The sequence below is a fragment of the Mobula hypostoma genome, chromosome 16 (assembly GCF_963921235.1).
Source record: "Mobula hypostoma chromosome 16, sMobHyp1.1, whole genome shotgun sequence".
NCBI lineage: Eukaryota > Metazoa > Chordata > Chondrichthyes > Myliobatiformes > Myliobatidae > Mobula > Mobula hypostoma.
The window spans coordinates 38,610,393-39,082,920 of record NC_086112.1 but is presented as its reverse complement, the minus strand read 5'-3'; the positions used below and the strand labels follow the sequence as shown (position 1 = coordinate 39,082,920).

Sequence of the window (472,528 nt, the reverse complement as noted above, 5' to 3'; positions counted from 1 at the left end):
CTAGCACTCTGAAAATTAAAATAAATGATGCCCACAAAGCAGGAGAAGGCTATAAGAAGATAGCAAAGCATTTTCAGGTAGCCGTTTCCTCAGTTCATAATGTAATTAAGAAATAGCAGTTAACAGGAACGGTGGAGGTCAAATGAAGGTCTGCAAGACCAAGAAAACTTTCAGAGAGAACTGCTCGTAGGATTGCTAGAAAGGCAAATCAAAACCCCCGTTTAACTGCAAAAGACCTTCAGGAAGATTTAGCAGACTCTGGAGTGGTGGTGCACTGTTCTACTGTGCAGCGACACCTGCACAAATATGACCTTCATGGAATAATCATCAGAAGAAAACCTTTCCTGCGTCCTCACCACAAAATTCAGCGTCAGAAGTTTGCAAAGGAACATCTAAACAAGCCTGATGCATTTTGGAAACAAGTCCTGTGGACTGATGAAGTTAAAATAGAACTTTTTGGCCACAATGAGCAAAGGTATGTTTGGAGAAAAAGGGGTGCAGAATTTCATGAAAAGAACACCTCTCCAACTGTTAGGCACAGGGGTGGATCGATCATGCTTTGGGCTTGTGTTGCAGCCAGTGGCACGGGAACATTTACTGGTAGAGGGAAGAATGAATTCAATTAAATACCAGCAAATTCTGAAAGCAAACATCACACCATCTGTAAAAAAAAAGCTGAAGATGAAAAGAGGATGGCTTCTACAACAGGATAATGATCCTAAACACACCTCAAAATCCACAATGGACTACCTCAAAATCCACAATGGACTACCTCAAAATCCACAATGGACTACCTCAAGAGGCACAAGCTGAAGGTTTTGCCATGGCCTTCATATCCCCCGACCTAAACATCATCAAAAATCTGTGGATTGACCTCAAACTCTTATACTCGTTGGAATTTAGAAGATTGAGGGGGGATCTGATTGAAACATATAAAATCCGAAAGGGATTGGACAGGCTAAATGCAGGAAGATTGTCCCCGATGTTGGGGAAGTCCAGAACGAGGGGTCACGGTTTGAGGATAAAGGGGAAGCCTTTTAGGACCGAGATTAGGAAAAACTTCTTCACACAGAGAGTGGTGAATCTGTGGAATTCTCTGCCACAGGAAACAGTTGAGGCCAGTTCATTGGCTATATTTAAGAGGGAGTTAGATATGGCCCTTGTGGCTAAAGGGATCGGGGGTATGGAGGGAAGGCTGGTACAGGGTTCTGAGTTGGATGATCAGCCATGATCATACTGAATGGCGGTGCAGGCTCGAAGGGCCGAATGGCCTACTCCTGCACCTATTTTCTATGTTTCTAAAAGAGCAGTGCATGCAAGACGGCCCAAGAATCTCACAGAACTAGAAGCCTTTTGCAAGGAAGAATGGGCGAAAATCCCCCAAACAAAAATTGAAAGACATCGCTGGCTACAGAAAGCGTTTTTAAACTGTGATACTTGCCAAAGGGAGTGTTACTAAATACTGACCATGCAGGGTGCCCAAACTTTTGCTTCGGGCCCTTGTCCTTTTTCATTATTTGAAACTGTAAAAGATGGAAATAAAAAAGTTTTCTTGCTTAAAATATTAAAGAAATGTGTTATCTTTAACTTTATGCCTTTTGGAAATCCGGTCATCTTTTACTCACTTAGCTATTCACAGTAACAGAAATTTTGACTGGGGTGCCCAAACTTTTGCATGCCACTGTATCAGATATTGAAAAACATGAATAAAGTGTATGTGGGGAAAATGTTTCCTATAGCCTCAAACTAAAAGGGCACAGCCTCAGAATTGAGGGATGTCCATTTAGAATAGAGATGAGGAAAAATATATTTAGCTAGCAGCTAGTGAATCTATGCAATTCATTCCCACAGATGGCTGTGCAGTCCACGTCACTCAGTATATTTAAGGCAGAGGTGATAGCTTCTGGTTAATTAGGGCATCAAAGGTTACAGGGTGAAAGCAGGAGAATGGGGTTGAGAGGGATAATAAACCAAACCTGATGGAATGGCGCAGCAGACATAATGTGCCAAATGGCCTAATTCAGCTCCTGTCTTATGGTCTAATAAAGCAATTATTGAAAAAAGTTTCACAGTCAGCATAAAGTTCACAGTCTACCAAGCGGTAGTGATATCCATCTTGCTGAAAACATCTCAAGCAACTGCAGAGATCCCACCAATGGTGTATCTGCAAAACCTTTCAAATTTACAGATAGGGGAAGGGAATCAAAAATTTCTTTCAAGCCAAATTCCACAACATCAACACTTTGACTTACTGATACTTCGTAAGGCATTGGTCAGAACATATAAGAGTATTGTTGGCAGTTTTGAACTGCTCTCCAATTTCTCAGAAATGATGTGCTGGCATTGGAGGGGGTCCAGAGGTGGTTTATGAGAATGATTCTGAAATCAAAGAATTAACGTGGGACTGTTTGGATGGGTCTGGGCCTCTATTTGCTAGATTTTAGACGATGAAGGGGGAGATCTCATTGAAAATTATTTTAATTTACTTGGAATTTGAATAATGTAAGGCTTAAGTAGAGTGGACATGCAGAGGATGTTTACAATAATGGGAGAATCTAGGACCAGAGGACACAGCCTCAAAATCAGATGAGGAGAAATTTGTTTAGCCAGAGGATGATGAATCTGTGGAATTCATTGCCATAGATAGTTGTGGAGGCGGTCAATGGGTATATTTAAGGCAGAGGTTGATAGGTTCTTGATTAGTAAGGGCATCAAAGATTGTGGGAAGATGACAGGAGAATAGGGTTGAGAGGCAAACAAAATCAGCCATAATCAAAAGGCAGAGCAGACTTTAAGGGCCAAATAGGATAAGATATTCTGCTCATATCCTATGGACTTTGATCACAGAAAAATGGCTCCACTGAGCATGCCTCATCACTCACATGCTGAGGCATAGCAAGAGATTGCTAGGTGGACAGAGAAAGCAACTTAAAATGTTCTCAAAACCCCTTTCAAAGGGTGCAACATCCCAATAATGCGTTGACATTTTTGGCAGTTGACACACAGTAACACTGTGATCAAGTCACTTCATTGGAACTATGTACAGTAGAAGCACATCAGCATAAACAATGTGACATTTCTAAAATTAACCACTCACCCCAAAAATTCCAGTGTATACTCAAGTTTGTAGAACCCAAAGTGGCCTCATCAAAACCCAAAATTGAACAAAATTGACTCAGAATAAAGAGGAGGAAGAGGACATTAATCTGTCCCAATTCTGTAATATGAAAAAAATTAAACAGATTTGTCAACACAACTATAAAATCACTTATACCTGACCTTTGGCCTCTGACCCCAACTCATTGCCTTAAATTGATCCCATACATTGGATTAATGTAAATCCTTCCATTATGTCAAAATAAAATCTTTTATAACATAGTTATCCAAGCACTACATGGATATTAAGTTTGGAAGTGAAATTGTATTCATATGATCAGGTAATTTTGTCTTTGCCCTCAACTTCAATTCTGTTTTACCCACAAGCATTTTATCAAAAAACCAAGGCTCCCAACCAAATTGAACAGGGTCTAGGATGCCATCTTTCTCACCCAAGTAAGATAACCAGTTGTACACACAGAAATGTATTAGCATGGATAGCCCCTTATAGTATAATATTTTTAATTTCAGTAATTGCAAAATTACATGATAAAGCATGTTTCAAGATTTTAAAATAAAGAAAGGTTGTTAAAATAGATGAATTCAAAGTCAATTCAAGCACAACAAGAGAAGTGAAGATGGATATGAAAAAACTCTAAATGCAGCAGCTTGGGCAGCAAACATACTGTTAAAACAATAAAGAATGAGAACCTAACTAAAAAAGTTTGAGGCTTGGCTGACCACCAAATGAAAGATTCTTTTGAGGACAGAAAAGGACAACTGGTGTCTTGAAACTTACAAAACCAATCTACTTATTACATGTCACTCAATCCCCTGCAGTCCAGAGAGGAACCAACTTCACTTTTAGATGGGGTCAAAGGAGATCCTCTCACCTGATCTCAAAAGGACGAGAGAGGCTCCGGATTAGATATGGACCAAGCTAGATGCCCTATGGGGGATATCGAGAGGTGCTCTGGTTGAGTTTTGGTGGAGGGAGGCGCAGAGGGGATACGACAGCTGTAGCGGAGAAATGGAAGCCGAGATATGGGCGGGGAGGGGGTAGTAGGGACAGGCTGCAAAGTGGATCATTCCACCACATCCAAACATCAGGCAACGCCAGCGGGCATAACCAGGTATCTTGCCGACATCAGCAGAGTCCTCTGCCCGCACTGACGCGGGCGGACGCTGCTCCCCACGATCAGAGGTGAGACGAAAAATCTCCCTCCCTCCCCACCCCCCCCACCACAAACCCCCATACCGCAGCTCCCTGCTCGTCGCCTCCCACCTTGCTCCAACAAAGAACCCCGTCGCAGAGGTCGTTAAAATGCTCCGACTCTCACCCGGTGCTGGTTGAGAAAGCTACCCAGTACTGTACTGCACCCCAGCGCTCGCGGGGACAGTCGCGGTCGCGCTCGCGCTCCAGACCAGCACGCGCACCCGCCGTCTCCTTGGTTTCCAACCGCCTCTCTCAAGATGGCGCCTGCCCTTCCCGTCAGCCCCCGTTCAAATCTCCGGGCGGCGGCGTTAGCGGTTGCTGATGAGCCGATGTACTGAGGAATTGGTAGAGATACCAAGTCGTTTGCAGTCCACATTAGAACGCCACTACCGTAAATTAAGTAATGTACGTTAATGTTAAGTTACTGTTTGAACCTCACGCTTAGTCAAAAATGCAGTCTTGTATTATCTGAGTTAACTGCAATATCATAGAGTTGTAGGAGACAAACACTGTGACTTTTTTAAAAAATCCATCTACACCCGCAATCCATTTGTCCATATTGAATTGTAACCTTTGAGTGCCTGCTCAAATGTTTCTTCTCAAGTGTAGTGACAAAATCTGATGACACCATCTCCTCTGGCAGTGGATTCCTGATTTCAACTTGTATTTATGTGAAAAACAAAAGTTCTCCACAAGTTCCCTTTAAAACTACTTCCTCTCACCTTAAACTTGTGCCTTTTAAATGCCCTTCCCATGGGGAAAAAAAAGACTTAGCCTCCTTTGTGCCAGAGAAAACAAACCCAGTGCTTGCAATCTCTCCCATAACTAAAGTTTTCCAATCCAGGCCGTAGTCTTGGTTCTTGATTCTCCAAAATATTCCGCATGGAATTTAAACTGGAGGTGACGGGGTGAGCTGAAGAAGGAGATTTTTGAAGAAGAAAAGCTGCCTTAAATTTAATTGCGTTTGGTTGTGTGACTGTGTTAGGATTAAGATTATTCCATGCTTTAATTGTGTGGGGGGAAAATGAATTGCTGTACACATCTGACTTGGTAGTTAGTATTTCAAATTGAGTTGAAGGCCCTCGTCTTCTCCTAATAGGTTTGGGTTTGATGTGGGATTGGTAGCCTATGTCGAGTTGACCATTTAACATTTTGTAAAAACAGGCCAGGCAGTGTGCTTCACGTCTATCTTGGAGAGAGTTCCAATTTAATGAATTTAAAAGTTCAGTAACACTCGCTTCTCTCTCATAGGTATTTGTGACAAATCGGGCTGCCTGTCTTTGGACTCGCTCGATGGAAGTAGAGTTTTTGTTTGCGTATGGGTCCCATGCAGCAAATGCATATTCCAAATGTGGCCTGACAATGGTGAGGCACAACTTCTCCTTAACTAAAGCTGAACAATGATGAAAATTGCGTCTCAAAAAATTTAGGACTCCTGTTGCATTCACTGTTGCATGTTGCGTCTGACTATTCCAGCGTACATCATTCTGGATTTTGATACCAAGATACCTGATATATTTGGTTTCTTCAAGGGTCCCCTATGAATTCTCTTCAGCACAATTACTTTCTTCCTATAGTGTAGTAACCAGAAATGTACAAAATATTCAAGTGCAGTTGTGCTTTATAACTCCAGAAATTAGTCCAAAGAAAAACACAGGAGACTGGGTAAACATGTCGACTTCATTTTACTTCAGTGAAGCGCTCACATATGTCATGGTGTAGTAACGTATGCCATTCACGTTCTTCTTACATATAACCAACAATGAATTATGTAAACAAGGAATGCTTAATCAAACTACATATCTACAATATTACTCAAATATTGTTGAAATATAAAATACACTTCACTCCTCCCTGCCTAGCTATGAACTGCAACTCAATAGAGAATGCATCTCAACTCAAATGTGTAATGTATTGCTCTCTAGTTTTACAGTATATGTATATAGTATACTATGTAATACAACAGAAATACACAGCACATTTGGAATATGCATTTGCTGCATGGGACCCATACGCAAACAAAAACTCTACTTCCATCGAGCGAGTCCAAAGACAGGCAGCCCGATTTGTCACAAATACCTATAGAAATACACAGCATAGTAATTTTTTAAATTACTCCATCCAGGATTAAAGATTTATCACTGTGGATGATTTCTAACTATTGCAGGATAACATCTTTCCTGACAAGTGGGCATCACTCTGTTTGGCAGGAGCAATTTATAGCTGTGAAATAATCTCAGGTTCTGGGGCCTCCTCCTTGGAGGTTCTAAGGATTGACTCTGGAACTGCAAGAAGTGATTCTGACAGCTCTGGATAATTTTCTCAAATAATTGACTGAGCTTGTCAACTGATCGATGTGTTGTTCCCAGGTGATATCAAATGCAATCTCACTGTGAAAGAAAGTGGTCCAGTTCGGTCCTTAATCTTTCCAGGTACCCACTTTTGATCACCACTGTAGTACCTCGCCAAGAATGCTTGCCTAGGAGTGAAACATTGAACCTGCTTGTTTGAGGTGCCCTCAATTTATCTTAGCTGTTTGTCCTATATACTCCCTCTGAGATCGGGGTTGAGGAGATCCAAGTATGAACACACCAAGCAGTACCAATATCAACTATGACCTCAGGCTATTCACCTTCACCCTGTACCCATTCTAAGATTTTGTGCTTTGGGACTTTTGTGCAACCTTCTGACTCTTACATGAAATAATTTTGAAATGAGCCACAAGAAGTGGAAAGTGTGATTGATTTTACAGACATCCCACCCTGCAAAAACTCATTTCAGGGAGGTAGCACCATCAATTTGCGGGAGACTCCCGGAACTTCCGGGAGAGGTGGGATGTCTGCAATAGATTAGCTCCTTAGCAGCTAGCCAGCTAGTTTAAATAACATTAGCTATACTAATGAATGAATGACACCCGTTAAACTCACCTCAACATGTCTTTTACAGCCTTAACCCACCATGGGCAATAGAAAAGTCACTGTTGCAAACAGCGCAGCGAGCAACACTGTCATTATTTTTGACCCCTATTAGGCAGGGGTACACTTTAGGGTAGTCTGGGATGATGTACTTTTTATATTTTCTATTTTTGGAACACTTTGCCATGGCGCGCTCTCTCTCTCTCTCTCGCTCTCTCTCTCGTGGTCACTCGCTCTCGCTTGCTTGCTCTTGCTCTCGCTCGTGATCACTCTCGCACTTTCTCTCGCTCGCTCGCTCTCAAAAAAATTGATTTCCTTGATATTGGATATAATTTGCGGGCATCAGGGAGCCATTATTAATATGCAGGAGGCTCCCGGAACTTCCGGGAGAGGTGGGATGTCTGACTTTACCATGCAGGTAAGGAAGGTGAGCTGAGAATGTCCATTTGATTCCCCATATTGGCAGCTCTATCAGCATTGGATTCTGGAAAATGGAGTGAAAATAGCCGAAGAATGCTGGATTTGCTGTCAGGATGGCCATTGTATTCTTCAAGTTGGAATCTGATTGTAATTGGATGTTTGGAAAATGAGATTGACAATTGAATTTTAGGAGTAAGATCAGAATGGCCATTGGATTCTGAGGGGAAACAGAATCATTCATAGGTAGAATGAGAATGGCCATTAGGTTTTGTGTTTTGGGCATCAGTATTGCCTTTTAGTTCTGTAGGATGATCTCTTTGTTTTTAAATTCCAGAAAGTGAGAATGGCCTTTGGAATCCAATATTGGGATTGGTGGAATGGGCTTTTGATCCTAGGCAGATTGACAGATAGATAGATACTTTATTGATTCCAAAAAAAAATTATGGTGTCACCATAGCATTACAAGTGCACAAATATATAAATATTAGAAGAGAAGTAAGAAAGAATAAAAAATAAGTACCCTCAAGCAGCCGAAACAGGAGAGGGTCATCATTTCCATGGCTATAGTTTGTCTAATTATAGAACCTAATGGCCGAGGGCAAGACTGACCTCATATAGTTCTCTTTGGAGCAGTGCAGTTGTCTCATTCTATTACTAAAGTTGCTCCTTTGTGACATGCCAAGGTGACATGCAGAGAGTGAGAAACATTGTCCAGAATTGCGAGGATTTTGTGTAGGGTCTTTTGTTCTACCACGGCCCTCAGTGTGTCCAGTTTGACTCCGATAATAGAGCCAGAAATTCTAATCAGTTTATTGAGCCTGTTGGCATCACCCATGTTGATGCCATTGCCCCAGTGCACCACTGTCTAGAAGATTGTACTGGTGACAACAGACTGGTAGGATATGTGAAGGAGAGGTTTGCGTTTGCATACTCCAAGGGACTTCAGTCTCCTCAGGAAGTAGAAGCGACTCTGGCTCTTCTTGTACACAGCCACTGTGTTGGTGATCCACTCAAGTCTGTCATCCAGGTGTACCCCCAGGTACTTGTAGGTCCTCACCACATCCACATCCTCAACATCAATAGTAACAGTGAGCAGTGCAGCCTCAGTCTTCCCAAAGTCCATCACCATCTCCTTTTCCATGCTGATGCAGATGATGCAGCTTGCACCATTTGACAAAGTCTTCCACCAGGGCCTTGTATTCATTCTCAGACATCCCACCTCTCCCAAAAGTTCCAGGAGTCTCCCGCATATTAATAGTGGCTCTCTGATGCCCGCAAATTATATACGATGTCCCAGAAATTGATTTTTTTGAGAGCGAGCGCAAGAGCAAGAAAGCAAGCGCGAGAGTGACCACGAGCGAGAGAGCGCGTGCGCGAGAGAGTTCCAAAAAAAGTCAGAGTGGCAGAGTGTTCCAAAAAAAAGAAAATATAAAACGTACGTCACCCCAGACTATACTAAAGCGTACCCCTGCCTAATAGGGGTCAAAAAAAATGACAGTGTTGCTCGCTGCACTGTTTGCAATAGAGACTTTTCTATTGCCCATGGTGGGTTAAGACTGTAAAAGACACACTGAGGTGAGTTTAACAGGTGTCATTCGTTCATTAGCATAGCTAATGTTATTTAAACTAGCTGGCGAGCTGCTAAGGAGCTACTCTATTGCAGACATCCCACCTCTCCCGGAAGTTCCGGGAGGCTCCCGCAAATTGATGGTGCTACCTACCTGAAATGAGTTTTTGCAGGGTGAGATGTCTGCATTCTCCTGACCTACCTTATACACCCAACTATTGCTGAGTCATCAGAGAATTTCTGCAGATGACGTGGCTCAGTGTTGTATCTAAAGGAGAGTGTTGTTCAAGGATCACTTCATGATTGTCAGATTGTGGCGATGAGCATTTTTCCTACCTATCTGACTCTGCTTTATCTGAAGCCCTTTTTTTAATAGTTATTGCTAATTTGTAAATGTCATGTTAGCTCTAAACAAGATGTACAGCAGCTATTCAAAAGAGAAACACTGTTGCCTTTGATTGAGAAATCGTAGTTGAGAGGATCATCAAATTTGAACTATACTAAAGAATGAAGTGCATAAGAAGTACCTTCATAAAGAGCGTGAATTTAGCCTATTACAATTTTCACTGAGTTCCCAGAAAATAATTTCAAACTGAATCATTTGATCTTTCGGTACCACAGTCACCAGTGCATTCAATATACACACAAGTAACACTGACTGCAATATTGGTGAGGGTAGTACTTCATGCACACATAACAATCAGTTAAAATATACAATTGTGATGTTAAAAGATATTGCTATGCTGATCTGATATGAAGAGGGTCATTTTGGAAATCAGTGTTTCAAATTAATATTCTTATTAATATTCTTCCTATAGATGCTGCCTGGCCTGCTGCGTTCACCAGCAACTTTGATGTGTGTTGCTTTCAAATTAATGCTGCCTTTCAAATTCACTTAGTTGAACAGATATATTTAATAGCAGAAAAAAACACCCCCTAACTATTTAAAGAGATCATCATCTACTTTTAAGAATTAATTAATTCCTGATTACCTCTACAAATGCAAACAGTGATTAATGTTTCTAGAATTCTTTAGTTATTAAATTACATGGGGAATAGTATGTCAGGTGTTAAATTAGTCTGTCCTGACTTAAAGGCTTCTGAGAAAACTAATTGTTCCCATTGGGAAATATTCAACGTTCACTGTTAAATACGGCGTGACTGGGAGAATGAGTGCACATGGAATAGGAAAAGCTGCAATAGAAGAAAGGTCTTTCACAAGAATGTCAGTTCAGTAAAAGGTTTTCAAGGAGAAATTCTCTCACCCAAACCCCTGTGTAGAATTGTGGTAAGAGATGGCTGTGCTTGACACATGACACCTTTTTCAATCACAACTGCAATTTCAAAGTAGTGAGTGGGCTTCTGTACCAGTGGCTGTTGATGCTAAAGCCATAAATTTCTTGGTTAGGTTGGAAATATTTCCAATATTTCACAGTCATCCATATCACATAAAAAGTTATCGTAGTGCTCTAATCAGGAAGAACTGCCTAAATTTTATTTTTCTTTCACAAGCATATAGCTTTTTAAGACTTGCGGCATATCCATTGTTCAAAATGGCAATACTGGATGCAGATCATTCTGTAGCTATTAGAGTGTCCATCTGACACAAAAGCCAACAGAGGATAAAATTTTCAAGATAAAATTTTACATGTTAGCATGTTACATTGAATAAAAATATCACCTTTATGCATCCTTTTAGTGTCTGCTTTCCTAATACCTTTGTCTGTGTAAGCAATGCTATTCCAATAATTCCAGCCTGGGTTGATGGAAAGCATTTGAATTTCAGTGGGAGAGAATGGAGATAGCCAGTAATACAATCTTGAACAACTGGCTGAAGAATACATAACAGGAGTTGAATTAGTCTGGACTTAATCTCACAGCTAACAGCAAGAATGCTGCCAGTGTGACATTGTAGAACCAAGAAAACTCTAATCCTGATCAGGAAGAGCCATACAAAGGAAATGACATTTCTCTGGCACATCCTGTCTGCAGTTCTTGTTGAACCAATGTGGGAATCAGCAATCTTATTTTAAAAAAGAATACTCACAGACACAAGTGAAATTTTACCCTTAGGGAGCTGCCACCTTTGCTCCTCATTCATATCTGCTGATTGTTGTACAGATCCTGCCTCTAATTATATATATTGTCAGTATCCAAACTGTTAAGGGAGAGAGTTGACATGGGTTTAGGAACATTTTCATCTTCTTCATCCTCGAGATCTTCTAGGATTACCCAGCCATGTTGTTTTTCTTGAGATAAACAAATAAGTAGTGGTTTAATTTTCACAATATGGAAAGTAAGAGGTCCACTGCTCACATCATTGGCTTCATAAATTGGAAACATTTGAAAATGACAACAACAGCGATCTTCAGTCATTTGAACCTCCAAACCACCAACTAGCAATGGCCAATACATTGATGGCATTTTGTATCATTTCTGTTAGAAGATGATGTGATTGCATCTACCTCATACCATTGAACTGGTGCTGCTTCTGATCGTGCACCGCTTTGACCTCCAAAGAAAGGGGCATATGTATGATGTCATTAGAGTGCTTATGAGCATTTGGGACAGTTCCTGATCAATAGCAATTTTACTTGATAAGTGGTAAATGTTGGGGTATTCATAGTTGCATTCCTGATTTTACCATATCTGATAGAGACACAGAGCATGGAAAAGGGCTCTTCAACCCAACTTGTCCATGCCAACCAAGATTTCCTTCTAAACTAATTCTATGTGCCCACATTTAGCCCATATCCCATTAGCCTTTCTCATCCATGAATTTGTCCAAATACTTCCCACTTAACCAAAGTAAATTTCATCTACCGTTCCTAGGCCCACTTTCCCAGCTGATCAACATGCCTCTGTAAATCCTGATAGCCATCTTCACTGTCAATAGCATCACCTATATTAGTAATAGCTGTAAACTTACTAACTATGCGATAAAGGATTTAGTGCTTTCCCGCCATATATGATGAATAAACTCTTCTCAAGCTTCCAGCTGGGCACAAGTATCAATTATAACTTGTGTTTCAATGACAAATTCTGCCATCTTCAATAAGAATGATCTTTGACCTGATGACCTGGGACTCAGGTCGGCTGGTGCTTACAGGATTCCCAGTGAATGCAGAGCAGCGTGTATCGGTCAGACAGGACGCACGGTGGATACCTGCATCAAGGAGCACAGGAGGTGTATCTGTTTGGGTTACCTGGAGAAATCAGCAGTAGCAGAACACTGCATTCACAATGGCCATAGGATTGACTTTGACAGCACAAAACAATGGCTTTTGGGACTGCCTGGTAAAGGAAGCCATTGAAATAAAACTGGAGGAAAAGAATTTTGACAAAGACAAAAGTCTTACTCTAAATAAGAAATGGAATTCAATTGTAAACAAGGTGGGAGAGCAGAAACCTGACTGGATGAGGGCAAACCAATCAGGAGGGATGGACTAGGGAGATGTACATACCAACGGACTAGATATGCCCAGGCATGATCCCTGATGAAGATGGCAGAATTTGTCATTGAAACATTGGTTATAATCAATACCTGTGCCTGGCTGGAAGCCCACGCCAAGTTTATTCATTACTATTCATGCGTTGTGGATTCTCAGCCAAATCATTGACATAAGTAACAAATAGCAATTTGCCTAACATGGACCCCAGGTGAACACGATTGTAAATGGGCCTCCAGCATGGAAAAAAAAACATTGAACTTTTGTCATCCTCAGAGTTTGATTTCTTACATTCTCTGCTTCAGCAATCTACTCCCACTGCCTTTTGCAATGTATGTCTGGAAAAATGCTGGAACCCCATATATGCAGGATACTCACTTTTCATTTTTTTTCTTTTAGGACATGGAGTGCAACCTCAAAGAAAGTCATCTCTCTCCTATGTTCTGCTGTTTGGCGATGTCTTCCAGGTCACATTTAGAATCCCCCAGTATGAAATGGAGTACCTCCTGTTTAAGAAGTAGCAGCTGGTTTTAAGTACTTGTTCCAGAGTTAGCTTTAAAAAATTATGGGAAAAATACAATGTTCACAGGTTCAAGTCCTGAACTGAAGCAGGATATTAAGGACACAATCTAGTTGGGGTCAACTGGACCAATGTATTCAAAGGCAAAGGAACAGCTGGCAAAGAGGAGGCTTTTAAAAAGGTCATATCAAGAGTCCAGTGGCAACATGTTCCTGTTTGGATGATTGATAGAGAAATCAAGTTCAGTGAGGCCTGGCTGACAAGTGTTATCAAGACTCTGGTAAGGAAAAAGAAGGAAGTGCATATTGTGTTTAGACAGCAGGGTTCTCATGAATCATCTGACAAATATGAAAATTTTAAGAGTAGGCTTAAAGGGGAATTCAGGTGGGCAAAAAATATGATATGGATTTGGCAGGTTGGGTTAAATATAATCACAAGAGGTTTTTCAGTTACATTAAAATAAAAGCATGACTAAGGAGAGACAGACTAGGTCCTCTCAAAGACCATCAGGGCTGCCTGTGTGTGGAGCCACAGAAGATGGCCAAGATTTTTAATGTCTATTTCTCCTCAGTGTTCACCAAAAGGAGAATCAAGGATGCCAAAGAAATGAGGTTAATAAGTAGTGAGGTCTTGAATTAGATGTAAATTATGAGGAATTTCTATTTCCAGCCTTGTAGCACAATAAGGTGGATAAATCCACATGACCTGACCAGGCTCAGACCATAAAGGAGACCGGGGAAGAAATCGTGAAAGCCCTTGTAGAGATATTTCCTTCATTGTTAGCTACTGGTGAAATTCCAGGGGACTGGAGGGTGACCAATATTATGTCATTGTTCAAAAGGCATAGCAAGGCTAGGCCAGGGAACCACAGGCCAATGTACCCGACTCATTTATAGTGAAGTTACTAGAAGGAATTCTGAGGGACAAGATCTAACGTCACTTGGATAGTCAAGGCTTGATCAGTAATAGCATGGTTTTGTTCATGGTTAAGGCATGTCTGATTAATCTTTTGGAGTTTTTTTGAAGCAGTAACTAAGGGGATAGAGTCAGAATTAGGTTTAATATCACCGGTATATGTGGGAAATTTGTTGTCTTTGGTGCAGCAGTACAATGCTATACATAATAATAGAACAAGAAATGTGAATTACAGTAAATGTATATATACTAAATAGTTAAATAAGTAATGCAAAAATTTTTTAAAAGTAGTGGGGTAGTATACATGAGTTTAATGTCCATTCAGAAATCAGATGACAGAGGGGTAGAAGCTGTTCCTGAATCATCGTACCTCTTTCCTGATGGTAGCAATGAGAACAGGGCATGTCCCGGATGATGAGGTCCTTAAGGATGGATGCCACCTTTTTGAGGCATCTCTCCTTGAAGCTGTCCTGAATACTACGGAGCCTAGTGCCTATGATGGAGCTGACTAAGTTTACAACTCTCTGCAGCTTATTTCAATAGTATGTAGTAGACTCCCATACTACATGGTGATGCAGCTAGTTAGAATGCTCTCCACGGCACATCAATAGATATTTGCAAGTCTCCTTAAATCTCCTTAAACTCTGAATGAAATATAACTACTGTCATGCCTTCTTTGTAGCTGCATCAATATATTGGGTTCAGGATAGATCCTCAGAGATATTGAAACCCAGTAACTTGAAATTGCTCACTCTTTCTACTTCTGAACCTTCTATGAGGACTGGTGTGTGTCTTACCCTTTCTGAGGTCCATAATCAGTTCTTCAGTCTTACTGAAGTTGAGAGTAAGGTTGTTGCTGCTACACCACTCAGCTGGCTGATATATCTGCTCCTGAATGCCCTTTCATCAACATCTGAAATTCTGTCAACGGTAGTTGTGTTGGAAGCAAATGTATAGATGGCATTTCAGCTGTGCCTAGCCACACAGTCATGAGTGTAGAGAGACTAGAACGGTGGGCTAAGCACACATCCCTGAAGTGCACAAGTGTTGATTGTCTATGAGGTGGAGATGTTATTTCCGATCTCCACAGATTGTGGTCTACCAGTTAGGAAGTTGAGGATCTAGTTGCAGAGGGAGGTACAGAGGCCTGTGTTTTGGAGCTGTTCAATCAGAACCGTAGAAATGATTGTATTAAACACTAAGGTGTATTCAATAAACAGCATCTTGACATGGGTATTTGTATTGTCCAGATGATCCAAGGACACCTGAAGATCCAATGAGATAGCATCTGTCATAGACATATTGTGGTGAAAGGCAAATTGCAGTGGGTCCAAGTCCTTGTTGAGACAGGAGTTCTAGCCATAACCAATCTCTCAAAGCACTTCATCACCATAGATGTGAGTGCTACTAGATGATGGTCCTTATGGCACTTCACCCTCCTTTAAAGGTAGGGCAGTAGATATTGTCTACATGGACTTTAGGAGGGCCTTTGACAAGGTCCTGCATGCCTGACTGATCTGTAAGATGAGGTCCCTTGGACTGAGGAGAAACTACTGAGGTGTATTGAGAATTGATTTGATGATAGGAAACAGAGAGTGATGGTTGATGAACAATTCTCCAACTGGAATCCTGTGACTAGTGGTGTTGGGACCTCCGTTATTCATTATTTATGTAATGAATAACCACCCAGGACATGCACTCTTCTCACTTCTACCATCAGAGAGGAGGTGCAGGAGCTTCAGGACTTACACCACCAGGTTCAAGAATGTTTATTAACCCTCAACCATCAGGCTCTTGAACCAAAGGGGATAACTTTACTTAACTTCACTTGCCCATCATTGAATTGTTCCCACAACCTATGGACTCGCCTTCAAGGACTCTTCATTTCATGTTCTCGATATTTATTGCTCATTTATTTATTATTATTAGTTCTTTGTTTTTGATTCACACAGTTTGTTGTCCTTTGCACACTGGTTAAATGCTCAAGTTTGTTGGTCTTTCATTGATTCTATTATGGATTTATTAAGTATGCCCACAAGAAAATGAATTTTATGGTTGAAAATGTGTATTTTGATTATAAATTAACTTTGAACTTTAAATAATTTGAATGTGAATGTACATGGCAGATTAGCAATAAATTAGGGTGATCTTGTTGATAGTGAAGCCAAATACAAAAAATTACAAGTAGATCTTGATCAGTTAAGGAAATGGCTGCAGGGAAGCTTTAAGATACATCCACTCATGATAATGAGCTGTCTGCAGAGGTGAAAAGCCATTGTACTGCACAGTTAGTACTAGTTGCACATAGTAATTATGTAAATAAGCCGACAATCTGCAATAGAATAATAGTCCCTTCAAGCTGGGTGTATTTAGAGCAGTATAAACTTGTCCTTTTAAAATTTGTCTGTTATGCTACCGCTCATCAAAGGACACATCTAATATCAAGGTGAGGTTTTTGTGACTCATATTGGAGGAGAATCTATCATACATAAACTCAGCCCTAAGATACAGAAGAATGTGCGTTTACATATGTAGCACGTTTCTCAACATCTAGGCTTCTCAGTGCATCTTAAAACTAATGAAATACTTTTGAGTAATTGTCAAATAGTAATGTGACAATATAGTTATAGGTAGATAAATAAAGAGATACTTTATTAATTCCAAAGGAAATTACAGTGTCACAGTAGCATTACAAGTGCACAGACATACAAATATTAGAAGAGAAGTAAGAAAGAATAAAAAACAAATTACTTCAAACTATCTAACAAGAGCGGGTCATCACTCCCCCTGGCTATAAGTTGACTCATTATGGACCTTAATGGCCAAGGGTAAGAATGATCTTATATAGCACTCTTTGAAGCAGTAAAGTTGTCTTAGTCTATTACTAAAAGTGCTCCTCTGTTCAGCCAAGGTAGCATGCATTGGCTGAGAAACATTGTCCAGAATTGCCAGGATTTTGCGTAGGATCCTCTGTTCTTCACGGACTCCAGTGTGTCCAGTTTGACTCCTATAACAGAGCTAGCCTTTCTAATCAATTTATTGAGCCTGTTGGCATCAACCATGTTGATGCCATTGCCCCAGCACACCACTGCATGGAAGATTATACTGGGGACAATAGACTGGTAGATTATATGAAGGGGAGGCCTGCATACTCCAAAGGATCTCAGTCTACTCAGGAAGTAGAGGTGATTCTGGCCCTTATTGAATGCAGCCTCTGTGTTGATGCTCCACTCAAGTCTGTCATCCAGATGCACCCCCAGGTACTTATAGGTCCTCAACACATCCATGTCCTCATCATCAATAGTAACAGGGAGCATCTGTTTTCCTACATCAGGACGCTGTTAATTGACTATAGCTCAGCATTTAATACCATCATTCCCACAATCCTGATCGAGAAGTTGCAAAACTTAAGCCACTGTACCTCTCTCTGCAATTAGATTCTTGACTTCCTAACCGGAAGACTATAATCTGTGCAGATTGGTGATAACAGATCCTCCTCGCTGACGATCAACACTGGCGCACCCTGGGGTGCGTGCTTAGCCCACTGCTCTACTCTCTATGTACACATGACTGTGGCTAGGCATAGCTCAAATACCATCTATAAATTTGCTGATGAGACAACCATTGTTGGTAGAATCTCAGATGGTGACAAGAGGGCGTACAGGAGTGAGATATGCCAACTAGTGGAGTGGTGCCACAGCAACAACCTGGCACTCAATGTCAGTAAGATGAAAGAGCTGATTGTGGACTTCAGGAAGGGTAAGACAAAGGAACACATACCAATCCTCATAGAGAGATCAGAAGTGGAGAGAGTGAGCAGTTTCAAGTTCCTGGGTGTCAAGATATCTGAGGATCTAGCCTGGTCCCAACATATTGGTGTGGTTATAAAGAAGGCAAGGCAGCGTCTATACTTCATTAGGAGTTTGAAGAGATTTGAGATGGCAACAAATACACTCAAAAACTTCTATTGATATACCGTGGAGAGCATTCTGATAAGCTGCATCACTGTCTGGTATGGGGGGTGGGGACAGGGGCTACTGCACAGGACCGAAAGAAGCTGCAGAGGGTTGTAAATCTAGTCAGCTCCATCTTGAGTTCTAGCCAACAAAGTACCCAGGATATTGTCAGGGAGCGGTGTCTCAGAAAGGCAGCGTCCATTGTTAAGGACCTCCAGCACCCAGGGCATGCCCTTTTCTCATTGTTACTATCAGGTAGGAGGTACAGAAGCCTGAAGGCACACACTCAGCGATTCAGGAACAGCTTCTTCCCCTCTGCCATTTGATTCCTAAATGGACATTGAACCCTTGGACACTACCTCACCTTTTATAATATACAGTATTTCTGGTTTTTGCACATTTTTTAATCTATTCAATATACGTATACTGTAATTGATTTTCTTATTTATTTTTTTCTCTTCTATATTATGTATTGCATTGAACTGCTGCTGCTAAATTAACAAATTTCACATCACATCCTGGTGATAATAAACCTGACTTTGATTCTGGTTATATTTGCACTATGTAGAATGCCAACAAGATAGCTTTTTAGAGTAGCTAATGGTTGAGTCCACTAGGGGAAAGGCAATTCTGGATTGGATGTTGTGTAATGAACCAGATTTGATTAGGGAACTTAAGGCAAAGGAATCCTTAGGAAGCAGTAATCACAATATGATAGAATTCCCCTTGTAGTTTTGAGAGGGAGAAGATGTTCCGATTACAGTATTACAATGGAGTAAAGGCATGGGGGAGGAGCTGGCCTGAGTTAATTGGAAGGGGATACAATCAGAGATGATGACTGTAAAGCAAAGGCTGGAGTTTCTGGGTATAATTCAGAAGGCACAGGATAGATACATCCCAAAGATGAAGAAGTATTTTAAAGGGACAGTGAGGTCACCATGGCTGACAAGGAAAGTCAAAGATAGCATAAAAGCAAAAGGGAGGGCATACAATATAGTAAAAATTAGTGGGAAATTAGAGGATTTGGAAGCTTAACATAACAGCAGGTAACTAAAAAACCATTTGGAGAGCAAATCATCTGAACCATTTGGACTACACCCTAGGGTTCTGAAAGAGTTAGCTGAAGAGATTGTGGAGGCATTCGTAATGATCCGTCAAGGATCACTAGATTCTGGAAAGGTTCTGCAGGACTGAAAAATTGCAAATGTCACTCCTCTTTACGAAGAGCGGGACACACAAGAAAGGAAGTTATAATCCAGTTAGCCTGACCTCAGTAGTTGGGACGATGTTGGATGTCGCATTATTAAGGATGAGGTTTCAAGGTACTTGGAGGCACATCATAAAGTAAGACAAAGTCACCAAAGTTTCCTTTAAGAGGAATTCTTACCTGACAAATCTGTTGAAATTTTTTGAGGAAATAGCAAGCAGGATAGACTAAGGAGAGTCAATGGATGCTGTTTTACTTGAATTTTCAGAAGGCATTTGACAAGGTTGCCGCACACAAGGCTGCTTAACAAGACAAGATCCCATGGTATTACAGGTAAGATACGAGTATGGATAGAAGATTGACTGACAGGCAGGAGGCAAAGAATGGGAATAAGGGGGTCCTCTGCTGGCGACTAGTGGTGTTCCGCTGGGGGTCGGTATTGGGACCTCTTCTTTTCACTTTATATGTCAACGATTTGGATGATGGAATTGATGGCTTTGTGCCAGGTTTGAAGAACGATACAAAGATAGATGGAGGGGCAGGTAGTGTAGAGGAAGCAGGGTGTCTATAGAAGAACTTACACAGATTGGAAGAGTGGGCAAAGAAGTGGCAGATGGAATATAGTGCAGAGAAATGTATGGTCATTCACTTTGGCAGAAGGAATAAAGGTGTAGACTATTTTCTAAATGAGGATAAAATGCAACATTCAGATGTGCAAAGGAACTTGGGAGTTCCTGTGTAAGATTCCCAAAGGTTAACTTGCAGGTTGAGTCGATAGTAAGGAATGCAAAAGTAATGTCAGCATTTCTTTTGAGAGGACTAGAATATAAGAGCCAGGATTTAACACTGAGGCTTTTTAAGTAATTGGTCAGACCACACTTGGAGTATTGTGAGCAGTTTTGGTCCTCTTGACCAAAAAAAGATGTGCTGACATTGGAAAAGGTGCAGAGAACATTGACGAAAATGATTCCAGGAATGAAATAGTTAATGTATGAGGAGCATTTGATGGCTCTGGGCTTGTACTCGCTGAAGTTTATAAGAGTAAACAGGAATCTTATTGAAACATCTCGAATATTGAAAGCCCTTGATCGAGTGGATGCAAAGAGGATGTTTCCTATAGTGGGTGAGTCTAGGACCAGACAGCCTCAGAATAGAGGGATGTCCATTTAGAACTGAGATGAGGAGGAATTCTTTTAGCCAGCGGATAGTGAACCTGTGAAACTCATTGCCATGGACGGATGTAGAGGCCAAGTTATTGAGTATATTTAAAGCAAACGTTTATAGGTGCTTGATTGCTCTGGGTGTCAAAGGGTATGAAGAGAGAGCAGGAGAATGGGTTTGAGAGATTGTAATGGGCTGGGTTGATCAGACCAAACTGTTTGAGTGTCCAGGGGATATGGTAATAAGTTTACAAACACAACAAAGTAACTCAAGCCTAATTTATTATCATAAAATAGAAGGCACAAATAAATGACACAAAATACTATGTAGCAAGACACAATGATTTCCAAAAAGATTACAGGGCTCACAATTCTTAGAAACCACTTAATTATTGCTGTCACCTGGTGAACTCCAAATTCTGACTCACTGGTGAAACCACCCCTTGGTCACAGGCCTGATTGCAATTTCTGGTCCTCAGTTGAAGTCCATCAAAACCAGGGAAAGACCCCCCAATAAATACGAAGGCAAGAGAGCCACGCAGTGACAAACAAAATCTTCGTTCTATTGGCTCAACACAGCCTGTCTTTTTTCAAACACTTCCTGTGTCCATCAACACAGTGTTCAGCATTCCCTCATTAAGGAATCAGCCACTTAATAAGGAATCAGCCACATAATGGTCACTCTTCATCCACCAGTCCACCAATTCTTTGGGTACAATATTCCTCCGACTCACAAAAGGGCATTATGGTTTACATACATAAGCAATAAGCCCGAATGCAAACATGAAAAAAGAATTCATCAACCCTAACTCTAAAAGTGAACAACAGAAATTTGGTCATGAAAGGACATCCTCATGTTAATGGTGCCTGAGACTAAGAAAGAGTCCAGTTGCTATCTGCAAACATTCTCCAAACATTAACAGACATACAGATCCCACAAGCTAAGGGTTCAGTTACATCATCATTTTGAACAGTACAAAATTTAATGTAACACGTACCACCCCTTGAATGTATGGCAGATGAAAAATATACAGAACTCTTCCTTATGCTTAAAACGAAGACTTCATATTAATATCCCTTAGATGATTAAAACTAATATCACAATTATTAAAATATGAAAAATTATACAGATCCAATGATTAACTTCAACATTCACATTAAAATATATGCCTTTATCCCTAGGGGGTGTTAACAACATTTTGTTGTCAATTCGAACAGAATGAATAAGATTTACAAGCACTACATTGTGAATAAGGATGCAAGAGTCAAACTACAATCAATTTGGCATATTACTTGTTTCACAGAAAAAGTTATGAGGCTTGGCACTCTAGGTTTATCCCCTCACGCTTATAGTCCCACAATTAGTACATATCACATAAAGTACATCTTTTTCCAAAACAATAATATCATTTTCACAAATCACAAGGTTATCAGCGGCTTGTTGGATCTCAGCAGAAGTCCGAAATCCAACAAAGCACAAAGCAAATATAAAAGCAGAATAAAGCAACATTCTGGCAGGAAACTTTAAAAACAAACGCAGAGAGAGAGTTAGAATTGTTTTCATTCCCTCCTAGCCAATTTACCTTTATTTACCGATACAGGATGGGTCTGTTCTCGTACCATCACCCAATGTATATTTCATTGTCCATCAGCAATAATCTCACCCTCCACTGGAGAGGAAGGCCTGTATGCCACGAACACTTTACCCTCCCCCTTGCAGAAATGCATTACTATTTATCAATATGTTCAGTTGTGCCATCAGGAACAAAAAGGGAGTACCTCTTTTCAAAGGGTAGTTGTTCAAATTGTACAACGCATGGGGAAGGACAGGTAACTATCCAGATAAGTTATGAGCAGGAGTAAGTAAACAAATTTATTGTTTTAATAGGCCATTTATTCGTTCATTCGGACCACTGGCCTGAGGATAATAGCGGACATGGAAGACCCTTTCTACACTATTAGAAGCAGCCCACACTTGTACCCTGGAACCTGAAGAGTGCAAACCATTATCAGATTGAATTTCAGATTGAAACAAGGTATTCTAATACCCGAAGTATACCATCCTGATTGGCTGTAACAGCAGCGATTGTCATCAAAAGACCAGAATAAGTGTCCACCATAGTGAGGAGGTACTGGAATTGCTTCTGTAAAGAAAGGGGACTGACATTATCTATTTGCCAAATGTGAACAGGAACACGCCCATGGCAAATGGCAGCCGGGTTGTTTTAAAAGCTGTCAGTCCTTAATTTCTAAACATAGCCCACAATTCCCTACTGCTGTATGAGCCATATCAGTGGGAACAAATAATCCCCACTGTCTAGACCACTCCATATCACCCTGTACCCCAAAATGATCAGAAGACTCATGGGCCCACGGAGCAAGTGACTTGAGGCTGAGGCCTAATGTCACCATGCATGTTAACACAAGTGAGCTTGTGAGCAATATTGTTAAATCTTGTCATCGACGAATCATCTTTCAAATGGGTGTTGACATGGTAAACTGCAATGGTAACAGGTGATGATTGGTTCCAAATATCCCCCTATAACGGATGTCCCATATAAGTATAAGATGCGGGTTCCACCAAGGCAAGCAGATAGCAAGTCCATCAGCAACAGCCCAAGAACTGGTATAAATATTGGCTTCTTCGGTTTCATGCTTAATAACAGTATAACTGATACAAGCTCTGCATATTGACAAGACTCCTCAAACCCTCCTTCTCCAGGACTTGTTGGGTGAAAGGGTTAGAGGCAGCAGCCTTCCAATAACAATGACCATTCTTCCAATGGCAGAGCCATTGGTGAACCAGGCATGTTGCTGCTGAGCAGGAGTCAGAAGATCAAAAGGATAGAGCAAAGAAGCACTCAGCCAGCTGGTTTGAGATGTATCTTTTTCAATGCAAGGAGTATCATGAGCAAGGCAGACGAACTTAGAGCGTGAATCAATATGTGGAACTATGATGTTGTGGCCATTACAGAGACTTGTGTGACTCAGGGGCAGGAATGGCTGCTGAGTGTACCGGGCTTTAGATGATTCAAAAGGGACAGGGAGAGAGGCAAAAGGGGGGGGGGGCGAGGAGTGGCACTGCTAATCAGGGATAGTATCACGGCTGCAGAAAAGCAGGAAGCCATGGAGGGATTGTCTACTGAATCATTGTGGGTGGAAGTCAGAAAAAGGAAGGACCAATAACTCTACTGGGAGTTATTTATAGACCCTTCAATAGTAACAGAGAGATCGAGGAGCAGATAGGGAGGCAGATTCTGGAATGGTGCAATAATAATAGGGTTATGGTAATGGGTGATTTTAACTTTCCTAATATCGACTGGCATGTCCTTAGAGCAAGGGATTTAAATGGGGTGGAGTGTGTTAGGTGTGTTCAGGAAGGTTTCCTGCCACAATATGTAGATAAGCCAATTAGAGCAGAGGCTGTACTTGATCTGGTATTGGGATATGAACCTGGTCAAGTGTCAGATCTCAGTGGGAGAGCATTTTGGAGGTAGTGATCACAACTCTGTCTCCATTAGCTTAGGGCTAGGGAGGCATAGAAGCAGAAAATTTGGGAAAACATTTAATTGGAGTAGGGAGAAATGTGATGCTGTTAGGCAGGAACTTGGGAGCATAAATTGGGAGCAGATGTTCTCAGGGAAATGCACGGCAGAAATGTGGCAAATGTTCAGAGAATATTTGCATGATGTTCTGCATAGGTATATTCCATTGAGGCAGGGAAAAGATGGTAGGATAAAAGAACCATGGTATACAAAGGATGTGGAAAATCTCGTAAGAAAAGAAAAGCCTATGAAAAGTTCAAGAAACTAGGTACTGTTAGAGCTCTAGAAAATTACAAGGGTGACAATAGACGATAGGTGCAGGAGTAGGCCATTTGGCCCTTCAAGCCAGCACTGCCATTCACTGTGATCATGGCTGATCATCCACTATCAGTATCTAGTTCCTGCCCTATCCCCGTAACCTTTGATTCCGCCATCTTTAAGAGCTCTATCCATCTCTTTTTTTGAAAACATCCAGAGACTTGGCCTCCACAGCCTTCTGGGACAGAGCATTCCATATATCCACCACTCTCTGGGTGAAAAAGTTTTTCCTCAACTCCTTTCTAAATGGCCTACCCCTTATTCTTAAACTGTGCCCTCTGGTTCTGGACTCACCCATCAGTGGGAACATGCTTCCTGCCTGCAGCGTGTCCAATCCCTGAATAATCTTATCTGTTTCAATAAGATCCCCACTCAGCCTTCTAAATTCCAGAGTATACAAGCCCAGTCGCTCCAATCTTTTGACATATGACAGTCCCGCCATCTCGGGAATTAACCTTGTGAACCTACGCTGCACTCCTTCCTCAAATTTGGAGACCAAAACTGCACGCAGTACTCCAGGTGTGGTCTCACCAGGGCCCTGTACAGCTGCAGAAGGACCTCATTGCTCTTATACTCAATTCCCCTTGTTATGAAGGCCAGCATGCCATTAGCTTTCTTCACTGCCTGCTGTACTCGCATGCTTGTTTTCAGTGACTGATGTACAAGAACACCTAGATCTCGTTGTGCTTCCCCTTTTCCTAACTTGACTCCATTTAGATAATAATCTGCCTTCTCGTTCTTACCACCAAAGTGGATAACCTCACATTTATCCACATTAAACTGCATCTGCCATGCATCTGCCCAATCACCCAGCCTGTCCAAGTTACCCTGCATTCTCATAACATCCTCCTCACATTTCACACTGCCACCCAGCTTTGTGTCATCGGCAAATTTGCTAATGTTACTTTTAATTCCCTCATCTAAGTCATTAATATATATTGTAAACAGCTGCGGTCCTAGCACTGAACCCTGCGCTGCCCCACTGGTCACCGCCTGCCATTCCGAAAGGGACCTGTTAACCGCTACTCTTTGTTTTCTGTCAGCCAGCCAATTTTCAATCCATGTCAGTACTCTGCCCCCAATACCATGTGCCCTAATTTTGCCCACTAATCTCCTATGTGGGACTTTATCAAAGGCTTTCTGAAAGTCCAGGTACACTACATCCACTGGCTCTCCCTTTTCCATTTTCATAGTTACATCCTCTAAAAATTCCAGAAGATCAGTCAGCACGATTTCCCCTTTGTAAATCCATGCTGACTCGGACCAATCCTGTTACTACTATCCAGATGTGTCGTAATTTCATCTTTTATAATTGACTCCAGGATCTTTCCCACCACTGACGTCAGGCTAACCTGTCTAAAATTCCCTGTTTTCTCTCTTCCTTCCTTCTTGAAGAGAGGGACAACATAAGCCACCCTCCAGGTGCCAGGAAAGAGCTCAAGAATTAAACTAGGAGAGCTCGAAGGGATGATGAAAAGGCCTTGGTGAGCAGGATTAAGGAAAACCCAAAGGCGTTTTACAAGAATGTGAAGAGCAAGAGGATGAACTGTGTGAGAATAGGACCAATCAGGAGTGAGAGTGGAAATGTGTGTGGAGCCAGAGGAGGTAGCGTCGGTACATAATAAATACTTTGCTTCAATATTCTCCAGTGAAAAGGACAGCCACAAGAGGGCACAGGTTTAAGGTGCTGGGGAGTAGGTACAGAGGAGATGTCAGGGGTAAGTTTTTTTATGCAGAGAGTGGTGAGTGCGTGGAATGGGCTGCCAGCAACGGTGGTGGAGGCGGATACGATAGGGTCTTTTAAGAGACCTTTGGATAGGTACATGGAGCTTAGAAAAGTAGAGGGCTATGGGTAAGCCTAGTAATTTCTAAGGTAGGGACATGTTTCGCACAACTTTGTGGGCCGAAGGGCCTGTACTGTGCTGTAGGTTTTCTTTATTTCTATGTTTCATTTACATAATATACTATATAATACAACTACTATATAGATATGCACAGCAGAATAAATTGCTATGAAGGGTTTCTAACTCTTGTGGGGGATAACATCTTTCCTGATCAGGGAGGGCACTCTGCTTGTCAGGTGAAACTCGTGGCTATGAAACAATCTCGGGTTCTGGGGCCACCTATATAGTGGTTGTAGGAGGTGGCTCTGGGACTACAGGAAGTGGTTCTGACAGCTCTGGACACCTTTCATCTCCTTTCTTCTCCCAGATGCTCTTGGCATCTTCTAAATCTGCTTGTGTTCTGAACAATGCAAGGCAAGCTGCTCGATCTGCTGATCTATCCCAGGCCACCAGACAAAGCTTCAAGCCAACACTTTCATTTTGACTGTGTCTAGATGTTCGGCATGTAGCTCCACCAACACTTTAGCTCGCAGCTTGGATGGTACAATACCTCTCAATCCCCATATAATGCACTCGCCATCAAAGCCAAGTTCATCCTGGTGCCGGTAAAAATGGAGGAACTGTGATTACTGCTGCACGTTCCAGCCATTTTGACTTGAGACAGTGTGAGGTCTTTTCTGGTTTCCCTTTGGATCATCTCTGTCATAATAGGGAGACTTTTGATTTGCGTTAGAGAGAATATGTAAAGAGGAGTGCCCTCTTTTGTAATTTTTTTCAGGCATTTTCTTTTCTAAGGTAAATGGGACAGGCCATCAAATTCCCATGATTAGTCATCATCTTGAATTTGATCTTGTAATTGCGTCCTCCATGAAACAAAGCCTATCTCTTCATTCATGCTACTGCTGTTAGTGGAACACCCTCCTGTAGATTAAAAATGGACACCAATGATTAATGATCAGTAATGAGGGTAAACTCTCTCCAATGCAGGTACTGGTTAAAATGTTTCACATCCCAAACCAGACTCAAGTTCTCTCTGTCAATCTGTGCATAATTTTGCTCTGCAGAGGGTAAAGGAATGTGATGCAAAGGCTACAGAGCGTTCACTTCCATCACTCACAACATGTAGACTGCATCTATACCATAAGGCGAGGTGCTACAGGCAAACTTCATTGGACTACGTGGATCATAGTGTGTGAGTATAGTGTTTGATGTCACCATTTCCTTTACCTGTTTTGAAAGCCACTTCACTCTGCTTTGTCCATTGCCATTTCTTTCTGATCTGTAATAATGAGTTCAAGGTGTACAGAAAAGTTGCCAGGTTTGGCAGGAATCTGTTGTACTAATTGACTGCAACTATGACACATCCTTTGGCTTGAATTTTCTCAGCACAATTGTGTAAAACTTGTGCATAACTTGTGCATCAGTGGTGTGACCACATTAAGTGATGCTTGGTTGAAGGAATTCACACTTGTTGCATTGTGCTCTGAGTCCATAATCTTCTCATCTTTTTAACATTGTTTTGAGTTTTCAGAGATGTTCCTTGTCATCCGTACAGGTAACAATGATGTCATCCAGTTAACACTGAGTGCCTGGGCAGCCTTGCAGCACCTGGTCCACAAATTTTCTGCTAGAGTGCAGGCGCAGATGCTACTCCAAAAATAAGCCTATTATAGTGATAATGCCCTTTGTGAGTGTTTAAGGTGACAAACACTTTACACTCTTCTAACATCTCCATTTGTAGATAGGCCTCAGCTAAGTTCACTTTGCTGAAGTGTTTCCTTCCAAAAAGGTTTGCAAAGATGTGCTCTATTCTGGGCAGAGGGTATTGATCTACTTTCAAAACTGGTTTGATGATGACCATAAAATCACCATGGATCCTGACAGACCTATCCATCCTGGCTACTGTGACCACTGTTATTGTCCATGGACTCCACTTAACCTTGGAAAGAATTCCTTTAGCTTGATCATGAGATCTAGCTCACTGGCTACTTTATCACAGATGGTATAAGGACCCAGACCTGGTTTGTAAAACCTGGATATGTCATTTTCATTTAACACTATTTTACCCCTGATATATTTGAGTTTTCCAATGCCATCCCTGAACACTGCTGTAGTATTATCCAGGTCCTTTCTTAATTTGCTTTCAGATGACTCTATTGCAGGGAATATGGCACGCAAAAGGTGGGTGGATCTCCACTCAAGTTATCTCATCCACTCACGACCCCACAATGCTGGTCCTCCTGATTTTACTACATACAAGCCCAATACAAATGTCATTCTCACAGGAGTTACCTTTTCTCCAGTATAAGTTCTTAGTTGTATATCTGCAGGCTTCAGTTCAGTACCTTTGAAATGCTATTCAGAATTATTTTGTGGAATGACTGAAACAGCCAAGCTATGGCCAATACCATTTTCATTAAATTGCCGTTCACTTCTGGAGTAAGCTAACTTGCTTGTTAGTTTTCACTTTTTAAATCTCAAGGCTACCAAGTCCTGTGCCACTCTCATTATTATCAATTTTATTATCAACAGCATGTAGAGTAGTGCTCTTTTTGAAACTCTAACTAGATTTTTTAACATCTTTTTCTCTTTCCTGTGCAGTCCATTTATCTTGTCTGCCCAAAGTGTTCTTTGTATGTGTCCTACTTTGTTGCATTTTCTGCAAGTTTTTCCTTTAAATCTGCATAGGCTCCATTTTGTAGGACTTAGCTAAGTCCACATTGCTGAAATGTTTTCTTCTCAAAGGATTGCCATAATGGTAACACAATTTGTTCGGCCAGGCAGGTTTCTGTTAAGATGTTGCAATTTTGTTCATGCTCACTTTAATTGCTGACTGCAACTCATTTGCGTTTCTGTCTGCTGTTTCCATTGATACAGTTATTTCAACTGCCGTTTAAAATGTATGTTGTGCTTCTGTTAGGTGCTGTTTTTGAATGTTTTCTTGTAAGATTCCACAAGCTAAATGATCTCTCCATGCATCATTAAGCCCATCACTGAACCAACAATGGTCAGACAATTCCTTCAATTCAGCTACCTATGCTGAAATGGACTTCCCTTCCTTTTGATTCCGCTTATGAAACCTGAAGGATGCTGTAATCAACAATGGTTTCAGTTCTAAGTGTTCCTGCATTACTTTCACAATATCAGCAAAGCTTATTTCAGTTGATTTGGTTGGAGCAGTCAAACTTCTAAACAAACTGTATGCTCTTCCACCTAGTATGCATAGCAAAACTGGCACTTGTTTAGCATTGGCTATTTCATTTTCTTCAAAATACTGCTCAATTCGCAAATATATAGTATCCAATTATCTTGTGCAATTGAAGGCATCTATTTGATGTAGCAGGCCATTTTTGCTTGTTTTCATTTATGATTATTAAAACATTTTTACTGTTTATGAACCCATTAATTTATTCCATTGTCTGCATTTTTAACTTGATTGTCGATTTTTCCAAAGAAACCATATTTTTTAAACTCAAAAGTCTCTGTTTTTTTTAACTTAAACATCTTGCTGTGCTTCAAAAGTTAGGCAGTTGTCTGAGGATCATTTAAAACTTCCTCATCACCATTATTATGTTTTGTAACTACCAAGCATAACATGCAGCTGTTCCTGATTTACATCTGACCCTTCATGTTGGCTGAATAGACTGCTAGTCTCTGCAACAGTCCAACCTCAGCTAGCTCTTGCAGAGCCAGCAAGATACCTTTCCAATGTGAAGATACCCATTCCATCAATTGGTTACGCATACCAAGGGAAAAGGAACAGTCTCAGGGCAGTTAAAACACTATTATTATAAATGGCAGATTGTCTTGCCATATCAGGGAGATATGAAATAGCCTCTGGAAGGGGGGTTTCCAGGGATGAGGAGATGCATCCCCAATCCAAAAGGGCATGGTAGTGAGCACGACAGGTCGTATGGCCACTGACCACATGGAGCATTCAGTTCTGTCAGCCTGACCAGCCAGAAATTCAGCAAGGACCAATTGGTTGATAGTTAAGGATCCTAACTGAATCAATTTAGCACATTAAAAAAAGGAGTTGGGTGGCTCCTAAATCCCATAGGTTGGTAAATCAGCTGGGCAAGGATTCCCCTGGCTGCTTACGCAGCCTTTGGGCTAAATCCTGTAACTCTGTGGTAGTATAGTTAATTATTGATAGTGTTCTCATTGCTAGTAGGGACAGCCACTGCAGCTTGATTCTGTTCATCAGCATTCCAACTTTCCTCTTTAACTTTCATGTGTCTGGGGTTGGGTGGGGTGTACCTCAATTACATTATCATCTGGGGTCCAATCCTTCTGCAGGATCATAGATTGGACCTTAACAGGATCCACTATCATGTAGCTGCACTGCATGTGGTACTTTTGCTCTACAGTAGCCAATCTACATGCCACAGCAATTTGTTTAACTTCAGTGTTCAGTGCGTTCTCACACTGCGCATGCCACTTCACCTAAAATAGTGTTCTGAAAACTCAAAAGAGACCAACTTGTTCTGCAGTCACGTGATTTCCTCAGAGTTGAGCTTTTCCAGTACTTAACTGACACAACACTGTCATAAAAATCAACCTACTTGAGGCAGAGAGTCCTTCTTAGATGGAAAAACTATGTACTTAAGCCATTGTGATACTACACACGGATACTAGTAGGATAAGAAATTAGTAAATTGTTATGGTATTCAGTCTCAGTTTTAAAAAAAACAATTGAAGTACATAAAATTGAAGTAACTGATCTTAAAACTAAGAGTAATTTTTGGCCAAACTCACCTAGCCTGTCTGATAAATATTTTCTGAATTTCACCTCCCTGGTCTGCAAGTTTTGAGAATAAATAGTGAAAGTGAAACTCATTGAAAGCCAGCTGGTGGTGGATGAACGGGAGAAACACATTTCCCAATACCAGATCAAGTACAGCCTCTTCTCTTGTAGGCTTATCTACATATTGTGTCAAGAAACCTTCCTGTACACACCTAACAAACTCCACCCCATCTAAACCTCTCACTCTAGGGAGATGCCAATCAATATTTGGGAAATTAAAATCTCCCACCACAACAATCCTGTTATTATTACACCTTTGCAGAATCTGTCTCCCTCTCTGCTCCTCGATGTCCCTTTTACTATTGGGTGGTCTATAATAGACATCCAGTAGAGTTATTACCCCTTCCTACTCCTAACTTCCACCCACAGAGACTCCGTAGACAACCCCCCTATGACTTCCTCCTTTTCTGCAGCCGTGACACTATCCCTGATCAACAGTGCCACGCCCTCATCTCTTTTGCCTCCCTCCCTGTCCTTTCTGAAACATCTAAAGCCTGGCACTTGAAGTAGCCATTCCTGCCCCTCCACCATCCAAGTCTCTGTAATGGCCACAACATCATAGCTCCAAGTGCTGACTCACATGCTAAGCTCATCCACTTTGTTCATGATGCTCCTCACATTAAAATAGACACATCTCAAACCATCATTCTGAGCGCGTACCTTCTCTATCACCTGCCTATCCCCTCTTTCACACTGTCTCCAAGCTTTCTCTATTTGTAAGCCAACCTCCCTTTCCTCCCTCACATCAGTTCAGTTCCCACCCCCCAGCAATTCTATTTTAAACTCTCCCCAAAAGCCTTAGCAAATCTCCCCACCAGGATATTGGTCCCCTTGGGATTCAAATGCAATCCGTCCTTTTTGTACAGGTCACACCTGCCCGAAAAGAGATCTCAATGTCCAGAAATATGAATCCCTGCCTCCTGCTCCAATCCCTCAGTCACGCATTTATCCTCCACCTCTTTCTATTCCTCTTCTCACTGTCACATGGCACAGACAGTAATCCCGAGATTACGACCTTTGAGGTCCTGCTTCTCAGCCTCCTTTCTAACTCCCTATAGTCTGTTTTCAGGACCTCCTCCCTTTTCCTACCTATGTCGTTGGTACCAATATGTACCACAACTCCTGGCTGTTCTCCTTTCCACTTCAAGATATCATGGATGCGATCAGAAATATCCCGGACCCTGGCATTTGGGAAGCAAACCACCGACCGCATTTCTTTCATGCATCACAGAATCGCCTGTCTGACCCCCTAACTATAGAGTCTCTTATCACTGCTGCCATCCTCTTCCTTTCCCTACCCTTATGAGCCACAGGGCCAGACTCTGTGCCAGAGGCACAGGTAGGCTATCTCCCCCAACAGTACTCAAACAGGAGTACTTATTGTTAAGGAGGACAGCCACAGGGGTACTCTCTAGCATCTACCTCTTGGCTTTCCCTATCCTGACTGTTACCTGCTTACCTGTCTCCCCAGGCCCTGGAGTGACTACCTGCCTATAGCTGCTCTCTATCACCTCCTCAATCTCCCTGACCAGACAAAGGTCATCAAGCTACATCTCCAGTTCCCTAACGCGGTCCCTGAGGAGCTGCAGCTCGACCCACCTGGTGCAGATGTGGCCATCCAGGAGGTTGGGAGTCTCCAGGACCTCCTACAGCTGACACCGAGCACAGAAAACCGGCATCACACACATACTTTCTGTCTGTATTCTACACAGATAACCTACCTCGCCTCAACCCTTTATTGCTGAAGCCCCGTTGAGCCAAAGCCTTCCTACTCTGTCTCCCTCTACTCTGTCGCCCATTCTATAAGGCTGTCTCCTTTTTAAAGTCTTCTCGCTGTTCTCACTGGCTGTCGTCAATGCACTTGCGCAGTCGTGCCCTGTTCAAACGGCTGAAGAAATAACCATCACCTTTTGAACTCTCCTCACTGTTCTCACTGGCTGACATCCACGTGCTTGCGCAGTCGTGCTCCTAAAGCATTATTATTATTGATGAACATATTATCAGTGAATCTCAATTTAGTTCTTTATTAAGCAAATACCTCCAGAACATGAAGTACTCATTGGTGCTCTATTGCTTTAACTGCCACCTGAATCTATTGAATCTCACAGAAAATATATTTAAATGTTTGTAAAATGCTGATTTTTAAAATTAAATTTATGAATTTTTACAGAAAGAATTACATGATTCTGAAATTTTGATATCACAACCTAGCTATATAATGTATAGTCAAGAAGTCTAATACAACTGCACTGTCCTTACACTTAATGAGATAAAAATAGTTACTTACCAGGAAATTGAGACGCACAGAAAACAGGAAATCATTGAATTTGATAGCCATGGAAAAATTGAGATGGTTCACATTTATTCATTCAGTAGCTCTTGAAGGTCTAAGTAATTATGTGATAAGGTGAAATCAGTGAGTGGATATATTGTTTTGTGTTCTCAGTAGTAGCTGTAAAAATGGAATCAGAATCGGGTTTAATATCTTTGGCTTAAGTCATGAAATTTGTTGACTTTGCAGCAGCAGTACAATGCAATACATAATAGAAGAGAAAAACATGAATTTCAGTAAATATATATTATATGGTTAAATTAGATAAGAACTGCAAAAATGGAAATAAAAATAGTGAGGTGGTGTTCATGGGTTCAATGTTCATTCAGAAATCTGATGGCAGAGGGGAAGAACCTGTTCCTGAATCGTTGAGCTATCATCAATGCTTGATGGTAGCATTGAGAACAAGGCATGACCAGCATGATGGAGTCTTTAATGATAGATGCTGCCTTTTTGAGGCATCATTCCTTGAAGATGTCCTGGGTACTACAGAGGCTAGTGGCCATGATGGAGCTAACTATGCTTACAGCGTTGATCCTGTGCAGTAGCTCCGCGCAGCAACCCCCCCATACCAGATGGTGATGTAGTCAGTTAGCATGCTCTCCATAGTACATCTGTAGAAATGTGCAAAAGTTCTTAGACCAAATAAGGACACAGAAACATAGAAATCCTACAGCACAATACAGGCCCTTCGGCCCACAAAGCTCTGCCGAACATGTCCTTACCTTAGAAATTACCGAGGGTTACCCATTGCCCTCTATTTTTCTGAGCTCCATGTACCTATCCAGGAGAAGTTTGATGAAATATATTAACAAGGATATACAATTGGTTAAAGAATAGGAAACGAAATAGAATAACCTGGCTAGTCTTCGCAGTTGTCAGGCTACAAGAACTGAAGACTCAGCTGTTTGTAATGTAAATACATAAATGGGATGAAAGAGCAAGCTGGATATAAGCTTCTGAACAATACAAGGCTAAGTGAGTAAGTGAACTGAAACCATGCAAGTCTGCATTGAAGTGCTATGTGCAGAATTGGGTTCATTGTCTTAAATATGTACTGTACATGCTTTGTACTGTATACTCTTACTTGATTAATTTCTGGTATCAAAAGATTGACATATAAGGACAAATCAAAGATGATGGGTCAATACTCTCTGAAGTTTAGTGGAATGAGAAGTGATATTAAACTTTAGAAGCGTTTAAGGTGGAGGGCAACAAGATAGATGTTGAGACGCTATTTCCTTTGGCTGAAGAGTTGAATACCAATGGGTCACAGTCTCCACTGAGGACTAAAATAAGGAAATGTATCTTCTATCAGAAATGAGATAATGAAAACTATCTTCTGTCAGAGGGTTGTGAACCTTTTGAATTGTCTTCTGTTGGGGTTTTGGTTCTTTGGTTGTTGAGTCACTGGTACAGTAATTTTTGAGGATGACCCAACAATCTTGCAATAAAAAGCAATGCATTTCAGATTCTAGAAATTAGAAATAAAACAGAAAAATAATTTCATTTTCATTGCAAAAGTACATGGACAGGTCAGGGAGAAAATCAAAATGTTCTTACTAAAATTGAATAAAGAGAATTGTCCTTTAAGAAAGACTGAGCAGAATGATGCAATACTGTCTTGAATTTAGAAAAATGACTATTATTCAAGTTCATGTTTATTGTCATAATTTATCTTTTTTTTCCTTATTTTAGTCCTCAGTGGAGACTGTGACCCATTGGTATTCAACTCTTCAGCCAAAGGAAATAGCCTCCCAACATCTATCTTGTTGCCCTCCACATTAAAAGCCTCTAAAGTTTAATATAACTTCTCATTTCACTTGCTGGGGCAATTTTTGGGATTAGCACATTTTCGTTTAGCAAATGACTTTGGCCACCAGTGTTCATTCCTGAGCATAAATTGTGGATTTAATTTGGAGTGCAACTCTGAACAACCAATTCCTAGAAGCCAATAATCCCATCCTGACAATGCTGAGTAAAATTCATTTGGATGTCTGTGGTGTGGGTGAGAATTGCGAGGTGTGAATTTTATAGTTTCAAAGAAAGCATTGTAGACATATTGTAAATATGGAATTGTCCTTTGATGTTTAGCACATAAAATATCAAACCTTACATTGGGCCAGCAGACTTTTCACCCAAAAGCATCTCCATATGGCGCCTGCAGTGACTTGTTTCGTTGAATAAAGTAGCTATTTCGTATCTACCAGTACATTCCTCTGTTGACTTCATTCAAGCAACAACACCACTAGATATAGATGGGCATATGTACCAAGGGTATGAATGCCATGAAAATTTGATTTTTGCAGCAGCAGCAGCACAATACATTACAAACACGATAACATAAATTGCGTAAACTGAAATTAACATAAATTTTACAGAATGTACATGACAAAATAAACAAAAATACACATAACAAAATGAGGACAGGTTAAGGGAAATATAGTCTGAGGCAGAATTAGGATATTTCAATTAATTTCAAGTAGAGGAGATGATATTGTTGAACCTTGAGGTGTGGATGTTCGGACTCCTGTGTCTCTTGCCTGATTGCAGCAACAAGAAGAGGGATTAGTCTGGATGGTGGGTGCCCTTAATGTTCCTGAGAAATCTCCTCTTGTAGGTCAGAAGGATCTTGGGGTCTGAGTCCGTAAGACACTCAAAGCTGCTGCACAGGTTGACTCTGTGGTTAAGAAGGCGTTCAGTGCATTGGCCTTCATCTATCCCGGGATTGAGTTTAGGAGCCGAGGGGTAATGATGCAGCTATATAGGACCTTGGTCAGACCCACTTGGAGTACTGTGCTCAGTTCTGGTCGCTCACTGCAGGAAGGATGTGGAAACCATAGAAAGGTTTCAGAAGAGATTTACAAGGATGTTGCCTGGATTGTGGAGCATGCCTTATGAGAATAGGTTGAGTGAACTTGGTCTTTTCTCGTTGGAACAACGGAGGATGAGAGGTGACCGGATAGAGGTGTATAAGATGATGAGAGGCATTGATCGTGTGGAAGGTCAGAGGCTTTTTCCCAGGGCAAAAGTGGCTAGCACGAGAGTGCACAGTTTTAAGGTGCTTGGAAGTAGGTACAGAGGAGATGTCAGGGGTAAGTTTTTTATGCAGAAAGTGGTGAGTGCATGGAACGGGCTACCAGCGACAGCGGTGGAGGCGGATGCAGTAGGGTCATTTAAGAGACTCCTGGATAGGTACATGGAGCTTAGAAAAATAGAGAGCTATGGGCAACCCTAGGTCATTTCTAAAGTAAGTACATGTTCGGCACAGCATTGTGGGCTGAAGAGCCTGTGTTGTGCTGTAGGTTTTCTATGTTTCTATGCCCTTGATAGTGGGAAGAGCTGCATGCATGATGGCTGAGTCCACCACCCTCTCTTCCTCTTACTTTCGTGTACATGACAGTTTCTGTACCAGGCTATGATGTAACCATGACGAATCTCCTTAAACTTCTAAGAATGCTGACCCACCTTAGTCATTGTTACATCTACAGGATAGATCCTTTGAGATATTAACACCCAGGAACCTGAAGCTGCTCACCCTTTCCATTACAGATCTCGCAATGAAACTGGTCCTAATTCATTCGACTTCACCTGAATTCTCATTGAAACAATTAAAATTCAGAGAGAATTTAAAAATGTTGTTGTAAGACTGCTTATCCCACCCAAGCCATTGTAGAAGTTAACTGTTTGTGTTCAAATATTGAGAAATATTTATCAATGTATATTTGAATCAAGGCTTTGGAGATTGGCAGCAAAGCATAATTAAAGCCAATGATCAGATTATTCATGGATTTGTTTGATTATGTAGGTTTGAGGTGCTTAAACCCTACATTTGTTCTTAATGTTATTATGACAGGTCGGACAATATTCTTTCGGACGTAGTGAGAACTAAGGGATGTGAGTATTGAAATAAAAAGAAAGAATGTTGGAAATATTTAACAAGTGCAACATCTGTGGAGGTCTAAGATAGAGATGCTGCCTGGCCTGCTTAATATTACCACCATGTTGTCCTTTGATTTCAGATTTCTAGCATCTGTAGGTCTGTTTCTTGGACATGTTGATTGGGTTGACAAGTAAGGTAGATGATCTGCTGTTATTTTAATGACAAAGTAGACTTGCCTCTAAAAGGACCACAAATGTGGTCATGACTTGGAGGCCTGTGTACCTAAATGACCCGGAGGGCTATGCTGTCTGGAGTCAGAGCTTCATGCTTTAGCTCTTGGTAAGGTCAGCCACGTTCAACAACAGATCAAAGGGTAGAGGCCAGACTAAAAGTGGTCCACCAGTGCTCAGGACTAACAACCCTGACTGGTCAAACAAAATTGTTACAGAAGCAGCAATGAGGAATCCTTCTACATCTGTGTGTGATGGTATTCTTGAGTCTCCACCTGGGACTTGCATAGCTGACAGTAGTGTAAACTGAGAGGAAGCCACTGGCACAATAAAGGAAGCCCTGAACACTGCCAAGACCAAGAGCAAAATTGGTTTCTGGAATGTATGCACATGGTAAAAAGAGAGGCTAACTGTATCATCAAGGTAGTACTTCACTGGATCCCTGAAAGGTGGAGGAAATGCAGAAGCCCAAAAACAACTTGGCACTGTAACATAGAGGCAAAAGTGAGGACCCTGAGGCACAGTAGAGAAGATGGGCTTGGACAGACAGAGATGGAAGACCGACATTGCTGCCCTAAACCCCAGCTGGCATAACAGCCAGTAAGTAAGTAAACAGACTTGAGTAATTACATGGCTCAGTGCAACTCATTTCTTGTGATCTTGCACTCTTATATTCTTGGAAAAAGGGTAAAGCCAGGGATAATTTCATTTAAACCTTGTTCACTTGGGTGGAGATACAGCTAACCTAAATATCATCAACAGTGTTGGTCTTGGCATTGTTCTTCATGCATTTATTTTTATGATTGGGCTGAGTTCATAAATATATGATATGAAGACTGACCACATTTCTGTCTATTTTTATTTTGTAAAAATCCAGAGGATTAAAATAAAACAAAATTATAAATGCATATTTAAAGGTAGCATCTCACTATAAAGTTGAACCTCAAGGTTCCACCATTATAACATCAGCATCCACCAACCAATAAACTACTAAAGGGAAAAGAGAAAGACCAATGGCCAGAAAGAGAGATGGTCAGGTTGTAAAGAAAGGGCAGTATAGTTACTGGGGCATGTGGCAGAGATAATTAAATATGATGGACAGTGTTCTGCAGCAAGAGTAAAGGCTGCATTGTGAAAATGATGTCGTAAGGTAAGCATAGTGGGGATAATAACGGGAATGTATGAAGCTTAATAACTGCAACAGCAGGATTGAATGAGGGGATGGAATTTGCTGTTCAAACAGTGGTATTAGTGGTCAGCAATAATAAGTTTATAATGTGGACTCAGAATGAGCATTCCTACTACACACACCTTCATCAGTTAAATATGTTTTAAGTTTATCACTTGTTCGATAAGTACTAGCAAGGGCATATGTAGGCTTTGTTCGTTTGAATACAGATGGCCCAAAGTCGATGTTGTCCAGGTAAACCCAATATTACAGAGGAGGCTTCTACAAATATTGGGTCAAATATACAAATAAAAACAGAAAAACTTTTCATAAGAAGCAATCATATAATACACAGTATTCTAATTTATTTCCTAATTACTTACTATATCTGCAGGACAGTCTTTTGAAAATCATGGACACCCTGTTCCTTCTGCATCTTGAAGCTCTGCAATCTTTAGATGATGTACATTTTTATATTTCCTGCTAAAATGGATGATTTTACATTTTTTAGACATACACTCCTGCAGCCATATTTTTGACCTATCAGTGATAGGTTAAGAAAATCCTGTTGTAATAATGTCATGTGCTTTTCATTATCTTTGTGTCATCAGGAAACAGAACAACAATATCTGTGATATCTTCATCCATGTTATTTCCATATATTGTAAAAGAGTACAGATTCCAGCACCAGTCCCTGTGGAATACCAGCTGTTGCAACTCGCTAACCTGGAAAAGAAGACACATTTACACTTACTCTTTGTTACTTCTAAGATAATCAATATTCTATCTTTAAAATATGTTACCTCCTATAGAGGAAATTTCTGCATGCAGAACATTTTATACAATGCATTCTGGAAATCCTTGTTCTGGGTGGGAAGGTGACAGTGTGAGAATAAAATGCGGGAAATGTAACAGATGATGTAGAGGGAAAAAATAATGGTGGAGGGGAAGCCATGGCTGAGGGAAAAAGAAGACTGGATGAGCATAGAATTGCAGGAATGGTGAAACTGGGCAATGGAATGGAGTCCTTTTGGGAAGCAGAGCAACCAGAAGCGTGGTCAACATTCAGTCATTGTTTGTGAACCAGTAGCCCTGAAATGGATTTAGAAAACAAGCAGCTGTGATCAAGTGAATCAGGGCACCACAGTAGCATTCAAAGTTCATTTATTATCAAAGTATGTAGCAAATATACAATTCTGAGGTTTGTTTTCTCCAGACAAAGACAACAGTGGAAGCCGTTCAAAAGAAAAACATCAACACCCCCCCCACAAAAAAAATCACGCAAAAGGTAACAATAACATCCACCCCCCCATGTACAAAAAAACAAATTGCACAAACGGTAACAAGAACATCAAACCCCTCCCTATGTGCAACAAACAAAATGCACAAATGGCAACACGAAAGAATGGGTAAAAACACAGAAAGTAAAAATATAAAATTGATAGAGTACAAGTGAACTATAGTTCAATCCATAAACCGCACACCCAGATCTTCAGTACCATCCTCCCACAGCATTGTGGGGGGGGGGTAGGGAGGGAGGGAGGGAGAGAGAGAGAGAGAGACAGAGAGACCATACGAATGCAGGATCCTTCCCTCAGGAGTGCAGCATAATGCTAATACAGCTCAGGGCATTTCCAGCGCCAACTGTAAGGATTTTGTATGTATTCCCCCGTGATCGCGTGGGTTTCCTCCTGGTGCTGCGAACTTCCCTCACTCCAAAAACGTACCAGTTAGCAGGTTAATTTGTCATTGTAAATTTTTCTGTGATTAGGCTAGTGATAGGTGAGTAGCATGGCTCGTTGGGCCAGAAGGGCCTGATCCACACTATATCTCTAAATAAAATAAAATACCTAGAGGAAACCAGAGTTCACTCAAAAAATAAAGTAGGTGGGCAAAAAGGGAGCAAGGGGTGCCTGCCAAAGAAAAGAAACAGAAGAGATTTAAAAAAATATATTAATGGAAAAATATGACGAGGAAGAAAATAGGACAGAGATATTTATAACATCGCTATCCTCTGGTGAGGTGCCAGAAGACTGGAGATAGCAAATGTTGAGAATTTATTTAAGTAGGGCTGTAAGGATAGACCTGGTTATTATAGATTCATTAGTCAGTTATCAGTGGTAGACAATATACTGAAAAATAGACAATACACATTATACTTACATTTGGAAATGCAGGTGCTTATAGGAACAACCCAGCATGGCTTTGTGTATGGGAGATCTTGACTTACAAATTTGATTAAGTTTTTTGAAGACGTGACAAGGAAAGCTGATGAGGAAAAGGTAGGAGACAAAATACACATGAATTTAATTAAGACTTTTGATAAGCTTCCACATGGTAGGCTGCTGTGGAAGGTTAGATTGCATGGCATCCAAGGAAAGCTAGCAGATGGGATACAATATTGGCTGGATGATAGAAAATAGAGGATGATGGTGGAAGGAAGTTTCTCAGACTGGAGGTCAGTGATTAGTGGTGTACCCCAGGAGTCGGTGCTGAGCCCATTCTAATGTGCCATTTGTATCAATGATTAGGATGGGAATACACAAGGAATAGTTAGTAAGTTTGCTGCTGAAATTAAAATATATTATGGCATAAACAGCGAGAAGGAGTATTAAGAACTGCTGCTGGATCTTGATTGGCTGGGTAGGTGGACTGAGGGGAAAAAAAGACTGGATGAACATAGAATTGAAAGGTGTTATTATCAGAGAAAATGTGGCAGGGATGGTGAAACTGGGACAATGGAATGGAGTCCTTTAGGGAAGCAGGGTGACCAGAAGTGTGGTCAACATTCAGTCACTGTATGTGGACTAGTAGCCCTGAAATTGATTTAGAAAACAGGCAGCTGTGATCAAGTGAATCAGGGCACAAAAGTAGCATTCAAGGTTCATTTATTATCAAAATATGTTGCAAGTATACAACTCTGAGATTTGTTTTTCCAGACAGTCACGAAACAAAGAAAACCATGGAAGCTGTTCAAAAGTAAATGAAAATTTTGTTCAGAAAAGTATTACATTTTGAAAGGACAAATCAAGGTAAGACTTATATTGAATGGAAGCCTCGTGGCTACTGTTGTATAACTGAGGGACATGTAGTATAGATGCATAGTCACAAAAGATTCTGCAGATGTTGGAAATCCAGAGTAACACACACAAAATGCTGGAGGAACTTAGCAGGAGTCCTAATGAAGGGTCACAGCCCAAAACATTGGCTCTTTATTCCTCTCCATAGATGCCGACTGACCTGTTGAGTTCCTCCAATACTTTGTGTATATTACTCTGGTATAGGTTTATAGTTCTCTTAAAGTGGAGTCATGGGTAGATTGGATAGTGAAGAAGTTTTTTGGCATGCTGGGCTTCATCAATCAGTACTTTGAATTTAGAAGTTAGAAGGTTATGTTGAGATTGTACAAGACATAGGTGAGGCCGCATTTGGAGTACTGTGTTCATTTTTTTCTCACCCTTTTAAACAAAGGATATGATTAAACTGGAAAGAATGCAAAAAAAGTTTACAAGGATTTTGCCAGGACTCCAGAGACTGAGTTATAGGGAGAGGTTAAGTAGGCTGAGCATAGGTGACTGAGGGGTGATCTCATGGAGGTTTACAAAAATCATGAGGACCATAAGTAGGATGAATAGATTTTTCTCCAGGGTTGGGGAAATGAAAACTAGAGGACAGAGTTTTAAGGTTGGAGATTAAAGGTTTATTAAGAACTTGAGGTGCAATTTTTTTGCACATTGAGTGGTATATACAGTATGTGGGACCAGCTGCCAGAGGAGGTGGTTGAGGCAGGTAAATTAGGTACATTTAAGAAGTATGTGGGTGGTTATGTGGATGTTAAGACTTCAGATGGATACTGGTCAAATACTAGGAAATGGGATTAACCTGAATATACATATTGGTTGGCATGGACAAGTATGGGCTGAAGAGCCTTTTGCAATGCTATACAACATTATGACCCTGACGACAAAAGTACAGGTGAGATAATCTATGGAGAAGAAAACCAGAGTTAACATTTCGCTTTGGTTATATTTTTCTTCAAAATTGGAAATCAAATGTTTTAAGTAACAAGGAACATGAAGGATGGTGAGAGTAAAGTATTTGTGTGTAATGGGGTGGACATTGAGAGAGATTCTGGTGCCAGCTGAGAGAAGGTGGTGAAGGCTTGTTCATTTCAACTGATATGTCTGGAAAGCATATAAGCCAGAGATGAATGAGAAGAAATAAGGGAAAAATGTGAAACTATGAGATAGAAAAGATGATCGTTACACAAACTTACATCAGAACTGGCCAGGTGTGACTCAACTGAAAAGGCTAGTTTTCTGAAATTGTTAAATTCTATGCAGGATCCTGAAGGCTCTAATGTATTTTGGTCAAATGATGAAATCTGTTCCACAAGCTTAGTTATGGCTTTGGTGAAACAGTTTGACACTGTTATATAACAGAATGGCTGGAGTGTGAATTTAATGAAGAATGAAGGTGATAGGCAAACAGAAGTTCAGGATCATTCCTGGAGACTTATTAAAGAGGTATTCTGTAAGTGGTTAACAAATCTGCATTGGTTTTATTTTTGCCAGAACAACACACCGTGAGTTCTAATTGCAATAAATTGGTGGAATTACTGCATCATCTGAAAGGATAATTTAGAAGACTAGGTGAGAGTAAGCGTTTGGCATGGACTAGAAGGGCCGAGATGGCCTGTTTCCGTGCTGTAATTGTTATACGGTTATATGGTTATATAAAAGGGAGGGGAAAAAGTGCTGAGTGCCATGAGAGGGGAGTGTGTGTGTCATTACAAGTGACAGAGTGCACCATCAAGTTGCAGCTGGAACAGTCCGTTTGTATGCAGAAAAGGAAGGATGATCCCTTATGGAATTACATTTGATAATTCCATAAGAGATTATTGAGGTGTAACTAGCATAAAGTAGATGTATAGTTGATTTTGTGCATTTGGATGTTCAGAAGGCCTTTGATAAGGCATCATTTAGATATTGGTTTGCATTTGTTTCTTTCCGTTTACACCTCTTCTCTCCTTTAACACACTTTTTCTTTTACTTGTGTAATTTAATTCTAGTTTCTAGTGCATCTCAAACATTCCCTATTGTTTTCTCTGGCCCTAAACTCTTCACTTCAATTTGTAACTTCTTTCATTTTTTAAACTTTTCCCAGTTCTGATGAAAGATCATCAACCTGAGACATTACTTCTGTTTCTCTCTCCAGAGATACTGCCTGATCTACTAACCTACTGAGTTTAATGGTTCTTAATTGTTGGCACCTCTGTGATTATAGAAGAATAAGAGCTTTGTTCTTTTTCCCTTTCTGCCTTCATACCTTGCTTCCTCTGTTTCACTGGAAAACATTCTAAATTCTTCTTTTGGATGAGGGTCATTTTGTTTTTCACAGGCACAATCTTTAACTATGATGTGGTGTGAGGTTTACCAAATACTTCTTGTCCTGATTGTTATTTGAAGAGTCTGAACTTGAAACAGAAAGTAAATGGTGTTGAAGATTTTTCATTAGGTTTTGCAGGAATGACAATAATGAAACGCAACTGGACATTAGAACTATTTCAGCAGCTGCAAAACCATCAGGGCCTTGAAATAAAGGAAGCTTCAGGAAAAAATTAGGACAGAACAGCCAGTCCTAGTTAAAAATCTGAAAAATGTTAAGTTGAGACAGAAAGAGTGAAGATAAATATCCTTATTTATAACTGGAAAGATGAAGTGTTTCCATTCCTCAATTCTCTGTAACAGTGTAATACATTTATCTCCACCCTTTGTCTCCAACTGTATTTTTTTATTATTTTAAAGCAGAAAGATTATTCAGTCTTAATGCCAGATTATAATATTTGTCACTATGACTTGAACTTTTTGGGCTTCAGTGGTAAAAGGAACCATGAGGATCAAGTAAAAAATTTGTACTTTTTTCACCAATAAAATTTTGTCAGCATTTTTATATAATAACAATGATATTTGCTTTGAGAAAGAAGCTTTTTGTATATAGATATTGTGAATAAACAACAAAGCATTCACACTTCTCTGTGATGATTAGTGACTCAAGTAGGAAGTTTGGGCAAATTAAATGCCCAGGTTAGCAAAAATACGGCTGGAAATTGATAACATAAAATGCAGAAGTATAATTTATTGCCATGGATTATATATTTGCAATTTCTCCTAAATAATATTAGAGAAACTATGTTTTCTAGAAGTTTTATTATCACCAAAATGATCAGGTTTTAGCAAACAATAATATTAATCTTCCAACTGAACAAAAACAAAATATAAAACAAGTTTATGTAAAATTGCCACGAACTTAGAACTGATCAAAGATTTAAATTGATGAAGAATAAGGGCCTTACATGAGATTGTGCCTTGTTTTGCTGGTATCCAATGATGCTTTTGTTGTGTCCTGTACATACGTTAACAATATACTAGAGAACTGTTCCCACTCAGCTGCATGGGTGCGCAGCCACGCAGTAACTGAAATCCTCCCTTGCACATAGCCGTATTGTCATGGAGCTGGAATTTTCTTTTATAGAATGTTTTATTAAAATGGCATGTAGTTTTCAGGCCATGAATACATTTTCTGCTCAGAGCAATGGTTGGTCCGCGCAGTTGTAATCAAAATTTAGAGGGAATGTTGTGCTGGAGTCAGAGTAAGTTCAAAGTTCTTGAGTAGAAATTAGTGGAGTACCAATGTTCAAACAGTGTAAGGGATTAGTATTGGAAAATTAGAAGTGGAATGCTGGAAAAAAAAACATTAACAATATTCTTTGACATCTAGTTAACAAATTGTTGCAATAAGCGAATTAAGTGAACCCAAGTGCAGGACACAAGCACGGAGATTGAGTTAGGATGCTTATGCAGACATGAACGTTGAACAGCAAACAGGAGGGATCTTGATACGAAGCCTTGACACAGAGCCTTGGCATGGAGCCTTGACACAGAGAGACGGAGTTTCATAGGTAAACCTTGAAACTGGAGCAAAACTTAGAACACACGGGGGTCCTAAGCAGCCGGAAAACGTTAATTACCATACAGGCAAAACCAGTGATCTGGCGACTAGTGGCTGTAATGCCGGGGTTCTTATGCTGCAGGTCTTGATGGAAACCAGGTGTGCCAGGTGTGCCATGAAGCAAATGGGAAATTAATGGTCGGAACCGTGGCACAATCAATGGAAATTAGGAGAAAGATTGGGAATTAATGATCGGGACCGTGACACAAATGGATGAAGAAAGACTTTCAATCTAACTTCTGGGGATAAGTGTTCACTGGAGTTGTTGGAAATCTGAAATAAAACTGAAGATGCCATTAATACAAAGTAGATGAGGTTAAAGCTGTGGAGAAAGAAATAGAGATAAAGTTTCAGGCCTGTGATTTTCAACCAGATCTGTGAAAACTGAAATTTTTTTGATGCAGAGAAACAGGGGTGAGAAACAAAGGAAAGCTTCACAATAGGCTAGAAACCAGAAGAGATTAAATCGATAGCATAATAATCTCATCACTACTTTGTTTTTAACTTTCTATAAAAACTTGTTGTTTCAGGAACAATCCTCCTTCAAATCTGAAAAATAATAGAAATAAGAAAAGGAGAGATGCATATTAGCTATATTATTCTACTCATTATGTCTCTGTGAGCTTGTTTCTTTCTTTGAAATTATTATCTAAATGTTGCCAGCGATTTGAGATGGGATTGTTAACTTCTGATTTTGAGGCCTGCTCAGAAATGCAGTTAATAGTTATCCAGTTCTGTATTTAAATATTTCAGTAATATTTGAGTAATATTGTAAATATATTGTTTGATTAAGCTTTCTTTGGTGTTTACTTAATTCATTATGGGTTATATGATTGGCATATGTCATTGCACCACCACATCATATGTTTGCCTCACTTAAAGTAAAAATAAAACTGAGTACACTTTTATCCCAGTCTCCCTGTGTTTTCCTTTTGATTAATTTCTGGAGTTATAAAACTTAACAGTAGTGATAAGTAAGCTTTAAAATGAACCTGAGATGACAACTGACCTATGGAAGTGCAATGAGCCATTCAAGTTTTTAAAAAAGTGCAGCAAACTTTCTTCAGAAGATAAGAAGACGTTCAAGTTTAAAAAAACACAGGGGATGGACAAAATTGCAGGTTCATTAACAGTGAGTACCAGGTGATAATAACAATAAATTTATAAAAGCAGAAATGCTGGCTACATCAGAAAGATAGAAGAATTTGATTGCAAAATAGATAACTGAAATATGTATGAAGAGTGAATTGAGCAGTATTCTGAAGCAAATGAAATAGCTAATGAGAAGCAAGTGCAGTTTTGCTAACTGCAGCAGGTGGAAAAGCATATCATTTTCTTTGAGGTTTAACTGCTCCAAACAAACATGGTGAAATAAGTTTTGCTGATATGAAAATAATGCAGCAACATTTAAAACCAAAATCATTGTTAATCGCAGAATATTTTAGGTTTCATAAATGGAAGTGAAAGGAAGGCGAGTCCATTTCAGCTTGCATTGCTGAATTGGAGAGATTGTCCGAGCATTGTCCATTCAGTGCTGGCATTAATGATGCACTAAGAGATCACTTAGTTTGGGGAATCTTACAAGAAAGCATTCAAAAACGGCTCCTAACTGATGCACAACTCACATTGAAAAGAGCATTTGAAATTACTCTGTCAATAGAAACCACAGCCAGAGACACAATTGAGTTGCAGTCAGGAATGAAGTGAGTGTGAGCAAAATTGCAACATCTAAACAGAAACCAGCCTGGCTGAGCACATTGTGTTGCTGTTGTGGCAAGGGCTCACATAAACCAAACCAATGCAGGTTTAAAGGTGAACCTTGCAGAAAATATAACAAACAGGACATATACAAAGAATATGTCAGGCAAACAAAAATAAATCAACTGCACAAGGAAGTGTAAAAGATTAAAAGTCATGTTGCATTTTCAAAAAGAGCACTAATCTGCCTGCTGTCGATGAAAAATCTGATAATGATGAGAGTGACACAGGACTGGGAAGCCTTGAGACGTAATATGAAAAAAATAACAATAGACAAGCAGACAGCTTACACTAGAAGTGAATGGGAAATTAATTTAAATGGAGTTGGACACTTGCTCAGCTGTTTCAGTCATTACACAAAATGAGCTTAAACGGCATTTCAAAGATGCTGAACTGAAGCCAGCAGATATCCAACTAAGAACTTGTTCTAGAGAAAAGGTAATTCCTGTGAGAATGACATTTGTAACAGTGAAATACAACAACCAACAAGCAAATTAAGAAACATACTGGATGATGCCACAGTAATGTTCAAGGATGGCCTTGGAAAACTCAAACATATCAAGGGTAAAATAGTGTTAAATGAAAGTACCATACCCACATTTTACAAAGCCTGTCCAGTTTCTTATACCATACATGATAAATTAGCTAGTGAGCTAGATTCCATGGAGGCTGAGGGAATACTTTCCAAGGTCGAGTGGAGCCTATGGACAACACAATTGGTCTCAGTAGCCATCGAATGAGTCTGTCAGGATCTGTGGTGATTTTGTCACCATCAACTCAGTATCAAAAGTAGATGACATTTGTAACAGTGAAATGTCTTCCATGGAAGGAGAGACATGTAAAGACGGGTTGGTTTGTACCTGAACTGGAGGGGAACTAATATCCTAGCAGGAAGCTTTGTTGATGCTCCATGGTGGGGTTCAAACTAGAGTTGCAGGGCTGCAAAGTGCTAGAACAGTTTGTGGAGAGGTGTGGATACAGATGTTGGTGTTAGGAATCAAAAGGTTGAGCATGGTGTGACTAGTGTTCTGAGCTGCCAATATTCAATGCAAGAAATATTGAAGGAAAGGTGGATGATAGTGCTAAGATGAGGTAGCTGGTTTACCAACAAAGACAATGTGTAGTGAGGATAGGCTGTTGATAGAGCAAAACTGAAATCAGTAGGATGAGTTGCAATGTAAAAGGCGGACAAAATCGCAAAGAGTGAATATAGGACTGAAAGTGTTATATTTGAATGCATGCAGTTTATGGAATAAGGTAGATGAACTTGAAGCACAGTTGCAGATTGGCATGTATGATGTTCCAGGCATTATTGAATCATTGCTGAAAGAAGATTATATCTGGGAGCTTAATGTCCAAAGACATATATTGTATTGAAAAGACAGGTAGGAAGGCAGAGGAAGTGGTATTGCTCTATTGGTAAAAAATGAAATCAAATCATTAGAAAGAGGTGACATAAGATCAGAAGGTGTTGAATCATTGTGGATAGATCTAAGGAACTGCAAGGGTAAAAAGACTCTGATGGGAGCTGTATACAGACCTCCAAACAGTAGAAGGAATGTGGTCTACAAATTACAGCAGGAAATAGAAAATGCATATAAAGGGCAAAGTTAGAATACTAATGGGGGATTTCAATATGCAGGTAGATTGGGAAAATTAGGTTGGTGCTGAATTCCAGGAGGAGGAATTTCTAGAGTGCCTATGAGATGGATTTTTTAGAGCAGCTCATGATTGTGCCTGCTAAGGGATCAGCTATTCTGGATTGGGTGTAGTACAATGAACCAGAATTAATTAGAGAGCTTAAGGTAGAAGACCCTTGAGAGGAGTGATCATAATATGAGCAAATACACCCTGAAATCTGAGAAGAAGAAGCTGAAGTCAGATTTATCAGTATTTCAGTGGAGGAAAGGGAATTACAGAGGAGTTACAATGAGAGAGGAGCTGGCCAGAATTGATTGGAAAGGAACATGGCAGGGATGACGGCAGAGCAGCAATGGCTGGAACTTCTGGAAGCAATTCGGAAGGCAAAGGCTGTATACATCCCAAAGAGGAAGAAGTTTTCTAAATGAAAGATAACACAACCGTGGCTATCAAGAGACGTCAAAGCCAACATAAAAGCCAAAGCAAGAGTACTGGGGCCGCACAGCCAATTGTATTGTCTCCCTTTCTGTTTACCCTGTATACTTCGGACTTTAGATACAATAGCAAGTCATTTCACCTGCAGAAATTCTCTGATGACTCAGCATAATGGGTGTATAAAGGCAGGATGGGAGAGTGAATACAGTGCCCGAGAGGAGGACTTTGTCAAATGGTGCAAGCTGAACCAGTTGCAGCTCAACACTAGTAAGACAAAGAAGATGGTGATGGACTTTTGGAAGACCAAGGCTGCACTACTTACCGTTACTATTGTTGGTGAGGACGATGATGTGGTGATGATTTACAAGTAGCTGGAAGTGTACCTGGATGACAGACTTGAGTGGAGCACTAGCACAGAGGCTGTGTTCAGAAGGGACAGAGTCACCTTTACTTCTTGAGGAGACTGAAGTCCTTTGGAGTATGCAGGCTTCTCCTTCACATGTTCTACCAATCTATTGCCACCTGTACAATCTTCTATTTGGTGGTATGCTGTGGCAATAGCATCAACACGGGTGATGCCAACAGGCTCAATAAACTGATTAGAAAAGCAGGGTCGTAAACACCAAAATAATCTGCAGATGCTGGGGTCAAAGCAACACTCACAACACGCTGGAGGAACTCAGCAGGTCGGGCAGCATCCGTGGAAAAGATCGGTCAACGTTTCAGGCCGGAACCCTTCGTCAGGACTGAATAGGGAAGGGGCAGAGGCCCTATAAAGAAGGTGGGGGGAGGGTGGGAAGGAGAAGGCTGGTAGGTTCCAGGTGAAAAACCAGTAAGGGGAAAGATAAAGGGGTGGGGGAAGGGAGGCAGGGAGGTGATAGGCAGGAAAGGTGAAAAAGAATAGGGGAAAACACAATGGGTAGTAGAAGGAGGCGGAACCAAGAGGGAGGTGATAGGCAGCTGGGGGAGGGGGCAGAGTGATATAGGGATAGGGGAAGGGAGGGGGAGGGAATTACTGGGAGTTGGAGAATTCTATGTTCATACCAAGGGGCTGGAGACTACCTAGACGGTATATGAGGTGTTGCTCCTCCAACCTGCGTTTAGCCTCATCATGGCAGTAGAGGAGGCCATGTACGGACATATCTGAATGGGAGTGGGAAGCAGAGTTGAAGTGGGTGGCTACTGGGAGATCCTGTCTGTTTTGGCGGACTGAGCGGAGGTGCTCGACGAAGCGGTCCCCTAATCTGCGTCAGGTTTCACCGATGTAGAGGAGGCCGTACCGGGAGCACCGGATGCAATAGATGACCCCAACAGACTCACAAGTGAAGTGTTGCCTCACTTGGAAGTACTGTTTGGGGCCCTGAATGGTGGCAAGAGAGGAGGTGTAGGGACAGGTGTAGCACTTGCACTTACAGGGACAAGTACCAGGTGGGAGATCCGTGGGGAGGGACCGATCCCTGCGGAAGGCAGAGAGGAGTGGAGAGGGAAAGATGAGCTTAGTGGTGGGGTCCTGTTGAAGGTGATGGAAGTTGCAGAGGATAATGTGTTGGATCCGGAGGCTGGTGGGGTGGTAGGTGAGGACAAGGGGAACACTGTCCCTGTTGTGATGGCGGGAGGATGGGGTGAGAGTGAACGTCCTATGAACGCACTGCCCTCCACTCTCTCCGCCCTAATCCCAACCTCACCATCAAACCCGCTGACAAAGGTGGTGCTGGAGTAGTCTGGTGGACGGACCTCTACCTCACTGAGGCCAAACGGCAGCTCTCTGACACCTCCTCTTACTTACCCCTGGAACAGGACCCCACCAAAAAACATCAAACCATTGTCTCCCGTACCATCACCGCCCCTATCAACTCCGGAGACCTTCCATCCTCAGCCACTAATCTCATAATTCCCACACCCTGTACCACTTGATTTTACCTCCTCCCCAAGATCCACAAGCCTGACTGTCCCGGCAGACCCATAGTTTCTGCCTGCTCCTGTCCCACCGAACTTGTATCTGCCTACCTAGACTACATTTTGTCACCCATAGTTCAGTCTCTCCCCACTTGCATCCGGGATACATCCGATGCCCTCCACCTCTTCAATAACTTCCAGTTCCCTGGTCCCAAACGCTTCATTTTCACTCTGGATGTCCAATCCCTATACACCTCCATTCCCCATGAAGAAGGCCTCAAAGCCCTCCACTACTTTCTGGATAATAGACCTCACCAGTTCCCCACCACCACTACCCTCCTCTGGTTGTTGGAACTGGTTCTCACACTCAATAACTTCTCTTTTGGCTCTTCCCACTTTCTTCAGACCAAGGGTGTAGCTATGGGAACTTGCATGGGCCCTAGCTATGCCTGCCTCTTCGTTGGTTATGTGGAACAGTCTGTGCTCCAAACCTATTCTGGTACTGCTCCCCAACTTTTCCTTCGGTACATTGACAACTACATTGGTGCTGCTTCCTGCACCCATGCTGAGCTCGTCAATTTCATTGACTTTACTTCTAACTTCCACCTAGCCCTCAAATTCACTTGGTCCATCTCGGACACCTCTCTCTCCTTTCTCGATCTCTCGGTCTCCATCTCTGGAGACAAATTGTCCACTGACATCTCCTACAAGCCCACTGACTCTCATAACTACCTCAACTATACATCTTCCCACCCCGCCACATGCAAAAATTCCATTCCCTATTCCCAACTCCTCCGTCTCCGCCACATCTGCTCCAAGGATGAAGTTTTCCGTTCCAGGACATCTCAAATGTCCTCTTTCTTTAAAGATCGTGGTTTCCCTTCTGCTGTCATCAATGATGCCCTCACCCTCATCTCCTCCATTTCCCGCACTTCGGCTCTCACCCTATCCTCCCGCAACCACAACAGGGACAGAGTTCCCCTTGTCCTCACCTACCACCCCACCAGCCTCCGGATCCAGCACATTATCCTCCGCAACTTCCCCCACCTTCAACATGACCCCACCACTAAGCTCATCTTTCCCTCTCCACCCCTCTCCGCCTTCCGCAGATATCGGTCCCTCCGCGACTCGCTGGTCCACACGTCCCTCCCCACGGATCTCCCACCTGGCATTTAACCCTGTAAGCGCAAGTGCTACACCTGTCCCTACACCTCCTCTCTTGTCACCATGCAGGGCCCCAAACAGTACTTCCAAGTGAGGCAACACTTCACTTGTGAGTCTGTTGGGGTCATCTATTGCATCCGGTGCTCCCAGTGCGGCCTCCTCTACATCAGTGAAACCCGACGCAGATTGGGGGACCGCTTCGTCGAGCACCTCCACTCCATCCGCCAAAACAGACAGGATCTCCCAGTAGCCACCCACTTCAACTGCGCTTCCCACTCCTATTCAGTTATGTCCATACATGGCCTCCTCTACTGCCATGATGAGGCTAAACTCAGGTTGGAGGAGCAACACCTCATATACCGTCTAGGTAGTCTCCAGCCCCTTGGTATGAACATAGAATTCTCCAACTTCCAGTAATTCCCTCCCCCTCCCTTCCCCTATCCCTATATCACTCTGCCCCCTCCCCCAGCTGCCTACCACCTCCCTCTTGGTTCCGCCTCCTTCTACTACCTATTGCGTTTTCCCCTATTCTTTCTTCACCATTCCTACCTATCACCTCCCTGCCTCCCTTCCCCCACTCCCTGATCTTTCCCCTTACTGGTTTTTCACCTGGAACCTACCAGCCTTCTCCTTCCCACCCTCCCCCCACCTTCCTTATAGGGCCTCTGCCCCTTCCCCCTACAGTCCTGACGAAGGGTTCCGACCCGAAACGTCAACCGATCTTTTCCACAGATGCTGCCTGACCTGCTGAGTTACTCCAGCGTGTTGTGAGTGTAGAAAAGCATGGTCTGTTTCTGTTAAAGGAGTCAAACTGGAGACATTGGAGGCTGTGGGTAGAGCAAAGGACCCTATGCAAAATCCAGGCAAATCTGGGCAATTCTCACCCTCTGCATGCCACCTTGGCTGAACGGAAGAGCACTCTTATTAACAAACTAAGACAACTGTACTGTTCCAAGGAGTGCTATATGAAGTCCTCCTTGCCTTCAGCTATTTGGCTCTATAATGAGTCAAACTATTGCTTGGAAAGTGATGACAGCCACTGCCGGCCCCCCCACCGCTGTTAGACTGTTTGAGCTAACTTATCCTTTCTTACTTCTATTCTAATATTTGTGTATCTGTGAACTTGTAATGCTACTGTGATGCTGCAATTTCCTTTGGGATCAATAAAGTATCTATCTATCTGCATAGTATAGCAAAAATTAGTGGGAAATGAGAGGATAGGATAGGGAAGCTTTTAAAAACCGACAGGAAGCAACTAAGAAAACCATTAAGAAGCTAGGATGGAATATGAAAGTAATCTAGCCAATAATAGTAAAGAGGATACCAAAGATTTCTTCAGATACATAAAGTATAAAAGAGAGGTGAGAGTGAATATTGGACCACTGGAAAATGATACTGGAGAGATAGTAATGAAGAACAAGGAAATGGCAGAGGAACTGAATAAGCATTTTGCATCATTCTTCACTGTGGGAGATACAAGCAGTACGGTGGAAGTTCTAGGTGTCAGGGGTCATGAAGTGTGTGAGAAGGTTCTTGGGAAACTGAAAGATCTGAAGTAGATAAGTCACCTGGAGTAGATGGTGTACATCCCAGGGTTCTGAAAGAGGTGGCTGAAGAGATTGTGGAGGCATTAGTAATGATCTTTCAAGAATCACTAGATTCTGGAATGGTTCTGGAAGAATGGAAAATTGCAAATGTCACTCCACTCTTCAAGAAGGGAGGGAGGCAGAAGAAAAAAAACTGCAAGCCAGTTAGTCTGACCTCAGTGTTTTGGAAGATGTTGAAGTCGATAATTGAGGATAAGGTCTCAGGGTACTTGGAAGCACATGATAAAATAGGCCGTAGTCAGCATGGTTTCCTCAAGGGAAAATCTTGCCTGACAAATTTGTTGGAATGCTTTGAAGAAATATCAAACAGGGTAGACAAAGAAGAATCAATTGATGTTGTGTACTTGGATTTTCGGAAGGCCTTTGACAAGGTGCCACACATGAGGCTCCTTAAAAAGCTACAAACCCATGGTTTTGCAGGAAGGTTCTAGCATGGATAAAGCAGCGGCTGATTGGCTGGAGGCAAAGAGTGTGAATAAAAAGACCCTTGTCTGGTTGGCTGCCAGAGGCCAGTGGTGTTCCACAAGTATCTGTGTTGGGACCGATTCTTTTTACATTAGATGTCAATGATTTGGATGATGGAATTGATGGTTCTGTTGCAAAGTTTGCAGATATTCTGAAGATTAGTGAGGAGGAAGGTAGTTCTGAGGAAGTAGAGAGGCTACAGAAGGACAGACAGATTAAGAGAATGGGCAAAGAAATAGCAGATGGAGTATAGTGTCGGGAAGTATACTGCATGGTTGTGCACTTTTTATATCTGTATTTGCACAGTTTGTTTATAGTTTACAGTTACTATTCTATAGATTTGCTAAGTATGCCCGCAGAAAAATAATCTCATGGTTGTATCTGGTGATACATATGTACTCTGATAATAAATTTTACTTTGAACTTGGTACTTTAGATCAATACCCTCTGTCCAGGATAGAGAATACCTTTCTGGAGGCAAACACTTCCACAAAGTGGACAGCTGAGGCCCTCCTACAGATGGAGGTGGAAGAAGTGTCCAAGGTGTTTCTCACCACAAACACTCATGAAGGCTTTAATCACTATAATAGGCTTATTTTTGTAATATCTGCACCTGCACTCTGGCAGAAAGCTATGGGCCAGATGCTGCAAGACTGCCCAGGCACTCAGTATTACCTGCATGACATCATTGTTACTAGTAAGGATGACAAGAAACATCTCCAAAAGCTCAAGACAATATTAAAAAGGTTAGGAGATTATGGGCTCAGAGCACAACGCAACAAGTATGATTTTTTTCAACCAAGCATCGCCTGTGCCTAGAGAGACAATAGACAATAGGTGCAGGAGTAGGCCATTCAGCCCTTCGAACCAGCACCACCATTCACTGTGATCAGGGCTGATCATCCACAATCAGTACCCTTTTCCTGCCTTCTCCCCATATCCCTTCACTCCGCTATCTTTAAGAACTCTATCTAACTCTTTCTTAAAAGAATCCAGAGAATTGGCTTCCACTGCCTTCCGAGGCAGAGCATTTCATAGAACCACAACCCTCTGTGTGAAAAAGTTTTTCCTTTTTCAGAGGACCTGAAGATACTGGTCAAGCCCCAGGAATCTCATTTCTTGCCTCTTTCAATAACCTGGGATAAATTCCATCAGGCTCTGGGAACTTATGCACCTTAACACTCATTAGGAGGCCCAACATTTCCTCCTCCTTGACCTCAAAATACCCTAACGTATTTATACACTCAGCACTGATCTCTTGGTCCTCCATATCCTTTTTTTGGGTAAATACTGAAGCAAAGTACTCATTAAGTACCTCACTCACTTTCTCCACTTCCAAACAAATGTTTCCCCTTTTGTCATTGGATGGTCCCACCCTCTCCCTAGGTATCCTCTTGCTTTTGATGTACATTTTGAATGCCCTGGGGTTCACCTCAATCTTACTTGCCAAGGGTTTTTCATAGTCCCTCTAGGCTTACCTAATTTGCTTCTTTCATTTTTTCTGGCTTATTTTATACTCCTCGTTGCTCCATTTGATCCTAACTTCTGAAGTTTTACATATTTTTCCTTTTCCTTCTTGACTAAATTCATTATCCCTCTGGACATTCAAGGTTCTCCTATCTTTCCATCCAGTCCTTTTTTCTAACAGGAACATTCTTTTCCTGTACTCTGTTCAATTGATCTTCAAATACTCTCGGCATGTCAGAAAAAAAGGTGTTCACAATTAACTCTTAGTTCCTGCAAAATGCTCTCATAATTTGCCCTACGCCAATTTAAAACTCTCCCACAAGGAAGATACCTATCCTTATCTATAGCTATCCTGAAAGTTAAGGAGTTGTGGTCACTGTTCCCAAACTGCTCAGCTACTAGGGAGCCAGGCTCATTATCCAATACCAGCTCCTCCTCTCATTGGACTGTCCACATGTTGAAATGGTGTCCATTTTCAATCCAAAGAAGGGTATTCCACCAACAGCAGCAGCACAAATGCAGCGATGGGCTTTGCTTCTTGTAGGTGTCCTAGAGTACAAGACTAAATTCAAGAGGACAACTAATCATTGGAAATGCTGGTGGATTATCTTGTTTACCCTTGAAAAAAAAACCTGAGACATTCCTCTTGATGTATTCTCCCAAATGGAAATCGAAAGTCTCCCTATTTCGACAGAGATGATCCAAAGGGAAACCAGAAAAGACCCACCCTGTCTCAGGTCTACGTTGTCAACCAAAATAGCTGGAATGTGGAGCAGAAATGTCAGTTCCCCACATTTTACCAGTGCCAGATGACCTTGCATTTAATAGGGTTGCCTTCTGTGGGGACTAGGAGTTGTACCAGCCAAGCTGAGAGCTAAAGTGCCTGGAGGAGATATATGCTGGTCATTGAGGCATGTTCAAAATAAAAATGTTGGCTTGAAACTTTGTCTGGTGGCCTGGGATCAATCAGCAGATTGCCATGCACTGTTCAGGGTGCCAGCACTTCCATAAGATGCCAGGAGCAGCACCTCTCTGTTGCTGCATATGACCTGCGTTGCCCTGGCAGAGGATACACGATGGGCACAAGTTTCTTGGTGGTGGTGGATGCAGCTATAAAGGGGCCAGAAGTGTTCCCAATAGCCCCCACTACAGCCTTGCACACGGTTGATGTGTTGAGAAGCCATTTCTCAAGGACTGGTATTCCAGAACACTTAGTGACAATGGAGCATGATTTTTTTGTGGAACAGTTTTGGTCTTTCCTGAAAATGAAAGGAATATGCTTAAGGGGGTGCTACCAAAGGCAGGTGACAGCTTACTGGTAGATTGCAAGGCAAGAGATTCGACTAAAAACATTACTTGTAACATATTTTCTGAAGCAAATCGTGGTGAACTATCACCACAGACAGTGAGGAGGCAGGCAGAGGTGAGGCCAGTTCGGGTAATGAGCGATGCTGAGGCATTGTAAGGCACAATATGTTCGAGCCAGGGCACAGGTAGAGTTGGTATCACGTCACTGTTGGAGTGAATGATTTGGAAAGGAGTTGATGTGGAAGAATTTTGATACCTGTTAACCTAGCCTGGGTGTGAGGTTGGATCGCTCCAAGCACCGAGCTGATTTGGTAAGATCAAGAACGGCTTTGGGCTGGGTGGTCCAAACATACCATGGTGCTGGGGTCCGGTTCCTAGATCGGGGCACTACCTAGTGCTTGGACAATTTAAATGCTGGCACAAATAGACCGAAAAACCAGAGTGCCAGGAACAGAGTGAAGGTCGGGCAGATTTCTCTGTGGTGCCGAGGCTGTGAATTGATCCTGCTGCTCTCTGTTTTTGCCCCACTAGTCTAATGAACAGGGACCAAGGCTTGGGCCTATTCTGGCTGCTCCAGGAGCTGATCTGGGACTCAGTCTGGTTCGGAATGCTTTTGAATTGTTTCTATCATTTGCATGATTTGTGTCTTCTTTCTCTGCAAAGTGGTTTTGGTCTTTCTTTTTTAATAATTGGGTTATTCAGGTTCCTTGCTTTGTGGCTGCCTGTAAGCAGACAAATTTCAAGGTGTATAATTTATACATTCTTTGAGTCTTGAATATTACATCTACATCATACCACCCAGCTACAAAGGCTCTAAAAATAAACCAGCAAATTATAAGGCTCTAAAAATAAAATAAACCAGGAAATTATAGGCTGGAGAGCCTGACATTAGGAGTGACAAAGTTATTGGAAGGTATTCAAAGGTGCCAGATATATGAGTATTTGGATAGACGTGAACTGCTCAGGGATAGTCAGCATAGCTTTGTGCTTTGAAGGTGGTGTCTAACCAATCCCACAGAGATTTTTGAGGATGTTCTCAGGAAAGTTAATGAGGGCATGACAGTGAATGTTGTCTACATGGACATTAGACAAGATCCCACATGAGAGGTTGGTCAAGAAAGTTCAGTTGCTAGGCATTCAATATGAGGTAGTAAATTTGGTAGACATTGGCTTGGTGGGGGAAGACAGAGAGTGGTGGTAGATGGTTGCCGCTCTGACTGGAAGCCTGTGACCAGTGGAGTGCCACAGGGAGTGGAGCTGCCTCCATTGTTGTTTGTTATCTATGTACATCAATGACCTGGGCTGAAAATGGCTTATGGAATTTAATGCAGACAAATGTGAGGGGTTACACAGTTAATGACAGGCTTCTGAGGAGTACTGTAGAACAAAGGGATCTGGGAGTACAAATACATAGTTCATAGGGTAGTAAAGAAAGCTTTTACCACATTGGCCTTCACAGATCAAAGTATTGAGTACCAGAGATGGGATGTTCTTTTGAAGTTGTTTAATACATAGGTGAGGCCTGATTTGGAGTATTGTGTGCAGTTTTGGTCACCTACCTATAGGAAATATGTAAATAAGGTTGAAAGACTACAGAGAAAATTCACAAGGATGTTGCTGGGATTGGAGTACCTGAGTAATAAGGGAAGATTGAATAGGACTTTATTTCTTGGAATGTAGAGGATTGAAGGGAGATTTGATAGAAGTATACAAAATGATGAGGGTTATAGATAGGGCAATGCATGCAGGCCTTTTCCACTGAGTCTGGGTGGATTAAGGGTGAAAGGTGAAAAGTTTATGGGGAACATTAAGGGAAATGTCTTCACTCACAGAGTTGTGAGAGTGTGGAACAAGCTGCCAGCACAAGTGGTGCATGTGAGCTCGATTTCAACATTTAACAGAAGTTTGGATAGGTGCACAGATGGGAGAGATATGGAGGGCTATGGTCCCAGTGCAGGTCGATGAGAGTAGGTAGTTTAAATAGTTCAGCAAGGATTAGAAGGCCTGAAGGGCCTGTTTCTGTGCTGCCTTTTTCTGTAACTCTGTGACTCTAAATGGCTTGGTGTGAAGGTTTACCCAGAGTCCAAAGAACAAACTGCAAGCAATATCAGCAGAATACACTACACTGACACTGAATCGGAAGCTTGCCAGTTTCTTGCTTGTGTATCGCAGAGCAGCACACTCTACAACCAACAACTCACCAGTTATGCTGTTCCTGTGCCGTCCCTTGTGCTCACGCTTGGATCTGCTCAAATCCAATCTCAGAAGGAGTTATCAGGTCAAACAGCTGAGACTAATTGAGGGCTTCTCAAACAAGGAGGTTCAATGTTTCATTCCTGGACAGGTAGTCTTGCTGAGGGTCTACTGAAGTAATCAAAAGTGGGTGCACAGAAAGATTAAGGACAGAACTGCACCAATCTCCTACACAGTGGAGATTGCATCTGATGTTATCTGGTGATGACACATCAATCAGAGTCAATTGTTAGATCAAAAAGATGTCCAGAACTGTCAGAACCACTTTCTGCAGGACCAGAGTCAACTCCTGCAACCACCACAGAGGAGACCCCAGAAACTGAGATTGTTTCACAGCCACAAATCTCTACTGCCAAGCAGAGTGACCCCCACCCACCATCAGCCCATTAGGAAAGACTTTGTGCCTCCGTGGTAAGAAATCTTCCACAGCGATTAAACCTTTTGGCCTAAGCAGGACAATTTTAAATGTATTTTGCTGTGGATGTCTGTATATAGTAGTTGCATTATATAGTATATTGTATCTATACATACATATGTATAAAAGTTGAGATGCATTCTATATTGAGTTGGAGTTTATAGCTAAGCAGGGAAGAGAGTTGTGTATTGAATATTTCAGTAATATTTGAATAATATTTTAAATATATTGTTTGATTAAACATTCTTTGTTGTTTACATAATTCATTATGGGTTACAGAATATGTAAAAATTTGTGAATAGCATTCGTAATCATGCCTCCACGTCATGTACAAATGTAAAAATGAAACTAAGAGTGCATGTTTATTCTGGTCTCCCTATGTTTTTCTTTCAATTAATTTTTGGAGTTACAAAATATAATGTGGTGGATACCCAATTTTCCTGTATAATTCATCAATACCCTTCAGAATGCTTCATTGTCTCTGAAATGAGGTCAGGATTAATGCACATTTTAGTCCTTTCATATTAATGTGTGAGAACATGAATTATATTGATAATGTTTGTGCTAAAAAAAACTTACAATTCTCAAGAATCACAAATATAGAATAACAAAATTGAATAAGGTAGCACTATGAAAGCTTTGAGTGCACATAGAACCACCTCCAAATCTCTGAAATGGAGCAAAAAGAGGAGTTGTCATAGTGATAGTGTTCTTCTTTATGGAGCTATATATATATTATCTTGCTGTTTTCTTGTTGATCTAGCTTCTGAATGCTAGGGTATTCAACGTAGCAATTATCTCAAGTTAACATAGAGTAGGAAACATTCAAAGTATTTTCTAAATACTGTTTCTGTTAAATCTCTAATGTGCCAGATAAACCCATTGTTGTCAGCTGAGACCAAACTTGACCAAGGCAATCACCCGTAATGCTTCCTCTGACAAGAAATTTTTGACATTGTTTCTAAGCATCCCAGTGCTCCTGAACCTGTTTCTACTCTCTCCAAGAGCCACAAGTGGAACTCTTATGGTAGACTTCTTGTTTAATCTAGTTATTGCTCTGCATCATTGATTTCTTTCTGTTATTTTCTTTCCTTGACCAGTCACTTTCCATCTATATCCACAAATCCATTGACCTTCAACCACTTTTATAATTGACATTTTCCAAATTCAAAGCTTTTTATTTTCTCCGTGGATATGCAATGTGTCTGTGGTTGCATTCTCAAAGTGCAGCCTGAGGACTTACTTTATGAATGAAGGACGAACCATTTTACATTCTGCATCTAACTTAACTTTCCATGATCACTCACTAAATAGCTTCTCAATTGATTTCTCCCATTTCTTATAAATGTGAAAGCAAGTCCACATCATATCAGTGTTATCATCCAACAGCACTTACATCGACTGTGATTAAGTGCTTTGAGAGATTGGTGGTGAAACATATCAACTCCTGCGTGAGAAGCTGCATTTTGCCCACTGTCACAACAGGTCAACAGCAGATGCCGTTTCACGGGCTCTTCACTCAACTCTGAAACATCTGGACAGTGAAGATGCATACATCAGGATGCTCTTCATTCACTACAGCTTGGCATTCAATCCTATTATCCCCTCAAAACTAATCGTTAAGTGTTCAATACCTCCTTGTGCAACTGGATCCTTGACAGACCCCAGTCACTACAGGTTGGCAACAACATCTCCTTTGCAATCACCATGGTGTACCACAAGGCTGTGTGCTTTGAAGTGCTACGTACCCCGTAACTGGGTTGCCAAACCAGCAGAAATGGCTCACTCAGTTGGAGTCTGGATTACTAGAACTAAGAAAGTTTTATTAAAGAAACAAGCAACACAGTAATCGAAAGGATAATAAATGCAACAGTTCAGCAATGATAAACACACATGTGCGCAGAATTAAGATAACAGGATCAACCAAGCTCTATCGTTGTCTAGGGGTAAATGACCAATTTCAAAGTGACACAAAGTCCAGTTCAATTTAGTTCAGTTCGCAGTAATCGTTGCCATGGCGATGGACAATGTGGGGGGAAGGAGAGAGAGAACAAGAATGAATGATCATTCAAAACGGCTTCCACACACAGACCTGCGATATTGCTCACAAGCCGCTTTCGGGCGAGTCCTTTGTGATGTCACCTGAGGTCACCGACTGTGACCCCTCCTCCAGATGCGGTCGATCCTCTGCAGTGAACCTGCCACCCAAGCAAGGGCGGACACACACCGGGTTCCCGCTGATCGTACCTTTCCACCCTGAGCGTCTAAGGCTGATCCCGCGATCAGCCGTCCAAGAGCTTCCCACCGACTTGTGAGAGGCGCACCGCTTCCAGGGTCTCGTTACCTCGGGTGTCGTGTGTGTCCTGCCTTAGCGAACCTGTCCCTTTTTATCCCCCTGCTGGGGTATCGCCTGTCCATCACTTCAGACAGTTCAGGGTTCAAAGGGGAAGCCGCTCTAGACAGCTCTCTCTCCCATCCCTTCATTACACATCTCCAAATCACCTGTCCATCACTTCAAACAGTTCAGGGTTCAAAGGGGGAGCCGATCTTGACAATACCCAGACTGATGGCTCCTTCATTAACATCTCCAAATGCTGCTTCATTGTGTTCCTTATCTCTCCCTCCCCTGAGGGCAGGTGGCAGACCAACTGCTGATGCCACTGGTGCTAGCCCAGGCCAGCAAACATCTTAATTTATGTGTATTCTCATCACAGAAGCATATTTCAATTTGCTGATGACATCACGGCTGTTGGCAGAATTAAAGGTGGTGATGATTCGTCATATGGGAGGAGATTGAAAATCTGTTTGAATGGTACCACAACAACAACCTTTCACATAACTTCAGCAAAATCAAAGAGCTGGTTATTTACTAAAGGAGGAAGAAACATGGGTGTCCATGAGCCAATCCTTATTAGGGTCTTAGGGGATCAGAGGTGGAGAGGTGAATAACTTTAAATTCCTTGGTGTTTTCAGTGGAACTGTTCTGGGACCAGCACATAACTAGGTGATTTGGTTTCCTCCCACATCCCGAAACCATGCAAATTGGTAGATTAATTGGCCACTGTAAATTTCCCCCCAGTGTTTAGGTAGCATCTGAGGGACGTGTGGAAAAAATACAGGATTAGTGTGAGCGAGTGCTTGATGGTTGACATGAACTTGGTTGATCTAAGGCCCTATTTCTGGGCTGTATGAATCAATAGAGTGAAAATTAACTTAATTTATAATGCCATTTTATCCGTTAATCTTGACAATTGTATTTTCAGTAACATTCTACTTAATCTTTTTTTACGTTCCACATATTGCTAGGTAGATTTATTGTAAATTGGGCAAATGAAATGAAGGACGTATTTCTTCTATTGTATTAAAAATGTAATCATTATTAGAACAAGCCAATTTGAGTTTTAAACCCTAACAACAGTCTTAATTAAAACTGGACTCTGGTCTTTGTATTGAAATACTTTGGAACAATTGGACAGAAATTCAATCATGTATGAAAACAAGTGCTAAAGCAATGCTGCATGGGAGATCCACTTCGATTTGTTCCAGTGCTGTCTGAACACACTGATGCATACCCCTGATCCAAAGAACATAAGAAAGGCAAAAAGTTTGAGACCTTTTGGCCATTCAAGCTTTGAGATCATGGTTCATACTTTATGCAATGTCATTTTCTTACACCATCCCAATATCCCTTAATTCCCTTAATATCCAGAAATCTTCTGACCTTTGTTTTGAATGAACTCATGACTGAGCTTTCACAGCCCTTTAGAGAATTCAAAAGATTCGCAACACTCAATGAGTTTCAAACATTTTAAAAGATGCCAATCTTATCTCCATCTGTGCATACACTCTCAGAGGATAATTTTGCATCTCCCACACACCAGCTGATATTAACATGCTAATTAATGTCATAGCTGCTTCTCTTAAAGGGGACGTGAACAATGACTCAGTCATTGTTGGAAGATATTGTGCGGTCTGCATTGTTGACAAAAATGGTGACAGAGATCTGCCAGTAGTCTTCCTGTTGATCTGCCACTAACCTGGACACCTAGACAGATGTCCTGCAAAATCAGGGTCTTAAAAAACTCTTCAGGACAGATTTGAAGATACAGATAACAAGGAAGGTTATGTCCCTAGAATATGGTCCGAGGATAGCAAGTAAATCACTCTCCTCTCCGGTATGGTCAAAGTCAGGATAAACAGCATCATAGTTCAAACGTATGCCACAACTCCTAAGTACATACAGGGACCACTTTATTAGGTACACCCTGTACCTAATAAAGTGGCAACTGAGTGTATGTTCATGGTCTTCTGTTGCTGCTGCCCTTCCACTTTAAGGTTCAATGTATTGTGCGTTCAGAGATGGTCTTCTGCATACTACTGTTATAATGTGTAGTTACTTGAGTAACTGTCTCCCTCCTGTCAGCTTGAACCAGCCTGGCCACTCTCCTCTGACCTCTCTCATCAGCAGGATTTTTTCACCCACAGAACTATCGTTTACTGAATGTTGTTTGTTATTCACACCATTCTCTGTAAACTCTAGAGACTGTTGTGCATAAAAATCCCAAGAGATCAGCAGTTTCTGAGATACTCAAACCACCCCATCTGGCATCAGCAATCATTCCACGATCAAAGTCACCTAATCATATTTCTGTCCCATTCTGATGTTTCGCCTGAACAACTGGACTTCTTAACCACGTCTGCTTGCTTTTATATATTGAATTGCTGCCACATGCATTAACGAGTTGGTGATAGGAATACCTAAAATATGGCCACTGAGTGTATGGTCATACACTGATTCATGAACTGCCAGCCCTTTATAACCAGAATCCTGAAAAATTGAAGGTGTACGCTATAGAATCTACTGCTACTATAATATTCATGCACCCTTTCAAGATCACCAGCGTTCTCCTCTCAATACAGCTCAAATTATAGGGATGGTAATGCTCTCTCTAATCTGCACTGCAGTAACACTGCTCTGTCCATGCTTATCTCTTTGAAGTGTATGTGAAATAGTCTGTTTCAGTCTTATTCAGGCCCCTTCCTTATGCTTTCTCCTTGTACACTGACAACTGCAATGAATTTGCTTCTTGCCTTCACATGTAACTTGATTGATTTTGGGGAAGACAACAAGAATTTAACACACAATTACAATAAGTGATTTAGCAATCAAATAATGTTTTTATTGCAATTGAAAATTAATAGAAGGATAAAGTTTCTGGTCAGTGTCCAATTTATAGAGATTGTGCACTGAAATCAATGGAACTGAAATAGAATTAGTATGTTCTACCACTCTATTGCACTTCTACACATGTATGAATTTTTAATCAGAAAAGTATCACTGAAATTATGTAGAGCTTTAGAGAGATCTCCCCGAAACACAATGTATACTTCTGGTTTTCTCACTAGGAAGAGGTTATACTTTAGAGTGAGTGATTTTAGTGATTTCAGAACAAGGAATTTCTACGCAGGCTTAAAGCATGGCAGGACAACTCAGATGTGGTTGCAGGAGGCAGAGAAACAGTTACAAGATGCCTTGAGTCAGTGGACAGGGTTGTGTTCAAGAACTCGTCTGAGGACCTGAGTGACTACACCAGGCTTGTAACAGACTTTATTAAAACAGCTGTAGATGAGTGTGTCCCCACGAAATCATTCAGAGTTTACCTGGATCAGAAGCCCTGGATGAACCATGAAATCTGGAATTTGCTGACAGCCAGCTCAGAGGCATTCAAGTCTGGAGATCAAGAATACTACAAGAGGTGTAGGTATGATCTCCAGAAAGCTATTTCACTAGCAAAGTGGAGATTTCAGACTAGATTGGAATCAACGAGGGATGCTCAACAGCTGTGGTGGGGATTGAACGCCATAACCTCCTCCAAAGTTAAATCTAGCAACATAGGAGACAGCAGAGCTTCGCTTCCAATTGAACTCAATGTCTTCTACACTTGCTTTGGCTACCAAACAGGGAGGAATCATTGCACAACCCAAGTCTCCCAATGATCCTTTGGTCTCAGTATCCGAAGATGACGTGCAGGCTGCCTTCAAGAGAGTGTATCCAAGGAAAGCATCCAGTCCAGATGAAGTAGCTGGCTGAATACTGAAGATCTGTGCTGCCCAACTGGCTGGTGTGTTCACAGATATCTTTAACTTCTCGCTCCAGCAGTGTGTGATACCCACCTGCTTCAAGCAGACTTCAATCATACCAGTGCCCGAGAAGAGCATGGTCACCCGCCTCAGTGACGACCACCCAGTGGCACTTACATCTAGAGTGATGAAGTGTTTTGAGAGGCTGGTGTTGAAGCATATCAGCTCCTGTCTGAGTGGTGACTTGGATCTGCTTCAATTCGCCTACTGAAGCAACAGGTCTACAGCAGATGCCATCTCCTTGGCTCTTCACACAACCCTGGAACACCTGGACAGTAAAGATGCATACATCAGGATGCTCTTTATTGATTGCAGCTCAGCATTTAATACCATCATCCCCTCAAAACTAATCAGTACATCTCAAGACTCTCTTTGTGCAATTGGATCCTGGATTTCCTCACTTTCAGACCCCAGTCAGTTCTGATTGGCAAAAACATCTCCTCCACAATCTCTATCAGCACGGGAGTACCACAGGGATATGTGCTTAGCCCCCTGTTCTACTTGCTTTACACCTTTGACTGTATGGCTAAGTACAGCTCCAACACCATATACAAGTTTGCTGACAACATCTCTATTGTGGGATGTATTAAAAGTGGTGATGAATCAGCACAAAGGCGGGAGATTGGAAATTTGGCTAAGTAGTGTAATAACAACAACCTCTCACTCAATATCAATAAGACCAAAGAACTGATTGTAGACTTCTGGAGAGGGAAACCAGAGGTCCATGAGTTAGTAATCATTGGAGGATTCGAAGTGGAGAGGGTCAGTAACTTTAATTTCCTGGGTGTTACTATCTCAGAGGACCTGACCTAGACCCATCATATAAATGTAATTGCGAAGAAAGCACAACAGCGCCTCTACTTCCTCAGGAGCCTGTGGAGATTTGGCATGTCATTAAAAAAAAACCTTGGCAAACTTCTATAGATTTGTGGTGGAAAGTGTGCTGACTGGCTGCATCATGTCTGGTATGGGAATACCAATGCCTTTGAGTAGAAAATCCTACAAAAGATAATGGATTCAGCCCAGTATATCATGAGTAAAGCTTTCCCAACTATTGAACACATCTACATGAAACAATGCCATAGAAAAACAGCATCCATCATCAAAGATCCTCACCACCCAGGCAATGTTCTTTTCTCACTGCTGCCATCAGAGAGAAGGTACAAGAGCTTCAGAGCTCACACCACCAGGTTCAAGAACAGTTACTACCCTTCAACCATCAGGCTCTTGAACAAAAGGGGGTAACTACACTTATTCTGTTTCTGGTGTTCATACAACCAACGGCCTCACCTTAAGGACTCTTTACCTTGTTATTTCATACTCTTGTTATTTATTGCTATTTATTTATATTTAAGATTGTTATAGCTGGAGGTGGTAATGGGGATAAGCTCCCACTACCTATTAAATGTTGCTAACGGTGTGCACCTCAAATAGCCTCTGACAACCAAGTCCAGCTCCTGGCCTTCACATATGGCTTAGCTATGAAGCCCGTTTCTACTGACAGAAGAAGGGGGCAGAGACAGGTTAAAATCAGTGGATTCAGGCAGATGGGGCTCATCAGCCTTAGATTTCGAAAGACCCGAAAGGGGCCTGTCGAAGGGTTTCGGCCTGAAACGTCGACTGTACTTTTTTCCATAGATTCTGCCTGGCCTGCTGAGTTCCTCCAGTGTTTTGCGTGTGTTACTCAGATTTCTAGCATCTGCAGATTTTCCCTTGTTTGCCAGTAGACAAATGATAACTTTTCCCAAAGACATGTAAAAAAAAGCTCCCATAAAGATCAGTGGTGAGTACTTTCCCTTTACGGTTTCACTACTTGGTATGGAACCTCCACTGCAGTGAACAAGAAGACTCTTCAACCTACAGTCAAAACTGTCCAATGTATCACTGGCACCAGACTACTCATTTTGTGATTTGTTTTGTGCTGCATCGGCTTGGGAGTAACAATTACTTCATTCTCCTTACACTTGGGTACAGGAAATGACATTAAACAATCTTGAACCTTGAATTTTGAATTTGTCAAGATCCTTGACATGCAACAGTGAAGACATCATTCAGGCGGCTAGGCAGCTAATTAAATTAAGGAATGTTCAATGTCAGGGTACATAGTTAAATTTTGGTTAACTTCTTGAACACTGCACTGAGTGATATAGATCAGACATAAATATCCAAAGTAGAATTGAAAATACAGTGCCATTAAAAACTTTTAAAAAGGTAAAAACAATTAAAATCATATATTTTGAAATTGTTTTGTCAGGAAATTACTACTTTACAATGGGGCCGATTAATAAAATGTTAAACAACCCTGGCATTTCAACTTGACTGTGCTGGAAGAGCCTGTAAACTGTGCAGTCTGAAGCCTTACTTGATCATTGCTCGCAACTTCTAGAATTTTGTGCAAAGCTATATGTACAAGTTGTTCCAAACAAAGACGGTGTGCAACAACAATTCATGCTATCGCACTGCAGTGAAATATGAATCATAAAGTGCTAAATGACTACGATTAGGTGGGGATGACGGGAAGAGGTTGCACCTGGAGGGTCCTTTGATTGCATGGGGTGGAGGTTTGGAGTGTGCTTGAGATGGCAGAGTTTAGACAATAAAACTCCAATAATCCACTGTCTACTCAGAAATCCTGATGTTTTGGTACAGTATATGGCTTCAAGGTGATACTTCTCTGTACCCCTTCAGCTCACAGGAGCCTTGGTTCCCACACATCTTTTAAATCAACCAAGGTCTCAGTTTCCTCCTACACCCTTCAAATGCACCACAACCCCATTTCCTGTACTTCCTTTAAATTTACCAAGTTCACTGGAAAAAATGATTATAATAGCGCATAACATTGATGTTTACGGGACGTTTGGTTAATAGTCTGGAAAATCTGGCAGTTTGGCACATGGTAGATTATCCAAGGTATATTATCGACTTGGAAGAGGGATCAGCTTTTTTTTTGGGACTGAGAGTTGGAGAAATTTCTTCACTCAAATGGTTATGAAGCAAGAGAATTGAAAATACTCAAGGACAAAATCAGAATTTTTGATCATAAATGAATTGATATAGTATGAGAATGTGGCAATGAAGTAGAAAATCAAGCAAAAATTTATTGGATGGTAGAGCAAAGTCCTAGGCAGAATTGCCGAGCTGATTATGTTTTGATCCTATTCTTCAAATTTTCAGGTCCCCTTTGAAAAAGTGTTTGGAATCTTCTACATCGACTTGAACAGTCAAGTTAGAATGCCTTTTAATATCCTAACTAATGAGAATACTTCGGCATTTTAGATTTCCTTGACTCTGTGCACTTACTATCATCCCAGCTCAAGATCTCAAAAACAGATCCTTCTGTCTCCTGGTATGAACTATTCAACTGAGACGAACACCAGGAATCATTTGAGTTTGCTAAATTTTTCATAGGGTTAGTTCTACTCCATTAACAAATGTCCATTTATGGAGTGCAACCCAAATACCCATTTAAAATAGATTAACTCCAGAAAATCTTAAATCATTGTGTAAATCCCTGAGATTACTTGATTTCATGTAGTTCATATAACTAATAGGTCAACAGACAAATCAATAGTTTATCATTGTTGCCCCAACTTGTAATCAATATTCTTGAATCATCACTTTATGTGATTATAAGACCATAAGACATCGGAGCAGAATTAGGCCATTCAGCTCATTAAGTCTACTCTGCCATTTCATCATGGCTGATTCTGGATCCCACTCAACTCCACATTCCTGCTTCTTGCCATATTCTTTGATGCCCTGACCAATCAGGGATCTACCATTTTCGCTTTAAATATACCTTGGCCTCCACAGATTCACTACTCTCTGGCTAAAAAAAAACTCCTTTCTTCTGTTCTAAAGGGTCTCCCTTCAATTTTGAGACTGTGCCTTCCAGTTCTGGACATCCCCACCATAGGAAACATCCTCTCCACATCCATCCTGTCTAGTCCTTTCAATATTTGGTAGGTTTCAATGAGATCCCCCCTCATTGTTCTAAATCCCAGTGAGTACAGGCCCAAAGCTGCTGGAAGCTCCCCTTCAGTCCTAGAATCATCCTCATGAACTCCTCTGGACTCTCTCCAATGACAACATATCCTTTCTGAGATATAGGGCCCAAAACTGTTGACAATACTCCAAGTGTGGCCTGACCAGTGTCTTATGAAGCCTCAGCAGCATCTTCTTGCTTTTATATTCTATTCCCCTTGAAATGAAAGCCAACATTGTATCTGCCTTTTTTACTACAGACTCAACCTGTAAATTAACCTTCTGGGAGTCTTGCACGAGGACTCCTAAATCCCTTTAACCTCTGATGTTTGAATTTTCTCCTCATTTAGATACTAGTCTGCACTTTTGTTCCTTTTACCAAAATACATTATTATACATTTCCCAACACTGTATTCCATCTGCCACTTTTTTTGCCCAGTCTTCCAATTTGCCTAAGTCCTTCTGCATTCTTCCTCAGCACTACCTACCTCTCCACCTATCTTCATATCATCTTCAAATTTTGCCACGAAGCCATCAATTCCATTATCTAAATCAATGACAAACTATATATATATATCTGAGCAACTCACACAAAATGCTGGAGGAACTCAGCAGGCCAGGCAGCATCTATGGAAAAGCGTACAATGGACGTTTCAGGCCAAAACCTGCAATGAAATTTTACAAAGAAGGTGGTGACTTGTGCATTGATTGTGTTTGTTAAAGAGACTGCTTGTGATTAGCTTCTGCCATGGAATTGAGTTTAAATCACCAAACTATAATAAATTGTTCAACTATATATTGGTTTTATGTAAAAGATCGTTGACGTACAAATAAAACATCCAGTAAACCAACATATATCAGATAAATTGGCATAACTTGAATATATTTTCCCATGGAACACAGATTGTTACACTGTGATGAGCATTGACCATCTCACAAGATTTTTCTGTGAACTACTTCTTCAGGCGCGAAACTTTTCAGCTCCAATGACAGTAGTAATGCAAAAATATATATTAAGATAAAGTCACTATCGCCGAAACTATCTTCCCCGACAACTGCGAAATTAAACATCCGCGCGACCCTTCTAAAATGAGGCCACCCAGGGCATTTTACCGCTGTAAAACAAAACCTCGGATTAGACGCTTGTGCACTGCTTATATGAATACATACAAAAATGTGTTTCGGGAAATTGATCGGAGGGTTGCTGAATTGTTAAGATCCGCCCGAGCTCGGTTATCTTAATCACGGTATAAACGTGTGGTTGCCATTATTCGAGTCCTTTTATACTGTAGCATTTCTCTTAAAATATGTTGGAAGATACAACAGTCCCCACTGCTGTCAGGACAGTTTTGGTGTTATTGTACACCATCGATGAAAAACTAATGTGATCTTAAGGGTTAACATTGGATTGACAACCCAAATAATAATTAGCATTAATTCGGTAGTGTCTTCACATTTTTACTATGGCATTTTGTCTATGGTATTTCAGGATGGATCTGAAATATATTCAGCAAGGTCGTCTTGTTGCTCCGCTGATGTTTTGTCAATAGATAGACCAATCTGAAATTGTTCATCCTATCTGAAATCTGAAATTGATATCGCAATATCGCGAGGGTAGTTATAATTGACTTTACAACTGTAGCATTAAATGTTGCCTTTAAAATTGTACCTCAGGAAAATATAGGCGGAAAAAGTGGCACATTTCCTACTTTCCCAAGTTTGTTATTTTTACCCTTTATTGCACACAGTTCACTGTAAAGTATGTTGGTAGTCATAAAACCTTACACCTCCCCCTCAGTCCCTTTAGAATCACAGCGTCATTTTATGCGAGACCCAGTACAGCTTCATCAGGGACAAGGATATCAAGACTAAAGTGTATGTGTAAATTGGATAAATGGGCAACTATTCTATACGCCTATCTGAGAATAAAGATAATGCGGATAAAAAGATACAGTGTTATAGTGGTGTTCAGCTATATCTGACTGTATTTTTTTTAGTATTTTTCCCTCAGGTGCGTGCAGTGATTTTGCAGCTGCATTCCCAGTCCCTGAGAGGGAGGGAGTAAAGTGTCCGCCATATTCTCTCTAGTTTACCACGCCCGTGGATCTGGCGGAAAGCAGCAGCAGTACTCTCTCTCCTTCCTTTCCCCTACTGTAGGCCGCCTCCTCGGCTTCTGAAACTCGCCACGAAGCTGACGGCAGAGAAAGTGACAGCGGTACGGAGTCGGCAGCCAAGTGTCCTGAACATTGGAAGAAGCAAGAAGTGAAGAGGGTTGCCGCAGGATAGATTTATAATCCTTCATAGCGTAAGGAGAGAGAGAGAGAGGGGGAGAGATCGGATATCCCCAGCTCCCGATTTTAAAAACAATCGGCTTCAGCCTTTCTGGTAGTTCGTGTTAAATTTAACAGCTTAATTATTCCTCCTGCAACCCCCATTTTAAAGCGCCCCACAAATTCTCCATGTTTAGTAAGGTTGAGAAATATTGAGGACACCCTCACTACAAGCAGACACCGACACACACGCACACACACACATACGCACAGACACACAAAAAAGCCGGCTACATGACTCTCGACTCCATCATGGCGTGCTGCCTAAGCGAAGAGGCGAAAGAAGCGAAAAGGATCAACGCGGAGATCGAGAGACAGCTGCGGAGAGACAAGCGGGATGCGCGCAGAGAGCTCAAACTGCTGCTACTTGGTGAGTCTTGGAGAGGGAGCAGAGGGGGTGGGGTTAATGCACTATACATTTAAAAAAAATTGCAAATAGTTTACATTTTAATTTAAAAGACCACCCTTGGCCAGAGACCCCACTCGCGCCACACCGCGGGATTGTAACAAACTGTGTGTCCGCTTTCACTCAACCATTAGGTCGATGCATTGGTTTGCGGGTTGTGACCTAATAATTCGTTTCGTGTTTATGCATTAACTTTTGATGCAGTGGAAATTGTTGTGATGCTGATTTTGCCACTATTGTTTTCATTTCTGATTTCTATACCCAAAATAGGGAATATGGGAATTAAGAGTACTTAATCATTGATAATTGGGATATCTGCTTGTAGTAATCAAAATTAACGTTTTGCTGTGGTATTTACTGTAAAGCGGTTATCAGAATCCTTTGAATGAAGGCATTTTATAGTGTCATAGTACTGTGAACGTGTTGATCAATTTCAGCGATCGAGAGCAGTCTTTCACGATACTAGTCTCAGTAGAACCCTGTAGTTCATTTTCATCAGGATTACACAGTTAAATACAAGATAAATGTTTTTTCGTCGTGTGTAACTGGCGTCGTTGACATATTAAGCTTCTTTGGGAAAAAAGTGGTAGATTTTGAAACGTGCACGGTGTGCTCACAATACAGAGTTCTGTGGCATTGGGTGACTGATGTTGCTGAACATCCCAAAGATGTTACAAGTTATCATTCACCGATGAATTGTGCATTTGTTGTAGGTAGGTTATTTTTAGATTTCTGAGTAAGGCCTAATAATGTGGTGCCTTTTTCTGTGTTTGAGTTTATTCAAAGTCAACCAATTGTGAAATCAAAACCATCTGATCCTCCTTCCAAGAGCTGGTAATGTGCATCATTTTATAAACTGAGACTTCAAAGTATTAATTTTGATAAGTAGTGTGCAGTTCAATTATTCACAAATGATCAATTTTCATGGTTACCAAGTCAAAAGTGGAGAAATACTTAACTGTATCAAGTGCCACTGGCTGCAACCAGGGAAAGCTAGAGAGAGATAATGAGCAATGCTATTACTTCGGATTACATAATTAAGTGGATTACCTAATCACAGCAATCGCAGAGATTGATCCTGTCGTGCATACGGTAAACATTATCAATGAGGGAAAGTACTCTGAGTTTACTAGAGAGCTTCACTTTTAGGGTAGAACGGTTAGAGAATGGTTAGTACTTTAGAAAGCATATTGTTTCAGGTGACAAATGTATTTGGTGTTCCTGATTGAGTTGTATTGAGCAATGTTGTTTTCCTTGTATTGGAACTGGAAGCTTTGTTTCTCACCATCTGACAGGAATTCATCTTTGAGCAACAAGAAACAAGAATATTTATGCCCCCTGCCATTTAAATTCATCAATAGGACTGCAGTTACTTGTCATTGTAGGCATTTATATGGATGAAAGTTGTTAAGCAGAATATTAAAGTAAATATATTGCTTTAGACAGGGTAAACTCTACTTACCTGTTTGAGCATTTGGTTATAGTCTATGCAATATAATCAGCATAAAATAATACTGTAAATATATATTTTGGGAAATATTAACCAGTGAAAAGTTTGAACACCAAGATGCAATTACCATTATATTTAACGTCCTAGCCCAATGCATTGATTAATAAAATTTTCTGTATATGCATGAGCTATTTGAAATGACATATCTAATCTTGTTTTTGGGACAATTAGCCTGGCATCTTGAGTGTTTTCCTGTACTTTCAGATTGACTTTCTTTTTAAAGGTTGATTTTTAAATGGATCTAATTTACATCATAGTAGATTACATCATTTCACCACAAATACTTTATTGTCGCCAAGCAATTAATACTAGAACGTGCAATCATCACAGCGATATTTGAAATAAAGGTTAAAATAGAATTTAATGCGAGAATAATAATAAGTTGCAGCAGTTTTGGGTGAGAAGGTAAAAGCAGAAATGCTTTGATCCAATTAAAGATTACACTGAGGCACCACAATGATTATACTGGGTCATGGTTCTTGCTGTTTGTTTCTGTCAATGCGAATGTTCTAAGGTACAGATTGACAAATTTAAAGTCTGTTTATGGGTGCTGCAGCATCCAGTAAATCATAGTGTATTGTTGGTATATTAAGTATGTTTTATCACCATTAATAACGTGGTAAAATAATAATAAACTGCTGGAAGCACTCAGCAGATCAGGCAGCATATATGGAAAGAGGAACAAGATAAATGTTTGAAGTTCGAGAATTATTTTAATTGTTTTTAAGTAGCTGTCAGCTGTATGAGCAATGGTTATTTAAAAAAAGAATGGCAAAAAGCGCAGAAAATTGCATAAGGTGTAAGAACTGCAGAATTACCTTGCATTTGTAGTATTGCCTATCAAAAGGATGTCTCAAACTGTTTCTGAGTTGGATAAATGCTTTTAAAGATGATTGTTTCAAAGTGGGAAATGGTAGTGACTACATTGCAAAAATGTCCCATTAACAGCAAGGCGTTAATGGCGTTACTGAGGAATAAATAGTGCTCCAACTAAAAGGGAAAGTTACCATAATTGGTTTTTAAGAGGTTCGTTGTGTCCGTTGATGGGATCTTAATTTAATGTTGCAAATGAAAGCCAATTCCTTCAAATCAACTGTATGGATATATCCAGAGCGATTCGGAACAGGACCTGAGCCCTCAATATTCTGATTTAGTAAAGAGTAATAGTTCTGAGCCTACTGATAACTAATACTGACAAGGCATTTTAAAATACCTTTGATTCTGGTAAGACTACATCTGCAATGCTGCTTGCAATTTAGTAATTCTGTTTGGAAATGGGGAGATACTGAGAAAGCTACGCCTTGATCATTAGACTTAAATGGCACCTAAGATGAGATTGACTATGCTGAAGCTTTGCATTGCAAGGAAATATAAGAATGTGAAATGATAGATTTCATACATTTGGAGTTAAATTTAATAATGATAACAAAAATGGGAGCTGGAGCAATTGCAGTTGCTAAAATAGGTGGTAAGAATGTGGGACAGATTATAGGTATGGGACTTGGAAGAAGGAATTAAGTAAATTCTTGTTCAATTGGGATTTGGAGTTATTAGAAATACCAAGAGAATACGTACTGAGTAGTTGAACCATCTGGCTTTCTGTTTGGAACTGTTACTTAAACCTACTATGCTGGTTGTGGTACAAATTGTAACATTAGAGGTGAATCTGAAGAAAATACAGATAGCGCTAGAGGGTAGATTCTCTAGTTTATAATGATAATTGTGTGCAAGGTTATTAGATAATTAGAAAACTAATTTTATCATGGGAAACTAGTGACATCACCAAAAAACCATGGGCATTTTTTTATATCTTGCAGTTTTAAGACTTTCTGTTTGCTAGTATGTGAGAATGTTTTCATAATTAATGTCTGGTAAATAGACCTTTTGGCAGTTATAGCTATATTGGTGGTTTTTTGTATGGTGCTCACCCAAGTGGCATCTGTTCAGTTGCTAATTTAAAAATGAACTTCTGCCTTATATTTTACTTTTAGTATGTATCTGTGAACTTGATCCAGCTATGAGATTGGGAATACTGAATTTAATTGTGTTGACTAGAGTTTTTTTTTGCTGAGATTGAATAATAGAGGTAATATTGGCAATCTGATGGACAATTTCACCTCTTTGCCAAGTGTTGATCCCATTAATGTAGTGAAGTAAGTATTATTCTTGCATACGGGATAACCTAAAGTGTAAGAAGAAATGCGTATTCTTTTGATGAAGTCAGTGAAGGAAATAATTTGCCTATTAGCTTTATTCTGTTATTCTGAACATCGCAATACTCTTTACATTAATTCAGTTATTTTGTGATGTTCTGCCATTGTGTGCGTAAACATGGTTGCCAAGTTACACATAACAAAATTTGTCCAAAAATAATAAATAGAAGTTGTTTTGTGATATTTGTGACTGAAGGAATAAAATTGGTCAGATATTGCAAAAATATTTAACTCCTGGGAATTTGTTTTATATCACAACAGCAAATGGATTGGGCCTTGTTTGAAAGATAGTTCTTAAGATAATGCTATACCCCACCAGTACTGCACTCAGATGTCAACCTTAATTTTTTTGATTTTGCAATGGGGCTTGTATCTTTTTGACCTGGAGGCACTGCGTTTCAGTTATACTAAGGTAAGGTTTAGCAAAAAATGCATTCGTAACAGATTTCTTTTGCGTTTTTTCCGTTTAAGTTCACACTTTTCATCTTAGTTCGCTTAAGGTTTTATTTTCTGCTGTTACAGTTATTATGTCCATTCTTTGGCTGAAACAGCCACCATATAACAAAGCAGTTCCACATGGAAATTTTGAACAATTGGCCAGGAGGTCTAAATATGATCTGGTTCTAGCAATGATCTAACTCTTGTGGCTTTAACACTATGCAGTAATTGTTCATCCCAGCTACAGTTAAGCTTCATAGATGACAAGCTATTTATTTTGAATATGTAAGTATATTTTATATTTGCCTAGATTTTTCTCTCCTCCTGCCCATCCCAGAAGGCATCTGTGCTTGTGATTGGCAGGCTGACGTTTTAATTTTTGTTGCCCTTTCCTTTCTTCCTTCACAACTCTCTTCTCCCGTGTCTCATTATCACATTCGAATCAGCTTCAGTGCAGCACTATAATAGGGTTCAAAATGTGCTGATGATTAAAACTAATACAGGATTCATTATATGGTTAACACACTGAACTATACTGCCATCTAGAGCAGGGGTTCCCAATCTTTTTTATGCCGTGGACCCCGGGTTGGGAACCCTTGATCTAGTGGAACAATTCCTTGCATTGCTCTTGAGAAGGCTACAACACATGGGTATGAACATCTTAAACTTTCCAATTTCATGTAAGCTTTGCTCCCTGGGTTTTCTTACCCACCCTCGATCCCTTCCAATTCTCCGAAACAACTGGGTTCAATCCACCTGCTACTCACACATTTCACACATCGCATCTCTTCCCCCATCTGCCCTGTATCTCTCTCCTAATGGTTTCCATTAGAACCTCCTTTACCTCTTAGATTCCATTACTGGTAGCCTTTGTATTCTTGGTTATCGTCATCCTAAATGTATCCACCTTCACCCCCTTCTCCCCCCAACTGGCTCCATCTATCTTTTTTTGTCTACATCCACTTTATCATCCACCTTCTTCTGTCTCCCAACTCCAACACTCCCCCATTCCCTTACCTGTCTCCATTTGTCTGGTATCCTTCACAACTCCCTGGTCCACCAATCACCAATTGGCCAAACTCTCACTATTCCCCCTCTCTTGTACTTGCTAATCCTCCAATCTCAGCCTTAATGTGAGGTTTTGACCCAAAGTGTTGACAAATAAACTCTTTTCGGACTTCCAGCTAGATACAGGAACAGATTATAATCAACGTTTCAATGAAGAACTCTGCCATCTTCATCAGGGATGATGCTGGGCATGTCTAGTCCAGTGGTATTTATACTCCTGTAGTCTGTCCCTCCTGATTGGTTAGTCCTCATCCAATCAGGTTTCCACTCTCCCACATTGTTTACAATCGAATTCCAGTTCTTCTAGCAAGGCCTTTGTCTTTGTTAAAAATCTTTTCCTCTAGTTTTATTTCAATGGCTTCCTTTACCAGGTGCCATTGGCATGGCATAGTAGTTTTGTGCCATTGAAGTCAATCCTATGGCCATTGCGAATGCACACAGGTGGTGTATCTGTTTGGGTTATCGGGAGAAATTGGCGGTAGTAGAACACTACTGTGCCGTGCCGTTGACTTTTGGGACCGCCTGTAAAGGAAGCCACTAAAGCAAAACTAGAGGAAAAGAATTTTAACAAAGGTGAAGGTCTTGCTCTAAATAAGAACTGAAATTCAATAGTAAACAAAGTGAGAGAGCAGAAACTTGATTAGTTAGTTCTCATCCCATCAGAGGGATGGACTACAGGGTATAATTACCACCAGACTAGACATCCCCCGGCATTATCCCTGATGAAGATGGCAGAGTTTGTCATTAAAATGTCGGTTATAATTAACACCTGTGCCCGGCTGGAAGCCCGAGAAGAGTTTATTTGTCGTATATGCCGGGAAACCACTAGATAATTTTTTGAAATGTTGACAATTTCTTTTCTCCCCATGTATGCTGCTTGATCTAGTAAGTTCCTTCAGATTGTTTGTTGCTTCAAATTCGAGTGTCTGCAGTCTCTTGAGTCTGCACATTGAACTATTTATTTGTTGCAGAAGTTTAGACATGATGGTTGGTTCAAAGTGGTTTCTGATTCAGTAAATTCTACTTTAGAAATTGACCTACTGTGCTCTTCCCTCCTCTTCATCATCGTTGCGCTTTTATTTTTATAAAGAGAGGGAATACTTATCTACGAAGGAACTATTTGGCTCCTGTGTTGTAAATAAAAACCCTTTGACCCAGTTACATCATTTTAGAGCAAGATCTCTTGATTACAAACAGATACCATTGTAATAGCAGTATGTTATTTTATTTCATTTAGATTCTTCTTAAATCTCTGAAGGCCATGACAGCAATGCCAAAATGTCTGTTTGGTTAGTAGAATTCTGCCAACAGAACCAACTTGCTTTTCTTAAACAGAGTGTTTCATGTACAAAGTAATTTCTATCATAGGATTAGCATCAAGGGAAAATGGAGTGAATAGTTTAATTGTATGGAATTGTAAGACGTCAGTTAGTGGAAGTCAATTAAATGGGTTTGGTTGTAATGAGCAGTTGACAATGATAATGAGCATACTGTATATGACAAGACAGTGAAGCTGAAGGATGCAGCAGTGGTGGAAATTATTATTGGAGTTTTGGGGAGTGATGCACAGCACTGAGTTTGTGGGTGAAATATGAAACGAGTGGAATCTGAATCAAGTTTATTATCACTGACATATGTAATTTGTTGTTTTTCAGCAGTAGTACAGTGCAAAATATACTATAAATTTTAAGAATAAATATATTTATAATGGATAAAACTTAAGTAAGTGCAAAAAGAGAGGAAAATTGAGTGAGGTTGTGTTCATGGGTTCATTGCCCATTCTGAAATCTGATGGTGGAGGGGGAGAAGCTGTTCCTAAAACATTAAGTATATGTCTTCAGGCTCCTGTAACTCCTCTCTGATTGTAGCAATGAGAAGAGGACATGTCCTGGGTGATGGGGTCCTTAATGATAATTGCCACCTTTTTGAGATGCCATGTCTTAATAGAATTGTAAAGAATAGGCTGAGATGGAGAAACAAATATTCTCTGTTATACAATGTTCTTGCATGGATATTCCTTCATTGTGTCAAAATTCTGGAATTCCCTACCTAACATCATCGCAACAGAACTGGAGATCTTAAATGAGAAGTAATTTACATTGAATTGAATTCTCTTTATTTCTCACATCCTTCTCCTACTTGAGGTGTAAAAAATCTTTATGTTGTGTCTCAGTTTGTACAAATTATAGTAATTTGTAATAAATGTACAGTAAGATATACAACAGAACAGTCAATATAGCTTAGAAGTACAATTGTGTCAGTGTGAATTAATCCGTCTGATGGCCTGGTGGAAGAAGCTGTCCCAGAGCCTGTTGGTCCTGGCATTTTCTGGATGGTAGCAGCTGGAACAGTTTGTGGTTGGGGTGACTTGGGTGCCCAATGATCCTTCGGGCCCTTTTTACACACCTGGGCTGAAAATGTCCTAAATGGTGGGAAGTTCGCATCCACAGATGTGCTGGGCTGAGCCCTGCGATTGAGGGAAGTACAGTTCACAAACCAGGCAGTGATGGAGCCAGTCACAATGCTCTCAGTTGTGCCCCTGTGATAAGTCCTTGGGATTTGGGGACTCGTGCCAAACTTCTTCATCTGTCTGAGGTGAAAGAGGCGCTGTTGTGTATTTTTCACCACACAGCTGGGATGTATAGACCAAGTGAAATCCTCAGTGATGTGTATACCGAGAAACATGAAGCTGTTCACCCTCTCAACTCCAGATCCATTGATGTCAGTAGGAGTGAGCCTGTCTTCATTCTTCCTACAGACCTTAAGACCTTCTACAGGGGCACTATTGAGAGCATACTGACTGGGCTGTATCACCGCCTAGTATGGGAACTGGGCACTGCAGAGAATGGTATATACAGCCCAGTGCATCTATGGATGTGAACATCCCTCCATTGAGGACAGAAAGAAGGCCTGGAAAATCACTGGGGACACCAGTCACCACAATCATAAACTGTTTCAGCTGCTTCCATCTGGCAAACGCGACTGCAGCATTAAAGCCAGGACCAACAAGCTATGGGACAGCTTCTTCAACAAGCTATTAGACGTAAATTCACATGTCTGTACATTACAGTGGAGTCATAATGCAACGATTTTCACTCCCTCACATTGTGGGATAGATGTTAGTTTAAAATAAGTTCTTAATTCTAATGATCTGCATGCCTCTTAAATGTGAGGATACTTTGGCCCTTGTGGTTTTCCTTCCTTTTGTTGCAGCTTCCTTTTTTACCCCTCGACACACAGTAGTGTACAATATGGCAAGTATAAAGAAGGAGATGCAATAGTCAGGGAGCTGGAATGTTTTTTGATGGTTAGGTTAAAGGACAGAGACAGTGTGTGTGTGTGTGAATAGAAAAGCTATCGAATGAAAAGCAGGAAAAGAATCATTAACAGTCAATAGAAAGGTGTGAAAACAGTGTCTGGAAGCCAAAATAGATAGGAGTAGTGCCAACCACATGGAAATATCCAAAGTGCAAATCAGAATGATGTTTACAAATGATTAAGTGATATCAAAGGTGAGAAAACTACAAAACAAGAAGAGATTATTCAGAGTTCGTGCTGGATAGGGAGAAGGCTTAATTTCAAAAAGTGGGTCATCCTGCAAAATCTAGCACCTTGGTTCTACCTATTTCAATGGGATCTTGCAGTCTAAATCTGAGATGACAAATGAGAATGTAAACATTTAAACATTTACATTTTACTAATTTCAACATTATATCTGGGAGTGATGGAAAATGTACACTGTGGAAAATGGCCAAATTAAATGATTTCTTCTGCTGTTTAAAATGAAGGATGTTACACTGTAGCTGGTTTGAAGTGAAAATGGGTTGTTGTGAGTCCTGGGGCTCCTGTACCATCTTCCTGATTGAGGCAGGATGAAGAGAGCATGACGTGGGTGGTAGGGGATCCCTGGTAATGAATACTGCTTTCCTGTGACAGTGCTTCATGTAGATGTGTTCAATGGTGGGGAGGGCTTTATCCACGATGACTGGACCATATCCACTACTTTATGTAGGATTTTCCAGTCGACGGCATTGGTGTTTCCATACCAGGCTCTGATGCAACCAGTCTCCACCACACAGCTCTAAAAGTTTGTCAAAGTTTTAGTTGTCATGCAGAATCTCTGCAAACTCATAAGGAAGCAGAGGTGCTGCCGCGCTTGGTAATTGCATTTGCGTGTTGGACCCGGGACAGGTCCTCTGATATTATAACACCAAGGAGTTTAAAGCTACTTTATGGTCAGCTATTCTTATACTACAGAGATAGGGAAAATTCCATTAAAATTTGTAGATAAGAGTTAGCCAATTAGAAAGCCATAGTAATACTGAACAAAGACACTTCCAGATCTTTCTAGAATTATACTTTGTATAATCACAGGAGGCTTAATAAGCTTGCATATATCTGCTGTGACCGCTGTGGGAGCAGTTAATTGTATATAAGAACTACTTAAAATAAATTTACAGCACATTTCAGGTCCTTTGGCCCACAGTGTTGTGCTGACTATGTAACTTTCTCTAGAAACTGCCCAGAATTTCCCTAGCGGTTAGCCCTCTTTTCCTAAGCTCCTTGTACCTATCTAAGAGGCTCTTAGAAGACCCTATTGTATCCGCTTCCACCACCGCTGCTGGCAGTGCATTCCATGCACTCGCCACTCTCTGTGTGGGAAAAATTTACCCCTGACATCCTCTCGGTATGAATTTCCAAGCACCTTAAAACTATGCCCCCTCATGTGAGCTATTTCAGCCCTGGGAAAAAGCCTCCGGCTATCCACATGATCAATGCCCCTTATCATCTTATACACCTCCATCAGGTCACCTCTCATCCTCTGTCGCTCCAAGGAGAAAAGGCCAAGTACACTCAACGTATTCTCAGAAGGTACGCCCTCAAATCCAGGCAATGTCCTTGTAAATCTCTGCACTCTCTCTATAGTATCCGCATCCTTCCTGTAGTGAGGTGACCAGAACTGAACATAGTCCTCCAAGTGGGGTCTGACCAGGGTCCGATATAGCTGTAAACATCACCTCTTGGCTCTTAAACTCAATCCCACGATTGATGAAGGCCAGTGCACCGTATGCCTTCTTAACCACAGAGTCAACCTGTGTGGCAGCTTTGAGTGTCCTGTTGACTCTGACCCCAAGGTCCCTCTGATTTTCCACACTGCCAGGAGCCTTACCATTAATGCTATATTCTGCCATCATATTTGACCTACCAAAATGAACCACTTCACACTTATCTGGGTTGAACTCCACCTGCCACTTCTCAGCCCAGTTCTGCAACTTAGCAATGTCCCGCTGTAACCTCTGGCAACACTCCAGACTATCCACGACACCCCAACAAGTCATCACAGAGAACTTCAAGAAAATATCTATTAAATAGTCTAATCTTAAGAATTAAACAGGCAAATCCAACAACATGGACCCAGCCTAATGAGCTGTCAAAACTCAATATTTATTAGATTTGGAAACATCTCAAAACAAAATTTTATAATTTCAATAGTTGAACTAAGTCTAAAAATTGCAAACATTTTGCTTAACCGCTTTTTGCTAGTAGATCCATTAAAATCACTGAGAAATTTCTCTCCCCCTCCTTTTCCCCCATTCCCCTCCTCATCTTTACACCACATCTCATCAGAGAGGAGTTCTGAAGTTGCAACTGTACAGATATTAACAAGCTCAAGAGTTCAGTTTTTATTTATGTATGCATGCACAAAAATTCTCTTTTAGCACTTTAGGAAAGGAAATGCTGAAATATGCTTGGAATTGTGATATTTCCCTACAAAATCTGGCCACTTACCTTTTTGGCTTGTGACTTAAAAAGTGGAGAGTTAACAAAAATTCTGTTTTTCATTTCACTTGACTATGAGATGGTGGGTGATGTGGCAGAGGAGGAAATTGGGGAGTTTAGTTATGTTGCTAGGAAAACTATAATTGTAAATGACTTCCTTCCTATATTTTCTTCTCCTGCCCCATGGCTCCTATTCTTTCAGGTTCACTAGTTTTTTAAATGTTATCCCTACTTCCAGTTTAACTACCCACACCCTTTAATCCTTTTGTACTGTAACTTAAATCCTCTATACATTTCTTACATTGTGTCAGTCACTTCATGAGCAAGAAGCTGATGGGAATAACTATTCCACTGAGCTCTGTTGCCAATTTTTTGTTTAAATACAATTAAATTACATTGAAGCAGGAAACTGGTTAGCTCCTTTCCTTCTGTTCTCCTATCCTTCTCTCTTCCTCTCATATCTGTTTAAAAGTAGAATTGCTGAGTAAAAGCTTACACCATTTCTGTCAGGAAAAAAAATAGTGAAATAATAATAATAAATAATTAGTTACATGCTGGTTTTGTTTTCAAAGTTCAGAGTAAATTTGTTATCAAAGCACATTTATATCTCCATACACAGCCATGAGATTCATTTTCTTGTGGGCATACTCAGTAACTCTATAGAACTGTTCGAGCGATTTTTGGGTTTGGCACATTTGGATAAAACTTCACTCACCAAATTTCAAATCTGAATATAGATCACAGATTTTTAATTTAAAATACAGCTCTGAACAATGGGTTCCAAAAAACTTGAATCACAGACAAACAATGCTGATTAAAATTCATTTCTATGTCTGTGGTGTGGGTCCAAATTGGGAAATGTGAAGTTTGTGTGCAGTTTCAAAGAAAGCATTTTGGATGTAAATGTGGAATTATCATTTGATTGGGTATCAGAAGTGGGATACCTTCTGCGACTCATTATGTGGCCAGCGATCTTAGGCTAAGTGGGTGAGTATTTTTAAAATTAGCACTCACACTTGGATCTATACAGGTCAGTGGTACACAGGAACATGAGGTATCATGAACATGGAGAGCTGAACTGGCAGATATATAAGTAGTGTGTGTGTGTGTGTGTGTGCGCCTGTGTGTTTTTGTAAGAGACAGTGGTGTGATGGAGCCGCCAGTTGTGAAGGGTGGTTATTGAAGGTTCGGGATGGCAGTGTATACTCTTTCTGGGAACTGCATTTTAGCATATGCGTTTTGCAACTGTGATGCAAAGGATACAGCGGGCATGAGTTCAGGTGCTCAAAAATGGCAGGTTGTGGAGTATGTACTCTGTGGTTTTAAATGTGATTAACTGGTACCCGTCATTTATATTTTACGTAGTTTGGGAATTAGTATGGAGATATTTCAGGGAGAGGATTTACCCAGATATATCTGTCAGGATGGCACCTATTGAGGTCAGGCAGTGAATATCAGGTTGAGAACCTTGATGATCCGAGCCAGCCCTTGAGTTTAATTATGACCATTCATAAGCCTTTCATGCCTGGGGAGAAACGGAGCATTTTGTCAGAGTTGCTTGTGGCAGTTCAGGATTCTGGTTCAAGCTCGAGGAAGTGGTTGAAATTCATCAGATGCACCCTGAAGATCTACATGTGCTTGTAAAAGCAAAGTGCCCAAGGAATATGTGGGAAAGTATGGCCCAGGGGGTGTGGGATTTTACATGGGCATTTACCAGGAATGCCAGCAATGAAGAAAGGTACTGTTTTTAATGGGGAGGTGAGAGTAACTGGGGAATGATAATGGCAGTGATTCAAAGAGCTGATGAGACTGCCATGGATTATGCAGAACATAAATATTGGGCGTATGAGGAGTATTCAGTGTTGGATAATCCATGAAGGGTCAACCCATTCTTCCTGAAAATGATGAAGGAAGCCTGAGCTCAGCCCATCAGGAAATTTTAGATTTAGGGATAAGGTGGGGTTGACCTGCTCTGCGATAGTTTCATGGCCCAGTGAGGTAGCTCAAAGAAAATGCAAGAGAAATTGTGAAGTGCCTATAGTGGATGCAGTTGCTGTATCATCACAGAAGATTTACTTTGTCTGCTGGCAGCCGGGGCATGTAGCAAGGAACTGCTGGAATAGATGTGGGAGGGTACAGGAGTATAGCTGTGGCTATCAGGACATGGTTGGAGGCAGTGTCCAAACAAAAAGGAAAGAAAAACAGGTAAAGGTCACACAGACCATGTCACCCTGTCGGCACCCAGTTTGACCAATCTGACTGTTGATCAGATCATGGAGCTGGCGAAGACGGCTTCTAGGTCAGAAAAAGATGTGGCAGCAGCCCCTACTGCCAGATGTACACAAACAGTACTGTTAGGAGGCCAGCAATGCAATAAGTTAGTTGAGACAGGGGCATTGGTATTGATAACTGATCTACCCTTGCCAACAACCGGCCAGGCTATTTATATTATGGGTGCAGGAGGAAAAACAGTGAAAACAGAACAAAGAGAGTCACAGATACTTGAAATTGGCAGGGTGCAGCTTCCAGCGTATTTCTGGGTCGATCCAAATGATGAAGGTACCATCCTTCGACTAGACATCCTAAGAGAAGCAGTGACTGTTATAGATTCAGGAAAGGAAGAAATAATATGGATAAGCCAGGGGCAGTGAACATAGGCAACCGATAGAGTACCCAACAAGGCCAGTGTAGCCACACCGACAAGTCAGCAACAATAGTTAGGGATACTGGAAAGAATCCTGTGAGCAACATCCTAACAGAGGGGGAGGCATAGAGTGCCAAGTGGAAATAGAGCAGGAAGAAGACATCGGTGTGAAGGAAACACCTCTGGAAGGGGAAGCAGAGGAAATATTTATAGATGGGTCTCAGTGGTACATAGATGGAAAGCCATGGACCGTGTGGGCTGTGGTGAAGGAAACGGGTGATGTATTTGCTTTCGGAGCACCGCCAGGGGGTTGCTCAGCTCGGATGGTGGATCTGGTGGCCCTGATCGCAGCACTGCACTGCACTGCAGTAAAGGCAGATGAGCAAATATATACAGTGGCATGCAAAAGTTTGGGCACCCCTGGTCAAAATTTCTGTTACTGTGAATAGTTAAGTGAGTAGAAGATGAACTGATCTCCAAAAGTCATGAAGTTAAAGATGAAACATTCTTTTCAATATTTTAAGCAAGATTAGTGTATTATTTTTGTTTTGTACAATTTTAGAGTGGAAATAAAGGAAAGGAGCACCATGCAAAAGTTTGAGCACCCCAAGGGATTTGAGCTCTCAGATAACTTTTACCAAGGTCTCAGACCTTAATTGACTTGTTAGGGTTATGGCTTGTTCACAGTCATCGTAAGGAAAGGCCAGGTGATGCAAATTTCGAAGCTTTATAAGTACCCTGACTCCTCAAACCTTGTCCCAACAATCAGCAGTCATGGGCTCCTCTAAGCTCCTCAGTTTGTAATGTAATTAAGAAATGGCAGTTAACAGGAACGGTGGAGGTCAAGTTGAGGTCTGGAAGACCAAGAAAACTTTCAGAGAGAACTGCTCGTAGGATTGCTAGAAAGGCAAATCAAAACCCCCATTTGACTGCAAAAGACCTTCAGGAAGATTTAGCAGACTCTGGAGTGGTGGTGCACTATTCTACTGTGCAGCAACACCTGCACAAATATGACCTTCATGGAGGAGTCATCAGAAGTAAACCTTTCCTGCGTCCTCACCACAAAATTCAGCGTCAGAAGTTTGCAAAGGAACATCTAAATAAGCCTGACGCATTTTGGAAACAAGTCCTGTGGACTGATGAAGTCAAAATAGAACTTGTTGGCTGCAATGTGCAAAGGTATGTTTGGAGAAAAAAGGGTGCAGAATATCATGAAAAGAACACCTCTCCAGCTGTTAAGCACGGGGGTGGATCGATCATGCTTTGGGCTTGTGTTGCAGCCAGTGGCATGGGGAACATTTCCTGGTAGAGGGAAGAATGAATTCAATTAAATACCAGCAAATTCTGGAAGCAAACATCACACTGTCAGTATAAAAGCTGAAGATGAAAAGAGGACGGCTTCTACAATAGGATAATGATCCTGAACACACCTCAAAATCCACAATGGACTACCTCAAGAGGCGCAAACTGAAGGTTTTGCCATGGCCCTCACAGTCCCCCGACCTAAACATCATCGAAAATCTGTGGATAGACATCAAAAGGGCGGTGCATGCAAGACGGCCCAAGAATCTCACAGAACTAGAAGCTTTTTGCAAGAAAGAATGGGCGAAAATCCCCCAAACAAGAATTGAAAGGCTCTTAGCTGGCTACAGAAAGTACTTACAAGCTGTGATACTTGCCAAAGGGGGTGTTAATAAGCACTGACCATATAGGGTGCCCAAACCTTTGCTTCGGGCCCTTCTCCTTTTTTGTTATTTTGAAACTGTAAAAGATGGAAATAAAAAAAGTAATCTTAAAATATTAAAAAAGTGTCATCTTTAACTTCATGCCTTTTGGAAATCAGGTCATCTTTTACTCGCTTAGCTATTCACAGTTACAGAAATTTTGACCAGGGGTGCCCAGATTTTTGCATGCCACTGTATACAAATAGCCGGTACACATTCAGGGTGGTGATTGATTATCTGATGGCATGTGCATGATGAGGATTTGGACCTCAACAGGGGAAGGTATTCAGCACGGGCATCTAATGCAACAATGTCCAGAAGCAGTGAGCCTGCCAGCAGAGGTGGCTGTAATTAAAGTAAAAGCTCACTAGAAAGTGGAGAGTAGGGAGCAGAAAGGAAACGAGTGGGCAGGCATCAGTGTGAAGAGGGCAGCAGAGGAATAAGAGGCAGTTGAAATTGCAAGTGTGCAGGAAGAAACATCTGACGACAGTTCAGTAAATTTGTATGAAGAGGTGGAGGCAGAAGAGAAGGAGGCATGGAGGAGAGCAAAGGAGGGATCAGATGGGAGCTGGACCCATGGGGAGGAAGAAGTCGTGATGGCCCTGTAATGTACTAGGCAGATACTACAGAAGTTATATCATGAGTCAATGCATCAGGGAAGGTGGAGCATGATCATGACCCTCCAACAGGACTGGTGGTGGCCTGGGATGGATGGGAATGTTGAGAAGTTCTGCCGCCGTTGTATCATCTGTGCCCAGCATAACCCTGGTAATGGCATAAATCTACATCTGGCAAACCTGCCACAGCTGAAGGGACCCTGGGAAATCATGCTGATGGAATTCATGGGTCCCCTGCCAAAAAGCATGGGGAAAAGCTGCTGTCTATTAATTATGGATCACTTCACCCAGTAGGTTGAAGCTTTCTCAACAAGGATTGGTCTGCTATTGCACAAAGTGATGAAGGAAATGTGTTGACTTTTAGGGATTCAACACCGGTCCCACATACCCTTCCATCCTCAGAATTCAGGCATAATAGAAAGGATGAACTGAATAATCAAGAATGCCTTAGCTGAAATGGGAAAGACATGGGTTGATGTATTACCAGAAATCATGATGAGGTTACGAGCAACCCCAAACCTCACGCTGGGTCTCAGCCCCTACAAATTATTGATGGGGCGAGCAATGCGACTACCTTTTGGAATAATTATGGGTTGTGGTGAGCCTGGGACTTACAGGGATCGAATGACACAGTATGTGAAAGACCTTTGTAACCAATTTAGTGTTGAAGGACCAAGCAAAACAACAGCACATTGCTGATCAAAGAGAGCCAAGGGAAGGAAATAGTCCTCCCATAGCTGGTGACCATGTCATGGTGCGGGCGCTGCCTGAAAGGGCAGAGTTTGCACCCAGATGGAGAAGGCCACAGATGGTACTTTTAACAAGTGATACTTGTGTCTGTGTGCAGACTCGACGAGGCAGCCAGTGGAAACACTGGACTCAGGTTAAAATGCAAGACTCACTACCTTGTTGCTCCCACAGACAGAGTGGGGGATCAAGTGTATCCAGAATGTGTAATTATAGAGAGCCTAAGAGTTAAACACCAGCTGGCTACACCAGACCCTACCACAGCTGATGAAAACATATCTGCAGGAAGCGCAAAGGCAGAAGACACTGAGTGTGTGACAGAAACCTGTGAATAGCATGTTAAAGTGTGATTGATAACGGTATTCTGTAATGAAGGCTGGTTGCTGAAGGTAGATGATTAGTTGAATAGCATGGAATAGAAAAGATATCAGGGAATGTAGATGGGGAAGGGTTTACATTAAAGCAGAGACATCCAGTTCCACAACTTAAATGTCATGGCAGACTGAGAAAGATTGCACAAAGCATCTGAAGGCAGTCACGCCCAGCATGAATGGGAAATATATAATACGTGAGCTGGCCCCTTTCAGCGGTTGGGGCCAGCGATCGACTGGACAATTTGTAAGGGAGCGCCATTGGGGAGAAGGTCCTTGCAGTCATTCAAATGGATATCATCCCAACCCCTTCCTGTACATTGAAGAGAGAGGGCCTGTGAGCCTGATGCAATTACCTTGCTGGTGTCCCTGGAAAGAAAGAATTTTTGCTACCAGTGAGTGAAGAGGTGCAAACAATGTAATTAAGGTGCAATCAGCCAGTAGAGGAACAGCCAATGGAATACGAATGAAGCTGCATTTTTAAAGGATGTTGTTCAAATTTCTGGAGCAATCTCTCTGCTTAGCATTTTTTTAGATAGTGATTAGGGCTGATGGAGTAGATGTAGAAGCACATAGAATAATTGTGTGTGGGGGGGGCGAAATTCCAAGGAAAGGCATTTTTGCTGCTCTATTTGAGTAGTTCCTCCTCAAGGTTGACCTTTCCTGGTATTAATTTATTTTTGTCCAAGAGGGCCAGGAAGAGGGACTGTTTGAGTGATTTTTGGGTTTAGCACATTTAGCAAATAACTTCAGCCACCAATCTTAAAATCTGAACATGGATTGCAGATATAATTTAAAATGCAGCTCTGAACAATAGGATCTGAAAAGCCTTGAATCACAAACCAGACAATGCTGATTATATGTCTGTGGTGTGGGTGCGAATTGGGAGGTGTGAAATTTGTGTGTAGTTCCAAAAAAAGCATTGTAGATGCATTATAAATATGGAATTGACCTTTGATGTTTAACACATAAAATATCAGGTAGCATTAGTCCAGCCAAACCTCTCCCCGAAAGGGTCTCTATATGATGCCTGCTATTTCTTTTTTTTTTGTCGAATAAAGAGGCTGCTTCATGTCTACTAGTAGTGTTCTCTAATGATTTAATTTACTTAACAGCAAGAATAATACCCATAACAGAATCGATAAAAGACTGCCCAACTACGGTGTTCAACCAGAGTGTAGAAGACAATAAGGTGTGCAAATACAAAAATAAGTAATAATAATAAATAATTAAGCAATAAATATCGAGAACATGAGATGACGAATCCTTAAAAGTGGTTGTGGGAACATTTTAGTGATGGGGCAAGTGAAGTTGAGTGAAGTTATCCCCTTTGGTTCAAGAGCTTGGCGGATGAGGGGTACTAACTGTTCCTGAACCTGGCGGTGTGAGTCCGGAGGTTCTTGTGCCTTCTTCCTGATGGCAGCAACTAAAAGAGAGTATAACCTGGTGATGGGGGGGTCCCTGATAATGGATGCTACTTTCCTGCAACATGTGGATATGTTCATGAGGATTGGGAGGGCTCTATCTGTGATGGACTGGCCTGTATTCGCAATTTTTTTTTGTAGGATTTTTCGTTCAAAGGCATTGGTGTTTCCATATCAGGCTGTGATGCAGCCAGTCAATATACTCTCCACATCTATGGAAGTTTGTCAAAGTTTTAAATATCATGTTGAATCTTCACAAACTCCTCAGGACGTCGAGGCACTGTCATGCTTTCTTCGTAATTGCCCAACTTGTGTGCTGGGCCTGGATTAGATACTCTGAAATAATAACACCTCGGAATTTAAGTTGCTGACCCTCTGCACCTTTGATCCTTTAATGAGAACTGGCTCATGAATCTCTGTTTTCCGTCTCCTGAAGTCAATAATCAGCTCCTTGCCTTTGCTGATACTGAGTAAGAGGTTGTTGTTATGACACCACTCAGTCAAAATTTCAGTCTCCCTCTTGTATGTTGATTCACCATCACAGTTGATTCGGTCTTCTACAGTGGAGTCATCAGCAAATTTGAATATGGCATTGGAGCTGTGCTTAGCCACACATTCATAAGTGTAAAGTGAGTAGAGCAGGGGGCCAAGCACATAGCCTTTTAGTGTACCTGTGCTGATGGAGATCGTGGAGGAGATGTTGCCAGTCTGAACTGACTGGGATCTGCAAGTGAGGAAATCCAGAATCCAATTTCACAAGGAGGTATTGAGGCCAAGGTCTTGGAGCTTTTTGATTAGATGTTCAGATGTTCCAGGGTTGAGTGAAGACCCAATGAAAGGGCATCTGCTGTGGACCTGTTGAAGGCAAATTGGGGTGGATCTAAGTCACTTCCGAGGCACTAAATTATGTGTTTCATCACCGACCTCTCAAAACACTTCATCACTGTGGATGTAAGTGCTACTGGGTGATAGTCATTGAGGCAGGCTACCATGCTCTTTTTGGGCACTGGTACGATTGAAGTCTGCTTGAAGCAGGTGGTTATACTGCTAAAGCAAGAGGTGAAAGACCTCAGTGATCATACCAGCCAGTTGATTAGCACAGGTCTTTAGTACTTGGTCAGGTATCCCATCTGGGCTGGATGCTTTTAGTGGTTCATCCTTCTGAAGGCTTTTCACACATTGGCTTCATGAGACTTAAATCATAGGATCATCAGGGGATATAGGAGTTCGTGATGGTTCGTCCATGTTTTAATGGTCAGAGCATCATAGAAGGCATGGAGCTCATCTGAAAGTTAAGCCTTCTGTTTCCTAGCAACACACATCAAAGTTGCTGGTAAACGCAGCAGGCCAGGCAGCATCTCTAGGAAGAGATACAGTCGACGTTTTGGGCCGAGACCCTTCGTCAGGACTAACTGAAGGAAGAGCTAGTAAGAGGGACTTCTGTTTCCTATGTCACTTGATTTAACTTTATAAGAGGTGATGGTTTTAAATAACTTGAAGAAGGAGAATTCTTTCCTTCAGCTTACCTCTCCTCTTGGTCTTGTGGTTTCTTGATGATGCTCATTTAATTTTATTTTTGTCTGTGCATAAAATGAAGCAATAAATTTTATTGTCTTTTATTTGTGTGGACAGCTATTTTCTTTGTGGTGTAATTTCAAGATGGAAGAAACACACTATGAAAATATTAAGTTTATAACAAGTAGGTGGAATGTTTTGAGCTTGACCTGAAGGGTGGAGATGATTTTTGCCGGATTTTTTTTATTTCTTGTATTTATAAACACTTTTAGCAAAAGTTCAAAAGTACATTAAAGATCAAGTTAACAACATTGGTGTGTTGTTTTGGAAAAGTATTTGGGAACAATGACATTAATGAACCTTGCATGGATGGGAGTCCATAAAGACAAAAGTGACAATCTGATACTGAAATGCCAGAGTGTAGGTTAGTTCCACTCCATTTCTTTGGGTTCTGAGATAGTTGACTCCGTCCATAAGCAGGGCAGGTGATGGATACGATGGGCAGGTCATTTGAGATGTCATAAATACACTGGCTTCAGTGCTCCTGATGAATGATGAATGAAGATGCTGCTTGGCCTGCTGCGTTCACCAGCAACTTTGATGTATGTTGCTTGAATTTCCAGCATCTGCAGAATTCCTGTTGTTTTTGTTATTTTGAAAGCCCCCTTTTCACTTTGGTGGTCCAGGGATATTAAAAATTTAATCATTATTGTCCAATCTTTCATTTGCAATTTACCCATGTTTTGCATGCAGAGCTCCCAAGAGCCAGCCTATCAATAAATGGGCCTAAAATCTTCCATTTTGCTCCAGAACAGATTTTGATATTTGTGCTTGTATGTGTGCTTGGAGTTTTGTGGACTTGTGCATAAGGTCTTTTACTCCTCCATCATCTTAGCCCAATTTGTTATAAGAAATCTGCTTGCCCTAAAGGTATTGCAAAGCTACTGAATTTCAGAGGCAAAGTGTAAAGTGCTACAGCAATGATACCAAGCAGGGAAAGAAGTTGAAAATAGTCTTTATTGTCAGACTTGTGGGAAAGAATCTCAGATCAAAATGTGGTAAATGTAGCAAGTGTCAAATATCAGTGAATGAGATTTTGAGACCGTGGTGAAGAACTCTTTGTTTCACTACACTTGAGTCTTATCCAAGATTATCTGTGGGTATTTGCAATGCAGATTATGGTAGTTGGAGCTGTTTCAGACTGGGACCCTCTGTGTTTGCTGTCCAAGAAACAGTATTTTCCTGCAACTTCGTCAATTAAAGAAATGTGTGAGATAGCTTAAATCAAGAAGTGCAAGGTAAATTCATTATAAATGTAAGTACAGAAAGCAAAACCAGCAAAGAAAAATTGCATTGAGTTAATTAAGGCATAGGAAATTACCTTTTTAAGCAGCCGCCAACACTGATGTTAAGATTTGGAAGAATGAAATTGACACTTGTCAAGATAAATTTTTTAGTCCCACTGAAGTTAATCAACTTGTGTACTTGGTTGCAGTGAATGTAGTGAAGCACCAGGATAGCAGGTCTACATTTAACTGCACGTTGCAATTGTTACTGATGATAAGCTCTACTAATTGCCACTGCAGACTATGGTCAAATATTTCCATTGCCAGATCCACTACTCCTATTCAGAACGCCTTTGCCCCTAGAATTAAACATTGGCTGAATGTAAAAACGAGGAATTCTGCAAGAATTGGCTGAATGTGTTTTCTCTAATTTAATTTTGTGTGTTTGAACTTTTTTTTCCCTCCTGCAGTGCAGGTGAATTGCAATAGGGTTCCAAACGAGCTTTGCATATGAAAAAAATTAATCCTCTGAAGATTAATTTATTAATCACATGTTACATCAAAAGATGCATGAAATGTGTCATTTGTGTTAGCAACAAACACAATCTGAGGACTTGCTGGGGGCAGCCCACAAGTTTGCCGCACATACTAGTACCAACATAGCTTGTCCACTGAACAACATACAAATGTGCGTAAAACAAACCTTTCTCAATTCCCCACGTCCCCACACACACAGACAGGCTTTAAATACGTCAATTTAAATTTCATATCGAAAGCAGTGTTTCATTTTCCACAATTTGAATTGAAGGTGCAATTTAATAGATAAATAATATGGAGTTAGGTCTGTCTACCATTCAATGAGATTATGGCAGATTTTGACCCATCTCCATATACTTCAGTGTGTTTATCTGTCATTACCTTTGGTTAACAAAATCTATATTACTCAGATCTAAAAATAAGAAAAAGGTATTTCCAAATTACCATGACCTTTAAGAAATATATTTCTTAATTTCACTCTTGCAAAGTCTGGTTCTAAACTTTTAGACCCTCTCCCCAGTCCAAGACTCACCAAACAAGAGAAATAGTTTCTATCTGTCTCCTTATAAAGGTCACTTTGTCTGGAACATGTAAATCAAATCACCTCTCAACCTAATTTCCTGAGAAGACAGCCCTAGTTTTGTTGCAATATATCCTTGTAACTTAACATTTTGAGCTCATATATCATTTTGGTAAATTGCTGAATTTCTTGCAGCATCTGAATGACCTTCCTAAGGTTGGATAACAGCTCTCACAGTACACTGTCGTAGTCTAACAACTGATTTGTTTGACTTTAGCGTGACTTTTAGACTCTTGCCCTCCAGTCCACTTGATAATACTGCCAGGTTCTCGACTATTTTCCGTGTTCGTCAATTACATAGGATAAAATGCCAATAATCTGGCATGCCAGAATTGCAGATTTTCCACATTATTGGATGTTATTCCAGAGTTCATTATAAAATTTTCAGTGAATCCTTGGTGGATTATCAAAAGTTTTCTATATTGATGTATTTACGAGGATCCTTGTTGCTTTTGAACTACCAACAGTTTCTCATTATTTGTCCAGTTCGAACTGTCTCCATTTAATCCTTTCTCAGTCCAAAACTTGTACATTGAAAACCAGTTACTACCTGTTTGCTTAGATTACTAACATATTTTAATTTGCTGCTTTCATCAGCACCAGTGACAAGGTTATCATCTGTGGGTCATGGTAAATTGGAAATGCAGCTTTCTGTCTCTTCATTTGGTTGTGGCGAGTAGTGTGACCTTAACATTGATGCTCCCAAATATCATTAATCACATCCTACCATAGTGCTTATCTATCAATCAACCCTACTGTTTTTTTTTCCATTACTCAGTCATTTTTCTAACCGGGTCAATTAGGTGGCTTTTGCTTACAAGTTTCAAATTTATCTAAGTGTTAAGAGAGATGCAGACTCGTATTGTGAGTGTTATTTTAAGAGCGCTGGAGTGAGGCGGGGCTATGATGTCAGTCACAAGCTGCGGCAGCCGGCTGCAGACAGAGAGAGAGAGAGAGACTGACAGACAGACACAGACTGACACACACACACTCTGACTGGAAAAGCTGTTGGAACTTCAGCTTGTTGCTGTCATCGTAAGACTGGGAGTTCCATACTCTCCCAGGCCCAAAAGGTTGGGTTGTTTATCGGCACGCAGTGAACAACGGATGTGTGACTGTCACTTCGTATAATCCATATGTGTGGATTTGTTGGAGTATCCTGTGGTATCACTTTTGTTGGCCCTTACCTGGAATCGGGGTGTTATGTAGTAACCACTTGAAGATGATATTCCTGTGACTGTCATTTGGTGATTTCTCCAGGTGGATTTTGGAACGATTCGATGTCTGCTATTTTGTTATACCAGTGTGGAACTTGTGGAATTCGACATAATCGCCTTCACTCTACATTATATTCTGGATTACAAATCTTTCTCCCATCGTTTATTCTGTGGATTACTGAACTTTTCTACTTTACCTTCTTGAGACTTTTAAAAACTGTTCCTAAGCTTGATAGTTTGGGAGCTATACACACACACATTTACATACATAACACTGTTAAGTTCTGTTTAATTTGTTTAAGCTTTCATATATATTGAGTAGATACTAATAAAGATAGTGGTTTTCATATTAAAACCTGACTCAGTTGTGATCTATTGCTGTTGGTACGTAACATAAGTATCTTTTCATATGCCATCTGGAATTCAATGAAACTAAAATCTCTACATATTTTCCTGACCACTAGCTTAGTCACCACCTCAAAAGAAAATTTACTTTACTTTTAGACATGTAGAAATTCATGCTTGCAGTTGCTCATATGTGAGCTTTCCTTTTAATATGTTAGCTCGCTAGATTCTTAATTAATGGATCCCAGTGGGCAAGCATTCATCAAGCTCTTTCTTGTTCCCTCTGTTGCCCTCTGTTTCTTCTTTATAGGTGAATTGGATAATTAATTAGGTGAGTCAGGTTCAAAAGTAAATTTATTATTAGAGTAAATATATGTCATCTCAAATGACCTGCAGAGGAATTTAGAATGGGAAGGGAAAGAACCAGTTGTCGTGGTCCGTGTGGGTACCAACAGTATAGGAAAACCAAGGAAAGGGGTTCTGTGGAGGGAATTTGAGAAACTAGGGACTCAATTAAAGCACAGAACCAAAAAGATATTGTTACCCGAGTCATGTGCAAGCTGGCACAGGGTGAATATGATCATAGAAATAAATGTGTGGCTCAAAGTTTAGTGTGGGAGAAGTATGTTTGAACTTGTAGGACAGTGGCAGTGGTATTGGGAGGGAGCTGTTCAATGCGATGAGCTCCACTTGAACCATGCTGGGACCATGATCCTGGTGAATCACATAACTTGAGCTATGAATAGGGCTTTAAGCTAAAAAGAGAAGGGGGATGGGGTTGGTTCATTGTTTCAACAGTTTGGAAAAGTAAAGATAAAGTAACAGGTAAGGAGAGTACAAGAGATGTTACAGCAGTCGCCAGAATACATATATAAAAAAAAGGTTGTTGTGGGTTTCATTGAGTCAGGTCTGAAAGATGGTAACAGTTGGATGCTTAACATCGAAGGGATCACATTGTATTGAAATGACAGGCAAGTGGTAGAGGGGGTGAGGTTGCTCTGTTTGCAAAAACTCAAATCAAATCCTGAGGAAGAAGTGACATAGAATCAAATGATGTAGAATCCTTGTAGGTACAGTTAAGAAACTGCCAGGGTAAAAAGACCCTGATGGGAATTGTATGCATACCTCCAAACAGTAGCCAGAATGTGGGGTACAAATTACAACAAGAGATAGAAAAAGTATGTTAAAAGGACAATGATACATGGGGAATTTAAATGTGCAGTAGGTCTGGAAAATCAGACTGGTGCTGGATCTCTTGAAAAGGAATTTATAGAATGCCTGTTAGATATTAAGGAAGGCAAATGCAATGTTAGCATTCATTTCGAGAGGACTAGAATATAAAAGCAAAGATGTAATGCTAAGGCTTTATAAGGCATTGGGCAGAATGCTCTTGGAGTATTGTGAGCAGTTTTGGGCCTCACATCTGAGAAAATATGTGTTGACATTGGAGACTGTCCAGAGGAGGTTCACGAGAATGATCCTGGGAATTAAAACTTTAATGTATGAGGAGTGTTTGATGGCTCTGGGCCTGTATTTGCTGGAGTTTACGAGAGAGAGAGAGAGTGTGTTTGCTCATTGAAACATAGAATATTGAAAGGAGAGTGGATGTGGAGAAGATGTGTCCTGTAGTGCAGGAGTGTCTAGGACATGGGAGTAAAACCTCAGAATACAAGGATGACCCTTTATAACAGTTGAGAAAGAATCTTCAAATTGCTCGTAATTTTTTTTATACTTCCTACTGTCTGCTTTTCCAATAATTTGCCTCTGTCTTTAGCAGGGTTTGCTGTTTAATTTGGTTATTTTGTTTTTGTTATCCTTATCAATTTAATCATCTGTGGTTCTTGGAGTTCTTGATTCTTTGTGATACATTAACAAGCCAATATCACGTTAAATAATTAATTGAATGCATCCTATTGACCCTCCTCATGTTTTGACCTCTTTGTTGTGGGCTACTTCTGTCTCATTGCATTGATTTCAGCCTTAATAAAATCTAATGTTTTTGTTTTGCACTTTGGATCAGACTGTTTGTTATTATTTGAATCTCAGTGTTTAGTTAAGCTATTAACTGTATGTGCTGAGTATTTAATAAGGTCAATAAGTACATTTAATTTTAGAGAAATGTGTACAATATACATCCTGAAATTCTTTTTCTTCACAAACATTCATGAAAACAGAGGAGTGCCCCAAAGAATGAATGACAGTTAAATGTTAGAACCCCAAAGCCCCCCAACTCTCCCCCTACGTGTAAGCAGCAACAAAGCAACGCCCCCTCCCCCACCAGCAAAAGAGCATCGGCACCCCCACTGAGCGCTCACGTGTGCAGCTAAGTATCAATAAAGACACAGACTTGCAGTTCCCCAAAGACCACCCGTTCACCCAGTAATTCGACATACCACAGGCTCTCTCTCTCTCTCCCCCTAATAAGGGAAAAAGATGTGTCCCTGTCTCACTGTAATATTAATCGAAAAATTTAATGTAACTTGTCACGGCGAACACGAAAAAGTTTCCTTGAATGTCATTTTTCCCTGCAATGCAAAAAAACCCACTGCCGTTTGGCTATAGCTACTTTGCTGCCTCCTCTAAATGCAAGTTGAAATCTTCCATTTAAAACCATTGATTTTGATAAATGTATATGTATGTCTAATCTCCACATTCATCCATTTTAGTAGTTTCAAGCTGTTACTGTTGACCTTGTGTTGTCTTGAATCCTTAGAGGCTTTATTTGACTCAATCATCTAATTATACGTGGCAACAGTTTAGTTAGGAAATAGTCTCGGACTTTTATTCAAAGCTGTTCAATTTTTTCTGAATTTCATAATCCTCCAACTTTAATTGTCTAGTTTTTTGGTGAATCGCCTTCCTTTGACCTGTTCTCCAATGTTCAGGCATACCAAAGAAGAGCCCGTGTATGTTTCTAGTGTAAGAAGTTTACAAGAGAGTTTTCCATTGAAAAAGATTGAAGCAAAATGTGCAAGATATCAGAAATTTGGAATATTAATGTTATGTAAGTAAATTGAATTGTAATCAATATAATCCATTTAAAAGAGTGAAAAATAAACTTGATATGAACAACAAAAAAGCTAACGTGTTCAGAAAATTGTAGCTTTTTTTTAAAGAAAGGTTAGTTTTCTCTTAAACTGGGGCATTATTTTTGGATTATAGCAAGCTTAATAGTTTACAGGTGAGTAAGATGCCGAACACTTGCATTTTCCTTTTTATGGTTTAAAAAAAAATTAAACAAGTGGCTTGAAAGGAACAGAGATTGAGGATGTCCTGTAAATTTTCCAAAGAAAGAAATATCTTGTTAAGCTCCACAATCTGGAGAGCTCAAACAGCAGAAAAATGATCCAGTGCTTTTCTGTGATTTACAGCAAACTTGCCTATTTTGGTAGTTTGCCAGACGCATAATTTCATAAAAAGCTGCAGAATAGGGAAACGATTGACACCTTAATTTTGCTGCTGAAAGTCACATTAAATTTGGTGCTTTTGGAATTAACTGGCAACATTTTGATTCTTACAACCTAGAGAGGAATTTTGGGATTATGAATAGTTTATAAAGTTTCTTTTCGAGTTTGAGGCAGTATTTAATAGAGTGAAACTTAAGGTCTTACTTACGCAGCTTGAAGGTACAGAAAAGAATTCCGAAGTTAGATACTTGGATGAAAACAGAGGTATTGCAGTGAATACAGAATGGTTTTACAAAAAAGGAAGAGTTTTTTTTCATATTTAGATCTCAGTTGCATGAAAAGCAGCCTGAGTAGTTTAGAAATGGAGTTAAAATGAGCGGGAATCCTTATAGGATATACTGTACAAAACAGGACTAGGTCTATGAGATTTTCAATAGTGTAACAGAATGGACTCAAACAGGATTGGAAGAAATACTTGACCCGTGAATCGAATAGTTTGGAATATGAATTAGAACTAAGTTCTGAAGTCCTTGATGATAAAGGAAGATAAAAGAAAAGCTGCTGCAATCAGTGCTGCTGTGAACAATGTGGAAAATCTGATGAATAGGTAGTGTAATTGTTTCCATCTGAGATCTAAAAATGAATAAATAGATTAAGTCACTAAATAGTTGAATGGTGGGCAACACACACAAAATGCTGGAGGAACTCGGCAGGCCAGGCATTATCTATGGAAGAAAGTACAGTTGATGTTTCGGCTCAAAACGTCGACTGTACTCATTTCCAGAGATGCTGCCTGACCTGCTGAGGTCCTCCAGCATTTTGTGTGTGTTGCTCGGATTTCCAGCATCTGCAGATTTTCTTGTTTGTGAGTTAATGGGTGTATATTCTAGGTATTTTTGACACTTGGTAAGTTTTAGAATGCTTTTGACTCAATTTTTTTTCTTAGATATTATGTATTTCATATTTATTTAGGCCCAGGCACATTATTGGGTTAATAAGGATGTCCATGGAAAACGTTTGAACTGACTGAGGTTGGCAGCCACTTTTTGTTTTCAACATAAGCAAAATAGATGAATTTTGAATTTAATTTTGAGTCATGTTAGGTTTACTCTACCCTTCTTATCCCTGCTCCCCAACCTCTTTTATCACAGTTTACAAAAGCCGCAGGAACAAGCTGCCTCCAGTTCTCCCAACTTGAAAGGGACGTTTGGGGTCTGCAGTAGATTGTGATAGTATTGTTAGATATGGTCACTATATAGCCCTTTTGGAGACCTTCTGTTCTACTATGTGGCACTACAATTGTTCTCCTCTGTATGAGCTTGAAAAAATATGGCAGTTCATAACTTGGCATCCTTGGGGTGCTATGGACAGTGCGAAAATCAATAATTTTCTCAATTGTATCTCCTCATGGCTCAACATGTCATTCACTTTAACATTATTATCAAGCAATTGGAACAGGTCTGGTTCAGAAAGAAGAGCAGAAAAGGATTGAGCTTGTTGCATGCTAAATGAGAAAAACAGCAGCTGGTTAATAGTGCTAAGCAATCTTGCAAACGATGGATCAGATCTGTAGGTCTGCCACAGGATAAGTAAACAGCTAACAGGAGGAGTTAAGAGCATTTCCTTTTTAATAATGACAGTGCAGGCATGTAAATGCTGAAACATCCACCTGGCAAGCTGGAAATTGCCCAGGTGCATCTTGCTCACAACAAGCAGGGCAAATTCACTTAGTCTGCTCTGAATAATCAGGAAGGTAATGGAAAGTGTCATCGACAGTTTGTTCAAGGCATTTGTCCACTGAGCCCAAGCTTGGGTTTTTTTTTGAGGATTACTCTGCTCCAGACCTCATCACATCCTTGTTTCAAACAACTGAATTTGAGAGGTCACATCATGCTAATATTTTATCAAATCTGATTTCAAGGAGCCCTGGTGAAACTGAAGTCATTGGGTAACAGGGAGAAAACTTGATGAAATAAACCCAGAACTAAGGCCCTCCTTCTGTGGTGCCCTGATGGCCTTCTGACAGCTTGGCCTAAAGAAGGCAACCTCAGTATTTCCGAATCTCCCAAATAATCCAAGATACTGGGCAAAAAATAATGAAGTTTGTCATAAATAAAAATAGTTTACAATCTACATTCGGTATGTAAATTGACACATTCAAATGAATGAGACTACAATAGATGGGCCTGAGAATTTTGGCTAAGGTCATAGAGACTATTGTTGAGTCATACGGTTCAAAAACTAGCCCTTCAATTCATTGATTTCATGCCGAAACACCAATTTCCATTTTATTTTCCCCACATTGCTATCGACTCTTTTTAGATTCCACTGAGTGCTAAAGGCAATGTACTGTGGCCAATGAACTAATCAATCTTTGAGCACTTTGAAGGTAGCTGGGACCATCCAAAGGAAACCATCATGGAAAACCGTGCGATCTTCAAAGAAACAGTTTCAGAGATCAAGACTGGTCACTGCAGTTGTGAGGCAGTAGTTCTACTAGCTGTGCTATTTTGAGGCCCATGCTTTAGCTTAACCACAAGTTGTGTACTCTCGTGAACATCTTGATGTTCGTGCTTCAACCAGCCAGGGCTTCTCCAGGGAACCATTGGTGAACCATGTATGTGATCCAGTCCATTGTTACGTGGTGTGATGGTGCCTTGGATTTTACACTAATTAGATACTAAGGACTTTGGAGTTATAAAAAATATCCTGCCCCTCATGCAACCTGTGAGAACCGTATGTTTCACTTAAGAGACTAATCTATGATGTACTTGAGCATGTGCTCATTTGGTGCCATTCCAACTGTGAGAGAGGAAATGCTACAGATCAAGAAGGAAGACATCTCAAATGCATGTGTGAAAAACCTCCATCCTACCTCACCTTCCTTACTTTTCAGATTCCAGCACTTGTAGCCTTTGTGTCACTGCTTATCACTACTCCAGCATCTGCGTTCACCTTCACCCTCAGATCCCTACCCCTCACAACCCCACCCAGCTCCATATGCCATTCTTTACTTGTCAGTTTCCACCTATCAACCACCTTCCTTGGTCTCCCAAATCAACCCTTCCCCCCACCCTTGCATGGTTCTTTCTCGCCATCATTCTTCACCTTTATGAACCACCTACTGGTCACTGTATCAGCTTTCCCCCTCCTTATTATCAGAAGTCTTCCCCCATTCTGTCCTGATGCAAGTTTTTGGCTCGACACTGACAATTCTTTTTATCCCCTCTGACACAGCTCATCTAACTAAATTGTTCCAGCAGTTTTTTCCCTCCAACCTTGCTCCACTGGTGCAATTCATTCCTGCTTGTATCCCTGATGCCTCTGACTTCTTATCGTCTTCCACAGTTTCCAATTCCCTGATCTCATCAGGTCATCACTACTATGGATATACAATCCCATTACAGTTTGGATGGTCTGAAGACCTTTTCCTTTGATCAATATAGGCCCAGCCATTTTTCCTTCACCAAAACACTCATTTCCCAGACTAAACATATCGTTACATTGAAGAACTGTCTCCAACTCAGCTTACCTTTTTCCAGGTCAAAGGAGTTTGAGTAGGAACTGCATGCCTTTCTTTTTGTAGGACACATGGAACAATTTTTTGCTTAATCATACTCTGGGTGTGGGGTTGGTTGCAAGTGGGCTGAGGGGGAGAGGGAGCTTTGAGGAGCACCTGCATGCAGGGTTGCCCTCAAGCCTCTGGTTGTTTGTCCCTTCAATTCTTTCATCCCTCTCCCACTCTGAATGAAGCCCAATGTGAGCATAACAACAGCACTCCTTCATCCCTCTGATGTGATGTGGCCTCTGGTCTCCCATGTGGAATTCAACAATTATGGATGTGTAATGCTGTGGATGAGATTTCTAATGTTATGCTGTGGAGTATCATTATTTTAGCAGTTTTCTATAAAAGACCAGCATCCTGCTAGTATGAGTGTTTTGCCTTCGGCTGAAGATCAGAAGCCACGTTGCCCAGCTTAGGAATGTGCTGTCAGCCAACTGAGGTTTCTTTTTTGGTGGGAGCGGGAAGCAAGGGAAAATCCCACAGAATGCCATTCAAAGGAGAGGCCCTATTGTAAGAAGGGCTTGCTGCAGATGAATTTCTCCAAGGAGGACATGGCAATACTCCAGAGAGCCAGTTTGCTCGAGGTGGTCTTTGAGGGAAATTCAGACGGTGGCGGGTGCTTTCACGCAGACCGTGGATTTAGCGCCGTGAGTAAAGCGATGCACCCAGCTACGACAGAAATTAGCTTCAACGTTTACATGCACATTTGGACTGGTTAACTATTATGGGCCCTTTTATATATATTTTTTCTCTTTAATTGTTTGATAAAGTTGAAAACTAGTAAATATACTTTCTTTGTAATTTTATGCTGGTGTGCGATGTTATTTGTTGGTGACTGATAATTGTGTATGGGCAGTATTTACACAGCATTCACTGGAATCAACATTCCTTAATTGGAACACCCTAACCTTCTGGTTTGGTTGAACCCGAATCATACTGACCTGAGACATATTTTGCTTCTGTAAGGTGGCCTTCTTGCCACTGGGTCACGTGGCTGTTCGCAGAATTAGCTAACGAGCCAAGTTGGTGTACGATCTTGGTAGGAGGGTTACAGGTGGTGAATCACCTCAACCTTCAGTTCAAATAAAACAGCATTCAAACTGAAACACAGAATGTTGTCCATAGAGCCAAATTACTTCAACATGGAAGTTCTTGACTGAAAGACCAGGACAGTCCAAGGTATAGTTTCATAAATATTACCACTAAAAACCTCCAGGCTTTCCACTGTGACCATAAAGAGAAATTCCATAATAATTTTGGACAGAAATATGACTTTGAAAACCTTCAAGAAGTAGCAATGGAATTTTAAACATTGTAACCATAATCACAAAGACTTGGCTTCACCAAAAGGCATTTGCTTTGTGCAAAAATGACAGGAGTCAATTTAAAATATTAAGGGAAATGGCAAGCAACAAAGAAGCCTTTTGTATCTACTCAGAGGGCAGATTAAAGTTGCTGTTAGCTGCAGTCTTGTGGAAATTTGTGCAAACATATCCAACAGTTTCCAAATATATTACCATATTTCAAATGATGAAGGATAATTAAAATTGCTCTAGAAGTTTTGTGCTTCATTGGGATATATCCCGTTATTTACAGGAACAACATGATCAGTTGCATCTGAAATTGGTAAATCTCAGGTTGATCTGATTGTGAAAACATTACTGCAGAATTTTCAAAGATGAATATAAATCATAGGAGGGGTTTCTTAAGATAGACCACTTGAAGATTGTTCTGTGAAAGTCACACCTCTCCACAACTTGTGATGCATGGTAGCAAATGGAATGTGTACTTAAGGGCCTGGATTTTACCAATAGTAGCAAATAGGAACAATTTGCACTGGAACCACAGATTAAATTTGGAATCAGATTTATAATTCCATTAATTTCATTGGGTATTGTAGGCAAGAAAGGAAAGAGAAAGTTAATTATTTCAGTGTTAATAAATAAACTATTTTTAGATGTTTTGATTTTTTAAAATTTATAAATTAGATATTTTTTTATCAAATTCTGAATGGAAGATAAATACATATAATAAAAGCCCCGAGCAGCTTGGTATATTGATGATACCGTAAGTTTGAACCAGCTTTTGTTGGCTGTCGGGTGCACTGTTCACTCGAAGCTGCAAGGGTGTGTGTGCAGTAACTAAAATGCTCCTGTACAAGTAGCCTTTGTTGTCGCGCAGGTGGAATTAAAAAAAAATATATAATGTTTCATTTAAGCGCTGCTCTGTTTTCAGGCCATGTAAAAAAAAAATTTCTGTTTAGAGCAGTGGTTGGTCTGCGCAGCTCTTTAAACAAAGATAATAATAAGAGGGAACATCAGCTGGGAGTGATGTGAAAGTTGGGTTTTACTACTGTCCTTCCTGGCACCTTCGCGGATGTCCCCTCTTCTTCATACTACTGTCAGGGAGGAGGGTGCGGGAGTCTGAAAGCCCACAGCCAATGACTCAGAAGCAGCTTCTTCCCTCTACCATTAGATTTCTGAATAGTCCAAGAACAAGACTGCATTATTCTCTTTAATGCTATTTACTTATTTTATAAGTTACAGTAATTTTATGTCTTTGCCTTGTACAGCTGCAGCAAAACAACAAATTTCATGTTGTATGAGACAGTGATGATAAACATGACTCTGATTCTGTTGTTGAAGATCTTACCACTGGTCACCACTTGGCACTGGAGTGTGGGTCTCTTTGGTCAAGGACAGGAGCAGGTACATTTGGGTATTGAGTGGTTGTAGACAGTATTGATGAGGCCCATGCCAGCAAGATCTGATTCAGTGTTGCAGTCCTTGTCACTCATATAATTGATTTTATTTTTGGTTCTACCTACGTTTAGAGAAGGAGGCTTGTATGCTCATTATTTTGCAAGACTGAGCAGTGAGTGATGCATTTTCTTTTTCTGAAAATAATTTGCCTTATGCGGTTACATGGGATCAGAAGCTTTATATATTTTTTTTAACTTTCTGAGCAAGATGAAACTCTTGGACTTTATTAAACCACTGAAGGAACCTTACAGGATGGGATGGGACAGTTATGACATCAATATAAACAAGGTTATCTGTGATGTCTGTGTGGTTGGTTTGATTCTGAAAAAGCTGTCCTCAGCAAATGTACATTGTAGGTACCTCTTTTGTCTTGGATCTTTACCAGCGCTTTGTGAGCCTTCAACTCTTAATGTACAGTAAAGTGGTAAGTCTTGGGCACATGTGGAAACAATCTGTAAAGCAAAGATGCTTTCAAAAATAATGAAATGAAACATTTCTAAATATCAAAGAAAAGATGACTATAAAAAGCAGTAAACAGTAAAAACGAAATCAAATCAATATTTGGTGTAACCACCCTTTGCCTTTAAAACTGCATCAAATCTCTGAGGCACACTTTTGTGCTGTTATATAAGAACATTGATTGCTAGGTTGTTCCAAGCATCTTAAAGAACTTGTCACAGTTCTTCTGCAGACTTTGGCTGTCTCTCTTGGTAGTCCCAGACAGCCTGGATGATGTTGAGATCAGGGCTCTGTTGACGTCATACCATTTGTTGCAGAACTCCTTGTTCTTCTTTTCACTGATATTTAAGATAGTTCCTTATGAGTTTGGCCATATGTTCGAGGTCATTGTCCTACTGCAGAATGAAGTTGGAACTAATCTGACGCCTCCCTGATGGTATTGCATGATGGATGAGGATTCCATTCATTCTGTCCTGATCACCTTCGCTAGTTGCAGAAATGCAGACAGACACCTGAAGGGAACCTCCACCATGATTTACTGTTGGCTGCAGGCACTCCTCCACATGGTACCCTCCAGCTCTTCTACGGACAAACTACCTCATGCAAAATTTCAAATTTTGACTTGTCAGTCCAAAGCACCCCAGTTCTTGCATTTTTGTGCGTAGGTGAGTCTCTTGGCTATGTTACCACTTTCAGAGGATTGGCTTTTTGGCAGCAACTCTTCCACAAAGACCACTTCTCACAAGACTTCTCTGGACTGTAGAGGGTTTTACTTGGGTTTCAATGGTTTCTGTGAATTCAGAGCTGATAGCAGTGCTGGACTTCTTCTGATTTAGAAGGGATATCAGTTTGAGGTATCTCTTGTTTGCTGCAGTCAGTTTCCATTGCTGTCTGCTGTGTTTTTGGTCCTCAACCTTGCCTGTTTCTTTGTGCTTTTTCAGAAGAGCATGACAGCACTTCTTGAAACTCTTGTTTGCCACGAAATTTTTGCTTGGGTGGGACCTTGCTGATGCAAGATGACTACCTTGCATCTTGTTGCTTTGCTCTCTTGTCATGGTGGGAGAATTGATGACTTGAACGTTAAACTGTCACAGCTCCCTTACCCTCCCCTTTTACTTTGATTGTCCTTCACCCAATTTGATTTCTTCCTCACCCATTTTTGTTTCAGTGAGTCAGTTTAGTTCATTCAACATTTTGTCATTGATTATTAGCATTTCTTTGTTACCTTTGTTTACTGAAATACAAATATTCTCTAATATTTTTTGGAAGTCTAAAATTTGCTCTTTTCTACTGGTTCATAATGTGGTGACAAAAAAAATCAAAAAATCTATATAAAAAAATCTTAATATTTCTAAGACTTTTGCACAGTACTGTAGAACAGAAAATAGTAAGTTCTTAACTTTATGATGTTCTTGCCATACAGTTCCACCTTCCGCTGAATTAATGTAAAAATGGGTGGCAGCTGAGCAATTGCCCAGTTCAGATAGTGTAGTCATCTTTTGACGGTTTTATGTCCTTAAACTTTGGACATATTCATCATGTATTTGAATCATGAATTTTGTTCTGTTCAAATTTTATGTCTCCTCTCCCCTTCAAATTAACCTTTTGGAACGTCATCACTATCATCATAAACATGCTAAACTGATGAAATTATTTTAAATTAGCTGGCAGGTTGAGTGATTGGCCATAAAATGTGGGAATGTATTTTAGGAAATGAAGCCATCAAACCTTATCTGATGATTTGCATTTTATCTGGTTTATGTACATAAATTGTAATGAACTGTGGTTTTTTTTTAATTTCTCAGATAATCCGTGAAGAGAAATTAATGAAGTTAAAAGGTAATGCATCATAATACAGGTTGGCATGCAATGCTGTCTTTGTAAGGTTTACAAGACACTGCGTTGTTACATCTTTGGTGATTGACACCTCTCCGTAGATAGAATATGTAAGGAGACATTTACACCTTTGGTGTTCAATAGCAATCTGTGCTACCCGTGACTGCTCAGATTTGAGGCAATACTGTGGCTGGTTCTGTTTCACCTAATGCAAAGATAAGCAATTATGAAGCAGCTTATGTAGTTGACTCAGCTTTATTATGTGTTATCAGTTGTGAATCAAGGATGCTTTTGCAGCAGAATGTTCCCATATGATATTGCAGATTCAGATCTCCAATATCCCAATAATAACCTCAAGACTATTTTAACCTAGTAATAACCTAGCTTCTATTTTAATCTAAAATGTATAAAACGAGCAAAAAAATTGTATGATGTAGATAAAACATGGAAAATATGAAAGTAACTGTAGGTGCTAGAAACTGGAAACAAATACAGAAAATGCTAGAAGCATTCAGGCACTGTATGGAATTAAAACCAATTAAGGCACCAGATCTGGAGCATTTCATTTTGACGATAGAGGATGTCGGATTGGGAGACGCTGTTGGAGCAGCCTAAGGAGGTGGGGCAGGTTACTGCCCTGAGAAATTTTGGGTGATTTATTGGAACTCTTACATTGAACTATCGGAAATACATAATTCACCTTTGACATGAACATCCATCTTCTGTGGACACCTTGATGCCAGACACTGGAATTTACTATTTGATGCCATACTTGATTAAGTGAGGCCTTAATGCTGTGAGCAGTCACTGTAAGCTCATCTCTGGAATTTAACTGTTTAATTCGTGTTTGTCCCAAACTCTTGTGAATTTTGTGTGAGTGTTATGGTAGATGAGTGTTAATGTAGATGAATTTGTAGCACAGTTACAGGTTGGCATGTATGATGTAGGCATCGTTGAATCATGTCTGAAAGAAGATTATAACTGGGAGCTTAACGTCCAAGGATTCACATTGTATCAAAAGGACAGGTGGGTAGGCAGAGGGGGTGGCATGACTCGGTTGTTTAAAAAAAAATGAAATCGAACTATTAGAAAGGGTTTGGAAGGTGTTGAATTGTTATGGGTAGAGCGAAGAATCTGCAAGGTTGAATAGACCCTGATGGGAGTTATACAGATTCTCAAACAATAGTAAAGGTGTGGTCTGAGATAGAAGATGCATGGTAAAAGGGCAATGTTACAATAGGGGATTTCAATATGCAGCTTGATTGGAAAAATCAGGTTGGTGCTGGGTCCTAAGAGGGAGAATCTCTAGAATGGCTACGAGATGGCTTTTTAGAGTGGTTTGTGGTTGAGCCCACTAAGGGATCAGCTGTTCTAGATTGCACTGGAATGAACTGAAATTGATTAGAGTGCTTAAGGTAAAAGGTCGTGTAGGGGAAATTTGAGAAGACAGATGTATTAGTATTACAGTGGAGTAAAGGGAACTACAGAGGCACGTGAAAGGAGTTGGACAGAATTGATTGGAAAAGATCACTGGCAGGGATTGTGGCAAAGCAGCAATTGCTGGAATTTCTGGAAGCAATTCAGAAGGCACAGGATATGTACATCCCAAAGAGGAAAAAATATTCTCAAGGTAAGATAACACAACAGTGGCTAACAAGAGAAGTCAAAGCCAAAAAGAGGGCAGAAATGGAACAAAAATTAGTGGGAAGTTAGAGGATTGGGAAGCTTTTAAAAACCAACAAGGCAACTTAAAAAAAAAAGTAATTAAAGAAGGATGAAATGGAATATGAAGCTAGCCAATACAGTAATATTAAAAAGGTTATCAAAAGTTTCTTCAGATACATAAAGTGTAAAACAGATGAGAGTGGATATTGGACCACTGGAAAATGATGCTGGAGAGGTAGTAAGGGCAGAACAAGGAAATGGTAGACAAACTGAATAAGTATTTTGCATCAGTCTTCACTGTGGAAAAACTAGTAGTATGGTGTAAATTCCAGCATGTCAGTGGTCAGAAGTGTGTGAAGTTGCCATTACTAGGGAGAAGGTTCTTGGGAAACTGATAGGTCTGAATGTAGTTAAGTTACCTGGACCAGATGGTGTACACCCCAGGGTTCTGAAAGAGGTGGCTGAAGAGATTGTGGAGGCATTAGTAATGATCTTTCAAGAATCACTTGATTCTGGAATGGTTCCAGAATTCTGCAAAATGGCAAATATCACTCCACTCTTCAAGAAAAGAGAGAAGCAGAAGAAAGGAAATTATAGCAGATTGGTCTGACCTCAGTGGTTGGGAAGATATTGGAGTCGATTGTCAAGGATGTGGTTTGGGGTACTTGGAGGCACATGGTAAAATATGCTACAAGCAGCGTGGTTTCCTCAGGGAAAAATCTTGCCTGAGAAATCTACAGGATTGAAGTAACAAGCAGGATAGACAAAGGAGAATTGGTTGATGTTGTGAACTTGGATCCTTCAAAAGGCCTTTGATAAGGTGCCACACATAAGGCTGGTTAACGAGCTACTGGTTAACTAGCCATGGTATTACAGGAAAGATACTAGCATGGATAAAACTGTGCAAATTGGCAGGAGGCAAAGAGTGGGAATAATAGGAGACTTTTCTGGTTGGCTGCCGGTGACTGGTGGTGTTCCACAGGGTCTGTGTTGGGACTGATTCTTTTTATGGTATATATGTCAATGACTTTGACGGGATTGATGGCTTTGTTGCAAAGTTTGTGAATAATACTGTATAAATTTAGGTGGATGGGCAGATAGTTTTGGAGAAAGTAGAGAGGCTACAGAAGGGACAGATTTGGAAAGTAGGCAAAGAAGAGGCAGATGGAATACAGTGTTGGGAAGTGTATGGTCATGCACTTCAGTAGAATAAGTATTGTGGTAGACTATTTACTAAAAGGAGAGAAAATTCAAAGATCTGAGGCATAGAGGGACTTGGGAGTCCTTGTGCAGGATCCTTAAATGTTAATTTCTTGGTTGAGTTTGTGATGAAGAAGACAAATGCAATGTGAGCATTCATTTCAAGAGGACTAGAGTATAAAAGCAAGGATGTAATGTTGAGGCTTTATAAAGCATAGGTGAGGCCTCACTTGGAGAATTGTGAGTAGTTTTGAGCTCCTCATCTTAGAAAGGATGTGCTGAAACTGGAGAGAGTTCAAATGGGGTTCACAAAAGTGATTCTAGGATTGACTAGCTTGTCATATGAAAGAGTGTTTGATGGCTCTGGGCTTGTATTCACTGGAATTCAGAAGAATAAAGGGTGACCTAATTGAAACTTATCGAATGGTGAAAGGCCTTGATAGAGTGTATGCTGAGAGGATGTTTCCTATGGTGCAAATGTCTAAGACCAGAGGACACAACCTCAGAATAGAGGGGCGTCCTTCTAGAACTGGGATGAGGAAGAATTTCTTTAGCAAGAGTGGTGAATCTGTGGAATGCGTTGCCACAGATGGCTGTGGAGACCAAGTCTTCGTGTTTATGTAAGGCAGAGGTTGATAAATTCTTGATTGCTCTGGACATGGAAGGATATGGGGAGAAGGCAGGAGATTGGAGTTGAGAGAGAAACTGGATCAGCCATGATGAAATAGCAGTGCAGACTCAATGGGTCAATGGCCTAATTCTGCTCCAATATCTTAGTCTAATTGTGGTTAGAGTTGTATGGCGTTAGAACAGACTCTTCGGCCCACTTGCTCTGTGCTAACCATCATGCCTGTCTATTCTGATCTGATCTGCTTGCATCAATTCCATATCCATCTGTGCCTTATTCAATGAAGCACTTGTCCAGGTTCCCCTTAAAGGTTGTTACTGTTCCTGCTTCAACCGCCTCCTCTGGTAGTTCATACCAGTTACCAACTATTGGAGTATGCAAGAAATATTGTCATATACCTGTATTTGATAAACCTCCTCCCTCTCACCTTAAATCTTTGTCCCCTAGTTTTAGTTGCCACTATCATGGGAAACAGACTGTGACGATGATTCTCATATATTCCTCAATGACTTCATGTGCATACGTCACCTCTGATGGATTCAGCGTTGTGGGCATCAGAGAGAGGTAGCAGAAAGGGATCAGAGTTGAGAACAAAACCTCTAAGGATATGTATCCTGTCAACCACTAGGTGGGCAGAGTGGAAGTTGTGGTCCTATTGGTTAAAAAAAAGAAATTAAATTGGTAACATGGAGTGATACAGGATCAGAAGATGTAGAATCTTTGTGGGCAGAGTTGAGGAACCACAGTGGTAAAATGATCCTGATGAGCAAAGTGACTGTAATATGGTAGAACTCACCCAGAAGTTTGAGAGGGGAAAGCTGAAATCACATGTTGCAGTATTACAATTGATTAAAGGCATGAAGGAGCTGCTGGCCAGGGCTGATTAAAAGGTAAATGTGGTAGGAAAGGTGGTGGAGCTGTAACAGCAGGAGCTTCTGGAAGTAATTCAGGAGGCATAACAATTTCATCCTAAAGATGAAGATGCATGCTAAGGCAACAATGTCTATCAAGGGAAGTCAGAAACAGCATAATAACAAAAAAAAGAAGGCATACAACATGACAAAAACTAATGTGAAGCCTTTGAAGTCCAACAGAGGATAAATTTTTTAAAAATCACTGGTAGGGGGAGGAGTGGAGAAGTTGAAATAGAACAAATATCCAACCATATAAGATTGCTAAGGTGACTTTAGATATGTAACTGGTAGGAGAAAGTCGAGAGTGGACGTTGGACCACTGAAAAGTTTTAGTGCCGAAGAGGTAATGGAGATCACAGAAATGACTTAAGAACTGAATAGCACCATGCATCAGTCTTCACAGTGGTGTAGTAGTATGCTAGAAATTCAAGAGTGTCGGGGGTAGTGATCTTTCAAGAATCACTAGAGTTGGGAAGGTCCCAGAGACTGGAAAATTGCAAATATAACACCCCTGTTTAAGAACAGAGACTGGCAAATGTCAGAAAATTATAGGCCAGTTAGCTTGACTTAGGTGATTGATAGGATTTTAAAATCCACTAGAAGGGATGAAATTCCAGAGTACTTGGCAGTACATGATAAAGTGGGGTGAAGTCAGCATGGGTTCGTTAAGGGAAGATTTTACTTGACAATTCTGTTTGAGTTCTTTGAGGAGGTAACAAGCAGGTCAGAGAAATGAGAGTCAGTGGACTTCATTTACTTGGATTTTTGGAAGATTTTTGACATAATCTAGTCTAGGGGTTCCCAAACATATCTGCCATGCACCCCTACCATTACCTGAGTGATCATTGAACCCCAGGTTGGCCTTTATGCTCCTATATCTTTTGGTCTCTCACCTTCCAAGAAAATGCTCCCGGCCTATCCAATCTCTCCGTATAACTCAAGTGGTTCTGATGAAATACCAAACTGGATATTGAACAGGTTATTGGTAAGTAAATGATACTGTGGCAATATCAACTACATTTCCCATCTTTAAGTGCTGTTTGAAAGTACTGTTTACATTGGATACAATTACTTTGACTAAGTGTAAATTAATTAGATTTCAGATTCTTTTATTTATCACATGTACATTGAAATATAAAGTGAAATGGATCATTTACCTTAACAAACAATGTAACATTAGGATGTGCTTGTGGCAGCCTGCAATTGTCAACACAAATTCCAGTGCCATCCACGCATGCCCACACTCTTCAGCAGAACAACACAAATGGCAACAACAGGAAAGTAAGCTCCTTTTGTCCCATACATACACAGACAGGCCTCCAGCCCCAGAACAGGCTACCACCGGACCTCTGGTGGAGTTGGTCATAAGGCCTTCTACTTCCCCAATGGACCTGCAAATCCAGGACACCAACCATTGGGCCTAGACTCTCTGTCTTCAGTCTTCAACCTTCGGACTTCATTCTTTGGTATCAACTCCGGGAATCGATGGACCCCGAACTCTGAACTCACTAACTCACCATCTTGGGGGATTACCTGCCCTTGTGCCTCTTGCCTGCACGGATGTCCGATCCCAGTGCCCACTGACCAGGGAGGGATTCACTGATATGAGCGTCACCAGCCCTTATCCTCTCTCATCTTCTTTCACAGCACGAGCCAGTCAGACATCCGTCCACGAAGACTGCTTGCCTTCTACCCACAGAGTGCTCCGACCTGGATTCTGGCCTAACCGCTAACTCCCCCACATCCCTATTCCTAAACCTAACCGTGATCTCTAACTTACTTCTCTGTCCCTCAAATCTACAAGATGGTGGAGGAACTCAGCAAGCCAGGCAGCATCTATGGAGGGGAATAAACAGTTGCTGTTTCAGGCTGAAACCCTTCTTCGGGACTGGAAAGGAAAGGGGCAGCCCGAGTTCCTCCAGCATTTTGTGAGGAGAGGTGAGCTAGTGGAAGAGTTGCAATGCAGGACATCTTGCACACTGAACAGCAGAAACAGCATGCAATAGCTAAAGCTAAGCAATCTCACAATCAATGGATTAGATGGCTTCTGTCCTTTTCCTTTCCAGTCCTGATTGAAGCGTCTCTGCCTGCAATGTCAACTATTTATTCACCTCCATAGATGCTATCTGACTTGCTGAATTTTGTGTTTGTTGCTCAAGATTTTCAGCATTTGCCAAATCTCTTGTATTTATCATTCACCTGCCGCAGTCTATTTCCACCCCACTCAGCTCCCAGTTGCCGATCACCTTGCAGCCCTCTTCAGTCCTCCAATTGCATTGGAATCCTTTCTCGCCACTACCCTTCTCTTTACGCTGGCCATCTTGCTTCTCTACTCTTAATCCTGATGCAGAGTTTCGACCTGAAATTTCGACTATTTTCTTCCTCCGACAGATGCTGCCTGACCCTTTGAGTTCCTTCAGCATTGTTTGTTGCAGTTTTTTTAGAAAATTTTGTTGTGACAATTGCAGATTTAGGTTCATTCCGAGAACTTGAAACTCTGAGGTTCAGGCTTAGAATTTCTATCATTTTATTGCAGTTATGTGAGCCATTGGGGAAGTTTTCAGGATTTGTGGATTTGCTGGCCCAGATAAATGATGCTATTATTGACCTGCTCTCTGAGGGCATCATTGTTTGAACTTGTCATTCTCATTGAGACTTTTGGCGTTCAAGGCTATCCTGCTGAATTGTGAGAGCCAATATTTTCAACTGTTTTTAACATGGTGGTCATGGTGCTTCCCTGTAATCTTAGTAATCATACTCCTGTTGTTTGAGGTAATATTTACTTGTAGGTAGATGGTTGTTGCAGGTTAATTCCTACTGGGACTGCCGCAGTTAACTCTAAAGGAATTACTAAACCAACAACCAAGGCCCTATAGGCAACATGAAACCTGGCTACATTGGTTATACCTGTTCACTCAGTTGCTAATTCTTCTCTTCCATATGTTGTCTTTGTTAAAACTAACCATATACGTTTGTGTTCCTAAATGAAGGCATGTTTTGAATTTCATACTTAAGAGAAATGCAGTATGTAACTGGCCCTTTAGCCCGCTGAATCCATATAGACCGTCAATTATCCATCTTTGCTAACCTAGTGTAAATCCCACTTCACTGTGCTTCCCACATTCTCATCAACTGCATCCAGATTTGACATTCCCTGCATAACAGGCAATTTCTTGCACAATTAACCTACCAGCCTAAATGTCATTGGGAAGTGGGTGGTGACCAGAGCATTTGAAACACCAACACACTTAACGGGATCATCAACATTCCTTCTAATTTCTTCACAGCTGTGCAGACTAACCATTGCTCTGAGCAGGAAATTTTTACATGGTCTGAAAACTGCAGCGCTGCAAATGTGTTTTTTTGTACTATGAATATTTTGAATGAGAGTAGGGAAATAACATACAAATACAGTACAACAAAGAAAATCTTTCATGTGTCGTAAAATTTTAAACTTGGATGGCGACGGCATATAGTGAGCTGGCGGTTTATTGATAATGAGCTACCATTTCTATTCTGTGTTTATAGGTTACAATTTGTAACAGTGTTACAATACTGACGATGTAGATACGTTGAAACTCAAAAATATTTCAAAGTAAAAGTTGTGGTATGTTTATTATTTAGAAAATTTATGGATTGTATTCATTAACACAAAATGACAGATTTCAAAATTAACAAATTTCAAAATTATATTAGCATAGTTTCAAAATTATATTAATATTTTATCAAAGAAATTTCCAGCTGCAGGGCACCAAAGGCTATGTGCATGGGAACATTTTAGTTATTGAGCGGTTGCGCACCTGCGCAGTTTAGAGGAAGCAGTGGAGAAAATGCAGATTCTCCACAGACAGGATCTCAGATCAGGATCAAACCTGGGTCTCTGGTGATGCAAGCCAGCAGCTCCATCAGCTGTTTTATATGTGTGACAGGATATATTTTCCTTTCTACAGGTGAAACCTTCTAGGTATTATTGCTATCTGAGCTATAGTTCCTAATTCACATAATTTTGTATTTAGGCCATAATAAGACCATTAGAGGAGCAGAATGAGGCCACTTAGCCCATCGAGTCTGCTCTACCATTCCAGCATGGCTGATTTATTGTCCCTCTCAACCCCATTCTCCTGCCTTTGATGCCCTGACTAATCAAGAACCTCTCAACCTCTGCTTTAAATGAATTCCACAGATTCACCAGCCTCTAGCTAAAGAAATTTCTTCTCATCTCTGTTCTAAATGGACGTCCCTCTATTCTGAGGCTGTGCTCACTGGTCCTGGACTCACCCACTTTAGGAAACATCTTTTCCGCATCCACTTTAGGCCTTTCAGTAGTTGATAAATTTCAATGTGATTCCCTCTCTTTCTTCTAAACTCCAGTGAGTATAGGCCCAGAGCCATCAAATGTTCTTCAAGCATTAGCCCTTTGATTCTGGAATCATTCTTGTGAACTTACTCTGGACGCTTTCCAATGTCAGCACATCTTTTCTTTGATAAGGGGTTCAAAACTGCTCACAATACTTCAAGTATGGTCTAACCAATGCCTTATAAAGCCTCAGCATTACATTTTTGCTTTTATATTCTCATCCTCTCAAAATGAATGCTAATATTGCATTTGCCTTCTTTACCACTGACTCAACCTCTAAGTTAATCTTTAGGGAATCCTGCAGAAAGATTCCCAAGTCCCTTTGCACCTGGGATTTTTGAATTTTCTCCCCATTTAGAAAATAGTCTGTGCCTTTATTCTTTCAAGCAAAACGCATGACCATACACTTCCCTACACTATCTGCCTCTTTTTTTGCCCATTCTTCCAATTTGTCCAAGCCCTTCAGCAGGCTCCCTGCTTCCTCAGTGCTACCTGCCACTCAACCTAGCTTTGTATCATCTGTAAATGGGGACAAAACCATGAATTATGTCATTCAAATTGTTGACATATAAAGTGAAAAGAAGCAGTCTCAATACTGACCCCTGCAGAACACCACATGTCACTCAGACACGAGGAAATCTGCAGATGCTGGAAATTCAGGCAACACACACAAAATGCTGGTGGAACGCAGCAGGCCTGACAGCATCCATAGGAAGAAGCACAGTTGACGTTTTGGGCCGAGACCCTTCGTCAGGACTAACTGAAAGAAGAGATAGTAAGAGATTTGAAAGGGGGAGGGGGAGATCCAAAATGATAGGAGAAGACAGGAGGGGGAGGGATGGAGCCAAGAGCTGGGAAGTTGATTGGCAAAAGGGATACAAGGCTGGAGAAGGAAGAGGATCATGGGATGGGAGGCCTAGGGGGAAAGAAAGGGGGAGGGGAGCGCCAGAGGAAGATGGAGAGCAGGGAAGGAGTAACTGTGAGGGGGACAGAGAGGAAAAAAGGGAAAAAATAATAAATAAATAAATAAGGGATGGGGTAAGAAAGGGAGGAGGGACATTAACAGAAGTTAGAGAAGTCAATATTCATGCCATCAGGTTGGAGGCTACCCAGACGGAATACAAGGTGTTGTTCCCCCAACCTGAGTGTGGCTTCATCTTCCTCTACTGTCAAGATGAAGCCACACTCAGGTTGGGGGAACAACACCTTGTATTCCGTCTGGGTAGCCTCCAACCTGATGGCATGAACATTGACTTCTCTAACTTCTGTTAATGCCCCTCCTCCCTTTCTTACCCCATCCCTTATTGATTTTTTATTTCCCCTTTCTTTCTCTCTCTTTTTTCTCCCTCTGTCCCTCTCACTATATCTTCTTCTGGTACTCCCCTCCCCCTTTCTTTCTCCCGAGGCCTCCTGTCCCATGATCCTCTCCCTTCTCCAGCCTTGTGTCCCTTTTGCCAACCAACTTTCCAGCTCTTAGCTCCATCCCTCCCCCTCCCATCTTCTCCTATCATTTCGGATCTCCCCCTCCCCCTCCCACTTTCAAATCTCTGATTATCTCTTCTTTCAGTTAGTCCTGATGAAGGGTCTCGGCCCAAAATCTTGACTGTGCTTCTTCCTATGGATGCTGTCTGGCCTGCTGCGTTCCACCACCATTTTGTGTATACCACTTGTCACTGGCAGCTTATCAGAATAGGACCTCTTTATTTCACCTCTTTACCTTCAGGTTATCAGCCAATCTTCCAAACATACTAGTATCTTTCCTGCAATACCATGGGTCCTCATCTTGTTAAGCAGCCTCATGTACGGCACCTTGTCAAAGGCCTTCTGAAAATCCAAGTAAACAACATCCACTGTTTCTCCTTTGTCTATCTTGCCTTTTATTTCCTCAAAGAATTCCAACAGATTTGTCGGGCAATATTTCCCCTTAAGGAAACCATACTGACTTTGACCTATTTTATCATGTGCCTCCAAGTACCCTGAACCCTCATCCTTAATAATGTGCTCCAAAATCTTCCCAAGTACCGAAGTCAGGCTAACTGGCCTATAATTTCCATTCTTCTACTCCCTCCCTTCTTGAAGAGCAGAATGACATTTGCAATTTTCCAGGCCTCTGGAACCATTCCAGTATCTAGTGATTCTTGAATGATTATTAGTAATGTCTCTACGATTTCTTCAGCTACCCATTTCAGAACCCTGCAGTGCAGTCCATCTGGTCCAGGTGACTTACCTATCTTCAGAGCTTTCAGCTTCCAGAGCATCTTAGTAACAGCAACAACACACACTTCTACCCACTTGACACTGTTGAATTTCTGGTATACTGCTCGTGTCTTCCACTGATGCAAAATACTTATTAAGTTCATTTGCCATTTATTTCTTTGATCCCCATTATTACCTGTCCAGCGTCATTTCCAGCTGTCCAATATCTACTCTCACTTCTCTTTTACTCTCTATATAACTGAAAAACCTTTTGGAATCCTCTTTGATGTTATCAGCAAACTTACCTTCATATTTCATTTTTTTACTCTCCTTATGGTTTTTTTGTGCCTTCCTGTTGGTTTTTAAAAGCTTCTCAATCCTCTAACTTCCCACTTTTTTTTCTCTATTACATGCCCTCTTGCTTTAATGCTGTCTTTGACTTCCCTTGTCATCCTATTCTCTCTTTTGAGCACACCTTCAACTCTGGGATGTATCTATCCTGCACCTCCCAAATTGCCCACAGAAATTCCAGCCATGGCTGTTCTTCTGCCATTCCTGATAGTGTGCCTTCCAGTTAGCATTGGCCAGCTCCTCTCATGCCTCTGGTTCTCTTTTACTCCACTGTAATACCGATAAATCTGATTTTAGGTTTTCCCTCTCAAACTGCGGGGTGAATTCTGTCATGTTAAGATCAGTAGCCTTCTAAGGGGTTCTTTACCTCAAGCTCCCGAATCAAATCTGGTTCACTACACAACACCCAATCCAGAATTGCTTTCTCCTAGTGGGCTGAACTACAAATTGCTCTATAAAGCCATCTTATAGGCATTCTACAAATTCACTCTTTTGTGATCCAGTAACAACATGATTTTTCTAACCTGCCTGCGTATTGAAATCCCCCTTGACTATCATAACACTGCGTTATTACATGCCTTTTCTATTTCACATTGAAACTTGTATCCCACATCCTGGCTGCTGTTTGAAAACCTGTATGTAATTCCCGACAGGATCTTTTTGCACTTGCAGTTGCGGAAACATAGAATCAGATTTACTATCACCAGTATGTGTTGTGAAATTTGTTAACTTAGCAGCAGCAATACAATGCATGATAATATAGAAAGAAAAAATAAGTAAATCGATTATATATGTATTGTAAATAGTTAGATTTAAAAATGGTGCAAAACAGAAATAATAAAAAAAAGTGAGGTAGTGTTCATGAGTTCAATGTCCATTTAGGAATCATATGGCAGAGGGGAAGAAGCTGTTTCTGAATCATTGAGAGTGTGCCTTCAGGGCTTCTGTACTTCCTTCCTGATGGCAACAATGAGAAGAGGTCATGTCCTGGGTGATCGGGTCCTTAATCATGGACGTTGCCTTTCTGAGGTACTGCCCCTTGAAGATCTTTGGATACTACGGAGGCTAGTATCCAAGGTGGAGCTGACTAATTTTACAACTTCCTGTAACTTCTTTTGGTCCTGTTCAGTAGCAACCGCCCCCCCCGCCCCCCATACCAGACAGTGATGCAGCCTCTCAGAATGCTCCCCATGGTATATCTATAGAAGTTCTCAAGTGTTTCAGGTGACAAACTAAATCTCATCAAACTCCTAATGAAGTATAGCTGCAATTTTGCCACCTTTACTGCTGCACTGATATGTTGGGACCAGTTCCTCAGAGATCTTGACACCCAGGAATTTGAAATTACTCACTTTCCCTACTCCTGATCCCTCCTTGAGGATTGGTTCCTGTTCTCTCGTTTTAGCCTTCCTGAAGTCCACAATCAGTTCTTTCATGCTACTGACTTTGAGAGCAAGGTGCTTGTTTTCACACCACACATCTAACTGGTATATCTCACTCCTGTACACCCTCTCATCTCCACCTGAGATTCTACTAACAATGGTTGTATCATCAGCAAACTTATAGATAGCATTTGAGCTATACCTAGTCACACAGTCATGGATATAAAGGGAGTTGAGCAGTGGGCTAAGCACATACCCCTAAGGTGCACTAGTGTTGATCATCAGCGAAGTGAAGCTATTATGACCAATCTGCACAGATTGTGGTCTTCCGGTTAGGAAGTCAAGGATCCAATTGCAGAGGGAGGTACAGAGCCCCAGGTTCTGCAGCTTATCAATCGGGACTGTAGGAATGACAGTGTTAAATGCTGAGCTACAATCAATGAACAGCATCCTGGCGTGGGTATTTGTATTGTCCAGGTGATGCAAGACCATGTGGAGAGCCATTGAGGTTGCATCTGCCATAGACCTATTGTGGAGATAGGCAAATTGCAATGGGTTCAGATCCTTGCTGAGGCAGGAGTTGATTCTAGCCAGGACCAACCTCTCAAAGCATTTCATCACCATGGATGTGAGTGCTACTGGATGATACTACTATTTAGGCCCTGGTATAATTGTTGCCTTAATGAAGCAAGTGGGAACTTCAGACCGTAGCAGTGAGAGGTTGAAGATGTCCTTGAATACTCCCGCTAGTTGGTTGGCAGAAGTTTCAGAGTCTTGCCAGGGGCATGCCACCTTGCGAAGGTCCGTCCCCTGGAAGACAGCCTGACATTGGCCTCCGAGACAGAGATCACAGGGTCATTGGGTGCAGCAAGGATCTTCAAAACTGTTATATTTTTCCTTTCAAAGTGGGCATAAGAGGCGTAGAGCTCATCTGGTAGTGAAGCATCACTGCCATTCATGCTATTGGGTTTCACTTTGTAGGAAGTAATGTCCCGCAAACCCTGCATCCAGTATCGGCTCATCCTTGCTCAGAATTATTTTTTCACTCTTGAAATAGCCCTCACAAGTCATACCTGGTGTTCTTGTGTAGACCTGGGTCACCAGACTGAAATGCTACAGATCTAGCCCCCAACAGATGACGGACCTCCTGGTTCATCCACGGCTTTTGGTTTGGGAATGTACAGCAAGTTTTTGTAGGCACTCACTCATCCACACAAGTTTTAATGAAGTTGGTAACAACTGCAGCATACTCATCCAGGTTCGAAGATGGGCCCTAAATACAGTCCAGTCCTCTGATTCAAAGCACTCCTGTGCTTCCCTTGTCCATACCTTTTTGGTCCTCACAACTGGTGCTATAGTTTTCAGTCACTGCCTATACTCAGGGAGTAGAATTACAGCCCGAGCAGACTGTCCAAAATGTGGGTGGGGAATAGCATAGTATGCATTTTTGATGGTGGTATAACAGTGGTCCAATGTGTTGTTTCCTCTGGTACTACAAGTAATTCGTTGATGGTAATTATTTAGTGACTTTTTCATGCTGGTCTGGTTAAAATTACCCAAAATGATGGTGAAGGTGTCTGGGTGTGCTGTTTCATGCATGTTGATCACATCGCTCAGATCATCTAGAGCAGGATTCCCCAACCTTTTTTGCACTGCGGACCGTTTTAATATTGACAATATTCTTGCGGACCGGCCGACCCGGGGGTGGGCGGGGGGGGGGTGTTCAAGTACAGTTAAACTCACCTCAACATGTCTTTTACAGTTAGGGTTGCCAACTTTCTCACTCCCAAATAAGGGACAAAAGTAGCAGGCAAATCCTGACGAAGGGTCCCGGCCTGAAACGTCAACTGTACCTCTTCCTATAGATGCTGCCTGGCCTGCTGCATTCACCAGCATTTTTTGTGTGTGTTGACAGGACACTTGTATTTACCCCCTGAAAGACTACCATGACCATGAAGCCTTGAGCAGGCACCTGTGTGCACATGTGTGACGTGCGCATGTGCGTACGTGCTGATTTTTTTCCCCCCACAAAATGGTTTTGGCTTAATCGCCCCAACTTACACTGTACATACATTATTTCTACTTTATATAGGCTATGTATTTATCATATCATTCCTGCTTTTACTATACGTTAGTGTTATTTTAGGTTTGATGTATTATTTGGTATGATTTGGTAGGTTATTTTTTGGGTCTGGGAACGCTCAAAAATTTTTCCCATATAAATTAATGGTAATTGCTTCTTCGCTTTACGCCATTTTGGCACGGAAGGTTTCATAGGAATGCTCTACCTTAGCGGGGGAAATACGGGACAAGGGCGGTCCTGTGTGGGACAAACCAATTTAGCCCAATATGCGGGATGTCCCGGCTAATACGGGACAGTTGGCAACCCTATGTTCAAGTTCAACAGTGTGTGACAGGGAATGAGGAAAGGTGCAGCTGACTCGTATCGTTTCCTCGTGGCCCGGTACCGGTCCGCGGCCTGGTGGTTGGGGTCCGCTGATCTAGAGCCGGTTTGACATTGGCCTGAGGTGGAATGTACACCGCTACCAAAATGATCACTAGTTTCTGGACTTTACCCACACGGATTCTGCATCTTCCAATCCTATGTCACCACTTTCTAAGGATTTGAATTCATTTTTTACCGACAGAGGCACCTCCTCCCCTCTGCTTACCTGCCTGTCCTTTCGATACAAGGGAGCATAACTTAGATGTTATGCTCCCAACAATAATCTACTTTCACCCACATCTCATGCATAAATTTGTACATAATGTACGTAAATTACTATTTTAATATGTGACTGCATTTGGAGTTTACATGAGAATAGTTTACATGAGATAGTAATGACTAAGGTTAGCAATTGTGCCAAAATGGGGATTAAGGAGGTTTAGGGTTAATAGGGATGAATATTATCTATCACAATCTGATGGTAGATGTCTTAATTAATTAACCTTGGCCTTCAATTCCAAAAGATTATTTTTGTTTTTCAGATATTATATCTTTTGCAAACAAAAATAGTTGGTTTACTTGGGCTCTGTATGTGTCACAATTGAGTTTTATATTATTTGTCCGAATGAGTGGAAAACCTGAATTTATAGACAGGTGCTGTAGGTTTTCTTTTTTGTAAAACCTCCAAATTTGTGTTGCAAATTGGCTAATCTATTGCTGCAGGGGGAAAAAAAAGAAAACTTAAAAAAAAATGTTTATATTGATACAAGAACATAAATTTTACAGCCTGCTAAACTACTTACTGTGCTGGTTTGTTGTTGGATCCGAAAGGTTTTACTGCCAGATTGAGTAGGTTGATGGATCTGGTAACACAACGTGAAATAAAGTCACTCAGTATGACTCCACTTTGCTTCGCTTTACTTCAAGGTCTGTTGTGAATATACTGCAAAAAAATGTGCAATTCAAATGCAATCAGACCCCACTTAACGCTGAGGATGCGTTCCTTGGAGATGGAGCACTATGTGTATCAACGCTGTGTGGGGTCATGATAACATTACGTCAATAGATGTGTGCCTGATTTTTAAAAAAAATCAAACCCGGGATGTATGATGTATTATTTAATGTATACACAGTAATTTGTGGAGTAACAAACATGCAAATTGGCCTAACCTGTACATCAGTGGAACAGCAACACATCACAGCAGCAGTGGAGGGAAGCTGGCGGTGGTTACATCTTCGAGGAGGGACCAGGCTGTGGATCCTCCTCTTACTTTAGCTTCTTCTTTAAGACGGCGCGAGGTCTCACTGTGTGTTTTCTTAAGTTTCCTCTCATGGACTAGTTGTCGGTGACAGGAAATCATGTCGAAGACACATCTCTTTGCCTTTCTGCTGCACTCCCAGTGCTTTTCGTAGACATCGTAGATGGTGTACCCTTACTGGAAGTTGCAGGCCGTTTTCCAGACATCATGGGTGAAAAAATGGAATAAATTAGTGACGGAGCAAGAATGTGAGGGGGAGGCAGAGCGTGATCTGATACGTGATTGGCTGTGAGCCTGTGTAAAGCACTCTAATGGGCTGATTGAATGTTTACTGTAATGGCGGCTGCTCTTGAGAAGTTTTAACTGTTGTTTAGAATGAATTTTCATCATTTTTAAAATTTTCATGAAAAGATTGGATAACCGTTGTAACGAATCGGCGCTCTGTGGGGTAGTGTTATGTGGGGTCTGAATGCAGTTGAACCACACAACTGCTTTACGAGGACACTTGTAATACCACAATATCATGGCAGTTGAACATACCCAATTATCTCCTAGTAGTACTGATGAAATCTTGTGACATACAATTACAGAAGTGTGATTGCACCAGGATTTGGCTAATAATGTTGAGTCTACTATTTGAAACCCAGCAGTCAAACTATGATAATTTCTGTTTTCTTCAGTGCTGGATATTTTTCACATTGGCAGCAGGAAAATGCAAGCTGTAAAAGAAATGAGCTCTGATATTTAACACTGTTAAATTGTGTGTTCTGTACTAACAGTCATAGTCATACAGTATAGAAACAAGCCCTTTACTCAAACGAGTTTGTGCCAACCATCAAGCTGCTACATGTACTCATCCTACACTAATCTCATTTTACTCTCCCACATTTCCATGTACTTCCCTACTTTCCTGACTCTATCCCACACCCCTACCCCCACTCCATCCGTGTGCCCACTCCAACTTTCTAACACTCACCTGCACACCACAAACAGTTTTTTGGACAGTTAACTAATGAACCTGCAGGAAACCAATGTGCCCACGGGAAGAATTGCACACGGACCACTTTGCTGGTTGGGATCAAATCGTAGGCATAGGACCTATAAAGTAGCAGCATTGCTCTTTGTGCTATGAAAGGGGCCTTTAAAGTGTCCTATTCACCTACTCCCAATTAACTTAGAAATCCTAGGAGTTTTGGTAAACATAATTTCCTTTCTGAAATTGCTGAAGTGTCCAGTTGTTTTAAAATGCAGGAGATTCTGGGGATTGACTAGATCAAGTCAACATGCAAAACATGCACAGTCTCTGCAATGTTTCCAATTTAAAGACAAACACGTCTCTGGATTTAAGTTAGTAGGAGTAAAGGGCTAAATACAACCATAAACGCTAAATGTTTCAGAACTGATAACTTAAAACAAGAGTAAGAAAAGCTGGCGACGTCTGCCAGGTTAATTTGTGGATAAAATTGACCTGTCAATATTCTAGCATTGCTTTTTTAAAAAATCTGGATCTTAAGATATGAGTCTTCAATCATAAGAAGGAACCAAGGAGGGAAATGAGTTCAAGTGTAACATACTTTGTGGGGAGATAAAAGAGCTGTCAGATGGTTCAGTATGGAAGAGGAATTTGTTAATTGATGAGTACTAATATGGGCTGATAAAGGGAGAGATTAATAAGGCAGTAAAGAAATTCTGAGAATCTGTAAGGTGCTTCACTAGATTGGTTCAGTTGGAGAGAAAGAAATGAATGTTATTGGAGGAGTCAGCAATCCGGGAATCCAGGAGTCAATGAAAAGCAAACTTACTTCATCAGCAAAATATTTATAAGTTAAACTTATTTTAGTATTGAAGTTTCATTGGATCATCCAAAACAAAATCCTAACAACATGCCTTCTTTTTCTTGACATTTGATAGTGATGTGCAAAAGTTTTTGCATGAATGGGTGAAAAGTTTGTGGGTAGCTTGGAAGGGTTTCCCTTTCCATTTCCTATTGCTCTGTTCTTTAAAAGCCATTCAGATGAAATAGTTTTACGTTCTGAGGGCATCTGAAATACTGAATGAGTTTGCTTTTTGCTGGCACTGTAACTGACTTCCAGCATTTGCTACTTTTGTTTCTGTATATTTTGATTTGAATTTACTCTTGTTCTGATGAAATATGTCTGTCAGTGATTTCTGTTTTGATGCAAAACAACCACAAGAGTACTGATAATCCCTGAGGTCAAGATCGTGAAATATTGATCGACTCAGGTTATTCAAGGATGTTATTTGTGCATAATTGACAATTTCTGATACATGTTGCATCATCATAATGACCAATGTTATTTAAATAAGATTTTAATTATGATTTTCTTTTGGGGATTAACTTGCTTTCATTTGTTTTAACTGATTTTTTTTTAATGTGATAACTTGGGAACAATAAAAAAAAATGCTCAAAAGTGAAAATGTTTTCAGTTATTTATTGTTTTACCACATTTTTGACCTTTCGTATACTTTAAAGCAAAGTTTAGTTTAATCCTGCGGAAGGGTCTCGGCCCGAAACATCGACTACTTTTTTCCATTGATGCTGTCTGGCCTGCTGAGTTCCTCCAGCATTTTGTGTATTGTTTAGTTTAATAACCTCTATTTCTATCAATTTATTTTAAAAGTTGTGCTTTGTATTACTTGAGATGAAATTCAAGTAATGGTGGATCTTCCTTTGTGATGATGTTCTTCTGTGGGCTTGTTAGCTTCAGTAGGAATACGAGTATTTCCACTTAGGATTTGGACAAGGTTTCATCAGCCGACGGTCTATCAATTTTCATTCTGCATTATCTGCTGCTTTACTGTACTCTCCAATTGGTGGTATTATTTCTTTTTAGGTAGTACTAGTTTCATTAGGTTAATAGGCATTTGAAATGATCAGGAAGATGTACTGTGTGCAGTTTTGGTCTCCAAATTTGAGGAGGGACATTCTTGCTATTGAGGGAGTGCAGCGTAGGTTCACAAGGTTAATTCCCGAGATGGTGGGACTGTCATATATCGAATGATTGGAGCGACTGGGCTTGTATACCCTGGAATTTAGAAGGCTGAGAGGGGATCTTATTGAAACATAGAAGATTATTAAGGGATTGGACATGCTGGATGCAGGAAGCATGTTCCCGCTGATGGGTGAGTCCAGAACCAGAGGCCACAGTTTAAGAATAAGAGGTAGGCCATTTAGAACGGAGTTGAGGAAAAACTTTTTCACCCAGAGAGTGGTGGATGTATGGAATGCTCTGCCCCAGAAGGCTGTGGCGGCCAAGTCTCTGGATGCTTTGAAGAAAGAGATGGAGAGAGCTCTTAAAGATAGTGGAATCAAAGTTTATGGGGATAAGGCAGGAACTGGATACCGATTGTGGACGATCAGCCATGATCACAGTGAATGGCGGTGCTGGCTCGAAGGGCCAAATGGCCTACTCCTGCATCTATTGTCTATTGTCTATTGTTCACATTAATGTATCATTCTCAGCAAATGCCACCAGCATTATCGCAACAGGTCTAGTTAGGATTAGTCAACCATGCATTACCACTATACAATATTATGTAATCACTATGGCAGTTAAGTCCAAGTCAGATGGAACCCTCACAATTCTTATGTATAAATGAAGACATCTCCCTCGTCCTAGAATGAAAAGCCTCATCCTGAGAGCAGATGCGGCAGAGACGGAGGAATTGCGAGAAGGGGATGGCGTTTTTGCAAGAGACAGGGTGAGAAGAGGAATAGTCCAGATAGCTGTGAGAGTCAGTAGGCTTATAGTAGACATCAGTGGATAAGCTGTCTCCAGAGACAGAGACAGAAAGATCTAGAAAGGGGAGGGAGGTGTCGGAAATGGACCAGGTAAACTTGAGGGCAGGGTGAAAGTTGGAGGCAAAGTTAATAAAGTCAACGAGTTCTGCATGCGTGCAGGAAGCAGCGCCAATGCAGTCGTCGATGTAGCGAAGGAAAAGTGGGGGACAGATACCAGAATAGGCACGGAACATAGATTGTTCCACAAACCCAACAAAAAGGCAGGCATAGCTAGGACCCATACGGGTGCCCATAGCTACACCTTTAGTTTGGAGGAAATGGGAGGAACAAAAGGAGAAATTATTAAGAGTAAGGACTAATTCCGCTAGACGGAGCAGAGTGGTGGTAGAGGGGAACTGATTAGGTCTGGAATCCAAAAAGAAGCGTAGAGCTTTGAGACCTTCCTGATGGGGGATGGAAGTATATAAGGACTGGACATCCATGGTGAAAATAAAGCGGTGGGGGCCAGGGAACTTAAAATCATCGAAAAGTTTAAGAGCGTGAGAAGTGTCACAAACATAGGTCGGAAGGGATTGAACAAGGGGTGATAAAACAGTGTCGAGGTATGCAGAAACGAGTTCGGTGGGGCAGGAGCAAGCTGAGGCAATAGGTCGGCCAGGACAGGCAGATTTGTGGATCTTGGGTAGGAGGTAGAAACGGGAAGTGCGGGGTGTGGGAACTATAAGGTTGGTAGCAGTGGATGGGAGATCCCCTGAGCGGATAAAGTCGGTGATAGTGTGGGAGACAATGGCCTGGTGCTCCTTAGTGGGGTCACGATCGAGGGGTAAATAAGAGGAGGTATCCGCGAGTTGTCGCTGCGCCTTGGCAAGGTAGAGGTCAGTATGCCAGACTACAACAGCACCCCCCTTATCAGCGGGTTTAATAATAAGGTTAGGATTAGTGCGGAGGGAGTGGAGAGCAGAGCGTTCCGAAGGAGTGAGGTTGGAGATTATTAAGGGATTGGACACGCTGGAGGCAGGAAGCATGTTCCCGCTGATGGGTGAGTCTGGAACCAGAGGCCACAGTTTAAGAATAAGGGGTAGGCCATTTAGAACGAAGATGAGGAAAAACTTTTTCACCCAGAGAGTGGTGGATATATGGAATGCTGTGGAGGCCAAGTCTCTGGATGCTTTCAAGAAAGAGATGGATAGAGCTCTTAAAGGTAGCGGAATCAAAGGGTTATGGGGATAAGGCAGGAACTGGATACTGATTGTGGATGATCAGCCATGATCACAGTGAATGGCGGTGCTGACTCAAAGGACCGAATGGCCCACTCCTGCACCTATTGTCTATTGAAAGTTTTCTGAAATTGGATTGTACCTATACTTACTTTGATTGCATTCCCAGAAGTGCATGTGCCAGTGGAACTGGGGCTAAAGTTGGTCTTTTTTGCATTTTCAGGCTGGGTTACTGACGGCATTACTGTGCTGAGAACCTGGCAAAACCCTTTCATTTCAAATTATTGTGCTGGCAGTCTAGTATCGGGCACACCCATGATATTTAAGCTGATCACGGCGTTGCTTAAGTGTGAAGTGAACCTTCGAAGGTGTCTATGTAGATTAGTGTTGGGCAGGCTGGGGGAGGCAACAGAGTTGCTCAGCTTTGTGTGAATGAAGCTGCTGTTTCTCCCCCGCCTCTTTACATGGCTCTAGAGCTCTCCAACACAGTCTCCTCTTTGATAACAAGCTCAATGGTGATCAGTGGCTATTCAACTTGTTACTGAAGAGCAGTGTTCGAGTTGATGAGAGTTATGCAACCAACAAAGAAGAAATAGAAGCGACCATTACATCCCACCCGGAGGTACTGTAGGTGACAGTCAGTTGGATCCAGACTGTCTGTCAACAAACGGAGAAGTCAGTTTGCAACAAGGGCTTGCACCCACTGTGGTGTGAGCAAAAGACTTTTGTGCAGAACAGTTAGGATCCAGAATGGATTGCCAGGGATAATGGTGGAGTTATATTCATGTTTAGCAATCAGAGGGCAGCAGGATCAGTTTCTGAAAGGAAAGAACTTGCCATGTTGTGGGGCTAGGATTAGCTGAATTGCTCTTTGTACAGGTAAAGTCTGGACTTAATTAGCTGATTGGGCTCCTGTGCTGCACATTGCTTACATGCTATGATTCATTCTGAGTGGCTATAGTTGGAAATGACACTCTTTATGGGAAGTGGTAAAAAGGAAGCTAGAAGTAATATTGATTTCGATCTTGCACGTAACTTGCTAAGCTAATTATTTAGCTGAAGACTATTATATTTATAGCACCACAGTAGAATAATAGTTGCGTAACAGTTAGCTTGATGGTATCACAGCTCAGGGTGTTGGATTCTGAGTTCAGTCCTGATGTCCTTTCTAAGGAGTCTCTGTATGTTTTTCCTGTGGAATCTCTTCCTCAGGAGCTCCGGTTTCTTCCCACAGTCCAAAGGCTTGTAGAGTTAGGTTAATTGGTCTTTGGAAGATTGTCCTGTGATTGGGTTAGGGTAAAATCAGGGTTGTTGGGGGTTGCTGGGTGGCCTGGTTCGAAGGGCTTGTTCCCTGCTGTATCTCTAAAGGAAAATAAATATAGTTAATTGTGCTGCTAGCTCTGTCAACCTGAGGTAAATCAGGTAACCAAATGCAGACGTGAAATAAGACCAACATCCAGTTCAGTTAGTAAAATGGGCAAATTGTCAATTTAACAGTTTAAATATTTTACAACATATTGATTGAATTATGAATTTCTTAGGTTTGTCTTAAATCGTAAAGATAACTAATATTAACTAAATCTTCATTGTTTATTTTCTGAATTATATCCTTGCATGCATGCAATAATGTGAGTTTTTATTCTTGGCAAATCTTACTGAATTTACTCAGTAATGTAAATAAAATGATGAATTTGGTATTGTTTGTTAAATGTATTATAACATGGGTGTTGTTATCTCAGAATGTTTTTCTAGTTTCTTTTTTTTTAAATGTAGTTTAAAATGCAATATCTGCACACTAGAAGTTTGACTTCTGAGACATCATGGTTGCAAGTAGTAGTTATAATGTTAACCGTGATACAAAGAATGCATTTATATAAAAACTACTTGCAAACATTTTCAATAATCTGCTTCGAAGGGTAGTGAACAACAATTGCTATGGGATGAATAGCCCTTGCTTGTTTTGCCAAGCTGAAAGTACTGGAAGGAAAATGAGCATGGGAGATTGGAATGAATAGGGAGGGTGACTGTACAACTTATTAACCAATTAGACTGAGAAGAATGTGAATTGAATATGTGACAGAATGTGGGTCGGAATGAGCGAGAACATTCACTTACGTAATGTAAATATTTATGATTAAGAGAAACTGGATAAAGAAAAAAAGGGGAATTTGCATATTTTCTCAAAAGCCTCCAGAAATTTGAATGAAGTAGATGATCCTTGGAAGAAAGGTTATTACTTCATCATTTAAAGGATGCTTTGACTGAAGTGGCAAGACTAAATTTTCAGTTGCAAGTTTAACTTTTATCACGCAAATAAATCAGTTAATGAGTTTCAGCGGAGAACAACGTTTAATAAATATCTGTATCTTAGTTGATGACAGAGCAGGCTCAAAGGATTTTATTGTCTAGTTCTGCATTTTACTTGTAAAATATATATTTTTACAATTAGTAATACTGATTCAACAGTATCAATATTGGTAATTTAATGATTTAGACTTATTTTTAAAGGCAGACATCACTGTTGACTAGTTGAAACAAATATTCTTTTGGATCACCTGAAGTCAGTAAATAATGTGGCCCATCACTTCTGTAGAAGGTTTGTAGTGAATATCAGGGGCAGTCATGTTATGCTCACTGAGTTTTCTACCCTTTATGTGCAATATTGCAAATTTTGAAGTGGTCTTTGATCATAGTGGTGGTTCATTATGTTGTGAATCTGCTGCTCAGAAATTACATAATTTGTCAAGTATTTTCTGACCACTGTCAATTTAAAAATCTTCCAATTCTGATTATTTTGTCTTAACATTTTTCTGCTTTGACTTTTTTTTCTTCTTCTTTTTCTTTGGAAACCTTTCCTTCACTGTGAATGAAGGGATTTACTTCAGGCTCATCATCAAACTCTGATGAAGAGCACCAGTTGGCTGAGGTATAGACTTCCAATGTGGAAGAGACGGAGTGGCTAAAGTCCTCCTTTTAGCATCCATATTCCTTATGCTTTTATCCTGTTCCACTTTCTTATTCATAACCTAAAATCTTGCTGAACTGTTAAATAATTCCTTCGATATTTTATTCTTTGTATCAACTGCATGAGCTCATTTGCATCTTTCCTTTCCCTCGTCCTTCAGATCCTTCTGATATAAAACCTAGTTTCAATTTGAGTGCAGAGACTTTATGCTGCTGAATTAATCAGACCATTCTATCCCATAACACGCATAGAGCACTACAGCAACAGATCCTTTGACCCATAATGTTGTGCTGCGCTAATTAAATGCAGACTAATATCCCTCCATTTTCTGCACATAAATGTGTCTGTCTAAGGACCTCTTAAATGCTTCTTTTGAATGTACCAATGGGGGCACATTCCAGAAATTACTGAGCTTCTGAGCATACAGAGCATCTGGGGGACAGTGACCACCGCTCCTTGGCCTTTAACATTATCACAGAAAAGGATAGATTCAGAGAGGACATGAAAATTTTTAATTGGGGAAGGGCAAATTATGAGGCTATAAGGCTACAACTTGCGGGTGTGAATTGGGATGATGATTTTGCAGAGAAATGTACTATGGACATGTGGTCGATGTTTGGGGATCTCTTGCAGGATGTTAGGGATAAATTTGTCCCGTTGAGGAAGATAAAGAATGGCAGAGTGAAGGAACCATGGGTGACAAGTGAGGTGGAGAATCTAGTCAGGTGGAAGAAGGCAGCATACATGAGGTTTAGGAAGCAAGGATCAGATGGGTCTATTGGGGAATATAGGGTAGCGAGAAAGGAGCTTAAGAAGGGGCTGAGGAGAGCAAGAAGGGGGCATGAGAAGACCTTGGCAAGTAGGCTAAAGGAAAACCCCAAGGCATTCTTCAATTATGTGAAGAACAAAATGATGACAGGAGTGCAGATAGGACCGATTAGAGATAAAGGTGGGAAGATATGCCTGGAGACTGTGGAAGTGAGCGAGGTCCTTAGTGAATACTTCTCTTTGGTATTCACCAATGAGAGGGAACTTGTTGGTGAGGACAATATGAGTGAGGTTGATGTTCTGAAGCATGTTGATATTAAGGGAGAGGAGGTGTTGGAGTTGTTAAAATACATTAGAACGGATAAGTCCCCGGGGCCTGATGGAATATTCTCCAGGCTGCTCCACGAGGTGAGGGAAGAGATTGCTGAGCCTCTGGCTAGGATCTTTATGTCCTCGTTGTCCACGGGAATGGTACTGGAGGATTGGAGGGAGACGAATGTTGTCCCCTTGTTCAAAAGAGGTAGTAGGGATAGTCCAGGTAATTATAGACCAGTGAGCCTTACGTCTGTGGTGGAAAAGCTGTTGGAAAAGTTTCTTAGAGGTAGGATCTATGGGCATTTAGAGAATCATGGTCTGATTAGGGACAGTCAGCATGGCTTTGTGAAGGGCAGATTGTGTCTAACAAGCCTGATAGAGTTCTTTGAGGAGGTGACCAGGCATACAGATGAGGGTAGTGCAGTGTATGTGATCTACATGGATTTTAGTAAGGCATTTGACAAGGTTCCACATGGTAGGCGTATTCAGAAAGTCAGAAGGCATGGGATCCAGGCAAGTTTGGCCAGGTGGATTCAGAATTGGCTTGCCTGCAGAAAGCAGGGGGTCACTGGTGGAGGGAGTACATTTGAATTGGAGGGTTATGACTGGTGGTGTCCCACAAAGATCGGTTCTGGGACCTCTACTTTTCGAGATTTTGATGAACGACCTGGATGTGGGGGTAGAAGGGTGGGTTGGCAAGTTTGCAGATGACACAAAGATTGGTGGTGTTGTGGATAGTGTAGAGGATTGTCGAAGATTGCAGAGAGACATTGATAGGATGCAGAAGTGGGCTGAGAAGTGGCAGATGGAGTTCAACCCAGAGAAGTGTGAGGTGGTACACTTTGGAAGGACAAACTCCAAGGCAGAGTACAAAGTAAATGGCAGGATACTTGGTAGTGTGGAGGAGCAGAGGGATCTGGGGGTACATGTCCACAAATCCCTGAAAGTTGCCTCACAGGTAGATAGGGTAGTTAAGGAAGCTTATGGAGTGTTAGCTTTCATAAGTCGAGGGATAGAGTTTATGATGCAGCTCTGTAAAACTCTGGTTAGGCCACACTTGGATTACTGTGTCCAGTTCTGGTTGCCTCACTATAGGAAGGATGTGGAAACATTAGAAAGGGTACAGAGGAGATTTACCAGGATGCTGCCTGGTTTAGAGAGTATGCACTATGATCAGAGATTAAGGGAGCTCGGGCTTTACTGTTTGGAAAGGAGACGTGATAGAGATATACAAGATATTAAGAGGAATAGATAGAGTGGATAACCAGCATCTCTTCCCCAGGGCACCACTCCTCAATACAAGCAGACGTGGCTTTAAGGTAAGGGGTGAGAAGTTCAAGGGGGATATTAGAGGAAAGTTTTTTACTCAGAGAGTGGTTGGTGCATGGAATGCACTGCCTGAGTCAGTGGTGGAGGCAGATACACTAGCGAAATTTAAGAGACTACTAGACAGGTATATGGAGGAATTTAAGGTGTTGGGGGGGGGGGTTATATGGGAGGCAGGGTTTAAGGGTGGCACAACCTTGTGGGCCAAAGGGCCTGTACTGTGCTGTACTTCTATGTTCTATAATAGCAATGCATTACATCTCATTGCACTCTTCCAGCAAGTTAATTGCTGCCTTCTAGTTTCCATATTCATTAATATTATACTTAATCTGGTAAAACATAGATGCTTTACCATTGTCAATCAATGTTTGTCGCTGAGCCATGAAGGAGATTTTGAAAGCTCTACCAAAGAAAACTTTTAAAAGTAAATCCTTAAAGGAGGAAAGAAGCATTTAGGACAGTTTAGGTTTTGGTCTTGGGTCTTCAAAGCTGAGTTAGAATTGGAGTATGCAGATATCCATTGAGTTGTACAGTTGGAAATGGTTATAGAAACGGAAGAAAGATCAGGGAAGAATTTGAAATCAAGATAGAGAACCATGAAAATTGAGACCTTGCCTAATTGGAAGCATGTGTAAAGTTACCAAGGATGAGGTAGATGTGTAAATGGGGACCTTGGGCAAGTAAGTACAAAGATATTTGAGTTTTTGGATGACGAGAAGCTGATCAGAGATAGTTTAGCATAGCAAAGGTTTGATTGTGTGTTTTAGCAGCAGATGTATTAAGGCAGAGGATTGGGCACTAATGTCTAATTAATTCTGGAGCACAAAATGAATTGGAAATTCATCTCAGATTGGCACCAAGATGACAAATAATCCACAGCAGCATGAGCTGGTTGTGAAGGGGGATTTAATACAGAGATCCTACTTGCTGTCACTGAACTTAATGAAGGTGAGAGGAATATAAAAAAAAAAGGACAATCAATGAGGCTAACAAAGTGAATCCTTAATATGAACTAGACAGGTCAGAGGAAAAATCTTGGCATTGTTAGGTAAATATACAAATTGCCGTAGCCAAGATACTTGGATAGTCTAGATCTTGTACTTGTTTTCTCAATGTAAATTTTGCTCATGGAAAAGCACATTTTTCATCTTGATTCTATTCCAGAATTGAATGTGAAGATCGTTAAGAGCAGGTAAAGGGCGTTTTGGGCCTCCCATATTTTTCATGGATTGCATTCTTTTATTATGCTATATGTTCAGCCCTTTGCATATGCAGGCATCTGATTCTAGAACTGTGGAGTATTTAATTGTATTTTGGTGAAGTCTCTGTTGAAGGACATAGAGTTACTTCCATAACTTGGAATATTCCTTTTTACTTTTGCTACTCACATTTCATTTATTTTGGGTGATTATGTGTTTCTGCTTTGCATTCTGATAGAGGATAAGATGTTAAATTTTTAACGTCGCTTTCCGCAAGGTATAATTGAAAACCGTATGTTTGAAGTATTCAAGAAATATCAAAGTCAACCATGTTCTGAAGAAAATTCTGGAAGGAATGGAAGTGAAAAGAAATTTGTGCATTGACGCTGGAAGAGAAATAAAAACAGGTTAGCTGCAGGGAAAGTCTTCAAATGTAAGAGAAAATGTCAATAAAATGTTACTTTGAGAATTCAGTAAACACTGTGGCTACAAAAGTAGGTCAGAGGCGTAACATCCTGTGGGGTTTCAGATGTTAGTAAGCTCTTTCCAACATGTTTAAGGCAGAAGTCAGGAGAGTGACAGGACACTTGCAGTATACTTGGCTGAATAAGTGCAGCTCTAAATTATCTTGGCAAAAGCAGCGTGCTCAATGACACAAACGTGGTGTGTGCTGCTGTTCAATGGCAGCCCATCCTTCATTCCAAAAGATTATACCATCCATTTTTTTCCATTACAAAACAAAGATATCGTAGTAATCTTAATAAGTTGATTCAGAACACATTTATTATCAAAGAAAATATAAGTTGAATATAGCAATCATGATCTATGCACATTATGTTGGAGACACAGGCATGGAAACCGGGAGCAAATATGACTTGTAGTAGGTAACATTTGACTCACTGCTGTTTAAAATGAAATAATATGGAATAAAAATGAGTGTGTCCCATAAACACTACCTCACTATTCCTTCTCTGTGCTGTTTATTTAATTGTAACATATTGTAATTTTTTAATGTCTTGTACTGTAGTGTCCCACAAAACAACAAAATTTCGTGATTTATGTTAATAGTAATAAATCTGATTCTGGTGGTCATTTGCCAAGACTTTCAGAGGCTTTGCTGTATTTCTCCATTCTCGGGTTGTGGAAGTGGAGAGGAATGAGTGAAGTAGGCCAGCCACGTCATCAATGCAAAAGGAGCAGGACAGAACTTGAATATAGAGTTAGCAGTTCACTTTGTATCCTGAAATCATTTAGATGGTCAAGGCTCAGTTTCCATAATTTCCATTCTGATTGCTATGTTTGTGTGTTTTCTACAGTATTCACTGCATCAGCTTACGAAGATTAATTAAACAGTACTTGGCTTTCTTGTAACATACACCAACTGGAAGATCAAAAATGGAAATCATGGGAATGGCTTAATTTCCAAGCTCTATCTGCCCATCCATCAACCCCTTCTCACGTGGCTCCACCTTTCATCTGCCTGTTCCTCATCTCTTCATGCTTTCTAGCTCTCGTTTACACTCTGTCCTGATGCAGCATTTTGACCCAAAACTTTGATTGCCCCTCTGTCTCTGGTGATGCTGCCTGACTCACTGACTTTCTAGTAGCTTTTTTTTTGAATTGTTGAGAAATTGACCAACACAATCAGTATAGACATTGTAACAATCTAGTCTCTGCTTTTACTCCTGCTGATTACATTCAGACTTGGGCATTTGCCCAATCTTTCACTATTGCTGAGTCTACATCTTGGAATGTTTAAACTAATGGCTTTGTAGGATCATATTCAACAGTGAATCTTTCTTGGCAACTGGAGAAGCAATAAGTGTAACTGTACAGAAGTTGTTGTTGTTGTTCGTCCATCATTGACGTCGATGAAGACTAGTGCGTGACTTGGATTTAAGTGAGGGAGAGTTGCGCAGCGTCAGCCACACTCTCTCTTCCCAATTCCCATCTGGATCCAGTGGCAAGACAGAGTCTAGACGGCTGGAGATGGGACTAGGCACAGTGGATGACCAGGATGTCTGTACAGAAGTAAATCACAGCTTGTAAATGTTAGTAGATGCAGCAGTTCTTGAAAACTTAAATATACATTTTTTTTTAGAGGCTATCTTCTCTGTGCACTGGCAGGTGCAATACATGTAAATATAGAGTTGTACTCGCAGAGACAGGCCCAGAGAAAAGAATTGGGAGGATATTAAACAATATGCTAAACTCTACAGTTACTGAAGTTGAAAATAAATTAATACACAATCTCACTCATTCGTAGGTTCCCTTTTGTGTATTAACACCTGAATGTTTTACTAACTTCAGCATGAAATATGATTGCAGGGTAGTTTTGTTGAAACCTACCCAAACTTGACGAGCGAGAAAGCAAAATCTTATAACATTCAGAAGACTGACAGTAACACACTGCATGGGAGGATTAAATTTGGATGTGAGGGTTATAGTCCAAGTGCAGGTCGATGGGACCAACCTGAGTAGCAGTTTGGTACGGATTAATTGGGCCAAAGGCCCTGTTTGTGTATTGTTACACTATATGACCATGACAATTACTCATGTGTTTGAACACCTTGCAAAATTGTTAAAGGACTGTGTAGTTGTGCCTCTTATATTTTAGTTTAGACAATAAAATTCCATTGACTTAAAACCACTGACAGCAGTACAACATATGGATTGTTATGTGTGTTATTCTATATTTGAGACTGCAGAAAAGATTTTGGGGCAGTGTTGGAGAGAGAATTATTCAACATCTGATGAAAATAGAAATACAGATTCATACTCTCTGATCTATTTTAAACTGAAATGACGAGTAACCTCCAGTATAGTACCTACTCTTCTTCTCTCTAGTAATCAAGGCCATCACTTTTCCTAGTTTGGATTTCCTGTGGAGAAACTATCTGGAACCAATTTTTCTTTGGTAAAAAAGTGAGATGTGTATGCCAGGCACCAGTTGTCCTTGCTTCTTGATGCCTGGTTCATTTGAAAGTGTTGAACTTAGCATTATGTTTATGACTGATAAGCGTTATGCTATGACTGACAGCTGACACTCTGGAGCTGGAAAGCCCTAGATGGGCAGATGGAAGTTCCCTTTGCCCCCAACTCTTCTCATCTGCCCACCTTGCCTCCCTTATTTAATTGGAAGCTTCACATTCTGTTCTTATAGGATTCCACCATCTTCAGCTCTTTATTGACTCCATCTATCATTTACCAGCCTCTGTTGCTATTTCCACTCTTCCCTCTATCTTCAGTTTCCCCCTTCACCTGGATCTACCAATTGCTTATCCACTCTGGCCCCACTTCCTCCCCATCTCTTTATACTGGGTATCTACACACTCTCTCTTTCAATTCAGATTAAAGGCTTCTGACTCAAAATATTGACTGTTCACAGATGTTGCTAGATCCATTGAGTGCCTCCAGCATTTTGTTTGTTGCTCCCGATTCCAGAACATGGCATCTTGTGTCTTCACTACTTGCATATGTGTTTACTACATTGACCAGTGCTGAATAGTACAGGCAATAAATGATCAGGGTGATGGCTGTTACGTACCCAAGGCTAAATGTTAAGTTTCAGAAACTCCCTAGTCAAGAGCGAGTGACCGAGTCTCCCAAAACTAAACTCCCAGATTCCTCTCCTCCGCAGCAAACCCCGGGCTAAATTGGAATTGCTTCAAAGGTACTGAAACCTCTTCAGGATGGGACCATCAAGGGTTGCAGGAGATCTCTTGTTAATCCTAAACAAGGTCACCCGATGGAGGAAGACAAGAGGGACGTAAGGGAACTTAGATGTTGCGGTCATTACAGTGTCTTGGATGAGATCAGGACAGGAATGGGTACTCAATGCCCAGGGTTTTGATGTTATAGAAAAGACAGAGATTGAGGTAAAAGAGTTGGGGGGGGGGTGGGTTGCACTACTAATCAGGGACAATATCACAGCTGCACTTAGAGGGGACATAATGGAGGTCTTGTCCACTGAGTCTCTATGGGTAGAACTGAAAAATAGGGTGCAATTACTCTGGGATTGTACTACAGAACCCCCACCCTCACCCCCTAATAACCGATATACAGGCAGAATTAGCTCTTGTCCTGACCGACACCCTGTCCTTTTAGTCCATCTGTGCCGGTGTTTAAATAACCCAATGACGGAAGAGTGAAAGGCTCTGGCACCCTGGAGAGAGGCGTGAAGATTGTGGAGAGCAAGCGAAATTGGCTGTTCCCTCTGATCTGGGCTGGCATTTAAATTGTCTAAACGGTATCATACCCCGCACTAGACCTGACTGCAAGGAAAGGCTGGGGGCCTAGACCACACTGCCCAGTGCCTCGCTGGTTGCTCAGATTCTGTCACCAATCCCAAAGACACACTTAAGTTCTTCAGATCAGCTCAGCGCCCAAAATGATCCAACCTCGCACGTGGGCTAGTTGTACGGTCATCGGAACTCCATCTGCAGCACACCATCTCGGCTCAACCTCTGAACTTGCCTCACTTTCACTCGTCCCTTCACTGTTTGCTTCGGTACTTTAACACAATTTACCTTAGAAAAGGCATTTTTAGTGAAATTTTTAGTCCGATTTCTTATATTTTTGACTACCAGAAACTGTTGCACATGTTTGGTAGTGCCATCTTAACCAGAACAGTAACCACAACTCCTTCAGTTTTAAGATGGCTATAGATCAGTAGGGGTCTTGTGGGAGAGCATTAAATTGGAGCAGGGCAAATGAGAGTGTTAGGCAGGAAAAAGTGTGCGTCAATTGGGAACAGGTGTTTATGGGCAAGTCCACATATGACATAAGGAGAACGTTTAGGGACTGTCGGCACACAGTACAGGACAGGTATGTTCCAGTCGAAAGGAAGGACAAGGTTGGCAAGGTAAAGGAACCTTGGATGTTGAAATAGGTGACGAATTTAGTCAATTAAAAAAAATGGACAAGTATGTAAACCTCAGGAAGCTAGAATCAGACAGAGGCCTTGAAGATGATAAAGAAGCCAGAAAAGAACTCAAAAAGGAATTAGGAAAGCCAGAAGGGGTCATGAAAAGTCCTTGGCAAGTAGGATTAAAGAGAATCCAAAGGCATTCTACATACATCGAGCAAGAAGATAAATAGGGAGCGGGTAGAACCACTCAAGAGTAAAGGGGGGAATATTTTCATTGGATTCAGGGGATATGGATGAGGTCTTTAATGAGTACTTTACAACAGTATTTGCCAAGGGAAGGACATGCTGGAGAAGGAGATCAGTACGGAGAGTATTGATATTCTTGGGCGTTTCGAGGTGAAGGAGGAAGTAATGTTGAGTCTCTTAAAGTACATTAAGATGCACAAGTTTCCAGGGCATAATGGGATATACCTCAGGTTATTGAGAGAGACAAGAGATTGCTGTGGCCTTGACCAAGATCTTTGTGTCCATTCTAGCTACAGGCAAGATCCCGGAGAACTGGCGAGAAGCAAATGTTGTTCCATTATTCAAGAAGGGAACCAGGGATACCCCTGGAAACCATAGATCGGTGAGTCTAACATCAGTGGTAGGGAAGTTACTGGAGAGAATTCTTAGGGATAGAATTTATGAGCATTTGGAAAACCATGGGCTAAGGAGGGAGAGCCAGCATGACTTTGTATGGGCCAACTTATGCCTTACTAAATTGATTGAGTTTTTTTGATGAGATGAAAAGGGTGATTGATGAAGTTAGAGTTGTGGATATTGTTCACATGGATTTGACAAGGTTCTTCATGGAAATTCATTCAGAAGATTAATTTGCATGGGACCCAAGGTGAATTAGCCATTTGGATTCAGAACTGGTTTACCCATAGAAAACAGAGGGTAATGATTGAAAGCAACATACATCAAAGTTGCTGGTGAACGCAGCAGGCCAAGCAGCATCTATAGGAAGAGGCGCAGTCGACGTTTCAGGCCGAGACCCTTCGTCAGGACTTCGTCTCGGCCTGAAACGTCGGCTGCGCCTCTTCCTATAGATGCTGCTTGGCCTGCTGCGTTCACCAGCAACTTTGATGTATGTTGCTTGAATTTCCAGCATCTGCAGAATTCCTGTTGTTTACGTAATGATTGAATGGACTTATTCCACCTGGAGGTCTGTGATTAGTGGTGTTCAGCAGGGATTTATTCTGGGACCTCTGATATTTGTGATGTATAAAAATGACCTGGATGAAAATGTCAGTGGGTGAGTTAGTAAGTTTGCAGATGATACAAAGATTGGTGATGTGATGGATTGCGTAGAAGACAGGCAAAGAATACAGTGGGGTATGGATTAGTTGCAGATATGGGTGGGGAAATGGCAGATGGAATTTAAACTGGCCAAATGTGAAGTGTTGCACCTTAGTAGCTCAAATGTAAAGAGACAGTATGCTGTTCAGGGCAAGATCTTTCACACTGTTTATGAGCAGAGGTATCTTGGGGTCCAAGTTCATAACTGATAGGGTGGTTAAGAAGTCATATGGCGTGCTTGCCTTTACTAGTCAAGGCACCGAGTTCAAAAGTCGGAAAGATGCATTGCAGACACCCTGAGCCAATAGGCTGGTCCTGGACTTATTTCATAATTTACATATTACTATTTAACTATTTATGGTTCTATTTCTATTTATTATTTATGGAACAACTGTAACGAAAACCAGTTTCCCCCGGGATTAATGAAGTATGACTATGACTACTAGGACTATAAGCTCTAGTTAGGCGGCATATGGAGTATTGCGTACAGTTCTGGGTATCCCATAGGAAAGATGCTGAGGTTGTGGAAGAGGTTTACCAGGATGTTGCCTGGATTAAAGAACATCTGCTATGGACCAATACCATTAAGCAAGGGGTCTGTGTCCCCCACAGTGAGAATCCCTGCGGGCAAACTTAGGTTGTTTTCTCTCGAGCGGTGAAGGCTTTCATTTTTCTTCTTCTTCTTCTAGTTTCTTGTGAGTATTTCTGAATTTGCTAATTTCTGGAGAAATTCAATCTCATTTATCCTCTAACATTTCTTTAGCACTTATGTCATCCTCCTCTTTCTTTTCTAGGATATGCACCTTGATCTTGGAAAGGTGCATTTAATTCACTGGAGTATTCTCTTATAGGTACTTCTCTTGCTCCTTTTTATGATCTGATCTTTCCTCTTGGCTTCCTCATGCACAGCATTATCTGAGGCATCTTCTGTTTCCGTATAGCCATTGACTCCTTTCTGTTTCACCTTTCACTCGTCCAGCTGGGTTTTGGTCTTTGCATCTGTTTTTACAAGCAGCTTTTTGTCTCCCAACTGAAGTTCATGCAGTAACATTAATGCATGCAGAGTAGATCGTGGTTCTTCATACTCACAAAAACTGTATGCTTGCAAATTTCTTGAAGATCCTTGAGCACTCTTCCAGCTGAAAACTACACCACATTTCACAAGTAACTGCCCGATTCACAGAAGCTTTCTCAGGTTTGTTGCCTACTGTTATTGTTGGACCACTGCTTTTGTCACTTTTATGATTCCTCTGAATGGTCCTTACTTGGTCCAATATGCTTTCTGACCAGAGGCAGAGGTTGGCACCGACACCTGTTGGTTCTCTGTTGGCAATGGTTCATAGTATGCAGCATGGAGACAGTTGTAGCATCATCCAGTACCTTTTCATAATTTGCTTTCAGGGAATGTGGAAGGATCTGTTATCAAGTTTTAGTTGTCTCAGCCAATCCTGGCCCCACAATGCTGGCCCTCCTGCTTTTACCACATACAAGCCCAATGTGTTGTTGTTTTTCACTGTTATAAATGTCATTCCTACAGGAGAGTTATCTTTACTCCAGTATAAGTTCTTAGATATCTACAGGCTTTAGTTCACTGTCATTGAAATGCTATTCAAACTCATTTCATTTTGTGGAATAACTGAAACAGCCAAACCAGTGGGTCCAATTCCGTTTTAATTAATTTGATGTTCACTTTTGGTGTAAGTGATATTGCTTGTCTATTCGGCAACGACTCTCCCACCCCCACCGATGACCCCTTCTCCTGTCTTCAACCTTCTTTCTCTTCATAGACACCCCGCTCTGGTCTTCTGCCTGCTCTGGATCTCTTTATTGCTAACTGCCGACGGGACATCAACCGTCTCGACTTCACCGCACCTTGTTCCAATTCCAACCTCACTCCTTCCGAACACTCTGCTCCACTCCCTCCACACCAATCCTAACCTTACTATAAAACCCGCCAATAAGGGGGATGCTGTTGTGGTCTGGTGTACTGACCTCGACCTTGCTGAGACACAGCGACAACTCGCTGATACCTCCTCTTATTTACCCCTCGATCACGACCCCACTAAGGAGCACCAGGCCATTGTCTCCCACACCATCATCAACCTTATCAGCTTTGGGGATCTCCCATCCACTGCCACCAACCTTATAGTTCCCACACTCCGCACTTGCTGTTTCTGCCTCCTACCCAAGCTCCGCAAACCTCCCTGTCCTGGTAGACCCATTCTCTCAGCTTGCTCCTGCCCCACCGAACTCGATTCTGCATACCTCGGCACTGTTTTATCCCCACTTGTCCAATCCCTTCCCACCTATGTTCGTGACACTTCTGACGCTCTGAATTTTTTCAATTATTTTCAGTTCTCTGGCCCCCACCGCTTTATTTTCACCATGGATGTCCAGTCCCAATATACCTCCATCCCCCATCAGGAAGGTCTCAAAGCTCTCCACTTCCTTTTGGATTCCAGACCTAACCAGTTCCCCCCTACCATCACTCTCCTTTGTCTGGAGGGATTAGTCCTTACCCTTAATTTCTCCTTTGGCTTCTCTCACTTCCTCCAAACTGAAGGTGTATCTGTGGGCACCCGTATGGGTCCCAGCTATGCCTGCCTTTTTGTTGGCTTTGTGGAACAATCCATGTTCCAAGCCTATACTGGTATCTGTCCCCCACTTTTCCTTCACTACATCGACGACTGCATTGGCGCTGCTTCCTGCACGCATGCAGAACTCGTTGACATTATTAACTTTGTCTCCAGCTTTCACCCTGCCCTCAAATTTACCTGGTCCATTTCTGACACCTTCCTCACCTTTCTTGATCTTTCTATTTCTATCTCTGGAGACAGCTTATTTACTGATGTCTACTATAAGCCTACGGACTCTCACAGCTACCTGGACTATTCCTCTTCCCACCCTATCTCTTGCAAAAATGCCATCCCCTTCTCGCAATTCCTCCGTCTATGCCACATCTGCTCTCAGGATGAGGCTCTTCATTCCAGGATGTAGGAGATGTCTTCCTTTTTTAAAGAAAGGGGCTTCCCTTCCTCCACTATCAACTCTGCTCTCAAACGCATCTCTCCCATTTCACGCACATCTGCTCTCACCCCATCCTCCCGCCACCCCACTAAGGATGGGGTTCCCCTTGTCCTCACCTACCACCCCACCAGCCTCCGGGTCCAACATATTATTCTCCGTAACTTCCACCACCTCCAACGGGATCCCACCACTAAGCACATCTTTCCCTCCCCTCCCCTTTCTGCTTTCTGCAGGAATCGCTCCCTACGCAAATCCCTTGTCCATTCATCCCCCCCATCCCTTCCCACTGATCTCCCTCCTGGTACTTATCCTTGTAAGCGGAACAAGTGCTACACATGCCCTTACACTTCTTCCCTCACCACCATTCAGGGCCCCAGACAGTCCTTCCAGGTGAGGTGACACTTCACCTGTGAGTCGGCTGGTGTGATGTACTGCGTCTGGTACTCCCAGTGCGGCCTTCTATATATTGGTGAGACCCGATGCAGGCTGGGAGACCGCTTTGCTGAACACCTATGCTCTGTCCGCCAGAGAAAGCAGGATCTTCCAGTGGCCACTCATTTTAATTCCATGTCCCATTCCCATTCTGATATGTCCATCCATGGCCTCCTCTACTGTCAAGATGAAGCCACACTCAGGTTGGAGGAACAACACCTTATATTCTGTCTGGGTAGCCTCCAACCTGATGGCTTGAACATTGACTTTTCTAACTTCCGTTAATGTCCCTCCTCCCCTTCTTACTCCATCCCTTATTTATTTATTCCCCCCCCCTTTCTTTCTCTCTTTTTTTCTCCCTCTGTCCCTCTCACTATATCTTCCTCTGGTGCTCCCCCCCACCCTTTCTCTCTCCCTAGGCCTCCTGTCCCATGATCCTCTCCCTTCTCCAGCCTTGTATCCCTTTTGCCAATCACCTGTCTAGCTCTTGGCTCCATCTCTCCCCCTCCTGTTTTCTCCTATCATTTCAGATCTCCCCCTCCCCCTTTCAAATCTCTTACTAGCTCTTCTTTCAGTTAGTCCTGACGAAGGGTCTCGGCCCGAAACGTCGACTGTACCTCTTCCTATAGATGCTGCCTGGCCTGCTGCGTTCCACCAGCATTTTGTGTGTGTTACTTGAATTTCCAGCGTCTGCAGATTTTCTCGTGTTTGCTTGTCTATTGTTAGTTTTCATATATTATAAATCTCAAGGCTACCCCGTCCTGTGTCACTGTCATCATGATCAGATTTTTCATTGAGTATGCAAATTAGTGCTCCTTTTGAAGCTGCAACTTTTTTTTTAATCTGTTTCTCTTATCTGCGCAGTCCATTTATTTTTGTCTGCCCAATATACTCTATATATGCATCCTACATTGTATTTTCTGCAAGTTTTGCCTTTAAACCTGCATTGGTCTGGTGTATGAGAGCCCCTGCCACAACAGTAACTCAATTTGTTCAGCCAGACTGGTTTCTGTTTAGTCACTGCAGTCCAGTTCGTGCTCACTTCATGACTGCAACTCAACTGCATCTTTGTCAATTTCATCTGATCTTTTAAATGTAAGTTGTGTTTCAGTTGGAAGCCATTTTTGAATGCTTTCTTGTAAGATTCCACAAACTAAGTGATCTCTTAGTTCATCATTAACCCCAGCACTAAATGGGCAATGCTTGGACAATCCCTTCAATTCAGCCTGAACGCTGAAATGGACTCTCCTTCCTTTTAATTCCACTTATGAAATCTAAAGCATTCTGCAGTCAACAGTGGTTTTGGTTTTAAATATTCCTGTATTAGTTTCACAATATCAACAAAGTTCATTTCGGCTGGTTTGAGTGGAGCAGTTAAACTTCAAAGCAATTGGTATACTTTTGCATCCAATGCACCCTGCAAAATTGGCACTTGTTTCTCATTGGCTATCCCATTTCCTTCAAAATATTACTCAACCCGTTGAGTATAGATATTCCAGATATCTTTTGTGTAATCAAATGCATCAGTCTTTCTGATGTAGCTAGCCATTTCTGCTTTTTTAAATTTATGATTATTGTCACCTGATACTCACTGTTTATGAACCCAAGAATTCTTCCATTTAATGCCTTTTTTAACTCAATAGTTTTTTGCTGCACTTTTTAAAAATCTCGAAGAATCTCTCTTTTTTTTAATCCTGGCATCTTCCCCATTCCTTTCCATTGCTGAGGGAGGGTCTCAGCCTAAAATGTTGACTGTTCATTTCCATGGATGCTGCCTGACCTGCTGAGCTCTTCCATCATTTTGTGTGTTTTGGTCTGGATTTCCAGCAGATGTAGAATTTCTTGTGTTACTATTCTTGTGCTGTACTGGTTAGGCTGCGCAGATAAACTGTCTCTGCACCAGAGTGTGTCTTGTTGGCAGAATTTGTGCTCCACTCCCTTCTGTGGTCCGGACGTTTGCTGTTCCAGTTGCTAATATGTTGGGGGTGGGACTTAGAGCAGGGTGGAGAGTGGTTGCACACGATCAGCCAGTGCCAGAATTATGGACTTTTTTTTTCAGTTTTCTGATATTTGTGTCTTGTGTTTTCTTTTTGACTGCTCATTTTGTTACAGACAGGCATGGCTGAGATATATACTTTTAACCCGATGCTTGTGTTGGATTACTCCAGCTGACCAGATGTGACACGGCTGCACAGGATGGGAGGAAGAAGACAGAGAAAGCTGAGAGAATGGGGAATCTATCATTTGGGGGATAGTTTTAGTTTGGATGAATGTGCAGTTGCTTCAGGTTTTAATTTTCTACTTGGATAGATCTCTACAACATATAAGCGATGAAGTGGATTTTGGCAATAAGTAGATGAAGATCGACCAGAATATCAGACTCTTGGCTCTATCAAATATTGTCATGTGATCTTTTGCTTGAACTGGCAGGCAGGACTTTGGTTTAGTATTTTGCCGAATAATGGCATTTAAAAGTTCTCACAAGTTTAATGCATTGATGCAAATGAACTGAGATTACAATGATTAATAAATTATATCACTTGTATTTCTTATCTCTTTAAGAATAAATCTGTAAAATTCATAGTGCTTAAAACATGGAAATTATCTAGCATGAATCTATTAGCTCTTTATTTTGAAGCTTTTATTTTTGTTTCAGTTTACGTTGTCATGCCTTTTCCTCAAGTAGGGCTGCACATTTGTCCTGTTGGTGTTTTTGTTCTCTTTCCAAGAATGTCTGTTGTTTTTGACTTTTCCAGAGATGATTATCCAGTGCAGAGTGAAAGATGTCTGCTAGTATATATAATGATACTGCTTCCTGAGCAGTGACCTGGCTGACCTGGATAGTAAATGAGTACTGCTTTTATAGATGTCTGTAAGTCGATTTAAGCCAGAAAATACTTAAAAATTACTCGATATGGGGACCATACCTCCACAATATTGTAATGGCATCAAAGGCACAGAAGATTGCTAAAGAATAATAAAGATTCAAAGGTACAATTTAATGTCAGAGAAATGTATACAATATACATCCTGAAATGCTTTTACTTCGCAACCATCCATGAAAACAGAGGAGTGCCCCAAAGAATGAATGACAGTTAAATGTTAGAACCCCAAAGTCCGCCCCCCCAGCTCCCCTCCCTCCCATGTGTAAGCTGCAGCGAGCAACAATCCCCCTCCCCCCACCGGCAAAAATAAAGTGCACCCGCTACCAGCACTCAAGCGTGAGCAAAGCAATAGCAAAGACACAGACTTGCAGTTACCCCAAAGACTACATTGTTCACCCGATAATTCGACATGCTGCAGGCACTCTCTCTCCTAATAAGGGAGAAAGAGGTGACTCCATTTTCCAACAAGCGGGGAGACATAACAAACAACTCGCTGGTTTACCATGTTAAAAGTCCGTTACGTTGCTTTTTTCGAGTTGTGTTCCCGAAGATCACAAAGATCCCAGGTCCCTAGGCACACAGCAGATATTCTGACTCCCCCAACAACACACAGGTCTCCTGTGGCAACACTAACCCTTGATCCGCCCGTCTCCAGTTCCTCGAGATCCCAGGTTTCTGAATCTGTGCCAAAATTTTAGGCTGAGACTTTGGCATGCGAATAGCGGCTGATTGTGGAACCCTGAAAGCGAGTCCCATTCCCGCAAAGCACCGTAGTCAGCGCGTAAAACTGGAGATAACAAGGAACTGCCCTGATGTTTGTATGGAAGAACATACATTAGATTTAATATAATGGGGACTTGTTCAGGTGTCTATCACTCTGGCCTGCTTAACAGTTAACATTCTTGTGGGCTCAACTGGTGGATTATTGAGTGTCACAGAATCTTAATATCTTTGCCGTCTTACCATACTCTGTCCTCTATCTGAAAGGAAACAAACAGGCGGAGGGCAGAGGAAAAATAGCAAACTGTTTAGGAGAAAGAAACAAGGAATTTTCAGGCGAGACTGAAGCAATCGTGTAGAATTGGAGAAAGAAAAAGTCCAGGAGTGATGAATAAGACAACCTATTCTCGTGAGTCTGTTTCACAGAACATACTCTTGGATATAAAATTGTAACCATCAGAAATTTTATCATGCATTTTTAGGAAAATGTAAAAAGCCAATTCCTTTATTAAAAAGAATTGTACATTTCGAAAAGAATTGGGATCTGAATCACTTTTGGACTGAAAGAGAACTGCTTTCTTATTTTTTTTTTGTTTTCCTTACTCTTTCATCAACACCCTCTGTAGGTGCAAATGTGATCAAGTAATTGCATAGTGTCTGAATGTAATATCTAAAATTTCAACTGTGACAGCTTTTGCTGAAGCAAGCAAAAGAAGTATCATGTGTTCATGTTAAAATAGAATTAAAATTTTCTTAATGAAGAACAATGCCTGAATATTGAGCAAAACTGAATGCCAGTTATTTTTTCTTGCAAAGAAAGCTGCCTGTTTATTTTTTTTTAAAAAGTTGACCTGCATTATGGTTTTACCTGTTTTAAAAATAATTCATTAGGAAAGATTATCAGTGGAAACCTTGTTGAAAAACCTCTGACTGTTTTTATTCCCAAATCTTTCTTTGATTCTCTTGACTCTATTTTATCTTCTTATATATGGAAGAATAAGCGTTCTAGATTAAATAAAATTCATCTTCAGAAAGATAAAATGAATGGAGGATTAGCCTTACCAAACTTTATATTTTATCACCCTGCCCTCAAGTTTACCTGGTCCATTTCCGACACCTCCCTCCCCTTTCTAGATCTTTCTGTCTCTGTCTCTGGAGACAGCTTATCCACTGATGTCTACTATAAGCCTACTGACTCTCACAGCTATCTGGACTATTCCTCTTCTCACCCTGTCTCTTGCAAAAACGCCATCCCCTTCTCGCAATTCCTCCGTCTCCGCCGCATCTGCTCTCAGGATGAGGCTTTTCATTCTAGGATGAGGGAGATGTCTTCCTTTTTTAAAGAAAGGGGCTTCCCTTCCTCCACTATCAACTCTGCTCTTAAACGCATCTCCCCCATTTCACGTACATCTGCTCTCACTCCATCCTCCCGCCACCCCACTAGGAATAGGGTTCCCCTGGTCCTCACCTACCACCCCACCAGCCTCCGGGTCCAACATATTATTCTCCGTAACTTCCGCCACCTCCAACGGGATCCCACCACTAAGCACATCTTTCCCTCCCCGCCTCTCTCTGCTTTCCGCAGGGATCGCTCCCTACGCAACTCCCTTGTCCATTCGTCCCCCCCATCCCTTCCCACTGATCTCCCTCCTGGCACTTATCCTTGTAAGCGGAACAAGTGCTACATATTGCCCTTACACTTCCTCCCTTACCACCATTCAGGGCCCCAAACAGTCCTTCCAGGTGAGGCGACACTTCACCTGTGAGTCGGCTGGGGTGATATACTGCGTCTAGTGCTCCCGATGTGGCCTTCTATATATTGGCGAGACCCGACGCAGGCTGGGAGACTGCTTTGCTGAACACCTACGCTCTGTCCACCAGAGAAAGCAGGATCTCCCAGTGGCCACACATTTTAATTCCACATCCCATTCCCATTCTGGCATGTCTATCCACGGCCTCCTCTACTGTAAAGATGAAACCACACTCAGATTGGAGGAACAACACCTTATATTCTGTCTGGGTAGCCTCCAACCTGATGGCATGAACATTTACTTCTCTAACTTCCGCTAATGCCCCACCTCCCCCTCGTACCCCATCTGTTATTTATTTTTATACACACATTCTTTCTCTCACTCTTCTTTTTCTCCCTCTGACTATACCCCTTGCCCATCCTCTGGGTCCCTCCCCCGCCACCTTGTCTTTCTTCCCGGACCTCCTGTCCCATGATCCTCTCGTATCCCCTTTGCCAATCACCTGTCCAGCTCTTGGCTCCATCCCTCCCCCTCCTGTCTTCTCCTATCATTTTGGATCTCCCCCTCCCCCTCCTACTTTCAAATCTGTTACTGACTCTTCCTATAGTTAGTCCTGATGAAGGGTCTCGGCCTGAAACGTCGACTGTACCTCTTCCTAGAGATGCTGCCTGACCTGCTGCGTTCACCAGCAACTATGATGTGTGTTGTTGTTTAGATTTTGTTATTGGGCAGTAACTATAAGAAATCTTACATTTTGGTTATATTACATTAATTGTGAGGATTGCCCGATGTCGGTTTTTTTTAGAAGGTAACTCTGTTAATAAATTTTCTATTATTTCTCCTCTTGGATCCTCACTTCCTTTGTCTCTGAGTAAGTTAACTGATAAACTGGTAGTTAAACACACTATGAGAATTTGGATGCAATTCCAAAAATACTTAGGCTTATTGAGATTTTCTCTTTTGAGTCGCATTTTTTATAATTTTTTAAAAAATCCTCTATGATTGCTGTGGCTTTTAAAGAACGGGATAGATTAGGTATTAAATGCTTTCAGGACTTGTTTGTAGAGGGAAGTCTCTTTTCGTTTGAACAACTGTCAACTAAATATAGTTTACCTAAAACTAATTTTTTTGATACCTACAAATAAGAGATTTTTTACAGTCTCAAGTAAGTACATTTCCTAAATGTCCTGATAAGAATCTATTAGATGTAATTTTTAATTTGAAATATTTTTATAACGGATCTATATCTAATATTTATAATATGCTGTTGGGAATGAGAAGTTTTCCTTTAGATATAATTAAAAATCTTTGGGAGCAAGATTTACAGATTTCAATTTCTGAGAAAACCTGGAATCAAATTTTTAAATTGGTTAACACTTCATCATTATGTGCCCGCCACTCTCTCCTACAATTTAAAGTGGTCCATAGGGCCCATATGACTAAGGATAAGTTGTCTCTTTTTTATTTAGGTATATCTACGTATTATGATAAATGTAATAATGGAGAAGCTTCACTCATATGTTTTGGACATGTCCAAGTCTTGGAAAATATTGGAAAGAAGTATTTCAAACTTTCTCGATACTTTTCAAAGTAAACTTTAAGCCTAATCCTTTGACCGCTTTATTTGGTATTTTTGGAGGAAAGGATATTATTTTGGAGTCATCTGACTTGCACATTTTGGCTTTTATGTCTCTTATGGCCAGAAGGACGCTGTTACTTAAATGGAAAGATGCGGCCCCTCCTATTCACGCTCAATGGTTACGTGATGTCATGTTTAAATTTAGAGAAGATTGGATGTTCAATCTCTGAATCTAGCCTAGATTTTCAAACATTGTGGGGACCTTTTCTGAACTATTTTCAAAACCTTTGATTTGCTGTTAAAGCACAGATGATGACTAATAATTTTTTTCCCCTTTTTTTCTTTACTAATCAGCTTCGGTCTTGGTAGTGGGTTAGATTTTTTTAATATAATAAAATTACTATATTTCAATGCTACAAATTATTTAATCTGTATGAATATAGGGTAAGGAGTCTTTATATGGAATTTAGTATAATGTATTGATATACTTTTTTCTTGTACTCTATTCTTATATATAAAATTTATAAAAAATATTGGAAAAGAAAACCCTCTGAGACATTCTAGTTATAACAACAGAGCACTTGACAGGTTGGGCAGCATCCATGAAAAAAACAGATTTATTGTTAGAAGACCTTCTGTATTTGACCGAAAACATCAGAAGACCCTTCAATCTTGACCTGAAACCATTCAAATACCTCTTATGGGGAAAAAGATACACTCTCCCCTCCGCTCCACCTTTTAAATTAACTCCTCATCTTTTTTTCTTCAGTCCTGCCAAAGTGTCTCGGCCCGAGATGTCAACTGTACTTTTTTTTCCATAGATGCTGCCCGGCCTGCTGAGTTCCTCCAGCATTTTGTGTGTGTTGCTTGGATTTCCAGCACCTGCAAATTTTCTCTTGTTTGTGACATCTTTGATGGAGTAGGGTAACTTCAATGGATGAGAAGGAAAATTGGTTAAGGTAAGGTGGCAGGTAAAACTATGATTAAAATATGAGTGCCACCAAAGTGAGGATTATTTTAAGGATCGGCTTTGTAAATTCATGCAGGCAAGCTACACGTCCTGAATGAGAAAAATGATAGAGGATGTGATAATAAATATCAGTGGGTGTAGGATGCATGTCAGTTGAATAGTTCGAAGAAGATCTGTGCTTAATTCAGAATAATGAATACAGAAAGAGGAGATGAAAAAGAAATCAAGACAGGCATAGAGTTTGAGAATAAAATGATGGTATGAAAAACAATCAAGAACTTATTTGCCACATAAGTATTATATGACTAAGAGGAAGTTTGGGGCCATTATGGTTAAAATAGGTTTATGCACAGAGGCAGGAGGTGTAGCGGGAATACAAACTGAGTATTTTCTATGTTTACCAAAGTTGAAGATGTAGCTAAAATCTCCATAAGGAGTAGTGTGGATAATGGAGATGTTGAAAATGGATAAGCAATATATATTAAAGAGATTGACTTGTGTTTAAAGTAAATACCACCTGGGATGGAGATGATGCATCATGGATTACTGTTGGAATTCCTGCTGGTGACTACAGAAAGTGTTAAAGCCCTACCAGAACCAGACCGTGCCAGAATTTTGTGAAATGGCATATTTGACACCTTTGTTCATAAAAGGCTTGTAAGAATTAGAATCAGATTTATAATCACTGACATTGGATGTGAAATTTGTTGTTTGGCAGCAGCAGTAGAGTGCAAGGACATGGAATCTTCATATAAAAGTGCAAAAGAAAAGAAATAGATCATTCAGAAATTTGATGGTGGAGAGGAGAAACTGTTCCTGAATTGTAGAGTGTGGGTCTCCAGGGTGCTGTACCTCCTCCCCAATGGTAGTAATAATAAGAGGGCATGTCCTAGATGGTAATGTCCTTCATGATGGATGCTGCTGCCTTGACCTGCTGGCTCAAGAAGATGTCCTCATTCACGGGGAGGGTTGTGCCCTTCATAGAGCTGGTTGAGTCATAATCCTCTGGAACTTCTCATGGTCCTTTGTATTGGGAGGCTTTGTACCCGGCTGTGATGTAACTAGTCAAAATGCTTTTCACTGGACTTCGTTCAGTCTTTGTTTCCCTTTTGATTGCGTCAATGTGTTGGGTCCAGGATAGATCCTCTGAGATTTTGATGTCCAGGAACCTGTAGCGCTTCACCCTTTCCACTGCTGATCCCTCAAAGAGGACAAGTGTTTGTTCTTCTGACTGCCCCTTCTTTAAGTCCACAATTAGTTACTGCAACACCAGTCAACCTGCCTCACTCCTGTAAGCCTCCTAATCACCATGTGTGATTTCACCAACAACAGGGGCGACAGCAGCGAATATATAGGTGCCACCTGAGCTGTACTTGGCACCACAATGATAAGTGTAAAGAGTCGAGCAGAGGGCTAAGCACACTTCCTTAAGGTGCACTTGTGTAGATAATCCACATTGACTGGAGTCTTTCAATAAGAAAATTGGAGATTCAGTTGCAGAGAGAGGTACAGTGGCCCAGGATTTGAAGCTCGTATATTAGTACTGGGGGAATGATAGTGTAATCGATAAACAGTAGCCTGATGTACAGTTACAAGAAATTGTTTGTGAACTGTTTGCAATTACCTGATTTTCTGCATTAATTGCTCATAAAATGCGGTCTAATCTTCATCTGTGATAATAATAGACAAACACAATCTGCCTAAACTAATGACACACAAACAATTGTAATTACTTCTTTATTGGACACATTGTTTAATCATTCACTGTCCAGGCTGGAAAAAGTATGTTAGGGTATTTAATTACTGGTGAACCTCTTTTAGCAGCAATAACCTCAACTAAACGTTTCCTGTAGCTGCTGATCAGACTTGCACAATGGCGAGGAGGAATTTTAGACTCTTCCTCCATACAAAACTGTTTCAGTTCGTCAATAATTCTGGGATACATTGTATGAACAGCCCGCTCCAGGTCATACCAAACCATCTCAATTGGGTTAAGGTCTGGACTCTGCCTTGGTTATTCCAAAAGACAAACTTCCTTCTTTTTAGACCTTTGTTGTCGATTTACTCCTGTGTTTCAGATCATTGTCTTGTTGCATCACCCACCTTCTATTAAGCTTCAGGTGACAACCATACCCTGGTATTCTCCTGTAAAATATTTGATACAATTTTGAATTCATTGTTCCTTCAATGATTGTAAGCTGTTCAGGCCCTCAGGCAGCAAAGCAGCCCCAAACCAAGATGCTCCTTCTAACGTGCTTCACAGTTGGGATGAGGTTTTGGTGTTGGTGTGTAGTGTCCTTTTTCTTCCAAACATAGCAATGTCTATTTCTGCCAAGAAGTTCAACGTTTGTCTCATCTGTCCACAGAACATTGTCCCAGAAGCGTTGTGGAACATCGAGGTGGTCTTTTGCAAATTTGAGACTTGAAGCAATGTTTTTTGTTGGAGAGCAGTGGTTTCTTCCATGGTGTCCTTCTATGAACACCATTCTTGTTCAGTGTTTTTATAGTGGATGCATGAATAGAGACTTTAGCAAGTTACAGAGATTTCTGCAGGTTTTTTGCTATTACCCTTGGGTTCTTTTTCACCTCCTTCAGCATTTAATTACATGTTGTGCTCTTGGGTTGATCTTTGCAGTATGCCCACTCCTACGGAGAGTAGCTTTAGTACTGAGTTTTGTCCATATGGAGACAATTTTTCTCTTAGTATGGACTGATTAACACTCAGGTCTTTAAAAATGCTTTTGTAGCCTTTTCCAGCTTCATGCATCTCTACAATTCTTCTCCTCAGATCCTCAAAGTTACACTCACAACATGCTGGAGAAACTCAGCAGGTCGAGCAGCATCCTTGGAAACAATCAGTCAACGTTTCGGGCTGGAACCCTTCGTCAGGACTGTAGAGGGAAGGGGTAGAGGCCCTATAAAGAAGGTGGGGGGAGGGTGGGAAGGAGAAGGCTGGTAGGTTCCAGGTGAAAAATCAGTAAGGGGAAAGATAAAGGGGTGGGGGCGGGGAAGCAGGAAGGTGATAGGCAGGAAAGGTGAAGAAGGAATGGGGGAAAACACAATGGGTAGTAGAAGGAGGCGGAACCATGAGGGAGGTGATAGGTAGCTGGGGGAGGGGGCAAAGTGACATAGGGATAAAGAGAGGGAGGGGAAGGGAATTACCGGAAGTTGGGGAATTCTATGTTCATACTAAGGGGCTGGAGACTACCTAGACGGTATATGAGGTGTTGCTCCTCCAACCTGAGTTTAGCCTTATCATGGCAGTAGAGGAGGCCATGTATGGACATACCTGAATGGGAGTGGGAAGCAGAGTTGAAGTGGGTGGCTACTGGGAGATCCTGTCTGTTGTGGCGGATGGAGCGGAGGTGTTTTGATCGAGGCATGGTGCACATAAAGAGGACCTTTTTGAGAAGAGCAGGCTCTGTCAGTAACCTGACTTTGTCTTTTTTTATAGGGCAGGGCACCTGCGGCCCACACCTCCAATCTCATCTCATTGATTGGAACACCTGACTGCAAATAGCTCTTGTAGAATGCATTATCCCAGAGGGTCACATACTTTTTTGAACCTAGACTATTTGTGATTGTTGAAATGGTGTACTCAGTATTGAGGAGAAATAGTACAAATATTCGTGTGTTACTAGTTTAGGCAGATTATGTTTGTCTAATAATGTGACTTAGATGAAATTCAGACCTCATTTCCTGAGTAACTAATGCAGAAAACCAGGAATTGCAAAGAGTTAACCTTTTTCTTGCAACTGTATGTCTTGTAAGGTTGACTAGGTGCTCGAAAACAGAGTGGAGAGCCAGTGAGATTACATTTGTTGTGGACCTGTTGTGGTTGTTGAATTGCGATGGGTCTGGATCCTTGCTCAGGCAAGGGTTAATTCTAGTCCTAGCCAGCTTCTTGAAGCACTTTATTATGGTAGATGTGCTATAATGGGCAATAGTCATTGAGCCAGCTTCTCCTGCTCCTCTTGGGCACTGGAATATGATTTGTGCCCTTTTGAAGTAGGTGGGAACTTCAAACCACAACCAGTTGGTCACCACAGATTTTAAGCACCTGCCCAGGTACACTGTCAGGGCCTAATGCATTGCAAGGGTGCACCCTCGTTCAGGATGCTCAGATATTGGCTTCAAAGTCAGAGATCACAGCATCACTGGATGCTGTGGGGATTCACACAGTGGTAGTGTTATTTTCCCTTTCAGAGTGTGGGTGAAACATACTGAACTTGGGGAGTGAAGTGACACTGCTGTTTATGCTGTTGGGTTTCACCATGCAGAAGGTAATGGCGTGCAACCCTGCCGCAACTGTTGTGCATCTGATCAAATAACTAGCTTCATTGGAACTCGCTTTTCACTTTCATGACCTTCTGCAGGAAATTCTTAGTTTGCTGAGGGCTAGATCTGTGATGTTTAAGAGCAGCAATCCTGAATCCTATATAAAAAAAAAATTGAGGTACAACCTTCTGTAGATTGTACCTGAAAATTTTACAGGAGCAGGATTGCCTGCCTTAAACACCACAAATTTAGCCCTCAGCAAACTGAGAATCTCCTTGTTTATCCATGTCTTCTGGTTTGAATATACCAGATGACTAGAGGCTTGTTATTTTAAGCTGTATTATGGGTAGACACTTAGGAATAATAAGTGGGAAAGGAACAAACGGACATGGGTGTTTTCACAATAAATTGTTGCAAGTGATATGACATTTGCTGTTTTTTAAAATTTTGTTGTTTATGGAAACAAATTGGGTATTTGATCTGAAACAAATGTAATCATCAGCAGAATATGGTGTGTCTCTAGATATGATACCTAACGTTGGATATAATGCAAAACCATGTCTTGCCCAATACAATTTTTTAAATAATTGAATATGAGCTAAATGATCTACAGAAACTTTGGGTTCAACTTGAAATTTCCAGAGCTAGTTGACTAAGCAAAGCAATGACTCTTAATCAGAGCAAAGAGCAAAATTTATCTTTTTCATAATCTGCAGGTTTGGCTACTTCAGAGCACTTAAAATAAGTCTATTGTCAGAATCTTTAATCAAATGTGGTGTAATGTTGGTACATTTTAAACTCTGGATGTTTGGGCATCCTTCTGCTACAATTCCAGTCAATTTTAAATTGTTTATTGTTTATAAATGAGAGATAGCATCCCGATTATTGGTCTTCAATATTTGGTGCAGTTGCTAATATGCTGATAAGATTCCGGCAACAATATGTGAAGACATGCTCTCAGACTTGCTGTGCTGGTACTTCTACAGCAATGTTATTTACCCAACAATGTAGAAAATTGCCCTGGTATGTCCTGTCCACAAGAAGCAAGACAACCCAGCTAATTGTAGGGTCAATTGATAGTATTAATGAGTCGCATTTGCTCATCCACATCTCAGTTGCAGTTCATCTCTGCTGGAACATGGAACAAGTACAGCACACAGGCAGTTCTTTTAGCCCACTGTGTCTTTGTTAAACAATTTAAATTAATTTGTCTATTTATGCCATCATATTTGCTTCTATCACCTTCTTGGTCTATCTACCCTGTCCGTGCCTCATAATTTTATATGCTTCTATCAGTCACCCTTTAGCCTCTGACACTCCAGAGAAAATATTCAAATTTATCCAAATTCTCCTTGTAGCTAATACACTCCAATACAGCCAACATCCCTCTGAACCTCTTTTGCACCATCTTCAAAGCCTCATCCTTCCTTCCTTTCATGAAGTGATCAATACTACATGCAAATATGGCCTACCTAGATTTTTATATAGCTAGGACCTGACTTTTCAACTTTCGTGCTTTGTTTGTCACTCGATCTAGAATTGCCACTTTCAGGGAGCAATGGACTTGCACTCCAAGATCTCTCTCTGTATATTAATGCTGCTAAGGATCCAGCCATTTACTATATACATCCTTCTTACATTTGATCTCCCAAAGTGCAACATCTTACAATTGTCCATATTAAACTCAATCTGCCAGCTCTTCACCCATATTTCCAGCTGATCTATTCTTTGACAAACTTTCTTACTATTCACAGTTCTGAAAATTTTCATGTCAAACAAAAAAACATTTCCTCAAGGTAGGATCCCAGACCAGGGTGTCTTCACCTACTTCATGAAAACCCTCTCCTCAATTGCTCAGGTGCTGTACTCATCAGATATTGAAGCAGTCCATATCCAAATTCAGCAAGACCTGGACAATGTCTAGGGCTGGGCTGATGTGTGGCACCATGTTACTTGCCATCTAGGTGCTTGGCATTAACTATATCTAACAAGATGTTACCCTCTGACATTAATAGCATTGCCATTTCTGAAACCCGCCGCTCTCAGTATACGATTGACGAGAAACAAGACTGGAGTAACCGTATATACAAGATAGCTACAAGAGCAGAGTTAGGAATGCTACAGTGAGTAACTACCCTAACTCCTGAAAGCCTGTCCACTGTCGAGCAGCTTTAGTGAGATTCAGGAAGCTTGGCACCGTACAGGACACAGCAACTCACTTGATAAGCACCCAATCCACACCATTCATTCATTCATTCCACCACTGACACACAGCAATAACAGTTTGTACCATGTTCATTATGTACTGCAGCAACTCACAAAGACTCGTTAGACAGCACCCTACAAACCCACAATCTCTACCAGCTGGAAGGGTGAGGATAGTCAAAGCATAAGAATGCCACAACTTGGAATTTGCCCTCAAGCCACACATTATTCTGTTTCAAAGTATATCACTGCTTGTTCACTATCGCTGGGTCAAAATCCTGAAATTCTTCCCTTGCAACATTGTGAGTATACCCGCAGTTCAAGGACTGTAGCAGTTCAAGAGAGCAGCTTGCCACTACCTTCTCAAGAGCAATTAGGTATGGACAATTACGGTAAATGCTGGCTCAGCCTGTGAAACCCGCACTACTTGCTTGAATAAAGCAAAATTATTTATACCAGAAATAAATTAGATGAAAAGGAAAGTGCTAGATTTAGGCAGAAGATGTTAAAATTGGAAGGGAATTATTTGGGAGGAAACTTTTACACATTTTCAGATTCTGTATACAAATGTACAAGTATACAAGGTTCAGTAATTTTAACTAATTTACTCTGCAGTTCTTTTTTTTCGAAGGCTCTGTTTCACCATTAATCAAATTACAAAGTTAATCCCATTGAAACAGTTTTGGATAAAAACCAACATCCCAAATGTACCATATTCAAGATTAGTAACTTAGAGTTACATGGTGAAATACAATCAGAAACAGGCTTAATACCACTGACAATACTTCATGAAATTTGTTGTTTTGCGGTAGCAATACATTGCAATCATCATCATCGTCATCAGGTGCCGTGCCCAGTTTGAGCTTTGACTGCTGTGGCCTACACACTCCTGTTTCGGGTCAAGTGGAACAATTCATTGGTATTCATTTCCAGTTCTCTAGTTGCTGTCTCCATCATCATTTGTCTTTGTCTTCCTCTTGCTTTCTTCCCTTCAATCTTTCCCATAATTACTGTGCATTCTAACTCCGCTTTCCTAATCACATGTCCAATGAAGTTACGTTGCCTTTTCATGATCTCATACATTATTTCTCTTTTTGTGTTTGCTCTGTTTGTGACATCCTCGTTAGATATTCGTTTTGTCCATGATAGTCTTTGCATCCTCCTCAAAAACCACATCTCTGCTGCTTCAATTCATTTCCTCATGTTGCTAGGTATTCTCCAACATTCTGAGCCATATAACATAACTGGATAAATGTAACATTTCAGTATTCTGAGGTGGGTTGTCATGCCTAGTTTAGTATTGGTCAGTATACTTTTCATTCTTGTAAAGTTGTCTTTTGCCATCCCTATTCTTCTTTTGATGTCCATATCACACCTGCCATCTGATGTCACCCAGCTTCCTAAATAGCAAAAGTTCTGTGCTTGTTTTATGTTTTCTCTGTTTATTCTCAGCCTGCAGATAGGATTCTCCTTTTTGGATATCACCATACATTGTCTTTTTGCAATTGATAGACCCATTTTTGCACGTTCTTCAACAACTATATCAATTAAGTTTTGTAGTTCTTCCTCCCTACTTGCAATTAACAGTGTCATTTGCATATCCGAAATTACTGATGTTTTCTCTGCCAACTTTGATTCCTAAGATGTTTCTTATTTTTTGCAATATTGTTTCACTGTACACATTAAATAAATCAGAGGAGAAAACACGCCCTCGTCTAACGCCTCTCTTGATTTTCGTAAACGGACTCACTTCTCCATCTATTCTTAGAGCGGCAGTTTGTCCCAGTACAAGGAACAAACATTGTTTGTACTGGGAACAAACATTGCAATACATGATAATTAAAATTATAAATTACGTAAGAAGAATATATAAAGAAATGAATTAAATAGTAGTACAAATGGGGAAGAAGAAATAGTAATGAAGTGTTCATGGATTCACTGTCCATACAGAAATCTGATGGTGAAGGGGAAGCAGCTGTTTCTGATGGTAGCCATGAGAAAAGGGCATGTCCTGGGTAATAGCCAGCTGCTGGTGTAGTGGTATCCACTCTGGACTTCGAGATGAGTGGTCCCAGGTTCAAATCTGGCCATCTTGCGCGCTATTCACCCGTGCTGGGTTGAGCATTGAGCTAACAACTTGGCGTCATAAAAAACAAACATCGAGTTGCTGCCTGATGTGCCACAGGTATGAAGAAGAACAATAACAACAGACCTTGGGTAATGGGTGTCCTTACTGATGGATGCCACCTTTTTGAGGCATCGCCTTTTGACGATGTCCTCGATACTGATGAGGCTAGTGCCCATAATGGAGCTGGCTGAATTTAAAGCTTTTCTGTTCCTGTGCAATGGCCCTTCCATACCAGAACAGTGGTGCAAGGAGTTACAATGCTTTCCATGGTACATCTGTAGAAATTTGCAAATGTCTTCGTTGACATACCAAATCTCCACAAACTGCTAATGAAATATAGACAACGTCATGCCTTCTTTCAAATTGCATTGATGTATTGCACCCACACCAGGATAGATCTTCAGAGATGTTTATACCCAGGAACTTGAAACTGCTCACTCTTTCCACTGCTGATCCCATGATGTGGACTGGTGTGTGTTCCATCGACTTTCCCTTCCTGAAGTCCACAATCAATTCATTGGTCTTCCTACGTTGAGTGCAAAGTTGTAGTTGCAACGCCACTCAACCAGCTGATCTATCTTGCTCCTGTATGCCGCCTCATCACCATGTTAAATTCTGCCAACAATAATTGTTGGCAAATTTACAGGTGGAATTTCAGCTATGCCTTGCTGTACAGTCCTGGATACAGAGACAGTAGAGCAGTGCACTAAGCAGATATCTTTGAGGTATGCCAATGTTGAATATCAGTGAGGAGATGTTATTTGCGAATCACACAGACTGTGCTCTTCCGGTGAGGGAGTAAAGATCCAGTTGCAGAGGCAGGTACAGAGGCCCAGTTTTGGAGCTTATTGATTCAAAATGGTATGATTTTGTTGTAGATTGAACTGTAATCAATAAACAGCAGCCTGACATAAATCCAGGTGATCCAAGGCCAAGGTCAGAGACAATGAGATTGCATCCATTTTAGATGTGTCCATGTACTTGCAGGAGATGATTCTAGCCATGACCAGCTTCACAAAGCGCTTCGACACAGTCGATGTGAGTGCCACTGGGCGATAGACATCGAGGCAGCTCACCCTGCTTGTCTTGGGCATTGGTATGGTTGTTTCCCTTTTGAAGCAGGTGGGAACCTCTGACTACAGCAGTGGGAGAATGAAAATATCCTTGAACCACTAATTAGTTAGCACATGTTTTGAGAGCCCGACCAGGTACACCATTGGGTGAATCCCTTGGTGGGTCATCTTTCAAGAGGTGTACTGATGTTGGCCTCTGAGACAGAGATCACAAGGTCATCAGATGCTGCAGGAACTCCACAGGTGTAATTTTATTCTCCCTTTCGCAGCATGTATATCATCTGAGAATGAAACACCATAGCCATTCATGATGTTAGGATTTCTTTGTAGGAAGTCATGGCCTGCAAACCCTGCCATAGCAGATGTGTAACCAATTCCATTTCTAATCTCGATCAGGTTTCTTCTTGCACTCTTAAAATAGCCTCCTGTAGGTCTTACCTGGACATCTTGTAGAGCTCTGACTGCATATTTGCATTTAAAAATTTTTCCTTGCTCTGATCATTTTTAATTAGTTTTGGATGTCATTCCAGAGCATGGATTGTGATTAAGATATCTGCGTCTCATTGGGCAAAAGAAGGGGTAATTCAAGGAGGAACAATAGAGTGCAGTTGGAGCTGTGGAGTTATTGGAGATTAGAAATGGTAATGGATTATGCCATGAAGTGATTAAAAAGGAACCTGGATGCAGGGTAAAGAAGTTTGGCTGATAACAAGTGCCATTGATAGGCAGTGGAAATTAAAATAATGTATCAGTCAAACCTGGAACCAAATAGGACATGAGCAACTGATTTTGGATGTGTGAAAATGTGTAGAGAGTGGAAGTAGATACAGGCCAGTGAAGTATTTAAAAAAAGGTCTGTTGGGAGCTGACATAAGTAGCTGAGACTTTTAAGTGGCAGATTGTATGAAAGCTGGAGATGGATGCTTTAACTGACACACGAGACTGCAAATGGTGGAATCTGGTGCAACACAGAAGCTGCTGGAGGAACTCAGTAGACCAAGCAGCATTGATTTTGAAGGGAATTGTTGAAGCAGTGTTTTAACCCTCAATGTTGACAATTTCTTTCCTCGCACTGATGCTGCTCGACCTGCTGAGTTCCTCCGATGTTGTAAATAAAACTTTGAAGTTCCAGCACACACAAAATGCAGGAGGAACTCAGCACGTCAGGCAGAATCTACAGAGGGGAAGAATCAATGTTTCAGGCGGAGACCTTTCATTAGGACTGGAAAGGAAGGGAGCAGAAGCCAGAATAAGCCCCTCCATAAATGCTACCTGACTTGTTGAGTTCATCAGCATTTTGGGTGGGTTGCTGAAGATTTCCAGCATCTGCAGAATCTCTGGTTTATTGAAATTGCAAACGGCCTGTGTCACTCTGAGGTAGTGATTGCAATTTGGGATTATATTGGTATCGTGGGTATGGAGTTTGAGACCAGAAACAATGCTTTCGGTATTCCCAATTATCTATCCTGCACTTTGCTTACCAGGAGCACATTGGAAATGATGATGCTGTCATTTACCTGCTGAACAGAGCCTGCTCCCATTTTGGATAAGCAGGGCAGCACTGTGAGGATAATGTTTTTTGATTTCTCCAGTGCCTTCAATACCATATTGCTGGGGGAAACACTCCATTCAGTGCAGATTGGCACTGCCATTTTATCCTGGATTATGGACTACCTGACTGGCAAACCACAGTTTGTGTGGCTTCAGAGCTGTGTGTCAGGCAAGGCTATCAGCAGCACTGGGGCTTCACAGGTGACTGTAATGGCTTCCTTTCTGTTTACCCTGTATACCTCGAACTTTAGATACAGCACTGAGTCATGCTATCTGCAGAAATTCTCTGATAACTCAGCAATAGTTGGGTGTATAAAGGGAGTACGGGAGGATGAATACAGGGCCCCTGTGGAGGACTTTGTCAGATGGTGCAAGCTGAGTCATCTGCAGCTCAACATCAGTAATACAATGCAGGTGGCAGACTTTAGGAGGACTAAGTCAGCACTGCTCTCTGTCACTATTGATGGTGAGGACGTGATGTGGTGAGGAGCTACAAATACTTGGGGGTGCACCTGGATGACAGACTGGAGTGAAGTACCAACACGGAGACTGAGTACAAGCAGGGCTGGAGTTGCCTCTACTTCCTGAAGCAACTAAGGTCCTTTGGAGTATGCAGCCTCTCCTTCACATGTTCTACCAATCTGTTGTTGCCAGTACAGTCTTCTATGTGGTGGTGTGCTGGGGCAATGGCATCAACACGGGTGATGCCAACAGGCTCAATAAACTGGTTAGAAAGGCTGGCTCTGTTATAGGAGTCAAACTGGACACACTGGAGGCTATGGTGGAACAAAGGACCCTGCGTAAAATCCTGGTAATTCTGGATAATGTTTTTTACAGAGGAGCACTTTTAGTAATGGACTAAGACAACTGCACTACTCCAAAGAGCACTATATGAGGTCATTCTTACCCTCTGCCATTAGGCTCTATAGTGAGTCAACCTGTAGCTGAGGAAGTGATGTTAGACTGTTTGTGGTAACTTATTTTTTATTCTTTCTACTTCCCTTCTAATATTTATATCTGTGCACTTGTAATGCTACTGTGACACTGTAATTTCCTTTGAGATGAATAAAGTATCCATCTATCTATTGAAATTAAACAATAGAATTGTATACAGTAAGATTGTATATAAGATCATAGGACTGTAAAATATAGGATGTAAGATAGAGCAGAATTAGGCCATGTTACCCATCGAGTCTGCTCCGCTGTTTTGTCATGGCTGATTCATTTCCCTCCTCGCCCCAATCTCCTGCCTTCTCTCCGTATCCTTTCATGCCCTGACTAATCAAGAATCTATCAACCTCTGTCTTAAATACACCAAATGACTTTGCCTCCACAGCCACCTGTGGCAATAAATTCCACAGATTCACCGCTCTCTGGCTAAAGAAATTCCTCTTCATCTCTGTTCTAAATAGACACCCCTCTATTCTGAGGCTGTGTCCTCTAGTTTTAGCCTCCCCCAACAAAGAAAGCATCCTCTTGACATCCACTCTATCGAAGACTTTTAACATTCAATAGATTCCAATAAGGTTTCCCCTCGTTCTTCTGAATTCCAGTGAGTGCAGGCCCAGAGCCATTAAACTCTCCTCATATGATATGCTTTTCAATCCCAGAATCATTTTTCTGAACCTCCTTTGAACCTTCTCCAATGTCAGCACGTCCTTTCTTAGATAAGGGGCCCCAAACTGCTCACAATGCTTCAAGTGAGGCCTCAGCAATGCTTTATAAAGTCTCAACGTTACGTGTGTTGGAGCTTGTTCTCGTGTCTTCATACGTTCAGCCTCAGCATAAAGGGGAGGAAACAAAACCGACGTGAGTACTTGTATTGCTGTTTGGGGGAATGAGGAGACCACACTGCTGCATGGGTTGCCAGCAAGGAAAAGGTAAGTGGTAGAGGCAGCTAACTGGAAAATGGTTGTGAAGGGTATGAAAGTTTAGTACAGTTTTATATGATGGTTTTATGAACCTTGTGAATATGCTGTGAATTTATTTAAGATATTTGTAAGGGATGAGAACAGCAGAGTATGTCGAGTCCTCTGGAATTTGATGTACACTTCTTAAAAATGATTGAAGGATTCAAATGTCAATGAAGATCATGCTTTTAATATACTTCTGGCTGCAAAAGTCAGTGGTATCTCTTTTATAGCAGCATGAGGTTAGAAACATTTGGTAGGGTAGAACACATAATCCCTGCATAATTGAAGACAGAGGTAAACATTTTAAACTTGGAGCTTTGCTGTCATTTTCCAGTGTACCAAATAGTTTTTTTGCCAAGGCTATGACTAAGACGTGAATCTTCAAAGTGGATCAGCAAAAATATGGTTGTAGAACCAGTTCTCTAAATGTCCGAAGTGCTGATTTTATGCCATGTGATCTGAGCCCCTATGCTGTAAAGAGCCAACTATTTTGATTATTTTTAGTATTTGAGCTTCCATCTCGTACATTATGAGAGCTGACCTACTTTGGGAACCATTTCATTTGATTGAACTGCTCAAGTTATTTTTTTGTTCCCTTCTCGACTTGGCTAGAGATGTTGATGATGCACCATGAAAGAAATGGTTAGGTTTTTTCCTGAAAACAATCCATTGCCAAACAGATAATTTCTACAGAAAGCAATTGATATGAGACAAGTTCTTTTTATTATGCCTGTACGTTCAGTGCAGTGTAATTAATTGCACACTACTTTTATTTAAAAAAGTTAATAATAACTTCAGTCTCTTTAAAGGTCTACATCAATACATAATTAGCGCCAGTTACATTTCTAAGGCATTTGTTTAACTATTCCCAAAACAAGTTGTTGATGGTGATGTAGGTTATTATATCAAATTTGTCACCATCTTTTTCAGTGCAAAGTAGGTGCAAAGTTTAACTTCTGGAACAATATGGAAAGTAGTAAGTGTTTGTTGTGCTTCCTGGTTAGTTTGCATTGTTTTAAAAAATTAATTTAATGGTAATTATTTTCAGATATATTGGAATATGAGCTGTACAAAGAGATAATTAGAGAACAACAATTAAGGCTAAACTTCATGTCTTGTCTCAGGATTATTGCTCAGTAGCAAGAATTGGTTTTTAGTTTGTCATACTGTGCTAGTGTGTCAGGTTCTTGAAGAGCTTGAAGGTAAATCACAGTATTTGTGACATTCTTGCTGAATCCAAGAAAATGATTTTCAACAAAGTTGTATTGTATTGCAGTAAAATTTAACACATTCATTTTAGATTAACTCCAAAACAGATTTAGCAAATATTGTGCAAAATAAAAGCATGTTTGATATTTTCTTATTTAATTATAAAGTATTTAATTAAAGCTCTGTCATGGCAAGGTTGACTGCAGTGTGATTTGATTCGGTATAATTCCTGTTCAGATTTACTGAGTAGAAATGAGCGTTATTGACTCTGTGTGCTTTGTTTGTTTTCTCAGGCACTGGTGAAAGTGGCAAGAGCACATTCATCAAACAGATGCGAATCATCCATGGTACAGGGTACTCCGATGAGGACAAACGAGGTTTCACAAAGCTGGTCTATCAGAATATCTTCACTGCTATGCAGGCTATGATCAGAGCAATGGATACACTCAAAATACAGTACAAATATGACTATAATAAGGTAAATTGGTGCTAAAGTATATTTCATAAATATAGATTATTTTCTTTGAATTTTTATCTTTACTAAGTGTACTTGAAATATTTCATGCACCAGATTTGTCAAGCCCCTCTAAAAAAACTGAAATAATTTACTTCATTCAAAATGGCCACAATCCAAATGTTTGTTTTTGTTTTCATGAGTGGTTGCTGCTGTAAGTTTATATTTATTATGAAATAAAAATTTTAAACTTAACATTATTGATACTTGTTCTCAGTGCTAAACTCAATATAATTGATACGGAATTTTAACTTGGTATTAAAAAAATAAAGGCACACTTTATCATGAGTGACATCCTGAACCATTTTTGAAGAAAAGTTTGTATGGGAAGGTAAGCATGATTACTTGGAACTCGAGTCTGATAGTTTGTGCAGAAAAATACGATTCCACTTGTGATTTTGAATAAATGTTGGCTGGCAAAGGTTACAAATTCAGACTTTGGCTTATGCAACATGTTGATGTGTGTGTTGATATTTCCCACAACTATGAAATTCATTGTCGGGAATTTTTTATCCAGATTTGTTCTTGGAGCCAATTTTTTTTTCAATTTAGTATGGCAGTTGTCAGTATCAGCATCAAAAGAATTGATCAACACCTCATGTCAGTTGGAAGAAGTCATGGTCATGTTGGAGGGGATGAGATTGCAACTTGCACTAGTCTCCCAGACTTGGAGGCACCAGGAGGAAATTGACAGACTTCATGGTGTGCTTGTTGATTCCCAGAAAATGATTTCTATTAAATTTGCATCATATTGTGGTAAGAGGTAAATGTCTAGGTTAATAATAGTTAGAAGTCAATAGAGAATATATGCAGAAGCAGCACACACAAAATGCAGGAACTGAGCAGGTCAGGCAGCATCCCTCCACAGATGCAGGCTGACCTGCTGATTTCCTCCAGCATTTTGTGTGTGTGTGTTTTTTCCCCAGATTTCCAGCGTCCACTGACACTTGTGTGTCCAGAATACGTGCAGGAATATATTTGTATTCTGTAATGTGGAATTTGTTTGATATTTTTATGTTATTTTCTTCATCAGTCAGTTTTGATGGTGAGGCTGGAGTAGGTTGGTTTGCTCTGGAATTGAGTCAACGATACTTGCTTCAAGGACAGGTGAAATTGTGGATTTCTAGCTTTGATAAGTTCCTATCTGCTTTCTGCTCTTTTTTGACTGGGCCGTTTGGTTTTGGGGTCATAGACAAGGTCCTGGCAGTAGTAAAGAATCCAGCCATTGTTGTGTTTGTCTGCGAGCTGCATGCCATCCTGCATTCTCTTCTCCAACCTTTTGGTTCATAGATTTGTTGGACTATAGCCTTTTGGGGTTGTAGAGCTATGTCTTTTTCCTAGAGGCATGATAGACTTTCTGTATTGAGAACAGTATGGTTAGTTAATGATTGAATTTCCTGGTCATTAAACCAGACCTTTGTCAGAAAAGCTAAGAGCCTCTATGGTAAACTTCAGGGCAAGCTAGACAGTGTGAATGTTATGGCTCCAAGTGGGTGAGTTGTCATGTTGAAAATGACAGATTGAAAAGAGCAATGTTCATATGGTCCTTAAGAGGAAGAGGATACCAAATGATGTTACCTTTTCCTATTGCACTTACTTCTTATTCACAGTTATTTTGTAAATAACACTATTCTTTGCATTTCTGGTCAGATGCTAACTGCATTTCATTGGCTTTGTATCTGTACTCAGCACAATGACAATAAAGTTGAATCTAATCTAATCTAATGCATTTCTTGCCAGTTCCCCTTGCTCGAGGATCGTGAATTTACTGAATTTGATTGAATTTGCTAAAGAGACTGAATTTATGTTGTTGTATGTCGACCAGGGCTTTTTCAAAGTCTGACTAGAAATCCTCCTTGGCTGTAAGTTCTGGTATTGAGGTGCATGTGGTGTGCTGGCTCCATAGTAGAGTGAATCAGAGAATCATGTGGTGTTCCTTTATCACACAGTTGAAGTCCATGAGTTGCTTGACTAGCTGCTGCTTGACTGGGAAACCCAGTTTGTGCAAATTATATTCCTTTGTTGAGGGTAATCTACTCACCTTGTATTTGAGTCAACCAACTCCTGCATGTTATGTCTCACTTAAGAGTGGTTATGTTGCCAGAATATTGAAGTTCCTGAGCTGTGTTTGTGACACTCAGATCTGTCACTGTTGGAACTGTCCATGAGGGCTTTGATATTCCAGGTCCTGAGCTTCATATTGATGAGAGGAAGTTGCTTGTTTGTACTTGTAAATATGGATGACTATTGCATACCAGCAGGCATGACAAAATATCTTGATGAGGTGATAAGGGGATCAAAATCGGCTGGGGACCAGACTCTGTTGTATACACATGTCAAGGCAAGCATGTTTAGGCAACGATACACACACACACACACACACACACACACACGCACACACATGTGCGCGCACACACCTTCCACCTCATTTTCCTCTACCCACCCACCTCTTGACTCATTTCAACCTCAATATTCTCAGTCTCTGAATCTTTTCTCCTTCACTGTCTCCCTTGCCCCTTGACCCTTCCACCCACCTTCAGCACCCATCCTTACTCCTCTGTCCAATCCTATCACACTTCCCTCACCACGCTTCATTCCTTGATCTTATTACTCTGCATCATTTCTCCACCACTTCCATTTTACTGAGGTTTGCCAGCACAGTGGAAGAACTCGCATACTCTTTCAAAAGTACAGTGTTTCTTTTAAGGGGACTGATAAAACCTTAGCTTTACCCACCATTCAAATAATAACCCAGTGAAATTACCCCTATGTATGTGTTGTATTCTCACATATATAGTTTGAACCCATGAGTTTACAATTCACAGGCAGGTGTTATACAGAACAAACACTTGCTTGTTTTTTGCAATTTTAAGTTTGTGCTGGGACCATTCAAGATCTGCCTCAATCTATAGGAATACTGCATTAGTTCCATTTGAGTTTAAGTATAACGTGACTCTGTTTGAAGTGATTATTATTTTCTGTGAGCTCAATACAATGGCATTTAAAATTATGCATAAATAGAACACAAGGGCAATTTTAAAATATGCATTTACTTCAAGCATACAAATGTGATTACAACAATGCGTTATGCACTGGTGTTAAAAGTTTTATGCAGATGACCAAATTACTTTCTTAATCTGGATGTTAAATGTTCATGGGTGAAATTCATGAGGTTTTAAAATGTTAAATAGTTTGAGTTTTAATTCACTCTCAATTTTGTCTGAGTTATATGTTACACTTTTAATGGGAGTGTTAGATTTAGAGTTACACGTGGAAGGAAAGCCTCACAGCATGTGTAGGAACAAGGTTTTTATCCCGGTGTTTGCAAATTAGTGTGAATTTACTGGATTGTGATAAAAATGAACTTAAAATCCATACTTGGCAATATCATTCTTTTTTCTGAAGTTTGTTTAAGAATAGTATTGTCCCCAGGAGTAATGCCTATCTAAGTTTTCAGTCTCCTGCTGTATTTTAAATGGTTATGCTTTTCCCACTTCACATCCCAGTAACATGCTTACCACTGCAAAACATTTGAGTCCACAATGAAATTTAGCAGTGATGTTTTTAATATTCAATTCTCCTTTGTCTTCAACTCCATTTACACAGAAGTATTTGGTGTACTATAAAAGCTGCTTGTCTTAAGATTGCTTTGTTGCTGATTTCTAATCCTCTGATATTTGTTACACTTGAATGCATTGCAGATTATTGATGAAAAATATTGTTATGAGAATTAAGAAAGAAATACTGATTTTTAACAAACATACTAATGCTGGAAGGTTTTGGCTTTTCATATGAATCATTGAGGCCCATTTAGCACTGTGCTGGTTGGCAAGTGGAAACATGACTTTTTCCCCAAACATCTATCACAGCTTCCCTATCTGCTGGCAGAGTCTGTAGCTAAAAATTGGGTACCAAGTCAAAATGGCTGCTGGGTCTTTGTGTAAAGCTGGATGTGGTACTTGGGCAGCAGTCAGTTTTGTTCTTCAGACAGCACTGCAGCTCTTTGGAGATGTAGCGGGACAGTACTGCCTGCCAGTTACTTTAATATTCATGAAATAGCTGAAGAATGTCGCATGACAATCTTTGTGCTTGTGACAGGAAAATCACTAGAAAATCCTCAAGGCTGTGAACATGGTGGGAATATAGTGGAAAGAAATATTTTTATTCCTCCAGGCTATTCTTCATCTGTTACTCCTCCCCACTACCCAATTTTTTATCTCTCCATTCTCCTTAACTACTTTTCTTCCCACCCTCGCCCATCTTATTGTTCTTGTCCCCTTTCCTTTTATCCTCTTTCATTCTTCCTCTTCTCTAGATATCCCCTTGCTTTCCTTGCCCTCTCCCCTTATACATTTCTATTTGATCCCTTTCCCTGTTCTTTCCTAATCACTTTTTTCATCTTCTCACCTATTCCATTCCGAACATTGCTATTTGCACGTCCTTTATCTTCATTACTCCCTGCTTCCTCAACCTCTCTCTTCATTCCCTTGTTGCTTCCTCCCCTCCCTGCTCTCAGCCTTAGTCTCCTTGTCCTTCCATCAACTCAGCATCTTGAAATGCTGTCTGTGTTTAAGTAACAAAAGATGGTTCATTATTTCTGGAAAATATGTTAAAATGTTGGCTAAATATATTCCTTGAAGATGTGTCACTGCATTCTAATTTCAACCATTATGAATGGTATTTTGTAAACAGTGACGTAACAGTTAGCCTGACTCTGTTACAGTTCGATGTGTCAGAGTTCAGAGTCCAGTCCTGTTTAGGGAGTCTTTGTGCGTCCTCCACATGGAGTGCCTGGATTTTCTCGGGGTCCTCCGGTTTTCTCCCACGGTCCAAGGGTGCACCGTGTTAGTCAATTTGTCATTATAAGTTATCATGTGGTTAGGTTAGGGTTAATTGTTGGGCAGTGTGGCGCAAAGGCCCAGAAAGGTCTACTCCGCACTGTATCTCTAAATAAATAAACAAACGAATTCATTCACTATTCATTCATTGTTTCACTGTTCTGATCCACAGTTAAGTTTATTTTGCACTTTTTTCACAACCTGCTGCAATTGAAATTTAAATTATTTTGAAATTGATTGAACATATTCTGCTTGCTCTAAATGGCTTTTGGTGTTACTTCATGCAGGTTACTGTATTCTGTAAACAGGAGCCAGTCGGATGACATTGAAATGTAACAATGCATCATCCCTGATTCGTGTTTTATTTTCAGAACCTGACATAGCCTGATGGAATTCTTTCTCTCCAAATTCTTGTGACATCTTCTCATTTTGAGCAAATGATGGGAGATTAGCTGAAGAAATATTATTGGCAAATTGCTTTAGTTATTGTCACATGTAGCAAAATGCAAAGAAAGATTTAGTTTTGTCTGCCATCGATACAGATCATTTCAAAACATCAGGTTCATTGAGGTAGTTCAAATGAGAACAAGGAGCAAATGCAGAGTAAAGTGTTACAGAGAGAGTGCAGTGCAGGCAGACAGTAAAATCGAAGGCTGTAACGAGATAGATTGTGAGGTCACCTTATCAAACAAGGAAACCGTTCAGTGGGCCTGTAGCAGTGGGATAGAAGCTGTCCTTGTGCCCAGTGGTACATGCTGTTGGGCTTTTGTATCTTCTGCAACAGATGAAGAGAGAGCATCTGGACCAGGTGAGCTCCTTGATTATGTTATTTGCTGTACTGTGGCAGTAAGAGGTGCGGACGGAGTATATGGAGGAAGGGCTGCTTTCAGTAATGCACTGAGCTCTGCAATTTCTTGTGGTCTTGTGCTGTCTGGCAGAGCAGATGCCACACCAAGCATCCGGATAGGTGCAGCTATAAAAAGCGACAAAGGATCAGCTGAGACTTGACTTAACTACCATTTGCTCCACCGAGTAAAATAAATACAAGTTGTATTTTGAACTTATCCACGAAGGAACTTTATCTCATCTATGAAACATCTATGCTGGAATAAGAAAGTAAATGATGGACAGTTGTAAGCCAAGAAGTAAAGAAATTACAGAGCAGCTGGTGTCCATGCAATTTTAAATCAAAGTTGGGGAAAATGTATTTTTGCATGTGGCATAGAAACAAATCTACAAATGATGAATTTTAAAGTTATCATTATATCTAAGTTAAATTTGTTTCTCAATTGTCAACATGAATTGGTTACCTATTTTCGTATAATCTAAGTATGCTAACTATTTAAGTGTCTTTTAGATTACTTGAAGCTAATTTAAATACAGTGAATGCTAGAAATGTGCAGCAGATTAGTTAGCATATTTGCAGTTTATATATAGTATCTGATCAGAACTTTAATCTGTCTTTTATGATGCACTGAAATATTCTTAATCATATTTTTGCACTTTTGCTCTCATTTCCTCTGCTTCCTACCAGTTAGTTCTTTTTCCTCACCTTCCATCCCATTAGCTTCGACATTCCATGAATCCTCCATAATTTCTACCAGCAAGCGGATCAGCAACTGTGTTTTCCCTTGTGACTTTGTTTACACGACTACAGTTCCCAAGAGATGCAAAACCTGTTCTTTTTCCTCTGCTTCCCAGCCATTCAGGGACTCAAACACTTCTTCAAGCTGAAGGGCAGTGCACTTGTATTTTCTGCATTTGAGAAGCCAAATGCAGATTGGATAATTTGAAGTACTTTGAACTTTGAAGAAGAACTTACCATACCACTTTAATTCTCAGCACAATCAAAATTTAAGTAGGAAATAAAGGGTTAAGTTTCAGAGAATGCTAGATGAGGTTTATTTAAAATCCTTAGTGACTGGATAAGATAAGAGCTGATTTAATTGAGGAATTTAAAAGAGAAAGTGATACAATAGGGTATATGTAGGGCAATGATTTCTCTGGTGGGAAACTCCAGAAATAGGGCATTATCTTAAAATTAGATTCAAGCCTGTTGGGATGAAATCAGAAAAAAAAGTAGCCAATATCTGGAACACACTAACCTGCCCACAGTCATACCCTCCTGATGATACTGGATCACTTGAAATTTCTTTCGATTTTTGTTGAAAATAGGATTTTAAGGAATATGGAATAAGTTTTGGTATATAAATTTGATGTGCACAGTAGCTATGATTTACCAGACTGCCAGAAGAGGCTGGGGCTGCTGAATAGCCTACTCCCCATCCTGTGCTACCACCTGAAATGTGCAGTGTTACAAATTCATACCTAAATTTTCTTTCCATGTGACATGTTTTGAATGTACTCCCTCAGCAAAAGTCATTGATAGAATGTCAATCAATACTTTAATTATGCACAAATTTTTGCTAATAACATCCAAAGCATGAAGAACCAGCATAGAGCTTTCTAAATGTTGAATTGTTCTGTGCTGCGATGGTAAAGGGCAAGGAAGCTTTGCAATTCAGTTGGAGCCTGTTCCTTGTAAGAGTGCCGTATTGCTGGAATACACTCAAAAATGAATAAGACATTTCGTGAACCTTTTATTATTTTGGAGGTTTGGTGTTCTGTTACCACTAACTTCCTGTTTAAGGAGTTCCATGAGGACATGAAGGCAGTGATTCAGTATAAGTGTGAAATGGCATGTAACAAAGGAAAATCATGCAGATTCTGTATGTCGAAGATAAACACACAAAAATATTGTGGATCAAATCTCAGTTCGGAGCAGGACACTGCCCAGAGGAATTCCTGGAAATATATCCTCGGTCCAGGATGATTACTCTCCAACAGTTCAGCCACTTTTCTTTGAGCAAGGTCAATTGGAGCGTTTCCAGTTGTTGCCCATCGGCGTCCATTTTACAAAGGCTTCTTAATGGAAAACTTACCAAATGCTACTTTGATGTCAAAGGAAGTTGCTTTTGTCTACCTCTGGAATTCAGCTCTCAAGATCTTGTTTGATTCAAGATTGCAGTAGTGTGATTTGGACCTGGTTGGTTATTACTCAGTAGGTTATTGGTGAGTAAATACTGCTTGAAAGCATTGTCGATGATGCGTTCATTACTTTGCTAATGATTAAGAGTAAGTAGATGGCAGAGTAATCAGCTGGATTCTATCTGTGAACAGAACATAACTGGGCAATTTTCTACATTGTTCGGTGGTTCCTCTCATTGTGATATAATGCATCAGGTAGGCATATATTGTTTCTCAATTTCAAACTGGTAGCCTTAACAAATTCCTTCTGAAATACCGGTATCCGCCTGCCCATAATATAGTTTATCTTTTGGAATTTAAAAAAGACAATGCTAGTTAACCGTGATTAGAGGTTAACTATTAAACTAAGGTGGATTGCACCATTGCTCTAAGCACTGGGGGAATGTTAATTGATTTTCAGTTGACAAATTCACAGTGTTTGCCATCATTCGATGGCCATCAGTTTCCTTATAAATATCTCTCCATCCATGAACATGTCATGGATATCACTGGACATTCTTTGAAAGTGCAAATGCTCCACATGCCGAACCTCCAACAGACAATTGCAATTGCGGTAAAGCTCGGAATGCAAAGTAGAATTTTCAAGTATTTGTCAACATCTTTGAAGGCCTGTAATTGAAAATCCCATAACTTTCATCTTTCTCATGATTTTTGGATATCTCTGAACAGTATCCGGTTGGGCATTGGAGATGCAGATTGTTGATGGACAAATGGAAAGTTTATTACTTAACCAGACACCACCAGGTCATCATGTATATGCAATGGAACATATATTAATTTTTTTTCTAATCCATACACATGAAGGGATTTACAGAAGTACCTTTTGACATCATGATGCAGTTACCTATCTTAAATATATAAATGTAAATTGCATCTGTTGCTATATGTCCACTTCAACCATTCAAACAGGAAGATTTGGCTAAAGCAAGTTGACCAGTAACTTGTAGAGAATGAATGCTGCTTTTGTAATGCTTAATAATGAACAGAAGAAGAGTCAATACAAAATTGTCTGAAATTAATATTGTCTCTACAATTTGGAATTCAAAATATCTCATTCAAAGTACATTTATTATGAAAGTATGTAGTAGAACCTAGAGATTCATCTCCTTGCATGCAGCTACAAAACAAAGAATGCATTGAAACAAAGATGAAATAGAGCTCAGCTGGGTATTAAATCAAACCTACTTACTGCTTATAACTGTTAAGTTCATCCTGCATTGTAAAACCGAGCCTAATCTTACAATTTATTGAATACATAAACAAATTCATTTATTCTTTATTAACCTTGACCAAGTTGCTAATCTCATTTTTGTGATTGGTCTGAATCCCAAGCTTAAGAAATGCACAGACTTGGTGTTAATTATCTAATGAACTCAAGATAGCAGTGACATGGGATTTGTAGACATCCATTACATGGGTTGTGAAGGGGAGGGGGGAATAAATCGGAATGAATGTTATTTACTTTGTAATCTCTTGTGATATTTTTATATTAGGAAATGCTGTTTGTCCTTCAGGACCTGTTTTTGAGGGAATGCAATGGGAAGTGAATTGAAGCAAGAAACGTGTTGCACAAAAAGACAAGACATGACAAAAGGATTAAATTGCACACTGTGGAAAAGAAAAAAAAATCAGATTTAAGTACCTAGGCAATGATTAAGAAAACTGACCTACATCTTGCAATTTGTTTCCACACTGTTCAACACAATTGACCAGACCATAACTTGTACTGTTGACAGCAAAACAAATGTTGAACCATGTGAAATACTTCTCACTGATCTTAAAACTTTTAAAAATTATTTTGAATGATCAGTTAATAATTCACATTAGTTGAAATACTGTATTTTATTAACTCTCAAAAATTGAAAGGTTTATCAGTATTTGCTCAACTGAGTGACTGCATTTTTATGCATTTTTATGGCTTTTAATATATTTTCTGGCACAGTTCTTCCTTCTACATTAAGCTCGAACTGCCTTTCTTCTTCTTCAGGATCCCTGAAAATATATGACCAGATCCCACTGGCACACCTTGCTTGTAAATTTGTGTAAATCACCTTTTTTAATTGATTTAACTCCTCCTTCCATCTTTTCAATTTCCAATCCCTTCACATTGATTAGCAATCCTTAGATCACATTTAAAATCAAAGTTCAAAGTAAAATTATTTTCCAAATACGTATATGTCAGCATATACAGCCCTGAGATTCATTTTCTTGTGGGGCATATTCAATAACCATAAGAGAATGAACCCCAACAGGGTAACAACCAGTGAGCAAAAGACAACAACTTGTGCAAATACAAAAATAAATTAAAAAATTAATAAATTTAAAATAAATAAATAGATAGGTAAGCAATAAATATTGAGAACATGAGATGAAGCGTCCTTAAAAGTAAGTCCATAGGTTATGGGAACTATTTAATGAAAGGGCAAGTGAAGTTATCCCTTGTTGTTCAAGAGCCTGATGGCTGATGGGTAATACCTGCCCCTGAACCTGTTGCTGTGAGTCCAGAGGCTCTCTTCTGATGGCAGCAGTGAGAAGAGATTGTGACCTTGGTGCTGGAATACCCTGATGGTGGATGCTGCTTTCTTGTGACAACATTTTGTGCAGATGTGCTCAATGGTGGGGAAGGCTTTACCTGTGATGGACTGGGCTGTATCCACTACTTTTTTTATGACTTTCCATTCAAGGACACTGGTGTTTCCATACCAGGCTGTGATGCAGCCTTTCAATAAACTCCCCACTACACATCTATAGAAATTTGTCGAAGTTTTAGATGACATGCCGAATCTTCACAAACTCCTCAGGAAGTTGAGACGCTGCCATACTTTCTTTACAATAGACAATAGGTGCAGGAGTAGGCCATTCGGCCCTTCAAGCCAGCACCGCCATTCACTGTGATCATGGCTGATCATCCACTATCGGTATCCAGTTCCTGCCCTATCCCCATAACCTTTGATTCCGCTATCTTTAAGAGCTCTATCCATCTCTTTTTTGAAAGCATCCAGAGACTTGGCCTCCACAGCCTTCTGGGGTAGAGCATTCCATATATCCACCACTCTCTGGGTGAAAAAGATTTTCCTCAACTCCGTTCTAAATGGCCTACCCCTAATTCTTAAACTGTGGCCTCTGGTTCTGGACTCACCCATCAGTGGGAACATACTTCCTGCCTGCAGCGTGTCCAATCCCTTAATAATCTTATATGTTTCAATAAGATCCCCTCTCAGCCTTATAAATTCCAAAGTGTACAAGCCCAGTCGCTCCAATCTTTTGACATATGACAGTCCCGCCATCCCGAGAATTAACCTTGTGAGCCTTCACTGCACTCCCTCATTAGCAAGAATGTCCTTCCTCAAATTTGGAGACCAAAACTGCACACAGATGTGGTCTCACCAGGGCCCTGTACAGCTGTAGAAGGACCTCATTGCTCTTATACTCAATTCCCCTTGTTATGAAGGCCAGCATGCCATTAGCTTTCTTCACTGCCTGCTGTACTTGCATGCTTGTTTTCAGTGACTGATGTACAAGAACACCTAGATCTCGTTTTGCTTCCCCTTTTCCTGACTTGACTCCATTTAGATAATAATCTGCCTTCCTGTTCTTACCACCAAATTGGATAACCTCACACTTATCCACATTAAACTGCAACTGCCACGCATCTGCCCAATCACCCAGCCTGTCCAAGTCACCCTGCATTCTCATAACATCCTCCTCACATTTCACACTGCCACCCAGCTTTGTGTCATCGGCAAATTTGCTAATGTTACTTTTAATTCCCTCATCTAAGTCATTAATATATATTGTAAACAGCTGCGGTCCCAGCACTGAACCCTGCGATACCCCACTGGTTGCCGTCTGCCATTCCGAAAGGGACCTGTTAATCGCTACTGTTTGTTTTGTGTCAGCCAGCCAATTTTCAGTCCATGTCAGTACTCTGCCCCCAATACTATGTGCCCTAATTTTGCCCATTAATCTCCTATGTGGGACTTTATCAAAGGCTTTCTGAAAGTTCAGGTTCACCACATCCACTGGCTCTCCCTTGTCCATTTTCATAGTTACATCCTCTAAAAATTCCAAAAGGTTAGTCAAGCATGATTTCCCCTTCGTAAATCCATGCTGACTCGGACCAATCCTGTTACTACTATCCAGATGTGTCGTAATTTCGTCTTTTATAATTGACTCCGGCATCTTTCCCACCACCGATATCAGGCTAACCTGTCTATAATTCCCTGTTTTCTCTCTTCCTCCCTTCTTGAAGAGAAGGACAACATTAGCCACCCTCCAATCCACAGGAACTGATCCTGAATCTATAGAACATTGGAAAATGATTACCAATGCGTCCACGATTTCTAAAGCCACCTACTTAAGTACCCTGGGATGCAGACCATCAGGTCCCGGGGACTTATCAGCCTTCAGACCCAACAGCCTATCCAACACCACTTCCTGCCTAATATAAATTTCCTTCAATTCATCCATTACCCTAGGTCCTTTGGCCACTATTACATCTGGGAGATTGTTTGTGTCTTCCCCCGTGAACCCAGATCCAAAGTACCTGTTCAACTCATCTGCCATTTCCTTGTTCCCCATAGTAAATTCACCGGCTTCTGTCTTCAAGGGCCCAGTTTTGGTCTTAACTATTTTTTTCCTTTTCACATACCTAAAGAAGCTTTTACTATCCTCCTTTATATTCTTGGCTAGTTTACCTTCATACCTCATTTTTTCTCCGCGTATTGCCTTTTCAGTTGCCTTCTGTTGCTCTTTAAAAGTTTTGCAATCCTCCGGCTTCCCACTCGTCTTTGCTATGTTATACTTCTCTTTTATTTTTATACTGTCCATTACTTCCCTTGTCAGCCACGGCCTCCCCTTACTCCCCTTAGGATCTTTCTTCCTCTTTGGAACGAACTGATCCTGCACCTTCCGCATTATTCCCAGAAACATTTGCCATTGCTGTTCCACTGTCATCCCTGCTAGGGTATTGTTCCATTGAACTTTGGCCAGCTCCTCCCTCATAGCACCATAGTTACCTTTGTTCAACTGTAATACTGACACTTCCGAGTTTCCCTTCTCCCTTTCAAATTGTAGATTAAAACTTATCATATTATGGTCACTACTTCCTAATGGCTCCTTTACCTCGAGGTCCCTGATCAAATCCGGTTCATTGCACAACACTAAGTCTAGAATTGCGTTCTCTCTGGTAGGCTCCAGTACAAGCTGTTCTAAGAATCCATCTCGGAGGGACTCCACAAACTCCCTTTCTTGGAGTCCAGTACCAACCTGATTCCTCCAGTCTACCTGCATGTTGAAATCCCCCATAACAACTGTAGCATTACCTTTGCAACATGCCAATTTTAACTCTTGATTCACCTTGCACCCTACATCCAGACTACTGTTTGGGGGCCTGTAGATAACTCCCATTAGGGTCTTTCTACCCTTAGAATTTCTCAGTTCTATCCATACTGACTCTACGTCTCCTGATTCTATGTACCCCCTCGCAAGGGACTGAATATCATTTCTCACCAACAGAGCCACCCCACCCCCTCTGCCCATCAGTCTGTCCTTTCGATAGGACGTATATCCTCGAATATTCATTTCCCAGGCCCTGTCCACTTGAAGCCATGTTTCTGTTATTCCCACAACAGCATACTTACCAATTTCCAACTGTGCCCCAAGCTCATCCACTTTATTTCTTATACTCTGTGCATCCATATACAATACTTTTAATTCATTACTCCCCTCACCTCCCATATCAATTCCTATTTCACTTGGCCATACTGTGCTATTCCTTCTTGAGCTTTCTGCTCTGTTGATTCTGCTGTCATTCTTAACTTTTCTTATTCTCACTCTCCCTTTATCTCCATCCTTATGTTTCCAGATTGTCCCCTCCCCCCCACTACTTAGTTTAAACACACCCGTGTTGCAGAGGCAAACCTGGCTGCCAGAATGCTGGTGCCCCGCTTATTAAGGTGCAACCCGTCCCTTTTGTACAATTCATCCTTACCCCGAAACATACCCCAGTGGTCCAAGAATGTAAATCCTTGCTTCCTGCACCAGTTCCTCAGCCACACATTCAGATCCATTATCTCCCTGTTCTTGACCACTCCAGCACAAGGAACTGGAAGCAAACCGGAGATAACCACCCTGGAAGTCCTGCTTTTCAGCCTTCTTGCGAGTTCTCTGAAGTCGCGCTGTAGAATGTCTTCCCTCTTCCTCCCCACGTCATTTGTGCCGACATGCACCACCACTTCCGGATGTTCACCTTCACTCTTGAGGATTCCCTGCAATCGGTCTGTGACATCCTGGATCCTGGCACCAGGGAGGCAACACACCATCCTGAAATCTCGCCTGTTACCACAGAAACCCCTTTCTGTACCTCTCACTATGGAGTCCCTTACTACTACGGCTCTGTCTGTCTTTGTAATGGCACTTAGTGTGCTAGGCCCAGAATAGGTCCTCTGAAGTGATAACACCTGAGGAATTTAATGTTGCTGACGCACTCTACCTCTGATTCTCCCGATGAGGACTGGCTCATGGACCTCTGGTTTCCTTGTCGTGAAGTAAATAATCACCTCTTTGTCTTGCTGACTTTGAGTATGGTGTTGTTATTGTGGCATGACTCGGCCAAATTTTTAATCATCCTCCTGTGTGCTGATTTGTCACCACCTTCAATTTGGTCTATGACATTGGTGTCGTCAGCAAGCTTAAACATGGTATTGAAACTATGCTTAGCCACACAGTCACAAGTGTAAAGCGAGTAGGGCAGGGGGTTAAACACACAGCCTTGTGGTGCATCTTTGCTAATAGAGAATGTGGAGGAGATGTTGTTGCCAATCTGAACTGACTTGGGTCTTCAAGTGAGGACATTGAGAATCCAATTGCTCAAGGAGGTATTGAGGCCAAGATCTTGAAGCTTATGATTAGCTTTGAGGGGGATGATGGTATTGAATGCTGAAATATAGTCAATAAAGAGCATGCTAATATGTGCATATTTGCTGTTCAGAAGTTCCAGGATTGAGTGAAGAGCCAACGAAATGGCATCTGCTGTGGACCTGTTGTGCCATTAGCCAAATTGGAGCAGATCCAAGTCACTTCTCAGGCAGGAGTTGATATGTTTCATCACCAACCTCTCCAAACTATTTCAACTATGGATATAAGTGTGACTGGACAATAGTCATTGAGGCAGGTACCATGTTCTTCTTGGGTACTGGTATAATTGAAGCCTGCTTGAAGCAGATTGCTACCTCACACTGCTGAAGCGGGAGGTTAAGGATATCAGTGAGAATTTCAGACAGCTGATCAGCACAGGTCTTTGAAATTCAGCCAGGTACCTCGTCTGGGGGGATGATTTTCATGGGATCACCCTCCTGAAGGATGCTGTCAGGTAAACCTCACAGAGACTGAAATCACAGGATCATCAAGGGTTGTGGGAGTTTGTGACGGTTCCTCCAGGTTTTGACGGTTAAAGTGAGCAGAAATGATATTGAGCTCATCTGGAAGTAAAGCCCTGTTGTCACCTATGTCTGTATATATGTCTTTGTGTTGTGCAATTTTAAGTACCCATTGTTGAGCACTCCTGTCATCTGCAGTGCAGTTTCTGTACTTTTACAGTACAAAATTGGCTGCATTTGTTTTAAATGAGAGACCTCCCCCCCAAACTTTAAATCATGGTTCCTTGTTCTAGGTTGTGCTATGTAACATTTTCACCATATCTGATAAGACCTTTTAAGATCCCTATACTGTTACCACCCCTCAACTTCAGCTGATGCAAGTTTAGCCTGTCCAGTTGTCCCTCTTAAGATAAATATTCCATTCCAGATGTAGGTCAAATAAAGCTCCTCTTAATTGTTTCTAACGCATTAACATCTTTGCTAAATAAGGAAACAATTCAATACAAAGTACCGGGGGTGTGATCTCACAAATGCCCTGTATAATTAAAGTCTAACCTCCCCAATTTTGAAATCAATTCTAGGAATAACTGATAACATTCTCTTAGCTTTCCTCATAAATTTCAACACGTGCACACCAGTGTACTGTGAATCATGCATTAGGACAGCCAAATCCCTTATAGTTCTAAAACTCTCATCATTTATATTTTTCACACTGTATATTCCATTTAGCCACATTTTTGCCAATGGACTTAACTTATCATTATCCCTTTATACCTTCATTGGGTCCTCTTCACGACTTATTTTCCCACCTGACTTTGTATTGTGACCAAATTTAGAAATTGTGCCTGCATTCTGTTCATCCAAGCCACATATATGAATTCTAAGAAGTTGAGACACCAGCACTGATCCCTGTGACACTCACTGTGTCATACCAAATAGAAAAAGACTCATTTATGTTTCCTGTTGGTTAGCCAAGCCTCCATCCATGCTAATATATCAACTCCAATAACACGAGCTTTTAATTTTTCTGATAAATGGTCATAGTCGTAGTCATACTTTATTGATCCTAGAGGGAAATTGGATAAATCCCAGGGGGAAAATGGTGCAGCATATTATCAAATAGCTTTTGGAATTGTTAGTACAAGTGACTTTTGTGTTATGGCTGTTTGGGTTACAGAAATTATCCATTTGTTGAATTCATAAACCATTACAAAAAAGATTCAAAATGCAGGATAGAATTTGCTCTCATGGAAATCATATGGGGTTTAAAAATGAATTAAATCAATAGTTTTTTCTATTTTCATTTATTGGTGAACACACAGATGATGTGGCTTCGCGTTACAGAAAATTGCAATAAGATGACTTCCTAGGGATGCAGCACAACATTGAGCTGTCTGTACAGTTCCTGTTATCCACAATTCGGTGCCAGTCTCAGGGTTTGCTGAATCTTGGTGGCCAGTAGTGACATTTATTTCTTGTTTGTACTTAATTGGCAGCCCTTGTGGTTTTTGCAACAGGTCTCTCTTGGTAACTGCCTTGATCACACCAGCTGTCACCATCTCTAGGGTCATGGGTAGCAAAGAGATTGGTCAAACATGATTTCTCTTTCCCACTGCTCTTTACAAAAGGTTTCTGTTTGCTCTTCTGTAAGCTATACAAAGACTAGATTTTCCAAGAGAGGCAACTAGATTGCTGTTCCTGACAGATGAGCAAGAGAATATAGGTATCACAGGAGTAGATGGATCTGCAAGCTATAAACATTTCCTTCGTGGCTACATAAGCAGAACATGCTTGGCAGCCTCGCTTGTTTGTGAGCTTCAGCCTGGGTTGCTTGCTATGACTGGCTGAAGTTCCTCAGACCTACTGTGGCAGGGTTCTCCCACTTGTCAGTGGGAATAATTCATAAAGCCTCCTTTGAACATCAGTATTATAAGTTCCTCTGCATCAGATTTCCAGAATTGACCATATAGCAACAGGAATTAGCAAATGATTTTCAGGCGTGCACTCCAAGTCTACTCTCTCGCAGTGTGTACATGCAAAGCTATGCAGCGAGTTAAACACCTCAAAAATCACCCAAGACAGAAGCTTTCTTTAGAGTTTTTAATGAGATCTTTCCTGTGAGACTGCAGAAAGTTAAGTACGCATTAAATTCAATTCAGAATCATCACGTCTTGAATATATTATCGATTATTCTCACAATCTCTGTTAACCAAAACAATGCACATATGCAATACTCTGTAACTGTCATTTAAGCTTGTACCACTACCATATACTGCTTAACGGTATTCTGACCATGAACCAATTAAGGATCTATCACAATGAACTGAAAATTGAAGAGTAAATTTGTGGTGCAATGATAAAATATATCGACCAATATCAGCAAAAACTTCAGACTCACAGATATTGCTGTGAGGATGGAGATGGTCGTCTTTACACTGTGTGCTTCAAATTGAGTCTAAATTAACCCATGCAGGAAATGATTTTTATAAAAAGCAGCTTACCTACAAGAGGTGATGTCCATACAAAACAAACCATGCCCCTAGAGGCCAGAACACCATGTGTCTGAGTCATGCAGTCTGTAGGCACAAAGCAAATTTTGTAGCTTGCAGTCTGTGGGCACGTAGCAAAGTCTACAGTTTGCTTTTCTTAAGAATCTCACTATTGGTGATGATACTGGGGAACTTCCAAAAATTCATCAGTGTGAAATACTGAATGTTTTCCTCTTCACGTTTTCTGCTTGTTTTATAGTTTCCCCCTACCTTAAGGGATATTTGTGGATTGCATAGTACAGGTTTTCCAAGACACTGGGAAGGCTCCCAGATGATGCACAGGTCTCTGCACACCACAGTCAGTTCTGAGAAGTGATCTCACATATGTAATGAACAGAAGTGAATAAAAAAAATAGAAAAACACTGCATAAAATGAAGATCCGAATTGTGTATTGTAAGAGTGGATTTGTCAGCATCAAGGGCGAACAGAAACTGATTAACAGTATGCTAATCATGAAACAAGCAAGGGTCTATCATGAACTGAAAATTGAAGATAATTTTGAATACTCAGTAGGCTGGTTACAGAAATTTAAAAGACCCAGTATTAAGTTTTCTAAGACTTGTGGTGTTAAAGCGTCTGCTGATCATAAAACAGCAGAGAAATTCCTTGAGTTTGCCAAGATTGTCAGTGATGAAAATCTAACATGCTGTAACAGTACATATCTGTGATGAACAAGTGTAAAGACGATGACTGCTTACCAGTAGTGCAGAAATTCAGAGTCCGAATGACGGTGATGCCAAGCAGCCACTGACGGCCGAAGTAGTGACAGCTTACCTTTCTGGTGGTGCAATGTATGCGTTATTGTTTCATGCACAAAATTATTCATGTCTGGACTTGGATCTCATCCCCAAGGTATCTCATTATATAGATGCAAATATTCCAAAACCCAGAACTATCTGAAACACTTCTGGCCTGAAGCATTTCGGAGAGAGGGTACTTAAACTGTATTACCTTTCTTTGGTGTCATCTCAGTAAATGAGGTCAATTTCTTCTTGCATCAACATCTACACAGTGTTCTGGCATGTACTGCATTGAAGCAGTGACAATTCTTTTTTGCCTCAAAAGTGTCAGATCATTACCATCTCCAACAAGTGTTCACACTTCTCATTCAACAGACATTGTCGCGCCAGGAGTCATTGTAGATTGGGGACAGGGAGGTGGAAGGCAGTTCAAATGCGAGCAACTGCATTTTGAATGAGTTCAATTTACTGAACCGTGGTGGATGTGAGACAGGCTAGAATAATGTTGTAATACTTGAGTTTTCAGATAAGAAAAGCTTGGTTAAGGATTTCAGCAGAGGCAGTGTTGAAATTGTAATTAGATTGTTATTATGTTGGCATGTGTATTTGAACACTGATCTCTGTTTGAAATAGGGCTCCGAGCTTGTGAATGATCCTGTTCAGCCTCAGACATTTGGTAGTGAGGGAGAGAGTGTTGCCTGCCAGGAAGCTGTCTTTATGGCAGACAATAATATGGCAAATGCTCACTTAACTAACTCAATTGTACTCTGTAACTTCTGCCATCTCCGACAGGATCCTACTTCTAAGTAAATCTTTCCTTCTCCACCCTCTTCACTTTCTGTACTGATCATTCTGTATGTGACTCCCTTGTCCACTTGTCTCTCCCCACTGATCTTCCTCCTGGAGGTGTGACAACTGCTACACCTGCCCTAACATCTCCTCCCTTACCACCATTCAGAGCCTCAAATGGTCCTTCCAGATGAGATAACACTTCACCTGCATGTCTACCGGGGTTATTTATTACATCCAGTGCTCCTTGTTGGCCTCCTCAACATCAGTGAGTCCTGGTACAGAATGGGGAACTGCGTTACTGAGCAACAAACAACAGGAATTCTGCAGATGCTGGAAATTCAAGCAACATACATCAAAGTTGCTGGTGAACGCAGCAGGCCAAGCAGCATCTATAGGAAGAGGTGCAGTCGACGTTTCAGGCCGAGAGCATCTTCGCACTGTCTGCTGCAAAATGCAGGAAGTCCCAGTGGTCACCCACTTCAGTGTGGCTTACCACTCCCATTCTGACCTATCCATCCGTGGCCTCCTCTAATGCCATTGTTGAAGTCACTGTCATCGCTGATAAAGTAATATCAAATGATATAGGTGACACCAGGGCTTTGCTTCCAGATGAGTTCCATGCCTTCTGTGCTCACTTTAACCTTCAAAACATGGAGGAACCATTACAAACTCCGACAAACCCCAGTGATCATGTGATTTCAGTCTCTGCGGTTTACGTGTGAGCAGCCTTCAGGAGGCTGAACTCATGAAAAGCATCCGGCCCAGATCATTGCCAATAATAAAATAACTGGGTCCAGAACACATGCACTCTCAGGTCTCAAGCATTCCTTTTAATTTTATTGTGAACAAGGAGAACAGCATGGGCCCCTGTCACCCACACTGTTCTGAAATCTGAACAGAGAACTGCTGTTTTATGTACAGAATTAGCTTATCAGTTATGGATATTGATTATCGTAAATTGTATATGTTTGAATTCCTTACTCGCAAGGTCATATGCCAGACTCAATACAGGTGTTAACGTTGATCAAAACTTCAAGCAGACAGTGATGATATTTTAAAGTTAGTAAAGACAATAGACCCTTAGTTGTAGGTTATGTATCACATCCTTCTGTTTACCGCCTGTCTCCAAACCCCCTGTTGTGCAAAGAGAAGCCTTATTTTAAGAAAGACCTTTCTGAAAAAGTCTCACTATCAGGGCCTTGTTAATTTGGCTTGAGTTTGGCTAATTTGGCTAACACACCATCTCATCTGTAGTAAACAGCGGTGTCTCCGGCAGTCTCACTGGACAACTGCTCCAGGCTACCCTTGCCTTCTTGTAACTTCCACACCATGTTGAGGTCAAATTCGGGCTGGAGGAGCATCACCTCATATCTGGAAAGCCTCCAACCTGATGACATGAACATTGATCTCTCCATTTTCTAGTAAGCTCTCACACCCTCCCAATAGTCATTCCTTCAGATTATTTCAAAATCCAGATGTTTTTATGGTTAAAAGTCTGTTTACCTTAATCTCATATATATTCCCATCTTTATTTCACTGTCAGTGACAAATTCCAAAGGGTATTTAAAAATTGGTTTTTTTTAAACTTACCAGTTTACTGTCCATGAGAATTTTTCATTCAGATTTATTTGCTTACCTAGGTTAGTCACATCACTTAAGAGCTGGTGTAGGTTTGAACCATGGTGAGATCTACGCTGCCAGGATCACTGTATCTTTGTGAGAAGCTTTCTTTGAAGTCATACAAGTACAAAGTTGATTGCTTTGTTATTTAGATTGGTGTGGTTCATTATTTATGAAAATTCTTTTTCAGAATCAGAATCGGGTTTATTATCATTGGCATCTGTCGTAAAATTTGTTAACTTAGCAGCAGTTCAATACAATACATAATATAGAAGAAGAAAATAAATAATAAATTACAGTATGCATATATTGAATAGATTAAAATTCGTGCCAAAAAAATAATATATTTTTTAAAAGTGAGGTAGTGTTTATGGGTTCAATGTCCATTTAGGAATCGGACGGCAGAGGGGATGAAGCTGTTCCTGAATTGCTGCGTGTGTACCTTCAGGTTTCTGTACTTCCTACCTGATGGTAACAGTGAGAAAAGGGCATGCCCTGGGTGCTGGGGGTCCTTAATAATGGACGCTTTTTGGTTGACACTTGTTTTATGTTGAAACGTTCCTTTTGTCATTATCTTTTGTTCCAAGAAAATTGTACTGCAATGTTTCTAAAATATTACATAATTCATAAAACAGTTAATCCATGAAACTGTTAATAACTAGTCTGATTGCAGTGGCAATTTTTAGTCTTTCTACTGTTTTCTTAAATGCACACCAACAGTGTCAGGGCGCAAAGAATATAAACAGTGCTTCTGTTGTTAATGGTGCTTCCTTGGATTGAAATTTTCCCTTGACACTGTTATTGCTGCCAGTTATCTTGTTGGTTCACACTGACAAATATGCTGCGATCACACCATTGCTCATCAGAACTGACTGAAGTGGCACGTCAGACCATTTCTGTTCACTTTAATTTGTTTCACATTTTGCTTATTATGTTCCTCACTGAGATGAGAGAGATACAATTAATGAACAACTGCACACAGCCTCCGTGAAACAACAGAATGATTTTCAAAAAAAAATTGGAAGATATTTCCTTTATGTAACTATAATCTTCCCACTACAAGCTGTCTTTCATAACCTGAACTGTTCATAATCAGAATTGGGAAAAAAAAACTGTGGGAGAGGATTACAGAAATAACTAAAGCAAGAGTTCAAGTGAAGAACCACCGCCACCCAGCTTCACTGACTCAGTGAGCAAGTCCAGTTCTGCTCGGCTCAACCCAATCCCAGACTGTTGTGACACAGAACTGAAAGAGAAAGCACAAGGGAATATCCTGTTCCCACCTGGCAGAACACTTGGTGCCAGAGTTTCACTCGTTAGTTTTGTAAAGATTGAATCTATAGTAAATTTGCAAAGGCCTTTGAAGAAATCTTCAAAATAATTAGATTTAGTCTTAATTTATTAAGCCTGAAATTCCATTCTTCCTGCCAGGCAAAGGAAATAATTAGGTGGGAAAATAATGCATACTTCAACCTGAAATTTCAAAGACATTTTGTTTTCTTCAGCTATCTTTTCATTTTGCTTCAGCTGTATTTCCAGTGAAATTGAAACACACACAGTACAGAACTGTTTATGTTGCATTACTCTCCCACACATAACAGATATGCCAATAATTTTGGTTGGTTTTGTCAGAAACTGTAGGAAAATTGTAAACTGAGTCAGTTTTCTTCCACTGTGAATAATTAGCCAAAATGAGCATCAGTTTTGCTCAAAGGTTGATTGTAACAAATGCAATGTAGTTGTACTAGATAATAATGCTTTGTGATTTTTTAAAAAGTTGTTTTACCGAAATGAGGTGGATGACCAGCTGGTACTCAAAGAAACACCACATAGGTTTCGGCATGTTTTGTTTAAAAAGATACTGATCTTATTGTTGAATCCTTTTCTACTAGAGCGTTTTCCCAACTTAAAATGGTCTGTAGGGGTGACTTGTAAATCTGAACATTCACAGTATCTTATAAGATGATGAGAGGCATTGATCGTGTGGATAGTCAGAGGCTTTTTCCCAGGGCTGGAATGGCTAGCATGAGAGGGCATAGTTTTAAGGTGCTTGGAAGTAGGTACAGAGGAGATGTCAGGGGTAAGTGTTTTATGCAGAGAGTGGTGAGTGTGTGGAATGGGCTGCTGGCGACGGTGGTGGAGGTGGATACAATAGGGTCTTTTAAGAGACTCCTGGACAGGTACATGGAGCTCAGAAAAATAGAGGGCTATGGGTAACCCTAGGTAATTTCTAAGATAAGGACATTTTTGGCACAGCATGGTGGGCCAAAGGGCCTGTATTGTGCTGCAGGTTTTGTATGTTTCTATGATATATGTGACAATAATAAGCTAGTTACCAATTCCAGCTCCAATGCTAAAAGCATAGATCGCTTCCAGAATACCAAAGCAATTCTTTAAGAAAAATCTAAATTAATGTTTGGATTGTAGTGGAGGCAAAAATCTTGGTGCCAGTTAGCATGTAACAAATGCTGTTATCAAGATTGAGTCTGTGGGTTTATTTTGATGACCTTGTAGTGGACAAAGAGACTTAGTATTTAGCATGGCAGTCTGTCTTCCTTGCATCTTTTCCTTTTTGCCTCTAATTTATTTGTTTGGTACATAAGAAATAGGAGCAGGAGTAGGCCATCTGGCCTGTCGAGCGTGCTCTGCCGTTCAATAACATTATGGCTGATCTCGTCTCCAAAATAAATACTAAATGAATAAAGCAACACAGGAAAAATGTTATTTTACCAGCCATCAATTCTGTCATCTAAATCATTGACATATAACCTGAAAAGAAGAGGTCCCAATACCAACCGCTGCGGAAAACCAATAGTCACCGGCAGACATCCAGAGCAGGCAACCTTCATTCTAACTTTTTGGCTCATGTTAGTTAGCCAATCTTCTATCCATTCTCATATCTTTCCTGTAATACCATGGGCTTTTATCTCATTCGGCAGCCTCATGTATAGCACCTTGTCAAAGACCTTCTGATAATCCACTGAATCTCCTTTATCTACCCTGGCTGCTAGTTCCTCAAAGAATTGTAACAGATCTGTCAGGCAAGATTTCAGGCAAGAAACCAAGCTGATTTTGGCTTATTTTATCATGTGCCCTGAAACCTCATTCTTGATAATGGGCTCTAACATCTTCTCAACCACTGAGGTTAGACTAACTGGCTTATAATTTCCTTTCTTCTGCCTGTGGACTGACTTTACAATTTTAATTTGGAATGATTCTGTGTTTAAGTAGTGGTAGTCCTTCGGATTCGAAGAAGACACGCTGTTGTGCAGTTCATCTGTGGACATGGAGGTGGCTCTGCAGTCCCAGTCTGGGAGCGCAGAGTCTAGCACAATGGGGGCACTAAAAGTCCGTTGTTGTAATCATTGTGGCTGCTGTTCTGTGACGCCGCTCACGGTTTTCCATCAGTTTTTGGCAGCACCTGTCTTCAAAACTGGTGTCGGCTCCATAGCACAGGGCTCGCCAGTGGGTTCTGTCAGCAGCCGCAGCTTCTAGTTCCTTGGCTGATGTCACAGTAGCGTAGGGTTTCCTTCACAGTGTCTTTGTAGTGCTTGCGTGGACGACCTTGAGGTCTCTTTCCGGTCTCCAGTTCACCATAGAGCAGCTGGCGAGGCATACGGTGGTTGTCCATTCTGATGACCTGTCCCACCCACCGCATCTGGGCTCTGATGATCAGGGACTCAATGCTGGTGGACTCTGCGCGATCCAAGATCTCCAGGTTGGAGACGTGGTCTTGCCAACGAATGCCAAGGATGGAGTGGAGGGCGCGTATGTGAAATTTCTCCAGTTGTTTGATGTGTCGTCGGTACAGAGTCCACGTCTCACATCCATATAGGAGAGAGGGGTTGACCACAACTCTGTAGACTTTCAGTTTTCCCACCCTATGTCTCCCAGGGACTCTGTCCCAGTTGTCGCTGTCTGTCCCCACTCTAGCGTTGAAGTTGCCTAAGATGACGAGTTTGCCGCTGGCGGGAGTTGTCCGAACAGTCTGGTCCAGGTCCTCGTAGAAACTTTCCTTGTCTTCATCTGGACTCATGAGAGTTGGTAATATACCAGGACTTGCTGAGAGGAAAGCGGAACTTCATGATGTGTTCATTTATTCCAGTGGGTAGAGTAGGGATGTTCTTCAGCAGAACAGATTTGATTGCAAAACCTACTCAGTGGATCCTGTCGTCAGTCTGTGCTTTCCCTTTCCAAAAGAACGTATATCCACTCACTGCTTCCTGTAATGAACCCTTGTCTGCAAGCCTGGTCTCACTGAGTACAGCGATGTCAATGCGATAACGGCGAAGCTCGGCTGCTATGAGTGCTGTTCGTCTTTCAGGCCTTGCCACCTTGTCTCTGTCCAGCAAGGTGTGGATGTTCCAGGCTCCAAAGATGAGTTTTCTTGGAGTTGTTTTTCTTGATGCATGTCGACTGTTAAGGAGGTGATCCGCCCGCCGCAGTTAGCTAGCCAGATGTTGTGGGGCAGGCAATGTTTAGGGCACCTTTTCTAACCCCCTCCCTCATGCGAGGGTGGGTAGTGCTGCCCTGAAAAGGGCTGCCCAGCCGTCTTGGATGCTGCCGGACATCTCTGGATACAGAGACGAACGACCACTGGTCAAAAGGCCGCCTACGTGCAGGTTTGTGACTACAACTGCCAGTGGTCATCTCCACCTGTTGCTTCGCCACTCCCGCACTGCCGTAGGGCTTGACAAGTTGAGTTTTGACTGAGATGAATCGCACGACAGAAACCTGCACGTGATGGAGTTTTAAGTGGAACAGCCATTGCACAGGGGCAATCCCACTCTTGGGAGAAGAGATCTTGATCCAGTGGCACGGACAACTGTTACAGCTGGAGACCTCTCCTGCTGCAGTGGATGACCAGGATGTCTAAGTGTCTTGTCCTGCACTTAGCGCTCCACAGCGCCTGCCGGGCCAGACTTCACAAGCTGGGATAGACAGATCCCCTACCTTACAGTGGGTCGAAGACCTGTCAGCTACCCTCACCTGGTTTGGCCCGTCTGCCGAGATGGTTTACCGGGGGTGTGGCCGTTGCGCGCGTTACAGCTACTAGGAGCCACAGGTGAGAGCTGAGCGGCAGGTGGAGACCAAAGATGGACAAGCTGCCCTGAAAAGGGCACGGCAGGCCCCCCCTACCACAGGTGCTGCCCCTCCCTGGACACCCCATACACCCCCTGTGTTTAAGTAGGGAAGTACAATTAATTTGGTCATCCCTTCTTGCTCTGACAAATGGAATTTTATAACCCATGACCAAAATCAGAATCAAAATCAGTTTTATTATCACTGACAAATATCATGAAATGTATGTTTTGTTACAACAGTACAGTGCATTGCATAAAAATTGCTATGTTATAAATTTTTAAAAAGTACAAAAGGATACTATTGATGTAGTGTTCATGGGTTCATTAAACATTCAGAAATCTGATGGCGGAGGGGAAGAAGCTGTTCCTAAAGTGCTGAATGTGGATCTTCAGGCTCCTGTACCTCCTCCCTGATGAAAACAATGAGAAGAGGACATGTCCAGGTGTTGAGGGTCCTTGATGATGGATGTCGCCACCTTGCAGCACTGCCTTTTGAAGATGCCCTCAATGGTGGGGAGGTATGTGATGAAGCTGGCTGAGTTGATCATCGTCTGCAACCGCCTTTGATCCTGCACATTGGAGCCTCTATACCAGGTGGTGATGCAGCCTGAATGCTTTCTGCAGTACAAATATAGAAACTTATTAGATTCTTCAGTCTCCTCAAATACCTAATGAAGTTGAGCCAATGGCATGCCTTCTTTGTGATTGCATCAATCTGTTGGCTCATGACAGATCCTCTGAGATGTTGATGCCCAGGAACTTGAAGCTGCTCATCTGTTCCACTACAGACCCCTCAATGAGAAATGGTGTGTCTTCTCCCGTCTTCCCCTCCCTGAAGTCTGAACCTCAATTCCACAAGCAATTCCTTTGCCTTACTGACATTGTGTGTAATGATTTTGTTGCAACATCTTGCCCATGTATTCCTCCAGCCCACCATTTGAGATTCTGCCAATAACAGTGTCATCAGCAAATTTATGGTGTTTGAACTGTGCCTAACCACACAGTCATCAATGTAGAAGGAGTAGAACAGTGGACTAACCCTCATCCTTGAGGTATGCCTGCATTGATTATTAGTGCTCAGGAGACTGATACACACTGGCTGGGTTCTCCCAATGAGGAAATCAGGTTGCAGAGGGAGGTACGGAGGCCCAGGTTTCGAAGCTTGTTGATTAGCACTGAGCAGATCTTGATGTTGAACGCTGAACTGTAGCTGATAAATAGAAGTCGGACGTTGGAATTACTGTTGTCCAGGTGCTCCAAAGCTGAATGTAGTGCCAGTGAGATGCTGTCCTTTGTGGACCTGCTGTGGTGGTAGGCAAGGTACAAGGGTCAGGTCCTTCCTCAGGCATGGGTTAATACTAGCCACGACCAACCTTTCAAAGCACCTCATTACAGTGTATATGATTGCCACTGGGCTATAGACGTTGAGGCAGCTCATTCTGGTCTTGGGCACCAGTATGAGTGATTGCTTTTGAAGCAGATGTGAGCCTCTGACTACAGCAGTAAGAGGTTGAAGATGTCCTTGACCACTTCACTCAGGTGGTTGGGACAGGTTTTTGGTACCCTGCCAGGCATATCATCAGGTCCTTGCTCTTTGCCCTCTTGAAGAATATTCTAATGTCAGTCTCCGAGACAGAAATGTCCCAGGATTGCCAGATGTTGTGGGGATTTGCACTGGTATGGTCTTGTTCGCTCTTTCAAAGCATGTATAAAAGATGTTGAGCTCATTAGGCAGTGAAGCATCATAGCCACTTATACTGTTAGGTTTCACCTGATAGGAATGGTGGCATGCAAACCCTATCACAACTGTTATGTATCGGATTGTCTCTAGCTTTATATATAATTGCCTTATTGTTCTCATGGTGACGTTCCTTAGATTGAACCTGGGCTTCTGGTCGGGTTCTGGATTGCCAATCTTGGATCTAGCCATCAACAGACTGCAGGTCTCCTGGTTCATCCAGGGCTTCTGGTTTGGGTATATTTGGTATGTTCTTGAAGACATACTCTTATCCATGCAGGTCTGATGAAGTCGGTGACGTCTGTGGCATACTCATTCAGGTACAAAGATGAATCCTTGAATGTAGTCCAGTCCACAGATTCAAAACAGTCCTGTAAGTGCTTCTGCCTCTTCATTTACTGTACCTTCACGGTATTCACCGCTAGTGCTCCCGTTCTCAGTTTTTTGCCAATGTGCCAGGAGGAGGAGTTCAACCTGATGACTGGACTTGCCAAAGTGTGGGCCTTGGATGGCACAGTAAGGAGTCTTGATGGAGGTGTAACAGTGGTCGTGTTGGCTCCTCTGGTTCCACAGGTGATATGTTGATCTTAATTGTTTAAAGTTCAAAGTAAATTTTATTATTAAAGTACACATATGTCACCATATGTAACCCTGAAATTAATTTTTCTTGTGGGTATACTTTAAAAAAAAAATCTACAGAATACTAACTATAATGGGATCAATGAAATATTAACCAGACAAGCTGTACAAATGCAAATATAAATAAGTAGCCATAAATAATGAGAACATGAAATGAAGAGTCCTTGAAAATGAGTCCATTGGTTGTTGGGAACATTTCAATGGTTGGGCAAGTGAAGTTGATTGTACAGTTGCAAGAAAAAGCTTGTGAACCCTTTGCATTTACCTGGTTTTCTGCATTAATTACTCATAAAAGATGCTCTGATAATCATCAAAGTCACAGTAATAGACAAACACAATCTACCTAAACTAATAATGCACAAAAATTTGTACTTCTCCTCAATACTGAGTACAGCATTTAAACAATCACAGTCTATGTTCAAAAAAGTATGTGAAACTCTGGGGTAATGCCTTCTACAGAAGATATTTGGAGTCAGGCTTTCCAATCAATGAGATGAGATTGGAGGTGTGGGTTGCAGAGGTGTCATGCCCTATAAAAAATACACACAAAGTCAGGTTACTGACAGAGCCTGCTCTTCTCATGAAAGATCTGTTTATGTGTGCCATGCCTTGATCAAAATAACTTTCAGAGGACCGTGGAAGAAGTAGACATGCATGAAGCTGGAAAAGTCTACAGTAAGCAAAATTGTCTACAAATAGAGGAAATTCAGTACGGTTGCTACTCTTCTTAGGAGTGGGCATCCTGCAAAGATCACACCATGTGCATTGCTGAAGGAGGTGAAAAAGAACCCAAGGGTAACAGCAAAAGACCTGCAGAAATCTCTAGAACTTGGAAAAATTTCTGTTCATGGAAAGACGCCAGAGAGGAAACAACTGCTCTCCAATTAAAAAAAACATTGCTTCATGTCTCAAATTTGCAAAAGACTGCCGGGATATTCTACACCACTTCTGGGGCAATGATCTGTGGACAGGTGAGATAAAAATTGAACTTTTTGGCAGAAATGCACACCACTATGTTTGGAGGAAAAAGGGCACTGCACATTAACACCGAAACCTCATCCCAGCTGTGAAGCATGATTGAAGGAGCATCATGGTTTGGGGCTGCTTTGCTGCATGAGGGCAATCATTGAGGGAACAATGAATTCAAAATTGTATCAAGACATTTTGCAGGATAGCTGTCCATCATCTGAGGGTTAATAGAAGTTGGTTGATGCAACAAGACAATAATCCAAAACAAGAGTAAATCAACAATAGGGTGGTTTAAGAAGAAGAAAATTTGTGTTTTGGAATGGCGAAGTCAGAGTCCAGACTTTAACCCAATTGAGATTTTGTGGCATGACCTGAAGAGGGCTGTTCTTTCAAGGTATCCCAGAAATATTGATGAACTGAAAGTTTTGTATGCAGGAATGGTCTAAAATTCCTCCTTGCCATCGTGCAAATCTGATCAGCAGCTAGTGGAAATGTTTGGTGGAGGATATTGCTGCTAAAGGAGGTTCTACTAGTTGGGCATGTGGCCAAGTGGTTAAGGCGTTCATCTAGTGATCCCAAGGTCGCTAGTTCGAGCCTCAGCTGTGGCAGCATGTTTGTGCCCTTGAGCAAGGTACTTAATCACACATTGCTCTCGTCTGTGCGAGGAGTGGCGCCCCACACAGACTTCCAATCTGCACCTTGTAAGGCATGAAAATGCCCAACGCAGGCCTCTCATGGTCTGAGTCAACATTCCCTCCCTCCCAACCAGTTATGAAATGCAAGCGTTCACATACTTTTTCCAGCCTGGACTGTGAATGATTAAACAATGTGTTCAATAAAAACACGAAAAGTACAATTGATTGTGTGTTATTAGTTTAGGCAGATTGTATTTGTCCATTATTGTGACTTAGATGAAGATCAGATCACATTTTGTAAGTAATTAATGCAGAAAAGCAAGCAAATGCAAAGGGTTCACCAACTTTTTTCTTGCAATGGTACCTATCCCCTTTGTTCAAGAATCTGAGGGTTGAGAGATAGTAACTGTTCATGAACCTGGTGGTGCGAGTCCTGAAGCTCTCGTACCTTCTATCTGCTGGCAGCAGCAAAAAGAGTGTCTGACCTGGGTGGTGGGGATCCCTAATGATGGATATTGCTTTCTTACAACAGTGTTTCATGTAGGTGTGCTCAGTGGTTTTGAGGTTTTTGCCCATCATGTTTTAGGCCGAATCCACCATGAATCTTGCTTTGAAGTCTTCATTTTTATTTTCCAGTAGTCAGGAGGATGGTGCACAGGAGGTGGGATGGTGATGGTGGGGGGTGGGGGGAGAGGTTCATGGTCGTGCACATATGTTTTATCTGCAGGCCTGCCTGTAGGGTTGCCAACTCTACCGTATTAGCCGGGACATCCTGTAAATTGGGCTAAATTGGTTTGTCTCATCCGGGACCGCCCTTGTCCTATATTTCCCCCGCTAAGGTAGAGCGTTCCTATCAAACCGTTCGTAAGCCGAAATGGCGTAAAGCTAAGAAGCAATTACCATTAATTTATATGGGAAAATTTTTTGAGCGTTCCCAGACCCAAAAAATAACCTACCAAATCATACCAAATAACACATAAAACCTAAAGTAACACTAACATATAGTAAAAGCAGGAATGATATGATAAATACACAGCCTATATAAAGTAGAAATAATGTATGTGCAGTGTATCAGAATCGGGAAGATTAAGCCAAAACTGATCTGTAGAAAAAAGTCGGCACGTACACGCATGCACACGTCACGCATGCGCATAGAGGTGCCCGCGCAAGGCTTCATGGTCATGGTAGTCTTTTTCGGGGTAAACACAAGTGTCCTGTATTTGACTACTACTTTTGTCCCTTATTTGGGAGTGAGAAAGTTGGCAACCCTACCTGCCTGGCCAGCCACGTTTCCTGAAACAATGGAGACATTCCCTGAGCGTCTAGCTCCACTAAGTTGCTATAATAAATTTGACATCTAGAGTTTTAGCTTTGGTTATGGTGATACCTTATAATTTAGGTATTCACACTTCTGGATTAATTTATTTCTATATAAAGGAAATGCTTGTGTGAATTTCTGCTTTCTCAGCTCTGATTTAATACTGAAAAGAATTACAGCAGACGGCATGTTGGAGTCTAGTTCTGTGAATTAATTTTGGGCTCTAAATCAACTTTTATGAGGCTTATTTACTTCTCAGCAAGAATATTGAGCTGTTGGAATTAGTTTATTCTTTAACGTTTGTATTTGTACTGGCTCCAAAATAAATGGGATTGGGAGAATTTCCAGATGCATTTAATGCCTATTTTGCAGATCAGCACCAGGCTGCAGCAATATTTTTAAAGGACTATCAATATGAAATGTGAAACAGTGCTGAAAAGATGTAATTTAAATATGACTTACAGACAATTCTTGTTACATTCTTGGTTTCAGTAACATTGAATAGCTGTAGACTGAAGCTTTATACGTTATTGTCACCAAACTATTGATACTAGAACGTACAATGATCATAGCGATATTTGATTCTGCGCTTCCCGTTTCCTGGATTACAAATTGATAGTAAATATTAAAAATTTAAATTATAAATCATAAATAGAAAATAGAAAAATGGAAAGTAAGGTACGCGAAAAAACCGAGATGCAGGTCCGGATATTTGGGGGGTACGGCCCAGATCAGGGTTGGGATTCGTTCAGCAGTCTTATCACAGTTGGAAAGAAGCTGTTCCCAAATCTGGCCGTACGAGTCTTCAAGCTCCTGGGCCTTCTCCCGGAGGGAAGAGGGACGAAAAGTGTGTTGGCTGGGTGGGTCGTGTCCTTGATTATCCTGGCAGCACTGCTTCAACAGCGTGCGGTGTAAAGTGAGTCCAAGGACGGAACATTAGTTTGTGTGATGTGCTGCACCGCGTTCACAATCTTCTGCAGCTTCTTCCGGTCTTGGACAGGACAACTTGCATACCAGGTTGTGATGCACTCTAGAAGAATGCTTTCTATGGTGCATCTATAAAAATTAGTGAGGGTTTTAGGGAACAGGCCAAATTTCTTTAGCTTTCTCAGGAAGTAAAGGCGCTGGTGGGCCTTCTTGGCAGTGGACTCTGCTTGGTTGGACCAAGTCAGGTCATTTGTGATATTGGCCCCAAGAAACTTAAAGCTTTTGACCTGTTTCACTTGCGCACCACTGATGTAAATGGGGTCGTGCGGTCCGCTACTCCTTCTGAAGTCAACAACCAATTCCTTCGTCTTGCTGACCTTGAGGAATAGGTTATTGTCTTCGTATCATGCCACCAGGTTCTTAATTTCCTCTCTGTACTCAAACTCATCATTACCCGAGCATCAGGAAATTGTGGAGGCCACTGCTTAAATCTGCTTTTTTAAATTTGGTATATACTTAGTGGCCACTTTATTAGGTAGCTCCTATACCTACAAAGTAGCCACTGAGTGTATATCTGTAGGCTTCTGTTGCTGTAGGCCATCCACTTCAAGGTTTGACATGTTGTGGAGTCAGAAATGTTCTTCGGCACACCACTATTTTAACATGTGGTTATTAGGGATAGTTCCTCCTATCAGCTTGAGCTAATCTGGCCATTATCTTTTCAACCCCTCATTAATAAGAAGTTTTTACATTCATAGTGTTCCAGCTGACTGAATTTTTTTTGTTTTTTAGCACCATTCTCTGTAAACTCTTGAGACTGTTGTGTATGAAAATCAACTCTCACTGTCTGGCACCAACAATGATTAAAGTCACTGAGATCACATTTCCTCCCCATTCTGATGATTCGTCTGAACAATAGCTGAACAACTTGACCGTGTCTGCATGCTCTTATGCATTGAGTTGCTGCCATGTGATTGGCTGATTAGATATTTGCATTAATGAGTTGTTGAGACGTACCTAATAAAGTTGCCACTAAGTGTAGTTCTCATATCCATAATATTTTAAAAGTTGCAATTTAAAGTATTTATTAACTTGAGAAGTTAAGTGTAATAAAAAATAGTACAAATTGGGAAGAAAAGTAGTTAAATTTCAATAACATTTGCTAATATATAATACAGTACCTTTGTATGTTGCCAAAAAAGCATGTCATTCTATTTGCTTACAACATTTATGTGATAGCCCATAACATGTATTTTATGAATAATAAAATACGTATGAAGACTTCCAGCCCCTCGCTATGTAGTAGAGGGAGTACCTTAAACCGTGGACTTGTCCCATGAAGCCATGTTACCGCGAGCTTCATGATTCCTTCAGCACCTCGTCATGGATCTTGGACTATGGCAGAATGCAGTTGATCGTCGTTTCAGTGTGCATCCCTCATTACAGTTCAAAGAGCATCCAGGCACAATCCTCCCTGCCATTGAGAACATCTTCAAGAAGTGGTGCCTCAGGAAGGTGACAACCATCATTAAAGACCCTCATCATATGGGATATGCCCTCTGCATTACTACCGTTGGTGGGGGGGGGGATACAGGAGACTGAAGACCCACACACAATGTTTCTTCCTCTCTGCGGTATCCTGTCATACCCAAAAAATGCTTGATTTCACAGAATGTTTTGGGCTATGGTGCCTTGGTTATAGCCTGTCTCCAGGTTTTCACAAGACATGTAGTGCCCAAGGAAAAAGTATGCCTTAGTATGCAACAACTGACTGAACCCATTGCAGTTTCTGCTTAGAGAACTTGTGGCCCTTTTTGGCTAGCTCACAGAGAAGATAAAGGGAAAATTGTTTACACGCTTCCTTGCCTGGGGAAGCTCATAGAAAATGCATGTCTATGGGAGCTGAACATCCAAGGATACACGTAAACACGAGGAATTCTGCAGATGCTGGAAATTCAAGCAACACACATCAAAGTTGCTGGTGAACGCAGCAGGCCAGGCAGCATCTCTAGGAAGAGGTACAGTCGACGTTTCGGGCCGAGACCCTTCGTCAGGACTAACAAAGTCCTGAGTTAGTCCTGACGAAGGGTCTCGGCCCGAAACCTCGACTGTACCTCTTCCTAGAGATGCTGCCTGGCCTGCTGCGTTCACCAGCAACTTTGATGTGTGTCCAAGGATACACGGTGTATTGGAAGGATAAGCAGGTAGGCAGAGGGGGTGGCGTGGCTTTATTGGTAAGAAATGATATTAAATCATTGGAAAGAGGTGACATAGAATCGGAAGGTGTAGAATCTTTATGGATTGAGCTAAGAAATTGCAGGGGTAAAAGGACCCTGTTGGCAGTTATATACAGGCCTTCTAGCAGCTGCAGTGAAGTGGACTACAAATTACAACATGAAATAGAAAAGGCTTGTCAGAAGGGCAGTGTTATGATAATTGTGGGGGATTTTAACATGCGAGTGGATTGGGAAAATCAGGTCGGCACTGGATCTCGAGAGAGAATTTGTAGAATGTCTGCGAGATGGCTTTTTAGAACAGCTTGTTGTTGAGCCCCACACATCAAAGTTGCTGGTGAATGCAGCAGGCCAGGCAGCATCTGTAGGAAGAGGGGCAGTCGACGTTTCAGGTCAAGACCCTTCGTCAGGACTAACTGAAGGAAGAGCGAGTAAGGGATTTGAAAGTTGGAGGGGGAAGGGGAGATCCAAAATGATGGGAGAAGACAGGAAGGGGAGGGATAGAGCCAAGAGCTGGACAGCTGATAGGCAAAAGGGGATACGAGAGGATCATGGGACAGGAGGTCCGGGAAGAAAGACAAGGTGGCGGGGGAGGGACCCAGAGGATGGGCAAGAGGTATACTCAGAGGGACAGAGGGAGAAAAAGGAGAGGGAGAGAAAGAATGTGTGCATAAAAATAAGTAACAGATGGGGTACGAGGGGGAGGTGGGGCCTTAGCGGAAGTTAGAGAAGTCGATGTTCATGCCATCAGGTTGGAGGCTACCCAGACGGAATATAAGGTGTTGTTCCTCCAACCTGAGTGTGGCTTCATCTTTACAGTAGAGGAGGCCGTGGATAGACATGTCAGAATGGGAATGGGATGTGGAATTAAAATGTGTGGTCACTGGGAGATCCTGCTTTCTCTGGCGGACAGAGCGTAGATGTTCAGCAAAGCGGTCTCCCAGTCTGCGTCGGGTCTCGCCAATATATAAAAGGCTACATCGGGAGCACCGGACGCAGTATATCACCCCAGTTGACTCACAGGTGAAGTGTTGCCTCACCTGGAAGGACTGTTTGGGGCCCTGAATGGTGGTAAGGGAGGAAGTGTAAGGGCATGTGTAGCACTTGTTCCGCTTACACGGATAAGTGCCAGGAGGGAGATCAGTGGGGAGGGATGGGGGGACGAATGGACAAGGGAGTTGCGTAGGGAGCGATCCCTGCGGAATGCAGAGAGAGAGGTGGAGGGAAAGATGTGCTTAGTGGTGGGATCCCGTTGGAGGTGGCGGAAGTTACGGAGAATATTATGTTGGACCCGGAGGCTGGTGGGGTGGTAGGTGAGGACCAGGGGAACCCTATTTCTAGTGGGGTGGCGGGAGGATGGAGTGAGAGCAGATGTATGTGAAATGGGGGAGATGCGTTTAAGAGCAGAGTTGATAGTGGAGGAAGGGAAGCCCCTTTCTTTAAAAAAGGAAGACATCTCCCTCGTCCTAGAATGAAAAGCCTCATCCTGAGAGCAGATGCGGCGGAGACGGAGGAATTGCGAGAAGGGGATGGCGTTTTTGCAAGAGACAGGGTGAGAAGAGGAATAGTCCTCCAACGGGATCCCACTACTAAGCACATCTTTCCCTCCCCCCCTCTCTCTGCATTCCGCAGGGATTGCTCCCTATGCAACTCCCTTGTCCATTCGTCCCCCCATCCCTCCCCACTGATCTCCCTCCAGGCACTTATCCGTGTAAGCGGAACAAGTGCTACACATGCCCTTACACTTCCTCCCTTACCACCATTCAGGGCCCCAAACAGTCCTTCCAGGTGAGGCAACACTTCACCTGTGAGTCGACTGGGGTGATATACTGCGTCCGGTGCTCCCGATGTGGCCTTTTATATATTGGCGAGACCCGACGCAGACTGGGAGACTGCTTTGCTGAACATCTACGCTCTGCCTGCCAGAGAAAGCAGAATCTCCCAGTGGCCACACATTTTAATTCCACATCCCATTCCCATTCTGACATGTCTATCCACGGCCTCCTCTACTGTAAAGATGAAGCCACACTCAGGTTGGAGGAACAACACCTTATATTCCGTCTGGGTAGCCTCCAACCTGATGGCATGAACATCAACTTCTCTAACTTCCGCTAAGGCCCCACCTCCCCCTCGTACCCTATCTGTTACTTATTTTCATGCACACATTCTTTCTCTCACTCTCCTTTTTCTCCCTCTGTCCCTCTGAATATACCTCTTGTCCATCCTCTGGGCCCCCCCCCCACCTTGTCTTTCTTCCCGGACCTCCTGTCCCATGGTCCTCTCGTATCCCCTTTTGCCTATCACCTGTCCAGCTCTTGGCTCTATCCCTCCCCCTCCAACTTTCAAATCCCTTACTCACTCTTCCTTCAGTTAGTCCTGACGAAGGGTCTCGGCCTGAAACGTCGACTGCACCTCTTCCTACAGATGCTGCCTGGCTTGCTGCGTTCACCAGCAACTTTGATGTGTGTTGCTTGAATTTCCAGCATCTGCAGAATTGCTGTTGTTTGTTGTTGAACCCGCTAGGGGATCGGCTGTGCTGGATTGGGTATTGTGTAATGAACCAGATGTGATTAGAGAGATTGAGGTGAAAGAACCCTCAGGAGGCAGTGATCATAACATGATTGAGTTCACTGTGAAATTTGAGAAAGAGAAGCCGAAATCCGATGTGTCGGTATTTCAGTGGAGTAAAGGAAATTACAGTGGCATGAGAGAGGTAACTGGCCAAAGTTGACTGGAAAGAGACACTAGCGGGAAGGACGGCAGAGCAGCAGTGGCTGGAGTTTATGCGAGAAGTGAGGAGGGTGCAAAACTTCCAAAAAAGAAGTAGTTTTCAAATGGAAAAAAGATGCAACCGTGGCTGACGAGAAGTCAAAGCCAAAGTTAAAGCAAAGGAGAGGGCATACAAGGAAGCAAAAATTAGTGGGAAGACAGAGGATTGGGAAGTTTTTCAAAGCTTACAAAAGGAAACTAAGAAGATCATTAAGAGGGAAAAGGTAAACTATGAAAAGAAGCTAGCAAATAATATCAAAGAGGATCCTAAAAGCTTTTTGCGAGTATATAAAGAGTAAAAGACAGGTGAGAGTAGATATAGGACTGATAGAAAATGATGCTGGAGAAATTGTAATGGGAGGTAAGGAGATGGCGGAGGAACTGAATCAGTATTTTCCATTAGTTTTCACTGAGGAAGACATAAGCAGTATACCGGACACTCAAGGGTGTCAGGGAAGAGAAGTGTGCGCAGTCACAATTGCGACAGAGAAAGCACTCAGGAAGCCGAATAGTCTAAGGGTAGATAAATCTCCTGGATCAGATGGAATGCACCCTCGTGTTCTGAAGGAAGTAGCTGTGGAGATTGCGGAGGAATTAGCAATGATCTTTCAAAAGTCGATAGATTCTGGCATGGTTCCGGAAGACTGGAAGATTGCAAATGTCACTCTGCTATTTAAGAAGGGGGCAAGGAAGCAAAAAGGAAATTATAGACCTGTTAGCTTGACATCGGTGGTTGGGAAGTTGTTGGAGTCGATTGTCAAGGATGAGGTTACGGGGTACCTGGAGGCATATGACAAGATAGGCAGAACTCAGCATGGATTCCTTAAAGGAAAATCCTGCCTGACAAACCTATTACAATTTTTTGAGGAAATTACCAGTAGGCTAGACAAGGGAGATGCAGTGGATGTTGTATATTTGGATTTTTAGAAGACCTTCGACAATTTGCCACACATGAGGCTGCTTAACAACATAAGAGCCCATGGAATTACGGGAAAGTTACATACGTGGATAGAGTGTTGGCTGATTGGCAGGAAACAGAGAGTGGGAAAAAAGGGATCCTATTCTGGTTGGCTGCTGGTTACCAGTGGTGTTCCACAGGGGTCCATGTTGGGGCTGCTTCTTTTTATGTTGTACATCAACAATGTGGATTATGGAATAGATGGCTTTGTTTTGCTGATGATACAAAGATAGGTGGAGGGTCGGTCGTGATGAGGAAACAGAGTCTGCAGAGAGACTTGGATAGATTGGGAGAATGGGCAAAGAAGTGGCAAATGAAATACAATGTTGGAAAATGTATGGTTGTGCACTTTGGCAGAAGAAATAAACGGGCAGACTATTATTTAAATGGGGAGAGAATTCAAAGTTCTGAGATGCAACGAGACTTGGGAGTCCTCATGCAGGATACCCTTAATGTTAACCTCCAGGTTGAGTTGGTGGTGAAGAAGGCGAATGCAATGTTGGCATTCATTTCTCGAGGAATAGAGTATAGGAGCAGGGATGTGATGTTGAGGATCTATAAGGCGCTGGTGAGACCTCGCTTGGAGTACTGTGGGCAGTTTTGGTCTCCTTATTTAAGAAGAGATGTGCTGACGTTGGAGAGGGTACAGAGAAGATTCACTAGAATGATTCCGGGAATGAGGGGGGTAACATATGAGGAACGTTTGTCCGCTCATGGACTGTATTCCTTGGAGTTTAGAAGAATGAGGGGAGCCCTCATAGAAACATTTCAAATGTTGAAAGGCATGGACAGAATGGATGTGGCAAAATTGTTTCCCATGGTGGGGGAGTCTAGTACGAGAGGGTATGACTTAAGGATTGAAGGGCGCCCATTCAGAACAGAGATGCAAAGAATTTTTTTTAGCCAGAGGGTGGTGAATCTGTGGAATTTGTTGCCACGGGTGGCAGTGGAGGCCAAGTCATTGGGTGTATTTAAGGCAGAGATTGATAGGTATCTGCGTAGCCAGGGCATCAAGGGTTATGGTGAGAAGGCGGGGGAGTGGGACTAAATGGGAGAATGGATCTGCTCATGATAAAATGGCAGAGCAGACTCGATGGGCTGAATGGCCAACTTCTGCTCCTTTGTCTTATGGTCTTATACTGAATCAGAGTCAACCCCTTTGGGAACTTTAAATCAGCAAAGTCTCTGTGTAGACACTCTGAGAAGATGGTAGGGCTTTCAGTATGGTTCTGAGGCGGACTCGTCCAAATGTACTGTTGTCCTTTATAAGTAAAGGCGAACAAGTACTATGAGTCAGGATGGATGGGAATAGAAAAGAAAGCCGACTGCAAGCCCATCATAGTGTACAATTTTGACACTTGGGAATGCTGATAAGATAGTAGCAGGATTGAGGACAATAGAATAGGCTGGTATCACCACATTGTTGGTAGCTCTCAGAACTTGCACAAACCTCCAAGTGTTCCTTCTCGGTTTCCTAACCTGTAGAATAGGGGAGTTGCAAGGGTTGTTGATGGGTATACTAATCTTCTATTGCAGAAGGGAGTCAACAACCCCTTGAATCCCCTCTTTAGCCTCTGAGAAATGAGGGTTTTGTGCCCTGCAGAACAGTGGTGCGTTTGGGTTGATGGTCACTTTCTGCGGCTTAGCTGTGAGCATCTTACCTGTCTCATTTGGCTGGAGGGCCGAAAGTTGTGGTGGAACCTTGGAAAGTAAAGATTCTACATCAGAACTGAACAACAACCCTCCTACAACTTCCTGTTCAAAGGTTGCCTCTGCTGCTAATATTCTAGGGAGCAATAAAAGAAAGCCCGGAAAATCATCACAGACTTCATCCAGTCATTTCCAAGACCACCTGTAGTTGCAGTCCTTGTAGACCCTTGACCATTGGTCCTTGGTCCTTTGCCAACTACCTCTGCTCACTGGTAGAGTTGGGTGGAGTAACCTGATCTTTTATCGTCCACTGAATCTTGTGGGTAAGTCACATTGATGCTGCAATACCAATATCACTCACATGTATTTCAGAAGTGTATGGAACAATTTCCTTATCGATTATAGGGCTCTAATTTCTGATGCATATAATGGTCATTTCCTGCTGAGTCATAATGAGCCGTACAGTGAAGATAACCATGCCGCTTACCAAGTTGTAGATCTAAACAAAACCGAGAGAAATCTCCGGAAGCATTCAAGGCACTCTCGTAAAAATATTCCAAGCTTCTTGATAAGTGGGTAGTGAGTAACTGCACTTATACAAAATAGGTTGACTACTCTCTGGTATACACATTACATCCCTCAGGAGTGCAAGTAATAATAGCTCGCATTTTACATGATAAGTCTCTTCCACGTAAGCTTACAGGACATCTGGAGAAATTAGGAAGGTATGATACAGATCCTGGTCTCCTATGCTAACCTCCACCAGGTCTGATTTTGGGACATTAATAGGCTAACCCCTATTTCGGTTACACAAATATTATCCTTACCAGGCCTTGGAGTATGGTCACCCTCTTTCATCATAGAATAGGTGGCTCCTGTATCCACCAGTAAAAGGTTTACACTGTCCATTGACATTCAGACCTATTGTGGGTTCAGAAGAGAGCGAGGTAATAAGCATCGGTGCTTTAGTATCATGCCTGACTATCCTTTGGCCCCTCCAGGATTCCTCCTTAGATTATTGATGGTAAAGCTGACACTGGAGAAGTTCTGAGGTCCATTTATGGAGGTGGATTTGCCGGCCTTTAGGAGCCTGGATAGTTTCTTGCCCAGTGTCCCACTTGCCCACAGTTAAAACAAATATTTCTTCCTCTTTGGCCTCACCTGGGAGCTCTACTTTTACCAGCATAACACCCTTTTCCTCTTCCCCGGTTTGGTCTCCGTCCCCAATTCTTTGTACGAAGACATGGCTTTTTCCTTTACACTCCACTTCTGCGTTTATTTCATTGATCTTTTAATGCTGAGATCAATTCTACCAGGGTTTTGTTCTCTACCCTAAACAGTTCAGTTTGAGGGTTGATTGCAAATCTGGCCAAAGACTGTTTACAATAATTCTAATTGTGGGTTCCATAGTGCTGCTTCAGCAGTCCCGAATATTGTTCCGTTTTCTGTACTATCTTCAAAGATTCAAAATATGTAAGCAGTATACAACCCTGAGATTTGTTGTCTTCCACAGACTCACCTCTGTCTTGTGTCTCCATAGTCTTTGACCATTTGGCCTTTGCAGGAAAGGCAGCACGCAATGCATCTCACACATTTTTATAATAATCTTCATTTGACATGGTCGCACATCCTGGCCTGGCGCTGTTGTATTGTGCTTGAAAATCCCAAAATTTAACCCCATAAAATTAAAATTTGGGGCTTAGCCCTGCCTTCAATTAAGGTTTCCTAATCCATAACACTAGTTTTGTGACACAGAAAAATAGTTTTAAGTTTCTGAATAGCTTTATCCAAACCTGTCTCCTGGTCAGCCAGTTCTTCTACCATGCCCGAAATTCTCCTGTCATCCAAGGTCGATATACACCCCTTGGTTACCCATCCGCCCCAGCGGCGAAATACCTTACTGGGAGCATTCCAGGAGGTGATCCTGGTTGGCCTTCCTGACCCTGTCCAGCGGCTGATGCACTGCTTCTTAATTCCATTCCATTCTGCGGCTTAGAAGAATGTTGTATGGGTCTTCGAGAGAGCTGAGTGACAGGTTTTTCAGGATAAAGTGATCAGACATCCATTAGGACACTGAATCTGGAACAGGAGTTTCAGGACAAGGTGACATCATCCCCCCCCCCCACTTTGTGTCTGGGGAGACATGGAGACATAATAGAGGAAGGGTGAAATTCAAATCATCCTCTTCCTCTGGAGGAGCCAATACCAAGGCAGCCAACCTCTCCTCCTCCTCCTGTTTTCAAAGCTGACTAGCAATTAAAGTACAGGTTCCTTCTTCCAATCCTCAAACACTGGCCATCTCACACACTTATTTCCTCTCTTAAAAGGGACCCTTTTGTCCAATGCCATTTCAGTTGCTGAATCCTTTCTCAATTAAAAGACCCATCTAGTGGGAAGGGTTTGTCAGTCTCCTTTCTGCATTGGCAATTCTTCTACTGATTCTTCATCTAGGCAATTCTTCCACTGATTCCTTCCCTTATTTATTAAACATATACCATGCATCCCCTTATTTGAGACAGGGAAGATCTGCTCTTGTTCCATTGTTACCAATTTCTAGTCTGTCTTCTTCACCCTACTTTACTGATATTGCTTTCCTTTTGTTCTCTACAGCATCCTATAAGGATTATACTTTTGAGCTCAGTTTCCAAAAATCCCACTCTTATTTACTCTAGACCAGCACTTGGGCATCCCTGATGCCAGATCTGGTGTGATCCCGATGTCAGATCTTGGGTGCCCCTGACACTCATAGCATTCAAATTTCGTGCATCCCCAACGCCATAAGTATCCCTGGCACTCTTACCAGTCAAATCTAAACATTGATACCCATATATTTCTGGTGGCCATCCTGAAAGCGTTGGAATCATGGTGAGAGGAAATGATTCACTCAATAGAAGGGAGCAGGCAGAACCCAATATTTGCTACTCACCTGGAAAGACGACACAGAACAAAAAGCAAACTTACCTTTTGGTGATCACTTCTCTGCTGGAATTTTCCTGGGAGCAGGCGGTCGCCAGAATCCCTTTTGATCCGGTCCCGCACATGTGATCTCAATGGGACCACCAAGTTCTGTTGAGCACCCTTCCCACTATGTCTTATAACAAACAACTTTTAACTCAGAGTGCATCAATCATAAGTATTTTATGTGCTGCAAGGGAAGACCACTGCAATTGAGCCGATGGTAGCTTTGAGAAAACAAACAGTATGGTCACTCATTTTACACACAAGTGTGATGTACCTCCACCAGTTCGGGGACACATTAGTCTGCTTAATTAGTGTACTTGGCACTCTTCCAATAACTGGATCCACTCATCTTTCTGCAATTTGTCATATACACAAGGTCAATTGATATAATGTTACATGAACACTATTAGCAAAGCACTCTGGTATAATACAGGCTCCATTTTGTTACAGACAAAAGCCATTTTGTTACTCCAAGTAAATTACCAAACTATCTCACTGAAGTATGAGGCCCTCCAGCTAGCCTCACCTATTTTAGTCTGCCTGTCGAAGCAGTGTATCAGGGTATGGCCACTGTCACATGCAAACAACTACTTGAAGCCACATGTGAGAGCTGAGTGTCCGGTGGGGACCAAAGATGAGTGAGTTCCCCCAGAGTGGGTATGACAAGGCCCCTTCACCAGATATGCTGCCCCTCCCTGGACACCCCAGATACCCCAGAGGATTGTTATAGTTCTTAATTATTTAATGCCTGTTAAAGTATGACAACAGTAAGGAAATTTCCAGAGAAAATTTGTTAATTATTGGCAAGTGGATAGAATTGTAAAAAAATTGTCTGATTTTGATAAATAATGAATTGAAGAGTGATAAATTTAACAGAGTTCAGCAAAACACCTAGTTTCCATTTTTGTTGAGGTGGTGAATGACATTGATATAAAAATTAGTTTCCTTGTGAACTGGAATTTTATTCTTCATACCATTGCCACATTGTGAATTATAGTTCCTTGTAAGGCTTAGTATATGGTTGTGGAATGTGATACTGGCATGCTTTTCTCACAGCACACACTCCTTATGCATTTGCTTTAAGAAATAAATATTTTGAGAATAAAATTTGTATTATCTTAAAAGAACATGAAAGCAGTAGGGCTTGTTGCACAGAAGAAAATTCTAATTCAACTGAACATGCACAATAAAAATCAAAATGCTGGGGCTATTCAGCATATAATCTGAGAAGAGAGAAAGCAGGTTACTATCTCATGTTATTCGTCAGAACTGGAAGGAAGACAAGGAAAGAAAAAAAAACATCAGTTCCAAGAAGATGTGACTGACATTATTATTGGAAATTGTGGAACTATGTTGACTCTACTTGTAAAAGTATCCTTATGTTTTGTTGAATGGTGAAGTATTGTTTGTTAAGCATGGGTTAACCTGAACTGGAATAGTATGAAGATGGAGAATTAAAACTAGAAATGATCAAAGTTCAGGGTCACTCCTGCAGTCTAATCTGTTTTTTGAAAAGTAGACACTCACTTTGCTTTTGGTCTTCTCTCTGTGCTGAGAAAAGATTGTGAGGAGTGAGTACAGCATAGTAAATCTCAAATCGAAATAAATCTTGGGTTATTTGAGCCACTGTGATAGTAAGAGCAAGTGTTGTAGCACCTGTGGTAGTGTGGGAAGGTGTCATCAGAGTGCGTGTAGATGTTTATGGGTCGACAGTTGTCATTTTATTCTCAAGCGTTCAGTCTCCACTGCTTCAGTACATGGATCCTGGCCAGGAAAAAAAAACCAAGACAAAATTATGTTACCAAAAAAAAGAGATTTTGTTCCATGGTATTTTGCTGTGCCTCACATCTTGACATATATTGTGGATCTTGTGACTTTGACATTTGCTGTTTATGATATGTTTTCAATTGTTTGAAACTTTGTGGCCTTGAAGCACATTCTTTTACTTGTAATCTATCCTAATCCATTTGTAGTGTTTTTTTTTAAGTTGTGCTGCCTCAGGCTTGACTCCAAGAGGACAGGTTTGGCCAGAAAAGAACAAATAATTACTGTTTGACTCAATTTGCAGATACTGTGCTTAAAATTTTAAAAGGGGTTTTCATCAAATTATTGTCATGTTAATTGTTAAATTCTGATGCCATGCAACGTTTTATGAACAATTAAATGGTAGGAATAAAACTATATTTCTTTTAAGCATCAGGATTCATTCGTGCAAAGAACACCTTTTAGAAATTACATATTGTTTTGTTGTTTCTACTGAAATAAGCCTTAATTACTAGCTATTGTATTTAAATTGAAGGGAATAATGACAATGTTATTCCCATTATGTAAGTGAAGAGCTTTGCATATGTAAATTTATGGGAACCACACTGAAAATGTGTAATCTTTGAAAATGTAATGCTTTTAGAGGTAACTCTGTGTTAAAGTTCATGTCATAATCTGATGCTGTTTACTGTTTAGGTAACCTAGAGTGATCTAATCTCTCAAACACAAGGAAATCTGCAGATGCTGGAATTTCAAGCAACACACATAGAAGTTGGTGGTGAACGCAGCAGGCCAGGCAGCAACTCTAGGAAGAGGTACAGTCGACGTTTCGGGCCGAGACCCTTTGTCAGGACTAACTCAGGACTTTGTTAGTCCTGACGAAGGGTCTCGGCCCGAAACATCGACTGTACCTCTTCCTAGAGTTGCTGCCTGGCCTGCTGCGTTCACCAGCAACTTTTATGTGTGTTGTGTGATCTAATCTCTTTCAGGTCTACTATTATTTCCTTCTTTTTATATTTGCGCAGCTTGTTGTCTTTTGCACACTGCCAATGTGGTCTTTAATTGGTTCTATAATGGTTGTTATTCTATTATGGATGCCCGCAAGAAAATGAACTCATGGTTGTATGTGGTGACATGTATGTAGCTTGATAATAAATAATTTCATCTTGAACTTTGAAGTGCTACTTAGCCTGCTGAGATTTGACAAGACTCCAATATCGTATTTTTTCTGTTACTCAGAGAAGTAAACCTTGTCTCTACGCAGTTTTTGAACTTAGAGCTACTTGCATTTAAAAGCATGCCTGGTTACTCCATGAGTTGTTGTAATGCCCTGCAGACCAGTTGTGATTTCATGTAAAACCACTGCCTAGCTGCAGTGCACATTGGCTAGTCAGGGACATGTTTGTGGTTATATTTGATCTTGTTTCATTCTAGCCTCTTCATTGAGCCCAGGGAGTTGATGAACCAAAAGGCTGGGTGCACTTAGTCTGGCTCATGCTGACACATTTGGCACAGCTCCATCTACATGAATGCGTTGCTGACCTTCCTTAAGAAAGAAAGGCTTGTTTGATTTCCTTCATGTCACTTTTTTAAAAATATTAATTAGCAATTTGATTTAATGTTTTTTTAATCCACATTTGTGAATTCCTCTGATCACTTGGAAGTAAATAAGAGGCGCCGGCTCTCAGAAGATCAACAAGGCAGTTCCAGGGATGTGACCTGTGAGCTAATCATGGCTTATTGCCTACTTGGCCTCAGCAAACACCCAGGAAGGTAGTGATGCTGTGTCCTTCAGATTTGCAGGGTCGTAGAAAGTCACTGAGTTGAGGACGATCCAGCCCATTATTCTGAACCTTTGAGTGATTTATGTGTATTTCCAAAAAGGAAATTGAGAAAGTACAGTCACCTGTTGAGATTTAATGTCGAATCAACTTGTTTTTACTTTTCTTTATCTGCAGTTGTCCTCTCAAAATTAAGTTCTTTACCACTGTCACTTAAACAGCTTCCATTACCTAGGACATACACTGTTCGATATTCACTATGGACATTCAATACCTTTACTCTCCTTTCTTCATTAGGACACACTGAGCACCCTCTACTACTTCACTGAATGGAAACCCAACTAATCCCATTCACCATTCTCCATTTGGTTTAACTTATCACATTGAATTCCTTTACTTTTGACTTCAATATCACTATTTCCCAATAAAAGATGATGCTATGGAAACTCAGATTGATCATAGCTCATGACAATGCCCTATATTTTATGAGATTTGTAGAACATATTTTACCTGATGTAACTTGAGGCTCATTTTATAGATCACCTAGGCAAGACCGGAAGCATGATTTAAGTTCAAGTTTATTGTCATTCAACCATATATCTGTATACTGCCAAATGTAACAAAGTTCCTCCAAGTCAACACAGTACATATAGCTCACATACAACACATTACCACAAATCAATTAACAAAATAATAAGGTGCATTTATAATGCAAGTTAAAAAGCTGTGTATGCAGCTCTCCTGATAAATATCTGAGATGGGTGGAAGAGAGACCCTGATGATCCTCTCAGCAGTCTTTGCAATCCTTTGTAGGGTCTTTTGGTCAGATGCATTATGATTCCTGTACAAGACGGTAATGCAGCTGGTCAGGACACTCTCATGGTGCTCCTGTAAAAATTGTTTAAAATGGGGAAGGGGAAGGAGGAGTCTCGCTTGCCGTAATCTCCTCAGGATGTGGAGACACTGCTGTGCCTTCTTGACTAATGAGGTGGTATTGAGGCACCAGGACTGTATGTGTGTGTGTATATATATATATATATATACATATACACACACACACACACACACTCCCAGAAATCTGGTGCTCCTAACTCTCTGCTTAGGAAGATGCAGTGAGGAGTGGTCAGCCTGCACCTTTCTAAGGTCCACAATCATCTCTTTGGCCCTGTCCATGTTGAGACTCAAATTTGTTATGCTCACAACATGCTACCAGCCACTCTTTGTTTGCCATCTCACCATTGCTGGTGATAAGGCCAACCACTGCTGTGTGCATACAATTCCCTCCCTTGGATCTAGCATCCCCCATGACCTTCATGGTATTTCCTTTTAACAGACATTTTCTATCTCTTGTTCTGATTTGTACCCCACATTTTTGGTACTTTTTGGAGGCCTATATATAACTCACATCAGGGTCTTTTCACACTTGCAGTTTTTTAAACTCTACTCACAAAGGACCGCATGGAGAGTTCAAAAAGGCAGGTTGCTACCAACGGCTCTCCTTTGGATCGGGACTACAGAGCGTCATGGGAGCTGAATTCTGAAGGAAGGCAGTTTTTTTTTAAAACTTCGAGTGCAAGAAGGACGAGACTGCGCAGACGCGTGACGTCAACAGGACCGCGCGGAGTGTTTAAAAAGGAGACCACCCTATACAGCGGGCAGCGGAGTGAGTGGGAGCAGAGTGTAGGGCTTTGGCTTCAACGGACTTTGGCAGTAAACAGGAAGAGGCGAGAGCGAAGCGCCAACTCTTTTTTTCTTCATCCCCCACCTCTTTTGCGAATCGGCCTGGACAGACAGGAATAGCAGGGCTCTCACAGCTAACGGTACGAGCTAACGGTTTAAAAAGTTCGTCTGTTTGGCGAGGTAAGTGGGTGAGTAGACTTATTTCTTCCGTGTAGACTTTTTTTCCTGTTTCATTCCTGTAGAATTAGGTAGCATACCTACAGGGTTAGTGCTTTGTTCAGGGTGTCAGATGTGGGAATCCTGGGAGACCTCCAGCCTCCCTGATGGCTACATGTGCGCCAGGTGCACCGAGTTGCAGCTCCTCAGAGACCGTGTTAGGGATCTGGAGCTGCAGCTTGACGACCTACTGCTTATCAGGGAAAGTGAAGAGGTGATAGACAGGAGCTACAGGGAGGTAGTCATTCCTAGGCTACATGGGTCAGAAAATTGGGTCACTGTCAAGAGAGGGAAGGGAAATGCCCGGATAGTGGAGAGCACACCTGTGGCTGTCCCCCTCAGCAACAAATATCTTGTTCTGGATGCTGTTGAGGGGGATGACCTGACAGGGGATGCCCACGGTGATCGGGTCCCTGGCACTGAGCCTGGTGCTGTTGTGCAGGAGAGAAGGAGGGAGAAGAGAAATGCGGTAGTCGTAGGGGATTCCATAGTCGGGGAACAGACAGAAGATTCTGTGAGCCTGACAGAGATACCCGCATGGTGTGTTGCCTCCCAGGTGCCAGGGTACGGGATGTCTCGGATCGGGTCCTGAATATTCTAAAGGGGGAGGGTGAGCAGCCAGTTGTCTTGGTACATGTTGGTACCAATGACATAGATAGGACAAAGGAGGAGGTCCTGAAGAGAGATTTCCAGAAGTTAGGAAGGAAGCTGAGAAGCAGGACCTCCAGGGTAGTAATCTCGGGATTGCTACCTGTGCCACATGCTAGTGAGGGCAAGAATAGTCGGATCAGGCAGATGAATGTGTGGCTGAGATACTGGTGTAGGGGGCAGGGCTTCAGATTCTTGGATAATTGGGATCTCTTCTGGGGGGGAAGTATGACCTATTCAGAAAGGACAGGTTACACCTGAACCCAAAGGGGACCAATATCCTGGCGGGAAAGTTTAATAGAGCTGTTAGGGAGGGTTTAAACTAATCTGGCAGGGGGGTGGGAACCGGAATGATAGAGCGGAGGAAGGGGAAAATAGAAATAAATCTAAGATAGTGAGCAGTAAAGATGTCAGGAAAGACGGGCAGGTGATGGGGCAAATTTGTAGCCATTGGGATGAGTTGCAGTGCAATAAAGTTGTAGTGAAATCAAAGCAAAAAGTATCAAATACTGGTCTTAAGGTGTTGTACTTAAATGCATGCAGCATAAGGAATAAGGTGGATGATCTTGTTGTACAGCTACAGATTGGCAGGTATGATATTGTGGCCATCACTGAGACCTGGCTGAAGGATGCATGTCTCTGGGAGCTGAACGTCCAAGGTTACACGGTGTATCGGAAGGATAGGAAGGTAGGCAGAGGGGGAGGCATGGCTTTATTGGTAAGAAATGATATTAAATCATTAGAAGGAGGTGATATAGGATCGGAAGGTGCAGAATCTTTATGGGTTGAGCTAAGAAATAGCAGGGGTAAAAGGACCCTGATGGCAGTTACTTATAGGCCTCCAAACAGCTGCAGGGATGTGGACTACAAATTACAACTGGAAATAGAAAAGGCTTGTCAGAAGGGCAGTGTTATGAAAATTGTGGGGGATTTTAACATGCGAGTAGATTGAGAAAATCAGGTCAGCACTGGATCTCAAGAGAGAGAATTTGTAAAATGTCTGTGAGATGGCTTTTTAGAATAGCTTGCTGTTGAGCCCGCGAGGGGATCGGCTGTACTGGATTGGATATTGTGTAATGAACTGGAGGTGATTAGAGAGATTGAGGTGAAGGTACCCTGAGGAGGCAGTGATCATAGCATGATTGAGTTCACTGTGAAATTAGAAAAAGAGAAGCTGAAATCTGATGTGTCAGTATCTCAGTGGAGTAAAGGAAATTACAGTGGCATGAGAGAGGAACTGGCCAAAGTTGACTGGAAAGGGACACTGGCGGGAAAGACAGCAGAGCAGCAGTGGCTGGAGTTTATGCGAGAAATGAGGAATGTGCAAGACAGGTGTATTCCAAAAAAGAAGAAATTTTCGAGTGGAAAAAGGATGCAACCGTGGTTGACAAGAGAAGTCAAAGCCAAAGTTAAAGCAAAGGAGAGGGCATACAAGGAAGCAAAAATTAGTGGGAAGAGAGAGGATTGGGAAGTTTTAAAACCTTACAAAAGGAAACCAAGAAGGTCATTAAGAGAGAAAAGATTAACTATGGAAGGAAGCTAGCAAATAATATCAAAGAGGATACTAAAAGCTTTTTCGAGTATATAAAGAGTAAAAGACAGGTGAGAGTAGATACAGGACCGATAGAAAATGATGCTGGAGAAATTGTAATGGGAGATAAGGAGATGACAGAGGAACTGAACGAGTATTTTGCATCAGTCTTCACTGAGGAAGACATCAGCATTTACCGGACACTCAAGGGTGGCAGGGAAGAGAAGTGTGCGCAGTCACAATTACGACAGAGAAAGTACTCAGGAAGCTGAATAGGCTAAAGGTAGATAAATCTCCTGGACCAGATGGAATGCACCCTTGTGTTCTGAAGGAAGTAGCTGTGGAGATTGCGGAGGCATTAGCGATGATCTTTCAAAAGTCGATAGATTCTGGCATGGTTCCGGAAGACTGGAAGATTGCAAATGTCACTCCGCTATTTAAGAAGGGGGCAAGGAAGCAAAAAGGAAATTATAGACCTGTTAGCTTGACATCGGTGGTTGGGAAGTTGTTGGAGTCGATTGTCAAGGATGAGGTTACAGAGTACCTGGGGGCATATGACAAGATAGGCAGAACTCAGCGTGGATTCCTTAAAGGAAAATCCTGCCTGACAAACCTATTACAATTTTTTGAGGAAATTACCAGTAGGCTAGACAAGGGAGATGCAGTGGATGTTGTATATTTGGATTTTCAGAAGGCCTTTGACAAGGTGCCACACATGAGGCTACTTAACAAGATAAGAGCCCATGGAATTACGGGAAAGTTACATATGTGGTTAGAGTGTTGGCTGATTGGCAAGAAACAGAGAGTGGGAATAAAGAGATCTTATTCTGGTTGGCTGCCAGTTACCAGTGGTGTTCCACAGGGATCAGTATTGGGGCTGCTTCTTTTTACATTGTACATCAACGATTTGGATTATGGAATAGATGGCTTTGTGGCTAAGTTTGCTGATGATATGAAGATAGGTGGAGGGGCTGGTAGTGCTGCGGAAACGGAGAGTCTGCAGAGAGACTTGGATAGATTGGAAGAACGGGCAGAGAAGTGGCAAATGAAGTACAATGTTGGAAAGTGTATCGTTATGCACTTTGGCAGAAAAAATAAACGGGCAGACTATTATTTAAATGGGGAAAGAATTCAAAGTTCTGAGATGCAACGGGACTTGCGAGTCCTCGTACAGGATACCCTTGAAGTTAACCTCCAGGTTGAGTCAGTAGTGAAGAAGGCGAATGCAATGTTGGCATTCATTTCTGGAGGAATAGAGTATAGGAGCGGGGATGTGATGCTGAGGCTCTATAAGGCGCTGGTGAGACCTCACTTTGAGTACTGTGGGCAGTTTTGGTCTCCTTATTTAAGAAAGGATGTGCTGATGTTGGAGAGGGTACAGAGAAGATTCACTGGAATGATTCCAGGAATGAGAGGGTTAACATATGAGGAACGATTGTCCGCTCTTGGACTGTATTCCTTGGAGTTTAGAAGAATGAGGGGAGCCCTCATGGAGACATTTCAAATGTTGAAAGGCATGGATAGAATGGATGTGGCAAAGTTGTTTCCCATGAAGGGGGAAGTCTAGTACGTGAGGGTATGACTTAAGGATTGAAGGGCGCCCATTCAGAACAGAAATGCGAAGAAATTTTTTTAGTCAGAGGGTGGTGAATCTATGGAATTTGTTGCCACGGGCAGCAGTGGGGGCCAAGTCATTGGGTGTATTTAAGGCAGAGATTGATGGGTATCTGAGTAGCCAGGGCATCAAAGGTTATGGTGAGAAGGCGAGGGAGTGGGACTAAATGGGAGAATGGATCAGCTCATGATAAAATGGCGGAACAGACCCAATGGGCCGAATGGCCTACTTCTGCTCCTTTGTCTTATGGTTCTGCATCTAATCCTATGTAAGTTCTTTCGAAGGATTTGATTTCTTTTTTTTAAACCAACAATACCACTTCACGTCTTATGCCCAGCTGTCTATCCTTTTGATAAAATGTCTTTGGTTGTTGAGCTTCCATTTGTGATTTTCTTCCGACCACAAATTTGTGATGCTCAGTGTCATACCTGCCAATTTCTAAATGTGCTACAAGATCATCTAACACCTTCAGTCCTGTGTTCACTCTCCTTTTCAATGTTATTTAAATGTTGCGTCAAGTTAAATTCTTTTCTGCTTCTCGACTTTTCTTTTTTTTGTTCTGGAAAGTTTTGTAACCTCTCCTGCATTCTCCTGTCCTTTTACTTTATACATACTTTCCAAAACTGTTTAATATGCCCCCATACTATTAAGTTTGAAGTTCTATTCACAGCCCTCGTTGCGTAGTTCACCAGGATCGCCTATTTTATATCATAGCTCTACACCTGTTGATAGCAGTTGTCGGTAACATTCAGTGACTTCTATTCACACCCAATCTTTATTCAACTTTTGTCTCTTGAATTGCCCATTACCAGCCCTTTTTGCCTTGTTCCATCTCTTATTTGTCTTCATTTGGTGCTGTCACTCTCTTTATCACATTGTCCCTTTGTTCCCTCATTTCCCCCATGTTCTTTGACCCTCTGCTGGCTGTAAAGTTGTTCTGTCTCTGAATTTTTCCTCATCTTAGAATGCTTTACTTTACAGAAATGTTAATCGCTTTCCTCCACAGAGGGATACAGCCAGATTTCCCGAATATCTCTTGTTCTCAGTTTCAAACATCCTCAGTACTTTTGTTGTTTAGAAGTAGCAAACTGTTTTAGGAGGCTTGTTGCAAGCAGGTATTGTTGGGGCAACAGTAGATGTAGCTAATGAATTAGATATTGTAAATTGCCCCTAGTGTGTAGGCGAGTAGTTAAATCTTGGTGAAGGGGGGCGCAAAATCTGATAAGGATGCTAGGAGAATAAAAATAGTGGAAGTGAATGATAATTGAAACATCATCATGCTGGCATGCACTCAGTGGGCCAAAGTGGTGTCTGCATTGACCATCAGTCACCCATGTAGTGATTTTTAAGCTTAATTTGCCAAGAGATCTGAGCATAAAGCTTGTTCAGAATTCCAGAAATTCCACACCTTAATGTCTAACCATGACGAGTTATTCAGAACAGTCCAAAATTGGGTGCATCTGCTACTTAAAATTATAGAGCACTACAGATTTAGGTTTTTTTTAGCTTGGGTGAGAATTTTATCTGAATGACTTTTAACTCAAAAGTAATGAGTTCATTAGGTATTTGTACATCTTAAATGAATTTGTCACCTCAGTAACAGATTATAGCGTTCCATTTCAACAGGAGCATTTGAAGTCGTGCTTTCTTTTGATAATGGATAACCTGCAAAGTGAACTTTTTCTTTAACTGGCCATCCATTTGATTAGAGTTTGACTAGCACGTTATTTCATTTGAATAGAGGTAATTTTTTTAGAAGTAAATTCATGAAGGTAATTTTACAGGTCTTGTTATCAACATGAAGCATTCATTGTCAACGCTGAGCTTATTGTCATCTGTATAATTATGTGTATGGACAGGGATACAGTAAGGGACTTATTTACAGCAGCATCATGGGTACATATTATCAGAGACATGACATTCATATGATAAACATACATTTAAAATAAGTTATCCAGGAAAGAGCATAACTAAACAAGTGAAGTCTATTGTGATGCAATGTGGTTATAATGTCACTCTACTGAGGTAGTGAATACTGTTGTGCAGGTTGGTTCAGGAACCGAATGGTTGAAAGGATGGAACTGTTCTTGAACCTTGTGATGTGGCACTTCAGGCCTCTGTATCTCCTGCTTGCTGGTAGCTGTGAGAAGTAGTGGACGGTAGTCACCATGCTCTGCGGTACTTACAACCCAGTTTCAATTCCTGCTGCTCTCAGTAAGGAGTTTGTACGTTCTCCCTATGATCGTGTGGGTTTCCTCCGGGAGCTCCAGCTTCTCTCCACAGTCCAAAGGTGTACCGATTGGTGATTGTAACTTGTCCTGTGATTAGGCTAAGATTAAATTGGGGGACTGCAGGGCAGCATGGCTTGAAGAGCTGAAAGGACCTACTCTGCACTGAATTTCAATCAATCAATAAATGAATGATGGCATGGTCCAGATGATGAGAGTCTTTGGTATATTCTTGAGGCAGTGCCTCATAGATACTTTGAATAGCAGTTGTGTGTTCGGCTGTATCCACTACTTTCAGCAGCTTCTTGCGTTTTCATCCATCTGATGTACCATACCAGGCCATGATGTAAACAGACAGGATGCTTCAAAGGTACATCTGTAAAGGATTATTGAAGTTTGTGACAGCACGGTAAACCTCCTTCACTTCTTATGGAAGTGAAAATGCAGATACACCTTCCTTGTGATTGCATCTGTGTGCTGTATCATCCAATATGTTAACGGTGAAGTTTGCTGTTCCTCTCCACTGGCATTCAGCTAATGTAGACTGGGTGTATGTTTTTCCTCCTCCTTTTCCCTGAATTTTGGCATGCTGCTGATCTAAATACTACCAAATATCGCTATTGTGCAAATGTCAGCTGTTTGAAATGGCAGTGTTGAATCATTTAAAATGCATGATCAATGTTTTAAATGAAAGTAGTGGCATGCTATGTTGATGCTGAAGAATGGCAACACCTGCAGGCTGCCCACAGCACCTCCTCACGTTGTGTGGGTCGTGGACACAAACGATGTGTTTCACTATGTTTCGATGTGTATGGGACAAGTAAAGGTAATCTTTCATCTTTATGGTTGCATCAGTTTCTGACTGAATAAATCCACTGGATTGTTTATATCCCTTAATAAATTTGCCTACATAAGCATTTCTGCAAGAAATTCTTTAGTGTGACTTAAGTATGAAATAACTCTTTATTATGTATGTTAGGATGTATTCGGGAGTTAGGGTATAGAGCAAATATTAATTTCAACAGCATCCATTCTGCCGATTTGAATGTGGATTGCAGATTGAATTTAAAATGCAGCTCAGAGCAATGGGTTTCCTAGAGCTATAGGGTGGGGTTAATTGCAAACTAAGAAACATTCCACTTAAACCTCAGATCTCTGTATATACAAGAATGTGGCCTGGAGTTAGTGGGGTTAACATTCATGTTGGGTGTCTGGAATGGGTGTGAAGAAGGAGGTGTCTGATAGCTGTGTAATTCAAAGGAAGCATTGTAGATCCATTGTAACTATAGAATTGTCCTGCCGTTACCTTTGATCTTTAGCATATAAAATGTCAGGTAATATTGGGCTGAGCAGGCCTCTTCTTCCAAGAGTGACTCGTATGCTGAATGAACCACTTCTATATCCACTAGCTTCAGTGTCTCTATGGTGACTTTGTTCACAGTCACAATAATGTACAAATAAATAGCTGATTATTAGCTTAACATTCCATTCAAGCCTTACAGAAACTCTGAATGTTCAAAAATAAGTAAATAGTTCTGTGATTTATAAATGGGCAATTTCAAAATGCCTAGCTATGGTGAATATCAATGACGTGGTGAGACAGGAAGAGCATTGACCATTTTTTGCCAGTGTAGGAGAGATAAATACGAGAGGACTTGGCTTCAGAGTGAAAGGGGAAAGGTTTAGGGGGAACATTAGGAGGAACTTCTTCACTCAGAGAGCGGTGAGAGTGTTGACAAGCTGCCATCTGACATAAATGTGGGCTCACTCTTAAGTTTTAAGAATAAATTGGATAGATACATGCATGGGAGAGGTCTGGAGGGTTGTGGACTGGGTGCGGGTCAATGAGACTAGCGGAATAAAGTTTCAGAACTGACTAGAAGGGCTGAATGGCCTGTTTTCTGTGCTGTAGTGTTCTATAGTTTTACCTCAGAAAAGTAGATGTCTTATTTGTCATTGTTGTCTTATTTGCTTTGAGGATAGAGAGAGTTTAAATGAGCAGTGGAAAGAAACATTCTGCCAAGCAGAGCTTCTCGTTTAGGAGTTTTCTGGAAACCATGCTCTGCCCTCCAGTTCTCTGAGGAGACTGATGTCAATCAGTTTTTACAATTCCATTAAAGCACCCAGATAATTTTTGTCTCCAGATCATTCCAGACAATACAAAGTGGAAAAAATGCTTCATCTTTAGTTTGCAACAATGCCATTGTGACATTATAGATGCTTAAAGCTAGAAAATTGCCTTCACAGAAGTAGCAGTATAATGTGAAAAATCAAAATACTGCTGATGTTGGAAATATGAAATAAAATGGAATATGCTGTACATATTTTACTGTTTTACTTGTACCTGGTTAAAAAAATGTTTCTGATTAATGATCTCACTGAATGTTGAGTGAATACGTGAAGGTATTTTTACGGGGAAGTGTGAATCAGAAATCTGTATCTGAAGTAGGGAAGAAGAAAAAAATAGCCGTAAGAATGGCTGAAGAATCTGAAATTGTTGAGTGCAAAAAGCTGTAATGTGCCAAGGCAGAAGGTTGCTCTTCAAGCTTATGCTGAGCCTTGCTGAAACAGTGTTGAGGCCCAAAGAATGAAGAGATTAGCATGGGAATGGAATGAAGAATTAGAAGAAGAACTTGTCAGAAGAACTTGTCCCTTTACACCGGTGACTGTACTGCCATTCACAGCTCCAATCTACTGATCAAAATCGCAGATAACATGACTTTAATCGGCCTTATTTCTAACGGTAATGAGACAGCCCCCAGAGGAGAGGTTGACACCCTGACACAGTGGTGCAAGAATAACAACCTCTCCCTCAATGTCCAAAAAACAAAAGAGCTGATTGTGGATTACAGGAGGAATGGAGACAGGTTCAACATCAATCGGTCTGCAGTTGAGAGGGTGAGTAGTTTCAAGTTCCTCAGAATACACATCATCAAAGAGCTCACTTGGACTGTATACACCAGCTTTGTGGCGAGAAAAGCACAACAGCGTCTTTTCAACCTCCGGCAACTGAAAAAATTCAGCCTGGGCCCCCAAATCCTAAAGACCTTCAACAGGGGCCCCATTGAGAGCATATTAACTGCCTGTATCACTGCCTGGTACAGGAACTGCACCAACCTTGATCGCTGGGGACTGTAGAGATTGGTACAGACAACCCAGCACATCTGTGGATGTGAACAGCCCTCCATTGAGTATGTTTATAGCAGCAGGTGCAGACAGGAGGCCTGGAAGATCATCAGGGACACCAGTCACTCCAACCATAAACTGGTTCAGCTGCTTCCGTCTGGCAAATGCTACCACAGCAGGACCAACAGGCTATATACAGGACAGTTTCTTTCTACAAGCCATTAGACTTTTAAATTCACATGTCTGTGCATTGCAATAGAGTCATAATGCAAACATTTTTACTCCCTCATGTTGTGGGATAGATATAAGATTTAAATAAATTCTAAGGATTAAAGTGGCAGGCAACAAAAATGTCTAGTAACATGAATTGAGGTGTTCTGCAAAGTTGTCACCCAACCTTGACCATATGATAAGTATTGAATGTATAATATTAAATTGGAAGAATATAGAACGTAGAAATTTACAGCACATTACAGGCCCTTTGGCCCACAATATTGTGCCAACTATGTAACTTACTCTAGAGACTGCCTAGAATTTCCCTAGCACATAGCCCTCTGTTTTTCAAAGCTCCGTGTACCTATCTAAGAGGCTCTTAAAAGGACCTATTATATCCACTTCAACCACTGCTGCCGGCAGTGCATTCCACCCACCCACCACTCTTGTGTGGAAAAATTTACCTCTGACATCCCTTCAGTACCTATTTCCAAGCACCTTAAACCGATACCCCCTCATGTTAGCCATTTCAGCTCTGGGGGAAAAAGCCTCTGGCTATCCACTCAATCAAGTTAAACACATTTCTGAAGAAAGGTCATTGATATAAAACATAGTTTTTCTCTCATCTGCTGAGTGCCTCAGGATTTTTAAAATCAGCATTATTACCCTGCTGAATCCGTATATCTTCTTGATCAGCAAAGGCTCCCACTCGCCAAATGTACAGGGTGGTCTGTGAGCATCGATGCCATAAAATGTGAAAGCTCCATGGAAATGTTGGCATGTTCTCTGGAAAAAGGCACTTAGCCAACTTCAGTGGGGGAAATAAACACTGTGACAAAAGTACTGACATCTCCAGTATTCTCAGCACCCAGCAGTGTTGATAAATGAAGAATGCAATCTGAATGTCTTAATGAAGAGTTGTAGCCCGAAAGGTCTGCTGTTTATTTCCCTCCATGCGTGCTGCATGATTTTGTAATTGAACAGTGTAATTTAACATCAACAGTTCCATGTATCGCACTAAATAGAATTTGCATATAATTTTGACCCATCACCCTGGATTACTCCCTTTTTGCCTGTTTTTGCCTTTGTTTGAAATCAAGTGAATATGTTTCAATCTGTAAAACTCAATGTGTTTTTTTTTCCATCTCGTTTAATTGGAGCTATTATTTGCTGATCGTATCCAAGCTTGGTTATTATGACTGGTCCATTGGGTATAAATTTAGGAAATAATTTTTTATATTACACCAGAATACTTATTGATAGCACTGACCTCCTGTATACCAACATTTAATTTTCTGGAGCATTATAGTGCATTTAAATCCTTTTATCTTTAAGGTATTGACTTCAAAAATTGATACATTTGGCTTTCCTAGGGAAAACTTATTAAAATCTATGGTGCTATACAAATGTTCAAATTGACTTAAGGATGAGAGTGTTATTGCTTTTGATTAAAAGTAATTGTAGGCAAGTCTACTTCTCTGAAGATTGTTATTGAACCAGTTATGTTTTCTACTGAATTTAATCGAATATCATGAACCTTCTCGTGGGCCCTCTCCAAATGACCAGGTTTATTGAATTTTGTTTTGGTGCATTCATGTTAACACAGACTACGTCCACACTACACCGGATAATTTTGAAAACAAAGCTCTTTCTCTTCATTTTGACCCTGCGTCCACACTAAAGCGGCGTTTTCATCCCCGGAAAACAGAGATTTTCAGAAACAGTCTCCAGAGTGAATAAATCTGAAAACGCTTAATATCCGTTGTAGTGTGTACGGGGTAAATGGGGAGATTTAAAAACGCTGTCATGACAACACCACAACAACAATGCTTTTTCTGCTTAGTACTGCGCAAGCACTGCCGTACGGCTGTTATAACGCGCAGTCGGTGTGAACGGCGTGAGAGTTAAACTGTAAAGTGAGCTTTTTTGACTATTTAAAAACGCTGTCATGACGTGCCGGAACAGATGGCCGCAGCGCGGCATTTCGTTGTTTTCTTGAACGCAACCCCCACACAACCTAACAATTTCAGAACAGACGGCAACGAGACTGAAGCCAGAGGAGTTAGAAATGGACTCACCAAATACTTTGACCCATAGCTTACTAAATAAATAAGTATACTCACTTTGCCCTGTTTTCTGTCCTTGCTTGTGTGAAGGTGCTTTACCTATTTATGCAAGTACTTCTCTTACAATAGATGTGTAACAGCCTAATGTAACATTGTATGGAAATACAAGATAACTCTGATGCAGATGTTTTATACATTTAACAAGGTGCTTTATTAATGCAACAGGGTTAGTCAGTTTTTCAATGTTCGTCGTCAGCCGGGTCATACTGTCCGTGAACTCCCTGTCGGTTGCCTCCATACGCTCCAGTATTTGTTTTTTTTTGGTTTTAAGTCCTCCTGCGCGAGAGCCAAGAGCAGTTCATTTTAAGTTTTTCTACTCTGTAACTGGACAAACGCGCACCAAGTATACTGTTTCCTCTTCGCTTGTTTGCTGTGTGTCCTGCGCATGCTCAGTAGGAGGAGATTCGCCCAAATATCCGTCTAAAGTGGACGGAGATATTTTGAAAAACGCTTAGTGTGGACGCCTGTTGTTTTTACTCGAAACCGGCATTTTCAAAATTATCCGGTGTAGTGTGGACATAGCCTCAGATGCACTGCCAGCTTTATTCAGACTTTCTCTTTGTAAAATGCCTTCTTATTTTCACACCCTTTTGTGATTTCCCCTTCCATTGCTCTGTAGTCTCCTTACCTCCACAACAAAAATAAAGAGAGTTCATGGGTGCATGCAAAAGAATGAGATACAGGGGTACAGACAAGTTAAGGAGATGAGGGATGGAAGAGATTGGGCTGAGTGTGCTGTAATACGTAAGAAGAGCCAGTTAATAACAATCTCAAACAAGAAAATGCCTTACCAATTAGATTTGACAAAAAAAATTAAAAATCTGAAAGGATTAGACAGACTAGCTGCAGGAAGGATGTTTCCCTTGGCTGGGTTGTCCAGAGCAAGGAGCATTTTTGTGTCACATGGCAAGTGGTTTAGATTTGAAATGAGATTTTTTTCAGAGACAAAATGGTTAAATCTGTGAAAGTCGCTACCGTGCAGGGCAGTTGCAGCTATATTTAAGAGATAGATTAATTCTAGTTGCAAAAATAAAGCATAATGGGGGGATGGGTAAAAGCAGGAATTCAGTATTGAAATAAATGATCATAATTTCTTTAAATGGCAGACCAGTTTTAAAGGTGTTGGATCTATTATTTTCTTAGCAGCTTAACAATGAATTATCTGCTTTTATTTTAAGTAATTCTTATGTGCATATAACAGTTCAGTATGCCTCTAGTGGCTATACAAAATATAATGTTGGAAAATTCTGGAAGCTTCTTTGTTCTGCATTATTTCAATAAGTGTTTTCTCATTGGTTAACTTGGTACTGCAATATTTGGATAAAGTGCTTTCTCGTTAGTTGACTCTTATCTACTAATATGAATGGAATTTTTCCTTAACTCTGTGATGTAAAATAGCTAAAAACAAAGCAGCACCATCTTAGTCGTCTTAGCATCTTAGTCATTTTGTCTTTAAGCCTTCTACGACTAGCTTCTGCTCCTGTTTCCTTTCTTCTATCAGTGCATAATGAAGCAATCGTGAAGCAACAAGTTTTGTTCCTTTTTCCTGACTTCTGAAAGAACCTTGGATTAAACCACTAGAATCCAACAAATGGTGTAGTCGGTAGGATGATCGCAAATATTTAGAGCTTAAGAGAATCACAAAGACAAAGTGAAATGTTTAGCACACAACAAAATGGGTAAGAGTTTCCTTTTATAAGCCCATAAGATGTAGGAGCAGAATTAAACCATTCATCCATCGAGTCTGCTTCGCTGTTCCATCATGGCTGATCGCGGATCCCACTCAACCTCATACACCTGCCTTCTCGCCATATCCTTTGATAACCTGTCCGATCAGGAAATGATCAACTTCTGCCTTAAATATATGCATGGACTCGGCCACCACTGCAGTCTGTGGCAGGAAAAAAACTCCCCCTTACCTATGTTCAAAAGGGTCGCCGCTCAATTCTGAGGGTGTGTCCTTTAGTTCTGGATAACCCCACCATAGGAAGCATCCTCTCCACATCCACCTTATGTAGTCCTTTCAACATTTGGTGGTATGTTCTAATTTCTCTGGGAGGAAACTAGTTCTGGCTTCTACATCATCGTATGGGTGTTAAGAGTGAGGTTTGCTATGTTGCTATTTGAAAAAGAGGTCAGTAAAACAAACGCAAGCTGGGTAGACCATCAAAAAATTCACAGCAAGATGAAAAGATAATAAATTTTTGGGAGCCGGTAGAGTGTGGAAGAAAACTTAAAAACATGCAAGCGAGCAGAAAATGGGGTTAAAAAAATTATTTCAGGTTTCAGGACAACCTATTAATATTTCAGCTGTAAGTTAATATTTTGAGATTACAGTCAAAGTAATAAAAAGTACATGTGAATTAAGATCGAATTTAAACAATGGCCAAAGTCATGAAATCAACAACCTCCAGTTAGATGGGAACAGATAACTGAGGGTTTGAGCTCCTACTTGAATAAAACATTCTGGTTTGATAAGGTTAATAAGAGAATCTGGACAGAATATAGCATCAATGTTGAATCTAATGAAACATGGCTCCTGGAAGATACTGTGAAAATATGGGTTAAGTCCAGAAAATGCCTGCTGCTGATTTAAAAGATAAGACCCTGTGGTCAGTTTGATTGAATATGTGAGGGATTGAAAGATTTAGTGGGATCGGTAAAGTCTTTGACTAATCGAACGAAATATGACACTTGCGACAAACTACAAAAACAACATGATAGAGACAGTGGAAAGTCTAAAGAGCAAATCTTTGCTTAACTGAATGAGTGAAAGAGCAACACAGTAATTAATTTGAAGTGGGTTGTGCAGAGCTCAGAAGCAAAACCAAAATGGAAAAGCATAGCTGTAAATTCAAGTAGGCAGTCCTTCTGGTGGTGCTTCTAGTGACACTCTGGCATGCACTGCACCCTGGGAAACATTTATTTCTGAGTTCCGCCAAAGCATTACAGCCTGTGTTGAACGGTCCTCCGAGAGAGTGACTATTGGGCACATCCACATGACACATCGTTGCAAGAAAGCAGCATCCATCATCAGGGACCCACAGCACCCAGGTCACACTCTTCTTGCTGTTGCCATCAGGAGGAATGTACAGGAACCTCAGGACTCATGCCACCAGATTCAGGAACAGTTATTAACCTTCAACCATCAGGCTCTTGAACCAAAGGTGATGACTTCACCCAACTTCACTTGCCCCATTGTTGAAATATTCCCACAATTTAGGAACTCACTTTCAAACTCTCTTCACCTCATGTTCTTGATATTTATTGCTTGCTTGTTCTTTCATTATTGGATTTATTGAGTATTCCTGCAAGAAAATGAATTTCAGGTTTGTATATGGTGACATGTAAGCACTTCAATATTCATGACATTGACTCTACAGTGACCCCTAGTGACAGAAATGAAGATGACAATGATGGAGCAATAAGATTGACAGCTATGTCACAGAATCAGAATCAGGTTTATCAGTGGCATGTGTTGTGAAATTTGTTAACTTGGCAGCAGCAGTTCAATGCAATACATAATATAGAAGAAGATAAAACCAAAATAATACATCAATTACAGTATACATATATTGAATAGATTAAAAATCATGCAAAAACAGAAATAATATATATTAAAGAAGTGAGGTAGTGTTCATGGGTTCAATGTCTATTTAGGAATTGGATGGCAGAGGGGAAGAAGCTGTTCCTGAATTGCTGAGTGTGTGCCTTCTGGCTTCTCTAACTTCTACCTGATGGTAACAGTGAGAAAAGGGCATGCCCTGGGGTGCTGGAGGCCCTTAATAATGGACGCTGCCTTTCTGAGACACTGCTCCTTGAAGATGTCCTGGGTACTTTGTAGGCTAGTACCTAAGATGGAGCCGACTAAATTTACAACCCTCTGCAGCTCTTTTGGTTCTGTGCAGTAGCCCTCCCTTCCATACCAGACAGTGATGCAGCCTGTCAGAATGCTCTCCACATACATCTATAGAAGAGTGTTTTTGTTGGCATACCAAATCTCTTCAAACTCCTAATGAAGTATCGTTGCTATTTTGCCTTCATTATAGCTGCATTGATATGTTGAGACCAGGTTAGGTCCTCGGAGATCTTGGCGCCCAGGAACTTGAAACTGCTCACTCTCTCCACTTCTGATCCCTCTATGAGGATTGGTATGTGTTCCTTCGTCTTGCCCTTCCGGAAGTCCACAATCAGCTCTTTCGACTTACTGACGTTGAGTGCCAGGTTGTCGCTGCGGCACCATTCCACTAGATGGCATATCTTGCTTCTGTACGCCCTGTCGTCTCCATCTGAGATTCTACCAACAATGGTTGTATTGTCAGCAAATTTATAGATGGTATTTGAGCTATGCCTAGCCACTCAGTCATGGGTATAGAGAGAGTAGAGCAGTGGGCTAAGCACACACCCCTAAGGTGTACCAGTGTTGATCGTCAGCAAGGAGGAGATATTATCACCAATCCCCAGAGATTGTGGTCTTCCAGATAGGAAGTTAAGGATCCAGTTGCAGAGCGAGGTACAGAGGCCCAGGTTCAGTAGCTTCTCAAGCAGGATTGTGGGAATGATGGTGTTAATTGCTGAGCTATAGTCGATGAACAGCATCCTGACATAGGTGTTTGTATTGTCCAGGTGGTCTAAGGCCGTGTGAAGAGCCATTGAGATTGCAGTTGCCATTGACGTATTATGGCAATAGGCAAGTTGTGGTGGTAGGAGTTCAGTCTAGTCATGTCCAACCTGGGAACAGATGTTCTCAGGAAAATGCATGGAAGAAATGTGGCAAATGTTCAGGGGATATTTGCGTGGAGTTCTGCATAGGTCCGTTTCAATGAGACGGGAAGGATGGTAGGGTACAGGAACTGTGGTGTACAAAGGCTGTTGTAAATCTAGTCAAGAAGAAAAGAGGTTACGAAAGGTTCAAAAAACTAGGTAATGATAGAGATCTGGAAGATTATAAAGCAAGCAGGAGGGAGCTTAAGAAAGAAATTAGGAGAGCCGGAAGGGGCCACGAGAAGGCCTTGGCGGACAGGATTAAGGAAAACCGCAAGGCGTTCTACAAGTATGCGAAGAGCAAGAGGATAAGATGTGAGAGAATAGGACCAATCAAGTGTGACAGTGGAAAAGTGTGTGTGGAACCAGAAGGGATAGCAGAGGTACTTAATGAGTACTTTGCTTCAATATTCACTACGGAAAAGGATCTTGGTGATTGTAGGGATGACTTACAGTGGACTGAAAAGCTTGAGCATCTAGATATTAGGGAAGAGGATGTGCTGGAGCTTTTGGAAAGCATCAAATTGGATAAGTCACAGGGACTGGAGCAGATATACCCCAGGCTATTGTGGGAGGCGAGGAAGGAGATTGCTGAGCCTCTGGCGATGATCTTTGCATCATCAATGGGTTCTAGAGGATTGGAGGGTTGCAGTTGTTGTTCAGTTATTCAAGAGAAAGAGTAGAGATGGCCAAGGAAATTACAGACCAGTGAGTCTTACTTCAGTGGTTAGTAAGTTGATGGAGAAAATCCTGAGAGGCAGGATTTATGAACATTTGGAGAGGCATAATATGATTAGGAATAGTCAGCATGGCTTTGTGAAAGGCAGGTTGTGCCTTACGAGCCCGATTGAATTTTTTTTTGTGGATGTGACTAAACACATTGATGAGGGTAGAGTAGTAAATGTAGTGTATGTGGATTTCAGCAAAGCATTTGACGAGGTAACCCATGCAAGGCTTATTGAGAAAGTAAGGAGGCATGGGATCCAAGGGGATATCGCTTTGTGGATCAAGAACTGGCTTGCCCACAGAAGGCAAAGAGTGGATGTAGACGGGTCATATTCTGCATGGAGGCCAATGACCAATAGTGTGCCTCAGGGATCTGTTCTGGGACCCCTGCTCTTCGTGATTTTTTAAATTGAGCTGGATGAGGAAGTGGAGGGATGGGTTAGTAAATTTTCTGATGATACAAAGGTTGGGGGTGTTGTAGATAGTGTGGAGGGCTGTCAGAGGTTACAGTGGGACATTGATAGGATGCAAAACTGAGCTGAGAAGTGGCAGATGGAGTTCAACCCAGATAAGTTTGAGGTTGTTCATTTTGTTTGGTCAAATATGATGGCAGAATATAGTATTAATGGTAAGACTCTTGGCAGTGTGGAGGATCAGAGGGATCTTGGGGTCTGAGTCCATAGGACACTCAAAGCTGTTGTGCAGGTTGACTCTGTGGTTAAGAAGGCATACGGTGCATTGGCCTTCATCAATCGTGGGATCGAATTTAAAAGCCAAGAGGTAATGTTGCAGCTATATAGGACCCTCGTCAGACCCTACTTGGAGAACTGTGCTCAGTTCTGATCGCCTCACTGTAGGAAGGATGTGGAAACCATAGGAAGGATGCAGAGGAGATTTACAAGGATGTTACCTGGATTGGGGACCATGTCTTATGAGAATAGGTTGAGTGAACTCGCCCTTTTCTCCTTCAAGTGACGGAGGATGAGAGATTACCTGATCGAAGTGTATAAGATAATGAGAGGTATTGATCGTGTGGATAATCAGAGGCTTTTTCCAGGGCTGAAATGACTAGCCCGAGAGGGCATAGTTTTAAGGTGCTTGGAAGTGTGTACATAGAACTCAGAAAAATAGAGGGCTATGGATAACCCTAGCTAATTTTTATGGTAAGGACATGTTCGGCACAGCTTTGTGGGCCGAAGGGCCTGTATTGTGCTGTAGGTTTTCAATGTTTCTAACCTCTCAAATCATTTCATCACTGTAGATGTGAGTGCTACTGGGCGATAGTCATTAGGGCAGCTCACATTACTATTCTTAGGCACTGGTATAATTGTTGCTTTATTGAAGCAAGTTTGACTGTAGTAGTGAGAGGTTGTCCTTGAGTACTCCCAACAGTTGTTTGTCACAAGTTTTCAGAGCCTTACCAGGTACTCCGTTGGGACCTTCCACCTTATCAGTGTTCACCCTCTTTAAAGACAGCCTGACATTGGCCTCCGAGACAAAGATCACAGGGTCACCAGGTGCAGCAGGGGTCTTCACAGCTGTCGTTGTATTCTCCCTTTCAAAGTGGGCATAGAAGGCGTTGAAAGCTTGCTGCAAAAAGCACTGAGGGCACACAGGAATGAAGAAGAAACCATTACTAATTAATATGTGGACAAGTGGCTGGCAGATACATCAGCTATTGCTCAACCATTCAGCAATCTGCTGAAGTTCTCAGATGACCCTGTGACTCTTAATGAAGAACAATTGAAAGCGTTTCAAACTTTAAAGGTGACTTTGTGTACTGTCCCTACATTAAGGATTCCTGAAACAGGTAAACCATTTACCCTGCATGTTAATGAGAGCCATATTGTGGCAGTATTAACTCAAGAACATGGAGAGAGACAGTTTCTTGTTGGTTATTACTCTGCCAAAGATCTGATTCTGTACACTGATGGTTCCACAACAATTGAGAAATGAATTCGAATGGTTCTTTCTGGAACTGAAGTGCTGGCAGCAGGAAGCATCGCTCCTGTATCTCCTGGTGCAATAGTAGAACTGCCAGATTTAATTGAAGCCTCTAAGTTGGCAGAAGTAAGATCAACTAATACCTACACTGATGCTCGATGTGCTTTTGAGGTTGTTCATGATTTTCGAAACTTATGGAGACGGAGGATCTCTTGCACCTGTAGGAACCCCAGTCAAGTATGGCCAACAAGAGCTTATAGAGGTCATAGAACTGCTGTCAGAAGTTGGAGTATAAAAATGTGAAAGTTGCTCCAAAATGACTACAATGGAAAGCCAAGGAAATGCATTCACAGATGGAATTGCGAAGCAGCAGCACAGGAAGAAATAAAAGAAATACTGAGAACATGTGCAGTGAAACTGACAACTGGAATTATGACAATGAAGTTGAACTCTATCACAGGCAAACATATAAGATAGTCAAGAGATGCTTGAACCAGGAAAAGTGTTCCTGGATAGAGAACAGTGGGATGCTAAATAATGATGAATTTGGAGATATGGCATTAGTCATAGACTGGTAGCTCCAACTACATTACTTCCTTATCTGGTACTGCAGATAGACACCCTAGGTCACAATGGAGTGGAAAAGATGATCAGCGGATTCTCCCAATGATGGTGGAATCCAAAGTTCAGGGCACAAACTTGACAAGCATTTGAAGGATGCATGACATGCTGGAAAACGAACCTTGGAGCAGTGGCATGGTACCAAAATTAAATGTTCCTGCCCCTCCTAATCTATTTTTACATTTATAGATGGATTGCATTTCTTTACCAAAGTGTCAAGGATACTCAGGTAATAGTGGACAAGTGTTTTAAGATGGGTGGAAGTTATTCCAGCAAGGAACGCCACTGCCACCCATACAACAAAAACTCTGATCAAGGATTGTATTCCTAGTTGGAGACTGCCATGTCATATCAACTCTGACCCAGGACTGTATTCCTAGTTGGGGAACTCTGACCAAGGAACTCATTTCGCTTGGGAGTGTTTGTCAGGAACTATGTCGATTGATGAACATTGAATGGTCTTTTCATTGTCTACACCATCCAGAGTCAATAGGACAAGTCAAATGAATGAATGGAACCATCAAACATTGACTTACCATGAGGAAGGCGTACTATGGCTTGTCCCTTTTCCTAGGTCTTATGGAACCCTAAACAAGAAATCTAAACTAAGTCCATTCATGGTGGTAACAGGACATCCTATGTGTTGGGTGCAACTATTTAAATGTCATTTTCTTTTCAGTTTAACAATTAATTATCTGGTTATATCTTAAGTAGCCTTTGTATACATCACAGTTTAAAATGCCTTTAATAAGCATAATGTATATAATTCTGGAAGCTGCTTTGTGCTTCAATTAGTGAATAAGTGATTTCTCATTGGTTAATTTTTACCACAGTACTGAATAAGTATTTTCTAATTGTTTTATTATTATCTATAGATTTGAATGGAATTTATCTCTGGATATAAAAGTAGCTGTTTTATGCGAGGCACTATCTTCAGTTTCTGTCTTGTTCAAGTAGTAGACCTCTATCCCTCTTTGTTTCAACTACTCTTTGTTCTATCAATTCTTAATAAAATAATCATGTAACAAGTTTTATGCCTCTTTCCTGACTTCCAAAAGAGCTTTGGGTTTTAACACCAAAATATGTCAAGTGGCTTAGTCAGCAAGAATGACTTAGAGCTTGGAGGTGTTGCCCAGATAATGGCGGAATTTTTAGTGTGCAGCAGTAGGGGTGAGCACTTTCTCTTTATGTTCCAAATTGTCTGAGAGAAAACTAGTTCTGACTTCTTGATCTTCAGATGGGAGTTAGGATTGAGGAACTACGTTGCTGTTTTTAAAAAACACAGACCTGGAAAAAAGAAACAAAAGCCTGTCGAGCCATGTGCAAAACTGGAAGAGCATAGACTGAATATGCAAGGCACTAGAGTGCCAAATATCTAATTCATGCAAGCGGGTGGTCTTGCTATTGACCCTCCTAGTGACACTGATAGTGCCGCTGGTACCACTGGTACGCCTACCTCTGATGTTCCACATGAGCAATTACGGCTCATGTCAAACAGTCCCCCTATACAGGGCCACCATCTGAAATCCAAAAAATTACAGAATGGACATGGCATGGACTTTACTGCAGCCCCTAGAGACTGAACTGAGGATGACAGTGATGAAACAGTAAGATTGACAACTAGGCCAGAGCTGGTTCCAATAAATACTAATAGAGTGAGGATATATAGGTTTGAAGATGAAACCATTGCTAATCATCGTATTGACAAGCTAGTAGCAGATCTATTAACAATTGCTCAAGTGCTCAATAATTTGCTGAAGTACAGTAAATGCCCAGGTAACTCTTAATAAAAAAAAACAACTGAACGTGTTTCAGACTTTAAAGGTCACATTGTATACAGCACATGCATTAAGAATCCCTGATACAAGTAGACCACTTACCCTGTATGTCAATGAGGAACACATGATGGCAGTTTTAATTCAAGAACATGGAGACTGACAGCATCCTCTTGATTATTACTCTGCCAAAGATACGATTCTAAATGCTGATTGTTCCTCAATAATGAGTGGGGAATTCAGATAGTGATTCCTGGAACCAAAGAGCTGACATCAGGAAGCATGGCTCCTGGTACCTGTGTATAGCAGGCAGAACTGAAAGCTCTAATTGAAGCCTGTAAGTTGGCAGAAAGAAGATAAGTTAATATCTATACTGATTCATAGCATGCTTTTGGAGTTGTTCATGATTTTAGAAACTTGTGGACTCAGAGGAATTCTAACAGCTGTGGGAACCCCAGTCAAGAATGGCCAGCAAGAACTTACAGATGTCATAGAAATGCCATCGGAAGTTGCTGTATAAAAATGTCAAAATTATACCAAAATGACTACAATAGAAAGCCGAGGAACACATCTTAGATGGAATTGCGAAACGGCAGATGGGGAAGAAATGAAAGAAATACTGAGAACACGTGCAATGAAACTGACAACTGGCATTATGGAAATGAAGTTGAGCTCTATCACAGATGAACATGCAAGATTATCTGGTTCAGCAAATATATTCCCTCGGATACATTGGAGTGCATTGGAGGATTGACAGATTCTCCCACTGGTGGTGGCGTTCAAAGTTCAGGGCACAAGCTCGACAAACATTTGAAGGATAGATAGATAGATGGACATGCTTTATTGATCCCAAGGGAAATTGGGTTTCGTTACAATTGTACCAACCAAGAATAGAGTATAAATATAGCAATATAAAACCATAAATAATTAAATAATGATATGTAAATTATGCCAGATGGAAATAAGTCCAGGACTAGCCTATTGGCTCAGGGAGTCTGACCCTCCAAGGGAGGAGTTGTAAAGTTTGATGGCCACAGGCAGGAATGACTTCCTATGACGCTCTGTGCTGCATCTCGGTGGAATGAGTCTCTGGCTGAATGTACTCCTGTGCCCAACCAGTACATTATGTATTGGATGGGAGACATTGTCCAAGATGGCATGCAACTTGGACAGCATCCTCTTTTCAGACACCACCGTCAGAGAGTCCAGTTCCATCCCCACAACATCACTGGCCTTACGAATGAGTTTGTTAATTCTGTTGGTGTCTGCTACCCTCAGCCTGCTGCCCCAGCACACAACAGCAACCATGATAGCACTGGCCACCACAGACTCGTAGAACATCCTCAGCATCATCCGACGGATGTTAAAGGACCTCGGTCTCCTCAGGAAATAGAGACTGCTCTGACCCTTCCTGTAGACAGCTTCAGTGTTCTTTGACCAGTCCAGTTTATTGTCAATTCGTATCCCCAGGTATTTGTAATCCTCCACCATGTCCACACTGACCCCCTGGATGGAAACAGGGGTCACCGGTACCTTAGCCCTCCTAGGTTCTATCACCAGCTCCTTAGTCTTTTTCACATTAAGCTGCAGATAATTCTGCTCACACCATGTGACAAAGTTTCCTACCGTAGCCCTGTACTCAGCCTCATCTCCCTTGCTGATGCATCCAACTATGGCAGAGTCATCAGAAAACTTCTGAAGATGGCAAGACTCTGTGCAGTAGTTGAAGTCCAAGGTGTAAATGGTGAAGAGAAAGGGAGACAAGACAGTCCCCTGTGGAGCCCCAGTGCTGCTGACCACTCGATGTCTGACACACAGTGTCGCAAGCACACGTACTGTGGTCTGCCAGTCAGGTAATCAAGAATCCATGATACCAGTAAAGCATCCACTTGCATCACTGTCAGCTTCTCCCCCAGCTGAGCAGGGCGGTGGTGTTGAATGCACTGGAGAAGTCAAAAAACATGACCTTCACTGTGCTCGCTGGCTTGTCCAAGTGGGCGTAGACACGGTTCAGCAGGTAGACGATGGCATCCTCAACTCCTAGTCGGGGCTGGTAGGCGAACTGGAGGGGATCTAAGTGTGGCCTAACCATAGGCTGGAGCTGCTCCAGAGCAAGTCTGTCCAGATGCATGATGTACCAGAAAATGAATCCTGGAGCAATGGAAAGCTACCCCAATTAAGTGCTCCCCCACCTGGTCCATTTTTACACTTATAAGTGAACTACATTTTTGTACCTGTGTGTCAAGGATGCTCAGATGTACTGGTGATAGTGGGCAAGTTTTCAAGATGGGTGGAAGTTATTCCAGCACGGAAATCTACTGTCACATACACAGCAAAAAATCTGATCAAGGACTATATTGCTAGAAGGAGATCGCCATATTATATCGACTCTGACCAAGGACCACGTTCCACTGGGGGTGTTTATTAGAAATTATGTCAACTGATGTCCAATGTCCACATCACCTAGCGTCATCAGGACAAGGTGAATGAATGGAACCATCAAACAATGAGCAAGGCATACCAGCTCCTACAGCTCTTCCAGTGGTCTATGTTTCATCAGAGCAATCCCAAACAAGAAAACTAAACCAAGTCCACTCAAGGTGGTAACAGGGCATCCTATGTCACTGCTGGTAGTCTGTGATCTCAGAGAGGCTGAAATAGACATTATGGCAAACAGTGGAGTTAACTACTGTGTGAAATTAGCTCAAGCTGTCCAGTCTGCTTCTCAACAGGTTTCTGCTGCTTGGAGTGATCCAACAGAAGGACGACACACGCTGACTCCTGGAGCGTGGGTCCTGATTTTAAAAAAAACACAGAGGAAACCACAGGCAGCTGGATGGGAAGGTCCTTACAAACTTGGCAGTGAAAATAGGTAAAAGTAAAAGGATACACGTCAGTCATTGCAAGGGAACTAAAGTGGTACCTGACGAAGACAACAGGTGATGTGATTAATGTGCCAGTAACCTCTTGGTCTGAGTGCCTACGCTGCTGGGCTACAGTGAACAAATCACTAGCCAGCCAGAAGACTTCAAGCAAGTCAACAATTACTGGACGTTATGAAGTTTATTCTACTATTATTTGTTATTATATTTTTGTCAATTTTCCCCAGTCATATTGTGCCAGTTGAGATGACTCATGTATACTTGTATTATTGACAATCAGAAAAACATTACAATTCAACAAATCTCCTGACAAAGATCTAAGTTCATGGAGCAATATGTATTTTATATGTGGAAATGGAGCCTATACACCTCTTCCACATAACTGGCTGGGATCTTGTTATTTAGGGTATGTTTTTCCTGTCATGAGACATACACACACCTTCCTGAGTCTAGAAGTAAATGAGACATTTCAGAAGGATTTAGTTTTGCATCAGTTTCATTCCCACTTTATGGTGTTGCAAGAAGTATAAGAGAGACTAAAAATGTTGCTGCAGTCTTAGAAAGAGTAAGCAATGAAACTAAGCTTGGGAAAAGTTTAGAAATAGTGGCCATGCACAAGATGGCTCTTCAGAATTGTATAGCATTAGATCTCAGTGGTTAAGGGGAAGCATGTAGTTATAGGCAAGGAGTACTGTATACCTGACGAGTCTGAAGATAATTAATTTGGATGCTCAAATTCATAAAGAAGCAGCTAAAATACATCAGTCTGATGGATGGGATTTCTTTGATTGGATTCATTCATGTCTTGGAAGCTGTGGTTACTCAATATCACAGGGTCATATTATTCACACTAATATGCCTCATACTGTACATCTATTTTACTTATTGAAGGCAATCATTAACAGAATATTTCAGACTCTCATAAGTGTGCCTACTAATCTGCCTAACCATGACATAATCCTATGAATATACTTTGAAGGACATACATCCTTTGATATTTCACAACTCAAGTAGTTTTTTTGATTATTTTATGCAATGTAGATACCACAAGTTTTTCTGTCTTTGAATTTTCAGATGATTCTAAGCATTTGATTTAGAATCAAAGGCAGGATTGTTCGATCCATCTGTTTTAATTGTTATTTTCTTTGCCATTTAATTAATTATCTGCTTGTATTTTAAGTAGTTCTTATATGCATCTAACAGTTTCACATTCCTCTAGTGGCTATACAAAGTATAATTCTGGAAAGCTTTGGAAGCTTCTTTGTAAGGCATTATTTGAATAAGTGCATTTTTATAGGTTAACTTGGTACTGCAATATTTGAGTAAGAACTTTCTCATTGGTTGACTCTTATCTATATATTTGAATGGAATTTTTCCACTTATCTCTGTGAGATAAATAGCTGAATACAAAGCAACATCAACTTAGTCTTAGCATTTTAGTCTTTTTGTCTTTAAACCTTCTGCTAATAGCTTCTGACCCCGTTTCCTTTGTTCTATCAGTGCTTAACAAAATGAAAGTGAAGCAACAAGTCTTGTGCCTCTTTCCTGACTTTTGAAAGAATTTTGGATTAAAACACCAGAATCCAACAAAGGACAGATGGCTTACTCCTAATTTCTGTGTTTCTATTTATAATTCCCTTTTTACTTTTTTTGGATTTGTTTTTATAATTCTCTTGTACAGTGTCAAAAGTCAGCCAAATCAGTAATTAACAATCTGGAATATGACTTTGCATATAATTTCTGGGCTATGGACTAAACAGAAGGTTAATTACCATAATGATTTTGAAAATTAAGTTAATTTTATTTACCACTGTTCAGAATATGAAGGGTAAATATTTTAATGTTGACTGAGAATGTCAACAAAAATCATTGCTGATAGCATTAAAATTAGAGAGCAATCAAAATAGAGCAATTTTTATTTGGATAAGGAAATTTGGTTAAGCTTGTTTTGTTCTAATGGAATCTTGAATGCATTCACCCTGGCAGTATCTGCTGGCTCTTTATGCAGAAAAGATGTGCAGTCAAAGAGGGTTGGTTGAAAGTGAAACTCCTTTTTACTGAGTGTCTCTAGAAACACTGGTTAGTCCCTCACTAATAAGCCAATGGACTAAGAAGTGAGAAAACCACCTTTCTTGAACTCTGTACATATAGGGTCGATATGACTTGGGTCCCACCAGACTGGGAGAGCCGGGATGTTTTGACCATTCGCACCCCAATTTGACTGCCCACTGGCAGTTACCGTCAGCAGGAAATAACAGATTATACACCGCATACAATTATAAAGAAAGTACATTTATAGATTTCAGCTTGATCAAACAGTTAGTAGGAAAAGAAAAGTTTTAAAAAGGGCTCAGTACAATTAACCCAGTCCAAATATGCACAAAAGTTGAGCTCATCTTGAAGTTAAAGACAACTTCAAGATGAGCTCCAAATTATGTGTGCATTTGGAGTGGGTTAACTGTAATGGGCCCTTTCTATATTTTTTCTTTCCAACTCGCTCTGGACCCATGGTCTGCATGAAAGCACACACCACCTTCTGAATGTCGCTTGAAAACCATCTTGAACGAACGGGCTGTCCCACGGGACTATTGGTCCTTCCTCCTTGAAGCCATTCCTCTGCACAAAGCACCTTGTGCAACAGGGATGGTATCCTCAGCCATCTTCCCTCCTGTCTTCTCCCAGCTCCTGCCAAAAAGACATTAACCTACACCAGCATCTGTCACTAAAACCTGTCCGCCCAGTATTCTGTAGAACCTTCTCCCAATTCCACCATCCTGATTGGCTGACGCAACATTCCTCAGTTGAACAACATAGCCCCTTGTCTTTAGCTCAAACCCAAACATGCTAAAAGTGGAACAGACTGCTCTTACAGAACTGCTAAAATGAAATACCTACAGCATTGTGGTAAAATCTTAACCAGGGCATTACCAACTTCCAAGAAAAATATGAGATAGAACTATCATGCTTTATTTAAAACAGTACGTTGTCGCCTATATGAGTGGTCTGCACAACAGTGAAGGTGGAATTTTCTGACACCTCATACACTACAATCCCATGTAGCTGATCCCAGTAGTATGCATTTTCAGAGAAATATAGTACTAAAACATGAATGCAATGTGAAATTTTTTGTCATTCGTTTGTGATGCCATTTTTTGGAGCACTGACTGCAAATCTGATTGCTACACTACATTGCTATTTTCGCAAGTTTGTTTTTTGGTGTACCTAATAAGCACCCTTGCACTAAAATGCCATTTTTTCCCCTTTGGTCATAACTGACATATCTAACATATGTTGCCAGTGGTGGGATGCCCAGTTACAAAGGAGAGTGTTTAACTCAGGGGAGAGTGGGATCACAGTACCAAGTCTGGAAGCCCCCTGAGGCTAAAGATTAAGCAGATGCCTGGGAAACAGCAGGGAACTCGGAGGAAGAAGAGTTTCAGCCCAGGGCCAAACTCAGGCCAGAAGCCAGAGGGGCCTTCAAGTGATAGCACATCCAAAACCTCCCTGGAAAATCTGTTCAAAGACTTTTTGTCTGCCCAGCACAGGAGAGATTATGCTTTTAGGAAGGAACTCCAAAGCCTGTGGAAGGGTCCCAAGATGATTCCTTATCAAGTCAAGTCGCTTTTTATTGTCATTTCGACCATAAACTGCTGGTATAGTACACAGTAAAAACGAAACAACGTTCCTCCAGGACCATGGTGCTACGTAAAACAACACAAAAACTACACAAGACTACAGACCTACACAGGGCTACATAAAGAGCACAAAACAGTGCAGGGCAGTACAATAATTAATAAATAAGACAACAGGCACAGTAGAGGACAAATTACAATATAATAATAAATGATGTAGATGTCAGTCTAGACTCTGGGTATTGAGGAGTCTGATGGCTTGGGGGAAAGAAACTGTTGCACAGTCTGGTCATGAGAGCCCAAATGCTTCGGTACCTTTTGCCAGATGGCAGGAGGGAGAAGAGTTTGTATGAGGGGTGTGTGGGGTCCTTCACAATGCTGTTAGCTTTGCGGGTGTAGCGTATGGTGTAATTGTCTGTAATAGCAGGAAGAGAGACCCCAATGATCTTCTCAGCTGACCTCACTATCCACTGCAGGGTCTTGTGATCCGAGATGGTGCAATTCCCGAACCAGGCAGTGATGCAGCTGCTCAGGATGCTGGCGATACATTCTCTGTAGAATGTGGTCAGGATGGGGGCGGTGGGAGATGGACTTTTCTCAGCCTTCGCAGAAAGTAGAGACGGTGATGATATCATCAACAATATGATGATACTGGGAACTATCTCCTCAGGTTCGAGACAGTGGCCTGAATATGGCAGTGGTCTGAGGAGGAGTGGGCCTGCCAGCTAGTACTACCACTGATAAGTAAAAACACTCTTAGCCCACACTGCAATGGATGAAGAGAGGTCCAACAACTACCCTGATTTGAAGGAGGGGCTGCTGGCTAGATTTGATATTTCAGCTGAAACCTATCACTGCTTTCATTCCAGTACTCTACCACAATGGGAATCACCCAGTGAGACGTATCATCACCTGAGATTTTTCTACTGCCAATAGATTCAACCAGACCAGAGTCTAAGGGGGAGATTGGTGAAGCCATTCTTCTGGAATAGCTGCTGCAGTTCTTCCTCCAGACACCAGAATATGGGTCTGAGAGCACGAGCCAGCAGATGGACTCACTGCAGCCTGACTTGTTCTGCAGTACAAGGGGGTGCCATCACAGCCATTATTCCGACACAGCACAGACTCTAACCCTTCAAGGAACTCTCAGGGTAACTGTGGAATCGGGGAGTGGGAGAACAAAGGCAAAGAACGTTTGGTGGTTTTTTCTAAGATTTTTTATTTACTACCATTGTCAGTAACCAGGTCAAAAGTCCTTTGCGTGTCCTCTCAATATATGTAGCAAGAGAGGGAGAATGTGATGATGATGATGATAATGGCTGTTATGATTATGAGTATGGTAATGGAAAATAAGCAGAATGTAAGGAGAAAGATCCTATGTTTATAATGGTCAAAGTTAATGGAAAAACCGCTAATGCTCTTGTAGATTCTGGTAGCTCACTGTCATTAATTTAAAAATATATGTCTTTGCTTTTGGTGTTGACTTCAGTCGCTGAACACCTGTCCAATGTTTCCATGGTGACTGGAAGTCTGAGCCACTTACAGAACTCACTATTGAGCTAGATGACCATAAGCACTTGATGAAAGTGGGGGTGTTGGAGAAACTACCAATTGGCATGATTCTGGGGCGAGATTTGCCTGTATTACATGAGTTACTGAAGAAGGGAATTAGCCAATCACATCCATCTGTTACTCAAGAAGTAGATCGTGCTGTTTCTTATTTTGTCATGACTTGTGTTAAAACCAAAGTAATGGCTGGGTTACCATCCCTGCCTGATGTGGATGTTGGTCTGTGCAAGGGAGGAGCTGGGAAGTTGAGCCTTGAGAAATATGCCGGCTCTGCTGCCTCTGTTGATGTTAGTACAGATGATGTGCCCATTGATGACGACCAGGAAGGGGCCTCGGAAGGTTCAGCTCTCCCATCTCGGTGGCCGCCAACCAGTGGAGCTGCAGAGGGTGTTTGCTGATTTTCAGTTGCTGTTCCAGCAGAGGCCAGGGCTGACAAAGGTCTTAAAACATCCCATCAGGATCAGACCTGATCATACCAACACTGCTACAGAGTGCCAGAATGACTTGTGGGGTCCCTGAGGGATGAGGCTTGCACCATGCCAGAGCTGGGATTTATCAAGCTTTCAAATACTGAGTGGAGCGGTCCTATCATTAACGTCCCCAAGAAGGATGGCATCCTGAGAGTATGCATTGATTTCCAGAAGTTGAATGCCATTTCTTTTCTGATGCTTATACTACACCCCGCATTGATGCCTTACTGGGAAAGATTGGACAGGCAAGCTACATTACTGCAGTGGGCCTTTGAGAAGGCTACTGACAGGTTCACCTCAATGACCAAACAAAACCACTTACATTCTTCCACGTGCCCTGAGGTCTGTTTCAGTTCACTCAGATGCCCTTTGGTCTTCATGGTGCACCAACAGCATTCCACCAGCTGATGGACCGGGAACTCCGAAGCTGTGAGGACTGCAGTGCGGGCCTACCTGGACGACTTGGTCAGAGCGCACGGTCTTGGGGAATATTCGTGCTGTTGTTCTAACCCTCAATCTACAAGAATGTGAGTGGGCAAAAAGGGAAACAAGATACCCTGGCAACCATGGAGAGGTTCAAGCACAGGCGGACAAGGTGGAAGTGATCCGCAACTGTCCTTGACTTCACACCAAGAAGGAAGTGGAGTCTTTCCTGGGTCAGTCAGGTAGGGTGGTATCGCTGGTTCATTTCCCAATTCGCCACTCTTGGCTGCATCTCTAACTAATTTTACTGGGCAGCTTGGCAGCAACCCACTGCCATGGGCAAGTGAGTAGGAAAACACTTTTCAAGCCTGTAAAGCCCACAAATGTTCTTCACCTGTCTTCAGAGCCTAGACTTTGATAAGTGGTTCCACTGAAAAGGAGTTAGGCCATTGACAGCCTCTAGTACTGCCTCTCTGCCAGGGAGTTTGACCTTTACACAGACCACAAACCCTTGACGTAGATTCAGAAAATGAAGGGCCATAATGCCAGAGCGACATGGTGGTACCTGAAGCTCCAACCTTTCAAATTCTGTGTCCACCTTAAAGCAGGAAAAGGAAATGTTACCGTAGGCTACCTTTCCCATCTGCTGAGCACCGTCGCCGCAGGAGGGGAGGATGGTAATGCGATGGAGCGCATTTGGTAAAGGCAGTACACGTACACACGTACACACATATACACACACACACACACACACACACACACCCCCAGTCATTCTGGTGGCAATGCGCTAGGTGTACACACTTCATTGTCTTCCTCAGTATATTCTCACAATGGATCCTAAACCAAGCTGATGTACTTCCGTTGGCTTTACGGTGACTCCCACCATACATGTGAGATATTCCAATTCTTTAGTAATGGGGGTAGATATATGCTGTATACTGTATTTAATGCAAATACTGCTGTTTATTTTGCAATATGATTGTAACTACATTGTGGGGTGCATCATATTCTAATTCATGTGAAGTTTTAAGTCAACTTTGTTGGTAATAAAAGATGGTATGCCCTAGTGTCTGGGGAGGTGGGGCAAAAAAGGAGCTCTTTGCCCTCAGTAGAGGGGAGAGGTAGGGGCTGCCAGGAGTTTACACTGGACAAAAATAGTATGAAGCTATTAATGAGTTTTCTGGTAGATAGCTTTTTGTAAATATTGGTAGTTTTCTTTTCTATATTTTTGCTAATTTTTGTTAAGTTTGATTTTTGACACCCTTAATAAACACACCTGCATTAAAACACCAAACAACTCCAGCCTCTAACAGTTGGTTACTGAATTCTTCAATCCTACAAAATGTGTTTTTTAAAATGTAGTCATTGTACTTGTGTAGCATGAAATCTCATCAAGGACAATGGACTGAATGTTGTCTTGAAGAGACAAGGTGCTGAGACATTTTCCCTGGGATTACTTGAACACTGCCTTTTTACATCCACTTAATGGGGAGTTGAGTGCCTTAGTTTCACATTTTATCTAATAATATAGATTATTATGTATAACTAGATTATATACTCAAAACCTGATTCAAAACAAAAAAGTGCTGAAAATGCTCAGCTGATCTGGCAGCAACTGTGAAAAGAAAACACAGGTGAAAGGTCTTCTGTCTGAAATGTTAGTAACCCTTCTACCTTTTCCACAGACGATGCTGGACCTGCGTAGTGTTCTGAATATTTTATTTCAGATTTCCAGCATCCACAATTTGACTGTTCCACTCCTCCCCATGTAACAACATCTCAGAGCTCCAGTCCATCTTTTCCTCTTCCTCTGTGGTGTGATAGGATTCTTTTTGTGTCCTCACCAGCTATGACAATCAGTGAATCATCTTCCATAAGTTCTGGCACCTTCAGCTTGATGCCACCAGGAAATGTGTCTTTATTGTTTCACAGGAATAATTTCCCTATGAGATACTTGGCTGCTGTTCAAGTACAATCACTATCTCTATCCCTTCCCATGCCACACGTGCTTTCATACCTTCTCACTTCTTGCTGCACGGATTCTCAGAACACTCTTCTGGTAAAATAGAGTGTTGCTTTTGATTTAGTATTTTCTACCTGTTCACCAAGCATAATCCACTCTTTTGGATCAGATCATTTGTGGAATGCCCCAATTTTAGTCTGGTAGTGCGACTTGAGTATCCAGTCAAACATAAGTTTAATTTTCCAGTCGGCTCTCGTTATGTCTTTGCCCATTTCCTCTGCCACTGTGCCAGTGAAGCTAAATGTGAGTTCAAGGAATGTGCCTCCTCTTTGAACGTGGCATATGACAGGCTTCCAGGATGAAGATTAAATTCATTTTCTGCCAATGATGGTGATATTCCAGTTTCAACTCCTGCTGCTCCACATTATGCTCTTTTCTTCTTGTTTTTAATCAGTCACTTTGCTCAGAGCAAATATTGCTTTTTGCCATTGATTCTATCCCTCATCTCACATGGGTTCTTTACACTTTTACCCCTGCACATATTGAGCAATTTTACCCCCAATGATTCAATCACAAATGAAAGGATGTTTAGCCAAAAAATTAACACACTCCCTCTTTCTGGTTGTTTATCACTCCTCTACCTCCTACTACTCTTACTCCTTCTCCCTCCACCACCTCTTTTTTTTCCATGCATCCTCCCATTTTCCTGTTCATCTCCTCCGCTCTCACTACCCCCCTCCGCCCTCGCCACCCCCCCTGCGCCCTCACCACCCTCTCCCTAAACCCCCACCTTGCCCCCCTTTGTCCTCCTCGCCCTTGCACCCTCTCGTTGACCCCCTTCTTGTTTGACCTGTTTCTCTCCCTCTCCTCGCCCCGTCCCTTCCCCCTCTCCTCGCCCCGTCCCTTCCCCCTCTCCTCGCCCCGTCCCTTCCCCCTCTCCTCGCCCCGTCCCTTCCCCCTCTCCTCGCCCCGTCCCTACCCCCTCTCCTTGCCCCGTCCCTACCCCCTCTCCTCGCCCCGTCCCTACCCCCTCTCCTCGCCCCCTCCCTTCCCCCACTCCTCGCCCCCTCCCTTTCACCCTCTCCTCGCCCCCTCCCTTCCCCTTCTCGCCCCCTCCCTTTCCCCCTCCTCGCCCCCCCTTTCCCCCTCCCTGCCCCCTCCCTTTCCCCCTCCTCGCCCCCTCCCTTTCTCCCTCCTCGCCCCCTCCCTTCCCCCTCCTCGCCCCCTCCCCCCCCCTCCCCTTCCCCCTCCCCTTCCCCCTCCCTCCCCCTCCCTTCCCCTCCCTTCCCCTCCCTTCCCCTCCCTTCCCCTCCCTTCCCCCTCCCTTCCCCCTCCCTTCCCCCTCCCTTCCCCCTCCCTTCCCCCTCCCTTCCCCCCTCCCTTTCCCCTCTCCTCGCTCCCTCCCCCTCCTCGCCCCCTTCCCCTCCTCGCCCCCTCCCTTCCCCTCCTCGCCCCCTCCCTTCCCCTACTCGCCCCTCCCTTCCCCTACTCGCCCCTCCCTTCCCCCTCTCCTTGCCCCCTCCCTTCCCCCTCTCCTTGCCCCCTCCCTTCCCCCTCCTCGCCCCCTCCCTGCTCTCTCTCCTCGCCCCCTCCCTTCCCCCTCCTCGCCCCCTCCCTTCCCCCCTCCTCGCCCCCTCCCTTCCCCCTCCTCGCCCCCTCCCTTCCCCCTCCTCGCCCCCTCCCTTCCCCCTCCTCGCCCCCTCCCTTCCCCCTCCTCGCCCTCTCCCTTCCCCCCTCCTCGCCCCCTCCCTTCCCCCCTCCTCGCCCCCTCCCTTTCCCCCTCCTCGCCCCCTCCCGTTCCCCTCTCCTCGCCCCCTCCCTTCCCCCTCCTCGTCCCCTCCCTTCCCCCTCCCCCTCCTCGCCCCCTCCCTTCCCCCTTCCTCGCCCCCTCCCTTCCCCCCTCCTCGCCCCCTCCCTTCCCCCCTCCTCGCCCCCTCCCTTCCCCCCTCCTCGCCCCCTCCCTTCCCCCCTCCTCGCCCCCTCCCGTTCCCCCTCCTCGCCCCCTCCCGTTCCCCTCTCCTCGCCCCCTCCCGTTCCCCTCTCCTCGCCCCCTCCCTTCCCCCCTCCTCGTCCCCTCCCTTCCCCCTCTCCTCGTCCCCTCCCTTTCCCCCTCCTCGTCCCCTCCCTTCCCCCTCTCCTCGACCCCTCCCTTTCCTCCTCCTCGACCCCTCCCTTCCCCTCGACACCTCCCGTTCCCCCCTCCTCATCCCCTCCCTTCCCCCTCCCCCCTCCTCGCCCCCTCCCTTCCCCCCTCCTCGCCCCCTCCCTTTCCCCCTCCTCGCCCCCTCCCTTTCCCCCTCCTCGCCCCCTCCCTTTCCCCCTCCTCGCCCCTCCCTTTCCCCTCCTCGCCCCCTCCCTTTTCCCCTCACCCCGTCCCCCTCTCCTCTCCTCGCCCCGTCCCCCTCCCCTTCCCCTCTCCTCGCCCCCTCCCCTCTCCTCGCCCCCTCCCCTCTCCTCGCCCCCTCCCCTCTCCTCGCCCCGTCCCCTCTCCTCGCCCCTTCCCCCTCTCCTCGCCCCCTCCCTTCCCCCTCCTCGCCCCCTCCCTTCCCCCTCCTCGCCCCCTCCCGTTCCCCCTCCTCGCCCCCTCCCGTTCCCCCTCCTCGCCCCCTCCCGTTCCCCCTCCTCGCCCCCTCCCGTTCCCCCTCCTCGCCCCCTCCCGTTCCCCTCTCCTCGCCCCCTCCCTTCCCCCCTCCTCGTCCCCTCCCTTCCCCCTTCCTCGTCCCCTCCCTTCCCCCTCTCCTCGTCCCCTCCCTTTCCCCCTCCTCGTCCCCTCCCTTCCCCCTCTCCTCGACCCCTCCCTGACCCCTCCCTTCCCCTCCTCGACACCTCCCGTTCCCCCCTCCTCATCCCCTCCCTTCCCCCTCCCCCCCTCCTCGCCCCCTCCCTTTCCCCCTCCTCGCCCCCTCCCTTTCCCCCTCCTCGCCCCCTCCCTTTCCCCCTCCTCGCCCCCTCCCTTTCCCCTCCTCGCCCCCTCCCTTTTCCCCTCGCCCCTTCCCCATCTCCCTCTCCTCGCCCGTCCCCCTCCCCTTCCCCTCTCCTCGCCCCCTCCCCTCTCCTCGCCCCCTCCCCTCTCCTCGCCCCCTCCCCTCTCCTCGCCCCTTCCCCCTCTCCTCGCCCCCTCCCTTCCCCCTCCTCGCCCCCTCCCGTTCCCCCTCCTCGCCCCCTCCCGTTCCCCCTCCCGTTCCCCCCTCCTCGCCCCCTCTCGTTCCCCTCTCCTCGCCCCCTCCCTCCCCTCTCCTCGCCCCCTCCCTCCCCTCTCCTCGCCCCCTCCCTCCCCCTCTCCTCGCCCCCTCCCTCCCCCTCTCCTCGCCCCCTCCCTTTTCCCCCTCCTCGCCCCCTCCCTTTCCCCTCTCCTCGCCCCTTCCCCTCTCCTCATCCTGTCCCCTCTCCTCGCCCCTTCCCCTTCACCCCGTCCCTTTCCCCCTCTCCTCACTCCGTCCCTTCCCCCTCTCCTCGCCACGCCCCTTCCAGCCCTCTCCTCGCCCCGCCCCACCCCTCCCCCCTTACCCCTGCTCTATCCCTGTCTCCATTCACCCCGTCCCACCCCCTCCCCAACCTACCCTGACCTCTTTTTCTCCATTCGGTTCACTCCGCACCATTTGCTGTATTTGGGTGCGTTTCTTTGTAAGCTTGCATCATAATGATGAATTACTGGCAGCTTAGGCATTTATGCCTGAGTGTATTTTTTTTCTTGAAACTCAGGAAGCTTTTATCTAATTTGTATGTTTAAAGTGCTGAGCTGAAGGGCACCATTCAGTCAGGTTATTGTTAGTCACCTGGAATTAAATGCTGTGCAGGATTTTGAATGTTGCCTTGAGTTGCCTATTTGTTTTGTTACTTTGATTTGGAAACTTCAATCTTTTGATTGCCATTGTTCTAGTTAAAATAAGATTGCAAAAGATTTTGCATTGGTCTTCAAGAACGAAAATCAACATTGCTATGGGATTTAAAGGATATTTAAAAATAGATTGCACAAAAGAGATCTACTATAATAACCTAATTAGTTTCAATTCAAATTAATTGCATTGCACATGTTTTAAACTCAGGGTTTTAATTGATGGAGGTCAAATATTACACATTGAAACTGAATATAATGGGAGGTTCAACTGATCCAGAATCCAAGCAACTTTATTGAAGGAAGGCACATTTGCTGTGTCAAAGATAACACTATCATTTATGAAAGATTTTATTAGATTAAAAGTCAGTATTATTTTGTCAGTAAAACCTTCTTGTATTTAGAGTTGTGCAGTTTAGCCCACTGAGAGCACATTATCTATCAAGTTCCCATTTTGTACCAGTTGCTTCAATAATTTCATTTTTTAGCACGTTTCCCATCAACACTCCAGATTATGCCACTCACCAACACACAAAGGGCAATTAACACTGGTCAATTAACCCACAAGCCAGCCCATCTTTGAGATGCATGTGGAAACAAGAGCACCCAGAGAGAGAAAGTCAAGGGGAGAAGGGGCAAACTCCACTCCGAACTTATGAGGCAGTCATCATCATCAAGTGCCATGCCTAGTTTGAGCTTTGACTGCCATGGCCCACACACTCCTGTTTCGGGTCAAGTGGATCAATTCATTGGTATTCATTTCCAGGTCTCTGGCTGCTGCCTCCATCATCATTTGTCTTTGTCTTCCTCTTGCTTTCTTCCCTTCAATCTTTCCCATAATTATCGTGCATTCTAACTCCTCTTCCCTAATCACGTCTAGTGAAGTTACGTTGACTTTTCATGATCTCATACATTATTTTTCTTTTTGTGTTTACTTTGTTCATGACATTCTTGTTAAATATTCGTTTCGTCCATGATATTCTTTGCATCCTCCTCAAAAACCACATCTCTGCTGCTACAATTTGTTTCGTCACGTTACTAGATATTGTCCAACATTCTGAACCATATATCATAACTGGATAAACGTAACATTTCAGTACCCTGAGGCGGGTTGTCATGCCTAGTTTAGTGTTGGTCAGTACACTCTTCATTCTCGTAAAGGTGTCTTTTGCCATCCCTGTTTTTCTTTTGATGACCATGTCGCACCTGCCATCTGATGTCACCCAGCTTCCTAAATAGCAAAAGTTCTGTACTTGTTTTATGTCTTCCCCATTTATTCTCAGCCTGTAGATAGGATTCTCCTTCTTTTTGGGCACGTGGCCAAGTGGTTAAGGCGTTCGTCTAGTTACCTCAAGGTCGCTAGTTTGAGCCTCAGCCATGGCAGCGTGTTTGTGCCCTTGAGCAAGGCACTTAATCACATATTGCTCTAGTCTGTGCGAGGAATGGCGCCCCACACAGACTTCCAATCTGTTCCTTGTAAGGCATGAAAATGCCCGACGCCGACCTGTCATGGTCTGAGTCAACATTCCCTTCCCCTCTTTTTGTATATCACCATACATTCTGTCTTTTTGAAATTGATAGATAGACCTATTTTTGCACTTTCTTCAAGAACTATATCAAATAAGTTTTGTAAATCTTCCTCCGTACTTGCAATTAACACAGTGTCATCTGCATATCTGAAATTATTGATGTTTTCACCACCAACTTTGATTCCCAAGATGTCTCTTATGTTTTGTAATATTGTTTCACTGTACACATTAAATAAATCGGGGAGAAAGCACACCTTTGTCTAATGCCTCTCTTGATTTTCATAAACTGACTCACTTCTCCATCTATTCTTACAGCGGCAGTTTGTTCCCAGTACAGATTTCTGATTAGGCGGAGGTCTTTGAAATCTAGATCTAGAGTTTTCTGTAATATTTCAAATAACTTATTGTTCTTCACTTTATCAAATGCTTTTGTGTAGTTGATAAAACAAACAAACAAATCTTTTTGCACTTGAATAGCTCATTCTGATAGTATCCTTAACATCAATATTGTGTTTCTTGTACCTTTGTCTTTCACAAAACCACATTGTTCTTTGCCTATTTCAGCTTGTATCTTATTTTCAGCTCTTGTCATCAAAATTCTTAGAAGTATCTTGGTGATATGACTCATTAAACTTCACATATGTAACTCATATTCTATTGCTCCAGCTTTCTTAGGGAGAGTGATAGATACTGATGAGGCAGTAGAATTACTAATTCTGGCACTGTGCTGCCATTTGATCTTGAAGATCCAATAATAGTTTTTATTTTAAAAAGCAGAGTAATCTTGAAAATCCTAACAATATTTTCCATCTTGGCTATCATCATTTAAAGTTGATGCACTGATTATTTGTCAATGTCTGCTTCTCCTAGCCTACAGTGAAATTGTTTTGGGTGCTTTAGTCTCCTCCCTTGACTAATGAAGTGCTGGCAGGTTAATTAGCTCCTTAAAAGTACCCTAAGTGTATATTAATGGCCAAAAAAATTTTAAAAGAGGAGTTGATGAGCATGTCTGTGAGAGAATGAGTTTGTTTTCTTGGATCTGGTCTGTGCAAAAACATTAACCATCTCCAGCAAGCACTTGTATGTTTTTCATTTCTGGAATGTTCGAAGGTGAAATAGCTTTTTTCTTCCAGTGGGAAGGTTTGTTACAGTAGCATCACTGGGACATCTGAGCAAATTGGCAACAATTGCTATGTTTTCCTTGGGTGAACTATTGGATGCAGTTAAACCAGTGTATATCTGATACTTACAGATTCTTGCAGCTACTGGAACTGTGAGGGAAAATAGAAAGTGTTGAAAATATTCAACAGGTTAGTTAGAATCTCTGATTAGTTAACATTTCAGGTTGTTGACAGAGTTCATTGCAGGGCTGGGCAGAATATGTGTAGAAATTATGCTTTCCATGGTTTTGGTCACAATCTCAAAAGTAAGGGGTAGGCCATTCAGAACAGAGATAGAACATAGAAATCTGCAGCACATTACAGGCCCTTCGGCCCACAATGTTATGCTGACCATGTAACCTACTCTAGAAACTGCCTAGAATTTCCCTACCACATAACCCTCTATTTTTCTAAGCTCCATTTTTCTAAGACCCTGTTGTATCTGCCTACACCACTGTTGCCAACAGTGCCCTCCACGCACCCACCACTCTCTGTATGAGAAACTTACCCCGACATCCCCTCTGTACCTAGTTCCAAGCACCTTAAAACTATGCCCCCTCGTGTTACCCATTTCAGCCCTGGTGAAAAGCCTCTGACTATCCACACGATCAATGCCTCTCATCAGGTAATACACCTCCATCAGGTCACCTCTCATCTTCTGTTGCTCTAAGAAGGCCAAGTTCACTTAACCTATTCTCACAAGGCATGCACTCCAATCCAGGCAACATCCTTGTAAATCTTCTCTGCACTCTCTTGATATTATCCACATCCTTCCAGTAGTGAGGTGACCAGAACTGTACACAGTACTCATGGGAAGATGTTTGTTCAGTTGGAGGGTACAGAATTTTTGGAAGTAATGAGACCTGTGAAAGCTCAGTGGCTGTTGTATATTAAAGACAGAAGTTAATGGACTTTGATATTAAAGGAAACAAGGGCTAAATGAGCATAGTGCATCTGAGTGACAGTGAAGTGAAAGGTAATTGATGCTATTCAATGGTTAAGGTATGGTTAAGGTGACGTACGGGTCTGAATGGTACACCCTTAATCTTTTTTATGATGACAGATCATGTCATTGCTGTGAAATGCTTATGAACACAAGTAAAATCTTCCTGAAGAGAGAGGGACTGGTGCAAAGTCAGTATTCTGCCAGCTACAGCACCTTGACAGGTGATTGAAACTAAAAGCGTAACTGATGACAAAAAAGTGTGTCACATGCCTTCTCTTCCACCTTATCCGCTTGTTGCCTTATTCAGAGAGAAATGAATTTGGAATCCAAGATCCTTCTGTATGTCAGTGCTCCTCAGAGTTCTACCATTTAATCATATATTTGCTCTTGCACTTGACCTTCCAAAATAAAACATCTCATATTTGCCTGGATTAAACTTGCCTGGGTTGAGTGGAACTTCAACAGCACTCGAGAAGCTTGACAGCATACAGGTCATGGCACTGTGTTTGATAGGCTCCCATCATGCTGTCCGCCACTGCAGCACAACAGCAGCCTTCTGCACTGCTTCCAGGAAGTTCTGCAGCAGCTCACTTAGATAATACTTTTCCAACACACAACCTCTAATGAGCAAGACAGCAAAAACATGGGAACAATATTTCCTGGAAATTACCTTCAAGTCACATGCCACCCTGACGTGGAAATGTATTGCTTTTCTTTAACTGTCGCTGGATCAAAACCCCTGAACTCTCTCCCTAACAGCGATGTGGGGATACCCTTGCCTCATAGACTTAAGTAGTTTGAGAAGGTAGCGCACCAGTACCTTCTCAAAGGCAATTAGGCATGGGCATTTAAATGCTGGTTCAGCCTGTGAAATTCACATACTTTGAGGGGAAAAAAAACTCAATCTTCCATTTCTCTGCCCAAATTGCCAGCAGATAAATCACTTGACAACCTTCCTCACTATCTACAGCTCCACTGATCATGTTGCCTGTAAACATATTAATCAGATCACGTACATATCCATCCAGACCTTCTGTACATACCATAAGAGAGGTCCTAGCACTAATTTTTGGAGGACATCAGTGGTCAGAAAGAAATCTCTCTAGTGCTACCTCCTGCCTCCTAGGACCAGTTTTGTATCCAGTTTAGCAACTCAGCGTGGATAAATTATAACTTAATCTTCTGAAGGAGCCTGCCATGAAGGAAATTGTGAAATACTTTGTAGTAATGTCCATGTATCCATATTACTGTCCTAATTTATCTATCATCTTTATCATTTCCTAACCCCCCTTCCCCTCACAATTATTTTGTGTTTTATATTCGTAATTAATTTAGATTATTTTGTGAAGATGTTTTCACTTTGACATGAGTCCTTTTCCTGTTGATCAGTGCCAATAAAGCCAAATTAAATCCACTATGATTCAATATTGTAAAACAATAAAACATGAAAACTTTAAAGGGGGTGAATACTTTTTATGAGCACTGTATATATGTCTATTAAGTAGTTAATTAAAACAGAAATAAAAAATAATGATAGTAATGAAATTGTTAATGTTTGTTGTTGCTACACTGATTTTTTTTAACATACCTTTTGAATTCTATTCATTTGGCAGTGAAGCTCTGCTGTAAAATAACCTTACCATCATACACTATGTTGCATGGTATCAAACAGCTAGTCAGTAACTGTAACCCTGAAAGCTCATAACTTCAAGTGTGGATTATAATACTGTCTGGTAAAAATCTCAACATATTTTAATGAGAAATATAGTTTCTTTTTAAAAACAAATCTTATTAATGTAATTTAATAGTATACTATAGCTAGATGCCAGTGATCCATACAACTGTCGCCGGTCAGCAGTTTAGATCAAAAAGGGAGGTTCATGCCATGACTGAGGTTAACAGTGAGTGCTGCACTCTGCTGCTGACCTCAAAGTCCAGGCCAGTAATATTATGCATCAAGTGTCAGATTGTGGTAAAAGAGGGAGAACAATACACTGCATTCTTGTAGTTTCCAAGCTTTTGGATGTTATATATGAATTGGATATTAATATATACAATGAAGGCATGTTTTTATCACAGAAATCCTCAGGAGATCTCAATCAAGATCTAATTGGAGCTGCGCCATTTGCAGTTGAATGAAATGCTTGCGCCTGCAGCAATAAATTTGGTATTTAGTGAAATGTGTGCAAGTTGGAGTTGTTAATGTTTGAAAAGTGCGATTTTTGCACCTGCAACGATTTCATTCATGTTTCTTGTCACTGGGGATTTAGAGGCCAGCAGTGAGAGATCTCTGAAGTCTTCCATTCAAGTAGTGTCAGTGAATTTATAATGCAGCATGTGATGAGTAATGTTGAGAGAGCCTTTCACAGAGAGAAGCTTGGGAAGCATAAATTATGATTTCATTCTCTCAGTATTTCACATATCAAATAAAAACAAAGCACTTGATGGAGAGATGATGAAGTCCTTCAAACCAGAAGACGTTGAATAACTTGCTTGTTATGAATAGAATGGAATTCAATAGATCTCAGTAGTTCATTGATCTCTGAGCTGAGAGGTTATAGTGAACACCCACTGAGGACTGAATGTGGAAGGAATAGAGATCCTGAACTTGGTTAGGGGTGGGTTGAGTAGTTTACTAACATTCGTGATAATTCAGAGGCAGATTGAGCCATGTGTTATTCATCTGAATGCAGGCAGCTTTTATTTCCTTATTTCATCCTGTTGCTGAAATATAACAAAATGCACAACTGAATACACTGCAGTGAGCTACTGATGTTGGGTCCAGTCTCATTTTGTTTTTGTTGCCTGTGCATTCCAGATACGGCTGCATAATTTTTTTCGGGGGAGGGGAACAAGCCATGTACAGTTAAACTAATTAGTAAGGCATAGTGCATTGAATATTTTGATTAATTAACAATGACAAAAACAAGTGCCTGCTTAAAAGGTTCAGTTGGTATGCATTAGATTGGTAACATTTCTTCAGGAATTTCACACCTCTCTAGATCTTACATTGTGTCAGGTCAATTTATTTGAAGTTAAAAAGAAATCACTTAAGTTACCTGAGAAACCACTGCTTTGGAATTTGTCTCATGAGGCATATGCCTAGTTTTTTGTTTCATATTCTTCAAGAGATTTGTCTAAAATTAAGAGATTAGGATAATAATCTATTGCTGTTATTCTGTCTACACGACTGTGCATAGAGTGCTGTGGTGACACAGTCAGGGTAGAATATGTCAGCTGCAGTGGAGCGAGGACTCAAAAACACGCAAATCAAATGTTTTGCTAACTTTTATTCATAGTGATCAAAAGGAGACAGCAACTGATGGAAAGGATTCTTTTGTCAGATGCTGAATTGCTCCCAGACACTGTTGTCCGAAAGAATTTTTGCAACTGCAGCTGTGTCTCCTGAATACCTAAGTATTTCTTGCTGCAGAAATTAAGGATGAAGGTTAGAGCTACACTTGGAGGCAGACAAATACAACCAATTGTACGACTCAAGATCAGAGAGCAACTGATGATTAGGTCAGGGCACTCTTCATTGCTGTTTTGAGGAAGGGACAATGAGAGCAAAAGTTACTGAATATTCATATCTTGATACAGAGAAAAATTCAAAGGATCTTGGTAATTCCACTGATCTTTGAACTGCGAGGTTTGTAGGGGACACTCAATAGGGACTGAATGTGGTAGAAATAGAAGTAGTTAACACGTTTTTTGTTTAAGTCTTGTCCTTTGATTCTGGATAGGGCTATATTGTCATGATAGAGGAAAAGGCCAAGTACAGTTAAACTAAAGAGCAGACATCCCATCTCTCCCGGAAGTTCCGGGAGTCTCCCGCATGTGAATAGTGGCTCCCTGATGCCTGCAAATTATATACGATATCACGGAAATCAATTTTTTTGAGAGCGAGCGAGTGAGCGCGAGAGAGAAAGCAAGCAAGAGAGCGAGAGAGAGAGAGCGTGCCATGGCAGAGTGTTCCAAAAAAATATAAAACGTACGTCACCCCAGACGACACTAAAGTGTACCCCTGCCTAATAGGGGTCAAAAATAATGACAGTGTTGCTCGCTGCACTGTTTGTAACAGTGACTTTTCTATTGCCCATGGTGGGTTAAGACTGTAAAAGACATGTTGAGGTGAGTTTAACAGGTGTCATTTGTTCATTAGCATAGCTAACATTATTTAAACTAGCTGGCTAGCTGCTAAGGAGCTACTCTACTGCAGACATTCCGCCTCTCCCGGAAGTCTCCCATAAATTGATGGTGCTACCTCCGTGAAATGAGTTTTTGCAGGGTGGGATGTCTGAAAGAGTAATGTAAAGAACACCAAATCTTTTCATAAAATAAAACTGGCAAAAACAGTTGATTGCTTAAAAAAATTCAGTTGCCATGCATTAGATTGGTAATATTCCTTCACTTATAGAAATTGTCCAAATTTTATCATTTCATTGCCAGTGAAATAGCATTTAAATAAGAAAAATGGAAAGTAGCCGGGCATCTAGAATGACTCAGAAGAAATGCTGAATTTTTCAGACCTATTTTTATTAAGTGATGTAGTGGAATCCTGTAGGTTTAATACCAGCATACTGGCGGGGGGTGGGGGGGCCTGGGGGAAGGACAAGAAAGGCATTATTCTATATGTATAATATGCAGGAATCATCATTGCCTCACATTTAAAAAAAACTGCTGATGCTGGAAGTCTGAGACAAAAATAGAAAATTGTTGCAAACACTCAGCATCAAGGTACTTTTGGTTCAAGACCCTCCTGTCAGAACTGCAAAGAGACAAAATATATTAGTTTTCAGTTCTAGTAAAAGTCAGGAGAGATGTGAAAAATAAATGGAACCTCTCTAACAAGCCAAGACGAGATGAGTTAATGTAGCAGTTAGGATCAGCTTATGCTTGTTTGTCTCTGTGTGTTGCTGTGTAGCAACTCAGTGGGACATGCCTGTCAGGTTGGATCATACAACCCCGAAGGGAAAAAAAGTTCAGCCAAAATTATGACTGGCAGAAATGGACAGTTCTGATGCAGGTAGAGTGTTAACTGAAGTTGGGGAATTTGATTTGACTGTGGAAGACTCAGCCATGCCCAAACAAAAGATGAGCTGTTGTTCCGAAAGCTAACGTTGGACCTTGTTGTAACAGTGCAGGAGGCCATGGACATGGCTCAGAGGGGGAGTGTGATCTGCTCCAATTTGCTTACCAGCACAACAGGTCCATAGCAGATGCCATTTTATTGGCTCTTCACTCAACCCTGGAACATCTGAACAGCAAAGATACAGACATCAGGATGCTCTTTATTGACTACAGCTTGGCATTCAATACTGTCATCTCCACTTGAACCAATGGACATAACTTCACTTGCCCCATCACTGAACTTTTCCCACAACCTATGTACTCACTTTCAAGGACAGTTGTTTTCATGTTCTCGATATTTATTTATAATAATAATAATTATTAATTTTTATTTTTTTCTTTTTGTACTTGCATAGTTTATTGTGTTTTGCAGACTGGTTGTCCACCCTGTTGGTGCGGTCTTTCACTTATTTTGGTTATTGGATACGGCCACAAGAAAGTGAATCTCAGGGTTGTATATTGTGACATATATGTACTTTGATAATAAATTTACTTTGAACTTTGTACTTTGCTTGGAAGTTGAAGTGGCTGCAACGAGAAGCTTGGGGACACTCCTGTGGAGTAAACCACTGGCGCTCAGCAAAGTGAAAGAATGGATGGATCATCTCTACTGTTTCCTACGGTTCTGCTCTCCTTTGCTCAGTCCTCTTCTGGGATTCCTACCTGTCTATTTCTCAATCCTTGATTAAGGTGATACAGATACTTCGAACTCCCTTGATGTCTACATTCAGCTTACATTTAAAGCAAGGTCCATTCGCTGAGTTTAACTACTTTATAGTATTTTGCTCATTTAAACGTTGGTCTAGCAATAATTTATTGAGAACTCTGTGGCTCTGGGATTTTTGGTAGATATAGGTCAGATTTCAGGAAACTCAGTTATTCCACAGTGTCTATGGTTTTTGTTGGTAGCATTGCACAGATTTTGTGTAGCTTGATGTTCTTTGGATCATTTCTGTGCCTGTACTTCCATCAAGTAACATTATTGAACAACTCAAACAGTGATGGAACATCTGTAGTCTGTGCTAGGTCATTGGTTTAGAAAGGAGTTGTACAAAAACCTTGGTGATTAATGTCTTAACGTACAATTTTCATTTTAACTTTCTACAGGCACATGCACAGCTGGTTCGTGAAATCGATGTAGAAAAAGTGACAACATTTGAAAACCCTTATGTGGATGCAATAAAATGTTTATGGGTTGATCCAGGCATCCAGGAATCTTATGACCGAAGGAGAGAGTACCAGCTGTCGGATTCTACTAAATAGTAAGTTTGCAATTCTAGTTGATTTAGTAATGGAGTATGTTTGCCATGAGCAAAGATTTTCATTTAAGGTGGAAACAAAAATCTATGCTCCACGTGTACAGGCATTAAGCGTTTCTACGAGGGGTGATTGATAAGTTCGTGGCCTAAGGTAGAAGGAGTCAATTTTAGAAAACCTAGCACACTTATTTTTCAGCATAGTCTCCTCCTACACGTACACACTTAGTCCAGCAGTCGTGGAGCATACGGATCCCTTCTTTGTAGAAGTCGGTGTCTTAGACCTCCAGAAAGTGGTCCACAGCAGGGGTGATTGATAAGTTCGTGGCCTAAGGTAGACGGCGATGAGTTATTTACTTAAAACTTTCTGCATAATCACTCAAAGAGTTGAACTGCACGTGCATGTAACGAGAGCTGTATAACTCATCTCCTTCTACCTTAGGCCACAAACTTATCAATCACCCCTGCTGTGGACCACTTTCTGGAGGTCTAAGACGCCGACTTCTACAAAGAAGGGATCCGTATGCTCCACGACTGCTGGACTAAGTGTGTAAATGTAGGAGGGGACTATTTTGAAAAATAAATGTGCTAGGTTTTCTAAAATTAACTCCTTCTACCTTAGGCCATGAACTTATCAATCACCCGTTGTATGTTTGGTAGTTTAATGAAGAATTAAGTTTTTATCTGTATTTTGATAATTGATGCATTGAATTTTTGAAGGTGACAAGAGTGGTGAATTTGTTTAAATGGTATATTACTTAGTAAGTAAAAGCATAGTATAAACAATAAATAAAGTATACTAAATCTTTATTAAAGCAGTTTTGGGGAATATTTAGGCAAACCTGGAACATGGCTTATCAAAGCGAGTGTGCAAAGGAGACTTCACAGATTGTTAACAGAAATTCCATTGGCAGAGAAAAGACATTGAGATTATTAGTATCCATATGCAGGATAGTGATAGAATAATTAAGGCTGTCGAAGACTGAAGGATTCAAATGTGAAGTGAATAACAAAAGAACCAGAGGCAATTAGATGAAAGTGTCAAATGCACTGCCTGTAAAGGGTCCAGAAATAGCATCAAAAAAATGAAAAAGGTAAAAGAAAATTGTTTGGACTGCTGGGTAAAGCACAGGGGACCAGAGACTAATTGTATAGCCCTTTTAAAGAGTCAGCTGAGATGCAGTAGTTGTCCTTGCAAGCAATTGCTGCCTTCTCTCTTTTTCATCCTGTGTGATGTGGGCATCGTTGGTAAGCCCAGCATTTGTTGTGGATTCTAATTATCCTTGGGAAAGTTCGAGTAAACCACTTAGACAAATTATTGCACTTGGTGAAAGTGCTTCAGCAATAGCATTGAGTAGGGATTTGCAGGATATAAGGCTGGTTTCCTTCATTACTTTATTAACAAAGAAAACACAGCATATTGCCTAACTGTACTTGAAAGTTAGTTTTGTGTTGATGGGCGATCTTGCTAAGTGGCAGGATATGAATACATGTAGTGATCTATGTGTAAATGAACCTCAATAACCTTGATAGTTTCACTTTTCCTATTGAAGTATGATAAAGAAATAGAACCCATATATAGTAAACAGTGCTACCTGTTGAGTAATGATTTCAATTCAAAGCATTGTGTAGTTTAATTCAAGAATTGCTTCATTCTGTTAGAATAATTGGCTTCATTAGTTTTTCATTTAACCAGGTTATCAAAGAAGAATTTATTTAACCATGCTGCCTGTCAATATGCCAGCTAAAAACAACAGTATACCTGATTTTGATCAGCTGTCACATAGAAAATGACAGTTGTCTGATTTGCTTGTCATTTCCATCTTCTATACCACTGATTAAAGGAGAAGTGCATGACCACCCTTCTTTCTGTAATAAATCCGATCATTTTCCTACTTACAATGAAAGCTTCTTAGTGAATGCTTCTGAAGGGATTTCCATTTAGTAATGATCCAGCTGATATCATTTATTTAACGGCACAGCACAGAGTTATGCGCTCCCACAACTCCCGACAACCCCGATTAACTGTAACCTAATCATGGGACAATTTACAATGACCAATTACCCTACCCAGCAAGCCTTTGGACTGTGGGAGGAAAATCCACGCATTTCACTGGGGGATGAAAAGAGACTCCTTCTGGATGGCACCAGAATTGAACTTCGTACTCTGATGCCACGAGTTATAATTGTGTGGCGCTAACTGCTATGCTGCCATGGCACCCATTTAATTTCAAATGGATTGAAATGGTGATAGAGTGATGCATTGTCAATTACTGTTATACGTTTAAATTGTAGTTGGAGATGATAGTATGGTACATTTTCATGATATGTGTTACACATAAGTAGCAGCCTAGCTAACCTAGCAGGAATCTGTCTTCTGTTAAAGACATTTACAATTGAGAGAATATGGGAAAACAGTCATATAAATGCATTTAATACTGAAAGCTTTCTGACTTTCATAGGCAATTCATCATTAATTGATTAGGTTTGCCACGATCAAATACTTGGCTTCCTGGGTGTTGTATGTACAGATTCTTCAGTAGCTCTATTACACTCTGAGCCTTGTATACATTTGTGATATTGTCAAGTTTAACAGAAGAAAAGTGGAATAATTAGATTACAAATGATCTAAAATCTAATTAAAAGTGAATAATTAAATTACATTACAAAGGGCCGCTCCTGCCCATTCACTTTCTCTCTCACCTCCATTGAGGGCCCCAAACAGTCCTTCCAGGTGAGGCAACTGCTGGGGTCGTCTGTTGTGTCTGGTGCTCCCGATGCAGCCTCCTCTACACGAGACCCATCATAAGTTGGGGGACCGCTTCATTGAGTACCTCCACTCCATCCGCCAAAAACAGAGCTTCCTGGTGGCCAAACATTTTAATTCTGATTTCCATTCCCGGTCTGACATATCGGTGCAAGGCAGAGTGGAAGAGAAGTACCTTGATTTTGATTTGGATAGTCTCCAATGATGGCATATCATTTTCTCATCCCAGTAAAAAAAAACATTTTCCCTATCCCTTCGCTCTTCTTCTCTTCCTCACTTGCATTTTACCTCTCCTCACCTGCCTAACATCTCCCACAGGATCCCCTCCTCCTTTCCTTTCTCCTATGGTTCAGTCTCCTTCTATTAGATTTTTTCCTCTCCAGCCCTTTATCTTTCCTACCCACCTGGGTTCACCTATCACCTTCCAGCTATCATCCTTCCTTTTCAGGTCTGAAGAAGTATCTCTGTCTGAAACGTCGGCTGTTTATTCCTTTCCATAGATGCTGCCTGGCCTGCTGAGTTCCTCCAGCAGTTTGTGTGTGTGTGTGTTGCTTCAGATTTCCAGAATCTGCAGACTTCCTTGTGTTTATGATTAGATTACCAATTCTTTTTCAAAACTAAATTTTCTGAAGCAACAATGATGACCAACTTATTGAATAAATGTAGTCAAAGAATAATGTTGGCGTTGAATCATTCTTGTATATATGGAAAGTTGCCAAGAGAAGTGGGAAACTGAAAGATTGGGAAAACTTTAAAAAGTAACAAAGATCACTAAGCAAGCAACATGGAAAGGGTAGATTGAAAGTAAACTTGCATAGATATAAAAACAGACAGTAAAAGTCTTTACAATAATATAAAGTCAAAGAAGGGTGGCTAGAGTGAATGTAGGTCCTGGGGAAGATGACAAGGGGGAAAATTAATATTGGATAATGTGGAAATGCCCAAGGCCTTGAATGGCTATTTTGTGTCAGTCATCATGTGGAGGATACATCTAACATGCCAGTTCCGTTAGGCAAATACAGCAGTAATTCTTAAAGTTTGACAAACTTTATGGAGTTCTTTGAAGGTATGATGAGTGCAGTGGATAGAAGGGAACAGGTGGCTGTTGTATACTTGGATTTCCAGAAGGTGTTCAATAAGATGCCATATAAAAGACTTATCCATAAGGATGCATGGAGTTTGGAGGTAATATATTAGTGTGGATAGAGGGTTGGTTAACCAATAGAATGCAGAGAGTTGGAATAAATGTGAGTTTCTCTGTCCTGTTTCGTCAGTCCTGACGAAGGGTCTCGGCCTGAAACGTCGACTGCACCTCTTCCTAGAGATGCTGCCTGGCCTACTGCGTTCACCAGCAACTTTGATGTGTGTTGCGTGAGTTCCTCTGGTTTGCAGTTAGTGGAGTGCTGCAGAGGTTGGTGCTGGCCCGCAACTGTTCACGATATACTTTAGCGATTTGGAAGAGATACTGTATCTTTGGAAGAAGTTTGACAATGAAGAGATGTATTGGCTTTGAAAGCAGTGTAGAGAAAATTCACTGGGTTGCTTTCAGAGATAAGGGTGTTAATCTTTCAGGAGAGATTGAATCGCTTGAGCTTTTATTCAGTGGAATTCAGAAGACTGAGAGGAGATTTTATAGAAACAAATAAAACAATGAAAGGGACATATAAGATAGAGGCAGGAAAGTGGTTTTCTCCAATGAGTGAGACTAGAACCAGGGGACATAGCCCGAACATTCAGGAGAATAGATTTAGGATGGAGATGAAAAGAAACTGCTTTTCCCAGAGGGTAACGCAACTCTGGAATTCTCTGACCTGGGAAGCAGTAAAGGCTACCTCATTAAATATATTAGGACAGAGTTAGATAAATTTTTGCTTAGTCAGAAAATGAAGGGTTTGGGGGAAGTCCTGATGAAGGGTCTTGGCCCGAAACGTCAACTGTACCTCTTCCTAGAGATGCTGCCTGGCCTGCTGCGTTCACCAGCAACTTTGATGTGTGTTGCTTGAATTTCCAGCATCTGCAGAATTCCTCATGTTTGGGGTTGGGGGAAAGGCAGGTAGGCCAGATCAACCATGATCTTAGAAACATAGAAAACCTACAGCACAGTACAGGGCCTTCTTATTGAATAGTGGAGCAAGCTCGCTGGGCCAGATGGCTTACTCCCATTCCTGTTTCTTATGTGGTTATGTTCTGAACAATAGGACTTATAGGTTTCATCTTGTGAAAATTTATAGATCTATAAAACATTTTGAAAAGAATTGTTGAAATAATGAGAGGGGCGAATGTTAAGGAAGAATATGAAGGTTAAGTTAACAATATTAATTGAAAATTTATTTATTGGTCATTGATTATTGCTCTGGAATTAAGGGTAGAAGCTTCTAAGGAATTTCTCACCTGGGAACTCTCAGGCCTTTTCTGGTGATTTTTGAAAAAGATTTTGCTTGGATTGCTCAGTTGTGAATTCTGGATCACTCTGGAGATAGTTCTCTGATGGCACACCACACACCCCATGTCTCTGTGGTGTGTCAAGTGAAGCCGAGGCTTGTTTCAGTGCCTCGAATTGACTAATTAGTCAGTGTGGAGCATTGTGCCTGTGCCACACAGAGGCACCAACTATTCAGGGTAAGTTTGGAGTTGGAGGCAGGAAGAAATGCAGAGGAATTACAAACATCAGTGAAGTGGTACTGAGCAAATTAGAGCAATATAGCATGGAAGCAGTTCCTTCGGTTCACCTAGGCCATACCAACCAACAAGCACACATTTTGACTAATCCTTTCTTAATTCCATATTTCATTCTCCCCACATTCAAATCAACTCCCCCTCTCCCCCTCACCCTCCATATTCTACCACTCACCTACTAGGGCCAATTTATGGTGGCCGATTAATTTATCAATCTGCATGTCAGTGGGGTGTGAGAGGAAACTAGAGCACTTTGAGGAAACCCACAGTCACAGGGAGCATACAAACTACACTTGCGATTGAACTCGGTTTCTCGGAATCAGATCTACTAGTTGCACCACTGTGCTGCCTTTCATGGACAAAGCTATGGTTCTAATGGATTTGTCCTCGGGTCCTAATGGTGGTTGCTAGTGAGAAAGAAATGTATTAGCTTTAATTTTCCAAAGTTCTCGAGCTGCTTAATGGGAAATAAAGAGTAAGTTAACTTTAATACTACTTCTTGTTGCTAATGACCTTGTAGAGGTTTACAATATTATAAGGGGTAGAGTGGGAGAGTCCAGAACTAGAGGGTATAGTTTTGAGCTGAGAGAGAGAGTTTGAAAGGAGATCTGAGGGGCAACTTCTTAAACACAGAGGGGGTGGTTATATGGAATGAGTTGCCAGAGAATGTTGTGGATGTAGATACAGGTAGGATATTTAAAAGGCATTTGGTCAGGTACTTGGGAGGAAGCTTTGTGGGCAGTTGGGATTAGTGCAGATAGGTATCAGAGTTGGCACGGATAAATTGGGCTGAAGTGTCTGTTTCCGTGCCATCCAACTTTACTAATCTATGTAACCAGTGGCGCTGGGGCATCGGCTATTTACAGTTACTGTGCTTGAATGAAGCACAAATTACAGATGAAGATAATAAATTGTGAAGAGGACGTAAGGAGGCCGTGGAATTCAATGGATGGATAAACATTAGACAAATGGAGTGTAATGTGGCAAAACATGAAATTGCAGTTTATGGTGAGAATAGTAAAAGAGATATCTAAATGGGTGACATAGTGCGTTCTCTGATTTGCAGAGTGATCTAGGTGTCTCAGGGCATGCTGCTTAGACCACTGAGCAGACACAGTTAGTAATTAGGAAGTCAGCAGAATGTGACTGTTTATTGCAAGGAGGAGTTTGAACAAGCTAGGGCTTATCTCTTTGGACTGAAGGAAGATGAGAAGTGACTTGATAAAGGTGTTCAAGATGCTAAGAGGCACATATTGACAAGCTAGCCAGAGACTTTTTCCCAGAGTGGAAATGACTCATATAAAGGAACATAATTTTAAAGTGATTGGAGGAAAATATTGTGGGGGGGTGGGGTGGTTGGATGTCAGAAGTTCTCTTATACAGAGTGCTAAGTGCATGGAACACCTTGCAAGGGGTAGTGGTAGAGGCAGATACATTAGGTACATTTAAGGAACTCTTAGGAAGATGGATGATAGAAAAATAGAGGCTATGTAGGAGGAAAGGGTTAGATTAATTTCAGAATAGGTTAAAGGGTCTGGACAACATTGTGGTCAAAGTACCTGTCCTCTGCTGTCGTGCTCCATGTTCAAAATAGGGAACATTATGTGTAAGACCACATCTGGGATATTATGTACAGTGCTGGCCTTCTTTGGAAAAACATTAATCTTTGAAATCGCTTGACTTGAAGGTTTACCGGACTGTAATGGAGAGCACTCAGTAAACGTGCTCCTCACACACGTGTGTTCACTCACACAGGGATATCGCCTTGTCATTCTACTGTTGTTGCAGTGAGTGTATGCACTTCAATGTCCCTCCACGCCCCCGTATACCCTCTGTTTTCCCTCTGCACTGCTACATACATTCAGTCAGACACCAAATTTAGTTTAATCCTAAACCAAGCTGATGTGCTTGGGTTGTCTTTATGATGCCTTTCCCGCATTCACAGCAGAATATTCCATTTGTTTAGTAATGGGGATATGTAAATATGTTGATGTTTGTACACTATATTTAAGGTAGATCATTCTGTTTATTTTGTAATATGATGGTAGCTACATTGTGGAGTGCATCATATTATTGAGATTGAGTTTTAAGAGCGGAGAGGTAATGTTGCAGCTATATAGGACGCTGGTCAGACCCCACTTGGAGTACTGTGCTCAATTCTGGTCGCCTCACTACAGGAAGGACGTGGAAAGCATAGAAAAGGTGCAGAGGGAAGCATGCCTTATGAGAATAGGTTGAGTGAACTCAACCTTTTCTCCTTGGAGCGAAAGAGGATGAGAGGTGACCTAATAGAGGTGTACAAGATAATGAGAGGCATTGATCGTGTGGGTAGTCAGAGGCTTTTCCCCAGGGCTGAAATGGCTAGCATAAGAGGGCATAGTTTTAAAGTGCTTGGAAGTAGGTACAGAGGAAATGTCAGGGGTAAGTTTTTTACACAGAGTGGTGAGTGTGTGGAATGGGTTGCCGGCAGTGGTGGTGGAGGCAGAAACGAGAAACGATAGGGTCTTTTAAGAGACTCCTGGATGTCTACATGGAGCTTAGGAAAATAGAGGGCTATGGGTAAAGCCTAGGTAGTTCTAAGGTAGGGACATGTTCGGCACAGCTTTGTGAGCCAAAGGACCCATATTGTGCTGTAGGTTTTCTATATTTCTGTATTCTATTCTGTAGTCTTAAGTTAACTTGTTGGTCATTAAAGATGGCATGTCCTGGTGCCTAAAATAAAAAGGAGGACTTTGCCCTCAGTGTGAGAGAGGGAAAGGGACTGCCAGGAGTTCACACTGGACAAGAAGAAGTACAGAGCTACTATTGTGTTTACTTGTAGAAAACCTTTTGTAAGTATTGGTAGTTTTGTTTTCACTATTTTCACTGACTCCAGCTATTTTTTTTCTTATAACCCACCTATCTAACACAGACTAATACTGATGAGGAAAGCTTGGACAAGTTAGCTTTGTATCTACTGAGGTTTAGAAGCCTTACAATGCCATTCTATGCGATAACTTGTGCGATATAGGCCCAGATAATTCACAGAGAAGTTTGGCTCACAAGCTCACTGAATCCAAAAGTTCTCAGAGGGAGGATGATCACAAGCTCACGTGAAATAATGGGGAAATCACACTTGGACAACACTGACAGCGACAATTTCTGGAAAATCTGGAAATCAACAACAGGCAACAGAGGGGCAGCATTTCAATTACATAAGTAACCGAAACAAAGAACACTCAGCATTTACTCATATGCTTGGAACATCACATTCATCCCTAAAGGTAAAGCTATAAGATATTCTGGAATGAACACATGTACGAAGGCACAGTGAAAATCTCCTCTTGAATACAGTTCAAACAGAAAAGTTACAGAGTGCATTCAGGCAGTACACTGTAAATGAGTAGAATGCAGAATAACGTGTACGGAAGAAATACAGTACAGTCTTGGGTATTGCTTATTTTGTGAAGGTGACCGAGTTTTTTTATGTATGAAGATGTGAGGAGGCTTAGTATACTGCAGTAGGAGTAAATAAGTAGTTTGTCGCTACAGAATTCCTAATCTTGGTTATTATTGGGAAACACTTTCATCATCTGTTTGGCAGTATTTGTGAGATGAGATGCGGAAAGTTTATTACACAGTTTTGCCATCTGTTAAGTAGGGAAAGAAAGAAGAAACTTTTATGTTCTAAACATTGTGAGTAATTTTTGTTTTGGATAGCTACAAGGTAATTGTGACAAAAAATATGACACCAAGATGACAAATGTATTTTAATATAGTCTAAAGTTCACAGTAAATTTATTTTCAAAGTAGATAGATGTCACCATATACTACATTGTGATTCGTTTTCTGCAGGCATTTGCAGTAGATACGAAGAAACTCAATAGGATCAATGAAAAATTGCATACAACAAAGACAAACAACCTATTTGCAAAAGGCCACAAACTGTGCAAATATAATAATAATAATAATAAGTAAGCAATATCTATCGAGAACCACAAATTGTAGAGTCCTTAAAAATGAGCCTATAGATTATGGAATCAATTCAGTGTTGGAGGGAGTGATGTTATTTCCTCTGGTTCTGAAGCTTGATGGTTGAGGGGTAATAACTGTTCCTGAACCTGATGGTGTGGGATATGAAGCTGATTTACCTCCACCCTGATGGCAGCAGTGAGAGGAAATGCTGGGGGGTATCTAATGGATGCTGCTTTCCTGTGACAGCGCTCCTTGTAAATATACTCAGTGGTGGGGAGGGCTTTACCTGTGATTGACCGGGCTGTATCCTCTGCTTTTTGCAGGTTAAGGCGATTTGTGTTCCCATTTGGTTAAACTCTGCCCTCTAACAACAATGAAGCTTGGAAGCAAATCTGTACTCTCCTTAACGCATCCACAAATTTGTTTTAAGATCTAAACATTAATTGAAACTGTAACTGGTTACCCTTCATAACAAATCACTTTCCTCTTAAGGTTTGCTTGTTCACACTTCTTAAAACTAAAATGCCCTTTGAGATATGGACATCTCATTTTACACTCTAATTATTATGGCTTTGAAAAATAACACAGCTGACCTGGTTAAATGCATAACAAAATATGTTATGAAAAATGTTGGATGGTCATTATTTGTGCCATAATGTATTTTCTATACTCACTAATTAGCACATTTTACTCCACCTCTATTATCTTCCTTTATGATTTTTTTCTCTGAGCATTGTTTGGATTTCTTGTATTTTGTAAAATAGTTGTTATTCCAAGAAAATTAACATGATGTTATTCCCGTCTCTGCTGTTATAAATAATTACTCTCGTAAAACCATCCTGCCCAAAATGATTGATTTCTAAATGCAATTGGAATACAATGAAAATAACCAAGTTTTTTTTTATCCTTAAGAGAACTCAGCCAACATTGTGTTAAATAATCAGTAAATAAGCAGAATACATTTGTGTTGAGCATATTGTAACCCAAGTACAGATCTACATGTTGGTTTAATTTTCCTGTGGGATATAAGCAGTTATTCTGATCTGAGTAAGAGTTTGAGTAGGTTTCAATAGGTACATTGAATGTCAGAGAAATGTAAGTGAAACAACAGGCAAATCAGAGCATTGGAAATAATTGTTTGAAGTAAACAATCTAGGAAGGTTCCTACATGATTTTCGTTCTAGTGTGAATGCATTTGGCTTTTAGTTGGTATAACCTGGTAAGAATGCAGAGTGTTTGGTGTATTTCATATCCCTAACATAACGTCTCTGACCAAGAGTTAAGAGAATGGAGTCTGCTTTTGTTCAGAAGATGAATTTTTTATCAACTATTTTAAGTTGCATTTACTTTAAATCTTTTTATTCATATGATGCATATAAACTTGATAAATAACTTGAACGGTGGTTTCATAGAAGGCAAGCCAAATAGTTATATTAAACAAAACTTATCTTTTCTCGGTGAAATCTTAGATCTTAAAGATCTTAATCTGCCGTGCTCCTAGTTCCTGGAGTATTCAATTCTCTATTCCTCAATGGCCTTTTTTGAGCAGAATTATCTTACAAGTTTGGTAATCATGCTGCTTAATTCAAATATATCTCCAAGGTTCTGTGTCATGACTCACTATTAAAACAGAAATTGTGACTAACGGGTTTTGCCAGAGGAATGTATTAGTAATACATGCCCAGCAAATATCAAACTGACAGAGTAAATCAGATACCTAATAAAGGACTAACCTACTTCATCTAGGGCTGTAGGTTATTAGAGCATGTGGGTGTCCAGGGAGTACCAGTGTAGACTGGAATTTGAATTACCTTCAGTGTGATAACTATAGAGTTATCGATCTGTACATTATGATTCAAATCTAAAATGTATGTTTATAGTAGTTAGAGTATCACATTTCAATGAAACCCAAATTTGTTAGCATGCACAGAAGTAATTATTTCTCTTTAACTGATGTGATAGAAAAAAAACACTACTCATTGAGAACGTAACAAACGTGATTGATATTTTTATGTAGCAAGGGCAGCAGTGCATTTTGTACAGAGATAGTTGCCATAAACAATGTTTTATACAGCAAATTGTTTGATCTAGAGACTTTGAGGATAATAAATGAGTGAGGTGTTGTCAATAATTCCCCTGTACTCCCTTGAAAAAAGTACTGTAGGATCTTTAGGAATATCTGAGAAAACATATCAGGCTTCAGTTAATATTTTACCTGAAAGATGGTACTTCTGACAATTCAGCTCTCACTCAGTTTTGCACTGATCTGCCTGCTTCAATTTTTGTTTTCAACTCATTGAATCTTTTGTTTTAACACTGAGTGTTTTACTAGTGAGTAACAGTCATAATGAGTTGGCCAATCTCCAGATCAATTTCTGAGTGGAATGTTGTACTTAAAATGCAACAAGATAATGCATTGTCTCCCTCTGTGTGTGTGTGTGTGTGTGTGTGTGTGTGTGTGTGTGTGTGTGTGTGTCCCTGTCTCCCTCTCCACCTCTTTCTTCCCCTCTTCCCCTCTTTCTTCCCCTCTTCCCCTCTTTTCTCCTTCTCCCATCTCTCTGTCTCTCTCCCACCCTGTCTCTCTCTTCCCCGTCTCTCTCTCTCCCCCTCTCTCTGTCTGTCTGTCTGTCTCTCTCTCCCCTCCACCTTCCCTCCCTCCTCCCCTCCACACCTTCCCCTCTCCTCCTCTCTGTCTTCCCCTCTCTCCCGTCCCTGTCTCTCAGCAACCAAAGCCAAGAGTATGTCTCATTCATTTTAGTTAATTTGTCCATTTTAACTTTTACTGCAGCTTTTCATATTTTAATTTCCATAAATAATTCAAGGCACTCCGTGACAGGGGTCAATGCATCATAGTTAATTTTCTTTCTTATTTCACAGCTACCTTAGTGATACTGATCGTATTGCAGCACCTGATTATCTGCCAACTCAACAGGATGTGCTGCGGGTTCGAGTGCCCACAACTGGCATCATTGAGTATCCATTTGATCTGGAGAATATAATCTTCAGGTACTGATTGGGGCCTGTTGTAAATTTCCTAGGTGGCAGAAGTTGTGTCTTCCCAGTATTTTCTGACATAAACTACCACTTAATTACTCACATCACTAAGTAATTATTGTAGTCTATCAGAGGCAAAATCTGAAAAACTGATTGCTTTGCAATTTATGTTTTGTGTAACTTCACCCTTTGGTGTTATCAATTCAATTAATTTTCTTAAAAAGAACTACAAAGTTTTCAGATGTAAAATACTGGGAAAATGCACTCTGCGTTCTTGGGAAAATGGCACAATCTGGTAAGGAAACGGCTTAAGTACAAATAAACTGTCCCATGCCACCACCTTGAATAAGTGGCATCATCTTGGGGAACTCAGCAGAGTCTTTTAGGCAGGGAGAATGGTGATCACCACCCCATTCTATTTTCCTCACCCTGTCTTCCCTCTCGAATGTCACAGTCTTTGCATTCCTGTTGTTTCTCCATCTGTAGCTATCTTAAAGACTTGGACCGTATAGCAGCACCTACCTATCTACCCACTCAACAAGATGTGCTTAGAGTGCGAGTCCCAACAACAGGGATCATTGAATACCCTTTCGACTTACAAACCGTCATTTTCAGGTAGAAGAAAATTACTGAACGGCACTAACAGTTTTTGCAATTTGGACAACAAGCTTCAATTTACCAGAACTCTGAGCATGATATACATAGAGTTTCATTTTGTAATATTGTTAGAATTGATCTTAAAATGACAATTGCATGTTTCATAAATTAATATTTTAATACTTATAAATGTTTATACTTTTTTTTAAAAAGCTGTTTGTAATCTTTGAAATATTGTCCACATGGTCTGAAAAATGATTAAATGGAAAATCACTTAAAAGATTAAACAGTGAAACATAAATTTTGTATTTCAATATGTCATCATTTGAAGAGCAAAAAGTGACTCGCAAATATGCATCTTCTTTGGTTTCTTCCAAATCAGTAACTAAATTTGATTATTTTCTTCTCTGAGATATTTTATCAATAATATGAATATTAGCCTCTGCATGTGAAATAAAGTTGTCCAGACCTCCATTGTGTTGCATGCCAGATTTATTGACTGATCAGTCCGAGTTTTTTTGACTTCCTAATCTGATTCATATAAAATTTAATGTTGTATTGGTCTTTCAGAATGGTCGATGTTGGGGGTCAACGATCAGAACGAAGAAAATGGATTCATTGCTTTGAAAACGTGACGTCTATTATGTTTTTGGTTGCCCTTAGTGAATATGATCAAGTACTTGTGGAATCAGACAATGAGGTAGGTAATTGTGGGTTTTTACCTGTTTTTAAATCCATGGCATTTTAATTATTCTAGATTAAGTTTGTTTCAATAAAGATTAAATCTAACACACTATAATTAATTCATCAATCTTTCATTTGAATTAGACCTTGAGGGAAGTGCTCGCAAAGAAGGCCTATGTGGAAACATTGTATAAGTGATGAGAATCTTAAAATATATTTCAAATAAAGGTTTTCATTGAGGAAAGTGTAGCAGAAATATTTGTGGAGAGAGTGTAAGGGTGACACCCAGGCAACTAACCTTGTTTCCTCTGATAGAGCAGCAGCATTTGTGCATAGCAACAACACTCCAGTTGTGCAGACTTCTGAAGAGCTAAGAGTTAATACTTCTTTGCATTAGGAAAGGTTGTGGAGCGACATAGAAGATAGAATGACAAAAGAACAAGCGTAAGAATATAATTTACTGGGCACTTGGAGCCAATTCAGGTAAAAGTTTGGGACGACATTGGATGAGTGGGATAAGTCATACATTTGAATTTGGTCTGTTGAATCTGACACTTGAATGTTGGATCTGGACAAGTCCAACTGAATAATTGAGCCTGGGTGTGCCAAATGGTATATAATACTTAAGCTAGATCAGATTTTGTTGTAGAGTGAAAGTAGCTGGTCTTTGTGATGGAGAAGATATGACAAGATTGGTAGTCGTATTGTAAGATCAGATTTGTGTCCAGCAAAGCCATGTTTTTTAAACAATCTGGCTACCAAATAAGAGTACAGCCACTTGTAAAAAAAAATGATGCTTGTGATGGTGAAACACTAAATATGTTCTTCAAACTTGAGTTAAGTATCATACAACTAAAGCTTACATATTGCACTAATTCAGATAGTTATCCAGGAATCACTTGTGTTGAGTGTTTATCAGAAGAGAAAAATAAGAAAGTGAAATGTAACCTAATTTGACAATTATTATAGCAGGCCTCTTCTACTAGGAGAGAATGGGATGGAGGGGGCTGGGAGTGGACATCCTCAGCCATTGCTCTTCCCTCAGTACAATAACAATCGGGTTGGGTTGAGCCAAGTTACAGCCTTGCTCACCTGCTCACTGACTTAGTCAGCGAGGCAGGCTGCTAGCTACTCTACCTATGGCTGCTCACTCTCCTGTCAGTGTTGCTTATGTGATCTTCTCCCTCATGTTGTATTTCATTTCTGACTTATGATACTCCTCAAGAACAGAACCGTGTCATAACTTAGGGGACTGTCTGTATATCTATATGTTGCACACAGATTAATAAATATTTGCATCTATACATATTTTTATATTTCAGTCAGAATAGCAATTCTGCAGAAACTAGTGAATCAGAATCTTCTATTGCGAAACAGTTCACAGTGTTTTGCACCAGCCAACCAGATCATGGTGTCTAATCAATATGCATTCGGACCCCAGAGGAGAATATAAGCCAGTATTCTGAGGAGACTCTACCCTCAACTGTGCACGGAAGATGGCTTTTCGATTGGAGCCAAAACGGCTGTAAACATTTTGCCAAGCTTGATGATTAACCAAGCTTCCAGATAGCCATCCCAAGCTACCAGTATTCCACAATATTTCTTAAAATAACAATAATTGGTCATCAGCAGCATTCTGATCCCTGTTTTAACCTATTTGTTGTAAAAGAAACTATATCACTCCTTCATTGGCCTTGAATCTACACTTAGTGGAATAAACTTTTCAGTACTTGTTTTCTGATTGCTGATTTTGTCTCAATGTAATTCATTCCAGAATCGAATGGAGGAAAGCAAAGCACTATTTCGGACGATTATCACGTATCCCTGGTTTCAGAATTCCTCGGTAATTCTCTTCTTAAACAAGAAAGATCTTTTGGAGGAGAAGATTATGTATTCTCACCTGGTTGATTACTTCCCAGAATATGATGGTAAGTTATTTGAATGTAATATTATTGTCACAGACATTCTACAGAAATAGAATAGCACGTAAAACTTTGAAAGCAATTACTTGGTAATATCCTGCTAATCATTGAAGCAAGTGATCAAATACTAAGATAGATTGAACAAGTGTTTTAGTCAGCTTCCTAAAGCCGTATGCTTTTAGAAATCTGGGTGTTTTGCTTTCTGAAAATACTTCACAATGTGGACAGCATCTATGGAAGTGCAAGTAGGGGAAAAAAAGAGTTTTTTAAAAAAGCAGAGATTTGATTGGGTCCTGGGAAGAGAAATTAAATGACTAAAAGGACAAAGTGTAGTAATGGGATTGGTTTAAAAAGTTGCAATTGGAAGGGGTGTAAGCATCAATAGCAAAATGATTTGGCCAGCCTTTGTGGGGAAAAGTTGTCATTTACCCAGGAAATGCAACAACTTAGGAATTTTTGCATGAATGAGATAACCTCTGCAGTAACCTATACCTGGAGGGGAAGGAATATGATTGGCTTACTATACATTTTGAGTTTGCATTTTTCAGTGTATTAGTGTTTTTAATGTTTTCATAGTAGTTTACAAATATTTCTGGTATTTATTTTGGGGGTGTGGCTAAGGCAGGAGGTCACATTATTTGGATAACGCTTTTTCCTTTTCCAAAGATGATCCATAATCATGGAAGGCAATGCTCCAGATAAGGTTTCATCATGAACAATGAAGCCAGCTACCAAAGGGCTGATTATAAGACTATAAAACACAGGAGCAGAATTTGGCCATTCGACTTATCAAGTCAACTCAAGTCACTTTTATTGTCATTTCAACCATAACTGCTGGTACAGAACATAGTAAAAATGAGACAATGTTTTCCAGGACCATGGTGCTACATGAAACAATACAAAAACTACACTGAACTGAACTATGTAAGAAAAAAACACAAAAACTATACTAGTTTGCTCTGCCATTCCATTATGGCTAACTTATTAACCTCTCAAACCCATTCTCCTGTCTTCTCCCCATAACCTGTGATATTCTTACCAAACAAGAACCTATCAACCCCTGCTTTAAATATACTCAACAACTTGGCCTCCACAGCTATCTGCAGCAATGAATTCCATAGATTCACTATCTTCTGGCTAAAGGAATTCATCATCATTTCTGTTCTAAACTGATTTCTTTCTATTCATCTGCTCCAAGACTCCCTCACGCCTCCACAATGTCCATCAGCACAGCTGCACCATAGGGATGTGTGCTTAGTCACCTCCTCTACCGGCTTTACACCCATGCCTGTGTAGCTAAGTACAGCTCCAACACCATATACAGGTCTACTGATAACACTACTGTTAGGGGCTGTATCAAAGGTGGCAATTAATTAGTATGCAGGAAGGTGATTGAAAATTTGGCTGAGTGGTGTAATAATTACAACCTTTCACTCAATGTCAGTCAGACCAAGAAACTGATTGTAGACTTCAGGAGAGGGAAACCAGAGGTCCATGAGCCAGTACTTGCAGGTTGAGTCGGTGGTGAGGATGGCAAATGCCATGTTCGCATTCATTTCAAGAGGTCTAGAATACAAGAGCAGGGATGTGATGCTGAGGCTTTATAAGGCACTGGTGAGGCTTCTCCTTGAGTATTGTGAACAGTTTTGGGCCCCTCATCTTAGAAAAGATGCGCTGGCATTGGAGAGGGTCCAGAGGAGGTTCACAAGGATGATTCCAGGAATGAAAGGGTTATCAAACGAGAAACATTTGATGCCTCAGGGTCTGTACTCGCTGGAATTCAGAAGGATGAGGGGCGATCTCATTGAAACCTTTTGAATGTTGAAAGTCCTAGACAGAGTAGATGTGGAAAGGATGTTTCCCATGGTGGGAGAGCCTAGGACGAGAGGGCACAGCCTCAGGATAGAGGGGCACCCTTTCAAAACAGAGATGCAGAGAAATTTCTTTAGCCAAAGGGTGGTGAATTTGTGGAATTTGTTGCCACATGCAGCTCTGTAGGCCAGGTCACTGGGTGTATTGAATGCAGAGATTGATAGATTCTTCATTGAACATGGCATCAAAGGTTATGAGGAGAAGGCCAGGAACTGGGGTTGAGGAGAGAGAAGAAAAAGATCAGCTGTGATTGAATGGCAGAGCAGACTTGATGGGCTAGATAGCCTAATTCTGCTCCTGTGTCTTATGGTCTGTGGTTTTGCTCATCGGAGGATCAGAGGTGGCGAGAGACAGTACCTTTAAATCCCTGGTTGTCACTATCTTAAAGGACCTGTCCTGGACCCATCATATGAATATAATCTGCAAAAAAAGCACAGCAGTGCTTCTACTTCCTCAGGGGTCTGCAGAGATTCAGCATGTTTTCAAAGACCTTGCAAACTTTTATAGATGTGTGGTGGAGAGTGTGCTGACTGGCTGCATTACAACCTGGTATTGGATCAGCAATGTCATTGAGTGGAAAATCTGACAAAAGGTGGTGGATTCAGCCCAGTTTATCACAAGTACAGCCCTCCCAACCACTGAGTACATTTACATAAATGTTGCCGTAGAAAAGCAGCATCCATTATTAAAGATCTTCACCACTCAGGCCATGCTCTTTTCTCATTGCTGCCATCAGGTGGAAGGTACAGGTGCTTCAGGACTTGCACACCAGGTTCAAGAACAGTTACTACCCATCAACCATCAAAAGGGGATAATACACTCATTTTACTTTTGGTGTTCCCACACTTTCTATTTATTTCTATTTATTGATATTTGCATTTGCACAATTTGTTGTCCATTGATCAGTTACTGTTTTACAGATTTGCCCAGTATGCCCGCAGTAAAAGAATCTCGGGGTTCTATGTGGTGACGTGTATGTACTCTGATCATAAATTTTACTTTGAACTTAGATAGATTTCAATGAGATCCCCCTCGTTCTTCCAAACTCCACCGAATACAGACCCAGAGCCATCAAACGCTCCTCATACATTAATCATTTCATTTACAGAATCATTCTCGTGAACCTCCTCTGGATCCCCTCCAATGCCAGCACATCCTTTCTTAGATAAGGGGATCAAGACTGTTGCGAATACCCCAAGTGCGGTCTGATAAATGCCTTATAAAGCCTCAGCATTACATCCTTGCTTTTAAATTCTATTCTTTTTGAAATGACTACATTAATGATTACAGACCAATTGCATCACATCTCATGTGATGAAGATGCTGGAGAGGCTGGTCCTGACTTAACTTGGGCTGCAGGTGAGATCTTCATTGGACCCTCTACAGTTTGCCTACCAACCTCGTGGAAGTGGATGATGTCATCATCTACCTGTTACAGGGAGCTCACTCCCACCCGGATGATGCTGGTGGCACTGTGAGAATCTAATTTTTTGATTTCTCTAGTGCCTTCAGTACAATCCAGCCACTTCTTCTGAGTGAGAAGCTGCAAAGTATTGGCATAGACAAATGCTAGTGCATTTGTAATCTCCTAGATTACTGACTACCTGACAGATAGACCCCAGTTTGTACGTCTGGGCAGTTCTTTGAGCTGGTAATGAGTGGCACTGGAGCCCAACAAGGGACTATCCTGTCTCCATTTCTGTTCACACTGTACACCTCAGACTTATAGTACAACTCGCAGTCTTGCCACTTGCAGAAGTTCTCTGATGACTCTGTGGTGGCTGGTTGTGTCAGAGTTGGGCAGGAGTCAGGATACAGAGGACTGGTGGACAAGTTTGTGGAGTGATGCGGGAGGAGTCACCTGCTGCTGAATGTGGCGAAAACCAGGGAGATGGTGATTGATTTTAGGAGGAAGAAAACTGTGATGAGTCCTGTATACATTCTGAGAGAAGAAGTTGTGGTGGTGGAGGAGTGCAAAAACTTGGGTGTTCACCTCGACAACAAACTTGACTGGAAAACCAACACCATGGCTGTTTACAAGAAGGGGATGAGCAGACTCTATTTTCTAAAAGAAGCTGAGATTCTTCAATGTGTGCAGCGGGATGTTGGAGATCTTTTGCCAGTCTGTTGTAGCCAGTGCAGTCTTCTTGCTGCTTTATGTTGGGGAAGCACTATTGGTGCTGGTGATGCAAAAAGTCAAAATAAACTCATCAAAAAGGCTGAAACCGTGCTTGACTACAAGCTGGACTCTTTTGAGTTAATGGTGCAGAGGAGGTCACTAAACAATCTGTTCTCCATTATGGACAATCTGGCAATCCTCTCCATGACCTATTGAATAAGCAGCAGAGCACCCTTTCAGACAGACTCATTCAGCTCTGCTGTCACAAGGATCATTACAGAAAATCTTTCCTACCAAATGCAATAAGCATATACAACAGTTCATCTCTGTGCAACAGGAGAATACACATCATTGTACAATAGTCTGTTTTATTATTTTGTACATTATTATTGCACATTGGTACACTATTACTGTATATTATTATTTTGTATGATATTAGTTAAGTCTGCACACTGCCAAGTGTGTTTTTAAATATTGCTGCTGTAAGGAAATAATTTCCCACTCTGTATCAATAAATTATTATTATTATTAATATTATTATGAATGTTCATATTGCATTTGGCTTCCTTACCAATGACACAGCCTGCAAATTAATCTTTAGGAAACCCTGCATGAAGACTCCCAAGTCCCTTTCACCTCTGTTTTCAAAATTTTCATCCCTTTTAGAAAATAGTCCATGCCTTTCTTCCTTCTACCAAGTGCACGACCATGCACTTCCCTTCACTATATTCCATCTGTCATTTCTTTGCCCATTCTGCTAATCAGTCAAAGTCTTTCTGCAGACTTCCTGCTTCCTCCACACTACCTATCCCTCCACCTATTCTCACATCAGCCATAAACATAGCCACAAAACCATCAATTCCATCATCCAAATCATTGAGAAATAAGGTAAAAAGAATTGGTCCCAGCATGGACCCCTGTGAAACACTACTAGTCACTGGCAGCCAACCAGAATAGGCCACCTCTATGCCCACTCTTTGCCTCCTGCCGGTCAGCTAGTCTTCTATCCATTCTGGTGTCTTTCCTGTAATACTATGAGCTCTTATCTTCACCTTGTCAAAGGCCTTCTGAAAATCAAGTAAACAACATCCACTGGCTCTCCTTTGTCTATCTTGCCTGTTGCTTCCTCAAAGAATTCCAACAGGTTTGTAAGGAAACCATGATGACTTTAGCCTGTTTTACCATGTGCCTCCAAGTACCCAGAAACCTTATCTTTAAACATGCCACCAACTACGGCTGGCCTTTAATTTCCTTTCTTTTGCCTCCCTCCCTTTTTAAGGAGTGGAGTGACATTTGCAATTTTCCTGACCTCCAGAACTATTCCAGAATCTAGTGATTCTTGAAAAATCACTACTAATGCCTTCTCACTCTCCTGAACTACCTCTTTCAGAACCCTTGGTTGTAGTCCATCTGGTCCAGGCTCTTTGGTCCTTTCAGCTTCCTGAGCACCTTCTCCTTAGTAATAGCAGCTACACCCTCTTCTGCTCCCTGACACTCAATTTAAATTCAGGATTGTTGTCTGAAACTGTTGAAAGTCTTTGTTGAGCGAAAAAATGTGTAATGTGCCTAAATGATAGGCAAGATGCTGATCACTGAGCCTGTATGGAGCTTTACTGGAATCCCATAGAATGGAAGAGTGGAAATGTGCTGGGGATTTAAAATATCAATTGATTGAAAGCCTCAAATAATACATGTAGCATAAATGGAAATTAAGAACAGGTGTAGACCACCTAGCCATACGTTCTTATGTTCATAGCTGATCTATACCTGACCTCAAATTTTCTTCAGTGCCAGTTCCTCATAACCCTCAGTTCCCCAGTTTTTCGAAGTGTATCTACTTCCACTTTAATTATTTCTAATGATCCACCCTCCAGAACCTTTTGGGGCACAGAATTGTAGAGGTTCACTACCCTCCACAAGGAAATTCCTATGGATCCCAGTTTTAAGTAACTGCTCCTATTCTTGGTAACTCTATGTTTGATTTCCCAGTGTAGGGAAGACTGTATCATGAGCAGTGAATTGAAAAAAAAATTATAAATAAACTATTCCTTCATCTAGGCTGTGGTAGACACAGTAAAAAATTACATAGTGCATCTACTCCAATTGCACGTGTAGGTAGCTTGGAGATGATTGGTGTTGGTACTGGTGACTAAGATAAACAATCTCTAAATCAGGAATTCATATTCAGCTGTCGATCCCAAGGGATCATGGGTTTGTGCCTGTGATGGACTGTGTCCACACCAGGGTGCAAGCCTATGTGGGAAGATTTGAAGAACCAGCTGTTGCCCATGCAGTGGGTACCCTCTCTCCCCATCACTGATGTAGTCCAAGGGAAGGGCAAACACGATCCAGCTTGGCATTAGTATCGTTGCAGAGGTTGCCAGAGTGAAGTTGTAAACAATATCAAACTGCCTTAGGGACCCCAGCTCCGGATTTCTTCCTTGGGGTTTATTCCCGAAGCCTTTCCCATGGCTGGGTATGGCCGCAAGGCAGCGGAGGTTTAAAATCAGTTTTCCTTCTAGGCGAGCAGCTTCCAAAGCCGACAAACCCCACCTGCCCGAAAAATAAAATAGTAAAGAGTTGTATGAAAGATAATTAAAGAAATAGAAGGAAGTTAGGATTGATAGAGCTGAGGTCAAAGGTGACAACTTTTAAATAAGCACAAGAAAATCTACAGATGCTGGAAATCCAAAGCAACACACACACAATGCTGGAGGGATTCAGCAGATCAGGCCGCAACTGTGGAAATGAATGAACAGTTGACATTTTGGGCTGAGATCCTTCAAGAATATATTTTTATCAACCTCCAGTATGAGGAATTCTAGAATTCTTTTTTTCATCCCTGAGAAATTGTTTGGTGGTAATTATGAATTCACAAGTTATTATAAAGTCAGACACTTAGACACATTATTTCTACCTTTTACTGATCTGGCCATTGATCAAATGGATCAACTTTACACCCTTACTGAGATAATTAGTGATGTACTAAATGCAACTCTTATATGTGCAAGTTACCTCAGACAACAGCTCCTTGATCTATAACTACAGGGCTAGCAAATAAAGATTTAAAAAAAAATGTTTTTGCTAAAGCTATGACAAATTGTGGGGTGGACCACAGTTTGGAGTGCTATATGTTTCTAGACATGTTAGGACCATTGAAGGTGGGCATTACTGATCAATAAATGTTTCCAGAGTTTTTAGGGTGACATTAAGGAGAGATAGTACTTAATAAAAGTACATAAAAGGGTGTCATTTGACTTCAGTTTAGAATTTACACTATGGCAAGTAGGAATTATATTTTTCCGTATCTGGAGGAGTCTAAGCCATCATGAAATTAGAGAAATAGTATTTGCAAAAGGTTAGGCATTGGAATTGGTTTATTATTGTCACACGTACCGAGGCTTAGAGAAAATCTTTTGCATACCGTCCATACAGAGCACTTCATTTCAACAGAGCATTGAGATAGTACAAGGGAAAATAATAACAATGCAGAATAAAGTGGTACACTTACAGAGTAAGTGCAGTACAGACAGACAAGGCCAAAACAACAAGATTGTGAGGTCAAGAGTCCACCTTATTGTACTAGTGGACCATTTCCAAGTTTGTTCTCTTTTTTCTTTTAAATCTTTTTATTAATTATTACTGAAAATCAACAACAAAAAATACATTGAAATAATCAAATCAACATATCAATATGTACAATAAGAGTTAAACTATCAACCAAGTTAAACAATATATCAATAATAATAAGAAAAAACAAAATGTTAAAGTTATTTTTTTGGAAAAAAGAAAGAAAGAAAAAGAACCCCTACTAACTAAAACAAAAAAACCCCTAACAAAAAAAAAAAGAAAAAAAAACATTTGGAGCACTAACCCGGAGCTATACGCCATACAAGCTTCCATAAAATAAAGACATCAATCCGCCAACCAAATCCATTTACCTAAGAATCAGAAGAGGACCATCTAATTAACTCATCAAATGATAGTAGCAGGCAAAAGAGCCCCACCTTTTCTCAAAGTCAAATCAAGGATCAAAAATTCAGACATAACATCAGCTGAGAGAACCATTTCAGGCCATTGAAGGCCCTTTCACGTTTTAAAAAATCTATTTTGATCGCCCGTTCTGATATGCATTTCTTGAACAAAAATTATATCGGGCTGGAATCGATTAATAATTTTAAAGGTCTTCTTTCACTTAGTAGGGTGATTCCAGCCACGTACGTTCCAACTAATAACGTTTATCTGTTTAACTACCATAGAATATTGTTTTTAACACGAAAATACACGCATATCATCGCGAGCTAATCAAAGATGGCGGTGATAAGTATAACCATATAGAAAACATGCATGCTCTGGAACTCCATAATGGGGAAAAAATACAGGATGTATGTAAAAAAAACTGAAAAAAAAATCCCGTGATAAACCCCAAAATACAAAAATACCCCCAATCCTCCCACCATCCCAAAAGGTAGAAATCCGGCAGAAAGAGAGAAAAAGCCAGAATGCATCCCCAGAGAAAGAAAAAAGAACCAGAACTCCGCGTGCCGCTCAATTTAAATAGTGATTTAAAAGTTTTTTCTCTCCATTCCTCCCTCCCCTTTACAAAGAAAACACATGGCCCTAAGATAAGAAAGCCCAGCAGAGAAGAAAAGATGTTTATATTTAATAATTGAAAATAAACTAGGGAATGCAAAAACAGTCACCAGAGACGTCAAAGCAATACTATTAGACCTAAACAATATAATCTCTAACAAGGGAAAATCGGCGCCATTATCCCTTTGACTTGCTACCCGATTTTAACAAAAAGACTAAAGCTAATTATCTATTACTAAACACTCCTCACTATATAAGAAAAAGTCTATATAAACTATAAAATCTATCACTTAACTAATGAAAGAAAAGGAAGAAAGAAGCAGATAATGAAACCAGTTAACAATCTGTCCGCTGTGTTAATTCACTCCGTATACCAAACAGACTTCAGAAAAGTCATTCATTAGTCAAACCAAGAAGTTCACCTCTTCTTTAAATAGTCCATCGATCAAATCTTCAAAGCCTGTTTTCTTTCAGATAATTGTTCAGCAAACCTAATATCCTTCACACGTCAGTTACCTCCAAGATAGAATTAACATAGTCCAATGCCACTTGGGGGTCCAAAAAAACACGTGGAGTAGAATCTTTAGGAGATAATTTTAATCAGGCAGGGTAGCGGAGCGATGCAAATAATCCCTTTGCATGGGCTATCTTCATAGCTGGAACAAATTTGATCTGTTGTTCCATAACTTCCCGTGGATAGTCTTCGTAAAACGAATCTCAGAACCCTTAAATTTAGAAACTCACTGTTTCTTTGCACATTTTATAATTTGGTCTTTAACTTTAAAGCGAAGAAAATTGACCAGAATTGGCTGTGCTGTACCTGATATCTGAGAGTTCAAAGTGAAAATTCTCTGAGCTCTTTCAATATTGGGAGGCTGAGGTAGAATATCTGGAAACGGAGATTGAAACAAATTAGTCCAATAAACTCCCACTCTCAGAACCTTCCTACAGTCCAACAATTCAGGTGTTATTCCGACAAGATTTCGCCTCTAAATGGACAATTTTCCGTTGACCCTGTTCCAAGCGGGTTGAAATATCCACAATCTGACGTTTCAATTCTTTAAACTCAGTATTCAAGGAAATAATATTTTCCTGTACGGTCTGAAAACTCTGTCCGAACGACTTCAACTCAGAAGTGTTATTGTCTATTTTGTTGTCGAGAGCCATCAACACACGTTCCAAACGCTCAGCCCAGACAGGCATATCTTCTGATTTTTCTCTTGGAGTTTTTCCCTTTCCATTGCTGGATTCAAAGAGTTGCTTTCCATTTCTTAAAGGATGTGACATAATGACAACTATTCCCCTCTAAGATCCGAGAAATAAAAGTTAAAAATTCAAGGTTTAAACTGGGGAAAAGGAGGAATTAAAGGCAGCCACAAAATTTATGTATTACTCCATTGAGCTGCAGGTGGAAGTCCAGACCAAGTTTTTTAAGAGCAGCTTAGAAACTGTCCTCGAGCCTGATGGTACGTCCTTTCTGACTTTTGTACCTTCAGCCTAAAATGATGGAGAAGGGCACACATCTGGGCTGGTGGGGTCTTTGATTATGTTTGCTGCCTTATCAAGGCAGCGAGGGTATATTTCTTTGGAAGGTTAGTGGAAGGATAGACATTGTTACAGCAAGCAGTAAATTGTTTCAGTTCTGAAATCAATAAATTTACGCATGCATGAGATCAAAGGAAAGCTGAGGATTAAAGAGCATAGAAACAGTTTATTGGAAATCCAAGTTAATAGCAAAATGAGGTTAAAGGGCTGCTTTATTTACTTTAAATGATATAATCCTTTTTAACAGACTCTAGTGGTTTATTCAGAAGGCATACAACACACTGAATTAAATGTTTGCTCATATATCAACCTACATAGCACCATGATGTCATAGATTTCAAGCACAGAAGCAATCAATTTAGCACATCATTTCCACATTAGCAGAAAGCCTTTCTAACCTCCTTCCCACAATGTTCCAGATGATCCCACTTCATCTTAATTCAAGGTTTCTAAATCTTTTACTCTATGAATTCATTGCCCCCTCCCCCCACGCACACTCTCTTGATATTTGATCTCTCTTCTAATCCTTGATTTCATTACTATGAGCCTTTTCTGGTTATTGACCTTCTTATCAATGTAAATAAGTGCTCCCTATCCACTACCTTGCCCTCTAGTGATTTTAATCAAAAATCTAATTCAGCCTTTATGTTACAGAAAGTCCCAAACTAATCATTCTTTCCTCATACTTATAATTCTGGTTTACCATCAACATCATGAATCTTTTATTCCCTGTGATAATTGGAACAATGCATAAAAGACGAGCTGAAGTTTTATACAGTTTGAATGCAACCTTTCTGTTCTTGTTATTCTATGCCTCAGCCAATTTCCTTTGCATCTTGTCCATCTGTTCTGTTACTTTTACTATACACTCCAACGACCTATTGTTTTTCCTATCGTCCCACCACTTGTTGCATTTTCTTTTTTTCCTTTTTGAGCTTCCTGGATATTTGAATGTTTTTATACCTGAAAATAATTTGAGGATGGTTTTGACAAATCAGAAGCTGATGTAGGTCAGTGAGCACAAAAGAAAGGCATGAGGGAGACCTATTTTCATTCAGGATTTTGACAGTAGGTTTTGCATGAGTTTCTCATTTTATGTACAGTGAAAAATGGAGCAACTGGCAAAAAGTGCACAGGAAAACTCTTGTCTGTAGAATATAGAAACATGGTGAAAGGTTCCAGCAGTACATATACTGTGGTGACGTTGGAGGTGGCCCGCCTTCAGTCTGCAATTTCTATTATGAAAGGGACCATAAATTCATGCAAGTGTTCTGATTGCAAATAATTTGTTTCATTCTGAGATGGTGGTCAGAAAATAAAATAGAATTAGTTAAGAGGAAATGGAGTTTATGTTGGAAGGCCAAGGCAATGATTTTGATCTTAAAATATTGAAGACTATCAGATTGACTTGTGGGGTAAGAATGGATCCAAGGAAAGGTAATTTAACTCAGTTTGACATTGCTGACTGGAATTTGCCTCATTATTCTCTCCCTTTTTATGCTAATTCATATCTGTTGTTAGACCATAAGATGTAGGAGCAGAAGTAGGCCATTTGGCCCATTGAATCTGCTCCACCATTCAATCATAGGCTGATTCAATTCTTCTAGTCATCCCCACTCCCCTGCTTTCACTCCATATCCTTTGATGCCCTGGCTAATCAAGAACCTATCTATCTCTGCTTTAAATATACCCAATGGCTTGGCCTCCACGGCCGCTCATGGCAACAGATTCCACAGATTTACCACCCTGTGATTAAAGTAATTCCTCCACATCCCAGTTCTAAAAGGACATCCTTCAATCCTGAAGTCGTGCCCTCTGGTCCTACACACCCCTACCATGGGAAATAACTTTGCCATATATCATCTGTTCAGGCCTTCTAACATTCTGAATGTTTCTATGAGATCCCCCCTCATTCTCGTGAACTGCAGGGAATACAGCCCAAGAGTTGCCAGACGTTCCTCATACGGTAACCCTTTCATTCTGGAATCATTCTTGTGAATCTTCTTTGAACCCTCTCCAATGTCAGTATATCCTTTCTAAAATAAGGAGTCCAAAACTGCACACATTACTCCAAGTGTGGTCTCATGAGTACCTTATAGAGCCTCAACATCACATCCCTGCTCTTATATTCTACAAATGAATGCCAACATTGTATTCGCCGCCTTCACCACTGACTCAACCTGGAGGTTAACCTTTAGGGTATCTTGCACAAGGACTCCTTTGCATCTCTGCATTTTAAATTCTCTCCCCATCTAAATAATAGTCTGCCCGTTAGTTAAATAAATTTTGCTCAAAGTTTTTGGTTTAATGCAGATTTATTTATTTATCTCATGTACATTGAAACGTTTGTGTTAACAACCAACTTTTAAAACACAAGTAGCTATTTCCAGTATTATCTCCTACATCTCACTTCGACCGTAAACATGTTTATGGTAATATTGTGACCACTTGGAACATTTCAGTATTCTACCTTATTGTCAGCTTAATATTATAGTTGCACAAATGTAATCACTGAATGTTCAAGGGCGCGGTTGTTGTCAAACTCTCCCAGATGTAGCGACAGAGACTTAAATTATTAGCTGTAACCTTGTCATTAATAGTTTGCATTTTTTATATGTTCTATCAGTTTAGTAAATATACATAAAATCGAACAATAATGAAAATAAAATTGCATTTATCTGTCAGATCTGTTGAATGTGTTCGATAAAACATTGCAACTATATGTGTTGTATATAAATTGAAAAAATCAGATTAACTATAACCCAGCTACTACTGGGTCTACTCTAAATTTTGAATAATTTAAGATAATTTAGTAGGAATAACATGCCAATAAGATAATAAGCACAAATATATGCTCTTATAATTTCCATGTGATGCACGGAAGTGGTTTGTGTAGTAAGGTTGAGGGATCAAGTCTGCTGCTATAAAATGGAAAACAAATTTGAAAGTGGCATCCTGCAGGTGGCAGTAATACATTGAAAAAGTGACCATGTACAAATAATTAAAAACAGAAGAAACCAAGAAAATGTGCATAAACTTCCAGCTGTTTAATTAATTAAAAGCAACAGAAGATAATGAATAACACTCCAGTGGAGCATGTACAACATTATTGATTAAGAAGTTAAACCAAGATCTGTTCAGACTGGTCATAATTGAAAGATCATAGATAAAACTTGACAGGCATTCCTTCATCACTAGACATGAGTTAATTAACTGTTGATTGAATTATTATGAGACATTGTTATTAAATAGTTGTTTAGTGCAAGCATGTTATTAATGTGAGTCATTATCAAAAAAATTTCATGAAATTAATGAATCCTAAAGGTTCTGCTTTGACAGAAAAATTCCTGGTGAGGTTGTACAAATTTTGAAACATTCACCTCCTCAAAGCAGATCTAAAGTTGTGGATCAAAACAAGAAAAAATCTGTGTGTGGGTGAAATCTGTATATAACAGTTCAAAGAAAACCTAAAATTAAATGAAATTATCGTGGCATGGTTATCACATTCCTTACATTCTCCTTATTTAGGATCCATTTTTGTTATTTACTGAGTTAATATAAACTTCACCATCAAACAGAGAATAGTGCATTGGTTAATTGTTTTGCCAGTCACCAAATCTTCAAATGGCCCACTTGCAATTACTCATCTAACTGATGGTACTTAACAATTTTTGTTGAAAGACAGGAAAATGGGAAGGGAACATTATGTAAGTTCTGAAGGGGTTTCCATTAATTCAGCACAGGCCTCTCTTGTGATACTGAACTTGCCATCGAATCAGGGATTCACTGGGATCTCCTGGTTGTCAAATTCGTGGATAGTCTCTTTTACAAGGAATCCAGCTGCACTACCCTGTGTCAGCAGACCTGGATTATTGAATGCAGTAGGCACATTAATGTTGCTAATCTGAAATATAAGCCTACAACTGCAGGTGTTCTCAATATTTGTACCTGATTCTTTTTTGCTTAACAAATGTCAATCATTTCAAGTAGTTCTTTGAAACTGGTTTGAATTAAAATTGACCCATTCCCCCAAACAAGGGAAGTTCAGTGGAAATCTTCATTGACTTAATGTTAAGAACACATGCTGTGTTCAAAGCAACATGCCTTACAGAATTTCTACCATATGTTTTGTCATGGCAGTAAGAGACCATGTACCAGGTTGATAATTTGTTTTTGAATTATCGCTTTTCCTTCATATTTTCAGACAGCTTCTATGGAGCTGTTGTAGAGAAAATGAGTTAGTGGAGATGTAGTCTTGGTCTGTTAAGCTATTTCCTTAGTTGATGTGATAAACTGATCAATACTAATTGGACTGTGTTGGACATCCTTCACGATTGTAACTCTCTCTTTTTGCTTTTTCAACTGGCTGCACTGTTGGGCAAATTAAAATTTGAAGTTAATCTTCACATGTGGTTTTCCTGACTGTGATCGTGGTTAACAAACTAATTTGCAAAGTTGTTGGTGTGAATTGCTCTTATCCAGACTATTCATTCTTTCAATAGATTACATCTTTTATTTATTGTAGGACTGCTTGTCTTTGTTGATTTAAAAAAAAAATTGGTTCCATTGCTTATTTACTGCAAGTTGCTTGTATATTTCACACATCACTCTTTGTCCTTGCTCATCCGAAGCAAATGATTAACTTCTGTAGTTCTTGGATTCTAATGTCAGAAGAAATTTTATTTCACATTTTTTGTCAATTTATAAGCCAATTTAACAAAGTGTGCTAAGTCAAATCTAATGTTAAAATGTAAAACAATCAGGGGTTTATCTTGTGCCACATTATAATTTGTTCACTGTGATTTTTTAACTATTTCTGATGTACTGTTACTCTGTTCACTATAGTCTGATACTTCGAAGCTCAAGTGGCAAAGTATTGCAATATATTATAATTACTGTAGGTGAGACATTTCGCATTTTTCTCTACAGTGCCGGTAAGTTTCAAGACTTTCCCCACAAAATACATTGTCCCAAACCTACTACCCAGTTCTACTGATGATTTCCTGGCAGTGATTTGTCATTACAGTGTACATGGGTCAAAAAATATGCGGTGTATTGAGCTAGAATAAGGTAAATCAATAACAATGCAAGTAATTGATAAAGTGCAAGATCATAACAAGATATACAGGTTTCCCCCGCTATCTGAAGGTAAAGCGTTCCTATGAAACGGTTTGTAAGCGGGAATGTCGTAAAGTGAATGAGGAATTACCATTTATTAATATGGGAAAATTTTTTGAGTATTCCCAGACCCAAAAAATACCCTACAAAATCATGCCAAATAACACACAAAACCTAAAATAACTGTCTAGCGTAGCGAAAATCTCATGGCAGCACTCTCGACGCAAGCGCTCTCGGCAGAAGCACTCGCTCCAGTAACCTTTAAGCTGTGAAGCTGCCAAATCATACCAAATAACACATAAAAATGCACAGCCTATATAAAGTAGAAATAATGTATGTATAGTAACCAAACTCACTATTGCCATATTGTTGATGGTTGGAAGCCTTTAGAATTGTTCACTGCTTCAGGACACAGTTTCCTCCAAACACCATTCCTCATCGAGACTGTTAGCCTATCGAGAGCCTCTCCAGTGTTGGCGATTGCCAATTTTATATTGTATTCTTTCCAGATCTCTCGCAAAGAAGCTTCGGAGTTGCCCTCTCCGTCAATGGTACTTACAATAAAACACATCACATTTTCTGTATAGTAAGCCTTAATTGTGGCTATTAGGCCTTGGTCACACAGCTGCAGCAACGATGTCATATTCGGCAGTAAGAACGCAACACAAATGTTATCGCCATACTCGGTAATGCCAGGTGGATGAGCAGCACAATTATCAACAATCACAAGACATGTATTATCGAGGTTATTTTCTCTACATTATTTTTCAACAAAAGGACTAACGTATCCACTTATGTACTCAGAAAAAAGTATTTGGGTATTCCAACCACTTGGATGTGAACGGAACACAACGGGAAGTGTTTTCTTATCAACGCCTTTAAGTGCCCTCAGATTTTCTGAATGGTACACTAGTAGAGGCTTAAGGACAGCATCACTAGTGGTGTTAATAATAGGCATTAGGGTAAACCTGTCCTTCGATGCCTTGTATCCCTTAGCCTGCTTTTTTTCTATTGAAATAAATGTCTTGCTTGGTAATTTTTTCCAATAAATTGCAGTTTTGTCACAGTTAAACACTTGCTTATACGAATAACAAAACGCCATTTCTCTCTACGTATAAATAGTGCGAATGGTGGACGCAGGCAAGTTCAATACGCAGACAATGTCCTTACTTCATTCACCACGATCGAAACGCTTAATTATGTCCAGTTTTACGCTAAGTGTAACACCTTTACGAGCTCTTTTAGGCTTTTCTGATACCTTAGAACTCATCTTGCTAATGGATGCACAAAATAAATTGAGGTAAGGCACGTGTTTAAGCAATGCCGGCTGCCGCAGCTAAAATGCAGTTCTGGGGGAGGAGCTTGGCTGCTCGGGCTCGTGCTGTCTTTTTTCGTAACAGTGAAAACACCTTCTGTTAGTGAAAACGGGTAACTAATGTAGGTCTTTCGTAACAGCGAGGTGTCGTGAAGCGAATGTTCGGAAAATGGGGGCCACCTGTATTGAGAGGCCAAGTGCCCATCTTATCATATAAGAAGCCTGTTCAAGAACCTGACAGCAGTGGGATAGAAACTGTCCTTGATTCTGGTGGTGTGCCCTACGGGCTGCAGGCATTTGAATCTTATGCATGATGAGGAGAGGCAGAGAAGAGAGAGTGTCCAGGGTGGTGGGGTCTTTGATTATGCTGGCTGATTCACTGAGGCAGCAAGAAGTATAGACAGAATCCGTAGACAGGAGGCTGTTCCTGTGATGCTCTGAGCTGTGTCCATAACCCTCTGTAGTTTCTTGCAATTACATGCAGAACAGATGTCATACAGATGTTATGCATCCGTGCTTCTGTGGTGTCCCCATAAAAATTGGTAAGAGTTGCAGTATTTTAAATTAGATGATATTATACTATTATAGTATATTAATGTGCTATAATTTATTTTATATACTACAGTATATACTATAAAATAATAATAAGTAATATTATAAGATTAAAAATTACCGTAGTAATTTCTTTCTCCTCCCCCTCTTCTTTTCTATTCCCTATTCTGGCATCCCTCTTATTCCTTCTCTTTTCATCTACCTATCACACCTCTCTGGTGCCCTTCCTCCTGTTTCTCCCATTGTCCACTCTCCTCTCCTATCAGATTCCATCTTTTCTAGTCTTTTACCTTTTCAAAGTATCTCGTCACAGCTTCCCACTTCTTCCCCTCCCCTCACCCATCTATCTTTCCCTCATCTACGTTCACTTATCACTTTCCAGCTTGTACTCCTTCCCCTCCTCCCACCTTCTTATTCTGACTTATTCCCCTTTCCTTTCCAGTCTTAGTGAAGGGTCTCAGCCCAAAACATTGACTCTTCATTTCTTTCTATAGATGCTGCCTGACCTGAGTTCCTCCAGCATTTTGTATGTATTACTCTGCATTTCTAGAGTCTGCGGAATTTCTTGTGTTTATAACTGTGAGAATCTGTGGGTTTCTAAACGATCTCAGTAGATAGTCTCCCTCCAGAGATGGATACAAAGAGATCAAGAAAGCTGAAAGAGGTGTCAGGTGTGGACTAAGTAAAATAGAGGAAGGGTAAAAGTTGGTGGCGAAGTTGATGAAACCGAGCTCAGCATGTGCAGTAGAGAAAAATGTGAAGAGCATTTCTAGTGTAGGTTTGGAATATGGACAGTTCCTTGTAGCTGATAAAAAGATAGGCATATAACCCTGTCCATCAATGAGCACATCTACACAGAGCACTGTTGCCGGAAAGCAGCATCCACCACCAAGGACCCCCACCATCCAGGCCATGCTCTCTTCTTGCTGTTGCCACCGGGAAGAGGGTGCAGGAGCCTCAGGACCCACACCACCGGGTTTCAGGAACAAATATTACCCCTCAACCATCAAGGCTCTTGAAACCGGAGGGAGTAACCTTACTGTACTTCACTCGGCCATCACTGAACTGCCACTAAACTGGATTCTCTTTCAAGGGCTTTTCATCTTCATGTTCTCAATATTGTTTATTATTATTTCTTTTTTTCTTTTTGGATTTGCACAGTTTGTTTTGTACATTGATTGTTCACTGCCTGTTGGCTGTGGTGTTGCATTGGATCTGTTGTGTTTCTTGTATCTACTGTGGTTGCCTGCAAGAAAATGAATCTTGTAGTTTTATGTGGTGACGTATGGTGACTTTGACAATAAATTTACTTTGAACTTTGGAGTCACAGTAATTCCAGTTTTTACCTTAATATGGTCAGCAAACTACTGTTCGGGATGAGAGCTGGCTCTTTTAATCAGTGAGTGTGCAGGGACTTGAATAGTAAACACAATTCAAGAGATTACTTTTGCTTCTGAAACTAATATTACTTCCCTGACTGGGGCATGGACTTAAAATTAGGTTGACCATGACATTGTTTACTTACATCTGTGATATAGGAAATTTAGAATTATTACTAGAACCATTTTGTCTTCTCAGATTGTGACGGTCAGTAGTCAATCAGTGGAAGCAACTCTGTGCTTAAGAAAGGCCGAAAGATTTATTTACTTACAAGTTCCTGTCTTGCATACAAAACTTCATATTTTACTTTCAAAATGTTTTGAATATTTAAGGTAAAATTAGTCCTTGTTGGCTTATCTCATGATCCTAAATTGCCTCGATTGTAAAGTAAAAATATCACTACACAGATGATTGAAGGCAGTTCATCAGGCCTGCAACATTGGGGTCAGCCTTCCTTTGCCCAGAGTTAACAGTCCGCTTGCCCCTGGGATATACTATTTCCCTTATTGTTCCCTAGATACATTTAATGTAATGGAATTAAGCAAAGGAGCTGGTTCAGCTGAGCAGCCAGCTTCAGTCACAACATCTATTGAATCCCCAACTGCTGGTTCATTGCCTGTTTAATGTTGCTGTGATAGAATATCTTTGACAATCCCAAGTAACCAAAATCATTTGAAACCATTTTAGAAACATAGAAACAAAGAAAACCTACAGCACAATACAGGTCTTTCGGCCCACAAAGTTGTGCCGAACATGTTCTTACCTCAGAAATTACCTAGGGTTACCCATAGCCCTCTGTTTTTCTGAGCTCCATGTACTTATCCAGGAGTCTGTTAAAAGACCCTATCATATCCGCCTCCGCCACCGTCGCTGGCAGCCCATTCCACGCACTCATCACTCTCTGCATTTAAAAAAAAACACTGATCCCTGACATCTCCTCTGCACCTACTTCCAAACACCTTAAAACTGTGCCCTCTCGAGCTAGCCATTTCAGCCCTGGGAAAAGGTCTCTGATTATCCACATGATCAATGCCTCTCGTCATCTTACACACCTCAGGTCACCTCTCATCCTCCGTTGCTCCAAGGAGAAAAGGCCGAGTTTACTCAACCTATTCTCATAAGGCATGCTCCCCAATCTAGGCAACATCCTTGTAAATCTCCTCTGCACCCTTTCTGTGGTTTCCACATCCTTCCTGTAGTGAGGCAACCAGAACTGAGCACAGTACTCCAAATGGGATCTGACCAGGGTCCTATATAGCTGTAACATTACCTCAATCTCAATCTCACGATTGATGAAGGCCAATGCACCCACTGTATGCCTTCTTAACTACAGAGTCAACCTGTGCAGCAGCTTTGAGTGTCCTATGGACTCGGACCCCAAGATCCCTCTGATCCTCCACAATGCCAAGAATCTCATCATTAATACTATATTCTGCCATCATATTTGACCTACCAAAATGAACCACCTCACTCTTATCCGGGTTGAACTCCATCTGCCACTTCTTAGCCCAGTTTTGCATCCTATTGATGTCCCGCTGTAACCTCTGACAACCCTCCACACTATCCACAACACCCCCAACCTTTGTGTCATCAGCAAATTTACTAACCCATCCCTCCACTTCCTCATCCAGGTTATTTATAAAAAATCACGAAGTGTAGGGGTCCCAGAACAGATCCCTGAAGCACACCATTGATCACCGACCTCCATGCAGAATATGACCCGTCTACAACCACTCTTTGCCTTCTGTGGGCAAGCCAGTTCTGGATCCACAAAGCAATGCCCCCTTGGATCCCATGCCTCCTTACTTTCTCAATAAGCCTTGCATGGGGTACCTTATCAAATGTCTTGCTGAAATCCATATACACTACATCTACTGCTCTTCCTTCATCAATGTGTTTCGTAGCATTGATAAATAGGATTTGGTGATTCTTATCCCATGTATACTAAAGAGGAAGGATTAACCTCCGCTGAATCTTAGACCTTCGCTTGGAGCCTGTTGACAACAGCAGATATTCCCAGAATATTCAAATCAAAGGCATACAGACTGTACCCTAGATTGTCTCCAGATATCATCTTCCACTGTTTAATATATCTATTTTGTTAGCCTCAAATTACCAAGAACAAAACTGAATGAGACTTTCAAATAGCAGCCAGCTGTTGCCTTCTAAGGATAATATTTGGTGCAACAAAGAAGCCAAGAAAAATAAAAAAAATAGTTTTGGAACTCATAAAATTCCTGTCAGACAGAAGCCTTCATGCGATAAATTCGAAGTTGTTTTGATGCAACTGAGGTTAATTGGTAAAAAGCTGTGCTTTTAAGTGCTCACAGGAGTATAATAGCTGATTATTTTGTTTTTTTTTCAAAGCCTAGATAGGATTTTGTACAGCAGATTATGCACTGGCTTAAAACTACTTTGCAGTGTTGTATACAGATATTTGCAGCACAGCCATTTATTGGTGTTAAATTGCTGCCATTTAAAAAAATCGTACTATTTAAACAAGTTATTATAGGGTCCTAGAGCAGAGAAACAGGCTCTTCAGTCCACCATACTAGCTATCAAACACCTCTCTATACTAATCCTGTAACCTGCAATGCCATGGCATTTCAAGTGTTAGCCTAAATAATTAAATGTTACATGAGTCCCGATCTCCACCATCCTCTCTAGCAATATGTTCCAGATTTCAAATGCCCACTGGCTGAATAAAAGCCTTCCTCAAAACCCTTGCCCCCCACCTTAAACCTGTCCTCTCTGCCCTCGGTACTCCAAGGAAAACAAATCCCAGCTCATCCGGTTTCTCCTAATAATTGAAATGCTCCACCTCGGGCAGCACACTTTTGAATCTCCTCTGCACTCTCTCCAGTGCATTCGCATCCTTGAAATAATTGTATTTTGGTTTATTTTAATAGCTTATTAGTTAATAGATAATGACCATTTCTCTTTTGTTTCAACAGTAAGCAGAGCAAGTCATAAACTACAGATATAAAAGGCTAACAACAGGAATTCTGCAGATGCTGGAAATTCAAGCAACATACATCAAAGTTGCTGGTGAACACAGCAGGCCAAGGAGCATCTATAGGAAGAGGCGCAGTCGACGTTTCAGGCCGAGACCCTTCAGGAGATGAAGGGTCTCGGCCTGAAACGTCGACTGCGCCTCTTCCTATAGATGCTGCTTGGCCTGCTGTGTTCACCAGCAACTTTGATGTATGTTGATATAAAAGGCTAATTTAGTAGTACAGGCAATACTCATGTTAGAGAAAATCATGATATGGAGCATTTTCTAGAGATGCAATCAACCTCCCCCACCCCATCCTGTAACATGGGGGTCACCTGTACTGTAATGAAGGCAGTTTTATCATCTGCACATATGTGATCTATTTTTGTCACCTTTCCCCGAAAGTATTCAAGCATAAAAACATTAGGTGCTGGCACAGGACATAGGGACTTCTGATGTAAATACTGGGTTGCCATGGATGATTTGTAGCATCGTCTTCCTTTAAAACAAGGTACAGCAGGCGGTGAAAAAGGCGAATGGTATGCTGGCATTCATAGCAAGAGGATTCGAGTACAGGAGCAGGGAGGTACTACTGCAGTTGTACAAGGCCTTGCTGAGAACACACCTGGAGTATTGTGTGCAGATTTGGTCCCCTAATCTGAGGAAAGACATTCTTGCCATAGAGGGAGTACAAAGAAGGTTCACCAGATTGATTCCTGGGATGGCAGGACTTTCATATGATGAAAGACTGGATCGACTAGGCTTATACTCGCTGGAATTTAGAAGATTGAGGGGGGATCTTATTGAAATGTACAAAATACTAAAGGGATTGGACAGGCTAGATGCAGGATGATTGTTCCCGATGTTGGGGAAGTCCAGGACGAGGGGTCACAGTTTAAGGATAAAGGGGAAGCCTTTTAGGACCGAGATTAGGAAAAACTTCTTCACACAGAGAGTGGTGAATCTGTGGAATTCTCTGCCACAGGAAACAGTTGAGGCCAGTTCATTGGCTATGTTTGGAAGGGAGTTAGATATGGCCCTTGTGGCTAAAGGGATCGGGGGGTATGGAGAGAAGGCAGGTACAGGGTTCTGAGTTGGATGGTCAGCCATGATCATACTGAATGGCAGTGCAGACTCAAAGGGCCGAAAGGCCTACTCCTGCACCTATTTGCTATGTTACTGTGTAAATTTATATGGTTTGATTTGTCCTATTCACTCACAATATCAAAGAAAGCCTGTGTTTATATGGTGTAGTTCAAGTAGCTGTCAGAATATTCCAAAAAACTTTACAGCCAATTAATTACTGTATTTTGAAGTCTGGGCACGGTTATATTCTAGAAACACAGTAGGCAATTTGTACATATTAAGCATCCACAAACAGAGATAATTAGAGATATTCTGGATGATATATGAAAATATCAAGTCATTGATCTTTCCTTTTTATTTTTGAACTTCCTAACTTCTCAAAAATATTCCACAAACTGTTTCAAATTCTCTGCTAATATAACTTCCCTTTTTAACATTTGCTTTTTTTTTTGAGAATGTACTTCTGTACACATGCGCGCGTGCGCACACACACAGTTGCTGGTTATAATTGTAAAAATCAGTGAAAATAATCTATCATCATTTAATTTTAAATCCTCAATGACTTTCAAGAATGCTCATGAAATAAACAGCTCCAATTCTTTTTTTTTCCCACAACTAAAACATCCCATCCTTGATTGCAGTCTTTAAGCTTGGCCTGCTGCGTTCACCAGCAACTTTGATGTGTGTAGCTTGCAGTCTTTAAATTGTTTTTGTATTCCTTCTATAGAGCTATGAAAATTTTAGAGTCGATTGAGGATGGCAAAAAAATTGAGGTATGGAGAACAGAAATAAAAAAGAGGATGCTGCAACTACTCAGGAGGTCAGGTGCTCTCTACAAGGAGCGAAACAGAGTTATGGTTTTTCAATGCATAAGCTTTCACCAGAACCTTGAAAGCACCCTACTAGGTCTTTGTATGGTATAGTGAGATCTATAGTAACCAAGGAGCAGTACACCAAATGTTAGTTTAAACCAGGTTTTCTTAACCTGGAGTCCACAGACCCTTGCTTAATGGTATTGGCCCATGGCACTAAAAAAAAAGTTGAGAACCCCTGTTTTAAACCATAGAGTGCCACCTCTGTCTATGCAGCACTCCCACAATACTGCACTGGAATCTCATTCTAAACCAAGTGCTCTTTTCACCATCTGTTGTTACAGAAAAGATGAATATTAACACCACGCAGAGCCTTTTTAATGGGTGGTTTTATGACTTATTGAGTAGTATATTTATTTATGGAGAAGCCTAATGAGTTTCTTTCAAATCAGTTAAATCATCAGTCACTTTGGAAATATGAACTGCATGCATGGCTTCTATGGTCATTGCAAATTTATGGATCTGGTTATTCCACTTTCTTGTATCATCTCTATGTGATGACTTTTAATAAGGTTATTTAAGAAACATTTAATTATATAACCATGTCTCCTTTCCAATTATCTCATTAATAGGACCACAGCGAGATGCACAAGCAGCAAGAGAGTTTATTCTGAAGATGTTTGTGGACCTGAATCCTGATAGTGACAAAATTATCTACTCTCACTTCACATGTGCCACGGATACAGAGAATATACGGTTTGTCTTTGCTGCTGTCAAGGACACTATCCTACAATTAAATCTGAAGGAATATAACCTGGTCTAGTATATTAACTGACCTAACAATAAAAAGAGTAACTGTATTATCTGTGAAAATGATTTGCATAATTCTAATTTATTGCTATCCTGGACTCTGTACTTCTACAGAGTCTTAGTAAATATTATGATTTTATTTAACAAAAATGGGCAAAGATGCTGACACACGTTTGTGGCACCTGTCTACTTTTTAGGCAAAACTTTGTGAGTTCATGCAAAATTTTCAATTTTCACTGTAAATTCCCATTTTTGCACTCAAAGGGTTGGGTTTTTTGCTTTTATAAGCACATCCCTTCCCCTTCTCCTAATCCCCAAAGAATATTTGAGGTACAGTGTCCTTTTTATGAGGTGTTCCTCTTGACACTCTGTGGTACACAGTTACTGTGGTAATGTTTGATGGAAATCAAAGCTGTCAATGATGATAATTGTATTGTTTTTCTGATGGGCAAGAAGAATTGGTCATGTGAATTTTAAATTGCATATATATTATTTAAAGATAAAGTTTCATACTAAACAATTTATCTTCACTTTAAGTTATAAAGATGGGAGATCATTAAGCAATAGTTGATTGCCATCATGACTCAACTTTAAATGTTACCACACTGTTTCCAAAAAAACGTGGATAGATATAGGTAAGAATACAATATTGAGAATGTTATGTACTTGTAAAACAATATATGGGGTTTGAATTCTATTTATTATTGCCACTCTATGAATATTACTAAACTTGTTTTATGGAAAGATGCCAACAAAATGTCATATACACTATATTTGCTGATTTTTGCAATATCAACATAGGTCTTCTTCCTTAGGACTGTATCTGGAGACATCATTGACATCCATACTTTGCTCCAGTGTAACTTTTTGGCTTTTAATAAGGAACATTTTAATATTGCCACTCTGTCTTATTTGCTTTGCTAATTTAGAATTTTAATAGATAAAAATTGCTTTCCTCAAGAAGCCAAAAATAATGTGGTGTGAAACACTTGAGTAGAAGATGAATAGCAAGCAAATAACTTTTTTGCAGTGTTGGCACTTTGGATCTCCTAAAAACAATTTGTTTGACATGCCAAAATAAATGAGAAAAAACTGGTGCTTTTTCACATTGTATAATATTTGCCATTACCTGTGTACTATTCTTTAACATAAGCTGCTTAGTGTCCATGACCAATTTTGTATCTAACTTTTTTACACATATGTTAAAAGGTACTGTAATCATGTTTTGATAAAAATCTTGTAAGATCCTTAATTTTAAAACAAAATGGTTTCATTTGCCATAACTTGCTGGAAAATGAACCTGTATTATTACTTTTGTCCAACCATAGACAAACTTAAAATTCTGAGGCCTGGGCTGTTAACAAAAGCAGATGAATGTTTGAAGAAGACAGGTTTGAATGAATGTCTGGTGTTCTTTTAGCTTGCTAGTTTTAAGATTTTTCTGTCTTTGAGGTTATAGCTCAAAAACTTCAAAGAAGTCAAGGTCAGTTAATTTTAAAGTTCCTGCACTGGCCATTGTCAAAGGTGGAACGCCTTTATGCATGGGTTTATGCTTCAACACAGTTTTTTTTTTGTTATGGAGTACCAAAGTTAATGGTCAGTGATTGTCTCCCTTCACTTCTGCTCCTTCACCTAACATGTATTAAAATGAACCAATGGACAAAATTCCTATAATTTGTACAAAAAAAACCTGGCTATAGGTTTAATGTTATTATGTACTTGTAATCATTGTGTGTATGTGTGTGTGTGCGTGCGTGTATGCGTGTGCATGCACGCGCATGTGTGTGATGTACACATATTGGCTTTGTGATAATTTTGGCAGATTGAATGTGCTGCATTGATATGTTTCTATGTAATTGTATTGTAAGTCATATAGCTAATTCACATTTTTGAATAACATTATTTACTTTTTTAAGACGTGAATGTAAATCTTTGCCAGTTTCTTTCTCAGCTACGGATTTGAAATGTCATTTTGGAAGTAAAGATAATTATCATACAGTCTGGTCTGATTAATATACATCACAACAAGTTTCTAATTATATAATTCCTTTTGTCAAAGTTTATCTTTTTCCAGAAAGATTGACCAAATGTCTGACCATGAAGTGGACAATAACTAGCTGCATTTCTTCTCATCGTCATGTGTGAAAGAAAATAATGTGCTTCGAAGAAATCCTTTGAAATTACAAAGTCTTTTAAAAATAAAATTGTATTCTAGGCAATTTCATTTGCTGATCCATGTATCCGAGTGCTTTTGATAGGATTGGTCACAGTTTATATTGTAGTACATCCAAAATTTGTGTTTCATGCCTCATGAAATTGGCGTTAAGAACTTTGTGTATCAAAACCGAAGTCTGAGAGAGAAGATGACCTTTTGACTTTGCTGAAGTATATGTGCTGTATTGGGTGTTACAATTTGAAAGTTAAATGACAGCTCTTAATATACTGGTCATGCACCAGAGGGACCAATGCAGTGTTGCTCATTCCTATGAAAGGATCAAGACATTTTATATCATCAGTTTGAAGTAGAACTAATTATCATTTACGAGTTCATGTCATTAATTGCGAAATGAATAAATGAAGTTAGGTACGCTGTGTATAAAACAATGAAGATGGCCAGCTGCATGGTTTACTGTTGAAACACTGTCAATTTTTTTTTATCTGAGCAAAATGTAAAACATTTGGCATACTGATAACCTTCATTTATTTCGTTTCACCTTTGCTCTGTCAATTGGTCTTTCTGGAATTTCAACATATTGGCACTTCAAGAGGAAATGATGAATGTCTGTGAGAATTTAAATATTTCAGTTAAAATACAGTATTATCGTGGTTGGGCATTCAGTTTGCTAATAACATGTACAGCTGATGAAATCTAAATTGCACAGGATAGTGAAATATAGTATGTATCATCGTTTGTTACAGTGCCAATCTGGTGAAAACTCTGGTGAGACATTAATTTATGCTAGATAATCGTAACCTGCAATATTTGAAAGCATATTTGCTCTTTTAAAATTGTCATTTAAATGCATGCATTGTCATTGTTTGGGGAAGGAAAGCAGCTTTTGGAAAAATCTACTGTTGTATATTCATATCCCAAATGATCTCGCTGGTTACAAATATAGTATTTTTTGGCCATAATTTTGTACTGGTTTCATTTGATGCCTCCTGATGGTAATTTTCTTCTATCCTTTTTTTATGATGCTGACCCTAGAATATTTTTTTATTCCAATAATTTTAGACTGCACAAACAAATCCAGTATAATTGTTTTCTGGCAGTTGACTTTCTTGGGAGGAAATTTCAACAGTACCAATGTAGTTGCACAAAAAAAAACTTACATGTCCCTTGTCATTGATTGTATGTTCAATAAAATAGATACTTTGAATTTTTAGGGTTTCACATGGTCATTCTAATAATAGGAATTGATGAATTATTGCTACCAGAAACGGTCTGTCACAGTGTTACATTTTCAATAAAAAAAGTCTCTGTACATTGTATAACAACAAACGTAAAAGCGAGAAGTCACATTTTTAAGTATTTTTTTACATTCATCTTAACTGGTCTATGCATTCAATTATTTATAATCATTTGTAGCATGCTGACACAATTGACATTCGATATGCAGGTCAGTTCTGTTAATAATTATGCTGTGCAAAACAATATAAATGAGGGCATAAGTGGACAGTATCCAAAGAAAGGCAATGTGTGACAAATAGGCTAAGATATGACAAAGAAATATATATGTTTAGAGATAATGGGAGCCAATAAAAACACTAGTGTATGGTTCTCTGTGGAGTATGAAAAGTATACCCGTGTGCTTAAATCATTAAAATTTTAGAAGGGTAGTTTGAGAAAATGGTTATAAAATCAGTCAGAAAAATCCTGCACTATAGATTATGTCATAAAATACAGGAGCAAAAAAGTCATGGTAAACCTTTATAGGATATTGAGTTGGCAACAATTGGAGCTTTGGACGACTGATTTCAGAAATGGGGTTATCTGCTTGGAACAGAATAAGCTAAAAGGAAATCTGAGAGGCTCTTGAAACCAAGCAGGGTCTTGCTACAAACGGGTGGAGATAATTGTTCTGTTGGCAGAAGGCTGAAGAATAAAAGACCATGAAATAAAATAATAGTAAAAGAACTAAAAATTACATTAAAAATTTTACGGAATGAATAGTTATGGTATGGAATGTATTAGCAGGAAGAAAGGTGGAGGAAGCTTAGCTTCAGTACTGATGTTCCAGAAGGAACTGTATTGGAACTTAAAAGAAAATAAATGCAAAGCTGTGGAGAGTGTACATCGGACTACTTGATGTACAAAAGACCTCATTTCCTATATTCGTATTATGATTTTTTTTTTGCCCTACAATTTGCGGCTGATCTATGATAAAAGTGTGGATTTTCCTGGTGTAGTTTCCTTTCAAGAAATGTTGGTCTGATTCTTAGTTCTAAGATAATGCACATTGAAAGGCACCAGCAGTGTAATTGCATCATAAGTGAGCAAGTCTTTCCCACAAAGCATGCCTCCCTGGCTCAGCACACTGTAAAAGGCTTCAGGACAAACTGCCTCAGGGGCAAATTTTTAACTATTCCAGATGCATGGAACACCTGAAAACTCCTGGCAAAAAAAAACTTCATTTTAGTTAGTTGTTTTTCATGCTTCTAGATTAATTGTTCTTCTGACTATTTCCCAAAATGGAATTTAACCAATTTTAATTAAATTATGACCGTAGCATTAACATTAGTATATTTGTATTTTCCTTTGACACGCTTAACATTAAAATTCTCACATTTTGTCTCTAATATAACTTCGATGACCAATGAATGTTTTTTTGTTTTTCCAGTCACTTAATTCCCAGTATGGTTCTTCTTTTCTGTTAAAATGATCAAATTTAGAAAGCAGCCTGACTCATTCACTGAAAGCTTCATGCTTGCTCTTGGCGGTGGGGGTGGGGGGGGGGTGGTAGAGAGAAATTTCCTTTGGATTTCTTTAAAAGGTGCCTTCATGCTGTCTGAGGTTTTAGTTCTGCACAAGTTATTGTAAATCACTTACATTGGATAATCCATCAGAACTTGAAAAGAGATCTTGGTGGTAAATTTACTGGATTCTGACCTAACTAATGTGTGAACTTGTTTGGTTAAAATTGCAAAAACATATCAAACCAATGGCCAATATTTAATAATCTTTTGCCATTTATCTATCCTCTCTAATTAAAATATAGGTTGAAGGAACTAGTAATTCATGGATTTCAATTTAACTTCAGATAAAAATGCATTGTGCAAATCTTTAGTTTTTTTTGCAAGGTGGGAGTGAATGATGGCTTCAAGCACTACTTTAGCCCAATATGATTTAAGTAAAGTATGTTAAGTAAAGTATTATCAGTGCAATAAATCCTGCTAGATCTGACACATAAACCTGCTGTTCTGAAATAGAAAAACAATTTACACCTACATTTGCTGTATATCTGCACTTAGCAGCAGGCCTGTAAAGTACCCACAGAACTCATTGCTTTGGACTCCAGTTTGCTGGAATGTAAACAAGCAGAGGGTAGGCCAGCTAAACAGAAAGGATTAACTTTGTTTTTGAAAATGTCCCTCAATTTCAAAAAAAAACTCATGGAAAGTACAGTTCATTTTTATGGCTTTAAAAGGTGCAGTTTGCAATTTGAAGTTAATTGTAAAATTGAATATGGAAATATGTTGAAACTGTTCTGGAAGTAGCATTTGATGAGCACAAGGAAATATGCATAAATGGTAGATTGCTTAATTTCTAAGTACTTGGGATGACAACATTTATAAAGTTGTCAGTGTTTTGAAATTACTTGCAGAACCAGACTGAGTAGTTCAGTCCTTAAAACATTTCAAACTTTATGTAAATATGCTGTTGACTTGATCGCGGTGAGGAGGAATTTATTCTTTGTGGTCATGAACCTTTGGCAGCCCCACTGCTTGACAGCTATGAATTAAATACACTAAAAGCAAAAAATGACAGATATTTAAATTAGAAAGGTGTCAAGGTTATGGAGAGAAAGTGGAAAAATAGTGTCAAGGACATGATTGGATCAACTACAATATTACTGGTGGATCAAGTTCAAAGTCAAAATCGAGCTTATTGTCATATGCACAGGTACATGTATACACAGGTGCGGTGAAAAACTCAGCAACATCACAGGCATCGAAACAACATGCACAAGAAAATCAAATTGAATGTAAATTATACACAATTTTAACAAGAAAGAACACAATGAGGATAAAAATGAAGTCCATTGTAATGCAAAGTGGTCATAGTGACATCGTGATTAGGGTTACGGCAGTTGTTGAACCTGTTGTTGTGGGACTTAAGGCTTCTGTACTTCCTGCCTGATGGTAGCTGTGAAAATCTGGCATGGTTCAGATGGTGAAGATCTTCATGTTAGATCTTGCCTTTTTGAAGCAGTGCCTCTTCTAGCTAGCTCGATGCAGAAGGATGTGCCCATGCTCTTTGCAGCTTCTTACATTCCTGCACACTTAAATTGCCATACCAGACCATGATATACCAATTGGGATGCTTTCAACAGAACTTTTGAAGAAGTTTGTGAGTGTGTTCAGTAAGAAAGTAAAGATCCTGGCGCACCTTTCTGTGATTGCTTCAAGGCACTGAATGACCTACTTGTGTACCTGTTTGTTAAATTCTTAATCCTGCTTTATTAATGTTCTTTTGTGGGATTCATAGACAATAGGTGGTCTCCCAGGTTCAAAGCACTGTGATTGACTTACATTTATAATCATACATTTTATAAAACATAAATTTGACCCATCTCAGCTCATGTGTTTATCCACATTCCTGACAGTTCTGCAACCTTCCTTGCTCCAGCATTTGTTCCTTCAAAAAGCCCTCTTCTTATTCATTTATTTATAAGTATTTTTGTTTTTGAGAAGCTTATTACTTTAGTAAATCCCTAAGACACAACTTTGAGGTGGGTCTTGATCCAGCAATCAAAAGAGACTTTGCCACCACTGTGTCATGGCTGATACTTGGACGTTCACAGTCTTTGTGTGCAGGACATGTTACCTATTACATCTGAAGAGGAAGATCTTCCTGCTCAAAGATGTGTCCCTCACTGAGTTCAAGATTGATGTAAATTGTTACTTCAAGTAGTGATGGTTGGCTGTCTGAATGAAAGTGGCTCATCTCCAGTCTAATGATGTGAGTCAAATTTTTGAAATGGCCCTTAATGACAATGTATAACCTGTTAATCATAATTATCAAACTATATGTTGTTAATGCATAAGGAGACAATATTTTCTTCTTCTTGCCTTGTTCCACACTTCTGCATCTCTGATAATAGTCATTCTATATCACTGAATCATTCACGATAAAAATTGTGCCTATAAACCCTTTATTGCTTTGCTTCTCTCTGCCTCTGCATTGAGCATCATGGCCTGGTATAAAAATACCATTGCCCAGGAATGGAAAAGACTACTGAAGTTGGTGGATCCAGCAAGACAATCACAAGCAAAGTCTTCCCCACCATTGACCATATTTACATAGAGTGCTGCCATAAGAAAGCAACATCCATCATCAAGGACCCTTGTCATCCAGGCCATGTTGACTTCTCACGAATACCATTGGGCACGAGGTACAGGACTTTTGGGCCTCACACTACTCTGTTAAGGAACAGTTATTATATAACAACCATCAACTCCTGAACCAGCATGGATAACTTCACTCACCACAACTCTGAACTGATCCCTCAACCTACAGACTCACTTTCAAGGACTCTACAATTCACATTCTTACTATGATTTCTTCTTTTTCTTCTCCGTCTTGTTTTATGGCGGTTGGCACCCAGCTTAATGGTGCATTACCGCCACCTTCTGCTCCGGAGTGTGCAATAGACTTACAATCTTAAATCCCTTCAATCAATCAATCAATCAATATCTATCTATCTATCTAATCTCTCTCTCTCTCACACACACACACACACACACACACACACACACACACACACACACACACACACACACACACACACCCTAACCTACACCTTATCCACCCATCTTCGGCCACCCTGTACCCTATTCCTGCTTATCCATCATATCCTATTAAGAAAAACCCTGTACCCCTTAAGAAAGCTAAAAGTACCCTGACCTGTGCTCTCTCACCCATGCCTAGCAACCCTTTCAATGTGAATTCCTGCACCCCCAATTCCCTTAGATTAATTCTCATAATCTCTCTCTGTATCCCATACTTCCTGCAACTCAGAACTACATGTTCTACTGACTCCTCTTCCTGACATTCTTCACACAATCCTCTCTGGTGTTTCCCTATCATTTTCAATGTTTTGTTTAATACACAGTGCCCCAGCCTTAATCTAGTCCACACAGTTTCCTCTCTTCTGTATCCACAAACTACCCTAGTACCTGCAGCACTCTTTTGTATTTGATATAAATGCCTCCCTTTCCCCTCCCTGTCCCATCTTTCTTGCCACATTTGGTTGATCTTACTATGATTTCTTTACATTTATTATTTGCACAATTTGTCTTTTGCACATTGTTTGTCACTCTTTATGTATAATTATTCATAAATTGTATTTTGTTTTCTCTAAAGCAAGGAAATGAATCTCAAGTTAGTATATGGTAACATATACGCACTTTGATAATAAATTGACTTTGAGCAACTTCTCATCTTCAGTGACTTCAATCTCCATCTCAATGTGCATTGGGCACTTTCTGGTATTTGATGTGCTGTAGGTCAGACTCTTGCACAGCTTGCTTGATGGAAATATATAAGATTAACATTTGCCCCTGCATTTTTACAGTTATTGTTCTTAACAGAAACTTTTGCATGAACTTGACATATCAATTTTCATGAATCCATTATTCTCTCTCACCCTGGTCACCATCTCTGTTTCATTACACCAAGGGGTACGGATGTGAATGGATATGGTCAACAGCTGGTTTAGTCAGTTACTGGTGGCTATACCAATAAAATACTATTAAATTTAGTTTTCATCTGCAAAACTATTTGCTAATCAGAGATTATCTTGGATTGCCTTCTTTCATCTGCCATAATATTCTCAAATCCCCTTAATTTTTATCAGAGAACATAGAACAGAAGAGTACAGGAACAGGCCCTTCAGCCCAACATGTCTACACTGTCCATGATGCCAGTTTGTCTAATGTCATCTGCCGGCATAGTTGAGCCTGTTTCTGTGCTGTATAATTCTCTAACTCTATGCACGTGGTCTATACCTCTCCATTCGCAGGCTTTTTATGTATCTGTCTAAAAGCTTCTTAAACATTGCTATTGTATTTGTTTCTACCACCTTGATTGGCTGCATGTTCTGGGCACCTACCACTTACTATATGAAAGCCTCACATATCTTCTTTAAAGTCCCCCCCCCCCCCGCCGCACCTCACTTTAACCCTAAGTACTCTGATAGTTGAGATTTCCACCTCAGGAAATAGATTCTGTCTCAGGTTGCTTTCTCCCCGAAGTCTCTGACGTGCTATAAAAAACAATCCAAGTTTGTCCAACAACTTCTTATGGCTAATACACTCAAAGATTTTAGAGAAATATTGCAGGGAACCTCTTCTGCACCCTCTTCAAAGCCTCAACATTCTTCCTATAATGTGGCAAGCAGAACTGCACACAATTCTCCAAATGTGGCCTCACCCAGGTATTATATATTTGCAATATGATATGCCAACTCTTAAACTTAATGTCCTGACAAACATATTGCATTCCTTCTTTATCACCCATCTACTATTGTTATACCATCAGGGAGCTGTGGACTTGCATGCCAAGATCCTTCTGTAGTCATAAGAATTCTGTCATTTACTTTATACTTCGGCATTTAATGGCCAAACCATGCCGTCTTTTCACAGTGACCCACTGGAAAGGATAAAGATAGTTTTATTTGTTTATGTACACTGAAACATTCGGAGAAATGCACCATTTGCATCAACAATCAACACAGTCTGAGAGTGTGCTGGGGGCAGCCTGCAAGTGTTGCCATGCTTCTGGTGCCAAGTTAGCATGCCCACAACTTACCAACCTTAACCCCCTAGCCCATATGTCTTTTGAATATGGGAGGAAACCCACACAGTCGTGGGGAGAAGTAACAAACTCCTGACAGACAGTGGTGGGATTTGAACCTGGGTTGCTGGTGCTGTAATGGCAATAGTAAATTTGGATCCCCATGCTGACTTATATACAAAGCATCACATCACTCTCAGCAGCAAGACACCAAGAGGGAGATAGGTATTGGAAGAATACCTTTCAGGTATCTATCATTGGTTAAAGAAACACATTGCTGACACTGTGAGACTGATCTATCAGGATGTGATTAACTGGATATAAGCTGGGAATGCTGAAATGATTTTAGATTCAGAGAGGGAAATGACAATACTATTCATCTTGAGCTACTATTACCATCTGTGCTAAAAATTAACAGGAGGAGATGGGACTTCACCTATGGAAAAGAGTACAGTTGGGCTGAGACCCTTCAGGACTGGAGAAAAAAGATGAGTCAGAGTTAGAAGGTGGGTGGAGGGGAGGGAGAAACACAAGGTGATGGGTGTAACTGGGAGGGGGGAGCAGTGAAGTAAAGAACTGGGAAGTTGATTGAGGAAAGAGACACAGGGCTGGAGAAGGGGGAATATAATAGAAAACAGAAGGCCATCGAAGAAATAAAAGTGGGAGGAGCACGGGGGGGGTGATGGGCAGGCAAGGAGGTGCAGTGAGAGAGGGAAATGGGGATAGTGAAGTGGGGGGAGGGCACATTACTGGAAATTCAAGAAATCGATGTTCATGCCATCAGGTTGAAGGCCACCCAGACGGAATATAAGGTGTTGCTCCTCCAACCTGAGTGCGGCTTAATCGTGACAGTAGACCAACTTCCCAGCCCTTGACTTCACCTCTCCGGGTTTCAACTCCCCCCACCTTCTAACTCTGACTCCTCATCTCGGCTGGAATAATCAACTATACTCATTTCCAGAGATGCTGCCTGGCCTGCTGAGTTCCTCCAGCCCTTTGTGTGTGTTGCTTGGATTTCCAGCATCTGCAGAGATTTTGATATGACCATGATTAGTTTCATCTAGAATTCAGATTTCCATCAATTTTAAAGCTTTATATTTAATAAGTGTAGGAAATAAAAAAACTGAACAAATAAATTATCATTTTTCGATTTAAATGAATTAAAATATAGGCAATACTGGTCCATCAAATCTGTTCAACAATTTTTTTTGGCTCCCATTGTTTACTTCTCCTAACAATCTTTAACTACCACGGAGACAAAAAACCTCCAGGCAAATTCTGATGAGGGGAAAATTTTCTGCGGAATTTTTTGACAGCAAGCATCCCTAACTAATTAAAATCTGGCTTCGATAGGCTACCGTGTCCATGCGGCAGAAGCTGCAAGGTTAAATATATACGTTGACTGAGAAGAGAATAGCCCCCTATGCTGTTTATTGTGTGAAGCCAGGGCACCATGAAATTGGGTTGAATAAAGCCTGTTTCTTGATGTGCAAGTTATGAAAAAAATCAACTGACCCAAAGCGGATGGTGCCAGCTGATACAGTGGAATTGGACTAGACTGGGCACGGCAGCGTGTCGTGTATTTTCCTCCAGTCAGGGGGACTCACCTAATGACGTCACTATTTCGATCCTTCGTAACGTAAACTGGTGCTCGAAGATATATATACCCTCAATAGTCTCAGACTCTTACCAAAACCCACAGTGTGCTGAGTACCTTTTCAGCATTTGGTCGCTGATGTCCTCATTTGATGTTTTTGTGCGATGGTGAGAGAGCAAGCTATGAGCAATCTCTCCGGAATGTACGAAATGATGCATGAAGCATACGTGCGTAAAATTATTTCTGTTTAAATTAACATAGGTTTCAATTTTGTCGCACTTTTTTAAAAAAGTTGCTGCACAAAACGAATACGTGAATCCTATACAGTAATCTACAGTGGCTCAACAGAATGGCAGAGGAAATAGCCAGAATTACATTAAAATATTGTATTTTCCCAACATGTATTGACATATTATAAATTTCCTATTTTCTTATTTATTGTAAACTTCACTTTCTAAATTTTCCCGAAATGAAATTAGCTCTGGCACGTTACACAGCCACCAAGTAGATCAAAAATACACGGATACATTTTTCAATTTACATTGATATATCCTTTTAGTTATTATAATTTAACGACAGTTTCCAAACACTTGCAATCGTATTTTGATTCCCTCTCCAGCTTCCCTATCTAAAAGGAATTTGCCTCATATTCAGACTATAATATGGAAATGTCTCTTACGTTCTGGACAATTCCGGAAAAAAGGACTGAGTAAATGTTCCCCGCCCTCTCGCATTGTGCCAGCACGCCATTTCATATTATTATTATTAGTGATTGTTGGAGAGCAGGTATTTTAACATGGCAGCCCTCTAAAATGTTTCCGAGTTTCATAAAATGCAAATTTCACGGTAAGATGATTGAGTAGGAAAACTGGCTCAGTTGCTTTAAAATCCGCCCAAACTCCTTCTGCACCATTATTAAATCTCAGCGCAAGGCGGCGCCTGAACTGCGAACTCTCTTGTTGCTCACCCGTTGGGCACAATTTGCAGCAGGTCGCCGTAGTTGAATGAACATTTAGACGCGGCAACTTCGTGCTCCCATTTCTGCCAATTTGGGACTAGTTTTACGAGGTGTCCTCAAATATAGCGGCAATTGTGCTGTTCAGAATATCTGGTGCAGTAATGCAGAAGGGGAAATAGGATGAACACATTCACTTGCCTGAACCAAAACCGAACGTATATGAAGACCGCAAAGGATAAAGGACTGTAACAGACATGCAACAATGGGATAGGGGGAAAATTTATGCACTATTATGGAAATAAAGCAGAATAAATCATTAGGAATTAGCCCAAGATTAGCGAATCTTTCGATTATTTTAAATTGTCGTCCTTATGTACCATTTGTGGCCGTCACATATTTAGCCAATAGAAACAAAAGGGTATGCACTTGATCTTATACTAGATTGAGATGGTGGGAAATTTGAAAATCACTTAATCCAAGGTCACTCGAAAGCATTATACCTGGATCTACAAATCGGTGGAAGTCACATTTGGAATTTATTTATGAGGGAGGAATGCTACCGGGAAAAGAAAAGATTTGTTTCAAAACAACATTTCACGGAGAATACAATTTAAATATGCACCTCACGGGAAAGGAAAAAAGGTGAAACGGGGAGAAGATTTTTACCTCACAAGTTATACATATAAAATAACTGAAAGGGGTTGGTAAATAATAAATTGAAAATGAATAATATAATTAGCGAAATGATGAGATTTGTATGTCAGCCTCTATAGGCAGTCCGAGTTAATATATTCCAGATATATGGATTTATACAGTGTTATTTCATTTATAGAACGCTCGGTTACGCATACTTCGAGGATGGATGTGTAAAGTCTTGGCAGTATGAATGATTTATTTGTATTCTTCTATTATTATAATCTGGATAATTAAAAAGTTAATAATATTTTCGGTTATCTCAGGACTTCAAAACTTGTACATTTTACATTCCCTCCCCCATTCACTTTCCAATGCAATGACAGACTTGCCATTTTTTCCAATATACAAACCGCTCAGAAATGCACCACCAAATATGTATGGATTAAAAGTACACCGTGCAAATATTTACAGACCCTGCGATTCGTATTGCCTGATTATTGCAAATATTTTCCTTTTGTTAATGGTTTAATGGGCTGAAATTAACAAAACTGCAGAAGCTGGAAATCTTAAGTAAAATCAGAAAATACTACAAGTTTCTTCCATCTCCTGTTTCACTTTCACAGATGCTGCCTGACTCGCTGATTGTTTTCATTACTTGATAAATGCGGAAATAACAAAATAAAAGCATAGCAGGAAAGAAACAAAACAATAAAACAATGCTAAATTTAAATTAATAAAATGTGATTCCAGCACATTTGCTGTCAGCAACGCCATTTTCCAGCAGACGTTCTTTTGGAGCAGTTTTACCCTCGTCTTGGTGTCGCACCGCCTTTTTTTGTACGAAAGAAAACCCCTGGTCGCTCAGTTCATGAGCAGCGCCTGACTTGTTGCGCTGTGAGTGAGTGTTGGACACGGTTTCTTTTTCCTCTTCTCTCCCGCTGGGTATTCCCGCCCACTTCATCAGATCGGACACCAACGGCAGGAGCCTGCAAGTGTAAATACTCGCAAGCCTCCATTGAAAACAACTTTTTTTTGCGCGTGTTTGTTTTTTAAAGCGGAAAGGGAAGAGCAGGAATAAAATAAAGTTATTTTGTTTTTATTTCGTGGACGCTTGGCTTGCCATCGCCTCCACTTCTCCAATGGCGTGGCCGTGCTGAGGCGGCTCGGCAGCTCGGAGTCCGGTCCGGTTCGGTGGCGGTGTCGTCTTCTCGCTCAATTAACCGGGCGGGTGCTGTCTGCTCGGGCCCCGTGATGGCGCGCTGCTGCCTGTCCGAGGAGGACAAGGAGTCCCAGCGGATCAACGCCGAAATCGAGAGGCAGCTGCGGAGGGACAAGAAGGACGCCCGAAGGGAACTCAAGCTGCTGCTGCTGGGTGAGTTATCGAACAGCTGTGGTTTGCACTTGGGATGACCTGCTGGTCTCAGAGATTCCGCAGCACTGTGCCATCCCTCAACTTGTCGGGCACCCCGCCGCGGTGAATGCCACACTTCTGGTCAGTGCAGGCAGCGTCTTACTGATCTCGAACGTTTCCCTATCCACTTCTGCAGGCCCGAATCCTCTTTCAGTTCCCCCTCCCCTCAGCAAGAAAAACAATTTATCAGAAGTCGCTAATGGGATAGATGACTAGCTTTTTAAAGGAGAGGGGAAGAAAACGTGAAGGCAGGCGACACAGTATGAAACAGGAGATGGTTATTTGGACATTTCCCCCCACAGGACTTACAACGTCGCGCAGAGTTAAGTTCAAACAAGTTGGCGGCCTGTGCTTGCCTCCTGTAACCTGATCCACAGGTTGCAACAGATTGCGGATAGATTGTCTCGGCTTGAGCAGGCAGTGGTACAGGGTGTCGATTAAAAAGCCTCAGCAGCGTTTTAGTTGCTAATCCTTGTTTACCAGTTGATTATTAGTAAATCCTCTCCCTTAACTAGACAGGATTGAAGTTATTTCGGAGTATTCTACTAAGCAGAGTTGCTATACTGAAAACAGGTGTCTATATTTCGATTCTTTCGATGTAATTCAGGGCTTGTTACTTAAACAACTTGACAGCATCGCTGACAATTACTTGGCGAATCGTCTCGACCTTTATTTACTCAATTGTCTTAAGTACTGGATGAGCGTGTTGGGTGTGGCGAATGCAAGTCAGAACATAATTGTTACATTTCGTTATCTCGTAAAATTGCTTTCGTTTTCCATTGGTCTTCCAAGATGTTCCTTCCCTTTTTAAATTCTGCTGTGATGTTTTAATTTTGTAGTTTAAAAAATTGAATGCTATTTTTCTCATTATCTCACCTGCTAACCCGCGTCATTTTCAATTGTGAAAGGCATCTGAAATGTTGGAGCCTCTTTTATCCTTGAGGGTTGAAGAAATGCATTTTCTCCCTTTGGCAGAAGATTTAAACATACCATAAGACAAAGGAGCAGAAGTCGACCATTCGGCCCATCGAGTCTGCTCCGCCATTTTATCATGAGCTGATCCATTCTCCCATTTAGTCCCACTCCCCCGCCTTCTCGCCATAACCCTTGATGCCCTGGCTACGCAGATACCTATCAATCTCTGCCTTAAATACACCCAATGACTTGGCCTCCACTGCTGCCCGTGGCATCAAATTCCATAGATTCACCACCTTCTGACTAAAAAAATTTCTTCGCATTTCTGTTCTGAATGGGCGCCCTTCAATCCTTAAGTCATGCCCTCTCGTACACACACACACCTCCCCCAGAAATTAAATAAGAAAAATTCTCACTATCAAATTGGTTTCTTTCCATTCAGATTTTTCCAGGTTCTGTGATTATCAGATTGATTATAATTTTACCACATGTGAACAAACTGCCAAAATTATTCAGGCTATCACATTTCTGTTTGTAACCGGCTGTTCACGGGATTGGTATATGATTAGAACATTGCCTAATATGCCAACTGCTTAATTTAGATTAGTTAGAAATTGACATTTTTCAGTTATCCAAGATTGTACTGAAAAAAGAAACGCAACTCTTAGAAATCTGAGGTACAAACAAAAGATGCTAGAAGACACAGCAGGTCAGCCAGTTTCTGTGAGTTTCGGGGGGGGGGGATTTGGAGAAAGAGCCAATATTTCAAGTGTCTGAGTGCTTACAGCATTTTCTATTTTTAGTTGCACTGAGTTGGCAATTTCAGTAAATTCGCAATTGGAGATGTTCCATCGTCGTTGATGTTCATGTGTTAATGATAAAATCGTTAATCTTTGACTACTATCTTTGAAAGTTGATGAAAAGTAAGAGTAATCTGCACAATACTGTGAGTGTTTCACAAAAGTATATATGCAGCCACATTAGAAAAGAGCATTTGGGTGAGAGAGGAAAAGCTGTTTGATACACAGTCAAAAATTGATTAAAGTCAACACAAACAGCAGATGTTGTAAATCTGAAACAAAAGTAGAAAATACTGGAAAGACTCAATTGGTGTGGCTGCATTATAGAAAGAGAAACTGACAACATTTCAAGTCAAAGACCCTTCATCTATACAATAGTTAATAGCTTGGAGCAACTCAGCAGGTCAGGCAGCATCTGTGGAGAGAAATGGACAGTCTACGTTTTGGGCCAAGAGCCTTCATCTGGACTGGGTCAAAGTGTTGAGACCCAAAATGTTAACTGTACATTTCTCTCCTCAGATGTTAGACCGTAAGATATAGGAGAAGGATTAGGCCATTTATTTGGCCCCATTGAGTCTGCTGTGCCGTTTCATCATGTGTGATGGTTGCTTTCTGATTAAAGTCTGCTGATTGTATTATAAGAATATCTGTTAGGTAACCATTAACAGGAATTTGGAAGAGAGAGAAGGAATTTGATATAATCACCTGAGCTATGTCAGAATGTTGGTGATCTTGGCCAGACACGGAAAATTATTCAATATTTCTGCTTTACTAGTATGTTGGAGCTGTAACCTGTATGTGTGCCAGGTGGCTATTTCCGTGAGGCTTATGATAGAATAATGTGCAGACACTTCCTGTTTCGTGGAGTTTTCATTAGGCAAAGTTCCACTAGTTGGTGATTGTAGAATACTGCCCTGCTTCATGTTGAGAAACAATTCACATAGAAAAAGTAAGAGGAGAAGCAGTGTGTTTTGTGGAGATCAGCTGACACTTTTTGAAAAATAATTCAGGAAAATTGGGAAAGCAAACTGAAAGCCTGGCCATCATATCTCTCCTATTTCAATTGATTGAAGACTGTGTGAATGGAGGTCTGCTGGTGGGTTATGTATTCACACTGTTCAGAATAGCATGGAATGTGGCACGAAGATTCCTGAAGGATGCTATGTCAATCGTAAAAAAACATTGAGAGGTTTGATATGTGTTCACATCCGTGTAGCAGGGATAGGGATTACAATAATTGTGTAGCCTGAGAGTTGTATTTGAAGGAAATATTTTATAATCCATGATCATCCTGGGTGTCCTGTACAGGGTGCAGCAGAAAGTAGATCATGTAATTTAACCACTTTTTATTAGCTAGCCATATTTTTCTAAGGTTTGGTCCACTGTCTTTTAGTTCACTGCCAAACATACTTTAAATTCTTCTATGCAAAATGTTGATAACACAAGTAAAAGTAATATAATGATCAACTATGACATAATGCATTTTTTATCTAGGCCTTTAAAATAATAAATGTTGCATGGTACACATGTTTGCCTGAACTTAATTTCATTTGCTTTAATAAATAATGGGTTCTCCCTACATTTATTCTTCTGTATATAAAATGATACAGGGAAGGGGCTTGGGGGTTCTAACGTTTTTACTGTCACTCATTCTTTGGGGTACTATTCTGTTTTTGTGGAGTTCTGTGAAGTGCAAGAATTTTAGGTTGTATATTGTATATGTTCCCTGATACTAAATGGAACTATTGAATGGACAAAATTCCAATCAAATTGATTTCAAATGGAAAACGGGTGTAACGAATGGGAGAGGAATACTAATTAAAAATTGTAAATTATCTGGTGTCGTATAATGATAAATGAATCAGAATCAGATTTGTTATCACCAGCATGTGACGTGAAATTTGTTAACTTAGCAGCAGCAGTTCAATGCAATACATAATATAGAAGAGAAAAAATAAATAAAAACAATAATAATGATAAATAATGATGACTTAACATTCAGTATCTTATGCAGTTAATACGCTTAGTACCTTAAATATGCTGTGGGTCATGTTAGTAATCCTTGAAGGACAACTTACTTTAAATCTATGATGCCTTGTAAGTTTATAGCTAAGGTAAATCTTCCCATTCATTACTTCATTAAGATATGAAGCTAATGCATATTCTGGTATGGTGTCATTATAGGCATGTTATATATGGGTGTCCCATAGTCCACTTCTGAATTGTGTCAGATTCCTTGTGCAATGTCTATATCATGATAATGGAAACCGTTACTCAACCATTATCATTCAAGGTCATAATTGACCAACAATATAACATCAGGATATTTCAGATGTGTGCTTTTAATAACTAGTACTGGCATTCAGGAGTGCACGTGTCCTAAATTTTATTTCCATATGCATCTTGGTTTGATAAAAATTCATAGTTCAAATATATGGTGCTTATTCTCATTGTTTCATGGAGATGCAAGGTAAACTGATAAGGCCAAGTAGTTAGGATTTGGAAGGGCGAGGTTTAGTAAGTTAGTGGCTGTAAGTCAGATGTAGGGGGTAGAATGGTAGTATGTATGAAGTCAGATATATGAGAGAGGAATGCACACAGCTGGTTTTTCTAATCCTGTGTAATTGTTGGTAAATGATAAATAAAAGGCAGAACAATTTGCTCTTCAGGGAAATAAATTAAGCAGTTTACAGCTATACAGAAAGATTAGGATTAGATTTCATCATGGGAGCATAAAGTGAAATTACTGGAAATCAACACCATTCGGAGAACATATTGTTAACTTTTAGTGATGGGTTAGAAACTGAATTTTCTTTCAAACAAGTCTTGAGAATTGCAGTCCCTAGTTTGGCTTGAGCCAATGGTTGTGAATGGTGGTGGTTTTGAAGGAGCAGAGCTTACAAAGTTACTGATGAAGAAACATCATTTTAGTGCAGGGATTAAAACTCTTTTAAGACGAGATGTCTGACAGCATCCTGACAGTTTAAAGTGGAAATTTGGAACGTAAAGACAAAGAGTAAGTGTTGGGATTCATTGACAAGAACTTCAGTTTCTTGAGTCTGAGTTTGACAAAATTGGCCCTTCTCTGTTAAATTATGAATATATGTTTGATATCTAAGCTTATTATTTCAAATTTGTGTGAGTGAATTCACAACTAAAGTATTCATGGCAAATAAATATGCACCTTCAGGTCTTGTGTCATTTATAGATATGCGCTTGTTAAAATGGGAGGTACAATATACGTATTTGGTACATTCCTATTCACATTGCTTTTAGGGTTGACATACTTTAAAGTTTCTATAGTGTATCCAATTGTATTGTAATTGTACTTTAGCATATCATGTCTGGAATTTATTCTAGAATTTGTTAAAATTATTTATTTTTAACAAGTATATAAAAGATTATTCTTTAAGAAAAATACATACAATAATCAGGTGTTCACAAAACTATTTACAACTTCAAATTAACTACAATTACTTTTATCTACAAAGCATTCAAGCCCCTGTGAGGCTTCAGTCCAACTCCCCTGAGGTTCGACCAATCACCAACATAAGGGAGGCAATTAATCTGCCAGCACACAAGTCATTTAGGATGTGGAAGGAAACCCACACAGTCTCTGGGAGAATGTTCAAACTCCACACAGTTGTTCAGGATCGAACTCTGGGTCTCTGGTGCAGTGAGGCAGTGGGCTGTACCTGCTGGAGCACTATGCTGTCCAAGTGTGGTAGCTACTGTTTTTCTTGTCTTTATGCCCGTAAATGTATCACACCATTGAATGGGGAAAATGTTTGCAGGAGGTAGTCAGATTAACCAATTTGTGCTGTTTGGCGATCGACCAGCTTGTTAGTCCATCTCGCAGTACTGCTGCCTATTCTGTACCTAAAGCGTACAAAACCAATTTTTTCCTTGCTGTCCTTTCGCTCTTCATATTTCTATAGAAGCTCTTGAGATTCTCCTTCACCTCGTTTCCTAGAACAACTTCATGCCTTCTTTTGGCCCTCTTGATTTCCTTTACAGGTGGTCTCTTGCATTTCTTATGCTCCTCTAGTACCTCAATTGTTCCTTCTTGCCTATTCCACTCCTCCTCCTCCTTCAATATCTTTGAAGGTATGAGATGTGAATTAGCTAAGATAGACTGGCAAATGATACTTAAAGGGTTGATGGTGGATATGCAATGGCAAGCATTTAAAGATCGCATGGATGAACTACAACAATTGTTCATTCCAGTTTGGCAAAAGAATAAATCAGGGAAGGTAGTGCACCCGTGGCTGACGAGGGAAATTAGGGATAGTATCAATTCCAAAGAAAAAACATACAAATTAGCCAGAAAAAGTGGCACACCTGAGGACTGGGAGAAATTCAGAGTCCAGCAGAGGAGGACAAAGGGCTTAATTAGGAAAGGGAAAAAAGATTATGAGAGAAAGCTGGCAGGGAACATAAAAACTGACTGTAAAAGCTTTTATAGATATGTGAAAATAAAAGGATTGGTTAAGACAAATGTAGGTTCCTTACAGCCAGAAACAGGTGAATTGATTATGGGGAACAAGGACATGGCAGACCAATTGAATAACTACTTTCGTTCTGTCTTCACTAAGGAGGACATAAATAATCTTCCGGAAGTAGTAGAGGACCAAGGGTCTAGAAAGATGGAGGAGCTGAGGGAAATGCATGTTAGTAGGGAAGTGATGTTGGGTAAATTGAAGGGATTAAAGGCAGATAAATCCCCAGGGCCAGATGGTCTGCATCCCAGAGTGCTTAAGGAAGTGGCCCAAGAATTAGTGGATGTGTTAGTGATAATTTTTCAAAACTCCTTAGATTCTGGATTAGTTCCTGAGGATTGGAGGGTGGCTAATGTAACCCCGCTTTTTAAAAAAAGGAGGGAGAGAGAAACCGGGGAATCATAGTCTAGTAAGCCCGACATCGGTGGTGGGGAAAATGCTAAAGTCAGTTATCAAAGATGTGATAACAGCACATTTGGAAAGCGGTGAAATCATCGGACAAAGTCGGCATGGATTTGTGAAAGGAAAATCATGTCTGACGAATCTCATAGAATTTTTTGAGGATGGAACTAGTAGAGTGAATAGGGGAGAACCAGTGGATGTGGTATATTTGGATTTTCAAAAGGCTTTTGGCAAGGTCCCACACAGGAGATTAGTGTGCAAACTTAAAGCACACGGTAATGGGGGTAAGGTATTGGTGTGGATGGAGAATTGGTTAGCAGACAGGAAGCATAGAGTGGGAATAAACGGGACCTTTTCAGAATGGCAGGCAGTGACTAGTGGGGTACCGCAAGGCTCAGTGTTGGGACCCCAGTTGTTTACAATATATATTAATGACTTAGATGAGGCAATTAAATGCAGCATCTCCAAGTTTGCGGATGACACGAAGCTGGGTGGCAGTGTTAGCTGTGAGGAGGATGCTAAGAGGATGCAGGGTGACTTGGATAGGTTAGGTGAGTGGGCATATTCATGGCAGATGCAATTTAATGTGGATAAATGTGAGGTTATCCACTTTGGTGGCAAGAACAGGAAAACGGATTATTATCTGAATGGTGGCGGATTAGGAAAAGAGGAGGTGCAACGAGACCTGGGTGTCATTATACACCAGTCATTGAAAGTGGGCATGCAGGTAGAGCAGGTGGTGAAAAAGGTGAATGGTATGCTGGCATTCATAGCAAGAGGATTCGAGTACAGGAGCAGGGAGGTACTACTGCAGTTGTACAAGGCCTTGGTAAGACCACACCTGGAATATTGTGTGCAGTTTTGGTCCCCTAATCTGAGGAAAGACATTCTTGCCATAGAAGGAGTACAAAGAAGGTTCACCAGATTGATTCCTGGGATGGCAAGACTTTCATATGATGAAAGACTGGATCGACTAGCCTTGTACTCTCTGGAATTTAGAAGATTGGGGGGCGGGGGGGAGTCTGATTGAAACATACAAAATTCTAAAGGGATTGGACAGGCTATATGCAAGAAGATTGTTCCCGATGTTGGGGAAGTCCAGAACGGGGGGTCACGGTTTGAGGATAAAGGGGAAGCCTTTTAGGACCGAGATGAGGAAAAACTTCTTCACACAGAGAGTGGTGAACCTGTGGAATTCTCTGCCACAGGAAACAGTTGAGGCCAGTTCATTGGCTATATTTAAGAGGGAGTTAGATATGGCCCTTGTGGCTAAAGGGATCGGGGTATGGAGAGAAGGCAGGTACAGGGTTCTGAGTTGGATGATCAGCCATGATCGTACTGAATGGCCAAATGGCCTACTCCACCTATTTTCTATGTTTCTGTGTTTCACCATGGCCTCAATAACACTTGAAAACCAAGGTTCCACAAGCCTGTTATCCACCCTTTTATTCTGCCAGGAACACAAAAACTCTGTATTCTCAAAATTTCATCTTTGAAGGCCTCCCATTTGTAAAGCACACCTTTGCCAGAAAACATCCTGAACCAATCCATTCTTGCCGGATCCTTTCTGATACCATCAAAATTGGCATTTCTCCAACTTAGAGGACTAGACCTATCCTTCTCCATAATTATCTCAAAACTAATGGCACTATGATCACTAGGTGCAGAGATTCCCCTACACAAGTTTCTGTCACCTGCCCTGTCTCACTCCCTAATAGGAAATCTAGTATCACACTTTCTCTGGTTGGGACTTTTATGTATTGATTAAGGAAACCTTCCTGAACACATTTGACAAACTCTATCCTATCCAACCCTTTAACAGCATTATAGTCCCTGCTGATATGTGGAAAGTTAAAATCATTTACCATCATTGCCTTGTGTTTCTTGTAAGTCTGCAATCTACAGATTTGTTGCTCTAAATGCTGCTAACTTTTGGGTGGTTTATAATATAATCCCATGGTCATCCCTTTCCAGCCTATTCTGTCTGAGCTTTGTTCTGACATTTTCCCTGACTAGTAATGCCAACCATTCCCCTTTAATCCCTCCTGCTCTATCACGTCTAAAACAATGGGACCCCAAGACCACTGAGCTTCCAGTCCTGCCCCTCCTGTAACTAATGGCTATTGTATCATAATTCCAAGTGCTGGTCCATGCCTTAAACTCATCCACCTTTCCTACAATACTCCTTGTGTTAAAATATACACTACTCAGAACATTAGTCCCACCGTGTTCAACCTTTTGATTCCTGACTTTGTATGTAGGCTTAACAACATCTTTTCCCAAAACCGCTTAACTATCTGCTCTGGTGTTCTGGTTCCCATCCCTCTGCAACTTGAATTTAACCCCCACCCACCCGTGTAACACAAGCAAGCTTTCCTTCAAGAAAGGAAACTGTACCAGTTCAGGTACAAACCATTTCATCTGTAGAGGTCCCACCTTCCCTCAAAGAGAGCCCAATGATTCAAAAATCTGAAGCTCTTCCTCCTGCACAATCTCCTTAGCCACGTGTTAACCTGTATTATGTTCCTATTTCTGGCCTCACTATTATGTGGCATGGGGAGCAATCCTGAGTGCACAGTCCTGGAGGTCTTGTCCTTTAATTTAGCACCTAATTCCCTGAACTCAATTTGCAGGACTTTGTCACCATTCCTACTCATGTCATTGGTACCGATATGGGCCATGACCTCTGCCTGCTCACCTTCCCATTTAAGAATGTTATGAACTCAATCCAAGATGTCCCTGACCCTGGCACCCAGGAAGCAACATAACATCTGGGAATCTCACTGTTGTCCACGGAACCTCTGTCTGTACTCCCCAACCATTGAATCCCTTTATTACTACGGCTCACCTCTTCTCCCTCACTTCCCGTCTGAGTCACAAAGCCAGACCCGGTGCTAGAAAGCTGACTGCTGTCACTTTCCTCTATTTAATCATCCACCCCCCCTAAAAAAAAACTATATCTGAACTGGTATACCTGTTATTGAGGGGAATGGCTGCTAGGGTTCTCTAACTTGGCTGTCTACACCCTTTCCTCCTCTGACAATCACCCAATTACCTTGGGTGTAACTACCACCCTGTATCACCTCTCAGCCTCCCAAACAATGGAATCACAGACAATTCGTTGAGCTTCCAGTCCTGAATGATCCTGAATTCATCCAGCTTCAGCTCTTAATTCCTTAACGTGATCTGTTAAGGAAAAAGCTTCTGCGGTATGCACTTCTTGCAGGTGTAGTCATCAGGGATGCTGGGAGGTCTTCCTGCCTTTCCACATCCCACAAGAGAAACGTTCCACTATCCACTATCTGGCATCTCCTCTGCCTTAACTGCAATAAGAAAGAAAGAAAATTAAATGGAAAAGATCTACCTACAACGTTTGCACCTACCCGCTTAAATCTCTTGAGCCAAAGCCTCAGTTTTTCACTCAAGCACTGGCTCACTCACACAGTGATGCTCAGCTTAAACCTAACTCTTTTTTATAGGCCCTTGTCGAGTATCTAATTCTGCACAATCCAATGTCAGCTGGTGAACTGTGCCTTGCAATATGTCTTGACTGCCCTTACTCATTTTGTTTTATATCCCTCTCCCCGATGCACAATCCGACGTCTCCTTGGGTTCTGTGGCTCACAAATTCTAAGCATTTGGATTATGATTTTGACAGTGTTTAAATCTGACCCAGGCAGCCAGTGAATTTAAAATTCTGCAAAATAAAGCACTGATTTATTTAGAGTTACAGTGTGGAACAGGCCCTTTGAGTAGCACCACCCATCAACTCATCTATTTAACCCAGCCTAATCACAGGGCAATTTACAATGACCAATTAACCTACTAACTGGTATGTATGTCTTTGCACTGTGCGAGGAAACCAGAGCAGCTGGAGGAGACCCTCATGTTCCATGGGGAGAACATACAAACTTTCTTACCGAGGATGCCGGAATTGAACTCTGATGCTCCAAGCTTTAATAACATTGCGCTGACTGCTCTTACTGTGGCGCCTGATCTCAGTAAATTAAGCATGAAGTTGTTAAATTGCCATTAAGCTTTCATTAAATTAAAAATTATCCTGGTTCGCCAGCTTCCTTTGAAGAAGGAAGCCTGCTACCATATCACTGTGACTTCAATCTCACACTAATGCAGTTAGCTCTAAACAACCCATTGAAATTTTCTAGAAGCCTCTTCATGCCAATATTAAGTTTTCATTGTTTTCAGTCTTGCTGGGACTTTCTGCTTTTATTTTGGGGTTCTAGCACCTGCAGCTTTTTAAATATCAACTCTTCACTGTTGCTAAATCAAAGTGCAAGAACTTGCCACCTAACAGCCCCTAGTTACACAGACCCTGATTCAGGACGCTGTTCTCCCTAGTTCGCTTTATAGTGATCTTGGGGCAAATAGTGTTGGCTTCCTATGTTTATGCAGTGAAGTTAGGGGAGGAAGCAGGAGGACAGCAAATACATTGTCAGATTATTTGTACTCCAAAAACATAATACTGATTTTGGGTAAACTTTACTAGAAAAGGATTCTGATACTCTATCTCCTTGGTGGAAAACATAGCACAATACATACACAGTATAGGCCCTTTGGCCCATGATGTTACGCTGATGCTTTAACCTACTCCAAGATTAATTTAACCCTTCCCTCCCTCACAGCCCTCCATTTTACCTTCATCCATATCCCTTAGAATCTCTTAAATATCCTTAATATATCTGCCTCTACCAGCCCCCCTTGCATTGTCTTCCATGCACCTACCATTCTGTGTATATAAAAAAAAAGGAAAACCAGCCTCCAACATCTTCCTTTCCCCCCACGCCCACCCCCCATACTTTCCATCACACCCCTTAAAGATGTGCTCCCTTATGTCTGCCATTTCTGCCGTGGGAGAATGTCTTTGGCTGTCCATTCAATCTCTATCTGTTATCTTGTACACCTCAGTCAAGTCAGCTCTCATCCTCCTTCATTCCAAAGAGAATATCCCTAGCTCGCTCAGCCTATCATCATAAGACATGCTGTCAAATCCAGGCATCATCCTAGTAAATCTCCTCTGCACCCTCCCTAAAGCTTCCTATAATAAGGCAGCCAGAACTCAACACAATACTCTAAATGTGGTCTAACCTTAGTTTTATAGAGTTGCAATATTATATCTCAGCTCTTGACGTCAATCTCCAGACTAGTGAAGGCCGACACACCTAAACCTTTGTAACCACCCTATCAACTTGCACTGCATCTTTGAGGGAATTGTGGATGTGAACCCTAATATTCCTTTTTTCTTCCACAGTGTTAAGAACCCTGTCTTCTGCCTTCAAGTTCAACTTTACAAAGTGAATCATTACATAATTTTCTGGAATAAACTCCATCTGCTACTTCTCAGCCCAGCTCTGAATCCTGTCAATGTTCTGTTGTAATCTATGGCAAGCTAAACTATCTACAATACTACTAACCTTTGCATCATCTGCAAACTTAGTAACCCATTTCCTCATCCAGGTTATTTATAACAATCACAAAGAACAGGGGCCCCAGAACAGAATCCTCTAGAATACTGCTGGTCACTGACCTCCAGGCAGAATATACTTCATTTCCTACCACACCCTGCCTTTGTGAGCAAGCCAGTTTTGAATCCTTGCAGCCAAGTTTCTCAAATCCCATGGCTTCTGACTTTCTGAATAACCCTCCCATGGAGTTTTATCTTGTTAAATGCCTTAGTAAAATACATAAGCATCACATCAACTACTCTACCTTCATCAATTCATTTATTCAATTCCTCAGGAAATTCACTCAGGCTTGTGAGGCATGACCTGCTCCTCACAAAGCCATGTTGACTATGCCTAATCAGAATGTGCTTCTCCAAATGCTCATAAATCTTGTCTCAAAAATCTCACCTCAGACATAAGACTCACTGATCTATAATTCCCATGATAATCCCTATTAGCTTTCTTAAACAAAGGAATAACATTGGCTTACCATCCCAGTGCAATCCCTTGTTGAGAGGTCAAGGTAGCCAAGGTAAGATCATTCTTGATGCTTCGAGACTCAAAAGACCCTGTCATCAAGAACACCCAGCCGGATGTAAGATCAGGCCGGAAGTGGTCAGCCCCGTGTAGCAGTTGATGAGGCAGAGTCCAGATTGAAGCACAAGGAGACGGTTGGGGCTATCCAGCTAGGCCGCCGTGGACTTGGATGATCAACCCACAAGTGGTGGTCATCTTCTACAGGTAAGGAGCGCCGTGAGCTTGTAACACAAGAAATACGAGAGGTAGAAGAGGAGAAGAGGTTAACTAAAGCAGCTGGCCTGGCCAAACAAGAGGCTTGGACCTGGTGGGAAAGTGTTGAACAACGACACCTATCTTGGAATATTCTGTGGCAGATGGAACCGCTCCGCATTTCTTTTTTATGCAGAGCAGCGTACGATCTGCTCCCAACACCTGCCAACCTCAGCACCTGGTATGACGATAAGACAGACAGATGTGCTGCTTGTGGCGAGAAGGGAACGCTTCAACATATCTTGAGTGCATGCAGAGTCAATCTTTCCAGCGGCATGTACACGTGGAGACATAACAACGTTCTCAAAGTTGTAACAGAAGCGGCTGAGCAGAAAGTACTGCAGCACAACTTATCTCGTGCCCCATGCTGCACAGAACATCGCATATCATTTGTGAAAGAAGGCTCCAAGTCAAGGGTGTGCAGCATAGGCTCACGATCAAGCATACTTTCTTCAGCCAATGATTGGTGTGTCAAGGCTGACTTGGACGGGAAAGGCAGTTTCCCGGAGCAAATAGCTTTTACAACATTGCGTCCAGATATAATCGTATGGTCTGACACCAGTAGAGAAGCGGTTATTGGTGAACTCACAGTCCCCTGGGAAGACAACGTCGATGAAGCCCATGAGCTCAAGTTAACCAAGTATGCAGAGTTGAGATCAGAGTGCAGAGACAGAGGGTGGAAGGTCTCATGCTATCCATTCGAAGTAAGCTGCCATGGGTTTATTGCGTTCACTCTCCAGAAGTGGCTGCGTGACCTTGGCTTCACTAGAAGAGAGATCAAGTCAACCAGCAGGGCTGTAGCTGAGGCAGCAGAGGAAGGATCAGCATGGGTGTGGACCAAGTATGTCCAGAGGGGCAGATAGTCAGACAGTGTATACATATCTTGCAAACCCTTCAGTAGTTGCATAGACACCTGAAGAGTAGACTATCTGTTGGATGGAAGTGACCAACAACTCTGTTAGAGGCAGATGCCAAGTTTTTAAGCTCACCAGTGGGAGGTGGTGCTTTAGCACTGCTGGCCCACCACCTCGAAGGAGTCTTGATCATAAGCGGGCCGAAACTCCTGAAGACAGGTGGCAGATCAACTGATGATCCCACTGATGATAGCACAGGACAGTTAACATCTTAGTCCATGTGTATTTTGTAACTCTTGGCCGCTCTCCAATCCTCTGGCACTACTTCTGTGGTTATTGAGGACACAAGATCTTTGTCAAAGGTGCAACATCTATTCCCTTGCTTCTTGTAGTAACCTGGGGTATATCCCAACCTGGCCCAGGGACTTTTCTATCCTAATGTTTTTCAAAAGTTCCAGCACGTCCTCTTTCTTAACTTCGATATGTTCCAGCATATCATCCTGAACTATGCTGACCTCACATTCATCAAGATCCCTCTCACTGGTGAATACAAAATCAAAATATTCATTAAGCGCCTCCCCTGCCACCTCCGACTCCAGGTTTCTCTTTTATCCCTGATCGGTACTGTCCTCACTCTAGTCATCCTCCTGATATATATGTATAGACTGCCTTGGGGTTTCCTTAATCCTGCTTGACAAGGCCACATATCCCCTTCTAGCTGTCCCAAGTCAATTCTTAAATCTCTTTCCTGGCTACCTTGCAACTCCCTAGAGCCCTGTATGATCCTTGCTTCCTATGTTTCTTTCTTCCTCTTAACTAGATTTTCCATATCTCTTGTCAGCTGTCATTCCTTCACCCTACCGTTCTGTCCCCGCCTCAATGGGACAAACCCTATCCAGACCCTAGTCAAGTGCAAGTGCTCCCTAGACAATCTCCACATTTTGCATTTCCCTGTGTACATCTGTTCCCAATCTATGCTCCCAAGTTGCTGCCTAATAGTATCATAATTTGTCTTTGCTGAATTAAATGCTTTCTCATATTGTCTGCTGTTGCCTCTGTCCAACGTTACGGTGAAGGTCAGAGAGTCGTGGTCACTGTCTCTGAAATAATCACCCAAGCGATCTGTCAGCTGCCTAGGATAATTGTCTAGTAGCAGATTTGCACTGCTAATCCCCTACCTCTTTTACCTTCCACCCTATCCGTTTTGAAACATTTAAAACTCAGAACATCCAGCAGCTATTTCTCGCCTTGTGATAGCCAAGTCTCTGTAATGGCAAAAATGTAATAGTTCTATATACTGATCCATGCTCTAAGTTCTTCGCCGTTGTTTCTGATAATTGTTGCATTAAAGTAGACACATTTAAACCCATGCTGTTTCCATTGCCTATCCTTCCTCATGAGCTGCATCTGACTTTATACCAACGTCCCATCCCATCCTCTGACCTATCACTCTGGTTTCCATGCCCTTGCCAAAATAGTTTAAACCCTCCGCAACTGCTCTAGCACTTCCCCAGAAGACATTGTAATAATCCACAACCCACAAATCTGAAACCCTGCCTTCTGCATCATGTCTTCAGCCACACACTCATCTGCCAAATCTCTCACCACCACATGGCACAAGCAGCAATCCAGAGGCTACCACCATTGAGGTCCTGCTTTTCAGCTTCCTACCCTGCTCCCTATATTCTCTCTTTAAGACTTCATCTCTTTTTCTAGCGATGTCATTGGTACCAATATGTACCATGACTTTTGGCTGCTTAAATAAGTGTTAGGTTTGACAAAGAGAATATGTTTCTGATTTTTTTGTTTGTTTTTCCTTATTCTTTTGTGCAAGATGGAAGACTACTGTAATGTAGACATTCCCTCTGCCTCTCACACTATTGCAAAGAGGCTGCTCATTTTTGCAAGTAAACATAAAGGTTAAGCTGAAATTTTGATTTGAATTGGAATTTCATGACTGTATCAGGATTTGCAGAGAGTGGTATTTATTAATAATATACAATCTGATGCTCTGTATTGAACCATTTGCATTTCATAAAGCAAGAACAAAATTTGAGTGTAACTTTATTATGTTGCATCATTGTAAACAGAGCAATACAGCTGGGTATCAAATAGCCATCTTTGTCTTAATAACATCTTTGTTCTGACATGATAACTCCAGCTTTCGTTGGAGATTGTGAGTGTAGATAACCACTTGATTTAGCCTCTTGCAGCTTTTCAAATTGTCCTGACCTGGATGCAGTGACTATTCCTGGTTGTTGCACTCAACTGATGATGTTGCTCTGCATTAGAGGTAAATAACTCATTTGTTCTGATGGCTGTTTCCAATCTATGTGGTCTTCATCTAGAAGATCTAAGTATATTTGGATCTCCATGTAGAAGGTCCAGTATGACATGTATACTTCATTTTTATCCTGTTCAATAGCTTAAATATTGCTTGATACTGTTTCATTGTAATGAAAATTTCAGTGTAGCTGTATGTAACCTCTCATAGCTCATTTTTCATTGAAGAATAGTCTTGTTGCTGATTTTTGCACAACTTTGACAGTTTGAGTTTTGTGTATATGATCTTCAGAAACTGTCTAGTGAACATTGTACAGCTTTAGCACATATGGCAATTTTACCTTATTAAGGAATAGAAGTTGGCATTTTAATTACATTCCTTGGCAGATAACACACTGAAAGTGGTAATTGGAGTACTTTAGTTCTTCCCTTGAGTGAAATAAACAATGCACGCATTCTTGTCTGTTATCCACAATGCCAATTCTAATGTTTTAACTAATATGATGCAGACACCAGTCCAGGAAAGGTCCTGTATCATGTTCCCCAATTAATATATTTCTTCCTCATTTTGTAATATCTACAATGCTAAGTGACTTGAACCAAGCTGAAAAATACTGTTATATCTGCATAAAAACGTAATGAACTAAAATGAAGTTCTTTGACTCTGCAAGGGTAAAAAGACCCTTCTAGGAGTTATATACTGGCCCCAGAACAGTAGCAAGGATGAGGGAAATAGAAAAAGCTTGTAATAAAGGCAATGTTGTGATAGTCATGGGGGATTTCTATACCTACGCAGAGTGGAGAAAAATCAGGTTTGTGTTGGTTTACCAGAGGGGAAACTTGTGGAGTGCCTATTAGATGGCTTTTTTGAACAGCTTATGGTTGAACCTATTAGGGGAATGGCAATTCCGGATTGGGTGTTGTGTAATGAACCAGATTTGATTAGGGACCTTAAAAGTAAAAGAACCCTTGGGAGGCAGTGATCATAATATGATAGCATTTGCCCCGCAGTTTGAAAGGGAAATGGTAAAGTCAAATGTATCAGTATTATCCTGATCAAAAAGACGCAACAGCGCCTTTATTTCCTGCGGAGCATCAAGAAAGCTCACCTCTGTCCCAGGATACTGACGGACTTTTACCGCTGTACCATTGAGAGCATACTCACCAACTGCATTTCAGTGTGGTATGGCAATTGTTCTGTATTGGACTGCAAAGCACTCCAGCAGGTAGTGAAAACTGCCCAGCGGATTATCGGCACCCAATTGCCCACCGTTGAGAACGTCTACCATAAACGCTGCCTGGGCAGGGCGAAAAGCATGATCAAGGATGCATCTCACCCTAATCATGGACTTTTTACTCTCCTCCCATCCAGTAGGCGCTACAGGAGCCTCCGCTCCTGCACCAGCAGCTCAGGGAGAGCTTCTTTCCTGGGGCTGTGACCCTGCTGAACCTCACATCATAGCGCTAAGCAGTATTGCACCCGTATTGGACTGTCACAGTACTTTTATATTTGTATGCTGTAGCACTTACTTTTTATTCGCAGTTAATTTGTAAATAATACTATTCTTTTGCTCTTCTGGTCAGATGCTAATTGCATTTCTTTGGCTTTGTATCTGTACTCGGTACAATGACAATCAAGTTGAATCTAATCTAATCTAATTATGGTGGAGTAAAGGCTAATGCACAGGCATGAGAGAGGAGCTGGCCAAAGTTGAATGGAAGGGGACACTAGTAGGGATGATGACAGAACAACAATAGCTGCAGTTTCTGGGGGCATTTCAGAGGTATGGACAGATACTTCTTCATCTTTGGGATGTATTTTAAAGGCAAGATGACACAACCGTGGCTGACAAGGGAAGTCAAAGTCAGCATAAAAGCAAAAGAGAGGGTATATAATATAGCAAAAATTAGTGGCAAGTGAGAGCATTGGGAAGCTTTTAAAAACCAACAGAAGGCAACAAAAAGGAACTCAAGGAGATAAAAGATGAAATATGAAGGTAAGCTAGTCAAAAATATCAGTTTTTTTCAGCTATATAAAGAGTAAAAGAGGTAAGAATGGATGTTGGACAGCTGGGAAATGATGCTTAGGAGGTAGTAATGGTGGATGAACTTAAGTATTTTGCCTCTGTCTACACTGTGGAAGAAACTAGCATTATGCAAGAAAATTCAAGAGTATCAGGGCGCAGAAGTGAGTGTAGTTGCTATAACTAAGGAGATGGTGCTTGGGAAGCTGAAAGGTCTGAAGGTAGATAAGTCACCTGGACCAGATGGACTGCACCCTTGGGTTCTGAAAGAGGTAGCTGAAGAGATTGAGGAGACATTTGTAGTGATCCTTCAATAATCACCAGATTCTGGATTGGTTCCAGAAGATGGAAAAATTGCAAATGTCTCTCTGGATTTCCTAAAGGTTATTATAGATTGGGATAAGCTGCCACTACCTATTAAATGCTCCCAGTGGCAAGCAACTCGGATAGTCTCTGACAACTAATTCCAGCCAGCTCCTGGCATTTACCAGTGGCTCAGCTTCTAAGCTTGGCGGAACAGTTTCTACTGACAGAAGAATGGTTGAAGGTGGGTTACTGGTGCCTTAAAACCAGTTGCTTCGGGCAGAAGAGGCTCATCAGCTCATCTAGGAGAAGGAAAACTGCTCTCAAACCTCTGCTGCCTTGCGCTATGCCCACTGACGGGGAAGGCTTCTGGACTAAGCCCCAAGGATTTGGAACTAGAGTCCTTAAAACATGTTGTGTTCAACACTGGCAAGTCCTGCAACGTCACTGGTGCCAAACTGTTGGTCTCTGCCGTTCCTTTGGAACCTGTGTGGAGAGGTGGAGCCTGCCACATGGGAAACAGCTTGCCCTCCATATCATACTGCCTGGCTTATGTATCACGTAGACAATTGAGACATCCCTGGTTGACCCTGACCAATGGACAGTCTCAATTCTCCACTCTTTAAGAAGGGAGGGAGGCTGAGGAAGGAAAATTATAGGCCAGTTAGCCTGACGTCAGTGGTTGGGAAAATGTTGGACTCAATTATTAAGAATGAGGTTTTGGGTGCTTGGAGGCATATGATTAGGCCAAAGTCTGCATGGTTTCCTTGAGGGGAAATCTTACCTGACTAATCTGTTGAAATTCTTTGAGGAAATAACAGGCAGAATAGACAAAGGAGAGTCTGTGTATGTTGTTTACTTGGATCTTCAGAAGGTCTTTGACAAGGTGCTGCACATAAGACTGCTTAACAATATAAGAGCCTATGGCATTGCAGGAAAGATACTAGCATGGATAGAAGATTGGCTGATTGGCAGGAGGCAAAGAATGGGAATAAAGGAGGCCTATTCTGGTGGGTTGCTGGTGACAAGTGTAACACAGGGGTTGGTATTGGGACCATTTTCTTTTCACATTACATGTCATTGATTTGGATGACAGAATTAATGACTTTGTGGCAAAGTTTGCAGATGATGCAAAGATAGGTGGAGGGCAGGTAGTGTTATGGAAGCAGAGAGTCTGCAGAAAGACTTGGACAGATCAGGAGAATGGGCATAGAAATAGCAGATGGAATACAATGTAGGGAAGTGAATGGTCATGCACTTTGGTAGCAGGAATAAAGGTGCAGTCTATTTTCTAAAAGGGGAGAAAATTCAGAAATCAGAGGTGAAGCGTACTTGGGAGTCCTTGTGCAGGATTCCCTAAAGGTTAATTTGTGTTGGTGGTAAGGAAGGCAAATGCAATGTACCATTCATTTCGAGAGGACTAAAATAAGAGCAAGGATTTGATGCTGAGGCTTTATCAGGCATTGGTCAGACCACACTTGGAATATTGTGAGCAGTTTTGGACCCTTTATCTGGGAAAAGATATGCTGGCATTGGAGATAGTCCAGAGGAGGTTCGTGAGAATGATTCTGGGAATGAAAGTGTTAATGCTTGAGGAACGTTTAATAGTTCTGGACCTGTACTTGCTGGAGATTATAAGAATGGGGTGGGGGGAATCTCAACGAAACCTATGGAATATTGAAAGGATCGGGCTGGATGTGGAAAGGATGTTTCCTATAGTGGGTGAGTCTCGGACCAGAGGGCACAGCCTCAGAATAGAGAGACATCCATTTAAAACAAAGATGGGAAGGAATTTCATTAGAGGGTGGTTAATCTGTGGAATTCACTGCCATGGACAGCTGTCATGGAGACCAAGTCATTGAGCCTATTTAAAACAGAGGGTGATGGGTTCTTGATTTGTCAGGGCATCAAAGGTTATGGGGAGAAGGCAGGATAATAAATCAACCTTGATGGAATGGCAGAACAGACTTGATGGGCCAAGTGGCCTAATTCTGCTCTTATATCTTTTGGACACCAACTTCAAACCTTTCTCTCCTACTTCAGCTTCATTGTATTTGTTTTGGTCCTTAATAATATACATCTTTTTTTAAATCCCTTATGCAGTAGTTTTTCTAAAAAAAAATAGTTCCATATTGGTGCTTTATTAGTTCAGACTATATCAGATCTAAAACCGTTCTTCTTAGAGGAGAGATTAATTTCTTCAAAGCCCTGTGCAATATTACTTGGCTAGTGATTGGGATAGGGGTGCTGAGCAAACTTTATCCGTGAAATCACAGAGTAGCAGTGTAATCACTCAAGTTGAGTGAGATGTTCTCCTGAAGGGTTGTCTGTTGTTGTGTTCTCAAGTACATGATTGATTTTTTAGTCAATAAAGTGGTGCTAGGCACAGGAATGTCTGTACCTAAGGTGACTGAGAGAAGATGATAAAGTAATGATGGTTAGGGGTGTGGAGGGGTGAGGTGTTAATAAGCCTTACTTCTTGCAGAAGGTAATCACCTTTGAATCTGGTGATCCTTGCATGCATGCTAAGTAGCCTCGTCACTGATGGGAGTGAAACAAACAGTCCATCAGCAGGGTGGGTTGGGGTACTTCATGATGTTACTGGCCCTTTTCCAGCATCCTTCATTTATATAAGAGTGTGAGTTACTCTTTATATAAGAGTAAGTAGTATGAGTTTTCCTGAAGTTGATAGCCATCTCCTTTATTAGCAACTTTGTTTTGTTGACATTAAGGAAGAGGTTATTTGCCTAGCACCAGGGCTCAAGTTCTTCCAGTGGACATGGTTTGTGATTTGCAACCTACAGTACATATATGGATTGAATATAACTTTTATCATTTTAACAGAAATAAAACTGTGGGTATTGACAGAATGGACAGCATTGCACTCAAGCATCTCCTGTTCCCAATATTTATATATTTATTTTGTTCCTCTTCCCCCCCCCCCCCACCTCCCTTTTTGAACATTGGTTGATTGTCCACCTTTGTGATCAATTCTAAAGAAAATGAATCTCAGTAGTATATGGTGACATATATGTACTTTGATAATAAACTTACCTTGAGCTTTTGAGATGCAGAGCTTTTTGTGCTGGGCCATGAGACCGACAGTTGAAGTGTACTGCCGTGCTTTTTGTGGAGAAGAGAGCAACATGAATTGCCCATAGTGTGGAGATTTAGAGGAAGGAGGTGAACTAAGATGTGAAATCTGTGGTGATGAAGGATTGTTTAATTAGTGATGAAGGATTGTTCAATTAGTGATGAATGAGAATTCATTTTGTGAGGTATAGGGCTAAGCCCTTAATCTTCATAGAATGTTCAGTGTTTAAAAAGTTGCTCCCTCCTTGCTATGTAATGTTTTTGTTTCTTTGAAATGTATTGGTGAGGTTTATTGTACGTGTTTGGAACCAACTTTTCATAGCTCTGCTCCAATATTATTCAAGATTTTAACTAAAATAAACCCAACGTTTGCATTTAAGGTGTACTATAGACTTTGGTATCAATGATTCCATTTCAAAATAAAGGAGCAACTGGCCCAAAAGCTACGTGCCAGGTTTTTAAATGAGAAATTCTGTTCATACCATTCTTCTGTTGGTGCACTCCCAGTATTTAGGCAATTCCCTTTTTAAGCTTAGTATTGATACGAATACTCCACTTTTGGTTATTATGTTCCAAATCTTACTACTGTTTCTAAAAAAGGACTTATTTTCCCAGTCACTGACTAGGTTGCAGAGATTTTATTGTGGCCAGTTATGAGTGCCACATTTCAGAAGGGACGTTAATAAAGATCAGCTTTACTTGTGACATGTACATCAAAGAATACAGTGAAATGCATTGTTTTGTGTCAATGACCAGCAGCTGAGGATTGTGCTGGGGCAGCCCGCAAGTGTCACCATGTTTCCTGTGTCAACATCGTGCACGTGCACGCACTCTCACTAACCCTAACAATACGTCTGGAATGTGGGAGGGAACCAAAGCACCCAGAGGAAACTTATGTGGTCACAGGGAGATTATACAGGTTCCTTACGGAGTGGTGGGGGTCGAACCCTGATCAGTGATCGTTGCTGCTGTAAAGTGATTGCACTAACCACTACGCTGCCACACTGCCACGCTGCCCTGACTGTACAGTCATAGAATAACAGAGCACAGAAACAGGCCATAGGCCCAAATGGTCCATTCCAACCACAGGTTTCTCTCTGCTAGTCACCGTTGCCCACCTTTGGCTCATAACCCTTTAAGCCCATCCCATTCATATATCTTTCCAAATGCCCCTTAAATATTGAAATTGTACCCATCTCGACCACGTCACCTGGTAGATCATTCCAGATACTCATTACCCTTTGCGAAGAAGTTATCTCTTAGGTCTCCCCCCTCTTGTATCTGTGCCCTCAAATTTTGAACTCCCCACCCTGAAGTAAAGACCATGACCATCCACTATCAACATAACCCTTATGATTTCATAAACTCCTATGGGGTCACCCCCCCCACCCCAATCTCCTGAGCTTCCGTGTATTAAGGTCCAGTGTGCCAACCTCTCCCTATTACTCAGGCCCTCTAGTCCAAGGAGCATTCTCGTAGATCTCCTCTGCACCTTCTCCGGCTTGACAGTGCCTTTCCTATAACAGAGTGACCAAAACTGTACACAATACTCCAAGTATAGCCTCACCAATGACACATATAACTGCAACATAATGTTGTTGTTGTTGTTCCTTCTTTTCGTGCCTTGTGGGACATCAGGTGGCATTTTTTTTGCCATTTCCTCAGCATTTGTCTGTTTTCTTTATGTTAGCTTGACACTCAACCCAGCACAGATAGAAAACGTGCAAGGAGTTGGCCGAATTCAAAACTGGGACCTTTCGCCTCGAAGTCTGGTGCTGATACTACTACCCTCTGACTGGCCTTACAACATAATGTCCGTGCTCCTAATTGATGAAGGCCAGCAAGCTAAATACTTTCTTCACCATGTTGTCTACTTGCATGGCCACTTTCAGCGAACTGTGCACTTGTACTTCCAGGTCACTCTGTTTCACAGCACTCATCAGTGCCCTACAATTCACCGTAAAAGTGTTACACCCTGGTTTGACTGTTCAGAATGCTTCAGCTTATACTTAAATTGAAATCATTTTGCCAGTCTACAACCAATCTCCCTAACTGACCAAGATCTCTACAATTCATTGTAATCTGCTTCACTATCACACAACCCCCTAATTTAGTATCATCACTAAACTTGCTAATTGTGTAATTCATATCCAAATTGTTTACATAAATAATGAATACCAGGTGATTGCACTGACCTCTGGGGCACCCGACTAGTCACAGGCCTCCAGCTGGACCTTTCCCCATCATCCTCTGCTTTCTATCATCTAGCACTTCAGAGTCCGCCTCACTAACTCCTGAATCCCATGTGGCCTAGCCTTCCATATCATCCTGCCATGTGGTGTCTTGTCAAAGCCATACCATTTATTGAGGGCTTTTACTTTGCATTTTTTGCTCTGCACTATTCATTTTCTAGATGGTGCAGGGGAAATGTTCTAGAATGGTCACAGATGGAAGACTTGATGTAATTGGATAAATGTAACGATCTGGATTTGTTTTTTTTAGGCTCAGTGAAGATCAAGGAAATGTTTGTGTTTAAAAGCCATGGAGAATTTGAAGAGTAGGAAAGGCAAAATAGTTTCTCATGGCAGAATAGTTGATAAACTAGATGGTGCAAGCTTAAGGCAGCTGTGGGGAAAAAAAAACAAACTGATGTGAATGATTGAGATGTGTACGGGGGGGATTCATTTATTTGGATCATGTTAGTTTAAAGGTTGAATGAAACAATTCATTGATAAATTTAAAAAGAAAATTTAACCAGTATGTGAAGGTGGAGATAAAGTTCTGCTGTGAGATATGGAAAAGTTAACACAGGCATAATAGGCGGAACAACTATTTCATTTTGGGATGATTGCATGATTTGTATGTTGCAATTAATACGGATTTTTCTTTGTTTTTTTTGTAAGTGGATACATTAAAACAATACACAAAGGTTTGATTAAGTATGTGGAAAGGTTAAATTGCATTATTTTAATGCAAGGTTTGTCTAGAAAGGCAGATGGGAAGGAGTATCATATTGTTCGTATCACTGAGACATGGTTGTAGGCAGGGCAGGAACATTGCAGCATATTGCTCATTTAAGTATGACAAGCAGGATTTAAAAAAAGAAATGGCAATGCAGTATTAACTAAGTGTTCATTATCATAATAATGAGGGAGGACATCCTGGAAAAGATTCTTCAAATGAACTAAGGAACAAAAAGTGAGTAATCACTGATCGGGGGTTGGGGGGGAACAGTCAGCGTAAGATAGAAGAACAAATATGTAGAAAAATGACAGATGAAGAGAAATAGAGTTATCGTGGTAGAGGATTTAAACTTCCTCAAATTAACTAGGACTATTACGGTATGAAACATTTTTGAAGCAAGGATTTCAAATTTTTGTCTTTAATATTTGCATAAGACTAGTTACGTGAGCTCTATTTATTTTCTCGGTAAAATTTGTGGGGTTGGAAAGCCCCTTCTGAAAGCTTTATTTTCTTTTAACCAAAATAGTTACTATCTTGGCTAGAATGTATATTTTATGTCCAGTATAAGCATTTATATTTATTTTGATTGTCTGAGAAATCTACTAACTTTTGAACTTCGTTCATTTGCAGTTCAAAAATAGTTGAATTCATTTGTTTTGGCAGCTCACAAAATATTTGTTTGCTTTATGCTTTATATTATAGCAACTTGGAACTTTACAAAAAATAGTTCCTCATTCATGGAACAAACTTTTCCTTCTCTTTTGTGGTGGTTTAAATTATGGGCTTTCTTGTGCCATTGCTGATTATCGGCCCACAACCAGGCCTGGTTGGGTAAGGGTGGTAGTTACTCTGATTGTTCTCAAGCTAGTAATTCAACATTATAGGATATTTTTCATTGCCATATACTTGAATATAAGACCTCTAACTGTATCTAAATTAACATTAGGATGCTTAAAACAAGATCAAAAGATGGGGTGGAAATCATTGGAGAGGACAGGTATGTTGGACTGTGGATTTAGAAAAAGGCGCAGTGATGAAAATGTTGGCAGCTGGGGTGATAATTGAAAACCAAGTGGGGATTGGGGACTGCTGGTTTGGATTACTACCAGAGTAGTGGTCTACATTTGGGCAAAGGCTCCAATGTGATATGTTTGGGCTGAGTAATGAGGCTCGCAGTGGTTTAAAGAAGAGATCTTGTCAGTCTCACATGGAAAATAAACACTGCAAATAATAATTTACAAGGATGTTGCTGGGTCTGGAGGACCTGAGTTATAAGGAACGATTGAATAGATTACAGCATTATTCCTTGAAACATACAGTGGTACTAGAAAGTTTTGTGAACTTTGTAGAATTTTCTCTATTTCTGTATAAATATGACCTAAATATGATCAGATCTTTACACAAGTCCTAAAACTAGATAAAGAGAACCCAAGTAAACAAATAACTCAAAACATTAAACTTGTTCATTTATTTATTGAGAAAAAATATCCAATATTACATGTATCTGTTGGAAAAAGTATGTGAACCTCTACGGTAATACCTTCTCCAAAAGCTATTTGAAGTCAGATGCTCCAATCAATGAGATGAGGGTTGGAGGTGTGGGTTGTAGGGGTGCCCTGCCCTATTAAAAACACACACAAAATCAAGTTACTGACAGAGTCTGCTTTTCTCAAGAAAGATCTGTTTACGTGCACCATGCCTTGATCAAAACAACTTTCAGAGGACCTTTAGAAGAATTATAGAGATGCATGAGGCTGGAAAAGGCCACAAAAAGCATTTCTAAAGTGTTCATCAGTCCACAGTAAGAGAAATTGTCTACAAAAAGAGGAAACTTAGGACTGTTGCTGCTCTCCCTAGGAGTGGGCTTCTTGCAAAGATGCAATCCTGCAAGAGCACAAAGTGTAATGCTGAAGAAGGTGAAAAAGGACCCAAGGGTAATAGCAAAAATTTCTCGAACTTGCTAAAGTGTCTGTTCATGTGTCCACTATAAGAAAAACACTGAACAAGAACGGTGTTCATAGAAGGACACCATGGAGGAAACCACTCCTCTCCAAAAAAACATTGTTGCATGTTTCAAGTTTGCAAAAGTCCACCTGGATGTTCTACAGCACTTCTGGGGCAATGCTGTGTGGACAGATGAGATAAAAATTGATCTTATTGGCAGAAATGCACACTGCTATCTTTGGATGGGAAAGGGCACTGCATAGCAACACCAAAACCTCATCCCAAGTGTGAAGCATGGTGGAAGGGCATTATGGTTTTGGGCTGCCTTTCTGCCTCAGGGCTTGGACAGCTTGCTGTCGTTGAGGGAACAATGAATTCAAAACTGTATCAAAACATATTACTGGAGATTATCAGGGTAGCAGTCCATCACCTGAAGCTTAATAGAAGTTGGATAATGCAGCAAGACAATGATCAGAAGACAAGAGTAAATCTAAAACAGAGTGGATTAAAATGAAGAAAATTTGTGTTTTGGAATGGCTGAGTCAAAGTCCTGACCTTAATCCGATAGAAATGTTGTGGAAAGATCTGTAGCAAACAGTTCGTGCAAGAAAGCCCACAAACATCCCAGAGTTTTGTAAGGATGAATGGCCTAAAATTTCTCCAGGCTGATGTGGAGAGCTGATCAACCAAACGTTTCCAGTAACTGTTGAAGTTATTGCTGTACAAAGGGGTCACACCAATTACTGAAAGCAAAGGTTCACATACTTTTTTCAACAAATATAGGTAATATTGGATCATTTTTCAAAATAAATAAATGAACAAGTATAATGTTTTTGTGTTAATTGGGTTCTCTTTATCTAGTTTTAGGACTTGTATAAAGATCTGATCACATTTTAGGTTATATTTATGCAGAAATAGAGAAAATTCTACAGGGTTCACAAACTTTCTAGCACCACTAGAAGATTGAAAGGAGATTTGATAGAGTTACGCAAGACTATGAGGGGTATAGATAAGGTAAATGCAAGCAGGCTCTTTGCACTGAGGTTGGGTGGGACTAGAAGCAGAGATCATAGGTTAAGGGTAAAATGTGAAATGTTTAAGGGGGACATGAATGAAAACATCTTCACTCAGGGTCGTGCGCGTGTGGAATGAGCTGCCAGCACAAGTGGTGCATAAGAGCTCGATTTTAAAGTTTGAGAAGTTTGGATAGGTACATGGATAGTACGGATTTGGAGTGCTATGGTCCCAGTGCAGGTTGATGGGAGTGGGCAGTTTAAATGGTTTGGCATGGACTAGATGGGCCAAAGGGCTTATTTTTGTGCTGTAGTTTTCTATGACTATAATAATAGTATACATTTACTTCCACCTACTTTCCCATTAATGTTGCTGGAATGCACAAAAACAATCATTACCTTCCATTAATTCCTAATTGATAGGCAGTCGTGGTGGAAGAGTAATTTTTGTTTTGAAATAGTCAAAAGTCCAGTAGGCTTTCTTCAGAAGGATGGCCAGCTTTAATATTTTTCCTTAAAAATGACACGTTCTGATTGAGCAGTGATTCTTTACACTCCACAGATTAAAAGACGTTAGCCTTGCTTTTGTTTTTGTTTTTACTTGATTTCTAGTATTTTGAGATTATTTCAAATAAATTTATTTTACTTTTGATTAGTTAAGTCAAAATGTTTCATATATCTCTGAATATTAGAATAATTTTTTAAAAAAATTCATTGTCCATTTGACAGAAAAAGGCGGACACTAAACCACGGAGCTTCTGGAAGAAGGGCTTTGGGATCTGTGGTACAATGCCAGGTTGGCTGCTCACTACAGCAGCTGGTAAATCCATACTGCTGGTCTCCCAGGTGCTTGACACGCTTTGTGGGCAGGACCTGTATATGCAAGTATGTATATGCAAGTATACTGATCTTTCTAGCAATGGCTGGTTACAGGTAGTGAAAAAGACTCGATCATACGCTGCTTATGGCTCTGAGCAATGCCAAGTGAGGCAGCCAGGACTTCAGTTCAACTGGTCCTGCACAGCTGTCAATGAGGTTATGAGAAAAGAACAAGGTGGGAACGGACAATCCCAGTCATATCGTTAACAGTAACATAAAAAAAAGTACAATAATGAACAGCCTAGCATATTACGAGGGGTGATTGATAAGTTCATGGCCTAAGGTAGAAGGAGTCAATTTTAGAAAACCTGGCACATTTATTTTTCAACATAGTCCTCTCGTACATGTACACACTTAGTCCAGCGGTCGTGGAGCATATCGATCCCTTCTTTGTAGAATTGGTCCACGGCAGGGGTGATTGATAGGTTTGTGGCCTAAGGTAGAAGGAGATGAGTTATTGACTTCAAACTTTATGCATTTTCACTCAGAGTTGAACTGCACGTGCATGTAACGAGAGCGTCTTGGACCTCCAGGTGGTCCACAGCAAGGGTGATTGATAAGTTTGTGGCCTAAGGTAGAAGGAGATAAGTTATACAGCTCTTGTTACATGCATGTGCATTTCAGCTCTGAGTGAAAATGCAGAAAGTTCGAAGTTAATAACTCAGCTCCTTCTACCATAGGCCACGAACTTATCAATCGTTCCTGCTGTGGACCACTTTCTGGAGGTCCAAGACGCCGACTTCTACAAAGAAGGGATCCATATGTGCCACAACTGCTGGACTAAGTGTGTAAATGTAGGAAAAATAAATGTGCTAGGTTTTGTAAAATTGACTCCTTCTACCCTAGGCCACGCATTTATCAATCACCCCTCGTACCTTCTAAAATGCTGTAATTATAGATTTAATACAGAGCAAATAACTAACTTAGCATTGAATGTTAAGGTAGATATATACTTGCAGTGTCCTCACATGAAGACAAACATTAAGGACTGTTTGTGTTTCAGTAATGTAACAAAGCCTTGGTCAGTTTAGAGTAGAATGAGTAACAGGACCTGTATAGGTGTGAAGAGTCATTAGGCTCATTTGCAAGTGGAGCTGTTATTGGAAAAAAAATGAAGGAAGTTTGGCCCTAGGAACTGTTTTGTTTAGCCATATCTTGTTCAGAAATGATATTTGAATGTGCAAGTTAGGAAAATGTTAGAAATGGAAATTAATGGAAACTGAAACAAAACAGCACTAAGCGTGATGTATTTTTACACTTTGCCAGCCTCTTTGGGAGTCAGTAAGAATACTGAAGTATGTTATGAGACTGAATTTCATCAGGATCAAATTAATTGGACAGTGATTTTATTAAATTCCTGAGTTCTCTTTTGTTTTGATTTCTGATTCAAGTAAAATAATCGCTGATTAATGTTGAAGTTTCTTTCATGTAAATTCTGTTCAAGATCCATAAAATAAGTAAATGTGAACCATGTAATATTTTTCCCTATTTGGTCTTGCTTTTAGAACATTGCAAATGGTTTTTTGCCAATTTGGATCCAATTTCATGATGAAGATGAGAAATTTAACTTGCTGAGAGCTAAACAGCAAAGCAGATTCAGATGCTCATGATTAAATTAGACAATTGCTGTTATTGACTTGTAGAAATCCCAAATCGTGAACAGGCTCTGGATGACTTTGGGGAGCATTAATATCTGATTCAATTTGTTCTTAATTGCGACTGATAGTGGCGATTTAAAAAAAAGTTGCATCTTTTTGCCCCAGCATTTGTACACTATCTCTTAGTTCTTTTTAATCTAACTTGTCAATTGGACAAGGATTTTTGTTTGGCAAACAGTCTCTCCAATTGATTGATATATGCTGCTTCAATGAGAAGCCAGTTCAGATGAATTGAAGACAGGTTCATGTTAGACTTCTGGAGCTTTTGTATATTTCAGGCATCTTAATTGCATAGGATTGTTCATTTTTATCTGCAGTTAAGTTTTGATTTTTGTTTGTAAAATGTAGAAGTACTGTTAAGTTAATTACCTGTCTTAATTGGTGATATTCGCTGATACTGTTTGTGACGATGCACAAAGCTTTTGTTACTTCTCATGCACTAAAAAGGAGATGTTTTTAAAAAATAGAACATTATTCACTCAGCTGCTACTTTTTATTTTTGGCATACATCTATTTGAATCGATGCTTTTCAAATCCCAACCATTCCAAACTACTGATTAAAATTTCATGGCGCTTCACGCACTTCACTATTCTACCTTGAAACCGTAACCCAGTTCTGCTCTTATTTGAAAATGTTGTTTGGCCTCTGAAGCTGCTCCACCACCATGCTGAAAGACTGGCTGATCTATCACAGCACTGTTTTCCTGCCTCATCCCGGTATCCCTGGATTACTCAAGTGTCCAGAAATATAACCAACTTTGCTTTGAATGAAATCGGTGACTGAGCCTCCATAGCCCTTCAGGATAGGAAATGCATAAGATCCTTTACCCCCCTTGATGAAGAAATTTCTGTTATGTACATTTCTTGGTTCAGAGTCTTGATGTGCAGCATTGAGGTTTGGGCTTCATAAGGTAGTGGAAACTGCGATTGACGCTACCCTATTTCAGCACCCCATTTTCCGGTCCTGGCCTGGTGAGTGGGAGATCTGGTGTATCGGAGCTAATCTGCATAATGCAATCAATACACTGTTGTGAACGTTAGGGAAGTACAGGTCCTTTCTGAACTGCTAACAAAAGAAGAGTAACATTTTGCCCATCTTTATATCACCCTGCTGTTTGGTTTTTAAAAAAATACAAAAAAAAACCTCCCAACATTTGGGTCAATAACCTGGAAGAATCCATTTTCTTTCAAATTGGTAGAAGCTGAATAAAATGGTTTTCCTGATGTCATGAAAGCACCATACGATTTAAATATTCCTAATTTGGTAGACCTGAATAATATTAAGACTATTCTGGAGTATGTGCTACTTATTTGGTTGTAGGGGTTGGGGTGTTCAATAATTTAAGGTAAGTTGCTTTTATGTCACATTACTTGTCTGAAATGTTTCAATATAAGAGACTATATCCTAGAGTTTGATTACCTTCCTGTCTTTAATGTATATGTATTCAGATTAAGAAAAACAATGCTTTTGCTCAGTCCTTCAATTGTGGTGAAGGTCATAGACCAGTTTATGCAATTTGCCAATTTTCATAATTGTGTAAACCATCACTAATATTCAGATAATCTACATTGCTGCTTATGTTATGATTTCCCTGATCTTTTTCTTTCTTTCCTGTCCCCCATTTGTTTGCTACCTGTAACACTTCGACCAGAAGTACTTAATTGATTTTGGTAGGAATGTGGGAGAGTGGTGGTGGAAAGAAATAATTCAGTTGAACCACTGTTACTCCTTATAATCAAAGTTTGTTTAATGAATTTGATGGGAACTGAAAACATCTTGTTTGGTCAGTTCAAAATGTTTATACAGAATTTGTGCCTGTTTAATATCTTTTTTGATTCATGGATATGCACTGAGAATACCGGTTGAGAACGTTTGCTGGACTTTAATGTTTACATACCATGTTTTCTGCGGTCTTAATCTAAAACATAAAGTGAACAAAAACAACTTATTTGACTGGGGATTTAGATGAACATGCATTTTGCTTGTAATCTTATCTCCACATTTGGAGTGTATATGTAGGATGGCAAAATTCTGATCTTTTGTTTCCAAACATTATGTACGTCAATATTGCAGATGGTGCTTTCTCACAGGCATGCTTGACTGGCAGAAGTGCTGTGAAGTAAAATTGAAAGAAACTTTCTACCAGGTGTTTATTGGAAGATGGAAAATGAGATTGCAACATTGAAGTGCAAGAACAAATTATAGATTGTCTTCCTGTGGAAGATAAATCTTTCAAAACAATTAAAATCCAGTACTTGTACGACATAAATACAATGGATTCCATTTAATTGGGTCTTCGGTTAATCGCAGCAGCTGCTTATTTGGGACAACTCTTAAAGAACAAAAACTGAATTGAGAAGATAGCTGGGATTCCTTTCATTTGGGATACTGTGCTGCTTAATTTGGGCAGGAGTCTGGTGCACAACAGTTTCTAACTAGTGTCAGAGACACACACTTGTGTGACTGCTTGACACTATGTCGTGCTTGGAGTGAACAGTTTTTAAATAGCATCTAAATAGCATCAGTTCTGTGTGCTTGTATTCAAAAAGCAGTGAATTTTGTCACTGATAGTTGGCCAGAAATAAGCAGTAAGACAATTCAGAACTGCAGTGTCAAGTATTAAGGCTTGGAAATGCTATAAACGGCTGGGAATGAAAATGAAACTATTTCACTACTTCAGCAGGTTAGAAACTATGAGGAATTTGAAAGTATCAACAATCATCTGGATTGTTAAAATGAAAATGGAAATTTGGAGGATGCAGTCATTGATAACATTGTATGAAGGCTGTCCATTATCTGCACTAGGTGCCTGTGCTGACTTTGTTCACTTACAGTCAACCAGAAGAATGAGGCAGCATATAGGTACACTGGATGAATTCCAGTGTCAATAACAATTAGGAACTAATACACAGTTTTATAGTACTGTAGTAGTATTGATAGGGTTCTAATTTTTTCTGCATTTCATTTAACTACATAATTTGGTACTCAGTTAAATGGTAGTTTGCCTTTTTTTTTAATACATTTTAAACATTTTCCATGAAACTTTGGCTAATTGGGGCAGCTGCTTAATTGGGCCAAAATGTACTGGTCCTTATGTCTCCCAATTAACTGTAACCCACCCACATAAATCTGTCATTTAATGGCAGAAAAATTGTGTAAATCAGACTTGTAATAGAAGCAAAAATATCTTTAAAAGATGAAGAAACCAAGAGAACAATGTAAATGCTTCACACCTCAGAGCATTTTCCCAATAAATTAGTTACCCTTCTCGGGGCTTAACATTCACTTGAAAGATTTCAACTAACCATCTTTTCCAGTTTTTCCAGAACTGGCCAGTTTTGATGAAAAGTTATAAACATAATTTATGTGTCTAACTTTTCAAGTACTGCTCACCTGCTGACTTTCTACTGTTCTGTATTTTCCCCCACACATTCCTAGTATTAGTAGAGTTTTATATCCTGTAGATCTGGCACCCTTTCTCTGCTTTTCCATTTTTTATGTATGTTTTGTGCAGGCAGATCACATCTGCAATAGATTGCACTTTAATTTTATGGTGCTTCTTTCGCATCTTGCTGTCAAGGATAGTGAATTTCCACAAAGATCAAATGAGAGAAATGACAACTTTAGGGTGCTGATTAAATATCTCCAAAAATTTCACAGGATGGATTTCTTCTGATTGTTTCTGGCATTTTAAACAAATCTTCAAGCTGGAAGATATGGAAATAATAACCTGCCCCACCAAACTCATTTCTGCATACCTCGACACTGTTTTATCACCCCTTGTTCAATCCCTTCCGACCTATGTTCGTGACACTTCTCACGCTCTTAAACTTTTCGATGATTTTAAGTTCCCTGGCCCCCACCGCTTTATTTTCACCATGGATGTCCAGTCCTTATATACTTCCATCCCCCATCAGGAAGGTCTCAAAGCTCTACGCTTCTTTTTGGATTCCAGACCTAATCAGTTCCCCTCTACCACCACTCTGCTCTGTCTAGCGGAATTAGTACTTACTCTTAATAATTTCTCCTTTGGCTCCTCCCATTTCCTCCAAACTAAAGGTGTAGCTATGGGCACCCGTATGGGTCCTAGCTATGCCTGCCTTCTTGTTGGGTTTGTGGAACAATCTATGTTCCGTGCCAATTCTGGTATCTGTCCCCCACTTTTCCTTCGCTACATCGACGACTGCATTGGCGCTGCTTCCTGCACGCATGCAGAACTCGTTGACTTTATTAACTTTGCCTCCAACTTTCACCCTGCCCTCAAGTTTACCTGGTCCATTTCCGACACCTCCCTCCCCTTTTTAGATCTTTCTGTCTCTGTCTCTGGAGACAGCCTATCCACTGATGTCTACTATAAGCCTACTGACTCTCACAGCTATCTGGACTATTCCTCTTCTCACCCTGTCTCTTGCAAAAACGCCATCCCCTTCTTGTAATTCCTCCGTCTCCGCCGCATCTGCTCTCAGGATGAGGCTTTTCATTCTAGGATGAGGGAGATGTCTTCCTTTTTTAAAGAAAGGGGCTTCCCTTCCTCCACTATCAACTCTGCTCTTAAACGTATCTCCCCCATTTCACGTACATCTGCTCTCTCTCCATCCTCCCACCACCCCACTAGGAATAGGGTTCCCCTGGTCCTCACCTACCACCCCACCAGCCTCCAGGTCCAACATATTATTCTCCGTAACTTCCGCCACCTCCAACGGGATCCCACCACTAAGCACATCTTTCCCTCCCCCCCTCTCTCTGCATTCCGCAGGGATCGCTCCCTACACAACTCCCTTGTCCATTCGTCCCCACCATCCCTCCCCACTGATCTCCCTCCTGGCACTTATCCGTGTAAGCGGAACAAGTGCTACACATGCCCTTACACTTCCTCCCTTACCACCATTCAGGGCCCCAAACAGTCCTTCCAGGTGAGGCATCACTTCACCTGTGAGTCGACTGGGGTGATATACTGCGTCCGGCGCTCCCGATGTGGCCTTTTATATATTGGTGAGACCCGACGCAGACTGGGAGAGCACTTTGCTGAACATCTACGCTCTGTCCGCCAGAGAAAGCAGGATCTCCCAGTGGCCACACATTTTAATTCCACATCCCATTCCCATTCTGACATGTCTGTCCACGGCCTCCTCTACTGTGGAGATGAAGCCACACTCAGGTTGGAGGAACAACACCTTATATTCCGTCTGGGTAGCCTCCAACCTGATGGCATGAACATCGACTTCTCTAACTTCCGCTAAGGCCCCACCTCCCCCTCGTACCCCATCTGTTACTCATTTTTATGCACACATTCTTTCTCTCACTCTCCTTTTTCTCCCTCTGTCCCTCTGAATATACCTCTTGCCCATCCTCTGGGTCACCCCACCCCTCCTTGTCTTTCTTCCCGGACCTCCTGTCCCATGATCCTCTCGTATCCCCTTTTGCCTATCACCTGTCCAGCTCTCGGCTCTATCCCTCCCCCTCCTGTCTTCTCCTATCATTTTGGATCTCCCCCTCCCCCTCCAACTTTCAAATCCCTTACTCACTCTTCGTTCAGTTAGTCCTGATGAAGGGTCTCGGCCTGAAACGTCGACTGCACCTCTTCCTATAGATGCTGCTTGGCCTGCTGCGTTCACCAGCAACTTTGATGTATGTTGCTTGAAACAATAATGTGTCTAATTCATTGAGTGAGCGTTCTTGGACAGAGGGTTTGATTTTATTGTAAAGTATTTGAGTACAGATTTGGGGCTGAAAAAGCAATTAAGGATCAGGGAACTCAAGTGCAAAATGTACACATTCCTCAAGCATTACTAAAGCAAGCAGGTTCCAAGCATTTTGTAGCTGCTGAAAGGCTGTAGATTTTTAGTATTGTGAAGGTTGCATTCAGAACTGGACCTTTGAAAGTGGACAGTGCAGACCGGTTTATTTTTAAAGTACTCATTTGTGAATCATTGTTGTGATTTTTTTTTGTTTTGATTGCATGCCTTCAAAAAATAAAGTGCTATTTAACCAACACACATCAAAGTTTCTGGTGAACGCAGCAGGCCAGGCAGCATCTGAAGGAAGAGGTGCAGTCGACGTTTCAGGCCGAGACCCTTCTAACTCTTCCTTCAGTTAGTCCTGATGAAGGGTCTCGGCCTGAAACGTCGACTGCACCTCTTCCTACAGATGCTGCCTGGCCTGCTGTGTTCACCAGCAACTTTGATGTGTGTTGCTTGAATTTCCAGCATCTGCAGAATTCCTGTTGTCTGCAATTTAACCGTTTGGGGGAACCAGTCGGTTGTAGAATTGGATACCTGAATGCCTTGCAATAAAGCTCAAGTGTCAGATTTTATATTTGACAAGATTTTTTTGGAGCTAATAAAGGTTTTGAATTTGCTCTGTTCTACAATTGCAATCACAACGTGGATGCTCGGGTGCACTGAAGTGAATGATGAAGTTAGACCAGTTGTTTAAAGGTAAAACAGTGTTACCTCATTTGCACAGTCCTGGCTTATTTGACCTTGGAGTACTGGTCCTGTTTTTTTCTGAAATGCAAAATGTATTTACATTTTCTATTTTGTTCTGCTATACATAGTGAAAAGTAACACTGGCATTATCAAAGCAGGTCATTCGTGTGTAACGAAGGCTTCAGTGTTGGTTTCTATGCATTTGGTTTCTATGGTGTAGAGCTGTCTAATATACTGACACAGATTATCTTTGTTGATTTTTGTTACAGTGTTGATATAAATGCAAATTGAAATCAAAAGAGGAATCTGAAAAATGGAAATTAGGCATGTTTGGTGAGTCGTAGGTGAGGCATAATTATTGGAATGGAAGCTGTCAAAGTTTGACTGGAATGGGTCTCAGCAGCTCAAGGTTAATGATATATAATATAGTTTAGTCTGATTTTTCTCCCTTTACAGAGGTTTTTGATAATCTCTGTTTTAGTTTGTTTATAGAATATCAATTTTAGTTGTCAATACATCAGTCATATTTACCTATTTTATCACTTTAGTGTCAGTTTAGCAAATTTGAAGATACGGTTTCAATTGAAACCAGCCAGTGTGAAAGGTTGAGAAAATTCCCAAGCAACTTGCATTTGTCACTCCTCTGCTAGTGTAACGATTAAGTTTTGCCATTGATTTCTGTGTCTTGGGTGGTTTACAATGAAAATATTTGGAAAGATGCACTCAGTGGTCATTTGATTAGTTACAGGATGTAGCTAATAAGGTGGCTGCTGAGAGTTATGTAGATTGTGTCATGCATTCAGAGATGCTAATCTACACACTGGTGTTGTAACATGTGGTTATTGGAGTTACTATCGCCTTTCTGTCAGCTTAAGTCAGTCTGGCCATTCCGCTCTGACCTCTCTCATTAACAAGGTGATTTCGCCCACAGAGCTGCCGTTTACTGAATGCTTTTGGTTTTTGCACCATTCTCTGTAAGCTCTGTTGAGTATGAAAATCCCGGGACATCAGCAGTTTCTGGGATAGTCAAACCACTCCATCTGGCACCAGCAATCTTTTCCTTTCCCAGTTTGATGTTTGGTCTGAAAAACATGTCTGAATGCTTTAATGCATTGAATTGCTGCCACATGATTGGCCAATTAGATATTTGCATTAAAAAGCAGGAATACCTAATGAAGTGTCCATTTAGTGTATTTTACTTCGGTGTGATGGTTAACCACCTTCCATGCTATTCTGCAGGTTTCATTTTAAAACAAATCCTTATTCTATTTATTCATTGGTTGTAGAATGAAAACAAAAATAGAGGGAAGAAATCTGAACTATAAACTTATTTATTTTCCCTATCTTTCCTTTCAACTTATTGCAGTCATTTTTCTCTCAGCTTCTGCGTTGTTTAATACTAAACCCATTAATCTGAACAACAAATTTGATACTGTATAAAAACATCTTTATAGAAAAGGAATCCACTGTTTCCTATGTGTCTCAGCACTTAAGTGCCTTCCTATATCCCTATTGTATTCACAAAAATTAGTCGTACCTTTCTCCTCTTTACAGGTTTGTGCTGATGGATGCAATTACCTGATATATGGTTGTTAATCAGTATTCTCCTTGATCATTCCATAGTAGCAATATGAGATTGGTCTTTATTTATTAGCTATCAGTTTTCATTTTCATCCTTGCCCTTTGTTTTAAGGCCAGAAAACATAGGAGCAGAATTAGGCCATTTTGAATCTGCTCTATATTTCCTTTATTTTCAGGACATTATATGCTTCATACTTTTAGCTGCGTTTTTATCACTGCAACTCTACTGTTCTGGAATACAGCTCATGGCTAATGATAAAAAAATTCTGTGTACAGGTTTCCCCCGCTAACTGAAGGTAGAGCGTTCCTATGAAATGGTTTGTAAGCTGGAATGTCGTAAAGTGAATAAGCAATTACCATTTATTAATATGGGAAAAATTTGTGAGCGTTCCCAGACCCAAAAAATAACCTACAAAATCATGCCAAATAACACATAAAACCTAAAATAATAGTGACATATAGTAAAAGCACAGCCTATATAAAGTAGAAATACTTTTCTGCAGCACTGTCTAGCGCAGCAAAAAACTCGCGGAAGTGCTCTCGGAACTGCATTCTTCATTATGATCAGAGGTGATGTAGTTCAAACAAATCGAGTTTCAGATCTATTCAAGGAAATTTTTATTATTATTATGATTTATGAGGACACGCAATCCCCTTTTATCGTCATTTAGTAATGCATGCATTAAGAAATGATAAAAATGTTTTTCCAGAATGATATCACAGAAACACATGACAGACCGACTTAAAAACTAACAAAAACCACATAGTTATAACATATAGTTACAACAGTGCAAAGCAATACTGTAATTTGATATGAACAGACCATGGCACAGTAAAAGTCTCAGAGTCTCTCGAAAGTCCCATTATCTCATGCAGACAGTAAACCTCCAGCGCTGCCAACTTGCCGATGCAGCATCCCGGAAGCATCCGATCACAGTCCGACTCCGAATCCGTCCGAAAAACTCCGAGCTTCTGACCACCTATTCGACACCGAGCACCATCTCTGCCGAGCGTTTCGACCCCGGCCCTGGCAACAGGCAATACGCAAAGCCGAGGATTTGGGGCCTTCGTCTCCGGAGATTCTCGATTGCACAGTAGCATTGGCAGCGAAACAGGCATTTCAGAAGTTAATCCAGATGTTCCTCTGCGCTTTCTCAAGGCTGTCCTCATCAAATCCGGATTGTGCACGGCACCCCTAGTTACACATATCGATATTCATTCGGAATGGCTGTGTCGCGTCGCCATCTTCTCCTCCCTCCTTCATTATGTTGGAAGTAATATGATGAAAGTATGAGGAGTGAGCTGGCTGTGATGGTTTGGGAAACTTCTTTAAATGGCATGATGGTAGTTGGACAGTGGATAATGCTTAAAGATCAAATGTAGAAATATTCATGCCCACCAAATTTTTTGTTTAAACAACAAAAGCCACCTGATACTAGAAGGAAAAGAGGTTAAGGTTAGTATTCAAAGAGGTGTCAGATAAGATTGCCAGATGAAATAACAAGAGTGAGGATTGGGTGAGTACTTTAGAATTTGGGAAAGGAGGACAAAAAATGGACTCAAAGAACAAAAGTAGAGCAAAAAGTACATTTCCAAAAAACCTAAAATTAGACTATAAAAGCTTCAACAAATATGTTAAAAGAAAATAATACTTTGGGGTATTCATATTAGGAAATAAGGATATAACAGAGCAATTAACCAAATACCTTGGCTCTGATTTCACAGATGTAGGTGAAATAATATCAATAAGAAAATTGTACTGGAGAAGTTAATGGAAAATCTGATTGTCTCTAAGGTCAGGTTATTTGCAGTACAGTGTTCTAAAGGGATAGCTATGGAAATAATGGTTGTCCTTATTTATTAATTTATAAAATTCAGGATGACTCCTGAATATTGAATATATCAATATATAAAAGAGGAAGAACAGAGTAACCGGGAATCTACAGACTAGTTATCCCAACATCACTAATGGAAGGTGGGGGCAGAGTGTGTGGGGAAGAAATACTACAGACTGTTTTCAAGGATGGGACAACAGGACTCAGAAAATGTACATGGAATTGGCAAACAACATGCCAATCTGTTTGACAAAGTAGTGTAGTTTTTTGAGGATACAGGCTTGGAAAGCTAAGATCAGACTAGGCCCTTGTAGAGTATAAAGATAGTAGGAAAATGCAATTAGAAATGCCAAAACTGGCTATGAAATACCCTTGGTGAGCAGAATTAGGGAGAATCCCAAGGGATTTTATATTTTTATTAAGAGAAGGAGGATAACTAGGAGGAGGGGTAGGTTCACTCAAAGATGAGGAAGGGAATTTGTGATTGGAGTCAGAGCAAGTGCCGACATATCAAATGAGTATTTTGTGTCAGTATTGACCAAAGAGAAGGTTTTGGAGGATATTGAAGTCAGAGTGGAGCATGGTAATATGATAACATTTTGAGATTAAGATAGAGGTAGTACTGGATCTTCTGAAAAGCAAATAAGGTGCTAAATCCCCAGGGCTGATAGCATACATTCCAGAATGTAGACAGAAGTAAATGAAATCGCTAGGCTTTGACGAAGATGTTTGTGTCCTCACTAACAACAGGCGAGGCCCTAGAGGAATGGAAAATAACAAATGTTGTGTCTTTGTTCAAGAAAGAATTGGGGATAATCCAGGTAACTATAGGCTAGTCAGCCTCCCGTAAGTGGTAAGGAAGCATACTGAGGGATAGGGTTTATATGCATTTGGAAAGGCTTGACAGTAAACATGGCTTTGTGCCGGGCAGGTCATGCCTTACAAACTTGATTGAGGTTTTTGAGGAGGTGACAAAGAAGGCTCATGAAAGTAAGGCAGTAGACATTTTCCACATGGGCTTTGGTTAGCCATTTGAAAAGGTCCCTCATGGTAGAAAATAAAGATACATTAAGGGTGAACTGCAAGTTCGGATTCAGAATGGGCTTATCCATTGGAAGCCAAAGGTAGGGTGGAAGGCTGTTATTCTGGCTAGAGTTCTGTGACCAGTGGTGTTCAGCAGGGATTGGTGCCTGACCCTTTATTGCTTGTGATATACAGTGGCATACAAAAGTTTGGGCACCCCTGGTCAAAATTTCTGTTACTCTGAATAGTTAAATGAGTAGAAGATGACGACTACTGCTGGCGTCGGGCAAAAGTAGAAGATGAACTGATCTCCAAAAGTCATGAAGTTAAAGATGAAACATTCTTTTCAACATTTTAAGCAAGATTAATTATTATTTTTGTTTTGTACAATTTTAGAGTGGGGAAAAAAAGGAAAGGAGCACCATGCAAAAGTTTGGGCACCCCAAGAGATTTGAGCTCTCAGATAACTTTTACCAAAGTTAGGGCTATGGCTTGTTCACAGTCAACGTTAGGAAAGGCCAGGTGATGCAAATTTCAAAGCTTTATAAATACCCTGACTCCTCAAACTTTGTCCCAACAATCAGCAGCCATGGGCTCCTCTAAGCAGCTGCCTAGCACTCTGAAAATTAAAACGAATGATGCCCACAAAGCAGGAGAAGGCTATAAGAAGATAGCAAGTGTTTTCAGGTAGCCATTTCCTCAGTTCGTAATGTAATTAAGAAATGGCAGTTAACAGGAATAGTGGAGGTCAAGTTGAGGTCTGGAAGACCAAGAAAACTTTCCAAGAGAACTGGTCGTAGGATTGCTAGAAAGGCAAATCAAAACCCCTGTTTGACTGCAAAAGACCTTCAGGAAGATTTAGCAGACTCTGGAGTGGTGGTGCACTGTTCTACTGTGCAGCGACACCTGCACAAATATGACCTTCATGGAAGAGTCATCAGACGAAAACTTTTCCTGCGTCCTCACTACAAAACTCAGCGTCAGAAGTTTGCAAAGGAACATCTAAACAAGCCTGATGCATTTTGGAAACAAGTGCTGTGGACTGATGAAATTAAAATAGAACTTTTTGTCCACAATGAGTCGAGGTATGTTTGGAGAAAAAGGGGTGCAGAATTTCATGAAAAGAATACTTCTCCAACTGTTAAGCATGGGGGTGGATCGATCACGCTTGGGCTTGTGTTGCAGTCGGTGAGACGGGGAACATTTCACTGGTAGAGGGAAGAATGAATTCAATTAAATACCAGCAAATTCTGGAAGCAAACATCACACTCTGTTTTTTTTTTAAAAAAAAGCTGCAGATGAAAAGAGGATGGCTTCTACAACAGGATAATGATCCTAAACACACCTCAAAATCCACAGTGGACTACCTCAAGAGGCGCAAGCTGAAGGTTTTGCCATGGCCCTCACAGTCCCCTGACATAAACATCATTGAAAATCTGTGGATAGACCTCAAGAGAGCAGTGCATGCAAGACTGCCCAAGAATCTCACAGAACTAGAAGCCTTTTGCAAGGAAGAATGGGTGAAAATTCCCCAAACAAGAATTGAAAGATTCTTTCAATTCTTGTTTGGGGAATTTTCACCCATTCTTCCTTGCAAAAGGCTTCTAGTTCTGTGAGATTCTTGGGCAGTCTTGCATGCACTGGCCTGCTGCGTTCACCAGCAACTTTGATGTATGTTGATTGAAAGATTCTTAGCTGGCTACAGAAAGTGCTTACAAGCTGTGATACTTGCCAAAGGGGGTGTTACTAAGTATGGACCATGCGGGGTGCCCAAACTTTTGCTTTGGGCCCTTTTCCTTTTTTTGTTATTTTGAAACTGTAAAAGATGGAAATAAAAAAAGTAATCTTGCTTAAAATATTGAAAAGAATGTTTCATCTTTAACTTTATGCCTTTTAGAAATCAGTTCATCCTTTACTTGCTTAGCTATTCACAGTAACAGAAATTTTGACCAGGGTGCCCAAACTTTTGCTTGCCACTGTATATCAATGATTTGGATAAAAATGTAGATGAGTGGATTAGCAAATATGTGGATGACACTAAGATTGATAGAATTGTGGATGGTGGAAAATACTATCAAAGAATACAGTGGGCTATAGATCAATTACAGACTTTGGCAGAGAAGTGATGGATGGTGTTTAATCTGAGCAATTTTGAGGTGTTCCACTTTGAGAAGTCAATTGAAAGGGAAAACTATACAGTTAATGGTAGATTCATTAATAGCATTTAGGTACAGAGGGATCATGGAGTACAGGTCCATAGTTCACAAAGTGGCTACTCAAATGAATAAGGAGATAAAGAAGGCATATGGCATTATTGGTAGGGGTGTTGAGCAGCTAAGTAAGGTAGTTGTACTTTATAAAACTCTATTTAGACTGTATAGGAAATCTTGCATGCCCTTCTCATTACCTCATTAAAAGAAGGATATGGAGACTGCGGTGAGGGTGCAGGATGCTGCCTGGATTAGAGGGTATGAGCTATAAGAAAATATTTGACAGAGTTGGGTTGTTCCACCTGTCGTGTTGGAGGGTAAGGAGAAACCTGATAGAGGGTTTTTAAATTACAGGAGGCAGAGATAGGGTGGATAATCAGAATACTTTCACCAGGACAGAAATTTCAAACACTGAAGGACATGTTTTCACGATTTGGTGGGGGGAGGTGGTGAAATTTAAAGGTAATGGGTGACGTGAGAGGCAAAATTTTTTATGCAGAGATAGGTAGGTACCTACAAAAGGTTAGTGGGGTAGTAGTGGAATCAGGCACTGATGGTGTTTGAGGCTTTTAAATAGATACATGAACGTGAAGGAAATGGAGGGATACGGATGATACTCAGGAGGAGGACATGGAGTGCAAACTAGCATCAAGGTTGGCACAATGCTGTGGGCTGAACAACAGTAATACAGCCAGTTAGAATGCTCTCCAAAGTATATCTGTAGAAATTTGCGAGAGATTTGGTGAAATATAGCTGCTGTTTTGTCTTCTTTCTAGTTGCACCGATACGTTAGGTCCTCAGGGATATTGGCACCCAGGAACTTGAAATTACTCATTTTACTTCTGATTCCTCTGAGGATTGGTGTGTGTTCCCTTGTCCTACCCTTTCTGAAGTGCATAATCAGTTCTTTGGTCTTGTTGATGTTGAGTGCGAGGTTGATGTCATGACACCACTCAACCAATACATCTCACTGCTGTATGCCCTCATCATCATCTGAGATTCTGCCAACAATGGTTCTATCGTCAGCAAATTTATAGATGGTGTTTGACCTGTGTCTTGCCACACACTCATGGGCGTAGAGAGAGTAGAGCAGTGGGCTAAGCACATATCCCTGAAGATATGTGTCAGTGTTGATTGTCAGTGAGGTGGGATGTTATTTCCAATCCACACCAATTATGGTTTTCCTGTTAGGAAGCTGAGGATCGAGTTGCAGTGCGAGTTACAGAGGTCCCGGTTCTGGAGCTTTGTGATCAGAGTTGTAGGAATGATGGTGTTGAATGTCGAGCTGTAGACGATAAACAGTATACTGACATAGGTATTTGTGTTGACAAGGTGATCTAAGTCCGCATGGAGAGCTGGTGAGGTCGTATCTGCCGTAGACCTCTGGTGGCAATAGGCAAATTGCAGTGGGTCCAGGTCCTTGCTGAGGCAGGACTTGATGCTAGTCATAAACAACCTCTCAAAACACTTCATCACCATAGACACCTGGAGTTCAATTCTGACCATGGGTGCTGTCTCTGTAGAGTTAACATCATCTTCCTGCGATCACCATTTCCTCCAGATGCTTTGGTTTTCTCCCACATCTGAAAGACATCGGAATCAGGTTTAATATCACCAGCATATGTCGTGAAATTTATGCCTTTGTGGCAGCAGTACAATGCAATACATAATAGAAAAGAGTGAATTACAGTAAGTATATATATTCAACAGTTAAATAAGTCATGAGGTAGTGTTCATGGGTTCAATGTTCATTCAGAAATCGGATGGCAGAGGGGAAGAATCTGTTACAGAATGCCGTTGAGTATGTGCCTTCAGGCTTCTGTACCTCCTTCCTGATAGTAGCAATGAGAACAATGCAGGTCCTGGTGATGGGGGGTCCTTAGTAATGGATGCTGCCTTTTTGAGGCATCCCTCCTTGAAGATGTCTGGATACTCTGGAGGCTAGTGCCTATGATGGAACTAGCTAAGTTTACAAGTCTTATTTTGATCCTGTGCAGTAGTCCCCCACCATATCATGGTACACCTGTAAAAATTTATGAGTGTCTTTGGTGACATACCAAATCTTCCCAAACTCCTAATGAAATATAGCTGCTGTTGTGCCTTCTTTGTAGCGGCATCGATTTGTTGGGCCCAGGATAGATCCTCGGAGACAATGAAACCTAGGAACTTGAAATTGTTCACTCTTTCCACTTCTGATTCTGACATGATGATTGATAGGTTACTTGGTAATTAAGTTGCCCTGATGAGTAGGTGATGGATAGAATCTATGGGGGTGGTGATAATTTGGGGAGAACAAAATGGGTTTAATGTAACATTATTATAAATAGGTGGTTGAGAATAGACTCGATGGGCTGAAGGGTATAAGAGGGAACCTGATTAAAGCTTGCAATATCTGTTGAGGCCAGAATGGTTCCTCTGGCTGGGATGTCTGCATTGAGGGTCAAAGTCTAAGGTTATAGGGCAAGTAATCAGGTAATTCGATGAAAAATTTCTTCACTTTGAGGGTAGTGAACTTGTGAAATTTTGATCTCACAGAAGACTGTCTAAGAAGGAGATAGCTTAATTTCTAGATGAAAAAAGAATCAAGTGCAATAGAAATAAAAAGAAAAACGCAAGATAAGATGTTAATATCCCTTGTGCCAATGGGTCATGAGCAGTTGCTCAAGACTGCCTTGATAGTGGGAGTAGCACACGGCTGACACACAGCGGTTTACAAGTGGGCACCCTCCTTCCTTGATGTTTCATCAATTAGCCCACTACATCTCTGGAGGGCTTGCTAATGACTTCTGGTGTCTGAGAATCAACACACAACCTCTCTTCTCCGCCCCCCGTTGTGTCTTCCCACTGTCTTGGCGCCCAGGAGAAGTCTTTTCACTTGATCCAAAGCCAGTGACTGCTTCTTTCCGCTCCACCACCCCTGATGTGACTCTGATGGTTTGCCGTAGAGTCTGACCATGGATCCCTAGCTCCTTCAGTAATTTGATGGTGGATGTGGTTATAAATCCCCAACAATCCACTCCCACAGGACAAACTTTAGTTTTCCAGCCCTGTCACTGAGCTTCAGCCGCTAGATCCACGTATAGCGTAACCTCTTGCGCTGATATGCTTCAGCCACTGAATCCTCCCACGGGACCACGAGTTCCACAACATAGACAATCCGAAATGAATTGGACCAGAGAACCAAGTCTGGCTTGAGGATGGTGGTAGCAATTTCCGGTGGAAAGGTGAGTTGTTTATTGACAGCCACCAGCACTTTCTAGTCATGAGCCATGTTCATCTGTTCCTGGCTTAGGAGGGTATTAGTTGGTCTTTTTTCTCCCTCCCAAATGAATGCTGTTGGTGTCAGAGCGTTAGTTGTTCTAGGGGGTAAGGAGTTGGTTGCTGCTAGACACTTCAAGGCCTGGCTGTGAAACCATGTGCATGCCTTGTGTGAGGCTGGTTTTGCAGCTTGCCGGGATATGCTTGAGGGTTGCTGGAATCGGGCACAGGGCACAAGTTGGATCCTCAATGAATCACTGGTGAAGGTGTTGTTGTGAGGGAAGCACATTGTATGTAGATCTGATGAGAAAGCTAATTCTGCTTGCTTCCAAATCCTGTATGTCCTTCGGGCTGATTTTCCTCCTCTCAGTACTTTCCCAATACATTCATTGCCCCTGCTTAGCAAGGGAGACAGCCTTTGCACTTCTGTCTGACTCTTCTTGTCGCCACGCTTCCTCAATGACCATCTTCCTTCACTGTGGAATTGTGGTCTTGTGCCAGATGGGTTCACTTGCAGCTAGACCTAAGCCGCCCCCGCCCTGTTGGACTTGCCCCACAATGTTCTGCACCAAAACAGCTGGGGTCCATTTCCGCCCAGTTGATAAGGTCCATGCAGCGTTACTGATAGGCTTGTCACAAGATTCTTTGAGTGTCATCTGTAGGCGCACCTTAGAACACTTGAATTCCTCTGTATGGCCAGGGAAAGATAGTTCAAGGACTCCTTTAGTCATAGTCATACTTTATTGATCCCGTTTTTTGGTACAGTTGCACCATAAATAATTAAATAGTAATAGGTAAATTATGCCAGGAAATAAGTCCAGGACCAGCCTATTGGCTCAGGGTGTCTGACCCTCCAAGGGAGGGGTTGTAAATTTGATGGCTACAGGCAGGAATGATTTCCTATGACGCTCAGTGTTGCATCTCAGTGGAATGAGTCTCTGGCTGAATGTACTCCTGTGCCCAACCAGTCCATTATGTAATGGATGGGAGACATTGTCCAAGATAGCATGCAACTTGGACAGCATCCTCTTCAGACACCACCGTGAGAGAGTCCAGTTCCATCCCCACAACATCACTGGCCTTACGAATGAGTTTGTTGATAAATCTGATGTTACTTATACACCTGTTACAGAATTGGCTTGCCTGCAGAAGGCAGAGGGTCGTGGTGGAGGGAGTACATTCAGATTGGAGGATTGTGACTAGTGGTGTCCCACAAAGATCTGTTCTGGGACCTCTATTTTTCCTGATTTTTATTAACGACCTGGATGTGGGGGTAGAAGGGTGGGTTGGCAAGTTTGCAGACGACACAAAGGTTGGTGGTGTTGTAGATAGTATAGAGGATTGTCAAAGATTGCAGAGAGACATTGATAGGATGCAGAAGTGGGCTGAGAAGTGGCAGATGGAGTTCAACCCGGAGAAGTGTGAGGTGGTACACTTTGGAAGGACAAACTCCAAGGCAGAGTACAAAGTAAATGGCAGGATACTTGGTAGTGTGGAGGAGCAGAGGGATCTCGGGGTACATGTCCACAAATCCCTGAAAGTTGCCTCACAGGTGGATAGGGAGTTAAGAAAGCGTATGGGGTGTTAGCTTTCATAAGTCGAGGGATAGAGTTTAAGAGTCACGATGTAATGATGCAGCTCTATAAAACTCTGGTTAGGCCACGCTTGGAGTACTGTGTCCAGTTCTGGTCACCTCACTATTGGAGGGATGTGGAAGCATTGGAAAGGGTACAGAGGAGATTTACCAGAATGTTGCTTGGTTTGGAGAGTATGCATTATGATCAGAGATTAAGGGGGCTAGGGCTTTACTCTTTGGAGAGAAGGAGGATGAGAGGAGACATGACAGAGGTATACAAGATAATAAGAGGAATAGATAGAGTGGATAGACAGTGCCTCTTCCCCAGGGCACCACTGCTCAATACAAGGGGACATGGCTTTAAGGTCAGGGGTGGGAAGTTCAAGGGGGGTATTAGAGGAAGGTTTTTTACTCAGAGAATGGTTGGTGCATGGAATGCACTGCCTGAGTCAGTGGTGGAGGCAGATACACTAGTGCAGTTTAAGAGACTACTAGACAGGTATATGGAGGAATTTAAGGTGGGGGGAGTATATGGGAAGCAGGGTTTGAGGATTAGCACAACATTGTGGGCCGAAGGGCCTGTACTGTGCTGTACTATTCTATGTTCTATGTTCTACCTCGCACGTAGTGTTAAGATAGATGATCAGCCATGTTATACTGAATGGCATCATAGGTTCCAAGGAAACCAGGAATTATTACACAATGCAAAAATGGTTGAGAAACTATAGAGATTTTTTTTCCCAAAAGTTGAGTCAGACATGTAATGAGAATGCAATATGCTGTCTTGAAAGGACAGCAGTATCGATTTGCAGAGTTTTTGCATAAGTGACTCATGTTTGCTGATCTCTTCTATATCATGGCAAATATTTGTGTGAATTTGACTCCAGTGTTTCTCCGTATAAAGGAAGTTTGTATTGGCACGTTGGATATCTCATGATCATTATAATGAGTTTTTAAATAAACCTGGAATTTGCCAAACTGGTCATTACAAATTTTGGGATTTTTTGAAAATCATCTATTAAGGGTTTATGCTGCTTGCTATTATTTCAAGTGTTGACCCTTTCATGGTAAACTTAGAAAGTTGGAATGAGTTTCAACTGAACAACTTTGAAATACTGCCCTAACCTTTCAGTATGTAGTATTAGAAAAAGTACATGAGCAAAAATAAGATGAATAATGACAGCTGGGAAAGACTGAGTTGAACACTATGATGTATTACAGATTTTTTTTCTTGAATCTTACAGCATGCTTCAAAGTTCAAGGTAAGGTTATTACCAGAATACATACAAGTCATCCACACACAATCCTGAGGTTCTCTTTCCTGTTGGCTTACTCAGCAAATCTATAGAACAGTAACAAGAATCAGTGAAAAATCAATTAGAGTGTAGAAGATAACAAACTGTACACAATGTGTGTATTGCTCAAAGCAGCTTAAGCTGTTACTCAGATCAGTTTTACATTGATTATCGTAATTAATTAGATAGCCAGAACACTTTAACACCTAAATGTTAATAATGGTGCTGCACAACATTAAGTTGTATACTTAACAAAATATATTTATTTTTTCTTGTTCCAAGTTGGCCTTATATTTATTTTTAAATCAAGCTCAGTTGGAACGCAGCAATAATTTAGTTAGACCATTGCATTATTTGACGATGTTTGTGGAAAATTATTTCTTTATACATTGCAGTTTTTAATATTGCTTTATTTATATTTGTCACGTATTCTGTTATAACAGGAGTAATTTTGAATTAACTGCTTGGGTGGTTAAAATTATTACTGGCATATTTACAAAACCACTGGTAATGTGCTTTGGTGTATTTGTTTCATGACCTAATATTTGACTATGTTACAGTGCATTACTGAAACATAACTGCAGCATTCCAGGCATGTGTGTCAGTGAGGGCATTACTTTTTACCATAGATGTGCTTTAAATGTGTACAATGAATGTAATTTCAAAAGTGTATGGCAAATAATGGTTACAAAGTCCCCCTTTTAAAAAAAATTGGAGTAAGCCAGATTTTATTAACTTCTGTTCACCATGTCTAAACTAATCAATAGGCTCCAAGACCTAGGCATCTACCTCCCTATGCAGTTGGATCCTTGATTTCCTCATTTGCAGACTCCAGTAAGTACAGATTGTCAACAAGATCTCCTCCACAATCACCATCAGCCCAGGTTCACCACAAGGCTGGTTGCTTGGCTCTCTGCTCTACCTCTTTGATTGTGTGGCTAAGTACAGCTCCAATGGCATTCTTAAGTTGCTGATAACACTGCTGTTGGCCTAATCAAAGATGGTGAAAAATCAGCATATTGGAGATTGGTGCCTCAACGACAATTTCTCACTCAACATCAACAAAACCAAAGAGCTGATTATTGACTACAGGAGAATAAGCCTAAAGTCCATGAAGCAGTTCTCATTAGTGGATAGGCGATGGAGGGGTTCAGTAACTTTAAATTTCTTGGTGTTATATGAGAGATCTATCCTCGGACCAACACACAAGTGTCATCATAAAGAAAGCATGACGGCATCTCTACTTTCCTAGAAGTTTGTATAGATTCAGCACATGTTGTAAAATGTTGACAAACTTCTATAGATGGACAGGGTAGAGTATTCTGGTTAGTTGTATCTCGGCCTACTATGTAAACGTCAATGCCCAAGAATGGAAGCAACTACAAAATATGGTGAGTATAGCCCAGTCCATCGTAGGCAAAGCCCTCTCCACCTTTGAGCAGATGAGATTGAAGAGCTGTAGAATGTAATGGCAAGGTGGAGAATGAAGTGCTGTTGAAGAAAGGAACAAGAACTGGAGGAGTTTGGAGTAGGAAAGCAAATCATGTTTGGGACTGTTGAAGGAAGGATTGAGAAGGGGTCAGTTGGGGTTGCTGAGATGTTGATAGAGAGAGGGCCAGAGCCTGAAAGAAGATTGGATGGGAGATGAAAGGTTGGATGACAGTGGTGAGATGGTCAGGACTAGGGGGTAACAGTTGTGATAAGTTGGTGAGTTGATTGAGGTGTATAATGATGTCAGTACTGAGTGGTTAGGTGAGAAGATGACTCTTAAGCAGAACTAATTCCAGAAGGATTTATTCCTTGATTCTTTAGGTTCTCTAACATCAACTCAGATAAGTTTGGTACCTGTAACAAAACCAGGCCTCAGCCATCCAATTAATTCACCTTCAATGATGTGACCTGTGTCTCTGGTCCTCTCTGCATGGTAGTATCTTGCACAGCTGGCATCAAATGGGCCAACAGTTTCCATTGACAAGCACATAATATGCTTGGAATGACAATTTTGTGAGTAGCCTGCTCTGACCTGAAAATGATCGTCCAGTCACTTGTTTTGGCACCCCTTAATGTGGCCCGAGTCTCCAGAGTCCCTTGCTGGAACGTGACATTGTTGGATGTGCTGTCTTTGGTTGATCTGAGTTCAGGAGTCAGCTTTCAAATCCCTTACTCACTCTTCCTTCAGTTAGTCCTGACGAAGGGTCTCGGCCTGAAACGTCGACTGCGCCTCTTCCTATAGATGCTGCCTGGCCTGCTTTGAAGTGTGTTTCAGGAGTTAAGGCCTTGTTTGCTCCCTAGGGTGGACATAAGCAATCTAGGGGAATTACTTTGAAGAAGAAAAACAGAATTACCTTGGGTATCTCTTAATTTTTCTCAGAAGCTATACTTAGTGGCCACTGACAGCTTGTTTGTGTTTTTCTACCTCTGTAGCTCGTCCACTTTAAGGTTCGACGTGTTGTGCATTCAGAGATGCATTCAAGGTTTGACATGTTATGCATTGAGGGATGCATTTCTGCACACCACTGTTGTAATGCATGGATATTTGAGTTACTTTTTCATGTCAGCTTGAACCAGTCTGGCCATTCTCCTCTGACCTCTGTCATTAACAAGGCATTTTTGCCCACAGAACTGCAGCTCTCTGGATGTTTTTTTGTTGTGACTGTTGTGCATGACAATCCTAGGAAATCAGCAGTTTCTGAGATACTCAAGCCACCCTGTCTGGCACCAACATTCATTCCACGGCCGAAGCCACTTAAATCACATTTCCTACCCATTTTGATGTTTGGTCTAAACAACAACTGAACCTCTTGACCATGTCTGCATGCATTTATGCATTGAGTTGCTGCCTTGTGAATGGCTGATTAGATAGTTGCATTAGTGAGCAGATGTACAGGTGTACCTCAAAGTGCAGACTGAATGTACATCACTGAAAACAGATTACAATGATGTAGTTTGTGAAAACTTGCTGTGCACACATTGGCTGACACAGAATTATTGATAGAGAAATGTAGGAAGGCACTTCGCTTATTCTGTTAGGCCCCTGCGTAACAGAATGCGGTTGCTTTCTAACCGGACTCCTCAGCTTTCATACAACTGGCAAAAACCTGATTTGATTGTTGACATGATGCTCAAATCGGGAACAACATGCCAAATACTGGAGGAACTCGGTAAGACAGCATCTATAGAGGGAAATGGACAGTTGATGTCCAGGCCAAGATCTTTCATCTGTACTCTGGAGTCTTACTCATTCTGTTCCTTCAGCATTTTGTGATTTGATTGTACATTGTCCTATTGAAGATGTCTTAACAGAAATAATGAAATGAAAGTAGTTGAAGAATGAGAAGCTAGGTATGAGATAAGATGGTTACTCAGCTTGGCAAAAGAGCTGTTCGACTAAAATAGATTCTAAGATAATATTGACTCATTTTAAATAACAAATTGTGGTTGCGGTGTTTCAGTACACTTCTATTATTTGTAAGACAATTGTATCACCTCTTCCCAAATTTTTAACCACTGTCACTGAAAAAACTTAGGTTAGCGGATATATTGGAAGCTCAATTCCATAGATACTTTTCCAAGTTTTATAACATTCTGACATATAACTCCACTAATGGTGAATCCACATCCTAGAATTTACCAACATCATCAAGACCACATGATGCAACTCCACATTCTTGAGTCTTGCTAATGATGCCCGCATTCCTGACAGGGTGGGGGCATGAGGGACAGGATTGTATGTACTGCTCAAGATTAAGCAAAATGCAAAAATTGTGAGTACTCTGGTTCGGCCTTGGTTATTTGATATTGTTGACCATGGTAATCCAGGAATTCCTGCTGCTGTGATGTGCCAGCACTTTGGGCTGTTGTTGAAAGGTTAAGGTGAAGCAGCTGCGGCTCACAAGGTAAAAATTAGGAATTGTTTGGATGGGCACATTGCAGAATAACAAGTGAGAAACTGGAAAGTTGCAGGTTCAGAAAATGTCCTATGCCATTTAATCAAACGTTAATTTAAAATAAGCCTGTTTTTAGTTTATTAAATATGCCATTAATTTACATGGCTTCAGCTACTGCCTGTACACCTTGTTGAAGAAGAGGCTTTTGGTGAAGATAATTAGGTTTTTGTATACTCTGAACTATCTGGAAAAAATGCTTTGTCTGCATTTGCAGATGAGCTTCTAATGTTGCACAATGTAAATTTTTGTCTATGCTGTCATGCATTTACTGTATCTGTTTTTATACATGGAAACTGGGGAGGCATCTTTATTATCTTGTATAGTTACTGCTGTGAATTCAACATTTCTGCTGAAAACCTGCAATATATTTTGCATCTTTGGCATTTTGCATTGTAATATTTTCTTGGATATTATCAGAAGTTCTTTTCTCTCTGAAAGCTGAGTGTTGATGATTTCTCATATTGGTTGTTTTATTTTTGTACACAAACTAAAATATATTGTCATATTTTCTCGTACCATAGTTATTGAATTATTTGCAGACATCAAACTGCTTAAAGATCTTTTCAATTGCCAGGTTTTACATTTATCTATAACATAATGGTGTTTGCAAATGACTGGCCTCAAAAACATGATTGCTTGCAATGATCTACCTATTCATCATTCTTTACATTCATCATCTCTATGGTATCTCAGATATCCAGCAACAGTGATATCATTGAGCAACCTTAACATTTGAAGACTTTGTACAATAATAAATACAAGAGATTCTGCAGATGCTGGAAATCCAGAGTAGCAAACACAAAATGCAGGAGGAAGTAAGCAGGATATTTGGAGAGGAATAAACAGATGATGTTTCAGGCCCTTCATCAGATGATCAGATTTTGCACTGGAAGTCTGCTGCGAATCCTACCCTTGCCACTGCTGCACATTGTTGTGCTGGGAACCTGGATGAAACTACTCAAACCTGCTTTCATTTTCTCTGTCTGGGTGGACTGCTTTTGAGGGCTAGAGCTGTATGGGCCAAAGTGAATTTGGGTCATTGGTGGGTATTGGCAGTACCTGCTCCATGTGTTGGTAGACGTACAGTCCTACAGTCCTTATCGCCATTTGGATGTCATGGAAGCTGCTATCTCCACCTCCTTGTTAGGGCCCAAGCAGTTTTCCCTTCTATTATAAGCTCAAACTTCTGAGAATTCTCAGCTTAAACGGTCTCTCCTCCAGTTCTCCAGTCCTGACAACACTGGGGCAGCATGGTAGTGTAGTGGTTAGCACAACGCTTTACAGTACCAGCGACCGGGGTTCATTTCCCACTAATACCTGTAAGGAATTTGCACTTTCTCCCCGTGACCGCATGGGGTTCCTCCGGTTGCTGCAATTTCCTCCCACAGTCCAAAGACATACCGATTGGTAGGTTAGTAGGTCATTGTAAATTATCCCGGGATTAGGCTAGGGTTAGATTGGGGGTTGCTGATGGTGAGGCTTGAAGGGTTGGAAGGGCCGAATCCGTGTTGTGTCTCAATAAGTAAACAAAAATCCTTGCTTGACATATAATCGTTCCTGCTGTGTTATCAGAACTGTACATTGTGATTGCCTGCATACTTAGTGTTATAATATGTAAGTATAGAAATGAAACCTCTGGTCCTTCTATTTCAATTAATCTGTATACGCAGTTAATGAAATAGAAGGCTACATAGTTGATAGTGGAACATGAACGAATAGCAGATAAGCAACTTTGAAAGAAATAACGAAGAAGGAATGTGATGGAAGTATTAGGTTCAAATCTTTTATAATTCTATATTATAACTCTTAGCACTTAAAATTGAAAACTTGCTACTGCACTATTTTGTTAATCATAGTTTTGTAAAATAATGTATAGTAGGACAGATTTTATTTTCTGTGCAGATGGTAGAGTAGTATCTAAGTGGACTTTCTGAAGGAACTGGATAGACTACTGACAATAATTAGATTTCAGGGCTATTATAAATCTTGGAAGGAAATACACCCAAAAATCATTTGCTAACATTGCCATCTTGGTTAATTGTGGAACTTTACTGGATTGTTTAGGAAATGTTGTGTTTGCTATAACTGAATAATAGTAATCACAGCTGAACAATCTCTATGCAGAGAGCTTTGTGAGCTGTATGGCTGCATGCTGTGGAGCCTTGGAGGCTATGTATTACAGAAAACATTCCAAATTTATGATTCTACCCAACAGAGGACTTAACTTCCCAAGGAGCAAACTGTACCGGAAAGTAAAGACGAGATTCTGCTGATTCTCAAAATTCAGAGCAATTTTTTTAAACCTTTAAGTACATGAACTGGAAAATGGAAAAATAATTGAGAAAAATTTTAGTTATAAATTGGAGCTGTTTTTATACCAGCCAATTGAGTTCAATTTCCAGAAGTCAGACACCAACTTTCTAACTTGAAATTCTTTGTGGTCATTTCTGCTGTTGATTGGTATTTATCAGTGCTTATTGCTGTTACCAGTGGCTGACTTGTGAACACTCTTATTCCTTGAGTCAGAAGCTGGAGATGAGGAATACAAAAGGGTGAACTATACATTACTGATTTCGTATGGCGGTTTTTAGACGTGGAATCAGTCGGGGAAATATAGAAACGAACTACGTGAAAGCAACATTACAGCTGCCAACAATTGAGGATATGTGCAGAGTAGGATGTAGCTGTCAGTCATGAACAATGGAGAGGATCGATTGGAATTGTGTGTTATGAGGGGGTCACACAATGTTATTTGCAGTGTTGTTTCAGGCCTTGAGTTTTGTCGTAAACCTGCCTTTAAGCGAGTAGTTCAACAGAGATTTCAAAATTAAAATTGAATAAGTTGATGAACTCCTAAAGAGATGTTTGCATGCAAAATAAGTACATGAATAATAGAAGTAATATGCCACAGAGTGCTAACTTCCAGTGTTGCTGGAAAAAATGTTTATATTTAAGTTTTTTTTGGAGCAGCTTTTGAGAAAGAAAGCTTTATCAGCATGTGTGTGATAAATGAGATTGCCAAACTGCTATTAAGAATGTTATGTTGGACAGTGCTTTTGTTGTTGTAAAACTAAATGGACAGAATTTACTGTTTGGTTCACAAAACATTGGATGTTTGTGCTTATCTGGAAAATGTTGGGCAAAAACGGAACTGTCATTAACATTGGAGTATCAAGCTAGAGTTTACATTTTTATTGAAGAGTAATGTTTGCTTTAATGTGTGTTCCTTACTCTACTTCAATATCAGGTTTTTATGGTCAATATCAGTTTACTGCCCACTGCATAAGTCCTGCATTATCCTGACTTGGATTTGTCACCATGAATTTCTTTACTGGACAGAGCAAATGGTTCAAATTGGATTCTTGGCTCCAGCTCTTTGAGGATAATTATGATTGGGCAATAAACATTTCTCTTGTTGATGTCCATATTCTGTGTATTATTAAAAGATATACTTAGACATAGAAATCAATACCCATTGCTCAGCATGCATTATATAACGATTGAATACAAATAGTAATCTTGCTTTCTGATTCAAATGAACCCAATAGTATTACGATCTGTGCAAGTTGTGCAATATATTTTTGTACACTAAAAGTCTATTGTTGAAAGGGATTTTTCTTTTTATTTTAAGGATCATCGTTTAACAGTATTTATAGGTAAATTCTGGAAAATTGTCTAACCATTTGAAAGCTATTATTACTGGGAATAAAAATATTAGTCTACTTCTAGTATGATTGTACTACCTTGCTAAGTGAAATTATTCTATTTTGAACATTTTAGTGTCTGGGTTTGGGGCCTTTGCCTTATGAAGCTTTTTGTGTTTGATTTAGGCACCGGTGAAAGTGGCAAGAGCACGTTCATTAAACAGATGAGGATCATCCATGGAGATGGCTACTCAGATGAAGACAGGAAAAATTTCACAAAGCTTGTATTTCAAAACATATTTACTGCAATGCAGGCCATGATCAGAGCCATGGACACACTCCGGTTGCAGTACAAGATAGAAAGAAACACTGTAAGTTTTACCCGTATTTGAAAATATATTTATAAGATGGTTATGATTAATTCAACTTAAGATTCTTTCTCTCCATAACCAAGGGTTTCTTTAAAGTTGATTCTTAATTATCGATATCCAGCAGCGATTCTCAAGTTCTCTGAAATCACGATATTGTTAAGTACAAAATGCTTAGGTATGTACTAGAATATAAGATTTAGTACTCTGATAACATCTGTCAAGGCCAGCACTTATTGTTTATCCCTTATTGCTACCCGAATTGAACATTGTGCTCAGTCATTTTGGAGTGCACTTAAAAATCATCTACGTGGTAGATCTGGATTCACAAACAGGACTAGACCAAGTTAGGTTGGGGCAATTCATCATGGAGTCAGAAGGGTTTTTGCAATAATCTAGTCCTTAATAATTCCAGCTTTTTATCTGGAATTACTCAATTTTAACTCCAATCTGTGCCTTAATAGCGCAAGTCTTTTGAGTATTAATCCTATAAATTAATGATCATACTCCTCTATTTTCCTCCAGAGGGCTTGAAATTATGGTCTTTAGAAACTATTTTCTGAAGATAAGAAATCAGAGATGCTGAAGATTATTATTAATGGGATTAGCATTGATAGGCATCTTTGTTGGCATGGCAGGTGTGGGCTGAAAGGCCTGTTTCCACACTAACTTTATGAACCCGTGAGCTAGCTACCAAACTATAACCGACTTACAGAAAAGCAATGTGATCATAAGGGTTTGAATTACTCTTGTAAAAACACTAGTGTGGTGCTGTATATATAAAAGCTGATTTAAAATTTGTTACTTAGGTTTTGTTTAGGCTTGCACACAGTGGTTATTTTTGCTGTTTTACAGTTCCAGTGACCCAGGCTGCAGTTTGAATGTTATTTTCCCCCCACTGACTGTGTGGATTTCTCCCAAGTTCTAGGTTTCTTTTCCATCTCAAGGATGTACTGTTTGGCAGGTTGACTAGCTCCTGCAAATGAATCTGAGTATAGATGGGTAGTAGGAGAATTGTGGATGAGGTTACTGTTGATAGGCATATAGGGAGAGAGTAGATTACAAGGGAATAAGTTGAGGAATGGCACTAATGAGAATTCTCTAGAGCTGGCTTCATGGATTGAATTGCTTCCTTTTACATCGGGTTCTCAACCTTTTTTTTACGCCAGAAACTCCTACTGAGTGGCCCATGGACCCAAGTTGGGGAACTGTTGCTTTACTTAATGAGGAAATTTAAGAATACAAGAACCACTAATACAATAACTTTTCTGAAGTATTTTAGATAAGGAAACAATAAAATATAGTTTGTTTCCAAGAATACTTGGGTGTGTGTATGCAAATATGACATGGATGTTGAATTTAGCAGAAATATTTTTATTAAACTATTATATTGCCAGAAATGGAGTCATGGAGAAGTACAGCACAGAATCAGGCCCAGCTAATCCATGCCAAAACCACTTAAACTGCCTACTCCCATCAACCTGCACCAGGACCATAGCCCTCCATAACTATACATGCCCTATCCAGACTTTTCTTTAACATTGAAATTGTGCGTGTATGCCCTACTTGTGCTGGCAGCTCATTCTACACTCTCACAACCCTCTGAGTGAAGAGGTTTCCCCTCATGTTCTCCTTAAACTTCTCACCTTTCACCCTTGGCCCATGACCTCTGTTTGTAGTTCAATCCAGCCTTAGTGGAAAATCCTCCTTGCATTTACCCTATCTATACCCCTCATAATTTTGTATACCTCTTTCAAATCTCCTGTCAGTCTTATATGTTCTAAAGAATAAAGTCCTAAACTATTCAATCTTTCCTTGTATCTCAGGTCGTCCAGACCCGGCAACATCCTTGTAAATTTTCTCTGTACTCTTTCAGCCTTGTTTACTTTTCTTAGAGAAGTAGGTGACCAAAACTGCACACAATACTCCAAATTAGGTCTTGCCAATGTCTTATACAACTTCAACATAACATCCCCTTTTCTGTACTCAATACATTGATTTATGAAGGCTAATGCGCCAGCAGCTTTCTTTAAAATCCTATCTACCTGTGATGACACTTCCAATGAATTATGTACCTATATTCCCAGATCTCTTTGTTCTACCACACTCCTCAGTGCCCTACCGTTCACTGTGCAAGACCTCCCTTGGCTGGTCCTACCAAAGTGCAAAACCTTGTACTTGTCTGCATTAAATTCCATCTGTTGTTTTTCAGCCCATTTTTTTCCAGCTTGTAGATCCCTCTGAAAGCCATGATAGCTCTTCTCACTGTCCACTACACCCCCAATCTTGGTGTCATCCACAGATTTACTGATCTAGTTAACCACATTATCATCCAGATCATTGATGTCGATGACAAAAACAAAGCACTGATCCCTGTGGCACACCACTAGTTACTGGCCTCCAGTCAGAGAGACAAACTTGCTACTACCACTCTCTGGCTTCTCCCTCAGAGCCAAAGTCTAATCCATTTTGCTACCTCATCTTGAATGCCAAGCAACTGAACCTTCTTGACCAGTCTCCCATGCAGGACCTTGTCAAATGCCTTGCTGAAGTCCATGGGACAACATGCACTGCCTTGCTTTCATCCACTTTCCTGGTAACTTCCTCGAAAACATCAGTAAGATTGGTTAGACATGACCTACCATGCATGAAATCATGCTGACTATCCTTAATCAGTCCATGTCTGTCCAAGTACTTGTATATCTGGTCCCTTAGAAAACCTTCCAGTACCTTTCCCACAACTGAAGTCAGACTCACCAGCCAATAATTTCTGTTCTGAACCTTTTTTAAACAGAGGAACAACATTGGCTATTCTCCAATGCTGTGGTACCTCTTCAGTTGCTAAAGATGTTTTAAATATCTTTGCTAAGGCCCTGGCAATTTCTGCACTTAGTTTTTGTATTTTAACTGTAATGCATTTTGCAGAGGAGTGGATTAGATGTAAGATGTACTCATGGAAATGCAGTATATGCAAATCGATTAAATAGGACTCAAGCTGAACTGGCTATGGATACTCAAGTTCTTTGGTCAGCAAGCTAAAGTAAATTTGGGAGACCCAACTGTTTTTGAAAGCTATCATTTTGGCCGTTGCTTTTGGTATGATTTAGTTAACTTGTTATCTATAGGTTAGGTCAGTGTAAATATAATTCCATAGGCAACTACTCATTGCATTCACCAATTCTGTTATGTTTCCATCATGTTACTAAAAGGAAAAAAAAAGTTTCAATGCTGTGGATTGAAATTCCTGTGGATTTCATTGAAAATCTCAAGTCAATTTAACATTTTAATGGCTGATTGGAATATCATCAATTGCTAATGTAATTAGCCTGGGTGGTGGTGGGGGGGGGGAGGGAGGAGGGGGAATTTGTGTATTTCTGAGATAATTAAATTTCCAGTGTATTCTAGGACTGTTCCATCTTCGTATCATAAGTTAGATACATGTGGCACAGATGGCAGGTGATTAGAATGTAATTGAGTTGAGTAATACCATGACAGCATGCTTTGTATTTGTATTTCCTGGTATTCTTTGACCAGGCTATTTATACAGCCTCTGGTTATCTCATTCTCATTGAGTTCAGTCATAGTCATAGCACCATACAATATGGAAAAGGCCCTTTGGCCCAATTCATCCATGGTGATTGCGTTGCCAAGTGGGTTAGTCCCATTTGCCCGTGTTTGGCCCACTGCCCTTTAAGCCTATCCTATATATATGCACGTATCTAGATGGTTTTTAAATGTTGCTAATGAGCCTAATTCAACCATTGTTTCTAGCAGCTCAATTCAAATTCACACCTTTTTAAATTTCTCGACTCAGGGTACGTCCACACTACGCCAGATAATTTTGAAAACGAAGCTTTTTCTCTTCGTTTTGCCCTCCCGTCTACACTGAGCCGGCATTTTCAGCCCCCGAAAACGGAGATTTTCGAAGACACTCTCCAGAGTGAATAAATCTGAAAACACTTAATATCCAGCGTAGTGTGTGTGGGATAACCGGAGAGATTTTAAAACGCTGTCATGACAACACCACAACAACAATGCCTTTTTCTGCTTCTGCTTGGTACTGCGCAAGCTGTTATAACGTGCAGTCGGTGTGAATGGCGTGAGAGTTAAATTGTGAAGTGAGCTTTTTTGACTATTTAAAAACGCTGTCATGACGTGCCGGAACAGATGTTCATTGTTTTAACAATGAAGTGAAGAAGTGAATAAGTATACTCACTTCGCCCTGTTTTCTGTCCTTGCTTGTATGAAGGTGGTTTACCTATTTATGCAAGTACTTCTCTGACAATAGATGTGTAACAGCCTAATGTAACATTGTATGGGAATACAAGATAACGCTGATTCAGACGTTTTATACATTTAACAAGGTGCTTTATTAATGCAACAGAGTTAGTCAGTTTTTCAATGCTTGTCGTCAGCCGGGTCATACTGTCCGTGAACTACCTGTCGGTTGCCTCCATACGCTCCAGTATTTGTTTTTTTTTAAGTTTTAAGTCCTCCTGCGCGACAGCCAAGAGCAATTCCTTTAAGTTTTTCTACTCTGTAACTGGACAAACGCGCACTGTCCTGCGCATGCCCAGTAGGAGGAGATTCGCCCAAATATCCGCCTAATGTGGACGGTGGTATTTTGAAAAACGCTTAGTGTGGACGCCTGTCATTTTTACTCGAAACTGGCGTTTTCAAAATTATCCGGTGTAGTGTGGACGTAGCCTCAGATCCTAAACCTGTGTCCTCTTGTTTTCAGATTTTCCTTAGGAAAAGTACCATGCTTTCACCCTGTCCAGTAATCTTGTATGTGCCCCTCATAATCTTATGCATAAGCCAACCTTCAATCTCCTACATTCTCTGAAATAAAGTCCTAGTCTCTGCAACCTCTTCTCATAACTCAGGCCCCCAAGTCCAGGCAATTCCTAGACAATCTTCCCTGCATTCTTTTTAGTTTAATAACATTTTTCTTAAAACATTTTTTTTCTCTATTTCACTATAGCATATGTCTTCTCTCTTTCGGTCACAAGAGCAAAAAAAGGAGCAAAAATAGGCCTTCAGGCTCCTCAAGCCAGCACTACTATTAAATATCATGACTGATCTAAGTTAGTTTCACCGTCTCTTCTGTGCTAGTCTTTGCTTCTCTCATTTTTAGAATTTGAGTCTTTGTACTCTTTCTCTGCCCACTTCCTTCTCTTCCGTATTCAGGATTTACTTGTTTCTTTGTTATGTGAGCACCTTTACTAAGTCTGTCTCTCCCATTCTTTTCACATGCTTTCCCTTTTATTCAAGTCCTTTGCAGTCTTGCCTCATTTCCATAAGATGTGGGAGCAGAATTAGACCATTCAGTCCATTTCCTTTATTTTCAGGAAATTATCTGTTTCGTACTGCATCAACCCCATTCTCTTGCCTTCTCCCTGTAACTGTTGATGCCATTTCTAATCAAGAACCTATCAACCTGCTCTTTAATTATAGCCAAACAGCAACATTAGACCCTTCGTTAGTCCTGACGAAGGGTCTCGGCCTGAAACGTCGACTGTACCTCTTCATAGAGATACTGCCTGGCCTGCTGCGTTCACCAGCAACTTTGATGTGTGTTGCTTTAATTACAGCCAATGTTTTGGACTCCACGGCTGTCTTTGGCAATGAATTCCACAGATTCACTACTTCAGTGGGAAGTGTTGACAATGCATTACTGTGAGTAGTTTGGTAAACATGTTTGGTTTGAGTACATATGATGAGGAAGAAAGAGACAATGCTAGTGATAAGACTTGGTGTCTAAAGCAGTTGATGTAGGGCAAGTTGAAAATGCTGATGCTCTGTGCCTTGCACCTTTTGTGAGTACATGAGCTTGTGCCCACTTTTGAAAGGTGGAATGATCTGTTTCTGCTGTGAGGGCTACAGGAGAAAGCAACTGAGTTGTGTTAAAACTGCAAGTATTCACTTCAGGGAGAGGAAAGCTTCTGGCTAAAGTGTAATAATTATGGAGTAGGTCTGGAAATTACATATTCCTGTTGCTGACTCACAACAGCATTGCTTTCCCTGAACTTGATCAGGAGTTCATGGTACTACAAGTTCAGTCTAAAGCAGATTGATGTTGAGAATGGAAGTCATTGGATTCTGGCTGAGAAAGCAAGTAGCAGTTCCAAAGTGTTTACAATTCCTACAACCCCATGGATGGGCGGTTAGCTGTTTCTGCAGGACAGATGAGACTAACAAGTTTGTTAGATTTGGCTGACTGCTTGAATGTTTTCAATGAAATCTTATATTTTATGTGACAATGTGAAAACTTTATTTTGAGGTGAGAGGGCATTCACACTATTTCCTCTGTCTCTTTGCAGGAATTTGGTCAACAAAGACTTGGCATCTATCTCAGTTTGCATAGTCATACTTTTACTGTAAAATGTGTTTTACATACAAACATTGCTTAAAAGTCACAGTAACAATTCTATTCGGAACAGACAGTAATTGAAATTTACGAAGTTTTAGAAACGGCAGTGCCTAAGTACTTGGAGTCTGTTCTGTATCTACTCATGTATGAAAATATTAACAATACATCTGGAATATAGGATTGAAATTTAATACACTTTAAATTGTGATTTAAAGATCTTGAATCAAAGTGAATTGACTGGTAGTTATTATGTCTTCTCTTGAAATTGGTCAATGGATTTTCAAATTGGTATCTCTTTGTTTCTTCAAATTAATCACAATGGCATTAGTGCACCCCTCCAGTTTCATTCAATGATGCTCAGTTTCCCAGCTCTCCTTACTACTTCTGCATTGTCAAATTACTTGTATGACTGAACGTCCTTGATGGGAAATTAATTCCCTTCAGTTGAAAATTGAGGTGGCAATTGATTGTCAGCAAAATGTGCTAAGGGTCTAATGCACGTATAGGGGTCATAGAGTCATGTAGCAGTGACTCAGACCAGTATGCCCTGCTGTCCATCAAATATTGAACTTTTGTATTCTCTTTCTGTCTCTAACTACATAATCTGTTCAATCAACTGAAGAACTTCCACTCTGTTATCATTAACTCCTGTTAAAAACTTGGATCCCCATGAACAGTGCCACAATATCCAAAAGCACTGTCTCACATTGAACTGTTTGTTTTGGAATCTTGGAGACAATTGAACATACTAATGAATTCATAATAAGATGAGTAATTATCTTTTTCACATATTTCTTCATATTGTCAGGAGCAAACAAGTAGAACAGCAATTTTTTGTAGTATGTTTGTTTAAGTTGCAGAAATATCTGTACCAAAGCTCTTAAAAGTGAAACCTTTGGTGTGCTCTCTTTTAAGATTGCATTTGCACAAAGTAGTTATGGTGAGAATTGCCCATGTGCTGCTGTCTTCTTATCAGTGTCTTGGATTCCCTTTGGAAAAAATATAACATACAGGTAGAAACCATCTGCCCTCCTGTAAATATGTATTGCTTCAGTTACCTTAACAACTCACAAATGTTATCAGTTATTTCGAATTGTTGCAAACATTGTCATCCAATCATATTTTTATTCCATTTGAAAACGGATTTCATTTAAATCTTTTGTTTTTAATACCTGGATCCAGGGGTGCAGAATTGTTGGCCCTTTTTTTTATTGAGAGAAGCAAGTTTTAAGGGTAGAAATGATTGCTATGTGTTTATAGCCAGAATGTCTCAAAATAGTTCAGCTTTCTTCCTCCAAAAGTTGCAGCTTCATCCTGCCAACATTTGCTGTTTTTAGTTTTTTTGTAGTATGTTTATTTCAGTTACAGAACTATCTATACCAAAGCTGTTAGAAGTGAAATTTTAAAAGAAGAAATTTCTGTTCTTGTTCTTTTTGGGAGTGCCTGCTTTCTTATTGTTGGGCTCTCTACAGTGCAATGCTTCCTGTGGGCTGTATTTTTCTTTCGAAGTAATGTTTTGTAATGTCCGCCTGTCTTTCAACAGCTTATCGTGTAAGTTTGTGCGGCTGTCATCAAAATTTACCCACTAAAAGACGATAGCCTGCACGGTCAAAATAATGAGTTGTGACATTTTGGGTGTCAAGACTATTATTTAAGAATTGGAACTGTGTTGCCAGATAGACAAAATATGAACTCAGTTTCCTTTGTCAGGTTTGATTATTCCACTGTACTTGTCCTAATAATGGTTGGAGCAACACACATCAAAGTTGCTGGTGAACGCAGCAGGCCAGGCAGCATCTGTAGGAAGAGGTGCAGTCGACGTTTCAGGCCGAGACCCTTCGTCAGGACTAACTGAAGGAAGAGTGAGTAAGGGATTTGAAAGCTGGAGGGGGAGGGGGAGATGCAAAATGATAGGAGAAGACAGGAGGGGGAGGGATAGAGCCAAGAGCTGGACAGGTGATAGGCAAAAGGGGATACGAGAGGATCATGGGACAGGAGGTCCGGGAAGAAAGACAAGGGGGGGGGACCCAGAGGATGGGCAAGAGGTATATTCAGAGGGACAGAGGGAGAAAAAGGAGAGTAAGAGAAAGAATGTGTGCATAAAAATAAGTAACAGATGGGGTACGAGGGGGAGGTGGGGCATTAGCGGAAGTCAGAGAAGTCGATGTTCATGCCACCAGGTTGGAGGCTACCCAGACGGAATTTAAGGTGTTGTTCCTCCAACCTGAGTGTGGTATCATCTTTACAGTAGAGGAGGCCGTGGATAGACACGTCAGAATGGGAATGGGATGTGGAATTAAAATGTATGGCCACTGGGAGATCCTGCTTTCTCTGGCGGACAGAGCGTAGATGTTCAGCAAAGCGGTCTCCCAGTCCGCGTCGGGTCTCGCCAATATATAAAAGGCCACATCGGGAGCATTGGATGCAGTATATCACCCCAGTCGACTCACAGGTGAAGTGTTGCCTCAGCTGGAAGGACTGTTTGGGGCCCTGAATGGTGGTAAGGGAGGAAGTGTGAGGGCATGTGTAGCACTTGTTCCGCTTACAAGGATAAGTGGCAGGAGGGAGATCAGTGGGGAGGGATGGGGGGGACGAATGGACAAGGGAGTTGCGTAGGGAGCGATCCCTGCGGAATGCAGAGAGAGGGGGGGAGGGAAAGATGTGCTTAGTGGTGGGATCCTGTTGGAGGTGGCGGAAGTTACGGAGAATAATACGTTGGACCCGGAGGCTGGTGGGGTGGTAGGTGAGGACTAGGGGAACCCTATTCCTAGTGGGGTGGCGGGAGGATGGAGTGAGAGCAGATGTACGTGAAATGGGGGAGATGCGTTTAAGAGCAGAGTTGATAGTGGAGGAAGGGAAGCCCCTTTCTTTAAAAAAGGAAGACATCTCCCTCGTCCTAGAATGAAAAGTCTCATCCTGAGAGCAGATGCGTCGGAGACGGAGGAACTGCGAGAAGGGGATGGCGTTTTTGCAAGAGACAGGGTGAGAAGAGGAATAGTTCAGATAGCTGTGAGAGTCAGTAGGCTTATAGTAGACATCAGTGGATAAGCTGTCTCCAGAGACAGAGACAGAAAGATCTAGAAAGGGGAGGGAGGTGTCGGAAATGGACCAGGTAAACTTGAGGGCAGGGTGAAAGTTGGAGGCAAAGTTAATAAAGTCAACGAGTTCTGCATGCGTGCAGGAAGCAGCGCCAATGCAGTCGTCGATGTAGCGAAGGAAAAGTGGGGGGCAGATAGCAGAGTAGGCACGGAACATAGGTTGTTCCACAAACCCAACAAAAAGGCAGGCATAGCTAGGACCCATACGGGTGCCCATAGCTACACCTTTAGTTTGGAGGAAGTGGGAGGAGCCAAAGGAGAAATTAGTAAGAGTAAGGACTAATTCCGCTAGATGGAGCAAAGTGGTGGTAGAGGGGAACTGATTAGGTCTGGAATCCAAAAAGAAGCATAGAGCTTTGAGACCTTTCTGATGGGGGATGGAAGTATATAAGGACTGGACATCCAACCTTCCTGATGGGGGATTAATGTGTGTTGCTTGAATTTCCAGCATCTGCAGAATTCCTGTTGTTTGCTAATAATGGTTGGGCCATGTTTCAGAATCTACTTTCTGTTCATTAAAATCAGTTGGAACATTACTGATTTTTCCTATTTTTCAAACAAGAATATTCTTGCCTTTTAAATTAGGATGGCATTGCTTATTTTGCAAGTGGCACAAATGCTTCAGATGTCATTTCACTCTGGAATGACATCTGAAGCATTTGTGCCACTTGCTAAATTCTTAAACAATAAATCCATTGAGGTGCTGGTCTCATGATTGCCTGATTAGCTATTTGTATTTATGAGCAGATGCACCCAATAAAGTGATGACTGAGTGTATGTCTAGAGGTAAAGTTACAAAGTGTGTCCTAACATGCTCGAGCAGTTCAGAACCTTTCAGGGTCCCAAGTCCTTCAGTTCTTTTACACAAGCCCTTCTTTCTGTGGTTATTTGCATCAATAAAATGAAGCTCAAAGTAAGTTTGGAGGACAGCATCTCATGCTGCGTGCGTATGTTGCAGATTTTCTTCTATAACTCTTTCTCTGTATTGATATTGTTGATTTCTGCTTACCTTTCAAGATAGCTGTAGATGGTCTTTGTGTCCTTTCTTGCCACAAGGGAGGCCTTGGAGGACTGGCAAGTGGCTAATGTTGTATCTATACTTAAGGAAACAAGGGAATATCCTGGGAACTATAGACCGCAGAGTGTCATGTCAGTTGTAGGGAAATTGCTGGAGAAAATTCTTGGGCATAGGATATAAAAGCATTTGGAAACCCATGGCCTAATTAGGGAGAACCTGCATGGCATGTCGTACCTTACCAACTTGATTGAGTTTTTTTGACAGGATGGCGAGAGAGCTTGATGAGGGTAGGGCAGTGGATGTTGTCTACATGGATTTTAATAAGGCATTTGACAAAGTCCCTCATGGGAGGCTATTCCAGGAGATTAAGATGCATGGCATCCACGACAAATTGGCTGTATGGATTCAGAACTGGCTTGCACATAGAAGACAGAAGGTAGTGGCAGACATCCCACCCTGCAAAAACTCATTTCAGGGAGAGGTAGCACCCCCCGGGTCGACCTCCAAGGGTGTATATATACAGGTCATTTGATTATGAAAGAACACAATTTATTTGATCATATATTGAAACTATTTACGCATATATATATATATATATATATATATATATATTTCTTGTTGAGTATTTTGTTGGCAGTCTCAGTGCTAATAGCTAAATGCTAATGCAAACAGCTTTTCTATTTCTTTTGCAAGCTAATGAATGAATAACACCTGTTAAACTCACCTCAACATGTCTTTTACAGTCTTAACCCACCATGGGCAATAGAAAAGTCACTGTTGCAAACAGTGCAGCGAGCAACCCTGTCATTATTATTTTCTTTTTTTGGAATACTCTGCCATGGCGCTGCAGGAAACTAAACTGAACTGATGGACAATGAAAGAGAGAGAGAGAGAGGTCGACTGTAAAGCCCGCCCATAGAGAAAACTGATAGGTCTACTTAGCACAAAGAGAGACCAATCAGGATGCTCTCTCTGTCACTCTCTTGCTATGTCTGTCTCTCACGCTCTCTCAAAAATCGATTTCCAGGATATTGTATATAATTTGCGGGTGTCAGGGAGCCGCTATCAATATGCGGGAGACTCCCAGAACTTCTGGGAGAGGTGGGATGTCTGTAGTGGGGCCTATTCGAGTGAAATCTGTAATTAGTAGTATTCTGCAGGAATCTGTGCTGGGACCTCTGCTGTTTGTGATGTATATAAATGACCTGGGTGAAAATATAGATGGGTGGGTAAGTTTCTGGATGATACCAAGATTGTTGGAGTTGTGGATAGTGTAGAAGACTGGCACAATGCAACACAATATAGATCAGTTGCAGACATGGGTTGAGAAATGGCAGATCGAGTTCAGCCCCGCCAATTGTGAAGTGTTGCACCTTGGTAGGACAAGTGCAAGGAGATGGTACTCTCTTAAGGGTAAGATCCTTAATGGAGTTGCTGAGCAGAGAGATCTTGGAATCCAAGTTCATAGCTCCATAAAAGTGGCTACACAGGTCAATAAGTTGGTTAAGAAGGCTTAGGGAATGCTTGTTTTTATTTGTTGAGTCGTTGAGTTCAAAAGTCAAAAGGTTATGCTGCAAATTTATAAAACTCTGGTTAGGCCACATGTGAAATATTGTATACATTTTGGGTCGTCCCACTGCAGGAAGGATGTTGAGGCTTTGGAGAGGGTGCAGAAGAGGCTTATCAGGATGCTGCCTGGTTTAGAGGACATGTGCTGTCAGGAGAGGCTGGATAAACTTGGGTTGTCTTCTCTGGAGCATGGAAGCTGAGGGGAGATCTGATGGAGGTTCATAAGATTATGAGAGGCATAAATAGAGTGGACAGAGTGTATCTGTTTCCCAGGGTTGAAATGTCTAATGCCAGAGGATATGCTTTGAAAGTGAGGGGGCTTACGTTCAAGGGGGATATGAGGAACAAGTTTTTTTTACTCAGAGTTGAGGATGCTTGGAGTGTGCTGGCTGGTATGATGGTAGAGACAAATACATTTGAAGCTTTTAAGAGATGTTTAGATAGGCACATGGAAGTAAGGAAGATTGAGGGATATGGACATGGTGTAGGTAGGAAGGATTACTGTTTGGGTGATTTAGATTTGTGTTTTAGCTGGTTCGGCACAACATCGTGGGTCAAGTGGCCTATTCCTGTGCTGTACTGCTCTACATTCTATGTTCTAAGTCATCCATTGGTGATATTGGTTCAGTTTTCAGTATGCATTTTCACAACCTGGCCTACTGGACACTTTGCACCTCTGCATCCAAAACATTTTACGCTCGTTTCTTTTATTCTCTTTTCCTAATTGTGACCATTAGCCTTGGACTGATTGTTTAAAACATAAAAACATGACAGTTCATATCTTATCCTATCATAGATATTCTCTACATCCTGTCTATCCTTCTTCCACCTTATCTACAATTTAGCACAATCTTGTTTTCTGTTTCCAGTAAATTTTACCTGAAAGATTAGCAATGTTTCTCTTCCCAGAGATGAATTCTAATCTCTTGAGTGTTTCCAATAGTTTATATTTGTCAGATTTTCACCGTGTCCTTTTTTGCCCGGCTATTTAACAGCATCATAGTTTGTATGGCATTGTATGGCAAAGTTTGATGTAGGTTTCTTTGATCAGTTGACAATGTCATTTGCATTGCAAGTCAAATGTTTTGCCTAACAAAGAAAAACAAGCCTTTGTTTTCACCTTGATCTTTGGTAGATAATAGCACACCAAAGTGGGATCTCTTTGCAATCCATTTTTTAACTCCATTCACAAACTTAGTGTGAGAAATAAGCATTCCTTTGAATCAACTAGAAATTATTCCATTGACAATAATGCCATTATGTTGCAAGTGATTGTCTCAGATTTTGTCAGTGTGAATGCCCTCCACTTATTTTCAGAAGATCAGTTTTATTTGTCATAAAAACATACAGTGAAGTAACACACATCAAAGTTGCTCCCCACCGATACAGTGAAGTACACCGTTTGTGTCAAATCAAATCAGTGAGGATTGTGCTGAGCTTGGCATGCGTTGCTGTGCTTCCAGCGCCAGTATAGCATGCATTTGTCTTTGGAATGTGGGAGGAAACCCTCATGAGTACAAACTTCTTAGAGAACAACGGTGTAAAGCAGTGTGCTAACTGCTATGCTACTGTGTGACCCTGTAATGAGCAAATGTGGATATATTACATTCTGCCCCCCCAATTTGTTAATATATCTACTAAGTGACTGATAACCAAGATTAACTATTGGGTCATTCCACTAGTTACTTCTTATTGGATCTAAAATGACCCATTTATTCCAATTCACTACCTTCACAAGGGCTGCCCATTTTCTCCAACTGGTTGTCAAATTCATACTGTAATGTTGTCTACGGCTGGTATCACAGCTTTCTCAGTTTATGTGTATTTGAGGTTTTAATATGTCATTAAAATTCTCACCCTTACATTGGACTCAAAGTGTTCTGAAGAGAATATGTTTCTTTAGATAGTTTATCTGCACCACACCATGAGCTTCCACTTCCTTAGTTCACAGAGAGGTCCTAAGTGTTTCTGGAAGTGGTGGGTACAACGTAAGACGGAAAAAGTAATTTGTTTTTTTTGTATTGTATGTATCTAACTTTTAAGTTAAAAAAAGATTTGAAGCATACTTGAACTATGGTGTTTATGTGTATAAAGTGAGCATTAAATTTGATGTATTAATGATTTTAGCTTTATATATGAAAATATATTTTTGAATGTTTCTTGAAAGTACCTTAAAACCTTTTACTGCAGCATGTGATACTGCAAATGATTTTTTTTTTGTTTTAAGTCTATTTTGAGAAGCTTTTGGTGACTTTGCATTTTGACAAATTACCTGCTGAGATTCGCTATGACATAGGTGAAATACATGCTCTTTATTATGGACACAGGTGTTAATGTCTGTGTTCAAAACCATCAATTTGATCTTGCTGCATCAGAAGGATGGACATGCATACACACACACACATACACACACAGAGATGTCTAAGACCTTTGCACATTAATATACTTGTCAACGTAGAGCAGACAGCAAGTTTGTAAATCTACTGGGTGCATAGGAGGTTGGGAATGGTGAGGGTGAAGGGGTGTGGGACCAGGTGGTAGAGAAGAATTGCAGAGCTAGGGAGTGGCACGGATGCAGACAGACCCAACCCTGAGACACCAGGCAAGGTTTTTTGATTCCAAACAATTACTTTATTGATCGTTATAAAATGCCTCTGGTGCTTCCCACTTCCTTCACCTTTTGTCAACTATGATTCCCCTCTCTCTCCCCCCCCCCCACTTCTCACTCTCAGTCCACAATAGAGACCATATCAAAATTAAGTTTATCATCACTTGCAAAATGTCATGAAATTTGTTTTTTGCAGCAGCAGTACAGTGCAATACATAAAATTACTACGGTACTATGCAAAAGTGGTAGGTACCCGACTTATAAGACATTTGCACGTGTACATAAGTGTACATTAAGGTCTTTTTCATTTGAGCCCCATCGTACTTGATACTACCCACAGGTTATTTTTCCTCATTTCAAGTTGTATTGTTAATGATAGGGATGGCAATATAGGGTGATATTTGTCATCTGATAAAATGGGTAGAGAAATGACATATGTAACTTGATCCTAATAAGTGTGAGGTAGTAAACTGGGGAATGACCAGTAAGGATAGAACAGAAACAGGGAATGTTTGGGTTCCAGGGAGCATTGAAGAATAGAGAGAGCTCTTCTTACAAAAGGAAGCGTCCCTCAGATGGCAACATGGTTGGGTAGGGATCAGATCAGATTAGATTAGATTATTACACGAGCGTGCAATGAAATTCATGGTTTGCATGAAGCCAACAGAGTAAACAGTGTACTTTGTAATAATAAATATGATGAGAGGAAAGAACAGCAGTAATGAAAAAGAAATGCTGAAGTGGAATAATGGTATAACTGAGAGAGGTAGAATTAAGAATATGGGAACATGAGAACACCACTGTGCAGGGAGTGCAAATGAGGTGATTGACTCAGAAGTCTGATAGCAGTGGGGACAAACATATTCTGAAGTCTGGAATTTAAGACCAGTATCTTCTCCCAGAGATAGAAAAGAGAGAAAAGGGAATGGTCAGGGTGGTAGGTATCCTTGACAATGTTGTTAGCCTTCCTGAAATAATGTACTGTGAAGATGGACTGGATGGAAGGAAGTGGTGAGTCTGTGACAGACTAGCTATGTTTACCACTCTGCAGGTTCAGCCGTGGTGTGGAATAAACGAGCAGAGATATCATGGTGGAGTGTTATAAACTTTGGTTGAAATATAGTCTGTCACACGTTAGTGGACATGATTGCACTAGAGAGGGTGCAAAAGAGATTCACCAATATGTTGTTTGGAGTGGAGCCATTAAGAAATATCTCTATGTGCACATGTAATGCCAAGAGATTAAAGGGCACAGACCATGTACTGGTAAATGGCATGAGGGTTGGTGCACACTCAGTGGTTGGTATTTACGTTGGTTGGCTGAAGGATTGGTTTCTATGACTGTAAAGTTACAGCAGGTTTAAAGCCAGGCAAGGGTATAAAGTGAATATCCAACATAGTTTTTTTTACTACTTCAACAATTGTCTTGTATCTAATTTTTATCTCTTAATTTTGACTTTGATCTTAATTCTCCAGGGAAATATATTTGTCCTACTCATCCCAGGTCAGGAATTTTGATATTCCTGTGTGAACAGAGGTCATGAACTTTGAACAGATGTTTGGTTTGGATACCCTGTCTACCTTACAACTTCGGACTCTTCGGGGAGTAAACTTCCTGACATAGCCCGATAGTTAAGCTGAGGAAATTGCCTACTCACCATATGCCATGTTAGATCCCATGCAGGAATCGTGACTTAATTAGCGTGCAGATGACTGCTGGATGGGTAGGTTCATATTTTTATAAACTGCATTGTCAGACGTTTTAAATTTGATCAGTTTTAAAAAAGTGTGTTTCAGGTCAACCATTTACAAAGTTCCAAGTTTCTTGACAGTTCTGAATGTTGGCTTAATCAGCGGCATTGCTTAGCCAGTGCTCATAGATTTCTTCCATTTTTGTGGGTGGGAGTGCTTCTGTGGTATTTATGTCTGGATAGACATCAATGATGAGGGTAGAGTCTCCAAGGAAATATTCTCCAAGGTATCTATCCCAGGCCACGTGGCTCACTGTTCCTCCAGAGGGAATCCTGGGGACTTTGTTTAACTTGTCTTCTGTTTTCTTCAAGTAATTTATATAATTTTAGTTAAGAGATGATGATCGCTGAACTCGATTCATCAAAAATTAAAATTGGGGACTGGGGGACTAATTTCTTGAGTAACTTTATTTAGAATATGTTTATATATGCTTCAGTCCATTCCTTATATTACTCCGCTCTATTCCAGTATCTCACCTGGTCCTTGAACTCCTCCATCCCGGTCAAAAAGGCACAATAGCGCCTTTATTTCCTGCGGAGCATCAAGAAAGCTCACCTCTGTCCCAGGATACTGATGGACTTTTACCGCTGTACCATTGAGAGCATACTCACCAACTGCATCTCAAGTGTGGTATGGCAATTGTCCTGTATCGGGCCGCAAGGCACTCCAGCGTGTGGTGAAAACTACTCAGTGGATTATCGGCACCCAGTTGCCCGCCATTGAGAACATCTACTATAAACGCTGCCTGGGCAGGGCAAAAAGCATTATCAAAGATGCATCTCACCCTAACCATGGACTTTTTACTTTCTTCCCATCCGGTAGGTGCTACAGGAGCCTCCGCTCCTGCACCAGTAGGCACAGGAAGAGCTTCTTCCCTGAGGCTGTGACCTTGCTGAACCTCACCTCACAGCGTTAAGTGTATTGCACCCATATTGTACTGTCTCAGTACTTTTATATTTGTGTGCTGTAGCACTTTATATTCGCAGTTATTTTGTAAATAACACTACTCTTTGCATTTCTGGTCAGATGCTAACTGCATTTCATTGGCTTTGTATCTGTACTCGGCACAATGACAATAAAGTTGAATCTAATCTAATTAGATTATGAGGACACTCAGTCCTCGTTTATTTTCATTTAGTAATGCATGCATTAAGAAATGATACAATGTTCCTCCAGTATGATATCACAGAAACGCAAGACAGACCAAGACTAAAACTGACAAAAACCGACAAAAAACATATATTTATAGCATATAGTTACAACAGTGCAAAGCAATACTGTAATTTGATAAAGAACAGACCATGGGCACTGTAAAAAAAAAGTCTTAAAGTCCCAATAGCCCCATCATCTCACGCAGACAGTAGAAGGAAGAAAAACTCTCCCTGCCATGAACCTCCAGCGCTGCAAACTTGCAGATGCAGCACCCTGGAAGCACCCGACCACAGCCGACTCTGAGTCCATCTGAAAACCGAGCCTCTGACCAGCCCTCCGACACCGAGCACCATCTCTGCCGAACGCTTCAACCCCAGCCCCGGTTGCCAAGCAACGGGCAAAGCCAAGGATTCGGGGCCTTCCCCTCCGGAGATTCTGGATTGCACAGTAGCAGCGGCAGCGAAACAGGCATTTCAGAAGTTTCTCCAGATGTTCCTCCGTGCTTCTCATGTCCATCTCCATCAAATCAGGATTGTGCAGGGCATCCTCCTTGACAGATTACAGATATTCATTCTGGAGTGGCCGCTGCATGCTGCGTGGCGTTCCATCTTCTCTTCCTATTTATAATCTTCCCTTGTAAGCCAACCCACCCATTTTGGGTATCATCCTGGTGAACTGTCCTTGAACAGTTAACAAAACATCAGCATCCTTGTATACTCTAGATGAAATCTAGTTGCCTGGCAACTAGAAAATGATCTATTCATGCCTTCACTATTATGTCCTGTTAGCCAACCTTGATCTACATCCATCTTTCCTCCTCTTCTTATTTTCTGCAATAACCTTTTATGCAGTGCCTTATTATATACCTTTAGAGCATCTAAGTATAACTAATATTTTGACCTCCTGAGGAAATGGTGGCTTTGGTGTCCAAGTGCTTAGACCCATGGGTGATGTTCACTCCTAGGAATTTGAAGCTTTCAACCCACTCAATCGCAGCACCATTGATATAAACAGGAGAAAGTGCACTGCCCCCTTCCTGAAGTCAGTGCCCAGCTCTTTTGATTTCCTGCCATTGAGGGAACTGTTGTCTTGACACCATGTTACTAAGCTCTACATCTCCTTCCTATATTCTGACACATCATTATTTGATATATGACCCACGTGGTGTATCATCTGCAGCCTTGTAGAAGGAGTTAGAGCAGAAGTTGTTGTCTACCTTTGAATATCACCCACAGTCCAGGGACAAATAAAACCAGTTAACTGTGTTAGACTAACAATCAATAATTTACCTTTTTATTTAATTACTAATTTAACTGCATGCTTTGTGTTTAAATATTTTGAAGGCCACTTTAGTTTTAAGAAAATCAATTCAAATTTCAGCCAATTATTTGTTTCTCTTTTCATAAATTAGTAATAGCTATCATTGCCTCTGTTAAAGTATCTGCAACATGTTTTGGCACTGATGTTATATATTTCCACCTCCTGGTCGTCCAGCAAACTGCAGGAGGGTAGTATATCTTACAGTTCCTGTACTGACACACAGTGAGGCTATTCAGCCAATCAGGTCCATGTTGCCTTGTGTTACCAATGCTATTAAATTATGCTCCCTGTACCCCATCAACTTATCATCCCTCACACTCAGGGCTATTGCCTTCCCTTCAATTATTTTTATCATGAATAATTGCTATGATACAATTTATGGTAGACAAACAACATGGCAATATATTTTTATGATGTGGGTAGAAACCAGAGGAAACCCACATGCTTGTGGAAAGAAGGTTCAAGCTCTACATAGACAACACCCAATGACAGTCCAACTCCAGTTCCGGTGGCAAGGACTTGCAAAAAAATTTAAATGATTTGTGAAGAAATCATGCAGTTTGCCATGAAAAACTAATTTCCTTGAAAGAAAAAAACATGCAGACACCAAAGGAAATTATGGTCACCAACAGAGTTAGATTTCAAAGCTATAATTTTAACCACATATAAACGATGAACAAGTATAATTAAGTTCATTGCAGGTTTTTATTCTACTGAATGCTACCTACTTTTTTCTGAGTTGACAGTGTACTTCCGTAAATTACAGTATATAATTCAAAATGTTCTTAATAGTTTCGTTTTGCCTCAATGTTTATGTTCAACTCTCACGAGCAATAAAATGCTTATGCATGCAGGCATATATCCTGTTTTGGCCCAACAAACTGCAGCAAGGGAATTCCCAGGTTCCCATGGTTTGAAGTTGCTTCAGTAACATACACTAGGATGGCTCTAGGGTATAGACCACTGTTTTGAATATTTCATAACAGAAGAGATTTGAAGATGGGTTGAAATAAAACAACTGTTATGAGTTTAGATGAAATGGGAAGTAGAGAGGGAGAAGGAAAGGCAGCTGAAGGCAAAGATGCCAGCTAGGGGGATAATGTGGAGCAGAGTTTCTCAACTGGGATTCTGCAAGAGATCGTGATTTAAAAAAAAATAAACTTCATTTTCTGAACTTCACACAACTTGTGATGCTAGCGCTCACAGCAGTGGGCAGTAACAGCCCCATCGGCAATCTTGTTACAGGTCTCGCAGCCCAGTACGACATTGCCCAGTAAGGTCACGTTTATTTGGTTGAGTTCATTCTCAGTTTTTGATGCAAGATAGGGGAGGGCATTGATAATTATGCTATAATGCATGGAAGGGAGGATAGTAGGCTGATGAGAAGCATGAAGTGCATTTTTGAGCATTCAATAGACCCACCCAACTTGGGCTGTGACCTCAGCCTGTCTTCTGAATTACCTCCCCCCAACTTTTCCTTACGAGCCGCTGACTGACTTTAAGGAGCAGACAAACTCTACCGGTGTAGTAGAAAATCTTCATTCTGAAGAAGGCATTTTTATGTGCTGTAACTCAGCTGTTGGCCTGCTGCTTTGCTGTTGTAAACATTGCGAAAGGTGAATTGTGTAGGTTAGAAGTGAATTGTATTGCGAGGTTTTTGTATTTTTGGTGGTTTAGTTATTTACTATGCAGTTCTTTTTAATATTTTATTAACCCCTGGGTTAAGGCAAGATGCACAGGAGAAATAGAAAAGGTTTTACTCTCAAACAGTATGATAAGTTGATGTATTGATGACATGTCACAAGATGCGGAAGAGATTTTGGGTGATAAACTGAAAAACAACGGCTTCTCTTTCTTTCTTTTTAAATCTTTTTATTGAGTAAGTATACAAAAAAGGTAAGCCATATAAACATTAATACAATGTTAAAGTATAATAAAATTCCAAAAGATAACAATGCCAAAAAGAAAATACTACAAACAATGTAATTTAAGCATAAGAAACCAAGATAACATAATAGTATACTAGATTTTATATATATCAATGGAAAAAAAAAGAAAAAAAACCCCCCCAAAAAAAACCCACCGTGCAACTAACTAAAAGCAAAGCAAAGCAATGGGCTAACTTGAAACCAAACAGAGTTAAACTTAAAATCACGTCCTCAATCCCGACCTCCATTAAAACAGTGAAAAAAAAACAAGAAGGGTAAATATTACATTAAATGAAAATATCGAATAAAAGGTCCCCAAATCTGTTCAAATTTAAATGAAGAATCATAAAGGTTACTTCTAATTTTCTCCAGATTCAAACATAAAATCGTCTGAGAAAACCAAAAAAAGGTAGTTGGAGCATTAAGCTCTTTCCAATGTTGTAAAATACATCTTTTCGCCATTAAAGTAAGAAATGCAATCATTCTACGGGCTGAAGGGGAAAGATTACTAGAAATTTTAGGTAGTCCAAAGATAGCAGTAATAGGGTGAGGAGAGATATCTATATTTAATACCTTAGAAATAATATTGAAAATATCTCTCCAAAAAGTTTCCAAAGTAGGGCAAGACCAAAACATATGAGTTAAAGAGGCTATCTGCCCCGAACATCTATCACAGAAAGGATTAATATGCGAGTAAAAACGCGCTAACTTATCTTTGGACATATGTGCTCTATGAACCACTTTAAATTGAATTAGGGAATGTTTAGCACAAATAGAGGAAGTATTAACTAATTGTAAAATCTGCCCCCAATCATCCACAGAAATGGTAAGCCCCAATTCCTGTTCCCAATCTACCCTAATCTTATCAAATGGAGCTTTCCTAAGTTTCATAATAATATTATAAATCATAGCCGATGCACCTTTCTGACATGGATTAAGGTTAATTATCGAATCTAAAATATATATAGGAGGAAGCATTGGAAAGGAAGAAAGTATAGTACTTAGGAAATTTCTAACTTGTAAATATCTAAAAAAATGTATTCTTGATAAGTTATATTTATTAGATAATTGTTCAAAAGACATAAGGGAACCATCTAAAAATAAATCCAAAAACCGTAAAATACCCTTAGTCTTCCAAGTTTGAAAAGCGCGATCCGTAAAAGAGGGAGGAAAAAATATGTTACCTAAAATAGGAATCGCTAACCCGAATTGATTAAGATCAAAAAATTTTCTGAATTGAAACCAAATGCGCAAAGCATATTTAACTATCGGGTTAGAGACCTGCTTAAGGCGTTTCGAATCAAAAGGAAGAGAGGAACCTAAAATAGAACCAAGTGTATAACCCTGAACAGATTGTAATTCCAATGCTACCCATTTAGGAATAGATAGTATGTCCCGGTCAAGTAACCAAAATTTCATATGTCGAATATTAATAGCCCAATAATAAAATCTAAAGTTAGGTAATGCTAAACCTCCATCTCTCTTAGCTTTCTGTAAATGTATTTTACCCAGTCTCGGATTCTTATTCTGCCAAATAAATGAAGAAATTTTAGAGTCAACTTTATCAAAAAAAGATTTAGGAACGAAAATTGGTAATGCCTGAAACACATATAAAAATTTTGGCAAAAAAAACATCTTAACTGCATTAATACGACCAATCAAAGTTAAATATAAGGGAAACCATTTAGATGAAAGTTGAGTAATATGGTCTATTAATGGTAAAAAGTTAGTCTTAAATAAATCTTTATGTTTACAAGTAATTTTAATCCCAAGATATGAAAAGTAATTATTAATCAATTTAAATGGAAATTTATAATATAAGGGAAGATGTTTATTAATCGGAAAAAGTTCACTCTTACTAAGATTTAATTTATAACCTGAGAAAAGACCAAATTGTGCTAATAACTCTAAAACAGCAGGAATGGATCTCTCAGGATTAGAAATATATAAAAGTAAATCATCAGCATAGAGTGATAATTTATGGGACTTTAATCCCTGAGTTATCCCAGTAATATTTGAAGATTCTCGAATAGCAATTGCAAGAGGTTCTAATGCAATATCAAATAATAGGGGACTAAGAGGACAGCCTTGTCGAGTACCACGAAAGAGAGGAAAAAAAGGTGAGTTTAAGGAGTTAGTACGAACCGAGGCTACAGGGGAGTGATATAACAGTTTAATCCAGGATATAAATTTCAAGCTAAAATTAAACATTTCAAGCACCTTAAATAAATAAGGCCATTCTACTCTATCAAAAGCTTTCTCGGCATCTAAAGAAATAACACACTCAGGAACATTTTGTGAGGGAGTATAAACGATATTTAACAATGTACGAATATTATAAAAAGAGTAACGACCTTTAATAAAACCCGTTTGGTCTTCCGAAATAATAGAAGGAAGTACTTTTTCTAGTCTATTTGCTAATAACTTAGAAAAAACTTTAGAATCAACATTTAATAAAGATATTGGTCTATAAGATGCACATTGAGCAGGGTCTTTATCCTTCTTTAGTATTAAAGAAATTGATGCTCTATTAAAAGATTCCGGAAGTTTACCAAGTTTCAAAGAAGCCTCAAAAACCTTATAGAGCCAAGGAATCAATAAAGAAGCAAAACATTTATAAAATTCAACGGTAAACCCATCAGGGCCAGGAGCTTTCCCCAGATTCATAGAAAAAATAACATTCTTAATCTCATCCATTGTAATGGAAGTATCTAATAAAGAAGACATATCCTGTGAAATCTGAGGGAAGTCTAACTTATCTAAAAAATCATTCATATATTTAGAATCAACGGCTTCTCTATCCAGGTTAATGAGTTAACAGATTTCATCAATAAATGTCATGTTGTACTATTTGTAAGATTTGTAAATGATGGTGAAATTCAAGACAACTCTTTTTTTTGTTGCAAAGAGCTGCCCAAAACAAGCAAAGGCCAAGATATATTCAATGGTGTGTCTTGGAGGAAGTGTGTTGGCATCAGTACTGATGGTGCCCCATCAATGGTTGGCTCCATGAGAGGTTTCATTCCTCTTGTAAAAAAAGAAAATCCTGGCATTGTCACAGCACGCTGCTTTCTTCACAGAGAGGTGTTGATGTCAAAAACTCTTGGAGATGAAATGAAAGAAGTTCTGGATGATGCTACAAAAATGGTTAACTTTATTAAATAAAGACCAATTCACACGAGAACGTTTTAAAACCTGTGTGAAAACTTGGACAAAAAGCACACCAATCTCCTGCTACATACAGAAATCTGATGGCTTAGCAGAGGAAGAGTTCTCAACTAGGTGTCTGAGATGCAGAGGTACTTTCAAGAAAATTTTGCTGAGTGCTTTGTAGATGAAGAGTGGCTGCAGAAACTAGCCTACTTAGCAGACATTTTCCATCATATGAACCAGTTTGATGAAAATCTTTTGACTTCAAATGACAAAATTCTTGGATTTAAAAGGAAGCCGAATCTTTGGAAAAAAATTCATGTTGCAAAAGGAAATCTTGAAATGTTTCCACTGTAGCTTGGGCTTGAGAGTGAAGAAGGATATCAGAAAGTCTTGCGTTTTATTGAAAGCAGAAATTTATTATGTTTGTGTTGAGTTTTTAAAAGTTTTATGAAAGGGAAAGAAAGGGATCGATTTCGAGAAAGGTAAAGTAAACTTAATTGGGCATCTGATTGTTTAATTTACTGATTGTTTCAGAATGCAATACATGGTGGGCAGCTAGAGCTAGGGATTCAGAGTACAGCCAGGACTGGAACATCCAATCGGGCCTGGTACACAGCCAGATCTGAAGTGTCAGTCAGGAATATCTGGGATCATGAACATAGAACCAAATTTGGGTTGCTAATATATATCACATTCTGTTTAAATTTACTTGTCGCTGGAAAGTTTATTACATAACTCTGTCACAAGGAAATCTGCAGATGCTGGAATTTCAAGCAACACACAAAAAAATGCTGATGAACACAGCAGGCCAGGCACCATCTATACGAAGATGTGCAGTCGACATTTCAGGCTAAGACCCTTCGTCAGGACTAACTGAAAGAAGAGCTAGTAAGAGATTTGAAAGTGGGAGGGGGAGGGGGAGATCCAAAATGATGGGAGAAGACAGATGGGGGAGGGATGGAGCCAAGAGCTGGACAGGTGATTGGCAAAAGGGATACGAGGCTGGAGAAGGGAGAGGATCATGGGACGGGAGGCCTAGGGAGAAAGAAAGGGGGGGACCCAGAGGATGGGCAAGGAGTATAGTGAGAGGGACCGAGGGAGAAAAAAGAGGGAGAAAAAAGGGGGGAAAGAGAGAAAAAAAATAAGGGATGGAGTACGAAGGGTAGGTGGGGCATTAACAGAAGTTAGAGAAGTCTATGTTCATGCCATCAGGTTGGAGGCTACCCAGACGGAATATAAGGTGTTGTTCCTCCAACCTGAGTGTGGCTTCATCATTACAGTAGAGGAGGCCGTGGATAGACATGTCAGAATGGGAATGGGACGTGGAATTAAAATATGTGGAAACTGGGAGATCCTGCTTTCTCTGGCGGACAGAGCGTAGGTGTACAGCAAAACGGTCTCCCAGCCTGCGTCGGGTCTCGCCAATATATAGAAGGCCACATTGGGAGCACCGGACACAGTATATCACCCCAGCCGACTCACAGGTGAAGTGTCGCCTCAGCTGGAAGGACTGTCTGGAGCCCTGAATGGTGCTGAGGGAGGAAGTGTAAGGGCATGTGTAGCACTTGTTCCACTTACAGGAGGGAGATCCGTGGGGAGGGATGGGGGGGTGCAAATGGACAAGGGAGTCACGTAGGGAGCGAACCCTGCGGAAAGCAGAAAGTGGGGGGGAGGGAAAGATGTGCTTATTGGTGGGATCCCGTTGGAGGTGGTGGAAGTTACGGAGAATAATATGTTGGACCCGGAGGCTGGTGGGGTGGTAGGTGAGGACAAGGGGTACCCTATTCCTTGTGGGGTGGCAGGAGGATGGGGTGAGAGCAGATGTGCATGAAATGGGAGAGATGCGTTTGAGAGCAGAGTTGATGGTGGAGGAAGGGAAGCCCCTTTCTTTAAAAAAGGAGGATATCTCCTTCTTCCTGGAATGAAAAGCCTTATCCTGAGAGCAGACGTGGCAGAGACGGAGGAATTACAAGAAGGGGATGGCATTTTTGCAAGAGACAGGGTGGGAAGAGGAATAGTCCAGGCAGCTGTGAGAGTCAGTAGGCTTATAGTAGACATCAGTAGATAAGCTGTCTCCAGAGATTAGAGACAGAAAGATCAAGAAAGGGGAGGGAGGTGTCGAAAATGGACCAGGTAAACCTGAGAGCAAGGTTAAAGTTGGAGGCAAAAAGTTAATGAAGTCATTAACCCCCCCTCCCTTTCTTTCTCCCTAGGCCTCTTGTCCCATGATCCTCTCCCTTCTCCAGCCTCGTATCCCTTTTGCCAATCAACTTTCCAGCTCTTAGCTCCATCCCTCCCCCTCCCACTTTAAAATCTTTCAGTTAGTCCTGACGAAGGGTCCCGGCCCGAAACGTTGACTGTACCTTTTCCTATAGATGCTGTCTGGCCTGTTGCGTTCACCAGCGTTTTTTGTGTGTGTTGCTGACATAACTCTGTAACATGTTACTTAAAAAGTGAAGTGAAAAATAAAACTACTCTTGAATATTAAACGGGGGCGGGAAAATCTGCTTACCTGGCCCCACTGAAATCCCTAGGGTTGCAGTACTATTGGAGTTTTACTCTAAATGGCCGCATACATTAACAAAGGACTTTGAGTTCTTAATTTGACTAAATGAGTTAATACTGAATTTAATTTAATTTGGTGTCCGTGTGATGAGATTTAACTAACATTACTTGCATTTAAATTACTCTACTTAAACAGTTTTGAAAGCAAATGTTCCATAGAAACCATAGAAAACCATAGAAAAACTACAGCACAGAAACAGGCCTTTCGGCCCTTCTTAGCTGTGCCAAACTATTTTCTGCCTAGTTCCACTGACCTGCACACGGACCATATCCCTCCATACCCCTCCCATCCATGTATCTGTCCAATTTATTCTTAAATGTTAAAAAAGAACCCGCATTTACCACCTCGTCTGGCAGCTCATTCCATACTCCCACCACTCTCTGTGTGAAGAAGCCCCCCCTCTAATGTTCCCTTTAAACTTTTCCCCCCCTCACCCTTAACCCATGTCCTCTGGTTGTTTTCTCCCCTTGCCTAGTGGAAAAAGCCTGCTTGCATTCACTCTATCTATACCCATCATAATTTTATATACCTCTATCAAATCTCCCCTCATTCTTCTATGCTACAGGGAATAAAGTCCTAACCTATTCAACCTTTCTCTGTAACTGAGTTTCTCAAGTCCCGGCAACATCCTTATAAACCTTCTCTGCACTCTTTCAACCTTATTAATATCCTTCCTGTAATTTGGTGACCAAAACTGAACGCAATACTCCAGATTCGGCCTCACCAATGCCTTATACAACCTCATCATAACATTCCAGCTCTTATACTCAATACTTTGATTAATAAAGGCCAATATATCAAAAGCTCTCTTTACGACCCTATCTACCTGTGACGCCACTTTTAGGGAATTTTGTATCTGTATTCCTAGATCCCACTGTTCTACTGCACTCCTCAGTGCCTTACCATTTACCCTGTGTGTTCTACCTTGGTTTGTCCCTCCAGAAAATAAAGAAATATTGCAATGTTTGGGCATTTTTCTATAAGATGTGAGGAGATATAATGTATCTCCAGGAATTATTAATTTGTTTTTTATCCGTGAATTGTCAATCTCTAAGCTAGTTAAGAATGATAGAGCCAGAGCTGAAGGACAGTTTGAAATCTAAAGTCACTGGCTTCATTACAAAGATTATAGCATATAGGCTAAATACTGTTCCAAGTATTTTTATTATGAAAGTATTCATATGTTACCAAATACTTTTTAAGTTTCATTTGTCATTTAACTGAGCCAACTGTAGTGGCAGACAATCTCTGTTCAAAACAAGAGATGTGAGTTTAACAAGTGTCACTCTACTCCTTACGAAGGAAGTGAGGCAGAAGAAGGGAAGTTATAGGTCAATTAGGTGTCGGAGTCCATTGTTAAGGATGAGCTTTTGGGGTATTTGGAGGCACATGATAAAATGGACTGAAGTCAGCATGGTTTCCTTAAGGGGCAATCTTGCCTGACAAATCTTTTAGAAGTCTTTGAGAAAATAACAGACAGGATAGACAAAGGAGTGTCAGCGGATGTCGTTTACTTAGATTTTCAGAAGCCCTTTGAAAAGGTGTTGACCATGAGGCTGCAGAACAAGAAAAGAGTCCATGGTATTACAGGAAAGATATTGGCAAGGCTAAAAGATTGGCTGACTGGCAGAAGTCAAAGAATGGGAATAAAAGGGGCCTTTTCTGGTTGACTGTCAGTGACTAGTGGTGTTCCGCAGGGGTCAGTGTTGAGACTGATTCTTTTCACGTTATATGTCAGTGATTTGGATGATGAGATTGCTGGCTTTTGCGGATGATATGAAGATAGGTGGAGGGACAGGTAATGTTGAGGAAGGAATGAGTTTGCAGAAGAACTTAAGACATTGTGAGAATGAGCAAAGAAGTGTCAGATGGTATATAGTGTAGGGAAGTGTATGATCATGCACTTTGGCAGAAGGAATAAAGGCGTAGACTATTTCCTAAATGGGGAGAAAATGCAAAAGTCAGAGGTGCAAAGGGACTTGGGAAACCTTGTGCAGGATTGCGATGCTGAGGCTTTATAAGGCATTGGTCAGACTGCTCCTGCAGTATTGTGAGCCGTTTTGGGCCCCTTATCTAAGAAAAGTTGGCATTGGAGAGGGTTCAGAGGAAGTTCACATGAATGGATTCCAGGAATGAAATTGTAAGGCAGGTTGGCAAATTGTCTTAAGGATCAGAGTTAGAAGAGGATAGTGGGTGGTTGCTTTTGTGATTGGAAGCCTGTGAACATCTTAAAGGTAATAAATCAAATCTCATTGCTCATGAAAGAATTGCAGTTGCATAGATAGTGTCAGTCACAAGTCTAGACATTAAAGGATGACAATATTTGGAAATAAAGCATTGTGATGGAAGCCTGTACTACAGGTGCTGGAACTTGATGTTTCTTATATGTGTTAATGACTTTGATGTGAATGAAGGAGATATTAGTAAGTTTGCAGGTGATAAAAATTAGTGGTGTTGATATTGAGGAGGATATTCCTTGGTTACAGAATTATATTATCCATCTGATAAATTGGGTAGAGTGGTTGCAGTTGAAATTTAATCACAGTAAGTGTGAAATGATGAGATATAAAACTGGTGTGGCCACTGCTGAAGTATCGTGAATCTCTTCTGCAATCTTTTTTGTGCAATCATGCTATGGGAAGGGCATGATTACATTGGAAAGGCTGCAAAAGATATTTGCCATGTTGTTGCTTTGGGTGGAATTTTTCATTTATTGGTGAGGTTTGATTTCCCTGGAGCTGAGGAGCTGAGGTACCAGATAGAGAAGTTCAAAATATGAGTGGCATTGATAGAATGGACAGTGGGAAACTTTTCCCGATAGTGGAGATGTCTAAAACAGTGCTTAGTTTTGGAGCAAACCTATTGATATTAACATAAATGCACATAATTCAAGTGATGTTCATTTATGTTACTTTACATAATAGAGGCATACTGTAGTTGGCAGAGATATGTAAGAAATTTAATGTTAATTAATTAACTCTTGTGTTTTTTTAAAAACTTCTGTCTTTGTGATTGAGTTGGGAAAAGGAACACACAGTTCCTGATTTTAGCTCTATAAATACCAACAGGAAAAACTGGGAATACACCCTTTGATTGAAGAGCAGAGTGCAGACATTTGGCTTTTCAGATGTAATGATAAGATGTAAAGAGGAATTTCCTGCTACAAGGAAATTCTTTTTGCTTATTAAACCATAACTAAAGGACACAATGTTATGAGGTACTTGTACCTGCAGGAAGTGTGTGTAAGATGATTACATTGCCTGGACTTGGATATTTCAATTCTCAATGTATCAGGCAAGTTGCATTCCATTTTTTAAAAAAATGAAAAGGCAGACATGAGATAATCCATTTGACACATGTAGAGTAAATTGTTGGAATGTTAAGTTTCCAAACATGATGTGTGGAATTGTTCCTCTTAATCTACTTAGCACGTTATTACAATTTAGATGTTCCATTTTGCTTAAAAAAAACACTTGCCTGGTAAACAATGCTTACTGGATTAGCCTAAATTCTATGAACAGTAAACAAAATCTGTGAAATGTACTCTTGTGGACTCTAAACCTAGCCTCAGGTAAAGTACCAAGCTGGCTCCTCTTGAAAACACAAATGTGCCAATAGATGGGCCTTATGAACTAAAATATTCGGTAATTTAAGAATCTGCAATAACTTCAATGATAGATTTTCCAAATACAGTGATCCCTCTTTACCTTTTGGTTTGTTCTGTTAATGTTTTTCCCATATGTATCTGATTTCTTGTAATTACCTAACCTTTCCAGTATTAAAAATGGTACATGGTATTTGTTTTAGCAGTAAATAAAGAGTTGACAATTAAATGACCTTTAACCTTGAAATTTAATGTTGTGGCTTTTCTGTGAAGATCTCATAGTCATACTTTATTGATCCCGAGGGAAATTGGTTTTTGTTACAGTTGCACCATAATTAAATAGTAATAAAACCATAAATAATTAAATAATAATATGTAAATTATGCCAGGAAATAAGTCCAGGACCAGCCTATTGGCTCAGGGTGTCTGACCCTCCAAGGGAGGAGTTGTAAAGTTTGATGGCCACAGGCAGGAATAACTTCCTATGACGTTCAGTGTTGCATCTCGGTGGAATGAGTCTCTGACTGAATGTACTCCTGTGCCCAACCAGTCCATTATGTAATGGATGGGAGACATTGTCCAAGATGGCATGCAACTTAGACAGCATCCTCTTTTCAGACACCACCGTGAGAGAATCCAGTTCCATCCCCACAACATCACTGGCCTTACGAATGAGTTTGTTGATTCTGTTGGTGTCTGCTACCCTCAGCCTGCTGCCCCAGCTCACAACAGCAAACATGATAGCACTGGCCGCCACAGATTCGAGTTAATTCTTTGCAAAATTACGTAACATCTCCTGATCAAATAGGGCTTGACATTGTGTGTTGAACAAGTTAAGAACTTGCTCGTTTGCTTTTGCTTTTATAAATAAATGGAAAAGTCATTATGATCCAGAATTCCTACCTAACAATTCACCAATACCCTTGTTGATAGTTTGCTTGCTTGCTTCTTACATTTTTATCAGAATCTGAAGTCTCAAAACATTCATGTAGTTAATGATCAGGAAATTGTAACCTTGCTTGATAGAGCAGTGAATACAAATTGAGATGGGATCTCCTTGGGAATTGTGTTCTTTGTTAAGGTGCTCATTCTCAACAGAATGATTATTTGTCCATCCAGAAAGACTGAATAACATTTTGTGAGTAGCTTGCAGAGCGGGCAGTGAGAAATGACAAGTATTTTCCATTGTGGTAAATCAATAACTTCTGAAAGGTGGACTTTGTTTCCTTCCACTTCTTAAAGACTGCAAACCCTTTGTTACAATCTGAGTTCCTTTGCTTAGAAATCATAACTGAGGCAACTTGTCATTCTCACTTGAGACTGTTCAACATGATCATTGTCATTGCAATTTCCATTTGATCAAATATTCTCAGTGGCCACTTTATTAAGTATCGCCTGTACCTAATGAAGTGAACACTGAGTGTATGTTCATGGTTTTCTGCTGCTGTAGCCCAACCTCTTCAAGGTTCAACATGTTATGTGTTCAGAGATACACTTCAGCACGCCGCTGTTTTAACAGGTGGTTATTTGAGTTGGTGTCATCTTCTTTTCAGCTTGAACCAGTCTGGCAGTTCTTCTCTCAGTAACAAGGCCTTTTTTCCCACAAAACTGCCACTACTGACTGGATTTTTTTGTTTTTGGTTTTTGTTTGGAACATTCTCTGTAAACTCTAGAGACGTGTATGTGAAATTCCCAGGAGATCATCAGTTTCCTTGATACTCAAACCATCCCACCTGGCACCAACATGTCGCCTGGATCACATTTCTTCCCCACTCTGATGTTTGGTCTGAACAACAACTGAACTTCTTGACCATATCTCATGCTTTTATGGATTGAATTGACGCTACATGATTGGCTCATTAGATATTTGTATTAGCAAGCAGGTGTACTTAATAAAGTGGCCACTGAGTGTATATTGAACCTAATTTTATAGACTATAACTTAGGAATAAAAAGACAAAAGTTTGCAGTGGTTTGAGATTGTATATTTTAATTGACTTGTTGAAGCTATTTGCGTTTCATTGGAGACCACTTTTGTGATATTAGAAATACGAATCTTTGATTTGTGTTTAAATTTATTAGTGGCTAAAATGATTGTTATATTAAAATTCTTTGTTGTACAATATTTTGGGAAGAGAGCTCCTAGTATTTAAAAACGCAAACACGAGAAAATCTGCAGATGCTGGAAATTCAAGCAACACACACAAAATGCTGGTGGAACGCAGCAGGCCAGGCAGCATCTATAGGAAGAAGTACAGTTGACGTTTTGGGCCGAGACCCTTCATCAGAACTAGCTGAAAGAAGAGATAGTCTTAAAAATTTGGGAGGGGGAGGGGGAGATCCAAAATGATAGGAGAAGACAGGAGGGGGAGGGATGGAGTTGAGAGTTGGAAAGTTGATAGGCAAAAGGGATACAAGGCTGGAGAAGGGAGAGGATCATGGGATGGGAGGCCTAAGAGGAAAGAAAGAGGGAGGGGAGCACCAGAGGAAGATATAGTGAGAGAGACAGAGGGAGAAAAAAGAGAAAGAAAGGGGAAAATATAAAAAAATTATAAATAAGGGATGGGGTAAGAAGGGGAAGAGGGGCATTAACAGAAGATAGAGAAGTCAGTATTCATGCCATCAGGTTGGAGGCTACTTAGAATATAAAGTGTTGTTCCTCCAACCTGAGTGTGGCTTCATCTTGACAGTAGAGGAGGCCATGGATGGACATACCAGAATGGGAATGGGACATGGAATTAAAATGTGTGGCCACTGGGAGATCCTGCTTTTTCTGGCGGACAGAGCGTAGGTGTACAGCAAAATGGTCTCCCAGTCTGCGTCAGGTCTCACCAATATATAGAAGGCTGCACCAGGAGCACCGGACGAAGTATATCACACCAGCCGACTCACAGGTGGAGTGTCGCCTCACCTGGAAGGACTATCTGGGGCCCTGAATGGTGGTGAGGGAAGAAGTGTAAGGGCATGTGTAGCACTTGTTCCGCTTACAAGGATAAGTGTCGGGAGGGAGATCGGTGGGAAGGGATGGGGGGATGAATGGACAAGGGAGTCGCATAGGGAGTGATCCCTGCAGAAAGCAGAAAGGGGGGGGGAGGGAAAGATGTGCTTGGTGGTGGAATCCTGTTGGAGGTGGCGGAAGTTACGGAGAATAATATGTTGGACCTGGAGGCTGGTGGGGTGGTAGGTGAGGACCAGGGGAACCCTATCCCTAGTGGGGTGGCAGGAGGATGGGGTGAGAGCAGATGTGCATGAAATGGGAGAGATGTGTTTGAGAGCAGAGTTGATGGTGGAGGAAGGGAAGCCCCTTTCTTTAAAAAAGGAAGACATTTCCTTCATCCTGGAATGAAAAGCCTCGTCCTGAGAGCAGATGTGATGGAGGCGGTGGAATTGTGAGAAGGGGATGCCATTTTTGCAAGAGACAGGGTGGAGTGGGAGGGATAGTCCGCCAGAGAAAGCAGGATTTCCCAGTGGCCACTCATTTTAATTCCACTTCCCATTCCCATTCTGATGTGTCCATCCATGGCCTCCTCTACTGCCAAGTGGAAGCCACACTCAGGTTGGAGGAACAACACGTTATATTCTGTCTGGGTAGCCTTCAACCTGATGGCATGGACATCGACTTCTGTAACTTCTGTTAATGCCCCTCCTCCCCTCCTTACTCCATCCCTTATTTATCATTTTTTATATTTTCCCCTTTCTTTCTCTTTTTTCTCCCTCTGTCCCTCTCACTATATCTTCCTCTGGTGCTCCCCTCCCCCTTTCTTTCCCCCTAAGCCTCCTGTCCCATGATCCTCTCCCTTCTCCAGCCTTGTATCCCTTTTTGCCTATCAACTTTCCAGCTCTTAGCTCCATCCCTCCCCTTCCTGTCTTCTCCTATCATTTCGGATCTTCCCCTCCCACTTTCAAATCTCTAATACTATCTCTTCTTTCAGTTGTAAGTCTCGGCCTGAAACGTCGACTGTACCTCTTCCTATAGATGCTGCCTGGCCCACTGCGTTCCACTAGCATTTTGTGTGTGGAGCTCCTAGTGTTGTTTGAAATATATTTATTTTATACCTGCTAAAACTGCAATAGTTAGAACTTAGAATTTATGCTAAGTTTATAAATAGACATGTTGTAAATTTGGTGACATGTGGTTGATTTGATTTAAGTATCTTGTATTCAATGTTTCTTGACACCTCCCTGATATTCTTATGAAAGAGTAGTTTGAATTCCTTCCTCTTTGGCCTGATTTAGGCTTCTGGTGTTTTCTTTTGGAGTAGCAGGATATTGCTATCATATCTTTTTCCTTAAGCAGTATTAGATACTTCTGTTCTTGGATACGTTCCATGAATTTCTGAATTCCTCATCTAGGTATTCAAATCCATTTCATCATGGGGGGTCACAACCATAAACTTCTCCCTTCACAACTCCTCCATGATTCCACACATAACAGTTTTCACCTGTGTAAAAGGAAATTATAAATCTTTTTTTAATTGCTTCTGGAAGTCTACTAATACCTGAATCCTATTGTGACACTTAGTGAATAAAATTTCCGCGGAATCCACAGAAATCTCAGTTTTGTACAATGCAACATCTAATCATAATTCCAAGATTTACAGTTAGTATTCGCTGGATGTTTTGCAGGTTATTCAATTCGAGTTTGAAGGAATGTTTATTCTCATTAATATTAAATAAGCACGATTGTTGAATGTCAATCAAGAATCTAACCTGTAGCACAACCTACACTTTTGCAACAGGATGGACTTCACTATGGACATTGCACGCCTAGCATTCTTGTTTTTGGTATAAATTTATCTCCAAGAAATTAAGGAAAAGGTAGATAAAAGAGCTTTAGAATCTTAGCAAATGCTATTATGATGGATTTCTGAAACTCTTTTACATAATTCATTTTTTCTGTCAATATTATTATTTTGAGTTTAGCTTATTATTTTTCTTCTCAGTAGTTCACTGCTCAGCTTCACCAGATTGGTTCTAGGGATAACACACTTTCTGTGTGAAGTGAGATTGGATAAACTGGGACTATATTCTCCAGAAAATGGAAGAATGAGAGGAAATATTGGCAAAAGACTAAAATTCTTAAAGGTTTGAAGATCCAAATGTTCCACTTTGTAGCAGAATCTAAAACTTGGGGCACAGTTTCAGAAAAGGATTGATTTGTAAATAAAATCCCCATTTGATGCTTAGGACTGCTAGTAGAGAAATGTCTTCATTCAGAAGGTGTGGACGTTTGGAATACTTTACCCCAAGCCCACGAAGGCTCAGTTGATTTAAGTATCTTAAAGTACTGTTACACTTATGGCATGTATTATGGAGTTCTCCATAATCTTAGCTGCAGTTCGCATACCATATGTCCAACTATAATCGAACGCTTCAGATAATGTATGATGCTGTCTTCAAGCAAGAAACACTTTTCGATGCATTTCAAATCATAGTTGAAGACTTTAACCAGGTTTGTCTGAAGAAAACCCTGCACATAACAGGGAAGTATCAACAAAACTAGGGGATCAGCAATTCTGGATATCATATTGTTTAATGAAATGGATATGATTAGGGAGCTTATGATAAAAGAATCTTTAGAAAAAAATGATCATAATGTGATAGGTACAATTCACCCTGCAATTTGAGAGTGAGAAGCTAAAGTCAGATCTATCAGTAATACAGTGGAGTAAAGGGAATTACAGGAGCATGAGAGAGGAACTGACCAAAGTTGATTAGAAAGGGACACTAGCAGGGATGACGGCAACGCAGCAGTAGCTGGAGTTTCTGGGAGCAATTTGGAAGGTACAACATTGACACATCTCAAAGAAGCGAAAGTATTCTAAAGGCAGGATGACCAACAAAAGGCAAGGTGTATGTCTTCTTAACCACAGAGTCAACCTGCGCAGTAGCTTTGAGTGTGCTGTGGACTCGGACGCCAAGATCCCTCTGATCCTCCACACGGCCAAGAGTCTTACCATTAATACTATATTCTGCCATCATATTTGATCTACCAAAATGAACCACCTCACACTTATCTGGGTTGAACTCCATCTGCCACTTCTCAGCCTATTTTTGCATCCTGTCAATGTCCCGCTGTAATCTCTGCCAGCCCTCCACACTATCCACAACACCCCCAACCTTTGTGCCATCAGGAAATTTACTAACCCATCCCTCCACTTCTTCACCCAGGTCATTTATAAAAATCACAAAGAGCAGGGGTTCCAGAACAGATCCCTGAAGCACACCACTAGTGACCGACCTCCATGCAGAATATGACCCGTCTACAACCACTCTTTGCCTTCTGTGCGCTAGCCAGTTCTGGATCTACAAAGTAATGTCCCCTTGGATCCCATGCCTCTTTACTTTCTCAATGAGCCTTGCATGGGGCACCTTGACAAAATCCATATACACTATATCTACTGCTCCATCTTCATCAATGTGTTTAGTCACATCCTCAAAAAATTCAATCAGGCTTGTAAGGCACGAACTACCTTTCGCAAACCCTAATGAACTATGAGATCTGCAATCTGCTAAGCGCCAGGCAAGAGGCATTCAAATCTGGTGACCAAGAAAGTTATAAAGGTCCAGGTGCAATCTTTGAAAAGCTCCTCACGGGTGAAGTGGCAATTCTGAACTGAACTTGAATCAATGAAGGATGCTCGACAGGGACTGACCTCTTCTCAAGTAAGGTCAAGCCTTATAGGTGACAATAGGACTTCGATTCCAGATGAGCTGAATGCCATCTATGTTCGGTTTGGCGACCAAAATGTGGAGAAACCATCATGAACTCCCACAGTCTCCGATAATCCTGTGATCTTCATCTCTAAGGCTGACATGCGAGCAGCCTTCAAGAGTGTGAACCCATGAAAAGCATCTGGCCCGGATGGGATACCTGGCCAAGTACTGATCTGAGCAACTGACTGAAGTGTTTGCTGTGATTGATTGATTGATTGATTTATTTACTTATTTATTTATCCATCCAAATAATTTTTTTTTGCTCAGCATAACGAAACTTTCCATTTCCAGATACACTTACATTTATTCCCCTCACAGATATCAGGGATCAGAACACGTCCATCAAAATACAGACATCACCCCAACATCCTATACAAAAGCACTTATTAGTATAGCGGACAGGGTTACATCTACATACACAGAAAAGGTTGCCATGTTTTATGAAAACTATTTGTTTTTGAGTGTACCATACATGTCAAAAAGTTCAAAGGAATATATTCTATGATTAATTTACACCAATCAAAAAGTCCAGGGGCCTTATTGGATATCCAACGAAGTAAAATGTTCTTCCTCGCACAAAAAGTCAGAAGGTTAAAAAGTTTTTTTCTGATGTGCATTAATAATACGACTGCTGGGAAAGCCTAAGAGAAAAGACACTGGGTACAGTTCAAGCTCCATCTTTAGAATCTTTTCCATTTCACCCAAACTATCACTCCAGTATGCCTGTAGTTTGGGACTTGTCCAAAAACAGTGGGTGAAAGTTCCAGTATTTACTTTACATTTAGAACACATTGGAGGAACACCTGTCTTAAATTTCGAGAGACGATCTGGAGTCAGATGGGCTCTATGCAGAATTTTGAGTTGCAATGCTTTAGTTCTATTACAAACTGTAATTTTCTTTGCTTTATCACAGATGTCTTCCCATGTTTCAGCTGTAATTTCTACTCCCAGCTCTTCCTCCCAGACCCTTCCCAGCTGCTCTGCCTCTCCACAAGAATATTCCCTCAGGGTGCTGTAAAAAGTACTAATAGAGACTTCACCCTGAGAAGGAAACACCCTCTTTTCTATGTCAGAACTATAGAAATTAGTCAACAATGATGCTTTTTTCTGTATGTAATCTCTTATCTGAAAGAAATGAAAAAGATCCTTGTTGGGTATGTTAAATTTCTTTACTATTTGACTAAAAGATATCATCGTTCCTTCATCAAGCAAATCTCCGAGATGGAAAATACCCTTAGAAATCCAAAGTTTAAATCCAGAATCCGTTATGCCAGGCTGAAAATCTGGACTGCCAGTTATTGGAGTGAAGGGTGATATTTTTGCTGTGTTGCCCTCAATTTGTCGCACCACCCTCTAAGCCCTGACTGTATTAATTGTTATTGGATTGTGACAATATTCCTTAATTAATTTCACCTTATTGAGGAAAAGCAAATTAATAAGAGGGCATTTTGCTTGTGAAGCTTTAATGTCTAGCCAAATTGAGGAGGGGTCCCTGCACACCTAGTCAATCACATAAGATAAAAAGGAACTTAATTGATATTTTTTGATGTCTGGAAACTCCAGACCCCCTCGACTACTGGGAAGCTGTAACTTAGACATTTTAATACAGGGTCTTTTTTTGCTCCAGAAGAAAGAAACAAACCAGCCATTTATTTTTTGTTAAGTATTTGTTGGGTAAAAATGACTGGAATCATTCGTATTGGGTAGAGCAGACGAGGAAGAATGTTCATTTTGAGCAAGGATATTTGGCCAAGCCAAGAAATGCGAAGAGTGCTCCATTGCTCAAGATCCTGTTTGATTTTGTCAAATAACTGTGTAAAGTTGGCTTTGAACAATTGATCAGACGTAGGTGTGATAAATATGCCTAAGTAAACAAAACCTGTCTGCGACCATTTAAAGGGGAAAACACCCTGAGTGTCAGGTACCTGCTGCAGATTCCCCAGAGGCATAGCCTCTGATTCAGTAAAGTTGATTTTATAACCTGAAGAGGCGCTAAGTGAATTGATGCATTGTATAAGGTGGTGCACTGACATAGCAGGGTTCGATAAGAAAATTAGAACATCATTTCCATACAATGTAATTTTATGTGACTTTAGTCCTATGTCTGGAGCAGATATTTTGGGGTCTCACCGAATAGCCTCAGCTAATGGCTCGATTACTAGTGTGGAAAGTAGTGGTGATAAAGGGCAGCCCCTCAGAATACTAAAATTATCCAACCTAATGCCAATAGTGAGAATCGCAGCCAAAGGGTTATTTTTATGAACCTTCACCCACTTAATAAAATTATTGCCCAAACCAAATCGTTCTAAAGTGAAAAAAAGATACAGCCGTTCACATGATCAAAGGCCTCTTCTGCATCTAAGGATACCAGCAAGCCGTCCACTGCCTATTGCTGACATGCCTGAATCACATTATCTTCTGATATTGTTAGATGATCTATGGCCTTTTACAAAACCCGTTTGATCCTCTTTTATGATAAAAGGTCACACAGTTTCTAATCGCTATGTTAAGGTTTTAGATAAGATTTAAAAGTCAACATTTAACAATGAAATAGGCCTGTAGGAGGCACAATCTTCAGGGCTCTTTCCTTTCTTAAGAATTAGGGAGCTATTAGCTTCTGTCAATGATGGTGGAAGGAGACCACAATTAAATGCATGATCGAACATGTTTAGCATAGGCTCTGATAATAACCCTGTGAAATCTTTATAGAATTCACTAGTGAGTCCATCAGGACCAGGGGCCTTCCCACTTAGGAGCTGTCTCACAGCTTCCTGTATCTCATGTATAGATAACGGAGCATTGAGGAGGGACTCTTGTTCAGAAGAAATGCCTAGGAGATCTAAATTCCTGAAAAAGGACTCCGTCCTAGATTGTCCATCATTACATTGCTCAGATTGATACAATTTAGAATAAAAATTCTTAAACATAATATTAATCATTTTAGAATTACTAGTGAGGGCCCCTGTCCCATCCCTAATTGAAGCAATAGTCTAAGAGGCATTTTTCTTTCTAGCTAAATAAGCCAAATACCTACTTGGTTTTTCACCATGTTCAAACAATCATTGTTTAGCAAATGTCAATTTTCTTTTGGCTGCTTGTGTAACTAAAGAATTTAGTGTGCAGCGTAGGGCTGTGATATTCTGCAACTTGGCTGCAGAAGGCTTATTAACACATTTCTTTTCAGCTGCCACAAGCCTTGTTTCCACTAGGCGCTGCTGTTCTGCAGCTTGTCGCTTCTTACTAGCGGAGTAGGAGATACTTAATCCCCTTGCATAGGCCTTAGCGGTTTCCCAGAGCATTGATGGACTACTAGCTGATATGGTGTTAGTAGATAGGAAAGTTTTGAATTCGGAAGTGAAGTAGTCTATAAGTTTATTATCTTTTAGAATAAAAGGATTCAGCCTCCAATGTCTAGATCATGCTGAATTATCTTTGGGCTTAATATTTAAACATACAGCTGCATGGTCAGAAATAGTGCTATTTCCAGTTGTGGAGGATACAACTAAATCTAGGAGCTTTTTGGGGGTTAGAAAAAAGTCTATTCTGGTGTAACACTTGTGTGGATTAGAAAAAAATATGAAGTCTTTGTCTGAGGGATGTAACAGCCTCTAGAGATCCACAAGTCCTAGTTCTCCACGTAAGCCCATGAATTGTTTGGACTGTGAGGAGAGCAATGGGGGACCACTAGGCACTCTGTCTATCAATGGGCCAATGAGACAATTAAAATCCCCACCTACAATAATGTTTTGTATTGAAAAGCTTGTAAGTTTGGAAAAAGCATTTGTTAGGAATTTGAGAGGATGAGTTGGAGGGCAGTAAACATTGAGAATATCATATTCCTCTCCATATATTGAAGCCTTAACAATCACAAAGCTCCCATACTTATCCTTAATGCAGTCTAATAACTTAAAAGGTAAGTTCTTCCTAATTAAAATGGCCTCTCCCCTACTCCTGATATTAAAAGAGGAAAAATAGACTTGATTAAATCCACTCTGTTGCAGGTTTAGATGTTCTTTATCATTTAAATGTGTTTCCTGCAATAAGGCTATATCCACTCTTTCCTTTTTCAGGTTTAATAAGATTTTCTTTCTCTTGATTGGTGAATGACTCCCCTTAATGTTCCAAGTGCACAATTTTAATATATTACTGGTCATAACCCTTTATAACAATCATGTGACTCCGGAGGAGAAGAAACCCGACTTAATATCAGCTGAGCAGCAATAAGTAAATTAAAAAAAAACCCACAAAAAAAGCAAAGCGCCAACAGCGCTGAACAAGAGGACTTATCCCACACTTAAAAGGGATATCTGAATCTTCCAGCACCCCATGTTCTGCCCTACTGCCAATATGGCATTTAACATAGTCAAAAATGAAAACAGGACATAATTTATCAATCCAGCGATTTGTTACCGTCATGTTTAAACTCCTTCAGGCTGGAGCAGCACCGCTAATTTAAACAAATAATGAAACTGTATTAATCAAAACAAACACGTTACCCATCCTATAAGATATCTTGTCGTCAAGTAATGAAAAGGTAAAATAAAGCAACCATCAAGCATGTTATCGTCCATAACCAGGGCTACACAATATACTGTATACATTCTTTAGCCCAACGTGTCCACAAAAGTTTTAGCTTTGCCAAGAGAATCAGATATCTTGGTGGTCCCGTTGTAGGTGATTTTCAGCGCCGCTGGGTATAGCATAAAGTACTGGATTCAGGATTCTCTCTGCTGCTTCTCTACCTGTTCGAATTCCTTGTGATTCTGAATAACGGCTGCCAAAAAAGTCTTGAGAAAACATAAGCCTGGATCCCTCGTATATTAATGCCTCGGCATCAGTCCCGCAGCGTCGCGAAACCTCCATCACTCTTTGCTTATCACCGAAATTATGGAACTGCATGAGGACGGGTCAAGAGTGTTGGCCTGGCCCCGGTTTTGGCACCAGCGTATGGTGAGCTCTTTCCACTTTAATGTGTCCAGCCTTGGTTTCCAAATCAAGGAAATTAGGCAGCCAGCCCTCAAAAAACTTCGCCGGTTGGCTGCCTTCTGTACCTTCTGCTAGACCGATGATCCGTATGTTCTTGCTCCTACATCTATTCTGAAGATCATTGATATGGTCAGACAGGCTTTGAACTTGCTTTTCTAGCGTCCGGATGCGGCTTTGGGCCTGATCAGTTACAGTTTCTACTGCAGAGACTTGGCCCTCAACTTCGGTCGTTCTTGTATCAAGATTTTTAAGCTCCGATGTGTGGTTTTGGAGTGTTAGAGAGAGTGGAGCCAGCTTCTCGTCCATCATTTTGGATATGTTCTCCATAACTTCCTGAATTACTTGACGAAAAGCAGGGTCCATCATGTTAGCATAGCTAGCAGCAGCTAGCTCCTCAGCCCCGGGCGAGCGCTCTGTGCAGCCTATCTTGGCCGCCTTTTTATTACCTTTCGATGACATGGTGTTGAAGCAGCTCAAAAAAAATACTCATCAATGATTATGTCATTAAATCCGACACTTGAGCATTTAAAAAAAAAAGTTGAAACGGATAGGTTTATATACGAAATTATCGTGTTGTGGTGCTAAGCTCAGCAAAGCAGACTTTTCACTGCACCACCATCTTGAAATCCACTGTGATATTTAACCTCCTGGTTCGTCAGTCTGAGGTTCCCCTAATGCTACAAGCAGAATTCACTAATACCAGTGCCTAAAAAAGAATGTGGTAACATGCCTCACTATCATCCAATAGCACTTAAATCTACAATGATGAAGTGTTTTGAGAGGTTGATGTTGAAACATATCAACACATGCCTGCATGGAATGGACACACCAATGTCCTTGAATGGAAAATCCTACAAAAAGTAGTGGATAGCCTAGTCCATCATTGGTAAAGCCTCCCAACCATTGAGCGCATCAACACGATGCATTGTTACAGGAAGCAGCATCCATCATCAGTGATCCCCACCACCCAAGTCGTAATATCTTCTCACTGCTGCCATCAGGAAGAAGGTACAGAAACCTCAGGACCCACACCACCAGGTTCAGTTACAGTTATTACCCTTCAACCATCAGGCTCTTGAACCAAAGGCAGTAACTTCACTCAACTTCACTTACCCCACCATTGAAATGTTCTCACGACCTATGGACTCACTTTGAAGGACCCCTCATCTCATGTTCTCAATATTCGTTGCTTATTTATTTATTATTATTATTTGTTTATTTTTGAACTTGCACAGATTTTAGCCTTTTGCACATAGTTGATCGCCAAGTTGGTGCGGACTTTCATTGATTCTGTTATGGATTTATTGAATATCATCATCACCATCACCATGATTCTTGGCAAATTTTTCTACAGAAGTGGTTTGCCATTGCCCTTTTCTGGGCAGTGTCTTTGTAAGACAGGTTAAAGGACCCTATGGAAAATCCTGGCAATTGCGGACAATGTTTCTCATCCTCTGCGTGCCACCTTAGCTGAACAGAGAAGCACTTTTAATAATGGATAAGGACAGCTGTGCTGCTCTGAAGAGTGCTTTGTGAGGTAATTCTTACCCTCGGGCATTAGACTCTATAGTGAGTCAGTCTATAGCTGGGGACTGATGACCCCCTCCCGTTAGACTGTTTGAGGTAACTTATTTCTTATTCTTTCTTGCTTCTCATCTAATATTTCTATATCTGTGCACATGTAATGCTACTGTGACACTGTAATTTCCTTTGGGATCAATAAAGTCTCTATCATCAATAGTCTTCAGAGATTGTCTGCCTGGCATCACTGGTCACATAATCAGGACTTGTGATATGCAGCAGCTGCTCATACGGCCATCCATTACCTGCTCCCATGGCTCCACGTGATCCTGATTGGAGGGGGGGTGGGGGGGGAGGTTGGGCTAAGCAGGTGCTACACCTTACCCAAGGGTGACCTATAGCAAGTGGAGAGAAGGAGCGCCTTACGCTTCCTTTCATAGAGATATATCTCCACTTTGCCATCCACATGAAAGTTATGCCTGCAAGAAAATTAATCTCTAGTGTATATGGTGGTTTATATGTACTTTGATAATAAATTTACTTTGAACTTGAGCTCGTGTTCTGAATTCCTCCTCTTTGGCCTGATTCCTTCCCCTTCTTACCTGATTCCTCTATTGCTTTCGGAGCATGTCTTGAGTTTTGTTGCTTTGCACTTATTGGTCTTGTGTTCATTCCAGACTTCTACAGATTACTGTTTAGATATTTAGTCTGTTTTGTTATCTAATTCAGATAAAAGCCTATTTGGCTGTGGCGCCTAATGTCTAATAGTTTACCTGTTTCTGATCAGTGATAAGTGTCTGGTGTATTCATCAGCCAAATTTAGAAATTGTTGAACTTTAAGAATAGTTACCACTTAAATATTTTCAATTTCTGGTTTTCTGCCTGAAATGCAGTTGGTGTAATCTTTCCGTATTCACTACTCTACTATCATAAAACAATAAATTATTTTTTCTGTATGGTATATAGCAAGGTCTGATTTTTTTTCATGATCTTCATATTGAGAATGATATAGCTACTGAATTTTTTATCATGGGATTTCTTGTGAGGCTGGTTCAACAGTGTTAACTTCCCATTTGCCTTGCACATAAAAGAAACACATTCACTTCTCTGATCCTCCTGGCTTCTCTGGATGCTCTCGTATTTTCCAATTAATTTTAATTAGCCTTGTATTGATTTGCAAGAATCGATTTTTGGTCCTTTACATTGCTCCTAATGTTAGATGTAATGGGTAAACCAAATTAATTTTAATAGGTGGATCTCAGGATTTGAATAAGACAATGAAGACTTGACAGGTTGAAGAAGTACTGTTTCATTTCATTTGAGTTAAAGATTAAACTAGTCTCTTCTCCCTTTGTTTATAATTTTAATTAAAGTGCTAATCTTTAGTAAGAACCTGGACCAAAGCACCAGTTTTCTTTTTTACTCTGCATTTTACATGATGATAAAATCTTTTGAGTTGTTGAATTATTAAAGCATTAATATTTCAAAACATATTATCTTAATAAACAGTTTGGTGAAAAGCTGGAAGATTCTTAATTTACTTGCTGGTTCACAAGGTCCAAAACTAAGAAGCCTAACAGTTTTTTAAGATTATTAGAAGAGATTAAGTATTAACAAATTATTGGATTTCATAATCTGCAGCCCTTGTCTCCATTTTTCACCTCCCTGTTTTATCAGTATTTCCACACTTCTCCTCTCCACTAAACTACACCTACCTGTCACCTCCCAAGCCCACCTAGATCTACCTATCGCTTGCCAACACTTGTCCCATCCGTTCCCCTTACCTCTTTATACTAGCTGTGTCCCTTCTACTCTTTCAATCAGGATGAAGTATCTCAACCCAAAATGTTGACTGTTTATTTCCCTCCACAGATGCTGTCTGATCTGAGTTTCTCCACCAGCTTCTACTTTGCTGCAGATTCCAGCATCTTGTGTCTCCATAACTGTGTTTATATACGTTTTTGTTTATTTCTTAACACCATGGACAGAACTAACAAAACTATTCATTGTTGTACCACAAAGGGCACTTTTGAAGAAACCACTTTAACCTTGTTGACTTTGGGCTTGGTTTTGGAGCTTTACTGCAATGGATTTCTGTTCTGTATTGGTGTAGCCTTGTTGTATTTTCTTCTGTTCCATTATCCATTGAATCTAGTCAACTGAAATAACTTGTTAAGAAAGAACAAATGGAGCTCCCTTAAAAATGCATGATCATTTATCAGAGTTGGATAGTTTCCATCCATAATTGGTTGCAATACTGATGAGGAACTTGAGATAACATGCTGCCCATCAAGTTTTGTCTGTTAAATGAAGACAATTTTGACCTATAGTGCAGATAAACATGTATTCCATAACTGGACATAAGAAAACATTTTTTTCATGTTCAGTCTGATAAACAGAACTTTAAAACAAGTATCATCCCAAAGAACAGATGCATTTACTCACAATGAGAATTTATTTTTCACATCTTAATGAATGTCACCAATGCGCTACAGATAGGTTAGTTACATTGTGCCTCGTGAAAGGAGTCTTGGGCATTGCATTCAGTAATTAAATAAAGTGAAAAGGTTGTTCTTGGAAAGGAAGCTAATGTTCAATCATGAGTAATTTTAATGAAAGTCACTTAAAAGGAAAATTCCTGAGATAAGGATTAGTTGGAGTTGGCCTTATAACAAGGCAAGAGACGTCGTGTCCTCCAAACAAGAGTTTTGTAGAAATAGCTGGAAGTATAATGAACATCCTAAGAATTTGTGCATTCTTTATCGTTTCTTTAAAGTTGGGCTGAAAAGTATCAGGAAACATAATACTGTTTCGAAACTTTTACATAGTGGTATTGTTGATCTAAACTATTTTAGTGTGCGGAAATACAGCAGATTTCATCTGCACTGCTCTCGATTCTTTGAAAAATATGTAATAGGTTGGCTTCATTAAAATAAAATCGATATTTAGGGTTCTGCAGTTCCTTTTCATTACTGGCTTTGCCAGGGTGTTTTTAGTAAGTAGATGGGCACCTTAAGAGGCATGTCATTCAAGAGCATAGGGTGTATGGTTCCTTTGATTAGTTGAGCAAACTCAAGACGTACAGTTTGAATTTATAACCTCTCTTCCTGTTGTGAAAGTGATTTCCAATCAGACCTTGCTGACAAGGTCGTTTAATCTTGCATGACTTGAAAGATCAATACAAAGCCCCACTAGTAAACTGCTGGTGGTCAAGGAATCAACTTCATTCGCACTGCTCGTTTTGTCAGGATGGATTGTGGCAATATAGAATATGATTAGCTAATTTGCTTGCCACTAAAGCTTGTTTTGTACAAGCTTTAATGGCAAGGCTGGAATGTTCATGGAGATCTTTAACTTCTCGCTTCGTCAGCCTGAGGTATCCACCTGCTTCAAGCAGGCTTCAATTATACCCGTGCCTAAGAAGAACGTGGTAAACTTTATTAATGACCATCATCCTGTAGCACTTGATATAACAGTGATGAAGTGTTTTGAGAGGTTGATGAAGTTGATACCAACTCATGCCTGAGAAGTGGCTTAGATCCACTCCAATTTGCCTACTGGAGCAACAGTTCCACAGCAGATGCCATCTCATTGGCTCTTTATTCAGCCCTGGGACATCTGGACAGCAAAGGTGCATACATCAGGATGCTCTTTATCGACCACAGCTCGGCATTTAATACCATCATCCCCTCTAAACTAATCAATAAGCTTCAAGACCATGCTTCAGTACCACCTTGTGCAATTGGACCCTCATGGAGATGCAGGACTGTCAAAGTAGGCCTGTTGTATCTGCCTGTATTTAAAATGACAATTAACCTACCAACTGGACAGCTTTGGTCTGTGGGAGGAAAGCAGAGCACCTGGAGAAACCATTCAGTAACCCTTCAAGTTAAACTGGGTTACAGATACTTATCTAAACTGAGCACCCAAAGTGACAGGTCAAAATAGACATTCGACATGCACAGAGTGACAAGTACTTAACTAAAGTGTGCACCGGGACCTTCACTGTGGCACAGCCCTTACTGTCCACCATTTCTGCAGCACCCACCTGGTCCATGGAGACAGAGAGAAAAAGAGTGCATGGCTGCTGCACACTAGATTTAAACCCTACATCATCAGCTAAATGGAAGCTAGTGGGAGGGGCTGCAGTGCTCCTAACATGGGCCAATTCCCGCCACCTACAGGGGAGAAGCCTCCTATAAGCAGGTAAGTTAGGTCACTTACTGTAATGTTCCACCCCGCAGAAGCCACAATACCATGACACTAGTATAACTCCCAGGGACACCCCACTAAACTACACACAAAACACTATAATACCAAGAATTATCAGCCCACTAGTTACTACCCAGCCTCCCAATGCTCCAAAAGACCACCAACTTCCCCCGGGGGGGAGGGGGTATAGAAATTATGGAACTGGCCCTCCCCACCACTTTTCTGATCTTATTTACTGACTGCTGGATATGATCAGCCTGGTAAGTAATGTTCTCAGACTTGTTGGGGATGTAGGTGCAGCACTCCTGACCAGTCACAGCACAGGTGCTACCTTTCTCTGCGAGCAAGCAGTCTTGTTATCATCATAGCATGGAAATGTATCTTAGTATCATCTTCAACTGTAACTTAAATGTATAACGGTATTAACAATGCGTCACTCTATCATCATTTCAATCCACTTGAATAGAAATAGGGAATGGGCGCCGCAGGAGCGAAGCGATTAGTACAACGCTATTATAGCTCAGGCTCTTCTGGAGTTTGGAGTTCAATTACGCCGCCGTTCCGTAAGGAGTCTCTGTACATCCTCCCTGTGGAATGCATGTTGCTTTCCCCAAGTGCTCAGTTTCCTCCCACAGTCTGAAGATGTACCGAGTAGGTTAATTGGTGATTGTATATTGTCCCATGAGTCGTTTAGGGTTAATCAGGGTTGTGGGGTTGCTGGGGCAGTGTGGCTCAAAAGGGCTAGAAGATACTAATCTGGGCTGTACTGGTAAATAAAAATAAAAAGGCCCTTTGATTCTGCAAGGCAACTATTTGAATAGCTATCGTTTTGGCTGCACTTGGGTCAACATATCCTCCATGTACTTGAGCTCTGGCCATTTCATTGCCCAGTGCCTCCCTCACAAAGGTCATGCATATCAGTTCCCACGACAGCCTGGCCGTACCGTACAGGAGAAATCTTTCTGCCTTGGCGATATGCCTTTTACTGTGCCAACCCTCACGGGCAGGGTGCTTGTTCAGGCTGTTGAGGAGGTGTACATATGGTACCACGCACCTCAGATAGCAGCAGCCATATCACTCCGTGGGAAGCCACGGGTAGGCCTGAGAGCTGCATATCCAGTACGTACTGTTTGGTGTCCAGGGAGTTTCCACCTTCACGGCACCATTTAATGTCGACTCAGTTGTCCCAGGATACTGCTCCCACTCCCGCTCGCTGTGTTTAACTAACCAGTCGGACCTGAGCTTACTGTATCGCCTGCTAAACTTCTTCCCTTTCCCTGTTGGCAGGGGGTTTATTCTCCCAATCGGGACTTTGTGATTAGACAGATCACCTCAGAGAGAAGTACTGCCAGTAAACTACTTTACTCAACCAGAGGTTACTGAGACTTAAGTTCTTTAAGGCGATTCACTTTCTCTGCAGTGAGGTTGACAGGAATGGACTGCTCCCTCAAAACAGAATGCCAGAACCTGAGAAGCTGGACAAGTTCCTCCAAAGGTCGTGATCATCTTTGCTAAAGAGGATTAGTATTGGTACCACAATCACACAGTTGGAGATCCTGCAAATTCTTTTCACTGAGTAGTGAAGTATTTCAGTTGTTGACCTTTACCCGCTGAAGCATAGGATGAATTCAAACACCCTTCTGTACAGGTTCAACAGACACGATAGATGCACGCGTGTATACACACACACACACACACACACACACACACACACACACATTCTCTCTCTCTTTTCTCTTTCTCTCTCTCTCTCTCTCTCTCTCTCTCTCTCTCTCTTATTCAAGTGAACTTGTGTGGCCACACCTCTCATATTTTTTGAACTCAAACCATTCACACTATTATAGGGGGGAGATGCAGGATGATTGACCCTCTGCCTCTACAGGGATGGGATGGGAAGGTGCCACCCACTACCCAACCCCTGCTGCCGTTTTGCAGAGCCTCCAGCAAGGGTTATAAGGAACCCTGAGCCAAATGTGAGGAATCCTGCGGAGGACAAAAAGAGCCCTTATTGGGAGCAGGCTTGGAGAATGACTCTTCTCCCTTAAAGGCTTCCTGACCTCTCTTACCCCCGGCAGTACTCCCTCCACATGCAGAGGGGGGGAGTGGCAAACTCATTTACCTGTTCCTTTGGGACCATGCCTCTGAGCAATGCCAAAAGCTTTTCTTATGGGTCACGATCTACCCCCAGGTACTCTCAAACCTCTAGCAACCAAATGGCTGCATTTATGGTATCCCTGACTGCCGGTCCCTTTAATGACAACAGCACCTCTTTCAAGAGGGGAGCTGCTGTTGTAACCAAATGCGCTGTCATAGTGCAGGTTAGTTCAGAATCCTCTGTCAGGCTGTCACTATTACTATATAAACCTGTAATTAGAGCCAGTGGTAAAGAACTCAAATCCCTTCCTCCACTGTGCTCCACGCTGCCTGGGCTTTAAATTCCTTGACTGCCACTGTCACCTGACCCCACAAGGATTTATTGCCCTCATGGGGAGCAAATGGCATCCTTAAGGCGCTAATGGCTGCATGTTGGGACGACAGTCCTGTCTAGGGCATCCGTCTCTCTATTAGATAGATTCACTGTGGTACCTCCCTTATCCCATGTCCTCACCCATCATGTCATCAGAGGCTCTCTCGGTTTCTGCCTGTACCTATCCCCCAATCGTACTGGTTCCTTGTCAGGGAGAAGCTGAATGCACTAGTACCCCCACGTTCCTCGTCCTCCTCCTGCTCTGTGCGGGTCAGAGAGGCCACGGGCCGAAGACCCCATACTGGCTATGGAACTCACATGGTGACCAGTCTGGCCTGTACCGTCTGGCTGCGTAATGGGGAGGGCAATCACCTTGAACGCGAATCTTAAGACTCTGCTCTGCTCCCTCTCCCCCATCCTTACCATTCAGCCAGATATCCCCATACCCCCCTTCCACGTGTTGGGATCATCTCCCTGCAGCATCAAGGCTTGGACCTTAATGGGATGTGGTTTCCAATTAGCCCATTGGACAGTCTCTTAATTGCTGCACCTTCACTAGCTGACAAGCCATCTCCATACCCTTGACCGCTTGCTCTTTGGCCTGGGTCTGTGCCGGCCAGTCAGTTTTCCCATGGTGGTACAGTGCTGGTGCAGCACTTCCACCTCTTCCTTGAGTTGTACTATCTCCTGCTCTTTCTGTGTGATCATCTCTTTCTGGTGTTTTTCAATGTGTTCCAGCAGGCAGAATGCATCCCTCTAGCTCCTCCTCCTCTTCCTCTTAGGGAACCCTGTCTTATTAAGTACAGACACAATGCAGTGTCCGATTTTTCTCACCGATGAATCCAACTTGTCTGATCTGTCTCTAGCTCTCCCGTAGTCTGCCAATAGGTTGTTGGTACACCCTGGAACTTGGCACTCCTCGCACATGGATTTGTCTGTTTTCCTTCTAAAGATACTTATCTTCTGTCCAATTATTGAATCCTGCCGAATATGGGGAAGTAGATTTGCGGATTTGGTAAGTGGGACAGAAGACTAATTGCGAGTAAGTATGTTATCTATTTGCAAGACAAACAATGAAACACTCAACCTAGCATCTCAGTCAAATAAGTACTTACTGTATCTAAGCCCCCTAAGTTACAAGACTACAACACTAAACATTCAATAACCCTTCAAGCTAAACTCAGTTATAAATACTTGTCCAAACTGAGCATCTGAAGTGACAGGACAAACAGACACTAAACACAGTGGGAAATAGGTAATTAAATTAAATTTTCTGCACAACTCCCCTCCACCCCCCCCCACCACTGTCCTCCATTTCCTTAGCACCTATCATCTACTTGGGCCATGGCAGCCCGAGAGAAGAGCACATGGTTGCTGCGCATTAGATTTAAACCCTACCAATGCCACGATGTGATCAGCTAAGCAGAAGCTAGTGGGATGGTCTGCAATTGTCTGTACATGGGCGAGTCCCTGCCTCCCATGGGGGAAGTGGCTTTTGATGAGCAGGTAAATTAGGACACTTACTGTACATTTGCAGACGAACTCCGCAGGCACCATGCACCACTGGGTGGAGGGAATGGATGTTTAGAGTGGTTGATGCTGTGTCATTCAGGCGGGCTGCTTTATCCTGGATGGTTTTGAGCTTCTTGGGAGTTGTTGGGCTGCACTCATCCAGATCTTGATGATGAGCGTGCCATCATGGAGATGATACAAAGGCCATGAGGAATCAGGAGGTGAGTCACTCAGTACAAGGTAACCAGCTTCTATCTTGCTCCTGTAGAAGCTGCATGTATGTGGCTGGTCTGGTTGAGTTTTTTGTCAATGGTGACTGAGAATATGATAATGCCATTGAATGGCAATAGTAGGTATTGACTCTTTTGTTAGTATTGGAAATGGTCCTTGCCTGGTGTTTGTGTAATGAAAATATTATTTGTCATTTATGAAGCATAGGTCTTGTAGCTCTGATGCGATTTACAGCTCTGATGCTTTCACTTTGACTGGACTGTATTTTGATAGCTTATCCTTGTTAATATTCTTAAACAGATCAACATTATCTGCCTTCCAGTCTGTGGGAACTTCACCAGTGACTACTGATGAAACAAACATCTCTGGAAGGGCCTCTGCACTCTCTTCTCTAGCTTCCCACAAAGTCCGAGGAAGTACTTGGTCAGGTTCTTGGGGTTTATGCACCTTAATGCATTGTAAGGCTGCAAATATCTCCTCCTGGTAACGTGAGTGTCCTCCAGAAGATTTCCGTTTGTTTCCCTTATTGCTTGAGGAAGCATGATTTGCTGCTCAGTAAACACCAAAGAGAAATAGTCATTAAAAATCCTACACATCTCTTGCAGCTGGAGACAAAGGTAGCACCACTGGTTTCTAAGCGAGATTTCTTACCTACTCTCTCTGGCCAACCTTTTATGCTTCATATTTGCTCTTGAGATTTTCCTTAGCTGTACTAGCCAGATCCATCTCAATACCCCTCTTTGCCATCAAGTGTATTTTTAATCTTTTTAAAGTCCTTAAATTCACTTGAACCTGACCTCCTAAATCCAATGTATGCTTCCTTTTACAGGACCTTCATTTAGATTAGTTTATGAGGACACGCAGTCCTCTTTTATTGTCATTTAGTAATGTGATATCACAAAAACACAGGATAGACCAAGACTGAAAAAACTAACAAAACCATATAATTATAACATATAGTTACAACAGTGCAACAATACCATAACTTGATGAAGAACAGACCATGGCACAGTAAAAAGTTCAAAGTCTCTCGAATGTCCCACATCTCATGCAGATGTGAGGAGGAAGAAAACTCTCCCTGCCATGCCCAACTCTGAGTCGTCCGAAAACTTCGAGCATCCGATCAGCCCTCCGACACTGAGTACCGAGCACCATCTCTATCCGAACGATTCGACCTTAATCTCGTTCGCCAGCAGCAGGCAAAGCCGGGGATTTTGGGGCCTACCCTCCGGAGATTCTCGATCGCGCAGTAACGACAGCAGCGAGCGGGCATTTCAGAAATTTCTCCTGATGTTCCGCTGTGCCTTCACGTCTGATTCCATCAAATCAGAATTGTCCATGGCCCCTATTTAACAGAGATTTTCACCGGAGAGCTGCGCACGCGTGGCGCGCTGCTGTTTTCTTCTCCCGCCCTCATTTCTTTCGCTGGACAGGTTCTCAAAGCTTATCAGGTCACCCTTCACCCTAACTGGATCATGCTGCTTCTTGATTCTTGGCATCACACTCTTTAAAGCCTCCCACGCTAAATGTTCCTTTCCCTTCAAACAGTCTCCATCAATCAACCCTAGTAGACTTGGATTTGGTTTTAGTTTATTATTGTCAAATAATAAGTGTAAAGCTTATCTTGCATACTGTTCATACAAATTGAACCATTACACAAGTGCATTGAGATAGAACAAGAGGAAACAATAACATTGCAGAATGAAGTGTAACAGCTGCAGGGAATGTTCAATGCAGGTAAACAATAAAATGCAAGATTACAATGAGGTCAGTTTTTGAAATGAAGAGTCCATTTCATTATACTAGGGAAACATTTAATAGTCTATTACCATGGGGTAGAATCTGTCTTTGAGACAGGTGGTACGTGTTTTCAATCTTCTGTATCTTCTTCCAAAGGGAGAGGGGAGAAGGGTGGCACGAGGCCTTTGATTATGCTGACTGCTTTTACTGAGGTAGCAAGAACTATAGACAAGGTTTGTAGAGGGAAGGCTGGGTTCTGTGATATGCTTTTCAGAATCAGATTTCTCATCTCTGACATATAATGTGAAATTTCATCACATGTCAGAGTCAGGGCTATTTCGTCAGTCCTGATGAAGCCTCTCAGCCCAAAACGTTGACTGTTTACTATTTACCACAGATGCTGAGTTCCTTCAGCATTTTGTGTGTGTTGCTTTGGATTTCCAGAATCTGCAGATTTCTTATGAAGTGAAATGTGTTGTTTTGTGAATAAGGAGGAAAATAAATTTTCTTTCCAAAATACTACCAAGTTCTCTGGTATAGAACAGTTACTTATTACAAATTATCACATGGGGAAGTACTCGACTTTGATCTCATCAGCAGAGGCTTGGTATGTGAGAACAATTTATATTGTTTTACACACAAAAGTAGAAACACAATTGACCGAAATGTTGTAAATCTTAAGTTTTTATTTAGGAACTTGTGTGTCGAATGGCTCTGTGTGGATTCTACTTTTTACTTACACCTTTTAAGCTAGAATTTTGACACTTTGCAGTAGAGTGAATAACTAGAAAATAAAAGTTTTTAAGTATATAGCTGTAAGGGATTTTTTTTATGTCACCGCTAAGGCTAATAAAATGGCTAACAACAGGAATTCTGCAGATGCTGGAAATTCAAGCAACACACATCAAAGTGAACGCAGCAGGCCAAGCAACATCTCTAGGAAGAGGTACAGTCGACGTTTCAGGCCGAGACCCTTCGTCAGGACTAACTGAAGGAAGAGTTAGTAAGAGATATGAAAGTGGGAGGGGGAGGGGAGATCCAAAATGATAGGAGAAGACAGGAGGGGGAGGGATGGAACCAAGAGCTGGACAGGTGATTGGCAAAGGGGATATGAGAGGATCATGGGACAGGAGGCCCAGGGAGAAAGACGGGGGTGGGGGGAACCTGGAGGATGGGCAAGGGGTATAGTCAGAGGGACAGAGAGAGAAAAAGGAGAGAGAGAGAAAGAATGTGTGTATAAAAATAAATAACGGATGTGGTACAAGGGGGAGGTGGGGCATTAGTGGAAGTTAGAGAAGTAAATGTTCATGCCATCAGGTTGGAGGCTACCCAGATGGAATATAAGGTGTTGTTCCTCCAACCTGAGTGTGGCTTCATCTTTACAGTAGAGAAGGCCGTGGATAGACATGTCAGAATGGGAATGGGATGTGGAATTAAAATGTGTGGCCACTGGGAGATCCTGCTTTCTCTGGTGGACAGAGCGTAGTGTTCAGCAAAGCGGTCTCCCAGTCTGCATCAGGTCTCACCAATGTATAGAAGGCCACATCAGGAGCACCGGACGCAGTATATCACCCCAGCCAACTCACAGGTGAAGTGTTGCCTCACCTGGAAGGACTGTTTGGGGCCCTGAATGGTGGTAAGGGAGGAAGTGTGAGGGCATGTGTAGCACTTGTTCTGCTTACAAGGTTAAGTGCCAGGAGGGAGATCAGTGGGGAGGGATGGGGGGGACGAATGGACAAGGGAGTCACGTAGGGAGCGATCCCTGCGGAAAGCAGAGAGAGGCGGGGAGGGAAAGATGTGCTTAGTGGTGGGATCCCGTTGGAGGCGGTGGAAGTTACGGAGAATAATATGTTGGACCCGGAGGCTGGTGGGTTGGTAGGTGAGGACCAGGGGAGCCCTATTCCTAGTGGAGTGGCAGGAGGATGGAGTGAGAGCAGATGTGCGTGAAATGGGGGAGATGCGTTTGAGAGCAGAGTGCCATCCCCTTCTCGCAATTTCTCCATCTCCGCCACATCTGCTCTCAGGATGAGGCTTTTCTTTCCAGGACGAGGGAGATGTCCTCCTTTTTTAAAGAAAGGGGCTTCCCTTCCTCCACCATCAACTCTGCTCTCAAACGCATCTCCACTATCCATGGCCTCCTCTACTGTAAAGATGAAGTCACACTCAGGTTGGAGGAACAACACCTTATATTCCGTCTGGGTAGCCTCCAACCTGATGGCATGAACAGTGACTTCTCTGACTTCCGCTAATGCCCCACCTCCCCCTCGTACCCCATCCGTTATTTATATACACACATTCTTTCTCTCACTCTCCTTTTTCTCCCTCTGTCCCTCTGACTATACCCCCTGCCCATCCTCTAGGTCCCCCCCCCCCCGGTCTTTCTCCCTGGGCCTCCTGTCCCATGATCCTCTCATATCCCCTTTGCCAATCACCTGTCCAGCTCTTGGCTCCATCCCTCCCGCTCCTGTCTTCTCCTATCATTTTGGATCTCCCCCTCCCCCTCCCACTTTCATATCTCTTACTAACTCTTCTTTCAGTTAGTCCTGATGAAGGGTCTCGGCCTGAAACGTCGACTGTACCTCTTCCTAGAGATGCTGCCTGGCCTGCTGCGTTCACCAGCAACTTTGATGTGTGTTGCTTTAATAAAATGGCTTCTTTGTTATGTTAACTGCTGAGACAGTGGTTCTCTCTCTAGCAGCTTGTTTGGGTTATAATTACTGATAATGAGAATTGTATTCATTTGCTAACCAATTGAGATAGATGTTATTCTTTCTTGTGTGTCTGTAAGCTATTGTTTTCATGGGCTTTGGGCAGAAGGTGCGATGAGGACAGAGAGAGGAGACGTGATGCTGTAAGCTGGGTGAGGATCGGACCCATGAGGGAGGCCGAGGCCCAGGGCTTTTTGGGAGGAGAACCGAAGAGGAAGGACGTGCTGGACGCACTCTGGTTGACCACCGTGGTTGGTCCCAGGCAGTGGGTCAAGAAGGTTGGAGCAGATCGAATGGTGGAAAGAAGACTCCGATAATTGAGCTCCAACAGTTGTGCACGAAGTGGTTGAAATTTGATAAGTTTGGCGCCTGTTACTTTCCTTTTATATTGTATCTCTATTAATTACATAGTTCCAGTAAGATCTATAAAGTGTAATCATTTAATTGTATATGGTGTACTGTCTTTGTTACTTGGCACGGTTTGGTACATCACACAGTATGCACACCAACTTGATTACCCAGTCTGGTAGGGCCGAAGGCTGCTCCCCCTAGACAGAAGCGAGCTGAGCGAGCCTGAGGCTTACCAGGGGGCTACATAGCAATATCATTTTGCAGAAGGAAAAAACCTCTGTGTAGCTGCAACAAGTCTATCTGTGGTTAGAAAAACAAAATATTTGCACTTGACCTTTCACTGAAACAGTCTAAAACACTAAAACTCAATTGTGTTAGTAATGTAAGAAGTTTGAGAAATGTGTGACTGCTTTAAATTTTTCCAGACTTACTTTCTCTTTCTACCAGCCTAAAATGTACAAGAAATTGTGCAATACAGATATCACAGTAATGTGAATCAAGCATTTTAGATTTTGAATGTATGCTGGTTAAGTAGAAAAAAACTCCTTAAAATTAATCTTGATTGCCCTCTGGTGGTGGTTATAAAAATTGGAAAGGCATTTATTCTGTTTCTTTATGCTTAATGTTTTTAAACAGTTACAAAACGTTTTTAATTTTGAAATTTGAGAATTTAATTACAAGTTACACTGTAATGTAAATCGCTGAAGTTCGCTTACTGAGAGTAGGTAGAGCACAAGCAGCTTCTGTGGTCACTCTCAACATTGTGCTGTTGATGTCATGGTGTGTATCCATTTGAACAAATTTCCATTGCTTTGTTTGGAATTCAAAGGTTCAAAGTACATTTATTAACAAAGTATGTATGCTGTATACAGGCCTGAGATTTGCCTTCCCCACAGATAACCACCAAAGAAAAACTATGGAACCCATTCAAAGAAAAACATCAAACCACCACCCCCCAATGCGCCAAAAAAATTGGACAAATGGCAACAACAGAAAAAGCAAAAATCACAGAATATAAAACACAAAATTGGAAGAAACCAGCCATATTCGCTTCAGTTCAGTGTTCATTTTCTGCAGGCTGCCCGATTCAAAGTGGCCCAAAATAGCAACAAAAAAAGGAGCTACCAGAAACACGTCCTAATGTGAACTACAGAGCCCAATCCACAGACCGTGTCGATTAAACTTTGCCCGAGACCTGAGCTCCGGCATCATCCTCTGACAGCATCGAGTGAGAGAGAAACCATTCAAACACAGGGACCTTTCTTTAGAAGCAGTGAGCGAGAGGCTGGTATGCGGCACCCGCTCACCTCCGCACTCGCCTCGATGATTTCAGTCTTCCTCAGCACTTTAAATGGAAATGATCGGCAAGAAATGGAGTCGAGCAAGAAATTTGCTCGCGTCCTGTCTCCAGGCCTCTGGGCCTCAAGGCCACACCCTTCGCTGGAAGCCTGATGGAACAACCTCAGAGTCAGCAGAGTGCCAGATTGCTCAATTGGCCCTGAGACACACCACCAAAATGTAAATTACAGGCTCCAACAGTAGCAGAACCGCATTTGAAAGAAAAAGAAGACGTAAAAATAGTAGTTTTGTGAACCATCTAGAGGATGTCACCCTTGGTCATGTTTGCTGCTGCCATCATCTTCCCAATAGAAGCAATAATTTTTAATTCATTGGTAAAGTCCATAAGACATAGGAGCAGAATTAGGTGATTCAACCCGTTGAGCATGTCCCATGGAATTGCTCTGGATCACTGGATATAAGCATCTAAGCACACAACATTCTGTATTTACAATACTCTAGCTCAAAATCTTCACTCTTTTATTACATGCATACTGTATATACTCAGTGGCCATTTTATTAGGTACAGGAGAGGATCTAATAAAGTGGCTACCAAGTGTATATAATCAAAGGAAATACCTATGCACTGAGAAGATTTTCCCTAATTTTAAGAGTCTTTTTTAAATCTGCTCTTGGCTGCCTTTTCCTTGGTGGAAATAGTTCCATTATCAAGTTCACTCATTTTAGCCAACACACTTTTTTGCTGTTACAATGCTAAATCTCTGTACATTTTGTTAAGTTCAATTACTGTACTATCACAATATATGAGGGGTGATTGATAAGTTTGTGGCCTAAGGTAGAAAGAGTCAATTTTAGAAAACCTAGCACATTTATTTTTCAACATAGTCCCCTCCTACGTTTACACACTTAGTCCAGTGGTTGTGGAGCATACGGATCCCTTCTTTGTAGAAGTCGGCGTTTTGGACCTCCAGAAAGTAGTCCACAGCAGGGGTGATTGATAAGTTCATGGTCTAAGGTAGAAGGAGATGAGTTATACAGCTCTCGTTACATGCACTTGCAGTTCAACTCTTTGAGTGATTATGCAGAAAGTTTGAAGTTAATAACTCACAACGGCGTAGCCCACTTGTGTAGGCTATGGCGCAAGCTGGTACACACAAGTATAAATCAGCCTTAAGTGTGTAAATGTAGGAGGGGACTATGTTGAAAAATGAATGTGCTAGGTTTTCTAAAATGGACTCCTTCTACCTTAGGCCACGAACTTATCAATCTCCCCTCGTACAATAAAAGTGCACATAATTTTATTGCCCCCCGTCAACGTCAGCAAGGCAAAGGAATTGGTTGTTGACTTCAGAAGGAGTAGCGGACCGCACGACCCAATTTACATCGGTGGTGTGCAAGTGGAACAGGTCAAAAGCTTTAAGTTCCTTGGGGTCAATATCACAAATGACCTGACTTGGTCCAACCAAGCAGAGTCCACTGCCAAGAAGCGCCTTTACTTCCTGAGAAAGCTAAAGAAACTTGGCCTGTCCCCTAAAACCCTCACTAATTTTTATAGATGCACCGTAGAAAGCATTCTTCTAGGGTGCATCACAACCTGGTATGGAAGTTGTCCTGTCCAAGACCGGAAGAAGCTGCAGAAGATCGTGAACGCGGTGCAGCACATCACACAAACCAATCGTCCGTCCTTGCACTCACTTTACACCGCATGCTGTTGGAGCAGTGCTGCCAGGATAATCAAGGACACGACCCACCCAGCCAACACACTTTTCGTCCCTCTTCCCTCCGGGAGTAGGCTCAAGAGCTTGAAGACTCGTATGGTCAGATTTGGGAACAGCTTGTTTCCAACTGTGATAAGACTGTTGAACGGATCCTGACCCGGATCTGGGCCATACCTTCCAAATTTCGAGACCTGCCTCTCGGTTTTTTTTTGCACTTCCTTGCTTTCTCTTTTCTATTTTCTATTTATGATTTATAATTTAAATTTTTAATACTGTTTGTAATCCAGGGAGCGGGAAGCGCAGAATCAAATATCGCTGTGATGATTGAACGTTCTAGTATCAATTGTTTGGCGACAATAAAGTAAAGTAATATATTTGGCCAACCCATTTCAATATGCATATGTACTGTACTATTACTTGTACAAAATCCCGAAAGTTTGTTGGCTTTTTTAAGAGTCATTGCGTCATCACTTTCAGGGAACTGTGTTTTTAAACAGTTTGCAGTCTGGCAATTACTTTGTATAGCCTTTATTGCATTCATTTTATTCTTCATTCTTTGTTTTATCTGAAAAGGTCTTGCCCACATTAATAACATATCTGTTCACTTGTCCCTTCAGCCTGTTCAACTATCCAGAGTAGAATTATAAGAGAAGTACAAGACAGAAACAGGCTAATTGGCCGATCTAGTCCATGCTGAAACCATTTAAACTGCCTACTCCCATTGATCTACACCAGGACCACAGCCCTCCTATGGAGATACCCCTACTATCCATATACCTATCCAAACTTCTGTTCAACATTGCAATTGAGCTTGCATGCTCCACTTGTGCTGGCAGTTCTTTCCACACTCTCACAACCCTCTGAGTGAAGAAGTTTCATGCTCTCTTTAAACTTCTTACCTTTCACCCTTAACCCATGACCTCTGGTTGTAGTCCCATCCAACCTCAGTGGAACAAGCCTCCTTGCATTTACACTTTCTCTACCCCTCTTAATTTTGTATACCTCTATCAAATCTCCTCTTAATTTTCTGCATTCTAATGACTACAGTCCTAATGTATTCAATCTTTCCTCATAAATCAGATCCTCCAGATCCGGCAACATCCCTGTAAATTTTCTCTGTACTCTTTAAACCTTGTGTACATTGTTCTTTTCGGTAGATGATCAAAATCACACACAATACTCCAAATTAGGCCTCACCAATGTCTTGTACAACTTCAACATAACATCCCATCTCCTGTTCTCAGTACATTGATTTATGAAGGCCAATGTGCCAAAAGCTTTCTTTATGATCCTATCTACCTGTGACACCACTTTCAATGAATTATCAACCTATATCTCCAGATCCCGTTGTTCTACCACACACTTTAGTGCCCTGCAGTTCACTGTGTAAGATCTACCCTGGCTGATCCTACTGAAGTTCAACACCTCGCACTTGTCTGCACTAAATTCCATCTGCCATTTTTCAGCCCATTTTTGTAGCTGATGCAGATTCCTCTGCAAGCTATGATAGCCTTCCTCATTGTCCCTTACACCCCCAACCTTGGTGTCATCTGCAAATTTGCTGATCCAGTTAACCACGTTATGATCTGGATGATTAATATAGATGACAAACAACAAAGAACCCAGCACCGAACCCTGCAACACACCATTAGGTGCAGGCTTCCAGTTAGAGAGGCAACCCTCTACTACCACTTTCTGTCTTTTCCCTCAAAGCCAATGTCTAATCCAATTTACTACCTCATCTTGAATGCCGAGCGACTGAGCCTTCTTGACTATCCTCCCATGTGGAGCCTTGTCATTTGCCGTACTAAGGTCCATGTAGATAACATCCATTGTCTTGCCTTCATCCACTTTCCTGGTAACTTCCTCAAAGCTCTATAAGGTTAAACATGACCTACCACATGCGGAGCCATGCTGACTATCCTTGATCAGGCCATGTCTATCCAAACACTTATAAATCCGGTCCCTTAGAATACCTTCCATTAACTCTCCCACAACAGACTCACCAGCCTATAATTTCCTGGATTATGTTTAGAGCCTTTTTTAAACAAGGAGAAACATTGGCTATCTCCAGTTCTCTGGTACCTCTCCTGTCGCTAAGGATGTTTTAAATATCTCTGCTAGGGCACCAGCAATTTCTGCACTTGGCTCCCATAGGGTCTGAGGGAACATCTTGTCAGGCCTTGGGGATTTATCCACCCTGATTTGCCCCAGAGTTGCAAACACCACCTCCTCTGTAATCTGTACAGGGTCCATGAAGTTGATGCTGCTTTGCCTTACTTCTATAGACTCTGTATCAATTTCCTGAGCTAATACAGATGCAAAGAATTCATTTTAAATCTCCCCCATCTATTTTGGCTGTACACGTGGATTACCATTCTGGTCTTCCAGAGGACTAATTTTATTTCTTGCAATCCTTTTGCTCTTGGAAATATCTCTAGAATCCCTTAGGATTTTCATTCACTTTGTCTCTTTGTCTGCTAGAGCAACTTCATACCTTCTTTTAGCCTTCCTGATTTCTCATGTGTTCTCTTGCATTTCTTGCACTCGTTAAGCACCTCATTTGTTCCTACTTGCCTATACCTGCTGGCACCTCCTTTTCCTCTTAACCAGGGCTTAAAATATCTCTTGAAAACCAAGGTTCCCTACACTTGTTATCTTTACGTTTTATTCTGACAGGTACATACAAGCTTGGTATTCTCAAAATTTCATTTTTGAAGGCTTCCCACTTTCCAAGTACACCATTGCCAGAGAACAGCCTATCCCAATCCACACTTGCCAGATCATTAATAATTCCATCAGAATTGGCCTTTCTCCAATTTGGAATCTCAACCTGCGGACCACACTTACCTTTTTTTCATAATTTCTTTGAAACTAATGGCATTGTGGTCAATAGTTGCAAAGTGTTCCCCTACACAAACTTCTGTCACCTACCCTGCTTCGTTCTATAACAGCAGATCCCGTATTGCACACTTTCTCACTGGGACTTCCTGAACACTCCTGACAAACTGTATCCCCTCTAGTCCTTTCACAGTATGGGATTCCCAGTCAATATGTGGAAAGTTAAATCATCTACTAGAACTGCCTTATGTTTCTTATAACAGTCTATGATCTGTTTATAAATTTGTTCCTCTAACTGCCCCGGACAGTTGGGTGTTCTGTAACATAGCCCCTTCAACGTGGTCATATATTTCTTGTTTCTTAGCTCCACCCATAACACCTCAGGAGTTGAGTTCTCTAGTCTGTCCTGATGGAGCACTGCCATGACACTTTCCCTGACTAGATATGCCACCCCTCCTCCTTTAATCCCTCCTGCATTGTCACGTCTAAAACAATGGAACCCCAGAATACTGAGCTGCCAATCCTGCCCCTCCTACAACCAAGTCTTACTAATGGCTACAATGTATTAAATTCAGGTGTTGGTCCATGCCCTGCGCTCATCTGCATTTCCTATGATACTTGTTGCATTGAAATATATGCAGCTCAGGACACTAGTTACACCAAACTCAACCTTTTGATTCCTGACTTTGAAGTCTTACCAACACCTGCCTCCTCAACCTCTCTACTAACTGTTCTGGCACTCTGGTTCCCATCCCCTTGAAACTTGAGTATAACCCCCAACGTGCAGCATTAACAAACCTTCCTGCTAGGCTATTAGTCCCCCTCCCAGTTCAGGTGCAAACTGTCCCTTTTGTACAGATCCCATTTTCCCTGGAAGAGAACCCAATGATCCAAAAGTCTTATGCCCTCTGTTCTAAGAATTATCCTTGTAATACTGATCAGTGAGGCACAGAGAGAGACTCTGCATTTACTGACAAGTACCTTTATTGTCCAAACTAACAGGTACATGAATTCATTCACTAAATATCTTATGTGCACACCCACTAAGTTTCCCTGGCGTTCCTCATAGTCTCAAATCACTCACCACGTGTTCTATGCAGGGTTGCTCGCGCTTGTATCTGCGATGGTTATTCTTCAAAGCTACTACTGCCAGCACACAGGAAGCATCCAGTTCTGTATCCATTCCTTATCAATTCAAATATTGCATTCCAGTGCCATTGGTCACAGGTCATGTGTCGGACCTTTAACACCTTGTTACTGGCTGTGCTGCAAGCCAGCATCCCTTCTTCCCAGCGATGACAGTCGATAATTTATGGTCTTTGTTCTCAACCAGCCACGAGCTTGATTCATGCAGAACAGATACTGACTCCAACATTCACAAACCTGCATGTTATATCCTCATAATATCTCACAAATAACTTCTTATTTGGAAATATCTCTAGTCCTGGAGCATCATTGTGTCTTCTTTGAAACACTGATCAAGCTAAGCAATTCAAGCTCCCAAAATGGAGAACAGAGTGTCTTCACAAAATAGCAGTCTCCATCTCCAAGCACAAGACAAGAACAAAAAGCATTAGTCTGCTTCCACTGTCTTTGATTCATTTGAATTCACTGATTTATAAACTGTCGTTCTTTCTGGCCAACATCTCCCTCCAACACCACCTCCTTAGCCATGTGGTAAACTGTGTAATCTTCCTAGTTCTGTCCTCACTAGCACATAGCACAGGTAGCAGTCCTGAAATCATAACCCTGGAGGTCCTGCCTTTAACTTCGCACCTAACTCCCTGAACTCCCTATGTAGAACCTCTTCATTTGTCCTACCAATGCCTTTGGTACCTACTTGGACCATGACCTCTGGCTGTTCACACTCCCACTTAGGAATGCTGAGTACTCAGTCCAAGATATCCCAGACCCTGGTACCCAGGAGCCAACTACTGTCCGTGAATCTTATTCTCACCCACAGAAACTCCTGTCTGTTCCCCTGACTAATGAATCCCTAGCACCACAGTGCTCCTCTTCTCCTGCCTTCCCTTCTGAGTCACAGAGCCAGACAGTGCCAGTAACCTGTATGCTATGACTCTCCTCTGTTAGGTCATCCCCCCAGCAGTATCCAAAGTGGTATACATGTTGCTGAGGGGGATGACCACAGGGGTACTCTGCACTGGTTGTTTAGCCCCTTTCCCCTTCCTGACTGTTACTCAGTTTCCTGTATCCTGCACCTTGCATGTAACTACCTCTCTGAATGTCCTATCACCCCCTTCAGCCTCCTGAATGATCTGGAGTTCATCCAGTTTTAGCTCCAACTCCTTAATGTGGGTTGCTAGAAGCTGTAGCTGGATGCACTTCTCTCAGCTGTAGTCACCAGGGACAATGGAGGCCTTCCCAAATCCCGAAAGAGCAACATTCCCCTATCCTGCCTGGCATCTCTGCTGTCCTAGCTGAGCACATCTAAAGAAGAGAAGGTAAAAAAAAAAATTACCTAGAGCTTTTCTTATTTTGCTTTCTCTGACTGAAGCCTCAAAGAGCTAAACCCTCAAGATCACCACTCTAACTCTGTCAACTCTGACGATGGCCGCTGTGCTTGCATCTGCCTTCCTTTAATTCGCTGTTGTTAATCAATCTGAAATGCCTATTGGTCGCTGGTCAGTGCTCAGTTACGCAGCCGCGATCTCCCGCTGTCCTTTTCTAGTCGGTCAGTGGACCCGAGTGCGATCCCTTCTTAAACTCCTGATGTCCATATTGGTCGCTGGTCAGAGCTCAATTATGCTGTCGCCATCCGCCGCTGTTTTTTTTCCTACTCGGTTAATGGACCTGAGTGAAATCCACTCCTTTCAAACCTCTGATGTCCAAATTGGTTGTTAGTCAAAGCTCAATTACGCTGCTGTGATCCACTGCAGTATTTTAGAATTTTTCTCCCAAGTTTATCAAAAAGCTTCCATATTGCACTTCCAATGCACATAACACATATTGGGACCAAAAATAGACAGAAGTGTATCAGTGCAATATCTTTTCAGTCCTTTTCTATGAACCCAATCAGTTTTGTAACCATGACGCTTTATTTTATGAACTTTTCAAACTGTAATGAACTTCACAATATACAGGTGACACCCATGTCATAACAGTTCAGGTCATGGAAGTATGTCCTTAAAATTTTAGACACAATAGAATTAGCTCTCTGGGAATGCACACATGTAGTATAGGGGATAAATAAATAAACACTTTTATTTTCTTTTCAACTTGTTTCTTGAATCTTGCATGGATGATATGCAGAGAATCATTATCAAGCAGTTTTCAATGAACACACACCTCCCTGCAGTATGGCAAGGTTTGGTTGTATCTCAATAAATACAGCAACTGGTATTACAGATATTCAGTCTCTCACTCTTTCAGATTTTTAGTTAATCTGTGATTGCTGCAGTTGACTTATTCCTAAATTTGTAAATTCATCCTAATATTTATTATGGATTTAAAGTATTTCTCCACCTTTGACACTGAGCAAATTTAACTATTTCTTCCTTTTATTCTTTCTTGGACAAAAGTTTACATCCAGTGTTTCGTGCCCCTGGCACAGTTTGTATACACAAGGCTCCTTTTCATAGACTACAGCTCTGCCTTTAATACCATCATTCCAAATAAATTGATTCCTAAGCTCCGGAACCTGGGCCTTAACACTCAGATCTGCTGCTGGATCTTCAACTTCCTCACAGACAGGACCCAGGCTGTAAAAATAGGGGACAAGCTCTCCTCTACAATCACTCTGAGCACCGGTGCCCCACAAGGCTGTGTACTGAGCCCCCTGCTGTACTCACTGTACACCCATGATTGTGTAGCCAAGTTTCCATCGAACTTAATAGATAAGTTTGCTGATGACACAACAGTTGCAGGCCGTATTTTGGGTAATGATGAGTTTGAGTGCAGAGAGGAAATTAAGAACCTGGTGGCATGGTGCGAAGACAATAACTATCCCTCAACGTCAGCAAGACGAAGGAATTGGCTTGTTGACTTCAGAAGGAGTAGTGGACCGCACAACCCCATCTACGTCGGTGGTGCGCAGGTGGAACAGGTCAGAAGCTTTAAGTTCCTCAGGGTCAATATCACAACTGACCTGACTTGGTCCAACCAAGAAGAAGGCCCACCAGCGCCTTTACTTCCTGAGAAAACTAAAGAAATTTGGCCTGTCCCCTAAAACCCTCACTAATTTTTATAGATACACTGTAGAAAGCATTCTTTTAGGGTGCATCACAACCTGGTATGGAAGTTGTCCTGTCCAAGACCGGAAGAAGCTGCAGAAGATCGTGAACACGGCGCAGCACATCACACAAACCGATCTTCCATCCTTGGACTCACTTTACACTGGACACTGTCGGAGCAGTGCTGCCAGGATAATGAAGGACACGACCCACTCGGACAACACACTTTTTGTCCCTCTTCCCTCCGGGAGAAGGCTCTGGAGCTTGAAGACTCATACGGCCAGATTTGGGAACACCTTCTTTCCAACTGTGATAAGACTGCTGAATGGATCCTGATCTGGATCTGGGCCGTACCCTCCAAATATCTGGACCTGCCTCTCGGTTTTTTTGCACTACCTTACTTTCCATTTTCTATTTTCTAATTATGATTTATAATTTAAATTTTTAATATTTACTATTGATTTGTAATCCAGGGAGCAGGAAGCGCAGAATCAAATATCGCTGTGATGATTGTACGTTCTAGTATCATGTGTTTGGTGACAATAAAGTATAAAGTATATTTGGATGGTGAGTGCTAACATAATAATTGTATTACATACTGGAATAACAATCCAGAGACAAACTAGTCACCCACAAAATGAATTAAAATCTTGCCATAGTGCTATGAATTTAGAGTTGTTTAATAGACCATCTGAAATAAAATATATATGGCATCAGTAATAGTGACCATGAAACTTCTGTACTGTTGGAAAAACTCTTTTCAGCAATATCCAATATGAAATCCTTCCTAGACTAGATGAAATGTGATTTGAGCCCACGAGAAAGCTATTGACTTTTGTTCTTCCAAATGAACTAAATTAACCCCTTTTGGAATGTTGTGCACAACCTTCGATGAATCAAATGTCCCTCATTTGTAAGTACAGCCAATACACTTCTGAGATGTTGGAATGTCAGTAGCACAGTTCCAGTTTTCACATCTCCCCTTCCAAAACCAGCTATGTGATCTACTTGCTTGCTACCTGTTTCGCCACTGGCGTTTAGTGCATCCATGAAGGCTTCTTTCATTGTGTCAGTATCCTCCTCTTGGTTTTCACTACTGTCAGTCAGGCGAGTCCCAGGTGGAGACTCAGGAATACCATCGCACTCAGATGTAGAAGGATTCTTCATTGCTGTTTCCATAACAGTTTTGTTTTATCAGTCAGGGTTGTTAGCCCTGAGCTGAACCCCCGAGCCTGAAGGAGCAGTGTGATGTTCAGCATATTTAATGATATTGATTGCTAATTATCAGCTGGAAATTGGTGTAAACACTATTATGCATTGAATATTGTCATAAGAGCTTTGATATATTCCCAACAGAGTAACTGGGGACCTGATAAAATTCCTTAATAGAAATATCTGGAAAAGCTCAGCCGATCAGATGGAATCCATTCATTTTATAAGTTATGTTCAATGTTTCACATCTGGGATACTTTGCAAACCATAGATACAAAATGCAAACTGGTGATTTGAGCACTGGACTACCCATTCATTAATATTTCTGGTCTCGCTTAACTTATTGTCCAACTAAAGTTTTATTTTCAATGAACACTCTTGTAAGGTTTAATTGAAATTATTTTATGTAGATTTTCTGATAGGCATTTGATGAACTTACAAGAACAAAATGAGCCAGACTTTGTGATTTAAGAACAATGATTTAAGAAAAATAATGATTTTTTAACAAGTCACTGAAGATGCTAGCAAATTCTATATTAGCACTGTGGAGAACATTCTGACTATTTGCATCACCGCCTGGTTTGGAGGTTCCAATGCACAGGATTGGAGGGAGAAAACTGCAGAGGGTTGTAAGCTCGGAAAGCTCCATAATGGGCACTAACCTTCCCACCATCAAGAAATCTTCAAAAGGTCATGCCCCAAGAAAGTGGCATCAGTCATTGAAGTGTCCTCACCATCCAGGACCTGCCGTCTTATCATTACTACCATCAAGGAAGAGGTAGAGGAGCCTACACACACACACAGACTGAGACACAGAGTCCCTCTCCCCGCTCCCTCTCTCCCCCTCCCCTTTCTCCACTCCCTATTTTATAAACAGCTTCTTCCTCCGCCATCAGATTTCTGAATGGTCCATCAACACTGCCACTATTTTGCTCTCATTTTGCACTACTTTTTAGTATTTCTTTTTGTAACTTAGGGTAATTTTTTAATGTATTGCAGTGTGCTGCTGCCATAAAACAACCAATTTCACGATATATGACACTAATAATAAATCTGATTCTGAAAAATTAAATCAGACTTTAGACTTGTGATGCAAAAGAAAATTGCCACCTAGGTAGGCTTCACTATACAGGTGACTCCACCCTCTCCCACTTCCCATGTGGCAGCCATTCAAGTAACAGAAAATTGACCTTACATAATTTATGGATAACTACCCAAACATTTGAGATTGAATATACTTCACCCTCATAGGATTTATGTGGGAAAAATGAATTACTGAATACAAAATTTAACTCTTTTGTCAACTCTTGTTTCATGACATATGCACAGATAGATAGCTTGGCTTCACATTCTGGAAAATCATGATATGGACAGTTTCCTAGGAACACAATCTCCTGCAGCATAGGAGTCGCCTCCACTGTTGTTCTCTGAAAGTGGGTAGGCTTTCAAATATGTGTGGAAAGGCATTAAGTCAAGGTATATTTCAGAGGATGCTCATTAAATACAGCAATGTTCAGTGATGTGTTGCATCTCAGTAACTGCCAAAATACTTCTCTGGTCCTGAAAATTAACTTTAGATTTCAATTGTTATTGGATTTTATATTTTTTTGTTATAAGTTATTTGTAATGGAAACAAATAAAGACTGGCTACAACCAACAGATTAATACAGTAGTTTGTTCTGTTCCATTAAGAAGTGCGGAGATGTCCAAAACTGAAAAGTTGTTTCAAAGTTGTTCAAACTTAATCTTGCCTTAAGTCTCATACAGTGCACCATAATATTGCATTCACTAAACACAGTGGATTCTGGTTAAATAGGCTATCGGTTAATCAGGGCAAATCTTTAAGAACAAAAACTAATCAAGAAAATCGCCAGGATTCCTGGCTACTTGGGACATTATGCTGCTTAATTGGGATGGAAGACTGTTGCTGAACAGTTTCTAACTAGTGTCAAATGCGTGCACTTGCATAGCCGTTAGGACGCAGCACAGTGCTTCGAGCAAACAGTTATTAAATACCATCAGTTGCACGTGTTTGAGTTCAAAAGCAGTAATTTTTGGCACTGATAGTTGGCGAGAAGTAAGATTAAGACAACTCAGAACTGTTTTGCTCACTGCGGTTTCAAACATTCAGGCTTGGAGATGACAGAAATGGCTGGGAGTGAAAATGAAATGATTTCACTACTTGAACATGTTAGAAACTGAAGAATTTGAAGGCATCAACAATCGTTTTGAATGTTACAATGAAAATGAAGATTTTGAGGGTCCAGTCTTCAACAGCATAGTATGAAGGCTGTCTATTATCTGCAGTAGGTGTCTGCGGTGACATTGTCGGAAGAACGCAACATGGATGAATTTCTCCATTGATAAGTATTAGGAACTAATTAATACAGTTTTATAGTACTGCAATAGTATTCGTATTGTTCTAATTTGTCTTGTATTTCATTTAAATAATTTGTTACTTAGCTTGTCTTTTTTTAATACCTTTTTTTAACTATATCCGTGAAACTTCGGCTAATTGAGGCAGCCGCTTAATTGGGCCAAAATGTGTTGGTCCAGATGTGTCTCAGTTAACCGGAATCCACTGTGGCTTGTGATCAAAATCAGTCAAGAAACAATTCATAACGTGATGTAAAAATATAATGTGTTGTTCTTTCTGCGGTTACCATCTCCTTTAAGAGCAACTTCTGAGGTGAATTTCCTTGCCTTACCACATTTATGACTGTTGTTCCATTAATCCTCTTCTCCTGTCTCCTAATGTCATTTTTTTTCCCAGTCTCTCTTCTACTCATCTTGAGCTGCTAAGTCTTTGCTGTCTCTCATCTTCTGTGATCTTCATTGTATAGAATCTACTAATCTCAGTTGGTTTTATCACCCTTCTCTGTCAGCGATTTATTTTTAAATTCACTGTCTGGACATAAGGTGAAGATGTGTGTCACTGTTCAACTTGGTTGACTTAGTTACACTGTTTCTCTCTTGTAACAATTCTGCTTTTTCCTGGTGATATACTTAGTTATTTATGAACACAGCATTGTTTTTGAGATGTTTTATGAAACTACTTCCATTTCAGTTTTAACAGTAGTATTTTAATGAGGGTGAATTAGTAGAACAGAATCGGGTTTAATATCACTGGCATATGTTGTGAAATTTCTTAATTTAGCAGCAGTAGTATGATGCTATACATGGTAATATAGAAAGAATAAGTAAATCAGTTACAGTAGGTATATAAATGTATACAATATTTTGCCCATGCATTTTTAAAACAAATGTTTTAAAGAAATTGAATTAATGTAAATTGTTTTGGCAGCTCATTACAATTACATTCTCATGCAAACAATTTCAGGTTATTGTAAGGTCTCCCTTTGTAAGTAGACTGCAGAAAGTAAACACGATTCTATTTGTCATTGTTTATTTCTGAGCATTTAGATGCATGAGAAGATTCAAGATTGTTTAATGCTACTGCCAGTACACAAGTGTAAAGGAGAATGAAATAATTGTTATTCTGGATCCAATGCAACACAAAAAAAAACACAATAAAATAAAGAACAAAATAATAAAAACATGATAGATATAAATACATAAGATAGCTTATACATAGATTAATTGTATATCCATAAAGTGATGCTAGGCATAGGCTAAAGTGACTCTGACAGGAAATGATAAAGTAGTGATGGTGGGGTGGGTTAGTGGGTAGAAGTGCTGATCAGCTTTACTGCTTAGGGAAAGTAACTGTTTTGAGTCTGGTATTCTGGCATGAACGCTATGTAGCCTCCTCCCTGATAGGAGTGGGAGAAACAGTCCGTGAGCAGAGTGGATGGAATTGTTTATGATATTATTGACCTTCTTTCCTGTTCCTTTCTGTATATATGCCCTTGATGGCAGGCAGGCGAGTGCCAATGATGCGTTGAGCAGTTTTGAGTACCCGTTGTAGGGCCTTCCTGTCTGCCGCAGTGGAGTTTCTGTACCATGCAGTGAAGCAGCATGTTAAGATGCTCTTTACTCCATATCTCTAGAAGGTCATGAGTATTGATGTGTGGTGTCCAGCTCTCTCCAGCCTCCTCGGAAAGTAGAGGCATCGGTGAGCTTTCTTTACTGTGTGGGATGTGTTCTGGGACAGGAGAGGTGGTGCAAGATGTGCACTCCCAGGAGTTTGAAACTGCTCACAGTTTCCGCTGCTCTGCTGCCTATATGAAAAGGCATGTGTGGTGGTGTGAGTTCTTCTGAAACTGGTAAACATCGCCTTAGTCTTGTTGACATTGAGGAAGAGATTATTTGCCTCTCTGTAGGCTGTCTCATCATTTTGGTGATTAGCCCTACCAGTGCTGTGTCATCGGTAATGTGATTACTTGTTTGGCTGTGCAGTCGTGTGTGAGCGGAGAATACAGCAGTGGGCTCCGCACACAGCCCTGGGGGGCATCTGCATTGAGGGTGATGGGAGGGAGGAGCTGTTGGGCAACCTGATTACCTGAGGTCTGTGGTCTGACTATCAGGGGAAGCAAAGGTTAAATAACAGGCAAAGTTAAGCCTGTCACGTCACCCTTTTCTTCATTGAGTCCAAATGAGTGAAGTGATTCAGATATTGTGTTATGCAGCACAGAAGAAAGTCTGTGATTCAGCATGCCTTTGCCCTCAGTTCAGTTGCCATATACTAGTCAATTTTGAAATAAAGTTGATTCCCGTTATTTGGGACACATCAAGACTAGTACATTTTGGACCAGCAGCTGCCCTAATTAGCCAAAGCTTTGTGGAACTAGTTAAAAGGCATAAGGAAGTAAAACTACCAATCAATGGAGAATAAACCAATAGAACATAGAAGAGTACAGGACAGAAACAGGCTGTTCGGCCCACAATGTTGTGCTGAACCAGCTAAAAAGCAAATTAAAAACACCCAAGCACTAATCCCTCCCAAGTACAAAACTAATTATAGCCGATGCCAAAGGACATCATGAAGTTGGCACCATTGTCTGCATTATATGGTCTATAATGACCTGCTGGATACAACCAGAAATTCAGTTTTATACAGGATGGCAGGTGATGCCTGTGTAGAAAAGGACAAAAAGTCTCTATTTGTACATCCAGGAAGGTGTTGAACACCTTGGGTGTCCACGACAGAATCATACACAAGACAAGTGGAAGCAGCACAAGAAACACTGATAGCAGCTGAGTTCTACGTGCAAATTCTCAGTCCTCTCATCAGACACTGCTTATCTTGATGACAATTTGACTGAGTGCACTCCCAGAGGAAGTGCAATTACAATTGTAATTGACCATTCCTAATCTGCATAGTTCAGTAATTTCATCAATAAGAATCTTGATTGCTTTTAACATCAGTTTTAAGATGAATTTGCATTTCATGGCATGGTAGCATGTGATATCCAGTATATTGAAATTTGTTCACTTTAAAATGCTATTTTGAAGTAATAGTTTTATACTTTTGAAAGTTTAAAATTGGACATCCTGTGAAGGACAAAAGCAGACTCTTTTGGCTGAATTTATCCATCAATGTGATAGTGTACTTAGGTAATTGAGAAAAATTATTTTTTTGTATATGTTGATATTTTGTCCTTTTTCATGGTCTGATTGCCTCAGACTTAAACTGTTTGCACTTCACTGATAGCTGTCAATCCACAGCTGAATTCTACATTTGACTCTTCATTCAGAGAAGTCAATAGTACTTCCATTCTTATTGTTTTAATGAGCAATCAGCCCTTGTTCATTTTGTCTTTTACATCTGTTGATCAGTGTTATTCTGCCTCCTGTTTACTGCTTGTGTCCGCTTTTTAACTTTTGTATTTAATTTATAATAAATTGCAATAAATGGATCTCTGACATCCGGTGTATGTACGAAGTAGAATAACAAGTCAGTAATACAGTAAATGGGTGGCAGGGTGGAGATGCACCCCTACCAAAGGAGGTGTAAGCCGCTTCTTCCCTCTGCTAACCTGCAGGTCACCTTTGGGCAAGGTGCAGCTCCTGCTTAGCTTCCCCGATCAGCGTCATGCAAAGCCATGGGAGCAGGTATGAGCTGCTGGTGCTTATCACACGTTCCTACTGTGTGACCACTGATGCCAGTCACTGCTCAGAAGAAGGGCGATGGCAAACCCACTTCTGTGGAAAAAAATTGCCAAGAACAAACATGGTCATGGAAAGACCATGACCGCCCACGTCATACAACACAACACATAATGAATGAATGAACACAGTAAAAATTGACCATTCAGGAAGTCCTGATGGTCCAGCATCAGGTAGCCAGTGGCCTAAACTTAACAGAGCCTTAGATCCCACACCTCCCTTATACTTGCAATGATAAATGAAAAGTTTTGTTTTCCTGTGTAACATAATTAGAAGTCTGACACATTAATCCAATGGTCTGGAAAATCTACCTTTCTGGCCCTACTCGAGTTAGTGAATGATTTTGTGGTGTGCTATTAGAAGTGCATTTGCTGTGTATCAAGATGAATTAAAATACAACCGTCTTGCTCAGACTAACAAGTCACCAGAAATGATATTTCATCATGAGGAAAATGGTGTACACCAGAAGTGAATTGAGTGCTTAATGGAACCGTATTCTCAACTCTCAGTTCATCCCATATTTTTCCTTGTTTCTTTAACAGCAAAAATTAAACAAATAGAATTTTGGTTCACTATTTAAGTTAAAGACGATGAACTTTATAATTCATGATAATGGATGAATTTTGCATATTTATGTGTATATAAATATCCCTAAATGTGCTTAATTATTTCTATTAGGACAATGCAAATATGATCAGAGAAGTAGAAGTGGATAAAGTATTCTGTTTTGAAAAACCATATGTTGAAGCAATAAAGAAATTATGGAATGATCCCGGGATCCAGGAATGCTACGACAGACGGCGAGAATATCAGTTATCAGATTCTGCCAAATAGTAAGTATGAAAATTGTTTTAAACTACTATACTAAGGCCAAAATATTCTCTTGGTTTTTATCCCCTTCCAATGTATTGCATTTGGTGTACTGGAAATTGGTGTGTGCTATTGTAGAGGTATGTTTTTCAATACCTCTGAACGGTTAAATTCTGAGCTTAGTGACATGCCCTCTTTAATTCTGTTCAACTATCATTTACTGGAAGCTTTTAGACCAAGGTAATCTTGTCAGTTGTCAAAATGCATTAAGAAAAAAGCTTCATAAAGATTCTTCCACATACTGCAATCTGCACTACCAATCTAAAGCAGCAGCACAAGGAAAATGTTGTTAATGACATTTCGTAGCATAAAGATAGAAACCACTCTTCCTGAAGCTCCTGACTTGTTCTTTTCCATACAAGTCTCAAAGTAAATGCTCAATATATTATTGAGCATTGGATTATTAATATTATTATTAATCCTCATTTTGGTGTGTGCGCAGTAAAATATATACTGGATTCAATAACGTACATTTATGTCATGTATTGCCTCAAATGTTGAACTTTATATAGAAAACAAAATCCTGACACTGTCCAGTGTGCTCTATACAAATAACATCTTGTTTTTTTTTTGATGGTGTAGTCAAGAAAATATAAACATATAATTATTGGAACATTTTTGGAATTCATACAAAAACTCTTAGTTTAATAGAAACATAGAAAACCCACAGCACAATACAGGCCCTTCGGCCCACAAAGTTGTGCCAAACATGCCTCTACCTTAGAAATTACTAGGCTTACCTATAGCCCTCTATTTTTCTAAGCTCCATGTACCTATCCAAAAGTCTCTCAAAAGATCCTATCGTATCCGCCTCCACCACCGTTGCCGGCAGCCCTTTCCACGCACTCACCACTCTCTGAGTAAAAAAACTTAACCCTGACATTTCCTCTGTACCTACTCCCCAGCACCTTAAACCTGTGTCCTCTTGTGGCAACCATTTCTGCCCTCTGACTATCCACATTATCAATGCCTCTCATCATCTTATACACCTCTGTCAGGTCACCTCTCATCCTCCGTCACTCCAAGGAGAAAAGGCCAAGTTCACTCAATCTATTCTCATAAGGCATGCTCCCCAATCCAGGCAACATCCTTGTAAATTTCCTCTGCACCCTTTCTATGGCTTCCACATCCTCCTGTAGTGAGGCGACCAGAACTGAGCGCAGTACTCCAAGTGGGGTCTGACCAGGGTCCTATATAGCTGCAAGATTACCTCTCAGCTCCTAAATTCAATTCCACAATTGATGACAACCAATACGCCATATGCCTTCTTAGCCACAGAATCAATCTGTGCAGCTGCTTTGAGTGTCCTATGGACTCGGACCCCAAGATCCCTCTGATCCTCCACACTGCCAAGAATCTTACCATTAATACTATATTCTACCATCATATTTGACCTACCAAAATGAACCACTTCACACTTACCTGGGCTGAACTCGATCTGCCACTTCTCAGCCCAGTTTTGCATCCTATCAATGTCCCACTGTAACCTCTGACAGCCTTCCAAACTATCCACAACACCTCCAACCTTTGTGTCATCAGGAAATTTACTAACCCATCCCTCCACTTCCTCATCCAGGTCATTTATAAAAGTCACAAAGAGTAAGGGTCCCAGAACAGATCCCTGAGGCACTCCACTGGTGACCGACCTCCATGCAGAATATGACCCGTCTACAACCACTCTTTGCCTTCTATGGGCAATCCAGTTCTGGATCCACAAAGCAATGTCCCCATGGATCCCATGCCTCCTTACTTTCTCAATAAGCCTTGCATGGGCTACCTTATCAAATGCCTTGCTGAAATTCCTATACACTACATTTACTGCTCTTCCTTCATCAATGTGTTTAGTCACATCCTCAAAAAATTCAATCAGGCTCGGACCTGCCCTTGACAAAGCCATGTTGACTATTCCTAATCATATTATACCTCTCCAAGTGTTCATAAATCCTGCCTCTCAGGATCTTCTCCATCAACTTACCAACCACTGAAGTGAGACTCACTGGTCTATAAATTCCTGGGCTATCTCTACTCCCTTTCTTGAATAAAGGAACAACATCTGCAACCCTCCAATCCTCTGGAACCTCTCCTGTCCCCATTGATGATGCAAAGATTATTGCCAAAGGCTCAGCAATCTCCTCCCTCGCCTTCCACAGTAGCCTGGGGCACATCTCATCCGGTCCTGGTGACTTATCCAACTTGACGCTTTCCAAAAGCTCCAGCACATTCTCTTTCTTAATATCTACATGCTGAAGCTTTTCAGTCTACTGCAAGTCATCACTATAATCACAAAGATCCTTTTCCATAGTGAATACTGAAGTAAAGTATTCATTAAGTACCTCTGCTATTTCCTCCGGTTCCATACGTACTTCCCCACTGTCACAGTTGATAGGTCCTATTCTTTCACGTCTTATCCTCTTGCTCTTCACATACTTGTAGAATGCCTTGGGATTTTCCTTAATCCTGCCCGCCAAGGCCTTCTCATTGCCCCTTCTGGCTCTCCTAATTTCCTTCTTAAGCTCCTTCCTATTAGCCTTATAATATTCTAGATCTCTAACATTACCTAGCTCTCTAAACGCTCTGTCCACCAGAAAAAGCAGGATCTCCCAGTGGCCACACATTTTAATTCCACATCCCATTCCCATTCTGACATGTCTGTCCACGGCCTCCTCTACTGTAAAGATAAAGCCACACTTAGGTTGGAGGAACAACACCTTGTATTCCGTCTGGGTAGCCTCCAATCTGATGGCATGAACATTGACTTCTCTAACTTCTGCTAATGCCCCACCTCCCCCTCGTACCCCATCCGTTATTTATATACACACATTCTTTCTCTCACTCTCCTTTTTCTCCCTCTGTCCCTCTGACTATACCCCTTGCCCATCCTCTGGGTTCTCTCCCTCCCCCCCCTTTTTCCTTCTCCCTGGGCCTCCTGTCCCATGATCCTCTCGTATCCCTTTTGCCAATCACCTGTCCAGCTCTTGGCTCCATCCCTCCCGCTCCTGTCTTCTCCTATCATTTTGGATCTCCCCCTCCCCCTCCCACTTTCAAATCTCCTACTAGCTCTTCCTTCAGTTAGTCCTGATGAAGGGTCCCGGCCTGAAACGTCGACTGTACCTCTTCCTAGAGATGCTGCCTGACCTGCTGCGTTCACCAGCAATTTTGATGTGTGTTGCTTGAATTTCCAGCATCTGTGGAATTCCTCGTGTTTGCATCTCTAAACCTTTTGTAAGCTTTTCTTTTCTTCTTGACTAGATTTATTACAGCCTTTGTACACCACGGTTCCTGTACCCTACCATAACTTCCCTGTCTCATTGGAATGTACCTATGAAGAACTCCACACAAATATTCCCTGAACATTTGCCACATTTCTTCCGTACTTTTCCCTGAGGACATCTGTTTCCAATTTAATCTTCCAGTTTCCTGCCTGATAGCCTCATAATTCCCCTTACTCCAATTAAATACTTTTCTAACTTGTCTGTTCCTATCTCTCTCCAATGGTATTGTAAAGGAGATAGAATTATGGTCACTATCTCCAAAATGCTCTCCCACTGAGAGATCTGACACCTGACCAGGTTCATTTCCCAATACCAAATCAAGTACAGCCTCTCCTCTTGTAGGCTTATCTACATATTGTGAAAGTATTAAGTGAAAGGAAGGATGTTTTGATGAAGGCATTACATTCACAAGGAGGCCGTGATTGATTAGGATGAGAGGAATTGTGAATATTGCAGATGCAACTATGTATTACATGCAAAATTGAGGTAGACAAGGCTTCGTGTAATTTTATGACACTGTCAGGGAAAAATGAGATGAAATTAACATGAATTTTTGCCTCGATTTTGTAAAGTTGGCTATGAGAGTTTGTAACCTGTTCCTTATTTTGGGTTTGGTATGAGGCAAAGTTTTAAGAGATCCTGTTCCCTTGCATATTAGAATGTTCCTGAAGTCAACAATTATTAATCATTCATTGTAGAAAGATGAGCTTTTGGAAAGCAACATTTCACACTCTGATCACTGAAATCCAGTGTAATTATAAATAAGCTTAAATGAATGAAGAATGTATTGTGAATTGGAAGGAAGAATTTACTGGGTGTGCTTCCCTTAATAGCCAAGACCTTTAGCATGATTGCTCCCTTCTATTGTTACTATAAGCAAATGGATTCTCTACTTGGCTTTTCAAGAAGCTAATCTTCCAATATTAGGACTACACCTTAATTGCTCTTTCCTCAATGTTTCCTGATCACCTTGTATTAATTTGTGCATGTAGCTCAAGACCATAAACATATAAAGCAGACATGAAAGGAAAAAGTCCTGGCTCCGTCCCCCCGACATGCTGTAACCGTGGTTTAATTTACCCTGAGTGAGAGACGGTACCAGAGAGATTCCGTCAATTTAGTACCTGTCTGTTTCCCTGACCATGTAATCAACTATTCCTACAACAGTTCTAACCACCCCTGTTCCACTGTTAAGTTCTTTATCCCATGATACTATATTCTGCTCAAACACGAGAAAATCTGTGGATGCTGGAAATTCAAGCAACACACACAACACACACAAAATGCTGGTGGAACGCAGCAGGCCAGGCAGCATCTATAGGAAGAAGTACAGTCGAAGTTTTGGGCTGAGACCCTTCGTCAGGACTAACTGAAGGAAGAAATAGTAAGAGATTTGAGAGGGGGACGGGGAGATCCGAAATGATAGAAGACAAAAGGGGGAGGGATGAAGCTAAGAGCTGTAAAGTTGATTGGCAAAATGGATACAGAGCTGGAGAAGGGGGAGGATCATGGGACAGGAGACCTAGGGAAAAAGAAAGGGGGAGGGGAGCCCAGGGGAAGATGGAGAGCAGTCAAGGAGTGATTGTGAGGGGGGGGCGGGGGAAGGAGGGAGAAATAAATAAATAAATAAATAAATAAGGGATGGGGTAAGAAGGGGAGGAGGGGCATTAACAGAAGGCCTCCTTCCATGGCCTCCTCTACTGCCAAGATGAAGCCACACTCAGGTTGGAGGAATAACACCTTATATTCCATCTGGGTAGCCTCCAACCTGATGGCATGAACATTGATTTCTCTAACTTCCGTTAATGCCCCTCCTCCCCTTCTTACCCCATCCCTTATTTATTTATTATCTCCCCCCCTCACAATCACTCCTTGCCTGCTTTCCATCTTCCCCTGGGCTCCCCTCCCCCTTTCTCTCTCCCTAGGCCTCCCGTCCCATGATCCTCTCCCTTCTCCAGCTCTGTATCCCTTTTGCCAATCAACGTTCCAGCTCTTAGCTCCATCCCTCCCCCTCCTGTCTTCTCCTGTAATTTCGTATCTCCCCTCCACCTCCCACTTTCAAATCTCTTACTATCTCTTCTTTCAGTTGGTCCTGACGAAGGGTCTCGGCCTGAAATGTCGACTGTACTTCTTCCTGTAGATGCTGCCTGGCTTGCTGTATTCCACCAGCATTTTGTGTGTGTTGCTATGTTTTACTCTGTTAAGAATTGCAATGAGAATTTTGTGTTCAGAAGACAAGATTGAATTTTTTCCACAGGAATAGAGAATGTTGGATATATATATATTTTAGGCATATATTATCAATAGATAGAAGCTCTTTGCAGAAGAGTTGGTCATCTGTTCTTCTCTATTACACTGAAGGGGCTTGTTGGGATATCTTAGCATCTTTGTCTTTGGCAACGTCTTCTGGACAGTACCTGTAATTTCCTTTTCTTAAATGTTAGTTTGCAGAATTATGTTGGAAGTTTCTGTAATTTGCAATTATATTTAATTTTTCAGCTATCTTAGTGATGTAGATCGGATTAGTTCAGCATTGTATATACCAACTCAACAGGATATACTGCGGGTCAGAGTACCAACAACTGGAATCATCGAATATCCTTTTGATTTGGAGAACATAATCTTCAGGTATTGAAAAGGACAGATTTTCCTGCTTAATAGATTTTTCATGATGTGCGAAAGAAAGTAATGGCTATGAATTAACTGGCAAAACCATTAATTATTGTTAAACAAAAATGGATGATTTCTGAAGAATGTGACACAGTGAAGGTGTTTGTGAGACACTGCATCTCTACAAGTTGCCTTCTTGATACTTCTGCTCATGCAGCCAGCACTATTAAAGTGAACTTAACTTTGGATGTGGAAAGGGGGAACACAGGATGTGTTTACGTATGATGTATAAATGACTGAAGTGGTTATAGAATATAATTGCATCATAGCATGTAAGCACCACCATATTTTCCCCTTGTTGTTAAACCAGAAAAAAAGTACTCACCCTTGAAGTTCTTAATGTCGTACATGTATAGTGTTTGGAACCTCCCAGTATTCCTAGCTTGGTTCCATACATAATAGTATAAATGCATCAAGTAATATGTAATATGTGTGTAAAATACATAAAGCATATCTGTAGTGCTTGGTTAGTCAAAGCTCTTGCAGCAACATCTGCATTTTGAATTTGAAATAAAAATGCTCTCTGTGCCTGACTACAAAATATTGAGAAAAGTTTTATAGTTTGAATTAAATGCTTCACTGAGGGAAATTACTTTTGATTGCACTAAATATCTATGTAAACAATTGCAAACTGTTTAGAAGATCAAACTTCCTTGACTATTTCCATCACCGGTGAATATCTATCCATCAAATGAAAGATGATGCCTCTCCCATTGCACAGCAGATAGCATCATGTTTCTTTATAAGCTACTGTGGGTTTTTAGCATCTTAATTCTTCATTTAGTGGGTGAAATGTAATACTAAAATTTTAAATAGTTCTTCAGTTTTTTCCTTAATTAGAAACATAGAAAATAGGTGCGGGAGTAGGCCATTCAGCCCTTCGAGCCTGCACCGCCATTCAGTATGATCATGGCTGATCATCCAACTCAGAACCCTGTACCAGCCTTCCCTCCATAACCCCGATCCCTTTAGCCACAAGGGCCATATCTAACTCCCTCTTAAGTATAGCCAATGAACTGGCCTCAACTGTTTCCTGTGGCAGAGAATTCCACAGATTCACCACTCTGTGTGTGAAGAAGTTTTTCCTAATCTCGGTCCTAAAAGGCTTCCCCTTTATCCTCAAACTGTGACCCCTCGTCTAATCCCTTTAGGATTTTATATGTTTCAATAAGATGCCCCCTCAATCTTCTAAATTCCAACAAGTATAAGCCTAGTCGATCCAGTCTTTCATCATATGAAAGTCCTGCGATCCCAGGAATCAATCTGGTGAACCTTCTTTGTACTCCCTCTATGGCAAGAATGTCTTTCCTCAGATTAGGGGACCAAAACTGCACACAATACTCCAGGTGTGGTCTCACCAAGGCCTTGTACAACTGCAGTAGTACCTCCCTACTCCTGTACTCGAATCCTCTTGCTATGAATGCCAGCATACCATTCACCTTTTTTCACCGCCTGCTGTACCTGCATGCCCACTTTCAATGACTGGTGTATAATGACACCCAGGTCTTGTTGCACATCCCCTTTTCCTAATCTGCCACCATTCAGATAATAATCTGTTTTCCTGTTTTTGCCACCAAAGTGGATAACCTCACATTTATCCACATTAAATTGCATCTGCTATGAATTTGCCCACTCACCTAACCTATCCAAGTCACCCTGCATCCTCTTAGCATCCTCCTCACAGCTAACACTGCCACCCAGCTTCGTGTCATCCGCAAACTTGGAGATGCTGCATTTAATTGCCTCATCTAAGTCATTAATATATATTGTAAACAACTGGGGTCCCAGCACTGAGCCTTGCGGTACCCCACTAGTCACTGCCTGCCATTCTGAAAAGGTCCCGTTTTATTCCCACTCTTTGCTTCTTGTCTGCCAACCAACCAATTCTCTATCCACATCAATACCAAACCCCCAATACCGTGTGCTTTAAGTTTGCACACTAATCTCCTGTGTGGGACCTTGTCAAAAGCCTTTTGAAAATCCAAATATACCACATCCACTGGTTCTCCCCATCCACTCTACTAGTTACATCCTCAAAAAATTCTATGAGACTCGTCAGACATGATTTTCCTTTCACAAATCCATGCTGACTTTGTCCGATGATTTCACCGCTTTCCAAATGTGCTGTTATCACATCTTTGATAACTGACTCTAGCATTTTCCCCACCACCGATGTCAGGCTTACCAGTCTATAATTCCCCAGTTTCTCTCTCCCTCCTTTTTAAAAAGTGGGGTTACATTAGCCACCCTCCAATCCTCAGGAACTAGTCCAGAATCTAAAGAGTTTTGAAAAATTATCACTAATGCATCCACTATTTCTTGGGCTACTTCCTTAATCACTCTGTGATGCAGACCATCTGGCCCTGGGGATTTATCTGCCTTTAATCCCTTCAATTTACCTAACACCACTTCCTTACTAACATGTATTTCCCTCAGTTCCTCCATCTCACTGGACCCTCTGTCCCCTACTATTTCCGGAAGATTATTTATGTCCTCCTTAGTGAAGACAGAACCAAAGTAGTTATTCAATTGGTCTGCCATGTCCTTGTTCCGCATAATCAATTCACCTGTTTCTGTCTGTAGGGGACCTACATTTGTCTGAATTAAGATTCTTTGAAGCAATTCTGCTTGAAAGTAACATTTAAAATCATTGCCATTAAGTTGGTTTCACTGCTAGATTCTCAACCAAGTTTGGCTTTTGAGTGAAATAGGCAGGATTTTAGATTGTATGAAGACTAATAATTTGTTTTTTGTTTTTTACCTTTGTGATTCTTATATGTGATGAGGTTGGATCCTTTAAGTCTGAATGGTTATTTCTATTTCTGCTACCTGTGTAGTAGTTATAGAAATAAGAAAACAATAGTAAAGGTTTTGTTATATGCAACATTACATGCAGAGTTCAATTTTACAATGATAAGAAAATGGCACGATTTGGGATGATTCAGCTAATTCTTTTAAGGCTTAATAATGTGACTGGAAACTGCAGTTTCAATCTTTTCTTTGCTTTACTTTATAGGATGGTAGATGTTGGAGGTCAGAGGTCAGAACGAAGGAAGTGGATTCACTGTTTTGAGAATGTCACCTCAATCATTTTCTTGGTGGCACTTAGTGAATATGATCAGGTCCTGGCTGAGTGTGATAATGAGGTAATGTCAGATTTTTTTGACAACAGATGCCATCTTATATAGCTCAAGGGTCCTTGGAGGGTGAAAAAACAAAGTAAATAATATTATTTTATTAATAATGTTATTTCATATTTTCTGGCATTTTATTCTCGTAGCCTAAAAAAGTGCTTCTTTGATTTAGAACAAAATTCACCCACAATTAAAATGTTGATATTCTTTCTCATTGGAGTACTTCTGCTCCACTTCCACCAACAAATTTGTCTCCTCTTCAGGCCAGGTGAACGACAGCCTATCTCCCCTTTGCATGCACAGTGGAGAGTACCCTGACTAGTTTCCTCACAGCCTGGTATGGAAGCACCGATGCCCAAGAATGGAAAAGCCTATAAAAAAAACAGCAGAAACTACCCAGTCCAACAAAGAAAAGCCTTCCCAGTGTTGAGCACATCTACAAGTGGTGTTACAGTAATCTATTAGAAGTTATGAAATATCAGGTTTAGATTTGTCAAGGTGGTAAAAACTAGTACAATAAATGGCTTCAATTCGTGTAAACCTTTCTGTATTTATACGGATCCGATTGATGCCATGCTGCTGGGAGAAATAAGCTTCAAGAAAAACACTGAGTAGTGGGATGCAGCCAGTGAGTGTTCAAGACCAGGCTGATGTTCAGCCAGAAGGGTGTTGCGAGTAATCCATGTCACACATGAACTCTGCTGAACAGAGAAACACTAGCTATCTAAACCTGATATTCATTAACTTTACTCTGATACAATCCTCCAGCATTACATGCTAGGGGTTCACCATTGCCGAGACACTCAACTGGATCTGCTATGCAAGTACTGTTGTTACAAGAGAAGATTAGAGGCTGTATATACAGCAGTGATTGACACAACTCCTGAAACTTCAGGTTCTTTCCACAAGGCAGAAGATAGGAATTTGGTGAAATATTTCCACTTGCTTTGATCAATGTAGCTCCAATAATTCTCAATGAACTCAAAACCATCCAGGGTAGACTGTCCCCAAACTGCCCAAACACTCATTCCTTTCATCACTAGCCATCTACAGATGCACTGGAGTTGCAAACCTCAGCTGCTTCAGCACCTCCCAAACTTGTCATCAGTACCATCATAAAAGACAACGTAGCCGGTGAGGTTCCCCTCCAAGTACACACAGTTCCAATGTGGAAATGTATATCTGCTCCATCACTGCCACAGAGTCTAAAACCTGGAAGCTTGCTGCGGATACCTCCAGCAAAAGCACAGGAGTGCACATTACCCCCACTTTTAGCGCAATTAAAAATCCGCAATAAATAGTGGTCTTGCCCACATTTGTTAAGTTAGTGCAGACTGCTGTAGGAAACCTTGTGATACTTCTGTATGTAAACAAACAGTGCAACATTTATAACTTGTATAGAATTGACTGCCCAGGGTTTATTTGGGAGGCTGTGAAGCATTGATACACAGGCAATGTACCTTCTGTTGGGTATTTGTTGCAAGTTACTTGCTGATATAGAAATGCTTTACATTTACTTTTAGAATCGAATGGAGGAGAGTAAAGCATTATTTAAGACGATTATCACCTATCCCTGGTTTCATAGCTCTTCGGTCATCCTCTTCTTGAACAAGAAGGATCTCCTGGAAGAAAAGATCATGTATTCTCATCTAGTTGATTACTTCCCAGAATATGATGGTGAGTATTTTCCTGGAAATAATTTAATGCACTTAGTTATACATGATGCACAATAGCAGAATGAGTCTTGTATTAGTTTGAAGGTTAAAAGGGAGGGTGTCTGCTTTATGAAAACAAACTGATGGTTAAGATTAATATATGCAAATTTGATGCTCAGTACTAGAATTATATTTGCAAATGTGTGTTGGCATTATTGCTACTGCTCTTCAATAATGAACTTACCCTTTTTTTGTCTTGTTACAGCTTTCTTGAAGATTTCAAATTTCTAGGATGAATTGTTTTAGAAATTTTCTCAATTTAATATATTATCAAACTTTATATTATGCTTTATTTTATTTTTAACTTCTGTCTTAAATTAATCCCATTTGATCCAGTTTCCTGTAAAGAATATTATTAAAAAGTGCAATCTTGGTGAAGTTCTGAGGATATGTTTTGCTGGAAAAGTTTATAATTAGAACAGGCAACAGAAGTATCAGTAGGCTTGATGAAAATGGTATGTTTTAGGTTTAAAGGCGTTGGGAACTAATATGGTGAGGTGGACAGTAGAAATGGGTAAAGAGCTTTTCGGTGCATTGTGTGAAGTTGTGCATATGTTGAAATGTATGATGGTTAGAGAAAGAAAGGCCAGGCGGTGTATTACAAATTGACAAAAGAGTATGTGAGGTATGGACAGTGGGGATTGGTATTGTGAGGCTCAGAATGTCGAGTTAGAAGATAATTTCTGGACTGATAATGGTGTCATGATTGAGGTAGTTGCCAGTGAAGGAATGAGTTCGGGCCTCTGACCCTTTGTCAGAACGTTTTTCAGTTTTGAACAAGAGGAAGACTGAAAGATTGTTAAACAGTATCATATTCATATTTTAGTTGCAGCTTCGCATAGTTCTCTAAATTATTCCAGGGATTTTGCCTGTAGCTCATTATCTGGAAGTCCATTCTGTTGGTCACCTTTAAAATGCACACAGATGACATGAAATGCAGCGCTGCCATTGTTGACTCTGCTTATTACCTCATCAAATAACTCACTTAGTTACATGCAACCTTCCTTAAATCTATGCTGACTGTTCTCAATTAATCTGTCTTTCCAAAGGAAAGTTATAATGCCCATGGAATGAATTTCAATGAACAGACCTGTAACTATTGGATTTCTCCCTTTCTCCCACTTAAAACAACTTACAATGTTGGCAGTTCTCTGGTACTAATGCTGAAACTCAGGGTTGGATTTGCAATCGTAGCCAAGGATAACCCCTTTAATTCTTCTTTTTTCACTATGTTTATCCCATACAGCAGTTTGTAGTCATTCACCTTAACTAAAGTGTTGACTTCACTTTTCTGGTAAAATATTTGTTCACCTTACCCATGTCCTTCAAGCTCATGCACAAGTTACTCTATGGTCTCTAAAGGCCCCACTCTTAGTTTATGCATTAATAAAATATCTTAGTGTTTTATTTTGTTTGCTTTATTTTCTTACAATCTTTTTTAATTTCACTCTTATATTTTCTGTCCAATTCACAGCTTTCTACTATATTGTCTGTGGCTCTCAATAGTTAACATCAACTCCCCCTCCCGTTTTTGTCCTGTGTTTGCTTCTATGTGCAGTAACATTCGGGTTTCCAGGTTCAAATGCTCTCTGTGGAACATGTATTCCTGGAACCTAGAGAATAGTTCCAGTTGAATGTGTCTCATTTTTTTATCCCTTATCTTAACCCATTTAGCCTCATTCTTATATCGTCCCTTCTCACAGCTGTGGTGTATTGGCAATTCCTCTCTATCCCTCTATCTATTTTATCTTAAGATCCAATAACTAAGAAGCTTGTCCTTTGCTTCTTTAGGCCATGCCTCTGTAATAGCTGTCACACTGTAGTTTCTGTGTGTCTTTGCCCTTAATTCACTCACTTTATTCACTGCATATTATTTAAGCACAGAAATTACTCATTTGCTAATTTTTTAACCTTATTTCCCATGCTTTTCAAACACTTCTGCCTTCTACTCCCTACTAGATCTCAGCTTCCCACCTTCTGCCAAGCTAATTTGAACAGTCACTGACAGCCTTTGCAAATGTATAGACAATCTTATCGGTTGCAGTCATATCGAGGTGTAAAGTATCTGGCTTGTACATGTCACACCTTGCTGCGAACTGGTCCCAGTGGCTTTCCTGCTGCTCTATTCTAATCCTATATCCACTTGAAAATGATGCCAGGAGTATTGGAAGTTATCAGCTTTTGAGATCTTGTGTCTTAATCTCTCTCCTAAAATAGATTCTGCTGCCAAACCTCATCTCTTTTCCTACCCATGTCATTGCTGATTTGGCCTCTGGTTGTTCCTTCTCTCTCTTTCTCTCTCCATCCATAACTTTCTGCAACTATTCCATTGATATCCTTGTCACCGGCACCAGCTGTAAAGTCCCTGTAACAATGACTGTCTTGCCCTTTCTCCTCTATCTCTGCAACAGTTGAACTACCTTAGTGGCTTGATCTTGGCACTGGCTGCCCCCATCAAGAGGAATCCCTTGCTCCCTTCAGTACTGAAAATTGAATACTGGTTATTAAGCAAGAAGCCAACTAGAGTCTACTTGAACTGCTGAAGGGTTTCGGCCTGAAACGTTGACTGTGCTTTTTTCTGTAAGTGCTGCCTGGCCTGCTGAGTTCCTCTGGCATTTTGTGTGAATTCCAGCATCTGCAGATTTTCTTTTGTTTACTTGAATTACTTATTCTTTTGTCTGTTAGACATGCAGTCTTAGATGTGCTGTCCACAACATTCAACTCTGTGGATGGCTCGCCGTGGTATCAGCTGTAGCTGAAGCCCCAAGATGTGGGCTTCTCCAGCTGATGACACTTCCTGTCACTGTGGCTACCATGGAGTTCCCAAATCCACGGGTGAAAGTTGCCCTGCCATGCCTTGTCTTGCTTAAATAAGCTCACTTTGCAGAGACAGGAGTAAATATTTAATTTAAATACAAAGTTATACCATTGCCCTTCCTACACCAAAGGCCACACTGTAGATATTGCATTCAGTGAGCAAAGTTCATTAATTTATATAATTCTAATGTCTTGTAGGTCCACAGCAAGATGCCAAAGCAGCACGGGACTTCATTTTGAAGACTTATCAGAATCAGAACCCCGACAAAGAAAAGGTCATCTACTCTCATTTCACATGTGCCACAGATACAGAGAATATACGGTTTGTCTTTGCTGCTGTCAAGGACACTATTCTACAATTAAACCTGAAGGAATTTAACTTGGTATAAAGGACAAACAACATATATTGTTCATCATTTAATATGTTTTAATGCCCGAGTTTTACGTGCAAGTTTAGAGTTGTATTAGGAACCTGAAAACTTACCAATTTACCACTTGTACAGCAAACTTGGTGATATTGTACAGGTGTTTAATTTCAGATTCAACCTCAATTCTGTTTGGAATTATTTTTTCAAATAGTTAGGAGCTTTTCTGTTTGAATAAAAACAATTTGTGCTGGCAATGTGTGGCACATTTCTGACAAAGAGTCAAATGAAGACCTTTAATAGCTTTTGTGGTTTCAAACAATCCTGGGAATCACGTCAAAAGAAACAAGTATGTTTTTCCTAAACGTGCTTATTTCACAGTTCTAAGTACTGAAAACACACTTATCTTTACTTTCATGTATGGCACTCTATCAAAAATACAAAATTTCTGGAATCCGGTGGTTCACTGAATGTAGCTAATTACCTAAAATAAAAACAACCAGATTTTTCTATAGTTTGCATAATTTGAGTTACATTTAGTTACATGGAGTAGCTTTAATTACTTGTTTAATGAGAACTCTAAATGATTGCTGAAGAAACAAGTTCTTAGGTGTTACTTGCAACATTTTAAAATATGTCATCCAATCATTCTTGGGTCATAAAACCACAGATGCCTTCAACATTTAAATTCTAGCATAAGTTGTTGCTCTTAATAAAGACAGTGCAGTAAACATGCGAAATACACAGTTTACCACCTCAGACAAATTGTAATGGAATTCATTAGCAAAGAATAGTGTATGATGCTTTCCTCCAACAAGTGAAAGGTTTATATGACAAGGTGAAATATAGGTTAGTTTGCCAATTCCAAAGGCCTGTGTTCCTAAACAATGTGGTAAGTACCTTAATACTAGAGTTGTAAAAGATGGAAGAAACACAGCTTGATAGGACATTTTTCTACCAGCTACTGAAAGGAGTTACACATTGGTACATCAGTGTTTGCAAGCCTTTGTAAATATGTATCCTATATATATATGCATATCTATATATATAGCATTTTTATAGCCCTGGAAGTTGTTTATCGTGGTTAAATAGAAATATTTGTTGGAAGGATAACTATCAGCAATTTCAACTGTACAGGTTTTTCCTGACAATTTAGGAGTGCAAGATAAAAAAAAATTGTACTGTTTTGAAGTTCTAAGTGATAGTGCACATTTTTGCCATTAATCTCATTTTGACTTTTATAATTTAATTCACTGCTGTTTTACATATGAGGTCATTGTAATCTTTCCATTTCAACACTTGTATCTATTTTTATTAATTTTTACAGTTTATGCAATACAGTTTTTGAATATTGTTAAATTGCCATTGAATTTGAATTTCAAATGTATAAAAATCTGTGTTTTGCCATACCATTCCATGAAATGTACCTGGCATGATGCACCTAATTGAGTTTGTCTGCAGTCATTATGCTTTTTATTACACCATAAATATTTAAAGAATTACATATCAAGTTGCAGTGTCTGGTGGGCCCTGTGTAATCTAGTTCCTCATTCAAAGTAAACAAATTTGGCCTGCTTACTTCGATCTAATTTAACCATTCATGCTATAAGAAATCCAAGAGACCTCCAAGATATTAACAGGGACAAGTTGTGTACATGTTGTTTCATGGGTGTCCTTGCATGATGTGTGGTTTTAATCCCACATTAGGCACCTTTCAATCTAATGGGCTGTATGTCCAGAAGTCAGTGCAAATGTCAAGCATATCATCCACTTCAGTGGCGAACACTCAGGAAAAGGTTGCAAGCCCAGGTAGGTCTGAGGCCTAATCTGATCTTGAGTGACAACTTTAGGGGAGTCCAGACAGAGGGGAAAACAAACCGTTCCTGACCAACACAGCAAATGCATTTTCTGTTACAATTTGGTCCACGTTGCTTTAGATTACTTATAGCTTGAGATTCTAAAGGTATGTGTATCATAGCTGTCCATCTTCAAATCTGTGAAGCAGATTAAGTAAGAGGTTGATGGTCTTATTGAAATGTTTAAATTGCGAAAATGCCTCCCAGGATGCCATTGGCTGCTTGCTCCTTCTCCCATTTCTATTAAGCTTGAATAATGCATGAAAAGAAGAGGAATTTCAAATCAAATAAAGTATAATAAAATTAAAACATTAAATTCTAACCCTCTTCACTTTAGCTTTCAGACTGCATGGTCAAACTTCTGTCCAGATAATAGCTTTGTCAGCTGTGGAAATTAAAGCTTCCTGTTCATGTACTACTATCAGTTAGAGGTTTAAAAAAAAAGGGAACAGATTCGAGGACAGTTCTGGAATCCTTGATTTCAAAATTTCTCAGTTCAAGTTAATTCCCAATAAGAAGAGAAATGTGATTAGTATTGAAGATTTAGGAAGCAGATGAAGAATTTAGGTTGCATTGATGTAAATAACCAAATAATTCACATTTTCCTATGGATGGTGAAATTGTGTTCACTTTTTTCCTGAAATATATTTTATTACATGTGAAAGATAATGGTTGAGTTATTTATGATTCTGCTGGGATCTTTGTGTTTAGAATAAAAATAGACTTTCACTGACACCAGAATTCCCAAGTCCTTTTACTTGCACTCAACTTCTGTTTTACATATACCACTGTATCAAAAATAATCATGGGATTCTTTATGTTCCAGTTCTTTATATTTTGTGGGGATAAAAACAAACTATCAATATCACCACTGTATATTGTATTAAGTTATTTTGTAAGCATATTTCAGCACATGATGTCAATATTTTATACCAGTCATGCTGTGATAGGCAGCACCACTTTGCATTCTGAAAAAATATGCCAGACTGAAGCAACCATCTAATTTTGCTTGTAAAGCTGTCATTTTTCCAGTTGGAAATAGTTTATTTTAAAATTTGTATTTGGCAGTTGTGGATTAGAACCTAAACATACATACTATAATGTAATATTGAACAGAGTGCAGAAAGTCACTGTTCCCATTTGCAATCAGATGCAAAATACCATCTTTTCAGGTGCTGAAATAGACATTAGAAGGTATTTCAATGCACTTTTATTATCTGTGTTTCAGCTACATGACAATTCCAATATATTTTCAACTTCTTAAAAAAAATTAGCCAAGTGTGTATATTTTACTCTGTACAAAAATCAAAAAGCCTATAACTTTTAAAAGTTAACATTTGACCAACCATTGTTAAGATTCTTTTATTATTGTGGTGTTTCATTGGTTAATAATTAATTCAAATGTATTTTGAAAAATTCTTTCATATTTGATAATGCTGCTGTTTATACGGAAATTAAACACAAACTTTGTTTTTATGTTTCATACTGTTTTCTTGAGAAAGACGAGGATCAGTGATGTAATATTGTATGTCATTTGAGTCATGCCATTGAAATAAGTTTACATTTGACTTAATACTTACACTTCGTGTATTGTGACTGCCAAAACAGCAACATTTTACCTTTTAGAGCACTACAGCAAAGTACAGGCCTTCAGCCACAATGTTGTGCTGACCTTTTAACCTACTCTTAAGATCAATTTGATCCTTCTCTCCCACATGGCCTTTCATTTTACTTTCATCCTAAGAGTCTCTTAAATATCCCTAATGTATCTGCCTCTACCAGCACGTTCCATCCACCCATTGCTTTGTGTTAAAAAAAAAACTACCTTTGACATCATCCCTATACTTTCTTCCAGTCACCTTAATATTATGCTTCTCCTATTAGCCATTTCTGCCCTGTGAAAAGATCTCTGGCTGTCCACTCTAATATATTAGAATCAGGTTTATTATCACCAGCATGTGTTGTGAAATTTGTTAACTTAGCAGCAGCAGTTCAATACAATACATAATATAGAAGAAAAAAATATTAATAAGTCAATTTACAGTATATGTATATTGAATAGATTAAAATAGTGCAAAAAAACAAAAATAATCGTATATTAAAAAAGTGAGGTAGTGTTCATGGGTTCAGTGTCCATTTAGGAATTGGATGGCAGAGGGAAAGAAGCTGTTCCTGAATTGCTGAGTGTGTGCCTTCAGGCTTCTGTACCTCCTACCTAATGGTAACAGTGAGAAAAGGGCATGCCCTGGGTGCTGGAGGTCCTTAATAATGGACGCTGCCTTTCTGAGACACCGCTCCCTGAAGATGTCCTGGGTACCTTGTAGGCTAGTACCCAAGATGGAGCTGACTAGATTTACAACCTTCTGCAGCTTATTTTGGTCCTGTGCAGTAGCACCCCCCCAAATACCAGACAGTGATGCCTGTCAGAATGCTCTCCACAGTAGAACTATAGAAGTTTTTGAGTGTATTTGTTGACACGCCAAATCTCTTCAAACTCCTAATATAGCTGCTGTCTTGCCTTCTTTATAACTACATCGATATGTTGGGACCAGGTTACATCCTCAGAGATCTTGACAGCCAGGAACTTGAAACTGCTCACTCTCTCCACTTCTGATCCCTCTATGAGGATTGGTATGTGTTCTTTTGTTTTACCCTTCCTCAAGTCCACAAGCAGCTCTTTCATCTTACTGACATTGAGTGCCGGCTTGTTGCTGCGACACCAATCCACTAGTTAGCATATCAAGCTCCTGTACACCCTCTCGTCTCCATCTGAAATTCTACCAACAATGATTGTATTATCAGCAAATTTATAGATGGTATTTGAGCTCTGCCTACCACACAGTCATGGGTGTAGAGGGAGAGAGTAGAGCAGTGGGCTAAGCACACACCCCTGAGGTGCAGCAGTGTTTATCATCAGCACGGAGAAGATATTATCACTAATCCACACAGATTGTGGTCTTCTAGTTAGGAAGTCGAGGATCCAATTGCAGAGGGAAGTACAGAGGTCCAGGTTCTGTAACTTCTCAATGAGGATCGTAGGAATGATGGTGTTAAATGCTGAGCTATAGTCGATGAACAGCATCCTGACATAGGAGCTTGTATTGTCCACGTGGTCTAAGGCCGTGTGAAAAGCCATTGAGATTACATCTGTTGTTGACCTATTGTGGCAATAGGCAAATAGCAATGGATCCAGGTCCTTGGGGCAGAAGTTCAGTCTAGTCATGACCAACCGCTCGAAGCATTTCATCACTGTCAATGCGAATGCTACTGGGTAATAGTCATTAAGGCAGCTCACATTATTATTCTTAGGCACTGCTATAACTGTTACCTGTTTGGGAACTTCAGCCTGTAGCAGAGGTTGAAAATTTCCTTGAATACTCTTGCTAGTTGGTTGGCACAGGTTTTCAGAGTCTTACCAGGTACTCCATCGGGACCTGCCTTGCAAGAGTTCACCCTCTTTAAAGACAGCCTAACATCAGCCTCTAAGACAAAGATCACAGGGTCACTGGGTGCAGCAGGGATCTTTACAGCTGTAGTTATATTCTCCCATTCAAAGTGGGCATAGGAGGCATTGAGTTCATCTGGCATTGAAGCATCGCTGCCATTCATGCTATTGGGTTTTGCATTGTAGGAAGTCATGTCTTTCAACCCCTGCCAGAGTTGTCGTACATCTGATGTCACCTCCAACCTCGTTTGAAATTGTCTCTTCCCCCTTGAAATAGCCCCGCCCCCACAAATCATACCTGGTTTTCTGGTACAGACCTGGGTCCCCAGAATTAAATGTCACAGATGTAGCCTTCAGTAGATGACGTACCTTCTGGTTCATCCATGGCTTTCGGTTTGGGAATGTACAGCAAGTCTTACCATCTTGAACACTTCTATCAAGTCACCTCACATCCTTTGCTCCAAGGGAAAAAAAGCACAAACTCACTCAACTCAACCTTTCCTCAAAACACATGCTGGTAAATCTCTTCTGTGCTCTTTCTAAAGCTTCAACATCCTTCCTATAAAGTCATCTAACCACTGTTTTATAGAGCTGCAACTTTACCTCTATGCTCTTAAATTGAATACCCCAACGAATGAAGCCTAACATATCATATGTCACTTTCACCGCCTTCTGTTCAGTGTTACCGCGGGGGGAGTAAAGGACATCCACCCTCCCTGTTACCATGCGGATAGAGGTTCCCTTCCTTACCTACTTTCTCATAAGATCCTACATCCAGCACATTCTCTGTAACTGCCAACGTCTCCAACCACAACAATGGATTCCTACCAGTAAACGCATCTTAACCTTCCTCCACACGCTGCTTTCCACAGGGATCACACACTTCACAACTTTGTTCCTCGTCCCTCCCCACTGATAACCCCTCTTGGCAAACATCCCTGCAAGTGTGACAAGTACTACACATGGCCAGTCACCTCATCCCTCACCAGCATTCAGGGTCCCAAAGAGTCCTTCCAGGTGAAGCGACACTTCTAAGTTAGTGAGACCAGCATAGATAAGGGGACACATTGTCAAACAATTTTACTGCATCCACCAAAAACGGTGGTCAGACTGTTAAATTGCTCATTCCAACATGTTGGTCCCTGGTCTCCTGTATAGTCACAATGATGCCATACTCAGATTGGAGGAGCAGCGGCACCTCATATACTCTGTCTGGCTAGCCTCCAATGTGACAGCATGAACATTGGTTTCTCAAATTTCTGGTGATTTCTCCACCCATCCCCCTTCCCCTCTCCGTTTTTCCATTCCCCTTTCTTGGTTCCCTCAACTCCTACCCACCATCTTCCTCTGGTACCCCTCCTCCTTTTTCCCCATAATCCACTTTCCTCTCCTATCACATTCCTTTTTCTTCAGCCCTTTACCTCTTCAACCTAAATCCTCCCATCTTCTCACTCTAACTCCTCCCCCCACCACATATCTTCCCCTTTACTTGGTTTCATCTATTTATACCCTTTCCTCCCCCCCCCACCAAAACTTCTAATTCTGGTTTATTTCCACTTACTTTTCCAATCTTAATGAAGGGTTTCAGCCTCAAGCATCAACCATTATTCCTCTCCATAGATGCTGCCTGACCTGCTTGAGTTTTTCCAGCATTTTGTGTTTGTTGCTCAATTTCCAGCATCTACAGAACCTCGTGTTTTTAAGTTAATAACTATGCCATTCTACAGCTGCGGGTGGTGGGGGAGAAACATTTCTAAAAGCAAGCACATTTGTCTAAAGCTATATTGGATCCTTAGCTTAAGTATGTTGTCCAATGTACAGCTTTGATTTTTCTAATTTGAGTACTAAATCAGAATGCATGCTTGCATGAACAAACTGGAAACTTCCAGCTGGATTTACTGATGCTGCTGATTAGTAAGTTATTTTTGGGCAGCTCATTTATAAATCTCTGGTCAGATTATAGTAAAAATCTACAGTAGTGTGATACAATTGTTTTATTTCAGAAAATTTTTTGAATGATAGGGGCTTCCCATAATATGCTAGAGGTTATCGGAAGGAAACCCTATTTAGATCTTCTTGCAGTCATCTGGTCTTGAGAAATTAATGTTCCCTATAAGAGAGACTGTATTTGGTGACATTTTAGAACCATACAATAATTCTTAAATTATTAATTATGCTTGTGTCAGGAACAATTCCTGTGATGTCTATCTACATATCAAGAGTATAATTATCTGAACTTTACTGCTGACCACTATTATGGCAAAATCAAATAATATTCTTGCTATTCAAATCTGTGAGGAAAGTTAATGGTGGATACCATTTAAAAGAGAACCTGATATAATCACAGTTGAACACTGTTTAAACCATAATTCTTTAGCATATCCTTGTTAACTTACTAAGATTTAATTTTTACTTGAGTCTTAGAGGCTGAGTAAGTGGAAGTGCAGGTTCCCCAAAGGCCAAATGCCTTTTTCCATGAGGAGATACATTACTGTCCAAGCTACTTGCCAAGTAGATTGACCATGGTCTGTTACAAACTGAAGTTCTTTTCCTGCAATACTCTTTGAATTAATTAATATACAGTCGAAGTCAGAAGTTTACACACACTTCGGTTGAAGTCATTAAAACATTGTTTAACCACTCCATAGATTTCATACTAGCAAACTATAGTTTTGGCAAGATGTTGAGGACATCTACTTTGTGCATGACACAAGTAATTTTTCCAACAATTGTTTACAGACAGATTATTTCACTTTTAATTGACTATATCACAATTTCAGTGGGTCAGAAGTTTACAAACAAAATCAAAAGTAATCAGCCAAGACCTCAGGAAAAAAAATTGTGAACCTCCACAAGTCTGGTTCATCCTTGGGAGCAATTTTCAAATGCCTGAAGGTACCACGTTCACCTGTACAAACAATAGTACACAAGTAAGAACACCATGGGATCACGCAGCCCTCATACTACTCAGGAAGGAGATGCATTCTATCTCCTAGGGATGAACGTACTTTGGTGTGAAAAGTGCAGATCAATCCCAGAACAACAGCAAAGGATCTTGTGAGGATGCTGGAAGAAACCGGTAGACAGGTATCTATACCCACAGTAAAACAAGTCCTATATCGACATAACCTGAAAGGCTGCTCAGCAAGGAAGAAGTCACATGAACAACGGTCATAATGGCCAAACAGTTATGTTTGGAGGAAAAAGGGTGAGGCTTGCAAGCGGAAGAACACCATCCCAACTGTGAAGCATAGGGGTGGCAGCATCATGTTGTGGGGGTGCTTTGCTGCAGGAGGGACTGGTGCACCTCACAAAGTAGATGGCATCATGAGGA

The 472,528-nt window shown here is 40.9% G+C and overlaps 3 protein-coding genes across 5 annotated transcripts in view; 2 read left to right on the top strand and 1 right to left on the bottom strand.

The window, feature by feature from the left end:
• The window catches only part of cep78 (centrosomal protein 78), a 117,912-nt gene extending 113,389 nt beyond the window's left edge, over positions 1–4,523 (bottom strand). The window contains exons 1-2 of the mRNA XM_063068786.1: positions 4,437–4,523; positions 1,468–1,523 (exon numbers count right to left, since the gene is read on the bottom strand). Of these exons, the coding sequence (XP_062924856.1) occupies positions 1,468–1,514 (47 nt within the window). The 5' untranslated portion in view covers positions 1,515–1,523; positions 4,437–4,523. The remainder of the gene's footprint in view (positions 1–1,467; positions 1,524–4,436) is intronic.
• Positions 4,524–72,023: 67,500 nt separating this feature from the next.
• LOC134357342 (guanine nucleotide-binding protein G(q) subunit alpha) lies at positions 72,024–306,906 on the top strand. 2 transcript variants are annotated; one of them, XM_063068785.1, is made up of 8 exons: positions 72,024–72,793; positions 169,055–169,239; positions 263,529–263,683; positions 275,952–276,080; positions 276,555–276,683; positions 277,236–277,365; positions 279,124–279,277; positions 303,291–306,906. In XM_063068785.1, exons 1-8 carry the CDS (start codon positions 72,658–72,660, stop codon positions 303,479–303,481), a joined length of 1,209 nt encoding a protein of 402 aa, XP_062924855.1. In that variant the 5' UTR covers positions 72,024–72,657; the 3' UTR covers positions 303,482–306,906. The 2 variants fall into 2 exon arrangements, with proteins under 2 accessions (XP_062924855.1, XP_062924854.1); XM_063068784.1 differs by lacking the exon at positions 275,952–276,080 and having other exon boundaries at positions 72,040–72,793.
• Positions 306,907–316,803: 9,897 nt separating this feature from the next.
• LOC134357341 (guanine nucleotide-binding protein subunit alpha-14) lies at positions 316,804–467,245 on the top strand. Of its 2 annotated transcripts, XM_063068781.1 has the most exons (7): positions 316,804–318,049; positions 374,955–375,139; positions 449,729–449,883; positions 455,692–455,820; positions 458,879–459,008; positions 460,520–460,673; positions 463,727–467,234. In XM_063068781.1, exons 1-7 carry the CDS (start codon positions 317,929–317,931, stop codon positions 463,915–463,917), a joined length of 1,065 nt encoding a protein of 354 aa, XP_062924851.1. In that variant the 5' UTR covers positions 316,804–317,928; the 3' UTR covers positions 463,918–467,234. The 2 variants fall into 2 exon arrangements, with proteins under 2 accessions (XP_062924851.1, XP_062924852.1); XM_063068782.1 differs by lacking the exons at positions 316,804–318,049; positions 374,955–375,139 and adding an exon at positions 431,519–431,648 and having other exon boundaries at positions 463,727–467,245.
• Positions 467,246–472,528: the final 5,283 nt, after the last annotated feature.

Bases quoted from the DNA above. Each gene is read 5' to 3' on its own strand.
- LOC134357342 (XM_063068785.1), top strand. From the start codon at position 72,658: ATGACTCTCGACTCCATCATGGCGTGCTGCCTAAGCGAAGAGGCGAAA. The intron at 169,240-263,528 runs GTAAATTGGTGC...AACTTTCTACAG, and splicing joins ACAAATATGACTATAATAAG to GCACATGCACAGCTGGTTCG. The intron at 276,684-277,235 runs GTAGAAGAAAAT...TTGGTCTTTCAG, and splicing joins TTACAAACCGTCATTTTCAG to AATGGTCGATGTTGGGGGTC.
- LOC134357341 (XM_063068781.1), top strand. From the start codon at position 317,929: ATGGCGCGCTGCTGCCTGTCCGAGGAGGACAAGGAGTCCCAGCGGATC. The intron at 318,050-374,954 runs GTGAGTTATCGA...TGTTTGATTTAG, and splicing joins ACTCAAGCTGCTGCTGCTGG to GCACCGGTGAAAGTGGCAAG. The intron at 459,009-460,519 runs GTAATGTCAGAT...ATTTACTTTTAG, and splicing joins TGGCTGAGTGTGATAATGAG to AATCGAATGGAGGAGAGTAA.